We start from the raw sequence: 576716 nt of genomic DNA on the forward strand, positions 1-576716 counted from the left end.
ACCGGCGTAAGGATCCCGGTTCGATACTCCAGCTCTCCAACTGCAGGGGAGTCGCTTCACAGTTGGTGAAGCAGGTCTGCAGGTGTCTATCTTTCTCTCTCCCTCTCTGTCTTCCCTTCCTCTCCCCATTTCTTTCTGTCCTATCCAACAATGACATCAACAACAATAATAACTATAACACCAATAAAAACAACAAGGACAACGAAAGGGAAAATAAATAATAAAAATTTTTAAAGGAATATTTTCACTTTAATCTCAGATGAGAGAGGCAGAGAGGGAGAAAAAAGAGAGAGACACCACAGCACTACTCAACCGTTCATGGAGTTCCCTCATATAACATGGACAGTGCTCCTGTGTGGTAGCAGGGCATTAGAACCAGGGTCCTTGTGCTTAGCAAAATGTATGCTGTACTGGGTGAGCTATCTCCTAGGCCCTGTAAACCTTGAAAATGCTATTTTAATTTTTAAAATAATCTCAACAGACTAATCCCCACTAATAAAAATTACAAATCATTGAGGTGTCGGCAGTGGTGCACATAGTAACAAAGCGCAAGGCCCCGTGCAAGGATTCCAGATAGAACCCCTGGCTCCCCACCTGCGGTCAGAGGGGGTGCTTCACAAGCAGTGAAGCAGATCTGTGGATCTCTTTCTCTCCCCTCTCTATCTCTTCTCCAATCTCAATTTCTCTCTGTCCTATCCAATAAGATGGGGAAAAAAAAAAAAAGCCACCAGGAGCAGTGGATTTGTAGTGCAGACACTAAGCCCCAGTGATAACCCTGGAGGCAAAAAGAGAAAGGAAAAAGAAACTATAAATTATTTTACAAGTAAACATGTAAAAATAATTGATGAAACAATAATTTAAACATTGTAATAACAAAATTTGAAATAACCTTACTTTCCACAGGGACTAGGTATGGTACCTACACACAATGGGATACTTTGCAGGTGCAACAATGACTGAGGTTGTTCTTCATGCTGATAAAGACTGCAAGATAGACTGCAGAGTGATTAAAACAAGGTACAGAACAAAGTCTCTGTGTGGAGTGAGGTGTGTGTGTGTGTGTTCTCATTTATTTGCTTTCTACCAGAGCACTGTTTAACTCTGGCTTATTTTAGTATGAGGGATTGAATTTGAGACTTCAGTGTCTCAGGTATGAAAGTCTTCGCATAACCATTATGCCATCTCCCCCATCCATATGTTGTATTTTAATGCATAGACACTGTTGGAAGGAGTTATGTGAAACTAGAATTGGTCCTATAGAGAGGAGACCAGATGGTTGGGGAACTGGGAAGGGAAGGTCACTTCTGGAATTTTGAACTATGTCCCTATAATTTAGTAGGAAAATGAAAACAATTTGAAGCATAATTCCAAAACTAAAAGCAAATCGATTCCTATGAAATAAAACACTTCCTGTATGAGCATACGTGTATTGTGTAGAAAGAGAAAAGGATATATTTCGAATTAGGGGAAGTGGCAAAAGGTCTTTAGGATTAGACAAAGAATGATCAAGGGTGACCTTGACTTGATATTGACTGCACAAATTTTGTGCTTGTGATTGCTTAACTACAGAGTTTTATTTGATTTTTTTTTTTCCTTCCAGGGTTATCGCTGGGGCTTAGTGCCTGCACTACGAGTCCACTGCTCCAGGAGGCCATCTTTTTTCTGTTGTTGTTGCTGCTGTGTTGGATAAGACAAAGAGAAATTGAGAGAGGAGGGAAGACAGAGAGAAAGAAAGAAAGACACCTGTAGACCTGCTTCACCACTTGAGAAGCAACCCCCCTCCCCCGAAGGTGGGAGACATGGGCTGGAGCCGGGATCCTTATGCAGGTCTTTGTGCTTAGCACTGTGTGCGCTTAATCTCGTGCAGTACTGCCCAAGTCCCCAATTATTGTATTTTTAACACTTTATGTAAATCTCCACATCATTTAAATTTCAATTACATTTTTAAATAAACTTCAGGTGAATTGACTACCACCACCCCTAGAATAAAGGAGTAAGGCTGGTTATCCTTCTGAGAGAAGGAGTCATGTCATTTCCCTTGTCTCACCTACCTTTCCCAAGGACATCATGGAGGAGGCACCTAGGTTATTCCCAGCCTGATTCCAAAGAAACAGTCCTGTTACCTCTTACCCACTTGGCATCCTGGCCCCAGTGCTCTGGCTGAGAACTAGAGCTGATTGACCATAGGGTCATATTTCTAGAGGGGCCCATTGATGTAAGGTTGAACAGGGCCAGCCCAGGAAAATTAGGACATCTGACTCTGACCTCTGTGCTATTCCCCTTCCATGCCCCACCATCTCTTCCTCTACCTTCGGATCTGATCTGTGTTTATCTTTCAGTCCATTCAGTTCAGGGAAAAGATCTGAAAAACTCTTGCAAGCTAGATGTGCAGTGATGTTGTGCCCCCCCCACCCCATGACTTGCTGTCTTTTAGAAGACACCTAAAGAAGGCAATGTTTCACTATAAAGGAGGGTCAATGTGGAAGGGATCCTGAGGCAGAGAGAGAGAGAGGAAAGAAGAGAAAGGAGAGAGAAAGGAAAGGGTGGACTGAGCTGACAGGATTCATATTCCTGTTCATGAATATTTATAGCTACGGAATCTTAAGCAGACAATACTTTCCATATCTGCATGATGGGGGGGGGGGATAAGTCTAACCTCCAAATAAAGTTGTTATGAAACTACAATGAGATATCCCATGAAAAAGCTTTGAGTTAGGAGTCAGGCAGTAGTGCAGCAGGTTAAACGCATGTGGTGCAAAGAGCAAGGACCGGCGTAAGGATCCTGGTTCGAGCCCCCAGCTCCCCACCTGCAGGGGAGTCACTTCACAAGCAGTGAAACAGATCTGCAGGTGTCTCTCTTTCTCTCCCCTTCTCTGTTTTCCCCTCCTCTCTCCTATCCAACAACGACGATAATAACTACAACAATAAAACAACAAGGGCAACAAAAGGGAATAAATAAATAAATATTTAAAAAAGAAATATAGAATGTTATTTTTTTTTAATTTAAAAATAATTAAAAAGCTTTGAGTTACACTGGTTTGCAATATGATAGAAAAATTGGGAGTATCTTTCACACTTTGATATGTGTATACATCTCACAACCATCAAAACCACTAGAACCAAAATTCTAGTGCTAATTCCACTATCACATTCATCCCCTCAACCCTTCCCTCCCAAGCCCCTTACCTTTCCTCTCTGATGACCAGCATATTTTTCAAAGTTTGCACACTATTTTGTTCATTTTCTTTGGCTATTTTTATTCCACATGAACAGAAACCAGCTGGTTTTTTGTTTGTTTGTTTTTTACCAGAGCACTGCTCTGGTTTATGGTGGTGTAGGAGATTGAACCTGAGACCTTAGAGCCTCAGGCATGAGAGCTCTTTGCATAACCATTATGCTATTTACTCCCACCCCCTGGTAATTAGAAGGTTCCCTATTCTTTATCCTTCTGGGAGTATGGACCAAAGATCTGGCTTCTGTACTGCTCATATCCTCAAAATATTTTTTAAATTCTTTGTTATCTTTATTTATTGGATAGAGACAGCCATAAATTGAGAGGAAATGGGAAAATATAGAGGGAGAGAGACAGAGAGACACCTGAAGCCCTGCTTCACCGTTTGCAAAGCTTTCTTCCCTGCAGGACCGGGGGCTTTAACCCAGGTCCTTTAGCTTGGTAACAGATGCACTCAACCAGGTGTGCCACTGCCTGGACCCTCTCAAAATCTTTTAGTACTTCAATTTTATTAATATTATTGGATAGATATAGAGATAAATTGAGAGGGATAGGAAAGACAAAGAGGGAGAGAAAAAGAGAGATACCTGCAGTACTGCTTACCACTTGTGAAGCTTTTCCCCTGTAGGTAGGGATTAGGGGCTTGAACCCTAGTTTTTGTGCATGGTAACAAGTGTGCTCAACCAGATGTGTCACTGTCCTAGCCCATACCTCAAAATATTTTATGGCATCACAATTTCTTTATATATATATATATATTCCCTTTTGTTGCCCTTGTTGTTTTTTTACTGTTGTTATAGTTATTATTGTTGTTGTCATTGACATCGTCGTTGTTAGACAGGACAGAGAGAAATGGAGAGAGAAGGGGAAGACAGAGAGGGGGAGAGAAAGAGAGACATCTGCAGACCTGCTTCACCGCCTGTGAAGCGACTACCCTGCAGGTGGGGAGCCGAGGGCTCGAACCGGGATTCTTACTCTGGTCCTTGCACTTTGTGCAACATGCACTTAATCCGCTGTGCTACCGCCAGACTCCCGGCATCACAGTTTCTGTAGAGATCTGCGTTATGTCTGCTGGTGGGAATGTAAATTGATCCAACCTCTATGGAAAGCAGTTTGGATAACTCTCAGAAGGCTAGAAATGAACCTACCCTATGATCCTGCAATTCCTTGCCTGGGGATATATCCTAAGGAACCCAACACACCTATCCAAAAAGATTTGTGTATACCTATGTTCACAGCAGCACAATTTGTAACAGCCAAAACGTGGAAGCAACCCAGGTGACTAACAACAGATGAGTGGCTGAGCAAGTTGTAGTATATATACACAGTGGAATACTACTCAGCTAATAAAAATAGTGACTTCACTGTTTTCAGCAGATCTTGGATGGAGCTTGAAGAAATCATGTTAAGTGAAATAAGTCAGAAACAGAAGGATGAATATGGGATGATCTCACACTCAGGCAGAAGTTGAAACAAGATCAAAAGAGAAAACACAAGTAGAACCTGAACTGGAGTTGGTGTATTGCACCAAAGTAAAAGACTCTGGGGTGGGGGTAGGGGTGGGGGTGGGGGTGGGGGATACAGGTCCTTGCGCAATGTAATGTGTGCACTTAACCAGGTGCGCTACCGCCTGCCCCCTACCCTTGTTGTTTTTCATTGTTGTTGTAGTTATTGTTGTTGCCATCGATGTCGTCGCTGTCTTGACAGGACAGAAAGACATGGAGAGAGCAGGGGAAGACAGAGGGGGAGAGAAAGATAGATAACTGCAGACCTGCTTCACTGCCTGCTTTGCTCCACGTGCGCTTAACCCAGTGATTGACTCTTGACTAGATCTAGATCTTCTGTGGGGACAGAAAGATTTTACAAAGTAGAGACGGTTCTGAGGAATTCTGAAAGCAGTTCATGGAGGGGTTTTGAGAATGCTGCTCTGGGCTCTGTAGGCAAGATGGATAGAATCATGGGGACATGAAGAGGGAAGCTTGAGAACGGATCAGAAACTCTCTTTTAAAATTCTCTATTGGAGGATTAATGTTTTACAGTAGACAGTAAATGCAATAGTTTGTACATGTATAACATTTCTCTGTTTTCCACACAAAAATATAACACCCACTAGGTCCTCTGCCATCCTGTTCCAGGACCTGAATTCTCCCCCCACCCACCCCAGAGTCTTTTACTGTGGTGTAATACACCAACTCCAGTCCAAGTTCTGCTTAGTGTTTTCTGATCTTGTTTTTCAACTTCTGCCTGTGAGTGAGATCATCCCATATTCATCCTTCTGTTTCGGATCAGAATCTCTTAAAGATAACCTAAGTAAGTCCCAGGACCCCACATGACTCAGATTTAGTATCTTCAATGTCACATTCAAGAACTGCAATAATAAAAAAAAAAGAGTTCATTGTTTAAAAACAACCTGAATGTCCAACTATTAGGGACTGATTGAATAATTTCAATCCATTCCAACTATGATAAGGAAATACTATGTGAGTGTCAGTGAAGGGTGAGGTGGCTCTGTACATACCATTCGAGAGTGAGCCCCAAGTTGTAGAGATTCATTAAAATACATAGAAAGTAAAATTCAGAAGAATGTGATAGCACACTACCATTTGTATTCAAAACAGAAATGTGTACATACATATGTACTTGTATATGTACAGTATTTCTGAAAATACACACTAGTGACTGGTAATAGCAGTTGCCCCTGGGCATAGAAGTTGATTGGATGATGTAGTGGGTAATAGGAAGGAAGCCTATGTCCTTTTGTTTTCTGAGATTTTGAATAATACAAGTTTTACTGTTTCAAAAAATGAATTATGGTATCTTAAATCAAAGAACAGTCCAACTCTCAGAAAATTTTTAAATGGTTCTAATATTTCTAAGTCTTAAAAACATCCAAGGGTCCAAACCCCATGTCAACACCCCTCACAATCTCTTTTGGTTTCACTAATCCACTCACACCCTACTACTGCCTCTCAGTGTCCCATACACACCACACATGCCACTATCTATCCAAATCTGTCACCCAGATCCAGTGTCACAAATATGTTTGTCTGTTTTCTGTTATTCCCTTTTTCCTCTAATCTCATCTTATCTCTTGTCACCCTGCTATCCAAGTTCTGTAACTTGAAAGCCTAGAAAGTATGTAAGACAAACCTTCCCTAGAAAATCTATGGGCAGGACAAAAGGAGAAGGCAAATGAATTTCCATCACATACCTTCTGGATGTATAGAGAAAGAGAGGCCACCACAGCAAGTAGGAGTCACCCAACTATGTAACAAATCAGAAGCAAGATAAAAACAGAGAACTTCTGATGATGAAACTCTTTTCTGTCTTTCAACTCCTTTGCCCCAAGACAAGTACCTACTCATCCTTCAAAGCCTACCTCAGATGTACTCTTTTCCAGGGAACTTCCCATGATTCCCCCTCCCTTCTTTCTTATTTCCCTAGCTCTCCAGCCTTTCCCACTGTCCTAGCCCTTATATTGTATCTGATTATATTTCTATTTTCAAGTATAGAAAATGTATTTGGGGGGCGAGGTGGTGGTGAACCTGGTTAAGCACACACATTACAGTGTGCAAGGACCCAGGTTCAAGCACTTGGCCCCCACCTGCAGGGGGAAAGCTTAACAAATGATGAACCAAGGCTGCAGGTATCTCTCTGTCTCTCCCTATCTCCCTCTCCCCTCTCAATTTCTCTCTGTCTCTATCCAATAATAATAAATATATTTAAAAAAGAAAGAAAGAAAATGTATTTGTCTTCCAGAAAGTAGGCATTATCATCACATGGCAAATTTAAAGTAAAGAGTGCTCTAACAGAAAGATTTTTTTTTTTGGGGGGGGGCTCTGAGAGGAGAGTGATATTACTTCTTCCCTAAGAGAGCTAAAAGAACATACTGGAAGAAGTTGATATAAACCCTGGAGTTGCATCTCATGTATTCAAAGTATTCAGTTATCAAAATATGCATTTGACAAAAGAGACAAAAACTTTCCCCCCAATTATAGCACTATTGTGAGTTTCACAAAAACATTTACATTAAAACAAAATATAGTGACCCAGGAGGTGGTACACAGGATGAGTGCTGGACTTGCAAGCATAAGGTCCTGAGTCTGGTCCTCAGCAATGCATGTGCCAGGATCATCTCTTGCCTCTCTCTCATAACCTCTCCTCATTACTGTCTTTCTCTTTCTCAAGAAATAAATGAGCTGGGAAGTGCCACAATAATGAACTGACTGGACTTGCAAGCTTAAGGTTCTAAGTTTGATCACTGGTACCAGCTGTGACAGAGTGATGCTGTGGATCTCTCTTATCTCTTCTCTCCCTCATTAATAAATGAATTTAAAAAAAAGAAAAAGAAATGAAAAAAAATTTAATGGATAGGAATAGGATTAGTAACTCAAGCTATCTCTTGATTCCCGGGAGGAGGGCCTTTTATCAATATATGTAGAAGTCTTTCTACCATGTAGTAAACCCCTAGAAACTCAAGGGCTCAAGACTACACTAATTTATTAACCCACAGTGTTCTAGTCAAAAGTCTGGGGCATGGCTCATCTGGATTCTCTGCTCAGGGAACCACAAGGTAGAAAACAAGGTATTGGTTACACAATACCTCTGGACACACAATCACAAAAGGGTTGGCTATCATGCTCCCTCAGAATGTTCACAGAATGCATTTTCTTGTGTTCCTATTACTGAGATACCAGTTTCATGTTCTTCATTGGCTGGGGACCACACTCAGTTATTGTTTCCTCAAACTACCTTTTATTGAAACACTTTATTTTTCAGTTCTTTTTTTTTTTCTTCCTCCAGTGTTATCACTAGGGCTCTGTACCTGCACTATCAATCCACTGCTCCTGGAGGCCATCTTTTCCCATTGTTATTGTTACTATTTTTGTTTTTGCTGCTGTTGCTGTTGAATAAGAGAGAAACTGAGACAGGAGGTGAAGACAGAAAGGGGGAGAGTAAGATAGACACCTGCAGACCTGCTTCACCGCTTGAGAAGCGACTCCCCTACAGGCAGGGAGCCGGGGGCTGGAACCCAGATTATTGTGTGGGTCCTTGTGCTTTGCACTATGTGTGCTTAATCCGGTGCACCACTGCCCAGCCCCCACTGTATAGAACCTTTTTATCTTTTTTTTTTTTTTCTTTTTTTGCCTCCACAGTAAGGCAGAAAGAAATTGAGAGAGGAAGATAGGGAGAGAGAAAGATCTGCTTTGTCACTTGTTAAGTGCCCCCTGCAGCAGGTGGGGTGCTGGGGACTCAAACCCCAATCCTTTTGTGGGTACTTACACTTAGTACCATGTGTGCTTAACTGAGTGTGCCACCGCCTGGCCCCCTGTGGAAATATATATATATATGTATGCATGTATGTTAGCTTTTGTTGCCCTGGAACCTTTTTTTTTGTTTGTTTTGTTTTCTTTTTTTCCCCTTTATTTATAAAATGGAAATACTGACATACATAGATAAGAGGGATACAATTACCTTTTTTAAGAAGAGATTTAGGGAGTCGGGCTGTAGCGCAGCGGGTTAAGCGCAGGTGGCGCAAAGCACAAGGACCGGCATAAGGATCCCGGTTTGAGCCCCTGGCTCCCCACCTGCAGGGGAGTCGCTTCACAGGCGGTGAAGCAGGTCTGCAGGTGTCTATCTTTCTCTCCCTCTCTCTGTCGTCCTCTTCTCTCTCCATTTCTCTCTGTCCTATCCAACAACGACAACAATAATAACTACAACAATAAAACAACAAGGGCAACAAAAGGGAATAAATAAGTAAAATAAAATATTTTTTAAATAATTAAAAAAAAAAAGAAGTGATTTTTCTTGCACTACTCACCACTGGATCCTCTACTAGGTTCCAGGTGCAGCACAGATTGGGTACAGGAAGTAGATGGACAAAAAATTTGCCTTTGAAATGCTTCCTGGGTAGACACACACACACACAGTTAGTCATCAATACTTATTGTTTATTGTGCATATAAATGACTATTCATCAAGGTAGCTCTAGGTAGGGAGAGAGAAGACTACTTAGAGAAGGGGGCCAACAGTATTGTGCATGAATGATTTGTTGCTCCTGAGCTTATTTAAATTATGTATATATGTGGTCCGGGAGGTGGCGCAGTGGATAGAGCATTGGACTCTCAAGCATGAGGTCCTGAGTTTGATCCCCGGCAGCACATGTACCAGGGTGATGTCTGGTGCTTTCTCTCTCTCCTCCTATCTTTCTCATTAATAAATAAATAAAATGTTTAAAAAAAATAAATAAATTATGTATATGTATATGTATATGTATATGTATATGTATATGTATATGTATATGTATATGTATATGTATATGTATATACACACAAGGGAGAGAGGCAGAGAGGAGAAGGAGAGACACCACAGCACCAGGAGTTCCTCTAGTGGCAGGATTCCTTCCTTGTGGTATTAGGGCTCCAATTTGGGCTGCTAACATGGGAAGGCATGTGTATTCCTACCTGGTGAGCCTACCTCTCTTGGTCCCTCTAGAGAATCTTGAGGACAGGAAATATTGAATATAAAAGGGTCTGAATTGCAGAGATGGGAAAGAGCTTGAAGTGAAAATATATGAGAGTATTAGAGACAATGAGGCGTTTGATAAGGTGCATGTAGAGAAGAAGGGGAAATGACGTTGGAGACAAATGAGGCTGTATCATATAAGACCATGAATGTTATGTTAAGAAGTACTTTAGGACTGGGGAGATAGCACTGTGGTTTCTGTAATAGCATTTCATGTTGGAGGCCCTAGAGGTCTCAAGTTCAATCCCTTGCACCACCATAAACCAGAGCTGATTTCTGGTCTTTCTCTTTTTCTCCCATTAAAACAAAATATAAAAAATAATAACAAAGAAGTACTTTGGGGACAAAGGCTTTAGAGTAGGGAAGTGGTGTGGCAAGAAAAGCATGTCAGGGATTATCTAGTTTAAATTAGCAAAGAGGTCAAGAGAGGGTATGAGGTTTGCAGGAAGGTGATGTGATGGGCAGAGGCTCAGAGCTGCATCGATTGCGGACACCATTCAAAAGGCAGAAAACTCTTTTCTTCAGCCCACCTCCTCACCCCCAGAAGCTTCTGAGTATTGTTTCCTGACTCCTAGTTGCTAGGTTTGAGGAGTTCCCCTGGGGTTTCAGACTAGACTGGGACAGGATTTTAATCACCAGAGCATGAAGCTCTAACCTAGCATTCACCCCCTGCCTCTGCCTCCTGTTAGACCAGATGGGCTGTTCTCAGACCCTCCCCCACCAAGCCTGCTTTAATAAGTGAGAACCTATAACCTCTGCCTCAGGAGACTGATTCTAAACATGTGTATCTGTGGGTTCCCAATGGCAGTTCCCAGGTCACAGTGGGGAACTGAATGCTTAAAAAAGTGGGATTGGCAGAATTCCGAGGGTGGGGAGTTTAAACAAATTTTACTATGTCAACTCTAGAAGGAAGATTAACTGTTTCATCTGGTAATTAAGAAAACTGAGACCCACAGAGGTAACATAACTTGTGATCACATATTTGGGACATTCAGGGCTGGGCCCAGGTCTCTAAAGGGAACTTGAAGTTCTGCAAGGTTTAGATAATTTGGTACAGAGTAGACAAGATTGGGGTCAGGAACTGTGGGTTCACATTTTGGTTCTGTCTTTTATAGTTTTGAATCTTTTGGAAATCACTTAGGTTCTCAGTCTATTTCCTCAACTGAGAGACGGAGGTACCTGCTTTGCAGCTTGTTGTAAAGCTCAACATATAAAGCATTTTAGCACAGTTCCTGGAACCCAGCAAGTGTTCAGTAAATGGTAGGATGGTGACCTGCTAGCAATAAGTATTCAGTCTTTGTTGAATGCATTATTGAATATAAATTTACATAGTAGCAGCGACATTTTTGAGCTGCTTGTGTTTTATAAACAAGAACCTTTTGGGGGGGTCATTCTTTTGGTCAGCTCTGGTAGTTGGATTTAACGTGGATTAATAAGGTGTTTAAACGTCCCAGCATAAAAAAACAAACAAAAAAACCGTCCCAGCATAAATAAACAAACAAAAAAACCGTCCCAGCATAGAGCACAGAACTATCTCTAAGTCAATATTTATTTAGCCCAGGGCAATTCCTCTCCAAGTACTACTCTGTAATATTTCCCATTAGGCTAATCAAGTCCTCTACATTCCCGGATGTTCTTTTCAGAACCAGGTAAAGAGAATGTACCCCCACTTCTCAGGTCTGCTGAGCAGAGGAAAAATGGGGTGGGGAGGTAGAAAGAACAGGAGCAAGGAGGGGAGAGAGAAAGGAGACGGAAAGGTTTGTTGGGGGGCGGCGGGCGGTGGGGAGAATGCAGGTGTGAGGACACGGTGTGGAGTTGAGAAAAGGGTACTGATTGGGGTCTTGGATGAAGGACGCAGGTGGAAGGATCCAGGGAACAGTGGAGGGGTTACAGCACCAGGATGTGTGGAGTAATACAGAATGATGGGGAGCCTATAAGGAGTGGGGACCCTTCCTCAAAGAGGTTTGAGGGGGTGCTCCGGGTCAGGCAGTCCAAGTGTCTAGCATTCACCACTCCAAGCCGCCCCCAGGAATTCGGAGTCGGGCTGGGAGCTAACAGCCAGTGAACCGGGGAGGGGGGGATCTCGGGAGGGGGGACCCCGCAGTCTGGGATTGGCTGCCGCTCGGCCGACCAGTGACGCGAAGCGGGCGGGCCCCTTTGTGACGTCACAATCAGCTGTTTGAACGTTCTAATTTGTGCAGTGAGCCCAGCAGCAGCGGCGGCACAGACTCAAAGCTTCGCGGGCGAGCGCAGCAGCCCCGAGAGCGTCCGCTGCCCAAGCCCGCAGCCTCCCCGCCCAGCTCCCGCGATGCGGCCCGGCCCGTAATCCGCCGCCGAGCCGGGGACGCTCCGCACCACAACTACCTCAGCGCCCCAGCCCCCCCCGCCGCGCTACCCCCGCTCCAAGGTGAGTCCCGACCCGCTTTGGTCCCAGGGGCTCCCGGCGCCCTGGGACACGCCCCACGCCCCTTGCACCGGGGTCTTTGTCTGTCTCCGCTGGCTGCTGCTGGGGCTGCGTTCGCGTCTCTGGATTGGCTGCTGCACACCCGGTAGACCATGACGTCTCCCTATTTGCATATGACATTGAAACGTCACCAAGGCCAGCACCACCCCTCTATCTCCCCCTTCAAGACCCCCACCACCACTTCTGGTCTCTTGTCCTCCGATGGCCCCGGAGTGGGGGTGGGGATGGCGAGGTCGGGGTTGGGCCCTTGGGTGAGGGACACTGAAAGTGGTCCCGGAGGTGCCTCGACAGTTTCCTGGGCTAATCCAAGTTTGGGGTCAGGCATCTGATCTCCCACTTCCTTTTTAAGATCTGACGAGGGTTCTGACCGTGCTGTTAAGTCTAGGTTAGGCAAGTGGGGGTAGTGGGCATCAGATTCTGGAGCGGTCCTGAAGCTCCAGCCTCTGCACTCTCTGCTTACTGGTAACAGATGCATTCATTATCTGAGGTCACTTACCCAGTAGGAACTTAATAGAAGTTAACTAGATATACACTCTTCTACTGAGAACTCCAACCTTGGGCTCAGCACTATTCAGATAAGGTTCCTAGGTCTCCTTTTATCTGGATCTTTGTCCAGAAGTCTCTGGAGTTTGGGTCCCCTTTTGTGGCCCTGATTTGCACTTAGTACTGGGAAGGCCCAGAGTCCAATAAAATAGCTTCCTCCCTGCTATTTTGACCACAGAAAGGTGAGTCATTGGCTGCAACAGGATGTCTCCAGGGCTGATGTTAGGGTGGGTTGGTGGTGAGAGTACCCTGTGTTTGGCCTTTCATGAAGTTACTCCTCAGTCTCCAAAGCTGTCAGCTAGAGAGATGGACCAGGCCTATGCTGATGAAAACACAGTGCTTTTTGCTACCCTCTCCCTCTCTTAGGGCTGAAGAGGAGAGCTTCTGACTCTCCAAGTAGATTGACCTAGAGGCTGGACCAGGGGTGCTATCTCCAGCTAAGCTTTGCTCAGGGATGAGCTGGAATAGAAGTGGCTGGAGGCTCAATGTAAAAGCATTCTGGGCACGGCTGTTGTAGTATAGTTATTACAGGTTATGGTTCACCCTAGAGCAGAACTGGGAATGTGAGAACCAGGAAGCTGGCAGGACTAGGAAAGAAAGACTGGAGAGGCTCCTGCAGTGGTCAGGAGAGAGGAGAGGGCAGGTGCTGCCTTGTGCTGCTGTCACTTCTTGCTCTCTCACTAACTTGCTGTGTGACCTCAGGCAGGCAGTCTCCCCACCCCACCCCCAGGCTCTCTCACCTCAATGTGTCTGTAATTTGATGAGGCCTAAAGCAGGTTCTGGTATACAGTGGGTGCTGTGGAGAATACATGATGAATCTTGATGCCAGAGACCCCTAGCCCCTTATTAATTTTTAATTTTTAAAAATATTTTATTTACTTTTTCCCTTTTGTTGCCCTTTTTTATTGTTGTAGTTATTGTTGTTATTGATGTCGTCATTGTTGGATAGGACAAAGAGAAATGGAGAGAGGAGGGGAAGATGGGGAGAGACAGACACCTGCAGCCCTGCTTCACCACTTGTGAAGCGACTCCCCTGTAGGTGGGGAGCCGGGGGCTCAAACCGGGATACTTACACGGGTCCTTGTGCTTTGCGCCACCTGCACTTAACCCTCTGCGCTACTGCCCAACTCCCCCCTAGGCCCTTATTATAGCTGTGCATGCAGAGGGCCTCTGAGAGGGGCAATAACTCCTCCAAAGTCCCTGTCTGACCTATCTCCCCTGATCACTAGAATATTTCCAGAAATTGTTTGGCAAGGTTTTCCTGATTGTGCACACCAGTGACCTAGGACTAGGCCTGCTTTGCCACTGTATTTGTGTGTCTTTGGACTTAAGTCCTTTGATTCTGTGGCTGTAAAATGGGTTGGGTAAATATGAAGGTCCTTGAAATAGCTCTTAATTCCCCCCATCTTCTACAAGAATGCAGAAGGTTCTTAGAAAGAGGGTGTAACCCATTAAGGCTCCAAGCTCACCTTCCTTCAGGAGGGGCTAAGCTTTCTGGATTTTTGGTAACTGAGTCACTCTCTGTGGTACAGATAGGCTGGGCTATGCAGCTTGTACCTGTCAGACACTACTTATGGGAGGGGTGTACAGCCTTTCATGATCCCAGCAGATCTCCCACCAAGAAGCCAGTGCCAAAGGAGCACTTCCTTTTGGAACCCACTGTAGGACTGCAAAAATATAGAACTACTCTCAAGGGATGAAGTTGTTTCTATAGTGAGTGTGAAGACATTCCCAGGGAATGGGGATGGTAGTAACAAACACAGAAATAACCCCCAAGTGAGTTAGCAGTATGAGTAGAGTGTTTCCAGGGACTGTAGTATGGATGTGTCCCCAAGGAATTCTATAGGAAGCTTGGAAACATACCATGAGGAAGGTGATAAGGGTATCAGTAGCAAAGCCATCTTAAGGAACAGATGAGATAGACTGGGTGGTGGCACACCTACTTAAGTGCACATGTTAATGTGTAAGGACCCTGATCCCCACCTGCAAGAGGGAAGCTTCACAAGTGGTAGAGCAGTGCTGCAGGGATCTCTCTCCCTATTTCCCCTCCCCTCTCAATTTCTCTCTGTCCAATCAAATAAACTAATTATGTTTAAAAAGAAGAAGAAGAAAGAAAATTACAGAAAAAAAAAAAAGGACAAATGGGGTTGGGTTAGCCTTTAGTGACATCCAGCAGGCCTGGGAGCAGCCCCTAGCCCAGTCTAAAGGTAGGCAGAAAGGGAGATCCACAGTCACCTCTGTGTCTCCATTTCTGGAGCAGTCTCTTTCCTCATTTAATCCAGAAAAGGACTGATGGAGTGTCAGATCATCCTGGTCTGACTCTCCCTGCTCTTGTTTAAGGGTTTCTGGGGTCTGACAGTTCCCCTGCTCTCTCCTTTTATCTGTCACTGTTCTAGTGTCTCTCCAGGGGCCATGAGAGCTGATTTTCTTCCTCTTAGTTAGGGATTATGTCCTTGAGCTGGAATTTGGGAAGAAGGGGTGGGATGGAGAAGGATTTGTGGGAATAGGATGTTGGAACCTGATCTGACAGACACAATTGAGGCCTAGTGAGATGGAAGTTCTCTGAGATTTCTTCTAGTTAGAACTTTTCAAGCCATATAGACTTAATCCCTGAGGTCAAGGACTACTGGTTAGGAAATTATGATGAAAATCAAGAAAAATACACTTGAGTCATGGCCCCTGGCCACCAAATTGTAGTGCCTAACCTAGACAGTTACCCAGTAAAGGCAGTGGAGTATATTGTTATGGGTGCAGCCTCTGGAATCTGGCTGCATGGATTCAAATCTTACCTAGTTGTGAGACTTTGGGAAAATTACCTTACTCTTGGAGCCCAGTGTCTTCACCTGTAAAAGAGAGAAAATAATTTCTTTTTTAATTTAATTTAATTTAATTTCCCTTTTGTTGCCCTTGTTTTTATTTTTGTTGTAGTTATTATTGTTGTCGTCATTGTTAGACAGGACAGCGAGAAATGGAGAGCGGAGGCGAAGACATAGAGGGGGAGAGAAAGACACCTGTAGACTTGCTTCACCGCCTGTGAAGGGACTTCCCTGCAGGTGGGGAGCTCGACACTCGACCGGATCCTTATGCCGGTCCTTGGGCTTCGCGCCATGTGCGCTTAACCCGATGCTACCGCTTGACTCCCCCTCACAACTTTTTTTTTTTCCCTCACAACTCTTAAGACTCACAACTCGTACGAAATTATAGATAAGTTATTTAGAATAGTGTCATATTTAATAACCACAACACTGGACAATTTCTTCCTTGCCTGTAGAACTTATATTTTAAATTTTTTAAAAATATATTTATTATTGGATAGAGACAGGGAGATATTGAGATAGAGAGTGAGACAGAGAGACACCTGCAGCCCTGCTTCACCACTCATGAAGCTTTCACCCTGCAGGTAAGGGGAGAACTTGCTTCTTAATTTTTTAAAAATTTCCCTCCCTCTTAATTTTTATTTATTAAGTATTTAATTTATTGGATAGACATAAAGAAATTGAGAGGGAAAGGGGAGATAGAGAGGGGAAGAGAAAGGGAGACACATGCAGCCCTGCTTCCCTGCTTGTGAAGCGTCCCTACTGCAAGTGGGGACTGGAGGCTTGAACTCAGGTCATTGCACATGGTAGTATGTGCACTCAACCAGGTGCAGCACTGCATATTCCCTTTTTAATTTTAATTAATTAAAATTTAAATATATATATTTACATATATTCAAATATATATCTATTTTAATTAAGAAAACTAGTTAAGAGACCATAGCATTGTTCAGCTGGGGAAAATAGCACAGTGGCTATGCAGAAAGACATTCGTGCCTGTGGCACCAAAGGTTCCAGGTTCAATCCCTAGCACCACCAGAAGCCAGAGTTTATTAGTGCTCTGGTAAAAAAGCAAAACAAAACTCTTCACAGATCCTTGTGGCACCTAACTATTGCTCTGTGCTCCCCAGGTTTCTACATTGCCATAGGGCGCCCCCCTGAGGCAGATCCACTCTCACCATGTTCCAGCGCTTCACCAGCCTCTTCTTTAGCACCCCTCCACCCGCAGAGGACCCCGACAGCCCCCGAGCCTTCGTCTCCAAAGAGGATGAAGTGGACGGCTGGCTCATCATTGACCTGCCGGGTGAGGTCGGGGTCAGGACACTGACTCCTGGGCCTATGAACTGTCAGGGCAGGTGGCCGAGGAGCAGATGGGAAGGGAGCCGTTAGGGGGTCAGGGAATCCCCCCCAAGCCTTCAGGGCAAACTGGGGTTAAAGTGATGATGCTGGAGGCATCAGGACCCGGCTGCTAACCGTGCATGCTCCGGGCCAGTGTTGGGGTCCACACTTCACGCGCCCCTATGTCGAGACTCCTGACCTGTGGGTGACCGTGGGTGAGGCGGGCAGAGCTGCGGGTCTGACTAACGATGTCCTTTCTCTCCCCGCCCCCCTGTGTCCGGTGTGTGTGTGTGTCCTCTCCCGCTGCACCCTCCCTGCCCCCCGCATGGCTCTCCCTCCCGCGCCCCGTAGACAGCTACGCAGCTCCTCCCAGCCCCGGGGTCGCCCCTGCCCCCGCGGGCCGCCCTCCGCCCGCGCCCTCCTTGATGGACGAGAGCTGGTTTGTCACCCCTCCCGCCTGTTTTACTGCAGAGGGGCCCGGCCTCGGGCCTGCCCGCCTCCAGAGCAGCCCGCTGGAGGACCTCCTCATCGAGCACCCCAGCATGTCTGTTTACGTCACCGGCAGCACCATAGTGCTGGAGCCTGGGCCCCCCACCCCGCCCCCGGACGCTGCCCTGCCTGTCGCCGACCTTAGCGAGGGGTGAGCGGGCCGGGGCGGAGCCTGGACGTCTCAGAGATGTAGGGGACCGCCTAGGACACAGGGTCCCAGACCCCGAGCTGGCCAGCCCTGCACTATCCGGACGGGGCCGGGCCTAGGTCGCGGGGAGGGGCTCATGGGGCGGGGCTCATGGGGCGGGGCCTGGGGAGCCAGGTCGTTTTGAAGGTTGTAGGGGCGAGGCCAGAGCGCCAAGGGGGTGGGGCTTCTAGAATTTTGCACTTAAGTCAATGTGCATATCACTATCTATACATAGATAGATAGATAGATCTCGCAAATTTAAAGACATGAAAAAATATTGATTATAAGTTGAAAAAAATAAAGTCATTGGGCGGCTTAGAAAAAGTTGGCCTCCCAAGGGTCTGGGGTGATTGTTATAAGAGCTTTAGTCCTGAGAGGCACCCCCAGTGTGACCTGGAAGAAGGGCTTTGGGCACCTCTCCATCCTTGAGCATAGACAGCCCAGCTCTGGGGCGAGGATACAGGCCTGGGGGTGGGGGGTGTGGGAGATAAATACCAAGTGTCTTCTCAGCCCCCCCCCCCACCCCATCCCTTCCCAGGTTTTCCAGTGTTTGGCCCTGACTAAGTCCCCCTCTGTCCCCGCAGGGAGCTGGTGGTGCCTGCCCGCCGCGAGCCCCGAGCCCTGCACCACGCTGCCGCCCCACTGCCGGCGCGGGCTGCTGTGCTGGAGAAAGCCGGGCAGATGCGGCGGCTGCAGCGGGCCCGGCAGCGAGCAGAGCGCCACGCGCTGAGCGCCAAGGTGGTGCAGAGGCAGAACCGCGCCCGCGAGAGCCGTCCGCGTCGGCCCAAGCACCAGGGCAGCTTCGTCTACCAGCCGTGCCAGCGCCAGTTCAACTACTGAGCTTCCACACGGCGGCCTCACAGCCCCTGGCTGCCTGCCCGCCCCCACCCCCTCCAAGGCCTGCCTAGGGTTGGAGACAACCTCCTTCCTTAAGTGTGAGGTGGGGTAGCCCTCCTTACTCCAGCTCCTGTTTCCCCTTTTGATTCTCTAGTTGGCCTCCAAATCCCTTCTGACCCGTCCCCCTCCCACCTTCTGCCACCCCCCCCACACACACACACATACACCCTGCCCTACATCCTCCACCCCACACTGCTTTCTCTGGTCCCCATCCAAGTCTCTGGCCTGACATTCCCCTTCATTCTTAGCCCTTTAGCCCTCTACCTCTGGCCACTCCTGTTTCTGAGTTTCTTCCAGTGCCAGATATGGCTCATTCCCCACCTCTGCTCCCTCTTCATAAGCCTCACCATCTTTCATGTTTGATGCTATACTCACCCCTGTTCCATTATTATTCCCTGTAATTAATTCCCTCCCAAATGGAAGAGAAGGAGATGCTGGAACTAAAGGGTTCTGCCTTTAGTCTTCCCTTCCCTCTCCCTTGGGGGCTGTGCTCCTTGGACTTGCTTAGGCCTGGAAAGGTAAAGTATGTGGAAGAGGACTGTGTGAAGTAAATTAGAGGGAGAAGACAGAGGGAGTCAAAGGGAAGAGGCAGCCCATTGGAGATGTAGACTGGACAGACTGAGAAGTTGTAGGGAGCAGGGCATCATGGGAGCTGACATTTTGCTTGATCAGAGAAGCCAAGCTCTGCTCTCAGGCTGAAGCCTGGAGTCCACCCCCACTTCCCTTTCCTATTAATACCACATCCAAAATCTCTTCCTGAAATCCACCCCTTTGCAGGCCCCTGAATTTGAAGGGCTTAGTCTTGCCACCCTATTCTAATATGTCACTCCAGGAGTAGAGGCTGGGCAAGGCCCTGCCATCCTGGCTCTATGTTCACATGCCTAAGGTGCTAGAACCAGCTTAGGAGATATGCAGGCCAGAAGGCTTCTAGACAGCAAAAAGGCACACTCCAGAGTAAGAGGGCAGAGGAATTATGCTGGGGAGGCTCAATTCTGGGGTGAAGCAATCCCAAGAATGACAGTTCAGCCTTCATCTTGCCTCTGGTCTTTCACACCCTGCCCACTATAGATAATAAACACTGCTGGAGAGGAAGCCTAATCCCCAAATAGTCCCTGTTTGGGTTCAGGGTCTTCAGGGGGCCTCTCCTCACTTTCTCCCCCAGGACTTTCTTCCTCTTTTAGGCTTTTGGGGTTCCCTATGGTTCTTTCCCCTTTCTCCTCCAGTTAGTACCTGGAGGAAGGAACCTGAATCCCTGGAGGAAAACAGTGGACCGGGGCAGCTAGCTTTCCCCTTCCTGTGGTGGGGTTGAATTTTGGGATCAGACACCAGCAACAGCCCCGAGTTGCTTCCTTTTTCCTCTTTCTAATTGTCCTTTTCTAGTGTGTGCTCTTTCTTCCTTGATACTTTTAAGATTTCATGTTACATTTTAACATAGGTCTTACCCCCTCAATCCAATTCCAGGTTTCCAGGCCTCATAGCCATGCTGAGGCTTAGAGAAAAGTGAAATCTCATGAAGGTAAAGGCAGCTGTCCTCCCTGATCCTATAACTCTCAACCTCATTGGGGGGGTGGGGGGTGCATGAGGGGTGAGGCGGCAGGAGCTAACCACATGGATGCTGGGGTGGGGATAGAAAAAGCTCTGTTGGGATCTGCTATCTCAAGAAGTAAGCCAAATTTACACTAAAAGCAGATTGGAAATCCTCACACCTGTCTACTCAGGCCCTAATAGTGGACAACTTCACTCCTATCCCCAGGGTTTTTCTTGTTAAAACTTTTATTTTTCCAGCTACTTCTTACTCACACTTCACAGCTAGCTTAAGGGTCTTCAGCATTTCCAAGGGCTGACCCCCCCACCCCCAACTCTTCCTGTTTATTCCAATATCAGATAGGGTCTAGGCTCAGTCCTGGGCAGTGTCCATGTTTCTGATGTGGGAAGTGAATTATAGGGCATTTGGCTCAAATTTCAAAAGCCCCCATCCTTATCCCTATTTCTGGAGGCTAGTATAGTTTTAGAGCCCTCCAATCTCATCTGGCCGGTTGCAAGGCTCATGGTTTTTTTTTTTTTTTTTTTTTTGTATTTTCCTATAGATTCTATAGCATTTGAGTGTGGCAATATTTTAATTGTGTATAGATTTCTAAGAACCAACACTACTCAGTCTCCTGCTAGTCTGACTCCTGAAGCATCAGACCTCCTCATACTGTATTGACTGTGTATGTGCCTTTCGCCTTGAGCATGCTTCAGGATTTTTTTTAAAACCACAGAACTTGAATACATGAAGGGAATCAGAATTCACAAAGTCCTATGCAACCTTAAGACAGGAGGGGGTTAGATAGTCTTTCATGACTGATGTTTTCAGAAACCCTGGAGAAGTTTGTTCTAGTTTGTATTAATGTCAGTACTACCAGCACTTTGCCAAAACTGAGTATGTCAGAGGGACCTGTTTTTAGAGTGAGTCCCAATTACATCAAAGGGTGACTTTTAGTTATTCCCCAGTAAGTCTGAGTGCTCTGGTGTCACTTTGCTGTCTTTGCCAGTCTGACCCTAAGCAGAGTACCGTGTGTATGAGTGCAGTTTGCTGCTGTTTTGGAGTATGCCTGCTCCCCATGCCCCTGCCGGAACCCTGATCGATTTGCTCTGACTCATAATGTCTTAGGTGCAACAAGACCCCACCAGAGCTCTTGGATGCCTCAGATCCATGTGGCTTTACTTGAGGGGACTGAATACAGACACATCATTACCCTTTATATCTTCCCTCTTACCCTGCTCCCTAGTTCCAAATGGAACCAACAAGTTGAGTACATCTCTCTTGGGTGTTTTGTGTTGAGACTGGCTGAAATGAGGAGACTCTGGTTGACCATGTTGGAACATGTCAACAGACTCAAGGACACAACCACCTCGACTCAGTCACGTGGCATGCCTGTGTATGTGTGTAACAAGATTCAGATTGTTAGATTGTAATGTTATTCCTCTATGGGAGAGAAAAAATTAATATAAAGAAAAATAAATAAAAATCTATTTAAAGCACTTTTTTTTGCCTTTGTTAAAAGTAGAATTACTTTGTTGTCTCAAGTACAGTATTGGTATAAGGTATTATTATTTGGTTGGCTTTGGTTCTGGTGGTGTGTGTCATACAGAGAAGGAAGAGGGCAGCTAAGCTTACTGGGAACACAGCCAGACAATGTGGGATCTGACTCATAAATAACTACTTTTAGGAGACTGTTACAATGTTAAGACACATATATATTAAGACAATTGAAACAGAGATGAGAGTAAAAGCATGACAGAATCACCAACCCATCCTTTTTGTCTCAGGCACTGCGTTAGGCAAGGGCACAGAGGCAGTGCAGGGAAAGGGATGGAATGTATGTGTAGCTGTTAAGACACAGCAGAAGGCTGAGATCCAGAGTTAGAGATCAGGACTGGAGTCCAAATGTTAATTCTTGTGAAGGTAGGAAAGAGGGTGAGGGCAAAAGCAATTAGGTTGGAGACTACCAGTTTGGAGATACTGAGTCAGGAAAGGGAAAACGTGGGCATATTGCTGAGAGGTCACTCCTAGTCCTGAAGCAAACAACAAACTGGGCAGCCAATGAATGGAATGTAGTAGGCATTTCTGAAGTATATAAAATGCTCTTATTTGGGAGCTGCTTTACCCACAGCTGATCCCAAATGGGCTAGATTCTTGATGCTATTAAAAAGAATCATGCTGGTTGATCTGGGCTGATCTTCTAAACAGAAGAGATATAAACAGGTAAAGTTATTTTGGAGCAATCCATCAGCTGCTTGCAAGCAGAGGAATGAGAGAGATTAAGTGCCATTTGGGTTGCTGATGACTTCCTGTCCTGAACAAAGCTTGGTTGTCACCTGGTTCTTTTTTTAGTTGACTGTTATTTGAAACCAAAAGAAACCTGACCAACATATATCAAAGTGCCTAGAAAAGTGATGAAAGGGCTAGTTTCTTCAAGGTCAAGAATGAGTGGGTATCTGGGGCGGTAGCACATCTGGTTAAGTGCACACATTAATGTGCAGGGGCCCAGGTTCGAGCTCTCGCTCCCCATCTACAAGGTGGAAGCATCACACGTGGTAAAGCAGGTCTACAGGTATCTTTCTCCCTCTGCCTCCCACACCCATCAGAATTTTTTTTCCTGCCCTATCTAATAAGATAGAAGAATTAAATGAAAGAAAAAAATGGCTGCCAGGAGTGGTGAATCTGTCTTGTAGGCACCGAGCCCCAGCAATAACTCTGGTGGCAACTAAAAAAAAAAAAAAAAAAAAAAAAAAGAGTGAACTAGTGGGTATTTTAACTTACCAGGTGGGCATCACAAGTGCAACGAGGAAGACAGAGTGAAATTCTAATTCACAAAGAAAGCTGTTCTATTCATTTATGGCTCAAATAAAGAATTTTCTCATTCAGTAAACTCACCAATGTTACTATTAATATGCATGTATATTCTAGGACAATGACATTTATTTAACACATTCAGTATTTCACATTGTAGAAACCCTTAGATTCTCTTTATTCACTGGTCCATTTCTACAACAAATACATCCAAAACACTATATAGTAAAATTATTTACATTTCCAAGTAAGAAGACTCCTTTTGCCCACACTACTGCTATTAACACACAGTACTTCCACAGCACAATACATCATTAGAAGATCTAAAAATGTTCACCCTGTACTCTAGGCTGCTTAGGAAATGTGAAAACTAATAACATAATCGTATTAGCTTCTTTCAATACACAGCAACATTTTAGAAACTTGAACTCCATCTTGCAATACCAAAAGGGTTCAACAGCTGTTTTCCCATCGTACTTTGTGAAACAGGTCGCAGAGACTAGGAAAAGGGGCCACATTATTAAAATGACTAACTGTACAGAAATGGATTTTAAAAAGTCACAGCTCAAAATTGCTTTCTGTAAAATTCACACACATTTACAAGTATCAAGTCACTGTCCAGCTTGTTTACTTGGATTTTCTTCGCTTAGATTGCACCGCACCGGCTATGTCTGTGGGGGGGGAAAGGAAAGACACATTCAGCTGAGGCAACTTTAAATCAGGGCTGATCCAAGTGTAGTCCTAATCAGCTTAAGGACCTCAAAAAGGGCACTCTGTGGAAAGGGTCTTAGGCTAATGTGGAAAGAGGCTACAGACATTAGGGCTACAGATATTAGGGCCTGGACTTTGGGAAAATGGGATATGATCATGGTAAGGCATATACCTGGTTCCTGGTTGAAAAAAGTAGCAAGGTAGGAATTTTTAACTGGGCAATTAACACCACAATTTCCACCATCAGTTGCAACCACCCAATAAAAGGATGGATAAATTGACAAGACTTTGGTGAGAAATCAATGAAGTAATGTTTTTTAGAATCATACTATTGTTTTTACAGCATATACTTTTTTTTGGGGGGGGGGCAGGCTATACTTAGGCTCTACTGTGACCATGAATCTTAGTATTATCATCAACTATTTTTTCATTATTTTTTCCCTTTTGTTGCCCTTGTATATCATTGTTATTATTGTTGCTGTTATTGTTTAGGACAGAGAGAAATTGAGAGAGGAGGGGAAGACAGAGAGGGGGAGAAAAAGACAGACACTTGCAGACCACTTCCCCTGCAGGTGGGGAGCCAGGAGCTCTAACCAGGATTCTGATGCCGGTCTTTGCGCTTTCCACCATGTGTGCTTAACCCGCTGCACCACTGCCTGGCTCCCCATCATCATCTTTTTTAAGTACAGTGTTGGGGATTTTTAATTTTATTTTTTTGCCTCCAAGGTTATTGCTGGGGCTCAGTGCCTGATAATCCTTGAGGGAAAAAAAAAATCCTCATTCTTCATGTTGTTCTATACTAGGTATTTTAGCTTTCATATGAAAGTAATATTTTAAAAGTGCTCATCAAAGAAAAAATTGTGTTTTCTATCTAGCACATTAATGTGTAAGATGAATAACTTGGACCCAACTCTGGAAATTAGGCTGATTTTCTGACGCTGTCAAGTTCAGTATTCTAAGCATTTCCCCCCTTTTCTATGTAACATATTTTGAGGACCCAGACACACAATGTAGATACAAAATGAAATTTTACTGCTGTTAGCAGGTGGAGAGCTGGGGGATTGAACAGGGATCCTTGTGCAGGTCCTTGTGCTCTGTACAATGTGCACTTACCCCAGTACACCACTGCCCAGCCCTCTAATCAACTCTTTAGTCAGCTGTCAGGCTTCATTTTCATTGTAGCAGATTTGTCACTTGTGTTCATCCTTAGAAAAATATACTTCCATGTCATGAAATAAATGAAACAGATAGATACACATTTTCATGTCATGAGTGGAATCTTTTTTTAAATATATATTTATTTTCCTTTTTGTTGCCTGTGTTGTTTTTCATTGTTGTTGTAATTATTGTTGTTGTTACTGATGTCGTTGTTGTTACTGATGTCGTCATTGTTAGGACAGAGAGAAATGGAGAGAGGAGGGGAAGACAGAGAGAAAGATAGACACCTGCAGATCTGCTTCACCACCTGTGAAGCGACTCCCCTGCAGGTGGGGTGCCAAGGACTTGAACCGGGATCCTTATGCAGATCCTTGGGCTTTGCACCATCTGCACTTAACCTGCTGCGCTACTGCCTGACTCCTATGAATGGAATCTTGAGCTTCACTTTTGTATAAAGATGAAGGATACAATGGTGTGTCTGAGAAACACACAGGTAGAAAAATGAGATGGGGCCGGGCAGTGGTACACCTAGTTAAGTGCACATAGTACTATGTGTAAGACCTGCACAAGGAGCTAGGTTCAAGCCCCTGCTCTCCACCTTCAGTGAAGCAGGTCTGCAAATGTCTCTTTCTTTCTCCTTCTCTGACCCCCTCCCTTCTCAATTTCTCTCAGACCTATCAAATAAAATAGGAAAAAAAGAAAAGAAAAAGGACAAAATGGCCTTTGGGAGTGGTAGACTTGTCGTGCTGGCACCAATCCCAGCAATAACCCTGGTGGCAAAAAAAAAAAAAAAGGAAAGAAAGAAGAGAAAAAAAGAAGTGGAGAGTGGTGGAATCTCAGGCTCCCCTGCCTCTTGTTTATTTCTATTTGTCAATGTTCCAAAGCATTCAATGGTTTGGCAGACTGCCTCTGATTCTGAGGTTGATAAGTGCAACCATGAGCAAATATGAAATTTGTGCTAAAAATTGCAAAAATCTTTTAGTTTTTAGGGACAGGGATTGAAAGAGGTATATACTTTTATATGGATATACTTTTATATGTCTATGAGGAGAAAAAAAAACCCTTATAAACCTGATTTTAAAGTCTCTATCACTTACTTTCTCTGGATAAATTTAGTCCATATGGATTACCCAGAAAAGTCATGTTTGATATCTTTATAAATCTGTCTGAAAAGGTGAGTTTTGAGGTTCAATTTTATATCCCCTCTAAGATGGTACAACTTTTACAGCTCTACTGAATACAACAACAACAACAAAAAACCCTAGATTATACATTTTTTATTATTTATTTTTATTTATTTTCCCTTTTGTTGCCCTTATTGTTTTATTGTACTTGTAGTTATTATTGTTGTTGGATAGGACAGAGAAAAATGGAGAGAGGAGGGGAAGACAGAGTGGGAGAGAAAGATAGACACCTGCAGACCTGCTTCACCGCCTGTGAAGTGACTCCCCTGCAGGTAGGGAGCCAGGGCTGGAACCGGGATCCTTATGCAGGTCCTTGTGTTTCTTGCCACATGTGCTTAACCCGCTGCACTACTGCCAGACCCCCATTATACTTTTTTTTTTTTTAAGGTAAGGAAACATAGGGATGTAATAATGGTTAAAGGTACATTCAGGATATGCATCAGGTCTGTTCCTGCCTAGTTTATCAGACTGTACACAAGCCCACTGCCAGGTCTCCCTCTTCCCCATCAAAACCATATTGTACTTGCAAGGAAAAAAAAAATCTATATATGCTGTTGAAAATTCTTTAGTTTTCCAAACTGTCAAAGGTTTAATAAATCAATGTCTTTACATACAAATACTTTAAAGACTAATGGTGTAGTCACATCACTTACACTGATATTTTAGAACTAGCTATATGGTAAAGAACCAAGCCAATATCAGTCTTTCAGGTTTTTGTTGTTCATATATGTTTTAGGGGATTATTTAAATTTGTAGTTTGATAAGTGCATTTTTTCCCAACCTGGTCCTCTCACTTTGATTTTCAGTAAATTTGGCCAAATCTTTATTTTTTAATTTTTATTTATTTATTATTAGAGAGAGACAGAGAAACTGAGAGGGGAGGGAGAGACATAGAGGGGGAAAGACAGAAAGACACCTGCAGCCTTACTTCAGCACTCATGAAGCTATCCTCCTGTAGGTGGAGACCTGGGGCTTGAACCTGGGTCCTTGCGCACTGTAATATGTGAGCTTTTGGGGCCACCACCTGGCCCCAAATTCGGCCAAATCTATAGCACAAGGCAACTAAACCTTCTTTGCTAATTTTGTTCTAGATAAATCATTATGCAAAAGGTACAATATTTAATCTTTGTTATTATCTAGATGTGGGCTTTACAAGCTGGGAAATTTTATAATTTTTTAGAATCTTAATCATTTCATTTTTTTTATTCAGAAGTCTTTTTGTGTTTGTTTTTTAAACTTTTATCTGATATGACAGAGAGAAATTGAAAGGGAAAGGGAAATAGAGGGGGAGAAAGAGAGATACCTGGTTCATCACTAGCAAAGTGTCCCCCCTACAGGTGGAGTCTGGGGGCTTGAACCTAGGTCTTTGCACATTGTTAAGTGTACTCGACAAAGTGTGCTACCACCTGGCTCTTTGTTTTTTTTTCATATATATTATATTCACATATATTTTATACATATATTTATATATATTACATATGTATATGTAATTATAAAAAAATTCCAGAAACTTCATAAAAAAATTTGCATGACTTGTTTTGGTGGTGGTGGGGGATGACTCTAGGAGGAGAGCACATGCTTTCTTTATAGACATGAAGCTTTGGGTTCCATTACTGGTACATTTATGATGTGCTTTGGTTTCTCTCTCATAAAATAATCTTAATTTTTTTCATGGCTGATTTCTAAACGATGCAACACAAGTTGAGGTGTAGACTCAGCTCGCCCCCTTCCCGCCAGCCAGGATTATCAGTGGAGCTCTCTGGTTTAGCTACCTCCCTGGTCCATTTATTTCCCAGTATTTATTTATTTCCTTTTGTTGCCCTGTTGTTTTATTGTTGTAGTTATTATTGTTTTTGGACAGGACACAAAGAAATGGAGATAGGAGGGGAAGACAGAGAGAGGGAGAGAAAGATAGACACCTGCAGATCTGCTTCACTGCTTGTGAAGCGACTCCCCTGCAGGTGGGGAGCTGGGGGCTCGAACCGGGATCTCTAAGCCGGTCCTTGCGCTTTGCACCACATGAGCTTAAACTGATGCGCTACTGCCCAACCCCCCCCTTTTCTAATTCAAATTCCTTGGAGGAGGGGCAGGGAGAAGCACTGTTTTACTATTCATGGATCTTCCTTGGTACTGTCCATGTTGCTCAGGTATAGTGTCAACTCAAGAGTCTAACACATAGTTAAATATGCATTTTACCAGGTGGGCCATCTCCTGGAGCTCATCTGCCTGGAGTACCCTAAACGATACCCTTATTATCTTGAGACTCTGGGCTCAGTTCAAGGTTCCAAAAACGTGGTGTGTGACATTTCTAAGGTCAAACATTTTTTTTTTTCCTGTTTTAAACTACACACCATATCTTATAGTCAAGATCTTGAGTCTGAGAAAATGAGGGACTAAATGAATATACAAAATTGAAGAGAAATAGATTACCCCCTCTTCACAGGACTCTAGAAAAGTTTTGCTTTCTCTCGATAGCTTCCATCCAAACAAGTTTCTGGCTAGGTAATTATTCCCATGAATGAATGGTGTTGGTTCTATTTCTGCATACAAAATCAGGATAGCTAAGAAGACCCTGATATTATGGACATGGTATGCCTGGAGAAGAAAGGTCCATCACAACTTCTCCCCTCACATTCTGACAAGCTGATGTAAACGTGAATTCTACTTTCTGCTTTCCTTGTATATGACCCATAGACCTCTGGTTCTCTCCCAGGGGCTTTTGTGAGGTATCATGAAATTTCCACCCAGAAATATGATTTGTCAATGACAGCTGAAGTTTCAGGTCACTGTCTGTTGCCTGGTGTTGGTGCAACTCAGCCTGTTCTGGTCTTCAGGCTGGCATCTCAACAGTATTTGGCTATTTCTAAAGCAACCCTGCTGGTATCAGGCATTTGGCCAGGATCTCAGTTCTTACCTAGTCAGAGCTACTCAAGCTTGGCACATTTCCCGAGAGGAGAAAGGCATTTCATGCCCTCTCTCAGATTTCTGTCTTTGCATATGTTGAACCTTTTGTCTAGAATTCTTTATTCAACCCATCTAGGATGATGTTTCCTCATTTTCAGGTCTCAGCCTAAGCATCAGTGTTTCCAGAAAGACTTCTCTGACTCTGCAGAGGAGCAAAACTTCCCAGCTACATATGCTCATACAGTACCATGTAATCTTGCTATCATGGCATTTAACATACTATATGAGTGTCTTTCCAGTTAGCATATAGTCAGTGTGATAAAGACAGAGACTTAGGTCTTTTGCTATTATTACCTAGAGCTTGATATGTAGTAAATACTATATGTGTGTGTGTACATATATATTTATTTATTTTCCCTTTTGTTGCCCTTGTTTTTTAATTGGTGTTGTAGTTATTATTGTTGTTGTTATTGATGTCATCTTTTGTTAGATAGGACAGAGAGAAATGGAGAGAGGAGGGGAAGACAAAGAGGGGGAGAGAAAGATAGATACCTGCAGACCTGCTTCACCACTTGTGAAGCAACTCCCCTGCAGGTGGGGAGCCGGGGGCTTGAATTGGGATCCTTATGCTGGTCCTTCCGCTTTGCACCACATGCGCTTAACCTGCTGTGCTACCACCCGACTCCCCATACTTTTTGATAGTTACTAAATTAATAATTATTAAGTACGTAACTTTCTATCAGGTCCATTTGTATAAGAAAAACTAGATGTGACCTCTTGCTCAGTGTGTATCTTTTTTAATCTATCACATAAATAGACAAAGTTACAACTGTGGTTTGATGAATGAAAAGGACATGGTGCTATGATTCTGTGTAGCAGTAACAATCAACCTAAGAAAAGTGTTTTAAGCTAAGATAGCAGTGAAGACGGGGAAGAGTGAGGAGGAATTTGGGTCATCTGAGATAAAATGAACATTTTTTTTTTTTTGTGATAGGTTACAGAGGTTAAGGGATATAGGTGCCAAGGAAGACTTGCCTAATGGACAGATGCTGGTGCCATTCAGTGATCTGGGGAATTATGGCAAAGGATCTGATAACAGGAATGAAAATCAGGTATGTTGAGTTTCTGTACCCATTAAACAAATACATGAAGTTATCTTAGTTCTATAGAGGTCTGTACTAGAAATAAATTGATAAGCCAGCCAACTGTAAAAGGATGTAACAAAAGAAAGAAGGCATGAATGAGATAAGTTAGGGAAAAAATAATAATTCAAGAGAAAAGGTAACTCAGGATCAAAGTTTGAGGAAGGCCAACTTCGAATAGATAGATACAGAGACAGAGAATTTTACAACAAAGAAGTTAAGAGGGGAGACAGGAGGGACTACCAGTGAAAGAGCACAAGACTTGCATGCCTGAGACTCCAGACTTGGTTCTCAGTATTGCCAAGTGTCAGAGTTGAGTAGTGCTCTAGTCTTGGTCTCTCTTCCCTTCTCTCTCATAAGAATGAACAGATTTTACACAAAAGAAACTTTTAACATTAATTCAAAAGTAGCCAACAGAAAAAACTGGTATTGTAAGTTTCTTGAGAAGGTCGAAGAAGATCAAAGGCACAAATGAAGGCAACTGACCTTAGTTATGAAGAGCAACAGCTGCCTTTAATAGTATGAACAATGAGGATGCTAGCAGACTCATGTCTTAGTCATGTATGGGAGATTTTTTGTTTGTTTTGTTTTATTTTCCCCCCTTTATGAAGAATTAAGAGTCTTTGCTGAGACAGAGGCAAGAAGTAGCGGGTAGAGGTTTGAAAAAAAATAGAGTCTGGAAGAGGGAGCTAGCTGAGGGGCTATCTGAAACTAGATAATGAACTAATCTTCTATGTTTTCTCTCCCAATAGTATCTACTGTTCATATGTCACATATACACAAAACAGTTCAACAAATAAAGGAAGGACCACACAAACAGAAGTCAAAGTAATTTGGTAAGTTTAAGAAATAAAAGCATAGACGAAGGACAAAGTCTGCTTCTGCAGTGATAAAAGTCCTAGTCTTTTATTTGACTCACAAATAATACCCACACCCCACTGCTAACCTTTAGTAGAGCTGGAAGCTGAAGCAGGCCGAGAGGATCGCTTACGATGCCCATTTTCCACACTTTCAGAAGCCACAGCTGGCTCTTCAGTTCGGGAGTTTCTTCTGCTTGGGGTTTTGGATTTTTCAATTAGTTCTTTGGGCTCACTACTGACAAAAGGAAGCAGTAAGTTTCCAAGGAGGTGAAGAAATCAAGCAACACACCAACAGAAAACGGGTTCTTCAGATACAGTTTCATACTTAAGGCAGATTTGATCACAATTAACTTCTATACTAGTAACAATTTGAAAATTAGTCTGTTGCATACTAAAGCATAAAGTTGGTGAAATTGTGGAGAAACAGGTCGAAGACATATAATCCCAAAACTTTTCATTTATTTCCTAAGACAACAGTATTACCAGTCAAAAAGTAATAGTACTGGACTGGGTGGTGGCTCACTTGGTATAGTACACATGTTATACCATCAAGGGTCCTGCTCCCACCTATAGGAGGGAAGCTTCACAAGTGGTAGAACAGTACTGCAAGCATCTCTTTTCTCTCTCCCTCTTCCTCTCTCTCCCACTCTTTTCCTTTCTCTTTCTCTCACCCTCTATAAAAAAAATAGAAGGGGGGGGGGGTCGGGTGGTGGTACAGTGGGTTAAGCACATGTGGCACAAAGTGCAGGGACCGGCGTAAGGATCCTGGTTCGAGCCCCCGGCTCCCCACTTGCAGGGGAGTCGCTTCACAGGCGGTGAAGCAGGTCTGCAGGTGTCTATCTTTCTATCCCCCTCTCTGTCTTCCCCTCCTCTCTCCATTTCTCTCTGTCCTATCCAACAACGAACAACATCAACAATGGCAATAATAATAACCACAACGAGGCTACAACAACAAGGGCAACAAAAAGGGGGAAAATGGCCTCCAGGAGTGGTAGATTCATGGTGCAGGCACCGATCCCAGTAATAACCCTGGAGGAAAAAAAAAATAGGGGGAGGAGGAGGAGCCATCGTTACTGGGAACAGTGGAGCCATGCTGGCACCTACAGCTAGCAATAATTTTGGTGGCAGTTAAGAAAAAAATATTAACAACAACAACAGCACTGGGTAGGAGACAGCATGATGGTTATGGAAAAAAACTCATGCCTAAGGCTCTGAGGTCCCAAGTTCAATCCCCTGCACCCAGTGCAGATGGAAAAAAAAAGTTCCTAAAAATACAGAACATTACTAACATATATTGCCACTTACTATGAGCAAGTTATAGCCAGACAATAGCATACATAACAAGTCACATTATAGGATATTTTCATAATACAATGATGGGTGTATCAATCCACCTCAAGCCCCCCCCCCTTTTTCTTGCATGTAAAGATTTAAAATTAATAGCAGCCAGTATTACTAAGAATACAGGGGCAAAAACATATCACCTATTCTTATGGAGTCTAGAGTGCATAATCCAATGAATTACAACAAGATAGTTTTGACTCCAAGGGGTAATTTAGCAATGTCTGGAGGGATATTTTTATTGTCATGATAGGGGTTGTCACGACACTACTGGCATTTTTTGAGAGGATTAGGGATGCCACTAAATAACCTCTAATGTACAAGACATCCAGCCTCCCAGAGACAACAAAGAATTACATGATCCGTACTATCAATAACAATGATGTTCAGAAACCATAGTGTAATTCTCTGGCTCAGAAATTTCACTTCTAGATGCTGAAAGAAGCATCTTTTTAGAGCTCAAATTAGACACAAGGATTTCAAAGTATTTTATTGATACTGATGATTCAGAAGACTTAAGTGTTTAATAACAGTAGATTAGTTAACTAAATCATGGCATACCCATTATGAAAACTCATGCTTCATTATTTAATGAGTGCTAAAAGCTGTTCATGTGAGACCTAGGATGTGGCACAGTGAATAAAGTACATAAAGACTCTCAAGCATGAGGTTGTGAGTTCAAACCCCAGTACTGCAAGCGTCAGAGTGATGGTCTGGTTTTCTCTCTCACTGATTAATAAATCCATATTAAAATAAATTGTTCATGATATAGTACTATAGAGAAAAAAGTTACTAACATGAATCAAATAGTCCCATTTTCATTATAATGTGTAAGTCAACACATATAATGGAAGTAATGGGTATACAAGATATTTGTGTTTATGACATATAGTGATTATATAGAAAACTATGTATTTGACATATGTGATAAGTGAGAACACTAGAATGAGTGAAAAGTATATGTATACTCACATATTACACATACAATAAAGAGGGCTAGAAGATAAACTAAAATGTATCATAGACAGTTAATACTGCTGAATTGTAGGAATACAGATTTATAGATGAGTTAATTCTGTATTAATTCTGATTTGAACTGCAAGTTTCTTTTTAGCTGTATTTTCATGGCTTAAATATATTATGCTAAAATCATTAGGAAAAAATGGAAATAGATTAAATTTGCTTGTAAGGTAAGGAACAGAAGCAAAAATGAGAGCTGGCTCACTGGCAGCCCAATGACTTTCATGCCTGAGGCTTGGAAGTCCCAGGATCAATTCCTAAAACTATTGTAAGCCAGAGCTGAATAGCATTTTGGTCTCTCTCTCATGAAGTGAATAAATACATCTTAAAAAATAATAAAACCGGGAGTCAGGCGGTAGTGCAGTGGGTTAAGCGCAAATGATGCGAAGAGCAAGGACCAGCAGAAGGATCCTAGTTCGAGCCCCCGGCTCCCCACCTGCAGGGTGCAGGCAGTGAAGCAGGTCTGCAGGTGTCTGTCTTTCTCTCCCCCTCTCTGTCTCCCCTCCTGTCTCAATTTCTCTCTGTGCTATCCAACAGTGATGACATCAATAACAACAAATAATAACTACAATAAAAAACACCAAGGGCAACAAGAAGGAAAATAAATTAATAAATTTTATAAAAAATAATAAGAAAACCATGAAACAAAAATGACACAATAAAATAAAAATCACCATTAATCCCCAATAAAGAAACTTAATAAAATAAAATAAAAAACAAGTCAAAAGGGCAACAAAAGGGAATAAATAAATAAATATTTTTAAAAATTAAGTCAAAGGGATGCCTCCTTTCAAAGTCTTGCATGACCTTATTCTACAAGTGTTGTCTTTCGGGTTCAAACTCTGTATTTGGCATTCTAGCACATCCATTAAGACTGTATAGCTTATTCCATTTTAATGTCTTGTGCCTTCCTCTGGACTGTGAGCCCCTTAAGGACATTAACTATTCATGTCCTAATTATCACCTATTCCTGCTCCTCCACTGTTCACTTCTGCCAGTGGAATCGTCACTAGTGGCACTATGGTTGAGAATTTGGCTATAATGCTTGCTAAACTACCTTTCTGATCTGCCTCACAAGTGAAGGTAAGTTAAGGAGAGGTGAAGCTGGGGTGGAATTACTAGTTGGGGATTTACACATTCTTTTAGACATAGTGAGAATGGCCTTCTGGTTGGGAGAAAATGGTCAAAATCTCTCAGCAAAAAGATTTCTAATGAAGGTGCCTTTTTGTCCCAACAAAATAAAAGCCATAATAAACTGTCCTGGTATTTATATGGTTAGTGTTTTTGGTTTTGCCTCCAGGGTTATCGCTCAGTGCCTTAAGAATCCACTGCTCCTGGAGGCCATCCCCACCCCTTTAATTTGATAGGACAGAGAGAAATTGAGGGGGAGGGGAAAGGAGAGAGGGAGAGAAAGACACCTGCCGACCTGCTTTACCACTTGTAAAGTGGACACCCAGCAGGTGGGGAGCAAGGGGCTTGAACCTGGATCCTTGTGTGTATCCTTGTGCTTCGTACTATGTGCGCTTAACCAGGTGCACCACCGACTAGCCTCCTATATGGTTAATGTTTAGGAAGTTCTGGAAATAAATACCCACAGAGGAATTTTGGCCTGATTATTTTCTTTCTGTAGTCACATAGTTGGTATAGGTTGGGAAGAACAAATAAATTAAAATATTAGCCAAATCCAAATAAAATTAAACAAAGAAGTAATAGAAATAGCAATTAATTTGGAGTCAGAAGTACAGTGGTCAAATCTTACTTATTTATTGGATAGGACAAAGAGAAACTGAGAGGGAAAGGGAGACAGAGAGGAAAAGAGAAAGATACCTGCAGTATTGCTTCACTGGTATTGAAAGCTTCCCTTCTCAAGGTGGGGGCTAGGGGCTCAAGTATAGTAATGCTTATGCTCAACTATTTATGCCACTGCCCAGCCCCCAAAGGTCAAGTCTTTTTTTTCTTTTTCTTTTCTTTTTTTTTGCCTCCAGGGTTATTGCCGGGCTCAGTGCCTGCACCAGGAATCCACTGCTCCTGGAGGCCATGTTTTTTTTTCCTTTTGTTACCCTGGTTGTTTTACCATTGATGTGGTTATTATTGTCGTTGTTATTGATGTCGTTGTTGTTGGACAGGACAGAGAGAAATGGAGAGAGGAGGGGAAGACAGAGAGCGGGAGAGAAAGACAGACACCTGCAGACCTGCCTCACTGCCTGTGAAGTGACTCCCCTGCAGGTGGGGAGCCGGGGGCTCGAACTAGGATCCTTCTGTTGGTCCTCGAGCTTTGTACCATGTGCGCTTAACCCACTGCGCTACCACCGGACCCCCCAAAGGTCAAGTCTTAACTGTTATTTATTGGCCATGATATTTTTTTTCTCTTTTTAATATTTTTTTTATTGATTGACTAAGACCATAGGATAAGAGGGGTACAGTTCCATACAATTCCCACCAGAGTTCCATATCTCATCCCCTCTATTGCAGCTTTGCTATTCTTTATCCCTCTGGGAGCATGGACCCAGGATCATTATGGGGTGCAGAAGATGCAAAGTAATTGCTTCTCTGCTGAACATGGGCATTGGCAGGTTGATCCATACTCCCAGCCTGATTCTGTCTTTCCCTAGTGGGGCAGCCATGATCTTTAATACTCTATGATTCAGGTACTTGATCTAAAAATCCCCATTTTGTCTGTTGTAATATTGTGTTAAATGTGAGGACTCAAGTCAGAAGGCTTGGGTTTGAATCTTGGCTTCATTGTTTACTGAGTCTGTGACTCTGGGCAAATTAATTTACTTTCTGTTATACTGTGAAAATCAGATGAGACTGCATCTAGGCAGCATGTATCCCAGTACATAAAATTCAAATAAATGCATTCAACCCTCAATAGTTGATATGAAAATTAAATAAGACAATGATGTAAAGGTGTTTTACAAAACTTAAATTATTATACAAATATAATAAATTCTTTAAAATGTTACATAGGGCAGTTCTATACTAAAAAAGAAATGATTTGGAAAATAGTTAATACTCCATTCCCTGGGGCTAATGAGGTTGAAGGCACAGTTACATTTCATTTTGTTAGGTTATGAGAGGCAACACAGTATATAATATAAAAGTTACCAGTTTTAGAGTCACATCCCACCTAGCTTTCCCTCTATTCTGTCTTGAGGACCAGCTGGACTTCAGGAGACAGCTGAATGAACTACTATTAATGACAATGATAGCAATGGTGCCTATATAATGAACATTTACTATTTACTCAGCATGTTGTGTGCTGAACATACTATCTAATTCTATTTTTAAAGTAATCATAAAAGGTAGAAACTTAGTGACTTGGATCCACCTGCATATCAGATTTCAGGCTCGGGGAAAAAAGGAAAAGAAAAAAAAAACCAGTATAGCCACAGGCCTTTTGGAATTTAACTAAAATATGCCTACTAGCTATATACAAAATGGAGGACCCCCTACAACTCGTCATCTGCACTATTCCAGCCGTTAGGTCCATGATTGTTCAACAATTTGTTTGGCTTTGTATGTTAACTCTCTTTTCAGCCACCAGGTTCCAGATGCTAGCAGGATGCCGGCCAGACTTCCCTGGACAGACAACCCCACCAATGTGTCCTGGAGCTCCGCTTCCCCAGAGCTCTCCCCAACTAGGGAAAGAGAGAGACAGGCTGGGAGTATAGATCAACCTGCCAACACCCATCTTCAGCGGGGAAGCAATTACAGAAGCCAGACCTTCAACCTTTTGCATCCCACAATGACCCTGGGTCCTTACTTACTCAGAGGGTTAAAGAATAGGAAAGCTATCAGGGGAGGGGATGGGATACAGAGTTCTAGTGGTGGGAATTGTACCCCTCTTATCCTATGGTTCAGTCAGTGTTTCCTTTTTATAAATAAAAAATTTAAAAAAAAGCAAAGTACACTAACGGAAAAAAAAAAAAAGAGAAATGTTATTTATCAGAGATTAGGACTCATAAAAGATCCCTAATTCAGCAGGAAAAAAATAGAGCAAAAAGTGAAAGAAAATGACTAGGTGAGAAAAATTTTAAAGGCTAAGAAAACTGATATATTTCAAATAGGCTTCTGCTATAGTCACACTAAGTCTCAGTAATGATCATCTTACCTTTGTCCAGAGACAATGGCAGCATTTGCTTCGAGATCTGTAAAAATATAAAGAAATGAGTTGTGAAAGCTTTTGGCATATATGTCCATATAATGTTCATCTTAGTGTCTATAAGAAATTATTTCTATTCCATACTTTGAAATAATGCTATTTGGATCAATGGAACTAAATTTACAATGTCTGTTTAAAAAAATTTTTTTTTTAAATATAGAGGGTGACTATGCACACACACATATAGACACTACAGAGGGAGGGTGGGTAAGGAGAGAGAGGACACACATCTGCAGGACTACTCCTTACTTACAAAGCTTTCACTTGCACTTGGGGAGCAAGGGCTTGAACCTGGGTTCTGATACACTGTAATGTGTGCTCTCTACTATCCCCAAGACTGATTGACAAACTGCCTTCCTTCCTTCCCTCCCTCCTTCCTTTTTTCTTTCTTTCTCTCTCTCTCTTTCTTTACCACCACAGTTACTGTTAGGGCTCAGTTTCTGTACAACAAATGAATCCCTCATTTTATTTCTTTTTTTATTTGACAGGGAGAAATAGAGGGGAGGAAGAAAGGAAGAAGAGACACCTGCAGCACTGCTCCATTCTCATGAAGCTATCCTCCTGCAGTGAAGCTGCTTTCATTCTTAAAACATCTATCCCTTGAATATGGGGTGATCTCACTCATAGACAGAAGTTGAAAAACAAAATCAGAATGGAAAACATTAAGCAGAACTTGGACTGGAGTTGGTGTATTGCACCAAAGTAAGAGACTATGTGTCGTCGGGAGGGTTCAGGTTCTGGAACATGACAGCAGAGGAGAACCTAGCGGGGGTTAAATTGTTACACGGAAAATTGGGAAACGTTACAAACTATTCTATTTTACTAGACTGTAAACTATTAATCCCCCAATAAAGAAGATAAAAACAACAACAAAATCTATCCTTGCAGCACAGGAGGTGGCACAGTGGCTAGAAAGTTGGGATTTGGAAATGTGTTCCCAGGCATCACATATGCCAAAGTGATACTCTGATTCTCTCTTTTCCCTTTTCATTAATAAAGAAATCTTTAAAAATATATCCACCCTGGTGGAGCTGGGCAGTGGTGCACCTGTTTAAGTGCACACACTATAGTGCGCAAGGACCTGTTTCAAGGCCCTGGTCCCCACCTGCAGGGGATAAGCTTCACAAGTGGTGAAGTAGAGCTGCAAGTGTCTCTCTGTCTATCTACGTCCCTTAGTTTCTCTCTATCTCTATCCAATAATAAATAAATAAATAAAGTAAAAATTGAAAAAAAATCCACTGTGGGGCTAGGTGGTGGCATACCTGGCTAAGCGCATACATTGTATTGTGCAAGGACCAGTGTTCAAGCCCCTCGTCCCTACCTGTAGGGGGAAAGCTACATGAGTGATGAAGCAGGGCTGTAGGTAGTGCTCTGTCTCTTCTCCTCTCTATCACCCCCTCTCAATTTCTCTGTCTCTATCCAATGATAAATTTTAAAAATATCCATCCTCAGGGGTTGAGCAGTAGCGCAGCGGGTTAAGTGCACATGGCGCCAAGCGCAAGGACCAGCATAAGGATCCCGGTTCGAGCCCCCGGCTCCCCACCTGCAGGGGAGTCTCTTCACAGGCAATGAAGCAGATTTGTAGGTGTCTATCTTTCTCTCCCCATCTCTGTCTGCCCCTTCTCTTTCTATTTTTCTCTGTCCTATCCAACAACAATGACATCAATAACAACAATAACCACAACAATAATAAAAAAACAACAAGGGCAATGAAAGGGGAAAAAATAGCCTCCAGGGGCAATAGATTCATGGAGCAGGCACCAAGCCCCAGCAAAAACAGGAGAAAAAAAAATTAAAAAAAAATAGCCACCCTCATGACAGCTTTTTTAAAAATGCAGCAATCTTTTAAAAATATATTAAAAGGGCTAACAAAATAGTTCATTTGGATAGTGCTGCTTTGCCAAGTGTACAGCCCAGATTCAAGTCTGGCCCCTACCACACTTTGAAGGAAGCTTTTGTGCTGTGGTTTCTTTCACTCTGTCTCTGTTTCTGTCTCTAAGAAAAAAAATCAATTAGGAACGAATTTCTTTCCCCAAAGGGACTTCTTCACTTAGAGGGCACATTGTTTTTCCTTGAGATACTACCTATAGACTCTTATGTTCCTCTATTCCTCACCCTCCCACAATGCCCTCAAAAAAGGGGAAATTTCAGTTATCTGCTTGCAAGATATATAATGTATAAATGAGCATCTGATTGAACTAGCAGGCACTTTTTTCAGTAGCAGCAGGAAAAAAAAAATCTTATTCCATTATATACCTTTGGGAATTTTTTTTTTTTCCAAAAGATCTTCCCTGATATATCAGATAGCAATAGTTTCTCCTGTCTCTGGCCTCCCACATTCTTAATTCCAGTCAGACCTGTCCCCATTTATGGAATTTGGTTTCTTTTTTCTTTCTTTCTTACTTTTTTTTTTTTTTTTTTAAAGATTTTATTTATAGGAGGAGAGAGAAAGAGCCAGACATCACTCTGGTACATGTGCTGCCGGAGGAGATTGAACTCAGGACCTCATGCTTGAGAGTCCAGTGCTTTATCCACTGTGCCACTTCCCGGACCACTCTCTCTCTCTTTTTTTTAAAGATATTTTATTTCATTTTATTTTTTTAAATGTATTTTTTAAATAATTTTTTGAAATATTTATTTATTTATTCCCTTTTGTTGCTCTTGTTTTTTTATTGTTGTTGTTATTGATGTTGTCATTGTTGGATAGGACAGAGAGAAATGGAGAGAGGAGGGGAAGACAGAAATGGGGAGAGAAAGATAGACACCTGCAGACCTGTTTCACCACCTGTGAAGTGACTCCTCTGCAGGTGGGGAGCTGGGGGCTCGAACCGGGATCCTTATGCCAGTCCTTGCACTTTGCGCCACGTGCGCTTAACCCGCTGCACTACCGCCCGACTCCCATTTTATTTCATTTTAATGAGAGAATGACCAGAGCACTGCTCAGCTCTGGTTTATGGCTGGGCTGGGGAATGAACCTGAATGAACCTGGGACCTCAGAGGCTCAGGCATGAAAGTCTTTTGCATAACCATTATACTGTCACCCCAGTCCCTGGAATTTGGTTTCTATACTCAGTGTGAATGTCTAACTTACCCTACTGATTACACACTGGTTAATCTCTTTGAAAGCAGTCAAATCAAAGTGTTATGACTTTGAGAATATTACTTGATCTCGTTGTGCTCAATGGCCACCCTGAAAAATGGGTATAACTATTTTCCACTTCAAGTAAGAAGATTAGAGTTGGTTCTATAATGGTAAGGATAACTGTATTCCAAAGTTAAATGAAATAATACATACTGAAAATGTATTACACCACTTGGCACTTAATAATAATTCAGTATTTTATTTTTATGTTAAAAATATTTTTAAAGTTATTTTTTATTATCTTTATTTATTTATTGTATAAAGACAGTCAGAAATTGAGAGGAAGGGAGAGACAGAGAGGGAGAGAGACAGAAAGACACCTGCAGCCCTGCTTCACCACTCGCAAGGCTTTCCTCCTGCAGGTGGGGACTCGGGGCTCTAACCTGGGTCCTTCCACACTGTAACATGAGTGCTCAACCAGGTGTGCCACCACCCAGCCCCAATAATAATTTAGTAGTTAGTATTTTTCTTTTCTTTTTTTTGCCTCCAGGGTTATCGCTGGGGCTCAGTGCCTGCACTACGAATCCACTGCTCCTGGAGGCTATTTTTTCCCTTTTGTTGCCCTTGTTGCTTATCGTTGTTATTATTGTTATTGCTGTCATTGTTGGATAGGACAGAGAGAAATGGAGAGAGGAGGGCAAGATAGAGAGGGGGAGAGAAAGATAGACACCTGCAGACCTGCTTCACAGCCTATGAAGTGACCCCCCTGCAGGTGGGGAGCTGGGGGCTCGAACCAGGATCCTTATGCTGGTCCTTGCGCTTTGTGCCACCTGCGCTTAACCTGCTGTACTTAACCCGCTGCGCTACCACCCAGCCCCCTATTTACTATTGTTCTATAATTCTCATGTTGATGTAGCCTTCAGTGAGAAGGCTAAATTACTCTGGCATCAATGCAAGATGCTGGTAGAAAAGAATACTTGCATCCTGTTCTTTCTCTTCTTCCCCAAAGTCCTTTACTTTGGTGCAATATGCCACACCCAGTAAGGGACAGGATGAAAGGACATTGTGCACTGTGATCCTGTTGTGTCTCCTAGACACCAATCAAGGGAAGATGAGAGGCTGTGCCTATGCATTAAAGACTATACTGTAAACCATTAACCCCCAATAAAATTTAAAGAATGTAAGAGAAGAATCATTGCTTTTTATTTGCTATTTAGCTCCTCACTGCTAACCTTAAATCCTGGAAATCACTCAAATAGAAATAGATCCCAACTGAGTAGCTGCTACCTAGCTGGCTTTAATAGCTCACACAAACTCAGTAATGTATACTCAATTAATATGGCTCAAATAAAAAGAGGTTAACTAGGAGGAAACAAAAAGCTTACTTTGATTACCCACTTGGAGCAAAAGCTAATGTTTTTGAGAATTTTAACACAATCACAGTTAGTTTACATAAGTGGATATCAAGGGTGTTTGATGATGGCAATTAGTTGACTTTGGAATTACTTTATGGAGAACTGTTTAAGTCAAAATTTTATTTTTTTTAAGATCTTTAAAAAAATTATTTATTCCCTTTTGTTGCCCTTGTTGTTTTATTGTTGTAGTTGTTATTGATGTCGTCGTTGGATAGGACAGAGAGAAATGGAGAGAGGAGGGGAAGACAGAGGGAGAGAAAGATAGACACCTGCAGACCTGTCTCACCGCCTGTGAAGTGACTCCCCTGCAGGTGCGGAGCCTGGGGCTCGAACTGGGATCCTTATGCTGGTCCTTGGGCTTTGCGACACCTGCGCTTAACCGGCTGTGCTACTGCCCGACTCCCTTTTTTAAGATTTTTAAAAAATATTTATTTATTTCCTTTTTGTTGTCCTTGTTTTTATTGTTGTAGTTATTATTGCTGTTGATGTCATCGTTGTTGGATAGGACAGAGAGAAAGGAGAGAGGAGGGGAAGACAGAGAGGGGGAAGAAAGATAGACACTTGCAGACCTGCTTTACCGCCTGTGAAGTGACTCCCCTTCACAGGTGGGGAGTTGAGGGCTCGAACTGGGATCCTTGTGCCGGTCTTTGCGCTTTGGGCCATGTGCTCTTAACTCGCTTAACCTATTTTTTAAAACAAACTATTGGCTTACAGTAGTATAAAGTTTTTGAAACAGAGTGTCCCAACTCTATAAGTGTATAAACCATCCTATAAACATCACCAAAATTCTACTGCTGTCACAATATTAAAACAACTCCCTTGAACCATCACCCTGTAATTACCATATTTTTTTTTTGGAATAGGTATTTTATTATATGAGAATACAATTCTCACATAAAAGAGGAGGAGGAGAGGGAGAGGGGAAGAAAAAGAGGCAGGGGAGCAGGGCAGAGCTCTAATTTAGTACATGTGGTGCTGGGGGTCTAACCAGAGATCTCAGACATGAAAATCTAATGTTCTACCAGTTGATATTTCTCCCATCACATGGTAATCATCATATTTTTCACAGAGTCTAACAGTTACTTGCATTGTATTCTGTTGTTTAAAAACAAAACTCTTAAGAGAAGTATTCTACTAGGTAATTATTCTGACAAAGAGATCATATGACACGGAGCTGAGTTGGGTGAGGGTAGGAAATGGAAGTTCTTCTCCCTTTCCAGGTTGCACCTTTTCTCACTAGAAATATATTTATTATTTATTTATTTTCCCTTTTGTTGCCCTTGTTTTTTATTGTTGTTGTTATTGATGTCATTGTTGTTGGATAGGACAGAGAGAAATGGAGAGAGGAGGGGAAGACAAGATGGAGAGGGGGAGAGAAAGACAGACACCTGTAGACCTGCTTCACCACCTGTGAATTGACTCCCCCACAGGTGGGGAGCCAGGGGCTCGAACCAGGATCCTTACACTGGTCCTTGGGCTTCGCACCATGTGTGCTTAACCCGCTGTGCTACCACCCGACTCCCTAGAAATAAATTTTACTGTCTAATCTCTTTCCTGAATATCGACACTTCTACACTTTTCAGATAATATCAATACAATGTCAGGTATGATGGAGGCCATCTGGTAGCAAAACACAACACAACAGAACAAAACACAAAGAAAAAAGAAAAAAAAAAAGAGTCTGTGGAAATTTCTCATCCATTTTTCCAGAAGTCTTATTTTATCCAAAGAGTGCAATAAAGCCATTCATAATATACAGTACAGTATCATAAAGCAGTTTTTAAAATAATAAAGTTATACCTTACTTTTACTGGCTTAATTCCATAAATTAAACATGGCAGTATTTTTTTCTTATTAATTTTATCAAGTATGTAAATTGTACTGTCACTGAGATTTTGATCTGTTTGTCAAAGCAGTCAAATTTTGTACTTTTTTTTCATTTTTTATACCCTTCAATGATCTACAGTGACAAAGAACCAGAAAAGACTAAACAGTAACTTATCTGTGATACTGATCTGCCTTGATAGTTTAATCTTTGAAGGCAGTGCTGTTATTACCACTAATACCATCATCATGTGTTCAGAACTGACCTAGCATCACACAGCAGTTATTTGTTGCCACTTTCCAGAAACATCATCCCTAGTGCTATTTACAATATCTTGGTCATGGAAAGAAATTTAATGCCATCCAGTGATGACTGAAATGACCCTGTCTCTCTGGAGGAATGGTTACCTGATTATAGCAGAGTTTCTTGTAACAAGCCTCTACTCCTGCTATGGGACAGTAATTACTCTCTTAATGCAGCAATGCTTCCCACCCCAGTGAGTTGCCATATGCCAACCAGTCAGTTGCCAGCTGTTCCATGACCCCCACAGGGTGCTAGGGTCATGCAATAGCACAAACTGCAACTGAAATTGCCCATGGTTGGAGAGCAGACAATGGGTGTTGAGATATTCCTCTTGAGTTGCCTGTCTGACACCAGGAATGTGTAAGAGAACAAGCCGGTAGAAGGGAAATAACTTCAAATAATACTGCACAAGTTCTGCCACTCAACTGAAGACTGCTCTGAAGCAAACAGATAAGATAATTTTAGCCGCTTCCTGGCACACTGGGGACAGCAGTAGCTCTTTCACATGCAGCCCATCAGAGGTTTTCCTTACCTGCTCTGGCAACAGATCCCTGCAGTGCTGTGGCTGGAGTTTCCTTTGGGACTAAACTCTGTGAAGGGGCTAAGGCAAGAAAAAAAAGATACCACATTCAGAGGGACAATTGTATCATTCACTTAGTATTTTAAAATTTCCTATCCTTCTATAGACTATATTCAAAACCTTAAATATAGCACAACATTTATTTTATAATTCTCTACAGCACCTAGTTAAGAGATATGGGCACAAAATGAACATTCAATTTATCAATGTGGTGTGCTATTTACTTATTTAACCAATAGTTACAAAGAACTTACTAGGGGCAAGCACCGTGTCAGGCACTCTTAAGAGACCAAATAACATCCTTCTTGCCCATCAGTCTAGCAGTAAAGATATGCACATGTTGTACACTCAAAAAAAGATATAGGCCATTTATTTTTTAAAAAAAAAAAAACAGAAAGCACTGACTGAATCAAGGTCTAAATGATTCCTGAACTATGTACACTCTCCTAAAAGGCAGTACTTGAAACTGGTTTTAAAATAGCATATACATATCACAACTTGAAAAAACGGAACTAGGAACTACTATAATACTCAGTAAAAAAGACAAATTTGTTTTTTCTTTTTTTTTTTAATATTTCTTTAGTATTTATTTATTCTCTTTTGTTGCCCTTGTTGTTTTATTGTTGTAGTTATTGATGTCGTCATTGTTGGATAGGACAGAGAGAAATGGAGAGAGGAGGGGAAGGCAGAGAGGGGGAGAGAAAGACAGACACCTGCAGACCTGCTTCACCGCCTGTGAAGCGACTCCCCTGCAGGTGGGGAGCCGGGGGCTCGAAAATTTGTTTTTTCTTATGTGGTGTTATGTGTTGTGTGTGTGTGTGTGTGTGTTGTGTGTATACACACTAAGATCAAGGGAGGAGACAACTATGAGAATAACAGTATCCATAATTTTTACTTCTTGGGGGTCAAGTTCTGTCTACTAGTTTAAAAAACCAAGACAACCCCAAAGAGTATCTTTGTCAATCAAGGAAGTATCTCAACTGTTAGAGCAGGAGGTTTTTCCCAGTTTGAATTCTGGTGCCACAGGTAGCTCTGGCTTGCCTCTCTCTTCCCTGTCTCAAGTGAAGTTTTATTTCTCATGTGGAAGAAATACATAAGTCGGGGCCAGGTGGTGGCACACCTGGATGAGCATACATGTTAAAATGTGCAAGGACCCGGGTTCACACCCCGGTTCCCACCTGCAGGGGAAAGCTTTCCAACTGGTGAAGCAGGGCTGTAGGTGTTTGTCTCTGTTCCTCTTTACCTCCCTCCTCTTCAACTTCTGGCTGTCTCTATCCAATAAATAAATAAAAATTATTTAATTTTTTAAAAAAATCCCCCCCAAAAAAGAAGAAATATATAAGTCTAAGGTGATGGTAGATAGCATAATGGCTGTGCAACAGACTCTCATGACTGAGGCTCCTAAGTCTCAGGTTCAACCTCCCCCCAACCACCATAAGCCAGAGCTGATTAATTTTACCAGTGCTCTGGTAAAAATAATAATAAGTCTTTAAAAATAATGTACTTTTGGGGCTGGGCGGTGGCGTACCTGGTTGAGCGCACGTTACAGTGCACAAGGACCTGGGTTCGAGCCCCCGACCCCACCTGCAGGGGGAAAGCTTCACAAGTGGTGAAGCTGGGCTGCAGGTATCTCTCTCTCTCTCTCTATCACCCCCTTACCTCTTGATTTCTGGCTGTCTTTATCCAAATAAATAAAGACAATTAAAAAATTAAAAATGTATTTTTGGTGGCTTACCTGATAAGGCTTAAATTTCTAAATTATTTTAACTCTAAAAGTTATTTCTTACATTTTAAGGCAAAATTACATTTAAGTCTTTTGAAAAAGGATAGGAAACAATCTTAACCAAAATTGAGAATTTACCCCAGTTGTTGGGGTAAATTCCCAGGTTCACATATTTCTCTGGGATTATATATGATCCAGATAAAAATACCTTATAATTTCATTATTTTTCTTTTCTCACCTGAGGAATAGGTTCCCTAACAGAAAGTGAAGTGGCAACATTGAATAGCAGAAAACAGATCCAAAAAGTCATTCTGGGATTCTAGGATTCTTTTTATTTAGAGCTAACTTATTTCAACAGTACTAAACCAGAAACATATAGTACTAAGCTCTCTGAAGTCTTTCTCCCACAAGGGCAGAAAACTCTGTGAGGGTCTTTATTCTTCTGTGTATCTTTAGCACTGAAGTGAAGAGGCTGAGAGATGGGAAACTGACATTTCCAAAGCTCTGAGCTGGCAACTTTTATGCTAAACACTCTCAATGAATCTCTGCATAAAATTTTGGAAGCTAGGAATTGCAATCTTCATTTTACAAATGAAACGACTTATTAGAGCTTAAGGAATTTATCTAACTGTGATTGTTAACCACTGAAGTCAAATTGAAACTCTGAGATTACATTAAATTTGTTTTTTGCCCCTTCTCCTGGGTGCTTAACATTAAATGGTAGGCACCAGTAAGCACTGATGCTGCATAAATAAAATAGGTACTATAGCTGGTCCCTCCCAGCTCTGGCAGTGTGTGACATATTCCACTTTGGGGAAAGAGAGCTACACCACATACGTTTCATAAGAGGAGCATGTGGTGGTCCAGGAGATGGTGTAGTGGAAAGACAATGGACTCTCAAGCAGGAGGTCCCTAAATTCAATCCCTGTCAGCACATATACTGGAATGATGTCTGGTTCATCCTCTCTCCTGCTTTCTTATAAATAAATAAAATCTTAAAAAAAATAAGAGCATGTGTGTATAAGGACACCAATGCTTCTACCATCAAGTTATCTTAAAAAATTTATATGTCACAATTTGAACTGGATAGATATGAATAGAATGATACAGGTTTTTCAAAGAGTGCATCTAAAAGAAACTAGTAATTAACAATAATAAAAATAATGTATTTAATGAATGATTTCTTTTTTCTAGGTCCTGTGCTAGAACATGTTATATGTATGAACTACTTCACTGAATTCTTACAACTACTGTTATCCCTATATTACAAAGGAGGATGCTGAAGTTTGGAGTGGTCAAATAATTATTGGTCCAGGCCCACATTTTGGTGCTGTGATAACAGCCAAGGTCTATCTGACTTAGGTACATTGTTCCTCCCATATCTATTATTATGAAATGTGGTTTTCTAGAAAGCTCTCTGGAGTAGCCAATCATAAGAGAATGGCCCCCAGAATAATTAAAATGAGGATAAGGATGTGAATGTACCTGCTCTGAAACTGCTGAGAGCAAGTATTTATCATGACAAGAACACATGCAAAAGCTATTGTTTTAAAGGACTGTGTCAAACTAAAGGTTCACAGTATATACAGATTTGAATTTTTTCTGAGCTTCAACCTTCTAACCTATAAGAATAGGGCACGGACTAACTGACAGTGATATGAAGATGATGTGAGATGGTGCATGTAAAAATACTTCCTCATAAAATGAAAATCAATATACATGAGAGGTACATCATTATTTCAGGAGCTGGAAGCAAACCATGTCAATGAATGTAAACTTAACACAGCATTTTACAAGTCTATCTCCCAATGTACTTCTAGTAAGTAAAACTGCCACCATTGCTGTTTCAGTCCATTATTCTTTCTCTAAGTGGAAAAGGAGTCATATTTTCTCTTGTGGGATAGGTCATCAAAAAACTGATAGAGACAATGCCAAGCCTGAGTACATACCTATGCTGGGTAGAAGTTCTGGATGGGATCCCACCTTCTCCTCCACTAGGCCACCTGCAAGTGGCTCAGATGCTATGCCAACATGATTGTTTTTTGTGGTTGGTGCTGTGATGAGCTCAGAGGGTACCAGAGTGGTTACTATTGAGCGCACACCGGTAGGGAGAGTACCGCTGGGTAAGCTGGGTCCTGTTGAGGTGGAGCCTGGGCCCATGGGACTAGAGGTCATTTTTAGCAGCGAGGGTGCTGAGGGCGTTGGGGTTTTACTGTCCAGTTCTGTGGATAACTGCTCTGTTCCCGTGAGCCCTGGAGCTGTGGTTTCTAGTCCTTGACCTTCAGTCTCTCCATCTGCACCATACTGCTCTTCCCCTTTCTCAAGAGAGCCTGTAACTTTCTTACATGCCTTGGTCAGCAAAATCTGGCCAATCTTGTCTACTTTTCCTTTGCCCTTACTAGATGAGACTGGGCTTCGCCGGTTGACAGAGGAGCCTGGACTATTGGTCAAGAGGGGAGAAACCATTGTTGTTGACTGAGAGGCAGGGAGAGTGTTCTGATCTGCTGAGGTGCTCACCTGAGGACTAGCCTCGTCTGGAGTCAATTCTTTCACTTGCTGGACAGGGGGATGAGGAGGAACAACTGGAGAAGTTGTACAAGGTGGGGAAGGAAGCTGAACAGGGGTGGTTCGTGAATTTAGGACCAAGGGTCTACCTGTCTGTACATTTGAAGCAGGACTACTAGAAGGAACATTAGGTGGTACAGGAGCAGAAGAAAATTTTATGTTTTGAGGTATGTGTAAAGGGCCAACAACTGCAACGGAGGGAGGCATCAAGCCAGAGTTCGTGGTCAATGGGGCTGCAGGAATTGTGCTTGGCTGTGATCCTTTCATAACCTGAATTATTGAAGACGAATTGATAAAAACAGGTGTAATGAACTGAGGCCGAGCATTTGACTGAGCTGCTGACTGTCCCTCAGAAACCATAACCTTGCTACCCACATTGGGCATTGTGACGACTGTTGACATCAAAGCAGACTGCAGGTGAGTTGGCAGAGCTGCTGATGTGTTAGCTGACGTTGTGATAGGATTGGAAGTTACAAAAACAGTTATTTGATTTGGGGGTAAGGGAGTGGAAATGGAGGAAGAGCTGACAGGTCTTGACATTACTGGAGGGATGTTTGGTGCAACATTAGAACTGAGCTCACTCAATTCTGGATGCACAAGGGTTGAACACGGCTCATTATTGTGAGGTAAATTTAGGGAATTGGAGGATTCTTTAGAAGACGGATCCTGCAGTGTGGGAATGACAGATGATTTTTTCAGGTCCTCCCCAGAAACTACTGGAGGTGTTACTTCCAGATCTGTAAGTCCAAGGGGTTTAATGGTGACATTAGGAGCTCCAGAGTTGTCAAGAAGTTGACTTAATGATGTTGGTGCTTCCCTCATAGCAGGAGATATCAAATTTTTGTTCTCTTCAGCACTGGGAAGTTTGTTATGATCCAAAGGTTGCCCTTCCTTTTTAGATTGATCTTCATTGACAACCATTTTAACCTCTTGGGCAGGGACTACTTTTAGCTCAACATTTACCTGCTCCTTTCTACCCTGGGAATCACTGTCCTGAGGTACATTCAAACTCTCCTTGTTGTCCTCAAGAACACCCCCTATTGCAGCCACAGGCATAGTAGGATTCTGAGCATTCAGCCCACTGTTGTTAGGAAAGCTCCCAGGTACTGGGGGATTGGCCAAAGGAGTGGGACTGACTAGGACATTTCTTGGCAACTCTACATTCTGCAACAGTGTTGCATTTGTTTGTGAGGTCAAAGTAAGTTTAGGGGTTTTTGAATTTTGCCTCCCAGGACTTGGGGTAGTTTTTCTGCTAGACCCAGGACTAGACCTGCGACTGTTACTGGGACTTGACCGTTTTGTCGCTCCAGAATTAGACTGCTTTCCAGGATTCACCACCACAGAATCTAATTTGTGAGCTGGTGGGGCAGCAAAATTGGAAGGATTATTCACTGCAAGATTTGAAGGTGCTTGCCCAATAGCCTTCAATGTTGTTGGGTTCAGGCCCTGTTGATCAAAACCCCTGTTTAAATTTGGCCTAGGAGGTAATGGAATATTAATTTGTGGTGGGAACAGTCCTGCTATGGAGGCGTTGAGTCTTTCTGGTGATAGACTGATTTCTGAAGGCTCTGTGCTAGGAGGCCGGTTGTTGGGTGTCTGGGGATAATAAGGTCTGGGGCTGGCTCTGTTTGGTGTTTTAGGTCTAGAAGTTTGGGTTGGAGCAGCCACATTTGGAAAGTGGTGGCCATGAGAGCTGGGCAGTGAATTTACAGGAGGTTGCTGAGGAGTGGCACCTTGAGTTGCTGAGAGGGGTGATGGTACAGGTTTTGGCCCTGTCATAATTAGTTGATTCTGGGAAACTACTAAATGCGAAGGTATGTTATTTGGGCCTCCTGAGACAGATGGTACTTCATTACTACTTGCTTCAGGGAGTGAAGACAAATCTCCTAATGGTGAGCTGGAAGGATTCTGGGGGTTCTCCTGGTATACCATTTTCCTTGAATTGTTTCCCAGAGGTGTATTCACTGGCATTGGCATTCTTTGTTTATCAGGTGATGGTGGCACAGAGGCAGGGCCTTGCAAACTGACCATGACAGGTACGCCGCCACTCTGTTGCATAGGCATTCTCTGAGAGTCTGGGTTCAGGGGAACCCTTGGGGGATGGACATTTTGAGAGACTGGAAGCCTAACTGATTTGGGGTCTTGTTGCATCATGAGCATCATCATCATTTGTTGTTGTTGCTGCTGCTGCTGCTGTTGCTGCTGCTGAGACTGTGGCTGACTGGGAGGTGGTGGCTGCTGCTGCGGCTGTGGTGGCAGTTGTGGCTGTGACTGCTGCTGTGGTGGCTGTGGTGGGGGTGCCACATGCTGCATGTGCTGAGGAGGCATCTGCTGAAGTGGCCTTTGTTCAACTGGTTGAGAAGGATAACCTAAAACAAGCCCCCAAAATCAGGGAAGTTAGACTCAACAAGAAAAGCTTTTGTCACCTTTCGAGTATAGCTGAGCAATACTCATATAAGCAGCACAAACAGCTTTGGTATGCCCGGTCCTAGGGGACAAGGGCAGCCCCACATTATTCAACATAAGCAACATGAACACTGCTTAAAGAAGCAAAAAGCAAAACTTCGAAAGTGGAGTTCCTCAGTCTTCAAGGTCTGCATATGGCAACATTGTACTGAAAAGCCCAACAGGCTTTGAATGCGGCCAACTCTATTCCAGCCAACATTTAGATGAAATGAGAAAAACTCCATTAAGCAAACAGTTGACCACTCAACATAGGGATCTCATGCAGGCATATTACGTATTTTACTGTACTTATGAATAAAGTTAGGACTCATTTTTTCTGTTAGCATGGGGTTAAATTTTTAAGACTTGGTCTTGCTGAAAACATGAGCACTGAAAACAGTCTTTTAATTCTTTGAACAGGAACAAAATTTTTAAAATTCGATCAATTCTTTTTTTAAAAATAGCTTTATTTATTTATTATTATTGTATAGAAACAGGGAGAAATTGAGGGGGGGAGATAGAGAAGGAGAGAGACAGAGAGACACATGCAGCCTTGCTTCACCACTTGTGAAGCTCTCCCCCTGCAGGTGTGAACCAAAGGTCTTGAACCTGGGTCCTTGAACATTGTGATGTGTGCGCTTAGAGATGCGCCACCACCTGGTCCCTATAATTCAATTCTTCAGAAAAGGAAAAAAATTAGAAGTACTCCAAAATCCATTGGTTCCACACAGCATGCTGTATCCTTGAAATTTCAGTTCTTAGGGGCACCCCAATGAAGTAACTGCCTTATATCACTTAAATATATAGTAGGAGCTAACAGAACCTGGTAAGTAAGAAAAATAAAATGAAGGCACTGAATTTTTAGAGATACAGACAAGGCAGGGGGGAGAAGGAGAGGGAGATAGCAAAGCTTCCTTCATTCTTCAGTGCAATAGGGACAAGGCTTGAACCTGCATTGCAGACATGGCAAAACAGCACACTACTTAAGTGAGCTATAGAGCCTAGAAGGCACTGAAAAAAATTTAAAATATTTATTTATTTATTCCCTTTTGTTGCCCTTTTTTATTGTTGTAGTTATTATTAATGCTGTCGTTGTTGGATAGAACAGAAATGGAGAGAGGAGGGGAAGACAGAGAGGGGGAGAAAAAGATAGACACCTGAAAACCTGCTTCACCACTTGTGAAGTGATTCCCTTGCATGTGGAGAGCTGGGGGCTCGGACCAGAATCCTTATGCTGGTCCTTGCGCTTTGCGCCACCTGAGCTTAACCCGCTGCGCTACCACCCGACGCCCGCCACTGAAATTTTTATGGATATTAATTTAGCTTCTTATATGTAAAACTCTTAGAGAAATATTTTTTATGAATATGAAAATGGAAAATTAATAAGCCAGGGCACAACCCTCAAGAATAAAAATAATTTTGGGAAATCAACTATGAGCTACAATGTCTTACAGATTTGCAGGTGGCAACATCTCAAATGCTTCTTTCTTTGTGAAGATTTTACTTGATATTTTAGAACCAAAATCTAACCCAAAGAGAATGGGTAGAAAGACTGTAAACTGACCCAAAACAGAGGTGGTCCAGTGGGGCAAAATGGTCATATAGCTAGGATACAATTTTACAAACCAGTTACTCCACTGTTGTATGAAAAATTTATTAGGAAAGTTTAAGAATAATTGACTCTGAAGTTGGAAGGAATGTTGGCTCAAGTTTTTTTTCTTTTTTCTTTCTTTTTTTTTTTTTTTCACCAGAGCACTGCTCTACTTTGGCTTATGGTGGTACTGAGAAGGGAACCTGGGTCCTTTGGTGCCTCAGGCCTGAAAGTCTTTTTGTATAACTATTATGCTGTCTCCCAGCCCTTGGCTCAAGTTTTTCAAACAGCAGTTATCAAATTCTATTGATCTCCAGTGCCAGACCTTATGCTCATTACCCAATTAATATAATCTTTTGATCAAAGATTTTCATGGCACCAACGAATATGCAGAATGCAGTTCTGAATATTTAATTTTTTTGTTTGTTTTAGGCTCAAGGAATTTCTTTATATTTGTAGATAATAACTGGTATTTTTACTGGTTTAACTGGGATTCCATTTAAGAAAACTGTAATTGTTGTAAAAAGCCCTTTAATGTCAAGGTTATGATGCAAATATCTTTTATTGTTAATATCAGCTCACCAGACAGCACAATAAATACCAAAGACAGCAGCATAGACAGTATAGCAGCCTCTCAAATGTAGAAGTCAATGACCTGGTTGCTGTAAAGGTCTGAAGGCAGTAGTCCAAAGGGCGATAATAAGATAAATTAGGGGATGCCATCACAAAGCAGTGAAGAAAGAAAGCCAGGATACACACAGTGCCTATAACATTATCAAGGCCAATTTATTAATCAGGGAATGCACACTCATAAGCCTTAATGTATCAGACAATAAGTGAAGTAAAATGGGCTGGTATGAGATATTAGTAATCCTATAGACAAAGTCAATTCACTATTTAATTCAAATATACTATAGGTCCAATTCAGCCTGCAGATTCCAAGTTTGCTGGCTGTAGAAAGGAAGCAAATACGTGAGGACCCTTGACACTCTTGTAAGAACTCAGAAGTGTCTGAGGGAAGAAGGTGCCTACTTGTTCATAAAATGGACACACCAGCCAGTCTGGTGACCTTGAGTTTCAATTGTGATGCTACACCTCTGATGAGAAGTGTGATGTGCCTACACAATTTGTAGCAAATACCACAAAGCACTGACATCATGATAGATTATGACTACTTTTAAAAATTTTTATTTATTTTCCCTTTTGTTCCCCTTGTCTTTTTATCGTTGTTGTAGTTATTTTGTTGTTGTTATTGATGTCATCGTTGTTGTTGGATAGGACAGAGAGAAATGGAGAGAGGAGGGGAAGATAGAGAAGGGGAGAGAAAGATAAGACACCTACAAACCTGCTTCACCGCCTGTGAAGGGACTTCCCTGCAGGTGGGGAGCCAGGGGCTCAAACCGAGATCCTTAAGCCGGTCCTTGCACTTTGCGCCATGTGCACTTAACCTGCCGCACGACCGCCCAACTCGACTACTTTTTTTTTAAGTAACTTTTAAGTATGTAAATAAAGGATGGATTAAAGTTTAGACCTAAAATATCATTACTCTCACATGCCAAAGATAAGGGTAATAACTAGTAGGAAAGATTAAGAAAAAATATGATCCTTGTATATTCAGGAGAGAGTGGCCCATGTATGAGACTTGTATGTCTTCAATTGTAGTATAGAGGAATAAGATTACCAATCATTGCTCACACCAGAAGTAACCACTTAAAAAGATATTTTTGTGTGTGTTCAGGGTTATCACTGGGGCTTGGTGCCTGCACTACAAATACACTGCGTCTGGAGGCCATTTTTCTCATTTTTTTTTACCTTGTTGTTATTGCTGTTGTTGTTGGATAGGAGAGAAATCAAGAGAAGAGAAGACAGAGAGAAGGAAAGGTAGACACCTGCAGACCTGCTTTCACCACTTGTGAAGTGACCCCCCCCCCACAGGTGGGAGCAGGGGATTGAACTGGGATCCTTATGCCAGTCCTTGTGCTTCATGCGATGTGCGCTTAACCTTGCTACACTACTGCCTGGCCCCCACTTAAAACGATTTTGTGGCAGCTAGTTATACTGTTCTGTTGGAATAAATCAATTTTCAGATTTTTTTCCTTTTCATCACTTAGAGGATTTATTACTTCATAACAGAGTGGGGGTACAACATAGGGGATTTTCAATAACACTATTGAAAATAACTATTATTAAGCTTATTGGTAGGTCCATGTCTATCCCCCTTAGTACTCATGTTTTTGGGGGTTTTAAATTTTAAATTCAAAATGGTTGTTTTTTATTTTAATTTTTTTAATATTTATTTTCCTTTTTGCTGCCCTTGTATGTTTTTATTGTTGTAGTTATTATTGTTGTTGTTACAGTGTCGTCGCTGTTAGACAGGACAGAGAGAAATGGAGAGAGGAGGGGAAGACAGAGGGAGAGATAAAGTGAGACACCTGCAGACCTGCTTCACCACCTGTGAAGCGACTCCCCTGCAGGTGGGGAGCCGGGGGCTCGAACCGGGAACCTTACGCCAGTCCTTGCACTTCTTGCCACATGCGCTTCATCCGCTGCACCACTGCCCAACTCCCAAATAGAGTTTTATTTTAAAACGAAACCTTATTTTAAACCTTATTAGTTTTCTTTTGAGAAAACCCTAGTAGGGAAAGAAGGCAAAGCAGAATTAGAGTGAAAACATCTTTCTACATTATCGTAGTCCATTTAGATGTTACCTAGAACCTTGATATTAAAAAGGACAGAAAGGCACTTAAAATTTCATTTTGATTTTATGAGGATTTAAAATAATGAAGATTAATTTGAGGTCTGTCTAGCTGCCTTCAGATAGCTTATTTGAAAATTTCCACAACATCAAGGCAAAGTTTCCAAGTAATAGATGCATTAAATTGCTAAAATTACCTACTTAGGGGATACAATACACTTTTTCTTTTATGAGAAACATTGCAATGCTGTAGGAATGATGACAATATATCATTTTTAGCTACTTTTTATCACCTGGTGGTCGGGTTGAAAATTCTGGCAGTTTAGGGCCTGAGTTGTCCAAGTTAATTCCTTGTTCTCCAGGCAATGGCTGCTGATCAGCTTCCTCTAGACCAGCTGGGCGAGTATCTGGGGTGCTAAAAAATAAATTACACATTAAAGAGAAAGCTGTGTAGCTTATAGAAAAAACTAGTTTAAACCCTCCCCTATTTCTGAAGATATTAGTGTAAACTTTCCCATATTTCTAAAGAAATTAGTGTAAACCCTCCCATATTTCTAAAGAAGAAGACCTCACTTATTTGCATTATAATCTTTACCACTATTTACATTCTCCAAAGACTTTATTTCAAATATTCAAGGTTTAGCATAAAATAATCTAGCAACAAGATCAGAAGAGAAAACACTAAGCAGAACTTGGACTGGAGCTGGTATATTGCATCAAAGTAAAAGACTCTGGGGTGGGTAGGTGGGGGGAGTTCAGGTCCTGGAACAGAATGGCAGAGGACCTAGTGGGGGTTGTATTGTTATAAGGAAAACTGAGAAATGTTATGTATATACAAACTATTGTATTTACTGTCATCTGTAAAACCTTAATCCCGCAATAAAGAAAAAAATAATCTGGCAATTTCATTAACTATTAAAATACACTGAGGCCAAAAATATGACTATTTACTCAGTGCTTTCTATAAATTTCTAATGTTATGATTTTTGTAAAATCATCCATCCCTTAGATGTTTTTAAGATCTGACTATAATTTGGATTATCAACATTGTAAGCTACTATTCATGTAAAACCATACTATTTCTTGGCATAGTTATCTATTTCACACTGTTTCTGCTTTGACACCATTATTCTAACAATTCATAATATAGCACAAGATGTTGTAGGTTAGCTGATAAAAATGGTGTCCAGAGAACAATGAAAGATGAAGAATACCAGAATGTTGTTAACCTTGCTGCAAAATGAAAATTTACAGACACCAGTATTGGCTTTCACATATTTTCATTTTCCAGTTAGGCATAGCATATCATATTTAAAGACAACATTACCTACCCATATTCCCAAAGACTCACTTTTATTTATATTCTGATCCTTTTTCTTTCTTTTTTTTACACTTACATTTTTCATTTCTACTTTTGGTTCCCTTTACCCTGATCTTGGCCATTTACTTTTTCCTACTAGAGTACTGTTCAACTCTGGTTTATGGTGGTATAAGGAATTGAACCTGGGACTTCGAAGCCTCAGCAATGAGAACCTCTTTGCATAACCATTATGCTATCTACCCCTGCCCAGCCATTTGCTTTTTAAAGACAGTATTTTAGATGAGATCAGGTGTGTTCAGGGTGGTATGGCCGTAGACTAAAGACAGTATTTTATATCATTGTATTCTGTGTATTTTTTTATATTTATTTTATTTATTTATTCCCTTTTGTTGCCCTTGTTGTTTTATTGTTGTAGTTATTATTGTTCTTGTCGTTGTTGGATAGGACAGAGAGAAATGGAGAGAGGAGGGGAAGACAGAGAGGAGGAGAGAAAGATAGACACCTGCAGACCTGCTTCACCGCCTGTGAAGCGACTCCCCTGCAGGTGGGGAGCCGGGGTTCGAACCGGGATCCTTATGCCGGTCCTTGTGCTTTGCGCCACCTGCGCTTAACCCACTGCGCTACAGCCCGACTCCCTCTGTGTAGTTTTGTAAGCTATATCTCAACCAAAAAAAAGCGCTAGCACATAGAAATTAAGAGCCAGATGCAGGTCCTTAGCACATCAAATACCAATGGTTTGCTCCTTACAGGACTCCTCTCTCATTTCAAATTACAGGCAAGGACTGTATATTATTATTATTATTTTTAAACTTTAATTTAGATAACTATTTTTTTCAGACCAACGAATTTACAAGTACAAGAAATCGTACTGTTTAAAAAAATCTAGCCATTTCATGTTACAGAAGAGAAAATAAACTAGAGAAGTGTCAGAGCGAGGAAGCCGGGTGGTGGCACATATGGTTGAGCACACATTAGAATGCGCCAAGGACCTGGGTTTGAGTCCTGGTCTCCACCTGCAGGGAGAAAGCTTTGCAAGTGGTGAAGTAGGGCTGCAAGTGTCTCTCTTCCTCTCTCCCTTCCACTTCCTTCTCAATTTCTGGCTGTCTCTATCCCAGTAAATAAATAAAGATAATAAAAAAATTAAGAAGAAAAGGTGAATTCATTATAAGAAAAAAAACAAACAAACCCACACTTACGAACATGTAATCTTTGACAAAGGTGCCCAAACTATTAATCGGGCAAGGAGAGTCTCTTCAACAAATGGTGTTGGAAAAACTGGGTTGAAACATGAAGAATGAAACCACTATATTTTATCACACACAAAAGTAAATTCCAAGTGGATTGAGAAGTTACATGTTAGACCAGAAACTATCAAATACTTAAGAGGAAATTATTGGCAGAACTCTTTTCCATATAAATTTTAAAGGCATTTTCATTGATACAAATCCAATTACAAAGAAGACTAAAATAAATATAAACCAATGGGACTACATCAAATTAAAAAGCTTCTGCACAACAAAATATACCACCATCCAAACAAAAAGACCTTACAAAATGGGAGAAGATACATGCCATATATTAGACAAGAGGCTAATAACCAAAATATGTAAAGACAACAATGAGACTTCACTCTTGTGAGAATGTCATACATCAGAAAAGGTTAGCGGCAACAAATGCTGGAGAGGATGTGGGACAAAGGAATCCTCTTGCATTGCTGGTGGGAATGTAAATTGGTCCAACCTCTGTGGAGAGCAGTTTGGAAAACTCTCTGAAGGCTAGAAGTAGGCCTACCCTATGATCTTGCAATTCCTCTCCTGGGGATATATCCTAAGGAACCCAACTCACCCAACAAGAAAGATCTGTGTGTACCTATGTTCACAGTAGCACAATTTGTAATAGCCAAAACCTGGAAGCAACCCAGGTGTCCAACAGTAGATGAGTGGCTGAGTAAGTTGTAGTATATATACATAATGGAATACTACTCAGCTATTAAAATGGTGAATTGACCTTCACCTCATCTTGGATGGAGCTTGAAGGAATCATGTTAAGTGAAATAAGTCAGAAAGAGAAGGATGAGTATGGGATGACCTCACTCACAGACAAAAAAGTTTGAAAAATAAGAATAGAAGGAAAAACACAAAGCAGAACTGGACTAGATTTGGTGTATTGCACCAAAGTAAAAGACTATGGGGAGGGTGGGGGGAGACTTGGGTGTTGGCACACCTGGTTGAACGCACATTGTGTGCAAGGACTCAGATTGGAGCACCCCGGCCCCCACCTGCAGGGGGAAATCTTTGCGAGTAGTGAAGCAGGGCTGCAGTTGTCTCTCTCCCACTCTATCTCCTCCTTCCTTCTTGATTTTTAGCTGTCTCTATCCAATAAATAAATAAAGATAATTAAAAAAAGAAAAAAGACTATGGGGTGGGGAAGAAGGTTCAGGTCCTCCTGGAACATGATGGCAGAGGAGAACCTAGTGAGATTTGAATTGTTATGGAAAACTGAGAAACGTTACACATGTACAAACTACTGTATTTTACTGTTGACTGTAAACCATTAATCTCCCAGTAAAGAAATTAAAAGAGAGAGACGTGTAAGAGATATGCCCAACTATCAACGCCCATGTTCAGCAGGGAAGCAATTACAGAAGCCAGACCTTCCACCTTCTGCATCCCACAATGACCTTGGGTCCATACTCCCAGAGGGTTAAAGAATAGGAAAGCTATCAGGGGAGGGGATGGGATACAGAGTTTTGGTGGTGGGAATTGTGTGAAGTTGTGCCCCTCTTATCCTATGGTTTAGTCAATGTTTCCTTTTTTTTTTTTTTCAATGTTTCCTTTTTATAAATAAAAAAGAAAAAAAAAAAAAAGAAAAAAGAAAGACAAGAAAAGAGAGAGAAAATAAAGAGATAGGTCCAAGGTATAAGAAACATACCAGTCCCCACCTGTAGGGGGAAAGCTTCACAAGTGGTCAAGGTAGTACTGCAGGTGTCTCTGTCTCTCTCCCTCTTTATCTCCTCCTACCTCTTGATTTCTGACTGTCTCTATATAATAAAGATAATAAAATTTAAAAGAAAAATCACTGTAAAAAATTTAAAAAATAAAGAAAAAAATTGTTAAAAAAAACATACCAATAAATGAGTGGTAAAGCTAGGAACAAGTGTTGTACCAATGAAGCCCACTGATTCCCTTTCCAAAGAGCCCTATGCCTTTTTCACAATCTGTAGCTGCAGGTAAGTAGTTTCTCTCAAATACAACAAAATACATACTTGTAGCAACTGCTTATTCTTACAATTTTACTCCCAGACTACTGAGAAGAATAAATACTGCTACAAAAATATTATTGTCATAGGTTGACAGCAGTGAAAAACACAATTTGTAACAATTATCAGAAAGTTAGATAATTAAAGGGTTTAGCAAATCTGAATTCAGAAAAACACTGTCCAACATATAATCACTGACTTTAACTTGTAATACTCAAAAAGCAATACATAAGTATGAAATAATATGAGAGTACAACTGAAGAAATATTGTAGGAAGACTGAAGAGTATTTTTATTTCGAACATTTATGCTATTAATCTAAAGCTCTTCTGTAAGTCTAGAAATTTATTTCAATGAACCTGTCTTACACATTAATTCATTATTAAACTGTTAATAAACATTGGATCCGGTTTTGTGATTAAAGGTAGGAAATCCAGTTCAGAAAATATTCTGCCTATAAACATTGAACACTTTATCAGAGTTAAAAACATGACTTAATACTTAAGTTTCAGAAAATGAAATTGAAATTAATTGTTCTTCCTATTTGTAATCTTGCAGAATAATTCACCTCTTACTGAGGAGAGAGAGAGAGAGAGAGAGAGACTGATTTATTTATTTTAATGAGAGGAGGACAGAGAGAGAGAGAGACCAGAGTACTGCTTCCTCTGGCCTATGGTGGTGCTAGGGATTAAACCTGGGTCTTTGGATGCTCAGGCATGAAATTTTTTTTTTTTGCATAGTCATTATGCTCTCTCCCCTGCCCAAAAAGTAACTGATTTTAAATGGCTCAATAATCAGCATAAGATTTTTCTGGTTTTTATTTATTTTGCCAACAAGGTTATGCCTGAAGCTAGGTGTCTACATGACATCTTCGCCATTCCCAGTGGCCATTCACCCCCACTTTTTTTTTCTTCTGATAAGAGACAGAAGTAGAGAGGGAGAGAGGAAGAGATTTGCCTGCAGCACTATTAAGACTGCTCATGAACCTTCACTTGCAGGTGGGGATCAAGGAATTAAACCTGGGTCCTTCGGTATGTTCAGTTTGTATTTATTGTTGGAAGTTTTGCACCTCTGCAATTCTACACTTCTAGCAGACATTTATTTAAAGTTTTTAAATTAAAAAAATTCATATGATGTCTCTTTTAGGTGGAACTTAAAAAACAGGGACAGAAAGGAAAAACACAAGGCAAAACTTGGACTGAGTGGGGTGTATTACACCAAAGTAAAAGACTCTGAGGAGGGATGGGAGGGCAGCTCACCACTATACCACCAATGCACCATATGGGGAGGGATGGGTTGAGAGGTGGTGAGGAATGTCTTGGCATCTTGATGTATGATGCGGGAAAAGACCCAAAGTTGGAGGTGAGAGAAGTTCTGTAGATACCTAATCTGGGGAGATGAGACAGTCGCCATGTGTGAACAACTTACTCCCTATTAAAATAAAAAAATTTTTTTCCAGCTAGAACAACAGAGAGGGAGACAGGGAAACAGAGATATCACAGCACTGTACCAACACTCACAGAGTTTAGTCAGGTGCCATGGATGGTGTTCCTGTGTGGCAAAAGGGGTTAGAACCATGTACATTTTATCTAGTGAGCTGTTTCTTGCCCCCTAAGCACGAGGTTTGAAAGCTTTGGGATGGTAAAGTGTCTTTAAAGAAAAATCATAATATCACAAAATATCATTTTTACTAGACAGAAAGCAGGGAGTCTCCATAAGAATTTTTCATTTCCAAAATACATTTAGCCTTTCTGGTTCCCCCAAAAGCAATTGATTATAAGCTTTTGTGGAGCTGCAATGTGGTAGCCCTGGCTACTTTTTAGGCATTGAGTGCCCAATCCCTGGAGACTAGAGACTGAAGAGATATCTATCATTCAACAGCATTGTATGACTTTTAGAAGGAAAGAAAATAACAATAAAAAAATGTAAACAATCATGTATAATTAATTTGGGATACTTAGGGAAATCTGAACACTGGGTATGTGAGAATATAAAGTTTTTGTTTTTCTAGGCATGCTAATGGTACTATGTAGTCATTAAAAGCTGGCTTTATCTTTTAGAAGCATACGCTGAATTAAAGTTAATTTGTTTTAAAATAATCAAGAGAGTAATGGAAGAACATGGATGTGGGCAAGATAGATGAAAGATTAGTAATTTTTAAAGTAGGAGGGGTTTCATAGTAATATGCTATAAAATGTGAATATAAACTTTCAAATAAAAAATTCCACTTAAAAAGTTTTCTATATAGAAATAAATAGGGTTTAAGGCAAAACCATCACCACCTACTTTAGATCTTGCTGACTATTTTTCTTCTTCCGAGGGGGTTTCTTCTTTTTCGGTTTATTTGCATTGGCATTATTTTGCTTATTGTTTACCCCAAAGTGGCCTGCAGAGATGTCACTCTGCAATAAATTGACCAACAATGGGCTTGTTAGTGTGACATCCTTATTGACTGGAAAACCTGGATTCTGACCACAGGACATCTGATTTCCATTGGGTGCTCCACTGAAAGGTGGATTGAAAGGCATTCCGTGGCCTGAGAAGTGGTTTCCCGAGGCACTGTTTCCCTGCATGGCCTGCACATGAGGGGGTACCATGTTACTTTGTTGCATGCTAACATCAGGCATCATCTGAGGCAAGCTGACATCATTATTTGCTGTAGTAGCAGGATCACCATGCTGCTGGGTCATGTGTGGGCTGGGTCCTGGTGGTCGCAAGACCTGTCCCTGAATCCCCATAACCTGAGATGAACTGTTGTTCACAGGTCCTTGCTGGGACAGCATCTGTCCTGACATCTGTCCCGTAAACTGCACCATGTTTCCTTGCATGTTTGGATTTGGTCCCCTCATTATCTGTGCTGGTCCCGGCATGACACTGGATTGGTTCTGAGTATTAAACTGTTGCTTATTCCCCTGCATCTGATTGGTCATTATCTGCTCTATCATTGGGTTCTGCTGGAGCAAAACTTGCCCCTGAGGCCCCATCATCTGGTTATGTGTTGTCATCATTTGTGGGCCCGGCTGGGGAAGCATCTGCTTGGGTGGGGTCATCCTTTGGGGCGAGGGGCCAAGATTTTGGTTTTGAGGGTTCACTATCATCTGACCCTGTGGCATGAGCTGGGCCCTTGAAAGGATCATAGGGTTCTGAGGGTTCAAGGTTCCTTGTTGTTGGATCATCTGACCCTGGGAGGGCACAATCTGTTGGTGTATGTTCATCAGCTGAGATGGTGGGCCCTGCTGGGGCTGGCCCTGCATGTTGCCCAGGTTCACTTGAGGAACCCCAGAACTACCAGACTGCTGGTTGTTCATGTTGCCATGAATTCCCATGAGGCCGGGCTGCATCATATTTGGTGGACCATGGGATACTGTCATCTGGTTTTGAGAAGGACCAGCTCCTTGACCACCTTTAAAAAAAAAGAAGAAAAAAAAAGTTGCAGAAAGAAATGCTATTATCTTATTGGTTTTAATATACTCAAATCACCTTAATTAGTAAAGCATCTACTGCCTATCTATAGCTACTGACCAACATATACAAATGTGCTGTGCTTGACATCTGAACATTTTCTAAAGTACCAAGATATGATTGAGTGTGCTCTTAATGACCATACAGCAAAGGTGAAACCATTTCTTTACTCTGATTTGAAAACTTAAAGATAACATTTCAAAGATAATATATTTCCCTCTAGATTAAAGAGAAAGGCAGCATCTCATTGTTTAAATATGCCTTGTAGATAACTGAAGAAAACTACTGAAAAAATCTGTAGGCTAGTAAAGTACACTCTACTATAGATGACTCAGAGAAACAATGTAATATATACTCTCTAAGGAAAACTTTTACAGTGCTAAGATGAAATTTTAAAATTCTTTTTGGAAAGTTAATAATGACTTAAAGGTTTTGTGTGTGACATCTCCATACTGAAGTTTAAAGAAAAGAACACCTAGTACTTCCTAATAATGAGTTTCTTTTGTCTCAACGTGGCAAAAATGATTTGATCTGGAAGCTGAGCCATTAATGAGAGACAACTGACAAGATGACCCAGAAACTGCAGACATAGGATAATTCATAAGGAATGTTAAATTTTCAGTGACACTTTCCTCTGATTGCCCCTGGTGGACCACATAAGACATATTCTGTTATCTCTAATTTAGACAAAGAAAACTGAAAACTTATAAAACGGAACACTCGAAGTTACCTTGTAGGTAACTTTAAAACCAGAAGAATCAAATTATTTCATTACTTTAAAAAATTTTTATTAATGATTTAGTAATGATCGACAAGATTGTAGGATAAGAGGGGTACAATTCCATACAATTCTGACCACTAGAGTTTTGTATCCCATACCTTCCACTGAAAGGTTCCCTATTCTTTTTTTTTTTTTTAATTTATTTTTTATTTTTTTAAAATTTTTTTCCTCCTCCAGGGTTATTGCTGGGCTCGGTGCCTGCACCATGAATCCACCGCTCCTAGAGGCCATTTTCCCCCCCTTTTGTTGCCCTTGTTGTAGCTTCGTTGTGGTTATTATTATTGCCCTTGTTGACACAATTCGTTATTGGATAGGACAGAGAGAAATGGAGAGAGGAGGGGAAGACAGAGAGAGGGGAGAGAAAGATAGACACCTGCAGACCTGCTTCACCGCCTGTGAAGCGACTCCCCTGCAGGTGGGGAGCCGGGGGCTCGAACCGGGATCCTGATGCCGGTCCCTGCGCTTTGCACCACATGCGCTTGACCCACTGCACCACTGCCCGACCCCCAAGGTTCCCTATTCTTTATCCCTCTGGGAGTACAGACCCATTACTTTTTTTTAAAGATGTACTTATTAGTGAAAAAGAGAGAGGGAAGGAGTGAGGGGGAGAGGAAGTGGGAGACAGAGGGAAAAACAGAGCAGAGGGGAAAAGAGAACAAGAGCATCACCCTGGAATATTCAGGTATTCAGTGCTGGGAACTGAACTTGGGGCCTTTTGCATATAAATTCTGTGCTCTACTACTGAGCCACCTCCCCAGCTGTTTTACCGTTGTTCTTTAAATATTTACTTAGAAGAGATGGGGCCTCACACATGTGTGATTTCATTGCTCCTGGGGATTTTTATTAAAGGATATGTAACAAAATACCAAAGCTTTCCTTGGTTCTGAGGCACTTCCATGTGGTGCTGAGGCTTGAATCAGCCTATGTGCTTGGCAAGGGATTTGTCCTACTAGGTGAGCTATCTCTCTAGGGCCTCACTTTGACAAAAAATCATTTCACAAGAGAAGAGTTTCACATGAGAGAGATGCCAGAGTACATGTGACACTGGATAATGAACTGGGTGCTTCAAGAATGTAAGTCCTATACTCTACCAGTCATGAAGCTATTTCTCTGGCTGTAATAAAAGGTTTTCTTTCTTTTAAAAAATATTTTAATTATTAATTTATTGGCTAGAGACAGTAAAACTGAGAGAAGAGGGGGGAGACAGAAAGGGAGAGAGAAAGAGAGAGAGAGAGACACTTGCTGCTCAGCTTCACCACTCTAAACACTTCTCCCCTGCAGGTGGGGGTGGGGGCTCAAACTTGGGTCCTTGTGCATGGTAATGTGGGCATTTAACTAGATGTGCCGCCATCTAGTGCCCCTGCAATTTTTTCATTGTAAAAACAACCACCATCGGGGGTCGGGCGGTGGTGCAGTGGGTTAAGCGCATGTGGCACAAAGCGCAGGGACCGGAGTAAGGATCCCGGTTCGAGCCCCCGGCTCCCCACCTGCAGGGGAGTCGCTTCACAGGCGGTGAAGCTTGTCTGCAGGTGTCTATCTTTCTCTCCCCTTCTCTGTCTTCCCCTCCTCTCTCCATTTCTCTCTGTCCTATCCAACAACGAATTGCATCAACAAGGGCAATAATAACCACAACGAAGCTACAACAAGGGCAACAAAAGGGGGAAAAAATGGCCTCCAGGAGCGGTGGATTCATGGTGCAGGCACCGAGCCCAGCAATAACCCTGGAGGAGGAAAAAGAAAACAAACAAACAAACAAACAAACAAACAAAAAAACAACCACCATCACCAACACCAGCACCACTACTGCTGCCTCTACTGCTGCTGCCACCGCCACTGCCACCACCACCATTATTACTAACCAGGGCTTTGCTGGACTTCACACCTGTGTGATTACACTGCCCCTGGCAGACTTCTTCTTTATTCAGATAATGGGTAAGATAGAGAAAAAGAAATACCACAGCACCAGTCATGGAGCTTCCCTTTGGCATGGTGTTTTCATGCTGTGGCCTGGGGCTTGAACCAGGATCCTTTCACATGGTAAAGTGTGTGCTCTACTGAATGAGCTATCTTCCTATCCCTATCTTTTAAGAAATTTATTATTTAGTTATTTTAGGAGAGAGCAATGGCATATGGAGGAGCTGGGGATCAAATCTGGACGCTAAAGCATGTTTTTTAATGTACTGAGCTATCTCCATGGCCATTTATCATTATTTCAAAACTTTCTCCTATAGAAAATATAAGTTCATATACTCAAGAATGTAGTTTTTGGGGTCGGGCGGTAGCGCAGCGGATTATCGACCTTCCCGTGGTGCATCCCGTGAGTACCCATTCATTGGGGAAACTGACGATCCTTCCTAGCTGACTGAATCCACATGGATCCCAGTCACTTTCAAAGCCATTAACTGGCTACGGAAGAAGGGCAAACACTAGAAGAAGAGGTGCACAAGGTGCAAAGCGCAAGGACCGGGGCCCCACCTGCAGGGGAGTCGCTTCATAGGCGGTGAAGCAGGTCTCCAGGTGTCTGTCTTTCTCTCCCCCTCTCTGTCTTCCTCTCTTATCTCCATTTCTCTCTGTCCTATCCAACAATGAAGAACATCAACAATAATAATAATAACCACAGCAAGGCTACAACAACAAGGGCAACAAAAGGGGGGGATGGCCTCCAGGAGCAGTGGATTCATGGTGCAGGCACTGAGCCCCAGAAATAACCCTGGAGGCAAAAAAAATGTAGTTTTACATTAGTAGATATGGAAAGTCATCCAGTTTGCTTTATCCTCATCTCTAGTTCAAGATGTAGTTTGAACTTTTACAGCTATTTAGGGCTTTTGTCCGTCATTAGTGATTTACAGTAAAAATTGGAGCTGCATAAATTAACTCCATTTGGGGACAGGAATCCAGAAAATATTTGAGCCACTTCATTCCAAACTGCCTGAATGAAAGACTATACTTTCAGGGATTATTTCTATAGTTCCAAACTGCCTCAGTGAGAAAGGATACTGGGATTAGTCATGCAATACTTAAGCAACCAGAAACCTGAAGTCTGGGTTTATGACAATATTGTTTTACAAATACTTTTTAGCCATTCTGGTCTATATTTCTCCTCCAAAGTTTCTATGTACATATAATACACTGCTGCCATTAAATATGAACTGATCTAGATCTAATCTTTAAACTCCAAATTATAAAGCAGAATTCAGACATTTAACATAAACAAAACTAACATACACCAATAAAGAGTCTAAAGGTGCTTCTTGGGCTCATCTGACAGAATGTACACTTTAGTGTATGTGAGGACCTGTGTTCAAGTCCTTGGCCACCACATGGAAGCAACATGCAAAGGAAAAGCTTCATAAACTGTGGAGTGGTACTGTGTGGTCTCTTCCACTCTGTCTCTTATCCTCTATCTGGAAAAAAAGAGTCCACTGGGAACAGTGGGACCACATGGACACAGAGCCTCTGCAAAGCCTTGGTAGGGAAGAATAAAGCTTCTTTTTAATTCGCAGTTATCAAAATCCCATGTGCTTTCCTATCCTTGTACCTATAGTTTTCTGTTGTACTTTCACTAACTCAGAGGTCATCAAGGATCACATGCCAAATTAGGGTTGCTAGATGGTAAATAAACATTTATTTATTTATTTATTTATTTACCAGAGCACTGATCAACTCTGGCTTATGATAGTACCAGGGATTGAAGTTGGGACCTCAGAGTCTCAGGGATTAAAATCTTTTTGTATAAGCATTATGCTAGCTCTCCAAATAATAAACAGCAATTATTTATTTATCTGTTTATTTATTACCAAAGCATTACTCAACTCTGGCTTATGATGGTGCCAGGGATTGAAGCTAGGACCTCAGAGTCTTAGCCATGAGAGTTTGTTTGCATCACCATTATGCTTTCTCCCTCACCCAATAAACAGCACTTAGAATATTACCATGTTCAACTCTTATATGTTATATAACAGAAGTATTAAGTAGTTGGAGCAGAAATCATATAACCTACAAAGCTTACAACAGTAAAGCCTATAGTCTAAAATATTTACTCTGGTCCTTCACAGGTGAAAACAAGGCTGATCCCTGCACAAACAAATTTCATAGCATCTCCTTTCTTTATGTATTTATGGGTTCCTGAGACTTGTGAGTTACTTTCAGTGAATTAGTTATTTGCCAGGACAGTAATTTTTTTTTTAATATTTATTTTATTTATTTATTCCCTTTTGTTGCCCTTGTTGTTTTTTTATTGTTGTAGTTATTATTGTTGTTGTTGTATAGGACAGAGAGAAATGGAGAGAGGAGGGGAAGACAGAGAGGAGGAGAAAAAGATAGACACCTGCAGACCTGCTTCACCGCCTGTGAAGTGACTCCCCTGCAGGTGGGGAGCCGGGGTTCGAACCGGGATCCTTATGCCGGTCCTTGTGCTTTGCGCCACCTGCACTTAACCCACTGTGCTACAGCCCGACTCCCAGGACAGTAATTCTTTATGGGTTTGAAATTCAGAGGGAAAGATCAGGACTTATTTGTATATCCCTCACTCCCCCCACTTTTAACTGTATGTCTTTGCTGCCTATTACTGATCTACTGCAGAATACTTAGTAAATGTTGGCAGAATAAACCACAGAAAACAAACCTGCATGCTGGACATTTTGATTTGCTTGAAGCTGAGGGGCTCCTGAATTCCCAGGGGTAGTTGCTGTAGTCGAAGGCACCTGACCTTGCATAAAGTTCGGATTGGCCTGTCCTGCTGAGAAGCCAGGTGGGAGGCGTTTAGGCATTCCTTAACAGAAAACAATGAGTAAGGCAGTTACCTAACAAATTTATACTCTTCATTAGATATGGAATGAATAAGGAAGGATGAGCTGCATGAAGTCTCCACTGGCTTAGCTCTCTCTGTCACACTGGCAAGATTTTTAATAAGGCTGGGAAAGATGGTTAAAAAAATCAACACAATCTCTTACATGAGCATTGTCAAAATGAAAAATAAATACTAAAAAGTTACACTTAGAAACATGCCAAGGAATTGATGGCAATCTGCTCCCTGAATGTGATCTGAAGCCATGTCACAGCAAGGTTTAGGACTCACTTTTCTAATACAAGAGGGCCCAAAACTTTCCATACTTAAACACAGACACCAAAGATGTATGCTAAATTCTCTTACATTAAAAACTGATTAAGAAATACTTTCAAACAAAGAGCTGGGTCCTAATATTAAGGGCGAGCAATTCCCCCCTACACACACGTTTAGGGAAATGTATGGCAATTTCCTTTGTGGAAAATTTCCTCCCAATATGGTGCTTGTCTCTTCGGAAGAGACACAAGCTTAGAAACAATTTTACAAGCCCTTAGAGTTGAGGCCAAATTAAATTTATCATTATGTCTTCTGCCTGTAAGATTTACTGCAATTCTGATAGCTATGGTACAAAAATTACTTTAATGGAATCTTACTAAAGTACAACATATCCTTTTGTAAGATTTAATTTTAGAAAACAAATCTGAAATAAGGAAAAATCTCAGAAACCACTCATTATTTATAATTTGGGCCTTGATGTGGCCAGATCACCTAGGTGAGCATATCATTTGCTCTATGAAAGCATCAAGACCTAAAAGTTTACTTAAAAAATTTTTTTTATTAGTCCATTTGTTTTTTTAAAGGGCCAAATTTTCAATGTCCTGAAAAACACTTTGTAGACAAATATGTATTTGTCATTTCTTTCTTTAGCAGTGACAAGTCCCCATTTGCATGCTTCCACTGTAATCAATGATTCCATTTGTAGGAACTACCCAGCTTCTACTGATCCAGAGCTAGATGCCCAGAACAGTGAAGTTTGGAGCTGTAACATCTTTGCATTTTCTAAAAATTTCTTAAGAGTCCAAAATATTAGAGCCTGCAAATCTATAAAATTAATTATAAGAGGGTGAAAAGACTGATGAGCAACTTAATTTCACCAGAAACCATGAGAATATGCCTTTGCTATGTTGCACTAAAGATGCAAGTGCTTTTTCTGGGTAAACAATGGGTGTCTTGGCGGTGGGGCATGTATTACTGACGCTCTCTATACCTTACTAAACAGCTCCAAGCACATTCATGTGCACTACACATCAATGATTAATAAGAATAAATAATAAACATGGAGATGAATAAGTTTTACTGTAATCGTTTTACCTCTCACACATTAAGCTCCATTGCTTTTTCTTCATACAAGTGGCACCTTACAAAATAAATAAATAAATCTCCTTTAGGTATAACTGGTGGAATTCCCTCTCTAAGGAGCAGGCATTGGCATTATTAAACTATAAGTCAATGATTTCTGAACTTACTTCCCTTTAACACTTTAGTCAAACTTAATAAACACCATGCTTTTATTTTAGTAACTACGATTATTAAAATAAAAAACTAGAGGAGATACTTCCCCAATAAGACCTTGTAGTTTTCATTTTTCTTTATTGCAAATTATTATTTTTTTCAACAGCCAAGTAATTTATGTTGTTATTAAAAGTGCATGTTTCTCTTGGACATTTTATCAGATCAAGCAAAAATAATTTGAAAAACAAAATCATTATCTCTAAATTGAATTTAATTTGCATTTTTATCTAGAATACTAGCTTAAATGTAACCAGTAAGATGCTGCATAATGTACTAAGTTAATAATGTATCACAGTAACTAATATCAAGTGTCACCACTATATCCACAAAACCAAGTAATTACATTCTTATTTAAATTCACTTGTTAACTTCAAAAATTGACATCCCACTATGATCTAGCTCCAGTAAATTTACCAACACAAACAGCTTCCGTGTTCCTCACCTCCTAAGCCTGGGTGTAAACTCTGTGGCCCCTGGTTTGGTGGTTGCTGCTGCATCACCATGAAGTTAGGTGGCACATTTCCCTGTTGAACCATAGGATTCCGACCCGGAGAGCTGACAGGCTGTTGAAATCCCTGGGGAAGTGGGTTATTTTGAGGTGCCCTTGGTCCCATTTGCTGCTGAGTTTGGTTAACTGTTGGGGAGGATGCAGGGGATCCTTGCTGAAAGGAGGAGGGTGAAGAGGCAGGAGACTTGTTGGTGAGGTGGGGCTGCTGCAGAGGGGTTGGTACCCTGGAGGGCCCTCCCTGCAAGCTCTTCATCTGAGGAGCTGTGAATTGGCCTGGATTGCTCATTTGAGGAAAGTTTGTATGGGCTTGTGAGGCTTGCTGGCTTCCAAAAGGATAAGGAGGGGGAGGGTGGGAAGGTGTCTGTACCGTGGCTAAGGATGGTCTTGCCTGGAGTTGTGGCTGCATTGGGCCAGGCAAGGGAGCTTTCTTCCATGCTTGATTTGTAGTCATTGTGCCCAGTGAACCCTGGGCTGGAGGAGGCTGAAGGGCTCCAGAAGGCAGCTGGTTCCAGCCTGGAGGAACAGGCACCTGAGTTGGGGCAGTAAACTGGGGTCGAATTCCCTGTGGCTGCTGCTGCTGATGCTGCTGTGGGGGTCTTGCTTGCAACTGCTGCTGTTGCTGTTGCTGTTGCTGCTGCTGCTGCAGCTGGGGAAAATTAGCTGGGTTTATTTGTCTGTTCAACGACTGCATTGGGTGATGCTGGGGTGCTAGAGATCCTGAGGGATGATTTTGTTGTTGCATGTGAAGCCCAGAGAGGAGTGGATCCATTGCATCTGTTTAAAGACAGTGACACAATAAATAATTACTGCAACCTAAAACAGTGGTCTTGGCATTTTATAATATAGAGTAAAATCTGCTGAAATGTTTGAGTACATCCTATATGCATAGTAATGTATCAAGATGACAGAAAGATGGATCTTGTCTAAAAAGAGATTATGGTCCAAAAGTAGATATATGTACCAGCCAAAATATAGAAAGTGGTATTTTTCAAATATTCCAAGGAGTTTCTTTTTTTAATTAATTTTTGTGGCAACAGGGAGTGAACTGAGGGTCTTAAACATGCACAATACCATTTAGTAGCTTCCCTGGGACAATTTTTAAAATGTTATGTGTTTAGGGAGAGAACAGAGGGAGAAATAGGCAGAAAAGAAGAGATATCACAGCACTACTACGTTTGTGAAGTTTCCTTTGGTGTTGTTCATGGTGCTCTCATGTGGTGCCAGGATCGAACCTACGGCTTCTCATATGATAAAAACGTGTGCTTTATCTGTTTAACTATTTCCCTGCTTCTCATCCTCAATGGGGGAACTACACTTACTAGTTTCAGAAGAAGACCTACAAAACATAGTTAAGAATATCTGAGAACACTGGATCTAACAACCTGAGGTTTTTTCATTGTAGGACTTTTAGTGTCTTTAACATGCTTATTTTGAATCTTCAAAAGAAAGGTAAAGTATAATAAATTTACCAAATTTACATGACTACAGAATTCTCAAGTCATAGAATTGTCTTGCAGGGCTAAGTCAAGAAATGAATCTTTACCAGTTTTTTTAAATTTTCATTTTTGCCAAGAAGGGTCTCACTGCTCCCAGGTTACGTGTCCACTCAGATAAGAGAAACAAGAGGCACCACAGCACTGGAGCTTCCCCTGGTGTTCTGAGCATGTCTAGATACACACACTACCCAGTCCAAATCCAGTGAACTCTCTGGCCCTGGAATGCAATTTTAAGAAACTAGGGGTATAACTGATAGACTGGTGGTTATTACCTGACTGAGAAGCAGGACGAGGAGTCCTGGGCTGCAGCTCTGAATTGGGGCCTTGTGCCATGATGGAGGATGACATGTTTGCACCCTGGGATATCATAACAGTGGCAGGGTTGGTCATCCTTATTAATCCTAGAGAGGAAAAAAAAATCATAGAATACTTAAAATGATACAATGTTTTCAATGAAAAATTTCAAGACTATAAAAAGATATGGAAGAATTCTCTACCTGTCATCTACTTTGTTTAAATCTAAACATTTTGTCCTATGTCCTTCATATACATGTGTATAGTAGCATAAGTCTCCTACTCCTTTCCAAGCTTATTCCCTCTTATAGTGGGGGTTAAAAGTTCCCACAACGGGAACTTTTCACAATGGGCTAAGCACACATGGCACAAAGTGCAAGGACTGGCATAAGGATCCCAGTTCAAGCTCCCAGCTCCCCACCTGTAGGGGAAGCCACTTCACAAGCAGTGAAGCAGGTCTGCAGGTGTCTATCTTTCTCTCCCACTCTCTGTCTTCCTCTCCTCTCTCCATTTCTCTTTGTCCTATCTAACAATGACGACATCAATAACAACAATAAAAAAAAGTTCCCAATATATTTATCTTTTCTACATATGTGTGTATTTTTCTTAGGCATAGGTGGAAATATACTTTATGTATTCTTTTTCACTTAATGTTTTTTTGTGATTCATGCATTTGACTCCACAACCCCTAGAAAAAGTGAGAGTTGGAAAGTGATATTCTTCACAATACTACCAATGTACTAAGGGTAAAAAATGTTCAATTGGTGTGGTCTGGGAGGTGGTGCAGTGGCTAAGGCACTGGACTCTCAAACATGAGGTCCTGAGTTTGATCCCCGGCAGCACATGTACCAGAGTGATGGCTGGTTCTTTCTCTCTTCCTATCTTTCTCATGAATAAATAAATAAATTCTTTAAAAAAAAAGTTCTACTGGGAGTCAGGCTAGGTAGCGCAGCAGGTTAAGCAAACGTGGCGCAAAGCACAAGGACCAGCGTAAGGATCCCGGTTCAAGCCCCCAGCTCCCCACCTGCAGGGGAGTCACTTCACAGGCAGTGAAGCAGGTCTGCAGGTGTCTATCTTTCTCTCCCCCTCTGTCTTCCCCTCCTCTCTCCATTTCTCTCTGTCCTACCAATGACATCAATAACAATTAACTACAACAACAATACAAAAACAACAAAGGCAACAAAAGGGTAAATAAATATAAAAAAAATTTTTTTAAGTGCTTTACTCGGGGTAATGCGGTGCCAGACCTGGTTAAGAGCACACTGACCTGGGTTCAAGCTGCTGGTCCCACCTGCAAGGGGAAAATTTCACGAGTGGTGAAGCAGGGCTGCAGGTGTCTCTCTCCCTCTCTCTGTCTCTATTTCCCTTATCAACCTCTCTGTTTCTATCCATGATAAAAATAAATAATTTTTTTAAAAAAGAAAAGTGTTGGGAGTTGGGCGGTAGCGCAGCGGGCTAAGCGCAGGTGGCGCAAAGCACAAGGACCGGCATAAGGATCCCTGTTCGAACCCCGGCTCCCCACCTGCAGGGGAGTCGCTTCACAGGCGGTGAAGCAGGTCTGCAGGTGTCTGTCTTTCTCTCCTCCTCTCTGTCTTCCCCTCCCTCTCTCCATTTCTCACTGTCCTATCCAACAACGACAACAACAATAATAACTACAACAATAAAACAACAAGGGCAACAAAAGGGAATAAATAAATAAAATAAATATTTAAAAAAAATTAAAAAAAAAAGTTTTCTCTATTCAACAGTTATCAAAGGTCTTATCATACAATAAGACCATAGTGAATGTCTGCTGCATGACTCAGTGCTCATCTACCTTTTTTTTTTAAAATCTATTGGCTTGTTTTTTTTTTTTTTAAGATTTTATTTATTTATTAATGAGAAGATAGGTGAAGAGAGAAAGAACCAGACATCACTCTGGTATGTGTGCTGCTAGGGATTGAACTTGGGACCTCATGCTTGAGAACCCAGTGCTTTATCCACTGCGCTACTTCCCGGACCACAGTGCTCATCTACCTTTAACCCAAAAGACTGCAAAAGCAACATATATGCTTCATATTCTTTTTTTTTTTTTCCCTCCAGGGTTATTGCTGGGCTCCGTGCCTGCACCATGAATCCACCGCTCCTGGAGGCCATTTTTCCCCCTTTTTGTTGCCCTAGTTGTTGCAGCCTCGTTGCAGTTATTATTGCCATTGTTGACGTTGCTTTGTTGTTGGATAGGACAGAGAGAAATGGAGAGAGGAGGGGAAGACAGAGAGAGAGGGGAGAGAAAGATAGACACCTGCAGACCTGCTTCACCACCGGTGAAGCGACTCCCCTGCAGGTGGGGAGCCGGGGGCTCTATGCTTCATATTCTATGGCTCTAGTTTCCTAAGATGACTCATATCTTGCTTTCCTGAGCCAGACAACAGAAATATGGGTGCAGTAGGACCCCTTGTTTATTTTACAGAGTCAAATATAATTGAGTGAGAGAACTCACCTGGACCACCTGCCATTGGAAATCCTGTCTCCATTCTGACTGAATTTCCAGCTCCTACAGGCCCATTCATTCTTACATCTTGGCTTCGGTTCTGGGCCAAAGCCAAGTTGATAGCACCTTCCCCTAGAAATTATGGTCAAATTATAGGAAGGAAAGAATAAGAATTAGATGCAACTTTTGTGCAGACAGGTCTATAAAAGCTCTAGTATTCTGTGTTCTTTGAAAACCTAAGGTAAAATTACCACTATTAAAAGAGTAGGTCCAGTACTATATGGATCTTCCTTCAACACTATATTAACAGGTTTACTTATACAAAACCTAAGAAAAGAAGAACATAACCAATTCTCACAATATAGCAGATGGGCAATCACTAATGATGCACAGCACCAGTAGCAACCTAGGAACTCTGAATATTTACTCTCAATCATCTGTGTGTGTGTGTGTGTGTGTGCACACATATGTGTGTACCTTTAAAGAAATTTTCTCAGAAGCTTTCAGTAACCATGATTAGCTTTTGATAATAATACATAAACAGAAAGTGGGAATATCAGCAGGTTTAATGAATAAATAGAATATGATGACATTGGAATACTGTAATATCTGTGAGCAAAATACATAACTTTTCTTTTTTAATATTTATGTATTTACTTATTCCCTTTTGTTGCCCTTCTTGTTTTATTATTGTAGTTATTATTTTAAAAAAATTTAATATTTGTTTATTCCATTTTTGTTGCCCTTATTTTTACTGTTGTAGTTATTGTTGTTGTTGCTATTGATGCCGTCATTGTTGGATAGGACAGAGAGAAATGGAGAAAGAAGGGGAAGACAGAGAGGGGGAGAGAAAGACACCTGCAGACCTGCTTCATCGCTTGTGAAGTGACTCCCCTGCAGGTGGGGAGCTGGGGGCTGGAACTGGGATCCTTATGCCAGTCCTTGTGCTTTGCACCATGTGCACTTAACTGTATATAACTTTTCAACAGAGAAGTGCATAGAAATTCAACTGCTATTAATCTACTTCTGAAACACCTAATAGAGTTTTTTAATACTTATAAATTTATCTGACAATAGCCTGGTAAATAATGTCATTATGCAGGTGCCTTAAATTATATTTGGTAGAGGGTTGGGTGGTAGTGCAGCAGGTTAAGCATACATAGCACAAAGCGCAAGGACCCGTGTAAGGATCCCAGTTGGAATCCCCAGCTCCCCAATTGCAGGGGGGTTGCTTCACAGGCAGTGAAGTGGGTCTGCAGGTGTCTATCTTTCTCTCCCCCTCTGCCTCCCCTCCTCTCTTGATTTCTCTGTCCTATCCAACAACAACAGTAGCAATAACAACAATAATAATAACAAGGGTAACAACAAGGGCAACAAAATGAGGAAAATGGCCTCCAGAAGCAGTGGATTCGTAGTTCGGGCACCAAGCCTCAGCGATAACCCTGGAGGCAAAAAAAAAAAAAAAAAAAAAATTGGTGTACTGTTAAAAAGTTCTCCAAAGGGAGTTGGGCGGTAGCGCAGCGGGTTAAGCGCAGGTGGCGCAAAGCGCAAGGACCTGCGTAAGGATCCCAGTTCGAGCCCCCGGCTCCCCACCTGCAGGGGAGTCGCTTCACAGGTGGTGAAGCAGGTCTGCAGGTGTCTATCTTTCTATCCCCCTCTCTGTCTTCTCCTCCTCTCTCCATGTCTCTCTGTCCTATCCAACAACGACGACATCAAGAACAACAACTACAGCAACAATAAAAAGACAACAAGGGCAACAAAAGGGTAAATAAAAAAAAAAAAAGTTCTCCAAAATAAGTTCTGCTTCTGTACTTGATTCAAAAGTTTGACTACTGTTATACTGGAAGACAGCACCATCTTGTGGGCTGAAGGAAGTAGAGCTGCTCTGTAGCTGAGGAAGTTAACATATAAATAATATAAAATTAAGAGATTTTTCACTCTTTTGGGGGCACTAACTCTTCAAACTCTAGCATGTAGCTTATACTCACAGTGCATGTCAAGTTGGACTGGTCACATTTTCAGTGCTCAGTAGCCACATATGACTTGTGGCCACCTGAGCAGGCCATTCAGTCATGACCCTTACCTACTACCTCTCTTTTATCTGTTATACCCAGGGCTTTGTGCATATGTGAAACTACCAATGAGAAGCTTATTCAGGTCTTTTTGTTGTTGTTTTTTGTTTTTTTCATTCTTTATCTTAGAGGGAGAGCGTAAATAACACTACTCTACCATTTCCGGAGTTCTCATGGTGTTCCTATGTGGTACTGGGCCTTGAACCTATGGCCTTACATAAGCAAGGTATGTACTCTGGGGCCTGAGTGGTGCCACCTGGTGAAGAACATATGCTACCATACACAAGGACCAAAGTTCAAACCCATGGTCCCCAGTGCAGTGGGGAGACGGTGAGGGGAGGGTAGATTCAAGAGCTGTGAAGCAATGCTACACAACTACAGCTACAGCTGTCTCTCTTCTCTCTTCCCTTTTCTATTTCCCTATCTCTACTGGGGGGGGGGGCAAAAAGAGGAAAAAAAAGAAACAAAAAGAAGAAAAAGAAAAAGCTACCAGTAGCACTGGAGTTGCAGTGCAGACACCAAACTCCAGCAATGAAATGAAATGAGGGGCCGAGTGGTGGTGCACCTAGAAGAGTACATACATTACCATGTGCAAAGACCTGGGTTCAAGACCCTGGCCCCCACCTACGGGGGAAAGTTTCACAAGCAGTGAAGCAAGCTGCAGGTGTCTTTCTTTTCTCTCCCTCTTTTATCTTTCCCTCCCCTCTCAGTTTCTCTGTCTTTATCCAAAAATAAGTAAATAAAATATATTAAAAATTAAATTTTAAAAAGACATGTACTATATATGGTGAGCTAGCTTGCAGCCTGTTTACCTCCTAGTGTGAGCTCAACTCACACTAACTATTTTGCCTTTCAAAACAAAGAATCAGCCTCAGAAACATCTGTTTGTTTCTTAGGCACACAAAACGGCCCCCCTCCCCATTTTCTTCAATAGAACATAGAGAAATTGAGAGGGAAAGGAGAGATAAAGAAGTAAAGAGAAAGACACCTGCAAACCTGCTTTACTACTTGTGAAGAATCCCCTCTGCAGGTAGGGAGTGGGGCTCAAATCTGGGTCCTTGTGTGGATCTTTGTGCTTAGCACTATGTGCACTTAACTGGGTATGCTACCACCTGCCCCCAAAACTGCTTACTTCAAGGATTTTGCACATATTAGTCTCTTCCCATAATAGTCCTGTGTTCTGTACATAAGCCAACTTCTCAATTTTTATGTAATCTTAAATGTCACCTACCCAAATAGGTCTCCTTTGATCACTCTACCCAAGGTCAGATCACCCTTATCAGAACATCTTATTTTTTCAGTGTACATCTCATGTAATTAACTCATTCACTCTCTCATTGTCTTTTTGCCTCCCCAATCATTATGTCGAATAACCATAAGCCTGCTACAGCTTCTTTATATTTGCTGTCTAACAATTAATTAGTAATAGCACTTCCATTATACTAAAAATATCCTAATTGGTTTTTAAATTTTTAAAAAATTATATTTATTTATTGGATAGAGACAACCAGAAATTGAGAGGGTAGGGGGAGATAGAGCAAGAGACAAGAGAGACACCTGCAACACTGCTTTGCCACATGCAAAGCTTTCCCTTTGTAGGTGGGAACTAAGGGATTGAACCTGGGTCCTTGCACATTGTAACATGTGTGCTTAACCAGGCATGCCCCAATATGGCCCCAAAATACCCTAATTTATATGATAAATTATATGTTCGCTGTATACCTGGCATGATATATACTTATTAGTTATTAATTGAATACATGACAAATACTCATCATAAGCTTATAAAGAATTATAAACATTATAACAAATGCATTCTGGAAAATAAAAAACCTGTTTCATAAAATCTCATACTGAAGATAATGGGTTCTGTGAGGAAACAAAACAAAATTCAAAACCTATGTGGCTTCATTAACAAGGTATTCATAGAAATAATAATTAGAGAAACTTTCCCAAAAATACTAGAGTTGAAATAACCTGGTTAAAAGTGTTGAGATGGAAGTCGGGCAGTAGCACAGTGGGTTAAGCGCACGTGGCGCATAAGGATCCCGGTTCAAGCCCCCAGCTCCCCACCTGCAGAGGAGTCACTTCACAGGCGGTGAAGCAGGTCTGCAAGTGTCTATCTTTCTCTCCCCCTGTCTTCCCCTCCTTTCTCCATTTCTCTCTGTCCTATCCAACAACAACGTCATCAACAATAGTAACTACAACAACAATAAAAACAACAAGAGCAACAAAAAGGAAATAAATATTTTAAAAAGTGTTGAGATAACATTGTGGGAGGCAGTACATGGATAAGGTGCTGGACTCTCAGTATAAGGTCCTAAGTTTCATCCTTAGCATCACATATGCCGAAGTAATGCTCTGGTTGGTTCTCTCTCTCTCTCTCTCTCTCTCCTCCTTTCTCTCATAAATGAATAAGTAAAGCTACCCCCCCCCCCGCCAAGGGAAATGAGATAATGCAGATGCAGTAAAGCACTGAGCTAGTGGACCTACTATTAAGGCAGGTATAGGAGAAAATGTAACTTATCTTAGCAGAAAGCTATGCAAGGTTTGGGATGTACCTCTGGAGAATGTATCAGAGTGCAAGTTCGTATCCTTAATTTTCTTAAAATAGAACTAAAAGAACTCCCAGTTATGCACCAGCTAAGCTAAATTTTTTCATGTTTTGTAAATAATTTTCACTCTGTTCCCATTAGTCCTGCCCCTAGACTTAGAAAAATCATATATAGTAAAAATCATATATGAATAAATAAATCTACCACATCTACAGCGATTATTCCCCTATTTTCACACTGCACATAAGAGCATGTGGAGAACTTGCTGACTGTTAACCAATAAATTAAAACCCGTGGACCAAATTTAGTCTGCTGTCTTACTTGAAAGTGTTACTGGAAGACTGCCATGTTCATCTATATATTACCTATGGTCATATTACAAAAGAATTGAACTGTTAAATTTTTAGATGCAGATTGAAATAGCCATGAATTTACAGAGGAGTTGCAAGATGTCTTCAGAAAGATGTCTTACCAACACCCCGCCCAAACTGGGGGTATGAGGGGGTGGGGAGTATTCCTCAGAAGGGAATAAACTGTCAGGAATTATCTGTCCCTCCACCATAGCAGCAGATACCATGCCAGTGGCAACACCTCTTCATGCAGTTTACAAAGACATGAGCCCACCCTCAGTTTTTTCCCTCCCTTTTATTGCCCTTGTTGTTTAAGAGCCCACCCTCAGTTTTACAAATGCAACAGCTGCAGCGGCCACTTACACTCCTGCCTAAATTGCCAAGGGTATGGAGATCAGCTGGGGCACATTTGTGTCTCCAGAAGAGAGCCCTTTTTTTGTAATGTGATATTTACCTTATGTGAATTTCAAAATTTGAGATATACACTACATTTTCTTTAGTTTCTACTGTATTCTAACTATGGCTACAATAAGAAGAAAGGGGGATGGGAGGGGAGCTATCCAGTTTTTATATAATCGTTTACTGAAAAAAAAAATTAAATGATGAAGTCATCTGCTTTGCTTCATCTTGGATGGAACTTGAAGGAATCATGTTAAGTGAGAGAGGCCAAAAAGAGGACAAATACCAGATGACCTCAAGATAGGTGGAACTTTTAACAAGGGCAAAAAGGGGAAAAACGAAGTGAAATTTGGACTGGTTGTGGTGCACTGCGGGAAAGCAAAAGACTCAGTGTGAAGAGTGTTGGTATGCTTTTAAAAACCCCTCTGTTTCATTTGGTTTAATCCCCCTGCATTCTATTTACATAACACTGTATTCTATTTACATAACCTCTGTTAACAAGTACCACCCTCCCTCCAGGGCATTGGTGGTTCAGTGATAGAATTCTTGCCTGCTCTGCCCCCTCTCCTTGTCATACCCTGATTTTCACCAGTCACTTTTCTCTCCACCCTCTCTGCCTCGCATCCTGTTCCCACCCTACTGGGCTAGTATATTTATAAGGACAAGATTGTTTGTAGTAGAGAGTTTAGCTTAGCTTGGTATAGATTGCGCTGCGTCCTGCATGAATAAAGAGATACTGCGTACAACCCAGCCATGAGTCCCGGGTCGTCTGTTACCCGCCCGTGAAGCCAGCCCGGAGAAAACAACATAATGGCGCCCAACGTGGGGCCGGACCTGCGCAACTCCCAGATAAGTGAAGACTTTGCCTACCTATGCACTATGGTCTTCTCTTCTATTTATGAAGAGGTTTGCCAAAGCCTCTACTGTTTCATCAGGAGACAGTTACTCTGTCTCTGGAACATTTTGCTCTGGGCCACACTTTGTTTCCCTGACCAGGAACTTTGGTTTCTTGTGACCCTAATCATAGAGCTTGGGAGATGCACTGAGATTTCTCCTTGGACTTTCTGGATTTCCTCTCCCATGTTTCCTGAGGAAAAGGACTACATTTTGCTCCAGGCCACAATTTGGTTCTTTATGACCATGATCGTAGACCTTAGGATATGCATGGGGATTTCCACTGGGACTTTTTGGACTTCTTCTCGCATGTTTCCCATGAAGAAGGACTACTCTAATTTGAGGAGCATTCTCCAGTACCCTGGCAGTCCCCAAGAATGGAGACACATGGTTAGTTCTACTCTCCTGATTGGATTCTTTCTTCGATGGGAAGACACTTTTAAAAATGGGTGCCTGGGGAGTCGGGCGGTAGCGCAGCAGGTTAAGCGCAGGTGGCGCAAAGCACAAGGACTGGCATAAGGATCCCGGTTCAAACCCCAGCTCCCCACCTGCAGGGGAGTTGCTTCACAGGCGGTGAAGCAGGTCTGCAGGTGTCTATCTTTCTCTCCTCCTCTCTGTCTTCCCCTCCTCTCTCCATTTCTCTCTGTCCTATACAACAACGACAACAACAATAATAACTACAACAATAAAACAACAAGGGCAACAAAACGGAATAAATAAATAAAATAAATACTTTAAAAAAAAAAATGGGTGCCTGAAGCAATCCAGCAGGAACAGTCAGAAGCACCCTAAATGGAATTTCGAAGAGCTTTTTGGACTAGGACGCCCTCCGGGGACTCATGATACTACATGGTGAGATCTGTTTCATAAGAGAGTGATTTGAATGACTAAAATTTTGTTTGACATTGACTTAAAAAAAAAAATGCTGGATGCAGCCATGATTTCTAGAGACAACCAGAAACAATCCAAAAAATTGTTTTTTCCCTCCTTTGATTTCTTTTTTATGTCTTGGCATAAATCTGAAATGTTTAATCCTGAAATGGTATGAGTTATGGGTGGGGCAGATAGTGCAATGATTATGTTAATTATTCTCATGCCTGAGGCTTCTACCGTGGTTCTTCTGTTTGCCTTTCCACATCTTATTGAGTTTAAACTGTTTTAACAACCTTGAAATGATACTAGAAAGGACTTCCAATTATAATGGAGTTATCAATTATAGTAAACTTCTAATCTGCTACAAGTTTTGTTTGACAAGTAAGTGAATTTCAGCTGTCAAGCCTTCACATGAAAAAGCATCTACTCAAATGGAATTCCCAGAAATCCATTTGGAACCCTGTTCTCTGACATTGCCCACAAGATGGAATGACTACAACACACCCCCGGAAACCAATGATGTGACCTGGCACGACCTGAAGAAACAGATTCACAGACTCCAAAGATCACTCTCTATAGAAAAGCAGAATTCTGGTGGCCGACATTCCCCATCGAGACAGACGTGCAGCGTTTCATCCCCTGGCATTTTCTTCCGTGGTCATCTACTTTGGACTGACACTTCCATCGGACTTACTGGTATACGCTGCTGTGTTTCTCAAAGACTAACTTCAGCCAATTGCCTTGAGACTTTATAGACCATGTCCCCTTGCCTGCAGGCTCTGCTCCCAGAGACAGAAAACTCCCCCTCCTTATTAGGTTATGCCCACAGAGGCAGGGAACGCCCTTTGAGGCAAGAGATGCCCCCAGAGGCATGAAGCGCTCCCAGAGGCAAGAAATGCCCTTTCGCCTGGTAGGCCTTGCCCTTTGAGGCAAGAGACATTCCCCTTGGCATCACACTGGTTATTGCTGCTCGCCTATTTTGTTTTCCATGTCTTATGCGAGTTCTTTTGAAAACGCCTGTACATTATAGGTTTCTGTTCACCCCACAATCCTGATACTATGGCCATTAGTTAAAAAGAAAGGGGGAATTGTTGGTATGCTTTTAAAAACCCCTTCTGTTTCATTTGGTTTAATCCCCCCTGCATTCTATTTACGTAACACTGTATTCTATTTACATAACCTCTGTTAACAAGCACCACCCTCCCTCCAGGGCATTGGTGGTTCAGTGATAGAATTCTTGCCTGCTCCGCCCCCTCTCCTTGTCATACCCTGATTTTCACCAGTCACTTTTCTCTCCACCCTCTCTGCCTCGCATCCTGTTCCCACCCTACCAGGCTAGTATATTTATAAGGACAAGATTGTTTGTAGTAGAGAGTTTAGCTTAGCTTGGTATAGATTGCGCTGTGTCCTGCATGAATAAAGAGATACTGCGTACAACCCAGCCATGAGTCCCGGGTCGTCTGTTACCCGCCCGTGAAGCCAGCCCGGAGAAAACAACAGGAGAGGGCATGGCAGTCCTGGTACATGATGGTAGAAATGGACCTAAGTTGGGGGTGATGATATTTTGCAAGCACTTAATCCCTCAGAGATGAGATATATCCATATGTCAACAACTATACTGTAAACCATTAAACCCCCCCCCATAAAATGATACAAATGAAAAAAATCATCCTGGCAAAATATTTGGAAAAAAAATGAGTACTTCTAGAAAAGAACTGCTGATGGCCTCTGAATTTCTCCTAGATGAACTAAGGAAACAAAGCAACTAAAATTAGGTATTCTTTAACAGAGGAGTCAGCTCCTGGTCAGGGGAGTAAAATCAAAGTCATAGAGACCAATGGTTAAAGTCAGTCAATGAAACGGAGCCTTATGACTTCTGAAGCACCAGGACCCAGCTACATCTTTAATCTCTCTGTATCCTAAAGTGTTACAACATGAATCAAAGCTTACATGAGTTACTTGGCATACTGAAGCATAAGAGCAGAGGAACAGACAAAAATTATAGCACAGAAAATCATGTTATACTCTAGTGTTGCTATGATTGTGGTCCATATGGACATATGGCAAATTAAAGACCTTCAATCTGAACGGAGAGAATCCCCAAATCCCGAAGCTGCTGGTTGTTGCTCTGAGCCAGGATCCGTAGCCGCTCTGCTGCTTCCCTGGGGATGTTGAATGTCACACGCACGCTGTTCCAGGGCTCCACTTTCTGTACCTTTAGCTTGCTGGATTCTTGATTGTAAAAGAAAGAGAAGGATATCAACAATCTTTTAGTCACTTAGAGAAATGTAATGAATAACAGAAAAATAAGATAACAAGGCAGAGTACTAGTTTTTAGTAGCATAATTACAGAGTTCAGGCTTTGGTATTAAGATTGGAAATCTAACTCTAGCATTATTACTTAGGATCTGGGTCACCAAAAACAACTTACCTCATCTTTTTGAAACCAGCCTTTTTCTTTTCTAAAAAAAGCTAATTCATGAGACTGTGAATGCTAAATGAGATAATATAAGCAAGAAGAAAAAAACAACTTAGCACAAAATATGAATATATATGGGCTTTGGGTCATCGATGGAGTAAACAGTTAGTGGTATTTATATACTTTCTTCAAGTCTGGTAGCTACTTTCTACCCTAGTCCAGCTTTCTAGCTCTATTCTCAACTCTAACACTAAATTCCCAGATAATATATATATATATATATATATTTTTTTTTAAAATAAAGTTTGAATATATTCTTTAATGATTTTATTTATTTATTTCTGAGAAAGATAGGAGAAGAGAGAAAGAACCAGACATCACTCTGGTACATGTGCTGCTGGGGATCGAACTCAGGACCTCATGCTTGAGAGTCCAAAGCTTTATCACTGTGCCACCTCCCGGACCACAATATATATATTTTTATATTTATTTATTTTCCCTTTGTTGCCCTTATTGTTTTTCATTGTTTTTGTAGTTATTATTGTTGCTGATGTTGTCATTGTTGGATAGGACAGAGAGAAATGGAGAGGAGGGGAAGACAGGAGAGAAAGATAAGACAGCTGTAGACCTGTTTCACTGCCTATGAAGTGACTCCCCTGCAGGTGGGGAGCTGGGGCTCCAACCGGGATCCTTACGCTGGTCCTTGTGCTTTGTGCCATGTGTGCTTAACCTGCTGCACTACCGCCCGACTCCCTCAAGACAATATTTTTAAGTCCACCTGCATGTTAGCTATTAAGTTCAAGTAAAAATACTAAAGTCATGGGCCCCTAGAAACATACCTAAAATAGACTTCTTAGCTTCTATCTACCCTAAGACCCCTATTCTTATCTGCTCCGTTCCTACTTTATTGTTCCTGTTTATTAAACATTTTTTTAAACTTTTTTTCCTTTTTTTAAACTTTTTCTTACCACCTTTCAACCACCAAGTTGCAGGTGCTACTATGATTCCATCCTGACCTCCCTGGGCAGAAAACCTCACCAATGTACCCTGGGATGTCACCTCTCTATAGCCCTACCTCAATAGGGAAAGATGAAACAGGCTGAGGGTATGGACTGACCGTGAAGAAGCAATTACTCCTACCTTCTGCACCTCAATGTGTTCTGGAGCTCCGCTTTCCCAGAGTCCTTCCCCACTAGGGAAAGAGAAAGACAGGCTGGGAGTATGGATTGACCTGTTAATGCCCACGTTAAGCAGGGAAGCAATTACAGAAGCCAGACCTTCCACCTTCTGCATCCCACAATGACTTTGGGTTCATATTCCCAGAGGGTTAAAGAATAGGAAGGCTATGGGGGTGGGGAATGGGATACGGAATTCTGGTGGTGGGAATTGTGTGGAGTTGTACCCCTCTTATCCTATGGTTTAGTCAATGTTTCCCTTTTATAAATAAAAAAATAAATAAAGAATTTTTGTCCAGGGAGATGGGTGGTGGTACACCCAGTTAAGCACACAAAGTCAACCCAGGTTTGAGCCCCTTCTCCTCACCTGCAGTGGGGATACTTCATGAGTAGTGTGAAAAAGGTTTGCAGGTATCTTTCTCTTCCTATCACCCCCCTCCTTAATTCTCTCTGTACTATTGAATAAAATACAAAGAAAAAAAATGGAATAAATGGCCACCAGGAGCAGTGGATTTGTAGTGCTGGCACTGATACTCAGTGATAACCCTGCAGGAAAAAAAATTAAAGAAAGAATTTTGGTCCATATTCCTATAGGGGAAGAAATGTTAGAAGATGACCAATGGACTCTAAACTCCAATTCTACCAGGATGCAGAGAAGAGAAGACAGGGCTAAAAGAACAAAAATGTTTATATATATGTATATATATATGGAGAGAGAGAGGGAGAGAGAGAGAGAGAGGGAAAGAGGGAGAGAGGGAGAGAGGGAGAGAGGGAGAGAGAGAGAATAGAAATAATTGTTAGCCCATGTCTGTGACCTTGGGAGAACTATTGCAGTTTCCAATGGAGGGAGTAGGGACACAGAACTCTGGTAGTGGGAACAGTGTGGAACTATACCTATTATCTCATAATTTTGTAAATGAATATTAAATCACTAATACAAATGATAATAATCACTTATTATTAGAAAAATGAAAATTAAAATCACAAAGAGATAGTACCTCACACCTATAAAAAAAAAATGGCTTAAATCAAAAAGACCAGCAGATAGCCCAGGAAATGGTGCAAAGGCAAGAGTGCTGAACTTGTAAGCATGAGGTTCTGAGTTTGATTCCCAGCATTGGATGTGCCAGAGTAGTACTCTGGTTCTCTCTCCTATCATTAAAAAAAAAAAAAAAAGTGGCACACCTAGTTGAGCACATTTTGCTATGTACAAGGGCCCAGGTTCAAGCTCTCAGTTCTTACCTGGGGTGGGGTGGGTCACAAATGGTGAAACAATGTTGTGGGTGCCTTCCTCGCTCCCTCTCTATTTCCACCTCCTCTGTCAATTTCTGGGGTTTTTTTTTTTTATCAAATAAAATAAATAAATAGTGGGTTGAGAGGACCTTATTATTTATAGGACTCTGGGTTTGAGCCCCAACACCACAGAGGAGCACCATACCACCAGGGGGAGTTCCATCGTCATGGATCTGTGATGTGGTGTTTCTTCCTCTGTCACTTTCTCAAATAAAAGATGAAATCAAATCGATGGGGTTTACAGTCAACATTTATACACCTTTCCCATATTTGGGAGCTACTCTCTTCCCTGATCCAGCTTTCTGCCCTTTTTCCAGCCATGACATCATCTCCCCAGACAATAATTTGGGTCCACCGGCATATCAGATGTCAGGCTCAGAAACAACAACAAAAAAACCCACTAATATAGTCATAGGCCCTTTGGAATATAACTAAAACAGGCCTGTTAACTATCTACAAAACAGAGACCCCCAACTCTTCATCTGCACTATTCCAGCCTTTAGGTTCATGATTAGTCAACAATTTGTTTGGCTTTATATGTTAACTCCTCTCAACCACCAGGTTCCAGATGCTACCATCACGACATCATGATGCCAACCAGACTTCCCTGAGCAGACAACCCCACCAATGTGTCCTGAAGCCCCACTTTTCCAGAGCCCCACCCCACCAGGGAAAGAGAGAGACAGGCTGGGAGTATGGATCAACCTGCCAACGCCCATCTTCAGCAGGGAAGCAATTACAGAAGCCAGACCTTCCACCTTCTGCACCCCATAATGATCCTGGGTCCATACTCCTAGAGGGTTAAAGAATAGTAAAGCTATGAGAGGAGGGGATGGGATACAGAGTTCTGATGGTCAGAATTGTGTGGAGTTGTATGCCTCTTATCCTATGGCTTTTGTCAGTGTTTCCTTTTTTAAAAAAAAAAAAATTATTTATTTATTTATTTCCTTTTGTTGCCCTTGTTTTATTGTTGTAGCTATTATTGATGTCATCGTTGCTGGATAGGACAGAGAGAAATGGGGGGAGACAGAGAGAGAAAGAGAAAGATAGACACCTGCAGACCTGCTTCACCACCTGTGAAGCGACGCCCCTGCAAGTGGAGAGCCGAGGGCTTGAACCAGGATCCTTGCACCAGTCCTTGCGCTTTGCGCCACCTGCGCTTAACCCACTGTGCTACCGCCTGACTCCCGTCAGTGTTTCCTTTTTATAAATAAAAATTATAAAGAAAAAGAAATGAAAAAGTTGGCCAGGAAACAGTAGCAACACCTGCACCATATTAAAAACAAACAACACACACACACACTAGCAACAGTGTTGGTGATGGTGTAAGCAAAAGGAACCCTTACAAATTGTTGGTGAGAATATAAATTAATGCAGCAATTTTAGAAAACAGTATGGAGCCTCTGCAAAGAAAAAAAATAAAATAGAACTAACTATGAATTTAATATTTTATATTGAAGTTTTACATAAACCTTAATGATAGCTGCAACACTATTTATAATAGAATAACCTAGATGCCCGCTGACAAATTACAGGATAAAGATGTGGTATATACATATATACACACACACACAATAGAATGATATTCAGCTAAAAAAAGCAAATGAAATTGTGCCATTTACAGTGACATGACACAAACTCAATAAGGATGTATGCTAAGTGACATAAGTCAGAGAAGATACTGAATGATTTCACTCTGTGTGCAATATAAGGATAAAAGCAGATGAATAGAATAAACTAACAAAAAAACTAGTGAGCATAGGCAACAAAAACCGAAGCTGTCAGAGGAGAAAAGGATGGATGTAAGGATGAAATCTAACAAATACTGACAAGCTGTTTAAAAATAAAAATAAAAAAGTAGAAACATTCCAAAAAGAAACTTTTACAATATAATTGGATAATGCCAAAATCAGGGCTTTATTATTTACTTAAAAGCCATAAATAAACTGATTCGGCAGTTTAAAAACAAGGGGAAAGGTTGGAGGAATAGCTCTTGGGGAAGTGTGCCTGCCTTGCCATGCATGTGGTTCAGGTTTGAGTCATGGCACAACATGTGAGTGCCAAGGCACTGGGACAGCTATGGTGTCTTGCCCTTTTTGGGTGTTTCTATCTGAATGAAGAAGCAGACTAAAAGTAATGAAATCTCACATGTACAAGAGAGGCCCCAGCTCATCCAAAATAAACAAGGGGGAGATATGTGGATAATTAAGAGCAATGAGTAGTTTCAGGTCCTGTGAGGCCCTTTGCATATAACATAATATGATTATGATAACAAACATGGTGATTTGTGCTACATAACCCATCAGCTATAAAATAACACAACACAATAATCAGTCTGTGAAAAAATGAAACCTCCCTCCTAAAACCAAACTCCCAAAATAAATCTCAAGACTAGCTAATTAGCACTTGAGCAAATGAAGATAATAAAAAGGATAAAATTTAGTCTTTAAACTATGTCTGAAGAAATTAGGTATCTATACTAACCAGAAAAGATGAAGATCTTCTAAAGTAGGGGTGGGTCATTTGGTCATTTTAATTAAGGGTCATTTGGATACTTATAATAATTTGTGGGCCATACAAAATTATCAACTTTATTTATTTTTTTTAAAAAATATTTTATTATTTATTTATTTATTCCCTTTTGTTGCCCTTGTTTTATTGTTGTAGTTATTATTGTTGTTGTCGTCATTGTTGGATAGGACAGAGAGAAATGTAGAGAGGAGGGGAAGACAGAGAGGAGGAGAGAAAGATAGACACCTACAGACCTGCTTCACCGCCTGTGAAACGACTCCCCTGCAGGTGGAGAGCCGGGGTTCGAACCGGGATCCTTATGCCGGTCCTTGTGCTTTGTGCCACCTGCGCTTAACCCGCTGCGCTACAGCCCGACTCCCAAAATTATCAACTTTAAACACTTAACTGGGTTTGAGCCCCTGCTCCCCACTGTAGGGATGCTTCATGAGCATTGAATCAGGTCTGCAGGTGTTTATCTTTCTCTCTATCTCCTCTCTCCTCTCCCCTCTCAATTTCTCTCTGTCCTATGAAATAAAATAGGGGGAAAACAAATAAATAAGTAAAAAAAGAGAGAAATAAAGAAAGGAAGTAAGGAAGAAAGGAAGAAAAGAAAAAACAGAAGTGACACTGAGCCCCAGGAAGAACCCCATTGGCAATTCAAAAAATAATAAAATAAAAATAAATAAATATTGGTGTATTATACCAAAGTAAAAGACTCTGATATGGGGGGAAGGGTTTAGGTCTTGGAACATCATGGCAGAAGAGCACCTAGTGGGGAGTGTATTGTTATGTGGAAAACTGGGAAATGTCATGCATGTACAAAGTATTGTATTTTACTGATGAATGCAAACCATTAATCCCTCAATAAAGTAATTTTAAATAAATAAATAAATAAGCCAGGTGGTGGTACACTGAGTTAAGCGCACACAGTACGAAATGCAAGGACCCGAGCAAAGATCCCAGTTCGAGCCCACTGCTCCTCACCTGCAGGGGGGTTGCTTCACAAGCGGTCAGCAAGTGTCTTTCTCTCTCCCTCTCTGTCTTCCCCTCTCCTCTCAATTTCTCTTTCCTATCCAAAAAATTGAAGAAAAAAAAAATGGCCACAGGAGCAGTGGATTCGTAGTGCAGGCACCAAGCCCCAGTGATAAGCCTGGGGGCCAAATTAATTAACTAATCAATCAACACTTAATGTTGCTATGAAAAAGTTCCTAGATTTACTGAATTTCAAGTTCCACCTGCATTTGCCTTGGCAGGGCCAGAAGAAATGTGTATGGCCCTAAGGCTGGACATTTACTATCCCTGATCTAAACCAATGTTCAAAAGCACAAATGCCCTGAAGATCCCTACATGTGACTTAAATCCAGATGAGAGCTGTGGTGAGCTACTTACTCAGCACCACTTGAGACTACAGGTGCACTGAATGTTATCAGATCTCTACATTTTTAAAGATAAACCCGAAATTTGGATCTATAAGTAAAAAAAATACAATTTTTTTAAAGCACTGGCTAATATTCAAACATTTAAAAAAAAGAAAGGAGGGGCCAGGGAGATTGCATAATGGTTTTGCGAAAGACTTATGTCTGAGGCTACAGGCCCCAGGTTCAATCTCTAGCACCACCATCAACCACAAATAAAATAAATACAGTATTTTTTAAAATAATTAAGAAAGGGGTAGCTGGGGCCAGGTGGTGACACACCTGGTTAAGCACACACATTATAGTGTGCAAGGACCTGGGTTCAAGCCCCTGGTCCCCACCTGCTGGGGGAAAGCTTCATGAGAGGTAAAGCAGTGCTGCAGGTGTCTCTCTGTCTCTCTCCCTTTCTATCACCCCCTTCCCTCTCGATTTCTGGCTGTCTCTATCAAATAAATAAAGATAATTTTAAAAAAATTTAAAAAAAGAAAGGGGTATTTAATGTAGGTCATTATACATCCAGCCACTTGGTAACGTATGATCTAAAATTCAAGAGAACACGTGTATATAAGTAGAACCATAAAGTTAAAGATTTTTCTAAGTTTTATGAGGCCAAATTGAGGAGAGGAAAGGCATCTGATAGCGTAGAAGGGGCTCAGTGGACTTTGGTAGAGGGATATTAGTTCTTGATGGTGGGTATCTTGTAGTCAGACATATCAGGAACAGGTTTACCCCTATTGCTGTAGGTACCCCTACAACATACAGTCCTGTAAACATTACTTTAATAAAATTCTTTTTTCCTAAACTTTAAGGGGTCTTTAAAGGGCCAATCTGATTTCTTTGTTTCATAGTAATGAAAATGAAGACCAGAGAGTTAAATCAGCAGTAAATTTGGGTCTGAGAACTATGTACTAGCATAGATTATTTATACATCACTATGTTATGTAACTCTATATTATGCTAATTTCCTCCAGGTATTTAATAGCCAGACACACACCATTTCTATTTATAAAAAGCAAATTCCCGTATCTTCAACTTTGCTACTTCAGAGCAGTCTCTTAACCTAACATAGCAAAGATTTACTCTGTAAAACTCTAGATAACTACGAATGGGCAAATGTATTAAAAAGATTAACAGGTGTGGTCCGGGAGGTGGCGCAGTGGATAAAGCATTAGACTCTCAAGCATGAGGTCCTGAGTTCAATCCCCGGCAGCACATGTGTGAAAGTGGTGTCAGGTTCTTCCTCTCTCTCTCCTCCTATCTTTCTCATTAATAAATAAATAAATAAAATCTTTAAAAAAAAAAAAAGATTAACAGGAAAGAAAATACAAATTAAGCAAATTACCCATGTGTAACAAACTGGGTACATTCTCCAATATTGTGTCCAATTTCCATTTGAAGTCTTTATCATCTATATTTCCTTTGAAGGCCACAAAAATTGTGGAATCCTCCAAAATACTATCATTTTTGGAGTCATCATCTTCTAGTCCAGAGTCAAAATCCATCTCTGAGTCTTCCATTGCTGATGAACACAATGAAGTATAGATGTCTTCTAAGTTTGGAAGGTCATCCAAAACCATGATGAATATTATTGTGGAAGCATATGGCAAGTGGATAGCAAGAAAACCTTTGGAAAGAGAACAAATAAGATTATGATAATATCTAATTCCATAAACAATAATGTATATAACCACAGTTCTATGGAAACATAACTTATTTGTCAAGTAGTAAGAAAGACCTATAAAAATTAAGAAATCACGAAAAGAATAAATTCTTCTAAGTAAGATTTCTGTCATAATTAGTTCATAGAGGGCTAGGGGAATAGTATAATGGTTATGCAAAAGACTTTGTTTGTGGTCTCAGGTTCAACTCCTGGCACCACCATAATATCAATATGAGCAGTGCTCTGGTTAAGAAATAATACAATTATTTTTTTTTAAATAGATAGTTATTGGAGTTGCTGGAAATAAAATTAAACATTTTTTAAGTTTATTTAATATATTATGTTTATTTCTAACATGAGACTATTTTTGTAAGCCTAGCCTATGAGATAGACATGAAAGATTATGAAGAAAAGAGTTTTTTTCTTTTTTTAAAATTTTTTAAATTTATAAAATGGAAATATTGGTAAGACTACAGAATAAGAGGGGTACATTTCCACACAGTGCCTACCCCCAGAGCTCCATATCCAATCCCCTCCCTTGATAGCTTTCCTATTCTTTATCCCTCTGGGAACATGGATGCAGGTCACTATGGGGTGCAGAAGGTGGATGGTCTGGCTTCTGTAATTGCTTCTCCAATGAACATGGGCATTGACAGGTACTCCCATACTCCCAGCCTGTCCCTATCTTTCCCAACTGGGGCAAGGATCTGGAGAGGTGGAGGTCCAGGACACATTGGTGAAGTCTTCTGTCTGGGGAAGTCAAGTTGGCATCATAGTATCATCTTGAACCTGGTACCAGAGCAATGAAGATGAAGATTTGATATTCCATGCCTTATGTCTCTGGAAACTGTCCAAAGTGAAGCATGCTGAGGTGGTACTGGCTGCACTGATTAGGCTGGGATCAGCAGATGCAGTATCAGTTGATATGAATTGAGAGAAGCATGCAGGAAAGTGAGCCCCACCCTAGAACTTCCAGGACTGGGAGATATATGGACTTTATAGAGAAAGGGGGAGTTTCCTGCTATCTAAGGGTTTAAGAAGGCAATAGATAGTTATTGCTATAACCAAATATTTTGGCAATTGGATTAACTTTGAAAATCCACTGTTAGGATTTGTTGTATCATACAAGACCTCACCATAATTTATGTCCTTTTATGCTATTTACATATAGCTATGTCTTATAAAGTAACACCACCAGTTGCTTCTGTTCTCCCTGGTCTAAGCTTTTTGGAGATAATATTTCAAAGAAAAAGTCATTATTAGAAATGTATTAACAATTGAGCCCACTGTTGAAATTCAATCTGATTACCAATTTGAAGTCTTAAGTGCTTAAATTAAAGTAACATATATTCAGCCTATGGTCTACGCATCAAAAAAATTTTTAAGTATTAATTCATATAACCTTTTGGATGAGCCCACAAAGCAAGAAATTCCTCCAAGACTCTCCTTACTTTTAACCTGGAAAAGCTTCAATCGGGTCAAGGATTTTTAAAAGCCATTCTCTTTTTCTAAGCTGCAAGGTAAAACTTAACCTTGAATTAAAAATCATCTGTAAGACTATCTGAAATCCTGAAGTCTTTCATGAAAACCATTAACAAATTTTTTCTTATATTTATTTATTTTCCCTTTTGTTGCCCTTGTTGTTTTTTATTATTGTTGTAGTTATTGATGTCGTTGTTGCTAGATAGGACACAACACCTGCAGACCTGCTTCACCACCTGTGAAGCGACTGCCTGGCAGGTGGGGAGCCAGGGGTTCGAACCAGGATCTTTAGTCGGTCCTTGCGCTTTGCGCCACCTGTGCTTAACCCTCTGTGCTACTGCCTGACTCCACTTGTTTGTTTGTTTTTATTGTTGTTGTAGTTACTATTGTTGTTGTTGATGATGTTACTGTTGTTAGATAGGACAGAGAGAAATTGAGAGAGGAGGGGAAGACAGACGGGGGAGAGAAAGACACCTGCAGACCTGCTTCACCACCTGTGAAGCAACGTCCCTACAGGTGGGGAGCCGGGGGCTCAAACCGGGATCCTTATTCTGGTTCTTGTGCTTTGTGCTTTGCACATGAAAACTGTTTTAATTAAGACAATAATGAGATACCACTCATTGGTTAGTAACAACAAATGCTGGAGAGACTGTGGGGGTAAGGGACCCCTCGCACTGCTGGTGGGAATGTATATTATTCCAATTCCTGTGGAGAGTAATCTGGAGAATTCTCAGAAGGCTACAATTGGACCTATCCTATGACCTGACTATTCTTCTCCTGGAGATATATTCTATGGAATCAAACACACCCATCCAAAAATATCTGTATATACCTATGTTCATAGCAACATAAACTTTAATAGCCAAAACCTGGAAGCAGCCTAGATGGCCAACAGGTGAGTGGCTAAGAGAGTTGTGGTATGTATATATACAATATAATACCACTCAGTTATTAAGAATGATGAAGTCATCTTCTCCACCTGATCTTGGATAGAGCTTGAAGGAATTATGTTATGTGATATAAGCCAGAAAGGATGAATATGAGATGATCTCACTCATGGACAGAACTTGAGAAATAAGAACAGAAAGGAGAAACACAAAGTAGAAGTTGACTGGGCTTGGTGTATTGCCCCAAAGTAAAGGACTCTTGAGGGGGAAGGGGACTTTCAGATCCTGGCACATAATAGAGGAAGACCTAGGCTAGGGGTGAGAAAACTGAGAAGTTGTATACATGTATCAACAAGTATATTTACTGTAAATCATTGATTCCCCTAATAAAAATATTTTTAAAAGAAAAAAACATTTTAAACATCTATTTATTTATTAACTCCAGGGTTAATGCTGGGGCTCGGTGCCTGCACTATGAATCCATTGCTCCTGGAGGCTATTTTTTTTCCTTTTTGTTGCCCTTTGTTGTTTATTGTTGTTATTATTATTGTTATTGATGACATTGTTGTTGGATAGGACAGAAAGAAATGGAGAGAGAAGGGGGAGATAGAGAGGGGGAGAGAAAGACACCTGCAGACCTGCTTCACCTTTTGTGAAGTGATGCCCCTGCAGGTGGGGAGCCGGGGCTTGAACAGAGATCCTTATACAGGTACTTGCACTTTGTGCCATATGCGCTTAACCTGCTGCACTACCACCTAGCCCCCATTTTAAACATTTAAAGGGTTACTAATAGGGGCAAGGAGACAGCATAATGGTTATACAAAGAGACTGTCATGCCTGAGACCAAAGTCCCAGGTTTAATGTCCTATACCACCATAAATCAAAGCTGAGTGTTCTGTTCAAAAAAAAAGAAAGGAAAGAGATAGCTCACCCAACGGGTTTCTAATAGTAGTATGGCTGAACTTAATTCGAATAAAACACAAAACAGGAAGTTAAAAAAAAAACTTTAATGAAAAGGAAAAAAAAAGTATATGCTTATGGAGGTAAAAACAAACTTGTAGTATGGAAGGTAGTGAAGTGGCTATAGCACTGGTCTCATCCTCAATGAGGTTTGGAGGTTAGAGTTTGATCCCCAGCATTTCATGTGTCAGAATGATGCCTTAGTTCCTAAATAAATAAATCTTTAAGGGGCTTGGCAATGGCATACCTGTTTGAGTGCACACTACCATGCACAAGGACTAAGGTTCAAGCCTTCAGTTCTCACCTGTATGGGAGAAACTTCACTACTGGTGGAGCAGTGCTGCAGGCGTTTCTCTCTCTCTTCTATCAATTTCTCTATGTCCTATCAAATAAATAAATTAAATTAAATCTTCCATCCCAAGAGTTAGCATAGTGAGTAAAGTATTAAACTTTTAATCATGAAGTCCTGAGTTAAATCCCCAGCACTGCATGTGCCAGGGTGACACTGTACTTCTCATTCTCTCATAAATAAAGAAATCCTTATTTTATTTATTTATTTGGCCTCCAGGGTTATTGCTGGGGCTCAGTGCCAGCACTATGAATCTACTGCTCCTGGCAGCCATTTTATTGGGTAGGGCAGATAGAAATTGAGAGAGAAAGAAAGGTAAGAATGAAAGATAGACACTTGCAGATGTGCTTCACCGCTTGTGAAGTGGCCTCCTGCAGGTGAGGAGCCAGGGGCTGGAACTGGGATCCTTGCTTGAGCCTTTGTACCTTGTACTATGTGCACTTAACCGGGTGCACTACTTCCTGACCCCCCGTGAAATCTTTAAGACAACAACAAATTTATCATTGTTGACTTTAAGTATTTGTGTATGAAGTGTAAGGTCCCTCTCAAAGGCAGCTTAGCTTTTAGCCCCTGCTTTTAAATTTTCCTCTATATTGAATTTCCCTCCACATACAATTTTTTTGAATGATTTATTTTTTGATTCCCTAGAGTGATATTATTGTTCTATGTGATGATTTGGGATAAAAGTGGAATTGATAATTCTTGATATTTTCTTATTTTTTCTCCCATTGTAGAATCTCTGCCATGTCAGTGAGCTATAACAAGAGTGATCAAGGCATAGATGGCCTTACATGTTTGGGACAGAGTGTCAACTGGGTGAGAAAAGGGAGCCACAATGTTCATGGCCACTCCAGAATAAAACTTTTACAACAGGGAGCTGGGAGAGGGAGAGGTAATAGTTATGAGTTTCACACTCTTATTGAAACCAGAGCATCAGGTGGATTACTGATTTCTTGGGGATATTTTGTTCTTTCATAAAGAATCTGTGAGTAAATTTCATGTTCAGGACATCTTTTTACCTGATTTTTTAAAAAATATTTTACTTATTTATTAATGAGAAAGGAGGAGAAAAAGAAAGAACCAGACACCCCCCTGGTACATGTGCTGCCAGGAAATGAACTAGGGACCTCATGCTTGAGAGTCCAATGCTTTATTCACTGCAGCACCTCCCGGACCACATCAGGACATTTTTTTTTAAAGAAATTATTACTTATTTTAACTTCCAGTATAGAATGAAACAGATTACCAAATGAAATCATTCCAAGGTAATGACCTGTTTGGTGACCAAACAGCTCTAGCGAAGAATGACAACTTAAATGCAAAAAGAATGATACCATTAGAAATATTATAATTTTTCAATACCTAATAAAATAATTCAGGCAAGAATCATTAGGAATAATAAAACATTGTGAAAATTTGACAACTGATATTTATATAACATCAAAATATTATTCCAGAGATTTGTTGCTTGACAAACAGAAACTGTAACTTCACAAAGGACTTATCTGTCATCACGTGAACACTATAATCAACTTTAGTACTGACAGCAGAAAAGCAGTCAATGTACAACGCTAAGTACAAAAATTGCATGTAATTTTTGGAGGTCCTCAAGCATGCAAATTTAACTTTCCCCAAGCCTATTTTTTCTTTCAGAGAGAGGGACAGAGACATGACTGCATTGAAACCCCCTACTCCCCCCCCACCCCTTGGCTCCTCAATACCTTGTCCAGCAATATGTGCCCCCCCCATACCCACTGCCTGTCCCTTCCTGGTTCTGTGACACACCATCCCAATCCTTTCACAACTTTGTGCCTACAACTTTACGACAGTAAAGGTAAAGTGAAAGCTATAAACTGCTTGGGGATAGCAGCAGCAATCTTTCAGAGAATTGGGGCAGCTTGAAAGCAGTCATATTAGAAACTATTATAGTCGGAGTTAGATGGTAGCACAGCGGGTTAAGTGCATGTGGCACTTTGCAAGGACTGTCATAAGGATCCAGGTTCGAGCCCCGGCTCCCCACATGTAGGGGAGTCATTTCACAAGCGGTGAAGCAGGTCTGCAGGTGTCTTTCTCTTTCCCTCCTCTCTCCATTTCTCTCTGTTCTATCCAACAACAACGACATCAATAACCACAACAATGTTAAAACAACAAAGGCAACAAAAAGGAAAAATAAATAAATTTAAAAGAAACTAAAAAAATAAAAAAAGAAACTATAATAGCTTCCATAATAATAGACTCTATGGATAGAGTCACAGAGACTCAGCACAGCCTGTCAGTCTGCAATACAGTAGTAATGTCAAAACTTCTAGTTTGACAGATCAACACAGACCACTTAGCACTGGACCTCACAGAAGATCAAGCTGTGAGGACACAGAGGAAATTACTCACAATGATAAACCAAGATAGCAATTTGGGGAAAAAAAAAAAAACATAGCTATATAAACTTTCTAAAGACTTTAAAGCTATGGATTGTCTTACTATTTTTATTAGTGATTAACAAGAATGTAAGATAAGAGGGGTACAATTCCATACACTTCCCATCACCAGAGTTCCGTGTCCCAACCTCAACTGGAAGCTTACCTACTCTTTTTTTAAAACTTTTTTAAAAATTTATTTTCTCTTTTGTTGTTTTTTTATTGTTGTTGTAGTTATTGTTGTTATTGATTCTGTCGTTGTTAGGACAGAAGGAAATGGAAAGAGGAGGGGAAGACAAAGAGGGGGAGAGAAAGACACCTGCAGACCTGCTTCACCACCTGTGAAGCAACTCCCCTGAAGGCGGAGAGCTGGGGGCTTGAACGGGGATTCTTATGCCGGTCCCTGCACTTTGTGCTATGTGCACTTAACCTGCTGCGCAACCGCCGAACTCCTCCTACTCTTTTTTTTTTTTTGTCTCCAGGGTTATCACTGGGGCTCAGTGCCAGCACTACGAATTCACTGTCACTGGCAGTGATTTTTTTCCATCTTATTGGATAGGACAGAGAGAATTAAGAGACAAGGGAAAGACAAAGAGGGAGAAAGACAGACACCTGCAGACCGGCTTCATCACTGGTGAAGCAACACCTCTGCAGGTGGGGAACCAGGGGCTCGAACTGGGATCCTTGCGTGGGTTCTTGTGCTTAGTACTATGTGTGCTTAACCAGGTGTTCCACCGCCCAGCCCCAGCTTCCCTATTCTTTATCCCTCTCTGGGAGTATGGACCTAAATTCTTTTTTTTTTTTTTCCCAGAGCACCGAGCAGCTCTGGTTTATGGTGGTACAGGGGATTGAACCTGAGACTTCAGAGCCTCAGGCATGAGTCTCTTTGCATAACCATTATGCTATCTACCCTTGCCCAAATTTTTATTTGTATATTTTATTTTTAACCAGAGCACTGCTCACCTCTGGCTTATGGTGGTGCAAAGAATTGAATCTGGGACCATGGAGCCTCAAGCATGAAAGTCTGTTTGCATAACCATTATGCTATCTTCTCCCATCCCAAAATTCTTTATGGGGTGCAGAAGATAGAAGGCTTCTGTAACTGCTTTTCTACTGGACATGGACATTGGCAGGTTGAGCTATGGATGGCCCTAAGGATGTTCAGCAAAACAAAAAGTTCAGTAAAAGAAAACATCAACAACGTTAGAGAAAGTATGAATAAAGTTATAGTAGAAAATAGAGACGGACCAAGAGATAGCTTATCCAGCATCACATGGAGCATGGACCATGCATGGCACCAAAGGAAGCTCTATGAACAGTGTAGTAATATTATGCCTCCCTTTTTCTCTTTCCCTATTTGAAATTAAAGGGGAGAAAAGTATGCTAGGAACAGTAAACACACACACACACACACACACCTCAGCAAGGTAAATAAACAGATAAATAAGCATCAGATAAAGAAATCACAGATAAAAAAACTACACTAGAGGTGTCTATCATCAGAAGGAAGTCATAGGTCAATATGATGAGTAAGAAAATTCAGTAAAGTAGATAAGACATTGGTCTCTCACGTATGAAGTCCTGAGTTCAATCCCTAGTAGCACATGTACCAGAATGATGTCTGTTTTTTTCTCTCTCTCTCCTCCTACCTTTCTCATAAATAAGTAAAATACAAAAAAAAAAAAAAAAAAAAAAAAAAGGAAGAGAAAGAAGAAAGGAAGGAAGGAAGGAAGGAAGGAAGGAAGGAAGGAAGGAAGGAAGGAAATCCGGTAAAGGAAAGCACCCCAAAAAAACGGCAAAGAGAAAATCTAAAACTAATAAAGACAATTTAAGAGAGTTAGGGAGTACTATCAAGAGGGATAACATTCACATCACAGGGGTACCAGAAGGAGAAGAGCAACAGAATGGGAGAGAATACTTACTTGAAAAAATATTATCTGAGAATTTCCTTAAATTGAAGAAGTTAGCCCCCAGATGCAGAAAAACCTAAGAAAAACTAAACTACCTCCTTCATTTAATATTTTGTTAAAGAAGGTAGTCCTTCAGTCAACTAGAGAGAATACAGCATATTTAATGAAACCAGAAATTCACCAACTTTGAATACCTTCTGTTCCTTTGAAGTCAGGTCCTTAAGTCCCTTCCCCCCCCCCCCCCACTTGCTAGGTAACTTTGATAAGGTGATTCCATTGCCTGAAATTAAGTTGAGCCATATCAACTTACATCTAAGGTCCTACTCACCAAATTTCTTCCCTAATTTTTATCATTTATCGAGATCATCTTCTAAGTCCAAAGAAGCAGGCATTTTCACGGTCTGTGTTTCAAACTAGCAGCCAAGTAGATATTCTAAAAATAATAATAATAAAATTATAATATTATACACCATAAGAGGTAATCTTATCTTTGCATTAGAAGTGAAAGTAAGTATCACAAATATCAAATCAACTTAGATATTCTAAGAGAATGTTAACAGGGTTATCTTTTTTCTTTTCTTTTCTTTTTTTTTTTTTTTTTGCCTCAAGGGTTATTGCTGGGACTCAGTGCTAGCACTACAAATCCACTGCTCCTGGTGGCCATTTTTTTTTATTATTATTTTATTGGATAGGACAAAGAGAAATTAAGAGAGGAGGGGAAGATAGAGAGGAAGAGAGAAAAGATAGACACCTGCAGACATTCTTTACTACTTGTGAGGTGACCAACCCCCAACCCCCCCCCCCCGCGCGCACAGGCGGGGAGCCAGGGGCTTGAACCCTGATGTTTGCACTTCATACTACATGCGATTAACCCAGTGCACCACCACCCAGACCCCCTTTTCTTTTTATAAGTGAGTAAGTGACTGACCAAAGAACTGTTCCTCTACTTATAATGTTCTATTTGTTTATAATGCAGTGTCAGGGATAAAATTTTGGCCCTACATGTTACTGTTGAGTTATCTCCCGTTTACTGCTATCCTTTTCTGTAATTCTATTTTTTTTTAAAGGTATGTTTAGGAGGAAGGGGAATGAGAGGTTGATTATGGGAGGTACGAAGGAACTAGAACACTGCCTAGCACAGGCATGAGGTGATATCAGGAGTTAAACATGTGGCCTTTGAGGTCTCAGACTTGCAAGTCAATGCTCTAACAGGCTGAGCTACCTCCCCAGCCCCTCTTCCAGGTCCTAAAACAGGATTTTCACTAAATCTAAAAGCACATATATATATATTTGCCTCCAGGATTATCATTGGGGCTCAATACCTGCACTATGAATCCACTGTTCCTGGCAGCCCCCTTCCCCCCCAGAATAGGACAGAAAGAAGTCAAGAGAGGAGGGGAAGACAGAGAGAGGGAGAGAAAGATAGACACCTGTAGACCTGCTGCACTGCTTGTAAAGTGACCCCCCTGCAGGTAGGAAGCCAGGGGTTTGAACTAGGATCCTTGAAAACGGGATCCTTGTGCGGGTCCTTACGCTTTGTACTATACGAGCTTAACCTGGTGTGCCACTGCCCAGCCCCTATTAAGCTACTCATCAACAAGGAATCAGTATAGAGACAAATACAGGAACTTACACTAGTTTTAAAAAACATGAATTTAGGAGCCAGAGAAATAGCTCAGCCTGTGACAACAACAGCTGCATACCAAAGACCCCAAAGGTGACAGTTCAACCCTCACGGTTACTTAATGTCACACTAAGCTGAATTCTGGTCCCCGTCTCCCTCTAAATAAACATACAAAGATTTTTTTGAAGTTATATCCCACTGTTGTCTTTATTTGCATTTCTCTAATAATCAGTGATTTGGAAAAATAAAATACAGTAGTTGGTACAGGTCTAACATTTCTCAGTTGTCCACATTACACTCTAATCCCCTAACTAGGTCCTCCTCTTCCATCATGTTCCAGGACCTGAATATTACCTCCTCCCCAGAATCCTTTAATTTGGTGCAATACACCACTAATTTTTTTTTTTTTATAAGCCTCTAGGGTTATTGCTGGGGCTCGGTGCCTGTACTGTGAATCCACTGCTCCTGGAGGCTATTTTTTCCCTTTTGTTGCCCTTGTTGTTTATCATTGTTGTTGTTATTGTTGTCGTTGTTGTTGGATAGGAGAGAAATGCAGAGAGGACAGGAAGACAGAGAGGGGGAGAGAAAGACACCTGCAGGCCTGATCCACCAGTTATGAAATGACACCACTGCAGGTGGAGAGCTGGGGGCTTGAACCAGGATCCATTCCTTGTGCTTTGAGCCATGTGCACTTAACCCACTGCACTAACACCCTGACACCTCAAAAAAAATTTTTTTTTATTGGAATCATGAAACTAGGACCCTAAACCTTAGAGCCCTCACTAAACCTTCATTTCCAAAACTGTTGCAAATTAAAATGAATTAACATTATGTCACTGTTAGCAGATACTAGGAGCCAATTTCAAAATAATCTTAGACACACTAAGTACAAGTTCTATTAAAAGAAATTCAAAATTCATTTTTAAACTTCACAACATATATATTTAAAGGTTATATATGTATATATTTTAAATTTTATTTTAATAAGAGACATAGGGAAAGATATATAGAGAAAAACCAGAGTACTGCTCAGCTCCGGTTTTTAAAATTTTTTTAATATTTTATTTATTTATTTATTTTCCCTTTTGTTGCCCTTGTTGTTTTTAATTGTTGTAGTTATTGTTGTTATTGATGTCATCATTGTTAGACAGGACAGAGAGAAATAGAGAGAGGAGGGGAAGACAGAGAGGGGGAGAGAAAGATAAAATTCCTGCAGACCTGCTTCACCACCTGTGAAGCAACTCCCCTGCAGGTGGGGAGCCAGGGGCTCGAACTGGGATCCTTACGTGGGTCCTTGTGTTTTGCACCACATGTGCTTAACCCACTGCATTACTGCCTAACTCCCCTCAGCTCTGGTTTATGGTGGTGATAGGAATTGAACCTGGGACCTCAGAGCCTCAAATATGAAAAGTCTTTTGCATAATCATTATGCTGCTCCCCAGCCCCAATTTAACATCTATAACATTTAACATTTTAACCAGATTTTACATTAAATTGTCAGCTTTCATTATTTATGGACTTTATAATTTTATTATTGATATAGTATGAATAAACTATATCCATTTTATTATTTTTAATATTTTCCTTTCTAATAGAGACCAAAATAGAAAGGGAGAGAAAGAAAAAATCATTGGCCTTTTGGAATATACCTAAAATATATCTACTAGCTTTTCACAAAATGGAGATCCCAAAACTCATCTGCTATATTACTGCTTTAGGTTCCTGACTATTAGACAATCTATTCTGCTTTATATCTTAATGCTTTTACAGCAACCAAGTTGCAGATGCTACCATGATGCCAACCTGACTTCCCCAGACAGAAGACTTCACCAATGTGTCCTGGACCCCCCACCTTTCCAGAGCCTTGCCCCAGCTGGGAAAGATAGGGACAGGCTGGGAGTATGGGAGTACCTGTCAATGCCCATGTTCATTGGAGAAGCAATTACAGAAGCCAGACCTTCCACCTTCTGCACCCCATAGTGACCCTGGGTCCATGTTCCCAGAGGGATAAAGAATGGGTGATGGCGCACTTGGTTGAGTGCACGTTATAGTGTGCAAGGACCGGGGTTTGAGCCCCGGGTCCCCACCTGCAGAGGGAAAGCTTCACAAGTGGTGAAGCAGTGCTGCAGGTCTCTCTCTGTCTCCTCTCTCTATCTCCCCCTTCCTCTCAATTTCTTGCTGTCTCTATCAAATAAGTAAAGATTAAAAAAGTAAAAATAAAAGAATAGGAAAGCTTTCAAGGGAGGGGATGGGATACAAAAGAAAGAGAGAGAGGAAGGAAGGAAGGAAGGAAGGGAGGAAGGGAGGAAGGGAGGAAGGGAGGAAGGGAGGAAGGGAGGAAGGGAGGGGGCATGAGACAGATACTTGCAGCACTGTTTCACCTTTTGTGAAGTTTCCCCCCTGCAGGTCGGGTTGGTAGCTTGAACTCAGGTAATATGTATGTTCCACTGGATATGTGCCACTCTGCCCCTTTTGATGTATTCTTTATTCTACACAGAGAAACTATGCATAGAAAATGCATAATTTGGACATGCTTTGGGGAAAAAAATTTTCCCACTTAACAATACCAGTTCATAATGTCTTTAAACTGGCCATTATAATTTATTTATTTTTATTTATTATATTTACAATCAAATATTAATTCCACAATCTCAAAATTATAGCTGGATACATGCAGTTGCTGGTAAATAATTATTATAAACCAATTACAATTCTATTAATTATTTTGTGATTCAAGAAAATTCCACCTTGAAGTCTCCATGGAACACTGGGAAAAATAACCTTTAAAAAAGTTATAAGGCATAAGGATCCCGGTTCGAGCCCCCGGCTCCCCATCTGCAGGGGAGTCGCTTCACAGGTGGTGAAGCAGGTCTGCAGGTGTCTATCTTTCTCTCCCCCTCTGTTTTCCCCTCCTCTCTCCATTTCTGTCTTATCCAACAACAACGACATCAATAACAACAACAATAATAACTACAACAATAAAAAGACAACAAGGGCAACAAAAGGGAAAATAAATAAAATAATTAAAAAAGAATTAAAAAAAAAAAGTTATAAGGGGCCAGGCGGTGGCAAACCTGGTAGAGCATATCTGCTACAAAGCGCAAGGTTCAAGCCCCTAACCCCTACCTGCAAGAGGGGTACTTCATAAGAGGTGAAACTGTGCTGCAAGTCTCTCTCTCTCCCCTCTCAATTTCTCTGTCTCTACACAAAAATAAATAAATAAATAAAATTTTAAGAAAAGTTGTAAAGGGCACCAGTAAGAGAGCTCTACTGGGAAGATGCCAGCTTTGCCATAAACACAGCTCAGGCCTGAGCTCAGCCTCCACTGCATTAGAGGAAGCTTTTTTTATAATTAAAAAATATATATATTTATTTATTCCCTTTTGTTGCCCTGGTTGTTTTATTGTTGTAATTATTATTGATGCTGTTGTTGTTGGATAGGACAGAGAGAAATGGAGAGAGGAGGGGAAGACAGAGGGGGGAGAGAAAGATAGACACCTGCAGACCTGCTTCACCGCTTGTGAAACTACTCCCTTGCAGGTGGGGAGCCAGGGCTCGAACTGGGATCCTTACACCAGTCCTTGGGCTTTGTGCCACCTGCACTTAACCTGCTGTGCTACCGCCCAACTCCCTAGAGGAAGCTTTAATTGATAAGTTGCCTCCTCTCCCTCCCCCCCTCCCCCCACCCTCTCTCCTGTTTCTCTTTCTTTTTTAGAGAAAGAATAAACAAGACCATAGCACTGAAGCTTCCTTCAGTGCAGTGAGGGCCAGGCTTGAACCTGGTATGCACACATGGCAAAGCAGTGTACTACAAAAGTGAACCATTTTGCTGGCCCTTACTCTCTTTCTGCTCAAAAAAGGGCCTAGAGTAGTGGATCCCTGTTGAAGAACAAAAGGGGGAGGGGGAGGAAGGGAACACAAGGAAGGGGAGGAGTCACCGCCACCATAAAAGGTCAGAGAAATAGCTCACCAGGTAGGGTACTTGCCTTGCCATGTTCCACCCCTGTCACTACAAAGACAGTGCTCAGTGCTGCAGTGACACTGGGAGAAGCTTCAGTGCTGTGGTGTCTCCCACTCTGTCTATCTGCTGCTCTCTCTCTCTAGTTGAAAGAAAAGGTTGGCATGGAATGGTGAAATCATGAATGTACGAGGCCCTGGTGAGAGAAAGAGACACACACAAGAAAAGTCACAAAGAAAATCTCAATAAATTAAAAAATAATAATGATAAATACATTAAAAGTAATAATGGAAAAATACTCTGATAACAGTATAGCAAAATTATAAATCTTAAATAAAATTAGAAACAATGGTCTTTTTTTTTTTAACCTTAAATCAACAACAAACTCTTCGACTTGGGTTAAATAATGAAATTTCTGAAATACATTAATAAGAAAAACACTACATATCAGAACCTAAAAAGAAAATAGGGTTGGGGAGAGCATACAGCAGTTTATGCAACAGACTTTCATGGCTGAAACTAGGGAGTCCAGGTTCAGTCGTTGGCATCACCATACTAAAGAGACGAGAACTGCTCTGGTTTAAAAAAATGAGTTCTAGCAATAAAGAAGAAAACATGTAGCCATAAATATTTATATCATAAAAATGAGTCAAACATCTGACTATAAAGTTAGGGATTAAACACCACAGCACTGCTCTATCATCCACAGAATTCCTTCAGTGCCATCAATGTTGTTCCCAGATACTTGGGGAGGGCGGAGTCCAGGGCCTCAAGCATGGTAAGGTATGCACTCTGCTGGTTGAGCTATGACTCATCACCTCTAATTTCTATATCATTGCTACTCTTATTTAATTTCATTGATGTTATACCTTTAGTTCAGTATTAAGAAATACAAGGGGGGAGTCAATAACATAGTTAAATCACTAGATAATCTAGTGGGAGAAAAAGGAGAAAGTTCAAGTATACAAAATAGGAAGTTAAGAAAAACAGTCGCAGAGAATTAAGGAAAAGGAACACTGGTGGACTATGGGACTTACACATCTGAAGTTCCTGATTCAATCTTCAGCACTGCATATGCTGGAGTGGTGCTCAGGTCTCTCTCATGTGAACTCTCTCATATGAAATACATACAAATCTCTTTTTTAAAAACATGTAGTGAGGACTTCTGGACAAGCAGACTCTTTTCATACCATCACCATAGCAAAAATAAAAACCAGCTACATTACACTTGGAACGACCAACAGACAAGCTTAGAATTCAAAAGAAGCAAAAGCAAAAAAAAAAAAAAACAAAAAAACAAACAAAAAAAAAAAACACAGAATCCAGGCAATGAGGACAGAGAAACTGTCTGCTCCCCCAGTACTTTCACACTCCCCAGCCAGGCTCTTGTTGCTATCATCATCTGCCCTACAGGCTCTCAGTGCTGTCACCTACCCAGCTGCTTCTGCTGCTGCCACCTGGTCCAGCTGGGTCTCTGCTATTATTGCCTGCTGCAGCCAGTCTACCTCCCTCCACTGCATCTACCCCAACAACCTGGCAGTGATGACCTGCACTTCCACTGCTATTACCTCACTGCAGTCTGACCCTTCTCACCTTCACTGCCCACTATCTTTGCTGCTGCCACCTGCCCCTCCCCCAATTAAAATTCTATGTCCACAACATTATAATGGGGAGAGGGTTATGGTGGAAAAAAGAAACAAGGAAACAAGCTATAAACCACATGGCAGGCGTAGGCAGTTGGAAGCAGTCATTGCAGAACTCAGTTCCAATAGCAAAAGCCGAGGTGGAGCCACAAAGAAAACACCTCATGGGTGCAGACTACCAGAATTCTCCTACTAGTATGCGGTACACCTGCAACCTCAAACTTCTGGTTTGGCAGAACCTGGTTATATAGCCTTACACAGACACATGTGATTATGAATTCTTGATGATTGCCCAAACTGACTTTTGGCCCTTGCCTTTAAGGTGAATAAAATATAATGGGAAGACAGCAACCTGAAGAAAATCCCAAGTTCAACAGAACTATATAGACCACCTGATGAAGACTTCAAAGCTTCTGCCCTGGGGGTCCGGCAGTAGCGCAGTGGCTTAAGCGCACATGGTGCAAATCGCGGAGATCCACGGAATGATCACGGTTCGAGCCTCTGGCCCCCCATCTGTAGGGGATTTGCTTCCCCGATGGTGAAGCAGGTCTGCAGGTGTCTTTCTCTCCCCCTCTCTGTCTTCCTCTTCTCTCTCCATTTCTCTCTGTCCTATCCAACAACAATGAGATCAATAATAACAATAATAATAATAACCACAACAATGGTAAAACAACCAGGGTATCAAAGGGGAAAAAATGGCTTCCAGGAGTAGTGAATTTGTGGTACAGGCATAGAGGCCCGGCAATAACCCTGGAAACAAACAAAAAAAAAAAACTTCTGCCCTATAAATGTTCATCTAATTGAGCAAATTGATGGAGGAGAACTGCAACAAATTCAGAGAAAATTTAAATATTTATTTGTTCAAAATAGCATTATTCTGGTATACAAATGTTGAGGACTGAACTTATAGCACTTTATCCACTGTACCAAAGTAACTCTACCCACTCATGCATAGTGCACAATAAAGAGAAATATCAGAACCGAGTATTCAGGTCAATTCTAACTAAAACTACACTAACTACTCCAAAATAACTAAAGTTACAGCACTTGAGATCAAGTGAGTATATGCTTTGAGAAAACTTCAGAAGTTCTCAGCCTTGGCTACATATTATAATTATTTGGGAAACTTAAAAATAACACTAAATTGGGGCTGGGTGCAGCTGGGCGCAGCTGGTTAAGCGCACATAGCGAGAAGTGCAAGGACTGGAGTAAGGATCCTGGTTCCAGCCCCTGGCTCCCCGCCTATGGGGAGTCACTTCACGAGGGGTGAAGAAGGTTTGCAGGTGTCTTTCTCTCCCCCTCTCTGTCTTCTCCTCTTCTCTCCATGTCTCTCTGTCCTATCCAGCAACAACAACAGCAATGGCAACAATAATAACAACAAGGGCAACAAAATGGGAAAAATGATCTCCAGGGGCAATGGATTCATAGTGCAGGCACTAAGCAGCAGCAATAACCCTGGAGGCAAAAACAATCAAACAAACAAGCAAACAAACAAAAAAAACCCCACTTAAGTCACACAAGATCTGTACTGTGGTCTAAACTTTGGTAGTAGTATTTAAACACTACCCAAGTGATTTTTAAGACCATATTTTTTATACGTTATTTGACCTCAAATGAAGTAACTGAGTCAGGTAGAGAATTTTAAGAAAACCCCACACACACACACACACACCACCAAAAATGGAGGAACAGATGCTTTCTCTTTTTATTATAAAGTTAATTTTTTTATTTATTAATTTTGTGAGCAAGAAGAGAGACTGACCAGCACTCTACTTCACATATGTGGCTCTAGGAATCGAACATGGAGTGTCAGGCATGCAAGTCCTGTGCTCTACAACTTAGTCACCTCCCCAGCGGATTATTTTTTTGTTTGTTTTAAACAAAAGCTATATAAGACCATACTGCTTGTGAGAAAATAAAACAAGACATAACTACATAGTTGTGAAAATTAATCATGGTACCCTGAATTCCATCTTTTTCACCCCTTTATTTGTGACTTTGGAAACTTTTTTAAAAAGTTTGTTATTATTAATAATAGTTTACAAGAATATAGAATTACAGTGTATAGTTCCCCACTCTACCCACCACCAAAGTTCTGTATCCCTATTCTTCCTCCTCCCAAAGATAACCACTATAGTTCTCACAAATCTTAGAAAGTCTGTTTGCTTCTTTTTGTTGTTCGTTTTATTTATTTAAAAAAGGAGACATTAACAAAACTGTAGGATAGGAGGGGTACAACTCCACACAATTCCCACCACCAGTTCATTTTTAAATTCATATGTATTGAATCTCTAGATTCCACATGAGTGAAACCATCCAGCAGTTGTCTTTCATCTCTACTCATTTTGCTAAACAAAATTGCCTCCACAATCGCCTTCTACTTGGAAACTCTTAAATCCTAACTTCCATGTTGCCATTTAGTAAATGAGGAGCTAACTTAACTTTTCCAAAACTAGAGATACTGACTATACAGCAACCTTCCTGCAGGTGAGGAGCCACGGGCTGGAACTGGGATACTTACATGGATCGCTTCATGCCATGTGTATTCAACCCGCTGTGCTAACGCCTGACCCCTGTGTACAAGTTTTTATGTAGATGTACATCTTCACTTCTTTTTTACCAAGTATGTATGTGCGTGAGAGAAACTGCAATGTCACATGCTATCTATAAGTCTAACATTTGAAGAACTGCCAGATTGTTTTCCAAAAGAATTACACCATTTTATCAGTACATCTCCATCGACAATGCACAGGAGTTCCAATTTCTCCACACCCTCACAAGTATTTATGACTACAGACAGAGGGTATGAAGTTGTATTGCACTGTGGTTTTGATTTTTATTTCCCTGGAGTGGTGAGCAAATCTACAAGTTTATTGATCACTGGACCAATTGGTCACTTTGGAGAAGTAGCTATTCAAATCCTTTCTTTGCTATTTTTCTAGTTGAAATATTTGTCTAATAAAGTTATTCAGTTAGGGGCTGGGCGGTGGCATACCTGGTTGAAATACATGTTACAATATGCAAGGATCTTCAAGCCCCTGGTCCCCACCTGCAGGGGGAAAGCTTTGTAAGTTGTGAAGCAGGTCTGCAGGTGTCTATCTGCCTGTCTCCCTCCCACTCTCCTCTAATTTCTGGCTGTCTCTATCCAATAAATAAAGATAATTTTTTTAAAAAAAGGTTATTGAGTTGTAAAGGTTCTTGATATATTTTAGATAAATTCCTTATTAAATATGATCAGCAAATATTGCCTCCTATCTTGTGGGCTGCTAAGAGATGTCTTTTTACTAAGTTTTCTCCTGATTCTTTTTTTTAAATACTTATTTATTCCCTTTTGTTGCCCTTGTTTTATTGTTGTAGTTATTATTGTTGTTGTTATCGAATTTGTTATTGGATAGGACAGAGAGAAATGGAGAGAGGAGGGGAAGACAGAGAGGGGGAGAGAAAGATAGATACCTGCAGACCTGTTTCACCGCTTGTGAAGCGACTCCCAAGGGTGGGAGCCAGGGGCTCAAACTGGGATCCTTACACTGGTCCTTGAACTTTGCGCCACCTGTGCTTAACCCGCTGCGTTACCGCCAGACTCCCTCTCCTGATTCTTTATTAATAAGTGTGTAGAGGTTAGAAGATGACTTACCTGGTAAAGCATGTGACTTACAATATATGAAACCCTGGCTTGGAACTCTGGAACCACATGAAAACACCAAGGACAGTACAGGGGGAATTCTAAGAGTGGTGGTAGTATGGTGCACATGTAAGACCCTGGGTTCATTTCCAGCCACACATTTTAAAAAATGTGGTAACATATTTCTTTGGAGGATGGAATGATTTTACTATGTAGTTTGAGACAAATTGGCTGCAAAATTGGGGGGAAATTGGTGAAGTTGGGAGCTGGAAGGTAGCGCAGCAGGTTAGGCGCACATGGTGCAAAGCACAAGAACCAGCATAAGGATCCCGGTTTGAGCCCCCCAGCTCTCTGCCTGCAGGGGGTCGCTTTGCAAGCGGTGAAGCAGGTCTGCAGATGTCTATCTTTCATTCCCCCTCTCTGTCTTCCCCATCTCTCCCCATTTCTCTCTGTCCTATCCAACAACAACAACAGCAATGAAAACAATAACAATAACAACTACAACAAGCCCAACAACAAGGGCAACAAAATGGGAAAAATAGCCTCCAGGAGCAGTGGATTCGTAGTGTAGGCACTGAGCCCCAGCAATAACCCTGGGGGCAAAAAAAAAAAAAATTAGTAAAGTCATTTCAGAGCTGGGAGGTGGTTATAGGGTAGTGCTACCTAGCATGTGAGAAGTCCTACGTTTATACCAAACAACACTTTAAATAGTAGAGCAGTGACCTAGTCTCTCTGTCATTCACTATTTTAATAAAAAAAAAGGGGGGGGGGGAGAGTCCGGCAGTGGCGCAGAGGGTTAAGCGCACGTGGCGCAAGAAGGGCCCGGCTTAAGGATCCCGGTTCAAGCCCCCAGCTCCCCACTTGCAGAGTGGTTGCTTCACAGGCGGTGAAGCAGGTCTGCAGGTGTCTATCTTTCTCTCCTCCTCTCTGTCTTCCCCCTCCTCTCTCCATTTCTCTCTGTCCTATCCAACAACGATGACATTAAAAGCAACAATAATAACTACAACAATAAAAAAACAACAAAAGCAACAAAAGGGAATAAATAAATAAATATAAAAAAAATTTTTTAAAAGCCTCACTTTGGAATTGTTTGATACTGTGGTGCCTCCACCACACCACACCCCCAGTCTCTATAGATTAAAAGGGAGAAAAAAAGGCACTGGAAGGGTCAGATGGTGCTGCACCTGATAGAAAACACATATTACAATGTACAAGGATCAGGGTTCAAGTCCCCAGACCCCACTTGCAGGGGGAAAGCTTCATGAATAGTGAAGCAGTGTTGCAGGTCTCTCTCTTTCTCTCCCACTCTATCTTCCATTTAAGTTTCTCTTTGTCTCTATCAAATAACATACATACATAAATAAATAAATAAATAAATAAATAAATAAATAAATAAAAGTTTTTTAAAAAGAGGCCTGGGAGGTGGTATGTTAGATAAAACACTGGAGCCTCAAGTATGACAGACCAAGTCTGACTCCCAGTACTGTACGTGCCAGTGGTGCTCTGGTGTTTCTTTCCTCTGTGTCTCTTCTTTCAATAAACAAAATTTTCAAAATACATTCAAAGCCGGACATAGCACACACTGAGTAGAGCACATACTTCCCCATGAACAAGAACCCAAGTTTAAGGACCCAGTCACCACCCAGAGCATTCGGTGGAGCAGATCTGTGGGTTCTCTCCTCTTTCTCTCTGTCTCTCACAATATCTCGACCCAGATGTGCCACTGCCTTGCCTATGGTGGTTGTTTTGCAATAAATACTATAAACTAATAAAAATATATGTCAAAATTAATTGCAACTAGTTTTACTTTTAAACAGATGTTAGTTTGGGCCAGTTGATGGCATACCACCTGGTTGAGCACACATTACCATGGGTAAGGACCTGGGTTCAAGCCCCCAGTCTCTGCCTGCAGGGGGAAGCTTTACATGTGGCGAGGCAGTGCTGCAAGTGTCTGTCCCTCTCCTTCTGTGTCTCTTTCTTCCATTTCAATTTCTCTGTCTCTATCCAAAAGAAATTAAAATATTTTTTTAAAACAAGTGGATGCAGTGTATTATATGCAAACTATATCCCTAGTTGACAATAAAAGATTCACTTCTTTGTCAAGCCCTTAACTATACCTAATACAGCTGATTCCATTATTATTATTAATAATAATTATTGCCTCCAGGGTTATTACTGAGGCTCAGTGTTTGCACTATGATTCCACTGCTCCTGGAGGCTATTTTTTCCCCTTTTGTTGTCCTTGTTTATCATTGTTGTTGTTGTTGGCTAGAACAAAGAGAAATTGAGAGAGATGGGGAAGACAGAGGTGGGAGAGAAAGACAGACACCTGCTTTACCTCTTGTGAAGCAACTCCCCTGCAGGTGGGGAGCTGGGGGCTTGAACCAGGCTCCCTATGCTGGTTCTTGCACTTCGCACCATGTGTGCTCAACCCACTGATCTGCGCTACTGCCTGGTCCCCTGATTCAATTATTCTAACTTACCCCTCAAACAGTACTTTACAGATAGATTACCAAAACTGCAGAGAACCTTGGGTTTCTGGAATTCTATAGTAACTAAAATTTACATAACACTGTTATGTAGAAGCCACAATTCTCAGCACTTGTCATAACTAAATTAGTCCCTTCAACAACCCCATGAAATTGACTCTATTATCTCCATTTTGCAAATGAGGAAACTGAAGCACACAAAAATAATTCATTTTAGTTATACAGCTTTAAGAGACAGTCCTGATTTGAGTCCAGGCCCTCAAATGCCAGAGCTTGGGTTCTTCACCATGTCCTCACTCTATATAGCAGACTACTGAGTATTAGGAAAAAGCAAATGTTCAGCTCACTAGAGATTTGATAGTCATTTATCCAATAAACAAATGCCTGATTTAAATGCCAGATCATTCTAATGCTAAAGTTATAATGATGAAGAAAATATAGAGAAGTTATTGGTGGTTTCTTTCCTTGTTTTAGGTTGAATTCTAAGAAGAACGAAAATAGGAGATAAGTCAGAAAGAGAAGGATGGGTATGGGAAGATCCCATTCATAGACAGAATTTGGAAAACAAGAACAGAAGAGAGGGACTGGGTGGTGGCGCACCTGGTTGAGCACAGATATGACAATGTACAAGGACCACGGTTTGAGCCCCCAGTCCCCACCTGCAGGGTGAAATTTTTGCGAGTGGTAAAGCAATGTTGCAGGTGTCTCTCTGTCTCTCCCTCTCTATCACCTCCTTCCCTCTAGATTTCTGGCTGTCTCTATCCAATAAATAAAATAAAGATAATTTTTAAAAAACTAAAAAAAAAAAAGAACAGAAGGGAAAACACAAAGCAGAACTTGGACTGACTGGAGTTGGTGTATTACACCAAAGTAAAAGACTGTGGGGTGGAGGGGAAGGTTCAGGTCCTGGAACAGATGACAGAGGAGGACCTAGTGAGAGTTGAATTGTTATGTGGAAAATTGGGAAATGTTATGCATGTACAAACTCGTATTTTATGGTTGATTGTAAACCATTAATTCTCCAATAAAGAAATTTTTAAAAATTCTTAAGAAAAAAATGGGGGAGGGTCAGATGGTAGCGCAGTAGGTTAAGCGCACATGGTGCAAAACACAAGGACCAGCATTAAGAATCCCAGTCGGAGATACCCATCAAAGTTCCATCAAGCTTCGTTAAGAGATTAGAACAAAAATTACAATCATTGATCTGCAACCAGAAAACAACTAGAATCACCAAAAGTATCTTGAGGAAAAGAAACAGAAATGGAGACATCACACTCCCAGATCTCAAACTATATTATAAGGCCATCATAACCAAAACAGCCTGGTTAGGCTTCTAAGCTGATTATGGGCCCCAGATCACATCAAATTGATGGGGTTTACAGTCAACAATATTTATACCCCTTTCCCATATTAGGGAGCTACTCTCTTCACTTATCCAGCTTTCTGGTCCTTTTTCCAGCCATAACATCATCTCCCCAGACAATAACTTGGATCTACCACCATATCAGACTTCAGGTTCAGGGGAAAAAAGAAAAAGGAAAAAAAAAAAAAAAAAAAACTACTATAGCCACAGGCCCTTTAGAATATAACTAAAATATGCCTACTAGCTAGCTACAAAATGGAGACCCCCCCCCAACTCATCATCTGCACTATTCCAGCCTTTAAGTTAATGATAGATCAACAACTTGTTTGGCTTTGTATGTTAACTCTCTTTTCAGCCACCAGGTTCCAGATGCTAGCATGATGCCGACCAGACTTCCCTGGACAGACAACCCCACCAATGTGTCCTGGAGCTCTGCTTCCCCAGAGCCCTTCCCCACTAGGGAAAGAGAGAGACAGGCTGGGAGTATGGATCGACCTGTCAACGCCCATGTTCAGCAGGGAAACAATTACAGAAGCCAGACCTTCCACCTTCTGCATTCCACAATGACCTCGGGTCCATACTCCGAGAGGGTAAAGCTATCAGGGGAGGGGATGGGATATGGAGTTCTGGAGGTGGGAATTGTGTGAAGTTTTACCTCTCTTATCCTATGAGTTAGTCAATGTTTCTTTTTTATAAATAAAAAATTTTTTTTAAAAAGCCTGGTACTGGAACAAAAATAGGCACACAGACCAGTGGAATAGAATTGAAAGCCCAGAACTAAACCCCCATACCTATGGACATCTGATCTTTGATAAGGGAGCCCAAAGTATTAAATGGAGGAAGGAGGCTCTCTTCAATAAATGGTGCTGGGAAAATTGGGTTGAAACATGCAGAAGAATGAAACGGAACCATTTTATCTCACCAGAAACAAAAAATACTTAGACCAGAAACTATCAAATACTTAGAGGAAAACATTGGTGGAACACTTTCCCACCTAAACCTCAAGGACATCTTTGACGAAACAAACCCAATTGCAAGGAAGACTAAAACAAAAACAAATCAATGGGACTACATCAAATTGAAAAGTTTCTGCACAGCCAAAGAAACTATCACACAAACAAAGAGACCCCCTCACAGAATGGGAGAAGATCTTCACATGCCATAAATCAGACAAAAGACTAATAACCAAAATATACAAAGAGCTCAGCAAACTTAGCAACAAAAAAACAAATGACCCTATACAAAAATGGGCAGAGGATATGAACAGAACAATCACTACAGAAGAGATCCAAAAGGCTAACAAACACATGAAAAGTTGCTCTAGGGAGTCGGGCTGTAGCGCAGTGGGTTAAGCGCAGGTGGCACAAAGCACAAGGACCAGCATAAGGATCCCGGTTCGAACCCCGGCTCCCCACCTGCAGGGGAGTCGCTTCACAGGCGGTGAAGCAGGTCTGCAGGTGTCTATCTTTCTCTCCCCCTCTCTGTCTTCCCCTCCTCTCTCCATTTCTCTCTGTACTATCCAACAACGACAACAACAATAATAACTACAACAATAAAAAAAACAAGGGCAACAAAAGGGAATAAATAAATAAAATAAATATATAAAAAAAAAGTTGCTCTAGGTCACTGATTGTCAGTGAAATACAAATAAAGACAACATTGAGATACCACCTCACCCCTGTGAGAATGGCATACATCAAAAAGGACAGCAGCAACAAATACTGGAGAGGCTATGGGGACAGAGGAACCCTTCTGCACTGCTGGTGGGAATGTAAATTGGTCCAACCTCTGTGGACAGCAGTCTGGAGAACTCTCAGAAGGCTAGACAAGGACCTTCCATATGACCCATATGACTCTCCTAGGGATATACCCCAAGGACTCCATAATGCCCAACCAAAAAGATATGTGTACAACTATGTTCATAGCAGCACAATTCGTAATAGCTAAAACCTGGAAGCAACCCAGGTGATCAACAACAGATGAATGGCTGAAAAAGCTGTGAATATATATATATATATATATATATATATATATATATATATATATATATATATATATATACTATGCAGCTATGAAGAACAATGAACCCACCTTCTCTGACCCATCTTGGATGGAGCTAGAAGGAATTATGTTAAGTGAGCTAAGTCAAAAAGACAAAGACGAGTATGGGATGATCCCACTCATAAACAGAAATTGAGAAAGAAGAACAGAAAGGGAAACTCAAAGCAGGTTTTGGCTGAACTGTGTGGGGGGGGGGGGGATGTGATCGGACACAGTCTTTTGGTAGTGGGAATAGTGTTTATGTACACTCCTATTAATTTGTAGTTATAATAATCACTATTTAATTAATGAGAGGGGAAAAATTGATTGAATATCTCAAACTTTTTAATGCATAGACCACAGACTGAGTCTTTGATATGTTGACTCTCTTAAAAGCTTAGACCAGGGAGAACAGAAGCAACTGGTGGCACAGATATATACAAATAATGTCAAAGAACATAAATTATGGTGATGTTGTGTATGATACAGCAAATCCTAACAAAGGGATTTTTCAAAGTGAACCCAACTGCCAAATAATATGATTATAGCAATAACTATCTATTGCCTTCTTAAACCCTAAGACAGTAGAAATCTCCCACTTCCTCTATAGAGACTATATTTCCCCCAGTCCTGGAACCCCTAGGGTTGGGCTCACTTTCCTATATGCTTCTCTCAATTCATACCGAATGATATTGCATGCACTGATCCCAGCCTAATCAACACAAGTACCACCTCAGCATGCTTCACTTCAGACTGTGTCCAGAGACATAGTCCAAGCATGGGATATCAACCCTTCATCCTTATTACTTGGGTGAGACTTTCCTTTCATAGGATTCTATAATTCCATTCCAGATGGTTCACTTTCTAACAAAGTCCCAAAACCTAGATATAGACCAGGTCCCATGAGATAGAGCCTATGTTCACATGTATCCATAAATTAGGGCAAAAAATATACCTGAAAGAATCAGTATAAAGTTCATAATGAAATAGTATTCTACTTAGATACACTCCTCACCTACTTCCTATTACACTTCCCTCACTTACTCCAAAGCTAACCTTATCAAAGCAAGGACTGCAAAAGCTGAATGGGGCAAGAGACTGGCATACTTTAACGATAACTCTTTAGTCACTATCAGGCCACTCCATCAGCTGGGGCCCTAGTCAGGGAGTCCTGAGATTCCCAAACAGACATTATAGGCCTAGACTTCGAATAAATCCCTCTCCCTAATATTACCAGTCATCTCTATGAGGAACAAGAGAATAGACCCCTTTGTGGACCCCCATAGGACCTTGCCCTCAACTTGGATCAAAAACAGTAGAGAATGTTCCATCCTCTGAAGGGAGGACGGACAACACATTCTATGTTCCACCTGAGGAAGATAGGTCTTGAAATCAGGGCAGCTTGGAACATCCCTACTCATGGCCACATATGTGAACTCAGATCTACAGGGATGCAGAGGTCACATCTTAAGATGCAGAGATGCAGAGGTCAGGCTCTTAAGCTGAATATGGGCCCCAGATCAGGTCAAATCAATGGGGTTTACACTCAACAATATTTATATACGTTTCCCATATCTGGAGAGCTACTTCCTTCCCTGATCCAGCTTTCTGGTCCTTTTACCAGCCATGATACCATCTCCCCAGACAATAACTTGGATCCACCTGCATATCAGATTTCAGGCTCAGGGGAAAAAAAAAAAAAAAACTAGCATAGTCACAGGCCCTTTCAAATAGAACTAAAATAGGCTTACCATATATCTACAAAACAGAGACAACCCTCACCTCACCCCCCACCCCCCACCGCCAACTCTTCATCTGCACTATTCCAGACTTAGGTTTATGATTAGTTAACAACTTGTTTGACTTTATACGTTAACTCTCTTTTCAGCCACCAGGTTCCAGATGCTACCATGATGCCAACCAGACGTCCTCAGGAAGACAACCCCACCAGTGTATCCTGGAGGCCCGCTTCCCCAGAGCCCTGCCCCACTAGGGACAGAGAGAGAGAGGTTGGGAGTATGGATCGACCTGCCAATGCCCATGTTCAGCGGGGAAGCAATTACAGAAGCCAGACCTTCCACCTTCTGCATCCCATAATGACCCTGGGTCCATACTCCCAGAGGGATAAAGTATAGGAAAGCTATCAGCGGAGGGGATAAGATACAGAGTTCTGGTGGTGGGAACTGTGTGGAGTTGTACCCCTTTTATCCTATGGTTTAGTCAATGTTTCCTTTTTATAAATAAAAAAAAAAATCCTAGTTTGAGCCCCCAGCTCCCCACCTGCAGGGGGATCGGCTTCACAAGCAGTGAAGCAGGTCTATAGGTGTCTATCCTTCTCTCCCCCTCTATCTTCCCCACCTCTTTCGATTTCTCTCTGTCCAATCCAACAACGACAGCAATAACAACAACAATAATAATAACAACAACAATAATAATAATAACAACAACAATGATAAATAAGGGAAACAAAAAGCCTCCAGGAGCAGTGCAGGCACTGAGCCCCAGTGATAACCCTGGAGGAAAAGAGAAAACAAAACAAAACAAAAAAACAACAACAACAAAGGCAGGTTATAGCACAAGCTTGTTAGATCAGAATGAAAAAAGGCTAGGACAGTCTGGAATGGGCAAGGAAGGAAGAAAGTAACCAGAAATTGGTATATTGTGTTTAACTTAACCGTCTGGACCTCCCAGTAGTTAATATACTGAAAATAAATTTGAAAACATAACAAGACAGTTAACAGGGACTCATCCCCTGTACCAGGCCTATTCCTTTTAAGATAATAAAGAGAGTAAGGCCTTGTTATAGGAGGAAGTTCATTAGGGCTTATGGTTAATTCCAAGAGGAGCAAAATCTGTAAGCACTGAAGCCCCTCCCTGCTTGTCCCAAAATCCTTCTCCTGCTATTCTGAAAGCTCCCTTCCCCATCAGTGAGTATACATGCTCTCTCTTTAGAGCCAGTAAAGTTGATTTAAGAAGTCACTTCTTCTTCCACTGCATGTCTGAGTGGCGATAAAGCTTTTCCCCCCTTTTGCAAAACTTTTTGGTGTCATAGTGCCTGGATCTCTGCAGCTCCAGTAGCAGATAATCATTAGGTTTCAAAAACATTCATCCTCTTATTTATAAACCTATCTGAATATTTGTCCTTTTAAAAAATCACAATTTAGGACCCAGGGGTAGAAGTGTGGTGTACCTGGTTGAGTGCATATATTGCAATTCACAAGGATCCTGGTTCAAGCCCCCAGCCCCCAAGTGCAGGAGGAAAGCTTCGAGAATGATGAAGCAGTGCTACAGGTGTCTCTGTCTCTCTTCTCTCCTTCCCCTCGATTTCTGGCTTTCTCTATCCAATAAATAAATATAGTAAAAATTTTTTTTTAAAATCACAATTTACATAGTAATCAAATAGCTGATCTGTGATCTAAGCACTGACTCCCACACTTAACTGAACTTTAGAATTAACCAGAGATCTTTGACTCTAAAACCCAAGCCAATGCTTAAGGAAATAACTCAATTAGCAAAACACAGAACTTGCATGCCCTAGGCTCAGTAGATTCCCCACCACCTCACCCACCTCATACTCCACAGTGGCGCTCTGCCTTCTTTCTCTGGTGCCTGGCTTCTCTCCTGTGAAATTCTTTCTATCTCATAAGAAATAAACTATTTTTTTAAATATTTTTAAGAGGCAAAGCCTGGGATATAACCCCAAGCCAACTAAATCATAAACTGAAGGCCAGGGTCTCAGTAGTTTGCCAAGATTCATAGGTAATTCCAATGTGAGTTTAGAAAATCACTGAGTTAAGAGTTTTTCTGTCTGAATAGTGATAAATTCATTCCTGGTGACATAATGAGAGGTAACTGAATGAAATAATAAGACTCAAAAGTCTATATACAGGGCACAGGAGGTGACACATGAAGGGTCCTGAGTTTGATCCCCAGCACCTCATTCGACAGAGTGAAGCTCTAGTTCTCTTTCTCCATCTTGCATAATAAATTAAACCTAAAAACAAACAACAATAATAAAAAAAAAACCTGTATACATTGCTCTTCCATGAATCCGAGATTTAAAAGGTACCTTTAATTTTTTTTTCAACATTAAGAATTCTGAGGCCACTGGAAAAAGTACCAAATTACTCTCCTTGGATTTATCCATGCCTCCATTTACCTCCTCAAAAATGAGTAACTTTTCATGACAAATTCACCTTTTCAGCTTTTTTTTGTTCTTTTCTAGAAACCAATCAATAAAGAATTCTGCCATATTGGAGGCTGAGGAGATAGCATAATAGTATGCAAAAGGCTTTCACACTTGAGGGTCTGAGCTTCCAGGTTCAATCCCAGGAGCACTATATACCAGAGCTGAGCAATGCTCAGGTCTTTCCCTCTGCATCTCCCCTTCTTATTAAAATGAATAAAATATTTTTTAAAAAAGAAATTAGAAAGAATTCTGCCATGTTACACATGCTCAACATAAACGATAAAAAAACGAAAGTGGCTTATTTATTTTGTGGTGTCGGAGTCTCAGGCATGTGCTACTGCTAAACTGACATTTTCATTCAGGTAGAGATAACAGAGAGAACATGATACAGAATGTTCAGGAGAGCAAGTGAGGGAGAATCACTAAAGCATCCCTCAATGCCATGCTGTACTAGGGCACAAACCTGCATGACAAGGCACCCTACCTAGTGATCTATCTCCCTCCTATCCCAAAATATTTCATTCTTTTTATATCAGGGAGAGAGAAAGAGAGAGAGATAGAGAGAGAGAGAGAGAGAGAGAGAGAGAAATACAGAGAGGAGACACCACAACACCAGGGCTTCCCTTGGTACCATGGCACTCCCATGTGATGTCAGGATTTGAACCAGGTTATTGCTTAACAAGGCATGCACTCTACTTGGTGAGTTATCTTCAGACCTCTCAACTGTCTCGATGCTAGGCAGATCTTACATAATTCAATCACTTTGGATCCAATCCTGTGCCAATGCAGCTTGCTAAAGTAAAATGCCCTACAGACACTGAGATCAAATGCCTTAATTTTTAAAAATATACTTTAAATGGGGCCAGGTGGTGGCGCACCTGGTTGAGCACACGTTACAGTGTGCAAGGACCCAGGTTCGAGCTCCTGGCCCCTACCTGCAGGGGGAAAGCTTCACAAGTGGTGAAGCAGTGCTGCAGGTGTCTCTCTGTCTCTCTCCCTCTCTATCATACCCTACCCTCTCAATTTCTGTCTCTATTCAGAAAATAAATAAAGATAAAAAAATTGAAAAAAAAATTTATACTTTAAATTCAGTACTCTGTTTAAATTGAAACCAAGTTTTTTATATATCAAACTTGCATTTGTATTCCACAGAATCACCCAACAGAACTATTGGTCTATCCACTCACAGAAAAGATAGAGGTTCAGTAGGACCCCTTCTCCATTCCATCCAGGACCTAGACAGAAAGGAAAAAGGGCAAAGATGAAGAAAAGAAACATCAGAAAAAATGACTAAATATGAATCCAATAAAATCATTCAGAATATATTCTTCTGACTGCCCAAACTCCTTTCTACTATAGCTTCTCCTAAGTTCACTCTAGAAAGCATTGTAAAGGACACAATATTATCTACAGTATTTATTTCTTACACAAGTTAAGGAAGTTATTTCAAGATAGCACTAGTGGTTACAAAAGTGTGTTCATTTTATAATTCACTAACCTTATTATTTGTGTATTGTTGATTAAGTATTTTACACTTCAGCAAATAATAAAAGGGATACATTCATCCTAGGTAGAACCCCTGAAGATTCTAATCAAACTGGTAGCAGAAGCAGTCCAGGGGGCCAAATGGTGGTGCACTGGGTTAAGTGCACATAGTACTATGCGTAAGGAGCAGCGCAAGGGTTCGGGTTTGAGCCCCAGCTCCCCACCTGCAGTGGGGACACTTGACAAATGGTGAAGCAGGTCTGTAGGTATCTTTCTCTCTTCCTATCTCCCCCCTCCCCTCTCAATTTCTCTCAGTCCTATCGAATAAAATGAAAAGGGGGTGGAGGAATGGCTTCCAGAAGCGGTAGCATATTTGGCACCAAGCCCCAGAGATAACCCTGGAGGAAAAAAAAAAAATGAAACAAAATAGTCCCACAGTTATGGTTGGTCACACATATATAATTATAATAACTAGAGACTTAATCTTTCTTGTCACTTTCATGCTTTTTGTTATAAAACTGTAAGTATGCTGATGATATACTTTTTCATTTAACATTTACTCTTTTATACTCTTAGAAAAAAATACTACGGGAGTAGGGCTGTAGCGCAGCGGGTTAAGCGCAGGTGGCGCAAAGCACAAGGACCGGCATAAGGATCCCAGTTCGAACCCCGACTCCCCACCTGCAGGGGAGTCCCTTCACAGGTGGTGAAGCAGGTCTGCAGGTGTCTATCTTTCTCTCCTCCTCTCTGTCTTCCCCTCCTCTCTCCATTTCTCTCCTATCCAACAACGACAACAACAATAATAACTACAACAATAAAACAACAAGGGCAACAAAAGGGAATAAATAAATTAAATAAAATATTAAAAAAAAAAGAAAAAATACTACATATGCAAAAAAAAAAAAAAAAAAAAGCCAGGCAGGGGAGATAGCATAATAGTAATGCAAAGAGACTCTCATGCCTGAGGCTCCGAAGTCCCAGGTTCAATCCCCTGCACCACCATAAGCCAGAGCTGAGCAGCGCTCTGGTGCTTCTCTGTGTGTGTCTCTCTCTACATCTCTCTCAAAAATAAAATTAAAAAACAAAACAAAAACAAAAACAAGGAGGTGACTCCGAGGGTAAAACAAGGGATCCCCTGCATCAGGCTCCTCTACATGCCTATGCCAGAACTGGGCTCTAGTGTCTTCCCCTCCCACTCCCTTCCCCTCTCCCTCTCCAAATCCCTCTCCCTTGAAATAAATTTACTTTAACACCAATAAAACAAATAAATGAAAAAAAAAATAAATGGAAAACACAAACATCCTGGGTTCATAACTGTGGACCACTGCTGCTGTTGTACCACCGATATAAGAAAATTAAATAAGGGCCAGGCAGTGGTGCACCTGGTTAAGCACACACATTACAGTGTGCAAGGACCCAATTCAAGCCCCCGGTCCCCACCTGCAGGGGGAAACTCAACAAGTGATGTCTGTCTCCCTTTATCTCCCTCCTCAATTTCTCTATTTCTATCCAATAATAAATTAATACTTTTAAAAAGATTAAATAAAGCCTGATGTCACTGCAACCATTTCTTAATCTGAGTATAATATGATAAACACAGACAAATATATAATGATTAGTAAAATCAATGGAGTATATCTTGAGACCAGACTAGCATTACTTAAGATAATGAAATACTGGGTGACAGAACAAAACCAGAGCAAACTTGAGTACTGCAAGGTAAATTTGTTCTGAACTCTAGTCATGACATTCCTATAAAGTTGTTGTTTAAGGCCAGCAAGAAAGCTCACCTGGATAGTGGGTCTGCTTTATCATGCACATAAACCAGGTTTGAGCCTGGCCCTTATCACACTGGAGGAGGTTTTGGTACTGTAGATCTTTCTTTCTTTCTTTCTTTCTTTCTTTCTTTCTTTCTTTCTTTCTTTTTTTTTTGCCTCTTTCCCTGTCCTGTCTTTCTATCTTAAAAAAAAAAAAAAGTCAACTTAGGGTTGGGGAAATAGCCTAGTGGTTTTGTAAAAGACTTTCATGTCACTTTAGTGATGACTCATTGGTCACTACCAGGCCACTTCATCACCTGGGGCCCTAGTCAGTGATTCCAAGGATTCCCACACAGACATGATGGGCCTAGACCTCTTAACAGATCCCTCTCTCCACTGTCACTGGTCATCTCCATCAGGAACAACAAAATGGGGCCCTTTGTGGGCCCATATAGGACCTGGCCTTCAATGTTGATCAACAATTGTAGGGACTGTTCCATTTTCAAAAGGAGGTTGGGCAACATACTCTACCACTAGAGGAAGATGGATCCTGAAATTAGTGCAGCCTGGAATGTTCATTGCCGTAACCACAGAATGTGAGCTCAGACCTACAGGGATGCAGAGGTTACCATAGGCTCCTGTGCTGAATATGAGCCCCAGATCAAATCGATGGGGTTTACAGTTAACAGTATTTATACACTTTTCCCATATTTGGGAGTTACTCTATTCCCTGATGCAGCTTTCTAGTTCTTTTTCCAACTATGACACCATCTTCCCAGACAATACCTTCGGTCCACCTGCATGTTAGCTGTCAGACTCAGGCAAAAACTAGTAAAGCCATGGACCTCTTGGAATATACCTAAAATAGACCTAAGTTCTTCCAAAATGGAGACCCCAAATCTTCATCTTCAATATTCTTGTCTTTAGGTTCATGATTACTCAACAATTTGTTCTGCTTTATATCTCAACTCTTTTTCAGCCACCAGATTCCAGATGCTACCATGATACCAACCTGACTTCCCTGGGCAGACAACCCACCATGTGTCCTGGAACCCCACCTCCCAGATCCCTGCCACACTAGGGAAAGAGAGAGGCAAGCTGGGAATATGGATGGACCTGCCAATGCCCATGTTCAGCGGGGAAGCAATTACAGAAGACAGAACTTCTATCTTCTGCACCCCATAATGATTCTGGGTCTATACTCCCAGAGGGATAAAGAGTAGGAAAGCTTTTTTTTTTTTTGCCTCCGGGGTTATTGCTGGGACTCAGTGCCTACACTACAAGTCTGCTGCTCCTGGAGGCCATTTTTTCCCCGTTTTGTTGTCCTTGTTTTTGCCTTTGTTGTTGTTACTGCTATTATTGTCACTGATGTTGTTGAATAGGACAGAGAGAAATGGAGAGAGGAGGGGAAGACAGAGAGGGGGAGAGAAAGACACCTGCAGACTTGCTTCACCGCTTATGAAGCAACCCTCCCCTCTCCCCCTGGCAGGGGGGGGGGGCAGGGTCTCAAACCAGGATTCTTACACTGGTCCTTGTGCTTTGTGCCTTGTGCATTTAACCCACTACACTACCGCCCCACCCCCTAGGAAAGCTTTTAAAGGGGGATAGGATAGAGAATTCTGGTGGTGGGAACTGTGTGGAATTGTATCCCTCTTATCCTATGGTCTTATCAATATCTCTATTTTATAAATTTAAAAAATTAAAAAAAAACCTTTCATGCCTCAGGCTCTAAGGCCCCAGGTTCAATCCCCAGCACCATCCTAAACCAGAGCTGAGTAGTACTCTGGCATCTGTCTCTCTTTCTTTCTTTCTCTCTCTCTCTGTCTCTCTCTCTCCTCTCTCTCTCATTTGTGTCTTTCTCTCTCTCTCATTAAAATAATTAAATAAATAAGTATTAAGTAAAAATTTAAAAGTCAGCTTGAAGTGGTGATGCCCTGGCTATAAATTTAAACAAAAGCAAAAAGACAAACAATCAAAAAACATCCTTAATGGAGCTGGTGTATTTCACAAAGTAAAAGACTCTGGGGTAGGTGGGGGGAGAGTACAGGTCCAAAAAGGATGACAGAGGACCTAGTGGGGTTGATTGTTATGTGGAAAACTGAGAAATGTTATGCATGTACAAAATATTGTATTTACTGTCAAATGTAAAACATTAATCCCCCAATAAAGAAATTTTTAAAAATCCTTAAAACCTATTGTTGTAGATGAGTGGCTGAGCAAGTTGTAGTCTATATATACAATGGAATACCACTCAGCTATTAAAAACGGTGACTTCACCATTTTCAGCCCATCTTGGATGGAATTTGAAGGAATCATATTAAGTGAGATAAGTCAGAAATAGAAGGATGAATATGGGATGATCTCACTCACAGGCAGAAATTGAAAAACAAGATCAGAAGATAAAACACAAGTAGAACTTGAACTGGAGTTGGTGTATTGCACCAAAGTAAAAGACTCTGGAGAGGGTTGGGAGGAAAGTACAGGTCCAAAAAAGATGACAGAGGACCTAGTGAGGGTTGTACTGTTATATGGAAAACTGAGAAATGTTATGAATGTACAAACTATTGTATTTACTGTCAAATGTAAAACATTAATCCCTCAATAAAGAAATTAAAAAAAAAAACCTACTATTGTATGGTTTTGGGTTAGGACAGAGTCTCTCTCTGGGCCTGAGATTTCTAAATTATAAAATGAGAGAGTGGACCACTAAGCTTGTGCCTTCAAGGTTTGAGAAAACTCAGGATTCAGCAATAAATTTAATTATCCTATATTATTTCACTTTCACAATAATATTTCTATTCCAATATCTTATTTTTTATTTTTCCTTATTGCCACCAGGGTGGCTGGGGCTCAGTGCCAGCACTATGAATCCACTACTCCTGGTGGCCACTTTTTTTTCTATTTTATTTGACAGGACAGAGAGAAACTGAGAGGAAGGGGAGGAAGAGAGGGAGAGGGACGCCAGCATATTTGTTTTAACATTGTCTCCCCCTTCAGGGGGTAGGGGCAGGCTCTCAAACCCAAGTCCTTGTGCATGGTAATTGCGTACTATCACCCAACACCTTCTAATGTCTTAAGTAGTTTTATGATACAAGAATACTGGGACCTCTCTAGTAACTGGCTCCTAAATTTAAGTATTTCCTCCAACTTGTGCTAAATTAAACTCCCTAAGCTATGTGGTCAAGGTGCAAGGTATTTGCCTAATAAATAATGAAATCCCCAACACTTCACCATCACCACCATGTAGTTACTCTTCTACCCGAGTTTTTTTCTGCTTCCTACTATGAAACTGCAGATTTACAGAGTATGAATTATGAAATGGAAAATATGTGTGAAGAAGTCTCTCATAATTCCTAATGTACTGTAATTTGAATATTTTCAATGGCAGCATTTTTTTTTGCCTCCAGGGTTATCACTGGGACTCAGTGCCTGCACTATGAATCCACTGCTCCTAGAGGCTATTTTTTCCCTTTTGTTGCCTTTGCTGTTTATTGTTGCTGTTGTTATTGCTATTGTTGCTGTTGAATAGGACAGAGAGAAACAGAGTGAGATGGGGAAGACAGAGAGGGGGAGAGAAAGACACCTGCAGAGCTGCTTCACCACCTGTGAAGCGACACCCCTGCAGATGGGGAGTAAGGGCTCGAACTGGGATCCTTGTGTCAGTCTTTGTGCTTCTTGCCATGTGCGCTTAACCCATTGCACCACATCCCAGCCCCCAGAAGCACTTGTTTAACCACACTTAACCAAACTCTTAAGAGTTTGTTTGTTCATTTATTTTAACAGAGCACTGTTCAGCTCTGGTGGGAGGGTCACCTCACAAGTGGTGAAAAGAAAAAAATGGCCACAGGAGCAATAGTGTAGGCACTGAGCTCCAGCAATAACTCTGGAGGCAAAAGGGAAAAAAATCTATAAAGGAGATTGGTATTTCAACTTTTTTTCTTTTTCAAAAATTATTTTATGGGGGGTGGTGGTTAGTGCCTTATAGTACACAGTTGACATATTAGTACATAGCTGTTGACATATTAGTACAATTTCAGAGCAACCTTACGAGAGATCTGGAAATAGATCCACTCAGGTCATTGTAGGATTTCCCACCTACAGAAACTATGTGAGATAACATATTTATTGCTTTTTTATTATTTCTTTATTGGGGGATTAATGTTTTATAGTCACAGTAAATACAATAGTTTGTACATGCATGTCATTTTCCAGTTTTCCACAAAACAGTACAACCCCCACTAGGTCTTCTGCCATCCTGTTCCAGGACCTGAACCCTCCCACCCCCACCCACCTCTAGAGTCTTTTACTTTGGTGCAATACACCAACTCCAGTCCAAGTTCTGCTTAGTGTTTTCTCTTCTGATCTTGTTTTTCAACTTCTGCCTATGAGTGAGATTATCCCATATTCACCCCTCTGCTTCTGACTTATCTCATTTAACATAATTCCTTTAAGCTCCATCCAAGATGGGCAGAAAACAGTGAAATTACCATTATTAATAGCTGAGTACTATTCCATTGTGTATATACACCAAAACTTGCTCAGCCACTCATCTGTTGTTGGACACCTGGGTTGCTTCCAGGTTTTGGATATTACAAATTGTGCTGCTATGAACATAGGTATACAGAGATCTTTCTGAATGGGTTTGTTGGGTTCCTTAGGATATATCCCCAGGAGAGGAACTGCAGGGTCATAGGGTAAGTCCATTTCTAGCCTTCTGAGAGTTCTCCAGATTGCTCTCTATAGGGGTTGGACCAATTTACTTTCCCACCAGCAGTGCAGAAGGGTTCCTTTGTCCCCACAACCTCTCCAATATTTGTTGCTGCTACCTTTTCTGATGTATGACACTCTCATAGGAGCAAAGTGCTATCTCATTGTTGTCTTTATTTGCATTTCTCTGACAGGCAATAACTTGAAACGTTTTTTCATGTTTATTGGCCTTTCAGATTTCTTCTGTGGTGAATATTCTGTTCATGGCCTCTCCCCATTTTTGAATGGGGTCATTTGTTTTCTTGTTTTTGAGTTTGGTAAGCTCTTTATATATTTTGGTTACTAGCCTCTTGTCTGATGTAAAGATCTTCTATTCTGTGAGGGGTCTTTCTGTTTGGGTAGTGGTTTCTTTTGCTGTGCAGAAGCTTCTTTTTTTTTTTTTTTTTTTTATGGAGAGGAAGTGTTAGGGAGGTACTCACTGCAAACTCTAGTGTACTTCTGCTTTCTTACTTTGGTGCCATACTCCAAACTCAGTCAATTTCTGCTTTGCGTTTCTACTTTTTTTTTTTTTTTTAACATGCATAACATTCCCCAGATTCCCATTTAACAATACAACCCCCACTATTTCATTCATCATTTTTCATGGACCTGTATTCTCCCCACCCACCCACCTACCCCCGAGTCTTTTACTTTGGTCTAATACTCCAATTCCATTTCAGGTTCGACTTGTGTTTTCTTTTCTAATCTTGTTTTTCAACTTCGGCCTGAGAGTGAGATCATCCCATATTCATCCTTCTGTTTCTGACTTATTTCACTCAACATGATTTTTTCAAGGTCCATCCAAGATCGGCTGAAAACGGTGAAGTCACCATTTTTTACAGCTGAGTAGTATTCCATTGTGTATATATACCACAACTTGCTCAGCCACTCATCTGTTGTTGGACACCTGGGTTGCTTCCAGGTTTTGGCTATTACAAATTGTGCTGCCAAGAACATATGTGTACACAGATCTTTTTGGATGGATGTGTTGGGTTCCTTAGGATATATCCCCAGGAGGGGAATTGCAGGGTCATAGGGTAGGTCCATTTCTAGCCTTCTGAGAGTTCTCCAGACTGTTCTCCACAGAGGTTGGATCAATTGACATTCCCACCAGCAGTGTAGGAGGGTTCCTTTGACCCCACACCCTCTCCAGCATTTGCTGCTGTTACCTTTTCTGATGTGTGACATTCTCACAGGAGTGAAGTGATATCTCATTGTTGTCTTGATTTGCATTTCTCTGACAATTAGAGACTTGGAGCATTTTTTCATGTGTTTCTCGGCCTTTTGGATCTCTTCTGTGGTGAATATTCTGTCCAAGTCCTCCCCCCATTTTTGGATGGGGTATTTGTTGTCTTGTTGTTGAGTCTGGCAAGCTCTTTATATATGTTGGTTATTAAACTCTTATCTGATGTATGGCATGTAAAGATCTTCTCCCATTCTGTGAGGGGTCTCTTGATTTGGGCAGTGGTTTCTTTTGCTGTGAAGAAGCTTTTTAATTTGATGTAGTCCCATAGGTTTATACTTGCCTTAGTCTTCCTTGTAATTGGATTCGTTTCATTGAAAATGTTCTGGTCTAACATCCAAGTCCTTGATCCACTTGGAATTTACTTTTGTATTTGGTGAAATACAATGATTCAGCTTCATTCTTCTGCATGTTTCAACCCATTGTTTCCAACACCATTTGTTGAAGAGACTCTGCTTTCCCCATGTAATAGTCTGGGCCCCTTTGTCAAAGATTAGATGTCCATAGGTGTGGGGCCTCATTTCTGGGCTCTCAATTCTATTCCACTGGTCAGTGTGTCTGTTCATGTTCCAGTACCAAGCAGTTTTGATGACAATGGCTATATAATACAGTTTGAGATCTGGGAGTGTGATGCCTCCGGTTCTGTTCTTTTTTCTCAAGATTGTTTTGGCAATTCTAGGTCTTTTCTGGTTCCAGATAAACATTTGTAGCATTTGTTCTATTCTCCTAAAAAATGTGCTTGGGATCTTGATGGGGATAGCATTAAATTTGTAGATGGCTCTGGGTAATAAATTCATTTTGATGATGTTAATTCTTCCAACCCATGAACATGGAATATCTTTCCACTTCTTTGTGTCTTTTTCAATTTCTTTGAGTAGTGACTCATAATTTTCAGTATACAAGTCTTTCATTTCTTTGGTTAGGTTTACTCCTAGATATTTTATTATTTTTGTTGCTATAGAAAAAGGAACTGATTTCTGGATTTCAATTTCTTCTAACTTAGTGTTTGCATAGAGGAATGCCACTGACTTTTGAATGTTAATTTTATAGCCTGACACATTACTGTATTGCCTGATGATTTCCAAAAGCTTCTTGCTGGATTCCTTAGGTTTTTCCATGTATACTATCATGTCATCTGCAAATAAGGAGAGTTTGACTTCTTCTCTTCCAATCTGTATGCCTTTAATTCCTTGCTCCTTCCTGATTACTATGGCAAGAACTTCCAACACTATGTTGAATAGTAATGGTGATAGTGGGCAGCCCTGTCTGGTACCTGATCTGAGTGGAAATGCTTCCAGTTTTTCACCATTGAGTATGATGTTGGCTGTAGGTTTGCTATATATAGACTCCACTATCTTCAGGAATTTTCCATCTATTCCCATTTTTTGTAGTGTTTTAATCATAAAGCGATGTTGTATTTATCAAAGGCTTTCTCTCCATCTATTGATATGACCATGTGGTTTTTGGTCTTGCTTTTGTTGATGTGGTGGATCACATTGATTGATTTACGTATATTAAACCAACCTTGCATGCCTGGGATAAACCCCACTTGGTCATGATGAACAATCTTTTTGATATATTGCTGTATCCGGTTGGCTAGAATTTTGTTCAATATTTTCGCATCTATGTTCATCAGAGATATTGGTCTGTAGTTTTCTTTTCTTGTTGTATCCCTGTCTGCTTTTGGTATCAGGGTGATGTTGGCTTCATAGAAGCTGGCAGGGAGTATTCCAGTGTCTTCAATCTTCTGGAAGACTTTTAAAAGTAGAGGTATTAGTTCTTCTTTGAAAGTTTTGTAGATTTCATTTGTAAAACCATCTGGTCCGGGACTTTTATTTTTGGGAAGATTTTTGATAACTTTCAATTTCATTAGCTGTGATGGGCCTGTTCATGTTATCCCAGAAGCTTCTTAATTTGATGTAGTCCCATTGGTTTATTTTTGTTTTAGTCTTCTTTGTAACTGGATTCATTTCATTGAAAATGTCTTTAAAATTTATATGGAAAAGAGTTCTGCCAATATTTTCCTGTAAGCATTTGATAGTTCCTAGTCTAACATCCAAAATTTACTTTCGTGTTTGGTGAAATATAGTGGTTCAGTTTCAAGCTTCTGCACATTTCAACCCATTTTTTCCAACACCATTTGTTCAAGAGACTCATCTTTCCCCATTTAATAGTCTGGGCACCTTTGTCAAAGATTAGATGTTCATAGCTGTGGGGGCTTATGTATATTGTTTTAAGCCATTGAATATTTTGTGCAATTTACTGTGTAACTAGGATAGTTCATTGTGCAAGTCTTAGCACAACTTTCTAATAATATTGACAATTTAGTACTAAAATTTGTACATACAGTATGTGTGGGTTGGTTTCACTTTTTTATGATCCCATTTTCACTTGTTATACCTGAGATATTTCAGAACAACTGTTTAGTTGACAATTTAAACCATATAATTCACTCTATGTATAGATGCCTCAAGAAGGTATTTCAATTTCTAACAATCTTGCTCTTGGTAAGAATAACAGATAATTTAAGGAATCAGGAACTATTAACATCAGAAGTCTGATGTTAATAATACCTGAGGAATGCTCAACTCCATTTATGGTGGTTCTGGGGACTGAAGCTGGGAGAGATGTGAGCCTCCCGCAGGAAAGTCTTAAGTATAAGCATTATACTGTTGCCACCTATGCAACAGTTTATAGGCTTCAGTTTACAACAGAGATCCAAGTTTCAATCCTCAGCACCACCATAAAACAGGTTAGCAATGTTCTGTTTAAAACAACAACAAAACATTACCATTTTACTTTAAGAAACAAAAGATAAAGGGGGCCAAGGGATCGGATTGCACACCTGGTTAAGCACACATAGTACTATGTGCAAAGACCCACACAAGGACCTGGGTTTGAGCCCTTGCTCCCCACCTAAAACAGGTACACGTCACAAGCAGTGAAATAAGTCTGCAGGTGTTTATCTTTCTCTCTCCCTCTCCTCTCAGTTCCTCTCTGTCATATCAAATTAAAAAATGGAGAAAGTGTGGTCTTGGAGGCAGCACAGTAGCTAAGGCACTAGACACTCAAGAATGAGGTCCTGAGTTCAATCCCTGGCAGTACATGTACCAGAGTGATGTCTGGGTGTTTCTCTCTCTCTCCTATCTTTCTCATTAATAAATAGATAAAATCTTAAAAAAAAAAAAAATGGGGAGAAAAACTTGAGCACCAGGAGTGGTAGATTCATAGTGCCAGCACTGAGCCCCAATGGTAACCCTGGAAAAGGAAAAAGATAAAGAATAAAAAGATAAGTTAGTGAAGTATGAAACTGAAAGTCCCAAAACTAACTCATTCTAATATGATTAATAATACACCTGACCACGTTTTAAACTGACAGAGTAAGTCTAACAAAAGCTTGTTGAAGTTTACCCCATCTAATTACAGTATTTTGATAGTCATGTTCTAATTATGAATACCACTGGGTTCTCTCATCAGTACTATCATCACTGTCAATATGATACTGAAAAGTTGGCTTAAGCCTACAATATAGGAACTAATAAAATTTTTCTAAAAACAATTATAAGAATCTGAGATTATTTTAATCTTTCAGAACCTGAAAAGAATAAATTCTAGAGCTCTTGGCAATTATTTTGTTCAGTATCCTAATGGAACAGATAGAAAAATTACAGCCCAGAGGAACAATTTGTTCAAAGCCTCTTAGTAGTAGGAAAATGTTATATACTAATAATGAATGTTGTCTTATCAAAAGGCAGTGATATGAAAGAACTTTAAAAAAACAATTGTTTTCTTCTTCAATTAAGTTTCCAACAAGAGTTAAATCAAGCTACTGTGATGCCAACTGGACTTCCCTGGGCAGATGACCCCACCAATGTGTCCTGGAGCCCTGCTTCACCACAGCCCCGCCCAACCAGGGAAAGAGAGAGACAGGCTGGGAGTATGGATCAACCTGTCAACACCCATGTTCAGCGGGGAAACAATTACAGAAGCCAGACCTTCCACCTTCTGTACCCCATAATATCCCTTGGTCCATGCTCCCAGAGGGATAAAGAATAGGAAAGCTATCAGGGGAGGGAGGGGATAGGATATGGAGTTCTGGTGGTGGGAATTGTGTGGAGTTGTACCCCTCTTAACCTATGGTTTCTGTCAGTGTTTCCTTTTTATAAATAAAAATTATTTTTTAAAAAAAGGGAGTCGGGCTGTAGCGCAGCGGGTTAAGCAGAGGTGGCGCGAAGCACAAGGACCGGCATAAGGATCCCGGTTCGAACCCCGGCTCCCCACCTGCAGGGGAGTCGCTTCACAGGTGGTGAAGCAGGTCTGCAGGTGTCTGCCTTTCTCTCCTCCTCTCTGTCTTCCCCTCCTCTCTCCATTTCTCTCTGTCCTATCCAACAACGACAAGAACAATAATAACTACAACAATAAAACAACAAGGGCAACAAAAGGGAATAAATAAATAAAATAAATTTAAAAAAAAAAGTTAAATCAAGAGAACTGTGCTTTAAGATAGAGAAGTCCTTGGGCCATCATTTTGAGTTGCCAGTATTGTCTTAATACATTTATGATGACAGTATCACCAGGCTTTTTTTTTATCATCTAAAAATTGTCTTTTGATTTTTTAAAGATTTATTAGAGATTTTAAGAAAGAGAGCACATATATCAGAACCAGATCATCATTTGGGCACATACAATACAGGGGATCCTGCTTCAGACTTTATGTTTATGTCAAATACTGCCAAGTGCAACACTTCCCAGACTGCAAATTGTCACTTTCTAAATCAAACACTGAAATTGAAGGAAATTGTGGTGCTACAGTCTCTTTCACTATTGTTTTCTCTCTCATTGCCTTTCTGTCTCTACCTTAAAAAAAAAAAAAAAAAAAAGAGGAGGAGGAAGAGAAAAAAACATTGTCCCCAGCTGTGACCATGGACTGTGAGCTCTGACTGACAGGGACCCAGAGGTTACACAGGCTCCTGTGCTAAATATGAATATACAATGAGCCCTGGGTCAGATTGATATGGTGAACAGTTGATTTTATTTATATGTTTTTTTTTTCAAGTTTGGACGTCACTCTCTGCCCAGATTTCACGTTCTATTCTCCACTCTGACACCATCCTCCCAGAAAAAAAAAAAAAATTGCCTCCAGGGTTACTGCTGGGGTTCAGTGCTTGCACTACAAATCCACTGCTCCTGGAGGCTACCTTTTTTCCCTTTTGCTTCCCTTGCTGTTTATCGTTGTTGTTGTATCATTGTTGTTGCTGTTTTTATTGCTGTCATTGTTGGATATGACAAAGAGAAATTGAGAAAGGAGGGGAAGACAGAGAGGGGGAGAGAAAGACAGACACCTGCAGACCTGCCTCACCGCTTATGAAGCAACCCGGATCCTTCCTGATAGTCCTTGCACTTTGCGCCATGTGCGCTTAACCCACTGCACTATCTGACAATATTTCGTCTACCTTCATGTTAGCTATCAAGCTCAAGCAAAGATTAAGTCCTAGGCTCCTAGGAACATGCCTAAAATAGACATCCTAGCTTCTTTCCACCATAGGGTCCCTATTCTCATTGGTTCTATTCTTACTCTTTGGTCCTTGTTTATTAAACATATTGTCCTGCTTGATGTCTTACTACCTTTCAGTACCAAGTCTTAAATGCCCTCCTGACCTCCCTGGCAAATGACTTTGCCATTGTGTCCCAGAACATACCCTCTCCAGAGTCCTACCTACTAAGGAAAGAGACAGGCTTTGGATCAACCAGCCAACATCCATGTCCATCAAAGGAGAAATTACAGAAGCCAGAAAACCTTGCTTCCGCAAGCCCCCCACCATTTCTTAATCCATACTGCCATAGGGGTGAAATATGTTAGGGGAAGATGATCAGAGGGCTCAAGACCCAGAACTTTTGTGACCAGGAAACTTTGCTTTTGCACCATCGATAAATAAGAGGGAGACAATCTGGAGAACAACTGAGACATCAGATGCTGCTGTTTCCCTCATCTATGAGGGACGAGGGAAAATGAAGGACACCTGTAAATTGTAATAGGTGCAGATGTGGCATAGAATAGAAGTGAAGGCAGGGGGAGTCGGGCGGTAGCTCAGGGGGTTAAGCGCATAAGGCGCAAAGCGCAAGGGCTGGCGTAAAGATCGCGTTGGAGCTCCTGGCTCCCACCTGAAGGAGGCCGCTTTGCAAGCGGTGAAGCAGGTCTGCAGGTGTCTATCTCTCCTCTATGCGTCTTCCCCTCCTCTCCATTTCTCTCTGTCCTACCCAACAACAACAACAACAGCTATGACAATAATAACAACCACAACAAGCACAAGGGCAACAAAATGGGAAAATTAGCCTCCAAATGCAGTGGATTCATGGTGCAGGCACCTAGCCCCAGCAATAACCCTGGAGGCAAGTAGAAAAGGGGAAAAAAAGTGAAGGCAGGGCCTTAGAAGTAAATATAAATGGGCATCAGCTTCCACATGGGGTCAGACATCTTTGCCCAAATGGCCCATGTGCTCTTCGGGTGTGTGACTTTTTATTTTCCTAATTAAAAGTGTAAAACATGGGGGTCGGGCAGTGGCACACAGGGTTAAGCGCACATAATACAAAGTGCAAGGATACCAGTTCAAGGTCCCTGCTCCCCACATACATACAGGGGGTCATTTCACAAGCTTGAAACAGGTCTGTAGGTGACAGTCTTTCTCTTTCCCTCTCTATTTCCCTCTCATCTCTCAATTTCTCTGTTCTATTTAATAAAATGGTCACCATGAGCAGTGGATTCGTAGTGTCGGTACTGAGCCCCAGCGGTAACCCTGGAGGGAAAAAAAAGTTTCTGACATGGAGGGGGAAAATCCTATGTGGAATACTTGGCGGGGGGCCTTTAACAATGGAATGAAAATCACTAATTTAAGTTTTTTTTGTTTTTTGTTTTTTGCCTCCAGGGTTACTGCTGGGGCTCGGTGCCTGCACTATGAATCCACTGCTCCTGGAGGCTATTTTTTCTCCTTTTGTTTTTTATCGTTTTGTGGTTATTATTATTGTTGTTATTGCTGTTGTTGCTGGAGGACAGAGAAATGGAGAGGGGAAGACAGAGAGGGACAGAGAAAGACACCTGCAGACCTGCTTCACTGCTCTTGAAGTGAGCCCCCTACAGGTGGGGAGCCTGGGGCTCAACCGGTTTCCTTATGTAGGTCCTTGAGCTTCATGCCATGTGCGCTTAACCCGCTACAATCCGACTCCCTGCCCTTGTTGTTTATCGTTGTTGTTCTTATTATTGTTGTTAGTGCTGTCCTTATTGTTGGATAGGACAGAGAGAAATGGAGAGAGGAGGGAAAGACAGAGAGAGGGAAAGAAAGACACCTGCAGACCTTCTTCACTGCTTGTGAAACGACTCCCAGTGCAGTTAGGGAGCCAGTGGCTCCAACTGGGGTCCTTATGCTGGTCCTTGCGCTTTGTGTCACGTGCGCTTGGTCCTTGCGCTTTGTGTCACGTGCGCTTAACCCGCTACGCTACCACCAGGCCCCCACTAATTTGAGTCTCATATTTAAAAAACGTACCCAATGGAATATTACTCAGCGCTTAAAAAAAAAACTAATGTGCCCTTTGGGAGTAAATGGATGGGTCTGGCAGTGATTATGATTAATGAAGTAAGGAAGTGAGGGGCAACTAAATGATTTCTGTTGTTTTTTTTTTTGCCTCCAGGATTATCACTGGGGCTCCATGACTGCACTACTAATCCATTGCTCCTTAAGGTCATTTTTCCCATTTTGTTGCCCTTGTTGTAGTTGTTATTGTTGCCACAGCTGTTGTTGTAAAGGACAGAGAGAAATCGAGAGAGAAGGGGAAGACAGAGATGAAGAGGGATGAAGCAGACCTGCTTTACTGCTTGCAAAGCGACCCCTGCAGGTGGGAAGTTGGGGGCTCAAAACAGGATCCTTATGCCGATTCTTGCGCTTTACGCCATTTGTGCTTAAACCACTGTGCTACCTACCACCCAGCTTCCAGATGATTTCACTCTTAAGTGGAACACAGGGAATTGAAACAGGGGGGCGGGTGGTGACGCACCTGGTTGATTGCATTTTTATAATAATGCTCAAGGATCCGGTACAAGCGCCTGGTCCCCATCTACAAGGGGAAAGCTTCACGAGTGGTAAAGCAGTGCTGCAAGTGTCTCTGTCTCTCTCCCTATCTTCCCCTCCCCTCTCAATTTCTGGCTCTCTATCAAATAAATAAAGATAATTTTAAAAATTTTAAAAATATGATTGAAACACATGAACTTGAACAAAGGAATAAAATATGTATCGTCAATCCATATCTCTGAATTTGGGAGAACCATGGTAATTACTGTTGAAGGGGGATGGTGGGAGTGGTGTAGAATTATAACCCTTTTATCTTACAATCTTGTAAATCACTAATAACAATATAGTTTGAAATGATGCAGCAGAATAGTCAGAATTGTAACCCCCAAAAGAAAACAAACTGGAAATCACCCAGATATCAAATAACCAGAGATTATTCAAATTTTAACTATTATGTCTCCATTATAAACAGTAACTATAAGGGCAGGGACAGATAGCATACTAGTTATGCAAAGAGACTCTCCTGCCTGATTCTCCAAACCCCTGCACCACCATAAGCAAGAGCTGAGCAGTGCTCTGGTAAAAAAAAAAAGAAAAACTGTAAACATATGTGGAAAATAGCATTAATATAATGCTAAATGAAAAAGGGAAATTATTAAAAAAAAAAAGAAAAAGGGAAATTAAAAACATGAGTTTAACTTGTAAGGATTATACATGCATGATAATGACTATGAAATGTGTAATACTTAGATACATTTTTTTTAAGCTTCGTAGGTTCAGATACTCTTTAGAGAAAATATAAACAATATAAATTAGGAAAAGTTACAGAAGCACAAACAAGGAAAAGCACCAAAGGACTATTAATGACCACAATTTGAATGATTATTCACAATCTGAATACAGTCCACACTGTGCACAGAAGTCAATGTAATTATAGTTAAAAGAAACATAGAAAAAGACTATATGATTGACTAGTATATAATCTTCCTCAATTATTTCCATTAGATGCTTTAAAAAGGTATGAAAATGGCCAGAGAAATAGCTCATTTAGAGAATATCCAGCTCCAATCATTGAAGGAGGCTTGATGCTGTCATCTCTTTCATATACAGTCTCTCTCCCCCCTCTCATATATATTGCAGAGTTAAAACAAATATCAAGAGATTAAAAAAAAAAAAAGATGACAGGGACCTGGGAGGTGGTCAATGGATTAACTCTTGGACTTTCAAGCATGAGTTCCTGAGTTCAACTACCAGAATCTCATGTGCCAGAGTGATGTTTTAGTTCTCTCACACACTCTCTCTGTGTCTCTGTCTCTCATAAACAAATACTTTTTTTATTAGAATGACATGTCCTTAATTACAAAAATAAAATTCAGCACTAGTTAGTAAACATTAGGATAACAAGTGATTCTGAAGAAGTTTGAAAGTAAGAGTGAAAGATTATTAATACTGAAATCCATGGAGAGATTTTTCTGAAAAGAGATCCTAGAAAGCTAATGGATCTCAATAATCACAAATGACTAACAGATTGTTGTGGCGGCAAGGGAGGTAGGAGTTGGACTATGGAGCTTTGGAGTCCCAAGACTGATCTCTGGCACCACATGTGCCAGTGATGTTCTGGTTCTCCCTTTTCATTCATAAATAAATAAATAAATAAATTTTGGCAGAGACAGAGAGATTGAAAGACAGAGAGAAGGAGACTACAACACTGAAAGTTTTCTTCAAATGTGATAGGGGCTGATTTGGACCTGGTTCATACATACATATGGCAAAAGAGCATACTATCTATCCAAGTGAGCTACTTTGCCAGACCTGAGAAATACATACACAGATAAACCGGTAGACAGACAGACAGACAGACAGACAGACACACACACACACACACACACACACACACACACACACACACACACACAGAGGGGGTAGGGAGAGAAAGTTTATCATGGTGGTGTTTTTGTTGTTACTCTACATAAAGAGGACTTCTTAATTTTCCTGGTGAAGTTACTGACTCAGGCAAGTGAGCAAGAGAGGATCAATGTGTTAAATCACTGAACACCTGTTTTTACTCAGGATATCTACTTATCTATGATCACTTGGTACAGAACTTCCCTAAAGCTTAAATTTGTTACCCAAAGCATAAACCAGTTATCCATCACTTGAAAAGTATGTAGTCTTATCTTGATCACATACACTATCCACTTAGCAATTTCAAATATCCTAGGTCTGGCTTCTAGGGCCCCAACAAACTACTCTGGCTTCATAAACCCACAGCTCTTCAACATACTAGTAAATCAGACTTATCACTATTTCTTATCTTTCTTTTTTTTTTTTTTCTTTTTCCTCCTCCAGGGTTATTGCTGGGCTCGGTGTCTGCACCATGAATCCACCGCTCCTGGAGGCCATTTTTTTCCCCCTTTTGTTGCCCTTGTTGTAGCTTCGTTGTGGTTATTATTATTGCCCTTGTTGACACAATTCGTTGTTGGATAGGACAGAGAGAAATGGAGAGAGGAGGGGAAGACAGAGTGGGGGAGAGAAAGACACCTGCAGACCTGCTTCACCGCCTGTGAAGCGACTCCCCTGCAGGTGGGGAGCCAGGGGCTCGAACTGACTTTCTTTCTTTCTTTTTATTGCCATCAGGCTTTATTGCTGGGGCTTAGTGCCTACATTCATTTCCCACGTCTACGCTCGACAGGACCTGCCAATATACGCAGATATCTTCACCCACCCTGTCCAACGCTTGACGTCTTGTCACCCAATCTGGTCCCCTACGCCTACACTGAACTTCTCTGTTCCAGACTCTTGGAAACAGAGTTGGCAGTCAGCTGAGGTCAAGAACAAACACCTCATCACAGACCCCTGCAAGGGTCAACCCGGCTTTGACCTAGCACGTTATGATTGGGCCCTCCTCAATCGCTATCGAACAGGCCATGGCCGGTGCGCCGCTATGTTCCATCGCTGGGGAGCCAGAGACGACCCGAATTGCCCCTGCAGCTACAGACAGACTATGACCCACATAGTCAATGACTGCCACCTCTCCAGATTCAAAGGAGGTCTCGAAACTTTACATCAGGCTCAACCTGACGCTGTTGACTGGCTACGGAAGAAGGGCAAACGCTAGAAGAAGAAGAAGTGCCTACATGATCAATCTACCACTCCGAGTGGCCACTTTTTCTTTTGTATTTGATAGGACAGAGAGAAATTGAGAGGGAAGGGGCAAGGTGGTGCACACCTGGTTGAGCACACACATTATAGTGCGCAAGGACCCAGGTTCAAGCCCCTGGTCCCCACCTTGCAGGGGAAGCTTCACAAGCAGTGAAGCAAGGCTACATACAGATGCCTGTCTCTTTCCCTCTCTCTATCCGCCTATCCCCTCTCAATTTCTGTCTCTATGCAATAATAAATAAATGTTAAAAAAGGGGGGAGGGAAAGACAGAGGGAGAGAGACAAGAGAGACACCTCTTATGAAGCTGGTGGGGAGTGAGGTCTTGAATTTGGGTTCTTGCATATGTGCTCTCAACCTGGTATGCCACCACCCGGCCCCCTCACTTTCTAAATAGTTTACGCTTTCATGTGTCCATCATTTCCTTCTCTTCTTAACTTGACTCATTACAACCTTACCTTTTCGTTTATTTTAATCAATTTATATTTTTAAAGATTTTTTTTTTATGGAATTGGGTATTCATACATGCACAATTTCACTGCTCTGTGCCACTTATTCAGTCAAATAGAGACAAAGACAGAGACAGACAGAGAGAAGGAGAGACAACACAGCACCACACTTCCTCCAATGTCACAGCACCTTCCTGTGTAGTGCCAGGGCTTGAACCTAGGCCACAATGGATTGCAAGGCACATGCCCTACCTCTATCTCTCTGGCCTTAAATATAAATATACACATATTTTTCCCCCACAGGGAGAGAGAAAACAAGAACTGCTCAGCTCTGGAATATAGTGGTAATAGAACGGAACCTGAGGCCTCTGCGATCTCAAACATGTAAGTACAGTATACTACCACTGTGTATCTCCTTGGTCCTAAATTTTATTTATTTCTAATTTTTAATTTTATATATTTTAATTTGGTAGAGACAGAGAAAAACAGAGAGGAGGGGGAGAGAGGGAAAGAAAAAGAGAGATATTTGCTGCACTGTTTTACCTTCGTGAAACTTCCTGAAGCTGGGGTTTGGGGGCTTGAACCAAGGCACTTATTATTTTAAATATATTATTGGATAGAGACAGAGAAATTGAGAGGGGGGAAGAGACAGAGAGACACACTTGCAGCCCTGCTTCACCACTTGTAAGCTTTCCCCCTGCAGATGGGACCAGAGGCTTGAAGCTGGGTCCTTGTGCACTGTAATGTGTGTGCTGAAGCAGGTGCAGCACTGTGTGGTCCCATACTTGTACATTATAATGTGTGCGTTCAACCAGGTGCCCCAGCACCTAGACCCTGTTAAGTTTTATTTTTTAAAAGATTAACATATAAATACACACACACACACACACACACACACACACACACGTACACACACGAAGTCAGAGTACCACTCGAGCATATGTGATACTAGGAATGAAACTGGGAGCCTGAGGCATGCAAGTTCTACATTCTATCATCTGAATATTTCCCAGCTGCAAATTTAGTAAATTTTAATGCCTCTTTATTACCTGTGTCACGATGCCTGTTTTAGATTGAACTGTGATATCCAAAAGTTCAAGCCCCAACCTCCAGTACCACAGAATAGGTGCTACAGATATAATTAGTTTAAATGAGTTGGTATTAAAGTATGTTAGATCCTTATAAGATATCCTTATAAGAGGAAAATTTAGAATCAGAAACAGAGACACATTGGAAGAATTCTCTGTGACATCAGGCAGAGACTAGAGTAATGCAGTCACAAACCAATAAATGCCAAAAAATTTATGAATGTCAAGAAGTTCAAAATAATTTTACCCAAAGTCTCAGAGAGAACATGACCCCACTGATACCTTGAATTCAGATTTTGCCTCAAGAGTTCTGAGAGAACCTTTTCGTGTGTGTCTCCAGGTTTATCACTGGGGCTCAGTGCCCGCACTATACCTCCAGCTCCTGGAGGCTATTTTTTCTCTTTTGTTGCCCTTGTTTATTGTTGTTGTTATTGTTGTTGTTGTCATTGCTGTCGTTGTTGGACAGAACAGAGAGAAATTAAGAGGGAGAAAACAGAGGGAGAGAAAGATAGACACCTGCAGACCTGCTTCACTGCTTGTGAAGCGGATCCCCCCACACACAGGTGGGGAGCTGGGGGCTCAAACAGGGATTCTATGCCAGTCCTTGCACTTTGTGCCATGTGCACTTAACCCACTGCACTACCGCCCAGCCCCCGAGAGAACACTTTCATTTACTTACTTATTTGTTTGTTTGTCTGTTTATTGGATAGTGACAGAGATTAAAGGGGGGGTACATAGCATAATGGTTACGCAAAAAGACTCTCATGCCTGAGGCTCCAAAATCCCAGGTTCAGTGGTCTGGGAGGTGGCGCAGTGGATAAAGCACTGGATTCTCAACCATGAGGTCCTGAGTTCACTCCCCTGCAGCACATGTACTAGAGTGATGTCTGGTTCTTTCTCTCCTCCTATCTTTCTCATGAATAAATAAATAAATTCTTTAAAAAAAAAAATCCCAGGTTCAATCACCCATGCCAGCATGAGCCAGAGCTAAGTAGTGCTCTGGTAAGAAAGAAAAGAAAAGAAAAGAAAGGAAAAGAAAAGAAGGAAGGAAAGAAAGAAGAAAGGAAAAGAAAAGAGAAAGAAAGAGAAAGACACCTGCAGCACTGCTTCACCACTGATGAAGCTTCTCCCCTGCAGGTGGGGACTGGGGGCTTAAACCTGAGTCTTTGTGCACTGTGATGTAATGACACCCAGTTTGTGGTAGTTTGTTACAGCTGCTCTAGAAAACTAAAGCACATCTTTTCAACGAAGCTTTTCCTCATCCTCCAGTGGAAGTGTTCTCCCCCTTCTGAAGTTCCAGACCACTTGCCATCTCATTTAAAACACCCCCTCCCCCTTATGTTCACATCACTTTCCCATATGTACCTCTCAACACTATTGTGTAGTCGACATAAACTGACTATAATTAAAATTCTCCATTTATGGGAGTTGGAGCAGTAGTGCAGCGGGTTAAGCGCACGGGCGTAAGGATCCTGGTTTGAGCCCCAGGTTCCCCACCTGCGGGGGGGGGGGGGGGGGGTCGCTTCACAAGTGGTGAAGCAGGTCTGCAGGTGTCTATCTTTCTCTCCCCCTCTCTGTCTTCCCTTCCTCTCTCCATTTCTCTCTGTCCTATCCAACAATAACGACATCAATAACAACAATAAAACAAGGGCAACAAAAGGGAATAAATAAATAAATTTTTTTAAAAATTCTCGGGAGTCGGGCGGTAGCGCAGTGGGTTAAGCGCACGTGGTGCAAAACGCAAGGACCAGCATAAGGATCCCAGTTCGAGCCCGGGCTCCCCACCTGCAGAGGCGTCCCTTCACAGGTGGTGAAGCAGGTCTGAAGGTGTCTTTCTCTCCCCCTCTATCTTCCCCTCCTCTCTCCATTTCTCTCTGTCCTATCCAACAACAATGACATCAATAACTACAACAATAAAACGACAAGGACAATAAAAAAAATTCTCCTGTGGTCCGGGAAGTGGCGCAGTGATAAAGCTTTGGACTCTCAAGCATGAGGTCCCGAGTTTGATCCCCAGCAGCACATGTGCCAGAGTGATGTCTGGTTCTTTCTCCTCCTATCTTTCTCATAAATAAATAAAATCTTTTTAAAAAAAATCTCCACTTATTTATTCTGACCACAATGCTTCTGAATGAATAAGTCATCTGCACATACACTGCAGAGTCAAAAACAACCCAAAAGAATTCTCACTTCCTTCAGGAAGCATTCCTAAATTCAATTTATTTATACCAGTTACATCAATGTATTTCACATTGAAAGGCACATACCACTGACAGCTAATATCCACAGCAGGAAAGAATATTTACTTAAGTTTCAGGGAACTAGCTCTGCCCTGGACTTGTAAACTGAGACCCTAGGTTCGATTCCCTGGTACTACCATATGCCAGAGCTGAGCAGTGCTCTGGTCTCTGTCTCTGTCTCTGTCTCTTTTAAAAATAATGTGATGGCTCACCTGGGAAGGTTTGAGCCCCCCCCCCCCCCACACACACACACACATGCCACATGGAAGTACTGCAATAGTAGAAGCTTCAGTGCTATGGTATCTCCCAGTCTCTCTATCTAAAAAATTCAGCCTGGAGGGGTGAAGCCTCAACAAACACAAATAACAATAATGTTCTAAAACTTTTAAAAAGAATGTTTACTTAACAGATGCATTACGTAGGGTCCACTGATCTGTCTCTTATTAAGTCTAGTCAGATGCTAATTAAAAATCATCTCACTGGACTTCCGGAGGCGGAGCTACGAGCAGCAGATCGCTTTCTCTCCTCTCCTCTCCTCTCCCGGATCAACTAGGAATACCAAAGGAGACCACCCGGACCGAAACAAGACAGGACTAGAATGACCACAGGAACCCAGTAAATCACCCGTGAGTACAAACACGCGTGGCTGGTGACAGAGAGGAGAGAGGGGCCTAAGGAGAGATTAAGTGACTGCTAACAGTTCGACAGTCTGTCAGTGGAGACACCACCTCCAGTCTGCTCCACCAACAAGGGGACAGCTGAAGGGAGGAAAGGACTCCCCAGAGACTCACCAAGTACAACTCTGAGTCTCCATTGCTACTACCCTCAGAATCTGGAGCAGCAACAGGGAGGGACACCAGGGCACAGAGATCTAACCCGGGAAACTCAGGAGAAGACCTATACCTCGGTGGCATAGCTGAAGGGCTGTGAAAGTCTCTTTGCATAACCACTGGATTATCTCTGCCACACCCTGCTTTATCTCTTGGTCAGGAGTCATTGATTAAGCCAAGAAGCCTATTGATAGTTTAAAAGCCCTCAGGCTACCATAGCCTACAGGGGAAAAAAAAAAAAAAAGGCTTTTACACCACTGAACTCCAACTCAGGGATTGAAAAAACTGTTAACTTATATAAAATGGTTAAAACAACAAGAAAAAATAATGGAGACTCGAACCAGGACAAGAGTCCAGCTAAAAGTCCTCCAGAGGGCGAAGCACAAAACAACGAGTTCAACATCCAAACATTAGCTAAGGAAATAATAACAGGAGTGAGTAAAGAATTTGAAAAAATTGTAATCAGAACTGCAGGAACAACAAATGAGAATATGGAAGAAAATTCTAATAATCTCATGGTTATTAGAGAGCTGAAAGCTGAAATTGCTGAGCTAAGAAGGCAACTAGCTGAACAAGCTAAAACAGTATCAGAGCAGGGCAACAAAATAGATGAACTCCAGAAAGCAGTAGAGGGCAGAGAGAATAGAATCAATGAGGCTGAAGACAGAATTAGCAAGATTGAGGATGAATTAGAGACAACTAAAGAAGAAGTAAGAGATCTCAAAAAGAGATTAAGAGATGCTGAAAACAACAACAGAGTCCTATGGGATGACTTCAAAAGAAACAATATACGCATTATTGGCTTACCAGAGGAAGAAAGAGAAGGGGAGGAAGAAAGCGTTCTCCAGGCCATAATAGCTGAAAATTTCTCTAGTCTAGACAACACCAAAGACATAAAGATTCAAGAAGCCCAGAGGGTCCCAAACAGAATTAACCCAGACCTAAAGACACCAAGACATGTCATACTTAGATTGGAAAGGAATAAGGATAAAGAAAGGATCCTCAAGGCTGCAAGAGAAAAACAAAGAGTCACCTACAAAGGAAAACCCATAAGATTAGCAGCAGACTTCTCCATACAAACACTACAGGCCAGAAGAGAATGGCAAGATATCTATCGAGTGCTCAATGAGAAAGGCTTTCAGCCAAGAATACTATATCCTGCTAGATTGTCATTCAGACTAGATGGAAGCATCAAAACCTTCTCAGACAAGCAACAGTTGAAGGAAGCAACCATCACCAAGCCTGCCTTGAAAGAAGTTCTGAAAGGTTTCCTATAAACAACCAGACCACCACAAATAGAACACATATCAAAACACTCTAAAACTCTACAAGAATGGCGTTAAAATATCTTCAATCTTTGATATCAATAAATGTGAATGGCCTGAATTCACCTATTAAAAGACACAGAGTAGGAAGATGGATCAGAAAACACAACCCAACAATATGTTGTCTACAGGAAACTCACCTAACGTAACAAGACAAACACAGACTTAAAGTGAAAGGATGGAAAACTATCATTCAAGCCAATGGCCCACAAAAAAGGGCAGGAACAGCTATTCTCATATCTGACATGATAGACTACCCTATGATCCTGCAATTCCTCTCCTGGGGATATATCCTAAGGAACACAACATATCTATCCAAAAAAAATCTGTGTACACATATGTTCTTGGCAGCACAATTTGTAATAGTCAAAACCTGGAAGCAACCCAGGTGTCCAACAACAGATGAGTGGCTGAGCAAGTTGTGGTATATATACACAATGGAATACTACTCAGCTGTAAAAAATGGTGACTTCACCGTTTTCAGCCAATCTTGGATGGACCTTGAAAAAATCATGTTGAGTGAAATAAGTCAGAAACAGAAGGATGAATATGGGATGATCTCACTCTCAGGCCGAAGTTGAAAAACAAGATTAGAAAAGAAAACACAAGTCGAACCTGAAATGGAATTGGAGTATTACACCAAAGTAAAAGACTCTGGGGTGGGTGGGTGGGTGGGTGGGGAGAATACAGGTCCATGAAAAATGATGAATGAAATAGTGGGGGTTGTATTGTTGAATGGGAATCTGGGGAATGTTATGCATGTAAAAAAAAAAAAAAAAAAAAAAAAGAAGTAGAAACGCAAAGCAGAAATTGACTGAGTTTGGAGTATGGCACCAAAGTAAGAAAGCAGAAGTACACTAGAGTTTGCAGTGAGTACCTCCCTAATACTTCCTCTCCACTTTTCCAAGCTTTGGGACCAGGATTGCTCAACAATTTGTTTGGCTTTGTATGTTAACTCTCTTTTCAGTCACCAGGTTCCAGGTGTCATCAGGATGCCGGCCAGACTTCCCTGGATTGAAGACACCACCAATGTGTCCTGGAGCTCAGCTTCCCCAGAGACCCATCCTACTAGGGAAAGAGAGAGGCAGACTGGGAGTATGGACTGACCAGTCAACACCCATGTTCAGCGAGGAAGCAATTACAGAAGCCAGACCTTCTACCTTCTGCAACCCTCAATGACCCTGGGTCCATGCTCCCAGAGGGATAGAGAATGGGAAAGCTATCGGGGGAGGGGGTGGGATATGGAGATTGGGCGGTGGGAATTGTGTGGAGTTGTACCCCTCCTACCCTATGGTTTTGTTAATTAATCCTTTCTTTAATAAAAAATTTAAAAAAAAAAAAAATCATCTCACTATTAGTATGTGGTTGTTAACCACAGTATCTTTGAATTTTATATGATGGGAATAATTTTAAACCTCACTTTTCTCTCTCTCTCTCTCTCTCTCTCTCTCTATATATATATATATATATATATATATACAAAAAAGGGATAGTGATCTCAGTTTGCTTGCAAACTTCGGAGTCTGCATTTCCTAACTGCAGATACAGCCCTTATAAAAGTTATAAATAAACTGGTTTGAGTTTTAATTCTTGGGGGGGGGGGCGGGGAAGAGACAGAAATTAAGAGTGAAAGGAGATAGAGAAGCGGAGAGAAAGAGAAACATCTACGGGACTTCTTCATTACTCCACCCCCCGCAGGTGGAGACTGAAGTCTTGAACATGGGTTCTTGTGCATAGTATTGTGTGTGATCAATAGGGTGCACCACCACCCAGCCCCGAGTTTGAAGTTCTTGTTTGTATTTGATAGAAGGAACACACAGTCAGGGGCTGAGTGGTGACACACCTGGTTGAGCACACACACTACCATGCACAAGGACCCAGTTCATGTCCCCAGTCCCCACACACAGAGAGAAATCTTCACAAGAAGTGGTGCAATACTGCAGATATTTCTATCTCTCTCCCACTCTTGTCTCCCCCTTTCTTCTCAATCTGTCTCTATTCAAAATAAATAAATAAATATATAAATGGAATACACAAGGAACTTTACCAAGTAAACAATTTCCCTCAATGAAATCCCAAACAGGAATCCGATTAAGAAATTTCAAACCGGGAGTCGGGCTGTAGCGCAGCAGGTTAAGTGCAGGTGGCGCAAAGCACAAGGACCGGCATAAGGATCCCGGTTCGAACCCCGGCTCCCCACCTGCAGGGGAGTCGCTTCACAGGTGGTGAAGCAGGTCTGCAGGTGTCTGTCTTTCTCTCCTCCTCTCTGTCTTCCCCTCCTCTCTCCATTTCTCTCTGTCCTATCCAACAACAACAAGAACAATAATAACTACAACAATAAAACAACAAGGGCAACAAAAGGGAATAAATAAATAAAATAAATATTAAAAAAAAAATTTCAAACCATTTCTTCTTGTTAAAAAAAAAAAAGCTCATTGCTGATATTCAGCAGACTCAATATCAGTACAGGAGCTAGTTAATGGGAACTTTCATTGCCTCTTTGCATGTTTGTAGCTGATTAGTGTGACGTATAAACCTAAGTACCTATTTAAGTATGATTACCCTCTGGATTTGATGGTAATTAATAATTAACTGACATTAATTTTTTCCAGTTTTATTGAGATATTATTGACATTAAATTTAAGGTGTACCACAAGATGAATACATATATATTACACAAACATATCGCAAAATGATTAAGACAATAATGTTATTTAACACATCTATCAGGGCCAGGTGGTGGCACACCTGGATAAGCAAATACACACGAATATCACATCACATAATTAACCATTTTTTGTATGTGGTGAGATTTTTTAAAAATCTACTCTTAGTAACTTTTATAGTGACCATGTCGTACACAGATTCCCAGATTGTCGTACACAGATTCCCAGATCTTATTCATCTTATCACTGAAAGTTTGTATTTCCTATTTCCTGTATTTCCCTATATTCCCCTACCCTTTACAATCACAATTCTACTGTTTCTATAAGTTTGACTTGTAAACTAATTAACATTAACTGATTATTAAGATTCTAGCTGGCAGAATACACTTTTTTTTTTTGCCTCCAGAGTTACTGCTGGGGCTTGGTGCCAGCACTAGGAATCCACTGTTCCTAGCAGCCATTTTTTCCATTTAATTGGAGAGATCAAGAGAGGAGGGGAAGATAGAGAGGAGGAGAGAAAGACAGACACCTGCAGACCTGCTTACTGCTTGAGAAGCGACCCCTGCAGGTAAGGAGCCAAAGGCTTGAACCAGTGGGTCCTTGCACAGGTATCTGTGCTTTGTACTATGTGCACTTAAACCAGTGTGCCACCACCCAGCCCCCAGAATATACAATTCTTCACAAATGAAAGAAGATGAGGTTCTGGTCTTTTGCTTCATAATATATATTATACGTTTATCAGCAAATTATCAGGCTGCATTATTTCCTCTAATGAAGCCATACTACTCCCTTTTTAAAAAATTTTTTTCATACTACTCCCTTTATGAGTACATGCATATATCCAAACATGCACAATACCTAATTGTTTACTAATTAACTAGTAAAATGTCCATTGAGCTCCTAGACAGCCCATTTTAGAAAAAGGCAAGGTAAAAAAAAAGTTTTAATTAATTTTTTTAATGAATAAATAGGCCAGCAACACAGTAAGTAAGTAGACAATGGAGCTAAAGGAAAGGAGGGAAAAACAGATACAGGCTAGTCCACAGAAGCGCACTATGTACTGCAAATGGAAAGAATAAACCAGTTTATTTCTCCTCCCTATGTTGTTTCTTTTCTTTTCTCTTTTCTTTTCTTTCTTTTCTTTTTGCCTCCAGAGCTCGGTGCCTGAACCATGAATCCACTGCTCCTGGAGGCTATTTTTTTCCTTTTGTTGTTCTTGTTGTTGTATTGTTGTTGTGGTTATTGTTGTTATTGGTGTAGTTGTTGGATAGCACAGAAAGAAATGGAGAGAGGAGGGGAAGGCAGAGAGGGGGAAAGAAAGATAGACACCTGCAGACCTGCTTCACCGCCTGTGAAGCGACTCCCCTGCAGGTGGGAAGCCAGGGAGCTCAACCGGGATCCTTATGCCCATCCTTGTGTTTTGTGCCACGTGCACTTAACCCACTGCACTACCGCCTGACTCCCTCCTTTTCTTTTTCTTTAAAAAGGGATTTAAGGGAGTCGGACGGTGGCGCAGTGGGTTAAGCGCACGTGGCGCAAAGCGCAGGGACCGGAGTAAGGATCCCGGTTCGAGCCCCCGGCTCCCCACCTGCAGGGGAGTCGCTTCACCGGTGGTGAAGCAGGTCTGCAGGTGTCTATCTTTTTCTCCCCTCTCTCTCTGTCTTCCCCTCCTCTCTCCATTTCTCTCTGTCCTATCCAACAACAAAGCAACGTCAACAATGGCAATAATAACCACAACGAGGCTGCAACAACTAGGGCAACAAAAAGGGGGAAAAATGGCCTCCAGGAGCGGTGGATTCATGGTGCAGGCACCGAGCCCAGCAATAACCCTGGAGGAAAAAAAAAAAAAGGGACTTAAAATAATTCCTATCCATTACACCAAAGTAAAAGACTCTGGGGTGGGTGGGGAGAATACAGGTCCATGAAAGATGATGAATGACATAGTGGGGGTTGTATTGTTAAATGGGAATCTGGGGAATGTTATGCATGTACAAACTATTGTATTTACTGTTGAATGTAAAAAATTAATTCCCCAATAAAGAAATAAATTATTTAAATAAATAAAATAATTCCTATCTCACAGAGTTGTGAGAATTAAACATTACAAAATGTTCGACAGATTATCTTACAAATATGCTTACAAGAAAATTAACTATTAGTATATTGTTTTTACTGTTGTTAACTCTACTTCCAGTCTTAACATCAGACAATAGTTCTGTAATGATACTGTTCCCACCTAACTGGACTCTACTATCTCCTAGATACCTGTCTCTATACTCAAGCTTTCACTTGGCTTGGAAAACAGTCTCATTTTCAAGTTTTAAGACCCTAACCATTCTTGGCAGGCCTGTTCAAAATGTCCCTTCTCTGAGGTACCAGACCCTGATATTCCAACTCTATATTACACAACCATGTATGACATCTAAATCCTTGCAAGATTCATCTGTGAAGTGTGCAGGGTTCTAGTTAAATGTACACAACTGGGCTTTATAGCTTCCTTAGTGCAGTAGGCAGCACAACAGTCTCATATTACCACAACTGGGCTCAATGAATGTGTGCCAAATGAATTCCTATATATTCTCTACCTCTCTCTCACCCACCACTCTCTTGGAAAACAGCTTTGCATCACAAGTAAAAAGTCTTCTAGGGACTGGGAGAAAGCATAAAGGTTATGCAAGCGACTCTTGTGCCTGAGGCTCCCATGTTTAATCCCCTGTACCATCACAAGCCAGAATTGAGCAGTGCTCTGGCAAAAAAAAAAAAAAAAAATCTTTTCAGAAAGATGGACAGGAGGTAGTTTTCTATCACCAGTATGATTAACTTTTTTTTTTTAAGTGACACCAGAGTTATCGCTGGGGCTCAGTGAACCTTTTTTTTCTCTCTCTCTCTCTCTCTCTCTCTTTCTCTCTCTACTTTATTCCATAGGACAGAGAGAAACTGACAGGGGGAGATAGGGAGGGAGAGAAAAATAGATGCCTGCAGGCAGACCTGCTTTACAACTTGTGAAGCTTCTTCCCCCCTGCATGTAGGGAGTAGGGGCTTGAACCCACATCCTTGCACTCCATAATATGTGTATTAACTGGGTGTGCCACGGCCCAACCCTCAATGTGATAATTTTTAATGTAATACCCAGCACAAAGAAGATGCTAAATATTTGGTGAGCTGAACTGAGTTTTTTTTTATTTCAATCATTTTATTTATTATGATCCAGTATAAACAATAACCTTAGAAATAAGTTTAAGTTTTTACCTACCCATAAATTCACCTGTCAATTCTAGCCTTTCTCAATGCTGTTAAATTTGTTATGAAAAATTATATTGGGTGGGGGTATAGCATAATGGTTATGCAAAGAGACGTTCATGCCTGAGGCTCTCAAAGTCCCAGGTTCAATCCCCCACATCGCCATAAGCTAGAGCTGAGCAGTGCTCTGGTAAAATATATATATATAATTTAAAACCTCAGCAAATTAAGTATTAGAAAGTCAGATGCCAGGGGGTCGGGTGGTAGTGCAGCGGGTTAAGCGCAGGTGGCGCAAAGTGTAAGGAAATCGGTTTAAGGATCCCAGTTCGAGCTCCCAGCTCCCCACCTGCAAGGGAGTCGCTTCACAGGTGGTGAAGCAGGTCTGCAGGTGTCTGTCTTTCTCTCCCCCTCTCTGTTTTCCCCTTCTCTCTCCATTTCTCTCTGTCCTATCCAACAACGACGACATCAATAACTACAACAATAAAACAAGGGCAACAGAAGGGAAAATAAATAAATAAATATTAAAAAAAAAAAGAAAGTCAGATGCCTACAGGGTGATGAAAGAAATGAGCAAAGCAACAGAGCAGGAAAGACTAGAGAATTAGGAAGCATACATGCCACCTAAAAAGAATGGTAAAGTCAAATGCTGACAAGGTTATGAAAGAAATGAATAAGCAAAAGAGTAATGAGCACTACAGACACCTACAAATATCCCACCCAAAAGCTTCACTATTTTTTTTTTTCCTCCAGTGTTATTGCTGGGGCTAAGTGCCTGCACCACAAATCCGATGCTCCTGGAGGCTATTTTTTTTCCCCTCTTTTGTTGCACTTGTTTTATCATTGTTGTGGTTACTATTATTGTTATTGATGTCACTGTTGTTGGATAAGACAGAGAGAAATTGAGATGGGGAAGACGGAGAGGGGAAGAGAAAGACAGACACCTGCAGACCTGCTTCACTGCCTGTGAGGCAACCCCCTGCAGGTGGGGAGGCAGGGTCCTGAACCAGCATTCTTACACCAGTCCTTGCGCTTCACACTATGTGCGCTTAACCCGCTACACTACTGCCTGGCTCCCAAAGCTTCACTTATTTTTTTAAAAAGTTTTTTTTTTAATATTTATTTACTCCCTTTTGTTGCACTTGATGTTTTATTATGGTTATTCTTGTTGTTGTTGGATATGACAGAGAGAAATAGAGGGGGGGAGACAGAGAGGGGAAGACAAAGACACCTGCAGACCTGCTTCACCACTTGTGAAGCGACTCCCCTGCAGGTGGGGAGCCAGGGGCTCGAACTGGGATCCTTATGCTGGTCCTTGCGCTTTGCGCCATGTGCACTTAACCTACAGCGCTACCGCCCAACTCCCAAAGCTTTACTTTTTAATGTATGGCTATCAGAGAAAATGGGCTTTGGTGTTGTTGACAAATCTTGCTATTTTTCAAAACAACTCAAAAGCTCAGGAAAAATGAGTAATAGTGCTAAATAGCAGCTAACAGGATTGCATTTTCTAGGTGTCACACTACTTTACACATATATAAATAATTTGTAAATGTTACCTTTACCGGGCTGGGTGGTGGCGCACCTGGTTGAACGCACATGTTATGGTGTGCAAGGACCCAGGTTCAGGCCGCGGTCCCCACCTGCAGAGGAAAGCTTTGCAAGTGGTGAAGCAGGGCTTCAGCTGTCTCTCCATCTCTCTGTCTCCCCCTCCTCTCAATTTCTGGCTCTCTATCCAATAAATAAAGATAATTTAAAAAATTAAAGAAATGTTACCTTTCCAACCATATTAAATCCTGCAACACTTTTTTGTTTTAAGATTTAGTTATTTATTTATGAGACAGAGAGATAAGTAGAAAGAGAGGAAGGAAGAGGAGGAGGTTGTAAAGGAGAGAAAGCCAGAGCACCACTCTGGCATAAGCAATGCTAGTAACTGAACTTGGGACCTATGCTTCACAGTCCAATGCTTATATCCACTGTGCCACCTCCCAGTCACTATAACACTTATTTAAAAGCTGAGGAAATCTAGACACCAAGAGGCCATGTAACTTTTCAAAGTTCCACAATTTACAAGAAGCAAAACTGGAATAAGAACTTTAGTTGTTTTCCACTAAAAAACTCACAATTTGAAAATAAGTGCCAGTCAATAAATGGTGCTGGACGAACTGATTACACACAGGACTTAAGTTAACTGGACTCTACTTCATACATGAGTCAATTCCAAATAGATTCGAGATCTACACATCAAAGACAAAATAAGAGAGATCCAAAAATATAGCATAGGGCAGGGGTAGATAGCATAATGGTTATGCAAAGAGATTCTCATGCCTGAGGCTCCAAAGTCCCAGGTTCAATCCCCTGCACCACCATAAGCCAGAGCTGAGCAGTGCTCTGGTAAAAATAAATAAATAAATAAATAAATAAAAATATATAGCATAAAGAATAACTTTGGTGACCTGAGAGTTGACTCACTGGACAAAGCATTGGACTATCCAGTATGAAGTCTTGGATTGTAATTCTGTCATCACATGCACCAGAGTGGTGATGCTGGTTCACTCTGGTTCACTCTGGACCGAATCTCTCTCTCTCTCTCTCCCCTCTCTCTCTCTATCTCTTTCATCTCTCTCAATATCATAAGAGGAGAGAGAAGCTGAAGTTGGAAATCTTAAGAAAACATAAATTGGACTTCATTAAAATCTATAACTTTTTAACAAAAGACAACTTAAAGAGATTAAAAGATAAATGGTAGTGGGGGTTGCATTGTTAAATGGGAAACTGGGGAATGTTATGCATGTACAAACTATTGTATTTACTGTTGAATGTAAAACATTAATTCCCCAATAAAGAAATAAATTTAAAAAAATAAATAAAATAAAATAAAGAGATAAATGGAGTAAAGTTGCGTGCCTGATTATGTGTAAGAGCCCTGAGCCCTGGCACCAGGGAAGGTTCCACAGATGGTAGAGCAGTACTGTGGTATCTCTCTTTGTATCTCTTCCTCAAACAAAAAGAATATAAATTTTGATCTGGAGCAGTGGAACTGTGTATGTGCAAGGCCTCCAACCAAAATATTAAGTAAAAGGTAAATAACAAACTAGGTAATTGTACCTAATAAAAGACACACACAGTCTTGACATGCAGTTGGTCTCTTAACACATAATAAATGTCTGTTAATATTGGTGAAAGGGGTAGGATTTCTTAACCTGGGGTTCATAAGCAGGTCCATGGACAGAACTGAGTGGTGAAAGGTGTAAACATGAGTGAGGAAAAATAAAATCATCTCTATTTTAACTAATATTTAACTGAAAGTTTTCATTTTTTCAAATATGAAAATATGCAACAAAACATCCTGGTATATCAGTATTTGTAACTCTCACAGTAATTAGAGAAACAACTATATTAAAAATATTGCACATATCTTCAATTATTATTTGTTATGTCTTTAAAATTACAACTGGCAGACCCATCACTAGATCTGATTTCTTAATATGATGATAAAGAAGTATATCTATATTGCTGTAGCATATAATATATTTTAGTAACTATATTTAAATATAATTTATTTAATTTGCAATTCAATGCATTTTGTTTTGTGCAATTAAAAACTATTACTTGGGAGTGGTTCATAAGCTTAACTGGATACTAACGGAGTCCAAGGCATAGTTAGGTCTTTCTTCACTAGAAAGACCCAGAACAAATGAATCATGTTGCTGTATACACATATGGTACTGGATATCTTATTGCTATGAATGGTCTTACAACACTTCTGTTGAAAGTCCTTTTTGGTTATATGGGAACCCCAGAACTAATACTGCATGACAGATTTGCATAGTTCCCCTCAGAACTCTCCTGTGGAGCATGTGAACTCTGAACTCAAGCTACTATTGTTCACTGTTATCTTTTTAGGCCTGTTGTGTCTCTTTGCCTAGAAGAGCATCTCTTAACTGTAGAAAGTCAGAAGTCAAGAATCATGAAGGTCAGTTCTTTATACAAACAGAAGTGGAGTAGAAAATACAGTAGGGCCCGGGCAGTGGCACACCTGCTAAGTGCATGTATCACAATGCACAAAGTCTTGAGTTGGGTTCAAGCCCCCAGACCCCACTTGCAAGGGGGAAAGCTTTATGGGCATTGAAGCAGTACTGCAGATGTCTCTCTCCATCACCGCTTGTGAAGCCTTCCTGCAGATGGAAACTGGGGGCTTGAACTTGGGCCCTTGGGCAGTGTAATGTGTAGCTAGGTGCACCACTACCTGGCCCCCTGATTTTTTATTTAGCTAGAGATAGAGGGAGACAGATTGCAGTACCAGAGCTTCCTTCAGTGCCACAACATCTCTCTCCATACCCCTTCCCTCTAAATTTCTCTGTCCTATCAAATAAAATGGATTTTAAAAAATTAAGAAAACTACAAATGGCTGGTTACTTATACTTTTAAAAAATATTTTTATTTATTAATGAGAAAGGTAGGAGGAGAGAGAGAAAGAACCAGCCATCACTCTGGTACATGTGCTTCTGGCTATTGAACTCTGGACCTCATGCTTGAGAGTTCAATGCTTTTATCCACTGAACCATCTCCCAGACCACTTATACTTTTTTTTTTGTATCCCCAAATCTCTGTACTAGCAAATTCATCACAAAATCATAACAAATTAACAGCCCTTGGCCGATGCTATCATACCTGACTCAAAAACTATTTTCCCAGCTAGCAAATTCTTCTAAGACAGTGTGCTAAATGAGGAGACAGCAGACCTGAGTCTAAGTAGCCCTCTGTCACTAACTTTTAAGATACTGAGAACCTGACCAACTTTAACGTTCTCAAGCTAAAAATCACTACATGATCTAAAACCGTTATGTGGTCTCTAATGTCTTCTTCACTAACGCCTTTGTGGTGACCTCTCCAGGTGACCCTAAAAAGTGGGCTGTACCCTAACTGGGAAGACACCTTGGGTCACCGCCCACAAACAGCCCAGCCCCTCCTTTTAAAGACACACACCAGCTCCCTAAGTAGTGAAGCCTGTCTCTCGCCCTCTCTCTCTCTCTCCTTGTCAACCACTGCCACTCTCTGCACTCTCTTTGCTGGCCAGCTCCAGCTTCCACACCTCAGTCCCCCCTCTTCTCTCGTACTCATGAAAATCTTCTTTTCCTTCTTTTTTAATCTGTTGCTCTTCCCAACAGGGAGTGGAGGAGCCCGAAGGCACAGAAATCCTCAGTCTCTGGGGAAACGGGACGGACTCCCAAGCCGGTGCCGACTCCCAAGACCCCGATGTGACACCCCGACCAGATCCAGAGCGCCGGCGTCCTCATCAATCTCCTCCCCCTCCCCCTTCACAGAGCCGCCGTCCCACCCTGACAGCCGTGCGCGCCTCCGACCCCCGCGCCCTCCCCGCCCTGGGGCCCCCGGCCCCGACCCGACCCGACCCGACCCGACCCGACCCGACCCAGCGCAGGCTCCCGCCCCGCGGACCCCGACTCCCGGGTAACGTTAGGACCCAGAGTCCCTTTTCCGCGACCCCGGGCGCGACCCCACGTCCCGCTCCCTGCAGTTGCCTAGGCCTGGAGCGCCACCCTGTGCAGACCGCGGCCGGCCCTGCACTCCCGCCGCGCCGCAGACCCCCGGCTCTCCCGCCGCCCGCGCCCGTGCCCGCGCCCCGGCCGCCGCGCTCCCCCCGCGCCCCCGCCCGCAGGCCCGGGGCCCGCTCCCCAACATGGCGACGGGGACACGAGCGCGGCCGGCGGGCGGGCGGGGCGGCTCCGGGCCGGGCCAGCACTGGGGCCGTGCTCCACCGTCGGTCGGCGCCATTTTCGCGCGCCGGGCCCGGGCGGTGCCTCCTTCCCCCCGAGCGAGCCGGGCCCGGACCGCGGACGCCCGGCGGGCCCACCCCTTACGGGCCGGCGTCGCCGTCACCTCACCTGAGCGCGGCCCCAGCCCTCCCGGGCGGGCCCCGGAGCACCGGCCCGGGCCGTGCGTGCCCGCGGTCCTCGGCGCGTCCGTCTGTCCGCCCTCGCGCGCGCCGTCTGTCTAGCCGTCGGTGCCCGGCGCCCGCAGCCCGACCCGGCAGGGCCTCAGGGAGCCGGTGGGGAGGGGGATGGGCCGGACCGGGCCGGGGAGGGAGGGGGAGGGAGGGAGAGAGGGAGGGAGCGCGGGAGGGGCGGGGCGGGCTCGGGGGGGCGGGGCTCAAGCCACGTGACCAAGCGTCCCCGGGAACGCGAGGCGGAGCGCGCGCTCGCCCACTTGGGAGCGGAGCGCTTAGTACCGGGATCCTGTGGGTTGCTGCTTCCTGGAGCTGTGGTATCGCCTGTGAGTCTCGTCGCCCATTCGGAGGCACTGCACAACCCCGGGATTCTTCTGACTGAGTGTCTTTGGTCAAGTCAATTCTCCCAGCCTCATCTCACCCGTTTGAAATATGGGAATAGTAGTACTTGCGAAGAGGGAGTGAGGGAAGGCAAGGAAAGTACTTGACACAGTGCCTGAGGCATCCTGTCTAAAGACAGTAACCTTTAGGTAAGGAAATGTAGCCCTTTTCGTCTTCCCAGATGTGGAGTCCGCTCCCTTTGCGCTAGATTTAATGTCTGTCATAAAGGTCTGGATTCAGATTTAGCTTCCACTCTTGTTAGCTGTTATATATATATATATCATAGCCGATATATATTCATTCCAGCTCCCTCGTATGTAAAATGGTAAAGATTTTATGAGCATCACAGAAGATAGAAAATGAACAGGTATATTATAAACTAGGCATGCCTGTCTTATAGAAGAAAATGAATCTAGGGTTCTTTAACTGCACAAATATTTGATGAGCACTGGTGCAGTGCTCATCACAAATATTTGATTAGACTGGTACAGTAGCCACCCATGTGTCACACCCACAGACAACTGATTTTTGACAAGGGGGCCCAAAGCATTAAATGGAGAAAGGAGTCTTTTCAACAAATGGTGCTAGGAAAATGGGGTTGAAATGTGGAGAAGAATGAAACTAGACCAGGGCATATCAGCTTGCACAAAAGTTAGCTCCAAATGGATCAAAATCATGGAAATTAGACCATAAAATATCAAATACATACAAGAAAACATTGGCAGAATACTTCATAATGTTTGCTTCAGAAATGTTTTTTTGAAGAAGGAAAACAAAAATAAAAACAAACCAATGGGACTACATTAAACTGAAAAGCTCCTGCACAATAAAAGGAGCCATCACTAAAAACAGAAAGTCACCCGATTGAATGGAAGATCTTTACATGTCATACAGCAAAGGGTTATCAACCAAACCACATAACAACTTACAAAACTCAAAAAAAAAAAAAAAACAGTTCTTTAAAAATGGAAAAGGTGGAAGTCTGGCAGTAGCGCAGCAGGTTAAGCGCAGGTGGCGCATAAGGATCCCCGTTCTTTCCACCCCACCCCCCACCTGCACGGGAATCCCTTCACAAGTGGTGAAGCAGATCGCAGGTGTCTTTCTCTCCCCCTCTCTGTCTTTTCCCCTTCTCTCTCCATTTCTCTTGGTCCTATCCAACAACAATGACATCAACAATAACTACAACAATAAAACGACAAGGGTAACAAAAGGGAATAAATAAATATTTTAAAAATTAAAAAAAAAAAAAGGAAAAGGTGAGGGCAGGCAGTGGTGTACCTGGTTAAATACACATATTACCATCTTCAGGGATGGGGTTAAGCCCCCTCTCCCCACCTGCAGGGAAGGTAGAGTGGTGGGTGGCACTTCACAAGCAAAGAATCAAGTCTAAAGGTGTGTATATCTTTCTCCCTTGCTACCTACTCTCCCCTCTCAACTTCTCTCTGTCCTAACCAATAACATAGAAAGAAAAAAAAAATGGCTGCCAGGAGTGATGGATTCCTAATGTTGTCTCCACCAAGCCCCAGCAATAACCCTGATGGCAACAATCATATATATATATATATATATATATATATATATGGAGAGAGAGAGAGAGAGAGATGGAGAAAGTGAGAGAAGGAGGGGCTTGGTGGTGGCACACCTGGTTAAGTGCAAATGTTATCATGTACAAGGTGGTACAAATGTCTCTCCATCTTCCCTCTCAATTTCTCTCTGCCCTGTGAAATAAAAGAAAAAGGGGGAAATAGCCCCCAAGAGAGGTAGATTTGTCATGCAGGCAATAAGCCCCAGCAATAACCCTGGTATCAATTAAAAAAATAATAACATGGGAGTCAGGCGGTAGCGCAGTGGGTTAAGCACACATGGCGCAAAGCTCAAGGACCGGCATAAGGATCCTGGTTCGAGCCCCCGGCTCCCCACCTGCAGGGGGTTCGCTTCGCAAGCGGTGAAACAGGTCTGCAGGTGTCTATCTTTCTCTCCCCCTCTCTGTCTTCCCTTCCTCTCTCCATTTCTCTCTGTCCTATCTAACGACGATGACATCAATAACAACAACAATAACTACAACGACAATAAAAATGATAATATTAACATATCGGGGCCAGTCAGTAGCTCAGCAGGTTAAACACACATAGCACAAAGCCTAAGGACCAGCATAAGAACCCTGGTTCCAGCCCCTGGCTCCCCACCTGCAGGGGGTCGCCTCACAAGCAGTTAAGCAGGTTTCAGGTGTCTATCTTTCTCTCTCCCTCTCTGTCTTCCCCTTCTCTCTCGATTTCTCTCTGTCCTATCCAACAATGACAACATCAATAACAACTAAACAACAAGGGCAACAAAAGGGAAAAAATGTAATAATAATAATATATAAGGAAAGGATATGAACAGAATCTTCACCAAATTGTGTCTTGCAGGAGGATATCATAATCTAAAAGTGTGATCTATCGGTGAAATCTATAATTTACAAATTTTTTGTGATTTCCCAGTGGGTGACAAAGTTTCTTATGAAAAAGAAATCAGGGGGCCAGTGGTGGTACACTCAGTTGTGCAGAAGTTACAGGGATCAAGGAGCCGGTTCAAACCCCCCAGTCCTGTCTTGTAGGGGGGAAGCTTCAAGAGCAGTTGTCACCTTCTTACAGTTGTCTCCTTCTCACTCTGTCTTCCACTTCTCTCTTGATTTCTCTGTCTCTATCCAAGAAATAAAATATTAAAGTAAGTAAATAAATCCCCCCCAAAAAAAAACTCTTTTTTTTAAATCAGCTCAACAATTTTCTAACAATATGAAATAAAGCAGGGTCACTTCTGTTTTGCATAAGGCAAACAAAAGCTTGTTCTTTGGGGGAAAAAAGTTGAAAAACAGAAATAGAGTGATAATTGCTATTAGGGAAGATTTGGGTTTTTTGTTTGTTTGTTTGTTTGTTTGTTTTGTTTTGCCTCCAGGGTTATTGCTGGAGCTCGGTGCCAGCACTACAAATCCACAGCTCCTGGTGGCCATTTTTTCTATTTTATTGGGATAGGACAGAGAGAAATTGAGAAAGGAGAGGGAGAGAGAAAGACACCTGTAGACCTGCTTCACTGCATGTGAAGAATCTCCCTGCAGGTGGGGAGCCGGGGCTCCAATCCAGCTCCTTGAACTTAGTGCTATGTACACTTAGTGGGATACACCATGGCCTGCCCCCCAAGAAGGAATATTCTAAGGATTTAAAAATTTGTTTTAAATGGCTGCCAGGAGTGGTGGATTTGTAGTATAGGACTGAGCAAGCTTGTTTTTAGGCAGAAGAAATATCACACTGGGTAGGGTATGTGCCTTACCATGTGCATAACCCAGATTAAGTGCTGAGACCATGTCGGTAATGCTTTCTTTCTTTTTTTTTTTTTTATAGGGAGTTTTTGTTTATTGAGGGATCTCCATATTTGTTTTCCATAAAAGCTACACCAGATTTTTGTTAGGGTAATGCTTTCATACTAGAAGTGCTAATGCTGTAATGCCTCTGCCTCTCTCTATGTCTCTATCAGGATGAAAGGGTGGGGGGGGGGGACAGCCCTGACTCCACCAAAAGAAAATCCTTGTTTAAAACAAACAACAGGGCAGAGGGTAGATAGCATAATGGTTATGCAAAGAGACTCTCATGCCTGAGGCTCCAAAGTTCCAGGTTTAATCCCCCGCACCACCATAAGCCAGAGCTGAACAGTGCTCTGGTAAAAAAAAAAAAAAAGTATAGCATAAAGACGCACAGATTTTCATCATAGTTATAAAACCTAATGAAATTTCACAAAGTGAACACATAGTTCTAATTTAAATTTATTTATTTATTTATTTAAAGAAATCACAAAATTTTAATTTATTTTTACTTAGAGAAAGAGAGGAGAGAGGAAAGAGGGGAGAGAGAGAGAGAGAACACAGAGCGGCTCCACTCTGCCTTATGGTGGTTTTGGGGATTGAACATGCCTTGGAGCCTTAGGCATGAAAAGCATAACCATTATGCTATTTCTCCACTCCATGAACACATACTTCTAGCCAAAACCCAAATTAAGACATAGAACACTACTAATCACAAAATTTGGCTTTTAAAAAAGATTTATTTATTCATTTATGGATTGAGGGAGAACCTGGACATCACTCTGACACATGAGATTCCAGGGATTAAACACTGAACTTCATGCTTGAGAGTTCAACAGTTTATCCACTGCACCACCTGGGCCACATTTAAAAGCAATTTTTTTGTTTATCTATGTATAAGAGAGAGGAGGAGACAGCAAAACGGAGTATCATTCTTGGCATATGTAACACTGGGGCCAGGACTCAAGACTCCATGCTTAAGAGTACAGTGCTTTCCTCACTGTGCCACTTCTTGGGCCAACATTTTATTATTATTTTTTTTTAACCAGCTCTGGCTTATGGTGGTGTGGGGGATTGAACCTGGGACTTTGGAGCCTCAGGCATGAGAGTCTGTTTGCATAACCATTATGCTATCTACCCTCTGCATTATTTATTTATTTTTAATAGTAACCTTTAAAATTTTATTTTACTTAATTGGTAATCCCTCTTTGATAGAACAAAGTGAAATTGAAGGGGCTGGGCAGTGGCCCACCTGGTTGAGCACACATGTTACAATGTGCCAGGATCCAGGTTCGAGCCCCCAGTCCTCACCTTCAGGGGGACATCTTTGAAAGTGGTAAGGCAGTGTTGTAGGTGTCTTTCTCCCTCCCTTTCGATTTCTGGTTGTCTCTTCAGGGGGGACGTTTCATGAGTGTTCAAGTAGTGTGGCAGGTGTCTGTCCTTGTTCTCTCTATTTCTGTCTCTGTGTCACCCCCCTTGGCGGGACCCTGAGCATCAGGCGGCTGGGCTGCGACTGGGACCCAGTTGGCAGCAGCCACGGCTTCTGGAGCTTCAGGGTCCATGGTCACAGACCCTGCACACGGTATGGGGATGTGCGTACACCAAAGAGGTGGCGGGGGGAGGATGTGGAGAGACACAGCTTGTGAGGGAAGCAAGGAGTCAGCTTCACATCAATCAAAATTTATTTATTTATCTTGTTAATCAGTGAAAGAAAGAAAGAGAGCACCAGAGCATCCATTTGGCACATTCGATACTAGGGATCAAATTTGGAACATCATGTTCAGCTCTGGTTTATAGTGGTACCAGGGATTGAACCTAGCACCTCCATGCCTTAAACATGAAATCGTGTTGCACAAAGCATACTTTTTGCATGTGTTACAAGATAATGGTCAAACTTCATTTGTTTCTGGATATTAAGCTGTACCAGACATTTGTTACAGAAACTATTGTTCTCCAGTCAATAATCTTGGAACCTTCTCAAAAATCTATTGAGGACAAAAATCAATTTATCACAGATATGTTTATTTATTTTTGGACTCTCAGTCCTTTTCCAGTGATAGGCTTATTCTTTTTTGTTTGTTTTCTTTATTGGGGAATTAATGTTTTATGTTCAACAGTGAATACAATAGTTTGAATACAATATTGAATACAGTATTGAATACAATAGCGTGCATAACATTTCCCAGTTTTCCATATAACAATACAACCCCCACTGGGTCCTCTGTCATCCTTCTTGGACCTGTATTCCCACCCACCCACCCCAGAGTCTTTTACTTTGGTGCGATATGCCAATTCCATTTCAGGTTCTACTTGTGTTTTCTTTTCTGATCTTGTTTTTCAACTTCTGCCTAAGAGTGAGATCAACCCATACTCATCCTTCTGTTTCTGACTTATTTCACTTAACATGAATTTTTCAAGGTCCATCCAAGATCGGCTGAAAATGGTGAAGTCACCATTTTTTATAGCTGAGAAGTAGTTCATTGTGTGTGTGTGTGTGTGTGTGTATACCACAACTTGCTCAGTCACTCATCTGTTGCTGGACACCTGGGTTGCTTCCAGGTTTTGGCTATTACAAATTATGCTGCCAAGAACATATATGTACACAGGTCTTTTTGGATGGATGTGTTGGGTTCCTTAGGATATATCCCCAGGAGAGGAATTGTAGGATCATAGGGTAGGTCCATTTCTAGCCTTCTGAGAGTTCTCCAGACTGTTCTCCACAGAGGCTGGACCAAATGACATTCCCACCAGCAGTGTAGGAGGGTTCCTTTGACCCCACAACCTCTCCAGCATTTGCTGTTGTTACCTTTTCTGATGTATGACATTCTCACAGAAGTGAAGTGGTATCTCATTGTTGTCTTTATTTGTATTTCTCTGACAATCAGAGACTTGGAGCATTTTTTCATGTGTTTCTCAGCCTTTTGGATTTCTTCTGTGGTGAATATTCTGTCCATGTCCTCCCCCCATTTTTGGATGGGGTTATTTGTTGTCTTGTTGTTGAGTTTGGCAAGTTCTTTATATATTCTGGTTATTAACCTCTTGTCTGATGCATGGCATGTAAAGATCTTCTCCCATTCTGTGAGGGGTCTCTTGGTTTGGGTAGTAGTTTCTTTAGCTGTGCAGAAGCTTTTTAATTTGATGTAGTCCCATGGTTTGTGCTTGTCTTAGTCTTCTTTGTAATTGGATTCGTTTCATTGAAGATGTCTTTAAAATTTATGCGGAAAAGAGTTTTGCCAATATTTTCCTCTAAGTATCTGATAGTTTGAGGTCTAACATCCAAGTCCTTGATCCACTTGGAATTTACTTTTGTATTTAGTGAAATATAGTGGTTGATAGGCTTATTCTTTTGCCACTATCACACTATTTTAATTATTATAGGTTTGTAGTTTTTGAAACCAAGGAGCTTCATTATTTTAAAATAAATTTTATTTATTTTATTTAGATGAGAGAGAGATACAGAAAGACCAGAGCACTGTTCAGCTCTGGCTTATAGTGGTTCTGGAGATTGAACCTGGGACCTCAGTGCCTCAGGCTGTCTTTTCAGCTTAGAAGCTTTATATCTTAACCAAAGTATGTAGAAAGTACAAAAAGTATTTAACTTAAGGAATATGTATTTAAATCCTTGAGTTATTACATTTGTAAATATATCATATTCAGATATATACAATATGCCTGACGGATATTTATTTATTTATTTATTTATTTTTGATAGGTTAGGTGCATTTTATTAGTTACTTTCAGAACACTTCCTGAATCTGAATCTATGCCCAAAATTTGGCGTCGTGCGAAGATAATAGCAGTTTTGAAACCAAAGAAAGACCCAACACTGGCTGCCAGCTATAGACCAATTTCTCTCCTCTCCGTGTGTTACAAACTCCTTGAGAGGCTGCTTCTGTCACGTATTTCTCCTCTTACAGAGAAATTCCTATCACCTGCCCAAGCTGGTTTCCGCCCAGGAAGATCTACCTTCGAACAAGGCCTGGCCCTCTCAACTTACATTGAAAATGGATTCCAGAAGAATTTAAAGACGGGTGCTGTCTTTGTTGATCTCACAGCAGCCTATGACACAGTCTGGCACCGTGGTCTCCTAGTCAAGATCTCAAAATGCCTGCCTCCATGGGTGGCCAACACTATATCGTTTCTTCTCCAAAACAGAAGATTCCGGGTGCATCTGGGTGACAAGTCTAGCAGATGGAGACTTGTCTCAAGTGGCCTCCCCCAGGGCTCTGTTCTGGCTCCTATGCTATTTAATATTTACATCAATGACCTCCCAGAAACTTCTTCAAGGAAGTTCATCTACGCCGATGACATCTGCTGTGCAACTCAGGCATCCAAGTTCGACATCCTCGAGGAAACACTCACGAAAGACATGTCTCTGATATCTGATTACTGTAAAAAAAATGGCGACTAATCCCTAGCACTGCAAAAACGGTATCATCTGTTTTCCATCTACACCATGCCTCGGCCTCGCGTGAGCTTAATGTGCAGCTTGACGATGCGAGAATCCGGCATGAAGCCCAGCCAGTCTATCTTGGCGTTACTCTCGATCGCACCCTGTCATTTCACGAACATCTCATAAAAACTGCAGCAAAGGTGGGCGCGAGGAATCACATCATTGCAAGACTGGCCAGCTCCTCATGGGGCGCGAGCGCTTCCACACTACGATCATCATCTCTGGCATTACGCTATTCCACTGCAGAATACTGTGCCCCAGTATGGTTCCGTAGCCCCCATGTCCACTTGGTCGATTCCAAATTATATTCCTCCATGAGGATAATTTCTGGAACCATCCGTTCCACCCCGGTTCCATGGCTGCCAGTTCTTAGCAACATCGCCCCGCCAGATATTCGTCGGGATACGGCATCATCTAAGTTCATTTCCCACATCTACGCTCAACCGGACCTGCCAATATACGCAGATATCTTCACCCACCCTGTCCAACGCTTGACGTCTTGTCACCCAATCTGGTCCCCTACGCCTACACTGAACTTCTCTGTTCCAGACTCTTGGAAACAGAGTTGGCAGTCAGCTGAGGTAAAGAACAAACACCTCATCACAGACCCCTGCAAGGGTCAACCCGGCTTTGACCTAGCACGTTATGATTGGGCCCTCCTCAATCGCTATCGAACAGGCCATGGCTGGTGCGCTGCTATGTTCCATCGCTGGGGAGCCAGAGACGACCCGAACTGCCCCTGTGGCTACAGACAGACACATACCCACATAGTCAACGACTGCCACCTCTCCAGATTCAAAGGAGGTCTTGAAACTTTACATCAGGCTCAACCTGACGCTGTTGACTGGCTACGGAAGAAGGGCAAACGCTAGAAGAAGAAGAAGAACACTTCCTCGGGGGGGGGGGGGGGAAGCTAAGCTAAAAACCAATGCCTTGACAAGACACTGAGAACCCTTTCCACTTTGCCAAGAGAAACTACCTCTGCTCCCCAGGGTCCCAAGCCATGCCAACTGCTGCACTTCTTGAGAGTGGTGGAGCTTGCTGCAACCAAGCCTGAAAAGGTAAAACTCATTACTACCTAGCAAAACCTGCCCGTTTGCCCCTACAAAGGTTGGCCCCATCCCCTACAAAGTGATTTTGGACACTGGAGGTTTGGGTAAAAACTGTAGGGATTCAAGGGGTCGGGCGGTAGCACAACTGGTGGTGCAAAGCGCGAGGACCTGCGTAAGGATCCCAGTTCCAGCCCCCAGCTCCCCACACCTCAGGGAAGTCGCTTCACAGGTGGTGAAGCAGGTCTCCAGGTGTCTATCTTTCTCTCCCCCTCGCTGTCTTCCCCTCCTCTCTCCATTTCTCTCTGTCCTATCCAACAACGAACGACATCAACAACAACAATAATAACCACAACAAGGCTACAACAACAAGGGCAACAAAAGGGGGAAATGGCCTCCAGGAGCAGTGGATTCATGGTGCTGGCACTGAGCCCCAGCAATAACCCTGGAGGCAAAAAAAAAAAACAAAAAAAAAAAACTGTAGGGATTCAGTAGAAGTTCTGAGTACCAGAAGAACACATCCATAGGGTAGTCCAGGAAGAGTAGTTCATGCTCCAAATCGGCACATTGTAGGAATGGTGGTGGTTCTAGCACCACTTCACTCCTGGAGGCTTCACTCCTGGAGGCCAGCAGTGAGGTAGAGCTTGGGGCCTTAGCTGGAAGCTGATGCAGGTAGATGCAGTCAGATTTAAATTGGCAGTGTCTACTCCCCTGCGCAAAGAAAAGCCATGGGATCTGGCTGGTCCAAGCCTTGAAGCTCTGGATGAGTTGCTCCTTTTCGGCCCCTTCACTCATCCAGAATTGGCAGGGGATAATATAGCTGGAATGGACACAGCACTGGGGGCAGGCTTTGATGACAGGCTTTAATGACATCCCGCGGGAAGTACTGTTGCCTCTTCTGCCAGCTGTGCAGGCAGCCCAGGCAGTGGGCATGGGTGCACTTGGGCAGGATGCCAGACATGCTGAGCCTTGGGCTTGTCCCACACTTTGTCCATGCAGATGTCCCTCCTCTCCTGTTCCCTCTGTTGCTTCTCTTGGTTGAAGTTCTGCAGTGGGGCCACGAGTTCCCAGGCAGCATCTGACTTGGGTTGAGAGTTCAAGAAGCTGCTGTAGTTGCTGTCAGCAGCTATATGGCTGCTGGAAGCCTTGGCTGGTCTGCCCACCACGGTAGTCACCACCATTGCCACCCTGCTCAGCAGGGTCCATCCCAGCTGCAGCCCCTCATGAAAATCCTATTTATTTATTCTCTTTTGTTGCCCTTGTTGTTTTACTGTTGTAGTTATTGATGTCGTCGGTAGTTGGATAGGACAGAGAGAAATGGAGAGAGGAGGGGAAAACATAGAAAGGGAGAGAAAGATAGACACCCGCAGACCTGCTTCACTGCCTGTGAAGCAACTCCCCTGCAGGTAGGGAGCCGGGGCTTGAACAGGGATCCTTAGACTGGTCCTTGCGCTTTGCGCCATGTGCGCTTAACCTCCTGTGCTACCGCCCAACTCCCATGCCTGAGGGATATTAAACTAAATTTTTCTAAACTTATCTCTTCATCTCATAACACAAGTTAGATTCTGAGTATAAGGAGAATCTTACATTTGCTATAGTAGACCAAGATAATACAATCTGAAGTAAAAATTATTAAAAACATGAGATCCAAGGGGCTAGGTGGTGGCGCACCCAGTAGAGCACACATTCTACCATGAGCAAGGACCTGGGTTCAAGCCCCCAACCCCACCTGTAGGGGGAAAGCTTCACAAGTTATGAAGCAGGGCTGCAGGTGTCTCTCTTTCTCTCTCCCTCCTTAGTTCCCCCTCCCTTCTCAGTTTCTCTGTCTCCATCCAATAAATGATTAAATATTTAAAAATAAAGAACATAAGATCCAAGAGTACAGTTATCCAGTCTGCCTTGTTCACTGGTACACCATACAGTGCATGGCACAGAGTGAAGAAAATATCTGTGGTATAAAATATGTTTTTTAAATATATTTTTTTATTTTAAATATTTATTCCCTTTGGTTGCCCTTATTATCTTCTTGTTGTTATTGATGTCGTCGTTGTTGGATAGGAGAGACAGAAATGGAGAGAGGAAGGGAAGACAGAGAGGGGGAGAGAAAGATAGACACCTGCAGACCTGCTTCACCACTTGTGAAGCAACCACTCTGCAAGTGGGGAGCTGGGGGCTTGAACCGGGATCCTTACGCCAGTCCTTGCGCTTTGCGCTATGTTCACTTAACCCTCTGCGCTACCACCCAACTCCCAAAATATGTTTCACATACTGAATGATGAAACAGATTATCCAAGACATTATTCCAAGATGACTTTTTTTTTTCTCTGTGGCTTTTACCAGAGCTTGGTACCTACATGATTCCATCATTCCTGGTAGACTCTTTTTTTTTTTTTAATTTTTATTTATTAAGTCAAGTAGAAAGAAATAAAAAGGGAGCAACAGAGCTAGAGGGAGAAACAGAGAGATGGTACTCTACCACTCATGAAGCTTCCTTTGTGCAAGGTGCTTCTTTGTAGTACTGGGGGCTTGAACCCTGGCCCTCACACTAAGTAAAGTGTGTGCTCTATCAGGTAAGCTACCTTCTTGTGATCAAATGGGGGAAAAGTATTCTTATTTGACGGGACAGAAAGAAATTGAGAGGGGAGGAGGGAAAGAGACAACTGCAACACTGTTCCACAGCTCATTAAGTTTTCCCCTTTCAGGTGGGGGCTGGGGGTTTGAACCCACATCCTTGAGGTTTTGAATCTGGATCTAGTACCAGCTAGGTGGCCTTGGACAAGTAACTTTATTTTTTATTTTTATTTTTCCAAGTCACTTTGTTGGGAGAAATAATGACTTACAGGACAGTTGTCATCACATGTGAGTTTATTTATTTATTCCCTTTTGTTGCCCTTCTTGTAGTTATTATTGTTGTTGTTATTGATGTCGTTGTTGTTGGATAGGACAGAGAGAAATGGAGAGAGGAGGGGAAGACAGTGAGGGGGAGAGAAAGATAGACACCCGGAGACCTGCTTCACCACCTGTGAAGCGACTCCATGTAGGTAGGGAGCCGGGGGCTTGAACCGGGATCCTTACACCAGTCCTTGTGCTTTGTGCCACATGCGCTTAACCTGCTGTGCTACCACCTGACTCCTGACAAGTAACTTTATATATGTGAGCAACTATATCCTCATTCATAAAGTGGAGTGATGAATGTCAGTCTTATAGAGATGTTTTACCAGAGGGGCAGCTGGTAGTGCACCCAGTTAAATGAACAGTGGGCAAGGACCCAGGTTTGAGCCCCCACTCCCCACCTTCAGGTGGTGATGAAGCAAGTCTTCAGGTATCTTTCTTTATCTCCCCTCTCTTCTCAATTTCTCTCTGTCCTTTCCTACCAAGTATAACTTAAAGGAAGGAAGGAAGGAAGGGAGGAAGGGAGGAAGGAAGGAAGGAAGGAAGGAAGGAAGGAAGGAAGGAAGATAGAGAAAAGCAGGGGCCGGGTTGTAATGCACCAGGTTAAGTGTACATAGTGTGAAGCAGAGACTGGCATAAAGATCCCAGTTCCAGTGCCCCACTTGCCACCTGCAGGGGGGTCACTTTGCAAACAGTGAAACAGGTCTGCAGGTATCTTTCTCTTCCCCTCTGTCTTCCCTATCTCTCTCAATTTCTCTTTGTCCTATCCAACAACAACAGCAACAACAATGGGGAAAAAAAGTTGGCCTCCAGGTACAGTGGATTCGTAGTATAAGCATTGAGTACCAGCAATAACCCTGCAGGTAAAGAAAAAAAAAAAAAGGAAACATGGCCTCCAGGAGTAGTGAATTCAGAGTCCCAGCGATGACCCTGGTGGCAAAAAAATAAAAATAAACAAATTTTACCTACCTCATAAGTTTCATCTCAGATTATGATCCTCTCAGTGTGCTCCAGAATAGAAGTCGGCAAACTACTGCCATTAGGTCAAACTGTATCATTTTTATAAAATAAAGTCCTAACAGGAACACCATTATTTTTTAATTGTGTGTGGTTGTTTTTACACCACAACAAGCTGAACAGCTTCTGCATGGACCACATGTCCTCAAAGCATGTCACATCTACTATTTGGCAAAAGGTTTACCTTTTGTTTTATGAAGAATTCTATTTCCTTTATACATTGTGTGCCTTTCCTTTATACAGAACTCTACCTCCTAATATACAATATATTCCCACCATAAGACCTTTGTACATAATACTCACTTTGCCTAAAATGACATTTCTACATCTTGCATCTAATATTTTTCTGCTGGTCTAACTCATCCTTTCCTCTTTGAGGAGGACTTTATTTAAAAATTTTTTATTTTTATTTTTTAAATATTTATTCCCTTTTGTTGCCCTTGTTTTATTGTTGTAGTTATTATTGTTGTTATTGATGTCATTGTTGTTGGATAGGACAGAGAGAAATGGAGAGAGGAGGGGAAGATGGGGGGAGAGAAAGACACCTGTAGACCTTTTCCACCACTTGTGAAGTGACTTCCCTGCTGGTGGGGAGTCGGGGGCTTGAACTGGGATCCTTACACCAGTCCTTGCACTTTGTGCCACCTGCACTTAACCCGCTGTGCTACCGCCCAACTCCCTACTTTTATTTTTCTAATTGCCTCTAAGGTTATTGCTGTGTTTTGGTGCCAGCACTATGAATCCACTGCTCCTGGCAGTCTTTTTCTTTTTTCCTTTTTCCTAATTTTTACTAGATAGGACAGAGAGAAATTGAGAGAGGATGGGGAGGGAGGGAGAGAGAGAGAGAGAGAGAGAGAGAGAGAGAGAAAGAGAAGACACCTGCAGACCTGCTTCACCACTTGGGAAGTGGACCCCCTGCAGGTGGGGAGCCAGGGGCTCAAGCCCAGGTCTTTGTGATTGGTAATATATTCACTGAACTGGTACTTACCATCTGGTATAAGCAAAATATGCCTTATAAAAAATAGTTCACTTTGTAGATGTGAAAATGGTTATAATACCACAGACTAGGAGTTGGACATCCTGAGATTGACTAGCAATTCTAAATAATACCTGAAGAATCACAAACAAATCCTTGAGCCTCTTCTGCCAATTTCCCATCTGTAAGTGGGAATAGTATAACTACTGCCTCTAAAATATCAGTAACTACCTCATGAGGCTTGTAATAAAGATTAAATAAGATGGTGCTGGGGCTAGGTGGTGGCACGACTTATAAAGTACACGTTACTATGCGAGAGGACCTGGATTCAAGCTCCTGGTCTCTACCTACAGGCAAAGTTTCACAATGGAGCAGACAATAGGTGTCTCTCTCCTCTCCCCCTATTTCTGTCTCTATCATAAAATAAATAAGATGGTGCTCAAAAAATATTTAGCACAGAACTAGATATACTAGATATATGCTAGATTAATACTATCTACATTTCCAACTATTAGTAGTATTTATTATTTTCTCTTTAGCTACAGCACTGCTCAGCTTTTGTTTATGGTAGTGCTGGGAATTGAACTTGATACCTCTGAGCCTCAAGCATGAAAATCAAATGTATAACCACTATGCTATCTTCCCAGACTAAATTGTTATTGTTACTTTTATTTTTTAGACAGAGCACTGCTCAGCTCAAGATATTAGTGGTGCAGAGAACTGAACTTTGAGCCTTTTACATGCAAACCCTGTATACTGTCTCCTTGGTCTTAATTGTTATGAACACAAGTCTTGGCTAGATGGTAAATATTAATGTATCCCTCACAAAGGTGAATCTAGTCTTCCCTGGGATCTGAGCTGCAGTGACGGGGTAATATCTTCTCTCTCACTCCCACTCCCAGCACAACCAAGCATAAATCAAGTCAGAGCCATGGGTTAAGCAATAGTCTTTCTTTAATTCCCCTTTGCAAATGGAAAGCCCCTGAGCTGGTCCCCACCCCACCCCACCCCACACTCTGGGGAGCCTCAGATGCAAGGACCCTGCCTCAGTCTGATGGGAGGAGAACAGCATCCCTCCACAGGATTCCCGGAAAAAAAAAATCCTAGTCATTTAAGAAATGAGGCTGGAGAGAGAAGGGAGCTGGAAGACAAGGCCCAGGTGAGGCCAGACTGGAGATGTTGGCTTTGTGAGGATCCTGAAAAAGGGTTTGCAAGCACATCCCTAAGCTTAGGGCCAGCATGACTGAGAGGAGACAGACAAGACAGTGAGTCTGACTCCTCAGGGTCCTGCTGTCTGGTTGTGGATTCAATACACACCATCACCACTATCACCGCAGGCCTCAGGAGGGAGGTTACTCTGGGATAGGGTTTGCTAAGCATCCCCTCTGGCCCCTGTTGTGGGGTTCCCCTGGGCCCCCCCTGAGGCCAAACCAAAGAGAAGGAGGAACTCTAGGAACATGCAAAGGGGGGAGCAGAGACCCCCCACCCCACCATGCTGCTCTACAGGATGGTGGCTCCAGATGCGTCGGGGCTCCGAGGGTCTTTCACACCAATGATGAAGTTGTTGGTTCTCCGGCTGCCGTGGACCCAGGATAAGACATCTACTTTCTCCACGTGATGACCCCTGGCTTCCAGGAACTCAATCTCTTCCTCTGTGAACTCACCTGAAAACCATGCCCCAAGATACACACAGTCAGAGTGTTCAGAGCACTGAGTCAGGAGTTCTGTCATCAGGCCTGAGTCTAGGACACTCCACTTAGGAATATCTACCTTGGATAAGTTGCTTCTGTGAGCCTCAGATTCCTTATACACGGAATAGAAATGAGAATCGACTACGTGAAGCTGTCATATGGGTTAAAGGAGATGAAAACGTTAAAGGAATAAAGCTTACAGTCCTGCATAAAGTGGTAGGCAACGGATGGTCGTGTGTGTGTGTGTGTGTGTGTGTGTGTGTGTGTGTGTGTGTGTGTGTAATGGGGTCCCATGCATGTGGGGGTCTCACACTCTTTTATTCAGAGAGAATGAGAGAAAAAAATATCATAGCACTGGGCTTCGTCTTTGCCATTGCACCTCCCATGTGGTGCTGGGGCTCAAACCCAGGCTGCATGCATGGCAGTATAGCTGCCCCAACCAGTAAGCTAACTCCCCAGCGCTAGTCATTCTTAATATTGGAAAAAAATTTTTTAGCAAAGGGATCTTTTTAAACAACTAGTCATCCTATGTGCTGCTCAAAACTCTATAATAATTCTTCTGATGACTCTCGAAATAAAATCCAAAATCCTTACTAAGACCTTTGAAATCCAGTATCACTGTGATCTTGCTGCCTCTCTAAATTTCCTTCCTCACTTCTTTCTACTTTCTCCCTTGCTTACCTCTGCTCCAGATTCCTTACTGTCCCTCAGGGAGGCCAAATATACTCCAACTTCAGGGCCTTTGCATTTGCTGTTCTTTCTGCCTGGAAAGTTGGCCTCTTGGTCAGAAAACTGGCTCCCTTACTTCTAGTCTTCAAGGAGAAATTCCTTGGCTATTATTTAAAACAGCAATCTCTGTGATACTTAACTTGCTTCGTTTTCTTGCAGCATACCTACTGCTACCAGTGTTTGTTTATTTACAGACTGTGTCTCCCTGTGCTAGACTATAAACTTACTGAAGATATGAATGTTCTCTTGTTCACTACCAATCTCCAGTGCCTAGAACAGGATGAAGATATAATAAATGCTATGCAAGTATTTACTGAATAAATGGATACCTATCCCACCCCTCCACCTTGCAGAAGTCCAGGTCCTCATAATCTGTTGCCTGGATTATTAGCCCAGCTGTATTTTCTATCCCCTGACTTATGATCTCCTTTCAGTGCACCTCCTCTGCATAGAACAAATCAGGTCCTATCCCTCTGCTACCCATTTATATAAATCCCAGGAATTCTAACATGGACTCCATGACAAGCTCAGTAATCTCTCTTCCCAATACTCCTCAACAAAGATTTGTTCTTTTTTATTTAAATGGGATGATTTGGGGTAGTTTTGAGGTAAAGATACAACCTTTACAAACATGAAATCAGAGGTGGAGCTGTATTCTCTTTAAGGTGCACTTTTTTTCTTTTCTTCTGATATAGGAGAGAGAGAGAGAGAGGTTGGCAAGGGGGAGACAACACCAACACCTCTATCAATGCAGCAGGGGCTGGACTCAAACCTGGGTAGTGCGTATGGCAAAGCAGGACATTAATCAAGTGAGCTATTTTCCAGCCCTGTTTGTGGTTCACTTTTAATCTTTTCAGCAGTGGTAAGGTAAGGACTAAGTTTCAGTATAGTGTCCAACTTTTCTAATTGTTTTATTTATTACTATTATTTTTATTACCACCAAGGTTATCACTGAGGTTCAGTGCCTGCACAATGAATCCATTGCTCCTGGCGGCCATTCCCACCCCCTTTTGTTAAATTATTTTTATTTAATAGGAACAAATTGAGAGGGAAAGGGAGATAGGGAGAGAGACACTTGTAGCTTTACCACTTGTGGAACTTCCCCTGCAGATGGGGCCTGGGAATTTGAACCTGGGTCTTTGTGCATAGTAACGTATGTGCTTAACCAGGTGTACCATCACCCTGATCTCCCTAACCTCCTTTTTCAACACAGAGATAAGACTTTAGAGTCTTCTAGGGCAACAATATCTAACTGAAACCTAAAAATATTTTACTTTATTTTTTATAACCATATACTAGCTATTTATGGTAAAATAGCTATAAAAGGCAAATTTTCATTTGTAAATTTACTATAAGATTTACTAGTTCTACAGAATAACACAAAATATCAGGAAGGTACTAGATAAAATCTAAAGCTTAGGAAACAATGTCTCTGGTCCACTTGACTGGTCTCAGAACCTATTCAAAAGGCTGTTCACCTGTTCAGAACATTCTTTACCTCTACATGCCTTACTCCTGTTCATATTTCAAGGTCCAGTTATTTGCCACCTCCTCCATATAACCTCCTAAAGTCTTCAGATTCATGAATTTCCTCTTCACCAAGCATCTCCTCCTTCTCATATCCCTCCGTTTGACTGTGAGTCTCTCAAGTAAGGGTTAGGATAGCTGCTCCCCACCCCAAAAAAATCAGCACAGTGGCTCACATTTTATAAAGGCTGCAATATATTAGTCACACAAAATGAATTTTCAAGTACTTAGTTTCATCATCCCTTAGCAGGGAAACCAAAGTGGCACCAGCCAACTATGGAGTGAGGGTTCAACTGCTGAGGATCTAGCTCTGTAGTTTCTAAAATACTTTGGTGCAGGAAATAGCAACAGCCACTGCAGTCAAGAACCTTACTAGGGAAAGAGAGAGGCAGACTGGGAGTATGGACCGACCAGTCAACGCCCATGTTCAGCGGGGAAGCAATTACAGAAGCCAGACCCTCTACCTTCTGCAACCCTCAACGACCCTGGGTCCATGCTCCCAGAGGGCTAGAGAATGGGAAGGCTATCATGGGAGAGGGTGGGTTATGGGGATTGGGTGGTGGGAATTATGTGGAGTTGTACCCCTCCTACCTTATGCTTTTGTTCACTAATCCTTTCTTAAATTAAAAATTTAAATAAAAAAAAAAAAAAAAAAAGAATTGAGTTTTCCTCTTACCCTATGGTCTTGTCAGTGTTTTCATTTTATAAGTAAAAATTAAAAAAAAAAAAAAGAAATGAGTTTTTCCTGCCAACTGTATATTCTGATCTCAATCCTGCCACCTACTGGTTGATCTTGGACTAGTTCAAACCTTTGGTTGACATTCAATTATTTTATGGGTAAATTAGGGATATTAATACTAAGCAGGCAAGGACCATGTCTGTCTGTCTGTCTCTCTCTGTCTCTCTCTCTCTCTCTGTCTCTCTCTCTCTATATATATATATATATTTCACTTGGACTTACATAATACATTGCTATAATAAAAATAACTCCTCAAAGATGCACTTTTCCATTTATAAAGTTAAGCTGTGTCCAAAATTAACACCTGTCCTTAGAAGAAAGCCTACTTCCTCTATAATCCCCAAAATCCATGATCTGGTCCCTGCCTTCCTCTCTGATCTCATCTCACCCATATCTTTTCTGTACTAAAATAAGCCAGGTTCATTTCTGCCCTGAGTCCCTGCCATGTATTTGCTTGGCTCACAAAGCTCTGCCCTAGTTCTTTGCATGGTAGGCTCTTTCTTACTCTTTAGAATTCAGCTTTAATGTCACCAAAGAGGTGTTCTCCCCAGCCATCAAGTCAGTCTTATATATCATGTTGCTTTAATAATCTGCAGAGTATTTGTTTTTCTCTTTCGTATTTCTCTGTCTACATGTAAATGCAGTATCCCCAAGGCCTAGGATGATGCCTGATATACAGCAGGGGTCCAATAAACTGCTGAACGAATGGTCTGTAGCACAATGAGGTGTAACTTATTTTGCTGATGGGAAAACTGAGGCTCAGAGTAGAGATGTACCCCAAGGTCCAAAAGTCAGGAAATGACCACAGTCTCCAGAGATTTCATTGCTCTAATCAGAGTGGGTTAAAAGAAACCAAGCTGGAAGTCGGGCAGTAGCGCAGCAGGTTAAGTGCAGGCAGTGCAAAGCCCAAGAACTGGCATGAGGATCCCGGTTTGAGCCCCTGGCTCCCCACCTGCAGGGGAGTTGCTTCACAAGCGGTGAAACAGGTCTGCAGGTGTTTCTCTGCCTTTCCCTCTCTACCCCTCTCCCTTATCAAATTCTCTCTGTCTCTATACAGAATAAATAAGTAAAATAAAAATATTTAAAAAACAAAGAAAATAGATCATTTAAAAACAAAACAAGCTGTCACTGGCAGGGAGATGGTATCGACAGAGAAAGTGAAGTCCTTGAGAGGAATCCCTTTCTCCACTTGCCCCTGAAACCACCTGCTAGGGTCTCTGATCTGCACTCACTGTCCACCTGCAGGAGGTTGGACTGCAGGTCTGGGTGCAGGCGGCCATGGGCCAGGCTGTCGCTCAGGTTCCAATTCAAGGTCAGGACGTTCAGCAGAACCTGTAAGCAGCGAGGGGTAGAAGTCAGGGCTGTCCCAGAGATGTCCACTGCCCTCCCCCTCCCCCGCCCCACCCCAGTCCAGACTCCTTAGTTTCCAGAATCCTTACAACAGGAATGTATTTGTTCCCTTGGCTTACGCAGGTTTCCGAGAGAGAGGCGAACAATTGCAGAAAACAGGCAAGCCTGTAATGAATGTTTCCCATTTCATAGGGAGAAATCAAGGGCCACAGAAGGAAAGTGATTCTTTCCAGAGTTTAGAGAGCCAGGAAAGAGGTACCACTAGCATCAGTTTCCTTTAATGCAACCCAGGGTTTTCCTTTTTACTCTCTGGGAGGGGCAGGGTTAATTGATGAGTATGGCCTAAGACACAAGTGGGTACTTTAGCTTAGTGATTTGGAATGTGAGTAAGTCCTAGAATCAAACTACCTGATCATTCTTACTAAGCTTAACCTTTCTTTTTTGTTACTGTGGTAAGAGGAATGAAGCCAGGGCCTCATGAAAGTAACACATGTATTCTACTGCTGTTCCATCTCTGGGACCTAATTATTTATTTATTTAAAACAGAGGCTAAAACACTAACTCATTATCCTTAGAGTCCCACCTGCATTTTTTTTTTTTGCCTCCAGGGTTATTGCTAGGGCTCAGTGCTTACACTACAAATCCACTGCTCCTGGAGGCTATTTTTACCCTTTTGTTGTCCTTGTTGTTTATTATTGTTGTTGTTGTTGCAGTCATTGTTGTTAGATAAGACAGAGAAATCGAGAGAGGAGGGGAAGACAGAGGTGGAGAGAAAGACACCTGCAGACATGCTTCACCATCTGTGAAGCGAGCACCCTGTAGGTGAAGAACCAGGGGCTCGAACTGGGATCCTTACACCAGTCCTTGCACTTTGCACCATGTGTGCTTAACCCACTGCGCTACTGTCTGGTCTCCCCACCTGCTTTCTTTTTTTTTTTGCCTCCAGGGTTATTGCTGGGGATGGGTACCTGCACCACAAATCCACTGCTCCTGGAGGCTATTTTTTTCCCCTTTTGTTGTCCTTGTTGTTTTATTGTTGTTGTGGTTATTAGTATTGTTGTCACTGATGTTGTTGTTGGATAGGACAGAGAGAAATTGAGAGAGGAGGGAAAAACAGAGAAGGGGAGAGAAAGATAGACACCTGCAGAACTGCTTCACTGCTTGTGAAGCGACCCTACCCCCTGCAGATGGGGGCCGGGGGCTCAAACCGGGATCTTTACGCCAGCCCTTGAGCTTCACACCATATCCACTTAACCCACTGCGCTACCGCCTGACCCCCTGTAGTTTTCTTTTTAATTAATTTTTGCTGCTGTCTCATGTGGTGCTGGGGACTGAACCCAGTACCTCAATCATGAAAGGCATGACCTCTGCTGCTAAACCACTCCTCTCCCTTTCTTCGCTTTTTTTTTCATATATTTATTCATTTATTTTCCCTTTTGTTGCCCTTGTAGTTTTCTTCATTGTTGTTGTAGTTATTGTTGTTGTTATTGATGTTATCGTTGTTAGATAGGATAGAGAAAAATGGAGAAAGGAGGGGAAGACAGAGAGGGGGAGAGAAAGACAGACACTTGCAGACCTGCTTCACCGCCTGTGAAGTGACACCCCTTCGGTGGGGACCGGGGGCTCAAACCAGGATCCTTCTGCCAGTCCTTGCACTTTGCACCATGTGTGCTTAACCCGCTGCGCTACCGCCGACTCCCCCTTTCTTCTTTTCTTATCTTACCTTACCTTATCTTTCTTTTCTTCCCTTTCCTTTCCTTTTCTTACTTCTTCCTTCCCTCCTTTCTTCCTTTCTTTCTCTTTTTCCCTCATTCTTTCTATTTTTCGTTTTTTCATATTGGGGTTGTACTAGTCTGCACTGACTGTTCAGATAGGAGAGACAGAGAGTAAATGAGGGAAAGACATCGTAGCACCAAAGGTTCCCTAAGTGCCATACTACTCCCATTGCGCGCGCGCGCGCGCGTGTGTGTGTGTGTGTGTGTGTGTGTGTGTGTGTGTGTGTGTGTGTGATGAGAGAGAGAGACACTGCTTCATCACATATGTAAGCTTGTACTTGGCTCACAAGTATGCAAAGGAGGTACCTTCCAAGGAAAGCTATCTCCCTGGCCTAAAAACCTAAATTCTTAATCCCTCTGGATTCCAGTTTCCTCATCTACTAAATAGGAATAAGGATTCCTCCCAAAGTTGGTAAGGTTAAGAGGGTTAACACATGTAATACCATGTCCAGCAACTAGTGAAAATTTCCTAAATGTTAGCTATTGTCATTATCTCTATTTTACAAATGAGGAACCAAGGTTCAGAGAGGGTAAGTGAATTCCCTATCATTACACAGTTGGAAACCAGTAACACTTGAGCTGGAATCCAAGAATATTTGATTCTAAAGCTCAGGTTAGGGAGTTGGGCGGTATCAGTGGGTTAAGTGCAGGTGGTGTAAAGTTCAAGGACTGGCATAAAGATCCAGGTTTGAGTCCCTGGCTCCCCACCTGCAGCGGAATTGCTTCACAAGCAGTGAAGCAAGTCTGCAGGTTTCTATCTTTCTCTAGCCCTCTCTGTCTTCTCCTCCTCTCTCCATTTCTCTCTGTCCTATCCAACAACAACATCATCAATAACAAGAACAGCACAACAATAATAAAACAACAAGAGCCACAAAAGGGAATAAATAAATATTAAAATAAATAAATAAATAATAAAAGCTCAGGTTACTTAACTTACCACCTGCCAAAATACTGAATATGTCCCTGGCACATATATCTGAGCTTATAATACACATGGAACCGCTATGACATGTTTTAGATAATAGCAAGCCCTTCCTTTCAAATCAGACCCTAGAAACGGGATATAGCTCAGCTGGTAGAATGCATACCTTACTGTGCATAAGGGCCTAGGTTTGATCCCTGGCACCATATGAGGCATCATGGACAAACCAAGAGAGTTCCACTGTTGGTGGAACAGAGCTCTGATGTCTCTCCCTTTCATCTCTCTCTCTTCCTCTCTAAGGATATAGAAATTTTAAAATCCAGCAGTATCACACTTGTGTAAGGCCCATGCTTCATCTCCCACTTCCACATTTAAAAAATCAGATCCTTAAGAGAGCTGCTTATGGGGAGTCGGGCGGTAGCACAGTGGGTTAAGCGCACATGGTGCAAAGTGCAAGGACTGGTTAGGATCCTGGTTCAAGCCCCCGACTCCCCACCTGCAGGGGAGTCGCTTCACAGGCGGTGAAGCTGGTCTGCAGGTGTCTATCTTTCTCTCCCCCTCTCTGTCTTCCCCTCCTCTCTCCATTTCTCTCTGTCCTATCTAATACTGACAACATCAATAACAACAGCAACAGTAAAAAAACAAGGGCAACAAAAGGGAAAATAAATAAATATAATAAAAAAGCTTAATAATAAAAAAGCTGCTTATATATTTCAGATGCTAATTTGAGATATGATTGGACTTGAGAATGACACAACCCAAACAGACCAGATGTTATATCACTTCTCAGTTCTACTAGCCCTGAAGTTTCCCCTACAACCTAGGAAAGCAGAGAACATCAGGCCTCTTCATTTCATGTGTTTGTGTGTGTGTGTGTGTGTGTGTGTGTGTGTCTGTGTGTGTATAAGAGACAGAGAGAGAGAGAGAGAGAGAGAGACAACGCAGCATCATATATGGTATAAAGAATTAAAAAAAAAGAATCAACTCCAGGGTCTCATACATGCAAAATGTGTTCTAACTACTGAGCTACCTTCCCGGTTCCCAGCTCCATTTTCACTAAGAAACAGAGCATGCCATATCCCCAATGTCCAGGGTGGACCTGACATAAAATAGGCACAGTCCTTGTTTACTGGATAAGAGAAGTAAATAAGACTTAAGGGTCTCTATGGCCCAAGACACATTTTGGCTCACATAATGCTACCCTCCACAAAACATCAACACAGTGGTCCAGGAGGTGGCACAGTGGATAAGGCAATGGACTCTCAAGCATCAGGTCCTGAGTTCAATCCTCAGCAGCACATGTACCAGAGTGATGTTTGGTTCTTTCTCTCTCTTCTATCACTTCTTATGAATAAATAAAATCTTTAAAAGAGAGAGAAAGAGAGAGAGAGAAATCAACACAAAGAAAGCCTCACCTGGGTTAGACCACTAAGGCCCCGGGCAGCTCCATTGGCCCCCAGGGCGAGATAGGTCCCACAGAGCCCCTCTGCAGGTCGGACCACAGTGGGTAGCAGGAATGACAGTGGCCGTTTTCCTGGCTGCACTGAGTTCTCCTGTTATCAGAGGACCAAGACCACAGGGAAATCAGAGGTGTAGTAAAACAGGAAAGGGCTACTCCACCATTCTTCCCACTTCTGTTCCTCTTCCGTACTTCCCACAGAATCAGCTTACATGGGAGAGTGACCCTTTGCAGTCAGGGTTTATGATGTGAGTAAGGTCTCTGCATAATGGACCCACTGAACTGTGGGGCTGCTTTGGGCCAACCATGGGTGGCAGGGGAGGAAGCCAAGCCAAGAAAGATGGCTATAGGGGAAGAACTAGATAATTCCTATCCTGGTCACCTCTGTGTTTGTCCTGCTGGAGAACCAGCTTGCAGGATATTTGTGCTGGTCCCCAACTAGACAATCCCTATTTCCTTTCTCTTCGCACCTCAGGACTGAACCCCATAAATTTAGCATAGGTCATGGACCACTAATACTGAAAAGTGCCCAAACCATGAAGTGGGAGTGGCAATATCCTCACTGTACAGGACTAGAAACTGGGGCTGAGACAAGGGGCAAGATTTTTTCCAGGTCACACAGTAAAGCAGTGACAAAATGGTATGAGGTTTCTTAAGATCTATCAAAGTATAAGCTCTATAGCCAGACTGGGGACAAAGTGGATGCCTTGTTTAGGCTCCATTTCTTTATAACAGTGCCTATAGGAAAGGTGGGGCTGCTGAACTGCTGCATCTCCTACCAAATCTCAGGGTCCCCAGGCAGAGAGAGAAGCAAGGCCCTACCAGGTTGGCTGCGGAGTGGTTAGCAGTCCTATTGGGCCAGGAGAAGTCTAGCATCTGGCTATTGAGCAGGATCCCCGAGGGGGTGATCAGGCCGCTGCCAAAGGGCCGGTTCAGAGAGCTAGGAGTAGAGATGGGGTGCGGTGAGCCCTGAGCCCATCCTCACTTCCACCAAACACCCATCTCCTTCCTGGTCCAGGAGGTCCCATCTGCCAGGCTCCAAGTCTAGGCAGGCATACCTGACCATGGCTACGATGAAGTCATCAGGACCCATGATCAGCACTTGGGCAGCCGTGGGAGCCCCGTCAAGCTCATACACAGGCAGGAGTGGGGCAGGGGCTGCCTGGGAGTCATTGATGTGGCCCCGGAGGTAGGCGGCCTCCACTTTGCTGGAAAGACAAGGGTTAGGAGATGAATACACAAAAGGCTCCACCTACTACACTTTGCAATGTCTGTCTGTGTGACTATCTAATCAGCACCTGCTTTCTATTAGGTCTACTGGGTCTGTGAGAACAGACACTCACTCACTGGGACTTGATTCCAGCACTATCAATCAATTGCTTCCAGCAGCCTTTTTTTTTTTTCTTCTTCTTCCTCTTCTGTTTTATTGGATAGGACAGAGGGAAACTGAGAGGGGAGAGGGAGATAGAGAGTGAAAAAGAAAGATACACACCTGCAGACCTGCTTCACCACTTGTGAAGCATCCTTGTTGCAGCTGGAGAGTGGGGGCTCAAACCCATGCCCTTGAACATGGTAACATGTATGCTTAACTGGTTACACCACTGCCTGGCCCCATCTACAACTATTTTTCAAGGCATAGGAGGACTTGGCAATAGAAAGCCCTCAATCATTATTTATTGCTTGTTAGCTGAATGAATTTAACATAGGCTTGTTTGTGATCCAGAGCTAAGTTTGTATTGATCGTGATAATGACATGCAATTCCCCAGACTTAAGCTTAGCTGAGATTCTCTTTCTTTAGAAAATGTTTAATTGGTCGTGATGTGGTTCGAGATTCTTCCCGGAGTTGCCGTTATGGGGGTGTGCTTGCTCATCCCCGGGTTGGCCACGGCCTACATCCAAAAGTTCACTAACGGGGGCAAGGAAAAAAGGCTTGCTTATTATAAATATCAGTGGAATCTGATGGAACGAGATAGGCGCATCTCTGGAGTGAATTGCCACTATGTGCAGAAGGGTCTGGAGAATATCGACTAAGGAAGTATTTTCCTGACAAAGTAACTGTCCCTTTGTTCATCTGTCTCTGCAAAGAAGTGTATGCTGTATATCATGCAGCTTGCAGTGCTTAATAAAAATAAATGGACAAGTAAAAAAACAAAAACAAAAAAAAATGTTTAATTGGGGGTCGGGCGGTAGCGCAGCAGGTTAAGTGTACATGGCACAAAGCAGAAGGACTGGAGTATGGATCACAGCTCAAGGCCTTGGCTCCCCACTGCAGGGGAGTCGCTTCACAGGTGGTGAAGCAAGTCTGCAGGTGTCTATCTTTCTCTCTCCCTCTCTGTCTTCCTCTCCTCTCTCCATTTTCTCTCTCTGTACTATCCAACAATGATAACATCAGTAACAACAACAATAAGTACAACAATAAAACAACAAGGGCAACAAAGTGGGGGAGGGCAGCAAATTAAAAATAAAAAAACTCACAAAAAAGAAAATGTTGGGAGTCAGGTGGTAGTGCAGCAGTGACACAAAGCGCAAGGACTGGCATAAGGTTCCCAGTTTGAGCCCCCGGCTCCCTACCTGCAGGGGAGTCGCTTCACAGGTGGTGAAGCAGGTCTGCAGGTGTCTATCTTTCTCTCCCTCTCTCTGTCTTCCCCTCCTCTCTCCATTTCTCTCTGTCCTATCCAACAATGACAACAACAATAATAACTACAACAATGAATAACAAGGGCAACAAAAGGGAATACATAAATAAATAAATAAAAAGAAAATGTTTAATTATCCACTGTTGAGAGATAGAGAGAGAAAGAGGGGGGGGGGGAGACCAGAGCACTGCTACATCATATGTGGTGCCAGAGATCCAACCCAGGTTTTATGCAGGCAATGCAAGAACTTTACTGATGATTTACTTCCCAGGCCCCAATTTGAATTTGTCTTACTTAATAAATATTTGTTCAGTTATTGCAGGTGATTAGAGAAGAACTTAAAAGGATTACTAAAACAGTCATTTGATTTTCAACCAGGTACACTAGAAACCACACATAGCAGGTAAAGAAGATTTTGTTTCAAATGGTTTGGGGCAGTAAGGGTAGGAGGTATTATTTGGATTTTAGGCTTCATCTTTGTAGTCTTGTGTTATTGTTTTCAGTCACTATCTTTTTTTAAAAATACTTCTTGTTTGGTAAGAAAGAGGAGGGGGTGAGAGAACCACAGCATCACTCTGGCACATGCAATGCCTGGGAATCAAATTTGGGACCTTATGCTTCAGAGTCTAACATCTTATCCACTGCACTGCTTCCTTGGTCATTATTCTTTTTGTTCTCAATTATAAGTCAACTATTTAGTCTCATAATTTCCAATCTAACTCAAAGAAGGTTGCTTTAGTAACAATACAAATTTATATATTTTTTGGCTTCTGATTTTCCCTTAACTAGCCTTTATTTTAGTTATAGTAGCAGTTAAATAATCATATTTGCTCTTCTTTAATCATATATATATGTATATAGATAGATACATATTAAAAACTTGATTTATTTATTAATGAGAAAGATAGGAAGAGAGAGAGAAAGAATCACATATCATTCTGGTGCATATGTTGCCAAGGATCGAACTCAGGACCTCAGGCTTGAGAGTCCAATTCTTTATCCACTGCACCACCTCCTGGACTACTCATCATTTATTTATTTATTTTAGTTATTTTATTTTATTAGACAGGACAGAGATAAATTGAGATGAGAAGAGGAGATAGAGGGAGAGAGAAAGAGAGATACCTGTAGCACTATTTCACTGCTTGTTAAATTTCCTCCCTGTAGGTGAGGATTGAGGGCTTGAGCCCGAGTCCCTGTGCATAATAAAGTGTATATTCAACCAGGTGCACCGCCACCCAGCCCAATCATTTTTATTATTATTTATATTTATTTATTTTCCCTTTTGTTGCCCTTGTTTTTCATTGTTATTGTAGTTATTATTGTTGTTGTTACTGATGTCGCTGTCGTTGGATAGGACAGAGAGAAATGGAGAAAGGAGGGGAAGACAGAGACGGGGAGAGAAACATAGACACCTGCAGACCTGCTTCACCGCCTGTGAAGCGACTCCCCTGCAGGTAGGGAGCCAGGAGCTCAAACCAGGATCCTTACACCAGTCCTTGGGCTTTGCACCATGTGTGCTTAACCCACTGTGCTAATGCCTAACTCCCCAGTCCAATCATTCTTACTCTTATTGCCAACTTATAAAAATAATGAGATTTATTAAATATTTATTAGGTACCAAATAATGTGCTAAGGGTTTTGTTCTATGATCTTGTTCAGTCCTCATCATGGCCTAGTGAGGTTGGTACCTTTATCATCAAGCCTCCTTGCAGAAATCAAGACCTAAAAAGTTTAAATAATTTGTTCAAGTGTACATAGATAGTGAATGTTGAAGCTGGAATTTGAACTGAAGCAGTCTGAACAAAGTCCACAGTTTTATTAGTACTATGCTGCTAATACAGTATATTTTAAATCCCTACCACCTCCAATATTTGCTTTGGAATTCTTTTATTGTTGCTTGGTTCTCTCTCTCTCTCTCTCTCTGTTGTTTCCAAGGCTTTATTTCTCTGAGCCAACTTTTTTTTTCAGATAGAGGGACAGAAAGACTTTACAGCACTGAAGCTTTCTCTAGTGTGGCACAAGGTGACCGACCCACTGAACCATGTAGGTGTGTTGTTAGACTTCCTTTTTCCACTCAAAAGAGGGAACACCAGATAAGCCCATATAGGTTCCCTACCAGAGTAAAATAAAACCAAGTGTCATACAAAGTAGAATAACTCATGTACAGATGGGGAAACTGAAGTACAGGGAAAGGCAACAGGTGTTGTACTATATGTTGTAGTTGAGTTGAAATTAACTTGGAATTTAAGTTCTTTTTTTAATTTAATTTTATTTTAATTATTATTACCAGAGCACTGTTCATCTCTAGCTTACGGTGGTGTGGGGGATTGAACCTGAGACTCTGGAGCCTCAGGCATGAGAGTCTGCTTGCATAACCATTATGCTTATTTACCCTCAGCCCTTTTTTAATATTTATTTATTTATTTATTTATTTATTTATTTAATGAGAGCACTGCTCAGCTCTGGCTTATGGTGGTGTGGAGGACTGAACTTGGGACTTTGGAGTCTCAGGCATGAGAGTCTGTTTGCATAACCATTATGCTATCTACCCTCGCCCAGAACTTAATTAAGTTCTTATTGCTGTCTTGATGCTTTTCACTCAAGTTTTTTTTTTCCCCATACCTAATGCAACCTCTACACCACCTCTCAGATTCCTTCCCCAGGACTCACCTGAGCATGTCATCCATACTCTCAGTGATGGTAGAATCATAGACAGGATCTCCCAGTCTGCTGGCCAGGGCTAATGCGATCTTTAGTGTCTGGAAACAAATCAGGGGTGTGAAAGAGGCTTCAGATCCCTCCCAGCACCTACACCCAGGAATCTCATGTGTCAGAAAACCTAGGGCAGGGAAGACAGCATCATGGTTATGTAAAAAGATTTTCATGCTTGAGGCTCCAAAGCATCAGGTTCAATCCCCTGCACCACCACAAGCAAGGTCTGTACGGCGCTGTGGTTAAATTAATAATAATAGGGGAGTCGGGCTGTAGCGCAGCGGGTTAAGCGCAGGTGGCGCAAAGCACAAGGACCGGCATAAGGATCCTGGTTCAAACCCCGGCTCCCCACCTGCAGGGGAGTCGCTTCACAGGTGGTGAAGCAGGTCTGCAGGTGTCTATCTTTCTCTCCTCCTCTCTGTCTTCCCCTCCTCTCTCCATTTCTCTCTGTCCTATCCAACAACGATGACAACAACAATAACAACTACAACAATAAAACAACAAGGGCAACAAAAGGGAATAAATAAATAAAAAATAAAATATTAAAAAAATTAAAAAAAAAATTAATAATAATAACAATAAATTAAAAAGAGAAAGCCTGGTTGTCATGTAGTCCTACTCCATGGTGGTATCCCATCCACCCACCCCCACTGTCTTAGACCCAGGGCAGGTGTAGGGGATCAGCCTTACCTCTGCCACCCAGTGAAGAGCCTGTTCCCGAGAAACCAGGCTGGTGAGATTGAAGCCCTCGAGGATGTTGAGAGCACTGATGAGTGCAGGGCCAGTGTGCGGGGGTGGGGGACTGAGGACCAGGTGGCCTGAGAGCACAGGAAATGACCAGATGGCAAGGGAGGGGTCAAGGCATCTCCCCATCTCACACACTGTGACCCCTGCACTGAACCCCCTCATCAAAGAGGAAAACTATTTGAACCCACCCAAGTTCACATGGTAAACTTACCAAGGGCAGGACCAGCATTTCAACTCAGAACACCAGTCTTTAGCTCCCTCTTCCATATAAGAAAACTAAGGCTCAAAAGGGCTGTGATATTCCCAGAGGCATACTTGAGGCCAATGGCAGAACAAGACAGATGTTTAGATGTCTACATTTTTGGTCTACCACATCTCCTTTCCATGGACCAGGGCAGTACGCATGCCCTTGATGGTCCCACCTCTGAAAGTTCGCAGCAACTTCCCCTTCCTATCTGAGCCCCCAGATACTGCATATTTGGGTACTGAAGGAATAATGACAATACCTGGCACTTAACGCTAACATAACTCACTTAATCTTTACAGTTGATACTGTTATTATCCCCACTTTACAGATGAGGAAAATGAGGCACAGAGGCAGCTGGTTCAAGGTTACAAGTGATGAGGGAAACCAAGAGTACTCAAGTATCTGGCATTGCCAACAGGACCCTGTCTGGGAAGTAGGAATAAAAAATAAAATACGCATTCAGTGCCCACTCTAATCAGAGCAACTTCTAATATATCATCTCATCAAATTTTCATAAGCAGGGGGCAGGTAGTGATGCACCCAGTTGAGTGCACACATTATCATGCACAAAGACCTAGGTTCAAGCCCCCAACCCCCAGCTGCAGGGAAGAAGCTTCATGAGAAGCTGAAGCAGTGCTGCAGTTGCTGCAATTCCATCTCTCTCTCCCTCCCCCTCCTTTCCCTACTGATTTCTCTGTCAATATCTATTCAACAAATAAATACTTTTTTTTTTCCTCCAGGGTTATCACTGGGGCTCAGTGCCTGCACCATGAATCCACTGTTCCTAGAGGCTATTTTCTTCCCTTTTGTTTCTCATTGTTGTTGTTGTTATTGCTGTTGTTGGACAGGACAGAGAGAAATGGAGAGAGGAGGGGAAGACAGAGAGGGGAAGAGAAAGATAGACACTTGCAGACCCACTTCACTGCTTGTGAAGCGACTCCCCAGCAGGTGAGGAGCCGGGGGCTCAAACTGGGATCCTTACACTGGTCCTTGCACGTCACACCATGTGTGCTTAATCCACTGTGCTACCACCCAGCCCTCAATAAATAGATTTTTTTAAAAAGCAATCTTAAAAAAATCTTCATAGGCACCCTAGGAGCAGGTACTCTTGTTATCTCCATTTTAAGGAGGTAATTGATTTTAGAGAGTTCAGAGTATGATTTACTCAAGGAGACTGGCAAACTCAGATCTCCATCTTCCTGCCTCTATCTACAAATGTCTCTAGCTAAGGAATCAAGGTGAAGGTTGAAGCCTAGGAACTAAATTTAGAGACAAGTTCTCTTGAAATTTAATCTAATCTCGGCCTCCTTGAGGATAGAGGGCCTGAGAATCTTTGGAGGGGGGGACTTAGTAGTCCATCACTTTGAGTTCAGCAAACATGGACTTCACCCATGTAGTTAACTTGTTCCAGGTTCTTCATTGGTCTTTTTTCCTTCCTTCCTTCCTTCCTTCCTTCCATTTCTTTTCTCTCTCTTTCTCTCTTTCACTTGTCACCAGTTATCACTGGGGCTCAGTGAGTGCATGATGAATCTACCACTCCTAGCAGCCAGGTTTTTTTTTTCTTTCCTTTTTTTTTCTTTCTTATTTTAATAAAGACAGAAAGCATTAGAAAGGGAGAGAGAGGGAGAGAGAAACAGAGACATCTGCAGCACTGCTCCACTTTTTGGAAGTGGAACCCCACCCCCACCCCCATGCAGGTGGGGACTTGTGGCTTGAATCTGGGTTCTTGTACATGGTAATGTTTGCTCTCTATGAAATGTACCACTACTTGGTCTCCTCATTGGTTTGGAGGCTCGTGGGCTGAGTTCCATTCCCTCTATGGAGCTTAGTTTCTTTTTGGCATAATGAGGGGATGAGTTAACAATGGTCTTAAAAGGTAAGTTATAACCTAAAGCTTAAATGGACTTCAGTCTTACAAAGTCTTCTTAAGAAGTAGAGGGCAGTGAGAGTAGCAAGGGAGGTGGCTGATGTAACACCAAGCCCAAATCAGGTAAACTTATGGTCAGAACCTCAACTTCCAGGCCTGAGTCTAGGGTTGGACCTCCCTTTCCATGTCCTGAATCCTTGGAGCAAAGGACCCCACAACTATGTCAGAAGATGGGCTGGCTCTGATTTGCTTTGACAGTTGGCTGCCCAGAGAGCTCACAGCCTTAGTTTCTCTTCTGGGAAATAGGGAGGAGTCTCAAGGCCAGAAGAATATAGCCAATGAGTGGGAGGCTTCTGAGTGGGACCCTAGGAGCTGGGGGAGAGGTCACCTCTGTACACGCCACACACAGGCTTCTCCACGAGGGCGCTGTAGTTGCTGAAGTCCTCCTCAGTTATGACACCCCCTGCATGCTGAGCCTGGACAGAAAAGAATGACACCCTGACACACACACTGCTGTAAGCATGTAGGTTTGACCTATGGTATTCATTCAGATCACAGACAGATCATATATGTAACACTTTTGTGCCCCCTAAAACTCCCATTCTGGCCTTGAGGATCTTATCAGCCCTGGATGCTCCTGGAGAAAGAGACGGGGAGAACACTAACACTGAATACCTGCTGGGGGCCGGGGAGTGGTGCTGGTCATTCCATGAATGACATCCTTAACCTGTCATTCAAAACCTTTTAGTGATCTTGCCCCTGCCTCCTTCTCCCATCTCAAATCCTGCTATTCCCCCAATGAGCTCTGTACAGTAACTCAAGAGTGACCTCCAATTCTTGAACTCATGATTGCATATCTTCCATGTCCTTGTATGTCTGTCCTCTCTGCCTGTGTAAAAAGGAGAATTTTCCACTTACTGTAGCATTTGTCTAGGAGGTATCAAAACTGAATTTTGTATTTTACTATAACCAACTAAAGCCATTCACAAAATTATGAACTCTGGATGACTTCAGGAAGAATGATCCTCACTGGACCAAATTTGTAAAAACAAACACACAAAATACCAATGAACTCATTCCATCCTACCTAGCATGCTAATTTTTTAAGTCCATCTCTAAGTACTCAGCTTTTATTACAAAACCTAAGAGCACAGCTAGAGAAGAGTAAAGGGTTCACAGAGAACATGCTTTTCATATAAGCAGATCCCAGGAGCACAATTCCTTTGAGGTAGCTCTCCTTGGACAGCACTAACACTCTAGCAGTAGGTAACATTCAGCATAAAACAGTTGACATTTTGCATGGTATTTTTCTTTTCTTTCTTTCTTTTTTGTCACTAGGGTTATTTCTGGGGCTCAGTGCCAGCACTATGAATCCACCACTCCTGGCCTATTTTTCCTTTCCTTTTCTTCTTTCTTTCCTTGTTTCCTTCCTTCCTCCCTCCCTCCCTTCTTCCCTTCCTTTCTCTCTCTCTCTCTCTCTCTCTCTCCCTCTCTCTTTCTTTCCTTTTTTCTATTTTATTGGATAGGACAGAGAGAAATTAAGACAGATGGGAGAGACAGAGAGGGAGAGAAAAAGATAGACACCTACAGACCTGCTTCACCACTTCTTTTTTTTTTTTTTTTTTGCCTCCAGGGTTATTGCTGGGACTCGGTGCCCGCACTACGAATCTACTGCTCCTGGAGGCTATTTTTCCCATTTTGTTGCCCTTGTTGTTGTGCTTGTTGTAGTTATTATTGTTGTCATAGTTGTTGTCGTTGTTGTATAGGACAGAGAAATGGAGAGAGGAGGGGAAAACAGAGAGGAGGAGAGAAAGATAGACACCTGCAGACCTGCTTCACTGCTTGCGAAGCGACCTCCTGCAGGTGGGGAGCCAGGGGCTCGAACTGGGATCCTTACGCCGCTTTGCACTCACCACTTCTGAAATGTCCCCCCTGCAGGTGGGAAGTGGGGCTCAAACCTGTATGCTAATTTTTGAGCCTAGTGGTTGGAGAGGTAGTTCAGTGGGTAGAGTGCATGCTATGCACGCATGAATACCTGGGTTTGATCTCTGATGCTACATATAATGAAACAGTACACTGACCTCTGTCTCTCATAAAATAAGTAAGTTAATTATTCCTTCTTCTTTTTTTTTTTTGTCTCCAGGGTTATTGCTGGGTCTCAGTGCTTGCACCAAGAATCCACTGCTCCTGGAGGCTATTTTTTTTCTCCCTCTTGTTGCCCTTGTTGTTTTATCATTGTTGTTGTTATTGCTATTGTTGTTGGATAGAACAGAGAGAAATGGAAAGAGGACAGGAAGACAGAGAGGGGGAGAGAAAGATAGTCACCTGCAAACCTGTTTCACAGCTTGTGAAGCAGGGCCCCCCTGCAGGTGGGGAACTGGGGGCTTGAACAGGGGTCCTTACACTGGTCCTTGCGCTTTGCGCCATGTGCACTTCACCTGCTGCACTGCCGCTCAACTCCCGTAAGTTAATTATTCTTAAAAGTCAGCCATAGCTGACCTCAGCTAAATCAATGCAACCAGTGCCACCATGCCACATTATGCTGCCACTGCCTTTTTGCTTTGGATTGTATCCAGAGATGCCAAGCCTGAGATGCCAACCTTTCTGTTCCAATAATCTGGCAAGACCTTTCCTAACACATGGGACTACCTAGTTCCATTTCAAATGGTGCACTTGCTAATAAAATTATAGACTCCACATATAAACTAAGGCCTAGGGGACTGAGTATGTGTACACATGTATCCATAAGTTAGGGGTAACTATATATCTCAAAATAAAAGTGTTTAATAGTCCACTGTGATTAGACTTAGACCTAATAAACTGAGCAAACAAGTTGAATGACCTATGAAGGCACTATAAATTGTCTAGTCAAATGTTTACTGCTTAGGCCTAGACACCCTCCTCTTATAGCCCCTACTTCACTTCTCTCAATTACTCTATCTACTCAACTAACTACACAAAGAAAGTAAGATGTATCTCCTAATCTCTTCTGACAATATTGGCATTACTGCCACCCCTTGGTAATCTTTAGAAGAAATACTGTATACACTTGGCCAAGAGATATACTGGCAAAGAAATATATATAAATTAAAGGATAATTACTGTCCCCACAACAACCTTTATTACAATCATCAAACAAGTAAATGCAATAAAACTTAGACCCCACTAAAATCTAAGGTATATTTCCTCCTTAACTTGCAGCCAGATCCCATAAACCTAATACCAGTTTGGATATAATAAATGGCACTCAACATTTTAACAACTGGAGAAAGTCTAAATGTGTCAGATAAAGAAAGGACTATAAAGGCTGAATAAGGGCAAGAGACTGGCTCACTTAATGATGGCCTTTTTGGTCACTACCAGGCTATCTCATCACCTGGATGCCTAGTCAGGAATCCTTGGAGAGGAATCTGCAGACCTCCTTTAGCGCTCATGAAGTGGACCCCTTGCAGGTGGGGAGCAGGGGCTCCAGCCCAGGTCCTCACACTTGGTAATATGTGCACTTAACTAGGTGCACCACTGCCCAGTTGCCTGGTTCCTGTTTATCAAACATTTTGTCCCAGTTTGTATCTTAATGCCTTTTAGCCACCAGGTTGCAGATACTACTATGATTCCATCCTCACTTTCCTGGGCAGAAGACTTCACCCATGTGCCCCAGACCTTGCCTCTCCAGAGCCCTACCCCATTAGGGAAAGAAAGAAACAGACTGGGGCTATGGATCTACCTGCTAACATCTGTGTCCAGCAGAGAAGCAATTACAGAGGCCAGAACTCCCACTTTCTGCACCCCATAAAGAATTTTGGTCCATACTCTCAGAAGGGGGAGAAATGTTAGGGGAAAATGACCTTAGAGCTCTGAACTCCAATTCCATCAGGACCCAGAGAGAGAAGAGACAAAAAGGAAGGACATTCAAAAGTAGTAACAGGTACAGGTGTGACTTAGAAAGGAAGAGAAAGCAGGACCATAGGAAAAAAATGGGGATATATATATATATATATATATATATATATATATATATATATATGTTGGTATGCATGAGACCCCTTCTGTTTCATTTGGTTTAAATCCCCCCTGCTTAATACTATTCTATTTACATAACCACTTCATTCTATTTACATAACCACTGTTAAGTTCCTCCCTCCCTCCAGGGCATTTGTGGTTCAGTGATAGGATTCTCGCCTAATCTGCCCCCTCTTTGTCACACTCTGATTTTCACCAGTCACTTTTCTCTCCACCCTCTCTATGTCACATGCTGTTTCCACCCTACTTGGCAAGTATATATAAAGACAGCATTGTGAGTTGTACTGTACCTTGAGTTTAGCTTAGCTCGTCTTAGATTGTGCTGCGTCCTGCATGAATAAAGAGATACTGCCTACAGCTCAACCATGAGTCCTACTGCAGTTTCCAGTGGAGGGGATGGGAATACAGGACTCTAGGGATGAGAACACTGAGGAATTATATATACCCTTGTTATCTCATAATTTTATAAATCACTATTAAACCACTAATTTAAAAAGTCAGCCCTAAATTAGCATAACTAGTAGGAATTATCTCCTTTTCAGGAGCATTTTAGTATTTTAACCTACACATTAAAATTTTTAACTAAAACTCAATTTTGCAGGTTTCTTTTTTCTTTTTCATTTAAAACCCTGAGGGTTGTCCAGGAGGTGGCGCAGTGGATGAAGCATTGGATTCTCAAGCATGAGGTCCTGAGTTCAATCCCCGGCAGCACATGCACCAGAGTGATGTCTGGTTCTTTCTCCCTCTCTCCTTCTATCTTCATGAATAAATAAATAAAATCTTTAAAAAAAAACCCTGAGGGTCTTTATTAGAGTCTCTATCACTTTCCCGCCTCTAATAAATACACAAAATAGGCCTACATGATCAAAGCATTCCTTTTGTTTGCCATAGTTATTGGTTTAGGAATAGTTTTAAGACCATGACTAGGGGATGAGATATAATCTTGAAGATTTTGCTGGATTCTGTCAGAATGCTCTTTTTTCTAGAATATCTTGCAGGCAGGATGGGGGGGGTGCAGGTATGGAGAAAATCTGACAGACAGTTAATTCAAACAGAGGAAAGTAGAGTTATATGTCAGAGAGAGAGCGTACATGAGAGAGAGAGAGAGACTAGGTCTTGACAATATGGATGGAGTCCCTGGACACAGCAGAACTAAAGTCAGTATTCTACTTGATTCTCCTGTTAGATCTACTTGAGATGGGCTCTTATCACCACACTCATACCTCCAGGAATGCCCAGTGTAGGATCTGCCAGAGCAGGTACTCTGTGAATATGGAAGGAAATGATTAACCTATTTAATTCCCACCATTGTCTGGCAGAGATAGATGTAATTGTTTCCATTGCACAGATGAAAGAACCACTGTGTGGTTCACATAAGATCTGTTTGTCATTTCCTTGCAAATTATTTTTCATTAAGAATTTTGAACTACTGGGAGTTGGGCAGTAGCACAATGGGTTAAGCACACATGGCGCAAAGCGCAAGGACTGGCGAAAGAATCCCGGTTCGAGCCCCCAGCTCCCCACCTACAGGGGAGTTGCTTCACAATCGGTGAAGCAGGTCTGCAGGTGTCTGTCTTTCTCTTCCCCTGTGTGTCTTCCCCTCCTCTCTTCATTTCTCTCTGTTCTATCCAACAACGATGACAATAACAACAACAGCAATAATAACTACAACAATAAAAAACAAGGGCAACAAAAGGAAAAAAAAATATATAAAAGAATTTTGAACTACTGATGAAAGTTCTTTCTTAAAACCCATTCCTGCCTCAGACTGAGACTCCTTGGGATTGGTTAGTTGGTTAGCACTTGTGTCAATGCCCCCAGTCTTTTTCTTTTTTAATATTTATTTATTTCCTTTTGTTGCCCTTGTCGTTTTATTGTTGTAGTTATTATTGTTGTTGTTATTGATGTCATTGTTATTGGATAGGACAGAGAGATATGGAGAGAGGAGGGGAAGACAGAGAGGGGAGGAGAAAGATAGACACCTGCAGACCTGCTTCACCGCCTGTGAAGCAACCCTCCTGCAGGTGGGGAGCTGAGGGCTCGAACTGGGATCCTTATGCCGGTCCTTGAGCTTTGTGCCACTTGTGCTTTACCTACTGTGCTACCACCTGCTCCCCCCCAGTCTTGATAGTCACCAGTGAAGGAGGTATTTTCCTTAGTCCCTAGGAAACCCAAGGAGAGGGTGGCATTGTGTTAAGGGAAGTTAATAGTAATCCTCAGGAGTCAGGTGGTAGTGCAGTGGGTTAAGCGCATGTGGTGCAAAGCACAAGGACCAGCATGAGGATCTGTTTTGAGCCCCCAGATCTCCATCTGCAAGGGAGTTGCTTTACAAGCGGTGAAGCAGGTCTGCAGGTGTCTATCTTTTTCTCTCCCTTTCTGTCTTCCCCTCCTCTCTCCATTTCTCTCTTTCCTATCCAACAACGACATCAATAACAACAATAAAACAACAGGGGCTACAAAAGGGAATAAATAAATAAACATAAAAAAATAGTAATTCTCTACCAGGCCTGGGAAGGCAGGACAGTCCCCTGAACAGACTGGCATTAGTTGGGAGGAACTCAAACTAATGACTTCTCTCAGTAAAGACTAAACATGTCTATCACTTCAGGAGGTATTTTTGTGCCTCAAGCCAGTCAAACCCCTCCCCAAACACACACACAGCCTGGTTGTTATTTTTAGAGGTTGTTTTTGTCTATTCTAGAATTTCACATAAATGGAATTTCCAGTAAATATATGTAGAGAAAGAAGGAAGGGGAAAGAGGATGTCTCTTTGTAAAAGGATCCCACAGGTAGGGTGCTTCCAGAGGCTCACCTCAGCCACCATTTCCAGTGTGAGGTTGCTTCCAGCGTAGAAGGCAGCAGGGCCAGCATTGCCCAGAATATCCAGCACTGCAGCCAGGTCTGGCCGACGCAGCATTGAACCAGGTAGCGGCGGGTGGCCGGAAAGCAGGAACGTCTCACGGAAACGCTCAGACACATTGGGTGGTGGCTGTTCTGCCAGAGCTTGGGCTGCAGGCAAAGATGGGCAATTTAGGATGAGGGGCACAGGAGCTGGACAGATAGATGGGGGAGACAGTTGATAGGGGTGCTGAGTGGCTGGCCCTGAGTGGTCCAGTTCCCAAAGGGTGTACTGGTGGATATATACACACCCCTACCCCCTCATTTGAGGCTGCCTCCTGGTGGGGGTGCAAGGCATAAGGAGGGAGCTTCAGGAACAAACTGATAGCTAGGTGTTTTCTAACTCCAAACCTCAGACATTCCCTCTTCCCACTCCATCAACTTCATGCCTTCTGCCATGTCGGCCCCCACTGACCTAGATCATGGGTCACGTTGAAGCCATCTTGGGCCACAGCTGCTGCGAAGGCCAGGACTTGGGACCATGGCAGCCTGGAGGGCCGGAGAGCAGGGGGTGGTGGAGTTCCTGAGGGGAGGAGGAAGGGTCCTGGGGGGAGGGGGGTTCCTGGGAAGGAGAAGCCTGGCAAGGGAAGGGACTATTAGGAAGGGGAGATGGGAAGGGGAGAATCCAGGAAGGTAGGAGTAGGCCACCCAAGGAGGGGTACAGGTAGGGGCCCCAGGGGGAAGGTCCTTACCTGCCATAGAGCTGGTGAGCTTCATGTAGGCCCTTCACCATTCCAGGCACCCCCACCAAGAGCCCAGGCTGGGCGAGGCCGGCAGGCGAGGGAGAGAGGAGACCAGGTCACTGGAAGGGGGGGGGCTGGGCTGAACTCCGCAGAGCCCCAAACCAGGGATTGGGGGCTGGCACAATGGAGAGACACAGGCCAAGTATCCCAGAGGAAGGACAAACTCTCCCAAGCAGGCATCCCTCCCATCTCCCAGACCCTATAAACAAAATGCAGTAAGGCCTCCTTTATCTTTGATAGGAAAGGGGCGTATAAGTTAATAAAAACACAATTAAAGAACCAGGACAGGCCCAATCTAGATGAAAAGCTGTCTATATTGAATTATACCTCCCCCTGCCATTTTAAATAGTGGCTAGACCTTCATTTAACATTTTCGTTATCGCATCTCCATTACTCTGAACTGTGATGACTCAGGGGCATGCTTGGCTTTTGCCACTGTGCTATAGATCTGTTCTTCCAAGCTATTCTAGTTCCTTCTTTGTTCTCAGTGGACAGTGTGATCTTAGCAGTTCCTTATCCTAATATGTCCTGGGTTGGGGAAGTTATTACCAACAGACTAAAAGTGAAATGTTTGAGTTTTTAGCATAGCAACTTTGTGACATTTTAGCCTGCCTTCAAATGTTCTCTCTTTGTGCTACATAGGCAAGGTTGCCAGAGAAGTAAATTGTTGCTATATTGCCTTTATCAACTATCTAGAATGTTTTGTTCCTTATTTTATTTTGGAGGGACTGTCTGTCTCCCTCACAGACTATGAACATCCTGCTTAACTCTTTTTCTCACCTCCAAATAAATGCTCAGCAAAGTGATGCTTCAGCGATTAGAAGGGTAGTGAAGGAAACTCCTATGAACCCTCTCTTCTTTTTTTCTTAATTAGTGATTTAATATTGATTTACGGGCAGGGGTAGATAGCATAATAGTTATGTAAACAGACTCTCATGCCCAAGGTTCCAAAGTCCCAGGTTCAATCCCCTACACCACCATAAGCCAGAACTGAGCAGTGCTCTGGCAAAAAAAAAGAAAGAAAAAGAAAGAAAAGAAAAAAATATTGGGGAGTTGGGTGGTAGCTCAGAGGGTTAAGCGCATGTGGCACAAAGCACTGGGGTTAAGGATCCTGGTTTGAGCCCTTGGCTCCTCACCTGCAGGGGAGTCGCTTCACAAGCAGGTCTGCAGGTGTCTATCTTTCTTTCCCCCTCTGTCTTCCCCTCCTCTCTCCATTTCTCTCTGTCCTAACAACAATGACATCAATAACAGCAACAATAACTACAACAATAAAACGAGGGCAATGAAAGGGAATAAATAAATATTTTAAAAATATATATTGATTTACAAGATTGTAAGATAATAGGGGTATAATTCCATACAGTTCCCACAATGCACCCTCTCTCCCAACAAGGGACCCCACCTTGGTCTCCCAGGATCTCTGTAGGGCCTCTTCCCTGAGGGCCCCTGGTGCAGACTCTCGGAAATCAATGAGATGGCTTTCGTTTCTTCGGATGTCATGTACCAGCATCACACCCCCACTGGGGAAAATACAAAAGGGAAAGTTTAACAGTAAGACATCACACCTTCCCCCCCATTTTTTGTTGCCCTTGTTGTTGTTATTATTATTTTGCTATTGTTGGATAGGACAGAGAGAAATCAAGAGAGGAGGGAAGACAGAGAAGGAGAGAGAAAGAGAGATACTTGCAGACCTGCTTCACCGCTTGTGAAGCGACCCCCCTACAGGTGGGAGCAGGGAGCTCGAATGATTCTTATGAAGGTCCTTGGACTTCATGCCATGTGCATTTAACCTGCTGTGCTACCGCCAAGCCTCGGACATCACACCTTTTAACAATCAATATACTTCTCCTTAACCCCCACTAGTGATGACTGTAGGCTAGGTTGTCAGAGAACAGGTGTCTGAGTCCCACCTCAGCAGAGACTCAGCCAACCTAAGTGGGGGAGGGAGTGAAATCGAGGGGACTGGGGACCCAGAATGCATGAACCTCTTCCAGCCTGTTACTGGAGACTTTAATCCCTGATTAGGGAGAAGCTAGAGACTGGGAGAGCAGGATGTTCTGCCCTTACTCCCACCTCAGACTACAGTGGGACTCTTGCCAACTTCCTGCACCTGCCTCCTTGCTATGCCCCCACCAGCTCTCCCAAGATGGAATTATGTAAGGACAAACTATGCACAACAAAGCAGAATTTTATTGGTTAGACCTGGAAAACTAGTCTTGCATGAGCCAAGATATGGACTTGGTCAGCTTGTCCCTTTTCTGTGGCTTGTTTCCATCTGAGATAGTTGGCCTGCAGCCAAGTAACAAAATAAGGAAAATAGGAACAGATAAGCAGTAGGGAGAGGTAAGAACTATGGCCAACTGGGTAGCACAAGACCCATCAGGGAAACTGCTTCTATTCAGCCCAGATAACTGTGACCACATGAGAATGGGGGTCCTGTGTTACCAGGTTTCCTGATTGTTCAAAACATCTTGGAAATATGAATTTAAATTTTCTAGCAATAGGCACTTTTTTTCTTTAAGTGTGTGAACTGGTCTATGAACTGGGAAAGGCCTCTACTTTCAGAGTTCTTAATCTGCTGTTTATTTTTGGAGGAAAATTCATAGTTTCCATCAGACTCATAAGGATTCATTTTAAAGCTTTGTAAATCCTAAAAGTTTAGCTAATGACTGTGTATCCCTCACCTACGCACTACACTTTAAACTTGACAAAAGTTTTTCCCCAGTTAAAATGACAAAGCTCAAGGAACTGGGTAGTGGCACACTTGGTAGAGCACACCCACTTCCATACACAAGGCTCCAAGTTCAACCCCCTAGTCCCCACCTGCAGGGGGCCATCTTCAGGAGCAAAGCAGGGTTGCAGGTGTCTCTCTGTCTCTTTCCCTCTCTATCTTCCTCTCCCCTCTCAATTTCTCTCTGTCTTCTCTATTCAATAATTAAAAAATACTTTAAAAAAGACCAAAGCAAACAAACAAACAAAAAACCCCTAGGTGAAATTGGAGATAGCCAAAGAGAAAAATGAAATCCAAGGAGTTGGGGCCCTGCTTTTCCTCTGCTCAAACTTGGAGATCCCTCCCCTCCGCACCCCACTCCAACCCAGTTGAGGCCTTTGGGCCAGAACAGAAGCAGGCCTGGAGTACCCCACCTCCAAAGATGGAAGCTCCTTACCCTCCCAGGCCAGAACTGTGTGGGGCCACAATGCCCAAGCACAGGGCCGCTGCCACCGCTGCATCCACAGAAGACCCCTGCTTACTGAGCACCTCGATGCCCAGTGATGTGCACCGGGCTGCGTCGGTCACCACGGCGCCCTGGTGGAAGATCTGGGAGGGGAAGGAGTGACAGACAAGTGGGGGCAGAAACCCCAGAACCTCCACAAGGTGTGGGCGTAGTAAGGGTGGCCCTGGTCTCTGGTCCCCATGACTCTCAAGTAGCACTCACTCCTCCCTGATCAGGTTCCCTCCTAACCCCTTCTCTTTGGGGCTTTCCTTTCCATTTCCTGCCCCCTCCCATCCCCCACTCCCCAGGGTCCCCTCTGAGCTACTTCTCCCTCTACTCCTCGGCACCCCTTACCTGGGGGTCCCCGAAGTAGATCTGCATGATTAGCGCCACTGTGACCCCCGTGGCAAAGGTGAGGCAGGCTGTTACGATGACCGTGAGTCCGTCCTGGCGGCAGGAGCATTCGGAGGCGGCGGCCGAGAAGGGGTCCTTGCGTGTCTCCCGCAGCGGAGACCCATCCTGGCTGCCCATCTCGGACGAGGACGAGGGCAGCCGCTGCAGCCGCGCGGACTTGAGGAACGAGTCCGGGTCTGTGGGCGGGAGGCGGGGCTCAGCCGGGCTCCTCTCCGCGCGGTCGGTCGCCCCGCAGGTGGGGCTCCTCTCGCCCCCTCCCCGCCTAACTACCCCACCCTTCTAGCACTGCTCACCTTTCAGCAGCCTCCCAGGCGCACCCGGGGGGGGGGAGGGGGGAGACAGGGGCAGCGTCCCGCCTGCGATGACACAGGCACCTTAGCAGGGAGGCAGGGGTACAGCCCCTGGGTCAGATTTCCTGGTACCCAGACCCAGCGCTGAGAACACTTCCTGGAGAGGTGGGGTGGGGTGTACCCTCCTTGGAAACTAAATCTTACCCCAGCTGGGGCCTTGCCTCCTGTGCAATCAGGCAGCTATGAAACTAAGTGGACAGATTCTAGCTTTTAGTCATGCATCAGTTACTCATTCATTCAACAGATATAGAAAAGGACGGCTATTTTTTGGGGGGTGGGGTGGAGGGGTGGAGGGACTACTATGTTCTGACCCCAGCGAGATGCTACGGAAAAGGTACAGAGAGTATCTATCCTCCTGGGGTTTAAAGACCAGTGGAAGAAAAGGCAATCAAAATGCAAGTGATAAAGTATAGAATTACAAGTTGTGGCAGGTTCTATGAAAGAAAAAAAAGGGGGGTAGGGTTGAAAATGAGAAAATATGGTGTAAGCTAAGGGCTGTTTAGAGGGTGAAATCAAGAAAGGTCTTTCAGCTGAGAACTAAAGGATGAGAAGGAGCCAGTCATGTGTAGGGCAAGGAAGGAGCATGCAGAGTGTCCAAGGAAGAAGGAACAGTGGGTACAAAGGCCCCATAGTGGGGGGGAAAATGGAGGTGGGGGGACACACTGTGCTGGTGGAGTTTTTCCTAAGACACTGGGGAGGCCACAGCAGAGTTTTAAGCACAAACTGAAACCAATGTTGTTTTTTTTTCCTTTCAGAACTGGGACCCAGGGGGCTGGGCAGTGGTGCACTGGGTCAAGTACACACGTTACAATGCACAGGATGGGATTTAAACCCCTGGTCCTCACCCACAGGGAAGATACTTCATGAGCAGTGAAGCAGTGCTGCAGGTGTCTCTCTCTCTCCTCTCAATTTCTCTCTGTGCTATCAGAAATAAGTATAAAAAGAGACTTGGGGAGGTCAGGTGGTAGAGCAGTGGGTTAAGCACAGGTGGTGCAAAAAAGAGACTTGGGATCTGATACTTTCATGACTTTATCACCCCTAGGCTAATTATTTTATTTTTAACTTAATTTTATTTGATAAGACAGAGAGACATTTAGAGGGAAGGGGATAGAGAGGCAGAGAGACAGAGAGGCACCTACAGCACTGTTTCACCGCTTGTGAAGCCTTCCTGCAGGTGGAAACTGGGGGCTTGAACTTGGCCCTTGGGCACTGTAATGTGTACACTTAGCCAGGTGCACCACTACCTGGCCCCCTGATATTTTCATTTAGCTAGAAATAGAGGGAGACAGATTGCAGTACCAGAGCTTCCCTCAGTGTCACAACATCTCCCATGTGGTGCCAGGGCTCAAACCTGGGTGTGCACACATGGCAAGGCAGGTGTCCTACCTGATGGGCAATCTCTATGCCCTCTCTTTCTTTGTTTTAGTGCTAGCGCTAGTTCCCAACTGGTTGAATGAGTACAAGGATTCCCTGTGGGTACTGACTCATATCTGCATTCTTTTCTGTCTTGAGCAGGGCTAAGAACTTCTTTCTTTTTTCTTTTTTTAAAAAAATAGTTATTTATTTATTTTCCCTTTTGTTGCCCTTTCTTTTTTCTTTTTAAAGATTTATTTATTTGTGAGAGGGAGAGATGAGGAAGAGGAAGAAGAGGAGGAGGAGAGAAAATGAAAACATCAGGAAGTCGAGTGGTAGCACAGCGGGTTAAGTACATGTGGTGAAAAGCCCAAGGACTGGAGTAAGGATCCTGGTTTGAGCATCCCGCTCCCCACCTGAGTCACTTCACAAGCGGTGAAGCAGGTCTGCAGATGTTTATCTTTCTCTCCCCCCTCTCTGTCTTCCCCGCCTCTCTCCATTTCTCTCTGTTCTATTCAACAACAACAGTAATAATAACAATAATAAAACAAGGGAAACAAAAGGGAATAAATAAATAAATATAAAAAATTTTAAAAAAGAAAATTAAAACATCCCTCTGGCCCAAGTGGTGCTGGGGCTCAAACTCAAGACTTAGTGCTTGAGACTTCAGTAGTTTATACCTTTTGGGTTGCTAAAATCTTTTTTTCATCCCAAGGTTCTCTTGTTCTGGGTTATATTAGTCTTGAGACCAAGTCTGTAAAATTGGCTGGGTGGTTATGAATGGTAAAGAAATAGCCTGGTACCTTAACCTTAATGCTTTACTGTATCAACAGTGTGTTTTTAAAATTTCATTCAGGGGGGTCGGGCAGTTGCACACCAGGCTATGCACATATACTATGAAGTGCAAGGACCCACACAAGGATTCTGGTTCAAGCCCCTTCCTCCCCACCTCAGGGGGGTCGCTTCATAAGCAGTGGAGCAGGAGGTCTTCAGGTGTCTATATTTCTCTCTTCCTATCGTCCCCTCACCTCTCACTTTCTTTCTGTCCTATCAAAAATATTATCAAGGAAGGCTGGTAAAATAGTTCCCTCAGAAGTACACTGCTTTGTCGTGTGTGAGAGAGACCTAGTTTCAAGCCCAACCCCTACCACATTGGAGGAAGCTTTGGTGCTGTGGTCTCTCTCTCTCTCCCTCTCCCTCTCCCTCTCCCTCTCCCTCTCCCTCTGTTTCCACCTGAAAAAGGCAACGTGGAGCTGTGAAGAACTCGAAATGACAATAATCATCACCATCATCATCGTCATCACCTATCATGGGTGTGCTAGGGAGGCAGCTTAGCAGTAGAATACTCACTCTACATGTGTGAGGCACAAGCAAGCATCAAGAATTCCACATATGATGGAATAGTGCTTTGTTCTTTCTCTCTGCTTCTCCCATTGCCTTTCTTTCTCTTTCATTCTATTAAAACTTTTTTAATCTTATTATTTAAATCACATGAGAGAGTCTCACATGCTTGTGAGAGAGTGAGCAAGGGAAGGCAGGGCACCACTTTGGCACATATAGTGCCATGTTGAACTGGGAGCTTCAAGCATGCCAGTCTCTTGCTTTATCAGCTGAGTGCTCCCAACCCTGTCCTTTTCAAAACAGAAAATGTTGGGTAAGGGAGATGGCTCAGTGATAATGCACATGAGTGAGGCCCATGGTTCAAAACAAAACAAACAAACAAACAACAAAAAACACCACAGTGTCTTGAGAGATGGCACAGTGGCAAGAACTTTGCACTTAAACATGAGATCTTGGTTCAATCCCTGACATCACATATGCCAGAGTGATATTCTTTTTCTTTCTCCCACTACCCTCAGTCTCTTTCTCATGTTATTATATATGTATTTAAAATGTCACATATATAGACAAAATGCTAATAGGAGCCAGGCAGTGACAGACCTGACTAAGTGCTAACATTACAGTGCACAAGAACCCAGGTTCAAGCCCTAGTCCCCAGTTGCAGGGGGAAAGCTTCACAAGTGGTGAAGCAGGGCTGCAAGTGTCTCTCTGTCTCTCTCTCTCTCTCTATCTCCCCCTCCCTTCTCAACTTCTCTCTGTCTCTATTCAATAATAAAAATAAAATAAATAGCTCTTTGGTCTCGGTGGAAGAAGCAAGATGACGAAGGGGACATCGTCGTTCCGGAAGCGGCACAACAAGATGCACACGCTGTGCCAGCGCTGTAGCTCCAAGGCCTACCGCCTGCAGAAGTCCACCTGTGGCAAGAGCGGCTACCCTGCCAAGCACAAGCATAGGTATGACTGGAGTATCAAGGCTAAGAGACAGAATACCACCAGGACCAGTCAGATGAGGCATCTGAAGACTGTATGCCGCAGATTGAGGCATGGATTCTGTGAAGGAATGATACCCAGATCCAAGAGGGCAGCAGCTGCAACGTCCAGTTCATCTTGAGGACTCCAACAGTTGCACAATAAATGTTTTGGTTTAAACAGTTAAAAAAATAAAATAAGAAATGCTAATATGTGCTAGACACAATAGTGATTACCTTTGAGAAAAGATATTGAAAGTAGGGATGAGAAGAGTGGGAGAACTTTTGGTCTGAAAAAAATTTTTTTATTATCTTTTATTTATCAGATAAAGACAGCCAGAAATTGAGAGGAAAGGGGAGACAGAGAGGGAGAGAGAAAGCGAGATACCACTTGTGAAGCATCCCCCCTGCAGCGGGGACTGGAGACTTGAACTCAGGTCCTTGCACACTGTAACGTGTGCTCAATGTATGTAATGTGTGCTCAACACCACCACCCAGCCACTAGTCTGAAATGTTTACTACTATTTACTATTGTATAATTTCTCTTTCTTTTTTATTAAAAGGGGGAAACCACAATGAGATAAGAATAGAAGAAGGGGACTGTTACTTTTCCTCACTATTCCTTCTCTTTTAACCATGAAAAATCAATGCTTTATTTTTTAATATTTATAATATGTATCTATTTATTTGATAAAGACAGATATAATTTGAGAAGCTAGAGGGGATAAAGAGGGAGAGACACCTGCACCACTGCTTCACTACTTGTGAAGCTTCCTCCTTCTGCAGGTGAGGACCATGGGCTTGAAACCATGGGTTCTTGTGTGTGATAACATGTGCACTCTAGACCAGGTGTGCCACTTCCCAGCCTCAAATGTAATTTGTTTTAAAACTTTATTTTTTTATATTTATTTATTTACTTTTGTTGCCCTTTTTGTTTTTTATTGTTGTTGTAGTTATTGTTGTTGTTATTTGTTGGGCATTACGCCAGCTCCCCCCTAATCTGGTCCCCTACGCCTACACTGAACTTCTCTGTTCCAGTCTCTTGGAAACAGAGCTGGCAGTCAGCTGAGGTAAAGAACAAACACCTCATCACAGACCCCTGCAAGCGTCAACCCGGCTTTGACCTAGCACGTTATGATTGGGCCCTCCTCAATTGCTATCGAACAGGCCATGGCCGGTGCGCCGCTATGTTCCATCGCTGGGGAGCTAGAGACGACCCGAACTGCCCCTGTGGCTACAGACAATGACCCACATAGTCAACGACTGCCACCTCTCCAGATTCAAAGGAGGTCTCAAAACTTTACATCAGGCTCAACCTGATGCTGTTGACTGGCTACAGAAGAAGGGCAAACGCTAGAAGAAGGAGCTGCATTGCTTGATGCTGTGGTCTATTTACATAATCATTGTTTTGTCTGAGACCCGCCCTGCCTGCAGGGCATTGGTTTATCCCATTGGTTAGAATGGCTTTCTACCTTCGTGATCTTTTCTTTTCTCCACCCCCTCTCCTAGCCATTTCCTTTTCCGAACTGCCACTTCAGGTTTCTAAGATATAAAGGTGTTGTCTCAGATCAATAAAGGCATTGCATTGCGTCCCGCTCAGTCACGAGTTCCTGGTCCCTCTCCTGAGTCATTGAGTAAGCAGCAGCCCAGGTTGGCTCTGGTCAAGTTCTCTCCAGCCCAGAGAGCATGTGCCCAGGAAGAAACGCCCCCTCAACTAGCCTGGCAGTTACTGATGTTTTTGTTGTTAGATAGGACAAAGAGAAATGGAGAGAGAAGGGGAAGACAGAGAAGGGGAAAGAAAGACACCAACAGACCTGCTTCACCGCTTGTGAAGTGACTCCCCTGCAGGTGGGGAGCCAGGGGCTCGAACCAGGATCCTCCCACCCATCCTTGCACTTTGTGCCACATGTGCTTAACCCGATGCTACTAACACCCAACTTTTCTTTATTTTTTAAGTTTATTAATGAGAAAGAGAACTAGAGCACTGCTAAGCTCTGGCATAAGGTGGTATCAGGGATTGAACTTGCAACCTCTGGAGACTCAGGGGTATTTACTGATGCTCTAACTAGTGACATTATATCTCCAGCCCATACTATTTATGCAACACCAGGAAATGTACTCAGGGCCTTGTGCATGAACTATACTCCTGAATGGTCTTTACTTTTTTAAATATTTTATTTATTTATGAGTGAGGAAGATAGGCGGAGAGAGAGAAATAGGACCAAGCATCACTTGGGACCTCATGCTTGAGAGTCCAATACTTTATCCACTGTGCCACCTCCCAGACCACCTCCTGAGTGGTCTTATGGGCTCAATTTCTTCATTTTTTATTTGGAGAGAAAGGAGAAAGACAGAATTCTAAGATACCATAGTACCACTCCACCATCTATGGCGCTTCCCTGTGCTCTCCAGTGCTCCCACACATGAGTATGGACCTGGATTTGAGCCCCATTCCCCATCTTCAGGCAGGAAGCTTCATGAGAGGTGAAGCAGGTCTGCATATGTCTCTTTTTCTCTCTACATCTCTATCTCCCTCTCCTATTTCAATTTCTCTCTGTCCTATCAAATAAAATAGAAAGAGAGAAAAAAAATGACTTCCGGGAGTAGTAGATTCATGTTAGCACTAGCACCAAGCTCCAACCTCAGCTATTAATAACCCTGGTAGTGGCAGAAATTAAAAAAAAAGAAAGAAAGAAAGAAAGAGAGAAAAGAAAAAGAAAAAAGAAAGAAAAGAGCGTGGTTAGATAGCATAATGGTTATGCAAAGAGGCTCTCATTCCTGAAGCACCAAAGTCTCAGGTTCAGTCCCCCACACTACCATAAATCAGAGCTGAGCAGTGCTCAAGGAAGAAAGAAAGAAAGAAGGAAGGAAAGAAAGAGAGAAAAGAAAGGGAAAAGAAAAAAGAGAGGGGGCTGGATGGTGGTACACCTTGTTGAGCACATATGTTACAGTGCACAAGGACCCCCAGTTTGAGCCCCTGGGCCCTATCTGCAGAGGGAAAGCTTTTTGAGTGGTGAAGCAGTGTTGCAGGTCTCTCTCTCTCTCTCTGTTTCTCTATCTATATCATATCCTTCCCTCTTGATTTCTGGCTGTGTCTATCCAATAAAGATAATTAAGAGAGAGAGAGAAAAAAAAGGTAATGTGAATTCCTTTTAAGTATCTCAATGTAACTATGCCTGAAGCCCCATATTCTTGAATGTTTCCATTATGCGACAGAAAAAATCATGTGTGTGTGTGTACTTGGGGCCTCACACATGTATTATTTCACCATTCCAGACTGCTTTTTTTTTCATTCATATAGAGAGACATAGGGGTAGGGCTGGAGGAGAACTATAATAAAGCACACACCCTACCTGGTGAGCTAGCTCTCTAGCCTTAAAATTATTTTTTTAATTTTTGCCACCAGGGGTATTGTGGGGCTCAGTGCTGGCACTACTAATCCACTGCTCCACACATTTTATTAAATAGAATAAAGAGAAATTGGGTGGGGAGAGATAGAGAGGGAAAAAGAAAGACACTTGGAGCCCTGCTTCACCATTTGTAAAGCTTCTCCTGAGCAGGTAGGGAGTGGGGGCTCAAACCTGGGTCCTTGTGCATGGTAATATGTGCACTTAATCAGGTGTGTCACTGCCCAGTCCCCCTAAAATTATCTCTTTTTTTCTGGGGGGTATAAATAGCATAATGGTTATGCAAAGAGACTTTCATATCGGAGGCCCCAAAGTCCCAAGTTCAATCCCTCACACCACCTTAAGCCAGAGCAGAGCAACACTCTGGTTTTAAAAAAAAAAAAAAATCTGGGAGTTGGGTGGTAGCACAGTGGCTTAAGCGCAGGTGGTGCAAAGCGCAAGGACCGGCGTAAGGATCCCGGTTCGAGTCCCCGGCTTCCCACCTGCAGAGGAGTCACTTCACAGGCAGTGAAGCAGGTCTGCAGGTGTCTCTCTTTCTCTCCCCCTCTCTGTCTTCCCCTCCTCTCTCCATTTCTCTCTGTCCTATCCAACAACAGTGACATCAATAGCAACAATAATAAGTACAACAATAAAACAAGGGCAACAAAAGGGAATAAATAAATAATAAAAAAATCTTTTTAATATTAACTCAGTTTTATCTAAGTCTATGAAATGAACCCTTAATAGATTTGGCTTGTTAAGTCTAGAGATCAGAAGAAAGACATTGGAGAATGAAGTCATCTCTGTTTTGTTTATTCCCTTAAAGGGAGAATCACTAAGGATTTCTGAATCAGAGAGTGATATAATCACAAGTGCATAGTAGTAGATGGATGGATGTTGTGGAGGAAGAGTAACTCAAAGCCTATGAATTATACCAGCAAGAAAAGATGGTAGATTCTTCTATAGTAGTGAAGACATATGTAAGTCCGATGGTCTTTGGAAGATATTTAGGAAGAGGACAAAGAACACATGATTGAAATTTGGAAGTGAGAGAAAGGGAGAATCATGGGTAGCTTCCACCTTGGAGATCAACTTAGTTGCAGTATTAAGACTTGGGGACCAGGGCAGCTGTGGGAGGGGGAGGAGGACGGGGGTATATAGATTAATGGTTATACAAAAAGACTCTTATGCCTGAGGCTCCAAATTCCAGGTTCAATCCCCCCCACCACAATAAGCCAGAACTGTGTAGTGCTCTGGTGTTTCTCTCTGTATCTTTCTCTCTGCATCTCTCTCAAAAATAAATAAATAAAATACTTTTAAAAAAGAAATAAAAAAAAGAACTTGTAGCAGGAGGTAATTCACTGGGTAGCGTGCATGCCTTATCATGCAAGATATGAGGAGTATCACAGCATGGGGAACTCCACAGATGGTAGATCAGTGCTGTGTATCTCTCCTGTCTTTTATTATTATTATTATTTGCTTTCAGGGTTATCACTGGGGCTTGGTGCCTGTACTGCTCCTAAAGTCTATTTTTCCCCCATTTTTAAAAACATTTTATTTCCCAATGAGAGGGATAGGAAGAGAGAGAGAGAGAGAGAGAAAAGACCAGATATCACTCTGGTACATGTGCTACCAGGGAACAAATTGAGGACCTTATGCTTAAGAATACAATGCTTTATTCACTGTGTCACCTCCCAGACCACTTTTTCCCCCATTTCTGTTGCCCTTGTTGCTGTTATTGTTATTGCTGTTGGATAGGACAAAGAGAAGTCAAGAGAAGACAGGGAGACAGAGGGGGAGAGAAAGTTAGACACCTGCAGACCTGCTTCACCGCCTGTGAAGTGACCTCCCTGCAGGTGGTGATCCAGTAATAGAACCGGGATCCTTGTGCCTAACCAGGATCCTTGTGCCGGTCCTTGTGCTTCCCGCCAAGTGCGCTTAACCCAGTGCGCTAACACTCAGCCCCCTCTCCTCTGTCTTTCTGTGTCTCTGAATCTCTAGATGAAATAAAAAGAGTGAAAAAAAAAATCCACCTAGGAGTCCTGGAATCACTCACATGTGAGGCCACATACTGGGAGGAAAAAAAGAATGGGATGATCTTACTCATGGATAGAAACTGATAAATAAGAACAGAAAGGGGAACCACAAAGTAGAACTTGGACTGGGTCTGGTGTACTGCACCAAAGAAAAGGATTGGGGGGGGGGGGTGCGGCTTTCAGGTCCTAGTGCATGACGGTGGAGAAAGACCTGGGCTGAGGTAAGAGTGTTTTGTAGAAAACTGAGAAATTTTACATGTGTCAACAACTATATTTACTATAAAGCATTAATCCCCTCCCCCCACTAAAAAAATGGCACTGAGTGACTGGGGAGGTGGCGCAGTAGTGGAGCACAGGATTGGCAAGTGCAATCCTAAGCTTGACCTTTGGTATGGTATGTGCTAGAATGATGCTCTAGTTCTCTCTCTCTATTTTTTTAAAATATTTATTTATTTATTTTCCTTTTTGTTGCCCTTGTTTTTATGTTGTAGTTATTGTTGTTGATATCGTCATTGTTGGATAGGGCAGAGAGAAATGGAGAGAGGAGGGGAAGACAGAGAGGGGGAGAGAGAGATAGACACCTGCAGACCTGCTTCACCACCTGTGAAGCGACTCCCCTGCAGGTGGGGAGCCGGGAGCTTGAACCGGGATCCTTACTCTGGTCCTTGCACTTCACACCATGTGCACTTAACTCTCTGCATTACCACCCAACTCCCGTTCTCTCTTTCTTGTTAGTTTGGTAGAAGCAGAATCTTGTACATGCAGGGTTTCACTGATCCATGCTACCTATTTTCATTCAGAGAGAGACAAGAGAGAGGGAGAGACACCATAACATCAAAGCTTCCTCCTGTGCTATAGTAGCCTATATGGTGCCAGGGCTCAAACATGGGTCACCCACACAAAAATGCTGGAGCCCTACAAGTGAGTTGGCTCTCCAGCCCAACAAATGAAAAAGGAGGAAGAAGAGGATGATATTGGGGAGCCCAGGGACATGGCTCAGCAAGTAGAGAACATTCGTTGTCTGCTGAAATCCTGGAGTCTCTTTGCATATCATTATGCTAACTACCCTTGACTACCTACCCTGTCCCCTACTGCTCGCTCTCTCTCTCTCTCTCTCTCTCTCACACACACACACACACAATCTTTCTTTTTTAATGACAGGCTGGGGAGATAGCATAATGGTTATGGCAAAAAAAAAAACTTTAGTGTCTGAGGCTTCAACACCCCAGGTTCAATCTCCAACACCACAATAATCTAGAGTTGAGCAGTGCTCTGGAAAAAGGAGAAAGAGAAGAAGGGGGAAGGAGGGTGTAGGAGGAGTGAGAGGAGGAGAAATGGGAGGTGTAGGAGGAGTGAGAAGAGGAAAAGGAAGGGGGGAAGAGGAAGGGGATGGAGTAGGGGAAAGAGGAGGAGGAGAAAGAGGAGGGGAGGAGAGAGAGGAAGGAGGGTGGGGAGGAGGGAGAGGGAGGAGGATGAGGAGGAGAAGAAGGAGATGATGAAAAAGACTTCGGCTCTTTGGTCTCAGTGGCAGAAACAAGATGAAGGGATGTCATCATCATCATCTAGAAAACATCGCAGTAAGATGCACACATTGTGCTGCCATTGTGGCTCCAAGGCCCACCACCTTCAGAAGTTGACCTGTGACAGGCAAGGGTGGCTGCCTGGTCAAATGCAAGATAAAGTATATTTGGGATGCCAAGGCTAAGAGACAAAATACTACTGAGAATGGTAGAATGAGGCACCTGAAAATTGTATTCAGGCATGGATTCTGTGAAGGAACACCACTTAAACCCAAAAGGGCAGCAGCTGCAGCATCCAGTTCATCTCAAAACTTGCACAGTTGCACAATAAATGTTTTGGTTAAATAGAAAAGAAGAAGAAGAGGAGGAGGAGGAAGAAGAAGAAGAGGAAAAGGAGATGGAGGAGAAGACGATGATGATTTCATAACTGGGAGAACTGGTATACAGAAAAGGGACAGTGGGTTCAGCAGAGAACATGGTTATGGTAAAGTAACTGCATGGTATCAAGAGGAATAAATGGAGAGAGAGACAAAGGGAGAAAGGGGGCAGAATAACACTATAGCAGTTACCATCTAGCTTTGGTTTCCAAGGACCTGCTGTGGGGTGACCAACATTTGGTTGTGGAAGGCTAGAGGCTAGCTGAGCACAAGCAAGAGGATGGAAAAGTGGGGGCCAGGCAGTAGTGCTGTGGGTTAAGCGCACATGGTGCAAAGTACAAGGTTTGAGCTCCTGGCTCCCCACCTGTAGAGGGGGGGTCGCTTCATGGGCAGTGAAGCAGGTCTGCAGGTGTCTGTCTTTCTCTCCCTTTCTCTGTCTTCCCCTCTTCTCTCCATTTCTCTCTGTCCAATCCAACAACAACAACAACAACAACTATAACAACAATAACAACTAGGGTGACAAGGGTATTAAAATGGGGAAAATGGCCTCCGGGAGCAGGGGATTCGTAGTGCAGGCACTGAGCCCCAGCCTGGAGACAAAAAAAAAAAAAAAAAAAAGGATGGGAAAGTGCCACTAGGTGGCACCAGCAGGTTGAGAATTTAGGGTTAGCAAGCAGGCTGGTCCAGTGGGGTCTAAGGAGTCTTGGGGACTAAGAGACAAGGCATTGAGATGATTATAACCTTATTGCACAGTCTTGTCATATGACGCAGGTTTCCAGAAGTTTAGGTGACCAGAGCCTCTGCAGGATTTTTGTACAGGAAAGGACACAGCCCATACTGAACTCTCCAAGGTAATCCCTAAAGTTTGAGAATTCCCTCCATTGTAATTCTTTTATCCTAATATCTCCTTTCTCATTCATTCATTCACCCCAAAATCCTTATTGAGTGCTTAGTATTAGGTTGGATTGTAAAGATGGTGAACAAAACAGTCATGATTCCACTCATATGGGGCTAATGAATATCAGGTAACCACATGATCACAGAAATCATCATAGATTTTGATAAATACTAAAATACATCTATAGGGCGTCAAGAGAAACCATGTCAGGGGTTTCCAATCTGTAGGGTAGGAGAGGTAGGCATTCCCAGTTGAACCAGAAGAGGAAACTAAGGCACCAAGTAGGATGGGATGCCAGTATCACACAGGTGTTGGGGCCAGAAGCAGCACTCTTCACTCACACCAAGTCCAAGAATAAAGGACCTGGTTTCAGGCTAATATCCACCAGGACGCATCTTTCCAAGTTCTTTCTCTCTGATCTCTTGACTCCAGAGCTACTTGCCCTGGAAAAGAAATTTAAAATAATTTAAGGGTGTGTGTGTGGGAGATAGCCTGTCTATGCAAAAAGACTTTCATGTCTGAGGTGCTAAAGTCACTGGTTCAGTCCCCTGCACCATGGTAAACCAGAGTTGAGCAATGCTCTAGTATAATAAGAATGATAATGACAATAATAATAGTAATAATCATAATAATAGGGCTGGGGAAACAGCATAATGGTTATGCAAAAGACTTTCATGCCTGAGGCTCCTAAGTCATAGGTACCACCATAAACCAGAACAGAGCAGTGCTCTGGTTAAAAAATAAATGAATTAGGCAAAATGAAATAAAATGCATTCAAAAATATTTATTTGATTTGATTATTTATGGAAGAGAAGAGGGAAAACCAGATCATCATTCTGGCACATACAATGCCAAGAATGGAACTCAAGACCTGTGCTTAGGAGTCCAACACTTTACTCATTGTGTCACCAACTGGGCTGCAGAAAAGAATTTTTTATCTGAACTCTGACATTTGGTACCCATAAACATCCACATCCTTCCTTCACCTCCTCTCCTCCAAGAAGGTTACAGTCTAGTAAGGTTGGTGGGGACTGCTGGTCAGGGCCAGGTGACTAGAAACTTGTGGAAAGGAAGAGGATTTGAGGCTGTCAGGCTGGGATTGGCCAGCAAAAGTCAGTCAAAAGCAAGTTGGGCCAAAGTAGAATCTGCCAGGCTGGTGAGGGATAGGGAGAGGAAGAGTGCAGTCCTTGTGAGGAAGGGAGAGTGAAACATAGGGATGCTCTGATGCCAGGAAGTGACGTGGAGGGAAAGAGACATGGGGGATGCAGGATGAAGAACGGAGGAGAGGCTAGCCCTTAACCACATGGATAGGAAAGAGGCCAGTAGGGAGAAATGCTCAGAGAGCTACTGGCCTGCAGAACTCTCCTAAGCCCCACCTTCTCCTTACTCTCACCCTTTGCAGTCTCTGCAAAGGGCAGAGAACAGTAACATTCTGGAGCTGCTTCACAGGGAGCAGAGAACCTTGCCAACACCCCAGCCAGATCACCGGCTCTGGGAGGGGTGAGGTAATCCACAGGGCAGCAAAGGCCTGTGTAGTCTCCAAGGACTTTGAGAGGTCACGCAGTCCATCCCCCCTGTCTCCCAATTCGCAGCACTTGAAGACACACGAGAACCATCTTTTCTTTACCCCCTCCCTGGACATGGAGAGATTCTCAGCTTCTCCCCACAGTCTCTCCTGTTCATTCCCACAATCGCTGGCTATAGGGAAGTTCTTCTCAATACCTAGCCTCCAGCCATTCTGCTACAGTCTGCCTTCGTTTCTCCCATCCTGCTCTCCACGAAACCCAAAAAAGGCCTCTTCTGGGTGATCACCGCTGTTCCTGAAGGTCTCCCCTCCAAAAAGCCTTTCCTCATTAGGTGGCTCATTCCAAGAGATAACCCCAACTGCAGTCCCTGTCATCGTTCTCCCTTGTCGCATCCTAAGCCTCCCAAGCAAAAATGCATCTCCAGCCCCACCAGATGGGTAATGCAGGACAGGGCGGAGGGGAGGTCCAGGGAGAAGGGGATGGATTCGGGGGATGGAGGCTGCAGGTGATGCTGCGCGCAGATGAAGGAGGACCGGGGACGTCCCAGGGGGCAGGGACGGGGCCAGCGGGCCTCACCGGTCTCAGGGTCTCCCAGGAAGGCGTCCTCGTCCTTGCGGCCCCGCAGCGGGGCGGCAGGCGCCGGCTCATCCTCCGGCAGCCGCGGGAAGCTGGTGATGCTCATGTAGTCCACCGGCGAGTAGGCGCCCAGGGCGCTCTCCTGGCTGGCCTCGCTCTCCGCCGCCATCCTCGCCAGCGGCCCCCGGCAGCGCAGGGCTTCGCAGCGCCCACCGGAAGTGGTGCGGCGGGGCGGGCGGGGGCGGGGCCTGCGCTGCGGGCTGCGGGCTGCCGCCAGGGGGCGTCTCGGCCCCGCCGGGGGTGGGGAGGCGGGGGTGCTGGAGCCCCAGTCTCACATTCCGGCATAGCGCTGTCAGCCTGCGGTGATGTGGCACGCAGGTTAGAGTAGGACCCGGTGGGGACCCTGGAAGGCAGGTGCTGGTCGTTCGAAGTGCGTGTGTGCGCGTGCGGATCAGGAGCAAGTGTGTGAGCCTCCAGGACGCACCTTAAGCAGCCAGACCCTTTTCTCTTCCAGTTTGAGCTCCGCTAACCCCAGACTGCCTCCTCCTCCGCCCTCAGGCATCAGACCTCTCATCTTGACTTCAGGACCTTTCTCATCTCCAGCTCCTGGAAGCCCAAACCTCTCTTTAGACTCCAAGATCCTTCTCCAAAGAGATTCCTCCAACCTCATATAACCCTTTCGATTTTAGACTCCTTTCTCTCTCTCTCTCTCTCTCTCTCTCTCTCTCTCACACACACACACACATTCTCCCCTCACCCAACTGATGTCCCCCTCCCCCGCTAAAATTCCAGGCTCTGTCCTAGTCTCAACTCTGACACCATCTTCCCATACAGTATTTTTTTAGTCCACCTGCATGTTAGCTATCAGGCTCAGGCAAAATTTACTAAAGTCATAGGCTCCTTGAAACATACCTAAAATAGACTTCCTAGCTTCTTCCCACACAACTTCATCTTCTCTATTCTTACCTTTGGGTACCTGTTTATTAAACAATTTGTCCAGCTCTATATCTTACCACCTTTCAGCCACCAAGTTGCAGACACTACTATATCATCCTGACATCTTTGGGTAGACAACCTCTCTAATGTGTCCCAAAGTCTCGCCTCTCCAGAGCCTTACCCCACTAGGAAAGATAGAGCCTGGCTGAGGACTTACCTGCCAACATCCATGTCCAGTGGAGAAGCTGCTACAGAAACCAGACCTTCCACCTTCTGCACCCCATAAAAATTTTTGGTCCATACTCCCAGAAGGACAAAGAACAGGGAAACTTCCAATGGAAGGGATGGGACACGGAACTCTGGTGGGGGGAACTGTATGGAATTATGCCCCTGTTGACTTACAATCTTTTAAAAATATTTTTAAATCAGGGGCTGGGCGATGACACACTGGGTTAAGTGCACATAACTCGAAGCGCAAAGACCAGGATAAGGATCCCAGTTCCAACCCCTCCCCACCACACCAACAGGGGGGTTGCTTTCAACCACCCCTCCCCACCAGCAGGGGGGTCGCTTCACAGGTGGTAAAGTAGGTCTGCAGGTGTCTGTATTCCCCTCCTCTCTTGAGTTCTCTCTGTCCTATCCAACAATAACGACAGCAATAACAACAACACTAATAACAACAACGATAAACAACAAGGGCAACAAAAGGGGAAAAAAATTGTCTCCTGGAGCAGTGGATTCATAGTGCATCGAGTCCCAGTGATAGCCCTGGAGGCAAAAAATATATATATTAATCTTTATTTATTTACTTATTATTGGATAGAAACAGAAAGAAATGGGGGGGAGGGAGATCTGTAGTACTGCTTCACCACTCATGAAGCTTTCCCCCTGCATGTGGGGACCAGGGGCTTGAAACTAGGTCTTGTGCACTGTAATGTGTGCACTTAACCAGGTGCACCACCACCTGGCTCCTGACTTACAATCTTTTTTATTATTATTAAATAACTTAAAAAAAAATTCCTAGCTCTGAGCTGGGGAGCTAGCACATGGTTATGCAAACAGCCTTTTGTGCCTGAGACATTAAAGGCCCCAGGTTCCCAGCCTGACATCATCTCCCCAGACAATAACTTGGATCCACCTGCATATCAGATTTCAGGCTCAGGCAAAAAACCAACCAACCAAACAAACAAACACTAGTATAGCTACAGGCCCTTTGAAAAATAACTAAAATATGCCTACTAGCTATCCACAAAATGGAGGACAACCCCCCCACACACACACTTCATCTGCACTATTCCAGCCTTTAGGTCCATGGTTGTTCAACAATTTGTTTGGCTTTGTATGTTAACTCTCTTTTCAGCCACCAGGTTCCCAGATGCGACCAAACTTCCCTAGACAGACAACCCCACCAATGTGCCTTGAAGCTCCACTTCCCCAGAGCCCTTCCCCACTAGAGAAAGAGAGAGACAGGCTGGGAATATGGATTGACCTGTCAGTGCCCATGTTCAGCGGGAAAGCAATTACAGAAGCCAGACCTTCAACCTTCTGCATCCCACAATGATTTTGGGCCCATACTCCCAAAGGGTTAAAGAATAGGAAAGCTGGGAGTCCGGCGGTGGCGCAGTGGGTTAAGTGCACGTGGCGAAAAGCGCAGGGACCAGCGTAAGGATCCCGGTTCGAGCCCCCGGCTCCCCACCTGCAGGGGAGTTGCTTCACGGGCGGTGAAGTAGGTCTGCAGGTGTCTATCTTTCTCCCCCCCTCTCTGTCTTCCCCCTCCTCTCTCCATTTCTCTCTGTCCTATCCAACAACAAAGCAACGTCAACAATGGCAATAGTAACCACAACGAGGCTGCAACAACTAGGGCAACAAAAAGGGGGAAAAAATGGCCTCCAGGAGCGGTGGATTCATGGTGCAGGCACCGAGCCCAGCAATAACCCTGGAGGAAAAAAAAAAAAGAATAGGAAAGCTATCAGGGGAGGGGATGGGATACGGATGTCTGGTGGTAGGAATTGTGCAAAGTTGTACCCCTCTTATCCTATGGTTTTGTCAGTGTTTCCTTTTTATAAGTAAAAAATTAAAAAAAAAAAGGCCCCAGATTCAGTTCCCACCACCACTATACATTAGAGATGAGCAGTATTGTAAGTAAATAAACAGATAAAGTTTCAGGCTCTGCTTCATCCTCAGATGTTTTTCACTTGGATGCCATCCCTGGAGGTCTCTTCCTGGATGTCAGCATCCCTACCTTTTAGGTAGGGATCTCATCTTTCTTTCTTCCTTTCCTTTCTTTTCCCTTCCTTTCCTCTCTAACCCGCTTCACCACTTGTGAATTAACCCCCGTTGCAGGTGGGGAGCCTGGGGCTGGAACCCGGATCCTTGCACAGGTTCTTGCGCTTCGTACTATGTGATCTTAACTTGATGTGCCTCCCCTGATATTTGAGCCCTCTTTCAGTCACAGCCTCTTCTGGGATCCTGATCTTATCAGTATAGGACTGAGTCCAAACCCGAATGTGTATTTTTACAGCCTTCTTTAAATCTTTAAAAATATATATATATAGCTCCCCCCCAATTCCAGTCTTAGTGGACTGGGGTTTTGGATCTTGCTTATTTACTGTAATTTTTAAAAATCAATCAGCTGCTTTATTTAGTTTATTAAAAACATAGGAGAACCCGGTTCGAGCCCCCGGCTCCCCACCTGCAGGGGAGTCGCTTCACAAGCGGTGAAGCAGGTCTGCAGGTATCTATCTTTCTCTCCCCCTCTCTTTCTTCCCCCTCCTCTCTCAATTTCTCTCTGTCCTATCCAATAACAACTACATCAATAATAACAACAACAATAATAAATACAACAATAAAATAACAAGGGCAACAAAAGGGCATAAATAAATAAAATAAAATAAAACATAGGAGAGAAAGAACCAGACACTGTTACATGTGCAGCCAGGGATTGAACTCTGGACCTCATGTTCAAGAGTCCGATGCTCTATCCACTGCATCATCTCCCGGACCACTAGACCAGCTGCTTCATTGAATTGAGGTGGGAATCCCCCCCCCCTCCAACACACACACCCAGGCGGTTCCGATGGCCACGACTTTAGGCTAGGGCATCCCGGGTCTAGCGGGCAGAGAGCGGAAGGAGGTTAGGGACCCCAGCTGAGGTGTGTGGCTGGGCGTGTTGGGGGCTGGGTTTCACCTGCACGCACTGCGGGAGATGAGCTGAGGCCACGCTGGCTTTAGGTGCCCGATCTCACTGGTGTCCACCATAGAGGCGGAAGGTGATTTTCTACAGACGCCGAATGTCATTTAAAAAAAAAAATTAGTTAGGGGGTCAGCGGTAGCAAGGACCCGAGCAAGGATCCCGGTTAGAGCCCTGGCTCCGAAGCAGGTCTGCAGGTGTCTCTCTTTCTCTCCCCCTCTCTGTCTTCCCCTCCTCTCTCCATCTCTCTCTGTCCTGTCCAACAACGATATCATGAACAACAACAATAAAACAACAAGGGCAACAAAAGGGAAAATAAATAATAAAAAATTATTTGAAAAGGAAACATTGACAAAACCATAGGATAAGAGAGGCACAACTCCACACAATTCCCACCACCAAAAACCATAGAATAAGAGAGGCACAACTCGACACAATTCCCACCACCAGAACTCCATATCCAATCCCCTCGTTTGAAAGCTTTCCCATTCTTTATCCCTCTGGGAGTATGGACTCAGGATCATTATGGGATGCAGAAGGTGGGAAGTCTGGCTTCTGTAATTGCTTCTCCACTGAACATGGGCATTGGCAGGTCGATCCATACTCCCAGCCTGTCTTTCTCTTTCCCTAGTGGGTAGGGATCTGAGGAGGTGGGGCTCCAGGACACATTGGTGGGGTCATCTGCCCAGCAAAGTCAGATTGGCATCATGATAGCATCTGGAACTGGTGGCGGAAAAAGAATTAAGATATAAGGCAAAACAAATTGTTGAATTTACTGGCCTTTTAAGAGTTTTTGTTGTGGCTTTGGAAAGGACACTTGTAGCAGGAAATAATGGTGATGGCATGGCAGGGGTAGAGTGGGGAGTGGAGAGTAAAACAGTGGTGACTGGGGAGGAGGTGAAGTAGCTCACCTGGGAGGATGCCTTCTCTGTCATGTGTGCAACCCCTGTTCAAGTTCCTGGCCCCTATGGCACTAGGGGAAACTTCAGTGTTAGGGTTCCCCTCCTCTTTAAATATTGTTTGGGGATTGATTTTTATTTACTTTTGCCTCTGGGGTTACTGCTGGGGTTCTGTGCCTGCACTATAAATCCACTGCTCCTATGGTCATTTTTTAATTTTTTGGATAGGACAGAGAGAAATTGAGAAGAGAGGAGAAGATAGAGAAGGAGAGAGGTAGACATCTGCAGACCTGCTTACCACTTATAAAGTAACACCCCTGCAGGTAGGGAGTGGGGGGCTCGAACCAGGATCCTTGCATGGGTCCTTGTGCTTCATACTATGTGCACTTAACCTGGTGTGACACTGCCCAGCACCCAGTTCCTCTCTCTAAGTCTCTTTCTCTCTCTGTCCTCCTTCTTGCCTTTCTACCTATTTATCTGAAGAAGCAAGTCTCTGTATTCTAGGTATCTGGGTTCTATTCCCTATGCCACCACTTAAAAATTGTGTGATCTGGGGCCAGGTTGTGGAGCACCTGGTTGAGTGCACGAGTTACAATGCACAAGGATCTGGATTCAAGTCCCCAGTCCCCACCAGTAGGGGGAAAGCTTTACAAGTGGTGAAGCAGTTCTGCAGGTGTCTCTCTGTCTCTCTTCCTCTCTTCACCCCCTTCCCTCTTGATTTCTGGCTGTCTCTATCCTATAAATAAATAAGATAATGAATTTTAATTGTGTGATCTTGGGCAAAAACACTCAGTTTCCCTGAGTTTGTTTGTTTCTTCATCTATCATATGGAGAGAATAAGACTGGCAAGCTCACCTGGGAAGGTGCCTGCTTTATCATAGAAGCAACTCAGATGGGAGTCGGGCGGTAGCGCAGCAGGTTAAGCGCATGTGGCGCAAAGCACAAGGACCGGCGTAAGGATCCTGGTTAGAGCCCCTGACTCCCTACCTGCCGGGGGGTCGCTTCACAGGCGGTGAAGCAGGTCTGCAGGTATCTGTCTTTCTCTCCCCCTGTGTGTCTTCCCCTCCTCTCTCCATTTCTCTCTGTCCTGTCCAAGAACGACGACATCGGTAACAACCGCATTAATAACTACAACAATAAAACAACAAGGGCAACAAAAGGGAATAAATAAGTAAGTATTAATAAAAAATATTTAAAAGAAGCAACCCAGATTCAAAGTCCAGCTCCAGTGGCACTGGGGGAAGCTTTAGTTCTGTGCGATCTCCCTGTTTTTCTATTTCTATCTGAGAAAAATAACGTGGAATGGTGAAACTCTGGGGACAACAACTACAAAATTGAGAAAATAATACTATCCATCTGAAAGTGTTTTTATGAGGATTAAATTAACATATGAAAAGTGCTTAGTCCCAGGAGGTGGTGCAGTGGGTAAAGTGTGAGACTTTCAGGCATGAAATCCTGAGTTCAACCCCCAGCATCTCATGTGTCAGAGTAATGCTCTGATTATCTCTCTCTCATAAGTTAATGAAATGTTTAAAAAGGAAAGGTGCTTAGAACTTGACACCTGCTCAATAAGTACGTCATCATCATAGTTATTATTGTTGCTATTGTTTCTTGAATTTCCTATATTCACATCTCATCCAAAATTATCATACTCTAAGGAATTCTAATCACACTATAGCTTGCACTGCTACCCCATATCCAAGGATGGGACATCCTTCTCTCATAAGCTTTAAAAAAATATTGGATAGAGACAGTCATAAATTGAGAGGGAAGGGGAGATAGAGGGAGAGAGACAGAGAGACACCCGCAACACTGCTTCACTATTTGCAAAGCTTTCCCCTGCAGGTGGGGAACAGGGGCTTGAACCTGGATCTTTGAACATTGTAACATGTGTGTTCAACCAGGTGCACCACTGCACCTGAATTCCATTAAAATCCACAGGCAGGAGGAGGCACGTGGTTAAACTCCTGGACACACATCACCTTGCTTTTCTCCACTTTCCAGATTCAGATATGGCTTGGAATACTTAAAAATCAAATGGGTGCTCAGTGGCTGTACTGCTTTCTATAGACAGGAGAGGGCAGCAGTGTGCTGAGAACAACTCAAAGGCCTGGGAGAGTCGTTAGAGGGAAGGATGGATAAAGGGGCAGCCAAGAGCTAGGGGTGGGGGTGGGGGCAGAGACAAGTGTATATTTGACAGTTTTGCCCTGTGTGCCTTCTTCCCAGCAGAGGACTGAGTCACCTCAGTGAATTACATAGGACTTATTAGGCTTCAGGGAGATCTAATCCCCCGTAGGACTTGTCTCCACCAAATGAAATGTTTATCCCCCTCAAAGGGGGTTATATTTATTTATTTATTTATTTATTTTACCAGAGCACTGTTCATATCTGGTTTATGGTAGTGCAGGGTATTGAACCTGGACTTAGAGCTTCAGGCATGAGAGTCTGTTTGCATAACCATTATGCTATCTACCCTCCACCTGAAGGGTTTAATTTTTTTTAGTGGAGGTCACTATCTCACAGGTCCTATTATCTCTCTCTCTCTTTTGCCTCTAGGGTTAAACTGGGGCTCCGTGTCTGCACTATGAATCCACTGCTTCTGGCAGCATCTTTTCCTTCTTGTTGTTGTTGTTGAATAGGACAGAGAGAAATTGAGAGAGGAGAGGAAGACAGAGAAGGGGAGAGAGAAAGATAAGGCTCCTGCAAACTTGCTTCACCACTTGTGAAGCAACCCCCCTGCAGGTGGGAAGCCAGGGGCTCAAACCGGGAACTTTACTCCAGTCCTTGCACTTTGCACTCTGTGGGGTTAACCTGCTGCACTACTGCCTGGCTCCCATCAGGTCCTATTTTCTCCATGTTAGGAATCTCTTTAGTGAATCTTATGCCATCTATATCTCCTACGAAGAACTCTGTGTCACCTCAGTGGAGTCAATGACCCTCAAGGACATTCATGTCTATTGTTATTATTATTACTTCCACTGTCTCTCAGTAGGATCCCAGTACCTTTAGTGAAATGATTGTCCCTTGGGGACAGGTGATGTCTTCTCAGTGAAGCATCTGTTTCCTTAGTAGAGTCTGTGTCCACTCATAAGATCTGTCCCCCTCAGGGAGTTCTTAGACCCTCCTCTCAAGATTGAGTAGGCTTTGATCATTGATATGACCATGGGGGAGCCTCTTTTTAAGTTAGAGGAATCTGGGTTTGTGGTTAACTAGGTGAAAAATAAGGAAGCAGGTAAAAAGGAAGGCTGGACCTGCTGAGGTCACAAGCCCTGTGTAGGCCCCAGGAGGTGAAGATAACCTGCTTCAGGCCTCAGAATCACCTTATTTACTTACTTACTTATTTTTACTAGACCACTTCTCAGCTCTGGTTGATGGTGGGTGGGTTTGGAAGGTTGAACCTGGGAACTTGGAGCCTCAGCCATGAAAGTTTTTGCGTAACCATTATGCTATCTCCCCAATTCCCTCAGAACCATCTTCCAAGTTAAATGTTTAAGGCCTTTTCCTGCCTTGACAGTCATTCTGTCAGCTGCTGTTTTAGTTGGCCGTTCTCTGTAGTATGTGCCAGTGAAAGATAAGGGGTTCTGCCTGGCTTATACTTTTTTAGGATGGAGGGAATAGAAAAAAGTCAGGGGGACTGAGTGTCCAGCTATGACTAGTGGGAGAGGTCTCTTGATGAAGTAAAAGTAGTGGAAGGAGAAAAAAAGGTATGAGTGATTATTACTATTTGCTTAGACATTGACATTTTACAGGTTTTTAAAAATATATTTTATTTATTTATTAATGAGGAAGATAGGAAGAGAGAGAAAGAGCCAGACATCACTCTGGCACATGTGCTGCTGAGGATCAAACTCAGGACCTCATGCTTGGGAGTCCACAGCTTTATTACTGCGCCACCTCCCAGACCACCATTTTACAGGTCTTATCTTCAGCCTGATGAGGTGGCAAAAAGGCCTACAGTTTGGGGAACTTCCATTTGACCTTACTTTGGTCACTGTTTGCTCTGTGACCTTGCACAATGACATACCTTCCTTTGAGTTTACCATTGTGTAATGAAGAGGTGGCTTATTAACAAAGATCTGAAGGAGCCTCCTGGTGTTCACTTAAAATGTCTTACCCTTTTAGGTCAGGATGGACATTTTGGAGGCGGGGAGAGTGAATATATAACCTCAGGGTTGAGAAAAATCTGAGTTGACTCAGGGCTAACACAGAGGGGATCCTGTTCCCAGATAGTCCTCTCAAGGTCTGGAAGGAGTTGTTAGTGAGATCAACGGTGTTTCTCAGAAGAAGTGCGGAAATAGTTCCCAGAGCAGGATGGAATCACCTGAAAAGGACTCATTGGTCTTGTGCAATCAGACTTGGGGAGAAACCCACAGTGAAAGGGCCTGACTTAATCCTTCTGGAAAGACTCGTCTCCATGACCTCACCCATGCTTTTTTTTCCCTTTTGGATAGAGACAGAGGTTGCGAGGCAGAGAGTGAAGGAGATCACAGCACCAAAGCTTCCTTCAACGTGGTGGGGATTGTGCTCGAATCCGGGCTGCACACCTAGCAAAGCAGCACACTTAGCTGACCCTAAGACCCCAGTCTTGTCACAGTTCTGCCAAGTGTCACGCTTAGGCCCGCCCCGTCTGCAAGTCAGCCCCGCCCGCTTCCCCAAGCCAAAAGCGGCTTTCCCCTTTGCTCGCTCTAGCCCCGCCCCACCAGACACGACCACGCCCCTTCCAGATTGCTTAAGCCCCGCCCCAAACTCCAGGTCCCGCCCATGCTCGTAAGACCACGCCCTTTTACTGGCCTGTATTTCCCCCCCCCCCCAGGCGGGTGCACCCGCGGAGACCCGTGTTGGAACTTGACGGGATGGGGCTTCCCGAGGAGCGGGGCCGCAGCGACTGCGGCAGTGGGGCTCGGGACGAGGCCGGGTCCGGGAGCCGGGCGCGGAGTTGGTCTCCGCCGCCTGAGATCAGCCGCTCGGCGCACGTCTCCTCGCTGCAGCGCTACCAGGAGCTGCACCGGCGCTCGGTGGAGGAGCCGCGGGGTGAGGCCGCGCGCGACGGGCCTGCGGGCGGCGGCGGGAGTGAGGCAATAGGGGCGTCCTGTGGCGGAAGCTGGGGTTCCGGTGGGAAGTTGAGGGGTGCATGTGGAGGTGGGGCTTCTCCCACGAAAGACTTACAGTTCTTTGGGGGATCTGGATAGAGGGGTTCGGGGCGGAGGTGGGCGCTCTATGAGGAGAGTTCTGTGGGGGAGGTGAGGGCTCCCTTGGAGTTGGGGAGGCTCCCTGACGACCTGGGGGTTTCCGTGAGGAGATGGGATTGTGCAAGGAGGTTGGAGGTTTCATGAAGAAAAGAGAGTTCAGTTCCGAAAAGGGAAAAGGGGGCCCTAAGGAGTGAGGGGGATCCTTGAGAGGAGCTGCCCCCTACCCACAGGGACCAGCTCAGCCACCGCCTCCTGGCATCTGGTCCTCCATCCTGGGTCCCCCCAGGTTAGTGGTGAAATGTCTGTTTCTCAGAGATCAGAGAGATCCCAATGGGAATTATCCAAATGTCAAGCAACTAGTCACTACGATGTGAAGTTAAAGTTCAGGGAGGCCAGTGAAATAGTTCACTTGGATAGTGTGGTGCTTTGCCATGCCTGGGACTCAGGTACTAGCCCGGGGCCTCATCCCATTGAAGGACGCTTCATTGCTGTGGTTTCTTTCACTTTCTGTTTGCCTCTCGTCTTTATCTGGGGGAAAAAATGGGGGGAGGCTCTGGGATTGCAATAACTCATAATATCTAACAGATAGATAGTCCCAGATATTTCAGAATGTGTGAGGAACATTCGTTGACCTTGCCCTTGCCCTCTGCCTAAGAAGTCAAACTACCTGGGTTGGGAGCCTACATGATTTTTGCTGTGGAACAAACATGGGCCATAAGTCAAGCCCAGGAAAATCTGGATTTAATTTGGCCTTAACCAGTTCACTTATTGCTCAGTCTTAGACACAGCTTTAAACCTTTCTGAGGGTCCTTTTCTTTCTTTCTTTCTTTTTTTAAATTATCTTTATTTATTTATTGGATAGAGAGAGGCAGAGATTGAGAGGGAAGGATAGAGGGTGATAGAGAGGGAGAGAGCCAGACCCCCGAAGCCCTGCTTCACCACTTGTGAAGCTTTCCCCTGCAGGTGGGGACCAGGGGCTTGAACCTGGGTTCTTATGCACTGTAATATGTGCACTTAGCCAAGTGTGCCACCGCCTGGCCTCCCGAGGGTCCTTTTCTTTTATAAGTCTGATTAAAAATATTTTTATTTATTTTTGGATATAGACAGAAATTGAGAGGGGAGGGAGGGAGGGACTCGTACAGCCCTGCTTCCCCACTTGTGAAGCTTCCACCTGCAGGTGGGGGCCAGGGGTTTGAATCTGGGTCCTTCCTCACTGTAACATATATACTCTACCAAGTTCACCCCCCCCCAGCCCCGAAGTCTTTTTTTTTTTAAATTTATTTTCCCTTTTGTTGCCCTTGTTTTCTTTATTGTTGTTGTTGTTATTGATGTCATTGTTGTTGGATAGGACAAAGAGAAATGGAGAGAGGAAGGGAAGACAGAGAGGGGGAGAGAAAGATAGACACCTGCAGACCTGCTTCACCGCCTATGAAGCAACTTCCCTGCAGGTAGGGAGCTGGGGGCTTGAACTGGGATCCTTATGTCGGTCCTCATGCTTGGCGCCAAGTGGGCTTAACCTGCTGCACTACCGCCCGACTCCCTTTTTTTTTTTTTTAACCAGAGCACTGGTCAGCTCTAGTTTATGGTGGTGCAAGGGGTTGAACCTGGGACTTCGGAGCCTCAGGCATGACAGTTTGTTTGCATAACCATTATGCTATCTACCCCTGCCCCCCCAACCCCCAAGTCTAATGTTGTTTTGATAAATTTACCAGCGACAGAAAGATAGCTCACCCAGTGCAAACACCTTACCATGTTTGCCAAAACATTATTAGAATTAAAATGCTTTTATGTGTCACTTAAAAACCTTCAGTTTCTAGTTAATTTATAACTTTCTATTAAGGTATCTGAACAACTAACTAGCTGCTTTCCACATCTCTGTTATCTTAGCCCTACCACAACTCTCATTCTAGATATGCCATTTTCATTAAGAACTGAATACACAAAAGTCCCTTCTCCATCTCCACATTGCCATTGCCCATTTCATTTTGTTTCTCTCTACCTAGCCTAACTCCACCAATTTTTTTTTTCCTCTAGTGTTATAGCTTGGGCTCAGTGCCTGCACTATGAAGTCACTGCTCCTGGAGGCTATTTTTTCCTCTTTTGTTGCCCTTATTGTTTTATCATTGTTGTGGCTATTATTATTATTATTGATGTCATTGTTGTTGGATAGGACAGAGAGAAGTGGAGAGGAGAGGGGAAGACAGAGAGAGGGAGAGGAAGATAGACACCTGCAGACCTGCTTCACTGCTTGTGAAGTGACCCCCTGTGTTGTTGTGGCAGTCTGGTGTCGGGCTGCACCGCGGAGAAGAGAGTGGACGTCCAGAGCAAAGGGGTACACAAATCTTTATTATAGGATGGGGGGGGGGTTTGGTTCAGACCACGTGGAGCCAGCCGGCAATGGCCATCCCCACTACCTGACGGGGGGGGGGGGGGGGAGCAGGGAGCGAGACCTCAGAGAGGGAGAGCTGAGAGCCCAGAGAGGGGGGGGGGTGAGGGGGCTTTTTATTCGGCGACAACCAGGGGTGACGGGGGCAATGCTAGGATTGACGGGGGCAATGCTAGGATTGGTTGAAGGGGGCAATGCTAGGATTTCGCAGGGCGTAGTGAAACCTGGGGGCGGAGACTGCATCAGAATAACTCCTCAGCAACACCCTGAAAGTGGGGAGCCAGGGTCTTGAACCAGGATCCTTACTCCGGCCCTTGCGATTCGTACCACCTGTGCTTAAGCCACTACACTACCACTCGACCCACAACTCCACCAATTCTACAGAGCATTTTCTGATCATCCCAGTGTATGAATTTTTGTTTGTTTTGGTTTTTTCTACTTGTGAACTTTTTCACTACTTAGACTGTATGTCAGTGAAATATCCAGATTTCAACACCTCCACTAAAAACAAACAAAAGCTAAATGATCATGAAACTAACCTCTTTTCACTCCTTGTTATGAAAATAGATGTGGTCCATAGCTTTATATACTATTGTCACTTCAAATATCTTTGACTACACATACATACTCAGTGTTATTATAATAGCATGGACATTAGAATGAGATCTGATTTTTGTATTCTGGTTATTAGCTGTGGGATCCTTTAGAGAATAGCTTAGGCTTCCTGACCTTTAGTTTTCTCATCTATAAAATTAGGATAATTGATACTTACTTCATAGGTCCACATTATCATACAACTAAGTGAGATTAGCCTACTCCTTGGCCCAAGAATGGCATTCCCTGAAATACCAGTTCCTATTTGTCTTTAATGGCCTTTTAATATTCTTTTTATTTATTGGATAGAGACAGCCAGAAATTGAGATCAGGAAGGGAGATAGAGAGGGAGAGAGACAGACACCTGCAGACCTGCTTCACCACTCTCAAAGCTTTCCCCCTGCAGGTGGGAACTGGGGGCTCAAACCCGGGTCCTTGGGCACTGTAACATGTGCGCTCAACCAGGTGCGCCACCACCTGGCTCCACATATTCTGTTTTCTTATTACTACTTATAGCGGATCTTCATTTATTTTTTTTTAACTTTCGGATTGTTTCCAGTTTTACTATTATACATACTATTATTATAGACATGTCTTCAATAATCAACTTTTTTCTTAGGGATTATTTTTTGGGAGTGTATGAAAGGGTAAAAAGGGTTTTATGGCTCTTATCAGGCATTGCCTTGCTGTCCATTATGATTGTGCTGGGAGTTGGAGGTAGCTCAGTAGGTTAAGCGCACATGGCGCAAAGCGCAAGGACCCGTGTAAGGATCACGGTTCAAGCCCCTGGCTCCCCACCTGCAGGGGAGTCACTTCACAGGTGGTGAAGCAGGTCTGCAGGTGTCTATCTTTCTCTCCCCCTCTCTGTCTTCCCCTTCTCTCTCCATTTCTCTCTGTCCTGTCCAACAACGATGGCAACAATAATAGCAATAATAACTACAACAATAAAAAACAAGGACAACAAAAGGGAAAATAAATAAAATAAATATAAAAAATGATTGTGCTAACTTCTTTTTTAAAATTAATTATTTTATTTTTACCAGAGCACTGATTAGCTCTGGCTTATGGTGGTATGGGGAATTTAACCTGGGACTTTGGAGCCTCAGACATGAGAGTCTGTTTATTATGCTATCTACCCCCTCCTGTGCTAACTTCTTACAATGTCATTATTATATAAGGGTATCTGTTTACAGGACTGGTGGTGGTACTGTCAAGTGCACAAGGATCCAGGTTAGAGCCCCCACCCCTCCCCCATCCTCACCTACAGAGGTGAAGTTCTACAAGTGGTGGAGCACAGTTGTGTCTTTCTTTCTGTCTCCCCTCCTTCCCCTTTCTCTCCCTATTTCTCTCTAGCTCTGTCACAGGGAAAAAAAATATATATATATATTCTGTTTACTTGGGGTCACAAGGCATTGAGTGTAATTCTTTCAGTCTTCACTAGTTCTACAGGTATATAATGGCACCTTGGGGTTGACTTAATTTGTATTTCTTGAATCGATTACAAGTTTAACATCATGTGGTTTAACTTTTAATTATATTCTGTCTTAAATGTTCAAAAATGTCTTGTGTTAGTCTCATCTCTCCAACTAGAATGTATATATTGTATTTTTAAAAGTTATGGGGCTGGGAGGTGGTGAATCAGGTAGAGCGTATACATTGCCATGCACAATACCTGAGTTCCAGCCCCAGTGCCCACCTGCAGGGGGAAGCTTCATATATGGTAGAGTAGAGCTGTAGGTATCTCTCCGTCTCCCTCTCCTCCTCCTCTCAATTTATGTCTTTGTCTATAAGTAAATAAACAAAAACATTAAAAAGAATACATATATATTTATTTTTAAATATTTATTTATTCCCTTTTGTTGCCCTTTTTTTTTTATTGTTGTAGTTATTATTGTTGTTGTTGTTGGATAGGAAAGAGAAATGGAGAGAAGAGGGGAAGACAGAGAGGGGAGAAAAAGATAAACATCTGCAGACTTGCTTCACCGCCTGTGAAGCGATCCCCCTGCAGGTGTGTGGGGGGGTGTGCTCTAACCGGAATCCTTACTCCCGGTCCTTGCGCTTTGTGCCACCTGCACTTTACCTGCTGCGTTACCGCTGACTTTCATATATTTATTTATTTTGCCTCCAGGGATACTGCTGGAGTTCCGTGCCTGCACTACGAATCCACTTGGCTCCTAGAGGCTATTTTTCCCATTTTTGTTGCCCTTGTTGTTGTTGTTATTATTGCTGTTGGATAGAACAGAGAGAAATCAAGAGAGGAGGGGAAGGCAGAGAGGGGGAGGGAAAGACACCTGCAGACCTGCTTCACTGCCTGTGAAGCGACATCCCTCCCACCCCCACCTCCACCCCCGCAGGTGAGGAGCCAGTGGCTGAAACCGGGATCCTTATGCCAGTTCTTGCGCTTTGTGCCATGTGCACTTAACCCGCTGCACTACCGCCCGACCACCTAAAAAATATTTTTAAAAGTTATTTGAGGGGGGAGGGCATTGGTGCATCTAGTTGAGCTTACATGTCACGATATACAAGGACCCAAGTTTAAGCCCCTGCTCTCTACCGACAGAGGGACACTTCACGAGTAGTGCAGCAAGACTTCAGGTGTCTGTCTTTCTCTCTCCCTTTCTATCTCCACATACTTTTCAATTTATACCTTTCAATTTCTATCAAATTAAATAGGTCTGCAGGTGTCTATCCTCCCCCCTCCCCTGTCTTCTCCTCTCTCAATTTCTCTCTGTCCTATCCAACAACGACATCAATAACAACAACGATGATAAACAAGAAGGGCAACAAAAGGGGACAAAATGGCCTCTAGGAGCAGTGGATTCGTAGTGTAGACACCGAGCCCCAGCGGTAACCCTGGAAGCAATAAGAATTATTTAACGGCTTATGGTAGTGCTGGGATTTCTTTCTTTCTTATCTGTTGACCAGAGCCTTGCTCAGGTCTGGCTATCGGTGGTGCTAGGTATTGAACCCAGGATGTCTCACATGCAAGTCTTGTGCACTGTCTCCGGCCTTCTTTATTTTAATTTTTTCCTTTTCTTTTTAAAAATTTTTAAATATTTATTTTCCCTTTTGTTGCCCTTGTTTTTCATTGTTGTAGTTATTATTGTTGTCGTCATTGTTGTACAGAGGTGGAGAGAAAGATAGACACCTGAAGACCTGCTTCACTGCCTTTGAAGCGACTACCTTATAGGTGGGGAGCCAGGGACTCGAACCGGGATTCTTGAGCGGGCCCTTGCGCTTTGCGCCACGTGTGCTTAACCGCTGTGCTACCGCCCAATTCCCTTCTTTTTTCTTTTTAATATTTATTTATTTATTCCCTTTTGTTGCCCTTGTTGTTTCATTGTTGTAGTTATTATTGTTGTTGTTATTGATGTCGTCATTGCTGGATAAGACAGAGAGAAATGGAGAGAGGAGGGGAAGACAGGGGGAGAGAAAAATAGACACCTGCAGACCTGCTTCAGCATTTGTGAAGAGACTCTCCTGCAGGTGGGGAGCCGGGGGCTTGAACACGGATGCTTAAGTCGTTCCTTGCGCTTTGAGCCACTTGCGCTTAACCGGCTGTGCTACCACCCAACTTCCCAATTTTTTTTTTCTTTTCATTGAGAGACAGACCTCTGCTTCACCATCTTATGTGGCTCCAGGAATCAGTCCGAGGACCTCAGCCATGCAAAGCATGTGTCATACCACTGAGTTAACTTCCTTGTCTATAAGATTGTATAAACTAAAAATCATGGTAGGGGGGGCAGAGTTGGGCGGTAGCGCAGCGGGTTAAGCACAGGTGGCGCAAAGTGCAAGGACCAGCGTAAGGATCCCTCCCGGTTGGAGCCCCCGGCTCCCCACCTGCAGAGGAGTCACTTCACAGGCGGTGAAGCAGGTCTGCAGGTGTCTATCTTTCTCTCCCCTTCTCTGTCTTTCCCTCCTCTCTCCATTTCTCTCTGTCCTATCCAACAACAACGACATCAGTAACAATAATAATAACTACAACAATAAAACAAGGGCAACAAAAGGGGATAAATAAATAAATACAAAAACAATTTTAAAAAAATCATGGGGGTTGGGTGGTGGCACACCTGGTTGAGTGCGCAGGTTACAGTGTGCAAAGGCCGGGGTTTGAACCCCTGGTCCCCACCTGCAGGGGGAATGATTCAAGGAATGGTGAAGTAGTGTTGCAGGTGTCTCTCTGTCTCTCTCCGTCTCTATCACCCCTTTCCCTCTCGATTTCTGACTGTCCTATCCAATAAATAAATAAAGATAATTAAAAAAAAATAAATCAGTAAGTTTAGAATAAAATAAACTATAAGTCATGTAACATTGAATAAATCATTACCTTTATCATTTTGGCTTATTGGTAAAATGAGGGGGTGATAATAAGATTCTTTCAATTGTTACATTTTTTCCAAAGATTTGTTTTATTATTTAAATTATATGAACAAAAGTGTTTCATATGAGAGAGAGAGAGGTCAGAGCACTACTCCGGCATGGAAAGCCTATGATCTCCTGGCTGAGCTAGTTCCATGGTGTCACCATCATTATATTATTTCTGCCTCACTTATGTAACTCTCTCTCTCTCTCTTTTTTTTTTTTTTTACAAAAGCACTCATCAATCCAGTTTATGGTGGTATAAGGGGATTGAACCTGGGACTTTTGAACCTCAGGCATGAGAGTCTCTTTGCATAATCTTTATGGTATCTACCCCTGCCCACTTCCTTAACTCCTCATCTAACATGGAGGATATCCTAAATTCTCTGAAGTTGTTAATTTGGTCTGTTGAGTACATTATCTACAGAGTGGTCAGGCATGTACTTTAGGAATGTAAATCTGGTGGTCCAGGAGGTGGCACAGTGGATAAAGCATTGGACTCTCAACCATGAGGTCCTGAGTTTGACCCTTGGCATTGCCTGTGTAATGCCACTGATAACATCATTAAATTTTTTTTATCGTCTTTATTCATTTATTGGATAGAGACAGACAGAAATCAAAAGAGTGGGAGAGAAAGAGAGGGAAAGAGACAGAGACACCTGCAACCCTGCTTCACCACTTGAAAAGATTTCCCCCGGCAGGTGGGTGGGAACTGGGGACTTGAACCCAGGTCCTTCTGCATTGTAACATGTGGGCTCAATCAGGTGTGCTACTACCCGGCCCTAGTAACATCATTAATAAGATAATAAATCAATAATGCTGTTAATAAGTAAAACTTAAAATGTAATGTAAAATTGATAAATAGCTCACCTGGATAGTGCACCTGCTTTTTTTTTTTTTTTTTTTGGCCTCCAGGCTTATCACTGGGGCTCGGTGCCTGCACTACAAATCTACTGCTTCTGCAGGCTAATTTTTCCCTTTTGTTGCCCTTGTTGTTTATTGTTGTTATTGTTGTTGCCATTATTGCTGTCATTATTGTTGGATAGGACAGAGAGAAATCAAGAGAGGAGGGGAAGACAGAAAGGAGGAGAGAAAGAGAGACACCTGAAAACCTGCTTCACCGCTTGTGAAGCGACCCCCCTGCAGGTGGGGAATGGGGGACTCGAACCAAGATCGCGCTTGGCACCATGTGTGCTTAACCCACTGCATTACCACCTAGCCCCCATGTGCACCTGCTTTCATGCACATAATCTAGGCTTAAGCCTGGCCCCTTCTGCACTAGAGGAAGGTTAGGTGAGATGGTATCTTTCTATCTGTTTTGTTTCTCTGTCTCTATCTCTCTGTCTCTCCAGTTTTTGTGGTTGCCAGGGTCACTTGGTCTTGGCCAACTTTTTCAGATAGAGGCACAGTGCATGTTGATGTTTGCTCCAGTGCTATGGGCGTTAGCCTGGGTCACAGACATGACAATGCAGGCACCCTCCCAGATGAGCTGTTTTACCAGGCTTTTCTAGCTGAAAAAGTCAACTCTGAGCAGTAAATTAAGAAAAAAAAAAAAAAAAGCCACATAAAAGTCTGTGTGAATAAAGGCTTTCTTCCTTTTCCTTACTGTATAAGAGGAGAGGGTGCAAAATATTAGTGGCAGTGGGTTTGGTGTGGAACTATGTTCCTGTAATCTTACAATCTTGTAAGCAATTATTATATCACTAATATATCTTTTTTTAATTAAAAAATAGAGAAGGAAGAGAAAGTCAAAATCAATAGTGATTGATGGGTGATAAATTAATGGATAGAGGAGGGACCCAGATGGGGGGTCTTAATGTACAGAAAAGAGAAGTGGTGGCATGATCCAGGGAATGTCTAGCCTGTGAGCTGTATATCATTTGTTCTGACCCTGCCAAGGCAACCACAGGCAGGACTTGACATTCAATAAATCTAGGAGCTTTTTTCATAGTAACATTAAGTGCTAAATTTTTAAAAATTAATTTGCTTGTTTATTGGATAGAGACAGAGAGAAATTGAAAGGTGCGTGGGAGAAGATACCTACAGCACTGCTTCACTACATGTGAAACTTCCCTCTTGCATGTGAGAAGTAGGGGCTTGAACCCAGATTCGTGCACACTGTAACATATATGCTCAATTGGTTGCATCACCACCTAGCCCCCAAGTGCTAATTTTTTTTTAAATTTATCTTTATTTATTTATTGGATAGACACAGCCAGAAATTGAGAGGGAAGGGTGTGATAGGGAGAGAGACAGAGAGACACCTGCAGCACTGCTTCACCACACTTGTGAAAATGTCCCCCTGCAGATGGGAACCCCGGGGACTTGAACCTGGGTCCTTGTGCATTGTAACCTGTGCATTCAACCAGGTGCGCTACCACCCAGCCCCCCAAGTGCTAATTTTGACATTGATAATGTTGTATGACCTGAAACTGTTCCTTGGCAGAGAAAAAGATTCTCTGTCTTTGACACAAGGTAATACACATGTGTGCATAAATACATCTGAGATGCTTAGTAATGTCTGGGATTCCCTTTCTGTTGTAGAGTTTTGGGGAGACATTGCCAAGGACTTTTACTGGAAGACCCCATGCTCTGGCCCCTTCCTCCAGTATAACTTTGATGTGACTAAAGGGAAAATCTTCATTGAATGGATGAAAGGAGCAACTACCAACATCTGCTACAACGTACTGGATCGAAATGTCCATGAGAAAAAACTTGGAGATAAAGTTGCATTTTACTGGTAAAAACATCTCTCTAATAGTCTGTGACAGATAAATCACCCCTCACGTTTATGTGCTGTTTCATACTTTACAAAGCATTTTAATGCTTACCAACTCATTGGATGCTTATAACAACTCAATGGAATAACAAGTATCACTAACTAGCTTATTGTTTCAGGTGAGGAAAAAAATACCTCAAGGAAGTTAAATGACTTCCTTAATATCACATTAAGTAGTATGTGACATAACTGATATTCAAAGCTAAGTATCTTGACTTTGAGCCTGATGTTCTTGGCCTATAGTTAGAGAAGAAAGGGGTGGGGGCGGTAGTGTAGTGGCTTAAACGTACATAGCGTGAAGTATAAGGAATGGTGTAAGGATTCTGGTTCCAGCCCCCAGCTCCCCACCTGCAAGGAGGTTGCTTCACAGGTAGTGAGGGAGGTCTGTATGTGTCTTTCTCTCCCCCTCTCTGTCTTCCCCTCCTTTCTCGATTTCTCTCTGTCCTATCCAATAACAGCAATAACAAGAATAACAACTAGGTCAACAAGGGCTACAAAAATGGGAAAAAGTGGCCTGCAGGAGCAGTGGATTCATAGTGCAGGCACTGAGCCCCAGCAATAACCCTGGAAGAAAAAAAAAAAGACACCTGCAGACATGCTTCACTGCTCTTGAAGTGGCCCCCCCATAGGTGGGGCAATCTATTTCTTTCATAAGTGGGCCAAAAGAGCAGTCTGGGTATTCTGTGGAAGAATTTAACTTGGGCCATATCTGTCAGTTTTGTGTGATACACTGAGAAGAAGCCCAACTGGAGAGACAGGAAATTTAGGTTGTCTTTCCTACTCTGCTAAAATGCCACAGGCAAGGCATTTAAATTTAACTCTCTGAGAGTCAGTTTTGTCTTCCATAAGACTGGTATAATCATTCCACTGGTATAATCTAGTCTTCCTCATTAGATTATTGTAAGAATCAGCTGAGATGATTTTGTAAAAATACTAATTTATTTACTTGAAGACACTAGACAAACACAAGTTTTTCTATATCCACATTGCCTTGCTCAATTTGGGGTCAGTTAGCCACTGAAAATTCACAGCCTGGTATTGTATTGAGGCTTTCTTTAGCCCTGAGACTTTATGCCTGCACTTGAGTCCACTTCCTAGGTTCCTTAGGAGTCAAAGAATCTTTTTATTATTATTATCTTTATTTATTGGATAGATAGTCAGAAATCGAGAGGGTAGAGGGAGAGAGAAAGAGAGACACTTGCAACCCTGCTTCACCACTTGCAAAGCTTTCCTCCTGCAGGTGGGGAACAGGGGCTTGAACCTGGGGCCTTGTGCATTGTAGCATGTGCGCTCAACCAGGTGCACCACCACCTGGCTCCATGGAATCAGAGAATCTTTAAAGATCTGTAAAGAATATGCTTATGTCTGATTTTTTTTTCTTGATTTGAAACAATCAGGTACATGATGATGAAGGGTACAAAATACAGACCAGAGTTGTTCAGTCACTGGAGATTACTCCAGGTTCTTGAGGCCCTTCTTTCTAGTTCCCTAGCCATCTACTCCCAGCCAAGTTCTAAAGGGCTTTTTCTCCCCACCCAATTAGTAGAAGAAGGGAACTAGATTAGACCAATATTTTTCAAAGAATGCTCCAGGAACCACTAGTTACTAGAGATATTACCAGTAACTTAACTCAGGAAGCAAATGGGCCTGTGAAACACCACCTAATAAACTGTCTTTGTTAGAGTTCCGATGTATAGCAACACAATAATGGGCCCAAGAAATCCCAATATACAGATACCTGATTAATTTTGTTTAACATATGATTTTTCGAAATCTAAGTTGAGCCCCAGATACTTTACACCAAGTTATTAACATCACAAGAAGCTATATTCCAGGGCTGAATGGTGGCACAACCAGTAAAACACACAAGTGGACCCAGGTGTGAGCCTGCCTCCCCTGCCCCGACTCCCCCCCCCCCCCACAGGGGGCAAGTTTCAGGAGTGGTAGAACAGGCTTTATTTATTTATTTATTAAATTATTTATTTATTAATGAGAAAGATAGGAGATAGAGAAAGAACCAGACATCACTCTGGTACATGTGCTGCTGGGGATTGAACTCGGGACCTCATGCTTGAAAATCCAGTGCTTTATCCACTGCGCAACCTCCCAGACCACTAAGACAGGCTTTGTATGCCTCTCTTTCTCTCTCTTGCCTTATTTCTCTCTGTTTCCACCATAATAAAAAGGAGTGAAAGAAGAAAGGAAGGAAGGAAGGAAAGAAGGAATGAAGAAAGGAGAAAATGGCTGTTGGATGTGGTAGATTTATTGTGCAGACATCAAGCCCCAGAGATAACCCTGGTGGCCATGGAATACCAATTTGGGAAGTCTTAGATTAAATCATTTAATGTTTACTTCTAGGGCCATGTGGTAGCATACTTGGTTGAGTGCACACATCACAGTGCACAAGGACCAGAAAGGGTTCAAGCCCCTCCTCTCCATCTGTAAGGGGAAAGCTTTATGAGCAGTGAAATAAGTCTGCAGGGGTCTCTCTCTCTCTCCCTCTCAATCATCCCCTTTCCTCTTGATTTCTCTCTGCTTCTACGCAAAAATAAATAAAATATAAAACAAAAAAATTAAAGCTTACTTCTGCAAAATTCTGTAACTCTATAGCAGGTCACACACATCCTCACTTCATTTTCATGGTGATCACTGAATGAAAATTATCATTATTACTATCAGAGTATTGCTCAGCTGTCTTTTTCCTATATTTTTCTTTATTGGGGAATTAATGTTTTACATTCGACATTAAATACAATAGTTTGTACATGCATAACTTTTGCTACTTTTCTATATAATAATACAACCCCCACTAGGTCCTCTGTCATCCTTTTTGGACCTGTATTCTCCCTCCTACTCACCCCAGAGTCTTTTACTTTGGTGCAATATGCCAATTCCAGTTCAGCTGGCTTATGGTAATGCAGGGGATTGAACCTGGGACTTTGTAGCCTCAGTTATGAGAGTCTGCTTGCATAATCATTATGCTATCTCCCCAACCCAGAAAGGAATTTTAAAAAGAGAATGAGTTTGAGGACAAAAAAAAAAAAATTAAGTTTCTAAGTTTGTAGTAAAGCAAAAGGAAGCTACAAATAAATAACATTTGTCATTACAAAGTAAAAGATAAATATGCCAGATATGTGATTACATCCTTGGTTACCTCTATATTTTATTTATTTATTTATTTATTTATTTATTTATTTATTTGTGTGTGTGTGTGTGTGTGTGTGTGTGTGTGTGTGTGAGTTCTTACTCACTTTGTTCAGCTTTCCAAGGAATGCTTTTAAGGGGAATCATACCTCCATATTTTAAAATAAGATGTGTCTACTGGTATATCTTCATTTATTTGTAAAATAATTAACCTTCTATTATGAGAAAGGAAAATTTAGTTCTTGTACCCTTCTCTAACTTCTTTCTCTCATCTTCCTAAATAATGGTAGCTCTATTTTTTAGTTAATTTAAAATCAGCATTTCCATAGTAGTAGCATATTATGATGCTATTTCCTTTTTTTTTTTTTTTTCTTCTCCATAGCACAGTTTGACTCTGTTTTATGGTGATGCTGGGGATTAACCTTTAGTGCCTCAGGCATGAAAGACTTTTTTGCATAACTGTTATGCTATCTCCCCAACCCAAAGCTATATGAGAGTGAGAGAGAGAGAACATCACACTGGCACATGTGATGTCAGGGATCACTGGCACATGTGATGTCAGGGATCAAACCAAGGACCTCAAGCTTAAGAGTTCAATGCTTCATCCACTGCACCACCTTCTGGGCCGTGAATGTATTTCCTTCTGTATGAGGATTTTAATTGAAATTAATATCTGTCTGCCATTTTTCTTACAAAATTTGCTTTTATCATATACTCAATATTTTTCCAGATTTTTCTATAATTTATTTATTTATTTATTTATTTATTTATTTTTATCAGAGCAATGAGAGTCTCTTTGCATGACCATTGTGCTATCTACCCCCGCCCTCTATATTTTATGAAGTTTTCTTTTCACACTAAAGTCCTCCCTCTTGGACACTACTTCCTTCTTGTTCATTGTTTATTTATAGTTTTGAAAATGACATTTTTTTCAGTGATTTGGTCTCATTTATATACTTCCAATAGAATCTCAGTATGAGAGTCTTTTCAACTTACACTGTCATTTACTTATATGATATTAGCAAATCATACTAGTAGTTTTTTTTTTTTTTTTTTTTAACCAGAGCACTACTCAGCTCTGGCTTATGGTGGTACAGGGGACTGAACCTGGGATTTGGACTCTCAAGTATGAGAGTCTCTTTACATAACTATTATGCTATCTATCTCCACCCCTTGCAGCTCATTCTTTGTGGTATGTTTTACAGATACACTGAAATAATCTACATGAGAAATAGTGCTCTTAGGAAAGCACCATGTTAATGAATAATTAGTTTTTAATGTTTGGCTGAACAAAATTCCTTAAATGTTATGGAACAATAATTGTATTGAAATGACTGTTTAGAATCTGTCTAGGCCAACTTTTTTTTTGTATTTTTTTCATTATTTATTTATTTATTTATTCCCCTTTTTGTTGCCCTTGTTATTTTATTGTTGTAGTTATTATTGTTGTCGTTGTTGTATAGGACAGAGAGAAATGGAGAGAGGAGGGGAAGACAGAGAGGGGGAGAGAAAGATAGACACCTGCAGACCTGTTTCACCGGTTGTGAAGCGACTATCCTGGAGGTAGGGAGACAGGGGCTCGAACCAAGTTTCTTACGCCGGTCCTCACGCTTTGTGCCACGTGAGCTTAACCTGCTGGGCTACCGCCTGACTCCCACTTTTTTTTTTTTTAATTTTTAAAAATATTTATTTATTTATTTATTTATTTATTCCCTTTTGTTGCCCTTGTTGTTTTATTGTTGTAGTTATTATTGTTGTCATTGTTGTTGGATAGGACAGACAGATGGAGAGGGGAGGGGGAAGACAGAGAGAGGGAGAGAAAGACACCTGCAGACCTGTTTCACCGCTTGTGAAGCGACACCCCTGCAGGTGGGGAGCCAGGGCTTAAACCAGGATCCTTATTCGGGTCCTTGTGCTTAGTGCCACCTGCACTTAACCTGCTGCGCTACAGCCCGACTCCCCCACTTTTTTTTTTCTTTAACTAGAGCACTGATCAGCTCTGGTTTATGGTGGTATGTGGGTAGGGGTGGGGGGGGGGGGCTTGAACCTGGACTTCAGAGCCTCAGGCATGACTGTTTGCATAACTATTATGTTATCTACCCCTATGCTAGGCCAACTGTCTTTACAGATAGATGGATTAAGGTCCAGAGAAACTAAATGATTTGCCTTGGGGCCATATATGTTTGGAGACTGAACTGAGACTAAATATGTTCACATTTCATCAACTACACTTTTCACTATATGTTACAACTTTATTATTTGCATAGTTCAATTCTTAGCTCGGACTAATGAAAATTTAAATTACTTTAAAACACTAGAAAAACTGTTATTTAGTTTAAATATTCCAGATTCTGGTCTCACAGCCTTTAAATCTCATTTAGGTAGACCAGCTAGGCCTACATAAAACAACCTGATAGCAATTGTGAACCCAAACTGCAAAAATCCTTCATATTCAAATAGTTCACAGAGGGGAGAAAGCATTGTAGGGTGGAGGTATAACATAAAAATTAAGACAGTGATGGGGGCTGGGCGGCAGCACACTGGGTTAAGTGCACATGGCGCGAAGTGCAAGGACTGGGCATAAGGATCCTGGTTCCAGCCCCTGGCTTCCCACCTGCAGGGGTTTGCTTCACAAGCGGTGAAGCAGGTCTGCAGGCGTCTGTCTCCTCTCTTCTCTTGATTACTCACTGTCCTAACCAATAACAAGGACAACAAAAATGGGGAAAATGGCCTCCAGGAGCAGTGGATTCATAGTGCAGGCACTGAGCCCCAGTGATAACCTTGGATGCAAAAAAAAGAAGAAGAAAAAAGAAAAAAAAAAAAAGAAACTTAAGACAGTGGATTTTTGGTGGCCAAGTGACTAAATTTGAATATTGTGTCTGTACTAACTAGCTATATGACTTATGTTCCTTAACTTCTTTTGAGTCTTATTTTTCTCATCTAAAGATAAAAATAGTTTTTACTTCATAGAGTTATCTATTGAATAGTATAACAAACCCATATGTCCCATTCCTGATATACTGACAGCACTTAAGAAATATTAGTCATCACTATTATTATATTGGGACAGTGAGAAGATGAAATTTTCCTGAAGTAAAGGATTTATGAAGGGAACAATTTGTTCAGTAAATATTTAATGTGAAAACACCAGGCGTTAGTCTGAACAAAGTCCCTGCCTTCATTGGGAGCTATATACCTGCTTACAGAGACAGACAACAAACGAACCAACATATATGACAGATAAATGCTGAGGAAAATACAGAACAGACTAAGGGAAAAGAGAATGACAACAAAAACTAGGGACGGGCTGAGGAGACAGCATAATGGTTATGCAAATTACTTTAATGCCTTAGCCTCTTAGTTCCCAGGTTCAATTCCCAGTACCATCATAAACCATAGCTGAGCAGTATGCTAGTGAAAACAAACAAGGAATAAGGAAAGAACTTTTTCTCGATAAGGGGTGATATTTGAGCAGAGATCTGAAGGAAGTAGAATGTGCCAAGCAGAGAGTTGGGGTGGGGTGGGGAGATATTCCAGGTAGATGGAGAAGTAGGTGCAAAGGCCCTGAAATGGAGAGTGTGTTAGTATGTTTGAAGAGCACCTAGGAGGCTAGTGTAGCTGAGGCATTGTGAGCTAGAGAGAGTGAGAATAATAGAGAGTGAGGTCATCAGGACACACTAGATCATGTAAAACCTTGAAAGTCAAAGTAGATTTCAAATTCCATTCATAGGGAAATAGGTAACCACTGGGCAGTCTTGAGCAGAGGAGTAACAATGATTTGGCATACTTAGAAACTGTCATTTGTGTTCAGAATAGTCTGAGGGGAAAGTGAGGAGGGAGACTAGGACACTAGTAAAGAAATCCAGCTGAGCAGTCCTGATGATTTACATTATAATAATAGCTGTAAAGGTGATTAAAAGTGTCAAAATACGGATTAGTTTTGAGTGAAGAGTTCTTGGAACTTGCTGACATGGATTAATTGTAGGAGTGAGAACAAAAGAAATTAGAATTGACTTCTGCAGTGGCTAAGTTCCAGGAAAGGAAGATTTTGAAAAATTCTAGAGAAGTATGAATTGATTTAATTCCAGGGAGTGATGTGGTCACATCTAGGCTTAAGATGACTCTGGATACAAATAGTGGGACTGTGAAGCCAGAGGTCTGGGAGTTAGTTGTTTGGGGCAGAGACGTCTGAATTTTGGATACTACTGGTGAGAATGAAATGGGAAAATGAAATTCTAGGGTAATTTAGAGAAAAGAGAGAAGCACAGGTAACTGGCTGTGTAGATAATAGGGAAATGGGAGTAAGAGAGGAGTTGACATAATACTTTTTTTTTTCATTCAAGTGCATGGTTCCATTTGCTGTCCAAGCTTTTGATTTCCGCCTCTCTTGCACAGTCTTCCCCTTAGTGTGGAAGGTTTGGCTGTTAGTGGTAACTTATGTGAGAAGGGCATCAGTAATAAAATTATCAGAATAGTCCTTCAGGAAGAGATGCCACTGAAGGACTTCAGAGACAGTTAAAGGAGCAGGGTTGGCTTAACTGAGGGGAGAGTAAGGACTTGGGGATTAGTTAAAGATTTTATGGGGAAAGGATGGAAAGAGTGGTTTGTAACTGTATTGTTGGTGGTTTATACTAGCTGTTTCATCTCTAGATTATTCCAGAAGAGGACCTTGGCCTCCACAGCCTAAGAAGTTTAATATAGTCCATTCCTCCCATTGTTTGCTTTGGGTTGCCTCTGACTATCACTATCTTTGCATTACCTCACTCCTTCTCCCCAGTTAAAATTACTGCTGTCTCTCCATGGGCTCTGGCTATAATTCAGTCCTTCTTTAGAACCTGAAGCTTCTGAGAAGCAGGTAGATTTGAGAATAACCTTAGGACACATGACTATGAATCCAAGTGTGATCAGAACTCTCCAGAGCTTTGGGGGCTCATGTGAGTATGTGTATTGGAGAAAGTGGGAATGGTGGGAAGGTGAGACAAGACTGTGAAATGACATGGAATGCCAGAACACTTGACTGTACTGTCTCTGCAGTTATGTTCAGGAATTCTGTTGATGCTCCAGGTCTGTGTCCTGGAATTCATTTCAGTCATGTGGCAAGAGAGGGACATTTTCTTTTGTCCTCAATCTGATATATCATCAGTGGTTTTCACAATGAGGTATCTACTGGTTAGTATATATATGGCAAGGGAAAATCTCTGAGAGAGAAAATGGCTTCAGATATTCTCTTCCCTTCTCTGGGTCTTCCTTTTGTGGGAGTGGTGTAGTTCAAGAGAACTAAGCTACAAATACTTTGCAAGTTCCTTTCCAGCTCTGGTATTTTAAGATTCCATGGCAGTTTCTGAAGAGGAAGTGGGTTTAGAAGGCCTGTTGCAACCTGGGGTGACTATGTTGACTCAGTAGGCAGGCTGGGCTTCTGTTGATATGGTTAAAAGAGAGAATTTTAGTAAGTTTGGGGTGGAGCTAAGGAAGGGAGCCTGGTTCTTTTGCCTGTGGACAGTCTTGTCCTGGGTAGAATAGACACTTTAAGCTAATGGCAGTTATGCAGGCAAATAAATGTTGCTGGGAACAGTCTTTCTCCACTTGATCAGGTGAGTAGTTTATAAAGGAGAGTCAGAAGAGTTCCTGTTTAAGCTGGATGTCTAATCTGTTTTCTTTCACTCTCCCTGAGTTTTGTGACTCCTTTTTGCTTTATAGAACCCTTTCCTAAAGTGGTAAAAAGGAGACAAGTTAGGCTAGTGCTTTTCAGGTCACTATTCATTTTGGGCAAGAGGAGTTGGGGTGGGGTGAATAATAATAATTCTCTATTTTATATTAATGTATAATTATATATATATTAATACTTAACAATAGATGTCTAATAAATGGAGACTGTTTGAGTCCTAATTCTGAGTCCTGAACTCCATGTCAGCTACCTGGGTTTGTATCAGGGCTGACTTCTTTCTTTCTTTCTTTCTTTCTTTCTTTCTTTCTTTCTTTCTTTCTTTCTTTCTTTATTATTATTATTATTTTTTTATTTAAGAAAGGATTAATTAACAAAACCAAAGGGTAGGAGGGGTACAACTCCACACAATTCCCACCACCCAATCTCCATATCCCACCCCCTCCCCTGATAGCTTTCCCACTCTCTATCCCTCTGGGAGCATGGACCCAGGGTCACTGTGGGTTGTAGAAGGTGGAAGGTCTGGCTTCTGTAATTGCTTCCCCGCTGAACATGGGCCTTGACTGGTCGGTCCATACTCCCAGTCTGCCTCTCTCTTTCCCTAGTAGGGTGTGTCTCTGGGGAAGCTGAGCTCTAGGACACATTGGTGGGGTCTTTAATCCAGGGAAGCCTGGCCGGCATCCTGATGGCATCTGGAACCTGGTGACTGAAAAGAGAGTTAACATACGAAGCCAAACAAATTGTTGAGCAATCATGGACCCAAAGCTTGGAATAGTGGATAGGAAGTGTTAGGGAGGCACTCACTGCAAACTCTAGTGTACTTCTGCTTTCAGGTATATATTTTGCAGTAGTTTATAGATACATGTGAAGATATGCTCTCTCTCACAGAAACTGGTGTATATCTAGGTTTTGGGACTTTGTTAGTGAACCACCTGAGATGAAATTAGAGTATACTATGAAAGGAAAGGTCTCACCCGAGTAATGAAGCTGAAGGGTTGTCATTCCACATGTGAAGTCTCTGGACACAGTCTGAAGTGAAGCATGTTGAGGTGGCAATCGTAGCGTTGGTTAGGTTGTGATCAGCGGATGCCATATTATTTGATATGGATTGGGAGAGGCATACGGGAAAGTGGGCCCTATCCAAGGGTTCCAGGACTGGGGGAAGTAGAGGCTCTAGAGTGGAGATGTGAGGTTTCTGCTGTCTTAGGGTTCTAAAAGACAATCGATAGTTAATGTTATCATCACATTATTTGGTAATTGGGTTAACTTTGAAAAGTCCTTTTGTTATGGTTTGCTGTACTCTTTTTTTTTTAAACCCAGTGCCCTACTGCCCTCCCCCTTCCTCTCCCTCTCTTTTTAAAAAACCATTTGAAATGCCATCTTTGTGAAACCTTTCCTGGTTCTCATTTTGTAGCCTTTTTACTTGCTCTTAGAAGAAATAATTAAATCTAGCTCTAGAAGAACATTAAATGAAGTAGTCCCTTCATGGATAGTTGTGACAACTGAAGCACATAAAAGTGAAATAATTTGTAGAAGATCTCACATTGTGAGATGCAGTGAAGCTTGGCCTGAATCCAGCTCTGACTTTTAATCCAGAGCACTTTCTCTGTCCATTCACTACCCTGCCTGACCTCAGCACTCCTGCCCAGCAACTGGGAGAACTGTAGTTGGCACTAGAGGTGGGCCTAAAAGAGTGGGATGGCTGAGGTTGAGCAGTTCAGGTAGGGCCAGACACTGACGGGATGTAAGACTTTATGTATTAGGGTGCTTTGGGTTTTTGAAATAGAGATAGATGGATCAGGAAAGTACTATAGAACCTTAGACCTGGAGCACTTTAGACATTATCTGCTTTCTCTTTCAGTATGTCAGACCTTGAGAATAGCCCTCATCTAGGTTGTCAAGGTCTTGTCTATTCATGAAAAGTGTTATGGGGGACTGGTGATGGCTCACCAGTAGAGTGCATATGTTATCATGAGTAAGGACCTGGAGTCAAGCCTTTGGTCCCTACCTACAGAGGGGAAGCTTTCCTAGTGGTGGAACAGTGCTGTGGGTATCTCTCCAATTGGTCACTTTCTTCCTCTCTCTCTCTCTCTCTCTCTCTCTCTCTCTCTCCATTTCACATTTATTGAAAGAAAGAGAAAAAAATGGCCACCTAGAATGGTGGAACCATGAAGGCACTGAATATCAGTGGTAACCTTGGTGGCAGAAAAGAAGAAAAAAAAGTCTGTAGTATTAATAGCTTGGAGCATCATTATTTTATTTAAATAAAAATTCTTTGGGCCGGGTGGTAGCACACCTGGTTGAGCACACGTTACAGTGCTCAAGGACCCGGGTTTGAACCACCAGTCCCCGCCTGCAGAGGGAAAGCTTTGCAAGTGGTGAATCAGGGCTGCAGGTGTCTCTCTTTCTCTCTTCCTCTCTATCTCCCCCTACCCTCTTGATTTCTGGCTGTCTCTATCCAATAAATAAAGATAATAAAAAATAAAATAAGTAAATAAAAATTCTCCCTGAAATATATAACATGGAGTTGTCTTTACCTAAGGAAACATTATTACTATATCAGCAGCTGCATTCTGAGTCTGCTTTTTGACTAGAAGGTCATTTCTGAAAGCAGTTTTTGTTTCTCTTTGACCATAATATTTTAATACATGCAAATCTATCCAAATGAGCAGACACACAGGTCTCTCGTTGAACTTTAGTTTCAATGACTCTCGAAAGTGACTGCCTTACCTGTTTGAAGTACTCTCTACTCACATATTTAAGTGGTAGAATCCTGAATATGATATCCAAAATAGACAGAAAACTAATTTTATTTGTATGGGTAGCCATGATCCTTAGACTGTCTACTATCTTCCAGTAACAGGTTTAGAAGATTGATCTTATAGATATTATGCACCTATGTGCAAATAATCTTTTGAGATAGAGCAATAAACAAGAGAATCTGGTCTTTGTCCTCATGGAGTTCATAATCTGGTGAGAGCAAGGTTTTTGCCTGTGAGCTGGAATTTTACATAAGAAGGAAATGTTGAGGATAGTGTGTGTGTGTGTGTGTGTGTGTGTGTGTGTGTTTCTGGGGTAGGGGTGAGACATGTATTTGAATATTTGGATTAAATGAATGTCCAGGGGCCTGGGTGGTGGCACACCCAGTTGAGTGCATGTTACTATGCGCAAGGGCTTAGGTTAAGCTCCCAGTCCCTACTTTTGGGAGAAGCTTCATGAGTGGTGAAGCAGTGCTGTAGGTGTCTCTCTCTCTCTCTCTCTCTCTCTGTCTCCCCATCTCTCTCAATTTCTCTCTGTCTAAATAAATAAACATTTTATAAGTGAGTGTCCAAGGACTGTGATGGCAGGCTTCTGAAGGTATCCTTGCTTGAGGCTTCGGGTCTTTCAGGAAGTGTTTGTTATACTGCAGAGGTTGTGGCAGGTATGATCCTGAGACAGTGTAGAGCTCAAAGTGGAATGGAGCCTCACCTGCTTCTCACTGTGTTTCTGGAATTATTTTTTTGAGACGTTAGTGGTTTACAGTAAATACAGTTGTTGACATGTGGGTAAATTTTCTCACCTCACCATGAAAGGTGTCTGCCAAATACTCTCACCCCCAGCCTAGATCCCCCTCCACCATGGTTTCTGGAGATTCTTAGTAGAGAAGCTATTCCATGTCATTTAGGTACATCCCAAATCAGATGTTGGCATAAATACTAGCCTGCAAGTCAGGTCTAGATACAAATTTGTTCTTCACCAGATGTGTGCCATTGTCAGGTCACTTCTTTTGGATTTCTTGAAATTTTTTTTCCCTCTTCAGGGTTATTGCTGGGGCTTGGTGTCAGCACTACAAATCCACTGCTCCTGGCAGCCTTTTTCTCCCCAATTTTATTGGATAGAACAGAGAGAAATTGAGAGGGTAGGGGAAGATAGAGAGGGGGAGAGAGAGACTTGTGAAGCGATCCCCTTACAGGTGGGGGGGATCTGGGGGCTGGAATCAGGATGCTTGCATGGGTCCTTGCAGTTCGAACTATGTGCACTTAACTTGGTGCGCTACCTCCTGACTCTTGAATCTTTATTCTTATCTTTCTATTATTGTTGTTGTCATTATTAGTATTAGTATTTTGTCTCCAGGTTTTTCATGGCACCCCACAAAGTCTTTGTTTTTTATTAGGGGGATTAATGGTTTACAATCAATAGTAAATACAGTTTTTGGTACATGTATACAATTTCTCAGTTTTCTGCAGAGCAGCCTTCCCTCCACCTAGATCCTCCACCATCATGCACCAGGACCTGAAAGCTCCTCCCCCAGAATGCAGTAAACCAAACCCAGTCCAAGTTCTGCTTTGTGTTTTCTCTTCTGTTCTTACTTCTCAAATTCTGTCTATGAGTTAGATCATTAGGTATTCATCCTTCTCTTTCTGGCTTATCTCACTTAACATGATTCCTTCAAGATGCATCCAAAATGATATGAAAAAGGTGAATTCATTATTTAATTTTTTTCTTTACTGGGGGTTTACAGTAAAATACAGTAGTTTATACATGTGTAACATTTCTGTTTTCCACATAAGAGTTCAACCCCTTCTAGGTCCTCTTCTGCCATCATGTTCCAGGGCCTGAACCCTTTCCCCACCACCCCAGAGTCTTTTACTTTAGTGCAATACACCAACCCCAGTCCAGATCTGCTTACCCTCCCTTCCTTCCTTCCTTCCTTCCTTCCTTCCTTCCTTCCTTCCTTCCTTCCTTCCTTCCTTCCTTCCTTTTTGAGGAGGGTAAGAAGCAGAGAGGCACCAGAGCACTGCTCCATCACTCCTAGAGCTTTCCCTGTGCAGGTGCAACCATGTTGTGGGGATTGCAGAGGGGCATCAAACCTGGTAAAGTGTGATCTCTACAGGGTGAGCTATTTCCTTGTCCCTTGAATTTCCAAAAGTCATCTTTCTTTTTATATTTATTTTCCCTTTTGTTGCCCTTGTTGTTTTTCATTGTTGTTGTAGTTATTATTGTTATAGATGTCATCTTTGTTAGACAGGACAGAGAGAAATGGAGAGAGGAGGGGAAGACAGAGGGGAGGAGAGAAAGACAGACACCTGCAGACCTGCTTCACCGCCTGTGAAGCGACTCCCCTGCAGGTGGGGAGCCGGGGGCTCGAACCAGGATCCTTAGGCTGGTCCTTGCACTTTGCGCCAGCTGCGCTTAACCCACTGTGCTACCGCCTGACTCCCCAAAAGTCATCTTTTTTCCACTGTTGTTGTTGGTTAGGGCAGAGAGAAATTAAGAGAGGAGGGGAAGACAGAGGGGGATAGAGAAAGATAGACACCTGCAGACCTGCTTCACTGCTTGTGAAGCGACTCCCCTGCAGGTGGGGAGCCGGGGGCTCACAGTGGGATTCTTGCATGGGTCTTTATGCTTTGCGCTGTGTGCACTTAACCCAGTGCATTACCACCCGATGCACTACCATCCCACTCCCCTGAAACTGACTTTTAAGGCTCATTTTTCTACCTCTGGCAGGGGAGAAAGGAGAATAAAGGGAATTTGAATCACATTAGAGGTTTTCCAGCCTAGCACATTAGTCATTAGTCTCCTAATGACTCACTCCTCCTACCCTACTTTTATAGAAAAGATCTGTAATGATATCTGATTTAAAAAAAAATTTTTATTGGGGAATTAATGTTTTACATTCAACAGTAAGTACAATAGTTTGTACATGCATGACATTCCCCAGTAATGATATCCGATTTATAAAGCCAGTTCTCACTGCCAACTTAATCATCCAAATCAGAACTACTTTCTGTTTGAGAATACCTAACTTCTTTTCAATAAAAGTATATACGTTAATATATGACACTGTAATAAGTATTTCTGAATTATAGTTCTAAGAGAAATAAAACAAGTTGTCTGGGCATGAGTTTGTTACCTGGATGAATTCAGATGTTACTCTTTTCAATATTGATTTTTTTACTAAAGCTCTTTTTGATTTGCTTTCCCTCTCAAGCTATAGATTTTCTTTTTTATACTAAATTTTTTTTAAAAAATTATTTATTTTGGATAGGAACAGAAATTGAGGGGGAAGGGGGATATAGAGAGGGTGAAAGATACCTGCAGCACTAGTTCACCACATGTGAGGCTTCCCTTCTGCAGGTACGAGCAGGAGCTTGAACCTGGTTCCTTGCACACTGTAATGTGTGCACTCAATCAAATGCACCACCTCCTGGCGTCAAGCTATACATTTTCAAGTTGTCCCTTTGGCAATGTAGGGTTTTTCACTCACATAGTGAGGTTTGGAACAAAATGGATTGGCGCAGGCACCGCCATGTGAGCTGTTTGGCACGGTACCAGCTTCACAGGAACTTCAGCACAGCTGGGCTCTCCAGGCCAAACTGAAACCATCTTGCCTTTTGCCATGTATAGGATTTGGGATTAAGCTCTGTGTGGTCTTAATAATATTTACCTATGGCCAGGCTCAGAGCCTGACCAATAACAAAAGTAATGACAAAACCTGCACTGCACTCTGTAAGATTGGTCATAATGGAACAAGCAATATCAATAACACAGAATTTTTCAAGAGGCCCCAAGAGGAAGAATTGTTTTCCCCTTTGTCTACACCACTTCCTTTAGTATTTCCCCTAAAATATAAGGAAAGATTGGTGGTTCCAAGAGTGGAGGGCCCACCTTACATGGCATAATTAATAAATGGAAAATTATGGTACCCGCCTAGATACAATGGGCCTTTTAATTTACCACCCACCACTATGCTCCCACTTTCTTTTACAGGAATAGTACACAAGAACCTAGGTCACATAGTGAGCATAAAAGGAAGATGAATGCCAGCTAGAGAGCTTAACTTTATGGAGAGGCTGGCTAGATCAGCACCACTTTGGTGCCTTCTCAATAAGGAACAAAGCAAAACTCCTTGATCAAACAATGGAACAAATTTTATGAAAATAGTGCTGTTCAATTTTTTAAAAATATTCATTTATTCTTTTGTTGCCCTTGTTGTTTTCTTGTTGTAGTTATTGATGTCATTGTTGGATAGGAAAGAGAGAAATGGAGAGAGGAGGGGCAGAGACAGGAGAGAAAGATAGACACCTGCAGACCTGCTTCACTGCTTGTGAAGCAACTCCCCTGTATGTGTGGGAATGGAGGCTTGAACCTGGATCCTTATGCCTGTCCTTGTGCTTTGTGCTACCTGTGCTTAACCCACTGTGCTACCACCCAACTCCCTCAATTTGTTTAAGGCTCCTAGAAACATAACAAGCTCGAACTTGCTATGAACCATGTCTTCTGATGCATAATGGCAAGAGGATGGCATAAACATACATAATAGGTAGAGTATTAGTCTTAATAGGACATCTGCCTAGCACACAGGTACACAAATTAACAAAAGACATAGAAACTGTGATGTGGGGAGTTGGGCGGTAGCGCAATGGGTTACGTGCACGTGGCGCAAATTGCACGGACTGGTGTAAGGATCCCGGTTCCAGACCCAGCTCTCCACCTGTAGGGGAGTCACTTCACAAACAGTGAAACAGGTCTACAGGTATCTATCTTTCTCTCCCCCTCTCTGTCTTCCCCTCCTCTCTCCATTTCTCTCTGTCCTATCCAACAACAATGGCATCAATAATAACTGCAACAATGAAAAACAACAAGGGGCAACAAAAGAGAATAAATAAATATTAAAAAAACAAAGAAAGAAACTGTGATGTGATCTCTATGGAGAAAAATACCCCTGGAATGTAAATGTTCTACGAAGCAGGAAATATTCCCTACCTGTACTGTTCTTACTTGGTGATTTTTGTTTTAATAATCAAAGCCTTGGTGATTTTTTGTATTAGTGATCAAAACCTTATCTAAGCCTTATGAGACTATACAAATAAAGTTCTGCCTGAACACGGCAGAGATGCCTCTCTCCTGCTCTTGAAGCAGCTGACATGTCTGTCACCTCATTCGCATTGACGCCACCCCTCCTTCAGGATACCCTAATAACCTGCTGAGGCTGGCCCCCTGCAATAGATAAATTTTATTTTTATAAAGTAGGGGAGATAGCATAATGGTTATGCAAAGAGACTTCATGCCTGAGGCTCCAAAGTCTCAGGTTCAATTCCCCACACGCCCATAAGCCAGAGCTGAACTGTGCTCTGGAAATAAAAATAAATAAACAAAGTGAGAGGAGGGTGTCTGTGAAGAAAATTAGGAAATGAAAACCAAATCATATCAATATTGGTAAAGGTCACATATAGAAATTAGATGCATGTAGATACTTTTTTTTTTCTGCCTAGATACCTAGGAATAGAGTAACTGAGCATGAAAGTGAGTGATTTAAACTATGCTGTCTACTTAGACAGCAAGAGCCATTACAATGAATAGTTTTGCATGTAGTTGAGAGAACTAAAATAACTTTAAGATGATTCCCAGGCTGTTCTTCCCTCTACCATTTTCTCCTATAGGCGTATTCTTACTTTAGGTATCAATTTCAATTGCTGTGATAGTAAAGATTCTGAGAAGGGGCTGGCAAGATTGTTTACTAGGAAAGGCGCCTGGTTTATCATGCACATGACCCGTGCTGGATCCTCCAGCCCCGGTGGCACTGGGGGAAGCTTTGGTGTTGTGGTTTGTTTCTAAAAGTCAATCAGGCAAGGACAAAATGAAAAAGAGAAATCTGAGAGGAAAACCCTCATTCACTTGTTTTTTTTTCTTTGTTTTTTATTGCCACCAGGCTTATTTCTGGGGCTTGGTGTCAGCACTACAAATCCACAGCTCCTGACAGCCATTTTTTTTCCATGTTTTTTTTTTTTTTTTTTGACAAGACAGAGAAATTGAGAGGGAAGGGGAGATAGAGAGGGAGAGAGACACCTGCAGACCTGCTTCACTGCTTGTGAAGTGTTTCCTCTGCAGGTAGAGAGCAGGGGCTTGAACTTGGGTCTTTGTGCATGGTGATGTGTATGCTTAACTGAGTGGTAACTGCCTCCCCTCCTCATTTACTTGTTATGGACAGGACTATCAACGGACATGGGACGGTAGGAACAAGCATGCATGATTTTCATCCTGCTAGTTTGCGTTTAGGAAGTGGGGAAAGGGTTACTTTTTCTACTGACCCAGGACAATAATAAAGAAAGGCAGAATCCAAATGGAACCAAAGCCACCTTGGCCAAGGGAAATAGGCACAAGGTCCCTGGATCAAAGCCTGAAAGTAGCTGGCAAGAGAATATGGTGCAATAATAGCTGTGATTGCAAAGCAGGAGTCAGACTCAGGGGCTTCTTCAAGTCTGTCTCATGGCATAGAGTGCTGGGTGGGACTGAACCTACTGTAGGGAGTTTAAAAACTTTCCTTGCTCCAAATCCCATTTTATAGATTCTGTATTCTTCTCTGCATCTGCCATTTCCCCCTGCCTTCCAGCATTTATCTACTTTTTATATCTATGTATTTATTATTTGGCAGGGTAGAGATAAGTTCAGAGAGAAAGGGGAGATAGAGAGGGAGAGATGAAGATCTGTCACCACTTGTGAAGTATATCCTCTGCAGGTGGAGTGCGGGGGCTTGAACCCAGATCCTTGTGCATAATAATGTGTGTGCTCTACCAGGTGTACCACCACCTAGCCCCTGAATCTATATACTTTTAAAAGAAGATTCATCAATTGATTTTCTTTCTTTTCTTTTCTTTTTTGGATATAACAGAGAGAAACTGAGAGAGGAGGGGAAGATAGGGAGGGAGATAGAAAGATATATATCTGCAGACCTGCTTCACTGCTTGTGAAGTGACCCCCTCCTCCAGGTGGGGAGCCCAGGGCTGGAACCGGATCCTTGTGTGGGTCTTTGAGCTTCATACTATGTGTGATTAACCTGGAGTGCAACCGCCCAGCCCCCTGACTATTGATGAGAGAAAGCCAGAGCATCATCGCCCTGCCTTATGCGTCAGAACCTTTCCACCTGCAAGTCCCACACTGCCAACATCACCTCCCTGGCCACAGCATCTGTTGTCTTTGTATTTTTTATAGCACCCTTCCCTCCCCAGTTTCATGTTTTTTCCCCTCTGATTGCTTACAGCAGCAGAGAGGTTTGATCATTCATTATCTTATCTGATTATGTCATAATTATATATATATATATATATACATATACATATATATATATGTTTTTATTTGTTTGTTTTTGTTTTTGACCAGAGTACTGCTCAGCTCTGGCTTATGGTGATGTGGGGGATTGAACCTGGGACATCGGAGCCTAAGGCATGAGAATCTCTTTGCATAACCATTGTGTTATCTCCCCATGCCCTATAATTATGTGTTGAACACACACTATATGTCAAACTTTCTTCTAGGGACTGAGGCATAAACAGATAGAAAAAGATAGCCTGTCTACTTCTAAGGAACTCCTATTCCAGTGAGGAAAACAATGCTAGATAGGCTTATAATGCTAAAAATAAAATAAATAAGTGCCAAGTCTTTCAGCAGATAGAACAAGACGGTGTTGGAGCTAGGGTGCTGGCCTAGTAGTACAGTGTGTGCCCTGCATGTGTGAGACCCTTTGCTGGATCCCTGGCACCCTATGAGAGAGCAGCAAAGAATAAATAAGAAGTTATCTGAAATACTTAGTAATCATTGTGGCTGGTAGTTACCATATTGGGCATCACTGCTTTAGAAAATGCTGCTGTTACTGTGCTAGGTAACCTCCAGTCCACCCGTCCCCACCTCTGTGCACTAGGTTTCTCATCTGTAAACAAGGGTGGTGAACATCTATAGGACTATCCTCCTCTGATGTGAAAATGATTCAGTCTTTGGGCTGTGCCTCCTCCTACCTCCTTCTTCAGCCCTGTTCCCTACTAAGTTTTGCCAGGGCAAGAGTACCCAGAGGGACCATTAGACTGCCAATTGGTCACGATATTTGCTTTGGTCCAGTTAATTGCTCCTACTCCCTGCTCCCTGATGGGAGGGAAAGTGACTTGAGGGGATACTTACATCTGAGTGACTAGCTTTTATTTAGTGTTTTATGGATCATGGAACTCTTTCACATTATTCACTTTACAGAATCAAAGAAAGTTGAAGTTGGATGGGGCATTAAAGGTTACCCACCTCAAACTTCAGTGAACAAAAATTGTGTGGTATGATCCTGTGAGTTATAATAAGATATATATATATATATATATATATATATATATATATATATATATATACCTTTGTCCCTATCTCTAGCACAGTCCTAAAACTCTTAGACTTCCCTAAATCATGAAAGCATAAAAGTTTCTTTGGTTATGTTAAAGAAGTGACTTTGGGAAAGCATTTTAATATTGGAGAAGGGTGCCAGAACAGGCATCCTCGTGATTGGAGGTTTCAGCCCCAACCCCTGACCTCTGAGGAAAGAGGAGGATGAGGGGCTGGAGGATCAGCTGTCTGTGGCCAGTGATCAGATGCGTCCATGCTATGTCAGGAAGCCTCCAGAAAGATCCCAAAGGACAGGGTGTGGAGGTTTTCCTGGCTGGTGAACATATGGAGTTGCTGGGAGAGTGATGAAAGCCCCATCCCTTTCCCTGTCCTTTTTTTCTGTATGTCTCTTCTGTCTGTTCCTGAGTTAGTAGGGTAGTAAGTAAAATGTCCCTATGAATTCTGTGAATTAATTCATTTTAGCAAACTAGTTGAACCCAAGGAATTTCATTGTGGGAAATTCTAATTTTTCAGTGTATGTGCAGCTGAAGTGAACATGGAACCTCTAGTTTATAGCCATTAAGCAACTGGTTAGATGTACTGGGAACAACTGCAACTTGGAACTGACACCTGAAGTCTGAGAAGAGAGGTGTAGCAACCTTCAATCTGTGGCAGGTTGGTTAGAAGCACAGAAATATCCTGGTTTTGTGAATGGCCTCTCAAGTGGTGGTAGAGTGGTAATATTTAGTTCTGAGCTCATCCTGCGGGATCTGATGCTCTCTCTAGGTGGATAGTGTCAGAATTGAACTGAACGACAGGACACACAGATAGTATCCAGAGAACTGCTTGTTGGTGTGGGAACTCCCTCCCTCTAGATTGGAATTGGTGACCAGAATACCCTTTACTGTCATAAACTGCATTGTTTATGTACATCACAAACTTTACATTGTTCACAAAATGGAAATTCTAAGGCCTCACCCAGTGGAGAATGACCTAATAGGCACCAAGGTTTCACTGGCCCAAATGTCATATAATTTGATGCTTTATCTAGTCAATATATGGGGATGAGACCATGAAATCTGTATTAATAATTACTGGCTGATTATGCTTTGAGACATATTGGTCTTGCTTGTGAGGTAGACTCCTCTTTAGTACTGATGTGAGCACTTAACCAGGTGTGCCACTGCCTGACCCTCCTCTTTAGGATTGAAACACCTTTCATATTCTGTGTGATATCTCCAGTTAGGGAGAACTTCAAGCAGTACCTTTCTTCATTAGACAATTATGTCACTTGTTGGCTGTCCTTATGTTGAGCTCTCCCAATTGACCTAGCCCTTCTGTTTATAGTTACATAATACTAGTCTACTTTTTAATTTTTACTTCAAGCACAGCAGATAGCCTCTGTAGCTCTCTTTAGTTAAGAGACTAACCTGTCTTCTCTTTTAAAAATGTTAACATCCTAGAGGGCTTGGGGATTCTTGCAGTAGCCCAGTATTGTCCCCTCCTCCCATGCAACCAGCCAGGGGCCTCAGTCTGGTGTACATGTCAGAGGAAGATGACACTGGAAGGAGTCAGGTGCAAATATCAATAATGTACAACTTGAGCCCAGAGCCAGGAAGAGAAATGCACACTGTGGTGTATGTTTGTATAGCTGAAAGTGGCCGTAGTTAAGCTATTCTTACCTAAGTTTATACTTATCTCCTCCTGTGGTGTTCACAGGCTCCATTCCTTTTTAAAAAAATTAAAAAAAAAATTTATTTATTCCCTTTTGTTGCCCTTGTTGTTTTATTGTTGTAGTTATTATTGTTGTTATTGATGTCGTTGTTGGATAGGACAGAGAGAAATGGAGAGAGGAGGGGAAGACAGAAAAGGGGGAGAGAAAGACAGACACCTGCAGACCTGCTTCACTGACTGTGAAGTGACTCCCCTGCAGGTGGGGAGCCGGGGGCTCGAACCGGGATCCTTCTGCCAGTCCTTGCCTTTTGCGCCGAATGCATTTAACCGGCTGCACTACTGCCCAGCCCCCCACAGGCTCCATTCTTAATGTGAGGGATATAGACCTGAATGAAGCAAAATCTGTGCTTTCAAGGAGTTTATATCCCAGTGACAGACATAATATACAAATAAATAATATACATGGTAAGACTGCAAGTAATTTCCTTGCAGAAATTAAAAGGGAATGATTTAAGAGTTTATAATGTGGGGGTCAGACAATGGTGCAGCGGGTTAAGCACACAGGGCACAAAATACAAGGATTGGTTTAAGGATCCCAGTTCGAGCCCCTGGCTCCCCACCTACAGGGGAGAGTCACTTCACAAGCAGTGTCTATCTTTCTCTCCCCTTCTCTGTATCCTTTCTTCGATTTCTCTCTGTCATATCCAACAACAATAGCAATGACAACAACAAGGGCAACAAAATGGGAAAAATAGCCTCTAGGAGTAGTGGATTCCGAGGGCAGGCACCAAACTCCAGCAATAACCCTGGAGACAAAAAAAAGTTTATAATGCATGTAAGTATAAATGTTTGAATCAGGCAGGGGTAGATAGCATAATGGCTATGCAAAGACACTCTCATGCCTGAGGCTAAGAGCATTCAGACAAGCTGGTGTGGTTATGGGTGAATGCTAGCTGTCAGGCGTTCAGTCATAAATGCAGGGGCTCTGAAGTTGCTGTGCCACTAGTCAGTGGGCCTGTCAAGGAAATGACTTATCAGTCTCTGGCATTCAGGGCTATTTGTCAGCCTGCATTTTACTTGCTCCTTCCCACTTTGGAGAGCTCCCTATGTCTGGCACCACATAGCCCTAGGGCTAAGCCAAGAGAGGATATTAACTGACTCACCAAGCCATGAGCTGGAAGGAGGTTGGTAATCTGTGTAACATCCAAAGCCCTGGCTCCTCTGCTAGTCTCTGTCCTTCACACTCTGAGGGCAGAGTCCTGACTTGAAATCAGAGGACTGAAGGCTCTATTCTTGGCTCTGTCATTCACTGTGTGACCTTGTCCAGGCTACTATGTCTCTCCAAGTCTGGTTTCCTCTTTCATAAATACCCTGGGTAGTGAGGAAGGAGAGATGGCCTGTAGCACTAGGGAAGGACTAAGCGTTGATGTATGAAGTACTGTCAAAGTACTGGTGTCGAAAGGCTTTGTCAAGTGTTTGGTAGTGGGGCTGGACTTTGTCTTTAAGGAAACTAGAAAGAACCCATTTAGTGTAATATTATATATATATATATATATATATATATTTTTTTTTTTAACAGAGCACTGTTCAGTTTGGCTTATGGTGGTGCAGGGGATTGAACCTGGGACTTTGGAGCCTCAAGCATGAGAGTCTGTTTCCATAACCATTATGCTATCTGCCCTCTGCCTTTTATTTGTTTATTTTCATATTTTTAATGATTTACAAAATTATAAGATAATAGGGCTATAATTGCATACCACACCCACCGCTGAGTTCTGTGCCCCTGCCCCCTGGCATATTTAGGCTTCTTGCTATTTCCTACAAGGTCCTGCATGTTCTCTCTGCTTACCTCTCATTCTTTTTTCTTTTTTTTTTTTTTTTTGCCGCCATAGTTATTACTGGGGCTGGTTGCTGGCACTACAAATCCTCTGCTCCTGGTGGTTTTTTTTTTTTTTTTTTTCCATTTTATTGGATAGAATAGAGAGAGAAATGGAGAGAGGAGGGGAAGACAGAGAGGGGGAGAGGAAAATAGACACCTGCAGACCTGCTTCACCGCTTGTGAAGCGACTCCTCTGCAGGTGGGGAGCCAGGGACTCAAACTAGGATCTTTTTGCCTGACCTTGGGCTTCATACGATGTGCGCTTAACCCAGTGTGCTATAGCCTAGCACCTCCTCCCATTCTTACCCTCTCTGCTCAAGTGTTCCAGTCATACTAGCTTCTGTTGTTCTTTTTTTTTTTTTTTTTTAACTTTTTTTCCCTTTTGTTGCCCTTGTTGTTTTTTATTGTTGTTGTAGTTATTATTGATGTCGTTGTTGTTAGGACAGAGAGAAAGGGAGAGAGGAGGGAAGACAGAGAGGAGGAGAGGAAGATAGACACCTACAGACCTGCTTCACCACCTGTGAAGCGACTCCTCAGCAGGTGGGGAGCCAGGGCTCCAGCTGGGATCCTTGCGCTTCTCACCAAGTGTGCTTAACCCGCTGTGCTACCGCCCAACTCCCCAGCTTCTGTTGTTCTAAATAGGTCAAGCTCTTTACCACCTCAGTACCTTTCCAAGTTCTGATGTCCCTTTGCCCAGGATACTCTTCCTAAAAATTCATATAGTTGCCTACTTCTCCTTATTGAAATCTTAGATCAAATATTACCTCCCTTACTGTCTTATTTCAAGTAGTTGTCTTCTAAAATTTATCAGTATTCAAAGGTCATATATCCTGTGACCCGCTAATCTCACTTCCAGTAATTCCTCCTACAGATATATTCGCTAGTGAGTAAAATGGTACATGAATAAAGATACCCATTGGAGCATTTTTTAATTAAATAAATCATATATACAAACAGTAGAATTATTATGCAGATGACAAAGAAAATGATATGTCATGACAAAATACGGCACATTGAAAGTTTTTAAAAAGCAAGCTGATTAAGTTCTATACTTAATTTATTTGTGCATCTTATTCAATGTATATTATACACAATGGAAATAAAGTACAGGGAGTCAGGCGGTAGCAGTGGGTTAAGCACACATGGTGCAAAGCGCAAGTACCCGCTGCAGGATCCCAGTTCGAGTCCTGGCTCCCCACCTGCAGGAGAGTTGTTTCACAGGCGGTGAAGCAGGTCTGCAGGTGTCTGTCTTTCTCTCCCCCTCTCTGTCTTCTCCTCCTCTCTCCATTTCTCTCTGTCCTGCCTAACAACAACGACATCAATAACTACAACAATAATTACAACAACATTAAAAAAACAAGGGCAACAAAAGGAAAAAGAAAAAGAAAAGAAAGTACAGAATAGTTTGTATTATATGATGTAGTTTATACAAAAAAATGAGAGAAGTGGATGCTTGCTTATGTGCTTGTCTGACAGGTGTGTCCCATGGCTAAAGCAGCTCTCTCCCTCTCCTGCCACCCTATGGTTGGTTGGGGACTGTATGGTGCTCATCTCTCTTCTGATAATGTGATAATATGTTCACTTTTAAAATGTCATCTTGAATAATATTCCAAAGACCTTATGGCAGATTTTGACAGGGTAGCCTTCTCCCAAAGTGACTGCCATTTGTCACTTCGCACTGGCTCAGTTGCCATATGTGCTCAGTCTTACTAGGAGTGATCCAGAGCATTGCCGGAAAGTTATGCAGCATAATAGCAACAGTGGTTGCCAGCTGGCAGAGTGTTTGGGAGATAGGTGTGAGAGAGATACTTCCCTCTCTTTACACACACACACACACACACACACACACACACACACATTGAGTTGTCAAAAATGTCACGTATTTTTTTATTTTTCTACGCAAAAATGCGTCATGACTTTTCCAACAACTCTCTCTATAAATGTATTTCCCCTCCTCATGACTATTACTAGAACTTGGTACCTGCAACCACACCACTGCTTCCTGCAGCTATTTTTTTTCTTTCTTTTTTGATAGAGAGTAATACACACACACACACACACACAGAGAAGAAAGACATCTACAACACTGCTCTACCACTTCTGAAGCTTGCCCCCTGCAGGTCGTTACCAGGGGCCTGAACGCAGATCAAAAATAATATACCTTAGGGGCTGCGTGGTGGCACACCTGGTTGAGTGCATGTGCAAGGACCCTGGTTCAAACCCCCAGTCCCCACCTACAGGGGGAAGGCTTCATGAGTGGTGAAGCAGTGCTGCAGGTGCCTCTCTGTCTGTCTCTCTGTCTCCCCCTTCCTCTTAATTTCAGGCTATCTCTATCCAATAAATAAATAAGTAAAGATAATAAAAAATAATATACTTTACGCCTCCAGGGTTTTCACTGGAGCTAAGTGCCTGTACAGCTCCCACAACTCCACTGTTCCTGATGACCTTTTATTTTCAGGGGTAAGAGATAGGGAGAGAGGCAGAAGGAGAGACACCTGCAGCACTGTTCCACTGCTCATGAAGCTTTCACCCTGCAGGTGGGGACTGGGAGCTTGAACCCGAGTCCTTGCACATAGGTAACGTGTGCTCTATTAAGTGAGCCACCACTCAGCCTCTGTAAAGTACACTTTAAAAGTATCTGGTCAATGCTAACATGATGCCAACCGGACTTCCTTGGGCAGACAACTCCACCAATATGTCCTGGAACCCCACTTCCCCAGAGCTCTGCCCCACTAGGGAAAGAGAGACAGGCCAGGAGTATGGATCAACCTGTCAACGCCCCAGTTCAGTGGGGAAGCAATTACAGAAGCCAGACCTTCCACCTTCTGCATCCCATAATGACCCTGGGTCCATACTCCCAGAGGGTTAAAGAATAGGAAAGCTATCAGGGGAGGGGATGGGACACGGAGTTCTGGTGGTGGCAATTGTGTGGAATTGTACCCCTCTTATCCTATGGTCTTGTGAGTGTTTATATTTTATAAATAAATTTTTTTTTGAAAAAAGAAGAACTGAAAATGTGGGGCTGGGAGATGGTGCACCCAGTGGAGCGCACATATTATCTTGAGCAGAGACCTGGTTCAAGCCTACTCCTGGTCCATACCTGCAAGGAGGAACCTTCATGGACAAAACTGCAGATCTCCCCTCCCCTCCCCACTTCCCTCTCAATATCTCTCTGTTCTATCAAATAAAAGGGAAAAATGGCTGCTTGGAACAGTGAATTCAGTGTGGAGTCACTGAGCCCAATGATAATCCTGATGGCAATAAAATAAACAAAAAAAATTTTTTAATAAACAAAATTTTTTTTTAAGTCTCTGGCCAGTGGGGGTAGATAGCTTAATGTTATGCAAAGTGACTCTCATGCCTGAGGCTCTGCAGTCCCAGGTTCAATCCCCCACACCACTATAAACCAGAGCTGGTGTTTAAAAAAAAAAAAAGCATCTGACTGGTGGTAAATTACTAAATGGCTGACCACACAGGGTGTCACCAGGTCTTGGCATTACTGAATAGATTTTATGGCTGTTTCTCCTTGGAACTTGGGGACGAGGTTATATCGCTAATGACTGCTGGTTTCTTTATTTTCTTTTTCTTTTCTTCTTCTTCTTTTTTTTTTGACTGCTTGTTTCTAATGTATCATAGGGAGGGTAATGAACCAGAGGAGACTGCCCAGATCACATACCAGGAACTTCTGGCCCAAGTGTGTCAGTTTGGCAATGTTCTCCGAAAGCAGGGTGAGTGAGGACGTATGGAAAGGGGTCTGGGAGGTCTGGCTTGGGGTGTCTAAGGACTGGACAGCGAAAAGCAAGAAATGGAAAGGATCTGGTAACAGGGTAACAGAAAAGGTCAGCTGGAGGAGGTGTCTGGGTGGGATGGAGCAATAGCAGGAAGAATGTCTGTGGTTCATGGTCTCTGTTCTTTACTTGCAGGTGTTCAGAAGGGTGACCGAGTGGCCATCTACATGCCCATGATCCCAGAGCTGGTGGTGGCCATGCTGGCGTGTGCCCGCCTTGGTGCTCTGCACTCCATTGTGGTAGGGATTTGAATTGTCAAAGAGGCTCTGGAGAAATAGGTTGAGCCCAAATGATGGTGATTCTTAAGAATCAGGCTCAGGCTTTGACAAGATGTGTGGCATAGGTCCATATTAGCAGCCTAGTGTGTTCTAGGGTCCTGGCTTAGAGAGCTGAAGGTTTCAGGAGTAATGCCTTTCCTTGCTTACTTGATTCCTGGGTCTTCCTCATCTCCCTCAGTCTCTTTCCCCTTCTTTAGTTTGCAGGTTTCTCTGCAGAGTCCCTGTGTGAGCGGATCCTGGACTCCAGTTGCAGCCTCCTCATCACCGCAGGTGACTCATTCTCTTACTCCCTCTCCAGGACCTCTGTAGCCCTGGTCTTCAGACAGTTAGTGTTTGGGACTGCACATCATGCACATCATAGAGGGTGGAGACTGCCTATCCTTTCCTACATTTTTATTTATCTCTAATAGACACAGAAAGAAATGGTGATGTGCAGCACTGCTCCACTGCTTGTGAAGCTTACCTTGCAGTTGGGTATTGGGGCTTGAACCTGGGTCCTTGCACATGGTAATGTGTGCAGTTTACTAGGTGCACTCCCACCCATCCTCTGCCCACCCTTTTATCTGCTGGTGCTGCTACCTCTGTCCACCTCTGTTAGTTCAAATCAGCTAGAAGAGCCAGAGTTAAGAGGCCACTCAGGAAGGATCCCATAAACACTGTGCTCAATAGGGATAAGGGGCTGGAAGTATATTGCCTTGCTAAGACCTGGAATGTCTGTTACTCCCCAAAGATGGCTTCTATAGGGGTGAAAAGCTTGTGAACCTGAAGGAGCTGGTTGACGATGCTCTGGAGAAGTGCCAGGAGAAGTAAGTGTGTTTAGCCAGTTGGCTATTACTCTGGGTCACCTGGGTCTTCCCAGTGCCAGGTTCTCTTCTGTCTCTCCTAAAGTAGATAAACATATGTGAATCCTGTTGTATTCTTTTTTGAACCAACATGTCCACCACTTCAGACTTTTCTTTCCTTCAGGAATTTCTCAGTGAAGTGCTGCATTGTGGTTAAGCACCTAGGACGCGCTGAGCTGGGCACAGGTGATTCACCGAGCCAGGCCCCTCCAGTAAAGAGACCCTGCCCTGATGTACAGGTGAGTGTTACTACTGTGCCGTCCTCTGGGGTCAAACAGCAGCCTCTTCCTGTCCTGGAAGTTCCTGGTCTCCGCCTCCTCCTCCTTCTCCTCCTCCTTCTTTTTCCTTATATTGCTGAGGATCTGGGAGCAATTCTAAGAATGTCTATTCTGACTGGAATTACTGGAAGCTGGAGGACTTTGGAATTAAATATAGGCAGAGAATTTCTTGGGCCTTGGGGACTTAGCATGAGAAGTGAGGAAGATTCTGTGCTGGCTGGGGCATCCTGGTGAGCACCAGGGATCCACAGACTTGGACTTTGCTTAGAAATGGGCTTATCAGGTAGGGGTAGATAGCATGGTGGTTATGCAAAGACACTGCCATGCCTGAGGCTCCGAAGTCCCAGGTTAAATCCCCCCTCACAATCATAAACCAGAGCTAAGCAGTGCTCTGGTGTTTTTCTGTGTCTTTCTCTCTCTGCATCTCTCTCAAAAATAAAATACATTAAAAAAAAGAAAGAAATGGGCTGACCTTGGTCATGAACATGATTGTCAATCATGTTCATTACTGAACTGTGACTCGGGTGTGCCACCTCTATGGTCCCGCCATGGAAGGACCTGGCCCTCAGTATATGACTCTTGTTAGCTTTGGATCCAGTGTCTGGTGGGAGAGGTAGAAAAATCCAATCATTGTTATGAGATCTAAGAGGAATGAAGGATGAAGGTTCCACAGTCCACAGAAGGCTGAAATTGCTGAGATTCCTTGACTGGAGGGACTCTGAGTGGTCTTAGGACAAGAGAGAAAGAGTGGAGGGTTCCGTCAGCATTGAGCGTCCTAGGGTGTAGGGCCTGGGACAGGATCAGGAAAATGTAGACTAGGAAGACCAGTGAGAAGAGAGCCTCAGGAAGCGAGGCATCTGGTGGTTTGGGTGCTGACCCTCCCCTCTCATGCCGCTATACCTGGAGCCTGCTCACCACCCTTTCTGTGGGCTCTTAACAGGGTAAGCTGAAAGAGAAACCCAGGTGCATCCAGCCCCAGGTATCCACCTCTGTACTGCCTTGGGCACTGCTTCCCTGCATGCCTGTCTGTGTGTCCATCTGCTCTTTGCCTGTTTGACCCACTGAGGTGGCTTCTAGACCTAGCTCCCTTCCCTCTGCTCTTGGGTCCTTTGCCATCTAAGCCTCTTTGAAGGGTGATGAAAACAAATGCTTATGGCCACCTGTCTGAACTGGTTTAGAGCATGAGTGTCAGAAAAGTAGCTACAGACATCTCACTTCTCTCCTGCTGCTCTCAGGGCCTTTGTGAGGAAAAGAATCAAGTAATCTGTCTGAAAGTCTCTCAGTGTATTGAAGGGGTGGAACCAGGAGAGACAGGAGGAAGAACAAGATTTAGGACTCTAAGTACAGAGCTTAACATGGGAACTCATTATCAAGTTGGGAGGTTAGATGTATATGATAAATAAAAAACTTAAGTTGTTTTTTATTTGTTTTTATTTAATTTTATTGCCACCAGGGAAAGATACAGAGAGACTAGAGCAGTGCTCAGCTCTGAAGATTGAGCTTGGGGCCTTGGAGCCTTATGGGGCATGAAAGTCTTTTTTTTTTATTTATAAAATGTAAACACTGACAAGACCATAGGATAAGAGGGGTATGATTCCACACAATTCCCACCACCAGAACTCCGTATCCCATCCCCTCCCCTGATAGCTTCCCTGTTCTTTATCCCTCTGCGAGTATGGATCCAAGGTCATTGTGGGATGCAGAAAGTGGAAAGTTTGGCTTCTGTCATTGCTTCCCCACTGAACCTGGGCGTTGACAGGTTGATCCATACTCCCAGCCTGTCTCTTTCTTTCCCTAGGGAGCAGAGCTCTGGGGAAGTGGGGTTCCAGGACATATTGGTGGGGTCATCTGTCCAGGGAATTCTGGCTGGCATCATGGTAGCACCTGGAACCTGGTGGCTGAAAAAAGAGTTAACATATAAAGCCAAATAAATTGTTGACTAATCGTGGACCTAAAGGCTGGAATAGTGCAGATGAAGAGTTGGGGGGGGGGTAGATAGCTCCATTTTGTAGATAGCTAGTAGGCATATTTTAGTTATATTCCAAAGGGCCTGTGGCTATACTAGTTTTTTTTTTTTCCCCTGGGAACAGCTAGAGATGCCATGTATCCAGGTGGCATACATGAGCCTGGCCAGCACATGGGAGTGCCACAGCACCAGGGGAAGCTCTGGTGTTGTGGTCTCTCCACCCCGCTCTGTCTCTGAATGAAAAGTCACATCAGGGGCAGGGAAATTGCACATATTTAAAGGCCTGCGCTCAACTCTGTAAAAGTAAATTAATAAAATATAAAGGGCCAGGTGGTGGCACACTCGGTTGAGCACACCTGTTACCATGTACAAGGACCTGAGTTCAAGCCCCTGCTCCCCACCTGCAGAGGGAAAACTTCACAATTGGAGAAACAGTGCTATAAGAGTCTCTCTCTCATGGACCGACCAGTCAACGCCCATGTTCAGCGGGGAAGCAATTACAGAAGCTAGACCTTCTACCTTCTGCAACCCACAATGACCCTGGGTCCATGCTCCCAGAGGGATAGAGAATGGGAAAGCTATCGGGGGAGGGGGTTGGATATGGAGATTGGGCAGTGGGAATTGTGTGGAATTGTACCCCTCCTACCCTATGGTTTTGTTAATTAATCCTTTCTTAAAAAAAAAAAAAAAGAAAAATTCATGTTGAGTGAAATAAGTCAGAGACAGAAGGATGAATATGGGATGATCTCACTCTCCAGCAGAAGTTGAAAAACAAGATCAGAAGAGAAAACACAAGTAGAGCCTGAACTGGAATTGGCGTATTGCACCAAAGTAAAAGACTCTGGGGTGGGTGGGTGGGGAGAATACAGGTCCAAGAAGGATGACAGAGGGCCTAGTGGGGGTTGTATTGTTATATGGAAAACTGGGAAATGTTATGCATGTACAAACTATTGTATTCACTGTTGAATGTAAAACATTAATTCCCCAATAAAAAAAAGAGAAAAAAATTAATTAAAAAAAAAAGAGTCTCTCTCTCTCTCTCTCTCTCTCTCTCTCTCTCTCTCTGTTACCTTCCATCTCAGTTTCTGTCTCTATCTAATACATTTTTTAAAAAAATGAATTAAGTGGTCTGGGAGGTGGTGCAGTGATAAAGTTTTGGACTCTCAAGCATGAGGTCCTGAGTTCGATCTCCGGCAGCATGCGTGTGCCAGAGTGATGTCTGGTTCTTTCTCTCTCCTCCTATCTTTCTAATAAATAAATAAAATTTTAAAAATGAATTAAATAAAAAAAAATAAAATAAAACTTAAATGTAGGCAGGGTTGTGAGCTAAGCCTCTTCAGAGACATGACAAACATCATGGTTAGAAGATGGTCTCTGGAGTCAGACCATCTGGGTTCAAATCTTGACTCTGTTACCTGTTAACCTGTGAGCTTGGAAAAGTTACTTAGCTCCCCATCTATAAAATAAAAATGATAAAATTACCCATTTAAAATAAAAATGATAAAATTAGCCAGGGCAGGACATATCTTAGTAGAGTGCTTAGTTTGAGTCCTTACCATGTGGGAGCATCATGCAATGGAGAAGTGGTTCACAAGTGGTGTCTGTGGTGTCTCCTCTCTCTCTCTCTCTCACATCCTCTACCAAAAAAAAAAAAGGCGGGGCAGCAGTGCAACTCGTAAACTGTGTAAATTACCAAGTGTGAGGAGAACCTGGGGTTCAAGCCCTGAGTCCCCACCTACAGGGGGGAAATGCCATAAGAGGCGGAACACGCTGCAGGTGTCTCTTTGTTTCTCTTCTTCCTCCCTATTTGTCTCAGTCTCTCTCATAACTAAAGCAATTAACCCAAAGTAAAAACAAGTGATAGGGTTTTGTCAATATGTCAGGTGTTTGATGCATAGCAACTGTTCCATGAAGAATAGGTCCTATAGCTTTTAACAGCAGTTTGGTTGTTCTAAAGGGGAGACCAGAAGAGAAGCAAACTCTTATAAAAAGCTCATTTATTCATTTATGAGCTATGGGGGAAACAGCCAGAATATCACTTTAGCATATGTGATGTTGGGGTTCAAACTCAGGATGTCACGCTTGAGAATCCAGTGTTCTTTATCCACTGTGCCACCTGCTGGGCTGCTTATAATCTTTAATGCCAGAGAACCTTGGGCCAAAGGCTTCTGGATTTTTATTTCTCAGAAGTAAAAACAATCATTTTCCACAGAACTGGAGAGCATAAAAATGAGTTTACAGACTCCAGGCTTGTTGGCTGGAATATTGCAATTAAAGCTGCGGAAATCTTGGCAGAGTCCCCAGCCCCCTTTAAAAAGTTTGTTAAAGTTTTATTGCTAATATATATATATATATATATGTTACCGTAGCACAGCTCAGGTCTGGTTTATGGTGGTACTAGGGATTGAACCTGGAACCTTGGAATCTCAGGCTTGAAAGACTTTTTATAACCATTATGCTTCAGCCCCCATGTACTTTTATTATTATTTTTTCTTTACAGAAGCATTGATCAACATTATTGTATAAGTTTAAGGTCTTGGAACCTCTTCAAAATTAAGATGTCCCACCACCAAAGTGCTGAAATTCCTCTGCTACCATATACTGGACTCCCTCTAACCTTTATACCTGCTCTGGCAACCCCAATTCTGCCATCTCCCCCATATCTTTAAGGATTTGTAAAGGGAGGGCCTGGGACAGTTTGCAGGTGCCAACTGCAGTTTTGTTTTGTTTTGTTTTGTGGGGGATACCATGGTTGAACTCCTCAGGGCTATTACCTAAGAGCTTTCCCAGGTTCCTCTTTACTCCTGACAAATGCCTGCACTGGACTAGAGACTGTCTTGGCCCAAGGACAAAAGCCAATTTCTGAATTCTTATTTCAGAAAATCCAACCCTGTCCCTGGTTCAAACCTCAGCAGTCACAGGCAAAGGCCTTGCTCACAGCCACGGTTTACACCACCAAGTGTACCCAGCCTCCAGGCACTGGTGATCAACTCCACACCTGCACCCCTGCCTACCCCACTCCGCCTTCTAACCCACAAAGGAAATAGTTTTGCAAGTCTAAGAGTGTCTTCACTTCAAGGTCACAGTGTAACTGAGCCTTGGTTTATGTTCCTACTGCCTTTTCAGTGACAGTTCATATCAGTATGAGCACTGTTTGCCCAAAGTACTACTGGCATAGTTCTGCTTAAATCTATTATTAGTGCTTAAACATATCTCGATCATCTGGATGGGGAAAAGTCTCCATTTCTCATTGTATGAGTAGTCATATGAGGCTATTCTGCTAAAAGTAGGGTGTGGTTTTGTGTTTTCTAGCTTATGGGAAGCTTCTCTTTTTTCTTCATTCCTTCCTTTTTATTTTTTAAAACTTTAATGATACCTTATTTGGCCTGGGTTTGTTATCTTGTTCTTTTTTTTTAATATTGTATTTATTAATGAGAGAGGTAGGAGGAAAGAGAGAAAGAGAACCTGAGCATCACTTTGGTACATGTGCTGCTTGGCATTGAACTTGGGGCCTCATGTTTGAGAGTCCAATGCTTTATCCACTGTGCTATCTCCCAGACCACTGGGCTTGTTATTCTTATAATGTTAATGTGCCAGAAACTTCAGCTTCTTTAGTGTAAGGGGCAGATAATTATAGTAAGATGAGAGTAGCTTGTGGTCATTTTATAATTTATAAAGATCTGTGTCGTGGTCCGGGAGGTGGCGCAGCAGATAAAACACTGGACTCTCAACAGTGAAGTCATGAGTTCAATCCCAGGCAGCACATGTACCAGAGAAGTGTCTGGTTCTTTCTTTCTCTCTCTATCTTTCTCATTAATAAATAAGTAAAATATTTAAAAAATGAAGATCTGTGTCTAACCCTCTCAGCTTTTATAGCTAATAAATTAATAGATAGTCACATAGTGGAAGTACAGTATTTCTCTTACAGTCACACCAGCCAGGGCCATTGAACATATCAGAAGATAATCAACATAAAAGGGTTTTTATTTACTTATTAATGAGAAAAATAGGTTTAGAGAAAGAAGCAGGTATCACTCTGGTACATGTGCTGCTGAGGATTGAACTCGGGACCTCAAGCTTGAGAGTCCAATGCTTTCTTTATACACTGCACCACCTCCTGGACCACTCCATTAACTTTCTATGTATTATCTTTTTAAAAAATATTTTTATTTATTTATTATTGGATACAGACAAAGAGAAATTGAGAGGAGTGGGGGATGATAGGGAGAGAGACAGAGAGACACCTGCAGCCCTTGTCACCACTTGTGAAGCTTTCCCTCTGCAGGTAGGGGACCAGGGGCTTGAACCTGGGTCCTTGTGCACTGTAATGTGTGTGCTTAACCAGGTGTGCCACTTTCTGGCCCTTAGTATCATCTTTCTCTTTTGATGTTCCCAAAATTCTACTGAGAACATTAGGACTAGAATTTGTATCATTATTTTTAGGAGTGACTTGAGTTAAAAATGATATCATGGGGGGCTGGGCGGTAGCACAGTGGGTTAAGCACACATGACGTAAAGCACAAGGACTGGCATAAGGATCCTGGTTCGAGCCCCCGGTTTCCCATCTACAGGAGGGTAGCTTCACAAGTGGTGAAGTAGGTCTGCAGGTGTCTGTCTTTCCCCCTCTTTGTCTTTCCCATCTCTCTCGATTTCTCTCTGTCCTATCCAACAACAACAATAGCTATAACAACAATAACAACTGCAACAAGGGCAACAAAATGGGAAAAATAGCCTCCAGGAGTAGTGAATTCATAGTGCTGGCACTGACCCCCAGTGATAACCCTGGAGGCAAAAAAAAAAAAAATGACATCATGCCTGGGGGCCCAGGTGGTATCACACTTGGTGAAGTGCACACATTACCATGTATAAGGACCCGGGTTGAAGCAGGTACTGTAGGTATCTCTCTCTTCATGTCTATCTCCCTACTCCCCTCTCATTCTATCTATCCTATGAAATAAAGTAAAATAAAATAACATGCCAATAAAATAGCTCATTTGAATAGTGAATTGCTTTGCCACATGTGTGACCCAGGTCGAGCCCACCCCCAGCACACTGAAGGAGGCTTCAGTTCTGTGGTCTCTTTCTCTCACTCTCTTTCTTTCTCCCTCCTCTGTCTCTGTAAAATAAATAAAATAAAATAGAGACTTGCTTAGAGTTCTACATAGTTGGGAAGTGACAAAACTGGAACTGAATTCTAGTACAATTATGGATTCAAGGAGTCTAATCTTACCCAGCAAGCAGTAGATTCAGAAAACTGTTCAAAGAGGTGATATAAGTGGGGAAAAAAAAGAATTTCAAGAAATTTCAGAGTGGCAGGGCACACCTTTTACCATGAAGAGAACCCAGATTTAAGCCCCTGGTACCACATGAGAACACCATGCATAGCATCAGGAGAAGCTTCATGAACAGTGCAGGAGTGCTATGGGGTCTCTTCTCTCTCTGAAATTAAAGGAAGTAGAGTGAGGAGAGAAGACCACCACAAAGAGTGGAATCACGAAAGCACAGCACCCCACTGCCAAGGGGAGGAGGGAAGAAATTACGGACAGATGACACGACAGATCCCAAAGTAGTTGTTGATGATGCTTCATTTGAGGGAGACCACGCCTATACTGGAAGAAATCCACATTCTCTCCCTCTCCACCAGGGTTATCATCGGAGCTCAGTGCCAGCACCATGAATCTGTTGCTCCAGCGGACATTTCTTTCTTTTTAAAATTTGTTATTATTATTTAACAGTGACTGACAATACCTCTTTCTGGTTTTTTTTTTTTATTATTATTTGACAAGACAGATAACTATAAAGGTAGAGAGAAAGAGAGACACCTACAGACCTGCTTCCCCATTCCTCAAGCTTCCCCACTGCAGGTGGGAAGTGGAGGTTCCAACCTGGGTCCTTGCACATGGTAATGTGTGCACTCGACTGGGTACACCACAGCCTGACCCCACACATTGCCTTTCTCTATCAATTGAGAGTCAGGCTTCCTGATGAATAGACCTGCGAACAAATGGCTTTCTGAGAAGTCCCTGTTGCAGGGGTGTAGAGGCAGGGGCAGACCGAGGGTAGGAACTTTCAGATGAAGTCTGTGTAGGAAAAGGTGCCTGGGCCAACATCTACTGATCTCTCTCACAACTAACCAATAGGGTGAGGTGTCCGCCTCTGCAGGCTGTGCCTAACCTGGCATTTCTGAGCTGTGTGGTGTTTGCATCCCTACTGATGAAACACTAGACTCATAAGTACGTATGTTTGCAGACCTGTGTGTGCACACTCATTTATACCACAAAAATTTCCTAAGAACCAGGCATTTTGCTAGCTGTTGGGGATATATATATATATGAATGCCACTTCCTTCACAGCCATCACTACCTAGTGGGGAAACAGTAATCAAGCAAAGGACTAAATAAAATAGAAAAGACTAAATTAAAAGGCTAAAAATAGGTCCTGTGTGTGGAGAAAATATGGTGTAGTGATGGCAAATAATAACAGGGGATGGGAGTGGGAGTGAGGACCTACCAGATACTGTTCAGGGAAAGCCTTTCCAAGATCTTAGGTGGCATTTAAGCTTAGATCTGAACGATGAGAAGGAACTGTCCTAATTTTTGCAACACATACAAAAGTTGGGGTAGTTACATTGTATATCTGAAACTAATGTAGTATATCAGTTTTTATCTCTGGGGGAGTGGGGAGACAAACTAAGGGACCTCCTCAGGCTGAAACCAGGTGGTGGGCAGGAGATGGCAGGGTACCTGGAGGACCCAGAAAGCCTGGGTTCTGTTTCTGTTCTTTGCCCTACTTCAACCTGACGGGTCACTCCCACCTGTCAGTCTCACCTCTCCCCTTCCAGATGGCAGGTAGGGGTGTCTCTTGCCCCCATTTTTAAAAAAAAAAATATTTTTATTTATTTTATCTTATTGTAGAGAGAGAGAGAGAAGAGATTAGAGCATTGCTCAGCTCTGGTTTATGGTAGGGCTGGGGATTGAACCTGGGACCTCAGAAGCCTCAGGCTTGAGAGTCTTTTTGCATAATCTTATGCTGTGTCCCCAGACCCCTGCCCGCATTTTGAACTGAACACTTCTGTCTTCTTCCCGCTGCAGGTCCCCTGGAACAAGGGTGTTGACCTGTGGTGGCATGAACTCATGCGAGAGGCAGGAGAGGACTGTGAGCCTGAGTGGTGCGATGCTGAGGACCCGCTCTTTATCCTGTATACCAGCGGCTCTACAGGCAAACCCAAGGCAAGTGTGTATGTGTGTGTGTGTGTGTGTGTGTGTGTGTGTGTGTGTAATACATGGGGATAAGTTTCCAAGGAAGCATGTAATAACTTGAATTTTACTCTGTAATCCTCAGTTCCAGAAATGTCACATTATCTTAATTAACTAAATAATTATGAGAGAGAGATCTTCAGAGCACTGCTCCATTAGATGAGCTGTCTGGGATCTGATCCAGCGCCCCCACATATGCTAGTCCTGCACTGTACCCACCAAGCCCTGCCACACATTGCCTTTTCTAAATTGAATGAAGACATAAATCCTCAGTCACTAGGTGGTGAGGACCTGGGTGAGACAATTCAGATGTTGGCTTTGATGGTGCCCAGAAAAGGTGAAGAAGGCTAAGTCTGTTGTTTGACATTGGTGTAACTTACCCATGCCTAGTGGTTTTGGTTGAGGGTGAGTAGCCCTATCAACTCAGGACCAAGAATGGGTGCAGGGATCCCTCTTGGGCTTCTAGACTGTTAACACTGAACATCTCCCAGAGTACCATGTAGGATCCAGAATACTCAAGAAAACTTTGACTCTTCCATTGACTTGAAAGGTGTGTCAGTCTACCTTTCATCCACACCATTCCTAAGCTTTCCACTTCACAAGGTTTGGAATATCCCTCAATGATGATTTTTTTTTCTTTTTAACCAGAGCACTACTCAGCTCTGGTTTATGGTGGTGCTGGGGATTGAACCTGGGACTTTGGAACCTCAGGCATGAAAGTCTCTTTGCATAACCACTATGCTATCTACCCCCACCCCTCAATGTTACCTTTGTAAATACAATTTTGGGGGGTCCAGGTATTGGCACACTTGATTACCATGCAAGGGGACCTGGGTTCAAGTATTCAGTCTCCATCTGTAGTGGGGAAGCTTCATGGGTGGTGGAGTAAAGCTATGGTGTCCCTCCTCTCCTTCCTCCTCCTTCTTCTCTCTCTTTTTCTCAACCACTATAAAAAAAAAGGGAGGAAGTAATTAAAGTAGATTGCCCTCTTTTCCCCATTTTTGCTCTGTCAACATGTAGTTGGTTGAGTGTGTGCAGATGCATAGCATAGACACTATTGAATGTGAGTGTACTAGAATTGTTCACATAGGTGAGTGTGATGCAGTGTCTCTCAAATACCATCTTAGGGTGTGGGCTTGAATGATGGACATATATGCATGTGAAATGGGAACATGGTGAAGAGGTCATGGAAGAGAATGGATGCTATGAGAGGGTTCTGGCAAGGCCAGAATGCCTGAGGGGGACCATCCTCCAGCTTTGCCTCGCCTGTACTTGATGGTCAGTAGGGAGCAAGTCCAAGGCCCTAGTCTGAGATTCTATTCTTTCCATAGGGTGTGGTACACACAGTTGGGGGCTACATGCTCTATGTGGCTACGACCTTCAAGTACGTGTTTGACTTCCATGCAGAGGATGTGTTCTGGTGCACAGCAGACATCGGCTGGATCACTGGCCATTCCTACATCACCTATGGACCAATGGCCAATGGAGCCACCAGTGTGTTGGTGAGAAGGGAGCTGGGACCAGTGGCCACCTGGCCTACCTGGGGAATGGGCAAGGTGATCCCGGGTGACTCCCTCCCAAGGCCACTTTGTTTAGAGTCAGATGGACTCACACAATGGCCTGGTTCCTGGAGGAAGGGGAACCCCAAGGGGGGCTGTGTATCCTGACTAAGAAGATGTCTGATTCTCTAGTAAGGAAGTAAAAACAGGAGGTAGTCAGATAGGACAAAACACTGGGTTGGGATGTGGCAGGAGGATGGAAGAACTACTCGGAAGGATTGGGAATGACCTCCTCTCCCTGGGGTCAGTTTGAGGGGATCCCCACCTACCCAGATGTGAGCCGCTTGTGGGACATCGTGGACAAGTACAAGGTGACCAAGTTCTACACGGCACCCACGGCTATCCGACTGCTCATGAAGTTTGGAGATGAGCCTGTCACCAAGTGAGACCACTCCCTAGCCTCTGCCCCCATGGGTATCCCCCAGTTTGGTGCTGGCCTCTGTGCAGCTCTTTCCATTGTTCTCACTCTCTGGACTGGAATAGGGGAGGTGGTTGAAGAGCCTGTCTTTCTGGTTCCCAGTGGAGCTTAGAGCCTTCTTCTCTCTCCACCCCCTGATCAAGGCATAGCCGGGCATCCTTACAGGTATTGGGCACAGTGGGTGAACCCATCAACCCAGAGGCCTGGCTATGGTACCACCGGGTAGTAGGTGCCCAGCGCTGCCCTATCGTGGACACCTTCTGGCAGACAGAAACAGTGAGTAAGGGGTTCATAAAGCTGGGGATCAGGTAATAATGTGGGAACACTGACTCAAGCACCTGATCTCTGACTTCCACAGGGTGGCCATATGCTGACCCCCCTTCCTGGTGCCACACCCATGAAGCCTGGTTCTGCTGTGAGTGTTCCCCCAGCACTCCTGGGTTCAGTAGTAGGGTGTTGGGGCTCTTGGTCTAGCTAGAGGGTGGAAACTGAACTGGTGTGTGAGGAATTCAGGGCTCCTGGGCTCCCTGGGAGAGAAAAGAAGTTGAGTCAGAGCTGCCTCTTTCTCATTCTTTTGTTTCTAACTCCTGTTTGCTTCTAGACCTTTCCGTTCTTTGGTGTTGCTCCTGCAATCTTGAATGAGTCTGGAGAAGAACTGGAAGGTGAAGCTGAAGGTTATCTGGTGAGATCTTGGTCCTTATGAGTCTTTGAGGGGGGCAAGGGAGGTTCATTTTATTTATTTATTTATTTCCCCTTTTGTTGCCCTTGTTTTTTATTGTTGTTGTTACTGATGTCGTCGTTGTTGGATAGGACAGAGAGAAATGGAGAGAGGAGGGGAAGACAGAGAGGGGGGGAGAAAGAGAGACACCTGCAGACCACTTGTGAAGTGACTCCCCTGCAGATGGGGAGCCGGGGGCTCAAACCGGGATCCTTAAGCTGATCCTTGTGTTTCATGCCACGTGCGCTTAACCCGCTGCGCTACCCTCCCGCAAGGGAGGTTCTACCAAAGGGTACTTACCTTGCTTCAGAGTTTAGAAACAGTCCCTCCTGGGAGTTGTTTGTGGCCAACAAACAACAGTTCTATAGATAAGGGCTTATCCTCTATCAAAAAATTCTGGAAGGTAGGGAGATCCTTCTGGATACTTTGCTTGCATTTTTGCTGTTTTGCCCATAAGGCTCTTAAGGGATAGGGGTCTTTTTGAGGGCCTAGAAGAGAGCATGATAGTTATGCAAAAAGACTTTCATGCCTGAGGCTCTGAGATCCCAGGTTCAGTCCCCTGTATCACCATAAGCCAGAGCTGAGTAGTGCTCTGGTAAAAAAAAAAAAAAAAAAGAAAGAAAGAAAAAGTGTGTGTGTGTGTACCTTTTTGAGTCCACTCAAAGATTTGTTATGGTGCCTTTTTTGAGGCTTAGCCCCCCACTCTCCCATTGGCAAACACTCTGGTGTGAGGGACTTTATCATATAGCGGACTATCACGCAGGCTCTGAGGTCAGCATATACGGGCCCAAACCCTGGCTCTGTCTCTTCTGTGACCTCAGATAAGTTACCAAACTCCTGAACCTCAATTTCCTCATTTGTAGACTAGGGTGACAATAGTACCTTTGTCTCTTTACGGTGACTGGGCTGATTAAATTGGATAATTCATGTGCAGGGGTTAGCGCAGAACCTAGCAGTTAGTGCTTGATGACTGTCAGCTGTTGCAGTGATTATTAGTTCTTGTGAGGAGATCATTATCCCCTACTCTCCACCCCTCTTCAAGTTAGTGACAAGGGCATCACTTGAACCCAGACCTTCTGACTAGAGTCCCATCAATATTCTGCCATAGGACATTATTGGGGCAATGGTTATTTTCTCATGTCTGGGTCCTCTTTTTTTTTTGCCACCAAAGTTATTGTTGGGGGACTTGGTGCCTGCAGAACTTCACCACCACTCCCAGCAGCCAGCCACCTTTTCCCTTATTTTTTCCAGTAGAAATAGACACCAGCAATGCTGGTGCTTCTTCCCTGCAAGCAGGAACTGGGATCTTGAACCCAGGTCCTTATGCATAGTTACATGAGTGCTCTACTAGGTGCAGCAGTGCCTGCCTCCATCACTGTTTTCATTTGTGTTAAACTGCTTTCTTGAGTGATTACCCAAAAAGAAGACGCAAATATACTAAATGCTTATCAGTAACAGAACACTACTAGGCAGTTTCAGATAATATTAATTCAATCCTTAGGAGGCAGAGATTATTTTTTTCTGATTCCTAGATAAGGATCCTGAAGCTCAGAAAAGTGAAACTATTTACCTAAGATCACACAACTGTTAAGTGGAAGAGCTGGGACTCTAGGCCTAAATCATACATCTCCAAAGTCTGTAATTTTGTCTGTTTTTATTTCTTCTTTTAATGAACCAGAGCCTTGCATAAGTATGATTTCACTGCTCTGGGGCTGGTTTTTCATTTAGATGGGGGAGGGAGGGGAAGGAGAGAGAGAGAGAGAGAGAGAGAGAGAGAGAGAGAATATGACCAAAGTATCAGAACTGTAGCACTTACATGGTACCAGGCACCCTATCTGATGAACTATCTCTCCAGCCCTGTCTTATTTCTTAGTAATGGTATTCAGACCTTTTTTTTTTATACTAGAGTTACTGCTCAGCTCTGGCTTATGGTGGTACAGGATATTGAACCTGGGACTTTGGGGGCTCAGGCATGAGAGTCTCTGCATAAACACTATGCTATCTACCCCTACCCTCAGACCATTTCTTATCAGGTTTGGTAAAGTTGTGATTATTTTCCAGCAAGAAAACCTAAGAAATATCCCCACGATGTATTCCTCACTTCCAGGTCTTCAAGCAGCCCTGGCCTGGCATCATGCGCACAGTCTATGGGAACCACGAACGTTTTGAGACCACCTACTTCAAGAAGTTCCCTGGGTACTACATGACAGGAGATGGTGAGCCTTGTCTACTCCCTTCCCATACTTCCCACAAGACTGAATCGCCTCCTTCCAGGAAAATCTGGTTCGAAATGGGACCAGGTGGTGGCATACCTGATGTACATGTTGCCATGCTCAAGGTCCTGAGCTCAACCTGCGGGGGTAGGAGGGTGAAGTTTCACAAGTGGTGAAGCAGTGCTGCTCCTCTCTCCCTCTCTATTTCCACTTTCCCCCTCAATTCCTCTCATCTCTATCCAAAATAAATATTGTTTTCCCTTCCACCCACCCCCACCCCTCCCCCTAAAATAAATATATATATTTAAGTTTGTTAAGGCAACTAGGTGGTGGTACACCTGATAGAGTGCACATACTACAATGCACAAGGACTCTGGTTCAAGCCCCCGGCCCCCACCTGCAGAGGAAGTGCTGCATAAGCAGTGAGATGCTGTAGATGTAACTCTTTCCTTCTCTGTCTCCCTGAACTTCTGTTTCTATCCAAAATAAGTAATACATTAAATTAATTTTTAAAAAGTTAATAGTGAAGAAAAACAGAGAGCGTGCGCAATATATCCTTCATGTCAAAGTCAAATGTCCAGACAGAATTACAGAGAAGAGTGTCAGAGCAGGAATGAGTGTTACTGAAGTGTCTCACATAGCACCATATGAGACTGGAGAGAGGCTCTTGTTTCCACTGTCCCTGTGCTAAAAGAGATAAGACATGAGAGGGGGATTATTACTTTGTCATGTGTGTCTCCATATTTGAAACCTGTCTGGCCATGTGTCCACCCGTTAATCCACACACCCATATTTACTGAGTCCCTAAATGTCTGTGCACTGACCTAAATGGGGGTAGGTGGTGGCGGTGATGATGACACACTATTGCCATGAATAAGTAGGTAAGATCCCTGCTCTCAGAGGACTCATATCCTGGTTAGGGGAGACAAAGCCTATATTCAGCAAACAAATAAACAAGCTTATTCTAGTGCTAAGTGCTATAAAGAAAAATAAACAGGGGGGAGGCGGGCGGTAGCTCAGCAGGTTAAGCGCTCATGGCGCAAATGGGAAGGATCCTGGTTTGAGCCCCCGGCTCCCCACCTGCAGGGGAGTCACTTCACAGGTCTGCAGGTATCTATCTTTCTCTCCCCCTCTCTGTCTTTCCCTTTTCTCCATTTCTCTCTGTCCTATCTAATAACGACGACATCAATAACAACAATAACTACAACAATGAAAACAAAAGTGCAACAAAAGGGAAAATAAATGAATATAAAAAAAGATTTATTGTAGTCCAGGAGGTGGCGCAGTGGCTAAGGCACTAGACTGTCAAGCATGAGGTCCTGAGTTCGATCCCTGGCAGCACATGTACCAGAGTGATGGCTGGTTCTTTCTCTCCTCCTATCTTTCTCATGAATAAATAAATAAATTCTTTTAAAAAAAGATTTATATTTAAAAAAATAAAAAAAAGAAAAACTGGGTAATAGGATAAAGAATATCTTTGGGTATGACCACTAAACATGGCATGGTGAGAGAAGCTTCTCTGAAGTGACATTTGATCAGAAACCTGAAGGGTGAGAAGGAGCCAGGCACATGGAGAAATCTGGACATAAGCTTTCAGTGTCTGAAGAATAAACTGAAGACTTACTAGGGTGTAGTAAACAAAGAAGAGTATTGTTGTGAAGTTGAAGGACCTTGTGGGCCTTAGGAGTTTGGATTTTATCCAAAGTTCCATGGGAGATATTCAGGGGCTCTAAGCAGAAGAGTGATAAGAACTAACAGAAAACAACTGCCTACGGGGTCAGGCAGTGGTGCATCTGGTTGAGTGCACACATTACCGTGCACAAGGATCTGGGTTCAATCCCTTGCTCCCCACCGGCAAGGGCGAAATCTCATGAGTGGTGAAGCAGGTCTGCAAGTTTCTTTTTCTATTCCTCTCTAGCTCCCCTTCCCTTTGCAAGTTCTCGGATTTACCAAATAAAAATAAAAAGGAGGGAAAAAATGGCCATTGGGTGTGGTGGATTCATAGTTCCAGCAATGAGCTCCAGTCATAATCCTGGTGGAAAGAGAGAAAGAGAGAGAGAGTAGTCCGGGAGGTGGTGCAGTGATAAAGCTTTGGACCCTCAAGCATGAGGTCCCAAGTTTGGTCCCCAGCAGCACATGTGCCAGAGTGGTGTCTGGTTCTTTCTCTCTCCTTCTATCTTTCTCATTAATAAATAAAATCTTAAAAATAAAAAAGGAGAGATAAAGAAAGAAAGAGAGAGAGAGAGGGTGCTGGGTGGTAGTGCACCAGGTAAAGCACACATAGTTTGCAGCACAAGCACCTGTGCAAGGGTCCTGGTTCGAGCCCCCAGCTCCCTACCTGCATACTGGTCGTTTCATAAGCAGTGAAGCAGGTCTGCAGGTGTCTATCTTTCTCTCCCCTTCTCTGTCTTCCTGTCCTCTCTCAAGTTCTCTGTCCTATCCAACAACAGCACCAATAACAACAATCAACAATGAAAAGAAGATGACCACCAGGAGTAGTGGATTCCTAGTGCCAGACATCTAGCCCCAGCGATAACCCTAGAGGCAAAAAAAAAAAAAAGGAAAGAAAAAAAAAGTCATTTAAAAAAAGGAAGGAAAGAAGGAAGGGGAAACGACTGCCTGGTTATCTATTAACCATAGGGCAGGTTACCCCCAACCATGACAACTTAAAGCAGCAAGTTTAACTTTCTCACAGTTTTCGAGATTTTAGTAATCTGTGAATGGCTGTTCTTGTTCACACAGGGTATAGTCAAGCTACTGGTTGGGGCTACATTTATCTGTAGGTTTAACCCTGGTACAGTGAGAAGGGGTAGTGAATGCCAAAAGGTGGAGATTATTTTGGAGCCCAAATACACCAGTGGGCAACAGTTAAGACTTGTTAAGAGAGTAGGGGAGATAGCATAATGGTTATACAAACAGACTCTCACATCTGAGGCTCTAAGGTCCCAGATTCAATCTCCCACACCATAAGCCAGAGCTGAGTAGAACTCTGGTAAAAAAAGAAAAAAAGAAAAACTTGTTAGAAGTCTTTGGCATTTTGGTAATGCACCCATAGATCATAGCCTTTATATTTATTTTTGTGTGTTTCTTCTCTTCCCAGGCTGCCGTCGGGACCAGGATGGCTATTACTGGATCACTGGCAGGATTGATGACATGCTGAATGTATCTGGTGAGGACCAGTGGTTCTTCTTTCTTACTAGCTCTGCTCCTCTGGCAACTCCCCTCCAAATTCTTCTGAGAAAGCCAGGGTGCCCTTTGTTCAGACTATGTTTGCAGTTTGGCTTTCAGTTCTGGGCCCAGTTTTCAAGGAAAGGTGATAACACTGGAATGTCCCTAGAAGATAGTGGGGTAACTGCAGCAACTCATGTAAGGAATAAATGGATCAGGGTCGGGGTAGATACCTTAATGGTTATACAAAGAAATTCTCATGCCTGAGGCTCCGAAGTCCCAGGTTCAATCTCCCACACCACCATAAGCCAGTGCTGAACAGTGCTCTGGTTAAAAACAAAAAGGAAAAAAAAAAAAGAGTAAATGGATGAAGGGCCATTCATCTCTGACCAGACCAGGACTGCCCTGTGGACACAGGCGAAGCAGGAGCTGGAGCAAAGTCTGCAATTTCACAGCCCTTCCTTTCCCTTTCCAAGGTCACCTGCTGAGCACGGCAGAGGTGGAGTCAGCTCTCGTGGAACATGAAGCCGTTGCAGAGGCAGCTGTGGTCGGCCACCCACATTCTGTGAAGGGCGAATGTCTCTACTGCTTTGTCACCCTCTGCGATGGCCACACCTTCAGCACCACCCTTAGCCAGGAGCTGAAAAAGCAGAGTGAGCTGTTCCCCTGAGCAGGGACTGGAGGGTCTGTCCTGCTGGTCCAGTGGCTTGAGCAAGCTGTTGGGGAGGAACTGGAGTGAGCTGCTCCCCAAACTATAGAGATTCCAGGGGGCTCTAAGGAACTTCTTCCACTTAAGTCTCCACTAGGATAACAGTTGACATTTATAGAATGTGTGACCACTGAGCGTTAAATAACCTAGTCTGTTTATTTATTTATTCCCTTTTGTTGCCCTTGTTGTTTTATTGTTGTAGTTATTGATGTCCTTGTTGTTGGATAGGACAGAGAGAAATGGAGAGAGGAGGGGAAGACAGAGAGGAGAGAAAGACAGACACCTGTAGACCTACTTCACCGCCTGTGAAGGGACTCCCCTGCAGGTGGGGAGCAGGGGGCTCGAACTGGGATCCTTACTCTGGTCCTTGCGCTTTGCGCTGCATGTGCTTAACCCACTGCGCTACCGCCTGACTCTCAATCTAGTCTATTTAATCCCTATAGCCACCTCCATGAAATTGATCCTGTTCTTCTGGAATGAAGAAACTCAGGCTGGCCATGCTGCTCATGGGTTTCTATTCTAGCAGGTTAGATTCTAGGGCTTACAGGTTACATAGATATGATTAGGGTGAAAGTGATATAGCAAACACATGTTTGAAAAGACAGACAGCAAGCCTAAGAATGATTCCAGGGGTGAGGCCTTGAAGAGGAAATAGGTGAGAACCAAGGTATCTGTGCTTTGGTTTTGAAGAGCCTTGGCTAAAGGCACTAAAGAAATGTTCCATGTTGTTGATTACAGTTAGAGAAAAGATTGGCCCCATCGCCACACCAGATTACATCCAGAATGCACCTGGCTTGCCTAAAACCCGCTCAGGTATGTTCAGAGCCCTCAAAGGGTTGGTACTGGCCCAAGCCCAGAGGTGGTGGCGTGTGAGATGGAAGCCTGCGGCAGGCTGGAGTGGGTCAGTACTGTCAGTCGGTAACCAGGGGCCTGTGCTTCCCCAGGGAAAATCATGAGGAGGGTGCTGCGGAAGATCGCTCAGAATGACCACAACCTGGGGGACACATCTACTGTGGCTGACCCATCTGTCATCAGCCAGCTCTTCAGCGATCGCTGCCTGACTACCTAGTGGACAGACCCTGTCCTTTAATCAGGATGCCCCCTGCTTGGCTCTCTGACATTTAGCCCACTCTCCCTGCCCCCATTCTGGAGTGCTGAGGGCCAGCACTGACCTACATCCCTCCCTTGACCAGCTGAGACTGAGGACCAGTTTGCCACTGGGTGAAGGCAACTTCCTGTGAATGCCTAGCAGATGGGACGGGGCCCAGGTCAGCCTCACACTGTTGTGTCCCCAGACTGCAAAGAGCCCTTGGAGCCCAGGGACCTGAAGGTCACAGCTCCAACCCAAGACAAGTCTTCAGAAGGCAAGCAAGGGCCTAAAGAAGGGAGGCAGCTCTGTAAACTCGTCAGCATTCTCTGGAAGCACCAGCACTTATCTTGGGTGTGCGTTTGCCCTTAGAAACCGAGTTTCTCAGTCCTGGGGGGAAAAGAAACTGAGTATTTTTTTTAAACCCATGACTCCTTCTGTTCAGAGTCTGAATTCCCCCTTGTGCCAGATGGCAATGCTGTCTGCCCATTTTCTCTTGGGGCTGTGTGGGCAGGCTCTGTCTTCAGAGGGTTTTCAGATCATCTGCTTCTTTGCAGTGTATTATGTTTTGTTGCTAAGGCCAGAGAAGTTGTCTTCCATGTCCTCTGTGTCTATCCTCCTCTGAATAATGCCATGCCCGTGATAGACAGTTTCAGATGAAACTATCTTTTTTTGTCCTGGTTGTGCTCAAGGCCCACACCTGTAGGAATAAAGTCTGTGCCCTCAAAAAGGTGGTGACTTACATTCTTTGGCATTTTACAGGCTGCATACTTGCTAGTGCTCTGATTTTTGCATGGGATGGGAGGGAGAATGGTTTACCCCAAGAATACCCCAATAACCTCCTTCCAGAATATCTGGTTTGGGTGGGGCCTATTCATTGACCCTTTGACAAACCTGTGAGCTATGAGGGAAAGCAACTGAAACCAGTGTATAGCTTGCTTTCTTTATTTTTTTTCTCTCTTTTTCCCTTTCTTTCCTTTACCTACCTGATAGGACAGAGAGAATTTGAAGGGGAAAGGGGAGAGGGAGGGCACTGCTTCACCACTCATGAAGCTTTCCCCCTGCAGGCAGCCCTGTCACCTCCTTTCACAATACACATGAAGTGGACTGACTCAGATCAGATTACACTCCCTCCCCTAATTATGCAAACCAAGGAATCATAGTCTCAACAGCAAGATAACTTTATTTAAGGTAGAGATGGGAAAAGGCTATGCCTTTATATCCCGCCCCACCCCCAAGCCCTATTCCAACTCAGACAATAGACCCTGCTGAAGATGGCTGACAAACAGCTGAGAGGAGGGGTGGGCAGGGTTATGAACCCTCAGCTCAGAGCAGCTTCCTGTCAGCTGTCCCCACACTCTGAGGATTTCAGGGCCTCCTGATCTCACCTAAAGGAAAAACAGTTTTTCTGGTCATCAGATAGGAGAGCTGGGAAAAAGTATCTAGCATTTACCTTTCTGTAAAGACTCTGATTGTCTCTGGAAGGAAGGACAGACCAGTCCTCTCGGGGGGAAGGTGAGGAGAGGAATGGCAGGTGTGGGGGCTAGAAGGTCTTGAGTGAAGCCCTCACACAGGGTACGGGTTGTCCAGGACCGCCACGCCTGCCGCCACACCGCCATCAGCATGCTCGATGGCTTTGGTTCGAAGCAGATGCCCCACGTGCTTGTTCATCACATGTGTCTGGCCCTGCCTGCAGACATGGGAGTGGGAAAAGCACAATTCTGTCACATGGGCTCAGTCCCCAAACCTAGGACCTTCCCTGATCACAACTGAGGCACCAGAACCATCGTGGGTGACACTGGAATTTTAATGTCAGGTGTTTTGGATCCTAGTTTTGGAATTACCAGTTTTGTGTCTATTAGCCATTTACCTGGCCTTTGTAAGTATTGCTTTCCTCAGTTCAAAATAGAGATAATCCCTCTCGCTTTGCAAGATGGTCATGAGGATTGAAATAAAGCAGGAATAGCTCTTAGCATGATGCCAGGTTCACATTTCATGTTCTGGAGCTGTGAATTTCCATCTCTACAACTCAAGATGACTGAGGTGGGGTGGGCGGAAGCGGCAGATGGCAATGCTGCAGGTGGTTAGAGGGGGAGATTTTAGGGAAGCTCTGCTGGGAAGCATGGTAGCATCTGGACTGAATATTTTGCAGGAAGTAGTAGGGACCAGGAACTAATTCCTTACAAATTCTTAAGTCTCTCTTACTGATTCATTAGCGCTCAATCCAAGCGCAGGAGCCACTTTCCCCCTTCAGTCACAGAGTAACCTCTAGTTATAGACTGCCCTCTGGTTGGTCCTTCTTTCCCCAGAATCCCACAGGGATTGAGAGCTGAACCAAAACTCTTTTCTTCCCTGAGGTATCCTAGTCCAAGCTTATCAGACCACATTTTCTCATCTATCTTGGAACTCCTTGGAATTTCCTTTTTTTTTGGCAAAGCATTTCCCATCTCTGAGGATTGTCAAGAGGGCAGGGCTGGGCCCTTGGCCTCATTCACTAGATCAAGAGCAACTGGACTCCCAGCTGAAGCCCAGGATTCCTGTTCCCTGTCCAGTGCTCCCTCTGGGCTTGCATGGCTGGCCCTCTGGCAAGAAAGGACTCCTGACTGGTTTACCTGACATAGACCCCGAAGATGCCCAGCTCTGAGATGCACTGGACCACTCGGGCGGGGCTTCCAGGCCGTAGCAGGCAATTCCCAAAAGGCTCAGGTTCGATCTTCTCCATCAGAATGTAGGAGGCCCTCTCCTCACAGTCCTTCAGTCGCACCAGGGCCTGCACCATCTCTTCCCCATAGAGGTTGTTACCTGAAATTCCACTGGCCAGTCACCTTGGGTCCTTTGCATCCCTCCCCCACCCCTTGTCCCCTCACTTCTGGGGCCATGTGGGCAAGTCATTAGCTTCAGTTCTGATCCTAACTCAGTGAAGCTAATACCAGCCTGGTTCTGGAGGGGGAACTTCACTGTCACGGGACAGTCCTTACACAAGCCAATTCAGCTCCCACAACACCATCCTGGCCTGCTTCTCCACTTAGCCATCCATGGCTGTTCCTTCTCAGTCTCCTGATTGGCCTCTATCGCTCTTAACCATTGTGATTACCCAGGAATCTGTTCTCTACACACTTTTGGTTTTTCAGAGAGATATCCTCTAAGGCCCCATCACATCCTATAGCTTGTTAACTCCCAAATCGCTAACTTAAGCTCCTTACTCTAGATACCCCATGGATCCCCTAAACTGATTCAAAATGTCCAAGCAAAACTCATTATTTCTCCTTGAACCTGACTCTCCCACTCCCAAAATCAAGTGAAAAGCATCCCTGATAAATAAAAAGAATTTATTTAACTCTTCACTGTCCACTACCTCTAACCGACCGGCACACGCCTCTCCACTGTCACCTGGCTCACACCTCTCTACTGTCCCTCTGAACAGCTACACCAGACTCTTCTGTGGTCTCCTATGCCACTGTCTTCCTTCCTCACTCTGGGACATGTTCTAACATGGTGGAAATGGGGATGCTGATCAGGCACATGTGTTCTCCCTCCTCAAGAAGTTCTTTAATGATGGTTGAGTGCAAACATTACAGTGCGTAAGGACCCAGGTTCAAGCCCCTGGTCCCCACCTGCAGGGGAAAGCTTCATGAGTAGTGCAATAGTGCTGCAGGTGTCTCTTCCCCACCCACCCCCAATCCCCCATTTCCCTCTCAATTTCTGTCTCTATGCAAAAATAATTAAGTAAATAAATAAATAGTGGAGGCTAGGCAGTGGCACACCTGGTTAAGCACACATATTGCCAAGTGCAAGGACCCAGGTTCAAGCCCCCAATGCAGGGGGGACACTTCACGAGTGGTGAAGCAGATCTTCAGGTGTTTATCCCCCCCCCCTTTTTAAAAGATTTTATTTAGAGAAAGAACCAGACATCACTCGTACATGTGCTGCCAGGGACTGTACTCAGGACCTCATGTTTAAGAGTCCAGTGGTTTATCCATTACACCACCTCCTGGACTTTCCCCGCTCCCCCGATCTCCCCTTCCTACCTCAATTTCTCTGTGCCCTATCTAATAGAAATTAGAATAAATAAAAAAAGGAAAAAGTAAACAAATGACCACTGGGAATAGTGGATTCACAGTACCAGCACTGAACCCCAGTGATAACCTTGGTGGCAATAAAGTAAGTAAAGAAATGAATAAATAAATATTTCTAAAAAATTCTTTAATGACTTCCTAGTACCTACTGGGTAAAGTCTTATTTTCCTACATACATTTAATGTCCACCATGATCAGGCCCCAAATATCTTTTCTAGTCCAAATCTCTGCCTCCTCCCACTCCCATGTGGATTTCAGTCTCAGCAGTTACTCATTACTCTAAATACACATGCTTTCATGGGCTAGTGCTTTGGCTTGAGATACTTGCTTGTTTACGCCATGGTCTTCCCCCTTTCTGTCTTGAAAACTCATAACTCCGTTAAATCCAAGATAAAAAATTATCTCGTGGTCTGGGAAGTGGGGCAGTGATAAGGTTTTAGACTCTCAGGCATAAAGTCCTGAGTTTGATCGCCGGCAGCACATGTGCCAGAGTGATGTCTGGTTCTTTCTCTCTCCTCCTATCTTTCTCATGAATAAATAAAATCTTTAAAAAACAAAAAGATCTCTTCTGGGGGTTGGGCAGTGGTTCATCTGGTAGAGTGCAAGCGTTACAGTGCACAAGGCCCCTGCTTCAAGCTCCTGGTCCCAATCTGAAGGGGGAAGCTTCATAAGCAGGGCTGCAGGAGTCAGTCTCTCTCTCTCTCTCTACCTCCCTCTTCCTTCTCTCTTTTTAATTTTTTTTACTCTTTTTATTTATTTGTTATTGGATAGAGATAGAGAGAAATTGAGAGAGGAGAAAGGATAGAGAGGGGAAAGAGAGAGAGACACCAGTAGCCCTGCTTCACCGCCTGTGAAGCTTTCCCCTGCAGGTGGGGACCAGGGGCTTGAACCTGGATCCCTGTGCACTGTAATGCACGCTCTTAACCAGGTGTGCCACCGCCCAGCAGCAGCCCCTCCCTCTTCCTTCTCAATTTCTCTGTCTCTATCCAAAATAAATAAATATCTCTTCCGGTTCTATGAGGCAGACACAATCTGTCCTCAAGGAATTCACATGAGGGGCCAGGTGGTGGTACACCTAGGTAAGTGCACAAGGGCCCAGGTTCAAGCCCCTGGACCCTACCTGCAGCGGGAAAGCTTCACTGCAATGAAGCAGGGCTGCAAGTGCCTCTCTGTCTCTCTCCCTCTCAATTTCTCTCTGTCTCTATCCAATAAATAAAAATATTAAAAGGAGTTCATATGAGACAGGAAGACAGCTTCCTAATATTCCTTTACCTCACTGCCCCACAATCCACCTCATGGGCACCTCAGACCAAACTTGTCCACACCCTCCAGTGCTGGTTAGTCAGATTCCCCTGTACTCCGGTTGGTCACTGGGTCTCCTGGGACACCATCCAAATTGAGGAGGGCCTGTGTCAATTGCTCAGGTCTGCCACAGAGCCTGGGAATGTGTGTCCCCACAAGTGCTGGTCTGCACTGGTGAGAGCCAGCTAGTTAGTCCTGTTTAACTGAGCAATGCAAAAGGAAAACTGCCTACCTCCACCCTCTCTCTGAGGCTTTAGCACGAACTGGCTAGGGGCAGCAAGGGCCTCAGCGATGGCCCAGTCCCCTTCTTCACCCTGGTAGGAGGCAAGAAAGCAGTCATCAGCAGTCTTATGCCAAAGTATCAAAAGCTCTAGTCTTCCTGGTTGTGCAGGGAAGCCACAAAGAAAAAGCAGGATGGCAAACAGCCATAAATAAGCCCCTTCAGGCTGGAAGCTACTGACTGAGAAGATATTACCAAAACAAACAAAAAAACCTGCAGCAGTAAGTACAATAAGAACATACTTTCTCTGGCAATGGAGCAAAGAAAGATCTGCAGCCAGTGGCCTGGAAAAGTCATCTCCAAGTCTTATTGTCTGCTTCAGCCCCTTCCCCTGCTTAGCACCCTTCTCTGCCTTTGTGGAAGCTTACAATGGACTCTGTCCACCCCACCCCCACCAGGGTATTTGAGGTTCTGAAAGAGCATCACTGACTCAAGTCTGGGCTAGTGCCAGATGCTGCCTTCTCAACACACTGGATCCAGGTTCCTTTTGCCTAGGCCTGCAGGAGACACAGGTCGCCACGCACCATGTCTAGTGAGTAGAGGCCAGCAAAGGTGGCCCGAAGGCGAGCCACTGCCTCAGGCTGGCCAGGGAGCAGCGCCTCCAGCACTCCTGCCCTGCTCAGCTCCTGCTGCACCTTCTTTGTCCCAGCCAGCTGGGTGGCAATGTCCGGACACTTGACAGCACATGACCTCTCCAGCAGCAGGCGTGCTTTCCAGTTCTGCAGAGAGGAAAACAGTTCTGGGTTGGGGGTAGATAACATAATCGTTATGCAAACAGACTCTAGTGCCTGAGGCTCTAAAATCCCAGGTCTGATCCCCCACACCAGAAGCCAGAGCTAAGTAGTGCTCTGGTAAGAAAGGAAGGAAGGAAGGAAGGAAGGAAGGAAGGAAGGAAGGAAGGAAGGAAGGAAGGAAGGAAAGAAGGAGGGAAGGAAGAAACAGAGTTCTACATCACTTAATATCAGCTGACCTTTACTGGGCACTTTTTTTTTTTTAACCAGAGCACTGTTCAGCTCTGGCTTATGGCGGTACGGGGGATTGAACATGGGACTTTGGAGCCTCAGGCATGAGTCTGCATAACCATTATGCTATCTATCCTCTGCACTGAACACTTTATATGTATATGTATATGTATATATATATACACACACGTATATATATACACATGTATACGTATACATATATATGTGTATATATATATATTTTGCCTCCAGGGTTATTGCTGGGGCTCCGTGCCTATACTACAAATCCATTGCTCCTGGAGGCTATTTTTTCCCTTTTGTTGCTCTTGTTAAATAGGACAGAGAGAAATTGAGAGAGGATGGGAAGATAGAGACGGGGAGAGAAAGATAGACACCTGCAGACCTGCCTTATTGCTTGTGAAGTGACCAGGGGAGCTGGGGGCTCGAACCAGGATCCTTACCTGGTCCTTGCGCTTGTGCCACCTGTGCTTAACCCACTGCGCTACCGCCTGCCCCCACCCCGTGCTTTTTAATTTTTTTTTTTCTTTATCAGAGCTCTACTTAGCTCTGGCTTCTGGTAGTGCTGAGGACTAAACCTGGGACCCTGCTGCCTTAGGCAGGAAGGGCTTTTTTGTATAACCATTATGCTATATCCCCAACTGCACCTCATCCTTAAGGCTCAGCTCAATGGCCTTCTAGTCGACCTGCCAACACCCATGTTCAGCAGAGAAGCAATTACAGAAGCCAGACCTTCCACCTTCTGCACCCCATAATGATCTTGGGTCCATACTCCCAGAGGGATAAAGAATAGGAAAGCTATCAGGGGAGTGGATGGGATATGAAGTTCTGGTGGTGGGAACTGTGTGCCCACCAATACCCTTCTTATTAACCTGTTGTTAAAATTCGGACGGCTCTGGCCGGGCTGGCTTGCTTCACATCGGGTAACAGAGACGCGGAGACAACGGCTGGGCAGGGAAGCTGTATTTCTTTATTCAGGAACAACGATTCATAAACTAAGACAAACTAATCACCAAACAGAACTCTGCTGTCTCTTTGCGGTGGCACAAGCACTCCCTCTTACTCTGTAACTCGGGAACTCTCCAACTCTGGGAGTCTGGAACTCTCGTATTGGGGAACCCTCTGAAACTCTCGTATTGGGGAACCCTCTGAAACTCTCGCACTCTCGAACTCAGGAACCCTCTCCCGGGGTTCCTTGGGGCAGGGCCAAGCGGGCCCACGAAATTAACTGGACTGATCCAATTCTTTTGGCGGGGGAGGGCTAGAACAAACCAATGTAAAGCATACGACATTAACCTATGTTTTTTGTCAGTGTTTCCTTTTTATAAATAAAAATTTGAAAATAAATAAATAAAATTTTTAAAAATTAAAAAAAAAAACAACAACCTATGAACACCACTAGGTGCCAAGCATTGTGCTTCCCACCCTCACACTCAGATTGCCCAGGGTCATAGCCTGAGGAATGTGGGCACTTTCAATCTACTGGGTTCTTTTTTTTTTTAATCTTTATTTATTGGATAGCGACAGCCAGAAATCAAGAAGGAAGGAGGTGATAGAGAGGGAGAGAGACAGAGAGACACCTGCAGCCCTGCTTCACCAATTATGAAGCTTTCCCATTGCAGGTGGGGAACGGGGGCTCCAACCCGGGTCACTGCGCATTGTAATACGTGCACTCAACCAGGTGCGCCACCACCCAGCTCCAATCTGCAGGATTCTTGTCCTCAGGGAGCTCATGGTCTAGCACAGATGCATAATTATCACTAAGAGGGGAAAATGGCAGAATGTATAAGGGTACAGAAAAATGAAGGATGTGGTCTGGGAAGTGGCACAGTGGAAAAAGCACTGGACTCTCAAGCATGAGGTCCTGAGTTCAATTCCTGGCAGCACATGCACAAGAGTAATGTCTAGTTCTTTCTCTCCTATCTTTCTCATATATAAATAAAATCTTAAAAAAAAAAAGATGCAAAGTGCAAGGACTGGCATAAGGATCCTGGTTTAAGCCCCCAGCTCCTCACCTGCAGGGGAGTTGCTTCATAAGTGGTGAAGCAGGTCTGCAGGTGTCTATCTTTCTCTCCCCCTCTGTCTTCCCCTCCTCTCTCCATTTCTCTCTGTCCTATCCAACAAGGCGACAACAATAATAAGTACAAGAATAAAACAACAAGGGCAACAAAAGGGAATAAATAAATAAATGTGGGGAAAAAAAAGATGGGGGTTGAAAGAGCCAGGAAACTTGTTCATGATCTTGAACACAAGTATTTTGTTCACTCCAAATAAAACACAAACCCCTTACCATGGCCTTTGATACTCTTCAGGACTTGTAAAGGATCTTGTACCATTTTTTATTTTTAAAATTTTTATTTATAAAAAGGAAACACTGTGGTCAGGGAGGAGGCACAGTGGATAAAGCACTGGACTCTCAGACATGAGGTCCTGAGTTCGATCCCTGGCAGCACATGTACCAGAGTGATGTCTGGTTCTTTCTCTCTCTCTCCTCCTATCTTTCTCATAAATAAATAAAATAAATAAATAAAAAAGAAATAATATTTTTTTAAAAAGGAAACACTGACAAAAACTATAGGTTAAGGGAGTGGGGCTGTAGCACAGCAGGTTAAGCGCAGGTGGCGCAAAGCACAAGGACCGGCATAAGGATCCCGGTTCAAACCCCGGCTCCCCACCTGCAGGGGAGTCGCTTCACAAGCGGTGAAGCAGGTCTGCAGGTGTCTATCTTTCTCTCCTCCTCTCTGTCTTCCCCTCCTCTCTCCATTTCTCTCTGTCCTATCCAACAATGACAACAACAATAATAACTACAACAATAAAACAACAAGGGCAACAAAAGGGAATAAATATTAAAAAAATAATAATAAAAAAATAAAGAAATTCTTTAAAAAAAAACCAAAAAACTATAGGTTAATAAGAGGGGTATAACTCCACACAGTTCCCACCACCAGAACTCTTTATCCAATCCCCTCCCCTGATAGCTTTCCTATTCTTTTTTTTTAATATGTATTTATTTATTCCCTTTTGTTGCCCTTGTTGTTTCTATTGTTGTAGTAGCTGCTGTTATTACTGATGTCATCATTATTGGATAGGACAGAGAGAAATGTAGAGAGGAGGGGAAGACAGAGGGGGAGAGAAAGACAGACACCTGCAGATCTGCTTCACCACTTGTGAAGCGACTCCCCTGTAGGTGGGGAGCTGGGGGCTCGAACTGGGATCATGCCAGTCCTTGCACTTTGTGCCACCTGCGTTTAACCTGCTGCGCTACCGCCCAAGTCCCAGCTCTCCTATTCTTTATCTCTCTGGGAGTATGGACCCAGGGTCATTATGGGGTGCAGAAAAGTAGAAGGTCTGGCTTCTGTAATTGCTTCCCCTCTGAGAAGGGGTGTTGGCAGGTCAATCCATATTCCCAGCCTGTTTCTCTAATTCCCTAGTGGGACGGGGTTCTGGGGAAGTGGGGCTCCAGGACACACTGGAGGGGTCGCCTGCCCAGGGAAGTCCGGTTGGCATCATCTTAGCATTTGGAACCTGGTGCTTGATAAAAGAGTTAACTTATAGAGCCAAAAAAATGTTGACTAGATCTTGTTCCTTTTCAACAGTGTCCCATGCCACCCCTGGCCTGCCAGTGCTTAAAGCACAAATATCACTTCCCTAGTGGAATTTATATTCGCTGCTTTTCCTAATGCCGGGAAGTCTTGTCCTATTGCTTAATTTAGTGTATACCTGATCCTTCTCATCCTTAAGTCTTAGTTCAAAGTCATTTTCTCAAAGAAGCCTTCTCTGGGCGGGGGGGGGGGGGGGGGGTTGATAGCATAATGGTCTCATGCCTGAGGTTCCAAAGTCCCAGGTTCAATCCCCCATACCACTATAAATCAGAGGGAAAAAAAAAAGCCTTTTCTGAACTCCATATCCAATGTGAATTTTCCCATAATTCTGTCTCTGCGTCCTATTACTTCAAAGCATTCCTCCCAACTTGAAGACAATCTTTTTTTTTTTCTATTTTATTACTTCCTGATGCTAATCTCTTCAGTCCATAAGTTACATAAAGACCTTGTTTCTTGGGAGCTGGGCGGTGGCACAGCAGGTTAAGTGCACATGGCACAAAGCACAAGGGCAGGCTTAAGGATCCTGGTTTTCGAACCCCCAGCTCCCCACCTGTAGGGGGTCACTTCTTCCCATCTGTAGGGAGCTGCTTCTCCTCACCTGTAGGGGGTCGCTTCCCAAGTGGTGAAACAAGTCTGCAGGTGTCTATCTTTCTCTCTTCTGTCTTCCCTCCTTTCTCGATTTCTCTCTGTCCTATCCAACAACAACGACAGCTATGACAACAATAACAATAACAACTACAACAAGGGCAACAAAATGGGAAAAATAACCTCCAAGAGCAGTGGATTTGTAGTGCAGGCACCGAGCCCAGCGATAACCCTGGAGGCAAACAACAACAACAAAACCTTGTTTCTTGTTGAAACCTGAGTGTCTAACATAGCACCTAGCACTTTGTAGGTGCTCAATAAATATTCTTGCTGTTTAATGAGGTGAAATCTGAGTGGGGTCCTGAAGGATAGGGAGTCTGACACATGACTCAACGCAGAATCAGTACTCAAGTTAACAACATAGTGTGAACAATGGTCTGTAGTTGGGTAATCAAAGGCTGAATGGTTTGCTATGCCAGGTGTGGAGGGTGTAAAAGAGAAACAACAGTCATGCCTTTCAGCTTTAGTTCTCATTCTCAAGCATGTGGTGGCTAGTGTGTCCTTGAATCCAGCCCATAGCAAACTTCCCACAGTGGAATCAAGGCTCTGGCCTGAGAAGCAATGCTCCTTCTCCCTCTCCATCCTGCTCCTTTCTTCGATATAATCAGTCTGCGTGCAGTGCCTTTCGGCGGTCTCCAGCAATCACTCTCGCCACTTAACTACCAGGCTGGTGTTCTAGGCAATAGTATAGATAGGTGGCTGGAAAGATCTCCAGAGAATTACAATTGCATTGGGTGTAGGGAAAGCAAAACTCAGAAGTAAACACAGGCTTGCCCAGGGTCATCCGGTAAGTCACTAAGCTTTGTAGCTTTATCTTCATCTTCTAAACTTGGTCTGAGCTTCTTGCTTCCCTAAAAATGTTCTCCACTTTATATAAAATATCTCTGTAAGTGCAATATTTTCTCTTTAAAAAAAAAAAGATTTGGAGGCCCGGCGGTAGCGCAGTGGGTTAAGCACACATGGCGTGAAGCACAAGAACCAGTGCAAGGATCCTGGATCGAGTCCCCAGCTCCCCACCTGCAGGGGAGTAGCTTCACAAACAGTGAGGTAAGTCTGCAGGTGTCTATCTTTCTCTCCTTATCTCTGTCTTCCCCTCCTCTCTTGATTTCTCTCTGTCCTGTCCAACAGCAATGGCAGCAATAACAACAATAACAATAGTAGCAACAAGGGCAACAGGAGCAACAAAAATGGGAAAAAGTGGCCTCCAGAAGCAGTAGATTCTAGTGCAGGCAATAACCCTGGAGGCAAAAAAAAAAAAAAAATTAAGGTGGTGCACTCAGTTAAGCACACACAATACAATATACAAGGACCTGGGTGCAAGATCCTGGTCCCCACATGTAGGGGAGAAGCTTCATAAGTGAAGCAGTGTTGCAGGTACCTCTCTCTCCTTCCCTCCTTCTTTGTCTCCCCCTTCCCTCTCAACTTCTGGCTCTATAAAAAGTAAATAAGAAATATATATTAAAAATAATCTATCTATAAAAAAGAAAGGTATTCATTTAATTAATTTTTATAAGAGCACTACTTAGCTCTGGTTTATGGTGGTACAGGGAATTGAACCTGGGACTTAGGAGTCTCAGGCATGACAGTCTGTTTGCATAACCATTATGCTATCTATCCCCATCCTTTGAACTTTTTTATTTATGAGAATTTGGATAGGGGCAGAGGAGAGAATTAGAGCATCACTCTGGCACATGCCTGAGGTCAAACTCAGGACCTCATACTTGAGAGTACTACACTTTATCCACTGTGCCACCTCCTGGGTTACTGGTGTCTCTTGCTAAAGTTTTTATATATATATAATTAATTATTTATTAGAGAGAGAAACTGAGAAGGGAGGGGGAGATAAAGGGGGTGAGACAAACACCTGAAGCACTACTTCACTACTCACGAAGCTTTGCCCCTTAGGGAACAGGGGCTTGAATTTAGGTCCTTATGCACTGTAGTGTATGTACTTAATTAGGTACGCCACTGCCTGGGCCTAAAATGTTCTTTTCTCTTATTTATTTATTATTATTTTTTAATATTTATTTTCCCTTACTGTTTTATTGTTGTAGTTATTATTGTTGTCGTCATTGTTGGATAGGACAGAGAGAAATGGAGAGAGGAGGGGAAGACAGAGAGGGGGAGAGAAAGACAGACACCTGCAGACCTGCTTCACCCTTGCAAAGTGACCTCCTGCAGGTGGAGAGCTGGGGGCTCGATCCTGGATCCTTACGCCCTAGCGCTTTGCACCCAGGCCCAAGTTTTCTTTCTTTCTTTCTTTCTTTCTTTCTTTCTTTCTTTCTTTCTTTCTTTCTTTCTTTCTTTCTTTCTTTCTTTCTTTCTTTCTTTCATTTGTCCAAATCTCTTGTCCTCTGGAACCTAGATCTATTTTCCCTGTGGACAGTCTCTCCCTTCTCTAGCAAGCAAGTACCCACTACTACTAACTGTTGGATAGTATGCCAGCTCCCACCGGCTTAAACACCAGTATGTCTGTATGAGATTAGTTTGATCCCACTCAAAGCTGCGGTCTATTTACATAAATCACTTTTACATTTACATAAAGCACCACCTTCCCTCCAGGGCATTGGTGGTTCAGTGGTAGAATTCTCACCTGCTCCGCCATCTCCTTGTCACACCCTGATCTTCCACCAGTCACTTTTCGCTCCACCCTCTCTATGTCACATCCTGTTTCCACCCTACCTGGAGAGCATAAATACAGCTGCTCTTCTGATTAAAGACACTTGGAAATTGCTTTCCGGCTCCAAGAGTTCCAGAGTGTATCTCCTGCGGTTAGTGTGGCATGAGTTCCTGATCCCTCTTCCATGCAGCAGCCTAGATCGGCTCCAGTTGAGTTCTCTCCAACCCAGAGAGCACTAGCTTGGGAAGAAGCACCCTCAGGCTATCCCGGCAACTAACCACTTTAAAAATTATTTATTATTGGATAGAGATAGAGAGATGATAGAGAGGGCGAGAGACAGAAAGACAACTGTAGCCCTGCTTTACTACCTGTGAAACTTTCTTCTTGCAGGTGGGAACCAGGGACTTGAACCTGGGTCCTTGCACATTGTAACATGTGCACTCAACCAGGTGTGCCACCACTTGGCCCCTGCTACTAACCACTTTCTAGACGAAAGAGTCTTTAAATAGAGTTTGCACCTCCATCAGCTTAGTTTTGTTTTTGTTTTTCCCATTTCTGTCAACTTATTCCTTTATACAGCTGGGTCACAAGGAGAATCCTATATTCAAATAATTATATATCTGGAAGAAACTTCCTCAATTTCCTAGTGTTGTTCTCTCAGCTTACAGAATCAAGGAAAGAAAAGGTCTGGAACCTGCTCATAGTCACACAAGTAGAGCCAAAGGCTCATGACTGCCTGTATGGAAATCCCCATAGTATTTCCAAATTTATTTACAATCTTCCAACTGAAATCTGGGCTCCTTAACTTCTCTATTTTAGGGTTAGAGACCGGAAGAGAAGAATTATATATAGGTAATACCACTGGACTAAGAATCAGGAAGCCTGGACTGACTCCCTGTGGAAATACCTCTCTGGCTGTCTCCAAAGCTTAGTTTCAAAGAGTGGGTTATAAGGGCTATATAATAATGGTTATAGAAATTAATTTTGAAATGACAAGGCAAGATAAGGTGGTACAATTACTGTTAGTAAAACAAATGAGAAGATGATAAAAACTTTCTGATACAGATAAGAGGTGGCAGGATTGTGGGAAAGTAAATTGGTCCAAACTCTGCAGAGAACAGTCTGGATAATTCTCAGAAAGCTAGAAATGGACCTGCCCTATGACCTGACAATTCCTCTACTGGGGATATATTCTAAGGAAATAAACACACCCATCCAAAGAGATCTATGTATACTTATGTTTATAGCAGCATAATTTGTATTAGCCCAAACTCGGAAGCAGCCTAGGTGTCCAACAACAGATGAGCGGCCTAAGAAAGTAAAGCAGTATGATGAGTCGGGAGACCCAGATGTGGCTGACCATCTCATTGCCTCCCTGGATGCAGCACGTCAAGACCGCTGGCAACAACTCACGGAAAGTCTGAACTTCACCCACTCAAGTAGGAAGGCCTGGAAGCTTCTTCATAGTCTGGGTGCTGGTAGCCAACCCCCTCCCATCTCCCATCCTCCCATATCTCCAAACTCAGTGGCCAGTCACCTAACTCAAGTTGGATGTGCTAAGATCGACCCAGTCTGGAAAAGAGAAATTTCCCATGAGTGGTCATCCCACTTCTGGTTATCTTGTCCATCTCCAAAACTCTCTCCCTTTACACTGTCTGAACTGGAAGATGCTTTGAAGAGGGTTAAACTGGGAACAGCTGCTGGCTATGATAACATCACCCCAGAATTCATTCTTAACTTGGGCCCCGTGGCAAAGAAGTGGCTCACTTCATTCCTGTCCCACATCTTGGAATCTGAATCTATGCCCAAAATTTGGCGTCATGCGAAGATAATAGCAGTTTTGAAACCAAAGAAAGACCCAACACTGGCCGCCAGCTATAGACCAATTTCTCTCCTCTCCGTGTGTTACAAACTCCTCGAGAGGCTGCTTCTGTCACGTATTTCTCCTCTTACAGAGAAATTCCTATCACCCGCCCAAGCTGGTTTCCGCCCAGGAAGATCTACCTGCGAACAAGCCTTGGCCCTCTCAACTTACATTGAAAATGGATTCCAGAAGAATTTAAAAGACGGGTGCTGTCTTTGTTGATCTCACAGCAGCCTATGACACGGTCTGGCACCGTGGTCTCCTAGTCAAGATCTCAAGATGCCTGCCTCCATGGGTGGCCAACACTATATCGTTTCTTCTCCAAAACAGAAGATTCCGGGTGCATCTGGGTGACAAGTCTAGCAGATGGAGACTTGTCTCAAGTGGCCTCCCCCAGGGCTCTGTTCTGGCTCCTATGCTATTTAATATTTACATCAATGACCTTCCAGAAACTTCTTCAAGGAAGTTCATCTACACCGATGACATCTGCTGTGCAACTCAGGCATCCAAGTTCGACATCCTCGAGGAAACACTCACGAAAGACATGTCTCTGATATCTGATTACTGTAAAAAATGGCGACTAATCCCTAGCACTGCAAAAACGGTATCATCTGTTTTCCATCTACACCATGCCTCGGCCTCGCGTGAGCTTAATGTGCAGCTTGGCGGTACGAGAATCCAGCATGAAGCCCAGCCAGTCTATCTTGGCGTTGTTACTCTCGATCGCACCCTGTCATTTCAAGAACATCTCATAAAAACTGCAGCAAAGGTGGGCGCAAGGAATAACATCATTGCAAGACTGGCCAGCTCTTCATGGGGCGCGAGCGCTTCCACACTACGATCATCATCTCTGGCATTATGCTATTCCACTGCAGAATACTGTGCCCCAGTATGGTTCCGTAGCCCCCATGTCCACTTGGTCGATTCCAAATTATATTCCTCCATGAGGATAATTTCTAGAACCATCCGTTCCACCCCGGTTCCATGGCTGCCAGTTCTTAGCAACATCGCCCCGCCAGATATTCGTCGGGATGCGGCATCATTTAAGTTCATTTCCCACGTCTACGCTCGACCGGACCTGCCAATATACGCGGATATCTTCACCCACCCTGTCCAACGCTTGATGTCTTGTCACCCAATCTGGTCCCCTACGCCTACACTGAACTTCTCTGTTCCAGACTCTTGGAAACAGAGTTGGCAGTCAGCTGAGGTCAAGAACAAACACCTCATCACAGACCCCTGCAAGGGTCAACCCGGCTTTGACCTAGCACGTTATGATTGGGCCCTCCTCAATCGCTATCGAACAGGCCATGGCCGGTGCGCCGCTATGTTCCATCGCTGGGGAGCCAGAGACGACCCGAACTGCCCCTGCGGCTCCAGACAGACTATGACCCACATAGTCAACGACTGCCACCTCTCCAGATTCAAAGGAGGTCTCGAAACTTTACATCAGGCTCAACCTGAGGCTGTTGACTGGCTACAGAAGAAGGGCAAAGGCTAGAAGAAGAAGAAAGTTGTGGTATATATAATACACTAGTGGCATACTACTCAGCTATTCAGAATAATAAGTTTCTTCATCTCATCTTGGATGGAGCTTAAAGGAATCATCTTAAGTGAGATAAGCCAGAAAGAAAAGGATAAATATGTGATGATCTTACTCATGGACAGAAGTTGAGAGATAAAGACAGAAAGGGGAAACACAAAGCAGAAGTTGGGCTGGATTTGGTGTATTGCACCAAAGCAAAGAACTCTGGGAAAGGTGAAGGTGAAGGTGAAGGTGAAGCGGCTTTCAGGTCCTGGTGTATGATGGAAGAGGAAGACCTAGACTGGAGATGACAGTGTTTTGCAGACACCTATCTTGGTGAGATGAGAAATTGTTTCCATGTGTCAACAACTGTACTTATTATAAACCATTAACCCCTCCAAATAAAAAAAAAAGGGGGGAGTTGGCAGGAATCCTAACAGTTTTCTGTTGACCCTGGGTTGCACTGCTAACAAAAGTTGATTAATATGTCAGGGTTAGGGAGATAGCATAATGGTTATGCAAAAAACTCTCATGCCTGAGGCTCTAAGATCCCAGGTTCAGTCCCCAGCACCACCATAAACCAGAGCTGAGCTGTACTTTGGTATGTGTCTCTCTCCCATTAAAATAAAATAAATATAGGGGGCCATGTGGTATCACACCGGGTTAGTAGCACTTAGTATGAAGTGCAAGGACTTGAGCAAGGAGCCCAGTTCCAGTCCTCAATTCCCCACCTGCTGGGGAATCACTTCACAAGTAGTGAAACAGATCTGCAGGTGCCTTTTTTTTTTTCTTTCCCTCTCTATTTCCCACTCACCTCTCAATTTCTCTCTGTCCTATCCAATAAAATGGAAAAAATGGCTGCCAGGAGCAGCGGATTCATAGTGCAGGCACCAAGCCCCCCAGTGATAACCATGGAATAAAAATAATAACTATATTTTAAAAATATACACACACAGAAAAAGTTGATTATGCCCATCTCTTCTGAACTCTGGGGTCAAAGATATTGAGTAGCGTGAAATTGGCCAAAGTGGGAACATCTGTACCAGAGAATTCAACAAATGTTACAAACCTCACCCTTAAAGATGGCTTCCTAGAATTTACCAGGCCCAGGAGGTGGCACATTGTATAAAGTATTGAACCCTCAAGCATGAAGTCTCAAGTCTGATCTCTGGCATTGAATGCACCACAGTAATACTCTGGTTCTTTTTATCTCTTTCTCAATAATAAATGACTCTTTTAAAAAATCATTCATAAGCAGGGTTAGATAGTATAATGGTTATGCAAAAAGATTTTCATGCCCTGAAGTCCCAGGTTCTGAATAGATAGTATAATGGTATAATATATGATATATAATGATAATATATATGATAATGATAATGATAGTATAATTAGATAGCAAAATGGTTATGCAAAAAGACTCTCATGCCTGAGGTTCTGAAGTCCCCCTATACCACCATAAATCAAAGCTAAACAGTGCTCTGGTTAAAAAAAAAAAATTATTTACCAAGTATATCCTAGAAATACTACAAATGACTAAAGCAGCACATATTCCTGAGGGTTCTGATTCTAGAGGACGGTGTGTTTATCTATAGAGAATGAGAAGTCTCATTCTCATTTTTCCTAAGGAAAAGCTAAAGGGAGAGTTCAGGAGAAATCCCCAGTTGCTATGATGTCTGAGCTAGGTCTCTAAGCAGTGATGATGGGTCCCAGTAGGAAAAGGACAATCAAACAGAAAATACCAACCCCCCAGAAAAACAAAAAATCAAATGATCTCATCCAAAAATGGAGAGAAGATATAAACAGAATATTCACCATAGAAAAGATCCAAAAGGCCAGTAAACAGCAGCAAATGCTGGAGAGGTTGTGGGGACCTGCACTGCTGGTGGAAATGTAAATTGGTCCAACCTCAGTGCAGAGCAGTCTGGACAACTCTTAGAAGACTAGAAGTAGATGTATCCTGTGACCCTGCAATTCCTCTCCTAGGGATATACCCTAAGGAGCCCAACACACCCATCTAAAAAGATATGTGTTCATAGCACAATTTGTGATAGCCAAAACCTAGAAGCAACCCAGGTGTCCAACAACAGATGAGTGGCTGAGCAAGTTGTGGTCTGTATACATAATGGAATACTACTCAGCTATTAAAAATGATGAATTCACCTTCTTCACCTCATCTTGGATGAAGCTTGAAGGAATCATGTTAAGTGAGATAAGTTAGAGAAAGATAAATATGGGATGATCTCACTCATAGAAGTTGAAAAATGGGAGTCGGGTGGTAGCACAACGGGTTAAGCACAGGCGACATAAAGCACAAGGATTGGCGTAAGAATCCCGGTTCAAGCCCCCGGCTCCCCACCTGCAGGTGAGTCGCTTCACAAGTGGTGAAGCAGGTCTGCAGGTGTCTATCTTTCTCTTCCCCCCTTTTATTTATTTATTTAAAAAAGGAGACATTAACAACACCATAGGATAAGAGGGGTACAACTCCACACAATTCCCACCACTAGACCTCCGTATCCCATCCCTTCCCCTGATAGCTTTCCTATTTTTATCCCGCTGGGAGTGTGGACCCAAGGTCATTGCAGAAGGTGGGAGGTCTGGCTTCTGTAATTGCTTCCTCTCTCTCCCTCTCTGCCTTCCCCATCTCTCTCCATTTCCCTCTGTCTTATCCAACAATGACATCAATAGCAACAATAATAAATACAATAGTAAAACAAGGGCAACAAAAAGAAATAAATTAAAAAAAAGAAGTTGAAAAAATAAGAAAAGTGAAAACACTAAACAGATCTAGACTGGAGTTGGTGTATTGCACCAAAGTAAAAGACTCTGGGGTGGATCGGGGGAGATTACAGGTCCTGGAACATGATGACAGAGGACCTAGTGGGGGTTATATTGTTATGTAGAAAACTGAGAAATGTTATGCATGTACAAATTACTGTATTTACTGTCAAATGTAAAACATTAATTCCCTAATAAAGGAAAAAAGAAAAACTGAGAAATGTTATAAATGTATAAACTACTGTTTCTACTGTCGACTGTAAACCATTAATCCCCCAATAAAGAAGAAAGAAAGAAAGAATGAGAGAAAGAAAGGAAGAAAGAAAGAAAATACCAACCTGTGGGCTATATTGACTTGGCATGTAGCCATCCCGAAAATAAACCACAGCAATTTCCTGGCCATCCCTAGAACACAAGATGGAGAAATCTGCTGGGTTAAGTTTCTTTCTTTCTTTTTTTTGTTTTTTTTTCTGTTAACAGTTTTATTTAAAAATATGAAACGCTCCACGAATTTGCGTGTCACCCTTGCGCAGGGGCCGTGCTAATCTTCTCTGTATCGTTCCAATGTTAGTATATGTGCTGCTGAGCAAGCACTTTTTTCTTTCTTTTTTAACCAGAACACTGAGGAGTTCTGGCTTATGGTGTGGTGCAGGGGACTGAACCTGGAACTTTGGAGCCTCGGGCATGAGAGTTTCTTTGCATAACTATTATGCTATCTACCCCACCCTTGTTTTTATAACTGGTGTGTATGTAGTTCAGTTGATTGATTTCAGGGATACATCAACTGGAGCTTGGCTTTTTTAAAAGTCAGGCCTCTGGGGAAGCCCAAGGAGGGGTTCATTGAAACCAGTGGGGGAAAAAAAATACCAAAACTACCATGACTTCCACTAAAGCATAGAACTGTTCAATAAGAAATGCGGGACCAGGTTGGGTGCACACATTACCATGAGAAAGGACCAAGGTTCAAGCTCCCAGTCCTCACTTGCAGGGGGGAAGCTTCTCAAACAATAAAGCAGTGCTGCAGGTATCTGTCTCTCTCCCTATCTCCCCTCCGTTCTTGATTTATCTTATCAAGTATGATAAAGATAAATTTAAAAGTTAAAGAAAAAAAAAGCTCTATAATATTCCAGCCCTAGAGTCACTATAGGAAGGCTAGAGTGAAACAAAAAGGCAACCAGAATCAAATTAGGTAAACTTTCAAAAAGTAGGCTCAAAATTACTGAACAGTAGAATACTGTCAAACTTAGCAAAAACACAGTTGTATCTGAACACTGAATCCAGTCTATATTTTTTTAATGGAGGTGAGGATGGGGGGATGCAAACTTCTGAGCCGAGTTAAGATACAGACTGCCATTTTGAACTTCTTTCCCTTTTCTTTGATTGATTTGATATTGCCTGACTTCTCTGGAAAGTAAATTAAGCACTCTGTTTTGTTAGAACAAAGTCTATTTTTTAAAGTTTCTAAGTGGGGGGAGTCGGGCGGTAGCGCAGTGGGTTAAGCGCACATGACACAAAGCCCAAAGATCAGCGGAAGGATCCTGGTTCGAGCCTCCGGCTCCCCTCCTGCAGGGAAGTCGCTTCACAGGCGGTGAAGCAGGTCTGCAGGTGTCTTGTCTATCTTTCTCTCCCCCTCTCTGTCTTCCCCTCCTCTCTCCATTTCTCTCTGTCCTATCCAACAACAATGACATCAATAACAGCTATAACAATGAAACAACATGGGCAACAAAAAGGGAATAAATAAATAAATAAATAAATAAATATTAAAAAAGTTTAAGTGGAACATTTGGGAAGGTGGTTCAGTGATGAAGCACAGTTCTCACTGCACATATGAATTCCTGGATTAGATTCCCAGCACTGCATATACCATAGTGATGCTCCGGTATCTCTCTCATTAAATAAACAATTAAGTGAACAACAAAAAAAATGTAAGTGGCACTGTGAAATTTTACTAAAGTTCTTAATTTCAAGAATAGAGGTGGGGAGCTAGTAGGCATAGTGGTTATGGAAAGACTCAGGCTTGGAGCCGAGTGGTGGTGCACCTGGTTGAGCACATGTGTTACAGTACACAAGGACCCAGGTTCGAGCCCCCGGTCTCCACCTGCAGGGGGGAAGTTTTGTGAGTGGTGAAGCAGTGTTGCAGGTGTCTCCCTCTCTATCACCCCCCTTTCCTCTTGATTTGTGGCTATTTCTATCCAATAAATAAAGATAATTAAAAAAAAAGTTTCCAGTTCAATACCTGGCACCACCATAAGCCAGAGCTATACAATGCTCTGATAAAATTAATTAATTAACATACCACAAATAAAATGTGTGTATATATGAATAAGAGAGTTGCAGGTCTAAAACGCAACAAGCAATGTTACCCAAATATGTGGTACTAAAGTCACCTAGAGGTGACCCGTGGAAGAAGCACAGGCCTAGCTTAGAACACTAGTCGGGGCCTCTGGAGGTGTGGCCTGAGGTCAAAGAGCAGTTCCCAGATAAGTCACAGAACAAGCCAACTGCTCCCCTTCTTCACTCACCACTCAGTCTACTCCCTCCCATGCCTGGTTTGATCAGCTACCAAGAAAGATAAGACAACTTTTGGGAGCCCAGAGTTATATGAAAGCTGAGGTTATTTTAAGCAAGCCATTTTCCAGAATGCCAAGAGCTGTGAAATCAGTCTTTGGCAGTAGAACTTGGCTGGCCTTCTCCAAGACTTCCAAGGGTCATGGGATACTCAGAGTTTACTCATGAAGTTCAGGGAGAAGGAAACAAGTTATCACATCTCCCAGAAAAGAGAATCACCTGGGGGGAAGTAGGTGACAGGATGTACTCCCCAAACCAGCTCTCTATTGGATCCTGTGGGGATGCTCCTTGAACACTTACATAAACAGCCTACGGTCTTGGTCCAGCATTCCCTTTTCAGAGACATCTTCAAACCTTCGTCGAATTACATGGATGTTCCTGGAGGGTGGGGGTCGGAGAAAGGCAAGAGTCAGAAGGAATGAAGCTTCTGCTCTGAATGTCTGAATGGCTCTCTCCACATTTAAACTTTTTTTTAATATTTATTTTATTTATTCCCTTTTGTTGCCCTTGTTGTTTTATTGTTGTTGTTGTTATTGATGCCGTCCTTGTTGGATAGGACAAAGAGAAATGGAGAGAGGAGGGAAAGACAGAGTGGGAGAGAAAGATAGATACCTGCAGACCTGCTTCATCGCCAGTGAAGCAACTCCCCTGCAAGTAGGGATCTGGGGGCTCGAACCGGGATCCTTAGCTGGTCCTTGTGCTTTGCACCACGTGCGCTTAACTCTCTCCACATTTGAAGCCACATCAGGGCAGTGTCTCCCCCCACCCCACCCCTTTACTTACCTGCTGAGTAGCTCGTTTTCTATGGCACGTTGGTCAAATATGTTCCGTTCCTTTTCTTGGGCAATCAGAAGCACCAGAGCACTGGGGAGAGAGCACAGTCATCAGAAGTGACTACTGGGCTTGTCCTCTCTCTGCTCCACTCTCTTTAGTAATAATAAAGTGACACAACTTCCCTGAAGGAGCAGAGGTTCTCTCAGCTCAGGACTGCCTCAGGAGGTGACACTATTTCTAAGAATAGAAAGTTGCTGGGGGGGGGGTGCATTTGGTTAAGCACACATGTCATCATGTGCAAGGATTGGTACAGGCCCCACTTCTCATAGGCAGTGAAAAAGGTATGTAGGTGTCTCTCTCTCTCTTTCTTTCTTTCTTTCTTCCTTTTTTTTTTTTTTTTTTTTGGCCTCCAGGGTTATCACTTGGGCTCGGTGACTGCACTACAAATCCACTGCTCCTGGAGGCCATTTTTCCCATTTTGTTGCCCTGGTTGTTACTGATGTCATTGTAGGACACAGAGAAATGGAGAGAGGAGGGGAAGACAGAGGGCTAGAGAAAGACAGACACCTGCAGACCCACTTCACTGCCCATGAGCGATCCCCCTGCAGGTGGGGAGCCTGGGGCTCAAACCAGGATCCTTACACTGGTTCTTGCACTTGGTGCCATGCACACTTAAGCTGCTGCACTACAGCCTGACCCCACTCTCTCCCTTTCTATCTCCCCTGCACTCTCAATTTATGTCTGTCCTATCAAAAAAGAATAATGATGATGATAATAGAAAGAAAAAGAGGAAAAAATGGCCACCAGGAGCCATGGATTTGTACAGTGGGCACCAAGTCCCAATGATAAACCTGGTGGCAATTAAAAAAGGAAGAAAAAAAGAAAGAAAGAAAGAAAGAAAGAAAGAAAGAAAGAAAGCAAGCAAGCAAGCAAGCTTAGGTAGAAAGTGGCAATGTTTCTGTTCCTTTAGTAAATATTTTAATGATGTCAAATTTCTGTGAAAATTAGATTTAGATTCAAAAGCATCTAAAAAATCCAAGAGGACTCTTTTCTTAGAAATTATCATAATGATTATAAAATCTTTCTGGAATAAACAGGTGAGAGCAGTAGAGAATATTCTATCAGAGAACAATGCTGGGGGGGGGGGGGAGACAATGACCCTATTCTATTACTTGACTGAAAAGCATCTAATAAAAGAGTGTGACTCTTAAATGAGAAATTACACTAGCTAAGTGGAACCCTGCAGAAACCTTATAGAGTCAACTCTAAGGCATTATATCCTGGGCCTGTCAACATTTCTGTGAAGAACACAGAGCCACCTTAGGCCTCACAGTATTGATGCGACCAAGGGGCTTACCTGGCCTCCTCCTGTCTACTCATCCATCTGAGTTTCTTAAAAAAGCAGGAGCTCCCTATGTTCAGTGGGGAAGCATTTACAGAAGCCAGACCTTCCACCTTCTGTACCCCATAATGTCCCTTGGTCCATGCTCCCAGAGGGATAAAGAATAGGAAAGCTATCAGGGGAGGGGATGGGATATGGAGTTCTGGTGGTGGGAACTGTGTACCCACCAGTACCCCTCTTATTAACCTGTGTTTTTTTGTCAGTGTTTCCTTTTTATAAAGAAAGATAAAAAAAAAAAAAGTAGTAGCTCAAGGACTCAGGGTTAAGTTAATTCCAGAGAACTTGTTTACTTGGCTACTTGCCACACTACCTTTAGCTGTTAAAGTCAGCTTCAACCCCCATCAGACTCTTAAGGTCAATGTTGAGCAGTACCAGATTTCAGGTTTGTTTTTTTTTTTTGTCCACTAGGATTTCTGCTGGAGCTTGCTCTCTGCGTGACTACACCATTCCTGATGCCCCCCTTTTTTTCCTGGCCTCCTGGGTTATTGCTGGGGTTTGGTGCCTGCACTATAAATCCACTGCTCCTGGAGGCCATTTTTTCCCTTTTGTTGCCCTGGTTGTTTATCATTGTTATTATTATTATTGTTGTTATTGCTGTCATTGTTGTTGGCTAGGACAGAGAGAAATCAAGAGAGGAGGGGAAGACAGAGAGAGGGAGTGAAAGACAGACACCTGCAGACCTGCTTCACTGCTTGTGAGGTGACTCCCCTGCAGGTGAGGAGCCGGGGGCAGCTCAACAGGGATACTTACGCTGGTCCTTGTGCTTCACGCCATGTGTGCTTTAAACAGCTGCACTATTGCCTGACCCCCACCCCTTTATTTTTTTAAAATAGAGGGTGAGACAGAGAGGGAGAAGGGAAGAGAGAGAGGGAAAATGGGGAGGCATTTGCAGCAACACTTCACTTCTTGTGAAGCTTTCCCCCTGTAGGTGAGGAAGGAGGCTTAAAGGCAGGTAATGTGTGCACTCTACTGGGTGCACCACCATTCGTGAGTTTTGCTTTGGCTTTAAATTGTGTACTTTAGAGATAAACTAGAAATGATGCTTTCACAAGTCTTCTTGCCCCATAGAGTTTCAAGAAGCAGTGGCCTTGCTCTTTACTTGGCAGCCCAATCTGCTCTGCTCCTGGGTACAAGGGTGGCACCTGGCCCAGGCTGGCTCACCTCCAAGAAAGGACAGAGGAGGACACTTGGAAGGTATAGGTTAAAGTGGAATGACATGTCGAAGTTAATTGAGTCAGTTTGTTCCTGCCAAATAATCAGAGCCAGGCTCAGAGAACATACTGTCTGTTCCCCCCGACTCCCACCTTCAAATCTGAGCAGTCTGCTTAGGATGAGGAAAGTTGTCAAATAAGCAAGGTAAAGTGACAGTGGTTAGAAGAAAGGGCTCCTGCACCTTTGTCCTTGCTCTGCCAGTGGCTAGTGGCATGTCCTTATGCAAGTCAATTTTTTAAAAGAATTTATTTATTTGTTTATTTATTTATTTATTTAATTCATGAGAAAGTTAGGAGGAGAGAAAGAACTAGCCGTCACTCTGGTACATGTGCTGCCAGAGATCGAACTCAGGACCTCATGGTTGAGAATCAAATGCTTTATCCATTGCGCCACCTCCTGGACCACATGCAAGTCAATTTCTGGCTTAATTCAATCATAAGTTTCAGCCTTTTATGTTTTTTTGTTTGCTTTTTTTTTTTTTGCCTCCAATGTTATTGCTGGGGTTCGGTGTCTGCACTACGAATCCACTTCTCTTGCAGGCCATTCCCCCACCCCATTCTTGTTGCCCTTGTTGTTTATCGTTGTTGTTGGATAGGACAGAGAGAAATGGAGAGAGGAGGGGAAGACAGAGTGGGAGAGAAAGACAGACACCTGTAGACCTGCTTCACCGCCTCTGAAGCAACCCCCCTGCATGTGGGAAGCCGGGTGCTCAAACTTGGATCTTTATGATGGTCCTTGCACTTTGTGCCATGTGGCTTAACCTGCTGCGTTACCACCTGGCCCCCAAGTTTCTACCTTTTATAATAAGAATATCTCTCTCTGATATCTCCTTTTTTTATCTTACTCATTCTAATATAACCCCAGTATTTTGAGTTTATTTAAATGTCTAAATTAGTGGAGCCAGGCAGTACTGCACCTGGTTAAGTGTTCAGATTACAGTGTGTAAAGTTCTAGGTTTAAGCACCTGGTCCCTACCTGTAGGGGGAAAGCTTCTTGAGTGGTGAAGCAGGGTTATAGGTGTCTCTCTGTCTCTCTACCTCCCCTACCCCTCTCAATTCCTATCTCTATCCAATAATAAATAAAAGTATTAAAATGTTTTTAAAAAAGAAAAGAGAAAAAAAATTATTAAAAAAATGTAAAAAAAAAAAAAGAAAAAAAAATGTAAAAAATAAATAAATAAATGTCTGGGTGCAGGCCTGGTGGGACTCAGCCTGTAACCTGTTAACTCAAAATAAATGTAACCCCTTGCCCTCCAAAAATATAACAAATAAAAAATGTCTAAATTAAAATCATAATTTAGTGGTCCGGGAGGTGTCACAGTGGATAAAGCATTGGACTCTCAAGCATGAGGTCCTGAGTTCAATCCCCGACAGCACATGTACAAGGGTGATGCCTGGTTCTTTCTCTCTCTCCTCCTACCTTTCTCATTAATAAGTAAATAAAATATTTAACAAAAAATCATAATTTAGATGAAAATATATGTATATACATATGTATATATGCATATATATACTTTTTTATTTAGTTTTTTTTTCATTTTTTTTTAACTTTATTTTTTCCCTTTTGTTGCCCTTGTTTATTGTCATTGTTGTAGTTATTATTGTTGTCTATCTTCGTTGTTGGATAGGACAGAGAGAAATGGAAATAGAAGGGGAAGACAGAAAGGGGGAGAGAAAGACACCTGCAGACCTGTTTCACCACTTGTGAAGCGACTCCCCTGCAGGTGGGGAGCCGGGGCTCGAACTGGGATCCTGATGCTGGTCCTTGCACTTCCCGCCATTTGCACTTAACCTGCTGCACCACTGCCCAGCTCCCAGTTTTTTTTTTTTGTTTTTTATATTTATTTATTTTTCCCTTTTGTTGCCTTTTTTATTGTTGTTGTAGTTATTATTGTCGTTATTGTTGTCATCATTGTTGGATAGGACAGAGAGAAATGGAGAGAGGAGGGGAAGACAGAGAGGGAGAAAGAAAGACACCTGCAGACCTGCTTCACCGCCTGTGAAGTGACCCCCCTGCAGGTGGGGAGCCGGGGGCTTGAACCAGGATCCTTACTCTCGTACTTGCGCATATATACTTTTTCTTTTGATAGAGAGTGAGACAGAGGGCATGGTTAGATAGCTTAATGGTTATGCAGAGAGACGCTCATACCCAAGACTCTAATATCCCAGGTTCAATCCCCCACACCACCATAAGCCAGAGCTGAGCAATGCTCTGGTTAAAAAAAAAAAAGAGAGAGAGAGAGAGTGAGACAGAGAGAGATAGAGAGGAATAGAAGGAAGGAGAGACACCTGCAGCTCTGCTCTATAACTTGTGAAACTTCCCTCTACAGGTAGGGATTGGAGGTTTGAACCTAGGACAAAACCTAGACACACATATATTTTTTTTTGCCACCAGTATTATGGCTGGGCTGTGTATCTGCACAACTCCACCATTCCTGGTGGCTTTTTTTTTTTAAAATATAGAATAAGAGACAGGTGGAGGAGAAGAGATAGACAAAGAGAGAGAGACACCTGTAGTACTTCTGTACAACTTACGAAGCTCCTCCCCTGCAGGTGGGGACTGGGAACTTTGAACCTAAGTCCTTATGCATGGTATCATGTGTGCTCTGCTGGATGAACCACCACCGATTCCCTAAAAATATGTTAAAATTAATTTATTAATTAATGTTTTATGCAATGCCAAGGAACGAACCCAACAACCTACACATTATGTGAGCAGCCACGCTGGCCCAATTCTCTATTCTTTATGCTTTTGAGAAAGTGGGAGAGAAGATAGAGAGACAGACAGAAAGAGAGAAGAAACACCACAGCACTGATCCACCCCCCCATGGAGCTCCCTCAGGGCTATCCATGGCATTCCCATAAGGCACAGGGGTTTGCACCCAGGGCCACATGCACAGTAAGGCATGCATGCTACTAGGGGAGCTACTTCCTGGCCATTTATTTATTTAGAGAAACCAGAGTATCACTCTGTCACTTCATATTGTGCTGAGGATCAAACCCATGGACTCACACATGCAAGGCATATGTTCTACCACCAAGCCACTTTCCTAGACCTGAAAATTCTTAAAAAGTATGAGACTGGGAGTCAGTGGTAGCACAGAGGGTTAAGCACACGTGGCACAAAGCACAAAGACCCGTATAAGGAACCTGGTTCAAGCTCCCGGCTCCCCACTTGCAGGGGGGTCACTTCACAGGCGGTGAAGCAGGTCTGCAGGTGTCTATCTTTCTCTCCCCCTCTCTGTCTTCCCCTCCTCTCTCCATTTCTCTCTGTGCTATCCAACAATGACGACATCAATAACAACAATAACTACAACAATAAAACAAGGGCAACAAAAAGGGAATAAATAAATATTAAATAAATAAATATAAAAATAAAATACAGGGAGTCGGGCGGTAGCGCAGCAGGTTAAGCACATGTGGTGCAAAGCACAAGGACCAGCATAAGGATCCCGGTTCGAGCCCCCGGCTCCCCATCTGTTGGGTAGTATGCCACCTCCCCCTGGCTTCTGCTTAACCATATGCCTATATAGGGATTTACTGATCCCATTCAAAGCTTTGGTCTATTTACATAAATCACTTTTACATTTACATAAAGCACTCCCTCCAGGGCATTGGTGGTTCAGTGATAGGATTCTTGCCTGTTCCGCCCCCTCCTTGTTACACTCTGATTTTCACCAGTCACTTTTCTCTCCACCCTCTCTATGTCACATCCTGTTTCCACCCTACTTGGAGAGTATAAAAACAGCTGCTCTTCTGATTAAAGACACTTGGAAATTGCTTTCCGGCTCCGAGAGTTCCAGAGTGTATCTCCTGCGGAAGTTAGTGTGGCATGAGTTCCTGATCCCTTTCCCACGCAGCAGCCTAGATCGGCTCCAGTTGAGTTCTCTCCAAGCCAGGGAGCACTAGCTCGGGAAGAAGTACCCTCAGGCTATCCCGGCACCCATCTGCAGGGGAGTCGTTTCACAGGCGGTGAAGCAGGTCTGCAGGTGTCTATCTTTCTCTCCCCCTCTCTGTCTTCCCCTCCTCTCTCCATTTCTGTCTTATCCAACAACAACGACATCAATAACAACAATAATAACTACAACAACAATAAAAAGACAACAAGGGCAACAAAAGGGAAAATAATAAAATAATAAAAAAGAATTTAAAAAAATAATAAAATACATATAATCTTATAAAAATACAACGATAACATTAAGAAGTGAAAATGAAGTGTTGGGCCATAACTCACCCAGTAGAGCACATACTTTGTCAAGCATGAGGACCTAATCCCCTGTCACCACATGGAAACATCAACACTGGGGGAGCTTCACAAGCAGTGATGCAGTGGGTGCTGTGCTGTGGTGTCTCTTTCTCTCCCTTCCTATCTCTCTCCATGTGCACTTAACCCACTGTGCTACTGCTGGGCCCCCTTCCTATCTCTCTCCCATCCTCCATCTATTAAAAGAAAGGAAAGAAGGAAGGAAGGAAGGAAGGAAGGAAGGAAGGAAGGAAGGAAGGAAGGAAAGGAGAAACGTCTATGAAGTGTACACAAAAACCTCACAGGCCTCTCTCAGTAACATGTCTGCATTACATCAAGATGCAACTGGTGACAATCATACTGACAACTTCTAGTCAACGGGAAATTATGAAGTTATAGTCAGTGCCTCTTATTTAAGAAGTAAGCCGGGAGTCAGGCGGTAGCACAGCGGGTTAAGCGCATGTGGCACAAAGCACAAGGACTGGTGTAAAGATCCCGGTTCGAGCCCCCGGCTCCCCACCTGCAGGGGAGTCGCTTCACAGGCGGTGAAGCAGGTCTGCAGGTGTCTATCTTTCTCTCCCCCTCTGTCTTCCCCTCCTCTCTCCATTTCTCTCTGTCCTATCTAACAACGATGACATCAATAACAACAACAACAATAACTACAACAACAATAAAAAGACAACAAGGGCAACAAAAGGGAAAATAATAAATAAAATTTTTAAAAAATTAAAAAAAAAAAGTAAGCCTAAAATGTCACTGACATATTTCTGGCACTTAAAGATGTAAGCTTCTATTCCTAGAAACACTCCTTCAACAAAGAGTGGTATCCATGAGTGCTGAATCTAAAGTTGGAGTCTATTGCTACACTGTCACCCCTTACTTGGCTGAGCCATAGAGCTCCCAGGCTTTGGCGATCCCCAGGGCCAATCCCTTGCTGGGATTATTGGAGAGAATCTTGGCAGCTTCTTTGGTCTTATTCAGGACACTGAGAACATGTCTGTTGGAAGAGAGATAACTTGTTCAGTAACTGGACGGACCTGGAAGACCCTTTGCCCATGACCTTACACACTTAAAGAAACATCACCTTGAGAATTAGCTGAGGAATATATCCATGTATCTATCTATCTACCTATCTATCTATCTATCTATCTATCTATCTATCTATCTATCTATCTATTTATCTATCTATGTATTTTCAACACATTGTACCATCACAACTCTGGAGGGTCCATCTCAGGATGGTATATTCTAGGATGCCTTCAACCTTGTCCCTGGTATATATGCCAGGAGGGACCCTGAAGATTGTCTCTACTCCACACCAATGTCCCATGAGCTGGAGCTGCTGTCCCTGCACCCCAGGTGCAACCCTGTTGTAGACCATCTGGAATCAAAACAACCTAGAAAATTTACTGCTGTCTAAAAATGGATGCCACCAGGGACCAACTGTCAGACAGGGAGCCCCTAAACCTTTCTCTGCCATAGGTCCTGATCTCTTTTCAGACCTTCAAACATGTCAAGCTTCTTCTCAACTCAGTACCCTTGCAGATAAATGTTCCCTTTGTCTGGAATGAGGAGGCAGGACTGTGGTGACCCTCCTCTCCATGACCTACTAAGACCTAATTACAAGTAGAAACTGAAGGAGGAAAAGAGGCAGGGAGAGCATGTGACCCAGAGCTCCCATGAAACCCCTGCTCCCACTTGTAGAGTCATCAGGCTGCTACCCCATTAATGTCTCCAGAGCTGCCCAAGGGACCCACCGGTGCACATCTGGGGTCCGAGAGGCTAGGCCCCCAAAGCTGGCAGAGATGGTGTTGATTTCAATCTGTTTTAGGGCTGAGGTGCCATCTGCATTACGCTGGAACATGTAGTCTGAGCGATTCAGACCCAGGAACACAGTCTGTGGAGGGGAGGGGGGAAAACTGGATGCTGAGAATGTTTGCACAAGGTCTGATTCTGAGGGTCTAGGCACAGAGCAGACAGGCACCATGAACTCTGTATAAAAATTAGTGACACCCACCAATACTCCCAAGTGGAATCATTCCTTCAGTCATTCCAGGATTGTCCACTGATATACAAACCACACTGGGACCAATACGAAGCAAATCCCCATGAAATCAGAGCCATGGACCAGAAATCTCAGTTGCCACCAGGGTTATCGTTGGTACTTAGTATCTACAATGAATGCACAGCTCTTGGTGTTTTGAGTGGTTTTTTTTTTTTTTTTGCCACCAGGATTACTGCTGGTGAGATCACTGCTCCCTATGGCCATTTTTCATTTTATCCTTTCCCTTTTTTTTTTTTTAATTAGATAAGACAGATAGAAATTGAGAGAGTAAGGGGAAATACAAAGGGAGAGACAAAGAGAGACACCTGCAGACCTGCTTCATTTCTTGTAAAGCTTTTCCCTGCAGGTGGGTAGATGGGGGTTTGAACCTGGGTCCTTGCACATGGTAATGTGTGTGCTCAATCTGATGCAGCACTGCCCTCCTCCCCTTTCTTTTCTTTCTTTCTTCCTCCCTCCCTTGATTTTTTTTTGGGTAGAGACAGAGAGATACGGAGAGGAAGGGAGAGATAGAGAGAGAGAAAGAGAAAGAGAAACACCTGCATCACTGCATAATAACGTGTGTGCTCTACCAAGTGTGCCACCACCTGGATCCAGGGTCAAATTCTTCTAGCTGAGAAAGAAAAACTGAGATGGAAGGAGCTGGTCCAGCCTGGAGAGGGGTAGGGAATTGTTACCTGGGCAATTCCCTCTTTCAGGACTTGCTTGTGGATGTCAAAGAGATGAGCGGTAAAGTTGTCCCTTTTGATGGTGCTAGAAGAGGAAATAGAACACTTTATATACTACCTGTGATCGTAAAGGACAAAGAGTTTCACACCTATCCGTCAACTTCTGAGTTCTCTCTGGATCTATGGCTATACCAACCTGGTAGTATAAACAGTGGCTTAGAGCCCAGCTCTAAGAGCAAGATGACCTGGGTTTAAATCTTAGCTCTATCACTCACTGCTAGGCAACCTATAGTATCATTTCATTTCTCTCTTTCTCTTTCTTTTTCGCAGTAGCATCTTTATTTATTTATTTAGTTAGTTTTTGTTTTGTTGCCTCAGGGGTTATCGCTGGAGCTCGGTGTCAGGACTACGAAGTCACTGCTTCTGGTGGTGATTTTTTTTCCATTTTATTGGTTAGGACAAAGAGAAATTGAGAGCGGAGGGGGAGACAGAAAGGGAGAAAGAAAGACAGACTCCTGAAGACCTGCTTCACCACTTGTGAAGCATCCCCCTACAGGTGGGGACCAGGGGCTCAAACATGGATCCTTGTGCAGGTTCTTGCACTTAGTATTATGTGCACTTAACCTGGTGCACCTCTGCCCAGCCTCCTCATTTTACTTCTGTGTTTGTTTGCTCATGTGGAAAATAAAGATGAAAATGATTATATTATTTAGCTGTGGTGAAGAATAAATGAAATATTACATTACAGGGGCCTGGTGGTGTCACACCTGGTTGGGCACACATGTTACAATGTGTAAGGACCTGGGTTCAAGTCCCCAGTCCCCACCTGCAGGGGGAAAACTTCACAAGTGGTGAAGCAGTGCTGCAGGTGTCTGTCTCTCTCCCTCCCTATCTCCCCCTTCCCTCTTGATTTCTGGCTGTCTCTATCCAATAAATAAAGATAATAAAAAATTTGAAATATTACATTACAGAACTGAAAATAGTTATCTGTAGTCCCCCAAAATTTCAAAAACGGCATGGGACATGACCTTTCTATACATGAACAGCTCTTATGATTGGTAAACTTCCTGGCTGACCTGACATTAACTCTGCAGCTTCGCTCATGCTCTGGGGGACTTCTGGGACTTGTCTTCTCTACCTCTTCCACGGCGGCCCTCAGAGATTTTCTTTCTTTCTTTTTTTTTTCCCCTTTCTTATATGATGTTATTTCTTTTTTTTTTTTTTTTCCTCCAGGGTTATTGCTGGGCTCGGTGCCTGCACCATGAATCCACCGCTCCTGGAGGCCATTTTTCCCCCTTTTTGTTGCCCTAGTTGTTGCAGCCTCATTGCGGTTATTATTGCCATTGTTGACGTTGCTTTGTTGTTGGATAGGACAGAGAGAAATGGAGAGAGGAGGGGAAGACAGAGAGAGAGGGGAGAGAAAGATAGACACCTGCAGACCTGCTTCACCGCCTGTGAAGCGACTCCCCTGCAGGTGGGGAGCTGGGGGCTCGAACCGGGATCCTTACTCCGGTCCCTGCGCTTTGCGCCACGTGCGCTTAACCCACTGCGCCACTGCCTGACTCCCATTTTTTTTTTTTTTAGACAACTTTTTTTTAATTTACTTATTTATTTGCTTTTGTTGCCCTTGTGTTTTATTGTTGTAGTTGTTATTGATGTCATTGTTGTTGGATAGGACAGAGAGAAATGGAGAGAGGAGGAGAAGAGAAAGATAGACACCTGCAGACCTGCTTCACCACCTGTGAAGCGACTCCCCTGCAGGTGGGGAGCTGGGGGCTCGAACCGGGATCCTTTCACCAGTCCTTGCGTTTTGTGCCACCTGCGCTTAACCCACTGTGCTACCACCTGACTCCCTTATGATGCTATTTCCTTGGGGAAGTCTTCCCTATGTGGACCAGGTCCCCCCCCTGTGACCTCTCCTTTGTAATAATGAGCACAGCTGCAATTTCCCCTTTTACTTGTATGATGATTGGAGCTGCCTCTCCTACATGACCATAAACTGCATGAGGGTGGGGACCGTGTCTATGTCAACTCATCATCATGGTGTGCTGTTGTGATATGCGACATGTGGTGGGGGCCCAACTAGTATGCTTTTCTGGAACTTCAGGAAGAGGAAGTCATGGTGACTAACGCTACCATTGCACTTGTTGCCAATCACAACTCAGGGCGATCTCTGCATCCCCGCCCAAGCCTGACTCACAAGTTCACCTTGTTGCAGGGACCCCACTGAGTCTAAGTTGCTCAAGCTTGTTCTGAATTTCCTCAGCTTCCCAGATAGATTTCACACAGGGCTTCCCAGCCCTTGGTGAGGAGGAAAATTCCCAGCTGGACTTCAGCTTCCAGGAAAGTCAAGACACGTTTTCCTCTTCTGAAGAGGTGCTGCCCTTCAACCCTGATTCCAGGCTGCCTTTCTAGCACGTGAGCTCCTGGAGCTCTTCCTCCTGGCAAGTTACAGATTGTGTCTTTCAGAAGAGAGGAGAAAAAGGAAGTCATGGGTTGCGGAACTGGGCTTTAATTACAGGGGGGTGTAACTGCATCATAAAGGTAAAGGTCATAAATTGGGCTGCTCATTTTCCCCATACCCCAGAACTGCAGGTATGAAAACCAGGCCCATTTCAAGGAAGGAATGGGGGAGGGGGAGGGAAGTAGTGTTTGTACATTCATGACTACTGGGCTTTAGCTCTAAGTCAACAGTTTCCAAGGGTCTTACTATTATGATCCCTTCTCATATCCACCCACACACCAACATGAGTATTAAAAAAAAAAAAAGTTTGTTTCTAACAAGTAACAAAGCTTCTTTAAAATAATAATAATAATAATAATAACCAAACACACACACACACACAGAGGGGGGCGAGAGAGAGAGAGAGAGAGGGAGAGAAAGAGCACTGCTCAGCTCTGGCTTATGGTGGTTTGGGGGGATTGAACCTGGGACTTTGGAGTCTCAGGCATGAGAGTCTCTTTGCATAACCACTATACTATCTACCCTCACTTTTTTTTTAACTTTATTTATTTTGATAGGACAGAGAGAAACTGAGAGGGAGAAAGAGACACCTGCAGTCATTGCTTCACCACTTGTGAGGCTTCTCCCCTGCAGGTGGGGGTTGAGGGCTTGAACCCAGGTCCTTGTGCATGGTAACAGGTATACTTAACCAGGTATGCTACTGCCTGACCCCAAACATGCATATAAATCTATCTGATGTTTTTATCTCTCATACACACACATACATAAACATTACAAACATAGACATACATGTTTAATTTTAAAATAAAGAATTTAATTCTAAAATATAGCAAACCTATTTCCCTTGCCTTAGGGATTGAAGGGGAAAAATGAGGGGGGAAAATGAGCAGGGGAGAAAAGACAGAAAGGTTGATGAAGTGAGCCATCTCAGGGCTTCTGAATCTGAGAACAATGGGTGGAGCCTAATATGTACCACAACCCACCCAGAGAGAAGAGAAGAAGAAAGATGAAATCTGATTTTAACCTGATAACCTCTGCCCTCTAAATCCAGGGTGATCTCCCTCAATTCTAAATGGAAATTTCACTCTTCCAAGCAAGGGGTCACAGTTCAGAACATCATGGACCGTCAGTGCTGGAAGAGACCTTAGATCTAGGTCAATCTCCTCATTTTACAGGAGAAGTTAAGGCCCAAAGGAAGAGAAGAACTTGCTTGAGGTCATAAAAATAAGGAGTAGAGCCTGGATTGAAAGCCAATTCTCCCTAATGTCTATTCTAACATCTTTTAATTTCAGGGGGTTGGGGGGCATCTTACCCACCAATTCTGAGCAACCACTTATGGCTTTTCTTCCAGTGTCTTGGCTATAGAATCTCCTGGCCCCTTTATTCCCCGGGGTCTAGTACCTGGAGAGAGTTTGTTCCAGAAAGGCAGCATTCTGACTGACAGCATCCACCAGCAGGTTGAAGTCCATCTGCACAGCATAGGCCTGCTCCAGTAGGGCGCTAGGGACCAGCGACGGGAAGAGCGTGAACGGAGCATAACTCACCACCTGACAGGAGAGAGTGAGCAGGGCGAGAAATTATATGATGGGTTGTCTTCCCAAGAGCATAGCCCCATGCTAAGTGTGGCCTACATCTACTAAGGACTCACTAGCTCCAGAGTAATGGAGAGAGAATAGGAGGAGAAAGGGGTAGGTACAGTGTGGCCTGGGAGGTGGCCCAAGCTATCAAGGGAGGGGATGGGGCACGGAGCTCTGGTGGTGGGAACTGTACCCTTCTTATCCTATGGTCTTGTCAGTGTTTCCATTTTATAAATAAATAAATTTAAATAAAAAAACATTGGATTTGAAAGCATGAGTTTGATCTTTGGCATCACAATGATACTCTGAATTTTAAAAATTAATATTTTAAAAGAATGAATATATGTGATAATGCTTTCTCAATCACTACATTTATTTTTTTAAAAATGTCAAACTGTTTGGAGTATGGCACCAAAGTAAAAATCTCTGGGTGGAGGGTGAGGGTGGATGTTCAGTTTCAGAGGAGTGAGGGGGGGACATGACGACATACACACACAGACCTTTGGTGGTGGGAATGGTGTTAATATATATTTATAGTCTCATAAATCACTATTTTTTTAAAGATTTTATTTATTTATGACTGAGATAGGAGGAGAGAGAAAGACACAGATATCACTCTGGCACATGTGCTGCCGGGGATAGAACTCGGGACCTCATGCTTCAGAGTCCAAAGCTTTATCACTGCACCACCTCCCAGACCACAAATCACTAATTAATATGACAGGGGGGAAATGGATTGAATGTCTCAAACGTTTTGATATATAGGCCATAGCTCTGAGTATATGTTCCTTCAATCTAAGCACTTAAAACTTCAAATTGGTAATCATATTGAATTTTAACAGTGGGCTCAAATTGTTAATACATTTCTTTTTTTTCTTTCTTTTTTTAAAAGAATTTATTTATTTATTAATGAGAAAGATAGGAGGAGAGAGAAAAGAACCAGACATCACTCTGGTACATGTGCTGCTGGGGATTGAACTTGGGACCTCATATTGAGAATCCAATGCTTTATCCACTGTGCCACCTCCCAGACCACAGTCTTAATACATTTCTAATAATCACTTGCTCTTTGAAATGTTGACCCTCCTAAAGCTTAGACCAGGGAGAACAGAAGCAACTGATGGTGTTACTTTATAAGATACAGCTATATATAAATAACATCAAAGGACATAAACCATAGTGAGGTCAGGTACAATACAGCAAATCCTAACAATGGGTTTTTAAAGCTAACCCAATTGCCAAATAATTTGATAATAACTATCTATTGCCTTCTTTAACCCTAAGACAGCAGGAATCTCCCGCTTCCTCTACAAAGCCCTTATTTCCCCCAAGTTGTGGGACCTCTAGGGTGGGGCTCACTTTCTTGCAGGCTTCTCTCAATTCACACTAAATGATATTGCATCTGCTGACCCCAACCAAGTCAATGCAATGAGAACCACCTCGGCATGCTTCACTTTGGAATGTGTCCAGAGAAGTCAGGATGTCAACCCTTCGGTCTTGTTACTCAGGTGAGACCTTTCCTTTCTTATAGGACTCCTTAATTCCATTTCTGGTGGTTGACTTTTTTTTTTTTTAATATTTATTCAGTTGCCCTTGTTATTTTTTATTGTTGCTGTAGTTATTGTTATTGATGTCATCATTGTTGGATAGGATAGAGAGAAATGGAGAGAGGAGGGAAAGACAGAGAGGGGGAGAGAAAGATAGACACCTGCAGACCTGCTTCACTGCCTATGAAATGACCCCCCTGCAGGTGGCTCGAACCGGGATCCTTACTCTGGTCCTTGTGCTTTGAGCCATGTGTGCTTAACCCGCTGCACTGCTGCCTGACTCCCCATGGTTCACTTCTTAACAAAACCTCAAATACTAGATATAGACCAGGGCTCATGAGATAGGGCTTATGTACACATGTATCCACAAGTTGGGGGAAAATATATACCTTAAAGCAAAAGTGCATAATAGTTTGCAGTGTCAATAAATGAGGCAAGCAAGTAAAAAGACCCATAAAGTATCTAATGAAATAGTTTCTACTTAGACCTAGATACCCTCCTCATCTACTTCCTATTCTACTTCCCTCAATCACTCCAAAGCTAACCTTGTCAGACAAAGTAAGGAATAGGGCAAGAGACTGGCATACCTTAATGCTGACTGTTTAGTCACTACCAGGCCACCCCATCATCTAGAGCCCTAGTCAGGGAGTCCTGGGGTTCCCACACAGACATACATGATGGGCCTAGACCTCTAACGGATCCCCCTCTCCACTGTCATTGGTCATCTTCATTAGGAACAACAGAATGGACCCCTTTGTGGGCCCCTATAGGAACTTGCCCTCAATGTGGATCAACAGCAGTAGTGAATGTTCCATTCTACAAGGGGAGATTGGACCACATACTCTACCTACCACCTGAGAAAGATGGGTCCTGAAATTAGTGCAGCCTAGACTGTTCCAAGCTATGACCACAGAATGCAAGTTCGGACCTACAGGGATGCAGAGGTTATATAGGCTCCTGTGCTGAATATGGGCCCCTGATGGATTTTACAGTCAACAATATTTATACACTTTTCCCATATTTGGGAGCTACTTTCTTCCCTGATCCAGCTTTCTAGCCCTTTTTCCAAATATGACCACCATCTCCCCAGTCAATAACCTGGGTCCACCTGCATATTAGATGTCAGGCTCAGGCAAAAACTAGTAAAGTCATGGGACCCTTGGAATATACCTAAAATAGACCTACTAGCTATTTCCAAAACAGAGACCCCAAATCTTCATCTGCAATATTCTTGCCTTTAGGTTCATGATTAGTCAACAATTTGTTTTGCATTATACCTTAACTCTTTTTAAAAATTATTATTTATTTATAAAAAGGAAACACTGACAAAACCATAGGATAAGAGGGGTACAACTCCACACAATTCCCACCACCAGAACTCCGTATCCCATCCCCTCCCTTGATAGCTTTCCAGCACATGTACCAGAGTGATGTCTGGTCCTCTCTCTCTCTCTCTCTATCATTTCTCATGAATCAATAAATAAAATCTTAAAAAAAAAAAAAGAATAGGAAAGCTATCAAAAGAGGGGGATGAGGTATGGAGTTCTGGTGGTGGGAACTGTGTGGAACTGTACCACTCTTATCCTATGGTCTTGTCAATATTGCTATTTTATAAATAAAAATTTTTAAAAAGTTAAACTGGAAAGACAATAAATTAAAACACAATTACTTGCTAGTCAGAATTTTCATATAAAGCCCAGGAGATGGTGTGGTAGTTAGAGTGTATACCCTGGATTCAATATTCTGCACTCCATTAATAGCACCAAAGATAGCATCAGGGAACTCCACGGGGCGGGCGGGGGGGGGGGGCAGAGCAGCACTTTAGTCCCTTTCTCTCTCTCCCTCTCCTTCTCCCTCTCCCTCAGGATACACACAGAAAAAGAGGGGACTAGGGTTTGCTAGGTGACCTGTATACCTGAGACCCTTGGTTTGTTTTCTAGCAACTGGTTAAAAAAAAAAATTAGAAGCAGGGCAGGCGGTGGCACACCTGGTTGAGCGCACATGTTGTAATGTGCAAGTACCCAGGTTCGAGCCCCCAGTCCCCACCTGCATGGGGAAAGCTTTGTGAGTGGTGAAGCAGGGCTGCAGGTGTCTATCTCTCGCCTTCTCTATCGCCCCTTTCCCTCTCTACTTCCAGCTGTCTCTAGCCAATAAATAAAGATTAAAATATTAAATTAAAAGAATTAGAAGCAAAAAAACAAAAACCATAAAAAATGTTAAGCTCATATTGTGTATAAGACACTGTTTTAAATGCTTTACCTGAATTCATCATTTAACCCCATGAGGAAAATGTTATTATCTATACTTAATAAATACATGAAGGAACTGAGCCACAGAGGGGTTAAACAACATGTACAAAATTATATAAACCTGTTGAGTGGTATTGGGATTTGAATCAGGTTGATTATTAAACACACACACACACAGGGCTGGGTGGTAGTGGTGCAACTGGTTGAGCACACATGTTACAATGCACTCGGACCCAGGTTCAAGCCCCCAGTTCCCACTTGCAAGGGGAAAGCTTTGCAAGTGGTGAAGCAGTGTTGCAGGTGTCTCCTGTCTCTCTCCCTATCACCCCCTTCCCTCTAGATTTCTGGCTGTCTCTATCCAATAAATAAAATAAAGATAATAAAATTAAAAATAAAATAAAATAAATACACACACATATGCCCAAATATGAAACCCCTAATCAGTTGAGATCCAAGTCCCATGCCAGCACCTTTTCTTTCTTTTTCTTCCTTTCTTTCTTTCTTTCTCCCTCTCTCTCTCTTTCTAGTCATTCATTCATTCATTCATTCATTCATTCATTCATTCAGTTAATGTCAGAGCTTCACCATTCTAGGCCAACATTTTCAGTTAGAAACACAAAGAATTTGGACTAAGTTTGATGTATTAGATCAAAGCAAAGGATTCTAGAGGTGGGGGCTTTCAGGTCCTGGTACATGGTAGTAGAGGGGACCTAGGCTGGGCGTGAGTGTGTTATACAAACACCTATCATGGTGAGATATTTTACCAATATGTCAACAATTGTACTTACTGGAAACCATTAATCCCCCCAATAAAAAAGAAGATAGGTGGTCTGGGAGATGGCTCAGTGGATAAAGCACTGAACTCTCAAACATGAGGTCCTGAGTTCAAGCCCAGCAGCACATGCACCAGAGTGATAACTGGTTCTTTCTCCCTCCTCCTATCTTTCTCATTAATAAACAAAATCTTTTTTTTTTTTTAAGGAAGATAGATAGATAGAGAGATAGACAGACAGGCACTGAAACTTCCCCTACCCGAAACAGTGAGGCAGAGGCTAGGTTCACATCTGTGCATGACAAAGCAGGCCTCCTTCAGGTGAGCTCTTCTGCCCCCACCTTTGCTTTCTGACTGGAAAAGAGGGAGAGTCTTGGCAGTAAGGCTGAAGCAGAAGTGAACTCTGGCCACCAGAGTGGAAGCCAGGAGTATTTTTCCCCACAGTGCTGAAGGTGGGGAAGGTTGCCAGGCCTGAGTTCAGCTGCATTCTGAGTTCTTTGTACTTTGACAGTGCCAGGAAACCCAGACACCATTTGGAACACTTTCTAGAAGGGGGTAACCCATTCTGCAATTCTCAAAAACAAGTCAAGTAGAACTCTGCCAAGAGGTGGTAAGACGATCTTGTGACTCATGTAGCATTCTGGAACTCAATCCCAGAGTTAATATTGGCTTGTCACTATGTTAATGTGGCCTCTGCTGCTAGAACTCAGCATTTGTTTTATTTGGTTGTTTGTTTTAAAAAAAAAAGTATTTTGAACAGGTAACACAAACATGCTATAATATTTAAGAGACACACTGAGACTCTGAGGTCCCAGGTTCAATCCCCCACACTACCATAAATCAGAACTGAGCAGTGCTCTGGTTTAAAAAAAAAAAAAGAGGAGGGAGCCAGGCAGTAGCGCAGCAGGTTAAGTGCACATGGTACGAAGCTCAAGGACCGGCATCAGGATCCTGGTTCCCCACCAGCATGCTTCACAGATGGTGAAGCAGGTCTGCAAGTGTCTATCTTCTTTCCCCCTCTCTGTCTTCCCCTCCTCTCTCCATTTCTCTCTGTCCTATCCAACAACGACAGCAATAACAACAATAATAACGACGATGATAAACAAGGGCAACGAAAGGTAAAACAAATTAAAATATATAGTTTTTTTTTAAAAAAAGGAACGTTAAAAAAAATTTCAGGGAGTCGGGCAGTAGCGCAGTGGGTTAAGTGCACGTGGCACAAAGTGCAGGGACCAGAGTAAGGATCCCGGTTCAAGCCCCCGGCTCCCCACCTGCAGGGGAGTCGCTTCACAAGCGGTGAAGCAGGTCTGTAGGTGTCTTTCTCTCCCCTTCTCTGTCTTCCCCTCCTCTCTCCATTTCTCTCCTATCCAACAACAATAATGACTGCAACAATAAAACAACAAGGGCAACAAAGGGGAATAAATAAATAAATAAATAAAAATGTTCAAAGGGCCAGGTGGTAGCACACCTGGTTAAGCACACACATTACCATGCACAAAGACCTGGGATCATGTCCCCAACCCCCATCTATGGGGGGGGGGGGAGCAGAGATGCAGGTGTCTCTCTCCCTCTCTCTCTCCCCTGTCTCTCTCTCTCTCCCCTGTCTCTATCCAATAAAATGAATATAAATTTTAAACAATATTTAAAACAAATTCAAGAAACAGAAGGATATATAGTGACAATGGTCTCACTCCCACCCTTTCGTCAGTGACCCAGTTCACCTCCCCAGAGACAAAGGGCGGACTAGTGTCTCAGCCTTCTAGACATCTTTATACTCAAGTATACATGTACACGTACATATTTAATTTTTTTTTTATTATCTTCATTTGTTTATTGGATAGAGACAGCCAGAAATCAAGAGAGAAGGGGGAGATAGAGAGGGAGAGAGACAGAGAGACACCTGCAGCACTGCTTCACCACTTGTGAAACTATCCCCCTACTGGTGGGGACTGGTGGCTTGAACCCAGGTCCTTATACATTGCAACATGTGTGCTCACCCAGGTGCATCACCATCCAGCCCCCTACATATATATTTTTTATCCAAAGGAAGCATAGTATGTATACATTGTTCTGTCCTTTGAAAATGTTATTTGTTTGTTTCAATGAATGAGAGCAGATCACCATTTGGTCATATGCAGTGCCAAGGAACAACCCAGGGCCTCACTATGCAAGGCATATACCCTGCTGCTGAGCCACAACCCAGCTCTGAACTTTGTTTTTTAAATATGTCAGGGACACTTTCATGTATGTTCAAATAAAGCACTCTTGTTCTTTTTAGTGACTGCATACATAATATTCTATCCTGTGAGAAGAATATCATAATTTATTTTTATTGACTCTAGCCTCTGTGATGCATATTTAAGTCAGTCCAAACTCCACTAAAATAAGTATTTCAATGACTGTCCTAGAATGTACATTCCAGGTATCTTGTATGTGAGAGCACCTTTTAAAAATATGTGTTTAGGGTGGGGGTAGATAGCATAGTGGTTATGGCAAAGAAACTGTCGTGCCTGAGGCTCCGAAGTCCCAGGTTCAATCCCCGGCACCACCATAAGCCAGAGCTGAGCAGTGCTCTGGTGTTTCTCTGTGTCTTTCTCTCTCTGCATCTCTCTCAAAAATAAAATAAATAATATTTAAATACTTTTAAAAAATAAAAAATAAAAATATGTGCTTATTTATCCATTTATTAAAGAGATAGGAAGAGAGAACCAGAACACTACTCTGGCATATGTGGTACCAGGGAAAGTCTGTCACTCTACTTACTATTCTACCTGCTAGACCACAATTGTTCCTTTCTGAAAGAGGCAATGTCAGATAATAATGGTAAATTCATTTAAAAATTTAATAGCTAATTCCCAAACTATCCTCCTTGGCATTTATTTTCAGGCAAAACTGAGGAAGCATGTTTATTTTTCTTTGTGGAGCTGAGGCCTGGCACATATGCACTTTCACTGCTCTGTGACTACTTTTTCACTCAGAGAAAGAGAGAAACAGAGGGAGAGAGAATGCTAGAGCTTCCACAGGTTCCACGGCAGCTACTATGTGGTGCTGGGGCTTAAACCTGAGCCACGCACATGGCGAGACACATGCCCTACCTGGTGAGTAATTTGTTCAGACCCAAGGAAGTGTATTTGTGAGAATAAGGTTTTTTTTCAGCTTGAAGACTTTATGACTTAAAAGTAGGAATTCTTGTAGATTATGTAAGTGGTGATCTAATATCCTAAATGGATGTATCATGACTACAGAGGTGTTTCCTTGACTTTAAAACTTAGAAATCTATTACTTGAACAAATTTCATCTAGTGTGAAAAACTCAGTTTTTCTCCTAAGACTTCCCTCTGCTGCTGCCCCCAGGACTTGCTATGCTCATTTAAGTTTGGAATCAACAGTGGATAGCTGTTTGCCACTGTCCACAGGCTAAAGGCTGAAACACACAGTACTTTCATTTTTGATAGAGACTCAGAGTATATTCTTCTACTATAAGAAAAGTCAGAGCACGTGTGTGATAGTAAACACTGCTTCACAGTCATGGTAACAACACAGAGCATGATGGGAAGAACTAAGAAGAACTCTCCCTGCCATATCTACGGCCAACTAATTTTTTGTTTGTTTGTTTTTATTAATATTGATTTATTCCTTTTTGCTACCCTTATTGTTTTATTGTTGTAGTTACTGTTGTTGTTATTGATGTCGTTGTTGTTGGATAGGACAGAGAGAAATGGAGAGAGGAGGGGAAGACAGAGAGGGGGAGAGAAGGATAGATACCTGCAGACCTGCTTCACCACCTGTGAGGCGACTCCCCTGCAGGTGGGGAGCCGGGGGCTCGAACCGGGATCCTTGTGCTGGTCCTTGCACTTTGCGCCACGTGTGCTTAAGCCGCCACACTACCACCTGACTCCCAGGCCAAGTAATTTTTGACAAGGGGCACTAAACCATTAAGTAGTGAAAGGAGAGTCTTTTCAACAAATATTGTTGGGAAAATTGGATTGAAATATGCAAGTGGATGAAACTGAACCATCATTTACCACCATGTACAAAAGCCAACTCCAAGTGGATCAGGGACATGTATATTAGGCCAGAAACTATCAAATACATATAAGAAAACATTGCAGGGGTCAGGTGGTGGCACACCTTGTTGAGCACACAAGTTACACTGCACAAGAACCCAGGTTTGAGCCCCTGGTCCCCACCTGCAGGGGGAAAGCTTTATGAGTGGTAAACTAGTGTTTCAGGTATTTCTCTGTCTTTTTTCCCTTTCTATCTCCCCCTTCCCTCTTGATTTCTGTCTTTACCCAATAAATAAATAAAGATAAATGGTCCAGGAGGTGGCACAGTGGCTAAGGCATTGGACACTCAAGCATGAGGTCCTGAGTTCAATCCCCAGCAGCATATGTACCAGAGTGATGTCTGGTTCTTTCTCTCCTCCTATCTTCCTCATTAATAAAGAAATAAAACCTTAAAAATAAATAAATAAATAAATATGATAAAACATTTTGAAAAAAGAAGAAAACATTGGCAGGACACTTCACAACTACACTTCAAAAAAGCTTTCAAGGATTCAAATCCAACAGCAAAGGAAACAAAAGCAAAAGTAAACCAACGGGACTACATCAAACTGAAAACCTTCTGCATAGCAAAGGATATCACCACCAAAATAGGAAGACATCCTATAGCGTGGGAGAAGATCTTTACACAAAATGCCTCTGACTAGTAACCAAAATACATAAAGAGTTCAGCAAGCTAAACACCAAAAAAAAAAAAAAAAAAAAGCAATCCCATAAAAAAAATGGGGTGAGGACATTTAACTGAGGAAGAGATTCAGAGGACCAATAGATATACAAGAAAGTGGTCACTCATCATCAGAGAAAAGCAAATAAAGACAACAATGAGATTCCACTTTACACCTGTGAGAATGTCATACATTAGAAAGGACAGAAACGGGGGTTGTGAGGTGGTGCAGTGGGTTAAACGCACATGGCGCAAATCGCAAGGACTAGCATAAGGATCCCGGTTCTAGCCCTGGGCTCCCCACCTGCAGGGGGGTCACTTCACAAACAGTGAAGCAGGTCAGCAGGTGTCTGTCTTTCTCTCCCCCTCTGCCTTCCCCTCCTCTCTCCATTTCTCTCTGTCCTATCCAACAATGAACAACATCAACAATAACAATAATAACCACAACAAGGCTACGACAACAAGGGCAACAAAAGGGGGAAAATGGCCTCCAGGAGCAGTGGATTCATGGTGCAGGCACTGAGCTCCAGCAATAACCCTGGAGGGAAGAAGGAGAAGGGGGGGGATGGGGGATGGAGGAGGAGGAGAGGGGAGGGGGGAGATGGAGGAGGAGGGGGGGAGATGGAGGAGGAGGAGATGGGGGGGAGATGGAAGAGGAGGAGGGGGGAGATGGAGGAGGAGATGGAGGGGGGGGAAATGGAGAAGGAGGAGATGGGGGGGAGATGGAAGAGGAGGAGGGGGGAGATGGAGGAGATGGGGGAGATGGAAGAGGAGGAGGGGGGGAGATGGAGGAGATGGGGGAGATGGAAGAGGAGGAGGGGGGGAGATGGAGGAGATGGGGGAGATGGAAGAGGAGGAGGGGGGAGATGGAGGAGGAGATGGAGGAGGGGGGGAGATGGAGGAGGAGGAGATGGGGGGGAGATGGAAGAGGAGGAGGGGGGAGATGGAGGAGGAGATGGAGGAGGGGGGGAGATGGAGGAGGAGGAGATGGGGGGGAGATGGAAGAGGAGGAGGGGGGGAGATGGAGGTGATGGGGGAGATGGAAGAGGAGGAGATGGGGGGAGATGGAGGAGGAGGAGGGGGGAGATGGAGGAGATGGGGGAGATGGAAGAGGAGGAGGGGGGAGATGGAGGAGATGGGGGAGATGGAAGAGGAGGAGGGGGGAGATGGAGGAGATGGGGGAGATGGAAGAGGAGGAGGGGGGAGATGGAGGAGGAGATGGAGGAGGGGGGGAGATGGAGGAGGAGGAGATGGGGGGGAGATGGGAGAGGAGGAGGGGGGGAGATGGAGGAGGAGGAGATGGGGAGGAGATGGAAGAGGAGGAGGGGGGAGATGGAGGAGGAGGAGATGGGGGGGAGATGGAAGAGGAGGAGGGGGGAGATGGAGGAGGAGGAGGGGGGAGATGGAGGAGGAGATGGGGGAGATGGAAGAGGAGGAGGGGGGAGATGGAGGAGAAGATGGAGGAGGGGGGGAGATGGAGGAGGAGATGGAGGAGGGGGGGAGATGGAGGAGGGGGGAGATGGAGGAGGTGAGGAGATGGAGGAGGGGGGGAGATGGAGGAGGGGGGAGATGGAGGAGGGGGGAGATGGAGGAGGGGGGAGATGGAGGAGGGGGGAGATGGAGGAGGGGGGAGATGGAGGAGGGGGGAGATGGAGGAGGGGGGAGATGCAGGAGGGGGGAGATGGAGGAGGGGGGGAGATGGAGGAGGAGATGGAGGAGGGGGGGAGATGGAGGAGGGGGGAGATGCAGGAGGGGGGAGATGGAGGAGGGGGGGAGATGGAGGAGGAGATGGAGGAGGGGGGGAGATGGAGGAGGGGGGAGATGGAGGAGGAGGAGATGGGGGAGGAGGGGGGAGATGGAGGAGGGGGGAGATGGAGGAGGAGGAGATGGGGGAGGAGGGGGGGAGATAAAGGAGGGGGGAGATGGAGGAGGGGGGAGATGGAGGAGGAGGGGGGGAGATAGAGGAGGGGGGAGATGGAGGAGGGGGGAGATGGAGGAGGAGGAGATGGGGGAGGAGGGGGGGAGATAAAGGAGGGGGGAGATGGAGGAGGGGGGAGATGGAGGAGGAGGAGATGGGGGAGGAGGGGGGGAGATAGAGGAGGGGGGAGATGGAGGAGGGGGGAGATGGAGGAGGAGGGGGGAGATGGAGGAGGGGGGAGATGGAGGAGGAGATGGAGTGGGGGAGATGGAGGAGGGGGGGAAGATGGAGGAGGAGGAGATGGGGGAGGAGGGGGGGAGATAGAGGAGGGGGGAGATGGAGGAGGAGGAGGAGGGGGGAGATGGAGGAGGAGGGGGGAGATGGAGGAGGAGGAGGGGGGGAGATGGAGGAGGAGGAGGGGGAGATGGAGGAGGAGGGGGAGGGGGAGGGGAAGGAAAAGAAGAGGAAGAGGAGGAAGAAGAAGAAGGAGAAGAAGAAGAAGAAGAAGAAAGGACAGAAACAACAAATGTTGGTGAAGATGTGGGCAAAAATGGATACTTCTACACTGCTCGTGGGAGTGTAAAATGGTCCAACCATTGTGGAAAATAGTCTGGAGACTTCTCAGTACATTAGAAATCAACCTACCCTATGATTTAGCAGTGCCTCTCCTGGGGATATACCTAAAGGAAACAAAAACTCCTATCAGAAGAGATCTATGTTTATAGCAGCACAATTAGTAACTGCCAGAACCTGGTAGCAAGAAGAAGAATATGAGTGCCTAGAAAAATTGTGGTATAGGGGGCTGGGTGGTGGCACACCTGGTTGAGCGCACTTTACAATGTGCAAGGACCCTGGTTCAAGCCTCTAGTCCCTACCTGCAGAGAGAAAGCTTTGTGAGCTGTGAAGTAGGGCTGCAGCTGTCTCTGTCTCTCTCCTTCTTTATCTCCCACTACCTGCCCTCTCAATTTCTAGCTGTCTCTATCCAATAAATATATAAAGATAATATTTTTTAAATTATGGTATATACACACAATGGAATGTTACTCAGCTGTCAAAAATGATGAAGTCATCTCCTTTACATCATCTTGGATGAAACTCGAAGATATCATGTTAAGTGGATAAGCTAAAAGGAGGACAAATACTGAATAATCTCATTTATAAGTGGGACTTAATATATGGGGAAAGGGAGGGAAGGAACAAATTGAAACATGGACTGGACAAGGTATAATGTATCAAAGCAAAAGATTCTAGGGAAGGTGGGAGAGGAATGAATTCTCCACTGTAAACGATGTTCCCAAAAGAAAAAGGAAATCAACATCTTATACTAAATAACATCACTGTGTTGCTTTAGCAAGTCACCTGCCATCAATTCTTGTTGTATTAAAATGTTGCATTAAAAAAAAAACAAAAAAACAAAAACTTATGATCCGGGAGGTGGTGCAGTGGATAAAGTATTGTACTCTCAAGTGTGAGGTCCTGAGTTTAATCCCAGGCAGCACATGTGCCAGAGTGATGTCTGGTTCTTTCTCTCTCCTCCTATCTTCCTCATAAATAAATAAATTAATTAAATATTTAAAAAAAAAAAAAACCTCCCATGGTTTTTTTTTTTTTAATATAAAAGTTGTGAGAGACCAGAGTACTGCACCTCTGTCTTCTGTCATGCGCTCCTTGTCCCTGTCTTCCCAATGTCAACTGTTGCTGGGAATCGAAGCAAGGGCCTCACACATGCAAGACATGTACTCTACCACTGTCACCTTCCCTCCTCCTTTTCAAGTGTTTTGTTTTGCTTTGCTTTGCTTTTTTCCCCTTTCTTTCTTTCTTTCTTTCTTTCTTTTTTTTTTTTTTTTTTTTTTTTACCAGAGTACTGTTCAGCTCTGGCTTATGATGGTGCAGGGGATTGAACCTGGAACTTTGGAGCCTCAGGAATGAGAGTCTCTTTGTATAACCATTATGCTATCTACCCTTTGCCCTTTTTGTTTTTCCTTAAATTAAGCTCCTAGGGCTGGATAGTGGCACATCTAGGTGAGCACATACGTTACCACGCACATGGACCTAAGTTCAAGCCCCTGAGCAGTGTAGCAGTGCTGCAGATGTCTCTCTTTCTCTTTCTCCCTATCTCCTCCTTCTCCTTCAATTTATCTCTGTCCTATCAAATATATAAGAAAAATAAAATAAATAAAAATGAACTCCCTAAGCACTTCAGGAGCTAACTATTCAGTCTGCATATAGGTGGCTTGTAGCATCAGCAAACACTGAGTCAGGACTCTCCACAAGGTCCTTAACTAGATTCTGGGAACACAGACAAAAGAAAATGTGGCTTGATTTAATAATAATAATAATAAAATAAAATAGCAGCCCTTTCATTACCAATATGGATCAACTGTTAAATAAAAATATTCGAGCACCTGATCCTCCACTAGGAGAAGCCTCAGTCTCTGTCTTTCCCCTTCCCCACTCCCAATCTGAAAAATCAGCCTGGAGAGGTGACAACCCTTTAACTAACACACACACACACACACACACACACACACACACACACACACGCCAAAAAAGAAAAGAAAGGCACAGAAGAGCTTGTCTAGTATGTTGCTTTATGTAAGAAGAGGAAGAGAAAATGGAACATACACATATTTTCTTTTTTTTTTTTATTTTTTATGGAACACTTCATGAATTTGCGTGTCATCCTTGTGCAGGGGCCATGCTAATCTTCTCTGTATCATTCCAATTTTAGTATATGTGCTGCTGAAGAGAGCACACACATATTTTCTATCAAAAAGGGTAGAGAGGGTTGGTGAGATAGCACAATGTTTATGCAAAAAGACTTTTGTGCCTGAGGCTCTGAGGTCTCAGGTTTGATGCCCAGTATCACACTGTTAGCCAAAACTGAGCAGAGATCTGGTACAAGGAAGCAAACAAACAAAAACTTTATATATATATATATATATATATATATATATATATATAATAACAAAGGGTGGGAAGACAGCATAGTAGTTATGCAAGACTTTCATGCCTAAGGCTCCTAAGTCCCAGGTACAGTCCTCAGGGTAGAACTAGAACTAAGTGGCTAGGGAATGTGGAAGGGAGATTTAAACTTTAATTATTATTTTTTTCTTTTTACCAGAGCACTGGTTTGCGGTGGTGTGGGGAGTGAACCTAGGACTTTGGAGCCTCAGGCATGAGAGTCTCTGCATAAGCTTTATGTTATCTACCCCCACCAGGGAGAGTTAAACTTTAATTTCTCTCTTTTTTTAAAAAAAAAGTTATTTATTTATTTGTTTATTTATTATTAGTTTTACCAGAGTACTGTTCAGTTCTGGCTTATAGTGGTGTGGGGGATTGAACCTAGGACCTCAGAGCCTCAGGCATGAGAGTCTGCATGCATAATCATTAATCTCCTAAACTCTTTAAATTTTGAGACATGAAAATAAATTACCTAGTCACAAATCAGTTTGGGTTTTTTTTGTTTGTTTGAGTTCTACTTTTATCTATCAACCCTAGAGAAATAAGCATTCATACAGGTGCCTAAACAAAACATGCACATGAATGTCCCTTGTAACATTATTTGTAATCAGAAAAGCACTAGAATATGCTGAAGAATCATCAGTAGAGAAAAGTTAAATTGTGATCCATCCACACTTGGAATGTATACTAGAATGAAGTTGACCCTAAAGTAGGGGAAGAAAGGAATTGAAAAGAAGTTTAAGGCAGATTATTAAATGAAAAACAAACATTAGATGGCTCACAATGTAGAACAAATACTTTACCCTGGCCATCACATGAGAGCACCCCACCAAGGGAGAGTGAAGGAATGACACTGTAGAGTCTCTTCCTCTCTATCTTTCTGCTTCTTTATCTGAAAGAGAGGAAAAGAAAGAGAGAGAGAGAGAGAGAGAGAAGGTAAAAGAAGGAGGAGGAGGGGGGAAGAAGAAAAAGAGAGGGGATATCTCCAGGCCCACAAACACAAAGCACTGGTAGAAAAAGAAAGTCTGATTCCACAGAACAGTATGTATGATCCAATTTCGTTTTTTAAATGTATTTCTTTATATATGCATATGTGATTGCATGTATATAAACACACAGAGAAAGAGCTATAAAGATTTATCAGAAACCAAGTATTATGAATAGTAAGTCTTAAAAAAAAAAAAACACAAGGATCCCAGTTCAAGCCCCCGGCTCCCCACCTGCAGGGGAGTCACTTCACAAGCGGTGACGCAGGTCTGCAGGTGTCTATCTTTCTCTCCCCCTCTCTGTCTTCGCTCCTCTCTCCATTTCTCTCTGTCCTATCCAACAACAATGACAACAATAATAACTACAGCAATAAAACAACAAGGGCAACAAAACGGAATAAGTAAATTAAAAAAATTAAAAAACAAACAAACAGTGCCTCACTGAGCAGAGTGCTTCACATGAACTGTTCTCTAATTCTCTTGCCAACTGGATCAGGTCACTTTAGCTACTCCCTTTTTTAATATTTGAAGAAACTGTGGCCGAGGTTAGGTAACTTGCCTAAACCATACTCCAAAGCCCAAATTTAAACCTGACTGCTCTTACCATGTCACTGTTTTACTTAACATACACTGAGAGGTGAATTTCAGTTACTGAAAAAATAAAACAAAAGATGTAGTCTCTGATCCAAAGGCACTGTTTCCAGCCTGGCAGCACCTGACTGTGGACAGCAAGAAGCTAAGCAGTGGAGTTAGGGCAGTGGGTATGGGCCAGGGACTTACATCCGAGGAGCTGGGCTCCTGTGAGGTCCTCAGTAACACTCCCTCAGCCAGGGCCCTGTCCACAGCCTGCCGGGCCAGCTCCTCCAGCTGCTGCTGATCCTGTAAGAGGCTCCCCCAGCCGGCAGCCATACCAACCTGCAACAGAAGGAGACGGAGACCTAGGTGACAGATGGCCTAGGGCCCAGCATTCACTGCAGTGAACCGTTAGCCACTCCTATGGGAAGAGCCTGTCCTCTGTTGGAGAGAGCAGTGTGGTACAGGGTGACAAACACTTGCGGGTAACAGCGATTAACAACTTCCATGTACACAACACAGAAAGCCTGACAGCATTTCTACTGCCGCCCTTTTGCCTCCTGTGACAATGATCACATTGTTCTCACAATAAGGAAGCCAAGGCTCAGGAAGGTGAAAAGATTTACTCATGCAATGGCTAATAAAACCTGAACCCAGGCCTGTGGATTCCCTGTTCAGTGTTTTTCATGGAGAGGAAAATAAAAGACAGACATTAATGGAGAGTGTGATTGAGACAAGTGCTTCCCTCTCCAAAGCTTCAGATTATCTATGAAATAAGAGGGATGAGGTAGACCAGTGGGATCCAAATTTGGTTGGAATTCTGGGGAACTTGAGAAAGAAAATGGACTCTAGGGCTCCAACAAGAGATTCTGATTCAAGAAGTGGAGGGGAAGAACTTGGCTGAAGCTCTGCAACAGATAGCTATTTTTTCTTTTTAGCTCAGATAACCCATGTCAGCAGATTTCAAATAAATTGTGTGAGGTGGGAGTCACAAGACACTATGAAGTGTAGGTAAGTTAACTCCTCTCACATACTAACCAAAGGCAAACTCATCCTATGTATAAACATCTATCTTCACAGGACCAAAAGACAGAAAATACTTTTTTGAGAAATCACATTAGTAAGATAGAAATAACTAAAGCCCAATGTAATAAATTCATACCATCATTCCTTTGTTTTTTTAAAGAAAAGGTTTGGGGAGTCAGGCGGCAGCGCAGCAGGTTAAGTGCAGGTGGTGCAAAGTGCAAGGACCAGCGTAAGGACCCTGGGGAGTCGCTTCATAGGCAGTGAAGCAGGTCTGCAGGTGTCTTTCTCTCCCCCTCTATCTCCCCTTCCCTCTCAATTTCTTTCTGTCCTCTTAAATAAAAATAGAAAGGATGGAAAAAAGAAAAAAGGTTCCATATAAATTAAAAGGAAAAAAAAAAACTGGGGGCTGGGGAGATAGTGTAATGGTTATACAAAATAATTCCATGCCTGAGGCTTTGAGGTCCTAGTTTCAATTCCCAACATCACCATAAACCAGAGCTGTACAGTGCTCTGGAAAAAAGAAAAAAGAAGGGGGTGGGGGGAGGTAAGAATATGACCCTGGGATTTTGTTTGTTTTTTGCCTCCAGGGTTATCACTGGGGCTTGGTGCCTGCACTACAAACCCACTGCTCCTGGAGTCCATTTTCCCCCATTTTGTTGCCCTTGTTGTTGTTATTGCTGGACAGAACAGAGAGAAATTGAGAGAAGAGGGGGAGATAGACACATGGAGAACCTGCTTCACCCGCAGGTGCTTTGTGCCACGTGGCTTAACCCTCTGCATTACGGCCTGGCCCCAGACCCTGGTTTTGACCCCAGGTACATAAATCTATGTGACGTTGTAAAGCTGGTTAGCAGCATTTGGAGGTGTAATCTGGAAGCTTCTTTTTTGGGTGTACCCACTTTATAGGTAGAAGACTTGTTAGAGGTGACACAGCAGCCTGATGGCATAATCAGGACTAGACACTGACATCAGTGCAATAGAACTCTCCATAAGTCTCTTCACCAACAACTCTGGGATCCCAACCTCTCTTCCTGTTGTTGAGCTTGTTTAGTTGATAAACTCTGGTATCTAATGTCAGGCCCTCGACTAGGTGCTAGGGCTACTGAGTGTCACTATGAAAAGTGCTAAATGGGCTTTCTGCGAGTTCATTCTACAGTCTCAACCCTTGTTGTGATTATATTTCTTGATTTAAAAAAAAATGACATTCGGAAGTCGGGCGGTAGCGCAGCGGGTTAAGTGCACATGGCGCAAAAGTGCAAGGACTGGCATAAGGATTCTGGTTCAAGCCCCCGGCTCTCCACCTGCAGGGGAGTCACTTCACAAGCAGTGAAGGAGGTCTGCAGGTGTCTATCTTTCTCCACCCTTTCTCTATAGTCCCCTCCTCTCTCGATTTCTCTCTGTCCTATCCAACAACGGCGACATCAGTAAGAATAACAATAATAACTACAACAATGAAACATCAAAGGCAACAAAAGGGAATAAATAAATAAAATAAATATTTTTTTAAAAATGACATTCAAATGTATACTCTCATAAGAGCGCTGTCCTGTCCTCTACACAAGAATATCCATCCAAACTCTTACAGGGAGACTCCATATACAATCTGTGGTTTCCCCCACAAGTCTGTTTCTCCTGTGGGGAGCTCCCCTTAAGACTTGTTTATCTCTCCACCCTACTTCTCCCCAAACCCTGTGGATTCTCGCTAAGCTTTGTACAGTGCCATAGGTTGAAGACCTAGATTTCATTCCAGCTCCTGGCTTAGGAGCCTCCCTCTGGTCACAGTCTTCTCTTCCTTGGACACTAAGCAGGTTCAGGGGGAGGTATCTCCACTGCACAGAATACACCTGCCCCCACCACACCTATGGACATCTAATCTTTGACAAAGGGGCCCAGACTATTAAATGGGGAAAGCAGAATCTCTTCAACAAATGGTGTTGGAAACAATGGGTTGAAACATGCAGAAGAATGAAACTGAATCACTGTATTTCACCAAATACAAAAGTAAATTCCAAGTGGATCAAGGACTTGGATGTTAGACCACAAACTATCAAATACTTAGAGGAAAATATTGGCAGAACTCTTTTCCGCATAAAATTTAAAGACATCTTCAATGAAATGAATCCAATTACAAAGAAGACTAAGGCAAGCATAAACCTATGGGACTACATCAAATTAAAAAGCTTCTTCACAGCAAAAGAAACCACTACCCAAACCAAGAGACCCCTCACAGAATGGGAGATCTTTACATGCCAGACATCAAACAAGAGTTTAATAACCAACATATATAAAGAGCATGCCAAACTCAACAACAAGACAACAAATAACACCATCCAAAAATGAGGGGAGGACATGGACAGAATATTCACCACAGAAGGGATCCAAAAGGCCGAGAAACACATGAAAAAATGCTCCAAGTCTCTGATTGTCAGAGAAATGCAAATAAAGACAACACTGAGATACCACTTCACTCCTGTGAGAATGTCATACACCAGAAAATGTAACAGCAGCAAATGCTGGAGAGGCTGTGGGGTCAAAGGAACCCTCCTACACTGCTGATGGGAATGTCAATTGGTCCAACCTCTGTGGAGAACAGTCTGGAGAACTCTCAGAAGGCTAGAAATGGACCTACCCTATGACCCTGCAATTCCTATACAATGGAATACTACTCAGCTGTTAAAAATGGGGACTTCACCGTTTTCAGCCGATCTCGGATGGACCTTGAAAAAGTCATGTTGAGTGAAATAAGTCAGAAACAGAATGATGAATATGGGATGATCTCACTCTCAGGCAGAAGTTAAAAAACAAGATCAGAAAAGAAAACACAAGTAGAACCTGAAATGGAATTGGCGTATTGCACCAAAGTAAGACTCTGGGGTGGGTGGGTGGAGAGAATACAGGTCCAAGAAGGATTCAGAGGATCTAGTGGGGATTGTATTGTTATATGGGAAACTGGAGAATGTTATGCATGTACAAACTACTGTACTTACTGTTGAGTATAAAACATTAATTCCCCAACAAAAAAAAGAGAAAAAAAAGTAAAAAAATAATAAAATTTTTAAAAAGTTAAAAAAAAAAATACACCTGCCCCTGACGGGGTGCTCCAGCCTTGGCGCCAGCTGTTCCCCTTCAGATCACCCCCACCTTCCCCACCACGAATGACCAGGCCCGGGTTACAGAAGCGACCCGGTTTTAGTCCACACAGCGCCCCCAAAGCCCTGTCCCGGGTACAGTGTCCTCAGCCTCGGCGCCCACTACTGTATTTAATGAATGAAAGGCGGCTCTGGCCGGAGCTCCCAGACCTCTGACACACCCACAAGGAGACCCGCGAACTTTACTCCAGAGGGCGAGGTCAGAGGTCAGAGGTCAGAATCTGCGTGGAGGCCTCGGAAGCAGCCGGTTCTCCTGCCCGGACCTGCCCCGCGTCCCCGGCCCGCTCGCTCCCACCCTAGATAGTCGGGTCCTCGTCGACCCCGGTGCTGCTTTAATTCCAGCTCTGGTCCCACGGGCATCGTGCCCTAGACACCGGCTCGATCTGCAGTCCGGAGATCTGGGAAAAATACACGCAGCAGCCCAGCCCCCTCACGGGACACCAATCTCCCGGCCCCTGCCCTGGTGTGAGCCGCGACATCGCCTGGCCGCTGAGGTGCCAAGTGCAAGCCAGCCCCTTCCCTCACAACGTTCCTCTTTAAGAAACATGACCCTTGCCGGCTGCCGTTGCGGCTCCCCAACCTACTCGTTTGTCGCCCTGTCGCGCGCGCAGTTCTCAGGCTCCTCGAGCCTTTACTCGAGATTCCGGAGGCGGGGCCGCAATGTGACCCTGTGCGCTTGCGCGGGCCGCCTGGACACAGTCCAAGGCGGGGGCAGAGGTCAGGGCCAGCTGAGCTGAACGGCGGCCGGGAAGGGGCAGTTGAGTGAGGGCAAGCTTGACTTTAGGACCACGTCGGCTAGAGCTCGAATTCAGGAATTGGGGTTGGAGGGGAGACGTTAAAACAGGGTGGGCGGCAAGCTATGGGTTCATGAAGCGTAAAGTTGGTGCTGCCCAGGAAGGAAGAGTCATTGCCACACGGTTGGTGAGAGCAGGTGTGGTAGAGGCGCAGAGAGGGGCACACGCAGCGCGGGCTCACGCAGGTGTGGCTGGGAGTCCAGGCTTCTGCATTATTGCGCCGGCCAGGCTCCAGGAAAGCAACCCTGCTGTCTTAGACCCCTAACTGTTGCAGAAAAAGCCCCAGAGGCAAAAAGAGGGCATTTTCATTTTTCGAGCAGTTTTTAAGAATGTTGGAGGGTAACCTAATGAATCTCAAAATAGCCTATAATATAAAATGTTGTTTGCATCAGGATCTGAGGGAAGTTATTTTTTCACCAGAGAGGTCACAGGGGGTTGAACCTCGTACCTCAGCACCTCAGGCCTGAAAATCATTTTGCATAACCATTATGCTGTGGAAGCAGTGTTGTTTTTATTTGCTTGCTTTTTAAAAAAAAAAATTAGTGTAGATTCTTGATCGCTATTCCCATTTCATATCTAGGTTCCCCCACCCCGTGTTTGCTCGGTTTGGGGGGAGGGACAGGGATCATCTCTAGGACTTCACCAGCTGACTTTTTTTTTTCTATAACAGGAAGTAGAGAGAGTGAAGAGATTATGCTGTGTGTGTGTGTGTGTGTGTGTGTGTGTGTGTGTGTGTGTATGTGTGTGTGTGTTGGGGGGGTGTTTAACCTGGGTAGTGCACATGGCAAAACAGCCCTATTGTAGCACGTGAGCTACAATCTGAAACACTGTGTATTGCATTTTAGTTACATTAATGGAATTTATCAGTTCAGGCTATAAGGAATCAACCATGAATGAAACATAATCCCTGCTTTTCCCATCTGATAGAGAAGGCAGACAGATAATCAGTACTCTGGAGAACTGTGGAAGGTTTAGGGGTTCTTGAAGGAGGAATAGGTATGTGTAAGCAATACAAGAAGTAGGGATAGAGGTGTAAGGCAGTAATGGAGGCAGTATTTCAAATAGGAACACAAACATAAAAAACATAACTGAGCATGACTAGTTTTAGACACAATGAAAAGTTTAATGAAGACAGCAAGGAGGTTCTGGGGGTTGGAGCAGGTTGTTAGGAGCTCACTGTTAGGCAGAGAGCCTTCCATGCCAGATTAAAGAGCCACCGAGCTGGGGCTGGATGGTAGCACTGTGGGTTAAGCACAGGTGATGCGAAGGGCAAGGACTGGCCTAAGGATCCCCATTTGAACACCCGGTCTACCTTTCTCTCCCCCTCTCTGTCTTCCCCTCCTCTCTCCATTTCTTTTTTTTTTTAATTTTTTTTATTTAAGAAAGGATTAATTAACAAAACCGTAGGGTAGGAGGGGTACAACTCCACACAATTCCCACCACCCAATCTCCATATCCCACCAACCTCCCCAGTAGCTTTCCCACTCTCTATCCCTCTGGGAGCATGGACCCAGGGTCATTGTGGGTTGCAGAAGGTAGAAGGTCTGGCTTCTGTAATTGCTTCCCTGCTGAACATGGGCGTTGACTGGTCGGTCCATACTCCCAGTCTGCCTCTCTCTTTCCCTAGTAGGATGGGTCTCTGGGGAAGCTGAGCTCCAGGACACATTGGTGGGGTCTTCAATCCAGGGAAGCCTGGCCGGCATCCTGATGACACCTGGAACCTGGTGACTGAAAAGAGAGTTAACATTCAAAGCCAAACAAATTGTTGAGCAATCATGGACCCAAAGCTTGGAATAGTGGAGAGGAAGTGTTAGGGAGGGTACTCACTGCAAACTCTAGTGTACTTCTGCTTTCTTACTTTGGTGCCATACTCCAAACTCAGTCAATTTCTGCTTTGCGTTTTTACTTTTTTTTTTTTTTTACATGCATAACATTCCCCAGATTCCCATTTAACAATACAACCCCCACTATTTCATTCATCATCTTTCATGGACCTGTATTCACCCCCGAGTCTTTTACTTTGGTGTAATACTCCAATTCCATTTCAGGTTTGACTTGTGTTTTCTTTTCTAATCTTGTTTTTCAACTTCGGCCTGAGAGTGAGATCATCCCATATTCATCCTTCTGTTTCTGACTTATTTCACTCAACATGATTTTTTCAAGGTCCATCCAAGATCGGCTGAAAATGGTGAAGTCACCATTTTTTACAGCTGAGTAGTATTCCATTGTGTGTATATACCACAACTTGCTCAGCCACTCATCTGTTGTTGGACACCTGGGTTGCTTCCAGGTTTTGGCTATTACAAATTGTGCTGCCAAGAACCTATGTGTACACAGATCTTTTTGGATGGATGTGTTGTGTTCCTTAGGATATATCCCCAGGAGAGGAATTGCAGGATCATAGGGTAGGTCCATTTCTAGCCTTCTGAGAGTTCTCCAGACTGTTCTCCACAGAGGTTGGACCAATTGACATTCCCATCAGCAGTGCAGGAGGGTTCCTTTGACCCCACACCCTCTCCAGCATTTGCTGCTGTTACCTTTTCTGATGTATGACATTCTCACAGGAGTGAAGTGATATCTCATTGTTGTCTTGATTTGCATTTCTCTGACAATCAGAGACTTGGAGCATTTTTTTCATGTGTTTCTCGACCTTCTGGATCTCTTCTGTGGTGAATATTCTGTCCAAGTCCTCCCCCCATTTTTGGATGGGGTTGTTGTCTTGTTGTTGAGTCTGGCAAGCTCTTTATATATGTTGGTTATTAAGCTCTTATCTGATGTATGGCATGTAAAGATCTTCTCCCATTCTGTGAAGGGTCTCTTGGTTTGGGTAGTGGTTTCTTTTGCTGTGAAGAAGCTTGTTAATTTGATGTAGTCCCATAGGTTTATACTTGCCTTAGTCTTCCTTGTAATTGGATTCGTTTCATTGAAAATGTCTTTAAAATTTATGCGGAAAAAAGTTCTGCCAATATTTTCCTCTAAGTATCTGATAGTTTCTGGTCTAACATCCAAGTCCTTGATCCACTTGGAATTTACTTTTGTATTTGGTGAAATACAGTGATTCAGTTTCATTCTTCTGCATGTTTCAACCCATTGTTTCCAACACCATTTGTTGAAGAGACTCTGCTTTCCCCATGTAATAGTCTGGGCCCCTTTGTCAAAGATTAGATGTCCATACGTGTGGGGCCTCATTTCTGGGCTCTCAGTTCTATTCCACTGGTCAGTGTGTCTGTTCATGTTCCAGTACCAAGCAGTTTTGATGACAATGGCCCTATAATACAGTTTGAGATCTGGGAGTGTGATGCCTCCAGTTCTGTTCTTTTTTCTCAAGATTGTTTTGGCAATTCTAGGTCTTTTCTGGTTCCAGATAAACATTTGTAGCATTTTTTCTATTCTCCTAAAAAATGTGCTTGGGATCTTGATGGGGATAGCATTAAATTTGTAGATGGCTCTGGGTCCTCTCTCCATTTCTATCTGTCCTATTTAACAATAATAACAAGGGCAACAAAAATGGAAAAAAATGGCCTCCAGGAGCAGTGAATTCATAGTGCAGGCACCAAGCCCCAGTGATAACCCTGGAGGCAAAAAATGTAAATAAATTAATAGCCACCCAGCAAAGAGTTTCTTTCTTTCTTTCTTTCTTTCTTTCTTTCTTTCTTTCTTTCTTTCTTTCTTCAGGGAGATGAGTGCTCATTGAAATAAAGGAGAGATAGGAGAGAGGAAATACATATATAGACAAGAGAGAGAGAGATGCTAGAGCAAAGGATTATAAGTAGGGGAGAGACACTATCTGTATTGTGTTTGGTGCTTGTTACAGGTGGTAAATGACTTAGACATGGGGAGACAGGCCAGAGAGAGAACTCACAGAAAGTTGGGGTGTGAGATGATGAGACTGGAGCCCCTTCAGTGGCTGAGGAGATAGAGACAAAGGAACAGATAAAAGAGACTTTTAGGAGGGAGAACTACAACTGATCAGTGACACAACCGAGGGGCCAGGATGCCTCCAACTCCTTAAGAAGTATATGTATGTTCTCTCTCTACAGAACACGCTGAGCCTTGCTGTCTTGTTGGGAGAAGGTGAGAGATAGGTGTTCTGGTTCTTGCCACAGCAGTGCTTCCTTGATGTCCTTCCCTTGTCTGCTTGTTGTTAAAATTTCGGAAGGCTCTTGCCAGGCTGGCTTGCCTCACGGCGGGTAACAGAGACGCGGAGACAACGGCTGGGCAGGGAAGCTGTATTTCTTTATTCAGGAACAACGATTCATAAACTAAGACAAACTAATCACCAAACAGAACTCGGCTGTCTCTTTGCGGCGGCGCAAGCACTCTCTCTTACTCTGGAACTCAGGAACTCTCCAACTCTGGCACTCTGGGACTCTCGTACTTGAGAGCCCTCTGAAACTCTGGCACACTGGAACTCTCTCTTACTCTGTAACCCTGAAACTCTCCAACTCAGGAACTCTGGCACTCTCGAACTCAGGAACCCTCTCCCGGGGTTCCTTGGGGCGGGGCCAAGCGGCCCGCGAAATTAACTGGACTGATCCAATTCTCTTGGCGGGGGAGGGCTAGAACAAACCAATGTAAAGCATACGACAATTCCCCCTTTTCTTTTTAACTAAATGACTATAGTATCAAGGGTGTGGGGTGAACAGAAACATATATAACAAAAACCAGCATGTTGCCAAGGGAAGGCCTGAGGGGGCCATATCTGCCTCTGTGGGCTAAACTTTATCAGCTTAAAAAAAACATTTCTTGCCTCTGGGGGGCTACTTGCCTGGACAGGCATTTGCATGGGGGCGGGGAACGGCCTAGAGTCCCAAAGGCAGCTGGCTGCAATTTACTTACTATGAAACAAAACTTGTTATTAGCATATCTACTGCACGATCCAACGTTTCTAATAGAGAAGGAATTTGAGACTTTTACATATCAACAACGTCTTTTAACCTTTTGTTACACCCATTCAAGATGGAGACACACCCTAGGTGTGGGCCGGAGAGGAAACCTCAGGCATGAGAATAATTAGCATAGCCATTGTGCGATCTACCATTTCTAATAGAGAAGGTAATGGAGAGTTTTACATATCAACAAGTCTATTTAACCTTTTGTTTAGACCAACTTAGTTAAAATATATTGATTGTTAACTAATTTTTACCTTAGACTTTAAATGTAAGTTAATTTTATCTTTATGAGAATTACGTTGAAAACCTTTTTCATTTAACTTTGACTAGTAAGAATTTAGCCTTAAAGTTACTGTTTACCAAACTTTAAACATACACATAAACACGGTCATTAATACACTAGGAGAGAAACCTTTGTTACAAAGACATGTCATTTTAAACACGAATTTAAGTCTGTACTGTCTTAGTTGTTGGGGGGGGGGGTTTTTCACCATCCGGAGGTGGCTTCCTGTGCAGCTCCATTCCCGAGCAGCTCCACTTCTAGGAATTGCAGGTTGCAATCTCTGCACAAATCTCTGCGTACTCCAGCTTGTCTGTCTTCAGACCGGACCGGCGGCTGGAGATCTCGTGTGCCCAGTTTCGGCAGGGAGCCCGGGGGTCCGGGAGGCCCGGGATGGTTCCAGAATTCATAGAAAGAGCGCAGGCAGGCCATCTTTGTAGAAGGCGTGGGCCTAGGTGCCCAGGGGTGGCGGCCATGATAGGCCACCGCGGCCCTGCCCCATGGCCCTGCCATGTCTGCTGCCCTGCTCGCAGTGGCCGAGCAGCGTGGAGGGATCACTCGTCCAGTGCCCTACATCACGCGGTGGAGAGCCGGCTCCTGTGGGCTGGCCTCGGGCTCTTGCGTGTTGGCCTCGGGTTCTAGGGGCTCTTGTGTGATGGCGTAGGCCTCTTGCGGGCTGCGGGGCTGCGGGGCTGCCGGCGCGGTGCACGGGGTTGTCTGGGCGCAGCCGGCTGGCTGGCTGCTTAACCAGGTGGAAACGGCAGCTCCGCGCCTTGCCTCCCTCCCGCTGGCTCTTCCCGCTGGCTGTTCTGAGTTCGCCCGAGCGAGTGGAAACCACAGAGTGGTCCAGAGATAAATGTTCCAGAAACAGCAAAACAGTCTCGTGAAGAAAGAGCAGAGGCCTTTGGAGATCTCTTCACCAGCAGAAGAGAAGGCCATAGTGCATAGGTAGCCAAATTATCTTCACTTATCTGAGAGATGCGCAGGTCAGGTCCACGTGGGCGCCATTTGTTGTTAAAATTTTCGGAGGCTCTTGCCAGGCCGGCTAACTTCACGGCGGGTAACAGAGACGCGGAGACAACGGCTGAGCAGGGAAGCTATATTTCTTTATTCAGGAACAACGATTCATAAACTAAGACAAACTAATCACCAAACAGAACTCGGCTGTCTCTTTGCGGCGGCGGCGCAAGCACCCTCTCTCTTACTCTGGAACTCAGGAACTCTCCAACTCTGGCACTCTGGAACTCTTGTACTTGAGAGCCCTCTGAAACTCTGGCACACTGGAACTCTCTCTTACTCTGTAACCCTGAAACTCTCGAACTCAGGAACTCTCGTACTCGGGAACCCTCTGAAACTCTGGCACTCTGGAACTCTCTCTTACTCTGTAACCCTGAAACTCTCGAACTTGGAGAGTTCCTGAGTTCCTGAGTTCGAGAGTTTCAGGGTTTCAGAGTAAGAGAGAGTGCCAGAGAGACAGAGTTCCTGGGTTCCTGAGTTCTCGAGTAAGAGACGGTTCGTGAGTTCGAGAGGAAGAGAGAGAGGGCCAGAGAGTGCCAGAGTTAGAGAGTTCCTGAGTTCCTGAGTTCGAGAGTTTCAGGGTTTCAGAGTAAGAGTGAGTGCCAGAGAGACAGAGTTCCTGGGTTCCTGAGTTCTCGAGTAAGAGACGGTTCCTGAGTTCGAGAGTAAGGGAGAGTGCTTGTGCCGCCGCAAAGAGACAGCGGAGTTTTGTTTGGTGATTAGTTTGTCTTAGTTTATGAATCGTTGTTCCTGAATAAAGAAATACAGCTGCCCTGCCCAGCCGTTGTCTCCGCGTCTCTGTTCACCACTGCGAAGCTAACTCGGCCGGCAAGAGCCGTCCGAAAATTTTAACAACATCTGCTCTTGTACATGTGGAAGAGTTTGAAGCAGCAATGACTATAGTAATCCTCAGGTGGCTGGAAATGTTTACAGTGTTCATCGGAATCAAAGGAAACTATTTCCAGTGCAGCATGAAAAGTTGAAACCAAAAATCACGACCCAAATCCCCTCCCCTCTTCAAAGATGGACACCAAAGATGTGTGTCAGGTGTCCATTGGTGAGATCTGGGGAGGACTGCAGATGCTAACTATCCTTTCGTTGAGTCCCCTCAAGTTGTGGTAAGTAGGGGGCTTTTAATCCCATTTTGTAGATGTGGCAGCTGAGCCTCAGACGTTATGTGATTTGTTGAAGGGATTGACTGGCAATGAGGGGTTCTTGGTCAGGGAGCTTTCCAAAAAGACTTGCCCTTCTTGCTCCCTCTGCCCATGAGCTTTGCTTCTAAATCTTGGTATGACAGACTCCTTGTGCTTTAAATATATTCTGCTCAGATATCATCCCCATCCCCATCAGTTTGTATCATGTGATCCTGTGTATTTTCTTCATAGTAGTGACTAGTACCTAAAATTATTAACGTTGTTTGTTTGTCATTTACCTCCACTAGACCTCATGAGCTCCATGGAAATAGGGACAGTTGTCATTACTATTTTCACCTGTAGCACATGGAATTTGGTCTGCCACATACTAGGCATTTAATAATATTTGCTGAATGATATAAATCAACTGGAGAGGGAAAAGGGAAAGAAACCAACATTAGGTAAAGACAAGTTTGCTAGCAGGCACTTCTCATAAATGCCTCATCTAATTCCCTCATGGCTTTTCAAGGTGACTACTGTAACTCCATTGAATGATAAGAAAATTTGTTGAGAGACCAAGTCAGTGGCTTCTTACTTTTGAAATCACTGACTCCACTGAGAGTTTTTTTTTCTTTTTCTTATTACTGAAGTGCTGCTCAGCTCTGACTTATGGTGGTGCAGGGGATTGAACCTGGGACTTTGGAGCCTTAGGCATGAGAGTCTGTTTGCATAACTATTATGCTATCTACCCCCACCCTCAAACATAAACTTTTCACATACCACTTGGCAGAATCCACAGACCTCCTAGGGCCTACTCAGTCCCTAAACCTGGGATTAGGGGACTTGCCCGCTGTATCTCTGACTCCAAACTATTTCCAGCTCTTCAGATAGTTCTCTGTAGTGGACCTGAAGTGACTTCCACTTCCCTCACTTTCAAAATGAAATCCCTTGCCCCATAACTAATCCTATTAGTCTGTTCACCAAATGCCAGGTACTTGACTAATCACAGTTGTTATCTCATTTTTGTACCACACCCTGTGAGGTGACTTGGAGACTCAGAGATGTCAAAGATCACACATTTTGTCACCATTAGCCATTGAGCTCCCACACAAGTACCTCAGGAAGTACCATGAGCTCAGTCTCCCTAAAGCTGACCATGAATTCATTGTAGTCTCTGTTCTTGGGGTTTATGGAAACATTCAAATCTGAACTAGGTAGCGAAAAAAATCAGGTAGGGCTACATTCAATGTGAATGAAGACCAGCCCCTCAACTTTGCACCTTGACCTCCTCCCTGTGAGGACCCCTCTCAAGCCTGTCCAAGACTTCATTTTTTTTTTTAATTTATTGGATAGAGACAGCCAGAAATCAAGTGGGAAGGGGGAGGTAGAGAGGGAGAGAGACAGACACCTGCAGCTCTGCTTCACCACTCGCAAAGCTCTCCCTCTGCAGGTGGGGAGCAGGGGCTCGAACCTGGGTCCTTGCTCATTGTAACAAGTATGTTCAACCTGGTGCGCCACCACCTGTCCCCTCCAGGACTTCTTTATTGGGACATCTCTGCTGACTTCAGGGTCTCCATTGCATCTGGCCTACATTTGTATGTGGTTGCTGTTTCTTTTTAGAGATGGCATTACCTGACTTAGAATTGTTTATGAGCCTGTCTTCCCACCTAGCTGAGGGTCACTTGGCCACTAAGAGTTGGATTTCTCTGTCTCTTAGGTCCTAACACAGCCCAGCAGTGCTGCCCCATAAATATCTGTGGATTCAGACCAAAGACTCTCCCATGTGCAGAGAATTGAATGTATGCCAGGCCTATCCCAGAACTTTCTTCCTGTTATCTCACTTAGACCCCCATAGTAATCCTGAGAGAAACAAGTTATTGTCCTTGTTATGCTGAGAAGAAACAGAGAGGTCTGGGTGATGGTGCACCCACATTACCATGTGTGAGGATCCAGGTTCAAGCTTCTGCAGGGGGGAAGCTTCATAAGGGGTGACAGTGCTGCAGGTGTCTTACTTTCTCCCTCTCTGTCTTCCCCTCCCCTCTCAATTTCTTTATGTTTCTATTCAAAGAAAAAAAAAAAGAGTGAAAGGCTTGCTGGAGCACTGGATTTGTCATGTAGGCACTGAACAATTGTTGTTAAAATTTCGGAAGCTCTAGCCGGGTGGGTTAGCTTCACGGGGGGTAACAGAGACGCGGAGACAAAGGCTGGGCAGGGAAGCTGTATTTCTTTATTCAGGAACAACGATTCATAAACTAAGACAAACTAATCACCAAACAGAACTCTGCTGTCTCTTTGCGGCGGCACAAGCACTCTCTCTTACTCTCGAACTCAGGAACTCCAGAACTCTGGAACTCTTCAACTCTCCAACTGTGGAACTCTCTCTTACTCTGTAACTCAGGAACTCAGGAACCCTCTCTAACTCTCCAACTCTGAAACTCTTCAACTCTGGCACTCTCGAACTCAGGAACCCTCTCTCTGGGTTCCTTGGGGCGGGGCCAAGCAGCCCGCAAAATTAACTGGACTGATCCAATTCTCTTGGCGGGAGAGGGCTAGAACAAACCAATGTAAAGCATACGACAAACAATAACGCTAGTGGCCATTTAAAAGAAGGAAAGAGGTGAGGGAGGGAGGAAGGGAGGGAAGACTCAGTTAAGTTTTGCTTTGGGCCTACTCCTGATGACCAGTGGCACCAGGAGCAGCTCCAGGACCTGGGCTCTCATTGCATATGACAGGCTCTTCAAACTGCAGATTGATGAAGGAGATGTTATTCTTGATCCCCAGGGTTCTCAGAGACTTCCTACCAACAAGTGTCTTGTCTAGCTCCCATTTCATCTGTGAGGAAACAGAAGCCCCAAGAGGAGAGATTTATTTACAGCCTCTCTATCACAATGACTACATAACCTCAGCCACTTACTTTTGGATAGGATGGAATCCTTTTATACTCACTATTTTGCCAAGTGGGTATCTCAGTATCTGATCTGGGTTGATACTCAGCTAACACTTAAGACTTTTAAAACATTAAGGAAGGGTATCATTATGAGCATAGTAAACACCCACAGACCCACCATCTAGCTTGTAAAATGAGACGTTCATTGTTGACACAGCTGAAGGCCCTTGTGTGCCTTTCCACAACTCTACTCTCCCAGAGGCAAAGTCTGAATTTTGAGTTTATTATTCTTGAGATATAATTTATCAGCATAAAATGTGATTTAAAATTTTTATTATCTTTATTTATTGGATATAGACAGTAAAAAACTGAGAGGGAAGGGGGTGATAGGGAGAGAGACAGACATCTGCAGACCTGCTTCACCACTCGTGAAGCCTCCTCCCCCCTGCAAGTGGGGACTGGGGGCTTGAACCTGGGTCCTTATGCATTGTAACATGTGCATTCAACCAGATGCACCACCACCTGACCCCTAAAATGTCATCTTTAAAGTGGGCTATTATATGATTGTGAATCGATAATCACAGCCTAATTCCAAAACATTTTAATCTCTCTAAAAAAAAATTCCAATTGGTGTATCGCACCAAAGTAAAAGACTCTGGGGTGGGGGTGGGTGGATGGGGAGAATACAGGTCCAAGAAGGAAGACAGAGGACCTAGTGGGGGTTGTATTGTTATATGGGAAACTGGGGAATGTTATGCATGTACAAACTATTGTATTTACTGTTGAATGTAAAGCATTAATTCCCCAATAAAGAAATAAAAAAAATTTTTTTAATTCCACATACATTAGCAGCCATTTCCCCATTCCTCCTTCCAGCCCCCTGGCAATCTACAAATCTAGTCTCCTTTCTCTTTATATATGAGTTCTCCTATTTTGGACATTCCATATAAATAGAATTCTATCTGTGACCTTTTGTTTCTCACTTCTTTCACCTAGCATACTATTTTCAAAGTTCATTCATGTTGTGAGAATGTATCATTGCTTCATTAACTTTTTTTGACAAACAGTATAGTATTATGTGGATACACCAACCACATTTTGTTCACCAGTCCGTCAGCTGATAGACATTTGAATGGTTCTACTTTTTGCTGAGCATGCACATGCAGGCTTTTGTGTGGGTAAGTATTTTCAGTTCTCTTAGAGGTGGACTCATGGATTACATGTTACCTCAATGTTTAACTTTTCCTTTAATTTTATCAGGGGTTAATGGTTTCCAGTCTTTAGCACATGAATGTTTTAACTTTTTGAGGAATTGCCAGACTGTTTGCCAAGTGGCTGCATTATTTACATTCCCACCAGTAGTGTTTGAAGATTCAACTTTTTACGTCCTCAATAATGCTTGCTATTTTTTGCTATTTGATTATGACCATCTCACTGTGATATTTTTTTTTTAAGACTCAGAGAGGCAGAGAGAGAGAGAGTGAAAGAAATCATAGCATCAAAATTTAATGTGGGAATTGGGCTCAAACTTGGGTCACCTGTGTGGCAAAGCAGTGCACTACCTAAGTGAGCTATTTTGCCACATGGGCAGGCTAAGGACTGATCCCAACCTGAGAAACTTTGGAGAGTGTCAAATTCAGGTAAATGGGAAGTTAGCTGCGACAAACTCATCCTGATCACCAGACCCCAAAGAGGACCAGCTTAGACTTTGGCAGAGAATTTGGGGAGCTGTGGTATTTAAATATCCTAGAACTTACCTCCCACATTAAACTCACAGGGATGTCTTTTCCAGAATGTTAACTGTCCTGTGAACTGTCACAGATTCCATCCACAGGGTGGCAGAACTGAAGCTTTCTTAACACTGTCCTATCTTGCAAAGCTACTAAGGAACATACATTTGCATTGTTCACCTCACCATGGCCTAAGTGCTTAGGTTCACTTATTTCTCTCAGCAACATTACTAGACAGCCTTTATTATTTTTTTTTTTTAAATTTTTACCAGAGCACTGATCAGCTCTGGCTTATGGTGGTGTGGGGACTTGAACCTGGGACTTTGGAGCCTCAGGCATGCAAGTCTAGTCTCTTTGTATAACCATTATGCTATCTACCCTTTGCCTTGACAGCCTCTCTTTATATATCCACTTGGAGAGAAAGAGCCCAAGGCTCAAAGAGGTTAAATAGCTTGCTCAGGATCACTTAGTGACAGAGCAGGGATTTGAAGACATAGTCCTAATAAATGCTCTATCTTGACCCTGTAGGTACAAGGCTGGGGGAAAAAACAAACAAACAAACAAAACACAACATTTCTTGCTTGTAAGGAGCAAGAAAATATTATCACTAAGCCTTTACATAGTATTTATATATGTCAGGCACTGGCTAAGCTTTTTTTTTTTTTTTTTTTTAAGATTTTATTTATTTATTAATGAGAAAGATAGGAGGAGAGAGAAAGAACCAGACATCACTCTGGCACATGTGCTGCCAGGGATTGAACTCAGGATCTCATGTTTGAGAGTCCAAAGCTTTATCACTGCGCCACCTCCCAGATCACCAGGCTAAGCTTTTTATGTACACTATTTCATTGACTTAGCACAACAACACAATGTTTAATTTAAAGTCTATTTTATAGTGGACTGGAATTCTAAGAGGGCAGGAGGTCTGATTCAAGGTTACATAATAGGCAAGGGATGAATTTGAACAGTCTGACTCAAGAGCCAGTACTCTCGCACCCTCTTTGCCATCTCTTTCCCCCAGACCTTTTATTTCTGACTTACTCCTGTCTCTATACACTGGTCCTCCCGGGAAAACTAACTCTATCTTTCTGTCTTGCAGGGCTAGTGTGGGGGTGCCTCTTCCCGAGCACTTCCCGGGCAACTCTCTGGGTTGGAGAGAACTCGACCGGAGCCAGCCTGGGCTGCTACACACTCAGCGACGTGGGACTCATGGTGGGGCAATGCAATATCTTTATTGATCAGAAAGCCACAGCTTTTAAAAGACAGACTCGGAAGTGGCAAGTCGGAAACAGAAATGGTGGAGAAAGGCAAAATGGAGCTGGAAAAGTAGGAACTTCCTTAGCAACTGTTGTGAGGGTATTAACTGGTAGGATTAGGAGGCAGGGAGGGTCTTGAGGGTAGAAAGAAGATAGATCAAAGGAATGGAATGGGTTGGGATCTTTCAGGAAAAACAATGATTATGTAGATAGGCCATAGTATCAGGAATGCAGGGTGCTTTGTGAGGCTCCTCACCATTCCCCCGACACACTCTCTCTCTCCTGTTTCCACTCACCCTTACCACAACACCTCTAACTCTCTAACTAGCCTATGTCCACCCTGTCCACCACTCTTATATTCTGGCCATAATTTGGAACATGGGACTGTCCATCCTGTTTGAATAATGACTCTAGGAGAACACTTTGTATCCTGTATTATCTTTCAGTTCTTTCATCTCACCCTGCTACCTGATGGGAGCTCTTGGAGGGCCCAGCACCCAGTCCTTTCTATCACATTTTCTATAGATACAGAAGACAGCTAGGAAGATGGTAGCACTTGAAGGAGTGGGGGCAATACTGGGCCTCTCAGGGCTGAGTGGTTCTGGATGCTAATGTGAGCAGCAGCAACTGCAGGCATTATCTGGATTCTAAGAGTACCCTGAGCCAAAGAGTCAGGGGCTGGGGCCACGGAAGACGGCAGGAGTCTGTTTCCACCACCCCCTCTATTCTTGCTGTTTGGCCTAGAAACAGGAAAGTTTCTTTCTGGCTTACTATTTGCTCTGGGATGGTTTCACATGGGCACAACTTGTCTGCCACTGGGGCAGTGGGAGGGGGGTGCTCTGGGAATCTATCTAGGACTAAAGGCAATGAACCCACATACTGAGGATGGGTCATTCCGTGGCGCAGAGTAGGGACTTGCCTTTTCAAGCATCTAGTTGGAAACATGTAGCAACAACCATTTAGGAAATGGGAGAAGTATATACATGATTCATAATTTAAAATTATAAATGAGCTTATAGTCTTCATTCCAGCATATTAACCACCTTTACCAGCTTCTTGCTACTTTGCAATGGTGGACTTGCATAGGTGGGCACAGAAGCACATGACTCCTCTCTTTATTTTTACATGGGTGAGAGTATATCTCATACAGTCTTCTCATTATTCTGTTTTTATTATTGGATAGAGACAGAGATAAACTGAGAAGGAAAGGGGAGATAAAGAGGGAGAGAGACAGAAAGACACCTACAGCACTGCATCAGGTGAAGACCAAGGCCTTGAACTTGATTCTTGTACACTGTAATGTGTGCCTACCTGGCACCCTCATTATTTTAAATTAATGATGTATCTTGGAAATTATAATATTAATTGTCTCTACTATGTGCCAGGCAACTGACAAAGCCCTTTGGCTGCTTTTTTAAAAGCATAGTTTAGTTTAGTTTAATGAGAGACATTAGAGCACTGCTCAGCTCTGGCTTATGATGATGGTAGGGTGGGGGTTTCAAACCTGGACTTTAAAGTTTTAAGGATAAAAATCTTTTGCATAACCATTATACCAACTCCCTTCCCCACTTTGGCTATTTTGAGCATATATAATGATCAGTACAAAGCTGTGAGATAAGTTTTTTTTTAATGAATTTCCAGGTTTAAGGAGTAAATTAATTTCCAAAATTTCATGGTTGGTGATGGTCAGAGCCAGGATTCAATTCCAGGCAGTCTGATGTTAGATAAGGAATTATTTATCAAAATTAAATACTGTCTCTCAGGATTGAGGCATATCATTATATAGCTTGCTTCCACTCTTCCTAAGAGTAATGAGTGGTGGTAGCACATCTGGTTGAGCACACAGGTAACCATGCACAAGGACCTGGGTTCAAGTCCCCAGTCCCCACCTGCAAGGGGGAAGCTTCACAAATGGTGAGGCAGTTCTGTAATTTTAAATTTTATTTATTTATTTATTTATTTATTTGCTAGAGACAGAGAGAAACTGAGAAGAGAGGGGGAGATAGAGGGAAAGAGATAGATACCTGCAAGCCCGCTTCACCACTTGTAAAGCTTTCCCCCTGTTAATGGGGACCAGGGGCTTGAACCTGGGTCCTTGCACACTATAGTGTGTGTGCTTAGCTAGGTGCATCACCACCTGGCCCCAAATGAGGCAGTTCTGTATGTGTCTTTCTGTCTGTATGACTCTTTACCTCTCGCTTCCCTCTTAATTTCTCACTGTCCTATCAAATAAAAGAAAGGAAAGAAGTTGGAAAAAAATTGACTAAGACCCAGTATGGGACTGGGTATAATAGTATAATGGTTATGCAAAAAGACTTTCATGCCTATGACACCTAAGGTCCCAGGTTCAATCCGTCATCAACCAGAGCTGAGCAGTGTTCTGGTCTAATAAATAAATAAATAAACACTTGTCGTAGCCAAGCTTAGCTAGGATGCAGCAGAGAGGTCTTAGCTCTCATGGAATGGACATCCTAGTGCCTGAGGACATCTCCCAGCCAAGGCAGGAGAAGGGAAAGACACATCCCACACATGTGCCCTTGTCCACACTCCCTATTCGGATCTACTGGTCCCTGACTCACACAGCTTCTTAGTTGAACTTGACACACACACACACACACACACACACACACACACACACACACACACACACACACACCTACCTTTTAAAAGCAAAACTATTTTCAAAAGATTGAGTTTTTTTTGTTGTTGGAGTGATGGGGAATTCAGGTATTTCCTATTTGATATTCTCTCTCTTTCTCTCTACCAAAGCATTGCTCATCTTCGGTGTATGATGCCAGGGGTTGAAGCTAGATCTCTAGTGCCTTAGGCCTGAAAGTCTGTTGTTATCGCTGGTACTCTCTCCCCTGCCCTTGCTAATCTCTTGTTTAATTAGTATAGATTCTGGAATTGACCAGCTTTATACATAGATACATTTTGAAAGACCTCGTGATTTCAAAGGGTATAAAATCTTAGTTTTAACCTATACTCAAGTGTTTGTTATGGCGGATGTGTCTATTTTCCTAGTCAAGTTTTTTTACTTATTTGTAAAGAAACTTGGTATTTTCTTTGGAAAATGTTGAAGAAGTATAGTTGTTGCTAGGTTTTACTGAAGTTTTTATGTAGTATACTAAAATAAACACAGTAACTAAGAGCACAGCTATTATTAGAACTTATGCCTTTTTTTTTTTTTTTTTTAATAACCCAGAGCTATAGGTGGGAACATGGAGGTTCAGACAGAGGTAGACACAAGCAAACACCATGTGGCCCTCATGATCCTCATCCTCTGCCCCGCTGGGATTCATTTTAGTAGGATTGGTGGGGGGTATCTCTATAATCCAGGGCCCAACTATTGTTTGAAGTTGGGTACAATTGAAGGGCAGGGAAGCTATAGATAGATCCACAGCTGCTGTCACCTGTCCCAGCCTGGGCACTGAGCCTAAGCATTGTCTTCATAGTGTACTCTTCCAGTGAGGACCCAATGGAGATCAGAAGTTAGCCCAGCTGAGCTCAGCTCCAAAGAAGACTAAGTCAGAGGCCAAGACAGAGAGATACAGTGTCTCAGCCGGTAGAAAAAAATAAGGCCACAAAGACAGAGGACCTAGTGGGGGTTGTATTGTTATATGGGAAACTGGGGAATGTTATGCATGTACAAACTATTGTATTTACTGTCGAATGTAAAACATTAATTCCCCAATAAAGAAATTTAAAAAATATTAAGGCCACAAAGAAAGAGAGAGAGCCCTGAGACTCCCGCAAAAGCCACAAACATTGACACTAGTTGAGGGTAGGGAAGAGACAAAGTTATTAAGACAGTGAGGGCCTAAGACAAAGGTTAAACTCAAGGATGGAGCAGAGCAGACCCTAGCCAGAGCCTGTGCTTGTACCTATACCAACGCTACAGTCTTTCTTTCCATCCCTCTATCTCCAGGAGGACCATACACAAACAATTTCTCTGTGCCAGTCACATCCCAGCTTCTTCTGAGGCAGTCTGGAGTGCTCTTGAGTCCCTTGGGATTTTATTAAAGGAGAGGTTATGCTTAGGATCTAGTTAGAGATATAATTCATTATGTGTCATCTTATACAAGGGCCTGCCTCTCACTCTGTGCCTCAGTTTCCTTGACAATTCATTATGGAACCTGGTTTGCTTGATCCACTAAAAGGAGCCTTTTATCCTCTGATGCCTATCAAGACATTTCTTTATGTGGCTAACTTCCCTCTCTCCCTCTTACTGCCTCAGAGGCCACAGTACCCTCCTTTGTTTGCCCTTTGTGAGGATGGGGGACAGCTGGTCCTCCATCCCTCTCCCATCCCCCCAGTAACCTTTCAGTCATAAATCCATGCTGAGGCGTCTCTCCTCCGGATAAACAGTCCTAATGCCTTTTGGATGCCCTCATCCTATTTTCTGCTGAAGGCATCAGAGCTGGGGCCCACTCAAACCCTCTGCAGCTGCCCAGGGCCCCAGGAGGGGGGTGAGCCTTGGACAAGCAGGGGCCCAACCACCCCCAGGGTGCCAGGGTGGAGAGCCCCTCTCTGGGCCTCACCACCTCACACAACCACCCTTTATGGCAGCCTCCTCCTAAGTGAGTCTTCCTGCCACCAGTCTCGCCCCTTCAGTCCATCCTCCTCCACACAGCTGCCACAGGGATCTTGTGAACACATAAATCTGACCACATTGTCAGATGCCTTAGCTCAGAGCTCTTTGATGCAAAAAATAAATAAAAATAAAAATGCCTTTGATGGCTCCCCAACTCCTGCAGGATAAAACACCTAATCCTAATCTGGTGTTTGAAGCCCTTGAAGCCCAGTCCCAACTATTCATCCAGTCTTAACCTCTCTCTTGATGCTTCCTGTGACCCAACCTCAGACTGTGTGGCTGCTTCTGCCTTGGAGTTCACCTTCATGCTCTTTGTCCCTTCTCCTCCACCTTCAGTGCCTTCCCCTGCTTGGTCCCTCCTTTCTCATCTGTATGACCATCAATTCCTCTCTGTGTCATCTCTCTGCACCAACCTGGGTGATCAGAGTTAGACTTCAAATCATTTACTGTCTTGCCTAATACCTGTTGCTCTTTTTAAAATTTATTTTCAAAGACAACAAATAACCACATCCAAAAATGGGGGAAGGACATGGACAGAATATTCACCACAGAAGAGATCCAAAAGGCCGAGAAACATGAAAAAAATGCTCCAAGTCTCTGATTGTCAGAGAAATGCAAATAAAGACAACAATGAGATACCACTTCATTCCTGTGAGAATGTCATACATCAGAAAAAGTAACAGCAGCAAATGCTGGAGTGTTGTGGGGTCAAAGGAACCCTCCTGCACTGCTGATGGGATTATAAATTGGTCCAACCTCTGTGGAGAACAGTCTGGAGAACTCTCAGAAGGCTAGAAATGGACCTACCCTCTGATCCTGCAATTCCTCTCCTGGGGATATATTCTAAGGAACCCAACAGATCCATCCAAAAAGATCTGTGTACACATATATTCTTGTTAGCACAATTTATTTTCTTTTATTTTATTTCTTTTTTAATTATTTTATTTATTCCCTTTTGTTTCCCTTGTTGTTTTAGCACAATTTGTTATAGCCAAGCCTGGAAGCAACCCGCTGTCCAACAATAGATGAGTAGCTGAGCAAGTTATGGTATATATACACAATGGAATACTACTCAGCTATGAAAAATGGTGACTTCACCGTTTTCAGCCGATCTTGGATGGACCTTGAAAAAGTCATGTTAAGTGAAATAAGTCAGAAACAGAAGGATGAATATGGGATGATCTCACTCTCAGGCAGAAGTTGAAAAACAAGATCAGAAAAGAGAACACAAGTAGAACCTGAACTGGAATTGGCGTATAGCACCAAAGTGAAAGACTCTGGGGTGGGTGGGTGGTGGGGAGAATACAGATCCAAGAAGGATGATAGAGGACCTAGTGGGGGTTGTATTGTTATATGGAAAACTGGGAAATGTTATGCATGTACAAACTATTGTATTTACTGTTGAATGTAAAATATTAATTCCCCAATAAAAAATTAAAAAATATATTTTCAATTACTTTATTGGGGGGGAATAATGATATACAAGACAGATGTTGTTCTATGAGTACAGTTTCTTATATTCCCATGTTCATACCACGCCCACTACCGCTGCTGTTGTCTTCCGCCATTGTGTGTTGGGTCCCCAGTGCCCCGTCTGACCTCCCTGCTCTCCTTTAGAGTCCTTGACTCTGATGCAGCAGACCACAGGCAGTTCAAGTTTCACCCTGTATTTTCTATTTCTTTCATTGTGTCTTAAATTCCACCTATCAATGAGATTGTTCAGTATTCATCTTTTTCCTTCTGGCCTATCTCACTTCACATACTTCCTTCAAGTTCCATCCAAGATATAGCAAAAGAGAAGATTTCATCATTTCTTACAGCTGTGTAATATATATATATATATATATATATCACAACTTCCTTAACCACCCACCTATCATTGGGTATTTGGGTTGTTTACAAATTTGGACTATTATGGACAGTACTGCTATGAATGTAGGTATGTGCTTCCTGTTGCTCTTCTATAAAATGTTCAATGATCTAGCCCCCACCTACCTGTTTAGGTTTACCATATACTAAACTCACCCCATGTTCCCCCCCTCAGATGCCCTAACATGCAGTCATGTCTCATACACACCGACTATGTTCTACTTTGTGTCTTCTGGATTTACTGTCCTTTCTGTTTGAGTTACTCTTCCCATGGTTCTTTTTGCCTCCAGGGTTATTGCCGGGGCTCAGTGCCTGCACCATGAATCCACTGCTCCTGGAGGCCATCCTTTCCCCCATTTGTTGCCCCTGTTGTTGTAGCCCTGCTGTGGCCATTATTATTGTTGATGTCCTTCGTTGTTGGACAGGACAGAAAGAAATGGAGAGAGGAGGGGAAGACAGAGAGGGGGAGAGATAGACACCTGCAGACCTGCTTCACCGCCTGTGAAGCCACTCCCCTGAAGGTGGGGAGCTGGGGGCTCGAACCGGGATCCCTATGCTGGTCCCTGCACTTCGTGCCACATGCGCTTAACCCGTTGCTCTACTGCCTGACCCCCTCTTTTTTTTTTAAGGTATTTTCTTTCTTTATTTCTTTCTTTATTTATTTAGATGCAGAGAGAGAAAAACACAGTGAGAAACACCAGAGCACTGCTCAGCTGTAGCTTATGGTGGTGCGGGGGACTGAACCTGGGACTTAACTTGGGACTTCGGAGCCTCAGACATGAGAGTTTCTTTGAATAACCATTATGCTATCTACTCCAGCCCCTTCCAGTGGTTCTTAAGTTTGGCTAGCTCTTTTTTTATCTTTCAGATCTGTTTTAAATGTCACCTCCTATAAAGGGGCCCTTCATGAAGAAGCTGAATGGGGTTTCCCCTAGCACCACCTATAGCACTGCTCTGTTTAGTTCCTTCACAGCATGAACCACAATCTTTTTTTTTTTTTTTTTTCCGGCCACCATGTTATCACTAGGGCTCTGTGCTGGTGCTATTAAACTACTGCTGGTGGCCATTCCCCCCGCCCACAGCTTCACCCCGCTTTTTTTTCATTTCTCTATTTTTTTAATGGAATAAGACAGAGGGAAATTGAGGGGGGAGATAGAGAGGGAGAGAGACAGAGAAACACCTACAGACAGACTTCACTGCTTGTGAACCGTCCCCCCGCAGGTGGATAGTAGTGGCTTGAACTGGAGTCCTGGCACGTAGTAATTTTAGCACTTAATCAAGTTCACCACCCACTGCACTACCACCCAACTTCCATAAATACAATTTTTTAAAAAACGGAGTTGGGGGTGTCGGACGGTAGCGCAGCAGGTTAAGCACAAGTGGCACAAAGCACTAGGACCCGCAAGAACCGGAATAAGGATCCCGGTTTGAGCCCCCAGCTCTCCACTTGCAGGGGGGGGTCCCCTCACAAGCAGTGGAGCAAGTCTGCAGGTGTTTATCTTTCTCTCCTCCTCTCTGTCTCCCCTCTTGTCTTGATTTCTCTCTGTCCTATCCAACAACATCAATGGCAACAATAACAACAAGTGCAACAAAATGGAAAAAAAATAGGCTCGGGGCAGTGAATTCATAGTGCAGATACTGAGCCTCAGCAATAACCCTGGAGACAAAATAAAAATAAAAACAAAATAAAATAAAATATTTTAAAAAAGGAGTTGGGCAGGCAGCTTTTCAGGGTTTTTAAAATATATATATATTTGGGCAGAGGGTAGATAGCATAATGGTTCAAAGTGACTCTCATGCTTGAGGCTCCAAAGCCCCAGGTTCAATCCCCTGCACCACCATAAGCCAGAGCTGAACAGTGCTCTGGTAAAACAAACAAACAAACAAACAAACAAAAACAACCAATAAATATATATATTTGGGCAGGGTAGATAGCATAATGGTTATGCAAATAGACTCATGCGTAAGGCTCCAAAGTCCCAGGTTCTATCCCCTGCCCCCCACCATAAGCCAGAGCTAAGCAGTGCTCTGGTTAAAAAAAAAAAAAAAAAAAAAAGACTTGTGAGAATTATAATGTTTGTGGTCCGGGAGGTGGCGCAGTGGGTAAAAGCATTGGACTCTCAATCATGAAGTCCTGAGTTCAATCCCCGGCAGAACATGTACCAGAGTGACGTCTGGCTCTTTCTTTCTCTCCTCCTATCTTTCTCATTAATAAATAAATAAAATCTTAATATATATATATATGTATATATATATATATGTCCATTTTTGAAGAAAGATTCATCCATTTATTTATATTTATTTATTTATAAATAAATAAATTTTTGTTGCCCTTGTTTTATTGTTATAGTTATTATTGATGTTGTTGTTGGATTTGACAGGGAGAAATGGAGAGAGGAGGGGAAGGCAGGGAGAGAGAAAGACACTTGCAGACCTGCTTCACTGCTTGTGAAGTGACTCCCCTACAGGTGGGGAGCTGGGGCCTTGAACCAGGATCCTTACCCTGGTCCTTGTACTTTGCGCCACCTGTGCTTAACCGCTGCACTACGGCCCCACTCCCTCATCCATTTATTTTTTATGGGGAGGTGGACTAGAGAGAGAAAGCCAGAGCATTACTCTGGCATATATGGGAACTGAACTCAGTACCTTATGCCTACAAGTGAAGTACTCTACCTGCCACACCATTGCCTGGGCTGTAAATATTTAGTATTTGATGGTACTGCCTATGGCCCCCTGGGCCTGCAAGCCTGGAATATTGAGATCTTGAAAGATCTGTAAGTCCAGGTCTGTGTAAATTTGCTTTCTCCTTTCTTGGTTTTCATGTTGGGGTTGGGATGGAGTGATAGAAAAAAAAAAAAAAACCTGGTGGGGGACAAGGGTGGGAGTGGCATAAGTTAGCATATGTGTTTGCCATGCACACAAGGGGCCAGCCGGTGGCTCACCTGGTTAAGCGCACACATTACAGTGCACAAGATTGCAGGTTCAAGCCCCCGGTCCCCGCCTGCAGGGGGAAAGCTTCACAGGTGGTAAAGCAGGGCTGCAGGTGTCTCTCTGTCTCTCTCCCTCACTATCTCTCCCTCCTCTCTCAGTTTCTCTCTGTCCCTACCCAATAAATAAATACAAATTTAAAAGTTAAAAAAAAGATTAAAAAATAAAAATTAAAAGAAGCTAGGGTGTGCTCGCTTCGGCAGCACATATACTAAAATTGGAACGATACAGAGAAGATTAGCATGGCCCCTGCGCAAGGATGATACGCAAATTCGTGAAGCGTTCCATAAACAAAAAAAAAAAAAAAAAAAAGAAGCTAGGGTTTGGGGATTTTTAGAACCTCTGGAGGTTTTGTTTCTTGATAACCATCCTTTCATCCCAGGTAACCTACCCACTAAGTAGCCAGTATAGACAGTTCAAAGTCTTACTTCTTGCCTTCCATTTCCACTGTTGTGAGTACAGAGTTATATGTGTGCCTTAGATCATGTTAGAGTGTTAGAATTCTGGGGCATCAGCCAAGGACATGGACCTTCTGGTGGGAGCAGAAGAAGGCCCAGAGCAGACTACAGGAGCCTGTTTCCAAGATGTGTTACATTGTTTGGAAGCACCAGGGCCTCATGCACGTGTGATTTGCCTGCTCCTGGGTTGATTTATTTTTTAAAACTATATTTATTTATTTATTATTGGATAGAGACAGAGGGAAATTGAGGGGAAGAGAGAGAAAGAGACAAAGAGACACCTGCAACCCTGCTTCACCACTCATGAAGCTTTCTCCCTGCAGTTGGGGACCAGGGGGTTGAATCTGGGGCCTTGCACACTGTGATGTAAGTGTTTAACCCGGTGCACCACCACCTTGTTGCCAATTAATTTGTTCTTTATTCTTTTATTTCAAATAGATAAGTATATAGAAAGAGACAGAGATAAAGAGACAGAGAGACCACAGTGCTGAAGGCCTTTTTCAAAGAATTTATTTACTCATGAGAAAGTTAAGAGAGAGAGAAAGAACTAGACATCACTCTGGTACATGTGCTATGCTGCTGGGAATTGAACTCAGGACCTCATGATTGATTTTTTTTTCTTTTCTTTATTTCTTTTTTTCTTTTACCAGAGCACTGCTCAGCTCTGGCTTATGGTTGTGTGAGGGATTGAACCTGGGACTTTGGAGCCTTAGTCATGAGAATCTGTTTGCAAAACCATTATGCTGTCTACCCCCACCACACACACAATCACACAGGACCTCATGATTGAGAGTTCAATGGCTTATCCACTATGCCACCTCCCAGACCACTTTTTTTTTTTTTTTTAACCAGAGCACTGCTCAGCTCTGGTTTATGGTGGTGTGGGGGGTTGAACCTGGGGCTTTGGAGCCTCAGGTATGAGAGTCTTTTTGCATAATCATTATGCTATCTACCCCACCCCAATTTATCAAACTTAATAAGAAAAATTACTGCAGCTGTAATTGTAATGGGAAAAAACAAAACAATACCTGGAAATGATCTAAATGTTCACCATAAGGAGACCTGTATTCTTTCTTTCTTTCTTTTTTTTTATTTTTATTTTTATTTTTTACCTGTATTCTTTCATAACATGGGGCAACTATCCTAAAAGGATCTTGGATTTTGACATTTTGATAGACATTGCCAAACTTGACAGTACTTTTAGTAAGGTTTTCATGTAAAATAACTAAAGCATAGACATCTTAAATGTATACCTCTATTAGTTTTATAGTGTAGTGACTACCCAGCTCATGATAGAGTATTTTCTAATTCCAGAGGTTTCTGTTATGCTCTTTCCATTCACTATTCTCCCTTAGAATAATGATCTTCCATTTCTATCATAAATTACTTTTGCCTATTTTAGCTATAACTTTTTTAAAAAAATGTATTTATTCGATAGAGACGACCAGAAATCGAGAGGGGAGAGGGTGATAGAAAGGGAAAGAGACAGAGACACATCTGCAGTTCTGCTTCACCATCTGCAAAGCTTTCACCTTGCAGGTGGGGACAGGGGCTTGAATCTGGGTCCTTGTGTACTGTAACATGTGTGCTCAACCAGCTGCACGGTGCCACCACCCAGCCCCTTTTTAACTATAATGGTTAAAAGATATATCTCTGAAATTATTTCTGGGGCTAAAGAGATAGCATAGCAGTTATGCAAATAATGTCTGAGACACCCCCCCCCCCTCCAACACACACCCAGAGCCTAGGTTCAGTCTCAGAAGCTACAGCAGAGCAGTACTCTGGGGGGAGGGGGACCTCTGTTTATTTTATTTTATTATTTATTTATTATAGGATAGAGTCAGAGAGAAATTTAGATGGGAGGAGGAGGTAGAGAGGGAGAGAGAGAGACACCTGAAGCCCTGCAGGTGGGGACCAGAGATTTGGACCTGGGTCTTTGCACCCTGTAATGTGTGCACTTAACCATGTGTGCCACAGCCTGACTTCCCTTCTGTTTATTTTATAGGATATAGCTGCATCTACTTATTTGGAGTTGGCCTCCTATTGGTACAGAGAATTTCCCTGTGTGAGATTGGCTTGATGTCTGGCTAGAATCCTGGCTTTAAGCATCTGTAGTCTGTGTGCAACGTCTAAGATTCCAGGATCCTTTGATTCTTGGATTCTAAAATTCTATGGTATCATCGGGACCCTAATGGGGTGATGGACAGGAGAGTCTGGAAGTGCCCTGACACATTCCAAAGCCTTATCTAGCAGACCAAGTGTCAGTACCCCCAGTCCCTCTTTGAGAGTGGGGTGCAGGAGGGGGCTAAGAGTAGGAAACTGACTTCCTGTGACTCTTGAATGTCAGAGTATGCAGCCTCCCAAATGTTTCAAATTTCCTCATTTTACATCCTGTTCAGCCAAATCATGCCCTGACATCTGTGGTGACAAATCTGTGTAATTTCCCCAGGTAGTCAGTCCCCAGAGAGATTAGGGTAGAGTTAAAGGAAGAAGAATAACACAAAAGTGCTGGAGAAGGATGTTCACTCTCACTTATCTTTTGGATCTGGTCTCTGCCACTGCTTATCTATGAAACTTGGCAAGTGTTTTCCTTTCTCTGGGCCTCAGTTTCCCTGGATGTATAAAGAGGGTTGCACCAAAAAAACCCAGAGGGCATTCTGTGGTTTCCCCTCTCTGGGTCACTTGGCTTTCTGATTCTGGGAGTGTGGGCCTTTTTCAGGCTGTGTCAGTTGCCCTGTGAATCAGTTTCTCTCTTCCAGCTCCTTGGTCTTCCTAGATTTCTTGCTGCCTTGCCCCTGCTCCTGTCAGTCTGAGAATCCCAGCTTCCCTGTCTTAGCAGGAGTCTCTCTCTCTCCGCCTTTATGATCCCCTGACAATGGGAGGTAAAAATAGCCCAGGGGCTGTGCTGGTGGAGATAAAAGGGAATTTGCCTTTTGTGTCCTGTGGCCAGGCTGGGGGGGCTGTGACATGTGGAGATTGCTGTCATAGCTCTCCTCCACTGACCTTGACAGCAGCAATAAAAGGGGTAACTCAGCTCCCAGCCCTCACGGTGGTGCTGAGGTGGGTGATCAGGACTGGGGTTGGAGCTGGAGAGTGGGTAGATGGGCAGGTGGGTGAGGGGTGCCTGGGGATGAGTCTCTATCTCTGGGAGCAGATGCTGTGGTGGTTGAAAGTATGCATATGCTGGGGTTCACCAGGGAGGCTGAGGTGGGGAGTCCCAGGGAATCACTTAGTATTAGGTCTTATGGGCTGTTGTATCAGTTTGGGGGCCCCTTCTTTGCTATCTTCCAGTGCCTGCTGCCTTGGACTGCCTTGAACCTACAAGATTTCTGGTCCCTCTTCCTCCACCTCTCAGTGCCACCACCATGATGGATATGAGTGAACTTGGGGAATCTGCACCCTACCTCCGCCAGGGCTACCAGGAGCTGATGAAGGTGCACACTGTTGCATGGGATGGTAAGTGAAATTAGAAGGGGTACTCACAGGAGTCGGGCGGTAGCGGGTTATGCGCATGTGGCGCAGAGCACAAGGACCAGAGTAAGGATCCTGGTTTGAGCCCCCGGATCCCCACCTGCAAGGGAGTCGCTTCACTGGCGGTGAAGCAGGTCTGCAGGTGTCTATCTTTCTCTCCCCCTCTCTGTCTTTCCCTCCTTTCTCCATTTCTCTCTGTTCTATCCAACAATGACTACAACAATAAAACAATAAGGGCAACAAAAGGGAATAAATAAATAAACATTTTTTTTAAAAAGGGGGCACTCACAGGAAGTCTTTATGGAAAGAGACCAACAGTGAGGTGGGGTGGCACTGAGTGCTAGACCAAAGGAATACTCTGACCTGAAAGCTTTAGCCTCGGAGCTTTCCAGAAGTCAGGATCCTGAGGTTTAAATTTCAAGATCCCTGTGTATATCACTGTCTTTACAAGCAGGCTTTGGTTTGCTTCTTTGCAAAATGGGACAATATCTCAGGCTCTGAGAGTAACTTGATAGAGTTCAAGTTGCTTCTTTGTGTCCACAAAACACAAAGTGCTGGCATTACTTCAATGATTTTTCAGAGTCAAAGTCTCAGTTTCTTTCTTCTTTTATTTTCTTGCCTCAAGAGTGATCAGTGGGGCTCAGTGCCTATGAATCCACTGTTCCTGGTGGTCTTTTTTTTTCTTTCATTTTTAAATTTTTATTTATTGGATAGAGACATCCAGAAATCGAGAGGGTAGGGGAGATAGAGAGGGAGAGAGGAGAGACACCTGCAGCACTGCTTCACCACTTGCAAAGCTTTCCCTCTTCAGGTGGGGACCAGGGGCTCAAACTCAGGTCCCTGAGCACTCTAACATGTGTGCTCAACCAGGTGTGCCACCACCTGGTCCCTTTTTCGTTCATTTTATTGGATAAAACAGAAAGAAATTGGGGGGGGGACAATGAGTGAAAGATAGACACCTGTAGACCTGCTTCACCACTCATGAAGTGGACCCCTTGTAGGTGGGGAGCAGGGGCTCGAACCTGGATCCTTGTGTGGGTCCTTGTGCTTAGTACTATGTGCGCTTAACTGGGTGTGCCACCACTTGGCCCCCCAAGCCTCAGTTTCTTAGTGACAGGAATAAAGGTTACTATTTGTAATCTGGCTTGTTCATAGGACAATAATAATAATAGGCAATGTGTATTGAGTGCTTATTATGTGCCAGGCTCAGAGCAGATGAGGCCTTCCTACAGTTGAGATCAGAGTGAAGGCAAGTTTCACGGATAATACGACCCGGAGGGGTCTGCTGCTTAATTTACTGCTCTAATATTGCTGTCTTTAAATTTCAGTTTTCTTTTGTTGAGGTGAGGTGGATGGTGATGCCCGTTATATAACATGCATGTCACAATGTGTAAGTAACTGGGTTTAAGACCTTGGTTCTCACCTGCAGGGGGAAGCTTTGCAAGCAGTCAAACAGTGCGGCAGGTGTCTCTATTTCTTTCCCTCTCTAGCTCCCCCTTCTCTCTCAATCTCGCTGTCTCTATCCAATAAATTACAAAAAAGAAAATTCAATTTTATGGGATATGACAGAGAGAAATTGAAAGGAGAAGGGGAGATAGAGAAGGAGAAAGAGATACTTGGAGCACTCCTTCATTGACAATGAAGCTTCTCCCCTGCAGGTTGGGACTGGACATTTGAATCTTGGTCCCTGTGCATGTTAATATGTGTGTTCAATCAGGTGCTCCACTGCCCCGTCAACATTTTTTTTTTCCAATAAGGAGGTTTGCATTTTAACACTGAGAGTGACAACTTATGTAGCTGGGCCTGATCAAGACATTTGACTGCTAAATGGCAGGGCAGGGGACAGAACCTGGTGCTCTGCAGCCTGTGTTTGTATTTGTCTCCACTGTGAAGTATGGACTCCCTGAAGCTGTGAGGAGGCCAAGATGGCCAGACAAGAAGAAGCACAAGATACAGAATTAGGAGACTGTGTTTCAGTCTTCAGCAAAATGGAGGAGGTGGGACCTCCTGTCCCAGAATTATGTGCTTTGGTATTGAGGGCTACTCCATATGGGGCCTCAAGGGGTGTCTGTGCTTTGGCTTTGAGGGAACATACTCATAGAAAACGAAAGATTTTCCTGAGGCCACAAAGGAAATATGGCAGAAGCATATTGGGTCTGGGCCCGTGTGTGTGACCCACAGTGGTCCTGAGACGATTTTAGGGGCCCTTCTGCTGCTCTGTCCTTCCAGCAGCCAGGGTCAGGAGGGATCTTCCCTGGTACTCCTGTGACCTGAGAAGACTGTGTCTCTAGGGACACCTATGGGCACCCTAGCTCACTGTCCTGGATGTGCCTCATCCATGCTCAGAGCCTCATTGCTCTCCCCGAAATCCAGGGAAGAAGAGAGTCTGGGTTCCTGATGAACAGGATGCTTACGTGGAAGCAGAGGTCAAATCAGAAGCTACTGGGGGCAAAGTCAACGTGGAAACCAAAGACCAGAAGGTTCGACTCCCTTTTTTCACGGTATTATTTCTCTGCCCCAGAGGATGCAGCTCCTGGCCAGCATGCCCTCCATGCAGAGTCAGTGAGTAGCGGGGGCTGAGAGGCTGAAGGTAGGCAGCAGCGACCCCATCGCATGGTCTCCCTGGCAGGTGCTGACGGTCTCTGAGGCCGAGCTGCAGCCCATGAACCCGCCCCGCTTCGACTTGCTGGAGGACATGGCCATGATGACGCACCTCAATGAGGCTGGGGTGCTGCACAACCTGCGCCAGCGTTATGCCCGCTGGATGATCTACGTGAGCGGTGGTTTGGGGGAGAGACCACAGGTGGTGCAGGGTTCCCGCTGCTGGGGACGAGGGACGGGCGTGTCTACGCGGCGGTGGGCGTGGTAACCTTGGTCTTTAGGGCGGAGCTAAAGGCGAGCGTATTTGCGGCGGGCGGGATCATATATTGGGCGGGGTTAGAGATGGATGCGGTTACCCGGGGCGGGGCTAGCAATGGGCGGAGGGAGGGAAACAAGGCTATAGGCTTAGCAATGGGGTTGCAGAGGTGGGGCGGTGGGCTGTGGAGGCGAGCAGATTTGGGACCTGGCTGGGACAGCCACAGAAGGTATAGCATGGCAAGGTAAAGTGTCTCTTTGGGGCACTTTGCAAGGGTCATGGCTTTGTGAGGACTGGTTCTGGGCTTAGGAACTTCATCTCAGGGAACTCACTTGTTGGATGTATACCCTTTCTCAGACATACTCGGGCCTCTTCTGTGTGACCATCAACCCCTACAAATGGCTCCCGATCTACACAGCCCCGGTGGTGGCGGCTTACAAGGGAAAAAGGCGCTCAGAGGCCCCGCCCCACATATATGCAGTGGCTGACAACTCCTACAACGACATGCTCCGCAGTAAGGGCTGCCCTGACTCCTCTCCCCACTACCAAGACTCCTTCTTGGGCTCTAGGGAAGCTCCCTCCCCCTACTTGCACTGCCCTCCTTTTGATGCTGCACAACTGGGAGCTGGCCTTCAGGCTGGACATTCCCACCAGCTGCTTCCACTTTTTTTTTTTTTTTGCCTCCAGGGTTATTGCTGGGGCTCTGTGCCTGCGCTATGAATCCACTGCTCCTGGAAACCACCTTTCTCATTTTTGTAGCCCTTGTTGTCACCATTGATATTGCTGTTGTTGTTGGATAGGACAGAGAGAAATCGAGAGAGGAGGGGAAGACAGAGAGGGAGAAAGAAAGATAAACACCTCCAGAACCCCAGCTTCACCTTTTGTGAAGCGACCCCCCCTACAGGTGGGGAGCCGAGGGCTCGAAGCAGGTTCTTTGAGCTGGTCCTTGCGTTTTGCTCCATATATGTTTAACCCTACCATCCAGGTCCCCAGCTGCTTCCATTTCTTTTATTTATTTATTTTTCTTTTTGTTGCCCTTATTGTTTATCATCATTGTTGTTATTGCTGTCATTGTTGTTGGATAGGACAGAGAGAAATCGAAAGAGGAGGGGAAGACAGAGAGGGGGAGAGAAAGATAGACACCTGCAGACCTGCTTCACCGCTTGTGGAGCGACCCCCCAGCAGGAGGGGAGCCGTGGCTCGAACTGGGATCCTTAAGCTGGTCCTTGCCCTTCATGCCATGTGCACTTAACCTGCTGCGTCACCGCCCGGCTCCCAACTGCTTCCATTTCTAACCCTGAGACTGACAAGGCTGGGAGAGGGGGAGTGGTAGAGTTCTTACATGCCACCTCTGTATCCACGAGTTCCTCTTGTGACTGACCCTCACCTTGGCTAGCTTCTCTCTTCTCTCCCCTTTCCTCTAGATCGAGAGAACCAGTCCATGCTAATCACGTGAGTGTGGGTCTCTGGGGATAGGGTGGGAAAACCTGGCCATTTAGCAGTAAGGGAGTGGGGCTGAAATCATCTCCCAGGGTGGAATCCAAAGTGCTAAAGGCAGGGCTTCTACCTCCTGGAGTCAAAGTCCTAGCCAAAACTAAACTAGGGCATTTTCTCTACACAGACTGGGTAGGTACATTTTTGGTGATGAGCTGAGAAAGGATGACCGAACACCAGAGTGTAGTCTGATACTCCAGGGCCTGGGAGTTTTTCCCACTTAAATCTTTGGAGGAAAAGGGAAGGACTTTGGATTCTGGTTGGCCTGTGTGTGGGTGGTTTCTTCCTCCTCCTCACCACCTCATTGCCAATGGATTTTATTTCTAATCCTTTGGCCCCATGAGAAAATGGTAGCGTTCTTCCATGCCACATTAATGTCTGGTCAAATCAACATGGATATTATTTCTGTGTGAGTGAGTGTGCATGTGCGTAGCCTGGTACTTAGTAAGGGTTTTGAATTATGAAAAACCTGGGCTCAAGTTCTCACATTTCTACTTTCTGCTGGTGCCCTGCGCCCTCTGAGTTTCATCAGTAAACATAGAATAATCCTAGCTACCTACCACACACAGGAGTCAGTGAGTTCCCTACCATATGTGCCTGGTACATAGTAAGGACAATCAGGACACTACTCTCAGGTCTATTTCCTAATCCTCAAAATGGGGGTGATAACTGTGCCTGTCTTACAGGACTTTAAAAAATTATTTTATTGGGAGTCAGGCGGTAGTGCAGTGGGTTAAGCGCATGTGGCGCAAAGCGCAAGAACCAGCGTAAAGATCCCAGTTCGAGCCCCTGCCTCCCCACCTGCAGGGGAGTTGCTTCACAAGCAGTGAAGTAAGTCTGCAGGTGTCTATCTTTCTCTCCCTCTCTCTGTCTTCCCCTCCTCTCTCCATTTCTCTCTGTCCTATCCAACAACGAAGACAGACAACAATAATAACTACAACAATAAAACAACAAGGGTGACAAAAAGGGAATAAAATAAATAAATAAATATTTAAAAATATCTTATTATTATTTTTTAAAATAGAGACAGAAATTGAAAGGCAAGGGGAGATAGGAAGAGAAAGAGAGACAGCTGCAGCCCTGCCTCACCACTAGTGAAGCTTTCTGCCTGCAGATGGGGACTAGGGACTTGAACCCAGGTCCCTGACACATTGTAGCATATGTGCTGTACCAGAGGTGCCACCACCCAGCCCCCATTTTACTGGACTTTTAAAGCTTAAATGAGCTAATTCAAGTGCCTGCATCTGGTACTACATGAGGCTCTGTAAACACTGTGCACATTTTCATCTCACAAGAGTGGTCTATACAGGCTTGCTTTGAAAATAACTCAATACCTCTGAACTGACCTGTCTCTGTGGGGGTTTGAGTTGGGGGGGGTCCTCGAGTTGGGAGCTGGATGGGGAGGAGGAAGACTGGGGGAGGGTTACTATAGGGGCAAGACATTGGGAGGTGGGAGGAGATAAATGGCTAGATGGACATTGTTGACTCGTGTTTGTGTTGTCCAAGCGGAGAGTCGGGGGCCGGTAAGACGGTTAACACCAAACGGGTCATTCAGTACTTTGCCATCGTCGCTGCCCTGGGAGACGGGCCAGGCAAGAAGGCCGTAAGACTTGCCCAGGAGGGCACCACTCCCCACTGCTTCTCATTGGTTTTCTTTTCTACCTCCCCCTTTTTTTTTAACCCTAACTTCCCAGAGCCTCCAGCCCTGCCTGAACCTCCCATCCTGGTGGGAGGCTCTGGCCTGAGCAAGGCTTAACCAGTAAGGCCTTGGCCAACCCTGGTGTGTTGTGCAGTCCTGTTCCCATCTGTAATATAGAGGCTGGGCCACAGCAGTTCCTAAGCTTTACCTTCCCCTTTCCCCATGACCTTAATCTTTTGAAGGTTTTTGCCAGATAGACCTCTTTTACTAGGCAGTGAATGTTTTCTTGGTTTTCATGCACCAAAGACAGTCGCCTGCTGTCAATCAAACATGCAGACTCACCATGGGATTTAGCTAGAGCTGAAGGCACTACAGCTATTTGGGGGAAGTCTTGTTCCCCATGATTTCTTTATAGTTTTTGAAATCCCCCCCCTCCAAAAAAAGCATATATATGGACCACTGTTTTGTTTTTGCATTTGAGATACAATATTTTTTAACCCTAGAACCAGGTGTTCAGAGCTCTGTTTGTGCTCCCATCCCCTCCAAAATATACTGCCTTTTCTTTCCAGAAGCCCAAAGCTTCTTCCCACACATATCCCATTTCTGGCCCTGTTGAGCCTTGCTTTATTCTGGGGCATTGTGATTTCTTGTGTTTTCTTTCTCCCTCTCTCTTTCTGCTCCTTTTGCAGTTTAAGTTCTTTTTTTTTTCCTTCTTCCTCCCTGCCTTCTACCCCCACTCCCACCTCACTTGATTTCCTTTATTTTTTTAAATTTTTATTCCAGTCTTGTTTTTTGTTGTCATGGTGGTGGCTGCTTTTTGTTTTGTTTTTGCTGTTGACTTTTGGCGCTCTTGCCTCCTTCCCCTTCCCATTCCATTTTCAGACGCCCACAGTCTCTGAAGATGCTACAGAAAGTTGGGGCTTGGTGCAGTTACAGAGAGGCCACAGCTGACAGGGACTCAACTAGGAATGGCAGAACTAGGCAGGGCAACCTGTGGGCAGAGAGGAACCCTGGATTGTGAAGATGGGGTGGGGGGCATCAGGCAAGGGAAATATAGAGAATTACTGGCCCATTGAAATTGCTACCCACCCCCTACTCCTTGGCCCCACAGTCACCACCCCTGCCAGAGCCCTGGGTATGAGCGTGTGAGGTAGAGCTTCACTCCCCCAGTGATATCGTGAGAGAGAAGGAGTTTAAGTTTTGGGCTTCCTGAAGGTGAGCAAATAGCTAATCCCTGAACAGCAAGGCTCCTGTTGCTTTAGAATTTATTGTTTCCTTTATTCCAAGCTTTATTTCTTTTTTGCTGGGAACCAGCAAAAGAGGGAGGAATGGAAGGATATCTAGGAGAGGAATCCCCTCAGTTCAGTAAGTCCCTCTAGAGAGGCATATGGATGTCATGGGAGGCAGCGCCCAAGACTTGGTTTTCTCATTTCATATCAGAGCTGGAAATATGCATTTAAAATATTTGTTTTTTATAAATCTTTTTTACTTTTAAAGATTTTTTATTACCTTTATTTACTGGGTAGAGACAGCCAGAAATCGAATTGGAAGGGGAAGGTAGAGAGGGAGAGAGACAGAGAGACACCTGCAGCACTGCTTTACCACTTGCAAAGATTTCCCCTGTAGGTGGGGACTGGGAGCTCGAACCTGGTCCTTGTGCTTTGTAAGGTGCATCACCACCCACATTTTTATTTATTTATCTGTTTATGAAAGAGAAGGGAGAGAGAGAGAGAGAGAGAGAGAACACCAGAGCATCACTCTGGCACATACAATGGAGGAATTGAACTATGGGTTCGTGCTTGAGAGCCCAACACTGCCCACTGTACTGCCTTCCAGGCCACAACAGGGCCATTTTGCATACTAGCAGGCGTGCAGTTGTACAATGAAAGGACACCTAACCTGTTTCCAGAAGGGTAATTGTGAAGGACTACCAGAGGTGAATGAAGAAAAGAAAGTTCAGAGTAGAAAGAGGTCTCTGTAGCCTCAGAAAATCAAGGAAGTCCTTTTACAGGAGGAAGGTATTTAAATTGGACTCTAAAAGGAAGTCAATCTTAGTTTTAACCTCAAAATCTGGGGTAGGGTCATCTCATGGAGTCTGGAAATGAGAGAGGCCAGAGATAGAGATAAAGCTGGTGAAGGGGAAAGTCTGCAGATGGAAGAAGCCCAGTAGCAGCCCTCTCCCTCAAGCCCCTGACTAAAGCTGTGCTTGCTTCTTCTTGCTAGAATTCCTCTTCTGTCAGTCCTGGAGAAGTTCAGTGTGGGGAGTAGGCTGGGGGACTATACAATTGGGTGACTAATGTTCATTGCCCTGCTGATCGCTACTACCATCACCCCCACCCCACCCCGGCTCCCATCTGTTGAGACCTCACCTCTTCTAATGTTTTTCTTTCTTCTCCCCTTCCCCCAACCCCCAGCAAGTTCTGGCCACCAAGACTGGGGTGAGTAAGGGACCAGTGTGAGTGAATCAGGCAACAATTTATGAGGTGCTGGGGATGCCCTTCCCCTTCCAACCGCAGGTCACTGGGACGGGTTGATGGCCCAGCAGTGGTTTCCCAGTCAGTAAGCACTGGGGTGACGCACCCCCAATCTTCCCCCACCAGGGCACCCTTGAGGATCAAATCATTGAGGCTAACCCTGCTATGGAAGCTTTTGGCAATGCGAAGACCCTGCGGAATGACAACTCCTCTCGCTTTGTGAGTGGCTACAATGGGAGACCTGGGGGATGGGGCGGAGCAAGGTCCACAGCAGGGGGATGCAGGGTGGTGGGAATCTTCAGCAGGATGTCCCTGCCTGTCCCCCGCAACCCCCACTGAGGCTGCCCCTCTGCCCACAGGGCAAGTTCATCCGCATTCACTTTGGTCCCTCTGGAAAGCTGGCATCTGCAGATATTGACAGTTGTGAGTCTGTGAGAGGTCATGAGTGGGTGGGTATGGAGGGAGGAAAGACCTAGACCTGATTCTGCTCTGGCTAAGCAACCTTCTGTAAGTTCTTTGAGCTGTCATCATTCTAGATGCTTCTCTCCACACCTTTGGCCACTGTCCTACTCAGGCCACTTCACCTGAAACATCCCACTGCCTTGTGCTGCCTCCCAGCCTTCACTCTGCTGGTTTTCCAGTCAGAGCAATCCTTTCTTGGAAATGAGTCCGACCACAGATCATTCCTACTTAATACCTTTTTTATATCCCATCAGCTTCAGGAGACCCAAATCTTTATGTGGCTACCAGACAGACTAACTGTGATTGGGCCTTTACCACACACCAGTTTTCTCTAGTTCCCCAGAAGGCAGACTTGGCTTCTGCCTCTCCCACTGGGCCTCATGTCTATACACCCAGCCCCATTTCTCTCCTCTCTTTTCTCTGGGCTTGAAGCTCATCCACCACCCAGCCTGGCTGCGCAGACACCAGGCCCCCAGGTCACATGCACAGGGTCCCCACACTGGCCACCCCCCACCTTACCTGACAGGCACGGGCCTGTGACAGCAGTCTTATCCCAGCACACATGCCACATGCAGACATGCGGAGGCTCTGCTGTGTGTAGCCATGGCTGCTCCAGAGGAAAGGAGCTTGGGCCGTGGGTGAAAAGAGTGAAAGTATCAATGAAAGAATGGACAGATGGAGACCCACAGCCATAGATAGTCACAGACACAGATGCATGATCTGCAGGCAGGACAGACTCACTTTCCCACACTGCTGAGCAGTGGGCAGAGACAACTTCAGCACTTGATCACAGAAGTGTAGACACAGCTGCTCTGCACACACCTCTGCCCCTCAGACACCTTCTCTCTGCCTTCTCATCCCAGTGGGTGACCCACTCGGGCAGGTGGATGGTAGGCCAGCACATCCCTTTTTCTCAGATCTCCTGGAGAAGTCGAGGGTGATCTTCCAGCTGCCCGGTGAACGTGGCTACCACATCTACTACCAGATCCTCTCAGGGAAGAAGCCAGAGCTACAGGGTGAGGGTCTGGGGCTGAGGGGTAGCTGCCCAGCCCTTTCCTAGGTTCCCCCATAAGACCTGGGATATCCCTCACTGCTCTAGGGTCTGTGATACCCCTCCTTTCCTGAGGACTCTAGCCCCCCCCCCTTACTGGGACATTTGACTATTGCTGGGTCCTCTCCTCCTTGTGCCAGGGAAAGTCCCCCTTAATACATTGTCCTGGCAGGTGGACCTCCTGCTATTCTGAGACCAGAGAGACCTTACCTGGCACCAAGGTGGGGAGTAAGGGACCCATGGCTCCGCCTAGGTCCAGCTCCCCTCTCTCATAAGAAGTCCACTGAGGGCAGGATCTGGTCCTCCCTGCACCCAGCATGCAGCATGGTCTGGGTCTGAGAGGTGGCCAGGAAGTGTGGTTGAGGGGAGAGTGAAGCATTCAGGTTGTCTTGGGCTCATCCTTCTGATGTGGAAGTGGGAAAAGAAGCTCAGGCTAGTGAGAAGCCCTGAGATGGCCTAAACACATCCTGCTGGGATGGGGAGATGGAGGTGGGAGGCACCTTGACCTGACCTCTGCCCTGTGTCCCCCAGACATGCTGCTGCTGTCCATGAACCCCTATGACTACCACTTCTGCAGCCAGGGGGTCATCACTGTGGACAACATGGACGATAGGGAGGAGCTCATCGCCACTGACGTACGGCCCTGGAGGGAGGGCAGCAGGGTGGGGACCTGCAGTAAGGGGATGTGTGAGGCTGGGTGAGGGTTGGGGAGCAGTGTCAGTGTCCTTAGCGTCTCTGGACCTCAAAGGAATTGACTTCTCTAATTGCCACCCCCAGCATGCCATGGACATCCTTGGCTTCAGCGTGGAGGAGAAGTGTGCCTGCTATAAGATCGTCGGTGCCCTCCTGCACTTCGGCAACATGAAGTTCAAGCAGAAGCAGCGGGAGGAGCAGGCTGAGGCTGACGGCACTGAGAGTGAGGGCCCTTGACCCTGGTCTGCCCTGGCCACTGTCTTGACCCTGAAACCCAACATCCTATCCACAACCCACCCACTCAACCTGTAAAAAACCTTTCACCTCTGACTTACCTGGCCCTGATTGTAACCCCTGATCTCACAACTCCAAGCCCTCACCTTCCTGAGCTCTATTGTTTGCTGGCTCTGAATTTGATCCCTTCTGACTACTCAGCCTAGATGGACCATTAGAGTCCTGAATGTCTGCATTCTCAGCCTCCCCCCTTCACATCCCACCTGTGTGCCCCACCAGGTGCTGACAAGGCCGCCTACCTGATGGGTGTCAGCAGTGGGGACCTCCTCAAAGGGCTTCTCCACCCCCGTGTACGTGTAGGGAATGAGTACGTGACCAAGGGCCAGAGTGTGGAGCAGGTGAGATGCTTGAAGACCCCCTGGGGACAGCAGTGGTAAAGCCCCCTTTACCGGGTACCAGCCAGGCCTCCCAACACCTCCAGGTGGTGTTTGCCGTGGGGGCTCTCGCCAAGGCCACCTATGACCGGCTGTTCCGGTGGCTGGTGTCGAGAATCAACCAGACACTGGACACAAAGCTGCCCCGTCAGTTCTTCATCGGCGTCCTGGACATTGCTGGCTTTGAGATCTTTGAGGTGAGAGTGGGAGGCTCACCCCAATCCCCTGGGCTCTGCTCTCCCTAGTGATGAGAATTCACACAACTCCCTGGGCCTCCCTGGGTCCCTTGATAGGAAGGCCTGCTGAGCTCAGTCCTCCTTTTGCAGTTTAACAGTTTTGAACAGCTGTGTATCAACTTCACCAACGAGAAGCTGCAGCAGTTCTTCAACCAGCACATGTTTGTGCTGGAGCAGGAAGAATATAAGCGGGAGGGCATTGACTGGGTCTTCATCGACTTTGGCCTGGACCTGCAGCCCTGCATTGACCTCATCGAGAAGGTGCGGCTTAGAGGAGGTGTGAGTGAGCAGGAGCCAGTGTATGCTTGCATGTGTGTGCATGAAGTGTGGGTGTGCATGGAAGCGAGCTGCATTGTGTGGCTGTGGTGTCTGTGTATGAATGGGGCTATGCATCTGTGTGCACAGGTGTATCAGAGAGTGAGTGTGAACACACACAGATGCGTGTGCATCTCAGCACCAGTGACAACAGCCCCTTGTGGGTACTCGGATTTGCAGTTCACAGTGTCCTGTTGAAGCTCCCTGGACCTTCCTGCTGTCTGTCCAGGCAGTAGGGTAGCTAGAGTAGATGTGTTTGTTTACTTATTTGATTGTGAATTTTTACATATATCACATATATTCCTCATTATAAAAAGAATGGAAGAAAGGAAACCAAAGTCTTAGAAATTCGAAAGTAAAGAGATAGCTCACCAAATAGGGCATGTGGGGCCCTGCCTGCAGCGTAGACACCACATGGGGGTAAAATGGCACCAGGGAAGCACCAGTGCTGTGGCCTCTCCCTCTTGGTTTGTCTTTTTATCAGAATGAAAAAGTGGTCCAATGTGGTGAACTCACACATGCACACATGAGGCCCTGGCCTCTCCCTCTCTCTCTCTCACACACACATGCACATGTAAATGAAGGGGAACTATGATTCTCTTTTTATGCTACCAAAGATTTTTTTTTTCATTAGGGCTCTGCACCTGCATGATTCCATTGTTCCTGGTGGACTCTATTTTTTTTTCCCTAGAAAGAGGTGAAAGGCAGAGAGGAAGAGGCAGAAAGGAGACATCATAGCACAGCTCCACTGCTCGTGAATCTTTCCCTTTCTGTGGAGCTCCCACGAGGTGGCCAAGGGCTCCCACCTGGGTCCTCACACATGACAGAGTGTGACTGTACTGGGTGAGCCACCTCCAGGCTCCATGCGTCCCACTAATCCTACCACAATTTATATCTTAGCATTTTGGTTAGTTTCCTCTGAATCCTTCCTCCTAAGCATTCATTTTCTTTTATAGACACAAATTCAGGCCTCACTTTTGCTCTGAAAGTGTATTTAGAACACTGAGCATCACTGATGAAGGCACAGAAGTTCTTCTTCTTCTAGCGTTTGCCCTTCTTCCGTAGCCAGTCAACAGCGTCAGGTTGAGCCTGATGTAAAGTTTCAAGACCTCCTTTGAATCTGGAGAGGTGGCAGTCATTGACTATGTGGGTATGTGTCTGTCTATAGCCGCAGGGGCAGTTCGGGTCGTCTCTGGCTCCCCAGTGATGGAACATAGCGGCGCACCGGCCATGGCCTGTTCGATAGCGATTGAGGAGGGCCCAATCATAACGTGCTAGGTCAAAGCCGGGTTGACGCTTGCAGGGGTCTGTGATGAGGTGTTTGTTCTTTACCTCAGCTGACTGCCAACTCTGTTTCCAAGAGTCTGGAACAGAGAAGTTCAGTGTAGGCATAGGGGACCAGATTGGGTGACAAGACATCAAGCGTTGGACAGGGTGGGCGAAGATATCCGCGTATATTGGCAGGTCCGGTCGAGCGTAGACATGGGAAATGAACTTAGAAGATGCCGCATCCCGACGAATATCTGGCGGGGCGATGTTGCTAAGAACTGGCAGCCATGGAACCGGGGTGGAACAGATGGTTCCAGAAATTATCCTCATGGAGGAATATAATTTGGAATCAACCAAGTGGACATGGGGGCTACGGAACCATACTGGGGCACAGTATTCTGCAGTGGAATAGCATAATGCCAGAGATGATGATCGCAGTGTGGAAGCGCTCGCGCCCCATGAGGAGCTGGCCAGTCTTGCAATGATGTTATTCCTCGCGCCCACCTTTGCTGCAGTTTTTATGAGATGTTTGTGAAATGACAAGAGTGCGATCGAGAGTAACGCCAAGATAGACTGGCTGGGCTTCATGCCGGATTCTCGTATCGCCAAGCTGCACATTAAGCTCATGCAAGGCTGAGGCATGGTGTAGATGGAAAACAGATGATACCGTTTTTGCAGTGCTAGGGATTAGTCGCGATTTTTTACAGTAATCAGATATCAGAGACATGTCTTTCGTGAGTGTTTCCTCGAGGAAACAGAAGTTAATGCAGCAGATCTCTCTCCCCCATTTCTGTCACCTCTAGTGTTGTACATCCAGGTGATTGTCAGATGTTTACTATTATGACAGCACGGAAAATATCTCCCCATCTTGCAGATCAGGAAATTCAGACTTAGATCGATTTAAAGACCTCACAGGTAGTAAATGAGAAAGCCAGAACTTAAGCTCAGTTCTTTTGTTTTCTCCCCCTCACTGCATCACATATGAATGTGAGCAGGGAGAATATAAGCGGGAGGGCATCGTTTGGGTAAGTGGGCATGGAGAGGCCAGAGTGTGATTACACACTTCTCACTACCAGGTCAGTTTGAGCTGTGAATCTTGCAGAAAGGGGTTGAGAAGTAGACCACACACTTTTCTCTCTCTCAGGAGTTAGGGCTCCTGGGCACAGGCCCGACCTGCGGCCCTCCCAGTAGATAGCTAAGGTTGAGGGCTCTGGGAAGGTTCCCAGAGAGCAGGGCTTTAGGAAATGTCAGTGTGGCCCCATCAGGATGAGCTAGCCTGATGAGACACTTCAAGTTTGTTTCCTGCTTGCAGCCCCTGGGTATCCTGTCCATCCTGGAGGAGGAGTGCATGTTCCCCAAGGCCTCTGATGCCAGCTTCCGGGCCAAGCTCTATGATAATCACTCAGGAAAGTCACCCAACTTCCAGCAGCCGCGGCCTGACAAGAAGCGCAAATACCAGGCCCACTTTGAAGTGGTCCACTATGCAGGAGTGGTGGGTATCTGCAGGGAGGCCAGCTCCTTACCCCTCTCTTTGGGGTTCCCCCACCATGGCTCAGCCTTTATCTGGTCTCCATCAGGTGCCATACAGCATTGTGGGCTGGCTGGAGAAGAACAAAGATCCACTGAATGAGACAGTGGTCCCTATCTTCCAAAAGTCACAAAACAAACTCTTGGCTACACTCTATGAAAACTATGCAGGCTCCTGTTCCAGTGAGTACCAAAGGGCCAGGTCACCATTCTGGAGGGGACTCACAGAGCCGTGTCCCCTGCAGCAACTGGCCTCATGTTTCTCTTAGCCGAAGCCCCCAAATCTGGGGTGAAAGAGAAGCGTAAGAAGGCAGCATCATTCCAGACGGTGTCTCAGCTGCACAAGGTGAGGCCCAGCCTGGGCCCTGCCAACCCCCGGCCTTGTCCTTGAAGCCCTGCCCTGCCCTGCACCCTGGGCGGGCAGCTGTTAAGACTTGCAGTGATGTTTAACTCCTCTCCACGTGAACATCACAGCAAGTCTGTGCTGCTTCCCGTCCCCTCACTGCCTGGGCAGGGTTTGGGAGGTGGGGGGTGGGTGCCACGGAGCCTGTGGGAGGGCTGAGGATTGTATGAGGGAGTGAAGACTTTGGTGATGGTGATGGGGCCCCAGCCACACAGAAGGAGAAGGAAGGGTCCAGGGCAAGGAGGGAAAGGACCCCTTCAGGGCAGATCCACTGCAGCTTCCAATTGTGCTCCTCTGCCTCCCCTGTGCTTTCTCCTCCCTCCACCTTCAGGAGAACCTCAACAAGCTCATGACCAACCTGCGGGCCACACAGCCCCACTTTGTCCGTTGCATTGTCCCCAATGAGAACAAGACACCAGGTAGGCACCCCAGGGTTGGGTTAGTGTGTGAGGGGAAGCTGGGGGGGGGGGGGGCTGGCAGAGGAGAAATCAGGTCCTCTCCTCCCCAGGACCTGCACATTTCAAAAGCTATTAGCCCTGTGTCTAGACCATTTCTCTCTCTCTGGAGCATCAAGGTGTTCCCATTGTTCTATAAACTTTTCCTTTATTTTAATTATTTTTAAAGATTTTATTCATTTATTAATGAGAAATATAGGAGAGAGAGAAAGAACCAGACATCACTCTGGTACATGTGCTGCTGAGGATCGAACTCAGGGCCTCATGCTTGAGAGTCTAGTGCCTTAGCCACTGTGCCACCTCCCAGGCCACTTTATTTTAATTATTTTTAGTCAGTCATATTTTATATTTACTTATTTTGAATAGAGGCAGGGAGAGGAAACGAGGAGATAGGGGGTTGGGTGGTGGCGCACCCAGTTGAGAGCATGCAATATCATGTGGAAGGACCTGGGTTCGAGCCCCCACATCCACCTGTTGTGGATGTGGGGGCAGTGGGGCAGATCTGCAGGTGTCTCTCTTCCTATCTTCCCCTCCCTTCTCAATTTCTTTCTGTCTTATCAAAGTAGAAATAAAAAAAATTTAAAAAGGGAAAAAAATAGCCACCAGTAGTAGTGGCTTTGTCATACAGGCACCAAGCCCTGGAGATAACCCTGGTGGCAATCAGAGAAGGAGAGAGAGAGAGAGAGAGAGAGAGAGAGAGAGGGAGAGAAAGAGAGAGAGAGAAGATAGACAGACAGACGGACAGACCTGCAGCACTGATTCAACACTTGTTAGCCTGGGTCCTTGCACACTGCAGTGTGTACACACTTGCTATCCCCTAACCTTTCCCTTTAACCGGCACTACATCCAGGGGTCATGGATGCCTTCTTGGTGCTACACCAGCTACGCTGCAACGGGGTCCTGGAGGGAATCCGGATTTGCCGCCAGGGATTCCCCAACAGGCTGCTCTATGCAGACTTCCGGCAGCGGTGAGCATCTCCTTGACCCAGTCTGGCTCCTCCTTGGTTCCACCTACACTGTCACCTCTCTCAGCCCCCCACCTGTGAGGAGGCAGCCACCTGAGGGGTGGAGACTGGGGGGACTGGAGGAGGGCACCGGGGAGGGAGAAGGTGACTAAGATCTGGGGTGGGCTGGGGGAGAAGCAGACAAGCTTGGGATACATACATCCTGGAGGCACAGCCAGTGAGCCTTAGATACACAAGACAAAAGACAAGCGTGGTGCCCTGGTGTTGGGCCTGAGCAACCAGAGAAATGGTGTTGGATTTACACCAAATCAGAGTTTTAAAACTGGGGGTGGGGGTGGAGGGAGGGCATGGGTTGAACACCAAGCTTGAAATGTCTCCAGCAGATGTCCCAGAAGTGCCAGAGGGCAGAGTGGGCCTACTGACCTAGAGCTCAGGGTGCAGGTAGACTTGGAAGTTGAATGAGGGTTCACGTGGATTGGACTTTGCATAGTGTCCGGTCCCCATGAGTGCTCTCTGTTTTCCCTTCATAGGTTTGATTTTTGTCAGGCTACAGGCATCCATTGTGCCACCACTTCCAGAAAAAACTTAGTCATCACAATGACTGACACACTGTCCATACAAAGCTGTAGCATGGATGGACACACACACACACACACACACACACACACACACACACCATTGAGTTCATTTTTCCACACAAGAGAATGAGATTGCTCTCTATCAACAGACATGTCTGCACCATCATTTTTTTTTTTTAAGTTAATATTTTTAGAGCAGTTTAAAGTCTACAACAAAACTGAGGGGATGGCACAGTTTCCCACACATCCTTTGGCCCCCACACACATATCTCCCCTAGTAAGCCCCCCCACCTGAGTGGGAGAGTGTGGAATGGCATGCATCGGCATTTATTTATTTCAAGGTGACCGTAAACTGTCCCACAGCCTAGTGAACCTGGCTTTGTTCCTCAGCCCCCTCGTAAGGAGCTTTTATGTCAGCAGGGCTCTGCCTTCACAGCGTGCCCTCTGCAGGTGTGGACCCCACAGCCTGCACACATGTATAGTTGTGTCTACTTGAGGAGTGGATGTCTGGAACTCTGGCTCATACTGATTGCAGTTCTCTCCCAGGTTTTCCTTCAGTTTGTGATAGGCTGAACTACATCACTTAAAAAATTATTTATTGGATAGAGACAGAGAGAAATTGAGAGGAGGGGGAGAGAGGGAGAAAGAGACACACCTAGACTGCCAGGCTGTTGTAGTGGCTCTGCCTGTGGACTCTGAGAAAGAAATGCACCTGCAGCACTGGTTCACAGCTTGCAAAGCCTCCCCTCTGCAGGCACGGACCAGGGGCTTGAACCTGGAGCCTTGAGCATTGTAATATATGCACTCTACCAGGTATTCCATTACCTGGCCCCCATCACTTTCTTTATACTGTATTTTTACCTTCTCTAAAATAAAATTATGTAAGTAGTATAAATAGTAATATTATGAGGTGCTGCATGCCTCTTGTGAACATTGCATTCTCTTTAAGAACTTGACCCTGGAATGTACTTAAAAGGCAATCCCAGAGTTTTAAAGCAGAATATGCTCTCCCCTCCCACCCCATCCCATTGTCGCAATTCCTCTCTTGCCAGCCTGGTCTGGCCTTTGCTCCAGTCTCTAAGAGCCCCAGCAATATCTCCTTGCCCTCTCCCCCCCATCCCTTCCTTAGCAGCCCTCCCCTTCTTCCAGGTACCGCATCCTGAACCCCAGTGCCATCCCGGATGACACCTTTGTGGACAGCAGGAAGGCCACGGAGAAGCTGCTGGGCTCACTGGACATCGACCATACCCAGTACCAGTTTGGTCACACCAAGGTTGGGGACACGGGAGTTAGGACCGACCCTGACTGTGGGTAGTCACACAACAGGGACACATGGGAGGCCGGGGATCACCTTCCCTCCCCCTTCGGCCCCCAGGTGTTCTTCAAGGCTGGGCTTCTGGGTGTCCTGGAGGAGCTGCGTGACCAGCGACTGGCCAAGGTCTTGACACTGCTACAGGCACGAAGCCGAGGCCACCTCATGCGCCTTGAGTACCAGCGCCTGCTTGGAGGAAGGTGTGTGTGGGACAAGGACTGCCCCCCACTCACAGAACTACCAGACTTTCCAAACCCCAGCAGGACACTGGGTCAACTGAGATCCTGTGACCAGTTGGGGCATAATACTGTTTTATGCTCTAGCTCCCATTTCCTGGCCTCAAAACTTAGGGTAAGAGCACCATCCTCATCACTCCACGCCATCCTAGAGTGTGGCCCAGAGTGTTATGTAATAAGAGCATCTAGTATTTAAGTGGGTAAGGGACTTGATTTGCATTGGCTTGACTTAGGTGCAGGATGCGAACCTGTGAAGCCGGTGCTGAGATGAACTCTGTTCAGCACAGGGCGTCTGAGGTCGGTCTCAGCAGGTGGAGGGACATGACCCAGAAGCTGTAGCTCACCATGACACACACCTATTGCCTTCAAGATAAATTCAAGGTTCAGGAACTTTTGCCCTAGAAGCAGATCTGTGCAGCCTTGGTCCTCTCCCTCAATCTCACCCACAAAGCAGAGGTGGCAGGATCTATCTGAGGGGTCTGAGATCACATGCTTAAGTGCTTGGTGTGATGCTGGGTACAGGGCAGGTGCAGGAGGTGTCGGGGCTGTGACTGTCAGGGCAGCACTGAACCTGCTGGCACCCATGGCTGCCTCTCCCCAGAGATGCCCTGTTCACCATCCAGTGGAACATCCGGGCCTTCAATGCTGTCAAAAACTGGTCCTGGATGAAGCTGTTTTTCAAAATGAAGCCGCTGCTGCGCTCGGCACAGGCTGAGGAGGAACTGGCAGCCCTGCGGGTAGAGCTGCGAGGGCTGAGGGGGGCTCTAGCCACAGCGGAGGCCAAGCAGCGGGAGCTGGAGGAGACACAGGTCAGCGTCACCCAGGAGAAGAATGACCTGGCATTGCAGCTGCAGGCGGTGAGTGGGGTGGGGTGCCCTGGGCCACTCCGAGGAGACTCCAGGGCCAAACCCTGGACTGGGTGGACCTGATGAGTCCCGGGCCCCTAGTCTGCCCTACTGCTCCCACCCCTGGGCCACCTTGGCTTCCCGCCACAGCTGGTAGGAAACTCCAGCTCCCTTCTCCCTGTTGTCCTTGGTCAGAGCCTTGCTTCTTTCTCTGGGAAGATCCACAGATGCCCAGGGGGCAGGACTCCATGGTGCTGTTCCTTCCTCTTTCCTTCAGTAGATACTACGTCACTCATGTGTCAAACCCCAATTTACCTCTGGAGAGAGTTTGGTGGGGTCTGATGAAATAGCTCACTCAGATAGTGCACCGCTTTGCCATGTATACAACCCAGATTCAAGCCTGACCCCCACCACACTGAGGGAAGCTTAGATGCTGTGGTCTCTCTCTCTGCCTCTCAGTTTCTGTCTTTAAAAAGAAAAAAAAAAAGGTACATTGGCAGGAGACAGACATGGTCATAACACTTGACTGATGGTTCAGGAGATGCTTATGCTGCCAGGTGGTAAGGAAGCAGTTAAGATGGAGAGAAGACCTGAGGGTCCCTGCCACCCAGCACCCTCCCCTGGCCAGTCAGGGTCTCGGCACATCTGCTGTTCCCCACCTAGACCCACTCAGAAGCCTCAGTGTTTTCCCCTTGCAGCATCCCAGCTTGTCTGTGTCCTCTGGTTGCTTCTACTTGTTCCTCTACCTGAGCTCTCAGGCCCCCCACACACACACACCTGAGCTACTTCTGTATCCAGAAGGTTTGTCTCTGGTCCCCAGGTCCTAGTAGAGCAAGGGCTTTGAACCTTTATGTGGACAAAGAAATGGGCTTCATGGTGCAGGGCCGGGCCTGGCGTCCCTCAATTGCTGGCCTGGTCCTGCCTATCTGCCCCTCCCCTCGCCTTTGTCCCCTCCAGGAGCAGGACAACTTGGCTGATGCCGAGGAGCGCTGCCACCTGCTCATCAAGTCCAAGGTGCAGCTTGAGTCGAAGGTGAAGGAGCTGAGTGAGCGGCTGGAGGATGAGGAAGAGGTGAATGCTGACCTGGCCGCTCGCCGGCGCAAACTAGAGGACGAGTGCACAGAACTCAAGAAGGACATTGATGACCTGGAGCTGACGCTGGCCAAGGCCGAGAAGGAGAAGCAAGCCACAGAGAACAAGGTGCGAGAGGGCCCAGTGGAGGTCAGGCAGCTGCCGACCCCTGGCTCGGTCACACCCCAGCTGTCTGACCTTGGACAGGTCACTTCCTCTCTGTGGGTCTCCATTTCCTTGTCTGTCAACAGGCTTGATGGCAGCACTGGCCTCTTTGGGGGCGGGCGAGGATTCAGTGTGGAGCTAGCCTTTGTGAGCACTCATCACAGGGCGTTGCCCATAGTAGGTGCTCTGCTTATTCCAGTTAGCGATTCTCACACACACTGCAAGCCCAGTGAGGGCAGGATTGCCAGCCCCCAGTTCCACCTCCTCCATTGCTTTTGATCACTGACACCTTAATCCCCTGCGGCTCACAGGACAGGGAATACTAACTCCCCGAGGGGGAAATCAAGGCTTATGGGGTGAGCTGCTTATTCAGGCCTGGGGTACCTGTTGATACCCAAAGAAGCTGGTTCCTACTAGCCACTCCCTCTGGGTCAGGTAACTGAAGTGCCACATGAGTATTTCGCTCCATGAATCCTCGGTGAAGTCTGAAGATGACGTTACCATCCCTTAGGGATGAAGGAACTGAGGTTTAAAGTGAAGTGACTCCCCTGAGGTTCCCTGACTGAAGGGGGTGGCTGCTCTGACCAGAGGTGGCAAGCAGGGACAGCCCATGGTGACCTGACCCCTGGCACAGGTGAAGAACCTGACAGAGGAGATGGCGGCGCTGGATGAGTCGGTGGCTCGACTGCACAAGGAGAAGAAAGCGTTGCAGGAGGCACACCAGCAGGTGCTGGGTGACCTGCAGGCTGAGGAGGACCGTGTGAACACACTGGCCAAGGCCAAGATCCGGCTGGAGCAGCAGGTGGAAGACGTGAGTCGGGGTTACAGTGGGGATAGGGAGGGGGGTGGGCCAGCTGGGATGCGACTGCAGCTGCCTCGCCCCGCAGCTGGAGTGCTCCCTGGAGCAGGAGAAAAAGCTGCGTATAGACACTGAGCGCGCCAAGCGCAAGCTGGAGGGCGACCTGAAGCTGACGCAGGAGTCGGTGACAGACGTGGCCCAGGACAAGCAGCAGCTGGAGGAGAAGCTCAAGAAGTAGGTGAAGGAGGGTGGCAAGCAGACCCCTGGCCCAGACTCAGCTTCTAAGAGGTGGGGTCATGGTGGGGTCGGGTAGTGGGGCATGGGACGCACCTGGTTGAGCACGTTACCATGCATGAGGACCTGGGTTCAAGCCGCCAGTCCTCATGTTCAGGGGAGAATCTTCTGAGCAGTGGAGCAGTGCTGAAGAGGTATCTCTCTCCCTATTTCCCCTTTCCCTTTCAATTTCTCTGTCCTGTCAAATGAAAAAGGAAAAAAGGAGGTGGGGTCACCAGGGTGTGGGATGTAGTGTTCTGCGCATCTCAGGCCTGACTTGAGAAGGGACATGGGCTGCCCTGGTGCAGAGACCCTCGGGCAGGGTGTGTGCAGGAGTGGGGGTGCAAGGGGCTCTCGGCAAGTTGTTGGAGCTGCCTCACACCCCTTTCCTGGCCTCCAGGAAGGACACTGAGTTGAGTCAGCTGACCCTGCGAGTGGAGGACGAGCAGCTCGTAGGAGCCCAGCTGCAGAAGAAGATCAAGGAGCTGCAGGTGTGTGGGGAAGCAGGCGGGCAGGGCCGGGGGTCAGAGACCCACAGAGGCAACAGCCACACCCCCGTGTCTCCAGGCACGGACGGAGGAGCTGGAAGAGGAGCTGGAAGCGGAGCGGGCGGCCCGGGCCAGAGTAGAGAAGCAGCGGGCAGAGGCCGCCCAGGAGCTGGAGGAGCTGAGCGAGCGGCTAGAGGAGGCTGGCGGCGCCACGGCTGGGCAGCGGGAAGGCTGCCGCAAGCGCGAGGCCGAGCTGGGGCGGCTGCGGCGGGAGCTGGAGGAGGCAGCGCTGCGGCACGAGGCCACTGTGGCCGCCCTGCGGCGCAAGCAGGCGGACAACGCGGCGGAGCTGGGCGAGCAGGTGGACAGTCTGCAGCGGGTACGGCAGAAACTGGAAAAGGAGAAGAGCGAGCTCCGCATGGAGGTGGATGACCTGGGCACCAGCGTGGAGACTCTGACCCGCAGCAAGGTGTCTGCCTCCCCAGTCCAGCCCTTCCTGACTCCTGCAGCCCTTGGGGCCCCGCCTTCTAGCCCCGCAGGTGACCCTCCATCCTCTGGGCCCACACATCACCTGGCCCCCAAGCCCACCGTTAGAAGTTCTTGAGTCCTGACCTCAAACCCTGGTCTCTCTCTCTTTTAATCCAGCATTCAATTCCAGCTTCCATGCCCTTGATCCCTGAATTCTGATCTAATATTTCCTGAATCCTACCAGCAACATCAACCGTGGTCTGATCTTGTCAGCTGACCTCTGCTAGGAGTTCAGAGCTAGGCCGCCACACCCCACCTAAGTGAAGTGGGACGCTGTTCTGTCCTTCTTCCCTGGGCTGCCATCTCCATTTTTATCAGTGACCTAGAACAGCGAGTAAAGTATCTCATGGGGGGAAAAAAAAACAGTTGTGCCAAGTCCACACAGAGTGGCCCTGACAGAGACAAATCACATTCTATTCTCTTGTGCTCAGTGTAAGGTAGACCTATACCACTGTTCCCGGCTGATTTTAGATCCTGCTGCCCTAGCTCACCTGGTCCAGCCCATCTCTGGTACTCACATATTAAGCCCAGGAAGAGTCTCTATCTCTGGACTTGGACTCTGCTCTCCCTTTGATTCCTGAATCCTTCTTTAGTCTTTTAGTTGCTCACCCAGGTCCCAGCTTCTGACTGCCAGCCCTAGATGCCGTTGTCTGGTTAGTAAACGTGTGCTGCCCACTGTAGGCCAGTGCAGAGAAGCTGTGCCGGGCTTATGAGGACCAGCTCAGTGAGGCCAAGATTAAGGTGGAGGAGCTGCAGCGGCAGCTGGCGGATGCGAGCACCCAGCGTGGGCGGCTGCAGACGGAGAGCGGTGAGGCAGGGCCCAGGCGGGTCACAGTGGGGGCCCCCTGCCACCCTCTGCCCACCTGAGTCCTGGCTTACTCCTTGACTGCAGGGGAGCTAAGCCGCCTGCTGGAGGAGAAGGAGTCTCTGATCAGCCAGCTGAGCCGGGGGAAGGTCTCGGCCGCCCAGAGCCTGGAGGAGCTGCGAAGGCAGTTGGAGGAAGAGAGCAAGGTGGGCTGTCACTGGCGGCCACAAGATGGGTGGGTGGGGCATGGGGCCACTGGCCAGTGGACACTGAGGTCTGGGCTCCCTACAGGCCAAGAGTGCGCTGGCCCATGCTGTGCAGGCTTTGCGGCACGACTGTGACCTCCTGCGGGAGCAGCATGAGGAGGAGGCTGAGGCCCAGGCGGAGCTGCAGCGCCTGCTGTCTAAGGCCAATGCCGAGGTGGCCCAGTGGAGGAGCAAGTACGAGGCAGATGCCATCCAGAGGACCGAGGAGCTGGAGGAGGCTAAGTGAGTGCCTTGCCGGCCAGACCGGCACTGCCTAGGGTGAAGCTGGTGCCTCTGAGCCCCGAGGGATGAGGGGAAAGTGGGAGCAATTCCGCCAGTCTCCCCTGGCTGCTCCCATGGCCTAGAAAGAAGCTGGCGCTGCGGCTGCAGGAGGCAGAGGAGGGAGTCGAGGCCGCAAATGCTAAGTGCTCGTCACTGGAGAAGGCCAAGCTGCGGCTGCAGGCGGAGTCGGAGGACGTGACTCTGGAGCTGGAGCGGGCAACCTCTGCGGCAGCGGCTCTGGACAAGAAGCAGAGGCACCTGGAGCGGGCACTTGAGGAGCGGCGGCGGCAGGAGGAGGAGATGCAGCGGGAACTGGAGGCAGCCCAGAGGGAGGCCCGCAGCCTGGGCACTGAGCTCTTCCGGCTGCGGCACAGCCACGAGGAGGCCCTGGAGGCCCTGGAGACACTCAAGCGGGAGAACAAGAACCTGCAAGGTATGATGCACCTCAGGGTCAGAGAGCTGCTCTGGGGTTGTGGGGAGCACCTTGGGACCACACAGGGTGTCCCAGCAGGGTCACTGAGAGGAGTGAAGTGCCGGAGTTGCGGGTGACCCTTCAGTGCCTGGTCTGCTCTGCAGAGGAGATCAGTGAACTCACAGATCAGGTGAGCCTCAGCGGGAAGAACATCCAGGAACTGGAGAAAGCAAAGAAGGCGCTGGAAGGGGAGAAGAGTGAGCTCCAGGCTGCACTAGAGGAGGCCGAGGTCAGGCACTGGCCACAAGGGTGGGGGATCACTGGCTTGCTGCTGCCCAGCCCCCTCTCCTCACTTCAACACGTGCTCTTGGCCCCCACCTGCTTGCTGACTGCTCTGCACGTATCCAGGGGGCCCTAGAGCTGGAGGAGACCAAGACTCTGCGGATCCAGCTGGAGCTATCCCAGGTCAAGGCTGAGGTGGACCGGAAGCTGGCAGAGAAAGACGAGGAGTGCACTAACCTGAGGTACAGAGGCCGGGCTGTCCTTGCCCCGATGCTGCCCATGCCTCCACCCTCCCTCCATGGGACTGATGGCCCCTGCTATCCTGCCCAGTGGAGCAGGAAAAAAAAAAAGTATTTTCTGAGAACTACTGTGTGCCTGGGCTGTCAGACACCTAGTTTGCTTATCCTTTATATGACTTTTCCACATTGGGATTATTGTCAGCTTAGACAGGAACTTCAGAAGCTAAAGGTCTTGTCCAAGCTGACACAGTAGGGATAGAGCTGGAGTTTGGCCTGTGTCTGTCTGTCTGCCTCAGTCTCACTCTTATCCATGAACTCACTTTGATGGGCAATAGACATTCACAGGGACTCGAAGCCCAAGAGGGTTGTCTCAAACATTCTGTGGGTGTTAAGAATAGATGCGGTGTCTTGCTCACCAGCTTCTAGTTAGCCAAGACCTCCCCCCCACTCCACTCTCCCTCCCAAAGGCGCAACCACCAGAGGGCAGTGGAGTCCCTGCAGGCCTCTCTGGATGCAGAGACCAGAGCCCGCAATGAGGCTCTGCGGCTCAAGAAGAAGATGGAGGGGGACCTCAATGAGCTGGAGCTGCAGCTGGGTCACGCCACCCGCCAGGCCATGGAAGCGCAGGCTGCCACAAGGCTGCTGCAGGCCCAGCTCAAGGAGGAGCAGGCTGGGCGGGATGAGGAGCAGCGGCTGGCAGATGAGCTGCGTGAGCAGGCCCAGGCCCTGGAGCGGCGGGCTGCACTGCTCACCTCGGAGCTCGAAGAGCTGCGGGCTGCCTTGGAGCAGGGTGAGCGCAGCAGGCGGTTGGCGGAGCAGGAGCTGCTGGAGGCCACCGAACGCCTCAACCTCCTACATTCACAGGTAAGGACTAGAGTGTACAGATGTGTGGGGTGGTGGCCTGCTGGCTGACAGATTCTGCTTCCTCCCAGAACACAGGCCTCCTGAACCAGAAAAAGAAGCTAGAGGGAGATCTGGCCCAGCTGAGTGGAGAGGTGGAGGAGGCTGCCCAGGAGAGGAGGGAGGCTGAGGAGAAGGCCAAAAAGGCCATCACTGATGTAAGGCTGGGCTGGGTAGGGGTTGTGGGGGTCCAGGATAGAACCCTAAGGAACTTCCACTGGTTACCCCCTGCCCATGCCACCCTCTCCCTGTAGGCGGCCATGATGGCTGAGGAGCTGAAGAAGGAGCAGGACACAAGCGCACATCTGGAAAGGATGAAGAAGACACTGGAGCAGACAGTGAGGGAGCTACAGGCACGGCTCGAGGAGGCAGAACAAGCTGCCCTCCGGGGTGGGAAGAAGCAGGTGCAGAAGTTGGAGGCCAAGGTATGTGTAGCCCGTGAAGCCCCTCCAGCCCCTTGAGATGGGTGGGCCTGCCAGAGGGGAGGCTGGGGTGTCAGGTCCTTCTGGCTGCTCACAGGTGCGGGAGCTGGAGGCCGAGCTGGACGCAGAGCAGAAGAAGCATGCTGAAGCCCTCAAGGGGGTGCGCAAACACGAGCGCCGAGTCAAGGAGCTCGCCTACCAGGTGGGTGACTAGGTCCACTTCAAGGGGTGGCCCTGGCTCTGTCAGGAGCTGAGTTCTCCTTTGCTTGTCCAGGCCGAGGAGGACAGGAAGAACCTGGCTCGCATGCAGGACCTGGTGGACAAGCTGCAGAGCAAGGTCAAGAGCTACAAACGCCAGTTTGAGGAGGCAGTGAGTACACTGAGGTTGTCTGTGGTTACCTAGCTTCAGGTGCTGGTCCAGGCTCTGCAGTCAGGGGAGACACTGGTGGGGCAGCTCCACCCTCCCATGCCACTGTGCCAGCAGAAGAGACAAGACCTACTTCTGCCCCCACAGAGACACCAAGTACTTTCTCTTTGCTGGGTCAGGTCTGTCTCATGGGTATCTCTGAAAAAAGCATCTCACCCCTTTTTCCTGCTGTGGAGTGGTGTGTGTGTGGGAGGGGGGCCCAGGAACTCCATCTCAGACACCAATGGGAGACCGGGCCTTCCTGTACCCCTAGGAGCAGCAGGCCAACACTAACCTAGCCAAGTATCGCAAGGCCCAGCACGAGCTGGATGATGCAGAGGAGCGGGCAGACATGGCAGAAACCCAGGCCAACAAGCTACGGGCTCGGACCCGGGATGCTCTGGGCCCCAAGGTGAGGTGGGGCACCTACCCTCTACTGGGGGAGGGGCAGGCGGTGCAGCCCACTGAGTTGTTCCTCTCCCTTAGCACAGGAGTGATGCCTGAGTCGGAGCCTCTGGGCTTTCAAGGATGAGGCCTACTGTCTCCATCTCAGCCTGCTGAGCCTCTCAGCCAAGGCCTCCTCTGCCCTTCTCATTCTTTAGAGTTCAAGAGGGGGAAGGGAACACATGGTCCCAAGAACAAACATCAGGTCCACATCAGTCCTTTAAAATAAAGTTCTTTAATAGTCTCCTTTAATTGATTTATTTGTTGTTAATAAACTGGCAACACAAGGACAGCAGGGTCAAGGGTGTGCTCCTAGTCAGTGTCCTTGTATCTGGGCTCAGGCAGGAGACACTGCCCCAGGGCAGGGACACAGCCACACTATGCGCCAAGGGATGGAAAATAAAGGCTCCCCCAACTTCTGGGGAGCCCCCTGGGATGAACACAGTGGCCAATAAGCAAATAGAACCAGAGGAGCTAAAGGAAAACAAGGGAGGAGGGAGCAACAGATGGGCAGGCTTGGGGGAAGGAAGCATTCTCTGGTCTCCCCCACTCCTGCCTGGGGGCTCAGAGGCCCTTTCCTGGATTCAAAGGTCCAGGGCAAGCTTGGCTCACAGATTCTTGGGGAAGGTGTCCATATCTCCAGTCCCCAGCACTGACAACCAACAGACTGGGCAGGAGCTCAGAGCTATTTTTTTAAATCCCCTACTTGTAGGGCCCCATGGTTTTTAAGAAGTGGGGGCATGATGCCCTATCCTCATCAAAGGGTCCTGAAGTTCCCCAATGACCTGAGGCCTTCAGACCCAGGGCCAAGGGATTCTTGACACTCCCTTCCCCCTAAGCCTCCACCTGAAGACCTGGGGCAGGCAGGGAGCAGCAGGGTATCAGGGGAAGGATGGGGACAGGGCTGGGTGTGTGGCACTTGGACCCACGCCCACCTGCATTGGCTCTGGCCCAGCAGCATCTTGAGACCAGGCCCAAATCACTCCTCAGTGAAGTCCTTGTCTATGTCCATGTAGGGCTCTTCAATGTAGCTGACCAGAGCAGAGGGTGACTCACGGTCTGGGTTCAACAGGATAGACACGGTCTCTTTCCAGTACGAGAAGTTGATGCAGGAGCTCTGGGCAAAGAGAGAAGGGCTAAGGGGTGCCTGGAAGGCCCATGTTCAACCCAGCCAGCACCTGCAGGGGTGGGTCTTGGGAAGAGGTCAGAGAGGCCCAGGCAGGGATCACACCCCCACTGGGGTGGTGCACTCACGTTCTCCAGGCAGGTGCTGTCCTTGTCCTTGTGTAGGTAATGCTGCTGCCAGAAGCGCAGCAGGTTGTGGAAGTTGTTGAGCAGGAAGCCAGGGTACTTCTTGCTGTGCTCCATCCGCTGCAGCAGCCGCAGGTACAGGGGCAGCCGCTCTTTCCGTCGAGCCAGCATCAGGATCACCAGGCTGGTGTTGAGGCAGCTGACATTCTCCTGTAAGGTCCCAGGCCAGTGGGTTCATGCAATAGCCACAGCAGCCGCTGATGGACCCGGGACCCCACCAGGCGAGGAGGAGGGTGGCCCAGGCCCTGCAGGAGCCTTGCGGAGTCCACTGGTTACACACTAAGCTGCCACTGCACACACCTAAGTGATCACTGGGGAAAGGAAAGATGCCCAGCGCCTCCCCCGAGCCATTCCCACTCTGATGGGAACACCACCTGTCTAGTTAAGAGTCTGTTCCTGGGAGTCGGGTGGTAGTGCAGTGGGGTAAGCGCAGGTGGCACAAAGCGCAAGGACCTGCGTAAGGATCCTGGTTCGAGCCCCCAGCTCCCCACCTGCAGGGGAGTTGCTTCACAGGTGGTGAAGCAGGTCTGCAGGTGTATATCTTTCTCTCCCCCTCTCTGTCTTCCCCTCCTCTCTCGATTTCTCTCTGTCCTATCCAACAATGACATCAACAACAACAATAACTACAACAATAAAAAAACAAGGGCAACAAAAAGGAATAAATAAATATTTAATAATAATAATAATAAAAGTGTTCCTTCTCCAGAACCAGCATCCGGAGTTATCTCGGAAGCTTCCACCCAAGGCAGGACCACGCAACAGTTATCACTCAAACTTTCATGTGGCACTAGGTGTGGAGCCTCAGGAAAGAAACTCTATTTGGGGCAGGGGTAGATAGTGTAACAGTTATGCAAAGAGACTCTCATGCCTGAGGCTCCAGAGTCCCAGGTTCAATCATCTGCACTGCCATAAACCAGAACTGAGCAGTGCTCTGGTTAAAAAAAGTTGGAGAAAGTTGATATCTGTTCACTGTTTACTTAGTCTAAGGCCTTGCTTCAATACATGTTTGTTTAATGAAGGGGAAAAAACAAACCTGAGAGATATTAATACTGTTGTAGTCCGGGAGGTGGTGCAGTGGATAAAGCATTGGACTCTCAAGCGTGAGGTCCTGAGTTCAATCCCTGGCAGCACATGTAACAGATACCTGGTTCTTTATCTTTCTCATGAATCAATAAATGAAATCTTTTTTTTTTTTTTTAAAGAGATACTAGTACTGTTACCTACTTTATAAGAGAGGGGTTATGGAGCTCAGAGAAGAGATAGCTATGTAGCACATTAGATAGGGCCCAACCTCAAAGCCCACACAGCAGGTGGAGTGAGGGGAACACTGGACTTCTCCATCAGACCCTGACATGTCTGTGACTTCAGAGTACTTCCTCAGGCCCTATCTGAACCCTAAATTGGAAGAAGTCTTCAGAATAACTGCAGGGCTTTCCTAGGAGTCAAGAGATGCATTTCTAGGGTCAAGGTGGGAGTTAACCTGCCAGATTCTGCTCCAACACAAGAGAAACTGTCCTCAAACCCCCTCTCCAAGCTGGCTGTCCACCAGCATCTCTCACCTGCGTTAGCGTCTGCACATGGATGATGTTGATGAGGCGGAAGAGGAAGGACATCTGCGTGGGCACTTGGGCTATGTAGGCAAGCAGGCGGCACTCGGATAGGAGCTCGGCTACTGGGGGCAGAGAGGCAGATACAAGAGAGCAGACTCAGAAGCTGGTCTGTGATTCAGGCCTAGTGGCCCGCCACCTGACCCTTTTAGTCAAGCTCCCACTGGGTCCTGACTCTGAAGTTGGGAACCCCTCACTAGTAAACAACTCCACAACAGGCTGGCAGCAGCAGAAAGAGATCTCTAGCTATTCTGCCACCAGGTTATGCTACCACTGTCTCTCCCTTCAGTCACTGTAGGGACCACCTCTTCCTGAGGCCCTTCCCCTACTGTCACCACGTGGGACTGTGTCTACCTGGCCATTCTTAGTTCAGGAGAGGATGGGTGTTTTGTTTGCTGTATTTTGTTAGTAGTTATACTCTCCCATCATTATTAAAATGTTAATCAATTCTCATTGGATAAATGATGGGAGGGTAGGTAAAAAAGCAACAATTTCCCTTTACATTCTGGCTTTTTACCTTTCATGTCCATCTGGTTTTCAAACCGTTCCAGTGATAGTGTGACACAGCGCACCAGCATGTTGGAGTCCACTAGAGAGCTGTTGATTTGCTTTAGGAACACCTGAAACTAGAGAAGAGACTGAGCTTAAAATGGAGGTGAACTTTGCTAGAGACAGCCATGGCCTAGGGTGGCCAATCGCTCAAGAACACTGGTCTACTCCAGCCCTGCTGCTGCTAACAGCAAGACCAAGGCTCAGCGAGCTTGGTGATCTGGCCTTTACCACCTGCTGGCACCACATCTAGTGATTTTTGCATAGGAAACGCTGGAATTCCTCTCACTTTTACTTCACCTAATCTGAGTGAGTTTCTGTCACATACATCTTGTGAACCTTACACCCCAGGCTCAGGTCTGCTCATCATGGCACCTACCACATGGCACCAGAGCTGTTTTCACATCTTACCTACTCCCCCTGCCCCCCACCTGCATCTCCAGGGTCTAGTCCAGTGCCTGGAAATTAGAACAGGTGCTAATGAATGTTGGCTGAAGACTATACCCATTGACACCCAAGTATTCTCCAAATTACAACCAGCAAGAACCAGACTTCCCACAGCCCTGGGTTAAGTCTTACCTTTGCATCAGTGTTGATGTATCTGTTGAATCTCTTGAATGCATCAACATTGAATTTCATCAGCTCCCCCAGAAGGTCAAAATAACTCTGGAGCACATCCCTTGACTTGCACTCACTGTCCACAATGCAGTACAGAATGTGCTGGGATGGAAAAGAGCACAGTGAAGGCAAGAAGGGGGCTGTGCCCTGGGGCCAGCAGATTGACTTGGCTGCTGCCTCTAGGCTGTGCTCATCTAAGCTGCCCACCATCTGCCTCCCACCATGGTCTGGCACATAGCTCAGACCATACGGCATTTGCTTCAAACAAGCATACAGACTGGAGGAACCTGCTCCTGTCTGGGTTCTCATTTAAGGATGCTGATGGTTGCAAAGACAGGGTCAGGTCATATATGTCACCAAGAGGCGGGGGCAGCTTGGAGTAAATAGCTATGACCTGTCTGGCTTGCCCAGATCTGAGTGAGTCTATGACCCATCTGTGGTCACCAAGATGGCCGTGACTTTTTTTAGTTCACAGGTGAGGGGGAGTTGTTTCTTTGTATAACACAGGCACTGTGTGGACTCTGAGGTCCTTCAGTAAATGAAGCATACATTTTTAAGGGCATGGGGCCCCAAGGTTTCTCTTTGTCTTAATGAATGAAATTGTTTAAATAGAGCTTATGCTAAAATCAATTAAAAAAAATTGAGACGATAAAGCCAATTCAACTCTTTGGTAAAGTTAAAATGCTTCGATTTTTTTTCATTTTATATTTATCTGAGTAATACTGATTTGAACCAACTCTTTTTCACATGAATTTTACAATAATTTATGGGTCACTTTCTTATAATTTAAAATAGTTATAGCTTTGGCCACTTTGTTCCCTTTTCATTAATTTTATTTTTTATGAAGGTCATTTTTCTCATGTAGGGAAAATAACCTCTAGTCATCAGCAAAATATCCTCAGGGTCAAAAGGCCTTGCTGAGTAACTCCACAGATTCTTAAAACTCCATGGCCACGCCCAGTCTCTCAATCACACATTCATGATCTACGAGGATCCTGCAGTTAGAAACCTGGGGCACAAACCAGGAGAACCTGTGTCAGCATTTTATAGTCAAGAGATGAGATCTTCCCCTGACTGACAATCTAAGAGTCAAGACAGGAAAGCAATGCATGGGACGGGGGGAGAATGGGACACCCAACACCCTGGCTATTCCAGGCCATTACCTCCAGAAGGCCTCGCTTCAGCAGGAACATCTGGTCTGCATAGGAGGTGGTCCCTCGGAGGAAACTCTCCACAGCCCGGGCTTGCCAAAACCTGCGACCCAAATGTTGACCCCTGGCCCAGGTGGCTAAAGGCTGCCCTCTTCAGACCAGTTATATTCCCCCAGGGGATCGAGAGATGTTTGCTGCCTTTTCATTTACTCAGTAAGATTTCTACAGAAGTTCTAGCTAGCATCAGGCTTCATATTGGGCACTGGAGACAGTCTCCATTTTTGTGGAGCTAACAGTTTAGTGGGGGAACTTCTATTTAGTTGTGTCTAGAAGGAGAACAAGCAAAGGGTTGATCCCAGTGAGTAACATGAAAATGAACTCTAGGCTTTATTCTTTTAGAACAGGAAGGCATGTAGAGAGGAGCCAGAAATGAGCGGATAAGCCTGATGATGGATCTGTGCAGTGGGTGACTGAACTCACATGACAGGATGTCCTGGAGAAAAGGTGACCGAGTGCCCCCAAAGGGTAGCAATGGGACCCATGACTGGGTAGGCTACATTGACAAGGCCTTAAAGCCCAATGATGGAACTCCTCTCATTGGCTACTACTGTCCACAAACTTTAAGACTCATCTAAAAGAGTCTAAGGAATTCCTCACTGTCCACGCCCACTACACCAGTCCTAGCTGGGGAAGGGGTATCTCTGTTCCCACAGCTGCTAGGGCAAGTCTTCACTTGGTTACTTTGCAAACTGCACTGAAATAGATAGGGAACTCCATGTGGACAGGGACTGTTACTCCTATTTCTATTGATCCAGCACCAGCACAGAATATGTGCTTGGTGAAATACTACTTGAAATACACTGCTGGTATGTACCAGACACCAATATATACCGACAGAATCAACACAAGGTAAGACAACAGTCAACCCCTTTCCTTTGCAGTAACCAGGTATTTGGGATGCAAACTACTGACTACTGCAGGTGTTTCTAGTCATCTGAGAAAAACTCAGCTCCTGGGCCCCTTAGGAGTGACAGACAGGTGGCTGACCCTAGACCTACCTGAAAGATGACTCAGCTGGTTCCTTCTTCATTACCTGCAGGAGACGACTTAATAAGCCCCTCTTCCCATCACACACTAAACTCCTGAAGAAGGAGGAGGAAATAAAAAAGGGGGGACGTTAGTGGTAAAACTGAGAGGCTAATGGGTGTCAAGTTTCATCTGGTCGAAGGACCATTTTTTGGGGGGGAGCTGGGTCTCTCTGTTGGCTTTGTAGGGGAAAACACAGGGGCATTTCCAAAACCTGGAGGATGGTTCTACTCTTTTATGTAGGTACCAAATACTTCAAGGACTCCTGCAGTCTTAGAATTGAGTAGTCAAGTGTATTCATATTACATCTCAGGTCAGGCCTTCCCAAATGCTATGACAAGTGATCAAAACCCAGAAACACATCCAGAGTCAGACAGGGCTCAGAACTGCTGGATACAGTCCTTTCAACCCTAACCCATGAGTCTGTGGCAGCTATAACCCAGGGAGTGGGATGTGCTAGCAGGAACAGAAAAAAGCATGTCAGCTAAAGTGAGTGACCCAAGGGGAAGAGAGCCTTTAGCAAGCAACTTCCTAGTCCCTGCTCCCTTTTCTGTAAAGCAGAGTTGACAGTGGCACTTCCTCTTGGGACAGCCAATGACACTCCCGTGAGGTAACAAAGCTGATGAGGACAGTGCCTGGCACATAGGAGTGTCAGAATACTGTAGCTACACATGAGAGAATATTGACCCACATCTGCATGTGTCCATCTTTGTGAGCCTCAGGTCACAGGCCGCTAGTGTGGGGGCCAAACCTGGCCACCACCCACACTCACCTGTCAGTGTTGAGGACAGCTTCCACTTCTGGGATGTTGGCCTTGAGAGAGATGGCACTGAGTTCATTCAACTCCTGGTTGTTGAGGAGCAGGTATTTGTTCCTGAAACAAATAGGTTGGAGGGGTAAAGGGCAGGAACTAGGGCTGCGAGACTGGTACTAAGCTAGTTCACATCCCAGTCTAGCAGAGGGGGAGAACCTGAGCTGCCTCCACCCCCATGGGATGGCATTCTGCAGGAGGTACATGGCTCTTGGGGAATGGGAGTATCCTTGGCCCTGCTTTCCACCTTCACTGAGGTCATTCTGTACTATTTCCAAGCCTTTCTTTTACTACTGAACATTTTCAAATATTTTATTTATTTATATGTTGGAAGAGACAGAGAGAAACTGAGATGAAGGGGGTAGATAGATAAAGACAGAGAGACAGATGCAGCACTGCTTTACTGTAGCTCATGAATCTTCCCCCTGTAGGTGGGGCACACTGGGCCCTTGCACACTGCAGCATGTGTACTCTACCAGGTGCATCACTGCTGGGCCCCTGAACATTTCTATTTTATCTCTTGAAAGCACTTTCAATTCAGTAATATCCAAATCAAACTCATCATTTTATTTCTCAAAACTGACCCTATCTCAGCACCAGATTAACTTATTCCCCATAGGAACAAATTCCACACACAGCACTTAAAATGATCGTTAGAAAAATGTCAATCTGGGGCCAGGTAGTGACACAACTGGTTAAATGCACACATCACAGTGCACAAGGACCTGGGTTCAAGTCCTTGGCCCCCACCTGCAGGGGTAAAGCTTCATGAGTGGTGAAGCAGGGCTGCAGGTGTCTGTCACATTCCCTCTCTACCTCCTCCTCCCTCAATTTCTCTCTGTCTCTATCCAATAATACATAATATTTAAATAAATCAAAAAAAGAAAGAGAAAAATGTGAATCTGATTATGTCACTCCTCTGTTAAAAACACTTTCACAGGGGCTGGGAGATGGTTCAGCTAGTAAAGCACATGCCTTATCATGTATGAGGGCTTGGGTTTGATTCCTGCCTCCAGATGGGAGCAACATAGACAGCACCAAGAGGACCTGTGGATGGTGAGAAGGCACTACAGTGCCTGTGCCAAACAATACGTCCATGTCCCTCTCCTGCTGAGTACTACCTCCATTCGTCACTGTACACTCAATGGTGGCCTTCTCTGATTAACATCCTCCTCCCACCCAGGACAGCCCTCTTCATGTGAGCAGGGGCCATGCTGTCTTCACTTATCAATGTACCCCAAAGCAGAGTGTCTCCCCCTAGCCTGGCACACACATGTGCTCAGATTTAAGAGTATGATGAAAGAAAAGAACCCCTTCCTCAGCAAAACAGTACACACATATAACATGCTGGTGGAATTTTCCAGAAGGTTCACTTATTTCTTGGAACCTCTACAAGATCTTCAGACATAGAACCTTCCTCTGTCTCTCTCTCTGTCTCTTTGCCTCCAGGCTTATTGCTGGGGCTCTGTGCCAGCACTATAAATCTACTGCTCCTGGTGGCCATTTTTCCCATTTTTATTTGATAGGATAGAGAGATACTGAAAGGGAAGGGGTGTTGGGGGGGGGGAGAGAAAGATAGATACCTGCAGACCTGCTTTACTACTCATGAAGTATTCACTCTGCAGATGGGGAGCAGGGGCTTGAACCCAGGTCCTTGTGCATGGTGATATGTGTAATCAACTGGGTGCACCACCACCTGGCCCCCCAGACAGAGAACCTCTCAAAGAGGATGGTTAACATGATCAAGTTAGAAGTTGTAAAAGAGGCTTCAGCAGTCACATTTGTTCTTAGGCAGGGTTTGTAAGTTTCAAAAGAATTTAAAACAATTAGAAATAGCCTTTACATATAAATAATCATCTCTGACTTTCCTTGGGGGGAAACAGTTCAGAAGCTATGCAACGGTAGCCTAGTTTTCTCATCCACTAACTGTTGGGGGAAATTAAGCAACAGCTGTCAGCTCACTGAGGTTACCAGCAAATGGTCTCCCCAGTGCTAAGGGCCAGCCACCAGTCACCACTCTGTACAGAGAATCATCCTCCTGTACAGTCTCCATCAAAGGTTGAAAGATAACAAAGAGTTGAAAATAAGAAACATAAGAGGGCAGAGTATGCTTAAAAAAAAAGAGAGAGAGAAAGGAAGGAAGGAAGGAGGGAGGAAGAGAGAAGAGGGAAAGAACATTTCCGCATATAGGTGAAGAACATCCTATCCAGCATGTGAACACATGACCCGTTTTGCCCCTCTGAGGCTCTTCCTGGCCTGTGAATAGCCACTTTCCACCTCTATTTTAAAGGGACAAGTGAGAGACAAGAATGTGTCAATAACTTATAAGCTCACTTCCTAAGGTGGCTGTGATGCCAAAGGGAAGCAAGCAGTGTGCCTAGCATGAAGAAAGGATTTGGCGAACGGCAGCACTTAAGCACAGCACAATGGAAATGGGGCCACATGTGGTACTGCTGACAGTCTAGTCATGGCTCTCACAACTCCTGGGTCCTGCTCCTGAGCTGAGGTAAGGTGAGTGACAGGACAGAGAGAGGAGACAGCTCAACAGCTATCCTCTGAGGTATGGCTCATACTTACTCATGATGGTCACTGAAACTCTGCAGAAGCCTCAAAAATTGTATCTTCAAAGTGATGTCCTAAAATACATGTGCATCCATAATGTTAAAGCCAAGTCACAATGTTCCAAAAGAAAACAAAACATTTTGGAGTAACAGTCTGAGTATGTCGCTTTGTTTCTCTGATGGCTCTGTTCTTATTCACAATGAGGACTTTAATCACAAAGACATTTCTCCACTCCCATAGCTGGCCAACAACAGGTTAAGCTAATATGGACCCTTCCTGCTAAACATACTACCCCCCAACACTGTACAAGTAGTCATCAAAAAAAAAATTTTTTTTAACTATGAGGCTAAGTTTATAAGTAAAAAAGGAAAATCCCCAAGAATCAGAAGGTCAGAGTAGTGAGCACAAGAACTGATGGTGGGCAGCTTAAAAAGATCAGGAAAACCCCACCAGCTTAGCGTGGTGTGGCTCAGCAGCTCTCATCTCTTTCATAATAAATAAGCTTCTGGGGGTTGGGAGATGGCTCACTTGGTAGTGTGAACACTTTAGGACCCAGGTTTGAATCCCTGGAACCACATAAAAGTAATATGCATGGCAACTATATAAATAGTGAGATGGAACTTGAGTTCTCTCTCCTTCTATAGTCTATCTGAAATTAAAAAGGGAGGAAAATAATAACAATAATCGTCATCATCCACCAGATGCAGTGGAATCACACAGGTAGAAAGCCCCTAAGTCAAAAGCAAAAAGCAAACACACAAAACCTCTACCAGCCCAGAGGACTGGCAAAGTTATCTGGCAGGGCACAGTGCAGCAGGCGGTTGGAGGGAAACCCCCAGGAGCAGTAAAACCTTAGGTTCACACTGTCAGTGCAGCAGGGCGAGGACACTGCACATGAAGGCTTCTCCTGAGAGAGCAGTACCCTCTGAAGTATCTGGTAGACAAAAGCGAAGAGCTCTGTAGAAATACTTTTAGGGGTTCAGAGTGTACAAGTATTTGCAGGGAAAATAAACTCCCTGAAGATGACCTCTTCCAAACATACTATAAAATACAAGTCAGTATTCTACCCTGAGATAAGCCTAGAGACTCATACACAAATGGTAGTAACCCACGAGCAATCTGGAAGATCTCATAAAAAATATGTCACAAAGATTAAAGAGTTAAAATACAACAGGAGAACAAAACATTGACATAATGTACAAACACCAAACTGTTTTTGACAAAGCAAGACAGGATATTTACAACATGCAGTAAATATTCATTTGAAATAAAAAGCTCAAAAGGATGGGTTAAAAGACAAATGTAACAAGGTCAAAGAGAAAATAATCAACTGTAAGACAAGATAGTATAGTAAGAAAAGGTTCTGGATCAGAGCACAGAAACGAGGGAGAACCCATGGGCCTAGACTGTGATGGCTATGCAACCTTTAAAGTCCTAAAGCATTTTCTGCACTTGCTGTCAGGGCTGGGCAGTGGTGCACCTGGTTGAATGCACATTTCTATGCATAAAATTATGTGGTTACCAGGTTCAAGCCCCCAGTCCCCACCTGCAGGGGGAAAGCTTCTTGAGTGGTGGTGAAACAGTACTGCAGGTTTCTCCCTGTCTCTCTATTATTTCCCTTTCCCTCTCGACTTCCATCTCTATCCACTTTCTGCTTCATGTAGACGGGTCAAGCCTCCCCATAGACTGTGAGGCCAGCAGACAAGGGAGTGTGGTCTTCCTTGTGCACAAAAGTGAGACTCAGTGATTCAGCACCTCATTTAAGCTATCCCAGCAAGCTGAAGGGCACAAGAGGCTTCTCAGCTCCCCATTCAGTGCCCTCTAGGCAGAGAAAGAAAGCAGAAGTAAGTCTTTGACCTGGGAAACATTCTAAGCCCTTTTATGCATGCAGACCACTAGTGGTGCACAGTTCTAGAAGGCAAGATAGCAGTTAACGTAAGCTACAATGGTGCAGAATACAAAGTAAGGCAGAGTGTGCTATTAGATAGTGGATTGGGCAGCTCTGCCAGGAGAAGCATGAGCCCCCCCCCCCCCCCACAGAGGTGTACGGGGGGAGCTGACTGAGATCCCTCAAGGGATTTCTGCACAGGTAGAAGGGTGGGGTCAGACATTTTCAAGATACTGTCTTGGGTTTGCAAGCTATAAATTTCAGCTTCTGCTCTACTACCTTCAAAAGCTGAAAGTTCAAAGTTCAGTAGATCGTCCTGAAATAACTCTTTTAGTTATTAAGTGCCATTTGTCCCAGGGGCCCCTTGCTCACCGGGCTACAGTCACAGTTCTGGTTATGACCATGGAGAACAAGGGTAGATGCTGAGTGCTTCCTCCAAATCAACTTGTCAAACAAATTATTGAGTCCAGGGATCAGCTTGAATTCTGCAATCATTCTGTGAACCTGGATGAGGCAGGAAGGCAAAAGCATTAAGACAACATACCAAAGCCTCAAACTCAGCAAGTAAAATAATAATTTTCAGTCTTTCTTGTTTTGTTTTTTTTTTAAAACAACTAGTATGGAGTATTGAGGTTTAAAGAAAAAGTCTAGGAGGCTAGGTGGTTCCCCATCTGGTAGAATGCACACATTACAGTGCACAGGGACCTGGGTTCAAGCCCCTGGCCCCCATCTGCAGTGGTAACCTTCATGAGCAGTGAAGCAGTGCTACAGATATCTTTCTCTCTCTCCTCCATCCTTCTCAGTTCCTGTCTCTATACAAAATAAATATTTTTATAAAATCCACACATGTTCTATACCCTCTTATACCACTCCCACTATCCACAGCTATACCTTTTCTATTAATACTAATAATCCTCCTCTAAGTCATACTGTATAGGTCCTCCTTTTTCTTCTTCTTTTTTTCCTATCATCACTGGGGATTCACTGTTTTGGCTTAAGGAGAGAAGAAAAGATACCACAGCACCAAAACTTACTCCAATGCAATGGAGGCCAGGCTTAAGTCTGGGTGGATCTTGCATATCACAAAGCAGACCCACTATCCAGGTGAGCTATCTTGCCAGCTCATGTCCTAGGTGCAACATGAGAGACAGCACAGTAGATAAGCATGCAGGACTTGTATGCATGAAGCCTTGAGTGCTGAGGCTCTCTTTCTTTCTTCTTTCTACTTTATTTTTATTTGATAGGACAGAGAGAAATTGAGAGGGGAAGGGAGACAGAAAGAGAGAGAAAGGGAGTCGGGCAGTAGCGCAGCGGGTTAAGCACAGGTGGCACAAAGTGCAAGGACTGGTAAAGATTCTGGTTCAAGCCCCCAGCTCCCTACCTGCAGGGGAGTTGTTTCACAGGTGGTGAAGCAGGTCTGCAGGTGTCTATCTTTCTTTCCCCGTCTCTATCTTCCCCTCCTCTCTCCATTTCTCTCTGTCCTATCCAACTACGACAACATCAATGACTACAATAAAAAAACAAGGGCAACAAAAAAGAATAAATAAATAAATATTTTAAAAAGAGAGACAGAGAGAAGGAGACACCTGCAGATCTGCTTCACTGCTCATGAAGCATCCTCCCTGTGGATGAGGAGAGGGGCTCAAACCCAGATCCCTGAGCATGGTGATATGTGCACTTAACCAGGTGTGTCACTGCCAGCCCCCTTGGTTCTCTCTTTTTTTTTTTTTACTGACCTCTTTAGTGAATAATTAAAAAAATTATTTGTGTGTGTGTGTGTGGGGGGGGAGGGAACACCACTCCAGCATATGTAAATGCCAGGGACTGAACCCAGGACTTCATGTCTGAGAGCTGAACACCCTATCTGCTGTGCCATCTCTCGGGCTAATGATTAGTTTTTTTTTTTTAATCAGATAGTCATAGATTTATTAGTTTCACCATGTATAAACTTGCGAATCTTAAGCAAGTTCACTAACCTTTCTATTATAGTTTGTTCCTTCTGCATAGAACTAAAATATAAATACCCATAATATTTTATAGTAGAAAAATTTCAATAGGAGGTAAGATTAAAAATATAAAAAATGAAATTCTAGTGGTTGAGTGGTGGTACAACTTGTTGGACCAGGGTTCAAACCCCTAGCTGGAGCTCACTTCTCCAAGCTGAAGTTTTTAGAAAGAGATATCACAGAACTAACTTTCCTCAGTGACATCAAAGCTGGGGCTCAAACCTGGGTTAAACAGAAGACAGACTAGGCATACTCCCAGGTGAATGATGCAGCTAGCAGGAGAGGGCCAAGTTTAATCTTGAGGAGTGCTACATATGTCCAGAGCCCTCTTGCACCCTTTGTGGGTTATGGGTTCTTTTTCTTCCTCTTGGAACTACTTCAAGGTTCAGAAAAATCTAGTGTATCTGAAACCACCATAACTGCCTGGTATTTAGAATACCACAATTCTAAGCTCCCACTGGATTAGCATTTTTTCCAGTGCATCTACACTGCAGTCCATCTTAAAAGGATCAGATAACATGGCTAAGTTACCAGCTTCTGTCTTGAACACCAATGTTCTGTTTTAAAATGCTGCCCACAGTAAGACAACATGGAAAACAGATCTGGAATCAGACTAGTTTTTTTTTAAAAAAAACATTTACATACTTATTAGTGAGAGAGTAGGTGGAGGAGAGAGAGAATATCAGAGTATCACTCTGGCACATGTGATGCCAAACTTGGGACCTCATCCTCAAGAATCAAGGGCCACTTGCAGGGGGAAAGCTTCACAAGTGGTGAAGCAGGACTGCAGGTGTCTGTCTCCTTCTCATCTCCCCCTACCCTCTCAATTTCTGACCATTTCTATGCAATAAATAAATAGTTAAAAAAAAGAAAAAGTCATGGTGCATTTTTGCATAGAAAAAAATGCCATGACTTTTCTAACAATTCAAAAAATAAATAAACCTAGTCCATACCTTTAAAAAAATGTTAGCTATAAATATTAGATGGTATCTAAAGAAATCTACTGGTAGGGAGGGTCAGGCAGTGAGTGGTGTACCCTGCTGAGTACATGTTCCAATGCTTAAGGACTCTGGTTCAGGTGGAGAGGGGGTTGCTTCATGAGCAGTGAAGGAGGGCTGCAGGTATCTCTCTTTACCTCTCTATTTTCTTCTCCCTTCTCAATTTATCTCTATGCAAAACAAACAAATATTTGAAAAAAAAAATCCACAGGCAAAACAAAGGTAACTGAAACTAGGCTCTGGAATAACATCTTCACTTATTCCATTTTGAATTTATGCTCTGTAGAGAGGTCTTTCTTTTTTCTTTCTTTCTTTTCTACTTTCCCTGTTTCTCTGTCACTCTACAAACAGCAAATGCTCACCTGATTATTTCTGAACTGGCATGTCAGATACTGTAATCTTATGAAAGATGGGCTTTCTTATATGTAAAACTAGGAGCTCTGGAAATCAGGCTGGTTTTATGCATGAAACAGGCAAAGAACAAAGTATTTGATAAAAGTGTGTCATTCTAAGAGGTAGCTAATGGAGAACATAGTAGGTATATACAATAAACTCTCAAGAAGTCTTTACTCCTGTCATGGTTCCCTCCCACCCCTCATCTCCATTCCCCACCTCACCTCCTGCTCTGAGACGTACAGGAAGTGCCTACCTGATTTCGCTGACGTCCCATCAGTAGCACACAGAGGACGTACAGTACTTCCAGTTTGTACATGATCTCATGCATGATCTTCATTGACTGGGGCAGTTGGGTCCTAGCTGATGTGTGAGGCAGGCCGTTCTCCTCAGGAGCCGCTGGGGGGTGGAACACAATGGGGGCTGAGACAGCCACCAGAAAAGACGTTGAATCACTACTTTACGAGGAAACACGCCACTCAAACCCACTCTATGTAGACTCTGATAATAAGTCTTTATCACAAGATAAAGAGTTCTTTCCTCAGGGCCGGGTGGTGATGCACTGGTTCAGAGCTCACACTACAGTGTGCAAGGACTCAGGTTCAAGCCTCTGGTTCCCACGTGCAGGGGAAAAACTTTACAAGTGGTGAAGCAGGGCTGCAGGTGTCTGTCTCTCTCCCTCTCTAACCCCCCATCTCACTTTCTGTCTCTATAATAAATTTTTTACACACACACACACACACACTCGCCCACAGGCAACTGGGTGTGGACCCAACTCAACCAATCACTCGCTGGGTGACTCTGAGAAAACTTGGTATTTCTAATTTTACTGGATAAAGACAGGGGAAGATAGAGATGGAGAAAGACACCTTCATGGCTTGTAGCTTCCCTCTGCAGGTGGGGACCAGGAGCTTGAACCCAGGTCCTTGTGTATTATAGCATGTTTGCTCTACCACCTGGTCCTGAAAAACTGATGTTTCTATACTTCCAAATCCATCACCACCAATAAAACAGGAATATTATTGATAGCATTTGCCTCCACAATGCTGTGGAAAAGGAAGAATTTACTATGTTAAAGGTACTGAGAACAATGTTTGGCACAAGTGAGCAACATTTAAGTATTTGAAATAGAAATAAACAGCTTTTCCATTAATGCTTGCTATCTGCCTTATTTACTATTTATTTTAGCTAGAGAAATGGGGGGGGGAGGGAGAAGTAGCTATAGCTACTTATACTATATACTGCTTCATTGCTTGTGAAGGTTTCTTTCTCGCCTGCAGGTGGGGACTAGGGCTTGAACTTAGGTCTTTGCACACTGTGTGTAATATGTGTTTCCAATAAGATGCACCACCACCAGGCCCTGATACCTGTTTTTTAAATGGCAAGTTCTTAATGGCAATCATATTGGCCATGGACAAAGACTTTAAAAATTTTATTGGAAAGGACTAGGAGATGCAGACCCAGAAGAATGCATATTTTACCATATGGCAATGTGTGGGTCTGAGTTCCAAGCCATCACATGGGAGCACCTGCAAAGCAGAAGCCTCATGAGTGGTAGTGCACTACCATGGTCTCTTTCTCTCTCTTATCCTCTTTTTTTTTTTTTTTTTAAGTCTGCTGAGAGCAGAGTAGTGTAGTTACTGCAGTGCCCCAGTGATAACCCTGGTGACCAAAAAAACCTTTTTAATTCCTGGAGAAAACAAAGTTGAGAGAATTCTAGATATTCACTTTTTTTTTTTCTTGCCTGTTGGGAGAAAGAACATAATCACTCAATTTCTTTTTTTAAAACATTTATTTGTTTATTCCCTTTTATTGCCCTTGTTGTTTTATTGTTGTAGTTATTACTGTTGTCATTGTTGTTGGATAGGACAGAGAGAAATGGAGAGAGGAGGAGAAGACAGAGAGGCGGAGAGAAAGACACCTGCAGACCTGCTTCACCGCCTGTGAAGCTACTCCCCTGCAGGTGGGGAGCTGGGGGCTCGAACCGGGATTCTTAATGTTAGTCCTTGCGCTTTGCACAACGTGCGCTTAACCCGCTGCGCTACCGCCAGACTCCCAATCACTCAGTTTCTATGTTGGGGCTCTCTGGTCATCTCCCAAAACAGTCTGAGAGTTACAGGTCTAAAGACCTATCAGTAAGAACCTGCCTCTCCTGTACATTCACTGTGTGGCCTCAAAAACTCTGGCCTCCTCGTCACCTAGCTAGGGAATGCATGAGAGGAGGCCCAGGGAAGAAGTAGGTGCAGTATATAGCACATGATCCCTCCTCATAATAAACATCTATTGAGAAAAGAGAAGCAGGCAGTTTCAGCTCTCCCCCAAATCACTGCCAACCTTTGTAGCCTACTTTACACAGGACTGACAAGAAATTTTCTGAATATATACTTTCAAGAAACACAGTCTTCAAAGTAATGGTCAGAACTTAGCAACAAGGTAAATCTCTAAGATGAATAAATGAACACAATTTCTCTCTTTTTTAAAAATTAAAAAAAAATTATTTGTTGGATAGAGACAGCCAGAAATTGAAAGGGAAGGGAGTGATAGACGGAGAGAGAGACAGAGAAATACCTGCAGCCCTGCTTCACCACTTGCGAAACTTTCTCCCTGCAGGTGGGGGCCAGGGGCTCGAACCTGGGTCCTTGCACATTGTAATACATGCACTCAACAAGGTGCACCACCATCTGGCCCCTAATTTCTTTTAAAATATATTTAATTAACTTATTGGCTAGAGACCGAGAAATCAAGAGGGATGGTGGGGAGAAAGACATACTACCTATATCACTGCCTCACTACTTATGAGGACTGGGGATCGGAATCCAGGTGCATGGTAACAAGTACACTCTACTAAGTATGTCATCATCTAGTCCTGGGAACACAATTTTTAACACCCTTAACGGGCTGAGGAAGTCCTTTTCTATTCAAAGAGTATTTATCATGAAAGGATGTTTTCCCTAAGTGTACTGAGATGAAACGAGTTCTTTGTCCTACTGAGATGGTATAACATACTGCCACATACTGAATCAATCATGCAAGCACTTAGTTCTTAAAGTTTTCTTTCTTGGGAGTCGGGCGGTAGCGCAGCGGGTTAAGCGTACATGGCCCAAAGCACAAGGACTGGCATAAAGATCCCGGTTCGAGCCCCCGGCTCCCCACCTACAGGGGAGTCGCTTCACAGGCGGTGAAGCAGGTCTGCAGGTGTCTGTCTTTCTCTCCCCCTCTCTGTCTTCCCCTCCTCTCTCCATTTCTCTCTGTCCTATCCAACAACAATGGTATCAATAATAACTACAACAATAAAACAAGGGCAACAAAAGGGAATAAATAAATATACAAATATTAAAAACTTTAAGAACTAAGTGCTTGCATGATTGATTCAGTATGTGGCAGTATGTTATACCATCTCAGTAGGACAAAGGACTCGTTTCATCTCGGTACACTTAGGGGACAAATATAAAAACAGCAGAAAGAAACTGTAGAGCACACATACTACCTTGCACAAAGATCCAGGCTCAAGTCCCCCTTCTGCAGGGTAGTATGTATGCTCTACCTCTACAGTTTCTTTCTGTTGTTTTTATACTGTCCATTAATTTCCAATACAATCCTATTATTTCTTTCCATACCCTTGCTCTTGGACTATATATAGTTCATTTTCCAATGAGTTGACATAAAAAGTCAAATTAATTTGAAATTAAAAAGTTTGTTGTTCATTACATTTTTTTTTTTTTTTTTGCCTCTAGGGTTATTGCTCGGGCTCAGTGCCTGCACCATGAATCCACTGCTCCTGGAGGCCATTTCTCCCCCCCCCTTTTGTTGCCCTTGCTGTTGTAGCCTTGTTGTGGTTATTATTGTTATTGCTGATGCCGTTTGTTGTTGGATAGGACAGAGAAATGGAGAGAGGAGGAGAAGACAGAGAGGGGAGAGAAAGATAGACACCTGCAGACCTGCTTCACTGCCTGTGAAGCAACTCCCCTGCAGGTGGGGAACCAGGGCTCAAACCGGGATCCTTATGCCAGTCCTTGCGATTTGTGCCACGTGCGCTTAACCCGCTGCGCCACCACCTGACTACCGTTCATCAAATTTTTTAACAATTTTCATTTGGTTATTATTTCCTATCTATTAAATTGACATGACATCATCATAGTTTCTTTTTTTTCCTTATCAGAGTACTGCTTAGCTTTGGCTTATGGTGGTGCTGGGGAATGAACTTAGGACTCCAGCATGAAAGCTTTTGGATAACCAATATGCTATCTCCCCACTCTCCTTTATTTCTTTAAGTGTCGTTTCCTTTGGCTCCTTGAACATACTTAGAATGGTTGCTTTGAAGTTTTCATTAAAACTATTATCTGGGCTTTATCACAAGCTATTTCTATTGCTTTTTTCCTCCCATGTGTTAAGTTATCCTTTCCCATTTCTTTGCATATCAAATAATTCTTCTTAAAAATTGGACACATTATTATATAGCAATGCTATATAGTGGTTCCCTCTTCCCACTTCAAGACTTGTCCAGTTATTGATTTGTTTAATAATCTGTTTTGCCCATTTCAGTAATGTCTATGTCTCCAAACACCAGACAGGCCTTTAGTGCTAGCACTTTAGACAGCACAGCCTTGGTTGGGCATGTGAACAATCTCCCTGGATGACAGTGTTTTAGTAGATTCTCTCCCAAGTCTCTATTGGGCTTTCAGCCTCACCTGGTATGAAGTCCAACTGTCAGGTTCCACTAACCGCTCTAGTATTTTTGACATTGCCTCTAGGCACACATTGCTCCAAAGTCTAATTCAATTGCATTCAGGCAGAGCCCTTTTAAGACTGAGATTTGCTTTGGCTTCAAAAACTCTTAGTTGTATTTTTCCTGGGTCTCTCCAGTGAATTAGCTAGTCTGTGGTTTAGTACTTTGTTCTCAATTAAGGAGTTAGCAGTCTCCTTTTATATGCTTGACACCAGTCTAGGGGTGTGTTCAAGAATGCTCTTATGCTCAAACTTCCCTACATTTCTTTAATCTAATGGGCTGTAGGAAAAGTCATGACATATTTTTCTGTTTTCCTATGGAAAAATGACAAAGCCTCAGTGCCACTACTCTAAATGAGACAGGTAGCCCTTAGGCTTCTCAGCTTGCCCATTCCTGCATAGATTCTCTGTTCTAAAAATGAGCTGGTATAAGTTTGATAAGAATTACAGAATTCATGGCCTGATAGGCTATCAGGGCATGGTAGGGAAGAAGAAACACATAGGTCAAAGGGTACAAACTTCACAGTTATAAAATTAGCAAATCCTGGGGACCCCTATCTCAGTAGAGTGGTTTCAGATAATACTGAGAGAGTAAATCTTAAAATGCCCTTACCATAAAACAGAAAGTGGCAGAATTTGAGATTCCACAGAATGTGAGCTCAGACCTACAGGGATGCAGAGGTTACATAGGCTCCTGTGCGGAATATGGACCCCAGATCAAATCGATGGGATTTACAGTTAACAATATTTATATAATTTCCCCATATTTGGGAGCTACTCTCTTACCTGATTCAGCTTTCTAGTCCTTTTTCCAACTATGACTACCATCTCCCCAGACAATAACATGGGTCCACCTCCATATGAGATGTCAGGCTCAGGCAAAAATTAGTCAAGTCATGTGACCCTTGGAATATACCTAAAATAGACCTACTATAGCTTTTTTCAAAATGGAAACCCCAAATTTTCATCTGATGTTCAAGCTCCTAGAACCACACAGGACCATCATGTACAGCACCATGAATAATGTAGTAGTGCTGTGCTGTCTCTCCCTCTCTGTCTCTATCTAGAAAGAACAAGAGTCTGCTAAGAACAGTGGAACTGTGCAGGTGCAAAGACTCGGTATTAAATTAAATCAAATTAAATTAGGGCTGGGGAGATAGCATAATGGTTATGTAAATACTCTCAAGCCTGAGGCAACAAAGGTCCAAGGTTTAATCCCCAGCACCACACCATAAGCTAGAGCTGAGAAGTGCTCTGGTTAAAAAATAGTCATAAATTAATTAGTAAATGAAAGAGTATTATTATAATAGGCTCTTCAACTAAGAGGGGATAAGAAAAGCTAACTGGCTGTCCTTCCCAGTTAAATAGCATATTCTTTAGTTGAGAGCTAAGGAGAGAAGTCCTGTCTTTTTTTTTTTTTTTTTTTAGACAAGAGCAATTTTTTAAAATCACTTTAATGGAGGGTTAATTATTTATAGCACTGTTGTTGACACATGGGTACAATGTCTCATCTCCCCGTGATAGCTGTCTGCAAAACTCACTCACCCTCAGTTTAAGTCCTTTTTCACAACCATGCATCAGGACTCTCAAATCATCATACTTTCCTTCCCCACTTTCCACAGAGTCCTTTGCTTTGGTGGAATACAACACAACCGTTTTTTTTAAAATTCTTTTTAAATTTATTTATTTTCCCTTTTGCTGCCCTTGTTGTTTTTTATTATTGCTGTAGTTATTATTGTTGTTATTGATGTTGTCATTGTTTGATAGGACAGAGAAATGGAGAGAGGAAGGGAAGACAGAGAGGGGGAGAGAAAGATAGACACCTGCAGACCTGCTTCACCGCCTGTGAAGCGACTCCCCTGCAGGTGGGGAGCCAGGGGCTCGAACTGGGATTGTTATGCCGGTCCTTGCGCTTCACTCCACGTGCGCTTAACCCGCTGTGCTACTGCCCAACTCCCAACACAACCTTTTCTATAAATTCACAGGAAGTACTGTCTTTTTACCACACCTGCCCAGGCTGGAATTTCTTTTGTTTTCTTTCTTTCTTCTTCTTTTTTAAAATATTTATTTATTTATTTCCATTTGTTGCCCTTGTTGTTTTATTGTTGTAGTTATTATTGATGTTGTCATTGTTGAATAGGACAGAGAGAAATGGAAAGAGGAGGGGAAGATAGAGGGGGAGAGAAAGCTAGACACTGCAGACCTGCTTCACCACCTGTGAAGCGATTCCCCTGTAGGTGGAGAGCCGGTGTCTCGAACCAGGATCCTTCCGCCGGTACTTGTGCTTTGCGCCACTTGCTCTTAATCCGCCCAACTCCCTTTTTTTTTTTTTTGAAGATTTTATTTATTTATTAATGAGAAAGATAGGAAAGAGAGAGAAAAAGAACCAGACATCACTCTGGTACATGTGCTGCTGGGGACTGAATTCAGGACCTCACACTTGAGAGTCTGATGCCCTATCCACTGCGCCACCTCCCGGACCACCAGGCTAGAATTTCTATCACATAGATCTACACGTTACAAATTTAGTTTTAGTTGATTTAGTTTTAAAAAATGTTTACACACTTGCTGTATGCTCTTATAACAACTTCTACAAACAGAGGGTTTTTATTATTAGTTACAGATTTTGTTCATAGTTTCATTGGGGGGGGAGCAGGTTCACAAAGCTCTACACATTGTCATCCTATAAACAGACCACCCCCCTTTGACCTGCAAGATTATAGAGAGAATTCCTGGGTTTGTACAATGTGACCCCCGCCCTGCTGGCAAGAATAAAATGCTTCAGTATACGGTACCTGATTTATGATAAGCCAGAGGCCTTAACTAGGAAGCTAAAACTCATATAGTAAACAGACTAAATTAGAACAGAAAAAAGTGAAGACTAAAAATGTTTTGAATGAAGAGAGAGAAAGAACTCCGTGAGTTCCTAAAAAAAAAAAAAAAAAAAAAAAAAATGTTGTTTTTCTAATTCTAGTCAGCCCCTGGGTTCTGCAAGAAAACCATCTTCCTGTATCCAGATCCCCTGAGGAAATTCAAAGCAGTTTCTATCGTTAGCTATCAAAAAAGGTTTAACAGTCTGACAAAGGGTTGTTCTCAGAAAACTCTGCCTAAAGCATATTTCTTTATTTCTTCCTTTCTTCCTTTCTTTCTCTCTCTCTTTCTTTCTCTCTTTCTCCCCTTTTGTTTTATTGTTGTAGTTATTATTGTTGTTGTTGATGTTGTTGTTATTGGATAGGACAGAGAGAAATGGAGAGAGGAAGGGAAGACAGAGAGGGAGAAAGATAGACACCTGCAGACCTGCTTCACTGCTTGTGAAGCGACTCCCCTGCAGGTGGGGAGCCAGGGGCTTGAACCGAGATCCTTACACTGGTCCTTTCACTTCATGTCACCTGCGCTTAACCCACTGCACTATCGCCCAACCCCCCCTAAAGCATATTTCTAATAATTCTCTCTGGGAAAGACTCCAGGAAGCCAGGGGAAAGCTTGTCATCTCTCAGGAGACCCACCCCAAGTACCTTGACTGTGTTCAGATTCCTCATTAGCCACTCGCATCAGGGCTTCTAGCACCAGTGCGTTGTCTAGCCATGTGTACCACTCCTCCAACTCTTGAAGGAAACTGGCTGTGCCCGTTGACTCTGATACCTTTCGAGTTGCCAGTTTGCAAAGTCGCTCAACAAAGCCAGGGATGCTGAGAAGGGCAGCTGCCAAGGACAGAAAAGAGAGAGTTTTCAAAACAGAAGATCACCTCTGAAGCCATTAACAAATAACTTGTTCTTCACTTACATGACAGGAATGCTTTTTTATCAGACAGCAGCAAGTCAGAACTTAAAATGGAATGTCAAACCACAGTAAGATTGTAATAAATGTACAGAAACAGACTCACATCTACTACTGGGAATGTAAACTTGTTAATATTGCTACCTGAAATTTATATCTTCTCTCAAGAAGTCCATTTCTGACAAATTACCATAAAGAAATAATTCTGCATACAATGCTATTTTTTATAAAGATTGCTATTGATGCAGTTCTTACAACAGTGCACTGACAGCTTATTAGCTAAACATGATATTTTTATACAATGGATACAACAGATTAAGAGCAATGACAAACACAACTTTATGCTGTCAAAAAATATTTAAGTTTACTTGTTAGAGAGAAAAAAGACTATTAAACAGTATTGGCTTAAGTCTATTTTCTTTAAAAATTAAAATCACTTAATTTTCCATTGTGCTGAAAAGCAGACACAAATGGCTGGGGGGATGTTGCTCAGCTGAAAGAATGCAGGACTTGCATGCTTGATGCTCCAGGTTTAATCCCTAGCACTATGTGTACTAGACTGGTGCTTTGGCTTCTTTCTCTTTTTTATATGAACTAAGTTTTTAGTGGCCTGCAGGGTGGCACAGGGGATAAAGAACTGAACTCTAGCATGAGGTCCCAAATTCAAACCCTAGAATCTTGTACCCTGGTTGATTTCAGCTGCAGAAGGACCTAAGCTCAAGCTCTTCTTCTGCTGGGCATTTTTGGCAAGAAGTGTATGCTTGTCATCATTTCCTGTGTCCATCTCGGAAATCGTGACAGCTAGAATCCGGCAGAAATTAGCAAGCTGCTGTTGGTCGAAATTGGATACTAAGGAACTCAGATTAGGAACTTCATCTAGTCGGATCATTTCCTATAGAAGATACAAAAAAAAAAAACCATGTTATTTTCATACAATGGATACAACAGATACTAAAAGCAATGACAAACACAACCTTATGCTGTCATAAAATATTTAAGTTTACTTGTTAGAGAAAAAAAAACTATTAAACAGCATTGATTTTTGAATATGCTTTATTATTATTATTATTATTTTGCCACCAAGATTATCACTGGGGCCTGCACAACAACTCCACCATTCCTGGAGGCTTTTTTTTTTTTTTAAGTAAAGGGTGCAAGATAGGGGTGGGGGCGAGAACGAGAGGAAGATAAGGAATATTTACAACACTATTCAACTACTCATGAACACCCATCCCCTTGCAGGCAGGGATGGGGGGTGTGCTTGAACCCTCTTCACATGTGGTAGCATAAGCCACCCCCCCCCAATTCATTTAAGAATGGATGTATCCCTCTTATGCACCTTTAGAATAAGTGAGATAGCTAGACCATTCAGGTTCAAATCAGCTCTGCAATTTGCAGCTATGAACATTTCAGGTAAGTTACGAAAGCTCTAAGTCTTGGTTTACTCATTTATCAGATAGAACTAACTTACTTCCATAGGAGTGGACTGAGGATTAAACTCTTTTGAGCATCAGTGCTCTTATTATTTACTTTTGCATATGTAACATAGCCTACTAAAAAGGTATACTACTCAATTTTTATCAACCATCAATTGACATTCTTGGTAGAACTTTTTTTTAAGAAATAAAACACTGGCAGCCAGGTGGTGGCGCACCCGGTTGAACAAACATGTTACAATGCACAAGCACCCAGGTTCTAGCATCCAGTCCCCACCCTGCAGGGGGAAAGCTTTGCAAGTGAAGCAGTGCTGCAGGTGTCTAGGAGTCTCTCTTGCTCTCTATCTCCCCCTTCCCTCTCAATTGCTGACTATCTTTATCCAATAAATAAAAAAAATAATAATAAAAAAGAGAAAAAAAATTGTAATGCAGAGACTCCCAAGTTCCAAGTTCATACCTCATAAGCCATAAACTAGAGCTGAGAGCAGTGCTCTGATAGAAAAGGAGAAAAGAAATTAAATCATTTATATACAGCTAGAAGAATACTATGTATCCCATGCAGCTGCATTCCTTCTTTTCCTCAGAGGTAATCAATCAGTACTTGAACATTATCATTCTCATACATTCATTTTAAAAGTATTTTTATTTATTATTAGAGACAGATATTGAAAGGGGTGGGGGAGACAGAGAGAGGGAAAGAGAGAAACACCTGCAAACTTGCTTTATTTTACTTTTTTTTAGCTTTCTCCCTGCAAGTAGGGGCCAGGGGCTTGAACCTGGGTCCTTGGGTGCACTGTGATGTATGTGCTTAACCAGGTAGACCACTGCCTGGCCCTTTCATTCGCATATATTTTTATACTTACAAATAGTTCCTCAAAAATATATGTCCATGCTCTATATATACAGTGTGAATGACATATACCTTACTTTTCAGTCAACTTAAGACTCAAATACACTGAAATGGAGGCAGGCAGTGGTTCACCCAGGCGAGCACATGTTCAGGGCCCAGGTTCAAGCACAGTGTCCCCAAGTTGAGAGAGAGAGAGAGAGAGAGAGAGAGAGAGTGTGTGTGTGTGTGTGTGTGTGTGTGTTGTGGAGCAATGCTGCTCTTCTCTGTCTTTCCCTCTTTGTGAAAAGATGAAAAGAGAGAAAGGGGAAGAAAATAAATAAATAAATAAATAAATAAATAAATAAATAAATAAATAACCAACCAAAGGAACAGGTGAAGTCATACAGGTACTAAAGCCCCAATTCCCACTATTTTATTATACAACATTTTTCTCTTTGTCTAGATAAGCAATAATTTTTCACTACTAAACAATGTTTCATAAGTGCCCTGGGAAGTGGCAAGCAGTAAAAGTACTAGACTCCCAAGCTCCAGATCCTAGTTCAATCTCTAGCACTTCATGTGCCAGAGTGATAATCTGGTTCCCTCTTCCCCAATTTTTCATAATAAAGCTTTGAAAAATGATTTTAAAGAAAAATGTTGTGTTGAACATTCCTTTTATACACACACACATCCAATTATATAGAGATCACATTCTTGACTTTACTAGAACTATTTCCTTCCTTGATTTGAACATTTCAAACATTTCAACATTGATGTTTACTGTGTTTTTATATACATCTTATATCCAAGAATAATGTATTTCTTCTATAACTAGTTTTTGTCATGAACTACGTAGAGAATATGATGAAATGTTATTTTAAAAATTTTACTGTATTCCAATTTTTTCTTCCTTAATCCTTTTGTTAAAGTATTTATTTACTAGATACAGACAGAAAGTAATTGAGAAGGGAGGGGGAGATAGATAGGGGAAGAGACAAAAAGACACCTGCAGCCCTACTTCATCACTCATGAAGCCTTTCTGCCTATAGGTGGGGATCAGGGGCTTGAACTTGGGTCCTTGCACACTGTAATGTGTATGCTTAACCAGGCACGCCACCAACTGGCCCCTTTCTTTCTTAATATGTAAATGTCATGTGTTATATGAATTTCCCTCTCCTTCAAACATCTTCATATTCCTCAGACAATACCTGATACCCTTTCATTTCTTTTCTTTTTTTTTTAATATTTTATTTTATTTATTTATTCCCTTTTGTTGCCCTTGTTGTTTTATTGTTGTAGTTATTATTGTTGTTGTCGTCGTTGTTGGATAGGACAGAGAGAAATGGAGAGAGGAGGGGAAGACAGAGAGGAGGAGAGAAAGACAGACACCTGCAGACCTGCTTCACCGCCTGTGAAGCGACTCCCCTGCAGGTGGGGAGCCGGGGTTCGAACCGGGATCCTTACACCGGTCCTTGTGCTTTGCGCCACCTGCACTTAACCCGCTGCGCTACAGCCGGACTCCCTTCTTTTCTTTTCTTTTCTTTTCTTTTCTTTTCTTTTCTTTTCTTTTCTTTTCTTTTCTTTTCTTTGCCTCCAGGGTTATTGCGGGGTTTGGTGCCTGCACCATGAATCCACTTCTCCTGAAGGCCAGTTTTTATTTTCCCTTTTGTTGCCCTTGCTGTGGTTATTATTGTTGATAATGTCATTCGTTGTTGGATAGGACAGAGAGAAATGGAGAGAGGAGGGGAAGACAGAGAGGGGGAGAGAAGGATAGACACCTGCAGACCTGCTTCACTGCCTGTGAAGCAACTCCCCTGCAGGTGGGGAGCCGGGGACTCAAACCGGGATCCTTACACTGGTCCTTGCGCTTTGCACAACGTGCGCTTAACCCGCTGCGCTACCGCCCAAACCTCGATACCCTTCATTTCATTAAGGAACTTAGCTCCCACTAGACCAGGATTTGTCTATAACTGAAAGTATTATATGATACTGTCATTGTATGTTTTTCTTTTTTTTAATCTTCCAAAAAAAAAAAAAAAAGACTGCCTTGAAGGAAGGGTGTGTCTTGCCATCTTTCTAGAATCCCAATATGCAAATTACCTGGTTCAAGGAAGGGTGTCAGTAAATGTGTACTGAACAAGTAACTTCTAGAGGCCATCAAGAAGCCACCTACTTTCTATTTCTAATGGAACACACAAGTTTCCTGAGGAGACATTCAGGAATAGCTTCTTGTACCTTTGATCTCACTTGCCCCAGTATACAGTAAATGCTAGCTACTGTCACTATTGACTTTCAGTTCATCAGTCCCTCTACTTTAGTATATAAGTCATAAAATAAGTCCCACCACTGTAAGTATACTTCTGTTCTTTTCAATTTATTTAATATGCATGTGTTATAAGCTTTTCATCCAAGGAGACTACTTTCTTATCTTTTTAAATAGTTCTTTGCTATTAAAGTTTTCATTTCCAAAGGTTCTTCAAATTGTCACTATTCCCAATTTAAGCTGTCTAGATCTGGACTCAGAAGCGGAGGTCTATCATTCAGACTTCAAATAATCTAATGTTAAGAAACTATCACTACACACAGGAGGACCTAGTAGGGTTTGAATTGTCATGTGGAAAACTGAGAAATGTTACACAAACTATTATATTTTATTTTACTACTGACTATAAACCATTAACTCCTCAGTAAAGAAATCTTAAAAAAGAAAAAAAAGTTTTTATTATATGAGGCTCAGAGGGTAGATAGTATAATGGTTATGCAAAGAGTCACTCATGCCTGAGGCTCCAAAATCTCAGGTTCAGTCCCCATTTCACCATAAGCCAGAACTAAGCAGTGCTCTTAAAGTCAAACTCTCACTATTTGCAGATGACATGATAGTATACATAGAAAAACCTAAAGAATCCAGTAGAAAACTACTAGAAGTTATTAGGCAATATAGCAAGGTATCAGGCTACAAAATCAATGTACAAAAATCAGTATCATTTCTCTATGCAAACACTAAAACTGAAGAAAAAGACATCCAGAAATCACTCCCATTCACTATTGCAACAAAATCAATAAAATACCTCGGAGTAAAGCTGACCAAAGAAGTGAAAGACTTGTATACTGAAAACTATGAGTCACTCTTCAAGGAAATAGAAACTGATACCAAGAAATGGAGAGATATCCCATGCTCATGGATCGGAAGAATAAATATCATCAAAATGAATATTCTCCCCAGAGCCATATACAAATTTAATGCGATACCCATCAAAGTTCCACCAAGCTTCTTTAAGAAAATAGAACAAAAACTACATTCATTTATCTGGAACCAGAAAACACCTAGAATTGCCAAAACCATCTTGAGGAAAAGAAACAGAAACGGAGGCATCATACTCCCAGATCTCAAACTATATTATAATGCCATCATCATCAAAACAGCCTGGTACTGGAACAAAAATAGGCACACAGACCAGTGGAACAGAATTGAAAGCCCATATCTAAACCCCCACACCTATGGACATCTAATTTTTGATAAGGGGGCCCAAAGTATTAAATGGAAGAAGAAGGCTCTCTTCAATAAATGGTGCTGGGAAAACTAGGTTATAACATGCAGAAGAATGAACTTGAACCACCTTATCTCACCAGAAACAAAAATCAACTCCAAATGGATCGAAGACCTGGATGTCAGACCAGAAACTATCAAATACTTAGAGGAAAACATTAGTGAAACACTTTCCCACCTAAACCTCAAGGATATCTTTGATGACACAAACCCAATTGCAAGGAAGACTAAAGCAGAAACAAACCAATGGGACATCAAATTGAAAAGCTTCTGCACAGTCAAAGAAACTATCACACAAACAAAGAGACCCCTCACAGAATGGGAGAAGATCTTCACATGCCAAACATCAGACAAGAGACTAATCACCAAAATATACAGAGAACTCAGCAAACTTAGCACCAAAAAAGCAAATGACCCCATCCAAAAATGGGCAGAGGATATGAACAAGACATTCACTTCAGAGGAGATCCAAAAGGCTAACAAACATATGAAAAACTGTTCCAGGTCGCTGATTGTCAGAGAGATGCAAATAAAGACAACACTGCGATACCACCTCACTCCTGTGAGAATGACATACATCAAAAAGGACAGCAGCAACAAATGTTGGAGAGGCTGTGGGGACAGAGGAACCCTTCTGCACTGCTGGTGGGAATGTAAATTGGTCCAGCCTCTCTGGAAAGCAGTCTGGAGAACTCTCACAAGGCTAGACACAGACCTTCCATATGACCCAGTAATTCCTCTCCTGGGGATTTACCCCAAGGATTCCATAATGCCCAACCAAAAAGATGTGTGTACATCTATGTTCATAGCAGCACAATTCATAATAGCTAAAACCTGGAAGGAACCCAGGTGCCCAACAGCAGATGAGTGGCTGAGAAAGCTTTGGTACATATACACAATGAAATACTATGCAGCTATCAAGAACAATGAGCCCACCTTCTCTGACCCATCTTGGACAGAGCTAGAAGGAATTATGTTAAGACAACTAAGTCAGAAAGATAAAGATGAGTATGGGATGTCCCCACTCATCAACAGAAGTTGAGAAAGAAGAACAGAAAGGGAAACTAAAAGCAGGATCTGATTAAATCGAGAGCAGGGCACCAATGTAAAAACACTGTGGTGAAGGGGAGGGTGGCCATTGGGCTTCCCGGCACGGTGGAGGGTGGGGGGTCGGGGGTGGGTGGTGGGGATGGGACACAGTCTTTTGGTGGTGGGAGTGGTGTTTTTGTACAATCCTATTAAAGTGTAAACATTATATAAACCACTAATTAATATGAGAGGCGAAAAACTGATGATATGTCTAGAACTTCTTAAAACACAGACTGAGTATTTTTAATACATAGGCTGTCTTTGATATGTTCTCTCCTAAAAGCCTAGACCAGGGAGAACAGAAGCAACCGACAGCACAGCTATATACAAGATGCTGGGTACTATACCCCAAACCCTATCAAAGGGACTTTCCAAAGTGAACCCTATCACCAAATAATGTGATGATAACAATAACTATCCATTGTCTTCTTGAACCCTAAGACAACAGGAACCTTACATTTCCACTATAGAGCCTATATTTCCCCCAGTCCTGGAACCTTAGGGTGGGGCCCACTTTTCTGCATGCTGCTCTCAATTCAAATCAAACAATATTGCATCCGCGGATCGCAACCTAATCAACACAACGAGTGTCACCCCAGCATGCTTCACTTCAGACTGTGACCAGAAACTTCAGGTGTGGAATGACAACCCTTCAGCTTCATCACTCGGGTGAGACCTTTCCTTTCATAGTATTCTCTAATTCCATTCCAGGTGTTCCACTCCCCAATAAAGTCCCCAAACCTAGATATAGTCCAGGTCCCCGAGATAGAGCATAGGTTCACCCGTGCCCATAAACTAGGGGAAAAATATATACCTGAAAGCAGAAGTACACAAGAGCAGGCAGGGAATACCCCCAACACTTCATCTGCACTATTACAGTCTTTAGGTCCATGATTGTTCAACAATTGAGAGAGGAGGGGAAGACAGAGTGGGGGAGAGAAAGACACCTGTAGACCTGCTTCACCGCCTGTGAAGTTACTCCCCTGCAGGTGGGGAGGTGGAGGCTCGAACCGGGATCCCTATGCCAGTCCTTGTGCTTTGCACCACGTGCGCTTAACCCATTACACTACCGCCCGACCCCCACCATTATGCTATTTACGCCCAACCAAATAATATGATTTTTTAAAAAAATCACCTCATATGACCCAGAGTTTTAAATGATAGAGAAGTCAGAGCTCTAATACATACAGTGCCAGGGACTGAAATGGGAGCCACAGACACAAAAATCCTGTCCTCTACCAGCTGAGCTATTTCCTCAGGCCTCTATAATTATTGTTTAAAGCCTACTCTAGATAATTTTGATTCTTCATTTTATGACCAGGTAGAAGGATCTTAGTGATCGTATTTGTGACTCTTGTATTGGTGTCAATCAAACTCTAACTGTTGAAGGTGAGTGAGAAAAAACATAGGAAGACTTAATAATTGAAAGTCAAATAGCATCATCAAGGGGAACATCATCACCTAATGAATAAAAGTTTTGCAAGCAAATATTGAGAAGAGCCAGAATTAAATCCCCATACGGCAGCACAAAATTATGCTAAAAAGGTCTTGCATCATAATAATCAGTGAGAGGCAATTTAGTTTGATCAAAGTAATACTAACCATTTAAATTTATGAAATCAAGTAGCTTTTAAGCTTTAGTACTAGGGTGATATCAATGTATAAATCTTTTTGGTTTTATAGTCATGCAAGACCCATTAGTATAAGGAGAATGACTTAGTTTTTGATTTGTAAATATTCAACTAACATGGGGTAGTGGAGAGAGCATACTGGTTATGCAAACTCTCATGCCTGAGGCTCTGAAGTCCCAGGTTCAATCCCCTGCACCACCATAAGCCACAGCTGAGCAGTGCTCTGGAGAAAATGAATAAATATTCAAGTAACAAAAAATAATTTTACACCAGTAGTATGGAAGAATTTTTCTTTAATAGGAGCTCTGCACATTATTCAGATTTGAGAACCTAATAGTCTGAGATACTCTCTCCCGTCTGGTTGTTCAACTGTTAGAGGTTTAACTTACCTTTTTAACACCCAAAATATCTTCAATGAGAGTTGCAGTTTGTAAGAATGTCTTCTTACTTGTCATCAGTGTAAAGAGGAAGATCACAAAGTCATTCTTTTCTGCCAAGCGCTTTGTGACTCCTTCCGTCTATCGTAAGAACAAAATGAAATATGAGCAACAAGATACCTCATTTAGACTCTGGGAAAGCAATCCCACTTTACATCAGGAATTCTTATTTAGGGTTATAGATTTTTAGAACTACTGTACACAAATGCATTTTTCTGGGGGTGGTTATATTTTATTTTCCTCTTAATGATACTTATAATAGATTCCTGTCCTAGTAGTATCTATCTCATACCTAAATCAGGAGCTACAAACTAGCATTCAGTAGGCCAACTTTTAGTTGGCCAGTAGTACTTTTAAATTTCTGCATTTAATAGTCTTCAAGCAGAACCTGCTTATGCACAACTTACATAATAAGTTCCTACTCTGAAACAGAAGTACTTTAAACATTTGTTTTCTGTCTGATCCCTAGAAAAACTGGTTTAGAACTCTAAAAGCTCTCCGCTCTCCGCCTAACCCTAATTAAGCCAGATCATCATAGAGTAAAACCACACATTTCTATGTATTTTATGTTTTTTTTCCCCAATCTCTTTAAAAACTGAACTGTGTTTTACTGGAATCACCGATTATCATTAGATGACATTATTAACAACCAACTTCAGGTGACACAGGTCAAGTGTGAGCCCCACATGTTTTGGTGCTGTGGTCTCTTTAACACATACTACCTCCATCTCAATCTACAAATAAATAAATACAATTAACTTCAGAAAGCTCACAGACTATCTGAATATTACTGACTGAATCATATTATACTCTTCAACTATTTTCCTTACAGATCTACCTATGCCTATGTGCTTCCTGCTACACAAGGTACTTGAGCACTGAAACATGGCTAGAGTGAACTGAAATGTGCTGTGTATTAAGAGAAAACCACACTAGACTTTAAAAGATTAGTACAAAAACCACTTCTGCTGGCTATATGATTAAAGTATATATATATTTCTGTCTTCCTTTCTTCCCAAGAGCACCACTCATCTTGGGCTACTGACGATGGCAAGAAGCAGACCTGAGACCCCTAACATGGGAGCCCCATACACTTACTACACTATCTCTCTGGTCCTAGAATAGTATTCTTGACGTGTGCTGCTGGGTAGTCAGAAAAGTCGTATTTTTTATGTTTTCTATTCAAAAATGTGTCATGTCTTTTCTGACAACCAATATATCTCAGTTAGTACCCACAACTGTGTTAGTAATGATTCCTAATTGTATTCTATAGATAGGAAAATGAAATTTGGGAAACTAGTAAGCATTAAGTCAAAACTAAATTCCAGCATTAAGTGCAATGCTCTTTTCTTTTTACCAAATTGCTTCCTTTATTCACCATTCTTCCCTGCTGTTCAAATATGTGGGTGATTCTCCTGGCTCTCATTTACTAATTAATAAAATAGGCATAATGAGGTAAAAAGGAGTGTTAAAGCTCATACACTCTTCCAGTGCCTGAATTCTTCTGACAATTGTTTAGCTTGACTAGATACCTTCAGGATTACAAATATCATTACACACTGAAGCAGTCCTGATGCTATGATATTCTGCTTCACTTTGACTGGCTGATTTTATGTATCAGACATATATCAAATCAATTCTCTTAATGTTTAAAGACAGATCTCATATCTACTACCCCCATACAAATGTTCCCTTCTCAAGTACTTCAGGTATGATAGGGAGATAAGTGGGGTCCCAATGGCAAGGGTACTTACACAGACACAGGTGTTATAGAGGATGCTTAGACAGTCCTTGGACATTTTATCACTTACTGAAAGTAAAAGGGGGAAAATGTTACTTTTATTACTGAAAATATAAAGGCAGTAGTTATTTTTATTACTATTTTTTAAATACAAGACCTGGTTTAGATCTGAGAGGTAACTTGGTCTGTTAGAGTAAAGAACTTATGTGCCTTAGGCCCAAAAGGTCATCGGTTCAATGTTGGGTAACAGCTTGTAGCAAGAGCTGAGCAGTAATCTGTTAGCTCATAAAACAAATCTGTTTAAAAAAAGGGGTGGGCTTTTCTCATAATCTCCATTAGGATATTTATTTTCAGTTTAGCACACAAATCCTTCCGATCATCACTCTGTCTGTTACAACCAAAGGTTTCTACATAGTTTTCTTTTTCATTTTTCATTTTTGTTATTATTATTTATTTACTTATTGGATAGAGACAGCCAGAAATTGAGAGGGGAGAGGGAAGGGAGAGCCAGAGAGGGAAAGAGAAAGAGACACCTGCAGCACTGCTTCACCATTTACAAAGCTTTCCCCCTGCAGGTGGGGACCAGAGGCTTGAACCTTGTGCATTGTAATATGTGTAATCAGGTGTACCCCATCCTTTTCTTTCTTTCTTCCTTTCTTTCTTTCTTCCTCTCTCTCTCTCTCTTTTTTTTTTTTTACCAGAGCACTGCTCAGCTCTGGCTTATTGTGGTGCCAGGGACAGAACTTGGGACCTTTGGTGCCTCAGGCCCGAAAGTATTTTTGCATAACTATTATGCAAAATAATTTATATCAAATAAGGTTTTTCTTTATTTTATATAATAGCCAGTTTTTAATAAGTGCTACAGGCTTCATAATTTCAACTTGTGGTATATTTAATAAGCCATGTTCTCTTTGTAGCTTTTTAGGACATCTTCAGGGCCTTAGATTCTTGTTTGTTATTTAGACAGACTAAAAACAGGTAAAACAAATGACCAAAGAGTAGAAGTAGCCTAAATGTCTATCAACAGGTGAACAGCTAAAGTTATGGGATATATATTCTATGGAATACTACTCTGAAATAAAAAAAAAAAAAGATGATATTGTGTACTTTGAGACAAAAATGGATGGAACTAGAGGTGATTATGCAAGACAACTACTGAATGGTTTCATTCATATGTGGAATCTAGAGAACCTATACACATGAATTTGCAAACAAACAAAAAACACAGAAGCAAGCAAACTCTAAGACTTGTGAAGACTATGGTGGTTATCTCTGGGAGGTGGGAGGGTGGAGACACAGATCTTTAGTGGTATGTGGTGTAGAACTAATTATACATTGTAATCTTGAAATGCTATAATCCACTATTAGGCACAAATTTTTTTAAAAATGGGAAAATAGGTATACCATATTTGTAGTTTATGTTGAATTGGTTCAAGGTTCATTTGTACTAGAACCCAAAGTATCGGTATTGTGATTGCTGTTGCTACATATTTCCATTGAAAGTTCTACTGGCAGAAAATATTTTCACTAAGTATTTTTCAGTCCCATACCCCCTTTTGTGTTGGGAAAATGTCAAGTCTAAGTTAAATGAAGAACTAGCTACTTTGGGGTCTTGCAGGTGGCTCAGTGGGTACAATGCATGCCATTTTTATGCGTATTCATCAGGCCCTAGGTTCAATCCTTGGTATCATATGGGAGTATCATGAACAGCACCCAAAGAAACTATCAACAATCGGAGTAATACTTTGATCTTTCTCCTTTCTCATCCTAAAAAGAACAGAATTTAAAAAAAAGGGGGGGAGGGTTGGGAGGAAGTTCGGCATTATGGTGCGTATGTAAAGGACTGGGTTCATAAAAAAAAAATTTTATTATCTTTATTTATTAGATAGGCAGCCAGAAATTGAGAGGAAGAGGTAAGATAGAGAGGGAGAAACAGAGAGACAGAGAGACATCTGCAGCCCTGCTTTACCACTTGCAAAGTTTTCCCCCTGCAAGTAGGGATCGGGAGCTTGAACCTGAGTCCTTAGACATTGTAATATGTGAGCTCAACCAGGTGCGCCACCACCCGGCTCCCTGGGCTCATTTCTCTGCATTGTACTTAAAAAAAAAAAAATTTAAAGACCCAGTTACTTTTCTGGAGAGTAGCACTAAAAGAAAGTTAAATTTTCATCAACTGACCATTCAAACTAGGAGTTGATAAAAGCGAGCGAGCATGCATAGTAGATAAAGTACCGTTTTTGAAATTACTTTTTTTAATGTGTTACCAGGGAAACACTCCAGGATTTTGCACATATGATGTATAACTAAGCCATACTGGCCCAATCTTTTTTTTCTTGAGAAAAGAGCAAGATACACCAAAGTACTGTTCTACCATCTATGAAATTCTGCCTTCTTTAACCTTGATACCAGAGATCAAACACAAGACCTCACAGATGCAAGGCAGGTACTTTATATAATGAGTCATCCTCCTGGGCCCTCTTTGGTTACTTTTTTTTTTTTTTACTTGGGGGGGAATATTTTTTTATTATTAACATAATTACTAATTACTACAATAGCAGTCATTTGGTTTAATTTAGTTTCCAAAGATGTGTCAAACATATTTTTAATTCTCCACCATTTATTCTGAACAAGGTAAGCAATCACCTAACTTGTTATACAAGGAACATCTTTTCTTTCTGGAGGATGCTTAATTCCTGTGAATGTTGTGAGCTGATACTTAGCTCAAGCACAAGACACCCATATGGTCACCTGGCCACAGTTAAGCTACCTGCTAGGTGCCTGATCACATGTTCTGTCCTAGCTTGGCTCCCTGTCACTAACTAATGATCCTATCAGAGTATGTGTCTGTCTAGTATAGAATATTCTTTATTCATTGAAGAGGCAGAGCCATTAAGGTGAAACAAATGTCCTCTCTTTAGATCTGGAAGGGAAAATATGTACGAAAAGGTCGAGTTGGGGACAGGTGGTGGCACATCTGGTTGAGCACACATGTTACAATGCACAAGGACCCAGGTTCAAGCCCCCAGTCCCCACCTGTGGGGGGAAAGCTCTGTGAGTCGTGAAGCAGTGCTGCAGGTGTCTGTCTCTCTCCCTCTCTATCTCTTCCTACCCTCTCCATTTTTGTCTCTATCCAATAAAGATAATTTTAAAAAATTAAAAAAAAGAAAACATAAAGGTCAAGTCTATTCAGAAGATGGTGAAATAGTAGGATCCAGCATTGGAGACCATGAGGGAACAGAAACCACATTAAAGATCTGTTTCTCTCCTCTCCTCTCCCGGATCAACTAGGAATACCAAAGGAGACCACCTGGGACTGAAACAAGACAGGACTAGAACGACTACAAGAACCCACCAAATCACTGGTGAGTGCAAACACGTGTGGCGGTGACAGAGAGGAGCCTAGGGAGAGACTAAGTGGCTGGTAACAGTCCAGCGGTTTATCAGTTGAGACACCACCTCCAGTCTGTTCCACCAACAAGGGGACAGCTGAAGGGAGGAGAGGACTCCCCGGAGACTCACCAAGTGCAACTCTTGAGTCTCCATTGCTACTACCCTCAGAATCTGGAGCAGCGGCAGGGAGGGTCACTGGGGGACAGAGATCTAACCAGAAAACTCAAGAGAAGACCTATACCTCGGTGGCATAGCTGTGGGGCTGTGAAAGTCTCTTTGCATAACCACCGGACTATCTCTGCCACACCCTGCCTTATCTCTTGGTCAGGAGTCAGTGATTAAGCTAAGAAGCCTACTTATAGTTTAGTGGCTCACTTCATTCCTGTCCCACATCTTGGAATCTGAGTCTATGCCCAAAATTTGGAATCATGCGAAGATAATAGCAGTTTTGAAACCAAAGAAAGACCCAACACTGGCCGCCAGCTATAGACCAATTTCTCTCCTCTCCGTGTGTTACAAACTCCTTGAGAGGCTGCTTCTGTCACGTATTTCTCCTCTTACAGAGAAATTCCTATCACCCGCCCATGCTGGTTTCCGCCCAGGAAGATCTACCTGCGAACAAGCCCTGGCCCTCTCAACTTAGATTGAAAATGGATTCCAGAAGAATTTAAAGACGGGTGCTGTCTTTGTTGATCTCACAGCAGCCTATGACACGGTTTGGCACTGTGGTCTCCTAGTCAAGATCTCAAGATGCCTGCCCCCATGGGTGGCCAACACTATATAGTTTCTTCTCCAAAACAGAAGATTCCGGGTGCATCTGGGTGACAAGTCTAGCAGATGGAGTCTTGTCTCAAGTGGCCTCCCCCAGGGCTCTGTTCTGGCTCCTACGCTATTTAATATTTACATCAATGACCTCCCAGAAACTTCTTCAAGGAAGTTCATCTACGCCGATGACATCTGCTGTGCAACTCAGGCATCCAAGTTCGACATCCTTGAGGAAACACTCACGAAAGACATGTCTCTGATATCTGATTACTGTAAAAAATGGCGACTAATCCCTAGCACTGCAAAAACGGTATCATCTGTTTTCCATCTACACCATGCCTCGGCCTCGCGTGAGCTTAATGTGCAGCTTGGCGATCCGAGAATCCGGCATGAAGCCCAGCCAGTCTATCTTGGCGTTACTCTCGATCGCACTCTGTCATTTCACGAACATCTCATAAAAACTGCAGCAAAGGTGGGCGCGAGGAATAACATCATTGCAAGACTGGCCAGCTCCTCATGGGGCGCGAGCGCTTCCACACTACGATCATCCTCTCTGGCATTATGCTATTCCACTGCAGAATACTGTGCCCCAGTATGGTTCTGTAGCCCCCATGTCCACTTGGTCGATTCCAAATTATATTCCTCCATGAGGATAATTTCTGGAACCATCCGTTCCACCCCGGTTCCATGGCTGCCAGTTCTTAGCAACATCGCCCCGCCAGATATTCGTCGGGATGCGGCATCATCTAAGTTCATTTCCCACGTCTACGCTCAACCGGACCTGCCAATATACGCGGATATCTTCGCCCACCCTGTCCAACGCTTGACGTCTCGTCACCCAATCTGGTCCCCTACGCCTACACTGAACTTCTCTGTTCCAGTCTCTTGGAAATAGAGTTGGCAGTCAGCTGAGGTAAAGAACAAACACCTGCAAGCGTCAACCCGGCTTTGACCTAGCACTTTATGATTGGGCCCTCCTCAATCGCTATCGAACAGGCCATGGCCGGTGCGCCGCTATGTTCCATCACTGGGGAGCCAGAGACGACCCGAACTGCCCCTGCAGCTACAGACAGACTATGACCCACATAGTCAACGACTGCCACCTCTCCAGATTCAAAGGAGGTCTCGAAACTTTACATCAGGCTCAACCTGACGCTGTTGACTGGCTACGGACGAAGGGCAAACGCTAGAAGAAGAAGTTTAGAAGCCCTCAGGCTCCCATAACCTACAGAGAAGAAAAAAATAAAAAAGAGGCTTTTAAATCACTGAGCTCCAACTCAGAGATTTAAATACTATTGAAACAACTGTTAACTTCCACCACTGTGAACCCTTTAATTACTTTACTTAGACACAGGTCAATCCAGGAAATAGTGATCAGTAATTTGAAAAGTACTAAGAGAGGGAACTCATAACATAATATATAAAATGGGTAAACCAACAAGAGATCCAAAAGGCCAAGAAACAGATGAAAAAATGCTCCAAGTCTCTGATTGTCAGAGAAATGCAAATCAAGACAACAATGAGATATCACTTCACTCCTGTGAGAATGTCATACATCAGAAAAGGTAACAACAGCAAATGCTGGAGAGGCTGTGGGGTCAAAGGAACCCTCCTACGCTGCTGGTGGGAATGTCATTTGGTCCAACCTCTGTGAAGAACAGTCTGGAGAACTCTCAGAAGGCTAGAAATGGACCTACCTTATGACCCTGCAATTCCTCTCCTGGGGATATATCCTAAGGAACACAACACACCCATCCAAAAAGATCTGTGTACACATGTTCTTGGCAGCACAATTTGTAATAGTCAAAACCTGGAAGCAACCCAGGTGTCCAACAACAGATGAGCAAGGGATTCGACTTCCAGAGGCGGAGCTACGAGCAGCAGATCGCTTTCTCCTCTCCTCTCCTCTCCTCTCCTCTCCCCTCCCCTCCCCTCTCCTCTCCTCTCCCGGATCAACTAGGAATACCAAAGGAGACCACCCGGGACCAAAACAAGACAGGACTAGAATGACCACAGGAACCCAGTAAATCACCAAATCTGGAGCAGCAACAGGAAGGGACACCAGGAGACAGAGATCTAACCAGGAAACTCAGAAGACCTATACCTCGGTGGCATAGCTGAGGGGCTGTGAAAGTCTCTTTGCATAACCACTGGATTATCTCTGCCACACCCTGCTTTATTTCTTGGTCAGGAGTCAGTGATTAAGCTAAGAAGCCTATTGATAGTTTAAAAGCCCTCATGCTCCCATAGCCTACAGGGAAGGAAAAAAAAAAGAAAGAGGTTTTTAAACCACTGAGCTCCAACTCAGAGATTGAAATAACTGTTAACTTCCACCACTGTGAACCCTTTAATTAACTTACTTAGACACAAGTCAATCCAGGCAATAGTGATCAATAATTTGAAAAGTACTGATAAAGGGAACTCATAACACAATACATAAAATGGTTAAAACAACAAGAAAAAATATTGGAGAATCGAACCAGGACAAGAGTTCAGCTAAAAGTCCTCCAGAGGGTGAAGCACAAAATAACGAGTTCAACATCCAAACATTAGCTAAGGAAGTAGTAACAGGAGTGAGTAAAGAATTTGAAAAAATTGTAATCAGAAATGCAGGAACAACAAATGAGAATATGGAAGAAAATACTAATTATCTCATGGTTATTAGAGAGCTGAAAGCTGAAACTGCTGAGCTAAGAAGGCAACTAGCTGAACAAGCTAAAACAGTATCAGAGCAGGGCAACAAAATAGATGAACTCCAGAAAGCAGTAGAGGGCAAAGAGAATAGAATCAATGAGGCTGAAGACAGAATTAGCAAGATTGAGGATGAATTAGAGACAACTAAAGAAGAAGTAAGAGATCTCGATGCTGAAAACAACAACAGAGTCCTATGGGATGACTTCAAAAGAAACAATATAAGCATTATTGGCATACCAGAGGAAGAAAGAGGAGAGGAAGAAAGCATTGTCCAGGCCATAATAGCTGAAAACTTCTCTAGTCTAGACAACATCAAAGACATAAAGATTCAAGAAGCCCAGAAGGTCCCAAACAGAATTAACCCAGACCTAAAGACACCAAGACATATCATACTTAGAATGGAAAGGAATAAGGATAAAGAAAGGATCCTCAAGGCTGCAAGAGAAAAACAAAAGTCACCTACAAAGGAAAACCCATAAGATTAGCAGCAGACTTCTGCATACAAACACTACAGGCCAGAAGAGAATGGCAAGATATCTATCGAGTGCTCAATGAGAAAGGCGTTCAGCCAAGAATACTATATCCTGCTAGACTGTCATTCAGATTAGATGGAAGCATCAAAACCTTCTCAGACAAGCAACATTTGAAGGAATCAACCATCACCAATCCTGCCCTGAAAGAAGTTCTGAAAGGTCTCCTATAAACAACCAGACCACCACAAATAGGACATATATCAAAACACTCTAAAACTCTACAAGAATGGCATTAAAATATCTTCAATCTTTGATATCAATAAATGTCAATGGCCTGAATTCACCTATTAAAAGACACAGAGTAGGAAGATGGATCAGAAAACACAACCCAATAATATGTTGTCTACAGGAAACCCACCTAACTCAATAAGACAAACACAGACTTAAAGTGAAAGGATGGAAAACTATCATACAAGCCAATGGCCCTCAAAAAAGGGCAGGAACAGCTATTCTCATATCTGACATGATAGACTTTAAAATAGATAAGATTAAAAAAGATAGGAATGGACACTACTTAATGCTCAGAGGATCAGTCAATCAAGAGGACTTAACAATTAATATCTATGCACCCAATGAGAAGCCATCTGAATACATCAAACTTCTACTGAAAGAGCTACAGCAATATATTAACAGTAACACAATCATAGTAGGGGACTTCAACACCCTACTCTCTCAACTTGACAGATCATCCAGGCAGAAAATCAATAAAGACATAAGAGAGCTAAATGAAGAGAGATAAACTAGAACTATTGGACATTTTCAGAGTCATTCATCCCAAGAAACTGGAATACACATTTTACTCAAATCCACATGGATCATTCTCAAGGATAGACCATATGTTAGGCCACAAAGACAGCATCAGCCAATTCAAGAGCACTGAAATAATCTCAAGCATCTTCTCAGACCACAGTGGAATTAAACTAACACTTAATCAACAAAAGATTAGTAACAGTGCCAAAATGTGGAAGCTCAAAAGTACACTTCTTAACAACTTCTGGGTCAAAGAGGAAATCAAGGAAGAAATCAAAATGTTTCAAGAGTTCAATGAAAATGAAGACACAAGCTATCAAAATATTTGGGACACAGCTAAAGCAGTCCTAAGAGGGAAGTTCACAGCTATACAAGCACACATTAGGAAACAAGAAAAAGCACAAATAAACAGCCTGATTTCACATCTTAAAGACCTAGAAGAACAACAACAAAGGAACCCTAAAGCAACCAGAAGGACAGAAATCACTAAAGTTAGGGCAGAAATAAATAACATTGAGAATAGGAAAACCATACAAAAGATCAACGAAAGTAAATGTTGGTTCTTCAAAAGAGTAAACAAAATCAACAAACATTTAGCCAGACTCACAAAACAAAAAAGGGAGAAGACCCAAATAAATCGGATAGTAAATGAAAGAGGAGATATCACAACAGACACTGCAGAAATTCAACATATCATGTGAGGCTTCTATGAACAACTATATGCCACCAAGCTAGAGAACCTGGAAGAAATGGACGATTTCCTAGATACCTACCAACTTCCAAAACTAAGTAAAGAGGAAGTGGATAACATGAACAGGCCCATCACACCTAATGAAATTGAAACAGTCATCAAAAATCTCCCGAAAAATAAAAGTCCTGGACCAGATGGTTTTACAAATGAATTCTAACAAACCTTCAAAGAAGAACTAATACCTCTATTTTTAAAAGTCTTCCAGAAGATTGAAGACACTGGAATACTCCCTGCCAGCCTCTATGAAGCCAACATCACCCTGATACCAAAAGCAGACAGGGACACAACCAAAAAAGAAAACTACAGACCAATATCTCTGATGAACATAGATGCTAAAATATTGAACAAAATTCTAGCCAACCGGATACAACAGTATATCAAAAAGATTGTTCATCATGACCAAGTGGGGTTTATCCCAGGCATGCAAGGTTGGTTTAATATACGTAAATCAATCAATGTGATCCACCACATCAACAAAAGCAAGACCAAAAACCACATGGTCATATCAATAGATGCAGAGAAAGCCTTTGACAAAATACAACATCCTTTTATGATCAAAACACTACAAAAAATGGGAATAGATGGAAAATTCCTGAAGATAGTGGAGTCTATATATATAGCAAACCTACAGCCAACATCATACTCAATGGGGAAAAACTGGAAGCATTTCCCCTCAGATCAGGTACTAGACAGGGCTGCCCACTATCACCATTACTATTCAACATAGTGTTGGAAGTTCTTGCCATAGCAATCAAGCAGGAACAAGGAATTAAAGGGATACAGATTGGAAGAGAAGAAGTCAAACTCTCCTTATTTGCAGATGACATGATAGTATACATGGAAAATCCTAAGGAATCCAGCAAGAAGCTTTTGGAAATCATCAGGCAATACAGTAAGGTGTCAGGCTACAAAATTAACATTCAAAAGTCAGTGGCATTCCTCTATGCAAACACTAAGAAGAAATTGAAATCCAGAAATCAATTCCTTTTACTATAGCAACAAAAACAATAAAATATATCTAGAAGTAAACCTAACCAAAGAAGTGAAAGACTTGTATACTGAAAATTATGAGTCACTACTCAAAGAAATTGAAAAAGACACAAAGAAGTGGAAAGATATTCCATGTTCATGGGTTGGAAGAATTAACATCATCAAAATGAATATACTACCCAGAGCCATCTACAAATTTAATGCTATCCCCATCAAGATCCCAAGCACATTTTTTAGGAGAATAGAACAAATGCTACAAATGTTTATCTGGAACCAGAAAAGACCTAGAATTGCCAAAACAATCTTGAGAAAAAAGAACAGAACCGGAGGCATCACACTCCCAGATCTCAAACTGTATTATAGGGCCACTGTCATCAAAACTGCTTGGTACTGGAACATGAATATACACACTGACCAGTGGAATAGAATTGAGAGCCTAGAAATGAGGCCCCACACCTATGGACATCTAATCTTTGACAAAGGGGCCCAGACTATTAAATGGGGAAAGCAGAGTCTCTTCAACAAATGGTGTTGGAAACAATGGGTTGAAACATGCAGAAGAATGAAACTGAATCACTGTATTTCACCAAATACAAAAGTAAATTCCAAGTGGATCAAGGACTTGGATGTTAGACCACAAACTATCAGATACCTAGAGGAAAATATTGGCAGAACTCTTTTCCGCATAAATTTTAAAGACATCTTCAATGAAACGAATCCAATTACAAAGAAGACTAAGGCAAGTATAAACCTATGGGACTACATCAAATTAAAAAACTTCTTTCACAACAAAAGAAACCACTACCCAAAACAAGAGACCCCTCACAGAATGGGAGAAGATCTTTACATGTCATACATCAGATAAGAGTTTAATAACCAACATATATAAAGAGCTTGCCAGACTCAACAACAAGACAACAAATAAGCCCATCCAAAAATGGGGGGAGGACTTGGACAGAATATTCACCACAGAAGAGATCCAAAAGGCCGAGAAACACATGAAAAAATGCTCCAAGTCTCTGATTGTCAGAGAAATGCAAATCTAGACAACAATGAGATATCACTTCACTCCTGTGAGAATGTCATACATCAGAAAAGGTAACAGCAGCAAATGCTGGAGAGGCTGTGGGGTCAAAGGAACCCTCCTACACTGCTGGTGGGAATGTAAATTGGTCCAACCTCTGTGGAGAACAGTCTGGAGAACTCTCAGAAGGCTAGAAATGGACCTACCCTATGACCCTGCAATTCCCCTCCTGGGGATATATCCTAAGGAACCCTACACATCCATCCAAAAAGATCTGTGTACACATATGTTCTTGGCAGCACAATTTGTAATAGCCAAAACCTGGAAGCAACCCAGGTGTCCAACAACAGATGAGTGGCTGAGCAAGTTGTGGTATATATACACAATGGAATACTACTCAGCTGTAAAAAATGGTGACTTCACCGTTTTCAGCCGATCTTGGATGGACCTTGAAAAATCATGTTGAGTGAAATAAGTCAGAAACAGAAGGCTGAATATGGGATGATCTCACTCTCAGGCAGAAGTTGAAAAACAAGATCAGAAAAGAAAACACAAGTAGAACCTGAAATGGAATTGGCATATTGCCCCCAAGTAAAAGACTCTGGGTTGGGTGGGTGGGTAGAATACAGGTCCACGAAGGACGATAAATGACATAGTGGGGATTGTATTGTTAAATGGGAAACTGGGGAATGTTATGCATGTACAAACTATTGTATTTACTGTTGACTGTAAAACATTAATTCCCCAATAAAGAAATAAATTAAAAAAAAAAAACAGATGAGCAAGTTGTGGTCTATATACACAATGGAATACTACTCAGCTGTAAAAAATGGTGACTTTACCGTTTTCAGCCGATCTTGGATGGACCTTGAAAAAATCATGTTGAGTGAAATAAGTCAGCAACAGAAGGCTGAATATGGGATGATCTCACTCTCAGGCAGAAGTTGAAAAACAAGATCAGAAAAGAAAACACAAGTAGAACCTGAAATGGAATTGGCGTATTGCACCCAAGTAAAAGACTCTGGGGTGGGTGGGTGGGGAGAATACAGGTCCAAGAAGGATTCAGAGGACCTAGTGGGGGTTGTATTGTTATATGGGAAAATGGGGAATGTTATGTATGTACAAAGCATTGTACTTACTGTTGAATGTAAAACATTAATCCCCCACCCCCACCCCCAAAAAAAGTAAAAAAAAAAAGAAACCACATTAAAAAGAAAAGTTATCAGGAGAAAGCGAGGCTGCAGATAGGGGTAAGAGGTGACTCCAAGTAAGTTCAGAGTTTTTTCCATTGCAGCTTGGGGTCTTCTGAGACCTGAAGCTTGAGATTTCTGCATAACTACAGATTTTCGTTTCTGTAGAAGGCTTATCTCCACTGATTCTGAATTCTGATGAAATTTTGCCTCCTTTATTATCTTTGGTTACTTTTATTTTTAAACTGATTCCATCAATTTTATGTTCCCACAAACTCCAACCTGCTAGGTCTCCTTAGATCTCAATAGGCAGTTCTGTCATTTAACCAAATGGGTTAAATGATACAATCTTGAGATAATGCAGATATCACATATTCCTGCATCGCTACCTTTCAACCATGTATCACTTATTAAAAATTTACTTCATGGGGAGTTGGGCTGTAGCGCAGTGAGTTACGTGCACGTGGCTCAAAGCACACGGATTGGTTAGGATCCCTATTTGAGCCCCCGGCTCCCCACCTGCAGGGGAGTCGCTTCACAGGTGGTGAAGCAGGTCTCCAGGTGTCTCTCTGTCTCTCTTCCTCTCTATTTCCCCCTTCTCTCTCAATTTCTCTCTGTCTCTATCCAATAACAAATAAATAAATTAATTTAAAAAAATTTTACTTCATGACTTCAGAGCAATCTGGGATACCAGATTAGTGTATCTCAGTGTTTCTAGACTTTTTGTCTTCTTGGAGGAAAAAATCACTTATTTAACGAGTGAGAGAACCAGAGCATTAGTCTGACATATGTGATACCAAGGATCACTCAGGAGTTCACACATTTCAGTTCTGTGCTCCACCACTGAGCTGCTTCCTTGGTCACTAGAACTTTCATTCCCAAAGAGAAATGAAATTCACTCATCCTTCAAATATTTACTCAGAATCTATCCTAAAGCAGATACAGAATATATAGTTGGCACAGTAGCTAGTCAAGAAGAGAAGGAGAAAGAGAAAAAAGAATGGAAGGAAAGAGAGGAAAAAAAGTTTAGTAGAAGAGAGATTATGTATGTCAATAACTTGCTATGCGGGTTTTAGATAGAGTTGAAACACATATAAAATTATGCTTTATATAGTACTCATATTAAGGGAGAGTTTTTTATCTTTTATTTATTATTGGAGAGAGAGAGGAATTAAGAAGGGAGGGGAGACAGAGTGGGAGATAGACATAAACCAGCAGATCTGCTTTACTACTCATGAAGCTTTCAGCCTACAGGTGGGAACCAGGGGCTTGAACTTGGGTCCTTGTGCATTGTAATGTGTGCACTTAACCACGTACACCACTACCTGGTCCTGGCAGAGCTTGTTAAAAAAAAAAGTTGGGGGGGGGTTGGGCGGTAGCGCAATGGGTTAAGCACACATGGCGCAAAGTTCAAGGACCGGCTTAAGGATGCCGGTTCCAGCTCAGCTCCCCACCTGTCAGGGCGTGGCTTCACAGGCAGTGAAGCAGGTCTGCAGGTGTCTGTCTTTCTCTCCCCCTGTCTTCCCCCTCCTCTCTCCATTTCTCTCTGTCCTATCCAATAACAACGACATCAATAACAGCAATAATAACTACAACAACGATAAAACAACAATGGCGGGAGTTGGGTGGTAGCGCAGCTGGTTAAGCGGGCAGCTGGTTAAGCGCACAGCATTAAGCGCCGGTGGCGCGAAGTGCAAGGAACGGCAAAAGGATCCCGGTTTGAGCCCCTGGCGCCCCACCTGCAGGGGAGTCGCTTCACAGGCAGTGAAGCAGGTCTGCAGGTGTCTATCTTTCTCTCCCTCATGTCTTCCCCTTCTTCATTTCTCTCTGTCCTATCCAACAACGACATTAATAGCAACAATAAAAAAAGGGCAACAAAAAGGGGACAAATAAATATTAAAACAAACAAACAAACAAGCAAACAAACAAAAAACACGAGCGACAAAAGGGGAAAAAAATAGCCTCCAGGAGCCGTAGATTTGTGGTGCAGGCACCGGAGCCCCAGCAATAACCCTGGAGGCAAAAACAAAACAAAACAAAAAAACCCTAGGTGATGTTTGCAGAATGGCATTCACCAAATGTTAACTGAACCAATGTTTAATGCCAAGGTAAAGTACTCACTTCTTTTTTTTAAAACTAAGCACTAAATATCTAAGGGAATATTTATATCATGCATAGGCTATAGAGAAGATTATTAGTAGATCATACCCATACCCCTACCATCCAACTTAAGAAATTAATATACTATCAAAACCATTTTATGTTTTACCCTACACATTCTCGTAATGACTTAAATTATTACTAATAACATGTTATCTTTATAACAATAAAATGTCTTAAAAATATAAAAAGCAAATAGTCATTTTGCTATTACTCTTACTATATACAAAAAAAAAAAATTTCCAGGGGATTGAGTGGTGTCACACCTGAGTACAAGGACCTAGGTTCAAGCCCCTCACCCCCATCAGCAGATGGGGGAAGCTTCATGAGTGGCAAAGTAATGTCCCAGGTGTCTTTCATCTCTCCAACCCTTTATCTCCCCCCTTCCCTCTCAATTTATATCTAACAAAAGAATTCCCCACCTGAAGAGGGGAAGCTTCACAAGCAGTGAAGCAGGGCTGCAAGTGTCTCTATGCCTCTCTCCCACTCTATCTCCCCTCCTCTCTTGATTTTTCTGGCTCTATCCAAAATAAATAAAATATTAAAAGTAAGTATAAAAATATAAGTTCCAAAGAAACATAAAAGCTGTATCTATTGTGGGCCAGGAGGTGGCACAGTGGATAAAGCATTGGATTCTCAAGCATGAGGTCCTAAGTTCAATTCCCAGCAGCACATGTACCAGAATAATGTCTGGTTCTTTCTCCCTCCTCCTATCTTTCTCATTAATAAATAAAATCTCTTTAAAAAAGAAAAGAAGGGAAGAAAGAAAAGAGAAACAGTTTACTTTGGAGAAAAAAAAAAAGCTATACCCATCAAGTATTACAAAGTAAGAAAATGCAAGGGTGTTGGGGGTTGCATATTGGGTTAAGCGCTCATGGTGCAAAGCACAAGGACCGGCATAAGGATCCCAGATCCAGCCCCCAGCTCCCCACCTGTAGTGGTGTCACTTCACGGGCAGTGAAGCAGGTCTGCAGGTATCTATCTTTCTCTCCCCCTCTGCCTTCCCCTCCTCTCTCCATTTCTCTCTATCCTATCCAACAACAACAACATCAATAACAACAATAATAACCACAACAATGACAACAAAAGGGAAAAAAATAGCCTCCAGGAGCAGGGGATTCATGGTGCAGGCACCGAGGCCTGGAGGCAAAAAAAAAAAAAAAAAAAATCCATTAAAAAAATGCAATAACTATAGCCCAGTAGACTTTACACTTTTTCCTACTTAAGCACCAGATTTACCTTTGATATTTCTACTTAGTATAGAATGAATAAAGAGAGCTGTTAGTTAAGGGATAAAGAGCACATCTTGGGAGCCAGGTGGTGGCACTCCTGGCTAAGTGTACATGTTACAATGCACTAGAACTGGGTTTGAACCTCCAGCCCCCACTTGCATGGGGAAAGCTTTGTAAGTGCTACAGGTGTCTCGCTCCTCTATTCTCCCATTCACTCTCAATTTCTGGCTATCTCTATCAGTAAATAAATAAAGATATTGAGAAAAAAAAAAAGAGCACATCTTGCAACTGAATATAAAGCATGTCTTCACTGTTCACAACTAGGAAAGGGAAGAAAAATCTGAGGCCTATCATCATTATTAGCTGATGGCTAGTAAGCGCCAGTGACTAGACAAGTAGTATACTTACTTCTCAGTTTCTGTCCTCGGAGAGAGATTGTAGGCCTCATAAGAATTTCTACAAGGAGCTGTTAAAAAAAAAAAAAAAAAAGATTAAATTCTTTGAAAATGGATACAAAGCACAACTTAATAAAATAGGTCTTTGTCATGACAAGGTCTTTGTCAGGACCTAAATGCCTGTCATTATACTAAAAGGTTCCCCTGTACCTAATACAAACAAAAAAACAGTGAATTCAGGAGAATAAGCACTATACCAAGAGTCAGGAAACTTGGGTTCTAATCCCAGCTGAGTCACTTACTGTCTCAGGTTCAATCCTCAGCACCACCATAAAAGAGAGGTGAAAAGTGCTCTGGTAAGATGATGATGATGATAATAATAATAATAATGAGAAGGAGGAGGAGGAGGAGGAGGAGGAGGAGGAGAAGAAGAAGAAGAAGAAGAAGAAATAATAAACATATCAGAGTGATCCAGGAGATGGTGCAGTGGATAAAGCACTGGACTCTCAAGCATGAGGTCCTGACTGAGTTCAATCCCTGGCACCACGTTACCAGAGTGATGTTTGGTTCTTTCTCTCTCTCTCTCTCCTATCTTTCTCAGTAATAAATAAATAAAATATTTTAAAACAGTAAATAAACACAACAAACGGAAAGTAAATACAATAAATACACTATACTTGATAATCTCTGAGCTACAGCATGGCTTTAGTTTTTTGGTTTTTTTAAAATTTTTTTTATTTGCTTTTTTTCCACCTTTCGTTGCCCTTGTTTTTTTTTTTTTATTGTTGTAATTATTATTGTTGATATTGATGTTGTCATTGTTGGATAGGACAGAGATAAATACAGAGGGATGGGAAGTCAAATAGGGGGAGAGAAAGATAGAAACCTTGGCAGACCTGCTTCACCGCTTGTGAAGTGACCTCCACCTGCAGGTGGGGTGCCGGGGGCTCGAGCCTGGGGCTTTAAGTTGTGTTTTTTTTTTAATATTTATTTATTTATTTATTTATTTTCCCTTTTGTTGCCCTTGTTGTTTAACATTGTTGTGGTTATTAATGTCGTTGTTGTTGGATAGGACAGGGAGAAATGGAGAGAGGAGGGGAAGACAGAGAGGGGGAGAGAAAGACAGACACCTGCAGACCTGCTTCACCGCTTGTGAAGTGACTCCCTTGCAGGTGGGGAGCCGGGGGCTCGAACTGGGATCCTTATGCAGGTCCTTGCGATTTGTGCCATGTGCGCTTAACCCGTTGTGCCACCACCCGACTCCCTTTAAGTTTTTTTTTTTAAGTGTAGTACATTATCACTACATTCCTCTTTTGCTTAAAAAAATTCATTGTTATTTTATAAACATACAATCTCTTAAGAATAATCTCAGAGATTGCACTATAAACTGATTTATTTTTTTTTATTTTCCCTTTTGTTGCCCTTGTTGACTTTTTATTGTTGCTGTAGTTGTTATTGGTGTCATCGTTGTTGGATAGGAAAGAGAGAAATGCAGAGAGGAGGGGAAGACAGAGAGAGAGGGGGAGAGAAAGATAGACACTTGCAGATCTGCCTCACTGCTTGTGAAGCGATTTCCCTGCAGGTGGGGAGCCAGGGGCTTGAACCGGGATCCTTGTGCTGGTCCTTGCACTTTGTACCACGTATGCTTAACCCGCTGTGCTACCACCCGACTCCCTATAAACTGATTTCTATCTACAGGGACTGTGGGTAAATATGTATTCATTTTTTTTTTACCTTATTTACACGTTAATACAACATACAATCTTGTTTAAACTATTTAAAAGAAGCATTTATTTAAAAACCCATTCTTTTGAAACAAAGGGCAGTCTGTAATAAAAGGGTCAATCCACCATAATGGTATGTAACAGTTATAAACATGTTTGCACCCAACAAAGTATCAAAATACAGGGGTCCTACGGTAGCACACAGGTTAAGCAGGTCTGCAGGTGTCTTTCTCTCCCCCTCTGTCTTTCCCTCCTCTCTCCATTTCTCTCTGTCCTATCCAACGACATCAATAACTACAACAATAAAACTACAAGGGCAACAAAGGGGAAAATAAATAGATAAATAAATATTTTTAAAAGTATCAAAATACATGAAGAAAAAAGCTGTTAGAATTGAAGGAAATAAAACAATTCAAAAATAACTGTTGGCAGCATGAATACCCTGCTTTCAATAATGAATAGACAAATATGTATCAGCAAAGAAATAAAAAAACAAAACACAAGATCTAACAGATACCACAGAGACCTATAAAAGACTGTCTAGCAACTGCAGAATACACATTCTATTTCAACACAGATGGAAGAGTCTCCAAGACAGAGTATATGCTGGACCACAAGTCTCAGTATTACAGTTATGAAAGACTGAATATACAAAGTATGACCTGTGATCACAATGGAATAAAATTAGAAATCAATTTGGAAATTCATAAATGTGGATAGTAAACACATTCCAAGGGTCAAGAGATATCCGTTCATCAGTGGAGCACAGACTTTGCCTTGCCTGATGACCAGGGCTCAAGCCTCCAACTGTCTATCACATGGGTGCAACAAGCAAAAAGGAAGCTACATGAATAGTAAGAATGCCGTGGTGTGTCTTCATGTTCTCTCTCTTTCCTTTTTATCTGAAGAAGAAGAAAAAAAAAAAAACCTGCTGAGAGGAGTGGAATAGTTAGTGCATGCCATGAAGCCCTCGTGAGATTCTGGCGGGGAATAAAAAAATTCTAATTATTGAATAGCTCACAGGAAAAATCACAAGATTGGGCAGGGGACATAGCATAATGGTGATGCAAAAGACTTTCATGCCTGAGGCTACAAGTTTCTAGGTTCAATCCCCAGCACCACCATAAGTCAGAGCTCAGCAATGCTTTGGTGTTGCTCTGTAGCTCTCTCATTAAATAAAATATTTTTAAAAATCAAAAGAAAAAGAAACACTTTAAGGTACAATGTAGAGTTTAGGGAGACATTTATTAAAATTTTACTAAAATGTAAATTCCTTTATTAAAACATAAAAAGAGGGGCTCAGGGAGGTGGCTCAAAAGTAAAGCACGTCCCTTACATGTGTGAGGCACAGGGTTTGATCCTTAGTACAACAGGAGAAAGCAACAAAGACAAGACAGACAAAACTCCATGGATGGGATGGTAAAAAATAATGATGACAATGATAATAATATAACAACTGAAAAAAATAACTAAAATTGGGGTGGGGAGGTGATTCTGCATTAGAGCACGTTTCATATACAGGAAGACTGTTAATTTCAGCATCAGTTCATTGTTTTCTTTTTTAAAAACTTTTTTTGGGGGAGTCGGGAGGTAGCACAGTGGGTTAAGTGCATGTGGCATGAAGCGTAAGGACCGGCCTAAGGATTCTGGTTCGAGGACCCGGCTCCCCACCTGCAGGGGAGTCACTTCACAGGTGGTGAAGCAGGTCTGTAGGTGTCTATCTTTCTCTCCCCCTCTCTCTCTCCATTTCTCTCTGTCCTATCCAACAACGACAATAATAAAACAACAAGGGCAACAAAAGGGAATAAATAAATTTTTTTTTAAAAAAAGGCAACAAAAGGGAATAAATAAATATTAAAAAAACTTTTTTATTATCTTTATTTATGGGATAGAGACAGCCAGAAATGGAGAGGGAAAGGTAAACAGAGGGAGAGAGACAGAGAGACACCTGCAGCCCTGCTTTACCATTTGCAAAGCTTTCCCCCGCAGGTGGAGACTGGGGGCTCAAACCTGGGCCCTTGTGCATTGTAACAAGTGTGCTCCACCAGGTGTGCCACCACCCAACCCCAGTTCGTTTTCTAAAATGAAATCTTGATATTTATGTATCACATATCTGACAAATGACTGATATCAAACATCTACAAAGAACTGGTACAAAAAAGAAAATAACTGGTACAGCTCAAAATAAATAACCCAATAAAAATATGTCAAAGAACTGAACAGTTTTCTAAAGAAGAGATATACAGGGTCCACAGATAAATGAAGAAATACTTCATTTCACTCATTAGAGAAATGCAAATTAAAACTACATTGAAATTCCACTTCACAGCTGTGAGAATGGCCTACATCAACAAAACAGGAAATGACAGGTGTTGGCAAGGTTGTGAAGTAAAAGGGATTTTGTTACACTGCTGGTGGGAATGCAAACTGGTGCAGCCCCTTTGGAAGGCAGTAAGGACAGTCCTTAAACAAATAGAAGGTGGTGGTACAACTGGTTGAGTGCACACATTACAGTGTACAAGGACCTGGGTTCAAGCCCCCAGTCCCCACCTACAGGAGGGAAGCTTCATAAGTATTAAGGCAGTGCTCTAGGTGCCTTTCTTTTCCTCTCTACCTCCCACTTCCTTCTATTTCTGTCTCTACCCAAAATAAAATTATTTTAAAAATTAAAAAACAAAAGCAAAAAAGGAATTATGATCCAGCAATACCACTTTTAAGGATTTATCCAAAGGACATGGAAACACTAACTCATAGGGACATATGCACCCCTATATTCACAGCTGCATATTCACAAGAGCCAAAGAGTAGAAGCAGCCTAAATGCCCATCAACAGATGACTGTCTAAAGAAGCTATGTGATACATACTTCACAGAATACTAGACATTGTTGTGTTCTTTGGAGCAAAATGAATGAAACTGGAGGTGGTTATGTTTAGCAAAATAAGGAGATTAAAGACAACTACCAGATGTTTTCATTCAAATGTGGAATCTAAAGAACTGAGACACATAAACTTGCAAAAACAAAGCAAAGCAAAACAAGAAAAAAAAAAACCGGTTTCTAAGACCTTACGAGAACCACAATTGTTATTTTTAAGGGTGGGGGTACAGAATCTTGGTGGTTGGTATGATGTAAAACTGTACCCTGTAATCTCACAATCTTGTTAAGCCACTAACCATCACAAATTTAAAAAGGGGGCGGGGCAGGCAGTGGTGCAACTGGTTAAGCACACACACTACAGTGCACTAGGACTCAGGTTCAAGCCCCTGAACAAGAGGTGAAGCAGTGCTGCAGGTGTCTCTATGCCTCTCTCCCTATCTCCACTTCTCCTTTCAGTTAGTTTCTCTCTGACTCTATCTAGTAATAAATAAAAACATTTTTAACAATTATTAAAAAAAAAAAAAGATCATTCAAAAGTCTTATGTAAAGAGACTCTCACACCTGAGGCTCCAAAATCCCAGGTTCAATCCACCACACCACACACCACATGCCAGAGCTAATCAGTGCTCTGGTAAAAAACAAAGAAACAAACAAAAAAATAAAGATAAAAAATGGTTTGAAAAATAAATAAGTAAAATGAAATCATCTTGAATTTTGGCAGGAATTGCATTAATTCTGAATGGCAATCTAAGTATTACCATCTTAACAATATTAATCATGTGGATCTATCAACTAGTGTCTTTTTGGTGTGTTTCTGTTCTTTAGTTTGTCTTTAATTTCTTTTTTTTTTTAATAGGATTTCATTTATTTATGAGAAAGAGAGGAGAGAGAGAGAGAGAGAAAGAATCAGACATCACTCTGGTACATGTGCTGCCAGGGATTGAACTCAGGACCCCATGCTTGAGAGTCCACTGCTTTATCCACTGCACCACCTCCCAGACCACGTGCGCTTAACCTGCTGCGCTACTGTCCGACTCCCCTATCTTTTATTTTGTAGCCTTCTTGAAGAATTACAGTAAGGTGGTCTGGGAGGTGGCACAGTGGATAAGAGCATCGGACTCTCAAGCATGAGGTCCTGAGTTCAATCCCCGGCAGCACATGTACCAGAGTGATGTCTGGCTTTTTCTCTCTCCTCCTATGTTTCTCATTAATAAATAAATTATATTTATTTATTTATTTATTTATTTACAGTAGGGTAGGGCTAGATAGCATAATGGTTATGCAAACAGACTCTCATGTCTGAGGCTTCAAAGTCCCAGGTTCAATCCCCAGCACCACCATAAGCCAGAGCTGAGCAGTGCAAAAAAAAAAAAAGAAAAAAAAGAAAAAGGAATTACACTATCTCAATGGGCTGTCAGAAAAGTCATGAAGTATTTTTTATGTTTTTCTGTGCAAAAAATGTGTCATGGCTTTTCCAACAACCCAATATGATTAACTTTAATACTATTATTTATGTTGCATAAAATTCAACCAAATAGATGGGATAACCATTACCTTCTCCTGATGGATTCCTTTAATCTTTATACATGTTACACTAATAATATGGCAAAATGAGTAATGATATTTAAGGTCTTAATATACCACACAAATGTTTTTCAAAAAAGATGCCCTATTTTTCAGTCATTCAAGAATGATGTAAAATGCTCATTCTATGGACTATTTAAAACAATTTCACTTCAAATGGAAGGTGAACTATGACAATAAATTTTTAAGTCTTTGAATGTCAAGCCATGGTCCACTAGTATATATTTTTAAAATTTTCCCTTTATTGGAGGGATTAGTGGCTGACAGTTGACAGTAAAATACAGTAGTTTGTACATGTATAACATTTCTCAGTTTTCCATATAACAATGCAACCCCCTCTAGGTCTGCCTCTGACATCATGTTCCAGGATCTGAACCCTCCCCCAACCCCAGTCTTTTCGTTTGGTGCAGTACACCAACCCCACCAGTATATTTTATTTTGTTTATACCTACTGAAAAGCTGGGTGAATTCAGTTTCCCACATCACCTTTTTTTATTATTATCTTTATTTATTGGATAGAAACAGCCAGAAATCGAGAGGGAAGGGGGAGATACAGAGACACAGAGACACCTGCAGCACTATTTCACCAATTGCAAAGCTTTCCCCCTGCAGGTAGGGATCAGGTACGGTCTCGAACACAGGTCATTGCACATTGAAACGTGTGCTCAACCAGGTGTGCCACCACCCGACCCCTATTCCCACATCTCTCAAGACAACATTATTCTATAAAGTATCTACAGAAGTCTTTTCTCCAGAGAGGCAGGTACATTCTTCTTCAGTCTGTCATGGTCTTTACAATCACTTGATTTACAGAGAAACTCTTAGTATGGGCATGCTGTACTCCAATCTAACCCTGTAGACATTATGGCTTCACAAACTCTGGAGGAACTTTCCACTATCATGTTAGTAGTTTGCTCAAGCTGAGGAGCAGTCTAGCCACAAGTGTGGCTGATCAATCCAATATAGCTAAGCTCTAAGCTGCATACTAAAGAGAGGGGTTATTTGCTAGGAATTGGCATATGAAAAAATTACCAGTTGTTTTCGAAAATACCTTTGGGAGCAAGAAAGGAAAGAAATTCAGCAAGAATACATGTATACAACTAAGGACCAGAATGCCCCAAAAACTGTATTTGTGAGCAGACTAAGATTCCTGTCAAAGGTAACTTACTCAAAGCAGAAAAGACAGTGGCTCATAAAAATCAAAAACTGGGGGGCAGGCAGTGGCACACCTGGTTAAGCACACACACTACAGGATCCAGGTTTGAGCCTCTGGTCCCCACCTGCAGGGGGAAAGCTTCACGAGTGGTGAAGCAGGGTTGCAGGTCCCCCCTTCCATCTCTCTCTATCCAATAATAATAATAATAATAAATGATATAAGTCAAAAGTTGTTGTCCCCAAGATGGTGCAAATCCCTGCTACAGAAAGTTAAGATTTTCACTGCTAATACACATCAGGCTAGAGAGAGAGAAAGAGGAAGAGAGAGAGTTATTTTTCCCCTCTCATAAGAACACTTGGTTGTTTCTGGTAAGAATTATAAACTCTTCAAGGGTCAGGCAGTAGTGCAGCGGGTTAAGCACACGTGACACAAAGTGCAAGGACTAGCGTAAGGATCCCGGTTCGAGCCCCCTGCTCCCCACCTGCAGGGGAGTCGCTTCACAGGCTGTGAAGCAGGTCTGCAAGTGTCTATCTTTCTCTCCCCCTCTCTGTCTTCCCCTCCTCTCTCCATTTCTCTCTGTCCTATCCAACAATGAACAACATCATCAACAACAACAACAATAACCACAACAAGGCTATAACAACAAGGGCAACAAAAGGGGGAAAAATGGCCTCCAGGAGCGGTGGATTCATGGTGCAGGCACCGAGCCCCAGCAATAACCCTGGAGGCAAAAAAAAAAAAAAAGAATTATAAACTCTTTAACTAGTGACTCTGAAGTAAAGATGGTCCCTTTAGCTCACCAATAAGCAAATGCCACAGAGCCTGGGGCAGCTGAGGAGTGGCAATGCTGTGTATAAATTAAGGAATAGCAGCCTGGGAGGAGGTAGAATGCATAAAATGTTGGACTTTCAAGTGTGAGGTCCGGAGTTCAATTCCTGGCATCACATGTGCCAAGGTGGTGCTCTTGCTCTCTCATTTCACTTTCCTTCATAAACAAATCTTTAAAAAGAAACACACACATACACTCACATCAGTGAAGTAGCTCAGACAGCGTGTTGCTTTGACATGTGTGTGACCCAGGTTTGAGCCCAGCACCCACTATACTGAAGGATGCTTTGGTGCCGTGGTCTCTCCTCTACTCTCTTCTCTCTCTTTGTCTCTGATGGCATTAGAAGACAAATACCGAATGATCTCACTTATATGTGGAATTTAAGAAATAAGGACAGGGTGGGGTAGACAGCATAATGGTTACATGAATAGACTCTAATGCCTGAGGTGCTAACATCCCAGGTTCAATCCCCCATACCACCATAAACCAGAGCTGAACAGGAATCTGGTAAAATAAAAAATAAAATAAGAAAAAAAAAAAAAAAGCAAAACTTGGACTGGATGTGGTGCACTGTGCCAAAGCAAAGGATTTTGGGGAAGGAAAGATAAAGGTAGAGGAAACCTTGAGGTCCTGTTGCATGATGGATACAGAAATTAGAAATTATACCCAGTACTGCACTTTAAACCATTAATCCCCTCCAAAAAGAATACATCTTTAGAGTATAGGATAAAATGAGAAACATTTTTATTATTTTTATTTTGCCTCCAGGGTTATCGTTGGGGCTCAGTGCCTGCACTACGAATCCACTGCTTCTGCAACCATTTTTTTGATTTTTTGGATAGGACAGAGAGAAACTGAGAGGGGAGAGGTGATGGAGAAGGAGAAAGATAGACACCTGCACACCTACTTCACTGCTTGTGAGGCAACCTCCCCGCAGGTGGGGAGCTGGAGGCTCGAACTGGGATCCTTGTACAGGTCCTTCACCTTGTGCTATGTGTGCTTAACCTGCTGTGTTACCACCCTGCCCCCTTGGCTGACTTTTAATTTGAGTCTTTACCTCTGTATAGTTCATCAACAGACTTTCATGAGCACTGTAGGCACTGTTTTTTTTTCTTTTTAGTTTTTTTTTTTTTTTTAGTTTTTTTTTATTATCTTTATTTATTGGATAGACACAGCCAGATATTGAGATGGAAAGGGGGGACAAAGAGGGAGAGAGACAGAGAGAGACCTGCAACAGTGTTTCACCACTCACAAAGCTTTCCCCCTGAAGGTGAGGATTGGGGGTTTAACCTGGGTCCTCGTGCACTGTAACAATTAGATGTGCCACCACCCGGCCCCTTCACTGTTTTTTTGTTTGTTTTAAGAAACTTGAAAATATTTATTTTATTTTAATGAGATACACAAAGAGAAAGTCACAGAAAAACCAGAGCACTGTTCAGCTTTGGTGTATGGTGGTGCTAGGTATTGAACCTGGGAACTCAAGAGCCTCAGGCATGACAAAGTCTTTTGCAAAACCATTATGCTATCTCTCCAGGCTTTACTGTACACTTTAAGAGGGCCAACTATATGAAATGTAAACTATCTCAATAAAGCTGTTAAACAATGAAGAGACACCATGCTTCCTCATACTTACTTACTACATAATGAAAATACTTAAAAACTTAAAACAGGGGAGTCGGGTGGTAGCGCAGTGGGTTAAGTGCACGTGGCGCAAAGCGCAATGACCAGCGTAAGGATCCCGGTTAGAGCCCCCGGCACCCCAGCTGCAGGGGAGTCGCTTCACGGGCGGTGAAGCAGGTCTGCAGGTGTCTGTCTTTCTCTCCCCCTCTGTCTTCCCCTCCTCTCTCCATTTCTTTCTGTCCTATCCAACAAAGACGACACCAATAACAACAACAATAACTACAACAATAAACCAATAACAAGGGCAGCAAAAGGGAATAAATAAATATTAAAAAAAAAAATTAAAAAAAAACTTAAAACAGACTATTTGGTGAAAGAAGTTACTAAGTGATGGTAATGTTCTACTTTGTGTTTTAAATGGCAGTGACAAAGGTCAATTTATCCTCTGGTTATATGGATATAGTTATTTTGTATCCAAGTTACATTTTTAATAACAAAATCCATAAAACAAACAAGTGGGTGTGGATAAACAGACATTCTAAACATTTTGTTACTGATAAAAACCTCAAGTATATCAATAAGTTTATAGTCAATAAGAGACACATATGCTTTGATCTGAAAAGGATAAACTCATACGTACACAAAAGGACAAAAACTTTTTATGCAACCTGGCTTATAACAGCAAAGATGTGAGAAAATTCTAAACGCTCATCAACTGGGGCCTGAGTAAATCAACTATGGTATAATTATATTATTCTACATATAGCTACAGAATTACATGGGAAGAGCAAAGTAAGGAGCAGTGTACTTTTATATAGGTATGTCACTTCTAGGTGGGAAGACACACCTTTCATTTTGTGTCATGTTCCCTTCTCAGGATGGTAAAGCACAAGTCTTACTGTCCAACACTGTGTGAGGCCCTGTGTTCACACTCCTGCATGACATAAATTTAAGTAAAGAGTAAAAGCTAAAGATTACAATTCCGACTTGCTTTCCCTAAAATCTGAAGTGTTTTCTGGCACAAGAGTTAAATTCTTGGGTGGGGGTAGATAGCGTAATGGTTATTATGCACACAGACTCTCATGCCTGAGTCTCTACAAGTCCCAAGTTCAATCCCCTGCACCATCATAGTCAGAGCTGAGTAGTGCTCTGGTAAAAAAAAGTTAAATTCACAAGTCATTTAGTAGAAGCAGTAATTATAGTAACAGTAATAAATAACTACTTACATCAACACCACCAAACAAGTCGAAAATATATGTATTTGGATAAGTGGCTTCTTGGATAGGTTTCCTCTCCTCAGTAACAAATGCCATAGCCTCCATGGAGAGAAGGGGAGAAATTTCCTAGTTTAAAAAATGAATACAGAGAGGCAATCAGTTTTAATACACAACATAAACCAGACAGCAAAATACCTATCTGACAGTCGTGTGAATCTCCCTAAGAACAAAGACAGCCTCCCATAGTCAGACTTCCTGGCATTCAGATTACTGCAGAACATTCTCCCACACTGAATTGGGATCAGTGTGATTTGCTTCAACCTCAGAACATGATAGGAATGATATTTATGCTCTTTCTGGCCCAAGTCTTAATAATGGCAGAGATAGCTTTTGCTGTCTTAGAACTCAATCACCATGTGAGAAATATGACAGAGATAGAGACTATGATGATGAGAACTTAGGACCTGATTATCTTTAAATGATGTCTAGCTGACAGACAGCAACTACCTAGCAGGCATGTAAGTGAAGTCATTTTCACTTTTCTGATGTCTTAAGATCCCACCCAACACTATACAAAACTAAAGAATCACTACATCAGCTAAATTACCAGGCACACTTCTAAAAAGCAGAATGAGGAACAAAGGGAAAGGGTGAAAGAGAGAAATGGTGGCTACTATTGCAAGTTACTAAGTTTGGGGGTAGCTGATTCTTTTATTATTATTTTATTATCTTTATTTGTTGGACAGAGATAGCCAGAAAGAGGGAAAGGGGAAGATGGGGGGTGGGGCAGGGAACCTGCAGCCCTGCTTCACTGCTCGCAAATCTTTCTAGGGATGGCTGATTCTATAGCAACAGATAACCCAAATACTGTTTAAATGTCACTTCCTTCTAAAGTCTTTCCCCAATTCCTCTCAGCCTGATACACCTCTGAATACGCCAATCTGTAACGCATTTGTGGTATTTAGTACTTTTAACTCTTTACAACCTATGTTACTTTATCCCTACACTAGATACAGAGTAGTGGTTCTCTAGTAGGGAGGGCAAAGGAGGCCAAAAAAAAAAAAGTCATTTGCTCATATAGAAGAGAATAGAAAAAAAATCTTAAGAGAAAATCTGTTATAGGGGATGGGGCGGTAGCACAACAGGTTAAGCACACGTGGTGCAAAGTGCAAGGACCGGAGAAAGGATCCCAGCTCAAGACCCCGGCTCCCCACTTGCAGGGGAGTTGCTTCACAGGTGGTGAAGCAGGTCTGCAGGTGTCTATCTTTCTCTCCCCATGTCTTCCTCTCCTCTCTCCATTTCTTTCTGTCCTATCTAACAATAATGACATCAATAACAACAACAATAAAAACTACAACAACAACAATAAAAAAAAAAAAGGGCAGCAAAAGGGAAAATAATTATTTAAAAAAAAAAACTTGCAATAGGGGGCCGGGCGACCGTGCAGCAGGTTAAGCGCACATGGCATGAAGCACAAGGACCGGAGTAAGGATCTTGGTTTGAACCCCTGGCTCCCCACCTGCGGGGGTGGGGGGGTGTCCACTTCACAAGGTCTGTCTTTCTCTCCCCCTCTTAGTCTCCCCTCCTCTCTTGATTTCTCTCTGTCCTCCAACAACAACAGTGGCAATAGCAACAACAACAACAATAAACAACAAGGGCAACACAATGGAAAAAAATAGCCTCCAGGAGCAGTGGATTCGTAGTGCAGGCATCAAGCCCCAGCGATAACCCTGGAGGTTATTTTTTTGGAGGCAAAAAAAAAAAAGAGTCAGGGTGGCCGGATAGTCGCACAGCAGGTTAAGTGCATGTGGGGCAAAGCGCAAGGACTGGCATAAGGGTCTCAGTTCAAACCCTGGCTTCCCCACCTGTAAGGAGGTTGCCTTACGAGCAGCGAAGCAGGTCTGCAGGTGTCTATCTTTCTCTCCCCGTCTTCCCCTCCTTTCTTGATTTCTCTCTGTCCTATCCAAGAATAACGACAGCAATAACAAAAAGAACGATAAGCAACAAGAAAACAAAAGGGGGGAAAAAAGTGGCCTCCAGGAGCAGTGGATTCATAGTGCAGGCACTGAGCCCCAGCAATAACCCTGGAGGCAAAAAAAAAAAAAAAAGAAAGTTGCAATAATAATAAGAGTAATTGTTACTTATTTAATGCTTAATATGTATGGGCCTGGTATGAGTACTTAGTTACATACCAGGCATGTTTTTTTTTATATTTATTCATTTATTTATTCCCTTTTGTTGCCCTTGTTTTTTTTTCTATTGTTGTAGTTATTATTGTTGTTGTTGGATAGGACAGAGAGAAATGTACAGAGGAGGGGAAGACAGAGAGGGGGAGAGAAAGACAGACACCTGCAGACCTGCTTCACCACCTGTGAAGCGACTCCCCTGCAGGTGGGGAGCCAGGGGCTCGAACCAGGATCCTTATGCTGGTCCTTGTGCTTTGCGCCACCTGCGCTTAACCTGCTGTGCTACCGCCTGACTCCCAACAGGCATGGTTTTAAAAAGAAGACTGAAAGAGAATAAAAGACATAATCTTGTTTCACCTAGAGACCCTGAATATAATTCCTGCAGAGTCCCTAAGTGTTACCTTGAGGATCTTTTGGCACTCAGTGAAGTCACTGTGGAGGTGGCTGGTTGTATATAGCTTAAACAGCAGCTGAGGAATTCCACTCCATTTGGACTGTTTGTCCCTCTCCTTCAAAAAGGTCTCAGAGAACTGTGAATAAAAGAAAATGGACATTTTATTACTGAGAAAAGACTACTAGCATATATAGCAAACAAAAGCAGCTGCCTCCCAAACGCACCCAGGACAGGTAATTCAAAAGTCTCTTCCAGGGAGACGGGCGGTAGCGCGGCAGGTTAAACGCAGGTGGCACAAAACACAAGGACTGGCGTAAGGATCCAGGTTCAAGTCCCCAACTCTCCACCTACAAGGGAGTCGCTTCACAAGTGGTGAAGCAGGTCTGCAAGTGTCTTTCTTTCCCCGTCTTCCCCTCCTCTCTCCATTTCTCTCTGTCCTATCCAGCAACAATGTCAACAAGAATAACTACAACATTAAAAAAAATAATAACAAGGGCAACAAAAAGGGAATATTGAAAAAATTTTAAAAGTATCTTTCCAAGTCTCTTCCAGAAAGAAACCTTTAAAAGCTCTCCCACAGCCTCAAGCACAAACTCCAATTTCTTTTTTTTTAATATTTATTTATTCATGTTCCCTTTTTGTTGCCCTTTTAATTTTATTGTTGTAATTATTATTGTTGTTGTTGTCATTGTTGTTGGATAGAACAGAGAGAAATGGTGAGAGGAGGGGAAGACACAGAGGGATAGAGAAAGATAGATACCTGCAGACCTGCTTCACCACTTGTGAAGCGACTTCCAGGCATGTGGGGAGCCGAGGGCGTGAACCGGGATCCTTATGCTGGTCCTTGCACTTTGTGCCACATGCGCTTAACCGCTGTACTACTGCCTGACTCCCAAAACTCCAATTTCTTAATTTGTGATATAACATGCTGCATAGTCTATCACCTACTTCCCTTTCGAGCTTCATCCCCTTCCCAATGTCATGCTAGGGTCCAACTGTGCATGTTCTCTCTCAATGCTTCCCCTCTGCTTAAAATGTCTGGTTCCTGTCTTTCTTACCTGGAAAGCTCTTTCTACCTCAAAAGTAAGTTCCACAGAGAGAAAATTCCCTTGTTTGGCCTTTCTCTCCCCTTTCTCAGTAATTAGGGAGCTTATCTAGAATATGTCCCATTTCAGCATAACATAATTACTGGCTCATTAAGCACCCTCCAGTTTCATACTTGCAAGATTTAAAATAAGTTAGTTCCTATGAACTCTCTCTTAGGAAACCACTAAAGAATATGTTCCACCAAGAAAAAGGAAGGTACAATTTAGGAAATAAGAGGATTTAAATAAAACAATAGATAAGGGACCTGGTGGTGGTGCACCTGGTTGAGAGCACACATTACAATGCACAAGGGCCCAGGTTCAAGCCCCCAGTCCCCACCTGCAGAAGGGAAGCATCACAAGCACTGATACGATACTGCAGGTGTCTCTCCCCACCTCACAATCCCCCATCTCCCCTTTCCCTCTCAGTTCCTCTCTATCCAAAATAAATAAAAATATATGAGAGAGAGAGAGAGAGGGAGGGAGAGAGAGAGAGAGAGAGAAACAAAATGCATGGACTTTGGTGAAGTAAAATCCCAAGAAACAGCTGTATAACTGTCATAGTGACTACAAGACTAGTTTAAACTGGAGATTGTTCCCAAAAAGATTTAAAAGAAGGGATAGGAGCCTGAACATTTCAAATAATTTAAAAGTATACAAAAAACAAGGAAATTTTTATTTATTCTGGGTAGAGATAGAAATTGAGAGGGCAAGAAGTGGAAGATGGTGGGGGGAAGAGGGGAGAGGGGACCTGTAGCACTGCTTCCAAACTCATGAAGCTTCTCTCCTCTGCAGGTGGGGACTGGGGGCTTGAATTCGGGTACCTGAGCACTGTAAAGTGTGTACTCAGCCAGGTGTACCACCACTCAACCCCACAAGGCAAACTTCCATAGGATGTTGATTACTAGGGAAAGAAGCCAGACCCAAAAGGCTAAATATGGCAGGAGGTGGTAGAGTGGAAAAGAAAAAGGACTTACAGGTGTCAAGTACCAAGTTCATTCCTGGCACCACATCTGCCAGAGTGCCTGTGCTGGTTTTCTCATAAATAACTAAATCTTTGTCTAAAGGTCAAACATGGTATGATTCCATTTTTGTGACAATCTATAAAAGAGCATATTAGGACTGAAAACAGAGGTTGGGAAAGAGGATAAGTACAACCACAGTCCTCTATATCCTAACACTACTACAATCATGAGTTGCTTACTGGAGGGGATATGTTTTGAGAAATATGTGGTTATGTGACCATCACATAGGTTTTATTTTTTATAACTTTATTGGGGTTGTTAATAAATTACATCACAATAATTTCCCAGTTCTATGTAACAGGTGTCTGCTACATACTCTTGTCCCCCCCTCTCCATCAAGGACCCCATCCCCCCTACTGCATTCCCTCTTCAGCATCCCTTGCTTTAATGCTGTACACCGCCCTCACCAAGTTTCATACCGTGTTCTGTCTGTCTCCCAAGTTCCACCTACATATGGAGTCATCCAGTATTCACCTCTCTTCCTGGCCTATCCCACCTAAAACTTTTCCTTCTGCTTCCTGTGAAGGTAAGACAAAGATTAAGATTTTAGAGTTTCTGTTCTGATGTCCAGGTCTTTGACAGTTAACCTAGTATTTTGTTTGTCTGTTTGTTCATGTCAAGGCAACTTTCTCAAACAGAGAAGCAGTGGGAGAAATATCACAGCAACAAAACTTTCTCCAATGCAGCAAAGAAAATAGGGGTCAAAGAAGTGGTTTAGCAGTCGAACTGACCACTTGCGGACAGCTAAGTAGTGTGATGAAACACTACCCGGAATTATTGGCATGTGTTATATGTTTTTTTTTCTCTGAGTAGTTGTGGTTTAACAGCTTATAACAGTGATAATCTCTTATATCCCACTACCTAAACTGTCAACCTCTTTAATGACATTTAATTTTCACTGACTTATTTTTTGTCCTTATTGCTTTCTTTTTAAATAATTTCAAGTTGAATTCCATTAACAAATTTCTGTTCCTTGAGTCCTATGTATAAAATTTCTAATGCCTCAGGCTGGGAGTATGGATCAACCTGCCAACGCCCATGTTCAGCGGGGAAGCAATTACAGAAGCCAGACCTTCCACCTTCTGCATCCCACAATGACCTTGGGTCTATACTCCCAGAGGGTTAAAGAATAGGAAAGCTATCAGGGGAGGGGATGGGATACAGAGTTCTGGTGGTGGGAATTATGTGGAGTTGTACCCTTCTTATCCTATGGTTTTTGTCAGTGTTTCCTTTTTATAAATAAATAATAATAATAAATTTGTCTCAACAAGGGCAACAAAAGGGAATAAATTTAAAAAAATTTTCTAATGCCTCAAAACAATGTCTTGGCCCAACAGGTGGTACAGTGGATAAAGCGTTGGATCCTTAAGTAGGAGATCCAGTATTCATTCGACAACAGCACATATTCTCTTTTTCATTAATAAACAAATCTTTAAAAATATCTAACTGCAAATACATCTTCATCTTGAAATATAGTGATGAAGGTAGAATACCATGCTATTCAGATAACAAATGTTAACAAGTGAATACCTGTTTCAATAATTAGAAGTGAATTTTATGATCTGTAAATATAAAAATATCCTGTTAAAATTAACATAATTTCTTAACTAAAATAGCAATTTTGGGCTAGAGAGACAGCACAATGACTCTACAAAGAGCCTTTCATACCTGAGGAACCAAAGGTCCTAAGTTCAATCCCTAGCACCACTATAAGCCAAAGCTGAGCAGCATTCTGGTAAAAACATCCAGAAAAAAAAAGAAAAACTAGCACTTTTACGAAAATCTAAAATGATCTTCTTAATTTGTCAGAATTTATATCCTTATAAAAGTTTTTAGTATCAAATTACTTCTGACAGGTAAAGAAAGATTTTGTCATAAAACCCCATTATTCAGATACTGATGCTCAGAATAAAGCTATACCTATTAGAGTCATGGGAAGATAAGAAATTGTACCCATGTGTCAACAACCATTCTGTAAACCACTGTTTCCCCAATAAAATGATGAGGGTGGGAATAAAGAATAAACTTAGTACTTCATGCATGTGAATACCACTGAGAAGCCTACAAGGGCCTGGTGTTTTGTTTTGTTTTTCTTAAAGAGACAGAGGAGACACCACTGTACTGCTCTATCACCCATGGAGCTCCCATGGGACCAATCATGGTTCTCCCATGTGGTGCTGAAGCTGAAACTAGGTCCTCAGACATAGTAAAGGACATGCTCTAACTGGGTGACCTACCTCCCAGTCCCCAAAAATAATTTGAGGAAGGTCCATCTTATGGAAAATAAGAATTTAGTATACCAATAATCACAAAGAAAGCAATGTTGGCATCTGAGAACAGAGCAAGGTTGCTGTAACCTAGTTTATAACTACCAAACTGAATTCTGGGATAGTGGGTCACCATGGGTGGTAGGGTCACATCCTATGTGAGTTAACTCTGCCCTTAAGTCTAAGATTTGCCTAGTCTATTCCTTCCCTCTGCTTCTAATGATATTATATGCCCATGGTTATGGAATTTGGATTTGATTCTAAGTGCAGCGACTAACTGTAGGGTTGTAAACAATGAATTTTATTTTGTGCCATTGGGAGGAACATGCACAAACCAGAATTCACTGATCCTAGGCCAACTTTTTCACTGTTTATTTCAGACAGATAGGGAGAGATACCACAGCACTGCTCTGCTATTCATGTATCCTCCCCCAGTATCAATCAAGGATTAAATCTGAAGATATGCTCTCCTGGCCTGGTGAAGACCTAGCAGAAACAAAAAAAGGCACACTAAAACCCCAAGCAGGACAGACCATTCTAAATCATGTGGCAGCCCAGGAGATGGTGAAGTGATAAAGTTTGGGACCCTCAAGGATGAGTCCAGAGTTCAATCCTCAGTAACATATATGCCAGAATGATTCTCTGCTTCCCTCTTACTCACCTTCTCTGTTGTGTTAATAAGTAAATCTTAGGGGTTAGGTGGTGGCACACCTGGTTGAAAGCACACGTTACAGTGTGCAAGAATCCGGGCTCAAGCCCCTAGTCCCCACCTTCAGGGGGAAAGCTTTGCAAGTGGTGAAGCAAGGCTGCAGATGTGTGTTTCTCTTTTTTTTTCTCTCTCCCTATCACCCCCCTTCTTGTTGATTTTTGGCTTTCTCTATCCAATAAATAAATAAAGATAATTTTTTTAAATTAAAATAAATAAATAAATCTTAATAAACAAACTATGGCCACCCAATTCCATCAGGACCCTGAGAGAGAAGATAAATATAAATACTGATAAACAGTTATAAAAATAAAAGTCAACCCATATCTGTGACCTTGGGAGAACTACTGCAGTTTCCAATGAAGGGAATGGGGCCAAAGAACTCTGGTCTCAGAATGGTGTGAAATCATACCTGCTATCTTATGGTCTTGTAAATCAGTATTAAGTCACTAATAAAATTAATAAACTATGTGGCAGATTTTCTAACCAGGCTTTCTTTCTCCAGTCCCACTTGGGGATAATCAGATTTGGTGGAAGAGGAATCAGGAATTTTATCTTCAGCATATTAAAAGTTTGAGATGCCCACGGACAGCTAAGCAGAGATAATAAGGTATTTGAAGATACCCATCTGGCACTAAACAGAGAAATCAGGATGGAAATACAGATCCATTAGAGCAGTGTTAAAAAAAAAAGAAAAAGAAAAGAAAGAAAACCTGCTAATCTTTATGGAATGTTTACTCTGCTTTGAAGACCATTTTAAGAGACTTGCATGTATGTATGAACCTTTGCAGGCTTAGTCTCATGATTATCCCTATTTTACAAATAAACAAACTGAATCATAAAGCAATCAATTTTCTTGCTCAAAGTAACAAATGTATAAGGAAAGCATATTACCAAAGCTTCAGTTCTAATTTAGGTAATCTGACTCAGTTTCTGGGAGGAAAAAAGAAAAAAAAAAAAACAAGAGATAGGTGGTGATGTGCCTGGTTGAGCACACATGCTACAACGTGCAAGCAAGGACCCAGGTTCAAGAACTTGGTCTCCATCTGCAGAGGGGAGGCTTCATGAGCAGTAAAGCAGTGCTGCAGATGTCTCTCTCCCCCTCTCAATCTCCTTCTCCCTTCTCAATTTCTCTGTCTCTAGCTAATAAACAATTAAAAAAAAAAACTTAAAAGAAAATTTTATCTGATCTTTCCCAGTATATAACACATGGTAACAGGCATACTCAGTGTTATTCAAATACCTGAGGAAATAATTTATTCTGTAATGGAGAGAGTAATGGTAAGATTACAACAAAATTAACAGGAAAGAATACATTTGGAAAATGAAAACCCTCAGGTTAGCCTCACAAAAGTGTTTCCATTTCAACCTCTGGAGGGGTTCCTACACCTATATTCAACTAATTACACCACAACATCTAGACTAAATCACACTCAAGAAAACTTGAAATGGAACTGGCGTATTGCACCAAAGTAAAAGACTCTGGGGTGGGGAGAATACAGGTCCATGAAGGATGATAAATGACATAGTGGGGGTTGTATTGTTAAATGGGAAACTGGGGAATGTTATGCATGTACAAACTATTGTATTTACTGTTGAATGTAAAGCATTAATTCCCCAATAAAGAAAGAAAAAAAAAAAAGGAAACTTGAGGGCGCATAATGGTTATGCAAGCAGACTGTCATGCCTGAGGCTCCGAAGTCACAGGTTCAATCCCCTGCACCACCATAAACCAGAGCTGATCAGTGCTCTGGTAAAAAAAGAAAACTTGAGATAGCATAATGGTATGCAAAAGACTGATGCTGGAGGCTCTGAGGGTCTAGGTCCAACCCCTACATTACTAGAAACCAGAGCTGAGAAGTGCTCTGGTAAAAATAATAATAATAATAATAGCAGTAACCCAGCAATCATCTTTCTTCCCTTTATTCCCTGCCCCTTCACTGCTCCAAGATGATAGCGTGAGGGAAAGAAGAAATCAATATGATTTCTTCCAATATGATGAGCCAGACTCAAACCCGGATCACATGCATAGCAAAGTAAGTGTACTATCCAGGTGAGTTATTTTGCTAGCCCACTCCAGCAGTCTTCTATCAGCTGAGCAACTTCAGTCTCCTCCCATGCAAAAGCATATAGTACTGAAACAAATACAGTATTCTAAACTGCCTCACTGTGTTAAAAATAGTGTGCTTCTCGGGCGAGGGAGACAGAATAATGGTTACGCAAAGAGATTCTCAGGCCTGAGGCTTCAAAGTTGTCCCATGTTCAATTCTCCACACCACCATAAGCAGTACTCTGGTGGGGAAAAACAAGTGGTTGGAGGGGCCAGGTGGTGGCACACTGGGTTGAGCACACAAATTACAGTGCGCAAGGTCCTAGGTTTAAGCCCCTAGTCCCCACTTGCAGGTGGGAAGTTTCACAAGTGGAGAAGCAGGGATGCAGGTCTCTCTGTCTCTCTCCCCTTCCCTCTTGATTTCTGGCTGTCTCTATTCAATAAATATAAATATAATAATAATAATAGTGGTCTGGTCTGGGAGGTGGCAGTGGAATAAAGCATTGGACTCTCAAGCATGAGGTCCTGAGTTCAATCCCCGGCAGCACATGTACCAGAGTAATTTCTGGTTCTTTTTTTTTTTCTTTCTGCTCTGTCTCATAAATAACATAACATAATGGTTATGCAAAAAGACTGTCATGCCTGAGGCTCCAAAGTTCCAGGTTCAATCCCCCACACCACCAGAAGCCAGAGCTGAGCAGTGTACTGGTTTTTTTTAAAAAAAAAAAAGTATTTATATACATATTATCACCATCCTCACCACTTTTACTAGTTCTTTGTGGATCCTTTAAAAGGTTTCTTATGGGCTTTGGGAGATGGCCCAGTGGATAAAACATTGGACTCTCTGCTCAACAATTTGTTTGGCTTTGTATGTTAACTCTCTTTTCAGTCACCAGGTTCCAGATCCCATCAAGATGCCGGCCAGGCTTCCCTGGACTGCAGACCCCACCAATGTGCCCTGGAGCTCCGCTTCCCCAGAGACCCACCCTACTAGGGAAAGAGAGAGGCAGGCTGGGAGTACTGACTGACCAGTCAACGCCCATGTTCAGCGGGGAAGCAATTACAGAAGCCAAACCTTCCACCTTCTGCAACCCACAACGACCCTGGGTCCATGCTCCCAGAGGGATAGAGAATGGGAAAGCTATCAGGCAAGGGGGTAGGATATGGAGATTGGGTGGTGGGAATTGTGTGGAGTTGTACCCTTCCTACCCTATGGATTTGTTAATTTATCCTTTCTTAAATAAAAGATAAATAAATAAATAAATAAAACATTGGACTCTCAAACATGAGGTCCTGAGTTCAATCCCCAGCAGCATACATACCAGAGTGGTATCTGGTTCTTCTTTTGCCTCTGTCCTATCTTTCTCATTAATAAAGAAAATAACATATTTTTTTAAAATAAATAAATTAAAGGTTCCTTACGTGAAAGCTGTCTATAAGTTAATGTTCTATTATGGGTATGTTTCCAAATAAATCCTGGGAATATAGAGGAGGAAGGAATGATGTGAGGAGCTGAGGTTTTATTCATTCTAATGTACCCTAAAATGGTGGCCGTCTCTCATTAAAATAAAAATCAGGGGGTCGGGCGGTGGCAGTGGGTTAAGCGCACGTGGCGCAAAGCGTAGGGACCGGCGTAAGGATCCCGGTTCGAGCCTCCGGCTCCCCACCTGCAGGGGAGTCGCTTCACAGGCAGTGAAGCAGGTCTTCAGGTGTCTTTCTCTCCCCCTCTCTGTCTTCCCCTCCTCTCTCCATTTCTCTCTGTCCTATCCAACAACAAAGCAACGTCAACAATGGCAATAATAACCGCAATGAGGCTGCAACAACTAGAGCAACAAAAAGGGGGGAAAATGGCCTCCAGGAGCAGTGGATTCATCACCGAGCCCAGCAATAACCCTGGAGGGAAATAAATAAATAAATAAAATAAACAAAAATAAAAACCATACTGGTCACATAGTAGATGCCTATTTTATTATTGGATAGAGACAGAGAGAAATGAGAGGGGAGGGGGAGACAGACAAGACACCTGCAGCCCTGCTTCTCCACTCGTGAAGCTCCCCCCACCCCCACCTCAGGCGGAGGGAGACCAGGGGGTTGAACCCGGGTCCTCGCGCAGGGATGTGTGCACTTAACCAGGTGCGTCACCACCACCTGGGCCCAGAAGATGCCATTTACAGAACAGATGTGCAGAACAGCATCAACGTTAACCGGTTACCTTCTGCCCTCCCTACACACCAGATATGCATTCAGCGTTTTTACAGAACTGTCTCCTCTGATCCTGGGTCACTAATTCTCCCCATGTGCACATGCGGAAACCGGGGCATTCACCCCAAGACGTGAGAGCAGGCGCTTGAACGCAGGGCTGCCTTCCAGAACCCTCGCTCTGGGCGTGACGTTCTAGGGGGTCCACCAGACGCCGCCCGGCCCTGTCTGCAGCGCAGCCCGGGGGGGGGGGGGGCGCGGGCGAGAGAAAGGGGGGCGACAGCCGCGAGACACGCGACCTCTGACTTCAGAAAGTAACGTGGACGAGAAGGAATGGTGCGCCGCCCGAGTAACAATGCAGCCGGGCTGCGAGAGGGGCCAGGGCCGGGGGTGGGCAGAGCGAGACTCGCAGGGCGTCGCGGAAGAGGCCTCCGGGGAGGTGACGTCGGTGACAGGCGCGGGGAGCGTCTGCAGGGCTGCGGGGCTGACCCGCCGCCCCATTCACGGGGCACCGAAACTCGAGGCCCCTGGAGGTTCAAGTGAAAGGCGCCCGCGGTGCCCCCGGGCGTGCAGACGTGGCGCGGGGCTGGCAGGACCTGGGAGCTGGGCCCGGGGCTGGGACGCGCCATCAGAGCCCCGCAGCCCGGCTCGCCGGCGGCTGACAGCGTCCCCGCAGCGCACAGGGCGGCCCCGCGGCCAGAGGGGCGTCGGGCCCGTCGCGCGGCCGCCCGGACCGGCCTCTCCCGGCCCTCCCCCCGCCAGCTCCCTCCCGCCGGCCCGCCGCGCCCCGCCCCTCCGGGCCGGCTCCGTACCTGCACCGCTCGGACCAGGCCGCGACCGGTCAGCTGGCCCTGCCGCAGCTGCAGCAGGATGTTCCCCGGCCGCGGTCGGCCGCCCCATCCGCCCCAAGCCGCCGCTGTGGCCGCCGCCCGTCGCCCTCGGCGGGGTCCAGACCCAGCCACCGCCGGCGCCGCCGCCATGTCTCCTTGTCGGACAAACAGGAAGCAAACGGCCCCGGGGCCGCGGAGATTTCTACGGGGCGGCGGAGGGGTCGGCGCAGCGCCCCCAGAGGGTGGACGGCGGAGGTGCAAGCCACGTAGCGGGAGCCGTGCGCGCCACGGGGGCTACTGGGAAATGTAGTGTTGCCCTCAGGCGGGGCAGGTGAGGGAGGGTGGCGTGTGATTTCTCCTCGCCACTGGTTTTTCCCGGTCCGGGGAACCTGCTTTTCATTTCTTGTCTTTGCGCTTTTACCAGAGCACTGCTCAGCTCTGGTTTATGACGGTGTGGGGGACTGAACCTGGGGCCGTGGAGCCGCAACCATTAAGAGTCTGTCTTGCTTCCCTGGATTGAAGACCCCACCAATGTGTCCTGGAGCTCAGCTTCCCCAGAGACCCACCCTACTAGGGAAAGAGAGAGGCAGACTGGGAGTATGGACTGACCAGTCAACGCCCATGTTCAGCGGGGAAGCAATTACAGAAGCCAGACCTTCTACCTTCTGCAACCCACAATGACCCTGGGTCCATGCTCCCTGAGGGATAGAGAATGGGAAAGCTATCGGGGTAGGGGGTGGGATATGGAGATTGGGCGGTGGGAATTGTGTGGGGTTGTACCCCTCCTACCCTATGGTTTTGTTAATTAATCCTTTCTTAAATAAAAAAAATAAAAAAAAAAGAGTCTGTCTTGCATAAACACGCTAGCTTCCCCCAGCTGGGATCTGGGTTTCTGAGAGCTCCCTTCTCTCTCCACTGGGTCCAAGTCAAGTCCCTGCGAGTGCGTCCTCTCTTTTCTTGCCTGCGGTGGGGAAGTTAAAACCCATAGGCCAGGAAGTGATTCTTGGCTCCAGACCAGGAAATCAGGCCACCAGCTCTGATTCCTGCCTGCCTTTCTGCTCCACTCCCTGCACTTCCGTGTCCTCATTCAATCAATAGTTTCTGGGAGCCTATTCAGCCAAGAAATAGTTCCTAGGGGTGTGCTCTGCGCCCAGTATAGAACGGGCCACTGGTAAAACAACAGAGGAACTATAGGACCCCATGTTGGAATGCAAGCTCAAGGGAAAATATCTCACACACTTTGCACATGTTCAAAAAAAAAAGCTAACTAAGATGTGTAGCTGAGTCCCTTGTGAAGTTAACTAAAATAATGGAACATATTCCCTGACAGACAAAAACTTGTCCTTATTTATCCCTCCAGACAGTATGTTTTCTACTCAGAACCCACAATGTCCGTTCAGCAAACTTCTGTGACAGGTTCTCAGGTTGTCTCCTCCCTTTATCCCCTCCTGGGTGCAGTCTTGTGTAATAAATGAAAGAGAAGTGCTGGGTGTGATGCAATACAGAATGGGAGCAGGCCAGGGTAGATAGCATAATGTTTATGCAAAGAGACTCTCACATCTGAGGCTCCAAAGTACTAGGTTCAACCGCTGGCACCACTATAAACCAGAGCTGAGCAGTGCTCTGGGGGGAAGAGAAAGAAAGAAAGAAAAGAAAAGAAAAGAAAAGAAAAGAAAAGAAAAGAAAAGAAAAGAAAAGAAAAGAGAAAGAAAGAAACTAGAGATTGTGACTAAAGGGATTGCAATGTATCTCTCAAACCAAAACACACACGAAGAAAGGAAGAGAGAAAGAGAAAAACTCAACCCTGTAGAGACTGTCAAAAATTGCCAATTTGGACTATATTTCACCAAGTGCGCTTAACCCTCTGTGCTACCGCCCAGCCCCCATGGGCCATATTTCATATATATATATATATATATATATATATATATATGTCAAAGTTAAAATAGTTCTAAACCTGTATGTGGTGATGAACATGCAATATAAGTTTGCTTAATATCATTGGCTTGTACCAATATATTTGTACTCAAATGGATGAAGTTTATGATAATAAATTCTACTTCAATAAAGCTGTGAAAACCAATAAAATACTAGAAATAAATCTATGAGACTTTTTATGATGTGGAGATACATAACTTCTCTCTTTTGTATTTTTTGTTAGTTTCTTTATTATTATTATTATCATTATTATTATTTTGCATCCAGGGTTATTGCTGAGGCTCAGTGCCTGCACTACGAATCCACTGCTCCTCAAGGCTATTTTTTCCCTTTTGTTGCCCTTGTTGTTTCTTGTTGTAGTTATTATTATTGTCGTTGTTACTGCTATCATTGTTGTTGGATAGGACAGAGAGAAATGGAGAGAGGAGGGGACGACAGAGAGGAGGAGAGAAAGATAGACACCTGCAGACCTGCTTCACTGCCTGTGAAGCGACCCCTCTGCAGGTGGGAAGCCAGGGCTCAAATGGGGATCCTTATGCTGGTCCTTGCACTTTGCACCATGTGCACTTAACCCGCTGCGCTACCACCAGGCCCCCAGTATATAACTTCTCACTCATAAAATTCAGAAGTCATGAATAGGACTGACAAATTTGACTTCAACAACATTAAAAAAAAAACAACTTCTATACAAGACATTATAAACAGCCCAAATGACAAGTGATATTCTAGGGAAAGGTCAATAACCAGATTTTATGAAGTTCTCATCACCACGAAGCTCTCTGCTAAGTTTGCTTTCTCATGTATTCCAGACTTTTATTCAAGGAGAAACCTTCCCTGACAGCTCAAATAAAAGAGCATTCCATACACTCTCCACCTTATCACCTTCTTTGTTTATTCCTATAGCACAATCTCTACCCTATAATTGTTTATTATTTTATTTTATTTTTTAATTTTTTATATTTATTTATTCCCTTCTGTTGTCCTTGTTGTTTTATTGTTATAGTTATTATTAATGCTGTCATTGTTGGATAGGACAGAGAGAAATGGAAAGAGGAGGGAAAGACAGAGAGGGGGAGAGAAAGATAGACACCTGCAGACCTGCTTCACCGTCTGTGAAGTGACTCCCCGGCAGGTGGGGAGCCGGGGACTAGAACCGGGATCCTTACGCCGGTCCTTGCGCTTTGCGCCATGCCTAACTCGCTGCGCTGCCGCCCGACACCCCTATTATTTTCTTTTCTTTTAATTTTTACTTATTTGTTTTTTATTGATGTAGTTATTGTTGTTGTTGTTATTGATGTCGTCGTTGTTAGGAGAGAGAGAAATGGAGAGAGGAGGGGAAGACAGAGAAGAGAGAAAGATAGACACCTACAGACATGCATTGCCGCCTGTGAAGTGACTCCCCTGCAGGTGGGGAGCCGGGGTTCGAACCGGAATCCTTATGCCGGTCCTTGTGCTTTGCGCCACCTGCGCTTAACCCGCTGCGCTACAGCCCGACTCCCTATTTATTTATTTTAGTGAGAGAAAGATAAAGAGATAGATAGACAAGAGCACTGCTCAGCTCTAGCATATGGTGGTGATGGGGATTGAACCTAGCATTATGCTCTCTCCCCAACCCAAACTGTTTATTGTTTGCACCCTCCCCCCCAACTTAAATATATTGTGCAGCTGGAAAAGTTCTGAGGAGGGGCCAGGCAGTGGTGCACCTGGTCAAGTTCGCACATTACAGTGCACAAGGACCCAGGTTCAAGCCCCTGGTCCCCACCTGCAGGGGGGAAAGCTTCATGAGTGGTGAAGCAGGGCTACAAGCGTCTCTCTGCCTCTTTCCCTCTCTGTCTTCCCCTTCCCTCTCAATTTCTGCCTCTCTGCCCAATAATAAATAAAGAGGGTTTTTAAAATATTTAATTAAAAAAATAAAAATAAAGGAAGTTAATCTCATGCCTGAGGCTCTGAAGTCCCAGGGTCAGTCCCCCACACCACCATAAGCCAGAGCTGAGCAGTGCACTGCTTAAGAATAAATTAAAAGGGGGTCAGGCCGTAGCGCAGCGGGTTAAGTGCAGGTGGCACAAAGTGCAAGGACTGGCATAAGGATCCCGGTTGGAGTCCCCCGCCCCCCACCTGCAGGGGCGTCGCTGCACAGGCAGTGAAGCAGGTCTGTAGGTGTCTATCTTTCTCTCCCCCTCTCCGTCTTCCCCTCCTCTCTGTCCTATCCTACAACAACAACATCATCAACAACAATAAAAAAGAGCAACAAAAGGGAAAAATAAATAAAAAGAAATAAATAAAATATTAAAATAAATATTTTTTTTTAAAAAAAGAAGGTTAAACTTTTGGGTCAAGAAGATAGTTTAGAGTACAAGACTTTCATGCCTGTGGATTCAGAGGTCCCTGGCTCAATCCCCAGAAGTTTTATACACTAGGTCTGAGTGGTACTTTTGTTTCTATCTGAAAAGAAGGAAAAAAGGAGAGGGTGCAGCTGGAGAGACCTCCCCAGTTAGGGTGCATGTATTGCCATGAATATGGCCCATGTTCAAGCCCCAGCACCACAAAGGAGATAGTTTTAATTTACGTAGAGCAGTACTCAGTTCTAGTTGACCGTGATGCTGAGGACTGCATTTGGGAACCCTGGTGTCTCAGGCTTTAAAGTATTGTATAAGCAACTGTGTTTATCCCCCAACTATGGCAGGTGTTGTGGCGCCCCCCCCTCACTCTATGTGAATGAAAAAGCAGCCCAGTATTCTTGGGCTGCGGAGGTAGCTCAAAGACTGGGGTTTGATTCCCTGCTCCCCATCTGTAAGGAGGATAACTAGAGTGCAGTGAAGCAGGTCTAGGTCTGCATGTGCTTGATCTTTCTCTCTCTCTCTCTCTCTCCCCCTTTCTTCTCAATTTCTTTCTGTCCCATCAAATAAAAGAGAGAAATAGAAAGAAAGAAAAAAAAGGGAAAAAGTGGCTGTCAAGAGCAGTGGATTTTTGGTTCTGGCACTGAGGAGCCAAAACCCCAGTGATAACTACCTAGTGTCAATTAAAAAATTAACTAAATTAATAAAAATAAAATATTAAAAAATAAACAAGTCAGACTTTTGGAGTCATTTAGGAATGTTTTCTTTTTTTAATCTTTATTATTGGATATATACAGAGAGAAGTTGAGAGGGGAGGGAGAAATAGAGAGGAAGAGAGACAGAGAGACACCTGCAGCCCTGCTTTACTACTTATGATGCTTTACCCCTGCAGGTGGGGACCAGGGGCTTGAACTTGGGTTCTTTTACACTGTAATGTGTGTGCTTAAGCAGGTGCGCCACCATCTGGCCCCCAGGAATGTTTCCTAGTGACATCATTTGCTATGATGATGATATGTACATGCAAAAATGCTTTTTATGGTAAAGATTATATTTATTTATTTATGAGAAACACAATAGGAGAGAGGAAGAGAGGGAGAGAACATGGGCATTGATAGGTCGATCCATACTCCCAGCCTACCTTTTTTTTTTTTTTTTCCTCCAGGGTTATTGCTGGGCTCGGTGCCTGCACCATGAATCCACCGCTCCTGGAGGCCATTTTTCCTCTTTTTGTTGCCCTAGTTGTTGCAGCCTCGTTGCGGTTATTATTGCCATTGTTGACGTTGCTTTGTTGTTGGATAGGACAGAGAGAAATGGAGAGAGGAGGGGAAGACAGAGAAAGAGGGGGGGGAGAAAGATAGACACCTGCAGACCTGCTTCACCGCCTGTGAAGCGACTCCCCTGCAGGTGGGGAGCCGGGGTTCGAATCGGGATCCTTACGCGGGTCCCTGCACTTTGCGCCACGTGCGCTTAACCCACTGCGCCACCGCCCGACCCCCAGCCTACCTCTTTCTTTCCCTAGTGGGGCGGAGCTCTGGGTAACAGGATAAGCTTCACAATGGTAGAATGGTGCTGTGATAGCTCCTTCTCTCTGTGACTATCTGAAAGTGAAGAAGGGAGTGGGGAAGAGCTTACTGGGAATGGCAAAATCACGCATGTCTGAGACCCAGCCAGGCCCTGATGCCAAAATAAAATAAAATAAATAAAAATGATTCCTGTGTTGATGAATGTGCTGTGAAATGAATGCATGAATACATTCTATCAGGGTCCAGTGAGCATTTGCCAATACGAATAACCCCCCTCTCCTACACCCCCCCCTCAACTTAATTGAGTGTATTGACATCTGACTCAAGGGATTCAATCACAGGCCTCTGGCTTCAGATCCAGCAACTTAACCACTCACCCACAGCCTTCAGCCATGTTGGGAAAAGGTTTCTAGTAACCTTAACTTCTATCCATAATCAAGAAAACCTGCAAAGACCCACTTCGTGTTTCCGATCACACCTTTCAAATGTTTTCACTTATCCATCTCACTCTTGCCCTTTTTCTTCCCTTTCTACACCTTATCTCAACAAAGACCCAACCATCCCTACACGCCCCACTTTCCCTTTATGTGGCCAAAGGATAGAACAACACAGACAGAAATCCATCTATCCCCTTCAGTCTAGGAAACACGGAAACCTTTCCCTATGCTCTCCCTGCACCTCCAAATGCACACACTCCACACCTTGAGACCCCACTCACTCGACACTCTTCTTCCAACACGAATCCTCCACATCCCTTTCTACCACAAAGGATATCACACAACAATTCCCCTTCTACTTTTCCTCTCTCCTATCAACCACATACACACATGACATTCTACAACGCACACCACCTATCTACTCACGGAAACCTCCCCTCACTGCCTGCGTCTGCTCATGCTCATTCTAACCAGAAACAAAAAATACCTTCCATAAATCACTTTGCTCATGGATGTGACCACAGGTGGAACGGACAACCAGGACACTACCCTCAGATCGATGGCTCCTTCCTCCTCTTCTGCACAAATAGGGATCATGAACACGAATTGACTCATGCACCATTACGAAACTACTCCTGATGGACGACCTTTAGTGTTCTTCACTTTCTTTATTTTTATTAATCTCATCCATGAAATACAACAAATAAGTTTGTCCATTGGACACACACCGATGACAATGACAGCTTCAGAGAAACATACCCGTACCTTGACTCCTGAGCTACTTAGGAGCTTTCGACTTACACCCACATAGGCCGATGTCCTTGACCGCTCTTCTTTATGGAAACATACTCAGAGGCCGAGATCCTCCTCAGCTATACAACGTACAGTCACTGGAACCTCATCTCTGCACGCTCTACACAAGCTCTTTCTGTACCAACCATAAAGATGAATCTGATGGATGGCATCCCACTGATCCCTTCCCACCACCCTATGCTAGGAATTGATTTCTCTCTCTCTCCTATCCAACAACAATGACAGCAATAACAATAATAATAATAATAATGATATTGTGATTATTATAACAAAAGGTAAAAAAATAGCCTCCAGGAGCAGTGGATTCATAGTGCAGGCACTGAGCCCCTGGAGCAACCCTGGAGAGGAAAAAAATAATAACACAGACACCTGCAGACCTGCTTCACCAATCGGGAAGTGTCTCCCCTGCGAATGAGGAGCAGGGACTCCAACAGGAATCCTTGCAGGGTCCTTTTGCTTTGTACTATGTGCACTTAATCCCGTGTGCCACCACCGAGCCCCCAACAAGGTGTGTCTTGAACTGAGGTTACCACAGGCACTGCTATGTTGCTCACTGCTCTCAACAGCCTGCTAATAGCCACCTGTGCCTCCCGGCCCAGTGTGATGGGAGCAGACTGACGGGAAGACCCTTTCTGTGCTCAGATTGTTAGAGAAACATGAGCTGGGGCAGTGGTTGGACCTGCTGACCTTTCCAGAGATGGGAAATTGTGGGTGCACAATGAGCCAAGAGCAAAAACAACAACAACAACAACAACAGCTGTGAGTGAAGGAATGGTTATGTGTGAGAGAGATTCAATGTTATATTAGTACCTCACAGTAATACAAAGACATGCTATGGTCAAAAGCCTGCAACACAGAGAGGCTAAAACCTTCCACTGCTTTGGAATCATTCACAGTCAAACAGAAGCTGCGAGTAGGAGCCATCTTTGCTTAGCAGCTAGCACAGGTCAGGGGTCAGGCGGTGGTGCACCTGGTGGAGCAACTGGTGGATCGCACACATCACAGGTAGGGTAGGTCCTCCCCTGTGGTGCCCAAGGAGCTTAGCGTTGGTTCTTGAGCTTAGTGCTTTGCTCACTCTACTGCGTGAGCTAGCCCCTGACTCCTACATAAACTTAAAAAAAATTTTATTTATAAAAAGGAAACACTGACAAAAACCACAGGATAAGAGGGGTACAACTCCACACAATCCCCCCCACCAGAACTCCATATCCCATCCCCTCCCCTGATAGCTTTCCTATTCTTTATCCCTCTGGGAGCATGGACCCAGGGTCATTATGGGATGCAGAAGGTGGAAGGTCTGGCTTCTGTAATTGCTTCCCCGCTGAACATGGGTGTTGGCAGGTCGATCAATACTCTCAGCCTTTCTCTCTTTCCCCAGTGGGGAAGGGCTCTGGGGAAGCGGGGCTCCAGGACACATTGGTGGGATCATCTGCCCAGGGAAGTCCGGTTGGCACCATGGTAGCATCTGGAACCTGGCGGCCTCTCTGAGAATTCCAGGTTGAAAGCAGCTTCTTTGTGGAGCTCACATCAGGTGTTGTCTCCAAGATGCCATCTTGGCTCCATCCCCCCAAATATGTTTTTATTATATTATTTGTGATAGTGAAAATGGAAATAATAGGACTATAAAATATGATAGTGGTAGGGGATGGATGGTGGTGCACTTAGTTGAGTATACACATTACCATGCACAAGGGTCTAGGTTCAAACCTGGTCCCCACCTGCAGGGAGAAAGCATCATAAATAGTAAAGCAGGGTTTCAGGTGTCTCTCTCCCTCTCTATTTTCTGCTCCCTCTCAGTTTCTCTCTACTCACTCCAATAAAATAAATAAAATATTAAAAAATAGGGTCATGTTAAAGAAATTCTAGTATTTCAGTATAATAATATATATGCATCATTGGACATCAATATTTGTAAAATAAACAAAATATTGAGATTTCAAATAAAATTAAAAATGTATGTCATTTGTCCTGTTTTGGGGAATTATAGTTTAACACCACCTAAAAAAGGATACCAAAAGGTATAATTAAAATATATAGTGAATGGTCTGGGAGATGACGCAGTGGATAAAGCTTTGGACTCTCAAACAGGAGGTCTCGAGTTTAATCCCTGACAGCACATGTACCAGAGTGATGTCTGGTTCTTTCTCTTTCGCCTCCTATCTTTCTCATTAATAAATAAACAAAATATTTTAAAGTTAAAATAGTAAATGAATAAAAATAATATGTATAGTGAGGGTTTTTTTTCTCTCTCTTTTTTTTTTTTTGCCTCCAGGGTTACTGCTGGGGCTCAGTGCCTGCACCACAAATCCACTGCTCCTGGAGGCTCTTTTTTTCCCCTTTTGTTGTCCTTGTTGTTTATCACTGTTGTTATTATTGTTGTCATTATTACTGTTGTTGTTGTTAGATAGGACAGAGAGAAATGGAGAAAGGAGGGGAAGGCAGAGAGAGGGAGAGAAAGATGCAGACCTGCTTCACTGCTTTTGAAGCAAACCCCCCCCCACACACACACACAGGTAGGGAGCCGGGGGCTTGAACCAAGATCCTTAGGCCAGTCCTTGCGCTTCACACCATGTGTGCTTAACCCACTACGCTAGCACCTGACTCCCTATAGTAAGGTATTTATATAGCAGTATAATGGAGTAGCCAGAGGTGGAACAACTGGATGAGAGTACACATTACCATGTGCAAGGACCTGGCTTCAAAACTTTCCTTTCCACCTACAGAGGAGAAGCTTGGCAAGAGGTGAAGCAGTGCTGCAGGTATCTCTCTGTCTCTTCCTCTCTATCTTTCCCTTTTCAATTTATCTCTGTTTCTGTCCAATAAGTAAATAAAAACAATAGAATCAGTTAAATACCCATCAGCTGGTGACTGATTATGTTTCATCCATACAGTGGAATACTGTTTAGTCATAAAAATGAACTGAATATATACAGATTGACATGTTTCAAATGAGAAGATGTTTATGATACTGTGAAATTATAGGTCAGTATGTATAATATGATCCCATTCATATAAAAATACCTACGTGGCTGGTCAGTGTTGCACTGGGTTAAGCACCATAGTATGAAGCATAAGGATCCCGGTTCGAGCTCCCTTTCCCCACGTGCAGGGGGGTTGCTTTATAAGGGGTGAAGCAGGTCTGCAGGTGTCTATCTTTCTTTCCCCCTCTCTATCTTCCCCTCCTCTCTCAATTTCTCTCTGTCATATCCAATAATGGAAAAAAAACAAAAAAGGCCTCCAGGAGCAGTGGATTCATAGTGTTGACAGTGAGCCCCAGTGATAACCCTGGAGGATAGTAGTAATAATAATAATAATAATAATAATAATAATAATAATAATAAAAAATACCTACATGAATTGCAGAGATAACATAATAATATCTATGCACCTGGTTGTGTGCACAAGGTCTCAGGTTCAGGCCCCCAGTCACCACCTGCAGGGGGAAAGTTTTGTGAGTGCTGAAGCAGTGCTGCAGGTGTCTATCTGACTCTCTTCTTTTCTTTCTCCCACTTCCCTCTCGATTTCTGATTGTCTTTATCCAATAATAAATAAAGATAATAAAAAAATTTAAAAGGAAGATGCTCACCACAGCCCAGGAGGTGGTTCAGAGAATAAGACATTGGACTTTTAAGCCTGAGGTCAGAGTTTGATTCCCAGCATGATATATGTCAGAGTGCTCCTCTGGATCTCTCCCATTAATGACTAAGTAAGTCTTCACAAAGAAAGAAAGAAAGAAAGAAAGAAAGAAAGAAAGAAAGAAAGGTAGAGAGAAAGAAAAAAAGAAAGAAGAGAAAGGGAAAAAAAGAAATGAAGAAAGAAAGGAAGAAAGAAAGGAAGGAAGGAAAGGAAGGAAGGAAAGGAAGGAAGAGGAAAGGAGGGAGGAAGGGAGGGAGGGAGGAAAGAAGGAAGGAAGGAGGAAGGGGGGGAAGGAAGGAAGAAAGATGCTCACCACACATCACTGAGGGAAACGTAAAGCAATTTATAAAGGGATAAGTATTAAATATATTATGAGCCAATTAATGCTTAATCAGATATTGCCATTTTATGTGGTTATGTGCATAGAATTTCCTGAAGGAAATGTCACCAAAAACATCAACTGTGGTTATAAAAACTTAGAAAAATTTCAAGTGATTATTATTAATGTTTCTCACTTTTTTTTTACACTGATTGTGTATTATTTTTATAGTCAGGAAAGGTGTTTCCAGGGACTGAATGTTGAGCACCAGTGAGTGGTCTGGGCAGCAGCCAGCTTTGCCTGGGCAATCCACAGTCCTGAAAATCCACTCAGAGCTCAGAGGCATATGGTGGAGTATATATTCATCCAGTCAGAGCAAGAACATAGGATTCTGACGTTTTTTTTTAACTTTTTATTTATTTAATTTATTTATTCCCTTTTGTTGCCCTTGTTGTAGTTATTGATGTTGTCATCATTGGATAGGACAGACAGAAATGGAGAGAGGAGGGGAAGACAGAGAGGGGGAGAGAAAGACAGACACCTGCAGACCTGCTTCACCACTTGTGAAGTGACTCCCCTGCAGGTGGGGAGCCAGGGACTCGAACCAGGGTCCTTACACTGATCCTTGCGCTTTGGGCCACCTGCGCTTAACCCAACTCTCTCTGACAAATTTTATAGTTCAAATGGCCCTTCATGTTTCCTTGGGCTTTTATCATGCTGGGAACAAGTCTTAGCAGAGCTTTGATTCAACTACAAATATCACTTTCTTTTCCCCAGTTTGTACTTACCTCAGCCCATCCTGTCTCAGACATCCCTCAAAGCTGGCTGGCTAACCCCTGAGTCAAAAATGATCATACCTGGGTTGAGAGGGCACATGGTTATATGCACAAACATACAAGAGAACTGAGTTCAAGCCCAAGTCCCCACTTGCAGCAGGGAAGCTTTATGAGTGGTGACGCAGGGCTGCAGGTATCTCTCTATATCACTCCCTTCACTCTCAGCCTCTCAACTTCTCTCTTTCTCTATCCTAAATAAGTAAATAATATATTTAAATTTTATTTATAAAAAGAAAACATTGACTAAACCATAGGATAAGAGGGGTACAACTTCACACAATTCCCACCACCAGAATTCTGTATCCCCCCCCCCCCCATAGCTTCCCTATTCTCTATCCCACTGGGAGTATGGACCCAAGGTCATTGTGGGAAGCAGAAGGTGGAAGGTCTGGCTTCTGTAATTGCTTCCCCACTGAACATGGACGTTGACAGGTCAACCCATACTCCAGCCAGTTTCTCTCTTTCCCTAGTGGGGCGGGGTTCTGAGGAATCGGAGCTCCAGGACACATTGGTGCGGTTGTTTGTCCAGGGAAGTCTGTTTGGCATCATGTTAGCATCTGGAACCCGGTGGCTGAAAAGAGAGTTAACATATAAAGCTGAACAAGTGTTGACTGATCATGAACCTAAAGGCTGGAGTAGTGCAGATGAAGAGTTGGGAGGTCTCCATTTTGTAGATAGCTAGTAGGCATATTTTAGTTATATTCCAAAGGGCCTGTGGCTATGCTAGTTTTTTTTTTTTTTTTCCCTGAGCCTGACATCTGATATGCAGGCAGATCCTAGTTATTGTCTGGGGAGATGATGTCATGGATGGAAAAAGGACCAGAAAGCTGGATCAGGGAAGAGAGTAGCTCCCTAATATGGGAAAGGTGTATAAATAATATTTTTAACAAAAAAATTATTTATTTATTTTTATAAATTAACCCATTTATTACAGGCTAGTAATATTGCAGGTGGTAGCCCCTCTACTGGTCTTTCAACTCCTTCAGCCTTCTGATGGCAGACTTCACTGTGACAGCAGAAGTGGTGTTGTAGGTCCAGGCACCGCCCGCGACGGTCTTCATGCAGGAGCCGCAGTGCCAGATGCCCACGGCGCCGCTTCAACTTGGTCTTGCCGCAGAAGGAGCAGGTGTACTTGGCGTGCTGCCTGATCTCGATCTTCTTCACCATCTTCCGCAGAGAGGCGCCGTAGCGGGTCCCGTATTTACCCACGATGCCCACCTTCTTGGTACGCTTGGCCATGGCGCCGCCAACTAGGTCAGAGCCCAGAGAGGCCAAAAAATATTTTTTAAATGATCATACCAAATTCAGTCATAAGGACATTATGCAGAGTCTAGGGCAGATTAGGTAGCATAATAGTTACGCAGAGACTCTCATGGGGCCAGGTGGTGGAGTACTACGCCCCCTGGTGGTCAGAGACACTCATTTACTTTCTATGGAAAAGGTTCCAGGACAGAGCTAACAGTGCTTCTATCTACCCAGAGGTTTCTGGAAACCTGTTTGCTTACTTCCTAGTCACATAGTATTGTTCTCTGTTGTCTTCTTCTATCGGCCAAGGGCAATGGAGACCATCACCCACACCTTCTCCCCGGAATTTTCAAGGGCCAGCGAGAAATATCTTCTTTATTTTATTTCACATATAGGGCCGGTTGGTGGCGCACCTGGTTGAGCATACATAAGGACCCAGGTTCAAGCCCCTGTCCCCACCTGCAGGGGGAAAAGCTTCACAAGTGATGAAGCAGGGCTGCAACTGTCTCTCTGTTTCTCTCCCTCTCTACTTCCCCCTTCCCACTCGATTTCTCTCTGTCTCTATCCAATAATAATAAAAATAATAAAAAATAGTTTAACATTTTAAGAAAAAACAAAGAGACTCTCATGCCTGAGTCTCCTGAAATCCAAGTTCAATCCCGGTATCACTATAAACCAGAGCTGAGTAGTGCTCTGATAAAACAAACAAACAATGACACTACGCAGAGTCTGGAGATAGCTTATGTAGAATACTGCACACCTTATCATGGGTAAGGGCCCAGTTTTGGGCCTCAACACCACATATGAGCCTGGGTCCTTCTTGCCTTCCAGGTACCACATATATACACATCAAGAGACTTGGGGTGAGTTTATTTCCTCTACAGCATAAACAACACCAGGTGAAGCTCCACAGTCTGTGCAAAAGTGCTGTGGTGTCTCTTCTCTCTGTATGTAATTGAGACAGCCAGAAATTGAGAGGGAAGGCGGTGATAGAGAGGGAGAGAGACTGATAGACACCTGCAACCCTGCTTCACCACTCACAAAGCTTTCCCCCTACAGGTGGGGGCAGGGGGTTGAACCCTGATCCTTGAGCATTGTAACATATGCACTCAACCAGGTGTGCCACCAACTGGCCCCTATATGTGAAATAAAATATAGAGGAAGATATCTCTTATTGGCCCTTAAAAACCCGCAGAAGAAGACATCTCTCACTGGCCCTTGAAAATCCTAGGGAGAAGGTGTGGGTGATCGCCTCCATTGCCCTTGGATGATAGAAGAAGACAACAGAGAATAATACTATGTAACTAGGAAGTAAGCAAACAGGTTTCCAGAAACCTCTGGGTAGATAGAAGCACTGTTACCTCTGTCCTGCTAGCCTTTCCTATAGAAAGTAAGTGAGTATCTCTGACCACCAGAGGGCATAGTACTCCTCCTATAAGAGGCCAATTGATGTCAGTCTGGGTCAGCATTTAAGGACACAGATGCTTCTAAAGTAGCTACTTGTTTTTCCCCAAAATAATCCCAAATGACTTGACCAAACATGCTGATGTTACTCTGAAAATATTCCTTCTTGTAAATCTTGTAAATGAGCTACCAAATTTGTCCCTGTTGGACAAATGGATTTTCTGAGTCAATTTTTATATCATATTTGTAAAGGATAGATGTCATTTCAATTAAAATGACTAGCATAGTTAGATTCAGACCATAGAAACAGTAATTCCATGAAACCATGCATTGTCCTCTGTGTTATTTCTGACAATTTTAAATTTAAACACATTTTAAAAAATATTTTTATTTAGAATAAAGACAGAAATTGAGAGGGAAGTGGGGAGATAGTGAGGCAGAGATAGATATTGATAGAGGTAGGGGGTAGATAGCACAATGTTTTGCAAAGAGACTCACATGGCAGAGGCTCCAAAGTCCCAGGTTCAATCCACCACACTGCCATAAGCCAGAGCTGAGCAGTGCTATGGTAAGAAAAAGAGAGAGAGGGGAAGATGCAGGATGTTTTTGTGAGGCAGGGAAGACTTATATGGCCACCAACCTTCTGAGGTTCATGTGTTCCCCCTTTTGCTCAACCCCTCCGTAGAGAGAGAGAGAGACTTACCAGAACAGACTCACCTCTCAGGTCAAACCCTGCCAGGCTCCACCACATCCCCACTACCTCCCTACATCTTCCCCTTTCCTTTTATCTAATGGCCATATTTAAATGGGTTAATGTCTGCAAAAGACTCCATTTCAGACAGAGGAATAGCAGTGTAGGGGTGAACAGAAACCTTTTGGGCAGAAACCTAAATGATATCATGCAGGCATTTTCAAAAGAACTGGAACAAGATAGGGAGTGACAAATAGGAGAGCAGCAAGAACCAGTGTGAGGCCGAGGGGAGGCCCGGTGGGCTGAGGGGGCTGCCTGACAGGCAGAGAGACAGGGGCCTGAGGGGCAAAAGGGGGGATCCGGCACTGCGGAATCCCGAGACAGCTGGCTGCGAAGTCCATGGACTATTGCAGTCAGTCCTTGAGAAGCCCAGCAGCATAAAGGGAGTGTCCAAGAGCTCCACCAGCAAGTCCTATATAAGTGTCAGTCCAATGCCAACGACCAGGGGGAAGAAACACCACACACCTTATCTTGATGGGGGAGGACAGCCACTGGAATTTTGCTTTTCTGTAGAGAGTGAGTTGAGACTGCCAAAATGTGACAGGTGAAGCAGAAGCAGGAAGGACAGACAGTGATGGGCAAGGGAAGGGCAGTAGGAAAGCTCTGTCCTTGGACTCTGTGAATCAGGCTCTTCAAATTGTGCCAAGTCACATCATGGGTTTCTGGTGGCGCTGTAGTTGTGCCATCTTGTGGGCGATGTCAGAGGGCAGGGGTCCAAATGGATTTCCGGGAATTCCTGTGAAAGAAACACATACAAATCTACTTCCCATGGTTAGCAGGGCGTCTGGTTCTTTTCCAAAGGCCATAGAAGGGGGTCCTTCTATCTAACCCTGAGGGCTGGAAGGGAGGGCAGTGTCTGCCAATGGAGAATGATTGGTGGCTGGTTTGAATTTTTATAAATATTAAAAGAGGTTTAATGTAGTTACTGCCTTAGCCAACTGAATATTGGGGGATATATCCCCCCTTTTTTCATTATTTAATTGGGATTTAGGTGTTTGGTGGGCCTTTTAAACAACAATTTGTCCTTGGGGGTTGTTAGGGATGTCTGTGGTATGGGTGATGTTTTGAAGGGAACAAGTCTTTAAATTATTGGCTGACAAAGGCAGGCCTATAGTGGCAAAACAAGATATACCAGTTAAGTGTAGAAAAATATGTGAATGTTGTTGTTAATTTACATAAGTTGTATATGGGGGAACTTCTTATATAGTTTAATATCTTACCATATGAGCAGATGCTTCTTCATGTGAAGGCTTGACATAGTTGTAATCATTTACTTGTGAAGAAAAAACTTGTAACAAGTTAGAAGTTCACTATAACTGATAACTCGATGATTAGAATTGGTTTAAGTATCTTTATAATTTTGGAAGGCCTTTTTAGTATGATTTAGGGCTGTTTAAACAATTTAAGCAGAAAAAAATGTGGAAAGGTAAAGAGAAGAACCATTGTTAGAAGCCTCAAGCATGAGAATCATTAGCATATCTATTGTGTGATCTATCATTCAGAAGGACCAGAAAGCTGGATCAGAAAAGAGAGTAGCTCCCAAATAAGGGAAAGGTGTATAAATATTGTTGATTGTAAACTCCATCAATTTCATGTGATCTGGGGCCCCATATTCAGCTTAGGAGCCTATGTGACCTCTGCATCCCTCTAGATCTGAGCTTACATTCTGTGGTCATAAGTAGGAACGTTCCAAGCTGCCCCAATATCAGGACCCATCTTCCTTCCTCAGGTGTAGCATAGAGTATATTGTCCAGCCTCCCTTCAGATGATGGAACATTCTCTACCATTGTTAATCCAAGTTGAGGGCAAGGTCCTATGGAGGCTCACAAAGGGGTCTATTGTGTTGTTCCTGATAGTCCTGATAGAGATGACTGGTCACAATGGAGAGAGGGATTTATTTGAGGTCTAGGCCCACCAAGTCTGTTTGGGAATCTAAGGACTCCCTGATTAGGGCCCTATCTGATGGGGTGGCCTGATAGTGACTAAAGAGTCATCATTAAAGTATGATAGTCTCTTGCCCTTATTTAGCTTTTGCAGTCCTTGCTTTGATGAGGTTAACTTTGGAGTGAGTGAGAGAACTGTAATAGCAAGTAGGTGAGGAGGGTATCTAAGTCTAAGTAGACACTATTTCATTATAAACTTTATACTGACTCACTGCAGACTATTGTGTACTTTTGCTTTCAGGTATATATTTTGCCCTAATTTATGGATACATGTGAACATATGCTCTATCTTACGGGACCTGGTCTATATCTAGGTATTGGGACTTTGTTAGGAAGTGAATCTCCTGGAATGGAATTAGAGAATACTATGAAAATAAAGGTCTCACCTGAGTAATGAGGTTGAAGGGTTGAAATTCCATGTCTGACATCTCTGGACACAGCCTGAAGTGAAGCATGCTGAGGTGGTACTCATTGCGGATTATTTTTTTCTAAGTTCACACATGCTTATAGCATAGAGATTTGCACAGTCAAAGTGGATTTTAATTGGTGGAGGGCTACTTTTGCACTACAGAAAGAGGGAGGAGCCAATGAAAAGCAAGTGCTGGGGTGACTTAAGAGGGGTGTAACTGGGGGACAGGAGGGTAAAAAGGGGTCTTTTAGTTCCCTGCTTCTCTTGCTCTATTTTGGGTCTATAGGCCCTTGGGACATCCTCTTCCCAAGCCTCTTCTCTTTTTCTTAAAATCTATACTTTGCGCAACTAAATAAAGGATCCAGAAATTTCACCCTTGAACTCATGTCCTGTGAAAATTCCTTTTCATTGATACTACAGTGGACCTCCAAGCATGGCCACATTAGGTCCCCCAAAACATCTGGGATTTGGATTGCAGATTAACTACTTATTCTAAAGTCATAGGAAACTAGTGGAGGGATTTTTAACCAGGGGAATAAGAGGAAGTGATTTATGATGGGAAGCAATGAAGATATGACTTAGTGCCAGAAAGTGGGTGTGACTTTGTAGCATCAAACAGTCCTTTAGTTATTCAACAAAAACTGGGTTTTTGCATAGTCAGGGTGCTGCTGAAAGAGCCTAGGGATATAGTTTACAACACAGCACAGTCAAGAGCAAAATAAATACCTACAAACATGAAGATCAAAAGAAGCACAGACCAGGATGTAGCTTCAATGATAGAGCATATGTTCTGCATGCATGGTATGTCCCAGCACCCTTCCACCCACCCACCCACCCCCTCAGTAAAACAAAACAACACACACACACACACCAAAAAAGCATATCCCAGGAGGTGGTATAGTGACTGAAGTATTTGGATTTTCAAATATGATTTTATGTAATTATTATTTGCTATTGTGTGTGAGAGTTGAGGGAACTGCTCTGCCATTTCTAACATTCTGTTTGGTTTTGTATTTTTTCTTTTTTTTTTTTAATGTGCCTGGGGATTGAATTTGGGATCTCAGAATGCAAGATGTGCATTCTACCACTGAGCTTTGACACTGGTCCTATAATTCATTATTCTTATTTGACCAGAGCACTGCTCAACTCTGGTTTATGGTGGTGTCTGGATTGAACCTAGGACCTGGGTGCCTCAAGCTTTAAAGCTTTTTGCATAATCACTGGACTATCTCCAGGGGGCTCTAAGTAACTATTAATGAAGGTGCTTGTAAGAGGTTAGAACTGATTCAAAGGCGCAGTCAGCCAATTGAACTTATATGGGATGCTGACAACATTTACAAATAGATGCAAAAACTGGCAAAACCACTTCAGTATCCAAAGGGCTTTATAATCAATTGAATTCCTGGGGTCTTAATTTGTGTTTTTTTGGACTGGAATCATTTGTATCACCTTGTTTTCTATAACTTACTGGGTTGCAAAATAGCATTTAAAAAACAGGAAAGAAAAAAAAATAGGAAAGATGCAGACAACCCAATGGGTAAGTTAGACTGGGTACACATTAACTTTTTTGATTCATTCCATAAACTTTCACAATTTTCCTAATATTACATCATTATTATTATTATTACCACCAGAGCACTGCTTAGCTCTGATTTATGGTGGTGCAGGGGACTGAACCTAGGACTTTGGAACCTCAGGCACGAGAGTCTGTTTGCACAACCATTTTTATGTTTTTTTAAGCTTCAATACTAGGAAAAGAAATCACATATGACTGATATTCTGCAACCTTAGAAATAAATCAATCAAACTAGGATAGACTCCAGAGAGAAAAAGAGAATAGATTCTAACCAGAAATTAATATTAATTAAAATTGAAAAAGAGAAAAAAATTGAAAACGGGGCATCGTTTCAGATTCTTTTTTTTCTTCTTCACCTCCAGGATTATCACTGGGGCTTGGTGCCTACACTACAAATCCATTGCTCCTAGAGGCCATTTTCCCCATTTTTGTTGCTCTTGCTGTTGTTGGATAGGGCAGAGAGGAGGGTAAGGCCGAGAGGGGAAGAGAAAGACAAACACCTGCAGACCTGCTTCTCCACTTGTGAAGCGACCCCCTGTAGGTGGGGAGACAGAGGCTTGAACCGATATCTTTCCCTGCTCCTTGGGATTCGCTCCATGTGCGCTTAACCAGCTGCACTAACCTCCAACCCCTCGTTTCAGAGTCTTCAGCATTAGAAAAGTATTGAGGGGTCAGCGGTAGCACACATGGCAAAGCGCAAGGAATGCCACAAAGATCCTGGTTCGAGCCTTCGGCTCCTCACCTGCAGGGGGGTTGCCTCATAAGCGGTGAAGCAGGTCTACAGGTGTCTATCTTTCTCTCCCCTTCTCTGTCTTCTCTTCCTCTCTCGATTTCTCTCTGTCCCACCAAACAAGGGCAACAAAAATGTGAAAAATGGTCTTCAGGAGCAGTGGATCTGTAGTGCAGGCACTGAGCCCCAGCAATAACCCTGGAAAGAAAACTATTAAGAGGATATAATGAGGGGTTGGGCGGTAGCACAGCGGATTAATTGCACACTGCCCAAAGCGCAGGGACAGGCATAAGGATCCGGTTTGAATCCACAGCTCCCCACCTCCGGAGGGGGTGAGGGGGTGAGGGGGGTTGAGGGGGGGTTGAGGGGGTGGGGGGATGGGGGGGTGAGGGGGGGTGAGGGGGGGTGGGGGGGTGGTCACTTCACAAGCGGTGAAGCAGGTCTGCAGATGTCTATCTTTCTCTCCCCTTCTCTGTCTTCCCTTCCTCTCTTGATTTCTCTCTGTCCTATGCAACAACAATGACAGCAATAACAACAACAACAACAATAAACAACAAGGGCAACAAAAGGGGAAAAAAATGGCCTCCAGGAGCAGTGGATTTGTAGTGCAGGCACTGAGCCTCAGTGATAACCCTGGAGACAAAAAAAAAAAAAAAGATATAATGAAAAACATTTGAAAATTTAGACATACTGGACATTTTTTTAGGAGAAAACTCACCTAAATGGACACGAGCAGTAATAAAAAAAAATTAGGACAATCCAGATCATTAGGTCCTTGACCCCATCCCCACCCTACCTCACTATTTCCTCACTGAATCTTGGGATTTGACATTTTAGACTAGAATACTTTGAGGTTTCACCCTGTCTATTATTATTATTATTATTATTATTATTATTATTATTATTATTATTTACCAGAGCACTGCTCAGATCTGGCTTCTGGCGATGCAGGGGATTGAACCTGGGACTTGGGAGCCTCAGGCATGAGAATCTGCATAACCATTATGCTATCTACTCCTGCCCGGTTTCACCCTGTCTTATCCCTTATTTTGTTTCTTGGGTCTTACCTATAAGTGAAATTATCTAGAATTTGTCCTTCTTCTGACTTATTTCACTTAACATGATTCCTTCTAGTTCTTTTGAAAAATATTTACTTATTTTTTAATTGAATAGAGACACAGAGAAATCAAATTGAGAGGGATGGGGGAGATAGGGAGAGAGAGAGGAACTTGCAGCACTGCACACTGCTTCACTACTCATGAAGCTTCCCTCTACAAGTGGGGACTGAGGATTGAAACTCGATCCTTGTGCATAGTAGCATGTGTGCTCAACCTGGTATGTCACCACCGGGCCCCAATTCCCTCTAGTTCTATACATATTGTAGCAAAAGAGATTTTTATCCTTTCTTATAGTCGACTAGTATTCCATTATGTAGTACATACCTCATCTTCCTTAACATTTGGGCTGTTTAAAAATTTTGTCTATTAAAAATAGTGTTCTCCAGAACGTAGATGTACAGAGATCTCTGGTTAGGTGTTTCTGTGCTATCTGGATAAATGCTTAAGAAAGGACTTGAAGGGGTCAGGCAGTAGTGCAGTGGGTTAAGTGCACATAGCATGAAGCGCAAGGACCAGTGTAAGGATCCCAGTTCAAGCCCCCAGCTCTCCACCTATGGGGGGGGTCGCTTCACAAGCAGTGAAGCAGGTCTGCAGGTGTCTATCTTTCTCTCCCCCTCCTCTCTTGATTTTTCTCTGTCCTAGCCAAGAACAATGACATCGGTAACAACAACAATAATAAAAGCCACAACAACGATAAAACAACAAGGGCAACAAAAGGGGAAAAAAAAAAGCCTCCAGAAGCAGTGGATTTGTGGTGCAGGGCACCAAGCCTCAGCAATAACCCTGGAGGCAAAAAAAAAAAAAAAAAAAGAATTGACATTGTTTGAATTTTTCTTTTCATTTTTTATTTATGGTTAATGGTGGGTTATAAGATTGTAAGATTATACTATCAGTTCTGAGTCCCCACCCTCCCATGGTAGGTCCATTTTTAATGAAACTTGTCAAACATTTAAGGAAAACATAATAATAGTAACTGCACAATATCACTCAAAAACCAGAAAAAGAAATAGTGTTCCCTGGACCCAAGCAGTGATGCATCTAGTTAGGCTCACACATTACAGTGCACAGGGACCCAGGTTCAAGCCCTGGTCCCCACCTTCAGAGGGGAAAGCTTTACGAGTGATGAAGCAGGGCTGCTGGTGTCCCTCTGCCTCTTTCCCTCTCTATCTCCCCTCTCCTCTCAATTTCTGTCTCTGTCTAATAATAAGTAAATAAAAATATTTTTAAAAGAATAAATAATGTTTCTTAAAGGACCATATGAGTTCAATATAATGTTCATACTAATACAGGAAATAAAATGCATCAAGCATTTTATTTATTCATTCATTACCAGCACACTTCTCAGATCTGGCTTATGGTGGTGTGGGGGACTGAACCTGGGACTTTGGAGTCTCAGGCATGAAAGACTTTTTACATATCTAGTATGCTATCTTCCCTACACTTATATTTTTATAACTTATTTTTAGGACTTCTTAAATTTTTGTCACTGCTAGAGTTTCCCTAGTCTAGGTCAACTTTTTCAGATAGAAAGAGACAGAGAAAGGATACAGCAATAAAGTTTCTCTCAGTGCGGCCTGGTCAGGGGCTAGAGTCCAGGTGAGCTGTCTCATTGGCTATATTTTTGTACTTTCAAAATAGCCAGCTAGCTTTGTTGAGTTTTTTACTTTTTTTTTTTTTTTGCCTCCAGGGTTGGGGCTTGGTGCCTGCATTCCACTACTCCTGAAGGTCCTATTTTCCATTTTGTTGCCCTTGTTAGTGTTGTTGTTATTATTGCTATTGTTGTTGGATAGGACAGAGAGAAATCAAGAGAGGAGGGGGAGATAGGGGGAGAGAAAGACACCTGCAGACCTGCTTCACCGCCCATGAAGCAACCCCCCTGCAGGTGGGAAGCTGGAGGCTTGAACCCAGGGGCTTGAACTAGGATCCTTAATGGGTCTGCACCATGTGTGCTTAACCTGCTATGCTACTGCTGGGCCCCCTTAATTTACATTTTTTAAGACTATTACTATTTTATATAGAATAAAGACAGAGATAAATTGAGAGGAAAATGGGAGAGAGAGAGAGAGAGAGAGAGAGAGAGAGAGAGACAGACCCCGTAGCACTGCTTCAGTGCTTATGCAGCTTCCCCCTGGAGCTTGGGACTTGGGGCTTGAATCTAGGTCCTTGTGCACAGTAATGTGTGTTTAACTGGGTGCACCACCACTGGGCTCCAGCCAACAAACTTTATTATAAGAAACTAAGTGATGTGGTCAGCTCTAATAATCTAAGAAAATATTTTCAAGGTATTGGGTATCTTGTTGGATTCCTTTAATAAATCTAGATGTGGTTTGTACTAATCCAATTAAAATGCTATGTTCGTCATGGCTTTAAATTTTTTGTGACTATACACTTAGTGAAAAACCACAAACTTAAAAAAACAAAAACAAAAACAAAAGACACAAACTCAGTTGAAAGTATATGGCAATGTTGTCAAAGATAAGTGCAGTTCTCAAAAACTTCAGTTAACAACTGACTTCAAGTTATGTTCATAGAAACTAAAACAATACTCAGTTCTCCCATTGTAGGGTGATGGTCATATTGACAAGCATATGCCAGAAAATCAAATTAGAGACAGAATAAAACAGTTTTCTCTCAGCTTGTGGATATAATTTTCATATCCCCCTGAGTGTCTCTTCCTCAAGTTGATGTAATCTGTATTAATAGCCTTCTCACTGTGCCAATGTCCTTGGCTTTTGCCAAGGATCCACATGATGGACTCCAATACTCCCTAGTCCTTTCTATTTCATTATTTTTATTTTTATTATTTTTTAAATATTTATTTTATTCCCTTTTGTTGCCCTTGTTGTTTTTTATTGTTGTAGTTATTATTGTTGTTGTCATTGTTGGATAGGACAGAGAGAAATGGAGAGAGGTGGGGAAGACAGAGAGAGGGAGAGAAAGATAGACACCTGCAGACCTGCTTCACCGCCTGTGAAGCGACTCCCCTGCAGGTGGGGAGCCGGGGTTCGAACCGGGATCCTTATGCCGGTCCTTGTGCTTTGCGCCACCTGCGCTTAACCCGCTGCGCTACAGCCCGACTTCCCTATTTCATTATTTTTAAGTTACCTGTGACTAAATGTTTTTCTTGACCTCCCCAGAAGGTCATAAGTCATGTCTCAAAAAGCTCTGTTCTAGGGCGCTACAATTTTAATACAGCAAGAATTTGTTTAAAAATACATAAAAAGGGGGGGTCCGGCGGTGGCGCAGTGGGTTAAGCGCACGTGGCGCAAAGCGCAGGGACCGGCGTACGGATCCCGGTTCGAGCCCCCGGCTCCCCACCTGCAGTGGAGTCGCTTCACGGGAGGTGAAGCAGGTATGCAGGTGTCTTTCTCTCCCCCCTCTGTCTTCCCTCCTCTCTCCATTTCTCTCTGTCCTATCCAACAACGAACGACATCAACAATGGCAATAATAATAACCACAACGAGGCTACAACAAGGGCAACAAAAGGGGGGGAAAATGTCCTCCAGGAGCTGTGGATTCATGGTGCAGGCAATAACCCTGGAGGAAAAAAAAATACATAAAAAGTTTGCTTCTGCAGGCTGTGTCCTTGGTAAATTTACCTTTACTTATTTTTTGTTTAAGATTCTACTATGTTTCTTTTAAAATAATTTTTACTACTAGTGACTTGACAATGGTTCACAAGGTTAGAAGACTCCAGGGATAGTTTTACGTTCAGGTGTGTGTATGTAGTTCATCACACCCACCACCAAAGTTCCAGTAGGACCTCCAACCACCAGGTTCACATCTGGTTCTTCCCCTCTCTTTATTTATTTATTGTCAGTTTGTTTTCTTTCATGTGTGAGTGAAACTGTCCAGTAGTTGCCGTTCATCTCTTCACTGATTCTACTTAACACAGATATTTATTGTTGAAGAGTGGATTGAACCCACGTTGTGCCTGCAAACCACTGCTGTTTCACAGGTCGGGGTATTATAGTTTTTTTCTTCTTTACTGAGATATAATTCATATGTTTTAATATCCACACTATTAAAGTATATAATTTAGAAGTTCTAGTATATTCATAAAACTGTGTAACCACCATTACTATCTGCTGACCTCTGGGTCTTAAAAAATGTGAGAACTTAATGTTTGAGGGCTGGGAGGTGGCATACCCGGTTATGCACACATAGCACCATGTGCAAGGGCTCATGTTTGAGCCCCGCTCCCCACATGCAGGGAGGATGCTTCATGAGCGGTCTGTAGGTGTCTTTCTCTCTCCCTACCTCCCCTTCCCTCTCAATTTCTTTGACCTGTCAAGTGAAAATAAAATAGAAAGGAAAAAAAAAAAAGAATGGAAAAATGGCTGCTAGGAACCGTGGATTCATAGTGCTGGAACTGAGCCCCAGCAGTAACTCTGGCGGCAATAAAAAAGGAAAGAAAAGTTTGTAGTTTTTTTTTCTCCTTTTCTTTTCTTCCTTCCTTCCTTCCTCCCTCCTTACCCATCCTCCCTCCCTTTCTTTCCTTCCTTCCTTCCTTCCTTCCTTCTCTTTGCCTTCCTTTCTTTCCTTTTTTCTCCTCCTCCTTCTCCCTCTCCCTCTTGCCCACCCCCCTTCTCTCCACCAGGGTTATTGCTGTGGCTCAGTACCTGCAAAAGTAATTCACCACTTCTGGTGGCCGTTTTCTCCTTTTCTCTTCTCCCCCTCCATCTTCTTTTACTTTTATTTGATATGATAGAGAGAAACAGAGAGGGGAGGAGTTGGAGAGAGAGACACCTACAGCCCTGTTTCACTGCTCCCTGCAGGTGAGGACCAGGGGTTTGAACCTGGGTCCTTGCACATGGTAACGTGTATGTTCAACTGGATGCACCATGCCTGGTTCTAAGTGTTTGTAGTTTATAAGCTACCCAGTTTATATTTGGTTATAGCAGTCCAAACAGACTTAGACACCAACCTAGTGTGAAGTGCTATCTCATTGCAATTCTGATTTGCATTTCCAAGATTACTAAAGATGTTCAGCATCTATTTTACTTTTTATGACTTATCAGGCCCCTGTATTAATTCTTTGGAGAAATGTTGACCTACTTCCTTATACATACTTTGATTAGGACATCTTTTATTGCTGATATGTAAAAGTTCTTTATAAATTTTGGATGCTAAACTTTCATCACATTTCATCATTTACAAATATCTTCTATAGTTTAGGTTTTCTTTTTTTCAACTTCTATTTATTTATTTATTTATTTTATTATTATTATTATTTTTACCAGAGCACTGTTCATCTTTGGCTTATGGTGGTGCTGGAGATTGAACCTGGAAACTTTGGTGCCTCAGGCATGAAAGGCATTTTGCATAACCATTATGCTATCTCCCCAGTCCATAGTTTGGGTTTTCTTTTTCTTTTTTAAAAGATTTTATTTATTTATGAGAAAGATAGGAGGAGAAAGAAAGAACCAGACATCGTGGTACATGTGCTGCTGGGGATCGAACTCAGAACCTCATGCTTGAGAGTCCAAAGCTTTATCACTGTGCCATCTCCCAGACCACAGTTTGGGTTTTCTTAACTGTATCTCTGTGCTTTTAAATATGTATTAGTCTACTTTTTGTTGTAGCCAACAAATTGACAATAAGATCTATAGGCTTCATCAGATTGACATTTTTAGATTATCTTTAACATTGTTTGCTTGTGTGTTTTTTTAAAATATTTATTTACTTATTTTCCTTTTTGTTGCCCTTGTTGTTTTCATCATTGTTGTGGTTATTATTGTTGTTATTTATGTCGTTGTTGCCAGATAGGACAGAGAGAAATGGAGAGAGGTGGGGAAGACAGAAAGGGGGAGACAAAGATAGACACTTGCAGACCTACTTCATCACTTGTGAAGTGACCCCCCCTGCTGGTGGGGAGCCAGGGGCTTGAACCAGGATCCTTATGCCGGTCCTCGAGTTTCACGCCATGTGCACTTAACCTGCTGCACTACAGCCTGACCCCCCCTTTTTTTTATGAGAAAGATGGGAGGGCAGGGTAGATAGCATAATGGTTATACAAAGAGACTCTCATACTTGAAGCTCTGAAGTCCCAGGTTCAATCCCCAGCACCACCATAAGCCAGAGTTGATGAGTGTTCTGTTTTAAATATATATATATTTAGGAGGACAGACAGAAAGAACCAGACATCACTCTGATACATGTGCTGCCAGAGATTGAACCAGGAACCTCAAGCTTGAGAGTCCAGTGCTTTATCTATTACACTACCTCCAGATCACTGCTTGTTTTGTTTGTTTTACCAGTCTCTGTGCATAACGATTATGCTATCTACCCCTGTCCCAAATTTTTATTTATGAATGGGTGAAAGAATGAGGGGACCAGAACCTCACTGTCACATGTGATGCCAGAGCTTCAACTTGAGGCTTCATGCTTGTGAGTCCAACATTTTATTTACAGCCCCATCTTTTATTTTACTTGTTTTTTTTCTTTTAATATTTCTTTATCCCCTTTTGCTGTCCTTGTTGTTTTCTTGTTGTTGTTACTGGTGCCGTTGTTGTTGGATAGGACAGAGAGAAATGGAGAGAGGAGGGGAAGACAGAGAGGGGGAGAGAAAGACAGACACCTGCAGACCTGCTTCACCGCCTGTGTAGGGACTCCCCTGCAGGTGGGGAGCCGAGGAATCAAACCAGAATGCTTATGCTGGTCCTTGTGCTTTGCGCCACGTGCACTTAACCTGCTGTGCTACCCGACTCCCTTATGGCCCCATCTTTTTAGCCACTGGATTGTTTCTAAGTTTATTTTTATAAGACTGAGAGAAGAAGACAGCAGGTGATCTGCCACATGTGATGCAAGGGATAAACCCAGGGAGTTCACACACATGCAAGGCATGTGCTTTATTTCTAAATCAACTCCTTGACCCCAGATTCAGATGTTTAGATTTATTCATTTATGTGGTGTTGGGGAATGAATCCAAGACCTCTAGCATGTCTGATGGGATTAAGCAGCGTCTTTGACCCAATTTTCTATTTTTCATTTATTTTGTGAGCAAGAGAGGTGGGGGGGGGGTAAAGGGGGAAGACAGAGAGGAGAGAAGACACCACAGCATACCTCCACCATCCATAGAGTGACTAATGGTATTTCCATGGGGTCAGTGTTCAAACCTTACACATGTGTAAGGTTTTACTGTGTTTTACTGGGTGAGCTATCTCCTATCCTCTTATTTTTATTTTTCAAAAATGTTTTGTCACCAGAGTTACTGCTGGGACTCAGTGCCTATATGACTTTACAGTCATTGGCAACTTTTTTTTTGTCTTGATAGAGGATGAGGAGAGACACCTCCTGAACTATTCCATCACTCATGAAACTTGCCCCCATAGGTGGGAACTGGGGGTTTGAACCCAGGTCCCTATGCATGTGTGTCCTCTACTGGATGTGCCACTATCCAGCCCTCCCTCAATAGTCCTTAAGTGGCACATAGAGTCATCTTTCAGTATCTGCAGCAGACTGGTTTCAGGATGCACACAGATATAAACATTCATTCCTCAAGTCTTTTACATAAAATGATGTAGTATATATATGCAAAATATCATCTTTAGATTATTTATAATACCTAATACAATATAAATGTTAAGAATATAGTTGCTACAGTGTATTGTTGAAGGGATAATTACAAGAAAAAGCAGTCTGCATAAGATCTGTATAGACACAGCCATTGTAGGTTTCACTACACAGTATGAAGTTTGATCTGATTTTTTAGTCTACAGATGTTGTCCTGTAGATACAGAAGGCTGACTGTACTTCTCTCAGGAGGCATATCTGATCGGCTATCTATATTACTAATATTTTTTAACCACTGACTAGGTTCTTTATTTCAGTAGGGGTTGTAATAAATGATATTCCAATCTGGTTAGAATATTTCTCAAATGAAAGACTTCACCTCATCAACTGAATACCTTGAAGTACAAGCTCATACAGGGAAGTCAAGATAGATACTTGATTCTTTTTCTCTGTCAGTCTTCAAAATGATGAGTATAACACCCTCTAAAAGTGAAAAGGAAGTGTTTTTTTAAACTATTTTATTTATTTATTTCCTTTTTGTTGCCCTTGTTTTTATTGTTGTTATTGATGTCGTCATTGTTGGATAGGACAGAGTGAAATGGAGAGAGGAGGGGAAAACAGAGAGGGAGAGAGAAAGATAGACACCTGCAGACCTGCTTCACCACTTGTGAAGCGACTCCCTTGCAGGTGGGGAGCCGGGGGCTCGAACCAGGATCCTTATGCTGGTCCTTGCACTTGGCCCCACCTGCACTTAACTTGCTGCACTACCGCCTGATCCCCCCGAAAAGGAAGTTTTTAAGAAAGCACTTAGCTCTTAGATTTAAACTCATTTGATGGTTTTCAGGCCATTGAAATTGTTATCTTTATCAAAGCTCAAATTGTTCCATTTCTTGCTAGTGGAAACCTCTTAGCTCCTGAGTTCTGTTAAAATAGTTTTGTTACTTTCTGATAATCCTTGTTTTGAGCTGTAACAAAATACTCCAGACTCACCTTGTATAATTCTTACCCCATCCCTGAGCCAGTTATTTCTCTAAATAGCTGAAGTATTCTTTTCTTTTCTTTTAAATGGGATGCTGGGGTTTCATGCAAGTTATCACACTCAGCCTTCCCTAGACTGACTTCCTTATTCTTCTATTTGGGGGTAGTGAGGAAGAGAGGAGAGATATAGAGATAAGAGACACTATGACCATTAGTCCACCACCCACAAGGCTCCACTTGATTCCAGGGCTTGAACACAGGACCTTGAAAATGGTAAACTACATCCATTCCTAAGATGTCTTTTAATCAGTAGTTTGATTTTAGAGACTAATCTTACATATTTGCTCATAAGCCTAAAGCTATTCTAAAAAATAAAGAATATGACGCAGCTATCAAGAACAATGAACCCACCTTCTCTGATCCATCTTGGATGGAGCTAGAAGGAATTATGTTAAGTGAGCTAAGTCAGAAAGACAAAGACATGTATGGGATGATCCCACTCCTAAACAGAAGTTGACAAAGAAGAACAGAAAGGGAAACTCAAAGCAGGATATGACTGAGTTTGGAGCAGGTCACCAAAGTAAAAATCTCTGGGTGGAGGGTGAGGGTGGATGCTCAGCTTCACTGGGGCGTGGGGTGGGGTAGGGGAAGGGTGGGATGGCACACAGTCTTTTGGTGGTGGGGATGGTGTTTATGTACACTCTTACTAACTTGTAGTCATATAAATCACTATTTAATTGATATGAGAGGGGAAAAATTGATTGAATATCTGAAACTTTTTAATGCACAGACCATAGGCTGAGTCTTTGAAATGTTGACTCTCCTAAAAGCTTAGAGCAGGAGAGTAGAAGCAACTGGTGGTGTTACTTTATAAAATAGAGATACATATATATAACATCAAGGACAAATTATGGTGAAGTCGTGTATGATATAGTAAATCCTTTTGATTTTCAAAGTCAACCCAATTGCCAAATAATTTGATTATAGCAATAACTGTCTATTGCTTACTTAAACCCTAAGACAGCAGGAACCTCCCACTTCCTCTATAAAGCCCTTATTTTCCCCAGTCCTGGAACCTGTAGGGTGGGGTTCACTTTCCAGCATGCTTCTCTCAATCCATATCAACTGATAGTGCATCTGCTGATCCCAATCTAATCAATGCAATGAGAACCACCTCGGCATGCTTCACTTTGGAATGTGTCCAGACGTCAGGCATGGAATGTCAACCCTTCAGCCTTGTTACTCAGGTGAGACTTTTCCTTTCTCATAGGACTTCTTAATTCCATTTCAGGTAGTCCACTTGCTAACAAAGCCTCAAAACCTAGATATAGACCAGGTCCCATGAGATAGGGCAGATGTTCACGTTTCCATAAATTAGGGCAAAACATATACCTTAAAGCAAAAGTGCACAATAGTCTGCAGTGAGTCAATAAATGAAGCAAGCAAGTAGAAAGACCTAAAAAGACACCTTAAAGTACCTAATGAAATAGTTCCTACTTAGACCTAGATACCCTCCTCACCTACTTCCTATTACACTTCCCTCAGTCACTCCAAAGCTAACCTTATCAAAGTAAGGACTGCAAAAGCTGAATAAGGTTAAGAGACTGGCATACTTTCATGATGAGTCTTTAGTCACTATCAGGCCACCCTATCAGCTGGGGCCCTCGTTGGAGAGTCCTGGGGTTCCTACACAAACACAATGAGCCTAGACCTCTAACAGATCCCTCTCTCCACTGTCATTGGTCATCTCCACCAGGAATAACATAAAGGACCCCTTTGTGGTCCCACATAGGACCTTGCCCTCAATGTGGATCAACAATGGTAGAGAATGTTCCATCTTCTGAAGGGGGGTCGGATAACATACTCTATCTACCTGAAGATGGTCCTGAAATTGGTGCAATTTGGAATGTTCCTACTGATGACCACAGACCTATAGAGATGTAGGGGTTACATAGGTTCCTATGCTGAATATGCTGGGCTCCATATCAAATCAGTGGGGTTTACAGTCAACAATATTTGTACACCTTTCCCATATTTGGGAGCTACTCTCTTCCCTGATACAACTTTCTAGCCCTTTTTCCAGCCATGACATCTCCCCAGACAATAACCTGGGTCCATCTGCATATCAGACATCAGGCTTAGGCAAAAACTAGTAAAGTCATGGGCCCTTTGGAATATACCTAAAATAGACCTACTAGCTGTTTTCAGAGTGGAGATCCCCAAATCTTCATCTGCAATATTCCAGCCTTTAGGTTCATGATTAGTCAACAACTCATTTGGCTTTATATATTAATTCTTTTTTCAGACACCGGGTTCCAGATACTACCATGATGCCAACTGGACTTCCCTGGGCAGAAGACCTGGTCCACCAATGTGTCCTGGAGCCCCGCTTCCCCAGAGCCCTGTCCTCCTAGGGAAAGAGAGATAGACAGGCTGGGAGTATGGGTCAACCTGCCAACACCTATGTTCAGTGGGGCAGCAATTACAGAAGCCAGACCTTCTACCTTCTGCACCCCATAATGACCCTGGGTCCATACTCCCAGAGGGATAAAGAATAGGAAAGCTCTCAGGGGAGGAGACGGGATCCGGAGCTCTGGTAGTGGAAATTGTACCCCTCTTATCCTATGATCTTGTCAGTGCTTCCATTTTTTTTTTTTAGTGAATCCACTTTATAAATAAATAATATGAAAAAAAAATTAGCTTCTCAACCACATTTCCAGTAGGCAGCGACTACTCTTTGAACAGTGCAATAGTTCTAACAGAGTATTACCATCATCCCAGAAAGTTTTGAGGGGGCTGGGCGGTGGAGTACCTGGTTAAGCGCACACAGTACTAAGTGCAAGGACATGTGCAAGGATCTGGGTTTGAGCTCCTAGCTCCCCACTTGAGGGAGGGTTGCTTGAGGTCTGCAGGTTTCTCTGTCTCTCTCCCACTCTATCTACCCCCTCCTTTGTCGTTAAATTTCTCTGTCCTATCCAGTGAAATAGAAAAAAAGAGAAAGTTTTATTGAAGAATATATGTATTTAATTAACTTATTTTTTACATTTTTTGCCTCCAGGGTTATCGCTGGAGCTCACTGCTAGAACTATGAATCCACTTCTCCTGGCAGTCATTTTTTACATTTAATCAGATAGGACAAAGAGAAATTGAGAGGATGGGGAAATAGAGGGAGAAAGACAGACACTTGCAGATCTGCTTCACCACTTGTGAAATGACACCCCCTCCCTGCACATGGAGAGCAGGGGGCTCCAACTAGAATTCTTGTGCTTCCTACTTACGTGAGTGTAACCCAGTGCCCCACAGCCCAACCCTGATTTTATTTATTTATTTATGATAGAGACAGAGAGAAAACAGAGGGAAGGAGACAGAGTGGAGAAAGACACCTGCAGCACTGCTTCACCACTGGCCAATCTTCCCCCCTGCAGGTGGGGACTGAGTGCATAAGTCTGGGTCCTTGCATATCACAACATGTGTACCTATCAGGTACACCACCACCTGGCCTCTTTGTTTTGTTTTACCAAAGCACTACTTAGCTCTGGCTTATAGTGGTGCAATGGATTGAACCTGGGACGTTGGAGCCTCAGGCATGAGAGTCTCTGCGTAACTGGTTTTTTTGTGTGTTTTTCACCAGAACACTGCTCAGTTCTGGCTTATGGTGGTGCTGGGGATTGAACCTCAGACCTCAGAGCCTCAGGCTTGAAAGGCTTTTTGCATAACCTTTATGCTATCTCCTCAGCCCTCTTTGCGTAACTGTTATGCTATCTACCCTCAATAATTTTTATAGGTTTTTTGAGGTGCATTCTAAAATACAGGTGAGATGATATGTTTGGGATTTCATCCGAAATAACCTAGTGTGGGCAGAAATAAAGTTACTTATGAGTTGGCCACCTTTGAAGCTGGGTTTGTTGAAGTTGGACAATGAGTATATGGTAGATTCTTATCCTATTCTTTTCTTAATTATAAGAGGTTAAATACTCATTCTTGGGGGCCAGATTGTGGTGCACTTGGCTAAGTGCCTACATTACAGTGCACAAGCACCCAGGTTCAAGCTTCTGGTCACGACCTGCAGAGGGAAAGCTTCATAAGTGGTGAAGCAGGGCTGCAGGTGTCTCTCTTCCTATCTCTACCTTCCCTTTCAATTTCTCTGTCTCAATCCAAAAATAAACAAATAAAAATATTAAAGAAAAACAACATTATTCCCCCAGAGGCCTTCCCTGACCATATCATCAAAGGTAGAGTACCTCTCCCCATACTTTTATTAGCACAGCACCCTATTTTCTTCCTATTGATCACAGTAATTCTCTCTACTGGAATTTAGTCTTCATGAGAATAAAACTCTTGGGCCTGGGCAGTTGCTCACCTGATTAAGTGCACATAGTACTGTGCACAAAGACCAGCACAAGGAGCCAGGTTCGAGCCCCCTGCTCCACACCTGCAGCAGGGATCCTTTATGAGCAGTGAAGCAGGTCTGCAAGTGTCTATTTCTCTCCTTCCTCTCTCAATTTCTCTGTCCTATGAATAAAAATAGAAAGAAAAAAAAGGGGGTAGAAATGGCCACTAGGAGTAGTGGATTCATAGTGCAAACATCACGCCACAGCAATAATCCTGGTGGCAATAAAAAAATAATAAATAGGGAGTTGGGCTCTAATTCAGCGGGTTAAGCACAGGTAGCACAAAGCACAAGGATGGGCAAAGGATCCTGGTTCGAGCCCTCGGCTCCCCATCTGCAGTGGAGTCACTTCACAGGCAGTGAAGCAGGCCTGCAGGTGTCTATCTCTCCTCCCCTCTAGAGTCTTCCCCTCCTCTCTCCATTTCTCTCTGTCTTATCCAACAATGATGACATCAATAACTACAATAATAAAAAAACAACAAGGGCAACAAAAGGGAATAAATAAATATTAAAAAATTAAGGAGTCGGGCAGTAGCGCAGCGGGGTAAGCGCAGGTGGCGCAAAGCACAAGAACTGGCGTAATGAGCCCGGTTCGAGCCCCTGGCTCCCCCACCTGCAGGGGAATCACTTCACAAGTGGTGAAGCAGGTCTGCAGGTGTCTTTCTCTCCCCTCTCAGTCTTCCCCTCCTCTCTCCATTTCTCTCTGTCCTATACAACAACATCAACAATAACTACAACAACAAAACAAGGGCAACAAAAGGGAATAAATAATAAAAATAAATATTAAAAAATTAAAATAATAATAAATAAGAGAGAGAATAAAACTCTTTGCCAATTCACTGCTGAATTCTGTGGCTAGGACTGATACAAAGTTGGGTTAGGGGATTGTTACTGTGGTTCCTCTTCCTCTCCCTCTGTGTGTCCCCGTCTCTAGTTAAAAATTTAAAAAATTACAAAAAAATTGACCCAGGAGTATTGGGATAGTGCATGCGCAAGGCCCTAGAATTACAAAAGAAAGCAAAGACAAACTATGTTGCATGGGAGGATTGATGGACAGATAAAAGTGACCAAAAGTGCCAAGCATAAGGCTGGCAACAAGAACCATCAGAGAACTACATCTGCAGCTGCACCCAAAGATACCCGAAAAGGGGAATCTTGAAAGGCAGGGATATCAACTATTCACCCCAGAGATGTACAGACTCAGTCGACTTTGGGTTTAGCTGCTTTTTCAACTGTGTGAGACAAATAAACTAGATTCACAGTTGTTTTCAGTCTTGAATGCTTTCTTTGGGTGAAATCTCCTGAAGAAGTTTGGTATGTAAAATAAGAAAACACAGAAGTCAAAAGCAAATTTATTCTTATAGCTTAGTTTCAAACACACCACACACACACACACGCACACGCTCATCCAGTGGTTATGAGGAATCTAGGAAAACCTGTCCCAGTAAGGCCAGCTTAGAGGTAAAGGGCTGACTAGGGCAGCTGAGAAGTGGGACCTTCTGCTTGGCAGGCTTCTTCTCCTTTGGCTGGTCATGGTTTTCAGATGAGGAGAATGTTCCTGGCCCTGTTGGGGGTTCCCAGGGCCCGGAGCTCAAAGTTTTTCTTTGAAATCTTGATTTATTCCGTTTGAGAGAGTAGAATTCCCTCATCAAGTCTTCCACTTCCCACTGCTCTTCCTTCAGCCTCTGGCAACAGTGCAAGGCGGCGGGGTCAATGGGGTGCGCTTCAGTGTTGAAGATGTAGCCCCCAGCCCCCAGTATGCACTCCCCATAGGGAGTTATCACGGAATCAAAAGTGGAGCCATTGTTGTGGATAAAGTTGGTTGGGTCAAAGAGAAGGTAGAGGTATTTCACAGTCTCAGCCAGGAAGAAAGATTCCATGCGGTTGTCAAGCTTGTGGTCTCGCAGATCTTTAATCTGCCATGAGGGAGAGGAAAGCAAGTCAGCATAGGGTCACAGTGCAGCAGGAAGTGCCAGGGAGCTCCCTTAGGAATCCCTGCTCCAATGCTAAGCAGCTGAGTCTCTGAGCAAAGCCTCTGCGTTTTCAGAGTGCTACCCTTTACCAAGCCAGCACCACCTCTCACCTGAATTAGCAACACTGGCAACCTCACTTTCTGTTTCCACACTGGTTTGTCCTGACAAACCCACCATCATAAACTGAAGCTATCCTTGCAGTGGTCTGGAAGGTGGCACAGTGGATAAAGCATTGGGCTCTCAAGTGTGAGGTCCTAAGTTCAATTCCCAGAGGCACATGTACCAGAGTGATGTCTGGTTCTCTCTCCCCTCTTATCATTCTTCATGAATAAATAAATAAAATCTTAAAAATAGAGAGGAAGAAAGAGAGAGAAAGGAGAGAGAGAAAGAAAAAAGGAGGAAAGAGAGATTGTCCTTGTAAGTACGTCTTATATGCTCAGTACACTTACATTAGTTTGCAATTGAGTAAAATAATCTAATGAAACCCTTAAGTGTCAAATGTCGACACAGATGGGTGTTTTGCAGACATGTTGGCATGTGAAGACACAATATGCAAAAAACACTGGCCACACAGTGCACTATAGAGTATCAGTCTCTTACCCTTGCTGCTGCTAACCAGCATCACAAGAATATTGCATCACATATCACTGCTCCAGGAAAAGATCAAGATTCAAAATACAGTCTCAGTCAGGGATAGATAGCATAATGGTTAAGGGGGCCAGATGGTGGTGCACCTGGTTAAGTGCTCACATTACAGTGCACAAGGATCAAGGTTCAAGCCCCTGATCCCCATCTGCAAGGGAAAAACTCCATGAATGGAGAAGCAGGGCTGCAGCTGTCGCTGTTTATTTCCCTTCCCACCTCCTTCTCCCCTCTCAATTTCTCTTTGTCTCTATCCAATAATAAATAAATAAAACATAAAAATTCTAAGTTTAGTTTATTATTTAAATTATCTTTATTTATTTATTGGATAGAGGCAGCCAGAAATTGAGAAGGGAAGGGGGTGATAGAGAAGGAGAGAGACACCTACAGCACTGCTTCACCACTTACAAAGCTTTCCCCCTGCAGATGGGGATTGGGGGCTTGAACCTGGGTCCTTGTACATTGTAGCATGTGCATTCAACCAGGTATGCTACTACCTGGCCCCCAAAGTATAGTTTCTACTGAATGTGTGTCATTTTTGTATCATCAAAAAGAAATTTTTTTTCTTTTTCTTTTTGATAGGATAGAAAGAAATTGAGAGGAAAGATAGGGAGGAACAGAGAGAGATAAAAACAGCTTGTGAAGCTTCCTCCCTGCAGATGGAGACTGGGAGCTTGAACCCTGAGCCCTTGCACATGATAAGATGTGCATTCAATTAGGTGGGTCACCACCACCTGACCCACTTTTGTTCCATCATAAAGTTGAAAAACTGTAAGTCAGACCATTGTTTTATATCAGAAGCCATCTGCATTTATTTAATAAGTCTTACCTGCTGATCCTCCACTGAAAATTATCTTTTGACAGCCCATTTCAAGTCAACAAAAAAAAACCCAAAGTTCTAGGTCAGAGAGCTAGTTAACCAGGTAGGGCTCCTGCATTGACATGACACCACTTGGGAGGAGCTATGGCACCGGAAGAGGCTCTGGTGCTGTGTCTCTCTGCTGGTCTCTCTAAATGATAAAGTAGTTCAGAGTGGTAAAATCACACATGTACGAAGTCTCAGCTTCATTAAAAAAAAAAAAAAAAGCCAAAGCTCTTACCATATGCTAATTGGTTCTTTATGACCTGGCCTCTACTCTCCCTTGACTTGCAGCTCCAGATAAATGGTTAGTTAAGCTCATTCCTACCCAGGTCTTTTCATTTCTGGTTTTGCCAGCCTGTAGCACTCTTCTTTCAGACTCTTACTCTGGTTTCTTCAATTCTGGCAGGTGCTGTTTCACCTGACAGGTCTTCCCTGACCTCCCTACATGACATTCTTCTAGCCCCTTTGCAGTACACTTTTTAAAAAGACATTATTATTATTAATTTATTTCTTGGAGAAAAACAGAGAAATTGAGAGGGAAGGAGGAAATAGACAGGGAGCAATGATTCACCACTTGTGAAGCTTCCCCCCATAGGTGGGGATCAGGGGCTTGAACTTGGGTCCCTGTGCATGGTAGTGTGTGTGCTGAACAGGATGAGCCGATGACTGGCCCCCTAATTTACTTTTATGATTATAAATCATCCTCTTTAATGATGTCACAAAAATGTAGCATTGCTTACTGGGTTTCCTCCTTCAGTGGGCGTTAAGGTGACGACTGAGCTCTTAGCATTATAAACAACTAATCAGGAGTCTTATGAAGAAAAATTCGTATTTCATTTGTAATGATGGGTGGATAAGCTTACTTTATACAAACATTTATTTTAGCTTCTTAGAATTAGTAGTACCCTTTCCTAGAAAAGTAATTCTCAGTGGGTATACATTTTACATTAAAGTGGGGCTAAAATACAGATTTGATAAACTGATTATTATTCTCTTTCCCTGTTTGACAAAGGCCAGAGTCCACGCCTATTCCCAACATTCGCCTTGGAAGACATCCAGAGGGCTTCATTTTCGGAGAAATAAATAAAAAATTCCTAAGAAGGCCCCAATGGACTCATCCACTTTGGCTCTTCACAAAATACATTAGAGACTAAAACATACTATTGCTTTGTTTCCCCATTACACACACTCCTCCTTTCTTTAAAAATACATATCTAGGTTTTATTTGTAGAATATATTATAAAAATTTGAAAAAAACATTACAAATATTTTAGGGAACTGAGCAGTGGCACACACTGTTAAAAGCACACATTACTATGTACAAGGACCTGGGTTCGAGCCCCCACTCCCCACCTGCAGGGGGGGGTGTACATGAACAGTAAAGCAGGTCTGCAGGTGTCTCTCTCTCTTCCTCTTTTCTCAATTTCTTTTTGTCTTACCAAGTAAAAATAGAAAGAAAAAAATAAAGAAAGAATAATTGGACTGGGAGCTGTACATCCATCATGCTGAGCTCTAGCAATAACCCTGGTGGCAAATAAAATTTTATTTATTTATTGAATAGAGACTTAGAGAAATGTAGAGAAATGGGGAGGGGTGAGGGAGGGAGACTGGCCTATGGCACTTCTTCACCACTTGTGAAGCCCCCTCCCTGCAGGTGAAGACTGGGAGCTTGAATCTTGAGGATTGGATCCTTGTGCATGGTCACATGTGCCTAGTCCCAATACTTTTTCTCTTTTTTTTTTTTTTTTGCCTCCAGGTTATTGCTGTGGCTCAGTGCCTGCACCATGAATCCACTGCTCCTGGAGGCCATTTCTTCCCCCTTTTGTTGCCCTTGTTGTTGTAGCCTTGTTGTAGTTATTATTGTTACTGTTGATGTCATTCGTTGTTGGATAGGACAGAGAGAAACGGCGAGAGGAGGGCAAGACAGAGAGGGGGAGAGAAAGACACACACCTACAGACCTGCTTCACCGCCTGTGAAATGACTCCCCTGTAGGTGGGGAGCTAGAAGCTCGAACCGGGATCCTTACGTCAGTCCTTGCGCTTTGCGCCACATGTGCTTAACCCGCTGCGCTACCGCCTGACCCCCAATACATTTGTTTTTAATCCCATACCCTAAGAAAACTTCCGTAGGATTTTATGTGATTTTTCTTTCAGACAATTCCTTGCATATCTGGTTTTTACATGCCTACAATGAGTGTTTAATTATATCTTGTATACAGATGTGACATGGCTCATACCCATGACCCATTCATACCAGAGTGCTCTTTCCAAAACATAAATCATCCCACATCACTTGGAAGTCCTACCAAGGCTTTTCTGCTGGGAAGAATACTTAAATCATTCCCTGCAGCTTAGATAAACCTACCTCTGGGAATTTATTTTCCACTTTCCTCCTTGCTCACTCTATTGCAGTCACAATGACCTTCTTTTATTTATATTTACTTGATAGTACAGAGAGAAACTTATAGGGGAAGGGGAGATAGAGAAGGAGAGTGAAAGAGAGACACCTGTGCACTGCTTCACATCTATAGTTTCTGCCTTGCAGGTAGAGAATGGGGGACTGAAGCCGAATCCCTGTGCATTGTAACATATGTGCCAGACCAGGGGCACCACTACCCAGCTCCCCACAATTAACCTTCTTTTTGTATCCTAGAATCACGTCCATTTTCTTTCCTACTGAAATATCAGTTCAGGGTCCTCCTTGCTATAGCCCTCTGGCCTAGCACAGTGCCCAACCTATAAAAAGATTCAACAGGGCTGGGGAGACAGCATAATGGTTAAGCAAAAGGCTTCCATTCCTGAGGCTCTGAGGACCCAAGTTCAATGCCCAGCACAATCATAAGCCAGAGCTGAGCAGTGTTATGGTTTCTCTCTATATATCTTTCTCTCTTGCTCATAAATAAATAAATAAAATAAAATATTTTTGAAAAAAGACTCAATAAATGCCTGTGAAACTAGTGGGACTGCTTTCTTAAGATTCCTAGGATATAGGGCCATGATATAATTTATATATAATTATATTTCCTTTTTATATTCCATGTTATTGGCATATCATAAAACTCACCTTTGCAAATTAGTCCTGTTAAATAGTACAGAGAGAATGTCAAGGGTATGAAGCTGAGACATCCAGGAATACTAGCTCTAGCTCTGTGAGCACTATCACACTTTATCTGTTCTCTGTTCTTCAGTCCTCCCTCCTACAGCTAGTATTTCCGAACTCTCAATGCTTCACCCTTAAAAGACTCTTTAGTACTTAAGGGAGACATTTCCTGATTTTTGAACTCATGCAAACACTTACTGTTGCAAATCCGCATTCCACCTTGCTGATTTTTTCAATGGATTCCACAGCATCTCTCCCGAGTTCCAATAGAATGGGGTCCCCCGTGGCACGGTAGAGGTACATTGCGCTCTCAATGAGTTCTGTAAAGTCCAAAAGAAGCCCACCTTACCCAGTGGCTCGGCAGGAGAGTGTTAGGACCCACTAGAGACACTGAGAGATTCCCCCTTCCATACCATCTACCCAAAAGAAATAAGAGAGACAACTTGATGCTGAGTTTTGAAGAGAATAGACCCAAAGTCTGAAGCTTAGTGGAGACCGGCATTAACACTGACCTTGGTGGCTGTGAGGCAGCTCATCCAGAAGCATGTGACTTTAAAAAAAAAAAATTTATTTATTCCCTTTTGTTGCCCTGTTGTTTTATTGTTGTAGTTATTATTATTGTTATTGATGTCATTGTTGTTGGATAGGACAGAGAAACAGAGAGGAGTGTAAGACAGAGAGGGGGAGAGAAATACAGACACCTAAAGACCTGCTTCACCGCTTGTGAAGCGACCCAACCCCCCCCCCGACCTCCACAGGTGGGGAGCCGGGGGCTCAAACCGGGATCCTTACACTGGTCCTTGCGCTTTGCGTCAAGTGTGTTTAACCCACTGCACTACAGCCCGATTCCCAGCATGTGACTCTTATCTAGGCACAGGGCACCAGGTTGGAAACCCTGGTATTGCATGGGAGCACCGGACACGTATGGCAGAACTCTGCTGAGATGTCTCCTTTCCCCCCACCCCCTCTCTCTGTGTCAAAAATGGGGAAAAATGAAAGGAATTTGAAAGGAAGAAAGGAAAAGGTTAGTCTGAGAGCAGAGGAATCACATTATGTATGAAGTTCCAGTGCAAGGGAAACAAAACAAAACAAAAAAAAACAACTAGTCATGAACTCACATCTCAGAGAAGAAACAACAATCCTGGGATAGGGGTTAGGGGAGGTGGCTAAAGTTGCTGCTTATCTCATGAGGTTTATTCCTCCCTTCCTCCTTAGAAACAATCCAGGCAGGGTAGAGAGCATAATGGTTCTGGAAAGAAACTCTCATGCCAGAGGCTCCAAAATCCCAGGCTCAATCTCCTGCACCACCATCAGCCAGAGCTGATCAGTGCTCAGGTAAGAACAAACAGAACAGAATCCCTATCATTATCCAACCATCACAACAGCTATTCCTAGCATGCAGATACTGAACTAAGATCTGTCTCTGGCACCACAGAGAGCAACCTAAGGCCAGAATGTGGGATAGGAATTTCTCTGTGTGTGTGTGTGTGTCCCTCACTCCTTCTCTCTCTCTCTTCTATTCTCTCTCTCTTTTTTATTTTGTGGAGCTGGGGTCTCATGTATGCATAATTTCACTGTTCCTGGCCCAATATTTTCATTCAGACAGAGACAGAGACAGAGAGGGGGATAGACACCACAGTGCCTGAGCTCCCCCAGGCATGTGGCACTTCACAGATTGTGTCAGGACTCAAGCCTGGGTTGTGCACATAGCAAGGCACACACCAAAACCAGTAACATAACTCTCCAGACTCCAAGAAATAAGTTCCTAACTTAATCAAGCTATCTTTCTCTTCCTGATACTCGTAGGCAAACCTAATTATTTTTTCCCTTTTTTTTAATTGTTGTAGTTATTGATGTAGTTATTGATGTCGTCATTGTTGGATAGGACAGAGAGAAATGGAGAGAGGAGGGGAAGACAGAGAGGGGGAGAGTAAGATAGACACCAGCAGACCTGCTTCACCGCTTGTGAGGCAACTCCCCTGCAGGTGGGGAGCCAGGGCTCAAACCGGGATCCTTTCTTCAGTCCTTGCACTTTGCACCACGTGCGCTTAACCCGCTGCGCTACTGCCTGACTCCCAGCCTAACCTAATTCTAAAGCTTGAAAGCATGATCCTGCCATTTTAAAGTCCTTTCTGAGAAGGAGAGACAAAAAGATGAAGTTTAAGATATTTGAGTGTCAAACTTCACTCTAACAAAGATGCTGTCATAAGTTCACTGTGAACAAAGCAAGAGTCTAGCTTTCTTCTACACCATGACTAGAATCTGGTAGTCAGACATGAGCCCACTCTTCTTTTCCCCTGCACATTTTGTTTATTTATTGCTAAGTCCTGTGAGAATGTTATAAACATTAGTCTTTTAGGGGGCTGAGCAGTGGCACACCTGGTAAAGTGCACATAATACTATGTGCAAGGACTCAGGTTCGAGCCCCCATATCCCACCTTCGGGGAAACAGTTCACAAGTGGTGAAGCAGGTTTGCAGGTGTCTGTCTTTCTCTCTCCCTCCCTCTCTATCTTCCCTTCCCCTCTCAATTTCTCTGTCTTGTCAAGTAAAAATAAAATAGAGAGAAAGAAATAAAGAAAGGGAGGAAGGAAGAATGGGAGGAAAGGAGGGAGGGAGGGAGGGAGGAAGGAAGGAAGGAAGGAAGGAAGGAAGGGAGGGAGGGAGGGAGGGAGGAAGGAAGGGAGGGAGGAAGGGAGGGAGGGAGGAAGGGAGGAAGGGAGGGAGGAAGGGAGGGAGGGAGGAAGGGAGGAAGGGAGGGAGGAAGGGAGGAAGGAAGAGTGGCCACCAGGAGCCATGGATTTGTAGTGGAGCCCAATGATAACTCTGGAGGCAAAAAAAAAAAAAAGTCTTTTAGCTATAAATAATTCACTATGTTTCTCCAGAGCAAAGCTATTCTCCTACAACTATTAAGATTACTCCAGAAGTCATTTAGCATCTACTATAGACTCCACATTCATATTTCTTTTGTTATCTCTTAAATGTTCTTTACTGTTTTTTTCTTTTGACTTATTACTGCAAGTTCTATTTCTTATTTTCAGAAAAAAAAAAATTTCATCCTATGTCCCCAGTTCTCTTCAGTTTATCACTCTCTTAGCTCCAGGGATTCTAGATAACTGTTAACCCAACTGTTCATAGCCGAAGACAGATTGAAGCACAGTTGCTGGTAGGTGGACATGCTAGCTGTGTTAAAAGAAAGAAAAGTTGGGAGTTGGGTGTAGCGCAGTGGGTTAAGCACAGGTGGTGCAAGGACCGGCATAAGGATCCCGATTCAAGACCCCAGCTCCCCACCTACAGGGGAGTCACTTCACAGGTGCTGAAGCAGGTCTGCAGGTGTCTGTCTTTCTTTTCCCCATCCGCTCTCCATTTCTCTCTGTCCTATCCAACAACAAATGGCATCAGTAACAACAACAATAAAAAAACAAGAGCAACAAAAGGGAATAAATAATAAATAAATAAATACTAGAAAATAAATCTAAAAAAAAAAAGAAAGAAAAAAAATTAAGTGCTATCACATAAAAACAGATTGCAAATAAGCGCTGGCAAGGATGTGGAGAAAAAGGAGCTCTGCAATACTGTTAGTGGGACTGCAAACTGGTACAGCCCCTATGAAAATCAGTATGGAGAGTCCTTAAAGAGATAACAAATGGAAGTACCTTATGATCTAGCAACAGAAAATGCCAAGGACATGAAAACAGCAATTTGAAATGATATATGCATCTGTATGTTCACAACTGTATTATTCAGAAGAGCAATAATATGGAATACACCTAGCTGCCCACTGACATGATTGATTACATAAAGATGTTATGATATATATATATATATATTTTTTCAACAGAATACTACTCAGCCATTAAAATTTTAATATGATATTATGTCATTATAATATTGTAAAGCAGTGTTAAAACAGTAAATTTTCTGGAAAAAAATTTAAATAAAAAATAAGAAAAGGCAGCCAAGTGAATGGCACAGTTGGTTAAGTGCAGACGTTACAGTGTGCAAGGACTGGGGTTCAAACCCCTAGCCCCCACCAGTGGGGGGGGGGGAAGCTTCACAAGCAGTGAAGCAGCGCTGTAAGTCTAGCTGTCTTTGTCTCTGTCTCTTTCTCTCTCTCCCTTCCTTCTCAATTTCTCTGTCTCTGTCCAACAAATAATAAAGTGGGGGAAAAAGTGGATAAGTAAAGAACATCCACTTATTAAAAAAATAAGAAAAGTTAGTACTTTCAAGGTAATCTCCCCACCTTCCTTCCCTCCCTCCCTGCTTTCCTCCCTTTTTGCTGCCAAGGTTACTGCTGGGGTTCTATGCCTACAGGATTTCTTAGGCCTTGATGGACTACTTGTAGAGTGTAAGAGATAGAGGGGGAGACAAAGTAAGAGAGGCATCATAGTACTGCACCACTTGTGAGGCTTCTCCCATGCAGGTGCTCCCATGGTCAGGGGCTCTAGCCTGGATCCTTGCTCATGGTAAAGTGTGTGTTCTATCTGGTAAGTCATCTCCTATCCCTCAAACTTCCCTTTTTTGCTTTTAGCAGCTGGCTGCATCAGTGAACAGGGCCTAAATTCTCTTTCTTCCACACATGGACCTAGATATGCTAGAAATTGCTTTCATTTCATTTCAAATTACTTTCTAGAGGAGGTTGGCAGCCTAAGGTTTAGCTTTGAGCTTAGGGGGAGGTCAAGAGGCTTAGAAGCCATAGGCTCAGCCTTGCGCCCCAGCACTGCTGATTAGATGCATGTACCAAAGCTTATGGTACTGACCAATCTAATTCTAGAGCTGTATCTTACATCTCATTTATATTGTTTTGGGGCAGGAAGGATGACTGTACTAAGACATTCCTGGATTCCTGGCATTGATGCATTACTTTCCACATGCTTCTTGCCTGTTTGCTCTACAAATGGACAGGGCTCCTGTCTTTAGTGAGTACCCTGCCACTGGTAGTAACTGAGCAAACACCAGGTAACACGTGGCAGGGCATTTTAAATTTAAATTCTTGTTTTAATGAAAGATACATATGTGTGGTGGTACAAGTGATAGAACAGTGGATAAAGCATTAGACTCTTAAGTATAAGGTCCTGAGTTCAATCCCCTGGCAGCACATGTACCAGAGTGATGTCTGGTTCTTTCTCTATCTTATCTTGTGTCTGTCTGTCTCTCTTCTTCTCTATCTCCCCCTTCCCTCTTGATTTCTGACAGTCTCTATCCAATAAATAAATACAGATAATAAAAAAATGTAAAAGAAAAGAAATTTTTTAAAAGTTTGAAAAATAAATAAAATCTTTAAATAAAGATATATGGACAGCATGAAGAAGATGGCGGCTTAGAAACAACACCTGGCATGAGTTCTGTAAGGAGGCTGCTTTAAGACTGGGAATTTCAGCCCCCAAGCTGCAGATGCTACCATGATGCCAACTTGACTTCCCTAGACCCCACCAATGTGTCCTGGAACCCTGCCTTCCCAGAGCCCTGTCCCACTAGGGAAAGAGAGAGACAGGCTGGGAGTATGGATCAACCTCCCAACACCCATATTCAGCAAAGAAGCAATTACAGAAGCCAGGCCTTCCACCTTTTGCACCCCATAGTGATCCTGGGTCCATGCTCTCAGAGGGATAAAGAATAAGAAAGCTTGAGTGGGGTTAGATAGCATAATGGTTATGCAAACAGACTTTCATGCCTGAAGCTCCAAAGTTCCTAGTTCAATTCTCCATACCACCATAAACCAGAGCTGAGCAGTGCTCTGGTAAGAAAAAAAAAAAAAGTATAGGAAAGCTTTCAAGAGAGGGGATGGGATATAGAACTCTGGTGGTGGAAATTGTGTGGAATTGTACCCCTATTATACTATGGTCTTGTAGATACTTTTTATTTTATAAATAAATGACAATAAAAAATATTGCATGAAATAAATATGACTTCCTGCACTAAAAAAAAAGACGTATTTTCAGAAAAAAGATCTATATCATATATTTTATATAATATTTAGTGTATAATATATTACATATATATTTTTCAGAGAAAAAAATTTAACAAAATACATGATTTCATATATCCAGAGCATGGCTCAGTTCTGGCTATGTCACTGCTCAGCTGTGACAGAGCATTTCTTGAGAGGAATTTCAATTAGAAGACCTCCCAGGTGGGCAGGGGTAGACAGCATAATGGTTATGCAAACAGACTCTCATACCTGAGGCTCCGTCAATTCCCAGATTCAATCCCCCACACCACCATAAGCCAGAGCTGAGCAGTGCTCTGGTAAAAATTTAAAAAATTTAAAAAATATTTTTAAAAAAGACCTCCCAGTTTCTCTCTAATGCTGACATTGCAGAAGGTAAGTCCAAACTCTGATTTTCATCTTTTCTACTGCTAATACGGGATATGATATCTTCTAAGAGTTTTTTCTTTAAAAAAAAAAAAGTTATGAGGGAAAAAAAATGCATGAAAAATACCAAGAACAGCAGTCTCTAAGGAGTCAAGAGTGACTAATTTGTTCTTTAATTTGTTCTTAATTTGTTCAGAGGAACTGAAACAGTTGTTTCAGTTCCTCTTCTGTTCCCTTTCCACAACTCCTACAATAATCACTTGGGTTTAGAAGGAAATGGGGTAGAGATAGCAATATGGATAGAAGCCCCTAGAATACTTTTCCCAGCACGGTAAGGCATTCAAGTGGGATGATATAGAGCGTCTAAGACAAAAGGAATAGAACCTGTTTGCGGGTGGGGATGACGGTGTGTACTGACTAAGTTTCCTTCCTCTGTCCACCTCCCTGCCGACCCCCTCCTCTCCCCCACCCTACAATGTTGAACTTTTCTGCAGTGAATCAGAAGACTAAAGCTGAAGAGAAACTTAAGACAGTTATCTGGTGTGGAGCAACCCCCCCAATACTCTACATCTTGTTTTCTTTCTTTTCTTCTTCTTTTTTTTTTCCTGCCTGCAGGGTTATCACTGGGACCTGGTGCCTGCACTACCAATCCCCTGCTTCTGGAGGTTATTTTTTCCCCTTTTGTTGCCCTTGTTGTTTATCCTCGTTGTTGTTACTATTATTGTTGTTATTAATGTCGTCATTGTTGGATAGGACAGAGAGAAATGGAGAGAGGAGAGGAAGACAGAGAGGGGGGGAGAGAGACACTTGCAGACCTGCTTCACCGCTCATGAAGTGACCCCTCTGCAGATGGGGAGCCCGGGGCTCTAACCGGAATCCTTACGCTGGTAGTTGCGCTTAGCGCCATGTGTGTTTATCCCGCTGCGCTACCACCCAGCCCCCTACATCTTGATTTCTGAGCTGCAAATAAGGGGGTGAATAAGTCCAGGTGATTCATTCCTAAAATTCACTCCAAAATCCTCACATTCCATACTACAGAAGCATAATCTAAGATGCTTGTCAGATTTTTGGAGTCCTAATAGCATAAACTGCTTTTTATTTCTTAGTGAAATAAAAAGTTTGAAAGAGAATAAGATTTAGGTAAGGGACGTAGGCTCCAGTCTCAGCTCCTACATATAATAGCCATGAGCAAGTCATTTCAACCCACTTGGTCTCTGTCTTCTTATCTGAAAACACAGGAAATAACTGCTAGCAGGAAAATAACCCAGGTTCGTCAGAAGAGTCAGATAGAAGAAACCGGACACATGAGCACTTATTAGGCATGGAGATGTGGGGGATGGGGTTTGGAGAGCCAGAGGGTGTGGGATGGTGATGGCCCAGAGGAGGTGCTTACCTGGTCGAAGTGGGTAGCCCTCTCTCTTCTCTACTGTGTATCCCTGAGGAATGTTGTAGAATTCGGGGAGCCCCCCAAACTGCTTCCATACAGTGTAATAGTTAAGAAAGGTCCTCATAGCATTGTCAATGTCTCCAATGAGGCTCTATGGTAGAGAGGACATTGTTAAGTTAGGCATACAGCCAGCAGGCACAAAAACCCATATACAAACCCTTCAGGGTTGAGAGAAAGCAAAGGCTTTGGAGCCAAAAGGCCTTCAAGCAAATCCTAAGTCTGCTATTTACTCATTGTGTGGTCCTGAACCAAATAACTTCTCTGAGCCTCATCCCTTTTCTTCTGTTTTCTTTTTTTTAACCAGTGCACTGCTCAGCTCTAGCTTATGGTGGTACAAGGGACTGAACTTCAGGCATGAAAATGTTTACATAACCATGATGCTATCTCCCCCATACATTATTATTTTTTAATTCTTTAAAAATATTTATTTATTGGGAGTCGGACTGTAGTGCAGCGGGTTAAGCACAGGTGGCGCGAAGCACAAGGACTGGCATAAGGATCCTTGGTTCGAACCCCAGCTCCCCACCTGCAGGGGAGTCACTTCACAGGCGGTGAAGCAGGTCTGCAGGTGTCTATCTTTCTCTCCTCCTCTCTGTCTTCCCCTCCTCTCTCCATTTCTCTCTGTCCTATCCAACAACGACAACAACAATAATAACTACAACAATAAAAAAACAACAAGGGCAACAAAAGGGAATAAATAAATAAAATAAATAAATTAAAAAAAATTTAAAATATATTTATTTATTATTGGATAGAGACAGAAAGAAATTGAGAAAGGAGGGGGAGACAGAGAGGGAGAGAGACAGAGAGACACCTGCAGCTCTACTTCACCATTTGTGAAGCTTTCTCCCGGCATGTAAAGACCAGGGGCTTTACCCCAGGTGTGCCACTGCCTGACCTCCCTCCCACCCCCATACACTATTAAGGACAATAGTGGTCTACAAAGTCTCTGACCTTCAGGACCTTTGGAATATGATTCTACCATTCCCTACAGACATTTCTCCTTTTCCTTTTTTTTTTTTTTTTTTTCCCCTTTCCCAAATAGAGGGTAAGGGAGCTAGAAAAGAGAAAGGAAAGATACTCCAGCACTGCTCCATTGCTTCTGTAGGATTTTGTGTGATTTTTCTTCCAGACTAATTTATTTATTTATAGGATAGAGATAGAGAAATTGAGAGGGAAGGAGGAAATAGACAAGGAGAGAGACAGACACACACCTGTAGCAATGATTCACCACTTGTGAAGCTTCCCCCCATAGGTGGGGATCAGGGGCTTGGATTTGGGTCCCTGTGCATGGTAGTGTGTGTGCTCAGCAGGATGAGGCAATCCTAATTTACACTTTTGTGATTATAAATCATCCTTTTTAATGACGTCACAAAAATGTAGCATTATGCGGTCCGGGAGATGGTGCAATAGATAAAGCACTGGACCTCAAGCATGAGGTCCTGAGTTCAATCCCTGGCAGCACATGTACCAGAGTGATGTCTGGTTCTTTCTATCTCTCTCTCTCTCCTCCTATCTTTCTCATTAGTAAATAAATAAAATATATTTTAAAATGTAGCATTGCTCACAGGGTTTCCTACTTCAGTGGGCTTTAAGGCGGCTACTGGGTTCTTAGCATTATAAACAACCAATCAAGGAGTCTTATGAAGAAAAATTCATACTTCATTTGTAATGATGGGTATGTAAGCTTACTTCATACAAACAATTATTTTAGCTTCTCAGAATTAGTAGTACATTTTCCTAGAAAAGTAATTCTTTACTTGGTGCTCCCATGTGGTGGTGGCTAGGGACTTGAACCAGGGTCCTTGCATATGGTAATGTGTGCATTCAACTACCTGTCCCCCTCCTCTTCCTAGTTATTCCATTGGTTAAACCAAAATTTAATGAGTTCCTTATTATTCGTCAGATAGTGTGATTCTAATTTTTTGTTATTTACTGTTAACAATCAAAACTGCAATGAGTAGCCCTGTATATAAGTCATCTCAAACATATGCAATGTGTATCTGTGACATAAGCTTCCTGAATTAGGATTTTTAGGTCAAGATAGACATGTGTTCGTAATTTTACTAGCTATTGCTAAGAAGCTTGGAAACAGCTGACCTCCTTGACATTGCCAATGAATGTCTCACATATAGAGCAAATTAGACATTTGTAAGCTAAGTTATTAGTTCCTTCAGTTTCCCACAAAGCTGCCTCCCTACTCCTGCCACTCTCACTTCCTGTTAAGTGGAACCATCATCCACCCAGCTATTCTAGCTAGAAGCCTGGTGGTAGCTATCTCTGACTCTCCCCCATCCCATAAGCACTCTCTCTCTCTCTTTATCTCCAGAACTTGGTCTGATTATGAGCATCTCAAATTGGGATGGTCTCAAAGACCTACCTCCTCACTGGTCTCACTACTTGTCGCTTGGGCTTGGTGCCTGCACTAAGAATCCACTGCTCCTAGAGGCCATCTTTTCCATTTTGTTGCCATTGCTGTTGGATAGGACAGAGAGAAAATGAGGGGGGGAGACAGAGAAGGAGAAAGACACCTGCCGATCTGCTTCACCACTTGTGAAGTGACCCTCTGCAGGTGAAAAGCCAGGGGCTTGAACCAGGATCTTAACAACGGTCCTTGCACTTTGTGCTGTGTTTGCTTAGCCTGCTACACTACCACTTGGCCCAGCTGACTGACTTTTTTCCCTCCCTTTTGTTGCCCTTGTTGTTTTATTGTTGTTGTAATTATTACTGTCAGTATTATTGATGTCTTCATTGTTGGATAGGACAGAAAGAAATGGACAGAGGAAGGGAAGACAAGAGAGTAAGAGAAAAAGATAGACAGCTGCCTACCTGCTTCCCCACCTGTGAAAAGACTCCGTTGCAGGTGGGGAGCCAGAGGCTCGAACCGAGATCCTTACGCCAGTCCTTTTGCTTGACGTGCGCTTAACCTACTGCACTACCACCTGACCCCCTGACTGACTTATTTGCCTCTTTACTTCTATAAACTTCATTAAGGCAAGGCATTCATGAGCACTGTAGGCAATCAAATATTTATTGATCAAATGAACATATTTAAACTTCCTTTCTTTACCTCTAAAACATTATTTACTTCAAAGTGTCATGAAAGTTGTATATAAAATACCTGACATGGGTGGAGGTAGATAGCATAATGGTTATGCAAAAACTCTCAAGCCTGAGGCTCCAAAATCCCAAATTCAATCCCTCACACTACCATAAGTGAGAGCTGAACAGTGCTCTGATAAAAAATAATAAGTAAATAAATAAAATATTTGACATCACATATAATGAAACAGTGTTTTAACCTCTCTGTTGTAAAAAATTATTTAAAACTTTTAACCATTATGCTATCTCTTTGGTCCTGCTTAAAACATTTTAAGTTGGGAGTCGGGCGGTAGCACAGCAGGTTAAGCGCACATGGCGCAAAGTGCAAGGACCATAGTAAGGATCCTGGTTCAAGCCTCCAGCTCCCCACCTGCACGGGAGTCGCTTCACAAGCGGTGAAGCAGGTCTGCAGGTTTCTACCTTTCTCTTCTCTCTGTCTTCCCCTCCTCCCCTCCTCTCTCCATTTCTCTCTGTCCTATCTAACAATGACGACATCAATAATAACTAAAAAACAATACAACAAGGGCAACAAAAGGAAATAAATAAATATTAAAAAAACATTTTAAGTTAAAAAATAAGAGGTTTGGGGGCCAGGTGGCACATCTGGTTGAGCACGCATGTTACAATGCACAAGGACCCAGGTTTGAGCCCATCCCCACCTACAGGGGAAAGTTTTGCAAGTGGTGAAGCAGTGTTGTAGGTGTCTTTCTGTCTCTCTCCCTCTCTATCATCCCTTCCCTCTTGATTTCTGGCTGTCTCTATCCAATAAATTTTTAAAAAATTATTAAAGAGGTTTTAGTTTTTAAAACTTCACTAGGGCTGGGGAGATAGCATAATAGTTAAGCAAAAAGACTTTCATGCCTGAGTTTCTGAGGTAGCTGGTTCAATATCCAGTACAATAAGCCAAAGCTGAGCAGTGCTAATAATATGCTACCTATGTCACCAGACTTTGAGAAATCAAATAAGATTCAATTTTAATTTTATTTATTTATTTATTTTCCAGAGCACTGTTCAGCTCTGGTTTATGGTGGGATATGGGGGGTTGAACCTGGGAAGAATAGTGACAGCAGGCTGAACAGCTCCTGTTGCTGTCAAAACCTGACAGAAATATCTCTCAGAGAAATAGTTGTTGCCATGGCTGTTGTGATCCAGGCTGGGAAGACACTGTCTATTTTAAATAGTGCAAGAAACCATAGCAAACTGGAAGCTCAGTTTCTGATACACAAAACCCTCAGCCCCACCCCTCCCCTGAATAATTCAATTTGGCAGAATCTTCAATCTCCTTGTTCACCCTAAATCTCACCTCTACTCCCAACCTACCCTTCTTTCAAAGAAAGTTCATAATTAAATCATGTGTTCTATTTGATCTGTACATCACAATGAGCTTGCTTTGCCAGCTCCATAGAAAACCAGTGGCTCTCTCTAATCCTTCCTACCTGAAGACCAGGCCAGTAGGCCTCCAAGGACTGGAAGACGGGCATGGACACAGTCCCCTTGTACATCTGCACCCACAGGTACCAGTCATCAAAGCGAGTGTAGTTCCGAATAGCTTTGTTATATTCTGCAGTAGAGATCGAATAATGAACAACATATGTTGGCGATTAGCTAGATAGAAGCAGGTCATGACAACAGAAGCATAGACATATTTTTGAAGACTCCTCTGATGGTCTAGCCTCTAAACAGTACTAGTATGCAGCAAAACATAGAGCATGGAGAGAACAAGATGCTTGGGTTCTGGAACAAAACTTCTACGTCCTAATTCCAGTTTTAGCTTTACTTCTTGCAAGTAAGTTTATCTTGGGCAAAGTTTTCCTTCTAGTTATTCTTTTTTTTTTGCCTCCAGGCTTATTGCTGGGGCTCAGTGCCTGCAATATGAATCCACTGCTTCTGGAGGCCATTTTTTTTTCTTCCCCTTTTGTTGCCCTTGTTGTTGTAGCCTTATAGTGGTTAGTATTGTTGTTGTTGATGTTGTTCGTTGTTGGATACAACAAAGAGAAATGGAGAGAGGAGGGGAAAACAGAGAGGGGGAGAGAAAGATAGACATCTGCAGACTTTCTTCACCTCCTGTGAAGCGACTCCCCTGCAGGTGGGGAGCCGGGGGCTCGAACAGGGGTCCTTACGCCAGTCCTTGTACTTTGTGCCATGTGCTTAACCTGCTGTGCTACCGCCTGACCCACCTAGTTATCCTTTATTCACTAGAGTTATTTATCATTGGGGCTTGGTGTTGGCACTATGAATCCACAGCTTCCAGCTGCCACCCACCCCTTTTTTCTTAGATCTTATTTGATAGAGAGAAGTTGCGAGTGGGGGGTGACAGAGAGTGAGAGAAAAAGATAGATACCTAAAATAGACCCACTTCACCACTCATGAAGCCCACCGCTGCAGGTAGAGTGCAAAAGCTTAAACCCGGGTTCATGCATATGATATTGTGTGAGCTCAAGCAGGTATGCCACTGCCTGGCCCCCAAGATTTTTCTTCTAATTATCTGTAAAGTAGGGAAAGTAATGTTATATAGTTAATCTATTATTTAGCCTATTATTTGTGTTATTTAATCTATTATTCACTCAACAATATTTATTGAGAACCTACTAAGTGCTATCCATCTTGGGCTAAGAAAAAAGTCTAGTTCTGAAGGAGTTTATATTCTAGTAGCAATTTGAATTTACACATTGTCTTCTACTATCAGATTATACATGCAATAGAGTCAGGACTTTGTTTTGTTCACCTTAGAATCTCCAACACTAAGTGCATACTAGTGAAACGTATCTGGGTGCACAAAGTTGCAAACAAATAAGAATCTCAAATGGTGTTATATGGATTAAACAAAATCATGTGTGTAATATATAGTACCTGCCACATCAATGGTTTTCAATAAATATTCTTGAGTAAACCAATTATTGCTATGATAATTACTAGGACCCCAACAATTCTTCAATATCATCAAGAACGCATCAGTCACTGGGAGAAAGACTAAGTGACAGCCAACTGCAAAAAGGTGCTGAAGCCCTAAAATACACATACACACACACACACACACACACACACACACATTTAACCAAAGCACTTATTAGCTCTGGCTTATGTTGGTATGGGGGATTGAACCTAGACTTTGGAGCTTCAGGCATGAGTCTCTTTGCATAACCATTATGCTGTCTACCCCCACTCTAAAGCCCTAAATTCTGAGGAAGGATCAAGTTACTTCCTGAACAAGGTGACACTTTAGCTGGGTTTTGAAGAATGAATAGATCTGGTCATGCAAAAACAGTGGGAAAGAAATCCACAGAAAAGGCCACATATACAATGGTCAGGAAAAAAGAAATCCAGGAAACGTAGCATGTATCCAGAACATAGAATGAAGCATGATTCAGTTGGCTTTTGTATGAAGGTAGAAATGAGTGTAATGGACCTTAAGAGGAAGGTATAAGACCAATGCAACTTTGAATGCATATTCAGGAATTGATTATGTGGCCACTTAGGAGGAATTAAAAGTTTATAAGTAATAAGCCACATGTCTACAAGAAAAATCACGGGAAAGCACCCTTCTCTTTTTACCCAGGAACATGGCCATGAGCTTCTTATCCTGAAGTAGGATGGCTCCTTTCACCAAGTATTCAAAGTAGGAGTCCACACCGGCCCCGATGCCTGCGTCCTGTGCTACCCACTTACCAGTGAGCACATCAATGTGGTTGCCGACCTGGGAGAGAGAGAGAGAGAGACATGACCTCATGGGAAGACCAAAAGCAGTGTAGGTTCCAAGCATTAGAGGAGAACCTGTGGGCTAAGAGATACTGGTGATAGCAATTAGAAAGTAGGCCAGAAGGTGCTGGGCGGTAGCGCAGAGGGTTAAGCGCGTGTGGTGCAAAGCGTAGGACTGGCGTAAGAATCCCAGTTCGAGCCCCCAGCTCCCCATCTACAGGGGTGTCGCTTCAGGAGCAGTGAAGCAGGTCTGCAGGTGTCTATCTTTCTCTTCCCCTCTCTATCTTCCCCGCCTCTTTCCATTTCTCTCTGTCCTATTCAACTATGACAATATCAATAACAATAATAATAGTAACAACAATGATAAATAACAAGGGCAACAAAAGGGAAAAAATGGCCTCCAGGAGCAGTGGATTCGTAGTGCAGGCACCGAGCCCCAATCCTGGAGGCAAAAAAAAGAAAGGAAGGAAGGAAGGAAGGAAGGAAGGAAGAAAAAAAGAAAGAAAGAAAGAAAGAAAGAAAGAAAGAAAGAAAGAAAGAAAGAAAGAAAGAAAGAAAATAGGCCAGAGGCCCTAGTGAGGGAGTCCTGCGATTCCCACACAGACATGATGGGCCTAAACCTCTAACAGATCCCTCTCTCCACTATCACCGGTCATCTCCATTTAGGAACAACATCATAAGCCCTCTTGTGGGCCTCTTACAGCACCTTGCCCTCAATTTGCAACAGCAATGGTAGGGACTGCCCCACTTTCTGAAGGGAGGCTGGGTCAACATACTCTGCCACTCTAGGAGGACGGGTCCTGAAATGAGTGCAGCCTAGAATGTTCCTAGCTATGATCACAGAATGCAAGCTCAGACATACAGAGATGCAGAGGTTACAGAGGCTCCTGTACTGAATATGGGCCCCAAATCAAACTGATGGGTTTACAGTTAACAATATTTATATACTTACCCCATATTTAGGAGCTACTCTCTTCCCTGATCCAGCTTCCTGGTCCTTTTTCCAACTATGACACCATCTCCCCAGACAATAACTTGGGTGCACCTTCATATTAGATGTCAGGCTCAGCCAAAAACTAGTAAAGTCATGGGACCCTTGGAATATACCTAAAATAGACCTACTAGCTATTTCTAAAACGGTGACCCCCAAATCTTCATCTGCAATATTCTTGCCTCTAGGTTCATGATTAGTCAACAATTTGCTCTGCTTTTTATCTTAACTCTTTTTCAGCTACCAGGTTCCAGATGCTACCGTGATGCCAACCCAACTTCCTTGGGCAGAGGACCCCACCATGTGTCTTGGAGCCCCGCCTCCCAAGATCCCTGTCCCACTAAGGAAAGAGAGACAGGCTGGGAGTATGGATCAACCTGCCAACACCCATGTTCAGCAGAGAAGCAATTACAGAGGCCAGACCTTCCACATTCTTCACCCCGCAATGATCCTTCCTGGGTCCATACTCCCAGAGGGATAACAAACAGGGAAGCTATCAAGGGAGGGGATTGGATATGGAGCTCTGGGGGTGGGCACTGTGTGGAAGTGTACCCCTCTTATCCTATAGTCTTGTCAATATTTCCATTATATAAATTTAAAAGAGAGAGAGAGAGGAAGACAGAAAGGAAGAAAGGAAGGAAGCAAGCAAGCAAACAACCCAGGGAGCAGAGATGGCAAGCACTGAGAGAACTGGGGGGGGGGGGGGGGCACTGAGTTCACTACAATTCCAGTGGTACAAAAAAAAGCTATCTGGATTGGACTAAGTGATCTAATATAGGTCCTTAGAGCAGCCTCAAACTGCATAAAATATGCCTTATCTGAATCCCTGTCAGAATACACAGTCTCTGTAACTCATGATGGCTCTTCAAGGAGGCATTCACACAACAACAGATGCTGGAGTAACTGAGGATCAGAGAGGCTGAGTAATTTACTCAGGATTATGTAGTTTCAACATAGCAAAGTCAGGGTTCAAACCCAAATCTGACTAAGTCTAGCACTATTTTCTGGGGAGCTTTTACTCAATTGCTGTTAGTTTCCCTGGATTATCCAGGTTAGAAGCTGAAACTAACCCTAAAGATCACCTTGTCCAAAGTGTGTCAGGTTTCCATGAGGTTTTAAAATGGATGGTAAGTTAGAGAAATAATAGTTGACCCATGTCTGTGACCTTGGAAGGGCTACTGCAGCTTCTTCTTTTCTTTTCTTTTCTTTCTTTTTTTTTTTTTTTAATTTTTTATCTTTATTTATTGGATAGAGATAGCCAGGAATTGAGAACAATGAAGAGACAGAGGAGAGAGACAGAGGGACACCTGCAGCCCTGCTTCATCACTCACAAAGTTTTTCCCCTGCAGGTAGGGGCCAAGGGCTTAAACCTGGGTCCTTGCACACTGTAATGTGTGCGCTTAACCAGATGTACCAACACCTGGCCCCTACCACTGTAGTCTTCAATGGAGGGGATGGGGACTCAGAATTCTGTTGGTGGGAACAGTGTGGAATTTGTTGTTTCATAATTTTTTTAAATGATTTTATTTACCTATTAATGAGAAAGGAGGAGAGAGAGAGAGAGAGAGAGATGGAATCAGACATCACTCTGGTACATCTGCTGCCAGGGATTGAACTTGGAACCTCATGCTTGAGAGTCCAGTGCTTTCTTTATCCATTCACCATCTCCCAGACCACTTGTCTCATAATTTTTAAAATCAATATTAAATCACTTAAAAAATAAAAAAAAAAAAAAGGATTGAAAGTTCTGAGGTCAAATAAATTAAGGAAATGCTGAGTTAAGCAAACTTAAGTAGATTTATTTACTATAGGATTTCATAAACTTTAACCTGCTGTGTTCATTATAACTTTCCAGAAAAAAGCTACACAATCTATTATTCCCCAAACTTAATTTGTCAGTAGTCATATGGGGTAGAGGGGAAGCCATATCTCAAAATATCTCACAATATCAACATCTTTCAAAATAGGTGTTAGAAGAAACGGTTTTAAAAAGAGAAAACCAGTTTTAGAAATACAAGTGATAAAAATGAGGGCCAGATGGGCAGAGGACATAAGGAGGTTACTGAGTGAGCCAGGTCATGAAGCATATAACCTACTCTCTACAAATAAGAGAAGCTCACAAAGTCCAAATTTAAGATGAACTCTTTTCCCTGCCAGAGATAAGAAATGCTCATGTTCTCCTCTTCCCTGTGCTAAAACTCAATTTGGAGGCTTAGTCTATTTTCAGTGTTCTAAGCATAAGTGCTGGACCATTCCTGAGATTCCTAGGTTTCCTTTGACTGGACTAAAAACTGTTAGTCAGAGCCCAGAGTCTCATAAGCAGGGGTCAAGGTGGCTGCCGGGACTTAGACAGGAAGGGTGAAAGTGGACTTACCAACCCAATATCTGAGCGGCTCTCCCAGAGACGCATCAGGGCCACCCTGGCCACATCTTCAAACACAGGGTCACCAGTGAGGCTGCTCAGGGTGGCAAACTCTACAATGAAGGTCCCAATCCCTGCTGTACAGGTGACAGGAGTCTCTCCTGGGTTTACACCATGAAGCAAGTTCACTGTTCCATATGGCATGCCAGTAGGGGTCTGAAAGGCTAAATGATAAAAAAAAAGATTATGACCCCAGACAGAAACAGGGAAGGAGAGATAATGTGCTATAGACCCAAAGCCGATGTCTTAGCCATGAATCTCTCCTGGGTAAACCGCTAGACACTGAGACAGAGTGGACTGGAGAGGCTTCAGTGACCACCCAAGCCAGATGCTGTCAAATATTCTACATAACCATGGGCTGCTGCTTGTGACAAAGAAGACAGCAGTAGTTGCACCCGACTCTGTCACCCCACATACTGTCTTATTAGCCAGAGCAGCTCTACTTTCATTTGACACTGTGCCTTCAGGAGCCAGACAGGTAACTTAGTCTAAACCAGGTATATTTAAACTACAAGGAGTGGTGGGATTTGTGGGATGCTTAAGAGTATACCTAATTAGAAGTCATGCATGGGGAGTCAGGCTGTAGCGCAGCGGGTTAAGCGCAGGTGGCGCAAAGCACAAGGACCGGCATAAGGATCCCGGTTCGAACCCCGGCTCCCCACCTGCAGGGGAGTCGCTTCACAGGCGGTGAAGCAGGTCTGCAGGTGTCTATCTTTCTCTCCTCCTGTCTTCCCCTCCCCTCTCAATTTCTCTCTGTCTCTATCCAATAATAAACAAAAATATTTTTAAAAAAAAAAGTGTTGCAGGTATCTCTTTCTCCCTTTATCTCCCCCTTCATCGTTTCTCTTTATCTATCCAAAGGAATTAATAAGTAAAATACTTTTTTTTCAAAAGGAAAAAAATTATTTAATGATAGAATAGGGAAGAGAAAGAGAAGTCAAAGTACCACTCTGGTATATACAGGACTGGGGACTGAACCAAGGCACCCAAGTATGTGAGTTTTGCATTCACCCACTGAACCAGCCACTGGCTGCGACCAGTACTTTAAATAATGAGTTTAGTGTCTACCTTCAGAATAAAAGAACAATTACTCGGCATAATAAAGGCCTTTTATAACAAATCCACAGCTAACATCATTCTCAATGGGGAAAAGCTGAAAGCTTTCCCCCTAGATAAGCATATCTATTATCTCTACTACTATTCAACATAGTCCTCAAGGTCCTTGAACAAGAAATATCAGAGGTGTTTATATTGAAAAGAAAGAAATCAAACTATCACTCTTTGCTGATGACATGATAATATACCTAGAGAACCCCAAAGACTCCACCTAAAAACAAAACAAAACAAAAAACACTAGAAATAGTAATTTCAGTAAAGTAGCAAGATACAAAACTATAAATCTATGGCATTTCTATATACAAACAAGGAGTCAGAGAAAAGGGAAATGAAATCCCACTTACAATCAAATCCCAAAAGATAAAGTACCTTTGGATGAATCTCATGAAGGAGGTAAAGGACATTTACAGGGAAAACTTAGGACATAGTTAAATAAAATAGAAAATGACACATAAAAATGGAAGAACATTTCTTATTCCTGAATTGGAAGAATTAACATTATTAAAATGACTAGTCTACCAAGAACAATCTACAGTTTCATGGTAAACCTTATCAAGATCCCAATAACATTTTTCTTTTCTTTTTTAATTTATTTTTATTTTAATTAATTAATTAATGGATTTTAAATTGTCACCAGGGTTATCACTGGCACTTGGTGCTGGCATTATGAATTCCCCACTCCTGGTCTTCATTTTTTCCTTTTTTTTTTTTTCCTCCTTTCTATTTTATTGGATAGGACAGAGAGCAATTGAGAGAGCGGGCCAGAGAGGGAGAGAAAAAGAGAAACATCTGCTTCAATGTCCGTGAAGTGTGCCTCCTGCAGGTGGGGAGGAGGGGCTTGAACCTGGGTCTTCGTGCATGGTAATATGTGCACCTGTTCAAAAACTGGTGTGGAACCACAAAAAGAAAAGAAAAGAAAACAAACCACAAATAGTCAAAGCATTTCTGAGGCAAAAAAAAAAGGAGGGGATGGAGTTATCAAGCTCCCCAACTTCAGTTTATAGTGCAAAGCAATAGTAATTGAAACCACATGGTACTGGAATAAAAATGGACACTTTGCTCAATGGAACAGAACTGAGAGCCCAGAAATGAGCCCATACATATACAACCACCTAACATATGACAAAGGGGCCAAAGCCATTGAATAGGGTAAAGAAGGTCTCTTGAACAAATAGTGCCAGGAAAATTGGACAGCTACACATAGAAAAGTGAAACTAGGCCACTCTTTAATACCATATACCAAAATCATATCGAATGGATCAGACCTGGACATAGGACCAGAAACTAAAATATATAGAAGACAACATCAGTGAGCCAATGCAGGATCTTTACATCAAAGACATATCTAGAGACTCAACTCCATGGATATGAGAAATGAAACTACATGTAAATAAATGGTACTACATCAAACTATTGTCATGTATGTATCAAGAGTAAATAAACAGGACTACATCAAATTAGAAAAGTGTACAAACATCAAAAGCAAATTTTCTTTTTTAATACATTTTAATTAATTTATTTATTATTGAATAGCGACAGAGAGAAATTGAGAGGGGAGAGGGAGGTAGAGAGGAGAAACAGAGAGACACCTGCAGCCCTGCCTCACCACTGGTGAAAAGTCCCCCTGCAGATGGGGACTAGGGTCTTCAATCTGGGTCCTTGCACACTGTAATGTGCACTTGAACCAGGTGCACCACTGCCTGGCCCCCAAAAGAAAATTTGCACAAGTATAACCAGGCACCCAGTGATTGGGTGAAAATATTTTTACATGGGGCCAGGTGATGGCACACCTGGTAGAGCACCCATGTTATAATATGCAAGCCCCGGACACCCACCTGCAGGGGGAAAGCTTCAGACACAGTGCAGCAATGTTGCTGTTCTCACTTTTACTCTCCATCTCTATCACTCCTTCCCCTCTTGACTACTCCCCTCTTCTCTCCTTCCCATCTTGATTTCTCTATCCAATAAATAATATAAAGTATTAAAAGATCATCAGACATCTGACAAGTGACTGAAATCAAATATATATAAAGAATTGGTACAGTTCAACAAAAGAAAAAAATAATAACCGAATAAAGAAGTGGGCTAAAGAACTAAAGAGACAATTTTATTATTTATTTATTCCCTTTTGTTGCCCTTGTTGCTTTATTATTGTAGTTATTGTTATTGTCGCCGTTGTTGGATAGGACAGAGAGAAATGGAGAGAGGAGGGGAAGACAGAGAGAGGGAGAGAAAGATAGACACCTGCAGACCTGCTTCACCGCTTGTGAAACGACTCCCCTGCAGGTGGGGAGCCAGGGGCTCAAACCGGGATCCTTAGGCCAGTCCTTGCACTATGCGCCACCTGCACTTAACCTGCTGTGCTACTGCCTGACTCCTGAGACAATTTTCTAAAGAAGAGATACACAAGATCCACAGGCATATGAAGAAATGCTCCACTTCACTTATCATTAAAGAAATGCAAATTAGGGGGTCGGGCGGTGGCGCAGTGGGTTAAGCGCATGTGGCACAAAGCGCAGGGACCGGCGTAAGGATCCCGGTTCGAGCCCCAGGCTCCCCACCTGCAGGGGAGTCGCTTCACAGGCGGTGAAGCAGGTCTGCAGGGGTCTATCTTTCTCTCCCCTTCTCTGTCTTCCCCTCCTCTCTCCATTTCTCTCTGTCCTATCCAACAACGAATTACGTCAACAAGGGCAATAATAATAGCCACAACGAAGCTACAACAAGGGCAACAAAAGGGGGAAAAGGGGGAAAAAATGGCCTCCAGGAGCGGTGGATTCATGGTGCAGGCACCGAGCCCAGCAATAACCCTGGAGGAGGAAAAAAAAAAAAAAAGAAAGAAAAAGAAATGCAAATTAAAGCTACACTGAGATTCTACTTCACATCTGTGAGAATGGCCTACATCAACAAAACAGGAAAAGACAGGTGTTGGAGAGGTTGTGGAGAAAAGGGGGCTTTGTTACATTGCTTATGGAAATGCAAAGTGGTATAGAACCTTTGGAAGACTGGAGAGTCATTAAACAAATAAATGGAATTACCTTATGATCCAGGAATACCACTCTTATGCATTAATCTAATGGACACTCATTAGAAGGGACATTTGAACCCCTATGTTCATAGCTGCATTATTCACAATAGTCGAAGAGTGGAAGCAGCCAAAATGCCCATCAACAGATGACTGGCTAAAGAAGTGATGGGATACATACTCCATGAAATACTTTACAATCAAAAAGACAATATTGCATCCTTTGGGACAAAATGGATGGAATAGGAGGTGATTATGCTCAGCAAAAATAAGAAATGAAAGACAATTACCAGATGGTTTCACTCAGATGTGTAATTTATAGAACAGGATACACATGAACTTGCAAAACAAACTAACAAAAATAGAAGTAAGACTGTTTCTAATACTTTGTAGGAACTATAGTAGCTGTCTTTGAACGGATGGGGAACAGAACTTTGCTGGTGGGTGCACTGTGGAACTATACCCTGTAATCTTACAACTTTGTAACCCACTATTATTCAGAAAAAAAAAATGGCCAGAAGAGAAAAGAGTTTAGGGCCTAAATTATTTCATAAAAATAACAACACAGGAAGATTATCAGCTACTAGCCGACTGACATGTTCCAATTCATAGATAGGAGAAGTCAGACCTACAAGTGACTCAAAGGTTACCCAGGCAGAGCCAAACAGAGCTGGGGTGGAAATGCCTTTCACACACCCATTCTTATGCCACTGAACCCAGTGCCCTGTCCACCTCACCCCAGTGTCTTCTAATTCAAGGCAAGAAATTAAACAACCAGCCAGAGGGAGAGATTTCCTCTCCAGGCCAAAAGGTCAAACAACCCCAGAGCAGTATGTGCGTCATGAAACCATTAACAAATCTGTCAAAACATCCAAGACCCATAAGGCTCATCAACTGTTATATATGACAGACTTGCTATATAAGGGCACAGGAGCAAGTAAGAAAAATGTAAGTCACAACCAGGCAAGGCTCAAAGGAAATGTTTCATTAAATTCAGGCAGTGTTAAAAAGAGGGGGAGGGTGGACAAATTAGCTCACTTGGGTAGCACACCTGCTTTGCCATGTGCACAACCCAGGTTCAAGCCCTACCACATTGGAGGAAGCGTTGGTATTGGGGTTTCTTTAACTTTCTCTCTGTCTCTGTCTCTATCTGGAAAAGTTAGCCCAGAATGGTGAAGGCCTGGTGATGATAAAATAAACCACTAAAATTAATTAATTAAGCTTTAAAAATTAGAGAGGAGTGGGAGTTGGGAAGTAGCACAGCAGGTTAAGTGTATGTGGCACAAAGCGCAAGGATGAGTGTAAGGATCCCGGTTTGAGCCCCTGGCTCCCCACCTGCAGGGGAGTCACTTCATAGGCAGTGAAGCAGTTCTGCAGGTGTCTATCTTTCTCTCCCCGCCTCTGTCTTCTCCTCCTTTCTCCATTTTTCTCTGTCCTATCCAACAACGACGACAACAATAACAACAACTACAACAAGAAGAAGAAACAAGGGCAACAAAAGGGAAAATAAAATATTTTTAAAAATTTAAAATGAATTAGAAAGGGGTGAAAATATCATTCTTTTTTGTTGTTACTGTAGAGCCACAGTATCATGCACGTACAATCTCACTACTCTAGAACACTTTTTCATTCAAAGAGGGAGAGAAAGAGATAGAAGAAAAGTGGTCTGGGAAGTGGCATAGTGGATAAAGCATTGGACTCTCAAGCAGGAGGTCCTGAGTTCAATCCCCAGCAGCATGTGTACCAGAATGATGTCTGGTTCTTTCTCTCTTTCTCATAAATAAATACATAAATAATAAATAAATCTAAATAAAAATAAAAAGAAACTATAATTTCTGAGAGACAGAAACAAAAATCATACACAGAATTTGGACTGGGTTTGGTGTATTGCAACAAAGTAAAGGGGAGTAGGGGTAGGGGGGGTTCCCAGGTCCTGGTGCATAATGGTGGAGGAGGACCTGGCCTGGGGGTGATTGTTTTGCAGAAAATTGAGAAATTTTACACATGTACCAATAACTGTATTTACTATAATCTAATAATCCCCCCCCCAACTTAAAAAAAAATACACAGAGAAGGAGAGATCATAGCATTAGTACTTCCTCTGGTGCTATAGCACTGCCCATGCAGTGCCTGGGCTTTAACCTAAACTGGGTTGTGTATATCACTTGGCAAGGCACAGGCCCTAGCTGGTGAAATATTACTCTAGTCCCCAAGATCCCACTTATTTTCTTATTTTTATAAACTTAAAAAAATATATTTCATTTGAGATATAATGTGCTGAGAGAGAGAGAGACAGAAACAGAGAAGGAAAGAAATGTCAGAGAACTGCTCTTGTATACATGGTGGCAACAACTGAACCAGAAGCCTCAGATATGCGAGTCCTACTAGATGAGCTGATTCCCTGGCGGCAAGCTCTTATTTCTTCACTTGAATGTTAGATACACTGGGCCTGTTCCAAAAAGCTTATGCTATACACACATACGCGAGTATATTGTCACTGCCAGGGTTTCACTGCTCTACTTTTTTAGGGAGAGAAAGAGAAATATAGCAGGAGAGGGGAAGAGGAAAAGGCACGATAACACCAAAGTTTCCTCCAGTGTGGTGGAAGCTGGTCTGGAAAACTGAGTCAAGAGTATATTTTCAAAATTTTCTTAAAGTACAAAGGAATGAAAGAAGGAAGCAGCCAGAGTTACCTGTAGGGATGAATGGACAAGACACAATGTTTGCAAGAAGTCACTCAGGCCATGAGCTGTGGGCCACAAGTGACACCTGAACCCAATTCATTCACTCATCAGCTTTTCCCTAAGGAAATATGACAGGGAGACATGAGACGGCAGAGAGGGTGGTGGAAAGCATACTGTGGTGTTTTGGGGTGTGAATATCCCTAAAGCCTCCACCACACCCTGCAGAGAACACACTGTCCCGCTAACACTGCTGAGCCCAGTTAGGGCCCCGCCAGACAAACACACTGGGTTTGGCCTGTAGCCTTGGACACAGTGTAACTACAAAACAAGTTCCTGCAGCTTCAGTGGTGTCTCAAATTCTCTAGAAACTTTCTCTGCTTTGAGCTCATTCTAACCCAACAACCTAATGTGTTGGAGAGGAAAGAAGTATGAATCCTATTTGACAACTGGGGAGGACTGGTGAAATAGCATAGTGCTTTATGCAATACATTTTCATGCCTGAGGCACTAGAGGTCCAGATTCAATCACCGGCACCACTGTAAGTCAGGACTGAGCAGTTCTCTAGTAAAAAGAAATATGCTACTTGATAACTAAGGAAACTGAAAGGAAGACAAGAGTGACTTGGTCAAGCCCCTGAGTGGCACCGATGAATCTACAACTTGGGAATCCCCAAATTCAGACCAAGTTTCTTCTCTAGGAAGCCTTGGAAAAAATATTTATTAACCAGAGAGAGAGAGAAGGAAGAGTAAGAGAACCAGAAGATTACTTAGGAACATGTGATGATGGGAATCAGACTCAAGAACAGAATTGCAAGTTGGGCGCTCTACCCACTGCATCAACTCCCTGGCCACCTCTGAAACCCTGTAGTGTGGTTTAGGGGAAGGCAGTCTGGTGACTGAGAGAAGAGGTGACAAAAAAAGTTTCAGCAGACTAAAGCCCACAGCTTTCTGCCACCAGGTTGGCTTTCAATCTTTTCCTGCAAATAGAAACAAAGCCAATGGATGCATTCTGGGCAATCCCCAGGACTCTTCTAAATTCCATGGTGGGTGCCTAGAGGCAAAAAGACCAAGTGTTTTGGTGAGAGACATCAGGAAACAAATCAGCTTTGTTACGCTCATCTCATCTCCAGCAAGAGAAGCAGAACCTACTAAATCTCATCTCTCCTCCATCTCGGGGTGGGTTTTACCTGGGAGGAGTTTCCGGGCTGCCTCCTCAGCCATCCTCAGGAGAGGTCCCGAGCAGGGCCATCCAGCTTCCACCTTCACTCCAGCTTTCTTTGAAAGCAAGTGAGCAGACAGAAGCCCTCCTACCACTAGAAACAATAAAAAATAAATAAATAAAAAGTGTTAGAGTCCCAAGGATCAGTCTTCCCCTGGTTTGAAAAATAAATCTAAACACTGTGGAATGATTTACGGGCAAAGGGCTAGAGACACCTAGTGAAAGAAGAGTCCTGTAATGCCATATCTTAGCTTATCTTTAAGCTTGTAAAGATTTTTTTTTCTCTTAGTGGGTCACAAAAGCAATGGTTCTACTATGTACCAAACACATATCACTGCCCCCTTTACAGATGAAGATACTGAGGTTCAGAGAGGTAAAGTGACTTGCCCTGGGTCATCTAACTGTAGATGGTAGGGTCAGGTGTGTTGGATTCCAATGCCCATACACATTCCACTTGGTTACTCTGTCCATCTACCAACTCCCACTACTTACCTGTGTTGGCAGGCAGAGCAGCTATTACCTTTATACCCTCTATTAAGTTGAAATCTGAAACAACCATATACCCTGCATAAGGGTGAATTAAAAATAAGCCTATGGGAGCCGGGTGGTAGCACAGCAGGTTAAGTACATTTGGTGCAAAATACAAGGACCTGCTCAAGGATCCCGGTTCGAGCCCCCGGCTCCCCACTGCTGGGGGAGGGGGAGTCATTTCACAATTGGTGAAGCAGGTCTGCAGGTGTCTATCTTTCTCTCCCCTTCTCAGTCTTCCCCTCCTCTCTCAACTTCTCTCTGTCCTATCCAACAACAACAACAATAACAATAAGGGCAACAAAATGGGGAAAAATAGCCTACAGGAGCAGTGGATTAGGTGCAGGCACGGAGCCCCAGTGATAACCTTGAAGGCAAAAACACACAAACAAACAAACAAACCCTACATCATGGATTAAATGATTCAGTTAAAAGACTGTCACAGAAATTATCAAAATATTATAAGATAAATCTAATAATAAAAATATAAAAAGATTGAAAGTGAAAGGTTAGAAATAGATATGGGAGGGGCTGATGACATAGTATAATGGCTATGTAAACAGATTTTCATGCCTGAGGATCTAAGGTCCTAGATTCAATTCTCCAACCACCACAAGCCAGAGTTGAGTAGTACTCTGATTAATAAATTTTTTTTAAAAAGAAAGGAAGGAAGGAAGAAATGGATATAGTGGGGTGGGGGAGATAGCATAGTGAGTAAGTATAAAAAGAGCTTCTTATGCCTGAGGCTCCAAAGTCCCAGGTTCACCCCCACCACCACCACCATAAATCAAACTGAGCAGTCTAGAAACAAAAAAGAGAATAAAAAGAAATAGATATAGTGGGCAAATGCCAATCAAAAGAAGCTACTCTAATCACATTCATATTAGAAACAAAGGTAAATGGGGGCCAGGCGATAGCACAGCAGGTTAATCGCACATGGCACAAAGCAGGACAGGCATAAGGATCCTGGTTCGAGCCCCTGGCTTCTCACCTGCAGGAGGGTCACCTCACAAGTGGTGAAGCAGCTCTGCAGGTGTCTTTCTCTCCCCCTCCCTGTCTTCCTCTCCCCTCTTGACTTCTCTCTGTCCTATCCATAATAACAAGGGCAACAAAAATGGGGAAGAAAATGGCCTCCAGGTGCAGTGTATTTGTAGTGCAGGCACCAAGCCCCAGCAATAACCCTGGAGGCAAAAAAAAAAAAAAAAAAAGGTAACAGGCACAACCTTAATTTACAGATGACAAGTTGTCAAGGGGCTGGGCAGTGGAGCACTTGATAGAGTGCACATGTCATCATGTGCAAGCCCTATCCCCACCTGCAGAAAGGGAAACTTCATGAGTGGTGGAGCAGTGCTGTAGGAACCTTTCTTTCTACCTGTTTCTATTTGAGAAAAAAAAAAATAATAAAGGAAAAATAAATGGCTACTGGGAGTAATGTAGTCATTGTGCAGATCCTGAGTCCCAGCAATGATCTTAGCATAAAAAATTAATTAATAGGTCCTGAACTGGGGAGACAGGCCAGTGTTACAGTATAGGATTTGCATGCCTAATGGCTGCAGGTTCAATCCCCAGGAGCACCTGATGTAAAACTAAGCAGTGCTCTGGTCTCTTTCTTAAATTCTCTCATAAAAATAGAGAAAAAAATAATGTAGTCCTTTAGTTGCAGTTAACACATTTCAAATGTACAACAGTCACATGTGGCTAGTGGTTACTATATAGCACAATAAAAACACAAAACATTTCCACCATCCCATAAAGTTCAATTACTCTTAGCCAATAAGCTCCAAGAAGGCAAGGATTACATCTTTTTTTATGCATGGTTGTATGTCTACCACCAAATTCTCAATAGATACAGGAGTAATTCTGGCATATTTCTTTTCAAAAAATATTTATCCCAACCTTCTCCAAACACACTCACACACCACACACACAGTCTTTCAAGCAACTGTTATGCTGTCTCCCTAGCACACACCATTCATTTTCATATGTGAAACTGATGAGGATTCCTTAGACCATCCCATTCTGCCCTCTAAGAAGGTAGAAGAGCTCTGTCAGTCGTGAATAATGATCAACTGCCCTGGCAGGGTTGGTCCTTATAATATTATTTACTGTTTCTTGATTAACACAGAAGCAGAATCTCGTCGTTTTTTTGTGTTTTTTTTTTCCCCAAAAGCCCTAGAAGGCAGCCCTCACCTCGTATGTTGGTTTCAAATACAGAAGCATTCACATCAATGTCAAAGTCCACATTGTCCTGGAGCACTTCAACCACTCTTTGGAATTCTGAAACATTCCCCAATATCTAGAAGCAAAGAGGAAAATGGAAGTAAGGATCTCTTGAGCTTGAAGGCATTGCAGTAGTGAATTCAGCCTGGACTCCTATGCTGGGATGGCCCTCATTTATTCAACTGAAGTTCTGTAATGTATGTGCTAGGACTGACAAGAGAAGAAAACACCAGCATCATTAGACTGGTTAGGGCTGGGGAGATAACATAATGGTTATGCAAAACCTCATGCTTGAGGTTCTAAGGTGCTTTGAGGTTCAATCCCCAAAATCACTATAAACAAAACAAAACAAAACAAAGCCTGGAAAAACAAAACAAAACAAAGCCTGGTTAAATAAATTTTTAAGTATTCTCAGTTGTGCCATTTAAAAAGAAACAGTAAATACTATAGGGCCCAAGAGATAGCTCACTCAGTAGGATGCATGCCTATGGTGAGGCCCCAGGTTCAAACATCAGCTCTAGGTATAGTGGAGCAGTGTTGTGGTATCTCTCTCCCTCTGTCTCTCTCTCTCTTTCTCATTCCTTGTCTCTCTCTTCCTCTCTACCTGAAATAAAAAGTGTGAAAAAAATAATTGGCCCAGGAATGGTAGAACTGTATATGCACAAAGACCAGTGCCATACACACAGACACACACACACAAGAAATTACAAATACTCTAGACCTTACTTTGGCATTTATAAGGGTTGAGGAGATAGCTTAATGGTTCTGCAAATAGACACTCATGCTTGAGGCTCCCAGGTACCAGGTATCAATCCCGTGTACCACCACAAGCCAGAGCTGAGCAGTGCTCTGGTAAAAGAAATAATCAAATAAAATAAAATAAAAATTTGTAATGGATGCCTACCATTGCTAACTTCCTCTTCTTGTCACATTATTTCTTGTGGAAAATATTGCGGGGGGTGGAGGGTAGATAGCATACTGGTTATGTAAAAGATTCTCATGCCTGAGGCTCCAAAGTCCCAGGTTCAATCCCCCATGCCACTATCTGCCAGAGCTAAGCAGTGCTCTGGTTTAAAAATAAAATAAAATAATAAAATAAAATAAAGTGAAGTGAAATGTAATGAAATGAATGTAATTAAAGAAAATATTTCAGGGTGGCTAGTCACACACTGATTCTCAGTCTATAACCACGCAGCCTCCCAGGATAGAGGTGTGAAATCCAGATACATGCTTTTTCAACCTCGACTGCTAGAGGTGATTATTAGGTCATTCTGAGCATTGAGAAGTCTATTGGGAGCACATTTGCGAAAGTTTCTAATTTCCTCATAAAAAGGGACAGATATATCTGGCATGACATTCACTCTTCCTCTTTCTGCCTTAAAAACAAATTCGTTGTGAACTGGGAGGTGGCATAGTGAATAAAGCACTGCACTCTCAAACATGAGGTCCTGAGTTTGATCCCTGGAATTACATGTACCAGAGTGATGTCTGGGTTCTTTCTCTCTCCTCCTATCTTTCTCATTAATAAATAAATAAAGTATTTAAAAAAAAAAAGTCCCTAAGGAGTCGGGTGGTAGCATAGCGGGATAAGCACAGGTGGCGCAAAGCACAAAGACCGGCGAAAGGATCCCGGTTCGAGCCCCTGGCTCCCCACCTGCAGGGGAGTCGCTTCACAGGTGGTGAAGCAGGTTAAAAAAAAAAAAAAAAAGGCCCATGAGATAGGGCATATGTTCACATGTATCCATAAATTAGGGCAAAATATATACCTGAAAGCAAAAGTACACAATAGTCTGCAGTGAGCAGTATCAAGTTCATAATGAAATAGTGTCTACTTAGACTTAGACACCCTCCTCACCTATTTCCTATTATACTTTCCTCACTCACTCCCAAGCTATCCTTATCAAAGCAAGGACTGCAAAAGCTAAATAAGGGCAAGAGACTGGCATACTTTAACGACGACTCTTTTAGTCACTATCAGGCCACCCCATCAGCTGGGGCCCTATTCGGGAAGTCCTGAGATTCTTCAAACAGACATGATGGGCCTAGTCCTTGAATAAATACCTCTCTCCATTGTTACCCGTCATCTCTATCAGGAACAACAAAACAGACTCCTTTGTGGGCCCCCATAGCACCTTGCCCTCAACTTGGATCAACAATGGTAGAGAATGTCCCATCCTCCGAAGGGAGGCTGGACAACATACTCTATGCTACACCTGAGGAAGATGGGTCGATATTGGGGCAGCTTGGAACGTTTCTACTGATGACCACAGAATGTGAGGTCAGATCTACAGAGATGCAGAGGTCACATGAGCTGAATATGGGCCCCAGATCAGATCAAATCGATGGGGTTTACAGTCAACAATATTTATACCCCTTTCCCACATTTGGGAGCTACTCGCTGCCCTGATCCAGCTTTCTGGTCCTTTTTCTAGCCATGACATCATCTCCCCAGGATCCACCTGCATATCACATTTCAGGCTCAGGGGGAAAACAACAACAACAACAACAACAACAAAAACTAGTATAGCCACAGACCCTTTGGAATATAACTAAAATATGCCTACTAGCTATCTACAATATGGAGACACCCTCCACTCCAACTCTTCATCTGCACTACTCCACCCTTTAGGTTCATGATTAGTCAACAACTATTTGGCTTTATATGTTAACTCTCTTTTCAGCCACCAGGTTCCAGATGCTAGCAGGATGCCAACCAGACTTCCCTGGACAGAAAACCCCGCCAATGTGTCCTGGAGCTCTGATTCCCCAGAACCTCACCTCACTAGGGAAAGAGAGAGACAGGCTGGAGGTATGGATTGACCTGTCAAAGCCCATGTTCAGCAGGGAAGCAATTATAGAAGCCAGACCTAAATGGAACTGGCGTATTGCACCAAAGTAAAAGACTCTGGGGTGGGTGGGTGGTGAGAATACAGGTCCATGAAGGATGATAAATGACATAGTGGGGGTTGTATTGTTAAATGGGAAACTGGGGAATGTTATGCATGTACAAACTATTGTATTTACTGTTGAATGCAAAACATTAATTCCCCAATAAAGAAATAAATTAAAAAAAAAAAAAACAGACCTTCCACCTTCTGCATCCCACAATGACCTTGGGTCCATACTCCCAGAGGGATAAAGAATAGGAAAGCTATCAAGGGAGGGGACGGAATACGGAGATCTGGTGGTGGGAATTGTGTGGAGTTGTAACCCTCTTATCCTATGGTTTTATCAGTGTTTCCTTTTTATAAATAAATTTTTAAAAAAGCAAATTTGATTTCTGAAGTTGTGGCAGCCAGGTTAGACCAAAAGGTACTAAGTATGGGTATGAAAGCCACACACTAATGATGGTAGAATAGAAGGATAACAAATGGGGGGAGAAAAAAAGAGCTTAGGTCTCCACCAGAAACTACCTTCACACTTTCTTTTACTGGAGAAACTTAAACCATCTTTGTTTAAATCATCAGCCAAATGTACTCTTATATCTTATTCTGATAATAGCACTCCAATTTTCCCTTGAAGAATCACCCATCTTGCATGGTCACTCCTATAATTTAGGAGAGGCTAACCTCATTCAGTTAAGCTGCAAGAATGGCCACTTGATCTGGCCCACTGGGTGTACTCTATCCCTTGGCAAAGTGACTGGTTCAGGCATAGGTGTGTGAGAGAAGTCACATTAATAAGGCTCAGTGTCTAGAATTAATAATAATAATAATAATAATAATAATAATAATAAAAAGGATTATTTCTTCATTTTTAAAAAATCTTCTTATTTACTATTGGATAGAGACAGAAATTGAAAAGGCAAGAGAAATAGAGAGGGAGAGAGACAGAAAGACACCAGCAGATTTGCTTCACCACTTGTGAAATTTTCCCCCTGCAGGCGGGGGCCAAGGGCTTGAACCAGGGTCCTTATGCACTGTAATGTGAGTGCTTAACCAAGTGTGCCATCACCTGGTGCCCCACGGACTGTTTCTATAAAAGGTTACTAAATGAGTAGAATGAAGTTTGGAGCTACTGTCTATTACCTTGCCAGCTTGAGAACACAATCAGAAGAGAAGAAATGGAAATGAAGTAATTCCTGATAACACTGTTTATATGTCTGGATTCACTTGGGTACAAGCTCAGCTTTTCCCTGGACTTTCTAGCTATATTTATCATTAAATTCTCTTCTTGTCTAAATCAGTTTGGACTGGGTTTCTCTTACTTGCAAGCAAAACATTTCCAATTCTCTTAGCATTCAGGGTCCTCTATAATTTATTATTATTTACCAGAGCACTGCAAAGCTCCGGTTTACGGTGGTGCAGGGGACTGAACCTGGGTCCTTGGAGCCTTAGACATGAGAGTCTGTTTGCATAACCATTATGCTATCTTCCCTCTTCCCTTCTATGATTTGAACCAAATCTTCCTTTCTGATCATGTCTCTCACTATTAATTTGCTTATCCTAAATAAGTTTGAGTTCAGTGTTTTCCTCTAGCTGGGCAACCAGAACCTAATGGTTCAGAATTGTAAGATAAACACGTAAGTTCACGGGTAGATGCATGACTTATCATTGATGTGGCCCAAGTTCAAGCATAGAAGGTAGAAGTCATGGCATAGGAGGAAACTCTGGTGCATTGTGGTCTCTCTGCCTCTCTCTGTCTCTATCCAAAAATGCAGCCTGGAGCAATGAAATCAAACACATATGATGCTCCAGTTTCACAAAAACCAAACAAACAAACAAACCCAAGGGGGAGAAAGCTTAACTGTAGAATTTATTCTGCACCCACAGTTAAGCTACAAAAAAAGTAAGGAGAGGGGGGTCGGTCGGTGGCACAGTGGTTTAAGTGCACGTGGCGCAAAGCACAAGGACCGGCGTAAGGATCCCAGTTCAAGCCCCCGGCTCCCCACCTGCAGGGGAGTCGCTTCACAGGCGGTGAAGCAGGTCTGCAGGTGTCTATCTTTCTCTCCCCCTCTCTGTCTTCCCCTCCTCTCTCCATTTCTCTCTGTCCTATCCAACAACGAACAACATCAACAATAATAATAACCACAACAAGGCTACAACAACAAAGGCAACAAAAAGGAGGAAAAAATGGCCTCCAGGAGCAGTGGATTCATGGTGCAGGCACTGAGCCCCAGCAATAACCCTAGAGGCAAAAATAAATAAATAAATAAATAAACAAACAAAAGAGAAAGGACATTGGTTCCACAATGGTGGAGAGAGAAGGAATACATGAGATACTTACCAGCAAGGTATCCAGAGCATCAATTAGAGTCAGAGAAAAGCTGTAAAAGGACAGAAATCCCAACTGCTTAGTTAGAAAATCAAATACCACATATTAAGGCTTCTCTAGTTCAGATTCCCCCATTAACTAATCATGCTTCTGTTCATCCCACTTCCAGTCACAACAGAGAATCACAATGAAAACTGCTGGGGACCCAAAAACCATTTAGTGTACCCTAGGAGGGAGCTGTTGGAGTTTAAACACATCACCTGGATTTGCTGGCATTCTCCTCTGCCATTGGGAGGCAGTATAAGATCATAGGCTTTTCCACATAGGAATTAATCTCTGTGTGCTTTGACAATGGCCATGGCAGTAGTGTTTAGGACAGCAACAAGATAAAAATAACCCAAATGTACACCAAAACTATGAAGTTGCCAAAAAAAAAAGACTTAAGAGTCTCATGGGATAATATTAAGATATTAAATATACCATTAAATTAAAAAGACAAAGTACAAAATAGTGTAGCTTGTTTTTATCTATTTTCAAAAAAAGACTTACAAATGGAAAGTAGATTAGTATTTGTTTGGGCCAGTGGTGGTGGGCAGATTAACTATAAAGTTAAACAAGGGAGATCTTTAGGACAACAGAAATGTTCTGTACCTTCACTACTGCAATGGCTTCTGCACATTTATAAGGGTGTATTTTATTGTGTACTGTGTCTAATTTTAAAAGACATATAAAATATAGCTAGGTGTTACAAACCAAAAATACATAAAAAAAGTTGAGAGGGGCCAAGTGGTGGTACATGGGTAAAGCACATATTACCATGTACAAAGACCCAGGTTCCAGGCCCCAGTCAGTCCTCATCTGCAGGGAGGAAGCTTCATGAGTCATGAAGCAGTGCTGCAGGTGTCTTTCTCCTATTTCCACCTTCCCTCACAATCTGTCTTCACTCTACCCGCTCCAAAAAAAAAAAAAAAAAGGCTGCCTAGAGCAGTGAATTCACAGTGCAAAACACTGAGCCTCAATGATAACCCTGATGGTAAACAATATATATATGCATACAATATTTTTAAAAAAAGAAAAAGTTGGGAGTCCAGCGGTAGCGCAGCGGGTTAAGTGCATGTGGTGCAAAGCGCAAGGACCAGAGTAAGGATCCAGGTTCTAGCCCCCAGCTCCCCACCTGCAGGGGAGTCGCTTCACAAGTGGTGAAGCAGGTCTGCAAATGTCTTTCTCTCCCCCTCTGTCTTCCCCTCCTCTCTTCATTTCTCTCTGTCCTATCCAGCAACGACGACATCAATAACTACAACAATAAAACAAGGGCAACAAAAGGGAATAAATAAATAAATATTAAAAAAAGAAAAAGTTGAAAGTAGTTGAAATTCTAAGGTAAGAGAATATTTACTTTATTGCGTATGATTGTTCTTACTTTTTCACTACTTTTTGTTTCATCTTTAAAAATTCTGACTTAACTTCTCCAGTCTTTAGCATACTTATTTACTTTTTTTTTTTGCCTCCAGGGTTATTGCTGGGGCTCAGTGCTTGCACCATGAATCAACTGCTCCCGGAGGCCATTTTTCCCCCTTTTGTTGCCCTTGTTGTTGTAGCCTCATTGTGGTTATTATTGTTGATGTTGTTCGTTGTTGGATAGGACAGAGAGAAATGGAGAGGAGGGGAAAATAGAGAGGGGGAAAGAAAGACAGACACCTGCAGACCTGCTTCACCACCTGTGAAGCGAGCGACTCCCTTGCAGGTGGGGAGCCAGAGGCTCCAACCAGGATCCTTAAAGCCGGTCCTTTCGCTTTGCGCCATCTGTGCTTAACCCGCAGCGCTACCACCCCAACCCCACTTATTTACTTTTTTAATCTTTATTTATTGGATAGAGACAGCCAGAAATCAAGAGGGAAAGGGGAGATATAAAGGTAGAGAGAGAGAGACCTGCAGCACTGCTTCACCACTCGCAAAGCTTTCCCCCTGCAGGTGGGGACCAGGGGCTCGAACCCCGGCCCTTACCTCACTGTAACATGCACACCCAACCAGGTGCGCCACCACCTGGCCCCACTTATTTATTTGTTAAACAAGTATAACAGGTGTGATAACTAACTTACTCCTAGTTGTGTTAAGAGAATTAAAACATGGCATGAGGAAAATGCTTAGTACAATCAGTGACACCTTCAGCAAAATGTTAGGACTTTTCACTCAGCATGGAAGAAGACAGAGAATTCCATCTCTTATAAGTTTTTATTCTAATGGATATGAAAAAGATAAACTAGCAGGTATGTGGAAACGATAGTAACAGTGAGTGAGAAGGGTCATGAGAAAAATAAAATGGGGTGATTTGTGAACATGGCCTATAGGGAGTAATTCGGAGAACTAACTGGAGCTGAGTTCAACTGAGATCTCAAGCAGGGAAGCGAGCGTAATGAGGAAATGTGTTTTAGACACACTAAAAACAAAGGCTCTGAAATTTCATGTGTGAGAGAGTTACATCCCCTCTTGGTTCGGTTCGCCTATTTATAACATGAAGGAGTTGGTTTCTTAACTTCTTTTCACGATAGCCTATGACTCCAGAGATCTTCCCAAGTTCCCACAGCTGGTGCCTGTTACTGTTGTGGCTGGAGCCCAGAGGTCCAGTCCACCAAACTACTCAGAAGTTTTTCCACTGGGGGATCCAACTTTCCACTGGGTGGATCCTGGTGATGTTGGTGTAAGTTGGGGGGAGGAGAGACATGATCTCACCTCGGCTAGGAGCTATTGAGGAACCGGTGAGAAGACCGAGAAGCCACCAGACTCGGCTGACCCTCCCGCCTACGACCAGACAGCCAGCTCCCGGCCGCCCCCTGGCTCCTCAGCTCGCACTACCTGCCCCAGGTGTCGTGCCCGTCACAGGTGAGAGGTCGCAGCTCGTCGTAGGGAAAGGCATTCTCCAGGTAGCTGTCGTAAGCGTGGTAGAACATGGCCTTGACACGCTCCCTGGTGCGAGGTACGAGAAATAAGACAGGGGGCCATAAAACGAGACCAAGCAAAGGGAAGATCAAGAAATCCCCACCTGATTTCTGCCAGGAGCCCGGTACCGGGCTCCGAGCAGGTCAGGGTGAGCGTCCTGGGACGAGAGGAAAAGAAAGAGGCCCGGTCTGCATTTCCCATTCCCCAACTATGGAAGGCGGGGAGCCTGACCCCCTTCACCTGTAGTGGGCGGGGTCGGGCGCGGTGCCATCGGGGCCCGGCGCACCAAGGTGCAGGGGCAACCGCGCGCACAGGAGGCCGAGCGGGACGAGCAGCCGGAAAAGCATAGAGCGCGTGTCCTGTCAATGCCACGGCCGCAGCAGCAGGCATCGCCACCCGCTCATCCTGGGAGCCTCCGTGGGTTCTTCCGGGAATCGGAGCCAGTGCGCCGGCGCGCTGGAAGAAACCGCCACTGAGTGCCGTACTACAAACCCCAGAATGCAATGGGCGGCGGAACTCGGACATAGAGCACGTTGGGATGTATAGTCTTAGAAGCGGAGGTCAACGTGTCTTAAAGGCAGTGGCTGTCCCTGCTACAGTCGTGAATTAAAGTTTACTAACAGCGCTTTTTTCTTTTTTTGAATACTTGCTTTTTTAAAATATATATTTATTATTAGATAAAAACAGAGAAATTGAGAGGGGAGGGGAGATAGAGAGGGAGAGAGACACCTGAAGCTTTCCCTCTGCAGGTGGGGTCCAGGGGCTTGAACCTGGGTCCTTGTGCACTGTAATATGAGTGCTTAACCAGGTGCACCACCACCTGGCCGATTGAACACTTGCTTTTTACCAAGATTTGTGAAAGTCTTTAACTTTTTTTTAAGTCACCTTAGGAGGGCCAGGTAGTGGTGTACCCGGTAGAGAGCATACATTATCATTAAAAATACCGCTCTAAATATAAAGACAATGATGGAGCTGGGGAGATATCAAAAGACTTTCATGCCTGAGGCTATAAAGTCCTAAATTCAGTCCCCAGCACAACCATAAGTCAAAGCAAAGCAGTGTTTGAGTCTGTTTCAATCTCTCATTAAAAAACTAAAATTAGTCGTCCAGGAGGTGGCACAGTGGATAAAGCATTGGGCTCTCAAGCATGAGGTTCTGAGTTCAATCCCCGGTAGCACATGTACCAGAGTGATGTCTGGTTCTTTCTCTCTCCTCCTATCTTTCTCATAAATAAGTAAATAAATTCTTTAAAAAAAAAACCACTAAAATTATATATATATAAACTAGTAATATATTAGTAGCTTGCATTAGGTATTTACCGAGTGTGTGTAAAGATGTACAATGTTGTGTGTGGCCCAGGAGTTGCCACAATGGATAAAGCATTAGACTTTTAAGCATGAGGTCCTGAGTTCAAGCCCCAGCAGCACTTGTACCAGAGTGATGTCTGGTTCTTTCTCTCTCCTCCTATCTTTCTCATTAATATATAAATATTTAAGAAAAAAAAAAAGATTTACAATGTTAAGCTTTTGCCATTACTGAGGATAGTGAGTTTCCATTCCTTTGTCCAAAGTAGCTACACTGAAGAGGTCCAGAAACAGAAATTCCTTTAAGTCTAGAAATTTATTGATTCTTGATGTCTCTCCCTCCCATTTAAGATGTGGTCACATCATTATGGTCTCTTCATAACTTTACCTTTTAAAGTCTATTTATGCAGAGGGTAGATAGCATAATGGTTATGCAAACAGACTCTCATGCCTGAGACCCCAATGTCCCAGGTTCAATCCCCTGGACCACCATAAGCCAGAATTAAACAGTGCTCTGGTTAAAAATAAATGAAAATTAAAAAAAATATAAAGTCTATCTATGTGATTCTTGGGCAAACCTCTCCCTCTTCAAATCCAACTTTCTTACCTATTAATTGGAAAGTTCAAATAAATGGATCTGAGATAGTTTAAATCTGAAATTTTCTATGGTTCTAGAATTGGTCATCCTCTTTGCTTTGCTGGAAAAGTTAGAAGTGGCAGTGCTGTTCTTTGAGCTTGAGTGCAGTCAAGTCTGGTCTCCTTTGCTCCAAAATCCTAGAAGATGTTCTTCAGATAAGTGTCCTTAAAAATCATCAGTTGACATAGTAATTAAAACTCTGACTTAACCCACAGAACTAGTGGTAGTACAAAATAGAAGTTAAAAGTGTGTGCTTTAGATTTGAGCAGACCTGAGTTAGAACACTAGTTCCATCACCTATTAAGTGTGACCCTGTACCTTTTACTTTTGAGACTCACTTTGATCATCTATAAAATAGGAATAATATTCTAAATTCTAGTAGCATTTAAAAGCAACTACATATTGTCATTCTTCTTCTAGCGTTTGGGATGCATTGGATCGACCTTCCCGTGGTGCATCTCGTGAGTACCCATTCATTGGGGAAACTGACGATCCTTCCTAGCCGACTGAATCCACATGGATCCCAGTCACTTTCAAAGCCAGCAACATATTGTCATAATGCATGGCAAAAGAGACACTCAATCCCAAACAATTTCCAAACATTAAGATATCTTTGGAAATCTTTTCTAAAAGTGCCAGATGGAAGGGAAAAGAGGTGGCAGTTTGCTAAGACTTTAATAACAGCAGCATTTGTGGACTGGGAGGTGGCGCAGTGATAAAGCTTTGGACTCTCAAACATGAGATCCTGAGTTCGATCCCTGGCAGCACATGTGCCAGAGTGATGTCTGGTTCTTTCTCTCTCTCTCCTCCTGTCTTTCTCATTAATAAATAAATAAAATCTTAAAAAAAAATAATAGCAGCAGTATACTCTTATTTGTTTCCTGTGCTATTATAACAGGTTACCACAAATTTGGTCACTTAGTACTATATAAATGTGTTCTCTCACAGTTCTGTAGACCAAATTCTGAAACCAGTTTCATTAGACCAAAGTCAAAATGATAGCAATCTCTGGAGATTAGTGGAGAATCATTTCCTTGCCTCTGTGACTTCAGCTGGAGAAAAGAACTCCTTGGCCTGCAGCTGTATCACTTCATTATCTGATTCTGTCTAGACATGACCTCCATCTCTATGGGTATATGATATCTCTCTGTGTCTTTCATGAAAGGACATCTGTGTTTAAAACCCACCTAGGTAATACAGAATAATCCTCCATTTCAAGGTCTTCAGTTTGGGCCAGGTGGTGGCATACCTGCACAAGTGCATGTTATCATGCACAAGAACCCAGGTTCAAGCCCCTAGTACCCACCTGTGGGGAAAGTTTCACGATCAGTAAAGCAATCTCTCTCTCTCTCTCCTTCCATGTCAACTTCTCTAAATAAATAAGTTTTCAAAAAAGATCCTTGGGGGCACCAGGATAGCGCACCAGGTTAAGCACACATAGTATGGAGTGCAAGGCCCCACGCAAATATCCCGGTTCAAGCACCCAGCTTCCCAACTGCAGGGGGGTCGCTTGACAAGCAGTGAAGCAGGTCTGCAGGGGTCTTTCTCTCCCACTGTCAACCTTCCCAGCCTCTCTCAATTTCTCTCTGTCCTATCCACAACAATAATAATAGCAACAAAATAGCCGCCTAGAGCAGTGGATTATGTATAGTACAAATACCGAGCCCCAGCGATAACCCTGGAGGCAAAAAAAACAATCCTCAACTTAATCATATCTTCATTCTTCTTCCAAACTGGTTAACATTTACATATACCATAGATTTGGACCTAATTTACATATACCATAGATTAACATGGTTAATTAATCTGGTTAACATTTACATATACCATAGATTTGGACCTTCCAGGGGACTTTTTTTTAAAGATGTTGATCTGTAACATCTTTTTATTATTTTTATTTATTTTTTATTTGAATTTTAAATTTTCTTTATTAGGAAATTAACAGTTTACAGTCAACAGTAAAATACAATAGTTTTACATGCGTAACATTTCCCAGTTTTCCACATAACATTTCAACCCCCACTAGGTCCTCCTCTGCCATCAGGTTGCAGGACCTGAACCCTCCTGACCACCCCAGTCTTTTACTTTGTTGCAATACAACAACTCCAGTCCAAGTTCTGCTTAGTGTTTTCCCTTGTGATACTGTTTTTCAACTTCTATGAGTGAGTTCATCCCGTATGCATCCTTCTATTTCTTACTTATCTCACTTGAGATGACTCCATCAAGCTCCATCCAAGGTGGGGTGGAGAAGGTGAATTCACCGTTTTTAATAGCTTAGTAGTATTCCATTATGTATATAGACCATGACTTGCTCAGCCACTCATCTGTTGTTGGGACACCTGTGTTGCTTCCAGGTTTGGGCTATTACAAATTGTGCTGCTATGAACATAGGTATACAGAGATCTTTTTGGATCAATATGTTTGGTTCCTTAGGATATATCTCCAGGAGGGGAATTGCAGGGCCATACGGTAGGTCCATTTCTAGCCTTCTGAGAGTTTGCCAGCCTGCTCTTCACAGGAGCTGGACCAATTGACATTCCCACCAGCAGTGCAGGTGGGTTCCTTTGTCCCCACAACCTCTCCAGCATTTATTGCTGCTGTCTTTTCTGATGCATTACATTCTCACAGGAGTGAAGTGGTATCTCATTGTTGTCTTTATTTGCATTCCTTTGACCATCAATGATTTGGAGAATGTTTTCATGTTTGTTGGCCTTTTGGATCTCTTCTATGGAGAATATTCTCCTTATATCCTCTCCCCATTTTTGGATAGGGTTATATGTTTTGTTGCTGAGTATGGTGAGCTCTTAATATTTTTTGCTTATTAGCCTCTTGTCTGATGTATGGCATGTAAAGATCTTCTCCCATTCTGTGGAAGGCCTCTTTGTTTGGTGGTTTCTTTTGCTGTGCAGAAGCTTTTCAATTTGATATAGTCCCATTCTTTTGTTTGTTTGTTTTTGCCTTCAGTGTTATATCTGGGGCTTGATATCTGCACTACAAATCCACTGTTCCTGTGGGCATTTTTTCCAGTTTTTTGGATAGGGCAGAGAGAAGTTGAGCGGGAAGGGGAAGACAGAGCGACAGAAAGATAGAAACCTGCAGACCTGCTTCACTGCTTCTGAAGCATACCCCCTGCAGGTGGGGAGCTGGGGGCAGGTTCTTGCACAAGTCCTTGCACTTTGTACTATGTGTGCTTAACCCGGTGCACCACAACCCAGCCCCTAGAATTTGAACTTTATTTAATTTATTTTTTATTTCTTTATTGGGGAATTCATGTTTTACATTTGACAGTAAATACAATAGTTTGTACATACATAGCATTTCCCAGTTTTCCATATAACAATACAACCCCCACTAAGTCCTCTGTCATCCTTTTTGGACCTGTATTCTCCCCCACCCCACCCCCACCCCCAGAGTCTTTTACTTTGGTGCAATACGCCAATTCCAGTTCAGGTTCTGTTTGTGTTTTCTCTTCTGATCTTGTTTTTCAACATCTGCCTGAGAGTGAGATCATCCCATGTTCATCCTTCTGACTGATTTTATTTAACATGAATTTTTAGAAGTCCATCCAAGATCGGCTGAAAATGGCGTGTAACATCTTTTTAAAAAATATTTTATAGTTGAAAAACAAGATCAGAAAGGAAAACACAAGTTAATTGGTATATCGCACCAAAGTAAAAGACTCTGGGGTGTGTGGGTGGGGAGAATACAGGTCCATGAAGGATGATAAATGACATAGTGGGGGTTGTATTGTTAAATGGGAAACTGGGGAATGTTATGCATGAACAAACTATTGTACTTACAGTTGAATGTAAAACATTAATTCCCCAATAAAGAAATAAATTTTAAAAATATTTTATTTACTTATTATTGGATAGAGACAAAGAGAAATTGAGAGGAGGGGAGGGAATGAGACAGAGAAACACTTGCAGCCCTGCTTCACCACTTGTGAAGTCTCTCCCTGCAGGTGGCATCAAGGGCTTGAAACTGGGTGCTTGCACACTGTAATGTGTGAATTTAACCTGGTGTGTCACCACTTGGCCCCAAACATTTTTCTTTTTAATTTAATTTAATTTTTATTTTATTTTAATGAGAGAGGGACAGAAAGAGAGAAAGAGACCAGAGCACTGCTCAGCTTTGACTTATGATGGTGTGGCAGATTGAAGTTGGGTCCTCAGAGCCTCAGGCACAAACATCTTTTTAAAAATATGTTATGTGGTCCAGGAGGTGGCTCAGTGGTTAAGGAACTAGACTCTCAAGCATGAGGGCCTGAGTTCAGTGCCCAGCAGCACATGTACTAGACTGATGTCTGGCCCTTTCTCTCTCTCCATCCTTCTCATTAATACAATAAATAAAATATTTTAAAAATATATGTTATTACTTAATTATTTTTTTAATTATCTTTTTTTACTTATTGGATAGAGACAGTCAGAAATTGAGAGGGGAGGGGGAGATAGAGAGGGAGAGAGAAGAGAGAAACCTGTAGCACTGCTTCACCATTTGCAAAGATTTCCCCCTTGCAGGTAGGGACCAGAGGCTCAAACCTGGGTCCTTGAGCATTGTAACATGTGCTTAAGCAGATGTTCTACCACCCAGTTCCCTATTTAATTATTTTTTATGAGAAAGGGAGAAAGATATGACAGAACAATGCTCAGTTCTGGCTTATGGTGGTGCTGGAAATTTAACCTGGGACCTTAGAGCTTCATGCATGAAAGTCTTTTTGCATAAACATTATAACTATCTCCCCCATCTTTCTTGTATTTTTTCTTTTCTTAATGTTTATTTATTTTTATTAATGAAGGAGAGGGAGAGGAAAGGAGGGAGGAGGTGAGGGAGGGAGGGACTGTGAGAACCAGAGCAGCATTGTGGGATATGCAATGCAAGGGAGTTGAACTCAGAACCTTATGCTTTAGAGGTAATTGTTAAAAAAAATATTTTTATTCACCTGGGACCCTAGTCAGGGAGTCCTGGAATTCCCACACAGACATGATGGGCCTGGACCTCTAACAGATCCCTCTCACCACTGTCACTGGTCATTTCCATCAGGAACAACAGAATGGACCCCTCTGTGGGTCCCTATTGGACCTGGCCCTCAATGTGAATCAACAATGGTAGGGAATGTTCCATTCTCCGAAGGAAGGTTGAATAACATACTCTATCACCTGAGGATGATGGGTCCTGAAATTAGTGCAGCTGTAATGTTCCTAGCCATGACCCTAGAATATGAGCTCAGACATACAGGGATGCAGAGGTTACAGAGGCTCCTGTGCTGAATATGGGCCCCTGATCAGATCAGTGGGGTTAACAGTTAACAATATTTACACACCTTTCCCATATTTAGGAGCTACTCTCTTCCCTGATCCAGCTTTCTCGTCCTTTTTCCAACCATGGCAACATCCCTCCAGACAATAGCTTAGGTCACCTGCATATCAGATGTCAGGCTCAGGCAAAAACTAGTAAAGTCATGGGATCCTTGGAATATACCTAATATAGACCTAGTAGCTTTTTTCAGCATGGAGACCCCAAATCTTCATCTGCAATATTCTTGCCTTTAGTTTCATGATTAGTTAACAATTTGCTCTGCTTTTTATCTTAACTCTTTTTCAGCCACCAGATTCCAGATGCTACCATGATGCCAACTGGACTCATCAGGGCAGACGACCCCACCATGTGTCCTGGAGCCCCACTTCCCCAGATCCCTGCCCCACTAGGGAAAGAGAGAGATAGGCTGGGAGTATGGATCAAACCTGCCAATGGCCATGTTCAGCAGAGAAGCAATTACAGAAGCCAGACCTTCCACCTCCTGCACCCCATAATGACCCTGGGTCCATGCTCCCAGAGGGTTAAAGAAAAGGAAAGCTATCAGGGGAAGGGATGGGATATGGAGTTCCGGTGGGGGGAATTGTGTGGAATTGTACCCCTCTTATCCTATGGCCTTGTCAGTGTTTCCATTTTATAAATAAAAACTTTAATATATATATATAATTGGGGCCAGGTGGTGGCACACCTGGTTGAGCACACATGTTACAATGCTCAGGACCTGGGTTCAAGTCCCCAGTCCCCACCCGCAGGGGGAAATCTTCACAAGTGGTGAATCAGTGTTGCAGGTGTCTCTCTGCCTCTCTATTTCCCCATTTGCCTCAGTTTCACTCTGTTTTTATCCAATAAACTAATAAAGATAATAGGAAAAATTACTTTTTAAATTTAATTAATTTAGATTAAGAGGGAAGGGGAGCTAAAGATGGAGAAGGAGAGGTAGAGGGAGAGGGAGACCTGTGGCACTGCTTCACTGCTAGTAGAGCTTCCCTCCTTTAGGTAGGGACTAGGGGCTTGAACCTGGGTCCCTGAGCACTGTAATATGTGCAGCTCAACCAGGTGTGCTACCACCCAGCCCTAAGAAGTAGATTATTTATCCTGTATCACCTCCTGGGTTGCTCAGAAGCCATTTTTCAGTCTAATACAGGTACAAAAAATTTTCCAGGTTTGGGCCTTTCCTGCCTGTGAGACTCATCAGGTTTAAGTATCCTTCTTCAAATAACTTCTATAGCTTATATTTTTTTGTCTTCCAGTCAAAACTCTAATATGGATAAAATGTCGTGGGAAGAAAAGGGCCAGGTTGCCTAGATTAGTAAAAAGAGGTCTCTTCCTATGAGCAAGATAGGCATATTCATCACTTTTCTCTTAGTGACTTGGTGAAAATATGTATTTTGTACATTGTCACAGAAAAAAATTAAAATATGGTTTATAGTTTCACAGTGTATGTGGTTGATTTCATAGCTCTCTCAAGGGGTAAATGTTTTTTGCCCTGTTAAAAGCATGAGGACTTTTTCTGTCCAGCTTTAGCAATTATACTGTACTTACATGTAACATGTTGGACTCTAGAAGATTATAGTCCACAAGTGAAGTGTCAGACTTGAACATTTACTTGTGAAAAGTAAGTAGTGTCAGAGTAACTAGCCTGAACTTCTGAGCCTGTTTTCCTGATTTCAAATGTGAAAATGGCAATCCTTTGAAAATTTTCTGGGGTATAAATGAAGTGGCGATGAAAACTCTCAGCCTAGTTAGTGACTGAAACATAATAAGTTCTTGATTGATATTATCCTACCTCCTCCATTTATATGTAAATTAATATATTTATTAACAAGAGAGGAACAGAGCATCTCTCTAGCATATACAATGCCAGAGACCAAACTTTGGACCTCATGCCCCTATGTCTAAAGCTCTAATCACTACACTATCTCCCAGGCTGCATCCATGCTTCTTTTTCTTTTAAGGAGTAGGGTGTTATTAGGTCTGTTTACCAAGCATCTGCCTCTAGTAATCCGAAGTGTTATAGATAGTAATCCCTACTCCTACATGTTGGGCATATGATGACAATTTCAAAGTAGTCAAGTCACATAGTCTTTTTCCTGGAAAGAAGTTGCTTGCCATTTTGAGAGAAAGGAAATATATATGTGGGAGCATATTTGAAATCACAAAGTGCTCATGTCTCTCTGGTAAAAGACAGAGTTTAAAAATGCTCAGGTCTGGGAGGTGGTGCAATGGATAAAAATGCTCAATACACATTACAGTGCACAAGGACCCAGGTTTAAACCCCTGGTCTCCACCTGCAGGGGAAAAGCTTCATAAGTGGTAAAGCAGGGCTTCAGGTGTCTCTGTCTTCCCCTCTACCTCCCCATTTTCTCTCAATTTCTATCTTTCTCTATCCAATAATAAAAATAAGTAAATAAAAAAATTAAAAAGAATGCTCAAATAATAGCAGTATTCAAGGTCAATGCTCTCAGAATCTGTGCCACGTAGAAAAAGCCTTGGTCAGAAACCCTTGATTTAGCCACTCCCTGTGTGACCTTGGGCAGGTGTCTTTTCCTTTTTTGAGACTCAACTTCCATAACTGGGAAATGGTAGAATGAAACTACCTCTCAGCACATGGAGAGTATTAGCAGTAGATTCATATAAAATCATTTTTAGAAAAATCAGAAAACAGAATTCAACACATACCTGCTGAGAAAATTTCCCCCAGAAACAACCATGAAGCAGAATGAAATTGTAGGACATTTCAAATGAAATTTTTAAAATTCCAACTGAGTAATAAAAACAAGAATGGAGGGAGTCGGGCGGTGGCGCAGTGGGTTAAGCGCACGTGGCTCAAAGCGCAGGGACCGGCGTAAGGATCCCAGTTCGAGCCCCAGGCTCCCCACCTGCAGGGGAGTCGCTTCACGGGCGGTGAAGCAGGTCTGCAGGTGTCTATCTTTCTCTCCCCTCTCTCTCTGTCTTCCCCTCCTCTTTCCAGAAAAAAAAAAAAAAACAAGAATGGAGGGGGGGAGGTGAGATCAGAGGAGGAGAGAAGTGGAGAAGAATAATTCAATATGTATCAATAATAGCAGGAATTTATATAGTATGTACTATGTTCCAGGCACTGTTTTTTAGGGCTTTACATACATCAACACTATTAATTCTAACCACACCCCTCTGAAAGCTTTATTATCATCATTTTACAGATTATAAAATAAAGTAATGGTTTTAAAAGCTGAAGAGACTTAGTCATAACCAATGTTTTACAGGAAGTAAGTGGTAGAGCCAATATTTGGTTCCAGTCATTACACGCTGAGAAAATCGATGACAGATGCATAAATAAAAGGCTTACATGGATTAAAAACATGGAGATCTGACTGATTCCTCAAATGTCTTCTAGCTTTAACTTTCTGTGTTTCCACATTCCACATTCTCTTCTATTTTACTGGAAAGGCAGAGTAAAAAGTTCTATTCTTTGAAGCTGGAAGTCAAGGCACTTATCAACAGTTGCTCTTCAATCTACTAATTCTTGACTAATTTTACCTGAGAAATATCTGAGAATGACTTTTCTGACATCTGAAAGTCTTGTGATTCAAGCAGATTCTTGCAGCTTCCAAAATAGAGTTTGCATACTATATACTTTTGGACTGCCAAGAATTAACTGATTTATTCCTGGGACATTTCCCATCTGTTGCTTTGCAGAAATGTTTGGATTTCCCCTGTATGCTCAAATGCTTAGACCAATGGCCTTGGTCAGAGACCAAAGAACACACTTTTAAAAATATATTTCCAACGAGAGAGAGAGAGAGAAGGAGAGAGAGAGAGAAGCCAGAGCATCACTCTAGTACATACAATGCTAGCAGTTAAATTCAGAACCTCACACTTGCAAATCCAACATTCTACCAGCTACCTGACCACAGCCTATAGCACCTGCTATTCGAATACTATCTCCTGTTTAAGTATTGCTTAGCTTCTGAGACCAGGATGAGTCAGGTATTTTCAGGGTGGGATGGCCATAAGCCAGATCACATTCAATGTTTGTGTTCCAAATGAACTTGGGTTTGTAATTGAATCTGCCCAAAAAAATCTAACCACCCTAGTTGTATTTGAGCAAAAGTACAGAAGGAAATGTGACTGCATATGGAGTGATAGCACTGATCCAGGTTCAATCCTCAGCAACACCAATACCCAGACTTGAGCAATGCTCTGGGAAATAATAACAACAACAACAACAACAAAAGGGTGGAAGCAGTGCAAATGTGTGAATGACCAAAATCTAATAAAAATATGGTAGAGACTAGGGTTGTAGCTCATTAGTAGAGCTTGTGTAAGCCTTGGGTTTGATTCAGATGAGCTCTCTCCTGGCTACTACCACAATTTTTAAGTTAAAAAAATGAAAAAAGGGGGTCAGGCGGTGGCGCAGTGGGTTAAGCGCACGTGGCTCAAAGCGCAGGGACCGGCGTAAGGATCCTGGTTCGAGCCCCGGCTCCCCACCTGCAGGGGAGTCGCTTCACAGGCGGTGAAGCAGGTCTGCAGGTGTCTATCTTTCTCTCCCCCTCTCTGTCTTCCCCTCCTCTCTCCATTTCTCTCTGTCCTATCCCACAACAAAGCAACGTCAACAATGGCAATAGTAACCGCAACGAGGCTGCAACAACTAGGGCAACAAAAAGGGGGAAAAATGGCCTCCAGGAGCGGTGGATTCATGGTGCAGGCACCGAGCCCAGCAATAACCCTGGAGGCAAAAAAAAATTATTTACCTATTAATGAGAAAGATAGAAGGGAGAGAGAGAAAGAGAGAGAAGGAGAGAGAGAGAGAGAACCAGACATCACTCTGATACATGTGCTTCCAGGACTTGAACTCAGGACTTCATGCTTGAGAGTTCAGTGCTTTATCCACTGCACCACTTCCAGACCACCTTCATTTATTTTCTCTAGAGATGTCCATATGCTTCTTTCTTCTTTTATTCGGTGGGTATTTACTAAGAAAATATTATGTGAAGTAGAAATAATCCTTTTCAGGAAACAGACAATCAAATAGCAGAAGTAGACAGTGGTAATACAGTATGACAAACAGTGCCTGCACTATGAATCCAGAGACCTTGACCTCATGCTTTACCACATTCTATGTCACCCTGTCTCGGGCATTAGATAGAGAGAATGGACTGAGACGACAGCAAAAAGACCTTTTCCAGGGGTCTACAGCCCAAGAGAGAAGAGAAGGCAATTGGAGCTATAGTGGGAGGCAAAGTTCTATTTGTTTCAAGAACCTGGCAGCCTCTTAGGATGGTCTCACAGTTAAGAAAGCCTGTTTTTGAGTCCACCTGGGTTTGAGTCCCTGCTCCTTCACTAGTTGGATTTCTTTGAGCAGGTCGATTCACTGTGCCTGTGCCCAAGTGGAAATAATTGCTACTTCTGCATGCTTTTCACAGGGCACCATGAGAATAAAATGTCTACACTCTGCTTACTTAATACATTGCCTAGTCCATCATAGATTATTGTTATTATCCAGAGCCTGAGGGGGAGGTGATCTCTGAAGGGCCACCCTCTGTTATCTGACTTGGATTTGCTTGGCCAAACTGTCCACTGTAGCTAACAAGGGAAGAAGGGGGGCTGGTCCTCTGAAGTCCAGCTGGGCACACTGCCAGGACCTGGCAAGGCCTATCCTCACCCACTGAGGCTGCACCAGCTCCAGCCTCTGCTCAGTTTCCTGTCTCCCTTATCATTGTCCAGCATATGATCACTTGTTTCCTTCACTTCCCTTTAAAGAATGAGACCCTCATTCTTTAGGTCTCAGTCAAATCTCAGCCACTACTGATCTTGTGCTCACTCTGCTTTGTGGTTTTCTCCCACCTACACACCTACCCACCCCACTACCTCCACCCCACAATCCTCCAGGATAGGCACTGGCTCCAGCCATGGCACTTCTCTTCAGCTCTGCTGCCCCATTCACCAATCCCCCTATTCCCAATATTCTGTTTACTCTTACTGAACCCAATCCCAAACCCTGTCTTTTTTTTTTTTTTTTTTTTGCCTCCAGGGTTACTGCTGGGACTCGGTGCCTGTGCTAAGAATCCACTAATCCACTGCTCCTGGAGACTATTTTTTTCCCTCTTTTGTTGCCCTTATGGTTTTATCATTGTCGTGGTTATTTTTATTGTTATTGATGTCATTGTTGGATAGGACAGAGAGAAATGGAGAGAGGAGGGGAAGACAGATTGGGGGAGAGAAAGATACCTGCAGACCTCCATGAAGGGACCCCCCCCCTGCAGGTGGGGAGCCTATCTTCTATGAGTTCAATTCCCTGTACTGACTTCTAAACATTGTGACCTTGGGAAAGTTACATTAAAGCTTTTTCTGGGCTTTAAAGATTCTATCTACACCCTGGGAACAATAACTCTAGTGTTACCTGCCCCAGAGGAAGTGATACATGTACAGATCTAGCACATAGTACAAATTTCTAGCATATTTTATATCATATATAACAAAATATTTAAGCTTATTGAAAATGTGTTAAAATGTATTGACTAGGGAGTCAGGCGGTAGCGCAGCGGCTTAAGCGCACATGGCTCAAAGCACAAGGGCCAGCATTAGGATCCCAGTTCAAGCCCCTGGCTCCCCACTTGCAAGAGGTCGCTTCACAAGTGGTGAAGCAGGTCTGCAGGTGTCTATCTTTCCTCCTCTGTCTTCCCCTCCTCTCTCCATTTCTCTCTGTCCTATCCAACAACAACAACAGCTATGGCAACAATAACAACTACAACAAGCACAACAACAAGGGCAACAAAATGGGAAAAATAGCCTCCAGGAGCAGTGGATTCGTAGTGCAGGCACCAAAGCCCCAGCAATAACCCTGGAGGCAAAAAAAATGTATTGATGATAATTCAGAAAGAGAAGGATGAATATGGGATGATCTCACTCAGAGACAGAAGTTGAAAAATAAGAACAAAAGGGAAAACACAGCAGAATTTGAACTGGAGTTGGAGTACTGCACTGAATAAAAGACTGAGGGAGGGTAGGATTCAGGTCCTGGAACATGATGGCAGAGGAGAACCTACTATGGGTTAAATTATTATGTGGAAAACTAAGAAATGTTATGCATGCACAAAATATTGTACTTTACTGTCAACTATAAACTATTAATCCCCCAATAAAGAAATTTTTAAAAAATGCATTGATGGATATAGAATGATTTCCTTTTTTTTCCTTATCATACAATGGTTAAACTCACAAATATTGGCATCAGAGAGATGTGGGTTGGAATTATAGCTTTTACTATATAATCTTAGGGAAATCACTTCCATCTCAGAGCCCCAGCTTCTTTTTCTTTTCTATTCTTCATTCATTTTTTTCCTTGCAGTGCTGGGGCCTTGAGCATGAGTGATAGCACTGCTCTTGAGTCACCTTTTTTATTCTTTCTTTTTTTTAAAAAAATATTTATTTATTCCCTTTTTTTGTTGCCCTTGTTTTATTGTTATAGTTATTGTTGTTGTTATTGATGTCATCTTTGTTGGATAGGACAGAGAGAAATGGAGAGAGGAGGGGAAGACAGAGAGGGGGAGAGAAAGACAGACACCTGCAGACCTGCTTCACCACTTATGAAGTGACTCCCCTGCAGGTGGGGAGCCGGGGGCTTGAACCGTGATCCTTCAGCCGGTCCTTGTGCTTTGGTCCTTTTGCTTAACCTGCTGCCCTACTGCCCAACTCCCCTTTTTTATTCTTTCTGTTCTAGAGAGAGTGAGGAGAGAGGGAGAGACACCACAGTACCACTCCATCATCCATGGAGCTTTGTTCATGTCATGATGTTCCCATGTGGTGCCAGGGCTAGAACCCAAGGCCTTGAGCATGGTAGGCTGTGTACCCTACTGAATGAGCTACATCCTAGCAGTCCCAGTTTCTTCCTTCCTTCCTTCCTTCCTTCCTTCCTTCCTTCCTTTCTTTTTTTTTTTTTTTCAGTAAAATTACATTAGTGAAATCTACCAGGTAGGATTCGCATGTGGAAAAATTTAGATTATTCCTGTGAAGAGATTAACATGCATGGTTCCTAGACCCAATAAATATTAGCTAGGATGATAATTGTTGCTTCTGCTATTAATTTTCAGGACACGGTGAGGGGAGTGCCTGGGAAACAGCTGTTGCTGCTATAACCTGTGTCTAGATTGATAGAAAAGTTCTCTCAGTAACTAGCTGTTCTCTGGATGGTGGTGTGGACCCACTTCAACTACAGATACCCAGATCCTGCTTGCTTAGACCAAAGATTCACACTGTACTTCATCCTAAACTGGTTCTACTCTCATTAACTTCCATTCCAAATACTTTTTTTGCCTCCAGGGTTACAGGTGGGGCTTGGTGCAAGCACTAAGAATCCAATGCTCCTGGCGGCCTCTGTTTTTCCATTGGATAGGACAGAAATTGAGAGGAGGAGAAACTAGAGAGGTAGAGAGGATAGGGGTAGATAGCATAATGGTTATGCAAAAAGATTCTAGTGCCTGAGGCTCTGAAGTGCCAGGTTCAGTCTCCCACACCACCATAAGCCAGAGCTGAGCAGTGCTCTGGTAAAAAAAAAAAAAAAAAGGGTAAAAGAAAAGAAAATTTAAAAAAAGGGGGGGGGGGAGAGAAAACTAGATACCTGCAGACCTGCTTTACCACTTGTGAAGCGACCTCCCTGAAGATGGGGAGCTGGGCTTGAACAGGGATCCTTGTGCTTTGTATTATGTACACTTAACACTGTGCACCACCGTCCACTGCCACCCCCCCCCAATACTTTTGAAACCCTCAAGGGGAAAAAGCGAAAAAGGGCAAAGCAAAAAGATGCACAAACTCACTAGGAAGCAGATAAAGCAAAGTGAAACCAAAAAGAAATGCCATTTTATACCCTGCCAACTGCTAATGCCAAGGGTTGGCAAGGATATGGATGAGAGAATATTCATGGACTGTTGGCAATGTAAATTTGCCCCACCTTTTTGTAACTCAATTTGGCAATATCAAGTAAAACTGAAGATGCAATATACCCAGTGACTCAGCAATTCCATTCTCGGGTTTACACTTATAAAAATTCTCCCACATAAATACAAGAAAACACGTACAAGAATGTATGTACAAGGGTAGTGGAGATAGCATAAAGGTTATTCAAACAGACTCTCATGCCTGAAGTTCCAAGGTACCCAGTTCAGTCTCCTGTACTACCATAAGCCAAAACTGAGCAGTGCTCTGGTAAAACAAACAAATGAGACTAAATGTAAAAAGGATGTTCATACCAGCACTGTTTGTAACAGTGTAAGTCAGGAAGAAAAAGTCTAACAACATGAGAACAAACTGTGGCATATTCATAAAATGGCATACTATATGACAGTGGAAATTAGTGGATCTATATATAGCAACATGGATGAATCTTATTTACATACTGAGTGAGAAAAAAAACTCACAGAAGAATGCATACACTCCAGTACCAGTTATATAAAATTAAAATATGTAGGATATTATGATAAAAATCTTAGGGATATATGCATATATAGTATGCACATATAGAAATGTCAGCAGACAGGGAGTTGGGCGGTAGCACAGCAGGTTAAGGACATGTGGCGGAAAGTGCAAGGACTGGCATGAGGATCCCAGTTCCAGCCCGGGCTCCTCACCTTCAAGGGAGTCGCTTCACAGGTGGTGAAGCAGGTCAGCAGGTCTTTCTTTCCCCCTCTGTCTTCCCCTCCTCCCTCCATTTCTCTCTGTCTTATCCAACAATGACAACATCGACAACAATAATAACTACAACAACAATAAAAACAAGGGCAACAGAAAGTAAATAAATATTTTTTAAGAAAGTAAATAAATATTTTTTAAGAAGTACATTAAAAAAAAGAAATGTCAGCAGATGAAAAATGGTAAGTTTTAAGTTTTAAGAAAGATAGCATAATAATTATACAAAAAGACTCTCATGCCTGAGGCTCCAAAGATCCCAGCTTCAATCCCTAGCACTATCATAAGCCAGAGCCAAGCAGTACTCTGGAAGAAAAAAAAAAATCAAATTCCAATTAATGGTTATTTTGATGGTGTGATGGGGAAGAGAGAGACAAAATATAGTTTCATTATATTGGTAGTATTTTATTTATTATGGAAAAATTGTGGGACATGTTTTTTATGGTTTTTTTTGGGGGGGAGGGGAGCTCCAAGGTTATCAGTGGGTTTCAGGCCTGCACTACAATCCATGCTCCTGTGGCCATTTTTTTATTTTTTGGATAGGATAGAGAGAAATTGATAGGAGAGAGGAAGATAGAGAGAGGGAGAGAAGGACAGACACCTGCAGACCTGTTTCACCACTTGTGAAGAGACCCCTATGAGGGTGGGGAGCCGGGGACTCAGACAGCGATTCTTGAGCAGGTCCTTGCACTTCATACTAGTGAGTTTAACCCGGTGTGCCACCGCCCCACCCCTGGACAAATATGTTTATAACAAAATTCTTTAAGCATGACAAATTTCATAATAATATTTTAAAGGAAGACATTATTATTGGTAGTGATCTAAGTTCTTTCATTTTTCCTGCATCTGTCAAGGAAAACAAAGGCTTTAATTCCATTCTTCTTCTTCTCCTTCCTTCTCCTCCTTCCTTCTCCTTCTTCCTTCTCCTTCTCCTTCTTCTTCCTTCTCCTTCCTTCTCCTTCTTCCTTTTCCTTCCTTCTCCTCCTCCTCCTTCTCCTTCCTTCTCCTCCTCCTCCTTCCTTCTCCTCTCCTTCTTTCTCCTCCTCCTCCTTCCTTCTCCTCTCCTTCCTTCTCCTCCTCCTCCTTCTCCTTCCTCTTCTTCCTCTTCCTCCTTCTCCTTCTTCTTTTTTCTTTTACAGACACTGAGAAGTTGAGAGGGGAAGGGAGATAGAGAAGGACACCTAGAGGCCTGTTTCACTGTTCATAAAGCCTCCCTTCACACCCCTGCAGGTGAGGGGTAGGGGGCTTGAACCCAGGTCCTTAAGAATGATAAGGACTGCGCTCAGCCAAGTGCATCATCATGTAGCTCCTCCATTCTTCTTCCTGCTAGACTATCTTAGGACAATGGCAAAAGACTTTCATGTCATTACTAATCTAGTTTGCTACATCTGAGAAGTAAGCATGGATATTCAGAGACTGGGAATCTCAGGCATTAGGGTTATATACTGTTACTCCAAGGAATAGTATATAAAATAAAAGGTTAAGATTCCCCCCCAATCTTATCTAACTCCATTTCTCAGAGGTAAGCTCTATTGACAGTACCTTTCTAACCATTTTCCATAGGTATATACAAACAAACACAGTTGTTGTTGTTCACCAAAGCACTGCTCTGCTCTGGCTTAATGGTGGTGCAGGGGATTGAACCTGGGACTTGACAGAGCTTCAGGTATGAGAGTATTTACATAGCCATTGTGCAATCTACCCCTGCCCTGTTATTGTTTTAATGAGAATGGGATTATATATTAATTGCAAGTATTACCACTCTTGGAGAGAAGTAACAAAATTTTGTCAGAAGTTTAAGTATATAATATAGTAATCACAAAATCAGGATGCAAGTGGCTCTAAATTGTACCTAATACTCTGCAACTTGCTCTTGGAGATCAGCACAAATCACACCATCTCATTCAGTCACCTGTTTAGCTGCTACGTGTTCTTTATTTATTGTGAGATTATTTCATTATTCCAGGCATGGGAAAGAACAAGATGGACAGTCTCTATCATCATGAGGAAACCTTCCAGTGAGACATTCAGACAATAAATGTGTCAATGGATAAATAATATAATTTATGATTTTTTATGGTAGTAGGGTCTTGTACGTGTGTGATTTATTCATTCTTTTTATTTCATATAAATATATATATATATATAGAGAGAGAGAGAGAGAGAGAGAGAGAGAGACAGAGAGAGACAGAGAGAAAGAGAAAGGAACTGGCATGACAGCACCAGAGCTTCTCCCATGCCATGGAACCTCCCATGTGCAGCTGGGGCTCAGGCCTGGGTTGTGTACATGACAAGGTATACATCCTCACAGGTGAGCTATCATCCTGCCCCAGTAATATAATTTTAGGTAGAGCTAAGGGATATGATGAAAATACAGTTGCAACTAGCCAGGAAAGGGTCTTTATTAACTGCATCATATTCCACAATATGGATTATCACTGTTTGGGGAAATGGCATAATGATTATGCAAAAGATTCTCATATGCATTAGAAGTCCCAGGTTCAATCCCTGGTACCACCATAAGGCAGAGCTGAGCAGTGTTCTGATAAAAAATAATTAAAATAATATTTTTCAAAAATTATTTTCAAGCTTGCTTCCAACAAACAGTATGACTACACCTTATACTGCTATCCTAAACCTGTACGGAAAAATATACACACAAAGCTGAAATACACACACACAGAGCTGTTTTTTCATGAGATGATGTGTGAAAAAATATTTCATGTAATAATGAAGAGTGAAACACTAATTGTTTTATTCTGTTCTGTCTCACTAAAAAAAAAAAAAAAAAAAAAAACCTGCTGTGACCTACTAGATTGCTTTCATTGTCCAAAGCCTGTGAACTCAGTTTGAAAGTTATTGTTTTATGTATCCAGTCCTCAAGTGAGATATAAAGCGCTCATAATTACAAACAATGCTGCTTCCCTGAGCTGCTTTGTAGTCATTTTGTGACTACTTCTGTGAGCAAGGATCCTGATTGTGTAGTCACTGTACCATATTCTGAAAATCTGATAAAATGTGGGTAGCACACTGGAAAACTGAATTCTTAACCTCATATCAATTTGCCACCATGATGTATATATAAACTTTGGACAAATCCCTAGACCTCAATTTCCCCAGCAGTAACCTACGAATCTCTATAACCCCCTAGCCTTTTAAAGTTGAAAGCAGATGCCCCACCCCCTGACTCAGCGAGGGCAGGACTTTTCTCCCAACCCTTCTCCCCCCTCTTCCGTTCCCAATTCGTATTCCTCGGAAGTGGCTCAGGAAAAGGGGGAAAGGCAGGTCTGGGCAGGAGGGTGCTATGCAGGGCGGGGCTGGGGGAGGGCAAAGGGAGGCGGGTCCATTAGTAGGAAATGGGACAGGCTGGAATAACGCTTTATAAACTTGCCTCCCGATTTCACCTCCCACTGCACTGGCCAACTTCTATCCACCTCGGGTCAACCACTTCCCCAGACAGCCTCACTTCTTTTTCCTGTAGGCTTCAGCCAGTCAAAACCCCAAGCCTGCCAGATCCAGGTGAAATCCAGAACCTCAGTCCCAGGATGCTGAGGACACTGTTGCCCCTGCTGGCTCTACTGTTCCTGCCTGTCTGTGCCTTTTGTAGCCAACAAGCCTCAGATGGTGAGTTGTCTTGGTGCACTGCTCCTGTCTTGTGATGGTTTGGGAGAGTCTCAGAGTGGGTGCCTGGGTCACATCAGAGGTGTCTGTGTCTATAGGTGGCAGAATCTTTCTGCAGGACACACAAGGTTTTAGGAAGTGATTTTTATTTTATTTATTTAATAGAGACAGAGAGAAATTGAAAGGGAGAGGGATACAGAAAAGGGTGAAGAGAGACACCTGTAGTGTTGCTTCACAGGTATGTGTATGTTGGGGGGCTACAATTTTTACTGCTAAATCAGTGACGTACAGTTCAGTGAAGAAGTACAATTCAGTCCATTGAGAATAGATGGCAGATTTGGGGGAAACAAAAAACCTCACCAGCAACATAGGAAAGGGAAATTGTCATTGAGGGTGCAGAGGGAGAGACGGGGTAAGGACTAGAAAGGGGACACAGGGTCATGATGACTGGGGGTGAATCTAGGGAAGATGGGAAGAGACACAAAGATGAGTGATGGAAGGAATGGAAGACACTGAAAGAACAGATGGGAGACTTGGAGAACTACTGGGTTGAGAGGTGTGAGGGAGAAGAGGAGTCTTGAAGAAGGTAGAGCAGATTCAGAGCTGTCAGTGAGAAACTGGTCAGTGGGAGAGTGGTGGGGGATCAAGATGCCTGAAGTGACCCTGCTTAAGGGTGGAGTTATTGTCCTGCATTATAACTGCTCGGGACCTGCTCATGTCCCTTGCACAAGCTGTACAGTGTCAGCCCCCCTCCCCCCCGGGAAAGGAACAGATAATAGGCAGTTTCCTGGGGGGCTGTTATATTTATTAACTATGGTTCATATAGGTATTGACTCATTTAGCTTCTACAAAAACTCCTGCAAGGAGTATCATCTCCATTTTACAGAGGAGGTGACTGGGGCATAGAGCAGTTAAGAACTTTTACAGATGTACTTATTTACCCCTGGGACACTGGGTACAACTTCTTTTTTTTTAAAAAAAAATTTATTATCTTTATTGGATAGAGACAGCCAGAAATCGAGAGGGAAGGGGGGATAGAGAGGAAGAGAGACACCTGCAACATTGCTTCACCACTCGTTAAGTTTTCCCCTGCAGGTGGGGCCCAGGGACTCGAACCTGGGTTCTTATGCATTGTAACATGTGCACTCAACCAGGTGCACCACCACCCGGACCCCATGGGTGCAACTTCTTAAATGCAGGCATAGACAAGACATTCTTTGGGCACCAGCTTTGGGCCAGGCTCTTCCTAGACACAGGAGGCAAAGATACCAGACGTGATTCTGTAGCCTAGGGGAACGCAGGGTAATCTCTACATGTGAGGAGCTAGTCATGAAGGAGTTTATTGAAACAGACTCACCACTGTGTCTCAGAGAGTAAAGAGGTAAGACATCAGAGAGGGCAACTGAACTGGGTTTTGTTTGTTTGTTTTGGTTTTTGTTTTCTGATCATCTCTCGAATTTCAATGTTTCAGGATGACTTTTTCAGATACAAAGAGCAAGACAGAGCCTTGTAACAAAAAAAAATGGGGGGGGGGCGGGTGGTGGCACAGCTGGTTTTAAGTACACATGTTACAGTGCACAAAAACCCCTGGTTCAAGCCCCTGGTCCCCACCTACAGGGGGAAAGCTTCGAGATGGTAAAACAGGGCTGCAGGTGTCTCTCTGTCTGTTTCCTTTCTGACTTCCCCATCCCCTCTCAATATCTCGCTGTCCCTATCCAATACATAAATAGCTTTTTTAAAATGTTATTATCAGGAGTCGAGCGGTAGTGCAGCGGGTTAAGCACTGGTGGCGCAAAGTGCAAGGACCGGCGTAAGAATCCCGGTTCAAGCCCCTGGCTCCCCACCTGTAAGGGAGTTGCTTCAGATGGTGAAGCAGGTCTGCAGGTGTCTATCTTTCTCCCCTCCTCTCTCCATTTCTCTCTGTCCTATCCAACAACAACGACATCAGTAACAACCACAATAATAACTACAGCAATAAAAAAAAGCAAGGGCAACAAAAGGGAATAAATAAATATTTTTAAAAATAATAAAATAAAAAAATGTTAATATCGGGGACTGGGCAGTGGCTCAGCAGGTTAAGTGCACATGGCGTGAAGTGCAAGGACCAGCTTAAGGATCCTGGTTGGATCCCCCGGCTCCACACCTGCATGGGGTCGCATCCCAGGCACTGAAGCAGGTCCGCAGGTGTCTATATTTCTCTCCCCCTCTGTTTTCCCCACCTCTCTAAATTTCTCTCTGTCCTATCCAACAATAACAACAGCAATAACAACAACAAGGATAAACAATAAGGGCAACAAAAGGGAAAGAATGGCCTCTAGGATCAGTGGATTCTTAGTGCAGGCACCAAGTCCCAGCAATAACCCTGAGGCAAAAAAAATGTTATTATCTTTATTTATTTATTGGATTGAGACAGCCATAAATTGAGAGGGAAGGGGGAGATAGAGAGGAAGAGAGACAGAGAGATACCTGCAACACTGCTTCACTACTCACCAAGCTTTCCCCCTGCAGGTGGGGACCAAGGGCTTAAACCTGGGTCCCTTGCACATTGTAACATGTGTGCTTAACCAGGTGTGCCACCACCTGGCCCCCAAATATATACATTTATGTATGTATGTAAATACATCTGTTTTTGGTTTTGTTTTTGTTTTACTAGAGCACTTATCAGCTCTGGTTTTATGGTGGTGTGGGGGACTGAATCTGGGACTTCCGAGCTTCAGGTATGAGGGTCTCTTTGCATAAAACCATTATGCTATCTACCCCCTCATCTGAAGCTTCTTTTACTGCTGAGAGTACTGGGCTTCAGCCTGGGTCACACATGTGGCAAGGCAGCACACTCTCCAAGTAAGCTGTTTTATTAGTATTAATAGAAAATTACCAGGAGGCATAACAACTCTGACACTACATTCACATGTCAGTCAAAAAGCAGCATCAAACTCAAAGTAGTCTGGTATATCTAAGTATAGGAAAGAGAGTGAAAGGGCAGTTGAGGTCTGGTCTCCAGCAACCTTAAATGCCAGGCTAAAAGACTTTGCTCTTGATTGTATGAACAGCTAGTCTATGGGGGAGCATGCACTACATATGTATAAGGACCTGGTTTGCTTCCTGGCACTTACAAAGAAGTACTGGATCTGACCTGCTTACATTCCAACCTTGATTCTATAATATTATTTTAGCCTGGAAAATATAGACTGGGATTAGTAGTAGTAGTTACTGCATTAAGCTATTGGAAGAAGGCATAAGTAAGATAATAATGTATGTAAAGTACATTGCCTATGTCCTAATAGGCACTTACTATTGACCAGCTACATCATCATCATCATTATTATTACTATTGCTATTATTATTGATAAGAAAGTGTTTCATTGGAGAATTTTAGACAGGGGAGAAGCATAATCTTATTCCTTCTCCCTGCGGCTACAGACAGACTATGACCCACATAGTCAACGACTGCCACCTCTCCAGATTCAAAGGAGGTCTCGAAACTTTACATCAGGCTCAACCTGACGCTGTTGACTGGCTACGGAAGAAGGGCAAACACTAGAAGAAGAATTCCTTCTCTGGTGGACATCAGATTAGAAAGGGTGAAATTGGTCTGGGGAAACAGCATAATTGTTATGCAAAAGACTCTCATGCCTTGAGGCCCTGAGATCCCAGGTTCATTCCCCTGTACCACCATAAACTAGAACTGAGCAGTGGTCTGGTCTCTCTCTGTGTGTATGTTTATCTATCTATCTATTAAAAAAAAAACGGTGAAATTGAAATATGAGGGTAGGAAGATAAGGAAGACAATTACTTCCCCCCGTCCAGATGAGAATCAATGAGGTCTGAGGCAGAGCAGTGGCAGAAAACTGGGGATGGAATGAGAATTTTATTTATTTATTTTTTTATTAGAGAACTGCTCAGCTCTGACTTATGGTGGCACAGGGGACTGAATTTGGGACTTTGTAGCCTCAGGCATGAGAGTTTGTTTGCATAACCATTTTGCTAGCTACCCTCGCCTGAATTTGTTATTAAAGGCCAGGATTTGCTACAGACCGGAAATGAGGGAAGAAGGGAGGGGTGGGAGAAAGGAGAGCATAGTGGCCTTTCCACTGACAGTCTGGATTATCTGGAGCAAGTGACTTCTACTCTTCCTGCTTCAGTTTCCTCATCCGTAAAACAAAGATAATAACCCCTGTCTGGCCCTCCTGGCACAGTTAATGTGCGCATCAAATGGGAAGGGATATGGGAGGGCAGTTTATAGTTTCGGAAAAGCAGAGAAGGTGGGCGGCCAACCTTTAGGCAGGAGGTTATTATCTGCAGCTACATGCCGACCCGTCCCAACGTGGCCAGGGCCCAGACACACTGACTCCTGCTTGCCCCCAGGCCTGCAGAGTCTCCACATGCTCCAGATCTCCTACTTCGTAGACAAACACGTGTGGCATCGGGGCAACGCATCACTGGGGGGGATTCCATCACACAAGCTGGAAGGCTGGGACTCCAATGTCACCATCCTGCAACTGCAGTCCTTGCAAGACCCGGAGAGTTGGGCAATCAGGGAACAGAGCCTGAAGAACTACTTGAATGTGTTCTACAGCCTAGTGCAACTGGTGCACCTGGAGCGAGGATGGGCCTGTGAGTAGAGAGAGGGCGGGGCCTTGTGGTGGGGCGTGGTCTTTACATTGAATGGGCGTGTTCTGGTACATGGGCGGGGCTTGTGGGAGACAAGGCCAGGAGTGCAAAAAGGGCCCACCGAGAAACACTATGGAGTCCGAAGATGTGGATCTTGGGGGGCAGGCGGTGGCGTAACTGGTTAAGCACACACTACAGTGCACAAGGACCCGGGTTAAAGCCGCTGGTCCCCACCTGCAGGGGAAAGTTTTATTAGTGCAGACACAGGGCTGCAGGTATCTCTCTCTCCCAGGTATCTCTCTCTCCCTCTCTATCTCCCCCTCCCTTCTCAATTTCTGTCTATCCAATAATAGATTTAAAAAAAGAAGAAGAAGAAGAAGAAGAAGAAGAAGAAGAAAGATATGGACCTAGTTCCCTGGAGGTTTTTGTGGACAGACGTGACACTGGGAGCTTGGTTTTGGGTGACATGGCCACTCTGAGGATCTCAGTGATACAGTTTTCTTGAGTGCTGGCCTTTGGTGACTATTAGATGGGAGTTCCCGACTGGAGAGGGCCGGGCATCCTACCTGGTGCGCCCCACAGTCATGTCCCTTTCCTGTTGGCCTGGCGTCCGGGTAACAACTCTGTTACCCTTGTCTGACCAACGCTGATCCTCTAAAGTTCACTGAAGACTCTCCACTCTTCACCTGGCAGAGGCTGACCTTTCCTTCACAGACACCCCAGCACAGAACGCTCAACCTGCACCCCCTTCTCAGAAGAGCTCCTTATTTTATAGCACCCCCTCCCACAACCCCCAGCTCCTTCCACTCAAAGATGTCAATTTCTCCCCTCCAAGCTTTCCTCCCTCATAGCCTCTAAGTCCTCTTTCTCCTAGTCCTCTTGTTCCTCCCCAGTCCCTGGCCTCTTACAGCCTCCCACAGTTCAAGGCCTCCCTGCTGACCCCAACATGTTTGCTTCTGGGTCAACACCCTGCCCTAGACTGACCCCCACACCCCACCCACAGTTCCTCTGACCCTGAGCTGCTTCCTGGGCTGCGATCTGCTTCCTGAGGACCCCAAAGCCCACGTCTTCTTCGAAGTCACCATGAATGGGAGCTCCTTTCTGAACTTCCAGCCAGAGACAGCCACATGGGTGGCAGCGTCCCAGAAGCCGTCCAAAGTGACCACCTACATTCTGCAGCAGCTCAATACCTACAATAGTACCCGGTTTGAAATTCTGGAATTTCTGCAGGACACCTGTGTACAGTATGTGAAGGACTACAGCAACGTGGAAAACTTGAAAGGTATTATGGGGTTGATGTTGGGCATGTATGTTGGGTGGGTTCCAGGGAAAAGGACCTGAAGGGGCAACGAGAGACCCAGAGCATACACAGCTTATGTCACTTAGTAACTTCCTTTGGGGCAGAGATTTCTTGACATTTTACCCAGGCCATGAACATATCTAGGGGATATGTTCTCTAGGGTAACTGCATTTTCTACGTTTTCTGCAGAAAACAGAACAAGCCACTCCTATACTTCGCTGGTCCTGGGTATCCTGATGGGCTGTCTCATCATTGCTGGTGTGGCTGTTGGCATCTTCCTGTTCACTGGTGGACGGCGGTGTTAATTACTCTCCAGCCCCCTCTGAAAAAGGGCTGGCCTGCTGGGGGCTGGCATGGAATGATCTCACCTTACTGCAAAATCAAACCGATTCCCCAGTGGGACATTACATCTCAGAACTTTTGAAGAGAGAGCTTTTTTTCTTCTCCCAGATCTGCCCACCAAGACTTGGGGGAGGGAGAAGGTAAGGAGGTCAGAGTGTTTGATTTTCTCAGCTTTCATGCTTAAGACACCAAAGGTCTCAGGTTCAATCCCCAGTACCACCATGAGCAAAAGCTGAGCAATGCTCTGGTTAAAAAAAAAAAAAAAAAGTTTGTTAAGAATTTGAATGCTTTTCTGAACTGATCTGAGAAGTGGATATTTATTTATCTTTGTGAAAAACAGATAATGGAGTTGGGGTGAATGGTGGGGGTGTCTATTGTCATACTCCAACAACAGAGTCACCTGAGGTATTCAATATACATAACAAATAAAACAAGTCATCCATCACTAATCTAACAAGATAGAATGCTCCCAGGTGTGTCAGATTTGGGAGGGGTCATTGGTATAATAGGGGTAGAATGAAAAAATAGAGAAACAGTGGGAGTGTAAAATCCAAGGAATGTGGGGCCACGGAGCTATTAATTAATAATAATAAAATTGTTACTTATATACAGTACATTATTATTTCTTCCACTGTGCAAAATTTCTGAGAAAGCGCCCTATGCCTTTGGCTTCCATTTCCTCGTGTTCCACTCTTGAATCCATTACAGCCTGACTTCTCTATAAGGTGCTCTAAACTCATTAATGATCTCTAGTTGTGAAATCCTCATCCCTCATGCTAGATGTATGACAAGATTCCTAGTTGCAAATAACAACAACAAACAATTCTTCTAACTTCAGGGGGAAATAAATATAATGTTAGCAAGTAGTTCTTAGTGTTGATGGGGAAGACCACAAACCAAAGCTTAGAAAATAGAACCAATAATTATAGACAAAGTCACAACACAGAAATGGTCTAGCTAAGGACACCATCACTGGAATTACTGCCTCCATCATCACTGCTTGCTGCCATCATAAATGAGTTCTACTCTATCCCCTGAATCTTTATACCATTTATTTGAAATTCAAAGTCCT

General features: G+C 43.4%; 11 protein-coding genes, 1 long non-coding RNA gene, 5 other non-coding genes and 2 pseudogenes across 39 annotated transcripts in view; 9 read left to right on the plus strand and 10 right to left on the minus strand.

The window, feature by feature from the left end:
- Positions 1–11927: 11927 nt before the first annotated feature.
- TP53INP2 (tumor protein p53 inducible nuclear protein 2) lies at positions 11928–21515 on the plus strand. 2 transcript variants are annotated; one of them, XM_060188643.1, is made up of 4 exons: positions 11928–12164; positions 16711–16883; positions 17390–17558; positions 18179–21515. In XM_060188643.1, the coding sequence occupies exons 2-4, from the start codon at positions 16760–16762 to the stop codon at positions 18432–18434; spliced, it is 549 nt and encodes a 182-aa protein (XP_060044626.1). In that variant the 5' UTR covers positions 11928–12164; positions 16711–16759; the 3' UTR covers positions 18435–21515. The 2 variants fall into 2 exon arrangements, with proteins under 2 accessions (XP_060044626.1, XP_016043427.2); XM_016187941.2 differs by having other exon boundaries at positions 11930–12164; positions 17270–17558.
- A 1423-nt stretch (positions 21516–22938) lies between these two features.
- On the minus strand, positions 22939–160448 carry NCOA6 (nuclear receptor coactivator 6). 9 transcript variants are annotated; one of them, XM_060188647.1, is made up of 18 exons: positions 160220–160448; positions 125804–125880; positions 123218–123265; positions 106697–106880; positions 101431–101535; positions 92783–93064; positions 84704–84859; positions 75494–75616; positions 72993–73121; positions 71159–71998; positions 68983–69129; positions 62402–63518; positions 55830–55951; positions 48190–51174; positions 44470–44538; positions 37262–37298; positions 30873–31021; positions 22939–23498 (listed from the first exon to the last, which is right to left on the minus strand). In XM_060188647.1, exons 6-18 carry the CDS (start codon positions 93015–93017, stop codon positions 23455–23457), a joined length of 6153 nt encoding a protein of 2050 aa, XP_060044630.1. In that variant the 5' UTR covers positions 93018–93064; positions 101431–101535; positions 106697–106880; positions 123218–123265; positions 125804–125880; positions 160220–160448; the 3' UTR covers positions 22939–23454. The 9 variants fall into 9 exon arrangements, with proteins under 9 accessions (XP_060044630.1, XP_060044635.1, XP_060044634.1 ...); XM_060188652.1 differs by lacking the exon at positions 125804–125880 and having other exon boundaries at positions 68983–69093; XM_060188651.1 differs by lacking the exon at positions 125804–125880 and having other exon boundaries at positions 68983–69096.
- Positions 160449–175319: 14871 nt separating this feature from the next.
- Positions 175320–218641, minus strand: GGT7 (gamma-glutamyltransferase 7). 4 transcript variants are annotated; one of them, XM_007522659.2, is made up of 15 exons: positions 218410–218639; positions 204019–204254; positions 203617–203768; positions 201852–201969; positions 200399–200466; positions 200122–200195; positions 199621–199817; positions 193177–193264; positions 190618–190745; positions 189886–189974; positions 185634–185783; positions 185398–185515; positions 184532–184669; positions 180302–180401; positions 175320–176047 (listed from the first exon to the last, which is right to left on the minus strand). In XM_007522659.2, the coding sequence occupies exons 1-15, from the start codon at positions 218576–218578 to the stop codon at positions 175884–175886; spliced, it is 1989 nt and encodes a 662-aa protein (XP_007522721.1). In that variant the 5' UTR covers positions 218579–218639; the 3' UTR covers positions 175320–175883. The 4 variants fall into 4 exon arrangements, with proteins under 4 accessions (XP_007522721.1, XP_060044704.1, XP_060044695.1 ...); XM_060188721.1 differs by lacking the exon at positions 218410–218639 and adding an exon at positions 204372–204482; XM_060188727.1 differs by having other exon boundaries at positions 175985–176047; positions 180309–180401; positions 218410–218641.
- LOC107522482 (NADH dehydrogenase [ubiquinone] 1 alpha subcomplex subunit 1-like) lies at positions 186390–186741 on the plus strand. The gene has a single exon (XM_016187958.2). The coding sequence runs from the start codon at positions 186395–186397 to the stop codon at positions 186605–186607; it is 213 nt and encodes a 70-aa protein (XP_016043444.1). The 5' UTR covers positions 186390–186394; the 3' UTR covers positions 186608–186741.
- LOC107522481 (large ribosomal subunit protein eL37-like) lies at positions 207937–208233 on the plus strand. Its single transcript, XM_060203336.1, has one exon. It carries the CDS (start codon positions 207940–207942, stop codon positions 208231–208233), a length of 294 nt encoding a protein of 97 aa, XP_060059319.1. The 5' UTR covers positions 207937–207939.
- LOC107522480 (large ribosomal subunit protein eL37-like) lies at positions 215059–215380 on the plus strand (annotated as a pseudogene).
- A 3868-nt stretch (positions 218642–222509) lies between the features above and the next one.
- On the minus strand, positions 222510–222630 carry LOC132532467 (small nucleolar RNA ACA64). Its single transcript, XR_009544422.1, has one exon. It is a non-coding gene; the product is annotated as a small nucleolar RNA ACA64 (small nucleolar RNA).
- A 5604-nt stretch (positions 222631–228234) lies between these two features.
- ACSS2 (acyl-CoA synthetase short chain family member 2) lies at positions 228235–287225 on the plus strand. Of its 2 annotated transcripts, XM_016187957.2 has the most exons (19): positions 228235–228465; positions 238507–238702; positions 265852–265943; positions 266139–266242; positions 266479–266551; positions 267012–267087; positions 267248–267362; positions 268342–268380; positions 276459–276596; positions 277955–278125; positions 278431–278564; positions 278744–278876; positions 278959–279015; positions 279202–279282; positions 281426–281534; positions 284632–284700; positions 285176–285352; positions 286147–286221; positions 286353–287225. In XM_016187957.2, exons 1-19 carry the CDS (start codon positions 228288–228290, stop codon positions 286475–286477), a joined length of 2142 nt encoding a protein of 713 aa, XP_016043443.1. In that variant the 5' UTR covers positions 228235–228287; the 3' UTR covers positions 286478–287225. The 2 variants fall into 2 exon arrangements, with proteins under 2 accessions (XP_016043443.1, XP_007522720.1); XM_007522658.3 differs by lacking the exon at positions 268342–268380 and having other exon boundaries at positions 228236–228465.
- LOC132542853 (small nucleolar RNA SNORD116) lies at positions 241949–242042 on the minus strand. Its single transcript, XR_009553821.1, has one exon. It is a non-coding gene; the product is annotated as a small nucleolar RNA SNORD116 (small nucleolar RNA).
- A 435-nt stretch (positions 287226–287660) lies between the features above and the next one.
- GSS (glutathione synthetase) lies at positions 287661–343725 on the minus strand. Of its 3 annotated transcripts, none has more exons than XM_007522657.3 (13): positions 343629–343725; positions 339077–339211; positions 322958–323103; positions 319102–319177; positions 318120–318259; positions 317243–317359; positions 309516–309596; positions 309033–309110; positions 306503–306569; positions 292678–292872; positions 292106–292187; positions 289108–289297; positions 287661–288185 (listed from the first exon to the last, which is right to left on the minus strand). In XM_007522657.3, the coding sequence occupies exons 2-13, from the start codon at positions 339203–339205 to the stop codon at positions 288062–288064; spliced, it is 1425 nt and encodes a 474-aa protein (XP_007522719.1). In that variant the 5' UTR covers positions 339206–339211; positions 343629–343725; the 3' UTR covers positions 287661–288061. The 3 variants fall into 3 exon arrangements, with proteins under 3 accessions (XP_007522719.1, XP_060044767.1, XP_060044772.1); XM_060188784.1 differs by lacking the exon at positions 343629–343725 and adding an exon at positions 343340–343524; XM_060188789.1 differs by lacking the exon at positions 343629–343725 and adding an exon at positions 334992–335026 and having other exon boundaries at positions 339077–339177.
- Positions 306653–306758, minus strand: LOC132542707 (U6 spliceosomal RNA). Its single transcript, XR_009553677.1, has one exon. It is a non-coding gene; the product is annotated as a U6 spliceosomal RNA (small nuclear RNA).
- Positions 336995–337101, minus strand: LOC132542706 (U6 spliceosomal RNA). The gene has a single exon (XR_009553676.1). It is a non-coding gene; the product is annotated as a U6 spliceosomal RNA (small nuclear RNA).
- Positions 343726–366671: 22946 nt separating the features above from the next.
- LOC132542703 (U6 spliceosomal RNA) lies at positions 366672–366778 on the plus strand. Its single transcript, XR_009553673.1, has one exon. It is a non-coding gene; the product is annotated as a U6 spliceosomal RNA (small nuclear RNA).
- Positions 366779–370237: 3459 nt separating this feature from the next.
- Positions 370238–397897, plus strand: MYH7B (myosin heavy chain 7B). 2 transcript variants are annotated; one of them, XM_060188735.1, is made up of 40 exons: positions 370238–370398; positions 372787–372893; positions 373043–373186; positions 373628–373784; positions 374695–374722; positions 376271–376367; positions 379004–379096; positions 379237–379300; positions 380257–380355; positions 380922–381025; positions 381168–381306; positions 381597–381715; positions 381799–381948; positions 382078–382248; positions 384884–385063; positions 385149–385281; positions 385368–385444; positions 385833–385920; positions 386807–386924; positions 388649–388772; positions 388875–389011; positions 389649–389904; positions 390850–391092; positions 391763–391939; positions 392016–392161; positions 392601–392691; positions 392768–393157; positions 393898–394024; positions 394109–394227; positions 394313–394509; positions 394632–394981; positions 395125–395249; positions 395369–395484; positions 395949–396345; positions 396414–396539; positions 396636–396806; positions 396901–397005; positions 397078–397173; positions 397484–397621; positions 397696–397897. In XM_060188735.1, the coding sequence occupies exons 1-40, from the start codon at positions 370308–370310 to the stop codon at positions 397711–397713; spliced, it is 5808 nt and encodes a 1935-aa protein (XP_060044718.1). In that variant the 5' UTR covers positions 370238–370307; the 3' UTR covers positions 397714–397897. The 2 variants fall into 2 exon arrangements, with proteins under 2 accessions (XP_060044718.1, XP_060044723.1); XM_060188740.1 differs by lacking the exons at positions 370238–370398; positions 372787–372893; positions 373043–373186; positions 376271–376367 and adding an exon at positions 378818–378841 and having other exon boundaries at positions 373703–373784; positions 397484–397897.
- TRPC4AP (transient receptor potential cation channel subfamily C member 4 associated protein) lies at positions 397870–471678 on the minus strand. 3 transcript variants are annotated; one of them, XM_007522655.3, is made up of 19 exons: positions 471451–471678; positions 461314–461442; positions 458736–458852; positions 447733–447790; positions 431859–431914; positions 430057–430185; positions 421820–422027; positions 420874–421059; positions 412890–413032; positions 409609–409740; positions 407364–407422; positions 404748–404849; positions 403948–404031; positions 402902–402992; positions 401700–401840; positions 401089–401197; positions 400524–400636; positions 398908–399114; positions 397870–398770 (listed from the first exon to the last, which is right to left on the minus strand). In XM_007522655.3, exons 1-19 carry the CDS (start codon positions 471616–471618, stop codon positions 398633–398635), a joined length of 2370 nt encoding a protein of 789 aa, XP_007522717.1. In that variant the 5' UTR covers positions 471619–471678; the 3' UTR covers positions 397870–398632. The 3 variants fall into 3 exon arrangements, with proteins under 3 accessions (XP_007522717.1, XP_060044732.1, XP_007522716.1); XM_060188749.1 differs by having other exon boundaries at positions 400524–400633; positions 412890–413056; XM_007522654.3 differs by having other exon boundaries at positions 412890–413056; positions 471451–471677.
- A 12518-nt stretch (positions 471679–484196) lies between these two features.
- LOC103113144 (large ribosomal subunit protein eL43-like) lies at positions 484197–484562 on the minus strand (annotated as a pseudogene).
- A 22143-nt stretch (positions 484563–506705) lies between these two features.
- Positions 506706–549369, minus strand: EDEM2 (ER degradation enhancing alpha-mannosidase like protein 2). Of its 4 annotated transcripts, none has more exons than XM_060188873.1 (11): positions 549094–549364; positions 548770–548880; positions 545929–545968; positions 540673–540778; positions 537923–538048; positions 529867–530078; positions 526472–526499; positions 524242–524366; positions 519650–519794; positions 512141–512262; positions 506706–507281 (listed from the first exon to the last, which is right to left on the minus strand). In XM_060188873.1, exons 1-11 carry the CDS (start codon positions 549198–549200, stop codon positions 506781–506783), a joined length of 1623 nt encoding a protein of 540 aa, XP_060044856.1. In that variant the 5' UTR covers positions 549201–549364; the 3' UTR covers positions 506706–506780. The 4 variants fall into 4 exon arrangements, with proteins under 4 accessions (XP_060044856.1, XP_007522713.1, XP_007522714.1 ...); XM_007522651.3 differs by having other exon boundaries at positions 526358–526499; positions 549094–549357; XM_007522652.3 differs by lacking the exon at positions 548770–548880 and having other exon boundaries at positions 526358–526499; positions 549094–549362.
- On the plus strand, positions 548597–557541 carry LOC132537997 (uncharacterized). The gene is made up of 2 exons (XR_009549401.1): positions 548597–548796; positions 556399–557541. It is a non-coding gene; the product is annotated as an uncharacterized LOC132537997 (long non-coding RNA).
- An 11585-nt stretch (positions 557542–569126) lies between these two features.
- Positions 569127–576716, plus strand: part of PROCR (protein C receptor) — a 10017-nt gene continuing 2427 nt past the window's right edge. Inside the window, exons 1-4 of one of the 2 annotated variants that reach the window (XM_007522650.3) lie at positions 569135–569394; positions 573757–574005; positions 575006–575284; positions 575492–576716. The exon at positions 575492–576716 is cut by the window's right edge and continues 2427 nt beyond it. In XM_007522650.3, coding sequence (XP_007522712.1) covers positions 569316–569394; positions 573757–574005; positions 575006–575284; positions 575492–575607 — 723 coding nt within the window. In that variant the 5' untranslated portion in view covers positions 569135–569315 and the 3' untranslated portion in view covers positions 575608–576716. Of the gene's footprint in view, positions 569395–573756; positions 574006–575005; positions 575285–575491 lie in introns of both variants that reach the window. The other variant, XM_060188805.1, reaches the window with a different exon arrangement.

This window comes from Erinaceus europaeus, chromosome 1 (genome assembly GCF_950295315.1).
Source record: "Erinaceus europaeus chromosome 1, mEriEur2.1, whole genome shotgun sequence".
Taxonomy (NCBI): Eukaryota; Metazoa; Chordata; class Mammalia; order Eulipotyphla; family Erinaceidae; genus Erinaceus; species Erinaceus europaeus.

What these genes read in the sequence shown, in the direction of transcription:
- TP53INP2 (XM_016187941.2), top strand. Translation starts at nt 16,760, where the DNA reads ATGTTCCAGCGCTTCACCAGCCTCTTCTTTAGCACCCCTCCACCCGCA. An exon ending in GCTCATCATTGACCTGCCGG is followed by an intron (nt 16,884 to 17,269) that starts GTGAGGTCGGGG and finishes CGCGCCCCGTAG; the next exon opens with ACAGCTACGCAGCTCCTCCC. An exon ending in GTCGCCGACCTTAGCGAGGG is followed by an intron (nt 17,559 to 18,178) that starts GTGAGCGGGCCG and finishes CTGTCCCCGCAG; the next exon opens with GGAGCTGGTGGTGCCTGCCC.
- NCOA6 (XM_060188646.1), bottom strand. Translation starts at nt 93,017, where the DNA reads ATGGTTTTGGATGACCTTCCAAACTTAGAAGACATCTATACTTCATTG. An exon ending in TCAAAATGTCCAGCATGCAG is followed by an intron (nt 63,519 to 68,982) that starts GTTTGTTTTCTG and finishes TTTTTTTTAAAG; the next exon opens with GTGGTCAAGGAGCTGGTCCT. An exon ending in ATTTTCAACCCGACCACCAG is followed by an intron (nt 51,175 to 55,829) that starts GTGATAAAAAGT and finishes GGCTTGTTTTAG; the next exon opens with GTTATCCTTCTCAACCAGTT.
- LOC107522482 (XM_016187958.2), top strand. Translation starts at nt 186,395, where the DNA reads ATGTGGTTCGAGATTCTTCCCGGAGTTGCCGTTATGGGGGTGTGCTTG.
- LOC107522481 (XM_060203336.1), top strand. Translation starts at nt 207,940, where the DNA reads ATGACGAAGGGGACATCGTCGTTCCGGAAGCGGCACAACAAGATGCAC.
- GGT7 (XM_007522659.2), bottom strand. Translation starts at nt 218,578, where the DNA reads ATGGCGGCGGAGAGCGAGGCCAGCCAGGAGAGCGCCCTGGGCGCCTAC. An exon ending in TGTGTGTGGCGTGTACAGAG is followed by an intron (nt 190,746 to 193,176) that starts GTGACCTCTCCC and finishes CTGTGCTCTCAG; the next exon opens with GCCACCTGGTCCTCAGTCCC. An exon ending in CAACCTCCTGCAGGTGGACA is followed by an intron (nt 176,048 to 180,301) that starts GTGAGTGCAGAT and finishes CATGGTTTTCAG; the next exon opens with GTGAGTTCACAGAGGAAGAG.
- ACSS2 (XM_016187957.2), top strand. Translation starts at nt 228,288, where the DNA reads ATGGGGCTTCCCGAGGAGCGGGGCCGCAGCGACTGCGGCAGTGGGGCT. An exon ending in CAATGTTCTCCGAAAGCAGG is followed by an intron (nt 265,944 to 266,138) that starts GTGAGTGAGGAC and finishes CTTTACTTGCAG; the next exon opens with GTGTTCAGAAGGGTGACCGA. An exon ending in CCAGGAGCTGAAAAAGCAGA is followed by an intron (nt 285,353 to 286,146) that starts GTGAGCTGTTCC and finishes TGTTGATTACAG; the next exon opens with TTAGAGAAAAGATTGGCCCC.
- GSS (XM_007522657.3), bottom strand. Translation starts at nt 339,205, where the DNA reads ATGGCTGCCGGCTGGGGGAGCCTCTTACAGGATCAGCAGCAGCTGGAG. An exon ending in GAAAACGAGCTACTCAGCAG is followed by an intron (nt 309,111 to 309,515) that starts GTAAGTAAAGGG and finishes CCCACCCTCCAG; the next exon opens with GAACATCCATGTAATTCGAC. An exon ending in CAAGTCAATATAGCCCACAG is followed by an intron (nt 292,873 to 306,502) that starts GTTGGTATTTTC and finishes TCCTCTCTGCAG; the next exon opens with AACTGGAAAGCACGCCTGCT.
- MYH7B (XM_060188735.1), top strand. Translation starts at nt 370,308, where the DNA reads ATGATGGATATGAGTGAACTTGGGGAATCTGCACCCTACCTCCGCCAG. An exon ending in TGAGGCTGACGGCACTGAGA is followed by an intron (nt 381,307 to 381,596) that starts GTGAGGGCCCTT and finishes GTGCCCCACCAG; the next exon opens with GTGCTGACAAGGCCGCCTAC. An exon ending in GGAGAACAAGAACCTGCAAG is followed by an intron (nt 394,982 to 395,124) that starts GTATGATGCACC and finishes TCTGCTCTGCAG; the next exon opens with AGGAGATCAGTGAACTCACA.
- TRPC4AP (XM_007522654.3), bottom strand. Translation starts at nt 471,618, where the DNA reads ATGGCGGCGGCGCCGGCGGTGGCTGGGTCTGGACCCCGCCGAGGGCGA. An exon ending in TGCAGCTGAAATCAACCAGG is followed by an intron (nt 421,060 to 421,819) that starts GTACAAGATTCT and finishes TGTCCTTGGCAG; the next exon opens with CTGCCCTTCTCAGCATCCCT. An exon ending in ACAGCACCTGCCTGGAGAAC is followed by an intron (nt 398,771 to 398,907) that starts GTGAGTGCACCA and finishes CTCTTTGCCCAG; the next exon opens with AGCTCCTGCATCAACTTCTC.
- EDEM2 (XM_007522651.3), bottom strand. Translation starts at nt 549,200, where the DNA reads ATGCTTTTCCGGCTGCTCGTCCCGCTCGGCCTCCTGTGCGCGCGGTTG. An exon ending in GCTCATGGCCATGTTCCTGG is followed by an intron (nt 524,367 to 526,357) that starts GTAAAAAGAGAA and finishes TCTCTACTGCAG; the next exon opens with AATATAACAAAGCTATTCGG. An exon ending in TGGAATGCGGATTTGCAACA is followed by an intron (nt 507,282 to 512,140) that starts GTAAGTGTTTGC and finishes CCCTCATGGCAG; the next exon opens with ATTAAAGATCTGCGAGACCA.